The 576,716-nt window shown below is 40.8% G+C and overlaps 4 protein-coding genes across 5 annotated transcripts; 1 reads left to right on the forward strand and 3 right to left on the reverse strand.

Annotated features, from left to right (window-relative positions):
• Positions 1–548: 548 nt before the first annotated feature.
• On the reverse strand, positions 549–347,662 carry KIF26B (kinesin family member 26B). Of its 2 annotated transcripts, none has more exons than XM_063443207.1 (15): positions 347,003–347,662; positions 341,308–341,709; positions 242,783–243,187; positions 198,661–198,827; positions 142,950–143,133; positions 75,600–75,806; positions 64,280–64,373; positions 62,150–62,412; positions 60,555–60,738; positions 53,809–53,968; positions 28,541–28,703; positions 24,211–27,595; positions 5,834–6,036; positions 4,136–4,286; positions 549–2,682 (listed from the first exon to the last, which is right to left on the reverse strand). In XM_063443207.1, exons 1-15 carry the CDS (start codon positions 347,063–347,065, stop codon positions 2,534–2,536), a joined length of 6,180 nt encoding a protein of 2,059 aa, XP_063299277.1. In that variant the 5' UTR covers positions 347,066–347,662; the 3' UTR covers positions 549–2,533. The 2 variants fall into 2 exon arrangements, with proteins under 2 accessions (XP_063299277.1, XP_063299276.1); XM_063443206.1 differs by having other exon boundaries at positions 242,651–243,187.
• Positions 347,663–382,468: 34,806 nt separating this feature from the next.
• EFCAB2 (EF-hand calcium binding domain 2) lies at positions 382,469–430,197 on the reverse strand. The gene is made up of 7 exons (XM_063443208.1): positions 430,167–430,197; positions 428,048–428,132; positions 412,178–412,250; positions 392,124–392,203; positions 389,442–389,484; positions 389,297–389,363; positions 382,469–382,882 (listed from the first exon to the last, which is right to left on the reverse strand). The coding sequence occupies exons 1-7, from the start codon at positions 430,189–430,191 to the stop codon at positions 382,767–382,769; spliced, it is 489 nt and encodes a 162-aa protein (XP_063299278.1). The 5' UTR covers positions 430,192–430,197; the 3' UTR covers positions 382,469–382,766.
• A 42,195-nt stretch (positions 430,198–472,392) lies between these two features.
• On the forward strand, positions 472,393–484,647 carry HNRNPU (heterogeneous nuclear ribonucleoprotein U). Its single transcript, XM_063443209.1, has 15 exons — positions 472,393–472,535; positions 472,891–473,611; positions 474,956–475,055; positions 475,149–475,222; positions 476,957–477,096; positions 477,194–477,293; positions 477,675–477,787; positions 478,812–479,075; positions 479,907–480,026; positions 480,128–480,250; positions 480,354–480,522; positions 481,550–481,822; positions 482,272–482,459; positions 483,173–483,247; positions 483,562–484,647. Exons 2-15 carry the CDS (start codon positions 473,053–473,055, stop codon positions 483,613–483,615), a joined length of 2,352 nt encoding a protein of 783 aa, XP_063299279.1. The 5' UTR covers positions 472,393–472,535; positions 472,891–473,052; the 3' UTR covers positions 483,616–484,647.
• Positions 484,648–508,365: 23,718 nt separating this feature from the next.
• Positions 508,366–518,504, reverse strand: LOC134587094 (cytochrome c oxidase assembly protein COX20, mitochondrial). Its single transcript, XM_063443215.1, has 4 exons — positions 518,407–518,504; positions 516,289–516,403; positions 512,326–512,389; positions 508,366–508,566 (listed from the first exon to the last, which is right to left on the reverse strand). Exons 1-4 carry the CDS (start codon positions 518,440–518,442, stop codon positions 508,431–508,433), a joined length of 351 nt encoding a protein of 116 aa, XP_063299285.1. The 5' UTR covers positions 518,443–518,504; the 3' UTR covers positions 508,366–508,430.
• Between the last annotated feature and the right edge of the window lie 58,212 nt (positions 518,505–576,716).

The following is a 576,716-nucleotide window of genomic DNA, read 5'->3' on the forward strand; positions in this document are numbered from 1 at the left end:
TGCTTTATATTGTTAATCCAAAAAAGGCAAACCCTCCCCCCATCTGATCCCTGCATTAGCAATACCAGTTGCATCATATTTTAAAGCAATTTATTGGCAGAGTGCGTCAGTTGAGTAGCTCAGTCAATGAATAGGTTTTAAACATGGATTAAATTTAAACTGTTTACGCCACTTCATCAGCTTTTTGTGGTTATGATGTTTAGATGAAAGTTATAAACATTGGGAGAGTACGTGTTTAATCTGGGTACATGTTATCCTCCCATCCCATAGCACCTAGGTGTAGGGTAAAACTTTGTGGTATACTAACCCATCACCTTCTACACATACAGAGAGTGAAGACTAGTCAATCTAATGTTTCTTCATAGAAAGGGTCATTGCTGATCATTGTCAGTTACTAAAGGATTCTGGAAACCCCTGCTTATATCACTAAATTGCACCTCCCATTTATGGAGTTAAGGCTCAAATGGGACCAAACGTTGGTCCTGTCTAATAATACAGGGGGGTCTTGGGAACTCTATGTACTTTTAATTATATTTTAAATGTTTGGTTATGTGAGAGGCAGCGCAGGATGTCAATGGCTACTACATGTTTTCATTCAAAGTTAATGTGCTGTGAGGCAATGAAGATAGACTGGCAAATGGGATCAAGGAAAAAAAAACTTTATTGCATGCCACCTTTACTGTGCATTAGTGAGTTTACAATTCGCTAACACAGCCACATACGGGTGTACTGAGTGAAAAATAAAATAAAATTAGCAGAAAACATATTACCAAAGGGACATTATGAGTTTTAACAGCACAAGCAGAGAGATGTATCATCAAAGCAGTGAATTATAATTCAGTATAATTATCTACTATACTATTTTGGCTTACATTTTTCCAATTCAGTATTGTTCTCGTTGCAATTTACTGTTTAGTTAATAAGTAAATAACTATCTTGCTGCAGATATGGACATCTTCATGCAATGAATCATTGGAGTAAAACGAATCAAGCTTTGTCAGTCTGCTCCAATCTGATATCCCTATAGTCTGTAACTGCTTTACTGATAATGCCCAAAGAAGGGAAGATTGGTACGAAATGGAAAGAAGGAAAGTGAAAATGTATTTTTAATTCTAAGTTGTTGAATAAGCTCTTTATAATAACGTACAAGCCTATACAACTTCCCAATCATTCATTCTTGTTGTAGGTGGCGTATGGAAAAAGTCCCTTAGCCTAACACAACTACGTATGGTCAGAAGCTGGTTACTGCAAAGGAGGTTTCGTCAAAAATATATCTTCAGCTACCACCAACGGTTTCTTCTCCTTAGCTCTGTAAAAGACTGAAATCCTCTGTAATCTGAAAAATAACCTAAAGGATTAGTGAGAACACTTTGATATTGGTGACATTTTATAGGACATAATAGAGGAGACTATTTACCACCTTTTAAGCCAAAGTAGTAGCAGTGTGAAGATTTACATTCGTCTTTCAAGGAGGTTTTAGTTCTCAAATACATTGTACATTTACATATTGCACAAGACTGATTACCTTTTAAGTAAGCGATTTTATGTACCATTCCCAAATGCACATGTAATCCGTTAAGTGCTAAAATGTCCTATATGTAGTAGATTTGAAATGGTCCGAGTTTACGATTCAAACTCTGGGAGCTTGATAAATTCTGAAAAATGAGGCCTGCAACCTTGCATTTGTTTTTTTTTTTTCTTATTATTTTAATACTGTGTGAATCTCTGCCCATTGTACATTTAATACTGTGTACCTAAACATGCATGCACAAGCAGTATGGAATCAGTAGCCATCACAAAAAAAGCTTTAAACAGATACTAGCCATGTGACAAATCCTTTGTGGCCACACATTGGTAACAAGGACAGTTAACGCATAGTCGTGTGCTGTACTGATCAGGAAACATTGCATCAAACACAAGTACTTAAAACAGCAAGTCAGAAATAGAGTTGTACACCATAGCAAACAAGCTGCAAATACATTAAAAAATGTGTGGGTATTTTTTTTTTTCAGATTTTCTTTTTAACATATCTAGCACCATCTGTACACAATAAAATATGAACATAAATGTTTGGATAGTAAAGGTTTGAAAGGCACTTAATCAGTCTCACTGTGGATTCTTCCTCATCCTTTTTTTTTTTACATGACTTTTGAAGCTATCAGGCCAATCTTCTTCATCCTCCACAATTTAGGGAATGGCGCAAACAGAGCTCTCTTCTGCCTTCAGTCTTTATTTACAAAAAAAAACCTTTAAAGTTTCTCAAAGTGCTCACTTAAATCTCAATGGAATCTGACAGTTTGCTTGAATGCATTTGTTGAGGTTACAATTGTGTTGATCCTCAATAAAACATCTTCTTGTCCCTTCATGTCACATTCTGTGTCACATTACAACATCACTTTGTCCATCCTTTATCTTGGCTCCATTGTCTTTGGGTGTTGTTGGAAGGGCGAAAATATTTTTTTAGGGCAAAAGTTTGCTGCGAGACTATTATCATCACCATATGTGAACCCCACCCACACCACAACCCCTTCATTTATCGACGCCTTGAGGTGATATCAAAACAGGTAATCATCATGAGGTGTGCTTTACAGAAGTTGACACGGTTCTCCAAACGTTCTGTTACACACTCCAGAGCTTCCAAATATTCCATGGAGTCCACTTCATAGGCTTGCTCCAAATCAACTAAACACATGAAAAATAAATACAATTTATAAGTCATTGAGAAATAATTGTATAAGGATATTGTTCAAAAACACATTTGCATATTAAAAAAGATATATAATTACTGTATTTTCCTAATATATTTATTTTTTTCCAAAGATAGTCTTCTGTTCTCTTCACAAGAACATAATTTAGTGGAGTGATGATTTGTAGGATAAAAACAGGTCCAGCAGTGATGTCACAGTGTGACCTTGTGAACCAACAGGTCCTGTTAGATGTGCTTTAAAGATGGGGATAGGAGCACTATCACATAGCACAATTTAAATTATATATACCATGTTATTGTTAACACCCAAGTACAGTTGCAAATATTTACAGCGGCAAACAAATGTTTGCTTTACCAACCCTCTCACCAGGGAGACCAGATAATGCTCCATTGCGGTGATTCTGTGATGGCAGGTGCTCAAAGCATAGCATCATGCTTACTGTGATTGGTGCTGGGCTTTGTCAGCCATCCAGCACCAATCACAGTGTAATCCGCATACCTGATTATTAGTATTATAGTGATATCCCTGTAATGCTGAAATCAACCAGTAGATGGCAGGAACATAGTGCTCTCTACTGCTTTAACTAGGAAACCCATCTGCTGATATCAGTACTGATATTGGCAGAGGGGTTCCTTAGTGTAAGAGTTAGAGGTAAGGTTGTAGTAGAATTAGGGTTAGTGTTAGTTTTAGGGTTAGAGTTAGGGTTTGTTTAGGGCTTGTGTTAGGGTAAGGTACGGGTTAACGCTGGGTTAGGGTTAATGATGTTTTAGGGTTAGGGATAGTGTTTGGTTAAGGTTAGGGCAGGTATACTGTTAGAGTTAGTGTAGGGTAGGGTTGGTATAGCATTAGGGAGGATTAGTTAATGTTAACTACCAAAACTAATTTAGATCCTAGACAAATGAGGCATTTAACATTTAGGAATGAGATGTGAATCTATTATCAGTTTTTTTTTATTTAGATGCACTGGATGTGTAAAAAGTATATTAGCAGTTATAAGCAGAAATCCCACAATATTTCCCCCATTTTTTACACTTCATTCATACTTAATGTATACCTAACACAACATTAAGTATCAATAAAGTGTAAAAAATGGGGGAAATATTGTGGGGATTTTGCTTATAATACTTTTTACACATCCAATGGCTTTCTTTAAATAATATATAATATTTAAACAAATCAAATTCAGTTCTTTACTAAACAATATATAATTTGTATGGGGGCACTTAAAGAGAAACTCTTAAATAGCTGTTGAACAAACACATAGTACAAATTCTAGATTTGGTTTGGACAATTGCATCTGTCCTTAAGGGGTTAAACTCGGCTTTCAATATTTTCCCAAGAAAGATAGATAATGATATAAAATGGCTTTGCATACTTCATGGATACATTACATGCACGCCGAAGAAATGTGTTCAAAAGGTTCTTACATTCACTGAGCCACTTATTCGGATCCAACATCAAATACTGCTTAGTGATCTCCAGTTCCTTCATAAGCCACTCATATTTGGCCTTGACCTCTGCTATCCTCTGCTGTCGATGCTCTAAGATTTTCAGTTTGGAACTGAAACGTGCCACTGTCTGATGAGACAATCAAACAATCTTATTAGTCAAATAAATGTTAATAACTAAAACCAACATTGCTAACAACCAAGTCAATTATCAGAATAAGCAAAAAGAACCATGCATGTTCAATAAGACATTTGGTAAATGAGAGTTTTAAGGAGGCATTGAATGACTCTGTTGCCCTGACCTAGGGTTTATAATCTTCCTGGGGTAGGTAATACATAATAATGACAAATAACATGATTGCTACTTCTAATTCAGATTAGCTATTAATCTCTCACTGTTACAATTAACCTTTATGGCATCCCATTCTGAGCTCAACAGTGCAATCATATTACACAATGAAAATTAGGTTAATGAATGTTATAGGATTCTCTGTCAGGGAAAAGTTTACCTGTAGCTCAATATTTGCCTTAAACAGACGGCTTTGTACTTATTCCATTGTGAAGGTAGGTCTCTTAGACAGAAACAAGCATCGTGTGACTGACAGACAAATTCCCTTTCTCAACATCTCCTAGAAATAGGTGGGGGCCACATATTATTAGTATTTATGAAGTCCCATACCTTGAGCACAAGAGAGTGATGAAGCTCAGCAGGATTTGTTATAGTGAGACTCCAAATACAGATAGGCTTGATGGAATAATATGTTCACCGATTGCTGATTCATTTATCAAACCCTCCTAATATCAACTACCTCGGAAATTACATAGCATATTTACAAGGAATTAACCAATATTTTGAGGGGACTTAGATACTCAGGATTTCATTATTGTTAACTACCTGGCTGCTTTGGGAACAGGCTGTTAGGGCTGGCAGTTATAGGAACACTATCAGCAAACACAGGATCTGATGTTTGGCTGACACAGGCCGGCTACGGATTATGGTCTGTTAGGCGTGTGAGTTGCCACTTACCACTGAATATCAATTAGGATGGAGACATAAAAATCTGACTGATTTATTTTCAATTTATTAAAAACTTGCCTTGTAACAAAACCACTATGACATTTTGTTTTTATTCCAGACAGATAACCACATTGCACACTGTTACAAAAAGCTGCATTCAGTTGCCAGGATTTTCTGGTAACTAAATTCATTGGATATTGATATGTGATTAACAGTGATAAATATCTGCATATTCAAATCCAGCCTTCAAGCAAAATTGGTACAACAATGGTTGCTGGTAAATAAATATAGAAGGAGTAAAAATTGGAAACATGCGCTCCTCAAAGTGCTTCATTTTACCAGAAAGAAAACAGTTTGGTAGAAGACATATTGGCTCTCCTGAGCAAGCAACTGCTAATGAGATAATGGTGCTGAAACAGAGTGATCTGTATTCAAAGTAGCTACTGCTGGTGAGGCTCGGTCTACTCTTTTTTAGACTACATAAAGGGAGTTCACATTGCTTTAGCTCACTTTTTACTATTTCTGCATACTTTAAAAAGGCTGTACTGTGGATAATACAGGCTGCCAGACTATAAACTCTAATCAATGTGTGTATTTTACAGAGAGTTATAGGGATACATCAAACATTTATTAAAGCAATAATAGGCATTGAACAATACCTTGCAGTCTTCACCCCGTCGTCTTTGCAGCCTCTCTACATCATCTATTTCATAAACTTTAATCTCAAATGGTTCACCCAGACTGCGCTGCCCATTACGCATAGGACCGTCTACCCAACGTACTCCAGGGCTGTTGGCTGGTTTTCTAACAGGAGATGTTGCGTCGAGAGATAATGCTGGAATAAGCCTTCGCCTCTGTGATCCTATTACAAAAAGACATCTAATCATCCTGGGTTCATTTCAGTACAGTAACCATTCCATTCCTCCATCAAGGCCCAGGTTAAGATGTAATGCACTGGGTTAGAGCAGCACAAACAGTGCTGGTACTTAATAGCAACCCCGCAAAATAAAACAGAGCAACTTTACATTCAGAAACAATACAAAGAAAATAAAAATGAATTACTATTTTTCTTTTTTAGTAGGTATTTAACAATTTACTAACGCCTTAACTACTAGGTTTTTCCTATGCTTGAATAACATTTTAAGCCTGGTTTTATTAATAATAATTATTAAATTATTAACTGACGTTCCGTATATATACCTTGAAGGGTTTGTAGAAGAATCATAATACGCTCAATGTACTTACTTGTGCTAATAAATTCGAATCCCTTCTAAACCAAGTTGGGGCTTGCAGTTAAGAGGTTAATTTAGTTTTATTAACATTAAAGTCAAATAATGGGGTTAGGGAATCACCGTGTTATTGAATGGAACCATCGTGCTCTTTGTAATTTCCTAGATAGAGTTCCCATGTTCCATGCAATGTTTTTCTGTTATAAATGCTGTATGTTTTATTGCTGTTGAACTCTATGGCATACACGTATACAATCCACATTATCATCAGTTTGATTGCTATTAAGCTCTGTGATACAGAATTTACACAAATATCATATCACTGTGGAGCTCTGTGATACACTTATACAAAACACATTTGATGGACTTTATTTCTGTGAAACACCAAGATGCACTAATACCAAATTTCTTTATCCCTGAGGAAATAAGGAAGATATACAATGGAGATAGGATATCAGATGGCCTCTCAGTGCAAAAATGATGCATTTGAGAGGTGCACCAAATTAATTCCCTGTTCTATGGAGGACTGTCAGAAAAAAAACAACTAATAATATTTGAAAGGGTTAACACTAAGACCTTGGGGCATTTCCCAGCAAATGTATATAAATGTTAATAAAAGTAAGGAGCCTGAAGCAACAGGAAAAATAAATATCAGAATGAAATAGAAAGGACACTCTTTTAGTGGCTTCAATAAGTGAGGAGGCACCATTAGTATGTTTTTATTACACCTTGACTGACACGATCAGCATGACTCAAGCAGAAACATTGAAACCACTGCAGGATAGTGAATTCCTTTGGCTCTACTCTTGGTTTTATGGTTGTACCAACAAAACAAAAAAACAATGGGTAAGAGTAAGGGATGAGTAGTCAGGAGGCAATCAATGCTCAGCTTATTTTCCATAGAGCAGGAGTCAATATAGAAATAAGTATTCACTCTCAGTTGAATAGCCCAAAGGCTAACAGTTGGGCAGACTAACTTCTGCAGTAACCAGTTTCATTAACATAATTTTCTTCCACCAACCTTATAGCTAATTATGCTACTGGCAGGCATGCTAATTAACTCAACTTCTCTCCTGACACGTCTCCTGTGCTCCTCAACTTACATAGTAAGTTGCAAACATGATAACAAATACAAAATGAACACTCAATTAATAAGAAGTTCAGTACCTTACTGTGATTAACCCCTTAAGGACACATGACATGTGTGGCATGTCATGATTCCCTTTTATTCCAGAAGTTTGGTCTTTAAGGGGTTAAAGGGACATTCCAGGCACCCAGACCACTTCTGCCCATTGGAGTGGTCTGGGTGCCGACTGCCATCACCCTTAATTCTGCAAGTGTAATTATTGCAGTTTTTATAAACTGCAATAATCACCTTGCAGGGTTAGGTCCTCCTCTAGTGGCTGTTAATCAGACAGCCACTAGAGGGACTTCCAGCTTCTTAGAACACGAAAAGTGTTTTAAACTACACTGGACGTCCTCACACTATGCATGAGGACCTCCAGTGTCGCCGGAATCCCCATAGGGTTTGTTTTCCTGGCACTGGAGAGTCCCTTTAATACAGTGAAGATTGAAACTTTAAGTGAGGAAATGTATTCTACTGCAGGAGAGGTTTCACGGAGAGGTGTGAGGTTAATTTAAATGTATAATTTTCTAGGTTAGAGAAAAGTAGACATCTATTAAATAGTCCTAAAAGGTTACTTCAGTACAAAATCCAGCACCCCGTATACAATTGCTATGCTGTAGATTTTGATATTTATTTGGCCAAACCAAATTTCCAAACTCTGAGACGAATTGTACCTGAATCACAGGCCGACCGAACCACACAATGATGAACATATTCAGGTGGGGTTGTGATTCTGAATAATGACTGTCTTCTCTTGAGACTTGGCTGTCAGATCATTCTGATTGGTTGCAAACAGAGTGCTCGTAATGATATTGCAAAGACCAGATCATAGCTCAGTTTGTGGTGAGCCCTCCACAGATAAAGATAGATTCGTTTTTATTGTGGTGCATTTTCATTATTTTTGGTGGTTTTTTTTTTCTTTTGCAATCAAGGCTTTTTAAATTTTAAATAGTTGCATCAAGAATTCTGGATTTCAATTTGGCCTTTTTTTGTGGGCTCAAGATAAGAAGAATTATAAGATAGAAGGCTTTTTAATGTTACTCCCGTTTTTTAAGCACATCCATTGGCCAATTTTCATGCCTCTTTTGCTCTTCTAAATCGGTTCTTAAATCGGAATCTCAGTTCTGAAATTAAACCAACATTTGGCCAAAGATCAGGTGTCTCGAAAAATGTCCTGCCTATATAGTTAGAAACACAGTGGGATGCACTAGGATCCATGTCTGTCTGTTTATTTATCTAGCTATCCATATCCATCTATCTACTTGTCTGTCTGCCAGTCTTTCTACTTATATCTGTCCGTGTTTTTTAATCCATGTCTGTCTGTCTTCTAATTTTTCATATGTCTGCTGTATACCAGTTGAAATATTTTAAAGCACAGGATAGGCGTTCATTGCCAACATCAGATGATGCCACACTTCAAATACAGGCACAAAATATCCCAACCGTTTTTCTTTCAATTAATGTGTCGTCGCAGTGTTTAAAGATACACCAGCTTGTGTCTTTATGAAAAGGTTTTGTGTGCTTGCAAAAATTATTATAGCACGTGACAGGAGGCAAATATTTTGTATTAAACTCTTTTTACTGAACTCCAGCAGCACAGATCAATCATAAAACTAACAACCAGAAAAGAAACCAAGTCAGAAAAGAAACATTAATGCACAAGTCAGAGTATTTACTCTTATTGTTATTACATTATATTTAGTGGGCTGTGACAAACTTCCCCACTCCATGTGAGTTTGCCACAAGCTCCTGGAGGAGCCTGCTTGCCAGCCTCCTGCCCACAGACTATTGGCCCTGCCGGGAAACCTATAAAAGACTACCGAACTTGACCGACCGTTAGCACTGATTTCATGGAACTGTTTTGGGCATAAGGCCATGTGCACGGTCGGTCAAAATTATGACTTCCATGAAATTCCTGAACCCCTGAACCGATCTGGGTGATTTTTGGATATGTTGGTCACCCAGATCAGGGGATGTAACTTTTAAGGAGTTTTATGCATTTTGAGTTACTTTTGGGGTCAGTGGCGTACACACAACCCATGGGACCCCGGTGCAAAACTGATCCATGGGCCCACCCCCACTAACTCCCTCCCGACAGACACACACAGACAGACAAACATATACATACAGACACATACATACAAACAGACAAGGACACATACATACAGAAACACACATACATACAGACAGACACACACACACGACAAACATACATAAAAAGACACATACATACATACATACATACATACAGACAAGACACACATACATATATACAAACAGACAGAGACACATACATACAAACAGACAGGCACACAAACATACAGACAGACAGACACACTTACACACAGACACATACAGACAGACAGAAACATACACACACACACACACAAGACACTTACATACATAAAAACAGACAGGCACACATACATATAGACAGATAGACACAGACACATACATACAGACACACACATACATAAAAAGACACATACATACATACATACATACATATAAACAGACAGGCACACATACATACAGACAGACAGACACAGACAGACAGACACAGACACACAAGACATACATACAAAGACACACATACAGACAGACACACATACATACATACAAACAAACAAACATACACAATATTTAAGTCACCCTCCTGTTTCCCTACCTTTTAGGTGCAGGAGGCTGACTTACCCTGGGGTCCAGTGGTAGCTCAGGTTGATGGGCTCTCTCTCAGTGATAGCTGGGAGGAGTGACCGGGGCTGTCACTTCCTCCCAGCAGTGATGTCATCACAGGGGGCCCGGTTGCGCTGTTAAAGTGCTGCAGCGCTGACCGGGCCCCCTGATAATCCATACCCATCGGGTGGCCCTGACAGCATGGGCCATCCGATGGGCACCTTAACATGTGGCCCTGGCCCTATTGTCCCCCCTCCCGAACCCCCAACCGTGCCGCGCCAGTAGGGGATATAAAACTGAAGGGGGGATCTAGCGTCCCCCCCCGAACCCCACCCATGAGCCGTGGGTGGGGGCGCTAAATGAAAATGGGGGGACCTATTGTCCTTCCCCTGGCCCCCACTCATGAGCTGCGGCTGGGGTCCCTAAATGAAAATGGGTGGGGATACTATTGTCCTTCCCCTTGGCCCCCACCCATGAGCAGCAGGTGGGGGCCTTAAATAACTATGGGGGACCTATTGTCCTCCCCCCGGCCCCCACCCATGGGCGACGGGTGAGGGCTAAATGTAAATCCCTCTAGGTGACTAGGGGTCCCCAAGCCCCTAGTCACCCCCTCCCATCCAATAAAATCATAAAGACCTGCTTACCCCCCCACACCCTAAAAACAGTGAGGGGGAACAAGAAAACGAAATACCTGTAAATAAAAAATAACTTTAGATGTCTTCTTTTTTCTAAAATCTTCTTTTTTCAGCCCCCAAAAAGGCCAAATAAAAATCTATAATACCCTTTGCAATTGTTAAAATAAAAAAACCTAAGCGCCCAAAAAAAACAAGAAAAAAAAAACAAAAAACCTGACACCCTAAAAAATAATCAATCTTCACCCAGAGAGGGCACACAGCTGATTAGTAGACAGGCTCCTACTTGCAATATAGCGAGTAGGGGCAGAATTTAATAATACTAAGTAATCTTAGTCTTTCAGCCTTTTGGTAGATAGCTCCCTAATACTGTGGGAATTAGGGAGCTATCTACTAAGCGGCTGCAAAATGCAGCCGCGGCACGAATTGGATCGGAATTTCATTCATTCAAATTAAATTCCAATCCGAAAAAAGTCCCGAATTGCATCCTAACATGAATGAACAAACTGTTCTCATTCTGTTAAGACGGAATTTGGTAGTTTCACCGGCGTCCTGTCTAAATGACAGGACGTTCGGGAATACTGACAGGAAGCATCGCAAGATCACGGAGGAAAGGTAAGAATTGTGGGAAAATTTCTGTGACCACAGTGATCAGAGATGGTCAGGCGTAGGAAACCACCATAAGACAAAATAGTCCCTACTGTGTCTTATGTTTTATTTATTTTTTAATTTGACAATTGTTATTTTCTGCAGGTAGATAGGGGTACAGAAGAGAAGGGATGTTGCAGGGGGGGTGGGGGGGGAAGAAGCCGGCAGTTGGCCTCACATACATTTACATATTGGACATATTGAACATGGTGAACATATTGAACATGGTAGACAGACATAGTAAACATGAAGCCTTGCACATCATACAGTACAGTTCTTCTATACATTATACTTCCCCGATTGAACCTCTTGTTTCACGTTTAGGTGCGGGGCCCATATGAGGGAGGTCCTTGCCTGTAACCGTCAATGCTGTATGGGTCATGCTTGGACCAAGGGTTGCTGAGGCCTGTGTAATTGCTATGTCTGTTGTGGGCTACTTGCGGGCGGTGGTGAGGATTAGGCGAGTATACACGGGGAGGTGGGATGGGGGTTGGGGAGGCTGCAGGGGGGGGGGGATGGGGAGAGGGTGGGGGGGATGTGTCTTATGTTTTAAAGAAAACTAGAGCACACAGGAAGAAATTAAGAACAGATCCTGACAGAGGGAGAGAAGAGGAATTGATTGGGGAATGGCAAGTTTGGCTTGACAGTGCCGCAGTAAGCTAATTTTGTGAGCAGCCGTGTGCTACATGCTAGGGGCCACGGCCATCTTGTGGTGTATAGGCTTAATGGGAATGCATTGTCTAACACTGTCTAACTAACCGGTTGCATTAACTGTAACAGACACTCAGTCTGAGATAACACAGATAGTGTGCAAGGTATACTTGTGATTTGGTAACCAAGTCTTTTAGTTGCTGGGAACTCTGTGTCTCTGCGCTGCACTTCTCCATTCCAGCGGCAACTTTCCTTTTGGTGCTCCCTGTTTCTCCGCTCGTGGGGTAGGCAGATTCCATTCCTGGAGTCTTCTTTGTCCTTCTACTGGGGCCTGGATTAATTTTATACCGCTGTCCTTGATCACCAACACCTTTGTGGGGTATCTGATGCTTTGGCTCCGCAGTACTTCCAGTATTTGTGGGAAGGTCCTACTCTGGCTGAACGTAGCTGCTGATAAGTCAGTGGAGTAATCTTCTAGTGGCTGGGTTTTATTGCAGCTTGCTTTCAGGACGTGTTCTTTTATATGATAATAGTACGCTCTGAGGAGTATGTCTCGTGGTATAGAATCTGGCAAGTATTTGGGTCGCGGGACACGATAGATCCTATCCACCAGCAGCATGTCCGCAGGAATTTCTGGAGCATATGCGTGGGGCCTCAGATTGTTTCTGCGTGCTCGGTATTCATTGTCCACGAGTTTTGATTGCATTATAGTGAGTTTTTGCTCTATATCCTCCACATGGCTAGCTAGATCATTGTGCGCCGTGGCGAATTTGTCAAGCTTGTTTTACACATGGAAAGTTCTGGATCCAAGCTCTTGTATGTCCTGCCTCAGGGTGCTGAGCGAGGATTGCAAGCTTGCAATTAGTTTGGTGGATATTGTATCCAGGGCCTGTGTCAGGTTGCCTCGTGTCACCAAATCAGTAACCATGGGGTCTTCTATGTCCGGCATGGAGGTGTCCGCATCTGAGCCGTCGTGGCCTTCTTGGATTTCGGCCTGTAAGGTCAGCGTTGCAGGTATATTTTTCTGGCCCAAAAAATTGCGCTTCTCTTATTTCACGGTGCTCTTTCTGCTCTTGTGGTGAGACATCATTGTTTTGTTGATATTGTAGTGTTCCTGGAGGTTGGGATTGCAATGGACTGCGAGCTCAGGTGCCAGAGCAAGAAATTAAGCAGCCATCTTGCTGAGCCACGGCCCCCAAGTTCAGATAGCTTAATGCAAATTATTTGCCTCCTGTCATTACTAAAAATAAGGTTATAGGTACACTACGCTAGCATAATCTACAATTGTACTCCTAATAAAAAGTCTTGTTTCTTTGTGCAAATTGCTTTACCATTTCAAGAGATTGATAGTTGTCGTAGGCAATAAAAATGAATTAAAACAAACATTCAATTCTTGCAGTAAAATGTCAAACATGTAGAATATATGCTCTCGCACCCATAGCGACCTCAGATTTTTTTTAAAAGGGCTTTTATGGATATGGATTAATTTTGATCCAATAGCCATATCTATAACTGCCCTGCATTAGCTTTCCATTCATTTTATTAATTCAATTACAACGGATGTTAATGGAAAAGGTTTACGTATTGCTGTGACTGATGCATTAAAAGGATGACCTTTATGTCAGTATAGAAATGTAGATTCATAATAATATTAAGCTATTGTGTTTTATGTCATAGCTAAGATGAAATCAGGGATATATTATTTATTTATAAATAAAGTGTTTTATTGAGTATAATATATCACAATTTCTATTATCAGTACAATTTGATGTATTCACTATACAGTAATAATAATAAAATCAAATTTGAGCAATAGATAGAATATGAATAATGAGCGTTATTAACTGCTTCTTAGCAGTTGGCTTTCAGTAGCGGCAGCCGGAAACACCCATTCGCTAATTTGGCAGTCGGTAAGCAGGTACGTGTTGTAATTAGCGATAGGTATTTTAGTGGTTAGTGGCTGGCAGGTAAAAAAGGTAAAAGCAAAATTGCAAGCAAGACCCTAGAAACTGCTAATATCCAAGAGATTTTGATCCCCTACTGGGGCTTCATAAGGCGGCTTTTGCTGCCTTATAATAGCACCAGCCCTGCATGTAAACATAGCAATCTTAATATTTAATATAGCCAAGTGCATAATCTGTCTGAGTTAGAGGATTATTTTTATCTTAGTTATTTTAACACAAACTTTCTCAACATTGGTTCATGATCACACCACAATTCCCTGCTTAGCATATATGCAGCTTTGTTACAGATGCAGTGATGATTTAGGATAGATTTACAGAGTAGGAGGACAAGGGTGCGTAAGGCAGGTATGCTGTGTAGTTCAGTACAGTAGTGAGTGCCCCTTACTGTACTTTAGAAAACATCTACAATTTTTCATTAAAGCTACTACTACTATGAACCAGACTGGCAGGTGGATGACCGCTATAGGAAGCAGCCTCACTTGAACCCTGAAAATGAATACTCCACCCACTTCTTTCCCTGGTCCCTCACACCTAATTATTACATGGAATAGCCGGGTTACCTTATTGTGGTCCCAGCTAAAAAAAAAAGGCAGGTAACAACCAGAACTACCTCATACTCGCCTTCTATGCCACACTGTCACCTACTCATTCACATGTCACTTGCCACTGTCAGCCATGTAAGCAGTTAAAAGGTCCCACACTCCCACCTAGTCACATTCTCCTGCCCACTAGAACTGGGTCCACCAAATAATCAGGCCTACTGACAAGCTGTTTGGATGACCCTCAGCCTAGTTCAGGACCATGCAGGGAGTGCTGCTTAAGCACTCTCAGCATGGTTCTAGTGCTGTGCTGCCCAGGAACAGTCCACTGGTGTCCCCAGAGGTGTAACTAAAACAGGATGGTGGGACAGGATACATGCATCCATACACACATCCTGCTTAATGCATACATCCATAAACACACACTGCCTAATACCTACATCCATGCACACATACTGCATGATACATGCATCCATACACAAATATTACCTAATACATACATCCATACACACATACTGCCTAATACATAAATCCATAAACACACTGGCTAATACATACATCCATACACAAATACTGCCTAATACCTTCATTCTGCGGAGTCTGTTGGCGCTATATAAATGGCAAGAATAAAAATAATGCATTTGGTGAATGTTATGTATAATACAGGTGGGGTTTAATTTATGTTATGTTGAACTTGTCTGACAGGTTCACTTTATATAACTGTATTAATATATATTATAAATATAATTTAATATATAATGATCTATTTACATGTTTACACACACTCACTGACACACACATACTCACTGATATACATAATGTAACACACACATACTCTCACTGACAGACACACACACACTCACTGACACACACAAATACACACACAATCACATTGACAGATGCACACACACACTGACAGACGTCATATTCCGGCTCCTGGCATTACAGAAGGCACGCAAGGGAGGAGTGAGGAGCTGCAAGATCAGCCTCCCTCACCGCCCATCCTGTCGCTGATGCTTGACTGCCCCCCCTCTGCCCCCCCTCCAGCAGTTATCGGCAGTGCAGGCACCTGCCATCCAGGTAAGCAGGTACCAGCTCTGCCATGCTGAATAAGCACTGATGCAGAGACCCACCAAGGTTGCCAAATGACCACCTTCTGGGCCCCCTATGACAGGACTCCTCTTGGCGCCAAAACCTTCGGGTGCCTGGCCCTGAGGAAGCAGCTCCCAAGGCGAATGCCTAATTCTCCTAATGGTTGCTCCGGCCCTGACACAAACACACTCACTCACTGACACACACACACTGACAGACACACACTTGCTGACATATGTAACAGGTTACATATGCAGTCACGTGCATTGCAGACAGGATTACATGACACATAAGAAGGGAGAGTAACATGGCTGTGGTGAGGAAAAGTTATTCATTTTTTATCAACTAAAGATCTCCAGGCAGGGCCGGACTGGGAAAAAAATTAGGCCCGGGCATTTTTCAATCAGAGCGGCCCCCTAAGAAGGGGGCGGGGCCAGAGAGGGTTTGTTTTGTCATCACTAATGACAAGCACGCCCCCTCTCAAAGTAAGCATGTTAGTTCAATGCGCAGAGCCCCGCTGAAGAGCTCTGGCATTAGAAAAAGGCCCCAAATTTAATAACATGCTTGCGCTGTGTTTGCTTTTAAATTGTCTCTGGTGTCTCCACAAGTGGGATACCAGAGGACAAAAGGGCCAGGAAAGTGTATGATACATGTGTTTGGAGCCTGCTTGTGGGATTGCGTGTGGGTAGAGTGTGGTGTGGTATTGTGTAAATAGGTCAATTTCATTTGTGTTTGTGGTGTAATATGTGTGGCTAGGGGCTGTAGAGAGTGTGTGTATAGGGGGCATAGTGTTATAGGGGATGTAGCGAGTGTGTGCATACGGGCTGTAGTGTGTGTGTATAGGTGACGTAGTGTGTGTAGGGATTGTAGAGAGGGTGTGTTTAGAGAATGTTGTATGTGTTTGCTGACAAGGAATGTAGTGTGTGTGTAGGAGATCTACTGTGTAAAGAACCCAGAGTGTGTATAGGAGATTGTGTGTGTGTGCGTGTGTGTAGAGGATTAAGAGTGCATATAGGGTGGGGGGGCGGGGCCTGACTCTCAAGCAGGCCAGACGTGTTTGCTTGGAGCTCCTGCAAGAAAAGCGTGAAATACTAAAATAACGGGAATAAAAACCTGCAAAAAAGCTCCAAACCAAGCACAGACCACTAGCAATCAAGAGGAGACATTAAGCAGCCCAAATATCTCCGCAGGAACCAGCATAGACGCAAATCTGACGAGTTACCTACCGGGGCAGCAGGCCTCCGGCCTAGGAGAGGCGGCCGATCTCCAGCCGGGTGCCGAACACCCTGAATAGACCTTCTGGGCGCCCTGTCACCCCCCCTTTGGACCGGTGGGGGATATCCCGGTCCCCGCTGGGATCACTACTGCAGCACCAGTGGTCCCTCAACACTATACCGGGGCTCGGCTACCCGAGACGCGGCTCACACGGATGCACCAAGCTACTGTGGAGCAGCCTAAGATGGCCGCCCAGCAAGGGCCCAAGAAGCGGAGCACGCAAGCCCAGCCACCCACGGACCCCTTGGGGGACTTCGATAGACTCTGTGCGGGCCTATGGACCATCCTGCATAACCGCGGGACAGCCTTCCACCGAGCGGGGAAAATAGTAGCCACGTGGATTCGCCCTGCAAGCAGACGCCGCCATTATAGATACCCGCCACAGTCGCCCAGAAAAATCACCGGGCTGCACACGCACCAGCCTTCCCACAAGCAGGCGAGGAAGCCCTGTAGCCCAGACTCCGGTGCTTGCCCCCACACTCCTGAGAGCGGGACCGCTAGCCAAACCGCACACGAAATAGCCTCACCTGGAGTGGGAGCTGGCGCCCGATACGCTGCACCTCAGCCTCTACACGCTCCAGCCACAATCCAGGGAACCGCGCAGCAGAGCACTGGTGCCCCTCTCCGGATGGCGCTCACCAGCTCCAGAACCCCCACTCGGGGAGATAGGATCGACCGGAGCGGTCTCGACCACACACAAGGCACCGGAGGGGCCCGACAGCACGAACTACCGCACTACAAGACGTCATCAGTGCAAGCATCACCTAAAGGAATCGGCTAATCCCTCGGCAGACGGGCAGCACACCCCTCCCTGCAGCCACACCGGACGCGGTGCAGGTTGAGACATGCTGCAGCATACCACAAGGCCATTGAACTCTAAGCAACATCAGATGGATGTCGGGCTAACTGTCCCCAATGTGATGACCCTATGGCCACCAATTATAGGCAAGAGACTCAGTGTATAACCATACAGAAACGAACGCTACCCTGCTTTTACTCACTGGTGATGCTTAGAGTGTTTCTGTATATTATTTCGTTTTTACTTGATATGTTAGTCTTAATGTCTAGCCAAGCCGGTTACCAGTACCTAAACAATATAATCTCTTGAATTGTGTGTCCTTGTGTGAAACGGTTCTGCCTGTTTTGCCTCTCTTTAGTTAGCAAGTTCACGGTGAGCACATTACGACAATGACAACTTAAAATCTGCCTTCATTTTTTGAATAACACCCAGCGGCTACTAAGCTACAGAAATAGATATAATTTAACATGTTCATAGATGCACTTATTTTAACCACTGTTATCGCTAGTCTTCTCGATATGTTTAACTTGTGCTTACTACCATCTCATTATCTGACATACTGTGTTTCTGCTTGTTTATTACTCTTGAAAGAAAAAAAAAAAAAATGTGCACCTTTTCTTAATTGCCACAGAAATATGTCTTTTGAAATGCCTGTAACTATTATCGTGGCAAATTAAACATGTCTGTCAAAAAAAAAAAAAAAAAGAGTGCATATAGGGTAAGGGATCTAGCGTGTATCTGGAGCGTAATGTGTGTAGTGGTGCAGTGTGAGGGGTGCTGTAGTGTGTGTGTGTGTGTGTGTGTGTGTATATATATATATGTATATATATATATATATATATATTTGGACGTATTGTATGTGTGAGGGGCGCAGTGTGTGTGTATGTAAGAGGGGTGCTGTGTGTGAGGGTGTTTTTATGTGCCGTCACATTCTAGGTTTCTAATTTTCTTTGTCTGTTAACTCACTGAGGGTTATTTTATATATTGGGAGTGTGCTGTATATGTGTGAGCGAGGGTGCCGTGTGTGTGTCTGAGGGTGCTGTGTGTGTGTCTGAGTGCTGTGTGTGTTTGGGTGCTGTGTGTGTCTGGGTGTTGTGTGTGTCTGGGTGCTGTGTGTGTCTGGGTGCTGTGTGTGTCTGAGGGTGATTTGTGTGTCCGAGGGTGCTATGTGTGTCTGGGTGCTTTGTGTGTCCACGGCAACGCTCAGACCTCGCGAGAGGACCTGGCGGAGCTGCTGGCTAGAGCTTCGCCAGTCCTCTCTCCTGCCTCCCTCCCTCACACCCTCTCCAGCTGGCGGCTGCCTGGAAGTGTCTCTGGGCCGATAAGGGAGATCTTTGATCTCCCCACCGGCCCATGGAGGCACTATGCAGGGCCAGCGCTCGGATAGCGCTGGCCCTGCACAGGGCTGGCAGGGGAGATCCTGTGATCTCCCCTGCCGGCCTCGGCCCCACGGCTATCGCGGCCCACCGGGCATTTGCCCGGTATGCCCGATGGCCAGTCCGGGCCTGTCTCCAGGTATTGGTATCTGTGGAGCCATGGTTAATCATCATTACAATATGTAATTAGAAGTTTGTGCAAATATTTCCTGATATTTGAGGACAACATTTCTTAGCAAGCATTTTTTTCTTTATCTATCAATTCTCATATCTTGGTGAGAAAGGACTGGTACATGTAAAATGAATGGATACAAACATATGGAAAGGGGAGCATGTACTCTAAACACATAAACAGGGAGCTCCCAAATCATCCTGCACCTATAACTATAGAGATGTTTATTCATTCATCCAGGAAATCAAGTGAAATCTTTAACCCCTTAAAGTGACATTATAGTCACCTGAACAACTTTAGCTTAATGAAGCAGTTTTGGTGTATAGAACATGCCCCTGCAGCCTCACTGCTCAATCCTCTGCCATTTAGGAGATAAATCCCTTTGTTTATGAACCCTAGTCACACCTCCCTGCATGTGACTTGCACAGCCTTCCATAAACACTTCCTGTACAGAGAGCCCTATTTAGGCTTTCGTTATTGCAAGTTCTGTTTAATTAAGATTTTCTTATCCCCTGCTATGTTACTAGCTTGCTAGACCCTGCAAGAGCTCCTGTATGTGATTACAGTTCAATTTAGAGATTGAGATACAATTATTTAAGGTAAATTACATCTGTTTGAAAGTGAAACCAGTTTTTTTTTTTCATGCAGGCTGTGTCAATCATAGCCAGGGGAGGTGTGGCTAGGGCTGCATAAACAGAAACAAAGTGATTTAACTCCTAAATGGCAGTGAATTGAGCAGTGAGACTGCAGGGGAATAATCTATACACTAAAACTGATTTATTTAGCTAAAGTAATTTAGGTGACTATAGTGTTCCTTTAAGGACACATGACGTGTGACATGGCATGATTCCCTTTTATTCCAGAAGTTTGGTCCTTAAGGGGTTAAAAAGAGCAGATTTGGAGATATTTTTTTTCTTTCTTATTTGTGGTATTTTAGCATAAACGTTCCATTTCCCTACTTAGAGCCCTGTCATCTACTAAATACTGAAACAATAAAAACATTATGTCACAATTACACCAACAAAAAGGTTTTCTCTGTGATATTGTATCTCTAAATTGGTGCAATCAATGGGAAATCAGAGCTAAAATAAAGCATGTACTTGTACTTGCACACAGCTAGAACTGTGCCCTGTGCATGGACTGTTCTAAATAATAAGCTCAGTGAGACAACATAATTTGTGAAGGATTTTGGGAGATAGATTACGATACAATGCTGAAGGGTTAGCAAGCAATCAACAGAGGCACTTCTAAAACTAGGCAGCACTGCTCATTTTTCATTCTATCGGGCCTTCACTGAGGGGCCTCTGCTGATTTATGCTCATGATTTCTGACAGGAAGCATTTCTCTGCACAGTAGTCATAAATAAGAAGGACAGGGTTGCACGACCTGAAATGAGCACATCTTCACTTGTATAATTGTAGCTTTCCATGAATTGTGGCTCTCAGGACAGAAGGCTCTGAGGCTCTTAACACCAATAAGGAGAGTGTGATCCTTTCTCAAACTGCTTGGCCTTTTTATGATTACTTAGAATGAATAAAGTCTCATTTGTAATAGGGTGGGCTGAGGGAGCTTGTGTCTGATAACAGGGCATCAATCTCCCAGTTGAACTATTTTCAGCCTAGGAGACCTGTGTGAAAATTCACCAAGCTGAAGATGAGGATGTGTACCAAAGAGTAGAAGGACCCTTCTGTTATTAAGAATAGAATAACCAACCAAACTGACATACAAACTGTGTGTTCAACATAGGTGCAGATCCAAGCCACATGAAGATGATGTATAGAGGGCAAACAGATTCTGAGTCTTAGTCATAAACAGCTGCATATTCACAATTTGCTATACAGGAGCTAATAGACATGCAGATCTCTTCATTGTTAATAGGCTACTGAAAAGAATTTGTAATCCAAATATGAAGGTTATCCAAAACAGCTGTATAATATTTTCTATCGTTTCCTTTTCTAACATGGAAATACCGGCACTCCATGTTTTGTCTTTGTTTTTTGTCATTGTGTCTTGCGATCATGTGTGTTATCATCAACCTTATTACAACAGGATAGTCAATCTACAATTTATAGAATATCTCAAAGAAACATAGATAATTATACAGTGTTTTTAAGTCACACATAATTCACATTATTCAAGAGAGTTGAATGAACTGTGATGTGTATTGCTTTACCATGGATGTAACAGGCCTCGGCAATACAACTATGGCATTATTTTTAACCATCAGTTATAGAAATCTGTGCTTTTATAAATCAGGTTTGCTTCCGCCTTCTCATAACTCCCCTAAGCTAACCAAAGTGGTAGACGTGCTGTAGGTGAGTATGCCTGCCTCCTTCCACGTACAGGCCAGCATCTTTAGACTATTCAAAATCTCCACAGACGTCAGATCAGCCATGCGCACGTGCACGAGTCGGTGTACAGATGCAAAGGCTTCTCAATAAATGGTTTATTCCCCATGAAGAGAATGTTAGTCTATGCCGGGGAAAAAAGAGAGGGCTTGCAAAGGTTGCAGGTAATCAGATCTGCATCTTTTGCAAGCTAATTTAAGTTATACCCCAGTGAATATGTGCATAAAAAATGCACCTAAACACTGGAGTGGTCCTTTTTCCAGGAACTAAAATACCATCTACTGCTACCTTCCTAACAATTTTCATCCATTCTGATACATTGTGTAGTGGCAGAAACACTGGAATGCTGACTTCTTAAACAAGGGCTGAATTGCTCTTAATATTTTCTGATAATAATTGTGACAATTTGAGATCCAGAAGACAAATCAGTTACTATTAAAGTTGACAATAGCAGGGTGACTATTGTTGAGTTTTCTACTTATTGATAATTCTCAAATCACAATGAAAATTAATTCAACTTCTATTATATCAACAGAGTAAAAATGTGAGCTGGGCCCTCTCTACACAGTGTATTAGTTGGTACAGCTATGTAAAATCTAATTTGTAATGGCTGTTAAAAATATACTATAGGCATTAGAACAACTTTAGCTTAATGAAGCAGTTTTGGTGTATAGATCATGTCCCTGTAGTCTCACTTCTAAATTATTTGCCATTTAGGAGTTAAATCAATTTTGTTTCTACAGCTCTGTAAATTTAACTTTAGTCACACAGCAGGAGACAAGAAAGTCTAAACTAAACAGACTGTGCAATAAAGGAGGTTTAAACATTAGATCTCTATTTACAGGAAGTGTTTAGGAAAGCTGTATAAGTCACATGCAGGGAGGTGTGACTAGGGCTGTATATACAAAGTGATTTGACTTGTAAATGACAGATAATTGAACAATGATACTTCAGGAGCATAATCTATAAACCAAAACGGATTAATTAGGCTGAAGTTGTTTTGGTGCCTATAGTGTCCCTTTAAATTCTGTATTAGGCAGTGGTACTGCATAAACAGGACAGAAGAAGCATCAGCTACTGTTTCATGAATAAAACAGGCATTTATATAACATGTAAAACTATAAAATAAAAATCATAATGAAGACACATATGTAGTTTTGTTATCAATGCACATGGTCCCTTTATAAATAGCATTAACCACTCAATTTAAAAGTCACCTTTGCAGAAAAGCAAGTTAATCACATTTTGTTCAATTCTAATTCAGGATTTTACACCTTACATAATCTTATCACCTGCCATGCACCATCTGTCTCTTGGTTTGTTACACAATAACCCTTTTCTGCCTGCAAACATCTTTTGTTTAACACAATAGTTGGGTTTTACTATATCACTTGAAGTAAAAAAAAGACATACATGTTCTTTCTATATCATCAATCCTAGCATACAGAGATCTGTAATAGACAGTTAACACCGGCTTGGTTGTAAATCTTCCAATAGCATAATGTTTGTGCATACAGTAACTTACAGCATACATGATCAATTTTATTGCCTAATTATATACCAGGCTATTTTCTTGTGCTTACTTCTCTCATATTGATTATTAATACAGTCTGTATTATGACTGTATGCTTTCAATCTGCTTTTCCAATCAATGCTGCCATGCAAATCACATAATGCTTTGCCAGCTGTGGATCTAATATTTACAAATCCGTGCAGGGTTCTATTTGCATGCAGTATCCGACACAAATGCACAGATACACTGAGTCACACAAACACTGACAAACGCACACATACATACACTGGCACACATGAACAGATACATACAATTACACAAACACTGACAAACATGCACAAATACAAACATTGACATGAATTTACAGATACGTATACTGACACACAGACACGCATGCACATATACACATGCTGACACACATAAACACTGACACACATTATCACATGCATACACTGACACACACAAACATTGACACACGTGCACACATACATACACGGACACATGTACAGATACATATGCTGACACATACAAACACTGACACATACTCACAGAAACATACACTGACACACGCAAACACTGACACACATGCACAGATACATACACTGATACACACAAACTAACACATATGTACAGATCCATACACTGACACAAACACAGACACGCATGAATACACACACACACACAATGACACATGTACAGATGCATGTACTGGCATACACAGACACTGACACACATTGAAACACTTAAAATAGTGGCTATGGTTTCTTAAATGATTTTTTTCCTTGAGTTTTTGTAAGCTCAGATATTAATTTATATCTATTTTGGCGTAATAGATGTGCCGCTACAAAAGTGGTTCAGGATTTTTGTCATCTTAAAAATACGTAACAAAGTTACTTTTAGTTCTAATTTGAAATAAAGTTCAAATATATAAAGTTCAGGTAATTTCTATCAAGTCTTTGCATATGCACATATAGGAATATATAAAATATATTGTACCTGTATTGGATCTTTTCTTTGATGTTTTAAGGCTTCTGCACCTTCCACTCACAGAACTGCTATTTTCGCTCATTGAGTCTTGTGCAGAAGAGCCACTTCCAGTGGCTTCACTATCTCTCATCATGCTCTCATAGCCACTGCTTCCACCACTGTGGTAAAAAAGAGCTGTTTTGCCCATAGCTGGGGGCAGCTCTCCACTAAGCACACTGCTATTGTCACTTCCATGGCCACTACTGCAGCGGTGAGGCTTTCTTGGAGGGGTAATCTTGCTATATGGTGAAGGCAAAGTGTGCACAACGGGTTTTTCTTCACCATGAACAGTGCCACGCTCATCTGAGTCTGAATTTCCACGTAATTGAGCTCCCCTGTTACTTGCATTTCCCTGGAGCAATTCTGAAATCCTACCATTCACAGCTCTTAGGGGCAACTTAGAAGCAAGTCCAGAACCTCTGCTTCTGCTGAGAGATTGTGTTGACCAAGACATATTTTTCCCATTTGGAGGCAAGCTTGAACTTCTGCCTACAGACTGTGGAAGAGACTTTGTGGAGAAGCTTAATGTTTTAGTTGTAGAGGCTGAGAGACTACGAGCTTTAGGGCTGGCAAGAAGAAGCTTACTTACTGCAGATATCTTTGAAGGGCTAGATTTAGGTGAAGCACCAGCTGACAATGAGGCATTAGTTAGAGATGGGATACAACTCCGATTCACACTTCTCCCAGATCTTGGCAGAGTACTGTCTTTACCAAGGATCATTCTTGCACTAACTGAAGAGAGGCTTTCTGCTCTCTCTAAAGACAAGCACTCATAATGACTTCCAGTAGACCTTCCCAGTGAATTGGTTCTGCTAGCTAACTGCTCAAGTTTGGCACTGAATAATTTACTACTGCTGTTGCTTCTAGCATCCATGTTGAATCCTGCTAACTTTCCACTAAGTTCATCTGGAAGACTAGGTAAGGAAGATAGAGAGTGTTTTGATGGGCTGCTAGCACTGTGTTGAGGACTTGCTCTATTTCTGTGATCTAGGCTTGATTTTCGCACAGGTGGCAATGGTGGAGTACCTTTAGGCCGTGCAAGTACACAATGTTTGGGAGAGGCAACTCTTCTTTCTAAGGTAGATTTGGATGAATACTGAGCAGCAGCGGAACCCGCAATAATGTTATCTGTATCATAAGTAATTATATCTTGTTCCTCTTGCTTGCAAGACTTTTCTAATCCCCTCTGAAGACTGCCTCGTCGGGAATAATCACTAAAATGTGTTTGACTCTGTGAGTTAAAAGCCATTTCGCAACCATCCACGATTCTTTTTAGGTTATCAGACAATGGTGAGATACTTCCTTCTCCACTGCTACTACTAGATCGATCTGTTATACCTTGCTGTGTGTACCCATCGTGCTCATGTAGATTAGTTGGGACTTCATGCACTTGTCCATCATTAGAATTGGTACTGTCCCTTTTAACATCATCTTCACGTTTTAGCCAAGGATCCTCATAAATAGTTTCAGTTTTACAATCATTATCTTCTTTGTTTACTACAGCCTGGTGAATCTTATCAGACAAACTTACATCTGTCAGGCATTCATTGGTCTCCTGAGTTTTAAATGGACTAAGTGCAATGCAGGGGAAAACAGTAATATTTGTTTTCATTGGCAAGTAGTTTTCACAGCCATTTAGATTTGAGGTATTTGATATAGTGACTGTGGTTTTTCCAACTGCTGAAATTTTACAGCCCTTAATGGGAGACACTTTACTTTGGCTTTCGTCTGTTTCTGATTGCATTACTACTTTGTCTATTGCAGATTTCTGCCTGTTTGTACACATAACACTAATGTTTTGCAGTGCAGTTGTAAACTCTGAAATAGGAGGTTCAGCCATTGCTTCACCGTGGCCGTAACATGCCTGGGCAATAAAACTGTGGCATGATTGTTCACCATCACTTCCTGTGCTCATTTCACTTAACCAGGAACTAATAGAAGAACGTCTACTGCTGCCTTCCTGGCATTTTTCCTCCATTCCAGTCTTTGGAAGAGGCAAAAACTGTGTAATGTTGACTTCTGAAACAGGTGCTGAAGTTGAATAGCTCTCAAGATCTTCACTAATGCTACTAATAATACTGACAGGTCGAGATCCAGAAGCCAAAGCCTGCACAGAGCAGTCACTATTAAAGCTGATGATGCTCGTAGGGCGGCCATTATCAAGCACTCCACTTATTGTCAACTCTTCAACCAAAGTAAACACCAGCTCATCTTCTCCATTGAGCTCCAGAGGTTGCTGTACAGTAACCATAGTGGTACTAAGAACCTCCTTTTTGGACTCTACTGAACTAGTTGACTGGTCATCTACAAATACAGCTTCTGCAGAAAAGCTACTTGAATTTGATAAGGATCTCTTCATGATCTGAGGACTCATTCCTACTGGAGGTGTTCGGATTTCTGGTTGTGGCAAAGATTCAGCAGTAAATGAACAAGATTCCTTATTTCCAGTTGGTGGAGTTGCTGAACAAGGTAGCACTCCTTTCTGGGTATAGACCTTACATCTCTGAGAAGGGGAGTTTGGTGGCTTATACTCAGACGTTTTAGAAAGACTGGCTATGCCTAGTCTTGGTGACCCCATGGCTCTTGGTTTTCCTTCTACAAATCCAGAACTGTTAAGGCTTTCCCGACTTCCCTGTAAGCTACTACTTTGTGATAATTGTGAAGTTCCATTTTGAGCTCCACAGCTACCAGTAACACTTCGAGGAGAGGATGGGGTAGAATTGTTGACAACATGTCCAGAAGGTACTGGGGATTGATTTCTTTGTATTTTTAATGCTGTTGCCGATATACTATCCCTAATGTCCTTATCTGAATGTTGCTGAGTGTTGTTTTCAGAAGCACTTTCTTCTTTATTGGTTTCTGGTGTGTTTTTAGATTCTGCTACTTGACTAAAGGATTTATTTGTTTGATCACTGTATTGAACAGGAAGTTCTTCAAAGGGGAACCCATTTGTTTCCTCACTGCCATCAATACAGTCCAATCTCTCCTGCAGCTCTGCAAAAGTATTACACTTCAGGCAATCTCTTTCTGGTTTGCTGGGAACTGCCTCTACAGCTTCCTCCAATTTTGGTTCATTCTTTGCCTTTTGTAAAACTGGGACTATGGGTACAAAATCAGGTGGACCCTCATTGTCAGTGAGCTCTTTGTCTGATAGGGCGGTTCCATTGGGTCCCACATAAATAACTGTGTCACAAGACTGTTCACTGCTTGATGAGTAATCTGGGTCACTGGACAGGTTAAGAAGAGGAAAGTCAGGGTCAACAACATTTCTTGAATGAAATGGTCTCAGCTGAGTTGGTCTTCGCATCCGTCCTTCTTCACAAGAACTGTCTCCACCAGATGAACTTGATGTGTACTGAAAATAAATGTAAATATAAGTCAGATTTTATATAAATGTAAATATAAGTAAAGGCACATTATATAATGAAATATATTCTCTGTACCACTTTTTGATCAAACTCATGTGTCAAACTATTTATCATAACCAAATACAAAGCATTTTTAATAAATGTATAAAATTAAATAATAATGTTATGATATATGAACGAAAAAGACAATATCACTGCTGAGAATCAAGCCTTTGACTTTGATATACTGCAGCTGAAGCTAACTCGCCGGCCTATGCGTCAAGAAAGGGCAAAGTTTTAAAAGTAAAACAATCACCACAGCAACAATACACTGTTTCCTATGAGTGATGCTTGTCAGTGCACATTTAGAACTTTGCTCTACAGGTATCTTTTACGGATAGTCGTAAAGTTTGCATACTGGGTGAAATGTTGACAAAAAGGCACAAATTAATCAGGATAGTTAGGGAACATCCAACATATTTTTTTCATTCTATATATACACTACATAAGTTAATTTATTCTCTGTTTTAGTAAGATAGAGGAACAATATTTCATATGCTATGAAAACATATCAAGGAAGCTAGCATTTTAAGATTTAACCTACCAATAGGATACTGATTCATACTCATATACATTGTGTCACAGAATTGTGTTGGGTCTAATCATATTTGGTACTTAGTTGTGTTTCATTTTAAAGCACCAACATATGCTGCAGAGCTGTACAATTTGTTTGATCACATTGCTGCATTCCTGACTTTGAACGCTGCCCGGTAACATGTAATACGTTCAGCTCACATAAAACAAAGCCTTTCTTCGCATGTGTACCATTTAATCCTATTGATGTGGAGACTCAATCTGTCGAATTATACCAAATGCCTCACAATATCATCTACCAATAAAAATACCAGCTGCCATTCGTTTGACAATAGTTATTTGTTTCTTCTAACTCTTACCTTGGTTTTCTTTTTCTTCATTCTGAGTACTCGGGAGGCAATCTGGATAGTGGACAGGGTCTCAGCATAGTTACCCGCGGCAGCCGAAATGTGAGCTATCATTGTAGTGCGGCAGTTCATATTCCCCAGTGACTCTCGGAGCAACATTGTAAGCTTGCTTTCTCTGCAGAAACAAAATGAATTAAGGCTGCATTAGTGAACCATGTTTCACTCGTACTGTCATGATGTGACTTCAGAGGCCTGAAGTTCTCTCTTCCCCCCATTCTAATGGCATGCTAATCAGTATCAAGCTGCAGATTCCCATGATGTTATGTCTAGCAATACTAGGGTATGTAATGGCCAGTAACATATACTTTACAGAATTTAATCAGTGATACAACCATCTGATGTGATCTAGTACCTGCCCTGCTGTAAAATGGCTCGGCTCAGTAAATGTCCAGTTAGAAAAGATCTTCAAAGCTTATGATTTCAGTTGTCAGCTTCCTAGCATGACAGCACACATACAAACATGTTCCAGAATACTGAGAAACACAAGTAAAAGATTTGTGATTTGCTTTATATTTTATTGCTGCAAGCAGCCCTGCGGTTTTCTTTTTAATTCTGCATAATGAGACAGAAGAAAAAATAGCCAAAGCATTTAAAAACAAAGCTGGTTTAAGACTGAGTTTTTGTTTGTTGTCCAAATCTTTTTACAATAAAGTTGGGATTTAAATTAAAGGGACACTATAGTCACCAGAACAGCTACAACTTATTGTATTTGTTCTGGTTAGTACAATCATTCCCAGGGCTGAAAAAACTGAAAACTATCACTCAAACATGAAATAAAGCACTCATAGGGCTTCCAAAAAAGAGGATTTGTTGTAAGCAGACGTGCATTTGCATATAATCAGTGTTTCAGTCCAATGTTTAAATCCAACTACCTTGACATATTAAAGAACGTTTCATAATTGGACTGAATTTATGAAATATTGCACAGCAGTAAAAATGACGTTATCTTGCTTATTTTGATGTAACAAGAGTGTGCTCTTCACTTTGGCAGACAACTGGATTATCTCAGTCAACGCCAATATAATTCCCATAGGAAAACATTGGGACGCTATTGCGCATGTTTGGCAAAACACTGTGCTTCACCGCACCAATCCGCATCTCCTCATAGAGATGCATTGCATCAATGCATCTCTATGGGGAGCATTTAGCGCCTCCATGCAAAGCATGGAGATGCTCTGCATAGGTGCTGCACACTGTGCAGCACTGGACTAGGAAGCAGCTCTAGTGGCCGTCTGAGTGACTGTCACTAGAGATGTTCCTAGGCAGCAATGTAAACACTGCCTTCTCTCTGAAAAGGTAGCATTTACAGTGCTTAGCATACAGGGACAGACTATAGACACCAGAACCACTACATTAAACTATAGAAGTTCTGGTGACTATAGTGTCACTTTAATATGTATTCTTTCTCTCACCGTTCGACTCTAAATTACAGGGAGAGCAGAAGACACAAGTGAAGATGCATGTGTCTTTCTCCCCCAATTTCCTTTCATGTGTCTCTTAGCCCAAGCCCCTTTGTCTCTTACTTCCCTTCCCCAGCCCTTCTGTTAGTCTCTTTCCCAGGCTGCAGCACTTCTGTGTGTCTCTTTCCCCACAGCTCCTCTGTGGGTCTCCTTCTCCCCTTCACCAGCCGCTGTGTGTGTCTCCTGTTCCCCTTTTCCAGCCCCTCTGTCTCTTTCTACCCAGATCCCTCCGTGCCTTTTTTTCTCCCCAGCCTCTCCGTGTGTCATTTACTCCCCTGCCCCAGTATGTGTCTCATTCCACTTTCTCCAGCCTTACATGTGTATCATTACCCCCGCCACCCCTCCATGCTTATAAATCCATCCCCCCAGACATCCATGTGTCTCAATTCATCCCCCAGACCACCATGAGTCTCATTAGCCCCCTTAGCCCCTCCATGTGTCTTGTTAGCCCCTCCATATATCTTATTAGACATTCATTTCATGTCCAAAATCCAAAACCTGTAATAATCTAAATTTAGATATTCAAACAACGACAAAAAGGGCGTACCTTATATATTTCTTACCTATTTACCTCTAAGATCTACAAGGGAGCTTTTGTGACACTTTACCAGAATAACTTTCACAGATTCAGGTTAAATAATAAAAACCAGAAAATATGGGCATATTAGATAAACTATCATATGCATGAAAAGTAAATTACTGCACTGAATTATTTATGCAGCCAAATTGTCTGACTTTAATTAAAGAGCCATACCCTTTTAAAACCATCTGCTTTTAAGTCTTTTTATACTGGCCCCAAGGCCAGAGATCAGTTGCTTTTAGTATAATCTTTGTATAAATGCACATGAACATGTCCTTTAATGTTTGCATGTAAAACACTAAATGGTTTGTTTTGTTTTAACCTTCAGATCTACCCTTTTATTTATGAGGCACGTATGTGATGCATTGTGAAATGTCATGGCAACATGTGTGCCACATATGTGCATTATATAACTATTCTTACACTTCTGCAGTTGGAGTTCTACTGAGAAGTAAAAATAAATAAATACAATTGGAAAACCTTTTTTTGTATTCCTCTTTGAGTTGTTCATTTCTTATATTTTCCTGGAAAAGAAAATTCGTGTGTTGGGTAAACAAAGCCATGTGCACGCCAATGGCCACTACTTATCAGATGTGTGTCAGCTAAGTGCAGTTTGTAGGCATGATTGTATTACAGTAACTAGAAATAGATTCTTATTCTGGTTGCAAGAATATTATAGATAAAGATGGAAAGAACTTTCCAGCCCCCCAGCATATAGGACATCCAGCCATGCTCTCTGCATGGTCCTACGCACATCTAATGATACGCTTGCACTTTGCTTGGGGACAGATACCGGACACCATAGGAACAAAAATACAGTGGTGGGATTGGACCCCCAAAATAGGGACTATCCCACCAAAAGCAGGATATGTGTGAGAGATGTTTTGGGGGAAGTGGCTCTTGTAGTTGTACTTGGGTGTGGCTGTGGGGAGATGCAGGGGGTATGTGGCTGTGTGGAGATGTAGGGGCATAGCACTGGGAGGATGTGGAAGGATGTGGGGAGATGTAGGAGGGACATAGCTGGGGAGAGATTTAGTGGTATGTGGCAGGGGATGTAGCTGAGGGGCAAAGTAGAGGGGATGTAGTTGTGGGGAGATTTAGGGGTGTGAAACTGTGGGGAAATTTAGTGGTGTGTGGCTTTGGTGAGATATAGGGGGGGTGTAGTTGTGGGGAGATTTAGGGTGTGTAGCTGTGGGGAGATTTAGTGGTGTGTGGCTTTGGTGAGATACAGGGGACGTAGCGGACGTAGCGGACGGGCGAAGTAGAGGGGATGTCGCTGTGGGGAGATTTAGGGGTGTGTAGCTGTGGGGAGATTTAGTGGTGTGTGGCTTTGGTGAGATGCAGGGGACGTAGCGGACGGGCGAAGTAGAGGGGATGTAGCTGTGGGGAGATATAGGGGGATGTAGTTGTGGGGAGATTTTGGGGTGTGTAACTGAGGGGAGATTTAGTGGTGTGTGGCTTTGGTGAGATACAGGGGACATAGCGTACAGGCGAAGTAGAGGGGATGTAGCTGTGGGGAGATATAGGGGGATGTTGCTGTGGGGAGATTTAGGGGTGTGTAGCTGTGGGGAGATTTAGTGGTGTGCGGCTTTGGTGAGATACAGGGGACGTAGCGGACGGGCGAAGTAGAGGGGATGTAGCTGTGGGCAGATATAGGGGATGTAGCTGTGGGGAGATTTAACGGTGTGTGGCTGTGGGAAAATGTACTAGGTGGAAGGATGGGGCTGAGCAGAGATTAACTATTATTTAGGAGTGATTTGTTGTGAAACACAACAAAATGGAAATTTCTTCAGATGTAGTTAAAGTAAGAACTTGGCTATTTTAGCACTTATTGTATGGTGTACTTTCCAGCTGACCACAGTTCACTCTTTAATTAATGCATTCTACAAATGTATTTTGTTAAGTTGCTGGGGTTACAATAAGGACCCAAAAATGAAACCATTTTTTAAGTCACAGCCATGGAGGTGTGGCTAAGGCTGCATGGACAGAAACTAAAGTGATTTAACTCCTAACTAGCATAGAATTGAGCAGTGAGACTTTAGAGGAATGATCTATACACTAAAACCGCTTCATTAAACTAAAGTTGTATTAGTGACTACAGAGTCCCTTTAAATATCACCAAAAAAATTCCACAGTGCTTTACATTTGAGCAAAGGGTTTAATAACAATAACATGTCTGATAAACACAAAATCACCAGGCTCTAGAATAAATATATAATTAAAACGAGCATGATCTAAGGCAATTTTAGGGTTAGAATCCCAACAGAGACTATTCCCTGTTGTGTTGTTTGATCCACTCTTTGATGTCTCTATGCATTCTTGAATCACGCCTACTGTACACATAACATGCAAAATGGGTGTTAATAAATTCCTGCACATAGTTTATGAATTAACGACAGCCAAATGTCTAAACATTTTAATTAAGTCAGTGTGTATTTTAGCTATTGTGTCTCACAAAGCTTTGTGCTACAGTTACAGACAACACTCTGTAATACAAGTTAGTAATGAATATGCATCAGTCATTAAATCCCCCTGGGAAAGTTCTATTAAGCAGCTATTAATACAATTTATCAACATCTCTTCAGCCATGTAGACACTAAATGCTTAACTGAACTTTTCTATATTAACTGCAGTTTTATTTCCTTATAAAATAGATATCTCCAAACCCATTTTTATATAAGTGTCAATTAGACAGGATCCATAATGGTTTCTCGTACATGTTGGCTCTAATTATTCGTAACATCTTCACAAAATAATGACTTCATAGAAAGAATAGGTTTTCATTTTAATATGTGTAATATATTAAGCCAACCCTACCATTTTGGTGGAGACAGTTCTTTGGAGGACCTGTGAGCATGAGTTCAATAATCGAATAGTTCTAATGCATCCATCCTGGTAAAATATTTTATAAATAAATATATCTCTAGCTGCCAGAGAGAGTATTAAACACTGGCTGTATGGCACACAATGATTGCAAAGTTTTTTCGGGGATCTTAGCATCTACAAAAAGCAGACTGTGACATCCATGATGAAATGCTTATCAATTTTTATAAATCTGCCAGCTGCCATGGCTTTTATTGTGGACACTATTTAGACATAAAAGGGATGTAGTAGTGTAAAGAATATGGTGCACAGAGTTTTTTTTTTTATCACTTCATTTGGAAGAGTTATGGAACAAAACCAATGCCACTCCACTTGGCCAGCAATGATAGCCTAACAGCAGTTTGGACTGGTAAGCTCAGCATTCAAAGCCACGTTCTGCCATCTTGGTTCTAAGGAACTGATGTTAATCTGTGCAGCATAACAACTTTAATTAGATGTTGTGTTTATGGTACAATGTGTTTCTTTAACACTATCATAACTAATAATGTGCAGCTTAGTAGGATTGACTATTGTATATTTATAGTTTAATCATTTTCAAGTTTAGACAGGGTAAGTGCCAGGATTTTGGGTAAACAGGCGAAGATGATTTTGGCGCCACCCACCCCGCAAAAAAAGCACCCTCATCTGTGTGCCTCTTAACCTGCCTTTTGTTTCTTATCCCCCTTTGTAAATGTCTTGCCACCTTTAGTGGATCTTATCCCCTATTTTTCCCCATTGTGTGTCTTACATCTCCCTTGTGTATCTCTTACAACCCCCTGTTGTGTGTCTTACTCCCACAAGAGTCTTTGTATGTCTCCTTCTCTCCCAGCCCCTTTGCTTCTTTTACTCTTTCCAGTTCCTTTGAGTATTTCTCTTTAACCCTAGCCCGTCTTTCTCCCCCCAGTCCCTCTGTGTCTCTTTTTCCTCTTCACCAGCCCATCTGTGTGTCTTTCTCCCCACTCAGGCCCCCCTTTTATCCTCTCTTCCCTCCATGTCCCTTAATGTTCCTCTCCCCTCCCCTCCATGTCCATTAGTGGTCCTCTTCCCTCCCTCCCCTGTCCCTTAGTGTTCCTCTACCCCCTACCTGTCTCTCTAGTGCCCCCTGTTCCCCTTAATGTTCCTCCCACTCCCACCCTTAGTGTTCCCCTCTTTTTTAGTGGCCCCCCTACCCAAGTGTTCCTTTTTCCTTCCCTCCCCTGTGCCCCCTCCCTTAATGCTCTCTCTTCCCCCCCCTAGTGTTCCCCTCCCCTCCCTCTCTTTATGTGGTCACCGCCCCTCACCTAACCCTTAGTGTTCCTTCCCCCACCCCCGTCCCTTAGTGCCCCTCTTTCTCTCCCTCTTGGTCCAATCCCCTGCCTCACCCCCTTTAGTGGTTCTCTCCCCTCCCCGATATTTCTACTACCTTTCTTGTAGTGTGGCCGAGCGGTACAGGAGCTTCAGTTTCCTGTACACGGCCTGACTGACGGGAAGTGCTCTCTCAATGAGCACTTCCTGTCAGTCCGGCCGGGTACAGGAAACAGATTCTCCTGTACCGCAGTCCGCTACGCCCGACCACACTACACTGAAAGAGGGGCAGGAGGGAGAGCTATGCTCCCACCTCCTGACGGTAACTCTAATCTAGCACCCCCTAGGCTGGTGCACCCTAAGGCGGCTGCTTGTGCCATCTTATGGACGCGCCGGCCCTGGGTTTAAGCTACAAATGCTGCCAGAAATAGCTCCTAGGTTAGGAAGCCCATGAGAATAAAGGAAAGGTTATCTTACATGAGACCTTTCTAATTGTTTTATATATATAGCTTCACTATACACAGTGTGTGTATGTTACTTAAAAAGTTGCAGACACAAACGACTGCACGTACTGCTACACACAGCAAATGGACAGCTACGCCGGCTCAGAGAGCTTTCGAGCAATCTGAGCCAACAAGGGGAGTTAGAGAGGGAGATGCAGATGCAGTGCATGCTGACGACAGATGTATTTTTTGCACAGACTTGACATTTGGCCATCTGGAACAGAGTTCTGGTCTGCCAAAATTGTATGCTGGGCTCTAACTAGCTCTTGGCACAAAAGTACAGATATCTTATTATGTGCAGAGTTTCAAGAAGATTCCTACTACAGTTACCACTTCAAATCACCAAAGTGGTCATGGTGGCTGCAGCAATCATTTAACATTACAAATGCATCCCCTTTATCTTTTTTTTTTTTTTTTTAGATAGTAACTAAACGTATGATCATTTTCCCAGGGAAGCTGATATTAGCTTACTATCAGGGAGTTTATATGGTCCTTTACTTCTACCTCTTGTTTGTATTTACAACCCTAATATACATCATCTTTGTCTTAAAGGACCACTCTAGTGCCAGGAAAACATACTCGTTTTCCTGGCACTAGAGTACCCTGAGGGTGCCCCCACCCTCAGGGACCCCCTCCCGCAGGGCTCTGGAGAGAGGAAGGGGTTAAACTTACCTCTTTTTCCAGCGCCGGGCGGGGAGCTTTCCTCCTCCTCTCCATCTTGATCGCGACGTCATCGGCTGAATGCGCATGCGCGGCAGGAGCCGCGCTCGCATTCAGCCGGTCGCATAGGAAAGCATTTACAATGCTTTCCTATGGACGCTTGCGTGCTCTCACTGTGATTTTCACAGTGAGAAGCACGCAAGCGCCTCTAGCGGCTGTCAATGAGACAGCCACTAGAGGATTTGGAGGCTGGATTAACCCTCATTATAAACATAGCAGTTTCTCTGAAACTGCTATGTTTATAAAAAAAAGGGTTAATCCTAGAGGTACCTGGCACCCAGACCACTTCATTAAGCTGAAGTCGTCTGGGTGCCTAGAGTGGTCCTTTAAGTGCCAACATTTTACAGCTTGCTTTGGAATAGTAAATCTTCTCTCCCATAGAGACACTTGATATTACTGTATATACAGGGGCAAAACACAATAACCATTACAGACCGCTGCAGTAGGTATGGTGCTAGGAGGCTTGTTCGAGGGTCCTTTATCAGCTTATCACCTGGCCCCTCACTCTATTAATGCAGACATTTCATTTTTGCATTAGCAATGTCATTTTTGTCCAAATGTCGATTACATTAATTGGCAATTAGGAGTCAACTGACAAACTGGGAGGACTTCGGTTTATGTAATAATGTTGTGTCAGAGACACAGGGGAGAGAGCCGCCTGATAACACTAAACGAGCTGCAGTGGTTATTGTGGTTACAGTGCTTGTGTAAACAATGTCATTTTATAAGATAAGTTTTACATTTTTCTAGACATTTCTCTTTTGATAATCAGACAGGGCACTAAAACAGGAACAAGACGATATTTACTAGTAGAAATATTCCCTCCTACAGAGTGTGAGCAGTTAGTTTAACTCAACCGGGGGATTCCTATATTATACACAAATTGACATTTTTATGGCATAGTTCCTGTTTAGGAGACAGAATGATTTATAATGTACTTTATGTTGCCTGGTATGTTAAAAGATAAAATATAACATAAAAACTTAGCATAAATATGGTTTATAGCAAAATATAAGAGAATATCAAACCTATCAGAAGGTATTAACGTTTTATGTGAGCTAAAAATAAATTGTGAAAATATTAATGGACAGGTCAGTAACCCTTTTCAGTACTGATGATTTACACATTTTTTTTCTAGCCCTTCTGACACAAACAGGGTTAACTTTACACATACAGCTATGCATTATTCATAATCACATGTGAAATAAATGAATATGTCTATGTCACCTGACTAAGAACATTTTGTTAATTACATTACTATGGTTAATGGTAATGGCCTTAAAATTATATCATGACAATAATGGGAAATTTGGCATGTATGCTGTTGTAAGAAAAGAACATGATTTTCTAATGGATACAAGAATTTGCATGTAACAAAGGGAAAACAATATACAGGATGTGTATAGAACATTATAGATTGTAAGCTCGGTTGAGCAGGTCCTTTTCACTTCTCCTTTCTATGATAGTACATAGCGGTGGAATATGTTGGTGCTTTATAAAATGCTAATAATAATAATAATAATATTTACATTAATCTAATATTCTATCTATCTATCTATCTATCTATCTATCTATCTATCTATTGACTTATTGCTATTTCTGGCTCCTCTGCTACCAACTTGCCTGATGTCCAACAAAGCCACCTCTCCTCTTTTGTGCTTCTCAACCTAGCTATTCACCTGTTGCTCTTTTCATCCTCTCTGTGCTTTTAAAGCTCTGTTTTGTTACCTCATATAACCATTGCTCTTTTGAAATCCCAAATGGCGCTTTATTATTCACAAAATATATTCGCTCAATTTATATTTGTTTGTCCCTTTTATAAAATGAACAAATCATGTACTGCAAAATATATACATAATCTGAATTATTATGATATTATGTATATATTTTGCAGTACTCTGATGGAAGCATTTCACAGCCATTTTGTTCACAGATCAAATGAAAATGATAAAAAGTCATCAATATAGGGAAAAACAGGAGTAGTAAAAAACCTATCTATAAGAAAAAAAAAAAATCCTCTTTGATTTCGAAATGGCAATCAGATATCTAAGTGGATAAAATATTGGCCCGGTGAGTATAAAAACAATCCTGTCGTACTAAAGCAGGCTCTTTCCTAACTTCTGTGAAGGACAGGAAAAAATACTGTTAATAAGGGGTGGCCAGTAATTTTTATATTGCTTTTACAATTCTGTTTCCTGTCCTTTATGCTGTAAGAGGAGGGGCTACCAATACCTCAATGCTTCGATGGTTTAATCAGGAAAGCATAGTTATGGATAATTTATGGAATCAATTTTCTGTTTTTAGAAAAGTTTATTAAAAAAAACAAAAACTGACAATTGTTGGATGCAAAAGAATTCACTCCCCTGAGTCAATACTTTTTAGAACCACATTTGGCTCAGATACAGCTGGGCATCTTTCAGGGTTGTCCAGTCTTTGCCTATCTTAATTCTGCAATGTTTGAACATTCTTCTTGGCAAAATTTGCTCAGGCTCCGTCACTGATTGGTTGAAACTGTATACTGGAAATGTTTTGATAGTATGTTGATATTTATAATGTTATTTGCTCAGATATACTCTCAATCACTGGAACCTCCCAGAAGCAGATGTATTTATTTTGGGATCATGGGACACTTTAATTGCACACAGGTGGAATCCATTCTACTAATTATGTAACATCTGAAGGCAATTGGTTGCACTAGAACTTATGTAGGGTTTCTTAGTAACGAGAGTGAATATTTATGCGACCAACATTTTTTATTATTTAAATAATTTTATGTCACTATAAAAACATCTAGAGCAATATATTTGGATGATAATATTAAAGGTGGGCTAGGGCTCATGGGCCCCGGGGGCCATTCTCCGGGTGACCAGCAGGAGGGGAGTGCACAGAACAGCACTCCTCTCCTTCCGGTCACAGCATGTAGCATGGTCGAGCCTCGGGGATAAGAGAGGCACACAGTTGGCTGTGGGGGATGAAAAGAGGCACACAGAAGGCCGAGGGGGGGAGAGGCGCACAAGTGTTTGTAGGAAAGACGCACACAGAGGGCTGGGGGTAAGAGGCATACAGAGAACTAGGGAGCGAGGGAAAGGCTGAGGTGGAAGGATAGGCACACAGAGGGCTGGGGGAGAAAAAATGCATACTGAGGGTTGATGGGGCTGCAGAAAGGCACACAGAGGGCTGAGGGGTGAGGAGAGGTACACAGATGCAGAGGAAACAGCAAAAGAGACACACAGATGGCTAGGGGAGGACAAATAGAGCTACAGAGGAGCTGGGGGAGAAGAGAGTCACACAAAGGTGCTTGGGAGAAGAGACACACAGAGGGGCTGGGGAAGGAGGAAAAGAGACGCAAAGAGGTGATGGGGAAGGACAAATAAACACAGGGCAGTGGGGGACAAAGAGACACACAGAGAACGGGGGGCAAAGATACACACATAGGGGCTGGGGGAAAGAGAGACACAGGGGGGCTGGGGATAAAAAGAGACAGAATGCTTGGGGGAAAAAGAGACACACAGAGGGGCTGGGGCAGATGAGATACACAAAAACGGTCTGGGGAGACAATACACAAAAAGGGTCTGGGGAGAAAGAGACACAAAAAGGGAGGGCTTGGGTATAAGAGACACACCAAGGAGTTGGGGTAGAAAGAGACACACAAAGTTGGGTGGCAATTTCTTTTTTTTTGTTTTTTTTTTGATGGGAGGGATGAAAGTAGCTGGTCTCGTCCTAGGGTAAAAATAGTCTTGCGGGGCGCAGTCTGACCGCCAAGCAGCACAGACGTGTGGGGAAAGAGCTCCTGCCGGGCGGACAGAAATAAAGCCGTTACCGGCAGCCACACAGCTCAAAAACCCATCAGGGTGCGCCACCCGAGACGGGGGTGCACCACAGAATCGGAGGAACCCTTTCCGGAGCCTGTCGGAGCCTGAGGCCCGACAAACGACTTGCGGCCTGCGGGAGTAGACTCCGGGGAGAGGCGGCCGCTCTCCTCGACGACGGAACCCACAGAATCAATAAAGATCTCCTACCCCCCCTCTGGACTGGTGGGGGTCATCCCGGTCCCTGCCAGATAAGCGGACAAAGTTTGAGGCAGAGAAACGCGGCTGAACAGTCGGCTGAGACACGAGTGTGTCAGAGCATGCCTTAAATGGCTGCCCAGCAAGGGCCAAAGAGGGAGCACGCAGACAGCTACCCACACTCGCAACACCTGGAAGCCCTGGACCGACTTTGCTCGAGTTTATACGCGACACTATGTGACAGGGGAGTGTTTTACCTTCAAGCGGCTAAGATGGTGTCCTCCTGGATCCGTCTTGAGACCCGCCAACGCCACTACGGAGTTCCACTGCGGGCCTTCGGGGTGGACAAGCGGCCCAAAAAGCACCGGCAACAATGGCAGCGGGCAAAGGTCCGGAGCAAACTGGGTGCATGCAACCACTCACATACAAATAAGAGCGGGACAGCCAGGCAGCCACAAAGCCCCAGCAAAGCACCTGGATACAGCACCTTAGACCAACAAGCCTATACTCTGCAATCAAGGTATACAGCAACCTACCAAGCCACAGCACTGCTTACTGCCGAAAACAATCAAGCCAGAGAGGGACCCATGCCCTCCCCAGTCGCAGAGACTGTCTATCCCAAGTGGCCCATGTGCGGGGTCGGCTGATCCAGGACTGGAACTGGCATTACCATAAGGGGCATTGGGGACACTCCAGTCCCAAGAAAAAACTTATATTGTTATAATTTGTTATAATTTGTTTATTTAGATGTGCTACCACCTTATACCTAGCGTCCTAATGCCTGAGGTCACATCTATACACTAGGCGACAGCCGACACCAGCGAGAGGCCTACCACCTTTAATACTCACTACACTTGCTCACAGCTCGGCAATAGCTTGCAACCCAACATTATAATCATATATGCATATCTACCCTGATAACACATTATTCACTGCATAGATAAGCTTGATCAAAACGATAAACATGTACTTCTCTGCCTACCTAATATATTTAACAAGAAATTCTCATGTCTGCTATATCCTACGATTAAATCATCAGCCTTGTTTTCCATGCAGACTTGTATGTCCCAGCATTCATTATACTGCAATAGTGTACAGCTAAGCAACCTTAACTCATCCACATGCTACACTACATGGCAGTAAATATTCATCAATGTTAAGCCTGTTATATTGTTTGTATTAAAAAAAAATGTACACGCACTCATGCCACTGCTCAAACTATATGAGTATATATGTACGCGGTTGTGGCGTTTGAAATGTCATGTACCTACCTGCACAACAAAAATAAAGAATTAAAAAAAGAAAGTCTTGCACCTGCCCTACATGCTATATATGATTACCTTTAATATTCTATCAAAAGACAGTAACAGTTACCTAAAGCATGTTAGTGTTGATATTTTATTTTGTGCAATCAATGAAGGAAAACATTATTTGTACTATATCAATAAATTCTAAAGAATGCTAGGTATACCTTACAAGGCATATGAAAGATCAAAATGATCATATGGGAAAAGACTAAGCTGAAATATCACATGTAGACTGCCTTTATGGACAGGAACAGAAAGAGGTGCTCATGCTAGGTTTCCCACAAGTAATCTAGAACATGTTTTGGATATTCTTAAATGGCCACTAGCCTACAAGGCAGGTATTTAAAGGGACACACTAAGTTCCAAAACAAATTTAGCATAATATAGTGGTTTCGGTGTTGTGCAGTGAGACTGTAAGGGCATGATATGTACACCAAAACTGCTTCATTAAGATACATTTGTTTTGCTCCTTAGAGCTTCCCTCTAAGCTGTTGTCAGGTCTCATTGAAGGGTTATTCCAACTAAAAACAGAGTATCCCTCTTTGCAGAACAGTGGTTAAGCTCTGTATGTGCAGCGCTTCATAACAAAACTCAAATCAGTGAAGTGGTCATGGTGCTTGAAGTAACCCTGTAAATCTCTCCTCAACATTGTTGTGGTTTACATGTTAATGCCTAGTAACATATTCAATAATTAAACCCAAACTTGCAAATCAGGCATTCACTAAACCATGGTAATATTAATACCATATTTTGTAGCTGCTGTACAATCATAAATGGAATATTTTATGTTATGCTATATACAAAAAAATGAATAAATCTACAGAAGAAATTGTGTCCATCTGTATGGGTTGTGCATCCCATAACTAAAATAAAACTAGTTCCACTATAGTGTGTGAATTAGTGTCAAATGAATGGAATAGTCTAATTAAGCCTCTAATGAAAAAGCTAAATTGTTCAGCATTTGCATAGCATCACTCTCATTACTGTAGTAACAACAATATAAAAATGCTGCTAAACTAAAAATATCAATCAATTCAGTTTCTACAATGTGCCGAGTGCACAAGTATTGCCATAGAAACATTCCTCGCTCTTTTTCTATCACTGAAGGCTAGGTAGTACGCAATAGGTGATGCTAAATACAACTATGCTTGTTTTAGGTATTGTTTATTGCTGATACAGTTTCAGAAAATTGAAGATAAGTTACTTTTATTTTCTGTGACCCAATCTACAAATGTGTATGACTAATGCTTTGTAGTTATAGTGTCAAGTCTCTAATTGTAAAGAAAACTCCATGAAAAGACAGCAGTAAATAGACAAAATACGTGAATTAAATCTTAAAGGAACACTATAGTCACCTAAATGACTTTAGCTAAATAAAGCAGTTTTAGTGTATAGATCATTCCCCTGCAATTTCACTGCTCAATTCACTGTCATTTAGGAGTTAAATCACTTTGTTTCTGTTTATGCAGCCCTAGCCACACCTCCCCTGGCTATGATTGACAGAGCCTGCATGAAAAAAAACGTGTTTCACTTTCAAACAGATGTAATTTACCTTAAATAATTGTATCTCAATCTCTAAATTGAACTTTAATCACATACAGGAGGCTCTTGCAGGGTCTAGCAAGCTATTAATGTAGCAGGGGATAAGAAAATCTTAATTAAACAGAACTTGCAATAAAGAAAGCCTTCATAGGGCTCTCTTTACAGGAAGTGTTTATGGAAGGCTGTGCAAATCACATGCAGGGAGGTGTGACTAGGGTTCATAAACAAAGGGATTTAACTCCTAAAGTGCAGAGGATTGAGCAGTGAGGCTGCAGGGGCATGTTCTATACACCAAAACTGCTTCATTAAGCTAAAGTTGTTCAGGTGACTATAGTGTCCCTTTAAAGGTTACATTTTTTTTTTTTATGTTTATTTTTTCTTTTCCTTTTCTTTCCACATATTCCATATCCATTCCTTATCATCTATTATCTTTTATGGACTTGGGCTTTTCTCCACTGAGGAGAACCTGGAGAACGTATACGATCCTACCTTATCTGCTCGTTAGGCTACTACACAATCGCAAATATTTTTCTACATAAAGGAGTAAGTCTTAAGGCAAAACGCTCCCTAAACAAGTTTTGTTTGAGTTAACCATACGTTCATCATATCTTGAGAGTCCCTCATGATACCCCTTTCCGTTTTTAATTGGTATTTGATTTGCTCCTTGACCACAAGCCAGATTGGGGTGATAGATACTTTCCAGTATCTGGCAATCATAATTTTTGCATCTAATAGTATATGCGTTACTAAAGGGGTAAGGATACCAAAAGTTTGTTTAACGTTAAGCTGTAATAAAGCTAGGTCGGGACCAAAGAAAAAGGAATATTAGTTCATTTTAAAATCTTACTCCCGATCATGTTCCAAAACAATTTGTTGGGAAAGCAATCCCACCATATGTGAAAGTAGATCCCCACACCTCCAACATCTATTTTCTTTGTCTGGGGAATATTTAGAAATTTTACTTGGAACCAAATACCATTGATTTAAAAGTTTGTAATGACACTCTAATAAATTAAGGAAATGAATATTTTTTATAGACCACATTCCCTGAACTTTCCCAATCTTCATAGGCAATTTGAGTGTTTAAATTTTTATCCCATTTCTTTAAGATAGGTTTAATATAGTCGTCATATATTCCATATATTCCTATTAGCTTTGTTAATGTTGTTTTTTTCAGTAGTTTTTCCAGTATATTCACTTTATCTGTTTTGGATGCTAAGTGGTTATGTAAATCCCCTTTATTCCTAGATAGTTAAATATTTTTTTTACTATCCAGGTTATATTTATTATTTAGTGTAGAGAAGTATTTTAGCTTGTTGTTATTCATTAAATTGTTTATTTTTAAGAGGCCAGCTTTGATCCAGTTTTTTATATTTAAGTCTTCTATATTATCAGATATACAGCTAGTATTAGACTAATGACAGTTGCAAGAGAGGAATCAGTTGGGAGCTATTAACAGTTTAATTGATACGCTTTTATGAAGAAGTGGGTTTTTTAATGATTTGTTGAAGGAGTGGAGACTGGGTGAGCATCTAACGGAGGAGGGATGTGAGTTCCACAGTAACGGTGCAGCCCTCGAGAAGTATTGAAGGCGAGCATCAGAGGTGGGAGTACGGACAGAAGATAGATGTAAGTATTGGTAGCCCTAGTCCTCCCTTTTTGACGTTTAGCGTTTGGCACTAATGCGAGGGTGCTTTCCTAACCAGGAAAACTTGTTTATAAGGGACTGCACCAAGACAATCCAACTGTCTGGACATGCTAGAGGTATTGTATGTACAGAGTCCAAGAAACGATCGTACAAAGTCTGGGGTTCGAGGCTCTGTACATCGCCGAAATCAGTTCCACCGCGTTGCTTTGTTTGGTCCAGTGAACTCCAACTTTGTGCCCAAACCAAGCAACAGCCAATCTGGAAAAGGAGCACGAACCAAATCGCTCCAATCAGCGTTCAGGGAGGAGAGGGGTTTCGCCACCCAATCAGGAGAAAGGGTGCAAAACCGTTTGAATGGGCCCCGCAGCGACCAATCAGCATTCACTTGTGCTGACCCATCAGACAAGCCGACTCACAGCTACAGGGTCTCTGCTGGGGCTTGCGCCTTTCTCCGGTGGTGGCCTTCACTTAGGCAGCCCCAGGGAGAGCGCTCCATAGGCAGCTACAAGCCTGGCCTTGCAGTTCTCAGCAGGGGAAAGCAGTGATTATAGCTCTGTTACGAGCAGGTAGGGCGATCCCCAACACGGGGACCTGAACCGTACGGGTAGGCCCGTTCGGAATATGAATGCTTCCCCTGGTTGGCGTTTGACTATCTGAACCGGCGGCCACCCAGGGGAGCATTAGTTAATGATTTCCCTTGTGGTTTCAAAACGTTCTAATGAATGTTCTAAATAGGAAATCAGGGTGGTGCCCGTTTGGGAGACGAACGGGTTCCCTTCGTATGAGCTCTCCTGAACGGGGAACAGGCAAAATACACGAAATACATAACAGATACATGGGGAAACACAGAATACAAGGGGAAAACACATGAATAAGCAGTGGGCATGGTACTCCGTGACGGCGGTCCATCACACGTAAAGGTAAAAAATGGACAACAGCCACAATATTGCATTATAGACTACATACTCTAGAATGCACAGAGAAAAATACTTACAAATCCATTCACAATTACTCCAGACACAAAAAAGCCGTTTTAATAAAACTCTACTTTTCAGTTATAGTAACTCTTACTGGCATAACAGAGATAAACCAGAAACCTACCTGCAAACCTGTGAAGAGGCCAAGTTTTCCCTGTAACCTACTCAGGATTTTGTCACTCCACCTGCATTGGAAGGGATGTCAGAGAGGACTGACTGAGGGGAGAACTTGGGCTAGACAGAAAGGGGGCTGGGGTAGAACGTGGGTGGCATTGAGGGATCCCGCCACTTGTTGTCTGTTGGCAACATATGCATGCTGACAAAATATGCCAAATATGCCAAATATGCAAAGAAATTACATTAGCCAGCCCAGAACTCTTATTCCAGGCTGGCTAATGATGCTGCCAGAGGTGCAGTTACACCTCCAGCAGCAAAAGACTATAGCTCTGTACTGAACTGCTACACATCAAGATTCTAAGAACAAAGTCAACATCAAATCAGTGAAGTAGTTATGGTGCTTGAAGTAACCCTAATATTTTCTTTTCTATCTCAAACTATGGATTTATTAACAAGATGCAGTCTAGAAAGTTGAACCTTGCAGGTAAGTTCTTTGAAAAATAACCAATTCCATAAAATTTGGGAACACAATAAAACATTGAAAAGCCAATATGCTTTTCGTAATGTCCTTAATCATATTCATGGTTTTAAATTATTCCGCTTATCTGTTAAATGTTTGAGAATACTGGGGTTGGCTTACTCCAGTTATCTGAGACCATCAATGCCATGCACAATGGCGGATATTGACATTAATCATAAAAGTGTTCTAATATTATGGTGGATGAAATACAAAAAGGAAAAAATAATTTCCAAAATCATTATGCATTTGTTCAAGTTTTCCATTTACAAACATAGTAAACATACCTGCTAAAGCTACGTTTATGCAATATGTGCAATAAGAGAAAGCTATGAACATGGACATTCTGTTACTACATGACCTTTGCTGTGTCTGCAACATGATAAATTAGATATTTTTCATTCTTGCCATTTGAAAAGCAGTAGGGCATATGGTCAAAAGATCACAGCAGCTCAACATCACAATTCAAAAAACAGGTCTCTGTTCAATACACTCAGAAATAGATTTCTGGTTAATATTCTTGCTTTGCGAACCGCTAGCACAAAGAACAATGCAATCTTCAATATATATATATATGTTATTTGGATTCAATAGGGATCAAAGAGGGAGAAAGAATTTCATTATTATGTGACATGAAGAAAAAAATCAAAATCAACCTATTATTAACATATTGGTATTGCCTGCTATCTCTGCTAGAGTAAAGGGTCAAACCAGGGCTTTGATTAATTTTGACATAAAAAAAAATATATATATATGTATATATTTAGGGAAAATTTGCTTTTTATAAATGCATGGAAGGTTGATTTTGCTGCTTCCGAACACTAATTAAAATGTTCAGTAGAAAGTAAAATCACTATTTCTTAAAACACATTAGTGTGATTTACAAGCTCAAGCATTGCCTAGCAACCAGTCCTCTTTTTGATCATGGTGGTTTGCTTGTGCGTTTATTTTACTAAAGCCTATGCAACAGCCCAACATCTTGCATATACATTGTATTGCATTTAAAAGCCATATTTATATATGTGTCATTACTAAATATAAATATAAATGTAATCCATGGTATTTCAAAACATACTTATGACCCTAAACACGTATCCACGCACGTACAAAAACTAAGCTGTCTTTTAAGGCTATGTAAAATCACCTCTGACAAGCATGCGTATGGGCATTATACTGTGTTAAGTCTACCATTTAGTCAATGTCAACCCCAATATTGGTGTCTCTTAACCCTGTTTCTTTATTTCACTTAAAAATACAGAAAGAGGTTTGCTTAATTTAAACCAATATAGCTTTATTTATTATATATGTTTGGTTGCATAATATTAATTGTAGTGCATGTTTATGTGACTGTTATTCTGGACAAAAGTAAAATTGTCATCTCCATTATTATTTACATTTTAAATTGAATGAGTCAGTTAGGAATGAATTATTTATAATAGAACTCAGTCCATGCTGGACCTTAAAAGGTTAAGATTTTCCATTACTGCCAAATACTGAAAGGTAATGCACTCAAGACTCTAGACATGATTCAGTATGTCACCCTCTTAGTGACCCTAGAAATAATTGTTCTGCCCCTGTATGTAAAAAATAATTTTTTAGTATATCATCCTGGTTTATGCTTATGAAACTGAGGGCATTTAAAAGTTATGAAGAAGGAATATAGCCAATGGAAACAGACTATCCTAGTAAGATTACAATGATGCATGGGCAGTGTGGATGTTACCGTGTTTCCCCGAAAATACGCCCTACCCCGAAAATAAGCCCTAGCTGAATTTTCGGGGTGGGCTGCAATATAAGCCCTACCCCGAAAATAAGACCTAGGCAGGGCCGGCGCCTGCCGGCCCTTTAAATGCCTCAGCCGCCTCAGCGCTCTATAGAGAGCGTTCAGACGGCTGCCGCACTGCCTCACCTCTCCTTCCCTGTAGCGTGGCCGAGCTCCTCTCCGGTCCGCGACCCGCCCGGACTGACAGGAAGTGTGCACTTCCAGGTCAGTCCGGCCGGGTCACAGACTGGAGAGGAGCTCGGCCACGCTACAGGGGAGGTGAGGAGAAGATTGGAGGGGGGGGGGAGTATTACAGGGAGGGAGGGAGGGGGGATGATATTACAGGGAGGGGGGAGAGTATTACAGGGAGGGAGGGAGGGGGGATAATATTACAGGGAGGGAGGGAGAATATTACAGGGAGGGAGGGGGGAGAGTATTACAGGGAGGGAGGGAGGGGAGAATATTACAGGGAGGGGGAGGTGAGGGTCTCTGGGGGGGTTACACAGCACAGACACCGGCTGACAGACTGGCTCTAAGCCCTACCCTGAAAATAAGCCCTAGTGTGTTTTTTGTGATTAAAATTAATATAAGACCCGGTCTTATTTTCGGAGAAACACGGTAGATGGAACTAATGCTTTTGAAGATTATGGCTGTGCAAGGGCAGTATATGGCAAAAGGGTAAGGTTCTTAAAAAAATCTTATTGTTTGTCTATTATCTTACTTTAGCCTCGATTTAATATTTTCGGATACAATTCTAAAATGATTTTAATATTTTTTTTAAAATAGTTCAATATTTTAATATTTTGATATTTTTTGAAAATATTTTTTGATATTTTTTATAGTTTGATACAATTATTTTAAGTTTCTCCCGATATATATCCCAGATACACACGTATTTAACTTTTGAGGTGAGTTTCTGTTTAGCGGCAGCCACTAAATAGTAGCGACAGAATTGGACCAGTCTCTAAATAGCAGGTAGCAGCTTGGATAAAGAGTAATGGGAGCTGTTAGTTGCTACCTGTAACTCAGCGGCTGCACACCATCAGTAGCGACAGTGGCTTCAGAGAGTTCTAGTTTGTCTGTAAAAATTAGCTATAACATTGTAAATGAGCCCTAGCATATTTTTTCTGCAAAAACTGTCACCAGTGTGAAGTTATCTTTAAGCATAATAAAGGTTTTACCCCTTTAAGACCAATGATACATCAGAAATGTGATGACAATAGCAAAGAATTTGCCTAATGCTGGCCTTGTGGTTTTATTACATAGGACTAGTTTTAATCAGAAAGCTTTTTACACATATTAATGAATTCACACTCTCCTGAAGCCTCTCTGCAAGATACTGATGAAGAAAAATTAGAACTTATCATATTCTCAGTGTGCAAATATTTTTTTATTTTTTTTTCTGATGTCGTGCAGGCTCCACTCACAGACCTGTCATGGTTGACAAATGAAGCTGTTTGCTTTTATTTTCTGCCTAATAAGATAAAAAGACCGTGCAAATGAACAAAAAGGGCAACTTGCGTTTTTTTTCTTCCATTTTCTATGGCAGTATATATATAGTCAGCCAAGAAACAGTACATATATTATGCACGTGTGCAGAGGGAAGCTAATATACTCATGCAAAAGAAAAGTACACTTAATTGAGAAATATACAGGAAATACGGTATGTCAAGTTTTATTACTACATTATGTGAAGATTTTTCATTTTAATCTCTTTTCAAACTCCCTTAATGCAGTGACTTGTAGTTAGGCTGTTGCTGACAGAATCTTTCCAGACAAACATCCTTGTCTGTGGTGCATTGATAATTACATTTTACTATAACTTCCTGAGCTCAAGGAACAATATGAAGAGTATATAACATTAACCTGTGACACAGGAGATAGATCTGATGGCTTGAAAATTGGTGTTGCCATAGTAGATGAGACATGCTCTTAAAGGGACACTATAGTCACCAGAACAACTACAGCTTATTGAATTTGTTCTGGTGAGTAGAATCATTACCTTCAGGCTTTTTGCTGTAAACACTGTCTTTTCAGAGAAAATGCAGTGTTTACATTACAGCCTAGGGATAACTTCACTGGCCACTCCTCAGATGGCTGTTAGAGATCCTTCATGGGTCATGGCTGCCTAAAATGCATCCAAACATTCAGTATCTCCTCCCTGTGTATGCAGACACTGAACTTTCCTCATAAAGATTCATTGATTTAATTCATCTCTATGAGGAGATGCTGATTGTCCAGGGCTGTGTTTGAATTTTATGGCAAGACAGGATGCTTCATATTTGCTTTAACCTTCTTTACTGAACCTCCCAGCAGCAAATAAATAGTTAAACATAAAGAGAAAAAAATCTGATGATGTCAGAGGAAGTTCACAGGCAGAGGCAGCAGCTTCCGACTTGAATACAGGTAAGATTTTACTATCTTTAGGGAGGCAAAGGGGGCTAGATAGTGGTTTTAACACTATATGGTCAGGAATACATGGCTGTGTTCCTGACCTTATAGTGCTCCTTTAAATGTGTCAGCATTCCTTTTACTTATGTGAAGCTATTACAGCAATACTAGATCAGCTTAAAGGACCACTCTAGGCACCCAGACCACTTCAGCTTAATGAAGTGGTCTGGGTGCCAGGCCCAGCTAGCTTTTACCCTTTTTTTTTATAAACATAGCAGTTTCAGAGAAACTGAGGGTTAAGCCAGCCTCCAGAGCCTCTAGTGGCTGTCTCATTGACAGCCGCTAGAGGCGCTTGCGTGCTTCTCACTGTGAAAATCAGTGAGAGCACGCAAGCGTCCATAGGAAAGCATTATGAATGCTTTCCTATGCGACCGGCTGAATGCGAGCGCGGCTCCTGCCGCGCATGCGCATTCAGCCGATGACGTCGCGAGAAAGAAGAGGAGGAGGAGGAAAGCTCCCCGCCCGGCGCTGGAGAAAGAGGTAAGTTTAACCTCTTCCTCCCCCCAGAGCCCGGCGGGAGGGAGGCCCTGAGGGTGGGGGCACCCTCAGGGCACTCTAGTGCCAGGAAAACGAGTATGTTTTCCTGGCACTAGAGTGGTCCTTTAATTGTGCTAATTAATGTGAATAGTGTAACAGCATTTTAATGACTAAAACTATAATGCATAGCTTTATTGATTAGTTAGCTGTTAGTTGATTGGTTTATTTATATCAGGGACTCATCCTTTTTCTAAACACAAGGAAAATTATTTATCCATTCATAATTTACTTCTCTTTTTTTGTCAATCTTTCTTTTATTAAGGCATATTTAAGGGGTACAGAGTAAAGAGCGGGAAGTGCATAAGTATTTCACAAGGTAGGGTCAAAACAGAGCAATCAGTGTTCACATACATTTCCAGAACCTTAATGCCTCATTTTATGTTTTTATGTGTCGATGAACAGTAAATGTTGTGTTTCTATAGGCTAAACACTAAACATATTCGATCAAGCTGAACGTTACAGTGAGAAATAAGCTGTTGTATGCGTTTGTCTTTAGGTTAAACATTAAACATATGCTACCAAACAACGTTACAGTAAGTATTAGACTGTTGCTTGCTTTTGTTGCAGGAGTACAATATTATTCATGTTATTCACGGTATAGGCTCATTTTTCTTTACCTTTGTAATGAATATATCATAGTGTAACGTTATGAGTCTATATGCTAAATATTAAACGTATTCAATCAAGCTTATCGTTACAGTGAGAGGTAGACTGTCGCATGCATTTGTCTATCGGTTAAAGACTAAGCATATTCAATCAAGCTTAACGTGACAGTGGAAAATACTGTTGCTTGCTTTTATCTATAGGTGAAACTTTGAACAGATTCAATCAAGCTTAACGTGACGGTGAAAAATAGACTGTTGCATGCTTTTGTTGCAGGTATACAATATTAACCATGTTATTCCCATCATAGGCTATTACATTTAGTCACCCTCTTTACTTTACATATGCTAAGACAATACCCCATGAAGGGATACGTACATCCTGCAGGCTCGAGTTTGCAAGAGAGAAATTAAGTAGCTAAATACAGTGGGAAATACATAATGCATGAGGATATGCTGTACTTCGTTTAGGTGTCCTTATGTATTGCAGAGCAAAATAAAGTAGAATAAAATGACAACACAGCATACGAGTAAGTCCTGCAAAAGCTGACATGATTCTTCCCCTGGGCATGTGGCCAGACTGGCTAGCAAAACAGGGTGGCGGGGTCTTCCCGATGTCGTGGTGACACTGCAGCTGTGGGCCGCCCATCTTCGGCCCGAGGCCTTAGTAGGTGCTCGTGCCTGGTCGCCATTGATCCCATCAACAGGATCGTGGGCCCAGGGTTCCGCCGGATCCCGGTGTTTTCCCTGGGGGTATGGCTGGCTATGGAGGAGTTCCTCCTGTTGAGCACCCAGCTCGGATGAAGGGCGAGCGGTCTCGTCTGCAGCGCTATCCACTTGGGCGATGCGTGTTGTGGTACTGGCGTTGTGTGCTTGATGTATCCCCTTCCTTGGGAGCTGCTCGATGGCATGTCTCAGTTGGCGTTTGTTGCCCAGGGTGGTGAGCCAGATGGTGTCTGTGGTCTGCTTCGGTCTCTGCGGTGCGGGTCTTACACACGTGGCCTCCGCCATTTTAGCTTCGGGCCTCGGCCTGCCTGGTGGCTTGTCATTGCCTCCGGGTTTCACTGTGGAGCATGGACCGGGATCACCCCCCCGGTCCAGAGGGGGGGGGATCAGGACCGGGTCCGCAGAAGTGCCAGACGCTTGTTGGGCTCTGTTGGGCAGGATAGTGGAGCGGCGGCCGTCCACTCCACTCACCGCCAGGTGGGATCCCGCATGGTGCCGCGGGGGTCCCTCCTCCGGGGGACTAAAACTCCGGGAGCAAGCCTCTCCCCGACACCGGTAGCCCTGATGCATCAATGGTCGCGGTTTTCGGTCAGTTAGTATCACTAAAATCGTCCTTTATAAGCTGTATGAACCATGTTGTGCAGGAGCTGATCCGTCCTGCGACCGCTCAGCTCGGCGGCCCGGCCCCGCCCCCAATTTACTTCTCTTTTAATTTAAAAATAGCTCATCGTGTCATAACAAACATTCTCTTAGCTTAAAACTCACATAGGATATTCTGATAGATTATCAAACGCAGCTTCTCCATATCTTTCTTCTCTGGTATCTCTTTTTTGTTTTCATATTCTTTATTATGTTTTTGGTCATATTTATACAACATATACCACAACACTTACAAAACAAACATATATTAACAGGGGTAGAACTAAATTATTTTTCTTTTTACTACCGAGAATGGGGAGATCAGAGGCGAAGCCTTGAGATATAATCTTTACCACGGCGAATGGTTTTAGGGTTTAATACCAAAAATGATCAGATTATGAATTTTGTTTTATTCTTTTTTAGCCTTGATCCCATATATCATATTTTATTCTTGAGTCTAAAAGGTTAATACTAACCTCTTTTTCCATTTGAATTTGGTTTAATAGTTGGGTATATGCTTTCTGCCATATAGAACTGCTAGTGGATTTCCAATTTTGTGGATTTCCAGTTATCAATTTTATTGCTAATAGCATATGGATAAGCAACATTTTATCTTTTCTCTGATATCTTCTCTGATATCTTAATGACCTCTTTCCTATGCTGAAAATAATTATCTTACATGTTTGATCTCAGTGTCTTACAGCACACAGGCTCTGGCAAACTGCTCTATTTAGACCATTAATAACTATAATTTTCACTCCATAGTTTTGCTTATGCAATTCATTTACTTGAACCAATTACACCTCTTTTTTTGTATGTATTTATGCTATTATAATGTGTGCTTTTTAATAACATATGACCACCTAACACACATACTCATTGCTAGTAGCAGCTTATTTATTTGTTAATAAACAAGTTATATCTTAAGCAGAGGAGTACAATTATACACTACATGTCAATGTCATTCAAGGTCGCTTACTTGTATGGAATGTGTTTGCTGCCGTTGACCAGTGCAAGGATGACATTACCAAGAGCTGACAGTGAAAGGCAAAACCCAGTGCTTCCATCTCGGTTCTTGCTCAATACTTTTACACAGCTTCCCAAATCAATAAGATGCAATCGACTGCGGCCTCCCGACACTGCCACGAAGAGTAACAAATGAAAAAGAGAGAGAAATGGGCAAACGGATTATCCTTCAGAAGTTGATAAGTGGCAGCAAATTCTGCTGATCTATATTGATGAAGTATGTTTTTCCTATTAACCTTTTTAAAGCAAAAGCACTTAAAATGCAAAACACATACAATAATTTCACAGGAATGTCATGTGCCACATATTTATTATGCTAGCATAAAGCCTCAAGTGTTTAAAAAGATCTGTGGCTAATCACAATTTCCAAGGGACACCAATAAAAATTGTTTTGTCATTTAATAGTTCAGTGTAAATGTTTGTGTCACACTGACAATTTGTTTACAATATAAAGAGTGTATTTTTTTTTTTTTTTTACTTCAATGAATTTTTATTTTATTTTTAATAATTAAAGGGTTACTCCAACCACCATGATCCCTTCAGTTATTTGAAGTTGTCATGGTGGTAATAGAGGAAGTTAAATGGAAACAAAAGGAGAACGGTAACTTTGAGGTGACATTACTTCATTAAGATACAGAGGAAGAGCAAGACATATTTTCCATATAAACATATACAGATGTGGTATCCATACCAGTGCTAATGTATACTTAGTAGTATATAGAATTAGGTATGTATAATGATACAATATTATTTCAGTGTTGGGAGCATAAGGAAAATGTGGATGTGTTTTTTCTAAAAGACTACAAGCAGATAATGTTTATGGATTATATTCTATGGATTTAAGGCCAATTATGTGCTTAGCAGCTCTGTACAAGTTAAGTTTTCACACTGTTAATTGCAACTGATTTAGGGCTTCAAGAACATATTATGTTCGCTTGATTATTTGATTAAATGTATAGATTTCACATGGTAGATAATTCCTTCGGGATGCAGATCCTTCCATCCCTTTTTTCCATCTTGAGCAGGACAATAATCAACACCAAAATTCTGAGCTCTTAGAAAAGATGTACAGAAGAATAGGAAAGGGGAACATCAATAATGGCCAAACCAGTCATGGAGGAGGAATTAATCCAATGTTTTTCTGGGGCAGTGAACCCCGGTCACAAAAAAAGAAGAAACAACTTTTAGAGGGTAAGCCCCGTCCACCATCTTGGATAGCCACAGCATCCACACTCACAACAAATATGTATATATGTATCTTACCATACCAACTTCAAGTACAGTGCTCCTTGTAAAATGTTGTCTTTAGTAAATCAATCTAAAGTTTCCAAAGATGGCATAATAGCAGAAGAGGGCAAAGAAGGGTTAGAAACTACATGTATTTTGTGCTTAAACAGCACATTTTCAACATCTCCCTGCGGGTGGACATCAAAGACAAATAATTGGACTTATCCACTACATTTTTTTTTTTTAGAAAAGAGGAACCCTCAAGAAGCAGGTATGCTAATCAAACAATTACCGTATGTTATTTAATTGTTTCAGCCTTTAAAGGGTTAATACAATAACAGTAGCCTCTTGCTTTGACACTTCACAGTAGTTGAATTAGCAGAGGCCATGTTTATGCAACAGTGAAACCTGGGGAGGAAAGATTACAATTCAATGTGAAATATAAAAAATTTGCCTAATTAGAGAAGGAGAGATAAATAAGGTCTTGAAAGCCCAGAGTCTGACCATTCAATTAAAAACTGACAAATTGCTGGGTTTAACAACAGCTTTAATAACCACTTGCTTTGGCTACAGGAGATTTATTTTATTATTCTATAGTTCATATAATATTAATATGTTAAAATTGAATCTGCACTTCAATGTCAGGCAATCCACACACAAAGTCGAGCGATTTCTAAAAGCCAAATGGACACTTAGATCTGCTGGGTATTTCAGAGCTTCCAAACCTGGTCTGGCGTCTGTGCTTTTTTTTATTTATTTCATTTTATTGTTACAGATATTTGAATTATTGCCTAATTTTAAGTGTTCCTATGCAGCTGTATGCTTTGTTTTAGAGGCGTTTTAGATGAAGAGGTTTTTAAACCCAATTTTATTAAAATGGTATGGATATCTAGATTATCTTAACAAACAAGCCCCCAAACACAAAAGGTAAAATAAACTTCTATGGTGATGCTAGTGTAGAATAAGCTGCAAGAAAATAATATAATAAGAAATGTATGCCTTTTGAAAAAAAGTCAATTGGGATTTTCACATAGTGAACTCTAAGGGATATATTATTATTATTTTATAATTTATATAGCGTCAGCAAAATTCCATGACGCTGTACAATGGGTGGACTAAAAGACACATAATTGTAACCAGACAAATGGACGCACAGGAACAGAGGGGTTGAGGGCCATGCTCAATGAGCTTACATGCTAGAGGGAGTGGGGTATAGTGACACAACGCGTATAAGTAGGGGTAATGACATAGATTGCTAGAAAAGTATTAACTGGGAACTTAGTAGGTTATTTTTGACAGTTGTTGGAGAGGAGTCATTGTGGGAGTGGAGGGGTGGGGGGAGAATCCGCTAACAGTTTAAATGATATGCTTTCCTGAAGAAGTGTGTTTTCAAAGATTTTCTGAAGGAGTGGAGACTAGGTGAAAGTCTAATAGAGAGGAGAAGGGAGTTCTACAAAAAAGGTGCAGCCCTGGAGAGGTCTTGGAGGCGAGCATCAGATGTGGGAGTACGAAACAGGATAGACGTAAGTTTTTGGCAGAGCGCAGGGGCCTCGACGGGACATACTTGTGTATTAGGGAGGATAGGTAGGTTGGAGCAGCATTATGTAGGGACTTGTAAGCAAGCACCAGAATCTTAAGTTGAGCCCCATATCTAACTGGAAGCCAATGTAGGCACTGACAGAGGGGGAGGCGTGGGAGGTGCGGGCGGACAGGAAAATGAGCTTTACCGCCTCTTTTATAATAAATTGCAGGATAAATTGGGAACACAAAAGACCACTGAGAAGGGGATTGCAATAGTCAAGACGAGAAAGAACGACGGCATGGACCAGCACCTTAGCCGCGTCTAGTGTTAAATAGGGGAGGATGCGAGCTATGTTGTTGGGGTGGAAGCGGCAGGATTTGGCGATCGACTGGACATGAGGGGTGAAGGAGAGGGCGGAGTCAAAGAGAACACCTAGTCAGCGACGCTGTGAGGTAGAGGTGATGGTGGCGCCGTTGACTTGGAGGGAGACAGATATGGGAGTAGCAACACTTGAGGGAGGAAAGACCAGAAGTTCTGTTTTGGACAGGTTGAGTTTTAGTGAGCAGCTATCCAATTGGAAATCGCGGAGAGGCAGTCAGAGACATGAGTCAAGATGAGCGGATAGAGATCAGGAGAGAACAGGTAGATTTGCGTGTCATCTGCATAGAAATGATAATGGAAGCCAAAGGAGCTGATTAGTTTACCAAGGGAGGCAGTTGAGATGGTGAACAGAAGGGGACCAAAGACTAAACCTTGGGGGACACCAACAGAGAGGGGTTGGGGAGAAGAGGCAGAGTCAGAAAAATAAATCCTGAAAGAGCGCTGGGAGAGGTAGGAGGAGCACCAGGAGAGAGGAGTATCTCGTAAACCGAGATTATGGAGAATGAGAAGAAGCTGTTGATGATCAACAGTGTCAAAAGCAGCAGAAAGATCAAGGAGAATTAGGATAGAGTAATGGCCGTGAGATTTAGCAGCAATTAAATCGTTGGATACTTTGGTCACAGCTGTTTCAACAGAGTGACGAGCACGGAATCCAGACTGAAGCAGGTCAAGCAGAGAGTTGGATTCAAGGAGGTCTGTCAATCTTGCATACACAACTCTCTCAAGGATCTTGGAGGCAAACGGCAGTAGCGATATAGGGCAGTAGTTGGATGGGGGGTTGAGGTTGGGCTTTTTCAGAATTGACATTATGGTTGCTTGTTTTAAGGGTGAAGGAAATGTGCTGGAGAAAAGGCAGAGATTGAAAACTTTAGTGAGAGGAAGAGCAAGAGAGGGAGACAGAGTGCGGATGAGATATGAGGGAATAGGATCGAAGGAACAGGTGGTGGGGCGGGAGGACCGGAACAACATGGTTGTTTACTAAATTGCAAACCGGGACAATACAAATTGTGATAATTCTCAAAATTATTTTCATTTTGGAAAAATGCAACGAGATCCCAAATGCAGGCTGAGTTGACCGAGATGTTGAACTAAGCTTCTCTGGATTCTGGGAACCAGGGAACTCAGGAAACAAACAAATGGCAAAATGACAGTCATTGAAAGAGCTCATCTCAGTGGAGTTCAGTGCTAATCTAGATTATCTAGGGAGCTTGCTCAGGTTTAGCTTAATACTGGCTTCTAAGCAGACTGAAGCCACTAGAGACCTGATTCATGCATATACTGGGAATAGGTGAAGGTGCCATTTTGTAAAATTCAACTATAACAAATATTGGTTCCAAACGGTAAAATGCCTATATGAGTTCTGTGCCATAAAAATATTAAAATACACCTACAAATGTAGCTTTTGGGGCAGGCATGCATAGGATGCCTACAGCTCAAAACAGTTCAGCCTATGATACCATAGCAGTGTTTTATATCAAGTAGTCACAGATTAGAACAACATGATTTAATGGAGTGGTCTATGTGTTATTAAGCTAGATTCAGGGCCGGATTTTCCTATAGGCTAACTAGGCTTCAGCCTAGGGCCTCAAGATCAAGAGGGGCCTACATTCAAATTGTTAGCAAAATTAAAATTACACTATTCTAAAAACAGTGAACACTAAAACACTGAACTGAAAATAAGGAGAAATTCTACGCATATGATATGACCAGTGGCGTACTAAGGGGGGGCGGTCCGCCCCGGGTGCCACTTACTAGGGGGGTGCCCGGGGCAGACTGCAATGCCCCTTCTGCCATAATCGCCGAGACCGGCGGTCTGCAGCTCCGCAATGTGCAGAGCTGCAGACCATGGATCTCGCGTGCACTGCCCAATCAGAGCGTTGACACGGGTTACCACGGCAACGCTCTGATTGGGTCTCGCAAGATCCATGGTCTGCAGCGGAAATGAGGGCCACCGGACCACCAGGCAGCCCCCACTGGACCACCAGGGATTTAAGGTAATTTGTTTAGTCACCCCCCCTCTCCTAATCACCCCCCTCTCACAATCACCCCCTCTCCTCATCACCCCCCTCCATCTTACAATCACCCCCCCTCTCACAATCACCCCCTCTCATGATCACCCCCTCCCTCTCACAATCACCCCCCCCTCCTCATCACCCCCCTCCCTCTTACAATTACCCCCTCTCACAATCACCCCCCTCCTCATCACCCCCTCCCTCTCACAACCACCCCCCTCTCCTCATCACCCCCCTCTCCTCATCACCCCCTCCCTCTTACAATCACCCCCCTGTCCTTATCACCCCCCTCTACTCATCACCCCCTCCCGCTCACAATCACCCCCCTCTCACAATCACCCCCCCTCTCCTTATCACCCCTCCCTCTCACAATCACCCCCTCTCTCCTCATCACCCCCCTCCCTCTCACAATCACCCCCCTCTCCTCATCACCCCCTCCCTCTTACAATCACCCCCCTCTCACAATCACCCCCTCTCCTGATCACCCCCCTCCCTCTCACAATCACCCCCTCTCCTCATCACCCCCTCCCTCTTACAATTACCCCCTCTCACAATCACCCCCCTCTCCTCATCACCCCCTCCCTCTCACAATCACCCCCTCTCCTCATCACCCCCTTCCTCTTACAATCACCCCCCCCTCTCCTCATCACCCCCTCTCCTCATCACCCCCTCCCTTTCACAATCACCCCCCTCTCCTTATCACCCCTTCCCTCTCACAATCACCCCCCTCTCCTCATCACCCCCCTCCATCTCACAATCACCCCCTTCCTCTCACAATCACCCCCCTTCCTCTCACAATCACCACCCCTCTCCTCATCTCGACTTTTTTTTCATGTATTATCCGTGCCACATTTTTTATAAAGGTTAGTACCAATGACAACATGTTTCATTTAATATATTGTTATATATCACAGTAATTATGTATTTTATTGTCTCTCATGTAATTTACGAACTTAAAAATGGGAGGTGAAAGGGCCTCATAGGTGGAATAGCCTAGGGCCTCTTTTCATCTAAATCCGGCCCTGGCTAGATTACTATATGGGCCAATGTGGAATCCTGGAAGTGCATATCTATAAGGAAGAGTTTCCAGATATGTGTACATATATATGTATATTAAGCTTTATTATGATACCTAGTGTTCGGTTAGCGGACATCATACAATTAAGCATACATAAAACATCATAATCTTCTACAAACACAACTCTATTGTGCTTGAAGGTAAAAAAAAAAAAATCTTCAATAATAATCTTTGATAACACATGGATATTAAAGATGTTGCCCGGGCAATTAAAGTAGAACCCACGGCTGATCTCATCATTGTATGGCAAGAGTTAATACATGTGCAAAAGGCTGGCTTGGGTACAAATTAAAATGAGTCAACCATGGCCAATTCTAACTGAATCCCAGCCCATGAATATATTTCTAACGTACAGATAGATAGCAGCTTCAGAGAAAGGACATAAATGCAAAAACAGACCAATATTTATTAACGGACTCCAGATTCAACAACAGGTGGACATGAATACATTGAAAACATGTCCAGTAATCAGTACTCACTGCCTCCTTTCCCACTCTTTTCCATCCGATACTGGTAAATGTGCAAAGTAAACAGCATGTGTGAGTTTCTATGGTCATCTTCATCACAATCTCGCTGGCTGCTCTTTCGAGAGGCAATTGCTGCATCCAGGAAAAAGGCAGCTTTCTCCGCAGTGGGTGCCCGCAGCTCACTCTGGTTCTGGAGCTACAGAAAAAACAGATTGCTATTTCAGACACACTTTAAATGGAGATTCACAAAACTGTCAAATCATGTGTCTCATGATTATCTAGTAGGCATGCATGATATATGAGAAATGTGAGCAAAAGAGATGCATTAAATCACTATACAAGAGCTGAATTCAAGGAAACATAGCAATGATATTCATTGTAAAAACTAGAATAGGAAGCGACTTTGCACTACAAGGTTTGCTGGAAGAAAATCACCAGAAATCCTTAGAATTTATTATAATGATACTTATACTATCTTTCTATGCTGTTATGGTAAAGGCACAATGTTGTAAATTTGACTACTAAGTACCTTTTACAAGTCTAGTTATTAAACTGGGAGTGGACAGTCTGTCTAGATCAGCTATTTTGTCCTGGAACTTGAAATTCCCTAGTCAATACCTAACAAGAAAGAGTTTTATCTGTAAGTGTCCCCTTCTGGTCATGTCAACTATTTTTGCAAGTGCTGCATAGCATCGTGTAGTAACTCTTGTGAATCATGACTGTTTCATGGTTTTACAAAAATACTTATGTTTCTTAACTACTTCAATATTTAGAATCTATTTTCACATCAACAACATTAATTGTTTTTAACTTTTGCATATTTGTTTATTACAATAGTGCATTCAGATAAAAAAAAATGCAATTTGTCCAAACTTTGCGTGTTTGGCGACTCAAACACTGCAACTCTAAAATATGTATTACGAAACAAACTAAATGGGCGACGGAGGAGTTTGTTTCATGATTCAGAATTCAGAAAAGGGGGGAGGGAATGGAGAAGCCAATTTTGTGTGGCGCAAATAAGCAGCTTAGTTTGACATGATGGACCAGAAGTTGTGCCAGGGATCTTGTATCTCCTGCTCAATCAAGAAGTAGAAAAAATAAATTGATGGTCAAGGGAGAGCCACTAAATGTTGATTGTATTCGAGAAGTGATCAAAAGAGGTAAAAAATTAGGTGGAAAAAAAATCTATAGATCCAAGCAGGATTCTTCCACACACTTTGACTTTAGCTATTGATAGGCATTTTTTGGTCAATTTTGTTTAGTCCAAAAAACGCTTGCATGGATGAAATTTTTCAAACAGAAATGCCACATATACAAAACTTGGTTTGTCCAAACAAAAATGTTCTGGATGAATAGATTCATACAAACTGAATTTTGCTGTTATGTGCACAAGTCTAATGGTTATAGCTATGGTATTTAGGGTCTCCATGGACCTTGAAGAGATGTTTAGTTAGTCATCTTAACGTTTATATAACAGAATTCATGTGCCAAGCTCTGTGCTGAATATTGAAGGTTTTAGACGTACGGAGCTCTTTTATGGTTATAATAAAATAAAGAGAGAGAAATTCCTGGTTGCCATTTGATTTCTCATGTCCTGCCTTGGTTACCTGCATTCCGCAAATTGGGTCCTCGCAAAGATAAACCCCAGGTGACTGACCATCCTGAAGACTGCCAGTTGCCACTTCAGACAGCAAGTCTCTTAGGTTCTCTTCCTTCCCCCAAACTTCAACAGCTGACACTCTGACTGAGAAGCGGGCTCCAGTTTTTTCCTTTCGTTCATTTATCAGTTTGAAGAGCCATGAAATAGCACATGGGATAATGCCAAGATTTTGCATGGAGTCATCTTTACCTATCATAGTGTAGGACTTTCCTACAAGACATCATCATGAAGAAAGTTTAATGTATTTCCATTTGAAATGGCTAAAACACTGTTACACTTAACACTTATTAACAAATATTTGCTATTTTATAAACAGTATCCATTGTTGGTATTCATATTACTTCTGTTAAATTAAAAAGCTGCCTTGTTAAATACAGTCAACTAACACGATTCTGCCGAAAGTGAAATGTAAACCATCTAGTGATTGTCAAGAAGACAGCCACTAGAGCTGTGTATAGCCCTGCATTGGAAACATCTCCAATATATCAATGGTTTACATTGCTAGACCAAAACAACAGAGCAACTATAGTGGTCCTTTAAATTGCAAAGCAAGCTGAGAATTGGCCACCAGGAATAGTATAGAAAAAGCCTCATTCTATTAATCCTTAGTTGTCGGCAAATTAATAAGAAATTCAACAGAGCAAAACACAATAGACAAAAATGTTCTCAAGAATGCTTAATGCATTTTTACATGCAGACAAATTTATTCAAAATTAATGACATTTATATGCTTAATTGTTCATTGGGAAAAAAAAAAGTTACTTTTGACTCACATGTGTTTGTTCACTAAAATGGGAATTAACAAGGAAATTGTAAATTTCTTAGAAAAATACTTTAAAAAATACGGCCATATTTTATCTATGTTCATAAAGTAGCCCCTGTTTCACTGATTCATATAATATTTCCAACACTAATGCATATTTGTCATGTTTTGAATTATACTATAAACATAATTTTTAGTTTTTTTTCATTTTATGTGCTGTGTAACTTTTATTTGATGTGTCATAAAAATAAAAACATTAAAGGATCACTATAGGGTCAGAAACATGTATGCCTGACCCTATAGTTTTAAAACAACCATCTAGCCCCCCTGTGCCCCTCATGCATCCATAAATATAGCAAAATCTTACTGTATTCAAGCCTGAAGCTGTAACTCTGCATGCTGTTTGACTCAGACAAGCAGTCTGCTGACACCATCAGAAGTGGTGGCCTAATCCAATCACAGTGCTTCCCCATAGGATTGGCTGAGACTGACAAGGAGGCAGATCAGGGGCAGAACCAGCATGATTCAAACACAGCCCTGGCAAATCAGCATCTCCTCATAGAGATGAATTGAATCAATGAATCTTTATGAGCAAAGTTCAGTGTCTGCATGCAGAGGGTGGAGATACTGAATGTTTGGATGCATTTTAGGCAGCCATGACCCAGGAAGGATCTCTAACAGCCATCTAAGGAGTGGCCAGTGAAGTTATCACTAGGCTGTAATGTAAACACTGCATTTTCTCTGAAAAGACAGTGCTCACAGCAAAAAGCCTGAAGGTAATGATTCTACTCACCCGAACAAATTCAATAAACTGTAGTTGTTCTGGTGACTATAGTGTCCCTTTAATTCATTAAATCTTCTGATTAGAGATTATAAATCTAACCTCTAGGTATAATAAAAATGATGCTCTGTTAAAAAGACATTACACATTATTTTGTTTTGTTTTTTAAAATTTCAAATCACATTGGAAGTTCAAGCACCACATTAAACGTCAAAATATTTCTGTACATTTCTTAAAATGAAAGTAAAACATTAGCCATCTTTTTTTTTCCTAATGGAAACGTGAAAGCACTTCGATCCACTTATATTGTAGCGAGCATTTTAGCCATAGCACAGGCATTGTCTCCCCAGTGATACATCATAACACTTGGTAAGACATTTGGACTAAAATGCCTAGAGAGCAAATGTTTTCTAAAACACAAACATCAGAAATACTATTTGTGGTGGATGTTGTTGAACCTCTTGTTTATTGATTTCATATTTATTTTGGTTTTCAATTTCTACGAAGATAATATTCAGAAAATCAGTACTCACCAAGCTTGGAATGCCCAAAGCAGAACACACAGCCATCTGCTCCATTAACCACAGACTGGATGACTTCAGCAACGGTACCGGCACATACCTCTGCCTATTCCAACGGTAGGCAATAGAGAAAAAAATGTAAAAGAGAGACGAAATAATAAATTATGGTCTCTTTAATAACAAACAGTTCTTCATTTTTTTTAGTATATCTTTTTTAGCATTGTATCTTTTGGAAGATATTTTCATTTATATATCAGGAATAGAAATATAAATAGGGATATTTTAAATATAGAGGTTTGAGTGGGGCTATGGCCGGAGGTCTGTTCTGAGAATTATTAGATGACTTAATAATAACAATTTATGCAATCAAAATGACATAGAGAACAAGAACCAGGGCATGAGTCTTGTAGGAACACGCGGGAACGGCATTCCTGCACTTTTTTCACAGCAGGAACGCCGTTCCCGTTAGCAGTCCTGCAGGACCTGCCCTTTGCCTGCTATAAAGTATGGGAGAGGATTGACAATTAATCCCACGATCCAGTGCTGGGATAAGCTCAGTCCCCACAGTCCACGTAATACATGTCACCCTGTCATGGGAGAGGTCTGTCAGCAGCCAGCTCCAATAACCACTGAATCGGCATTTACAAATAAGAAATTATTTCTTTTTCTGACTTTTTTTTCTTTTACCCATTACCTGTATGTAATGAAAATCAATAAACACAATGTTAGGTCAATCTTTCATCAGACACTCCTTCAATATATCCCACTAAGACACAGATGGTGCCTGTCCTTTTAAACGACAATGTCCCCAACATCTCCTATGGCAGTTCCGCCATGTCTGCAGCCAGTCCGGCCGCCATGACAGTGTCTGGGATGTGGTATCCCCCAAGATCTATAGCTACCTGGCTGGTGCTGACATGTTCCAGGTCTGCGAGGTAGGCGGAACCCGCAGTCGTAATGACACATAGTGGCCCACATTGCTGCAGTGGGAGGGGCTGAGAGGGTGTGTCTGGGAATGCTGAGCCATCCCGCCAGCCACCCTGACTATTGGAAGGTCGGGCCAAACACAGCCCTGGGGTATCCATTACTGTACTGAAAGTTGGGGTAAGTAAACGTTTCACCTTAAAGCTCAGATGTTGCTCTAGTGAGAATTCGCTAGTTTAATAAAGTGTAAAATGGACTCATTGAGTATACTAATGGCACCACAACAACATCACAGCTTACGTTTACTGTGGCTTTGTAATTGCTTGTGAATGAGTATTAGATTAACCAGTGTTTCTTGCAAGGTAACTTCCAGCTGTTGGTTTTCTCTGTCAGTATAATCCTTAACTAAACCCTCTGGACACCAAAACCACTTTGTCCCCCTGCGTCTTGCATTCACGTTTTAAACCAATTTCAAACCTATAACAGTCACGTTCGGCCTAACAGGCGCTGGTCTGGCCTCCTGTCCTGTAATTCTCGCTGATTCGTCGGCTGACGCTCTATGTCTCAACCTATCATATATTTCTCAACCTATCATACATTTGTGATGCACTACTCGCTATGAAGGGCAGCCAGTGCTGGGCTGAGAGTGTCAGCAGATGCCGTATAATTTTGTTTTGGGGTGGGAGGGTGAATCTTGGGTGAGTTCTCACACTTTTTTTCCCCAGGACTTGACCCCTGACATGTTCACAAGCTGATTGCTAAACACATTTAATGTAGTTTAAAGACACATTACTTTGAATGTCATTACTGTGGAGTTATGTTATACACTAAGACACACCAACAATATGAAGCTTCTAAAGAAAGAGACATTGGTATAGAGAAGAGGGACAGAGGGATTTTGGCCCAAAATAGGGACTGTCCTACCTAAAGAGGTACACTTGGGAGGTATGTCATTATTTGAGTTAGACAACATTTTAGATGCTGACATATTTTATCAAAGAGAACCATCTCCACACTGATTCTAATGTGTCTAATCTAGAGTGTGGCTCCTGGTATCTTGCTTTGACACACTATTTCAACATTGCAAATGTAAAATATTCATATATGTCTCTGATGCCAGTAGACACTCATTATTAAAACTGAATGCAGGGTTTAGGTACATTGCACAATCACACATTACAACAGCGGTGTTCAGATTATCTCTCTCAATTCCCTTCTCTTTTCTCCCAATGCAAAGCATAGCTGGCACACATATAATTTAAAGAGTCCTCGCCCAGTGCCCATCTAGAGAGTCTCACATAGAAAGAACGAAAAAAAGCAACTGAAAAACAGTCCCTATTTTGTAACACAAATTTTTTTTTGATCCAGATCTAAAAGCAGCAATGTTTCAGCCCCAATATCTTGACTTGACAAAGGCCCATTTAAGGGTGTCCTAGTGTCACTCTTTTCTCCCCAAGCTCTATAAAGTTCCATCACTCTGCTCTGCCCCACGGTTATCACCAAAATCTTCATTAAGGAATCTCAATATTCTAAAATGCATTGAACATTTTTAAAATAAATCTGAACTTTATTTCAATGCGCATTATAACAATGGTCAAATTAAACACATTACTTTCTTTAATAAAGATATGAAAATTATCTCAAATTTTTTAGTAAATATCATTTAGAAAAAGACAGATCGGCACATATGCACAAAGAATATAAGGGGAAAAAAATAAAAAATTTTAAAAAGTACTACCGCTTTACACTGACTGTTACCTCTCTTTTTTCAATCTTGCTGTTTCAATGGAAATCATACAATAAATAAAGATTTTATTTACCCAAATTAGAATTTTGAAAAAAGTTGACATCTTTACAATACATGAAGCTTAAGAAACACTGAAAGATGATTAGGAATATGTTTAGGGCCATTTTCATGCTGCTGTTGCATCGAGAGACTCTGGGCGGCACTAAAATCAATAGACGACACCTTGGTTTGATCTTCCATATTGATTTTTACTGAAACCGAGCATTTCTCTTTGCAGGAACACAGAGAGAGCAGTACACACTGAATAGCTTCAGTCTCCCTTGCTGTGGTCCATGTACCATTTCAATTGATCAGCTGTTTGATTGGAAGGTGATAAACATACCATTTATCTTAAAAAGTGTGTTTTGAAAATAGCTATTGATTCTACAAAATAATTTTTTTTTTTAGGCATTTATATCACTTTAAATGTTTGTGCACATGCCAAGTTTAAACTTTAAAATAAAAAGTGACATATCCACCTTTACTTTACATCTTTAATCCCTTCCCCCATATATTGTACTCAACATCTACTCTGGCATATATTTAAACATAATGAGGGTTCTTAACTCATCTGTACACACCATCTGTCTTTATCTTTGATTATGGATAGAGATGGTCCTGGCTTATATGTCAGTTTCTGTTTATTACAGGTGCAGACAGGCCAAAAGACAACACAGACAGGGTTCCTATTGTGTGGATAGGTTGTTCTACCTATTGTGTTTAGTGTGCATTTATGTTCAGTGAAAAATGGCAGGATATATTAAAGTAGAACAAATTAACCAACGCATGAGCTAAGAAAAATGATGTTGCAACAATAAAGTATATTGTAATTTCATGTCATCAATAAAAACATGTTACATTGTATTTTTTAGATGTATTAAACAAATTCATATTTTGCAGGATTTAAACACATGCTGGGGCACTTTTGATATTTTTTCCCTCCCTCCTGACTTTTTTTGAGGGGAAATAATATAATCTGTGATGCCATTTAATGACACTTTGGTCAATGCACAGGTCATATGTATACTTTCTTTCAGTTTCCAAAACGTTTCTACATTTTCATACAAATATATTTAACCTTTTATATATAAATATCCACTGCTTAACAGTTACCATAGAAGACAATTACACGAGAATCTGCTGCTATGTGAACCAATAAAGGGGGAATCTCTGTATACCTAAGTATGTGGAGTACCTCATTACATTCATATCACTAGCCAATGGTAGGCTCAGTAAATTGTGAGTGTACATCCACATAAGTCTTTTTTTTATTCTGGTGTTTTGAACATACTACACTATATTGATTCTTTTTGTTTTTGTTCTATACCATCCAGAGTTAGCCCCTTGGATCAAGACACCAAGTATACCCACAGGCAGGGATTGTACCGCTGAAGCGCATACATTTGGAGCTGGTTATCAGCTCCAGAAAACTGTAAGTGCATTACATTTTATTTAATTCAACTGAACTTCAACATACTGCACTATATTCTGCACTTTATCCTCATTTCTTTTACATATTCACCTATCTGTATTTGTTTTGGAGGGCATTCCTAAGGTGCTGCTTCCACCCCCCTTTATTCTATAATTATTTATAAAAGTGCTAATTTCTATTGAGGACATATTTTTCACACATAATGCACTTTATCAAGCTCAAGTGCTTTTTGTGTGAAGAATGTTCCAATAACGTGGCTCTGTCCCCTTTTGGGGTATTTGCCTATGCTGCCAATGGTGGCATAGCTGCTTACTTGATACCATTTCCTTGTGTGTACAGCCGCATTCGATATTCAGCAGCAGGCACTTCATCCACCAAAGAGTCCACATCAGGACTGTATTTTCGCAAGTGTGAGAGTATAAGACTGATGTTTATGGAGGATTCTGCAAGAGACTCCATAGATATTGTTTTGTCTATGAGCCGATTTTGTACTATGATATACTTTGACTACATTCAGTGAAATCCCAATGCTGTCTTTATTAGTATTTCATAAAGATTTTATCTTCATGATATGCCCCATTATGATTTTTTTTTAAGGGGGGAAGGGAGTCGATGATCGAGCCGTTTTAAACAAAGTTTCTTAAAAATTAGTTTTTAAAGTCAGAATCTATCTGACCACAAATCTTTCAAAGCTGTATTAACAGTATTCCAAAACTTTCATTCACGCTTTAAATTGATTTAATAATCTATAAACAACATGTCCAGAAATATCATTTCTTGTAACATGTTTTCTATTAGTTCATAAAACAATAAATATTTTCAAGGCTATAAATTATTCAACGGAACAAAACACAATTGATCAATTTCAAAGACTGGAGCATCATGTAATTTTGAAAAATCAATAAGTTCATAAACTCACAAAAATAATAATATAATAACACAGTAAACACTACATGAAATTACATTTTTGATGATTTCGTTTGGAACAGAAGACCTACAGGACAGACCTTAATAACAGATTATTGCAGTTTTAATCAGTTCCACATGCTTTTTTTACTTGCTGTTTTGTCTAATAATTTTCCTCTTAAAAAGTTTACTCTGCCCTACTTTCTAGCATATGGCAGTGAGATAGCTAAAGAGTTAGTGCTCCATCTGCAGTATCTCTACTGTTTGTACAAACTGCAGGTCCACCAGCCAGAATGGTCATATCAGCCTTTCAGCTTTCTGATATTGATAAAATGTATAACATCAAATGGGATAAAAATTATATAAATATGCTACCAAATATGTGAAATCCAACAAAGATCAGATGTATTCTTTATGGTTAAATTAATGGATATATTACTATTTGCATTGTTATAAAACTGTATACTTTTCCAAGAATACAAGGTATAAAATCATGTTGCCATTATTTGTATCCAGTGGCATGAACTGGCCATAACAACTCCTTACAACATGATGCACCAGGCATTGTAGGTGTTAACCATTCAATCTTTAATGTAGTGAGAATGAGTAAATCGTCAATGGTCCCTTACCAAGAATGCACTAATCATCCCTTCACCTTTAATCAAAGATTGATTACTTGTAGGAATTATTGATAAAACCAACAAATAAACATACAGTGGGTGGCAAACACAACAGCACATTGCTGAGAAACACAAAAAAGCAACTAGCCATAAAATCTGCTGGAAAGTCCCCCATATTGAAAAAAAAAACATCAATAAATGTCCAAGAATGCCCAAAGTATTTTATATATTGTGAAGCTCATGGGAATCATTGCAATTGTCAAGTCTGGACATAAACAAAATGTGGCATACTTCCCAAAATTCCAAATGGACAAAGAGGGACACTTTAATTTTAGTGGTGGAGGTTTGGCCAGGGGTGAGGCTATTCTGACATACTTTATGAAACTAAAATGAAAATTAAAACAACAACAAAACCTATATATATATATATATTGTAATTTAAAGATACATTACTATGAGTATTATTACTGTGGAGCTTTGGCATAAATTCAGACACACCAAGAACACTGAACTACTACAAAATAGGAACTACTAAATAGGAACATTAGCAAAGAGAAGAGGGACAGAGGGATTCGGTCACAAAATAGGGACTGTCCCTGCCAAATAGGAGCACTTGGGAAGAACAATTTGGTATCTGACCACAGGCAGCTATACCTAATATGTAACATTTATAATATTCAGAGTTCACTGCTCATATTCACATACAGGAAATAAATGGTTCTATTTCCTAATTCTGCAGAACTGGTATAAAGCTTAACAGTGATGTTTGCTGCCTTGACTGTGGCTTTTTTATTTAGTGTGACACTACAATACAGTGATAAGACACAGAGGATTTCCCATGCACAAAAGGACGAGAAATTTTAATCTGTCCCTGGTTGTGGCTCTGGTCCTTTTTAGCAGAAAGGTCATCACAAATAGGAAATACTACTTTAAATCATTGTGGGGCATAATAAAGGAGCAGCATTAAAGATTGATAAGAGGCACATACTCTATTAACCTTGTAATGGCTCAAAAAATTGCTTCAGGCATCTGTTGACATATGGTACAGCGTTGTAATCCAGTTTTATGGACACAATGGGATAATTGAACATTGGGACAAAGAGTCAAATTTGGGAATGGTCTTGGAAATCTAGGACAGTTTAAATGCGATGTTTCATATCATAATGTTAAAACTTCATTTATGCAGCTTTGAATGTATGTCTGTAATTGTGCACTTGATATCTATGAAGAGAAGGATTCAATAAAATCTTATGGTAATATGCGATTGGCTATAAGTTGTGTCATTAATTCAAGATTGGCTAATGTCTAGTCTAGGTACTAGAAGCTGAAGACAATGATAATGAAGATAGTTAGAATGTAGATGTACTATAGGAATAATATATTTAATTATTTCATCACGTCACAGGCCATAAATAATACTGATAATTATAAGCAGTGGGGAGAGGCTCTGGTGGTTCATAGATGGTCCCACAAACACAAAACATTTTTTCCCATTACATATCTTACAATGATAATTGTAAGGTAATATACAGAAACATATGTTGGATATTTTAACAAAAACGTTCCCCGGTTTCTAATTTAAAAAAAAAATATATATATATATATTTTATTTAATAACCATAGTACAGGTGACGAACTGGTATGAAATAAGCATCACCTTTCATCCCTCCAACCGGATAAAGGAGAAACTCTCCCCTCCCCTCCACTTGAGAGGATAAGAAGGAGATTATTTTATTTTGCTGATTTTGTGAATTCTCTGAAATAATATAATTTTTCTTTAACCTAGAGGTGTGAGCGGCTATTGTTCCCATGTTATGGCGTGTTTTTTTTCTCTGTTTGTTTTTTTTAACCTGTGTCAGTGCTGTCCGTGCAGCAGAGAATGTTACAGGCCTTTGAAGCACTACACAGTCCACACGATATTACCAAAGAAAATGACCACCTAAGCAATAAAGAGACGGAAACAGCTTGAACGTACGCTTCAGTGCCCCTTTCCACATACACTGAGGGAGAGAGAAATATCTGCAAAGTCTGCTCTTTCTCCTGCATTGTATGTTCATGATAAAATCAACACAAGAAGCACATAAATGATACACTGGAAGCAGAATGCTGAGATTGCCTCATTACAATTCATGAATTCCTGCACAGATATAATCAACTCCTTTGCTAACCTGGCAATAGCTTCAGCAGAGACCATCATACAACAGCAAATGGTATATTACCAGCATAAATTTATGAGGTATATAAAATTTAGGAAAGGCCTTTTAATGTTTAAAAGCATAAAATACACTTGGATTGCAAATTAATGAGCTGTGATTTAATACGTTGCAGACAGGGAGAGTTTTTACTTCACAGTGAGAAAATACCAGCACTGAATTAGTAATGACCTGGTAGTCAAACAGTTGGCACACTGTACTTCACGCAGACATGGCATGCAGTCCGTAATATGATTAAGCTATGGCAAATTGCTCTAAGTGTACAGTTACATAGAAATGGTTCGTAAGTTCCCTACTAAACTGGTTTACATTTTGCAGTAAAGAACATTTCGCTTGAAGACACAAATCGTCTGCATGGTATACAAGAGACGTATGAAAAATATATGAGTGTTTATAGACATATATATCTAGTTAAGGAAGAGAAAGGCTAGAAGAGGGATAATTATGATGTTGGAGGCAGGGTATGAATGTGCTTTGAGGGAGAAGAAAATAGCACGAAAGAAGCAAAAATGCACACACTAAGCACCAAAACAACTTTAGCTTAATGAAGCTGTTTTGATGTATAAATCATGCCCCCTGCAGTGTCAGTGCTCAATTCTCTGCCATTTAGGAGTTAAATCACTTTTACTTATGTTTATGCAGCCCTCACCACTCATCCCTTGACTGTAACTCACACACTCTATCTGAAAAAAAAGTTTGAATTAGATCTTACAGTAGAGTGTGTTTACTTTAAACGCTCTCATCTCCTGCTCTGATATTGAACTTTAAAGGGACACTAATATCACCCAGGCCACTTTATCTCAATAAAGCTTTCTTGGTGCCATGCCTCTGTAGTTTTGTCCCCGAAATGTAAAACACTGCCGTTCTGCAGAACGGCAATGTTAACATTGCAGGGAATAAATGTAGTGACAACAATTTGAGGCCCTACCGTCAAATTAGCAGTGTAAAACTCTGCTATTTCAATCAGATGTTTACTATGAGAAGATCTGACTGTCACAACACCGCATTTTTAGGCCATGCACACTAGCCTGCCAATGCTTTCAAGTAGGAAATCACTGGAATGGCTGAGATCAACACTTTCAATGATCTCCAAGGAGGTGGGCGGCAGTGCGGAGACACAAAATGTAAATGCAACTACTTCATAACTCCTTAAAAGAGGTCTTGGGGACTTTTAACAGCACACGATAGCATTAGGAATGCACATTTGAATTCCAAACACTATAGCTTTACTTTATAAATACGCAGGTGGCTACTGTAGACTCTAGCATGTTATTAACAGAGCAGCAGATATAAATTCTAAATAACATAATACTGTGTAATAAAGGGAGCTTAAAAAGTGAATCTTTTCAGGATGTGTGTAGGGAGGTTGTGTGAACCTCAGTTGGGGGAGGTGTGACTAGGCTGCACAAACAATATGATTTAACTTCTAAATGGCAGAGAATTGACCAGTGAGTCTGCAGGTGCATGACATATACACCATAACTGCTTCATTAAGCTAAAGTTGTTTGAGTGTCCCTTTAGCAAAGTGAGAAAAATGCTAGAAGAAAGAGATGGAAGTTGAAAGAAAAGATAAGCTACATGCAAACATGGGGGATATGATTCCAACTGAATAAATCATAAAGTGAGTTTAGTTTATGGAGATGAGATTATTATTTGTATTATTGTTATTGTTTTTACTATACTATTTGTATTCACTTTGATAAGCCCACACATTTTAACAGTTTACGAAAACAATTTCATAAAGAGCCTTATAATGTCAACATCTCCACTCCATGCAAAACCCTTTATAAAGATTGGAAAAACATATTCTCCTGGCCATCCTACATTCTGGACTGGATTCTCTCAGCAGAGTAAGGATTTTTCTATTTACTGAACAGCAGAATTCACATAAACTTCAATGGAGGAATTGCTATTCAATAAGCGAAGAGAATCCAGCACTTTATGTTGAAAGAAGAATATTTTAACTGGAAAACTGATGTGTGTCTCTTTAAAATTAGACATGTACAAAAATGTGTTTCAGGAGGTACAGAGAAATCAAATTCCTTTTAATCTAAGCAAACATGAATCAATCTGTCTATGGAGCAAGCATGTCAAACTCGCGGCCCATGGGCCACATGCGGGCCACAAGGGACATCTTTGCGGCCTGGCGAGCCGCGAGTACCTGCCTTGTGTTCCAAGCAGAGTAGGAACCCGCCTCCCCCACATTGCAGGTGCCTACTCTGCTAAAACTACCCAGCCAGGGTGGAAGGCCAGCGAGGGAGCTCAGTATTCCTGCTTCTCACTGCTCCCTCGCGCGCAGCGCAGTCTGTGGTAAAGCCGGACGTCATATTCCAGCACCCGGCATCACTAAACCACGCAAGGGAGCAGTGAGGAGCAGATAGAAGGACCCCTGGGAGATGCCCCACATTGGCTCCAAAAGGTACGGAGCAATAAAGAAAAGTATGTGTGTGCAAGAATGTGTAAGTGTGTGTGTGTGTGTGTGTCTGTCAGTGTGTGTGTCTGTCAGTGTGTGTCTGTCAGTGAGTGTCTGTCTGTGAGTGTCTGTCTGTGAGTGTGTCTGTCAGTGAGTGTCTGTCAGTGAGTGTGTGTATGTCTGTTTGTGTCTGTCTGTCTGTGTCTGTCAGTGTGTGTCTGTCAGTGTGTGTGTGTGTCTGTCAGTGTCTGTGTGTGTCTGTCAGCGAGCGTGTGTGTCTGTCACTGAGTGTGTGTCTGTGTGCCTATCAGTGTCTGTCTGTTTGCTTCTGTCTGTGTTTGTGTCTGTGAGTGTGTGTGTCGCAATGCCACTTCACATTCCGATGTGACATCAGCGTGCTCCACTATCACAGGGTTTCAAGAAGTAGCGGGAGGATCAGATTTGGCACAGGGTGCAGACGGCGCCATTTGGGGTATACCAGAGGCCAGACTCCAGAGTCGCATACTGGCAGCGGCCATGTGAGTGGAGTCTGCTTGTTGGCTAGAGGGGCGTGCTGGGATTTAGTAGAGGGGGAGGACTGGGGTTTAGTATATGGGGGGACTGGGATTTAGTGTATGGGGGAGGACTGGTATTTAGTATGTGGGGGGGGCTGGGATTTAGTAGAGGGGGGACTGGGATTTAGTATAGGGGGTGCTGTGGTTTAGTAGAGGGGTATACTGTTTTTTTTTTTTTAATACTTTAATTTTCAAAAAATAAATAAATTGTTTCTATGAAAATGTAAGTTTTGGGGGTTTTTTACGGCACACATAAACTTAAACCTTGTTGTGCCCCGTGCTAGACTTTGAGTTTGACATGCTTGTATTCTATGAACAAGATACACAGATAAAGCCCAGATGGTTCATTTTGTTCTGGTGTATGTTAGAAAGGTATTTAATGTGTTTGTACCACCCGAAACACATTTGTACAAAAATCTATTTAATATCACTACTGTCTTAATGGCCTGAATTTAAAAACTTACAAAACATAAATTTCACTTACCTGTGAGGCATCCTGAGGAAAGACAGCATCAAAGGCAAACATCTTGGGAGGTATTTGGCTTCCTCTCTTTTGAAATGTGTTTTGGCCTCCACAAGACAATGGATCATACAAAGTAATCTGTTTTTTACGTGGGTCTGCTTTCAAAAAAGAACTGGAATCAGTGGACTCTCCTACAAGTGTAGAACAAATTCGGACCATGACCTTCACCTGAAACATACAATATAAAGTGGAATTCTGTTACTCGTAGATTTAGTTTAAAAGTAGATAAGCAAAATTGCAACACAAGGAGAAGTTTTAAAGCATAACATGTTAAAATAGTTTTACACAAACACAAACAGTTTGCCTAGTTACTCGAGGAGGGCACCAGGGCACTCCTGGCACCATCACCACTACAGCGGGCTGTAGTTGTTATGTTGCTTGGAGTGTTCGTTTAACAGGTAGCATGTGTGTGGACTAGCCATTGGGCAAACTGAGCAAATGCATGGTGGGCCACGATGGCCATGGGCTGACGCCAACATGGGAGATCAAACGATCTCCCCTATCAGCCCATACAGGGTCGGCCCAACCCAATGCCCAGCTGTGTGCTTTAATGGGCCCGATGTGGGATCAAAGATCTCCTTCTTGATTCAGTGCACCTTTCAGCAGGAGAAGGGTGAATCTAGTCTGCACCTGCAGCAGATTACTACGGCAATGATGTGAAGCATCGTGCTTGCGAAAAAAGCATACTTTGCCTTCACCCAGTAGAGTTGCAAGCTACGTCACGAAATACTACAGGACCACAAGGGTTTTGAATGTCCCCTACCCAAGTCAAAGTAGAATGCAAGGGAAAAATATACTTTTATGTTTGTATGTTTTTACAAAAAAGTGGACTGAAAACATTGACACTATGTAATCAACTTTTGAAGCTTGAATAAATGGCACATTTTTGGCAACAGTATCGAGTCCTGTGAGTGCACTTCCAACAAGGTATTTTATATATATATATATATATATATATATATATATATATATATATATATATATATATATATTATTTCCTCCTCTGAATACTCACAATACAGGCCCTATCAAACCCAACACATTTACACACACTGCACCCTTCACATACTTGATACCCAAACACATGTACAATACTCTTTCCATGCTATTTGGTACTCTGGTATCCCACTTATAGAGAAACCAGAGACAAGTCAGAAGCAAATGCAAGTAAAACATGTAATTAAATTTACTTGCGCTGCGTAGAACAAACCCAAAGTCTTTTTCAGATGAGAGACCTCTTTAGCAGGGTTCAACGCATGGGCTTCCCTGCACGAGCATTGAGTTAGCTCACTTTGGGTTGGCCTGCTTGTCATTGATGATGACACAACAACCCCCTCTTTAATGACACCCCTTCCCACTGAGGCTGTTTGGATAAAATTTGTTTCCAAGTCCGGCTGTGGTGGTGCGTTGAGATGACTGTGCATGTTGTTTAACTGTAGGGTGGCTGTAAGTGTTGTAGCTTTCTGTCATGTGAATGTTGTACCTGTGTATGACTGGCTGCATGTGTGTATGTTGGGGACAGTGTGTGTGCGTGAGGTGACTGTTTTGGTGTAGTCAAGTTGTAAGTAAAGTGTTGAGTGTTGCTGTGTGTAGGTAACAGTGAGTGATGTGTTTGCTCTACATATATATCTCAGTGGTATGTGGTTGTGTTTGTAGCTGTAGTTGTGTGTTGCATGTGTGTGTATATATATATATATATATATATATATACATACATATATATATATATATATATATATATATATATATATATATATATATATATATATATATATATATGAAACCAGGGAGCTGTACTCACCTGAATGTGCATAAATGGGGTGCTGCTGGGGGCCAATTAATACAATACACAAGATTAGGTTTTTGTTTTTTTTAAACACCTAATCTAGGCAAAAATAATTGGGGTTTAGTTACATTATATGATCATACATTGCATGAGCCTGCCACAATGTCAATGTACCCCATCTTTGGCAGGTCCTACTCTAACAGCCTAATGTCTGCACTTATGAGATTAACCCACTTACTTGGGGAAAAAAAAATATATATACACACATACACACACATGTATGGACAGTGTATTGGGACTTACCTCTTAATTATTGAATTATTGAGGTGTTTCAATCAGACCCATTGTCACAGATGTACCTCCTACCCATGCAGCCTACATTTACAAACATTTGTGAAAAGAAAATGGGTCATTATGAAAAGCTCTGTGAATTCAAGCGTGGTACTGTGATAGAATGCCACTTTTGCAATAAAGTCAGGTAATGAAATTTTATTCCTGCTAGATATATTTCACAGTCAACTGTAAGTGGTATTATTGCAGAGCATTTAGAAACTGCAGCAACTCAGACACAAAGTGGAAGACCACAGGTGAGGTGTATGGTGTGCAACAGTCACCAATGCTCTGTTGATTCCTTAGCTGAAGAGTTCCAGACTTCCACTGTCATTAATATCAGCACAATAACTTTGTGGCGGGAACTTCACAGAATAGATTTGAATGACTGAGCAGCTATATGCAAGTCTCACATCACCACATACAATGCCATGCATTGGATTGAGTGGTGTAATGTATACCATCACTGGGCTCTGGAGCAGTGGAAACATGTTCTGTGGAGTGAAGAATCACGCTTCTATGTTTGGCAGTCAGATGGGCGTGTCTGGGTTTGGCAAATGTCAGGTGAATGTTACCTGACTGACTGCATTGTACCAACAAAGTTTGGTGCAAGAGGGATAATGGTATGGAGATGTTTTTCAGGGGTTGGGCACGGCCCATTACTTCCAGTGAGTGGAAATCTTAATGCTTCAGCATACCTAGACATTTTAGACAATGCCACACTTCCAACTGTGGGATCACTTTGGGGAAAGATTATTGTGCCCCCGTGCACTAATCAAGGTCAATAAAGACATGGTTCGATGAGTTTGGTTTGGTAGAACTTCACTGCCCAGCACAGAGCACTGACCTCAACTGCATCAAACAACTTTGGGATGGACTGGAATGGAGATTGTGAGACAGGCCTTCTCGTCCAACATCAGTGCCTGACCTCACAAATGCTGTACTGGAATGGGTAAAAATTCCAGAAGAGTGCAAGCTGTTACAGCTGATAGGGAGGACTGACTACATATTAATATATATGTATTCAGAATACAATGTCATAAAAGTTCCTATTGGTGTAATGGTGTAATATATATTTATACACACATACACAGTAGTCAACTGGACAAGGATTCATATTAAGAGCATTACATTATTACAAACTAGCTATAACTATAAAATGCTTTGAAATCTCCTGTGCTATGAAAAATAATAGAGGATAAGTTATTATAATCAAATGTTACATTAGGCTGTCAAGAGAAAGTTACTTATGAGTCTAATGTCGTGCCGTTTGTTTCATGTTGTTCAGTTAGCCTATTATTACAATGATAAACGCTAATATTGCCAAAAAATGTTACACATAAAATCTACTACATGTTATATCGACTACTGAGGTAAATGCAGTAGGATAAAACAAGTGTGTACCTGCATTATTAACCTCCATGGTTAGTGTTGTGCTTAAACCACACAATGAGACCTGGAAGAATAACTCCCATGGAGAATTGTTCCTTTTATAAACAATAGTTCTCTAACTTAAGCTCGGGTGTTCCAGCTATGCTTTTGAGCTAAGCAACTAAATATTCCTGTCATGTGACACATTTTAAAATTCCTTTCATTATCCCAAAATTATACTCCAGCCAGAGGCTCACACAGAAGGGGGATTTAGTATGCTTAGTGTAAACAAATACGAAATGCAACAAAACTCAAAAAAATGTCAATCTAAGCAATTAGGAAAATGCCGCAAGCTAATACACTATATCATGGTAGAAATAGTTAAAGATGCCTCATCATTGTACTATCAGAATTATACATGACAATTGCAACAATGTAAAATATATATATATATATATATATATATATATAATGTATTAACTTTAGCTTAATGAAGCAGTGTTGGTGTACAGATCGTGCCCTCGCAGTCTCACTGCTCAATTTTCTGCCATTTACAAGATAAATCGCTTATGTTTCTGTTTATGCAGTGCTAGCCACACCTCCCCTAGCTGTGACTGACACAGACTGCATGAAGAAATTATTTAATTTTCAATTAAATCTTGCACCACAGTGTGTTTACTTCTTATTTCCTGCTCTGTTAATTGAACTTTATTTCCTTCATTACGTTAGGATGTTTCATGCCATCCTAACAATAGTGGGCTTTAACACTGTTAAGAAGGCATGGAATGTCTTTTAGTTTTGGCGTGAGTATGGTTAAATCGCTGCTCATACTGAAAAGACACAGGATCAATTTATACCTTGGGTTCCCCTATGTCAGCTGGGACCATGTGTAGTGGCTCCAGATTGACAAATGAGCTGTATATAGCTCCAATTGAGTGCTGAATATTACCATTTTAATCACCATGGACAGAAATAGTCCACAGGGTTTGAAAATACTCTGACAGGGTCTGCCTGCATACAGTGGTGTCTCTAGGATTCATATTTAGGAGGGGCACATGGTTGGCCAGGGACAAAAGTAGGGGGGCAGTTATAAAACGTATATGTATGTGTGTGTGTTTGTGTGTGTATATACACACACATATACATATATACATACAACACACATACATACATACACATATTTATATATATTTATATAATCCCTCTGCAAACTGCAGTCTCAGCCAGGTAGGTAATGTGTCACACCTTAGATGTAGCTGCACTGTCCGTTCAGCTCGCATCTACCCCATGGATTGAAAAACCCATGTATTTTCTGTCCCCCCCCCCCCTTCCATCCATGTCTTTGTCCTCCTCCCTTCCATGTATTTTCTTCCCCTGGTCTTCCATGTTGTGGATGTAGTGTGTATTGTATGCAGTGCTAGTATTGAATACATTGTGTTTGTGTGTAGTGTATGCAGTATCTGTGTTTGTGTAGTGAAGGCAGTGTGTGTGGTGTATCTAGTGTTTGTGTGGTGGATGCAGTGTGTCTAGGGGATGCAGTGTATGTGTAGTGTATGTAGTGTATGTGTATGTAGTAGTGTCTGTGTAGTGCATGTAGTGTTGGATAAGTGCTGGGGGGTGAGCAGCTTAAGTTACATTGGGCTTATTCCCCCCTCCATGCCTCTTACCTGTGCGTTGGAAGGGGGGACAGTGTGTTGAAAGGTGACAGTATAACGGGGCAGTGTGTAGGAAGGTGACAGTTTGGGTGGCAATGTGTAGGAAGGTGACAGTGTGGGGGGCAGTGTGTTGGAAGGTGACAGTGTGTGGGCAGGGTGTAGAAAGGTGACAATGTGGGGGGGGCAGTGTGTGGGGATGACTGTGTGTGGGGCAGAGTGTGGGGATGACAGTGTGGATGGGCAGACTGACAGACAACATGCCCACACTGATACACATACACTGACATACACTCATTGATAGATAGTCATTGTCTCAAACACTGTTTAACTAACACGCACATTCACTGACAGACATACACTGACATGAACACACTCTCAGAGACACATGCACTCACTGACATACACACACACACACACACACTCACTAACAGACAAACTCATTGACAGACACATACCTACTGGCAGATACATACTAAAGTTACACACATATTCACTGACAAACACACAGACGTCACTGACAGACACACACACACACACACTCACTGATAGACTTACACAATCACTGACAGACATACAAACACACACATGCACATTCACTGACAAACACTCAATGACAATCACAGACTCTCACTGATTTGACAGACACTCATAGACCGACACACACGTTCACTGACAGACATACACACACACTCACACATTCACTGACAGACATACACACACAAATTAACTGACAGACACATGCACATTACTCATATTATTATTACATTAAATTGTCCACCCAGTCTCCCTACCTTTGGGAGAGTTGGAGTGGAGCAGCTGTAAGGTGAGTGGTTGTGAGCACATCAGAGGCAGCTAGGGAGCTGTAATACTTCTACTTTCCTCTCTCGTGGGCCGTCTACTCATTTACTGATATAGAAAGCCGGAATATGACATCATATTCTGGCTCCCGGCATCAGTAAACGGCGCGCGACGGAGCAGAGCAGAAGGATTACAGCTCCCTCGCTGCCTCTGATGAGCTTATGCTGCCCGCCTCAGGGGGTATATAAAGTGCTTCCTCCTTGAGAGGAGGAAGCACTGCCATCGGGGACGTCCATGCAGGTGTTTTGGGGGGTCACAAGGGGTGGGCACAGCATAATGTAGGGGGGGGGGGGCATGGCCACCACTGGCCACCCCCTAGCGACTGTAAAAAACGTATTCTGTAGCTGCAGCATGAGATCACACAATAGAGAGTACTCACAAAGGTTTGGGTTAGGTGTAGGGATAGTGTTTGGTTTGTGCTAGGATTCAATAAAGATTAGTGCTGTTTTAGGGTTAGGGCTAGTGTAGGGTTAACGTTAGGTGTAAGGTTAGGGAACATGTTTAGAGTTACTGCAAGCATAGGACTAGGAGTAGGACTGGGGTTAGCGCTAACTACTAAACATTAATTTAGTTCCTAGACATAGAGCCATTTAACTAACAGGACTAATGCGCAAATCTATTTATGTTCTTTTTTTCTTTTAGCTGCACTGGATATGCTATTATACATTTTTTACATTTTATTCATACCTAATATTTTGCTAGGTATATTTACATATATGGCATGATTTCCATTATATAATTAATGTTGATCACTGGTCATAATTTGCAATTCATAGTTCATTACGGTATTTCTTTTTCAAATCTTCAAAATGATCTGTACTTGGATAAAACAGATCCTCTTTGGCATTCACTGAGAGATGTATATAAACACTACAATGAAAGTAGCAGACTCTTGTTTCAATAGATATGCTAAAAAGACATTCTAATAAATGCATTATTTTAATTAATTGGATAGGAAAAATGGACAATAGTCAGTTGTGCGCAATCACAGTCCTGCTACTGAACGAGGCCTGAGGATTATACAAGTGCTGACTAGTAACCCCAGAGGCGTGTAAGAGAAAAGATAATCATTTGCTCCAAGTGATGATATATTCTTGGAAGCAGATAAATGAATTTATCACACAGCAATCATACAGTGCAAGTATGATGAAAAGCAAAGAAATTGGTTTACGGAGGCTAAGTCATTACAGGGAAAGCTGTGGAGAGAAACAAACAGGTTATTACAGGATTGGACGAAAATAAAGGAGTACAATCTGTGAGAGAATGCTTACCCTGAGATAGAATCTTGTATTACTGCTTGATACGGCTTAGATGACACCTTTCTAAATCCCTGCAATTCAAGTGTAGAGAAGGTCTTGGCACTTGTTATGGTTTTGTGTATGTGTTAAACCAGTAACACAGTAAGCACAGTCATCAAGTGTGTGTAGTTTAAGGGACACTGCATAGTCAATTTATTACACATTCTAATACATTACACATATAATGTATAAAATAAATTGAGAAAGGATTAGAAAAATCCTAAATACTTACAATTTGCTAAGTTTTCTTAGAGTTTCAACGTGTCTTTTAAGTTAAAAAAAAAGTGTATTTTAAATAAAATAAACGGTGGTCTCTTGTGGCTTTCTTTGGAATGACTGATAACTGATGTGCACATGTTTGATATAACACACGTCAACAAAAAAAGTTGTTGTGTTTTAGTTTTTTTAAGAATTACACAAATGAGTCTTGCTACAATGAATATGAATGATCACATTCCTAAATGCAACCCATAAATATGCTACAAAGTTTTTTTTTAAAAATGTTATGTATATTGAAAAATAAACACATAAAAATATAATATATTATTATTATTATAGATCGTGTGTATGGGCAGTGGATCTTTAGTTTTATAAACAATGCACAATGTAGAGATTTATCTATTCATAAAAAGAAAAATATTTAATATTTTTGCAGTGCAGTCAAAATACAATCAGTTTTGTTTGTCATGCCTCAACAGCAGACTGTCAATAAGGCCAAATACAAAGCTTGTATCATTGGTAACATGTCGATAAAACGTGCACATTTTTTTTAGTATAACGGAAACAAGCTAAATGGACACGTCTAGATATAGTGTGGAAAACAGATTAGCTAGTTACATAGCATTCTAGACATGTAGACAGCTGACAGAGTAACGTAAAGTAGTAAAGCTAAGGTGTATGCTAAGACTTTACTCTAGAAAATGACACTGTGACTGACAAATCTGTGACTGCTCCTCCACAAACACAAAATGCTATAAAAGTGAACTAAGATAAAAAGTAAAGAGAAAATTAAGTATACAGCTGAGTGCAGTATGGTAGATGTCTGCCATTAGATCTGATACAGAATAGGTGTTAGATAGCAGGGATGTAGCATGTATGCTTGAGTAAATCCTGGATCAGCCTATTCCTGAACTTGGGGTATGCAGAGGTGCTTGATGGCTTCAATTAAACAAAGGTGAGGCCAGATGTCCCAATAGCCCACGGCCTGTACAGTGGCCTGCATCACTGATCCACAGACTTGACGACTTGCACAGTCCAAGTCCTTCCCATCAAAGGGATAGCAGAGAATTAGTGAGGTCTGTTGTTGCTTTGTGCTCCGCTGGTGTGTTCGATGCTAGAGACGTATTCTCTTGGTGGCCTTTGGCCGAGGTGGGCTAATGAGACGTGTGTCCGTTGCTTATTGTGTCTTAGTGCCCCAGGGAAGCCTACTGCCGCCTTGTTTCTCATGCCTCTGGTCTCCCATTCGGGTGTCTAGCCGGGATGATGCCATTCTTTCTGCTATTGTAGCCCAGAAGGTGTTAAAGATAGCCTGCAGCTTCCCCATAAATCTCTCCACAAAATCATCTTGGTGTTCGGTGTATTCGGTGTCAGGGTATGTCTGTGATGAGCAAACGCTTCCGCCATCTTGCCTGTGGAGACGCATTCCGTGGTACTGCCCCAAATCCTGTTGGGGTCTGACTGGTGATCAGACAGGGCAGTGGGTGCTGGGTTAATCCCCACCGGCCCAAAGGAAGGGGAACGCGACACTGTAGGTTTCTGCATGTTAGTGCTGCAGACAGAACCAGGTCATTCCAGGAGGTGTGGGCAGCAGGTGAGACCCTATTTGTGTCGATTGTAAGTGCCAGGGGCCGCAAAAGGATGCTTAAAGTGAGAGTTTTGTGGGGAGCTCCAACAAAATGCAAACAGTCGCTATGAGGTTCAGGCCTCGACCCCCTCATAACAGATTTTTATTTGGAATAAGTTGTTTATTCACAAGACCGTGGGGTCCTCCATAGACAGAGCCAATTCCCAGCAGCAGTCACTGATGAGAGCTGGGGGATTGACACTTCTTGACAGTGGTAGCTCTGCCCAGTGGCAAGAAGTGGAAAGTGTAGGAAAAATAATAAGAAAAAGTAGTCCGTACTTTGTTTTGACACAGTCAATATGACTTTTTCAGTGATGTAAGCTTAGCTCATTGGCTTAGAGCTATCAGCTGACACTCTCAGCCAATGAGCTAGCCCTGTATTGCAATGTTGATTCACAATGTCCTTAGCAGCATAAACCAAAACTGAGCAGATAGAGATAGATTTATCAGTGTTTTGTTTTGTGAATAGTGAGGCAGAGTTTTACATTGTTCCTGATTTTAATGTTTTCCATTGTTATACCTCTACTTTTCCAACATTGCACCGCTTTTTTTTTTTAGCAAATGAAACGTAAATAAATCTAGCCCTTAAAAACATATAACCACTCCTACACACATAAGCCACATCTGCTTTCATAATTTTTAGTAGTGCACAGTGGGAAAATAGAAAAAAAATATTTAGGACACCACAATTTTAGCCAAATGTCAGTTCAGTTTGGCAGAAGTTTGGGAACCGAGATTCTAATTTAGGAACCAAATAATAAAAACAAAAAAAGCGTAAAAACGGTCCAATCTGTGTGCTGCAAAATATATACATAATATAATATTAGAGGAGACTTTTTCCACCATTTGGTCCACAGATCAAGTGAGAAAAAGTAACCATTACAGTGAAAAGCAGGAGAAGCAGTAAAATAAAACTATATTTAAATAATATACATTTTTTTTTATTGTTTCTCGTCTTTTTCCCTTTATTGCTCACTGTAAATAAAATCATAATTTAGCTACTATCCCATAGCCATCAATCATCTTTTTTTCCCAACAATCATTCATTTTTTTGGTACCACTGGCAGAATTCAGTATCACAACCACGGGCGTCTTTAACGCAGGGCAAATGGGGCAGCTGCCCCGGGCTCAGTTGCTCCTGGGGGACCCAGAGCAGCTGCCCCGTGGGCCCCACGATTTGCACACCAGCCCGCACACTAAGGAGGCCCCCCGCGTGGCCACCCGGTGGGCATGTGTCAGCAGGGGCCCGGTTGGGCGCTGTGGCGCTTAAACAGGGCACCCGGGCCCTTTCCTGTTCGTCAGCCGGCTGAGAGGAAGTCAGTGCCATGCGTCACTTCCTCCCACCGGAGATAAGAGCCGCGCGGAAGGAGGAAGGCAAAGAGGAGGGGAGTTCCAAAGGATTACTCCCAACTGCCTCAGCCTACCACTGGACCCCAGGGAAACCACCCTCCAGAAAAAGGTAAGAAGCTGGAGGGTGGCTAAATGTATGTCAGTATGTCTGTGTGTGTGTGTGTGTATTTCAGTATGTCTGTGTGTATGTCAGTATGTCTGTGTGTGTGTCAGTATGTCTGTGTGTGTATGTCAGTATGTCTGTGTGTATATCAGTATGTGTGTGTGTGTGTCAGTATGTCCGTCTGTGTGTCAGTATGTCCGTCAGTGTGTGTCAGTATGTCTGTCGGTGTGTGTGTCAATTTGTCTGTGTGTATGTCAGTATGCCTTTTAGTGTGTCAGTATGTCTATGTGTGTGTCAGTATGTATGTGTGTGTGTGTCAGTATGTCTGGCAGTATGTCTGTGTGTGTGTGTGTGTGTGTGTGTGTCAATGCGTCTGTCAGTGTATGTGTCTGTATGTTTCAGTATTTCTGTCAGTGTATGTGTCTGTGTGTGTGTTAGTATATCTGTCAGTGTGTCTGTGTGTGTGTATGTATGCCTGTCTGTGTGTATGTCAGTATGCCTGTGTGTGTGTCAGTGTGTCTGTGTATGTCAGTATGCCTGTTTGTGTCTGCATGTCAGTGTTTGTCAATATCTCTGTCTGTGTATGTGTCTGTGTGTGTGTGTGTGTCAGTATATCTGTCAGTGTATGTGTGTGTGTGTGTGCATGTGTGTCTGTGTGTGTGTGTCAGTATGTCTGAATGTGTGTCAATATGTCTGCCAGTATATATGTGTGTGTCAGTATGTATCTGCAAATGTTTTAATATGTCTGTCTGTGTGTGTATGTGTCAGTATGTCTGTCAGTGTGATTGGGGGTTGGGCGTAATTTGGGTGGTGGGGGGAGGTGCAAGACCCAGGGGGCCCAAGAAAATGCTTCGCTATAAACCACTGTTTGGCATTGTGCTGTTGGATTGGTCCATGATTTGGGTAAATTTTGACTCAAAGTTTGGAAATTCGACCAATCAGCCAATCGGCCCAAATTTGGCTGAATTGCAGTTTGGCCTGAAGCAAATTTCCAAGTGTAGTTCTTAGAGGCACATAGCCAAGGTTGCCCACACAGTCCATAGATGCACATAGTCAGGTCAGTTATCACTGTCCTTAGTGGCATAAAATATGTCAGCACACACAGTTTTTAGAAGCCCACACTATTTCATTATGGTTGCATCTACCTGGTTATTTTCTTACGCTTGTTATACAGCCTCAAACCTGTTGAAATGTGGAGGTCTGTGTTGACAGTTTGTTAGTTGAAATGATTGCATATTTTTAACATTGTGATACTTGGTTGCAGTACAAAGTATGGCATGTATTCACTAACATGTGACTAAACCAGTGCCAGGAATTTACAGCCTCAGAGCATCCCTCTCAAACGCATTTTAAGAGAACATTGAAGAGATCAAACACAATCTACGGCTTTAACAAAGATATAGTGTTTTATGAAACATGACAGCAGAAACTCAACATTGTTCTAATTAGCCATGTCAAGAACAGCCAATTCCCCCTTAAAGGCAGAGACCGTCTTAGAAATATGTCATAAATCTCTTTCATAAACTCTTAACATATTTATAGCAATTCTCATGTCCACGAAGTACATTTACACAGGAGAAAACTAAATTTCTTGTCTCAAATATCTTAAAGGAGCAGAAAAAAAAATGTATATACCATTTTCTAGATTTTTTACTTCCTAGATAATGTATGTTTTTTCACACAATCATTGATGGTTTTTCTTTTTTCTTTCCTTTCTTGTTTTTCCTTTATTTGGCTCTGTTGCATGGGGATATGGGTGATATGACACACATAAGCACACAATGCATATACTCTGAATTTTTTAGCTATGTTCAAAATCAGCTACAGTTCTCCTGGGTAAAGGAAAGCTGAGCTGCATAATATATGTGATTTTCTGATGGTTTATGCTATTCTTCCAAAATAATCACAGCAAGGCGAACTTTAAAAATTGGGCACAGAGTTGCAAATGGAGACCAAAATAGTCACACACTAAACAGTGACATGTAAGGAATTGGAAACTGAATTGCAAAATTAATTCCAAAAATAACTGGATTAGATAAGTAAATAAAACCTTAACTTTAGCTATAGTCACAGTGTTGCTATTTTAACCTGAATTGTGCTATTGTTTTAATTCTCAAAAAAATATTTTTAATGCATACACTCTCCAGATTAATCTGTTGTGCATGTAAACATATTCTTGTTTCTTGACAAGAAAAAAAAGTTTTGTTTTTTTTTGTTTTTGTTTTTTTTGTTTTTTTTTTTAAACCTCATCAATTTAGACAAAGTAACCTAACCAGGTAGTAGAGTGAATACAGAACATGCTTTTTCCCTCTTGAAATGTGTAATGGTCTCTAAAATGGGATAATTGGTCTAACATTCCTTTTCTCCGTCCATTTCAATGTCAGGTCATATTCATTACCATTACATAGCACAGCTTGCTACTTATCAAAGCATGCATCCTCACTATAAACATTTTACGTATAGAACAACAGCAAAGTGACGGAGTCAGACACAGTGGATAATGAATTTATAAAGATTTATGTAAAGGGTCGCTCCAAGCAGAATTACCAGTACAGCCCGATGGAGTGGTTTTGATGTGAGGAGAACCCTGGCTCAGTTCCCTGGTAAAAGGGCAACCTGTTTTACAATTGTTTGCCCTCTTAGCTGGGTCCGCTCGGCTCCAAGACTCCCTGCTACTTTGGTAATGTACTGTACAACAGGCTTCTGCAGAGCTGCGGAAGCCAGATGCTGATGCAGTTGTCTTTTATTGACTGAGATCATCAGCTGACCTCTCTCAGCCAACAAATGACCTGCTGTGCATGGAAATATGAACATAATTGACATTAGCCAGCCCAGAACTCTAGTGGCTGGTAACACTGCAATGATGCTGCTGGTGGGGGAATTACACTTATGGTAGCAAAGAGGTAAAACCTTGGCATGTGAAGTGTTTCATAGCAAACCGCTGTGCATACAGACTACAGCCAACATGACCATTTCAAATCATTGAAGTGGTCTCCTGGTGCCTGGAGTAACACTTCTGTGGAACATGAGAAATAAGCTTTCATGCTATACATTTAATAACTAATCATTTACATCTATAGAACATTGCTGGGTTTATTCAATGAACTGCTGCATTAAAATCTGAATGGCAAAGTTTAGAAATAACTAACCAATTGGAAATTTCTCCAAATGAGCTATAGTTAAAGCTTGGCTAATTTAGTCTAAATTTTGCTTTTTGGATTTTATTTCCATAAAATTTAGAATTAAGTAAATAGCCTGTTTATACTTAATCTTTCTGTCATTAAGTAAAGACATATACAGTCGTAGGTAAAAGAAAGCACACCATTTTTTAATATCACGACATGCTGAGGTTGCTTCTTCATCTGAAGTTGTATTTACTGATTGTTAAGATCTGCTAAGGAACAGTTGATTGGTATTATATCCTGATATGTAAAACCATAGAATTCAAAGAGGATTTACTTTATTATTCCCTTGACTGTATGTGATCAAAGCAAATCTGTCACTTTCTGGGGTCTTTGTCCTTTACAAAGACACCAGAAGGTATATCTCTAGTTAGGTTCCAGTAGCTGCAGGGTGCAATGGAAGGTAGGTTTACTTACCTGAAGCTGTCCCTCTCAATGGCTACTGCCATCTCCTTCTTGAAGATCATCTTTGGCTTCTGGCTCATCATTTGCCAGTGATGTAGACCCACGTATGAGCAAGTGTACAACACCAAGATCTATGGAGAATCCTTCTAACCATGGGAGCGTTCATAGATCATGTCTTGCAATGAGTGAGACCATACCTGAATTCCACAGTTCTCACATATGATGGCTCCTAGGATTGGGCATATGCTGATGGTGAAGCTCTGACTTTTATCAGACTCCGTCTTTACCATATTACAAAGTAACCCCTACTTTGTCTTCTGGTACATTTGGATTGTGTTGGAATTTGAATGAAATTGCAATGTAGTTAACATCAGCAGTGACAGAGCCGCTTTAAGCTCTTCTATCTACAACAACCTCTGCAACTCCCGGAAAAATATACATTTTGATTCTGCAAACAGAATTTAATGTAGAGAAAAATATGAATATACTTTTTTCTAAAATAAAACTCATTTCCCCAAATCATTATTGTCTGGGGTAAATTCAAATGTAATGCCAAAATAGCTGGACAACGTCTCTATGTCAGGTATGCTACCAATTCAGCTACTTTGGCCTTAAACTTGAAATTCACTTTGAATCCATTTTGAATTCTCACTTTAGTGAATAACCTTGTAAGTACCAATTTTATGTATGTGGTCCTATTCAATACCATTACACGGCACAGCATGTTCATTATCCATGCATTAATCCTCAGTATGAACATTTTACTTATAGAACAGCTTTGCAGAGATGGAGTCAGGAAATGTGGATAATGGCTTTACAAAGACTTTTTCTTACAGTACCCATTGTAGTCACCTAAAATCAAAGCTTGTATGTGCTACAGTTGCTAGCTAAACATATTTAAATTGTTAAACCAACAGAATACAGCACATGTGTGATTGAGACTTTATTTACAACAATTCCTGCATTCCAAATGACTATAGATCATAATCACAGAGTTACAATCCTTTTTAGCCCTTTGTGTCCATTATTATTTTCCCTTGTATGAGATTTAATAAGCTACACATACAGATTTATGTATCTATTCTCTCCTTGGGAACAGGAAATCGGGTTTTCTGCTTGACTTCCAGTTGCCATTATACGTTTGGACCAGGCAGGGCAAAGTATTTGACTAATCCTCTGTAATTAATTGGCTTTGAGCTGATTCTACTCATGATTAGCAAGGCCACTCACAAAGCCTCGTGGAGATTAAGGCCAATTCAATTCAAAATAGAAAAATAAATAAAATGCTTCTGTGATCACTCTCAAAGTTAGCACATTGTTATTTACAGAGAGCCTTTATAGCTTCATAAACATCACTACTGTATAGAATATGGAAACCTAAAGGCTAGCTGAGCATCATGGGAAATGTGAATCGCAAACATTTGCAAAGCCAAGGTTACGCATCAGTGTCCTAATACATTTAAGTCTTTTGAGTGCCACAATGCCATTTTCAGAGCTGAATTACAATGCAAGTCAAATTACTCATCAGCGTGAAATAGCATTTTGTAAATTTCTTTTAATCTTCCAAATGTCATAAATTACAGTCATGCTTTGATTCATTGGCTTTAGGGATAATCACTGTAGAAGAGTTGCTGTTATGTAATTTCCTGTAGTAGCAATATGCCCGAAGCTCACCATGTAATCTTAGTTTGTTTCATTAAATTGCAAAAACTTTTAATATCAGAAAACACAGTGTTGTTATGACCATATTTTTAATTTTTTTGCCCATTAGTTTGCTTCTCCTTAACATGTTCTGCTCTGACATTCTATTTATATGTAAATAATTTTTTACTAAGTGTGAGAAAAAAATATATGTAACACTTAATGTCATAGTCATTAACTATGGGAATGTAGTATACATGTACATATATCTTTGTTACACACTCATCCTATTAACTCCACATGGAGTATAATTAAGTAAGCTGCTTTGCTCTCCAGTTAATTCCATCAACATATTAAAGGGACACTGTAACTGTTTCATCTCCCTGAAGTGGGTACAGAGTCTGGAGTTCCCTGGCATGGTCCTTCCATTTGGCATTACACTGTTTTTAATGTTTTAATGCTAAATGAGAGTCCTCTGTGATGCCTCGGCTAATGAGGAAGTATAAACCAGAGCAGGAGTGGACAGCTGAGATTGAGTGAAAGTGTCAAATGACCACTTTTAGACTATTATTATTATTTTATTATTTATATAGCACCATCAGATTCCGTAGCGCTGTACAATTGGTGGACTAACAGACATGTAGTTGTAACCAGACAACTGGACGTACAGGAACAGAAAGGTGGAGGGTCCTGCTCAATGAGCTTACATTCTAGACGGAGTGGGGTATAGTGACACATAGGGTAAAAGTAGGGGCACAAAGTAGGTTGTTAGAAAAGTATTCACTGAGGGCTTAGTAGGTAATTTTTGATAGTTGCAGGAGAGGGGTAATTGGGGGTGGGGGATAAAAAACTCCTAACAGTTTTGATTGGTATGCTTTATTGAAGAAGTGAGTTTTCAATGATTTTTGAATGAGTTGAGACTGGGTGGAAGTCTTACGGAGAAGGGAAGGGAGTTCCACAGAAGTGGTGCAGCCGTATCACAGTGCCCACTGCTGGTATGAATTGTATGGCTTGAACGAAGTGTGTAATCCCTGCCTTAGCCACACTTCCAGTAGGGACGGGCTGTTGGTGGCCTGGGACACTTATTAAGAGTTAAAATGCTTCAAAATAAGTCAGTACTGAATGGAGGGACAGCACCAGGGGACTATAAACACTATAACCCACTCAATGAGATTAAATGGTTATAGTGCCTACAGTGTCCCTATCAGATTTATAATTCAATGAGCTATTAATAAAATAAAGTCTAATTTTCATATAAATACATTTTTTTGTTATATCCTCAGTGTTTCTAATGTTGCTAGGTTCCATACTTGTGGACTGACACAGATAAATATGGGGTCAAACAACTGGATAAGTCACAGTGAGATAAATATGCATTTACTACTTTTGATAATTGTCCAACTTAGCTTTGCTATTAATAGTAATCAGTTTTATACATGGAGACAGAACATCACTATAGTAGAGTATACCAAGGGCAGCTTGGACTTGAATATATATATATACATATGATAAATTCTAAATATTTTATAAACGTGTTTGTTCTGAGTGATATGCTTCATCACTTTTAGAAAATCCAGAGAAACCTGCAGGTCTAAGTGATAAGCCTTGGTCAAGTACTTGTACAAATGGAGAAATGTGGAAACCTGCTGTGAAGACTAAATGAAATCTCTAAAGCTGGAAGCAATCGAAGTTTTGTGGAGACAAGTGATTTACAGAAGACAGTACAAATAGATAGATTTGATTATCTGTCTTCAGGTTTTTGATCACCTGCTGTCATTAATTTGAGTCGCTTACCTCACAAGGCTATCTATAAAGACCTTCACTATCCTTGGCATCTTAAAAAGGGTAGAAAGACGTGGAAATTCAAGCCACAAGATGAATGAGCAGTCACTGCACATGCAGAAGGAAGGAGATTGAAATATGACAAGAACATCGAAAAATAGGTTCTGTGGGAATGAAGGCATCTTTTAAAACTGAAGTGGTGAATTCATTTTTTATCAAGATGCCGACAACAGAGAGAAAAAATATGGAACCCCAATGGTGGCTTAAATAATGTGAAAAGTAATAAACATAAATGGGATTTTAAATACCTGTTTCTAGATTGATAATATTCATGATTGATATGAGCCATATTGCACATTTTTCTTAGTGTTCACACCTCAAAGGCTTCCCTATAATGGTTTTGTTCCCTGGCCTGGGAGAAGTTCTGCCCCTTTTCTCTTAGAAGATGCATTATATAGGGCCTCTTGAAGGGCAACCCGCTGCAGGACTGCCTTAGATAACCATGGGTACAGACTGTATTGATCCTTCAGGTAGCATCTAGGAACTAGAGGAATGGATAACTCTGCTCTGTACTCATGAATCTGAGAGAGAATGGTTCCCTATAAAGGTAATTCACAGTTTGTTTCCTCTGACTTGTTTATGTATGTATGTATGTATGTATAAATGATTGAAACTATTATCCTGTTATGTATAGTTGTGTTTTATTGGTACTTGTACAGTTCTGGGTTTTAGTCTCCTTCCTTATCTTACAGACATCACAGATATCTTTAGCAATGTATGACTTCTGGGGACTTTAGGTTGCTAATAATGCTTATATCTCAGCTGCTCAGGTGTCCCCTATGGCTTCCCCAAACCACAAAAGAAATAGGTTGCAATCCAGAAGTTATAGCTATGCCATTTTATTTCTTATAAAATAGTTTTTTTTGCATCATATACATTAAAAAAATTATTAAAAAGTGCTTCATTACATGCATATCTTCACTTCCCTCGGGTCTCCAAAGAGATCCTTGTTTTTTTCCACAGATACAATACCTCTGACATGGCAGCAGAAGGAAAGAAGCTGTGCCTGGGCTGCATTACATTAAATCCTGTGGATGTGGTTGCAGTTATCAGAGAAGCCTGGTAAACGTTTCCATTAAACCTTTCTGGAAGATTTTTGGGGAAAAAAAGACCTGATAGAATTCATGGATTCTCTCCTACAACAGGAAGTAATTTCTCTAGTTCCAAGAGAACTGGATTTTTATTCAAGAATATTTCCCATTCTCATAAGAGAAGTACAATTTGAGATCTTGGACTTGTCAGTCAAGGATCAAACATCTATTTGCATGCAAGATTATTCAGGATGAAATCCTTAACCATCATGAAAATGGTCTGTCTGGGTTTAATAGCTGATTTAAATCTCAAGGATGACTATTTCCACACCCCAGTCACCAAGAAGGATCAGAAATACCTGAGGTTCTGCCACAATGCCAGACATCTGCTATTCAGAACCCTTCCATTTGGGTTGAGTTTAGTGGCAAGAGTTTATTTTTACAAACTACTAGTTTCCCTCATTGCGGAGATCAAGCAACAAGGGAAACACATCTTCCACTATCTGAACAACATCCTGGTGTTGACAAAATGCTACTTCACTCTGATATCTCATTGGAAGGCTACCAGATCAATCCTCAAACAACATGGATGGGTACTGAACCTTAAAAGAGTTAGCTTCTTCCAATTCAACTAATTGTGTATTTGGGGTTTCTCTTGAACACAAATGAAAGATTTGTTTGTCTATAAAACAACAGAGGACTTTGTTTTGTAAAAACTAATCTTAAAAGTACTTAATCTTCACATAATTATTGCATGACCCTTCATAAGTCTCTTTAGTCTCTGCAATAGGCCTCGCCAAATGGACACATTGGCACCTAAAAATCTCACAGCAATCCTTCCTGTGTCAATACAAACACAAAAATATGAACCAGACAATTGTTTTTACTCCCAGCGTCAAGAATGCCCTAAGATGGTGGCTGTCAAAAGCAAATTTGTTTAATGGCTTTCCTCTAGAACAGATAAAGTGGAATGTGGTTACAAGATAGATCATCAAACATCATTATAGGTTCTTTATTACCTGATGTCTCAAGTTCAACACCACTGCATCAAAGATAAAGTGGACAATACTTCAGTGGTGCTGTATGTAAACCACCAGGGAGGCACTCGCAGTCCAAAATGATGAAAATCATGGATCCTTTCAATTGAGGGCACAGACAACCCTTCTGGATCTATCGGAAGTTTACAATTACCACACAAGGTTCAGCACTCTTTAAAACAGAATGCCACCTAGCCAAATGGGCTTTTCAGCTGATCATGTGCAGATGGAGAGTTACAGAGATCGACATGATGGCCAGATTTAAGAACAGCCAAGTCTATCAGTTTCTATCCAGAGTCCCTTATCCTCAGGAGCAGAGATGGGATGCCCTGTCCTGCTATTGTAGCTTACGGAAGGGGTATTTCTTTCCTTTCAATTCCCCTGATTTTCAACTTTCTCAGGAAAGTAGAGAGTGATTGGTTTTGTGGTAATTTCACACTGGGTGAGGAAGGCTGCAGTCCCCTTTATTGCTTCACCTATTGTAGGGAACCTCCCTACATCTTCCAGTGCAACTCAATATCCCCTGTTCCATCCAGTGTCACAAAGGTTTCATCTGACAGCCTAGAGACTGAAAAGAAGCAGCTGAAAGAGAAAGGTTTCTCAGATGCAGTCATCTCCACCCTATTGCGAGTGAGGAAAAATAATAACTCAGTGGCTTTTTGTCACATGTGGGACATCATCGCAGACTGGACTGCAAAGAAAGACATTTCTCCTGTTGCAGATCTAGTTAATTTTCTTCAAGATGGATTTCTGCACTATCTGCCTTGTGACGGTTTAGGCTGGCACATCATTCAGACGTAGCAAGATTTATGATTTATGATGGTTGCAATGCATATCCAGATTCCTATAAAATGTATCGTTCATCCATGGGACCTGTTCCTGATTCTGTCTGTTCTACAGTTTCCATCCCTTTGAAACACTAGAGGAGATTCCAGTTTTGCTTTTTACCCTTACAGTCTTTCTGGTTGCTTTGAACTCCAGTAGATGGGTCTCAGAATTGGGGACACTCTCAGAATTCAGGCCAGAGGTTGTATCTTCATTCCACATAAACCAAGACATCTTTTTACCAGTGTTTTTTTCTGATAAGGAATGCATGCTCCATAACCTGGACATGGCTAAGTACCTGCATTCAGAGGAAATCTTCATGGTTATTTATTCTTCCAGCATGCCACAACAGAGGTGAAGGAGCTTCAGTGAAATCTATCTCCATTTATCATCTCTTCCGTCACCAGGGCATATGAAGCAAAGCAAGTTTTAGATGCCAGGGGTTTGAGAGCACACTCTACAAAGACATTGTCCATGTCCTGGGCAGCTGTTGCACATATCTCCTCTGACCAGATTTGCAAGGCTGCTACTTGGACTTCTCAGAGCACTTCATCAGGCACTAACAGGTGGCTGTTAGGTCATCCAAAGAAGCAGAAGTTTGCACAGATGTTTTCTCTGCATCTTGAATTGTTATGGAATTGGTACCACAGATGTTCCGCAGCCTTTTTTATGTGTCGTGTTTTTTGTTATCTGCTGAGGTTATTTGCTTGGACATTGCCTTAGATTAGTGCTGCCATGGGTATGGCTGAGAAAAAAGGAAAATCAATTTATATTTACTGATGAGGTTTAAATTTCCCGATGATGGGCCATGGTAGCACTGTGTTCCCTCTTTGGTAATTTGACAAACTGAGGGGTTCAGGTAAGCAGGTTATCTTATAGGATAAGAAATAGTTCCTGTCCAATGAAAGTGGAGGGAGGAGCTGATCCTAGAGTACTTCTGCCATGGCGCATCACAGGAAAAGGAATATATTGGTTAGTATTTTCCTCTTTCTAATCTCATAAATAAATAGCCCAAATATATGAAAACTCACAAAAACTGCATTCAAATCCTTAAGGCTCAGGAAATACCTTTTTAACCGCTGTTTAAAAGCCTTCCATACATGTGTCAGTTACCGATTGACTAATCTCAATCAACACTGTCAGAATCTTGCAAAATAAATGTCCTGTAAATATTATTTTACAGGAGCTGATAAAACTGGAGAGTGCTATAACCTTAGAGAGAAATCTATCACTTACCCGGACTATCAGTCTATTGAATATCTAATAGTCATACAACCAGCCTTTCACTTTCAGCCAACTTTCTTATGAAAGAACTGGCTATAATACTGTACCTATTTTGTTTGATGTAAATATTGATGGATGGGTGAGCATAAATTCTGGTTTGAAAGCCACAATTTAAATCAGTCCTCAGTGAACACTGTGCATTACTGAGCCAAATCAAATCCAGATGTCTGCTTACTGATTTTGCATGAAAGCATGTTTGATACTAACCGTATAATCTGAAATAAAAGTACAAACTACAAAAGTAGGTATATCAATAAAAAAAAAACTGAACAGCTTTGCACTTGACCCTAGATGGTGGTCAATAAATTGTTCAAGAGAATGTGTATACAATAAACATCGATACTATTTAAAAAAAAAAATGTTGTTGGAACCAGTTATATAGCTTTAAACAATATTATACAAAATTATTTCAGCTAAGTCTATGCATACTTTGTTCTCATAGGCATATTTTCTCCAGTCTATTTTACTTTTTCACACAACATATAGTGATTACACACATAGAGCACATCTACTGCCCGAGCAACACAAATTTTTTTTTGTTTTTTATTTTGTTTTTTATGTGGAAGTTTTAATTATGGTTAAAAATAAAAAATACAGATATTTCTTAATTATAACATTCATGTTTAGTAAGGCTTAATTTTTATTTAGCAAATGTATGGTCACAGCTCAGTTAATCCCACTGAACCGTACATCTACAAGATATTTTTTTTTAAGTATCCTCCATCCTCTCTACTAACCTGCAATGTTTTGAAGGATGGTAAAGAGAGATAATTACATCTTAAGAGCTGTCCTTGTCTACTCTTCTTTTGCAGAGCAACGACAAGTTTTTCCTGTGGAACTATTTTCGGTGACTCTGGTTATAATAGTCAAAATATATTTTGTGATATCTATTCAATAAATTGAATGTCTTCTAGTGTTCTTGAGCTCCTGGCACCATCCAGCTTCCCATAGCAATTTCAGACACACATCAACTTGACATAGCCTATCACTGTAGGATGATGTAAATGAAGAAATACCTTTTTTAAAAAGCATATATTTATTCCTTATAGCCAGTATAGGTGAAGTCAAAATGGGCTCTGCTCAATTTCTTACCAATATTAACTCCCATATCATGGTAAATGTTCTACTATTTAAAATGTATTTTACTTTTTTCCAACAAGCTGCAGAAGTATCTTTCCATAATATCATCTCTTCTGTATACAATTTCATATATTCACCATATCTGGCCATAAATAAATCTCTTTGACTCCTGGTAATCATTTTGCCCTTAATCGAACATATTTTTTACATCAATTGTTTTCACTTATCTTGGTCTGTCATGCTATTTTTAAAATGCATTCCTTTGACCGAGAAATCTACGGTAAAGCAAATGATTTGGTGATCAGTTGTCCAAATACCACGGCATAATAGCAAGACATATAAATGAAAGAGTTCAGCAAACAACAGATTTAAGAGGTGTATCACAAAATGAGATGTGTCATAACAGCAGTAACCCCAAAATAAAGTCACAGTGCCAAATCATAAACTTCCAAAAAAATACATCATAATAACACTTTACAACATAATCTCCATAATATAAAAAGATTTACAAGTTATACATGCATGAAAGTAGTGAGAGGAAGGGGTAGTGGACCAATGTGAACATACTGGTAAATACATCCAGTAGACAGATGATGACATAACTGCATATTTGTTATTGCAATAGGTTTATAAGAAACAGAACACAAATGTATTTTAACCATCTGTATATACACATCACTGACAAACTGTTTAAGTTATCATGTCCATTTGTAAGGGATAACTGAGTTTGCATAAAATAGTGAAAAAAGTTAATAATAGTCCATATTTGGCCTATTGATTCACAACGACGACAGTAGAAAATCATATAAGAAGAACACACTAAATTTTCTTTTGGTTTTTGAATTGGTTGTAATTCTTTCTAGCAACCTTTCACAAACGGCGCCTGATCAATAATGTAGACTTCACCACTGGAGAATAAAAATGCCTGTCTTGCGTGTTGTGTCTTTGGAAAATGTCAAAGCCATTTATCAAGGGCCCAGATGGATATCCTGCAGCTATCTTTTGCTGAAATAATAAAACTTCATTCAGTCCTGCCCAGAGACCAGCCAACTCCAACTGAGAAAATATCTCCCCATTGTTCATTTACCCTACAGCACCACCTAGTACACTTACTGTATCTCTGAGAGTAATGCAGGTATTTATATGCCGAGTTTCCTGCTGCTTTTAACAAGTTCAACCATCTTCCACTTTTCCAGTCTTTACAGCTGTAGTTAATAAACAAAGTATTTGTCGAGTAGCTGGTGATATTTTGTGCCTCTAAAGTGCTTTATATTGTAATATGATCATTACTCAGAGCATTTAATTGAATCAGAAGGTATTATAGATCAGGCATCGCAATATCAGCTGTTTAATACACAGATTCTTTTTTTTGAGTTTTCCTCCATTTATGTTTTTTTACGTTTTCCTCCATTTACTCCTTAAAATGTACTCCTTAGTTTACTGCCCCCAAGAAATTATTTTAAGCTGTAAAACCTTTGCACCTCAAGGGTGGGTGATGCAAACAAAGTCCCTCATTCTAGTTCACACTGGTTTCTATTCTATTGTGCGTTCTGCAAAATTCTTTTCAGAATTGTCTTCAGTTGTGTCTTAATTCTAAACCAATTATATTTGTATTATCAACATGTCAAATTATGGTATCAAACCTTTGTTCTACAACACAGTGTACCCATCATGTGTGTAGGTCCCGTCATGTGTGTAGGGTCCTGCTGTAGCAGAAATAAACAGATCATCTTGTATGAAAATTTTAGGTCTTTTTTTCTCCACCTGGAAATTTCCACTTTTTAACATATATCCTCAAAACCGACTAATGTGGAAGATGCACACAATTAATTTCATAAGCTGAACGTTACTATTGGTATGATTTGCTTTCAGAATAATATATATATATATATATATATATATATACGTGTTAAAGTTCTGACTGGTCGCACACATGGTCCTATGCCCAAAACAGTTCCAGGGCGTTTGGTGCTTTTGCCAGTCAACTTTCAGGAGCTCCTGCGGCCGCAATTTGGGCTGCTCTGGTAGCATTTGTTCCCCTTATTCTCAGACACCTTCCCTCCAAAAAGCGCTTTCCTGGCGTATTTCAAAGTGGTTCAAAACTGCGAACCAAGTTGCCTGGGAACTGCACGGTCACCTCATGCAGAAAACAGTTCCATAACATTCGCGTCTAAGTCCCAGTGTGGTTACCGGGAACCTACGAAAGTCCTAATGCCGAAATGAGTTCCATAGCGGTCACGGCTAAGTACCGCTGGGACTATTCGTGGGTTTGGTCCACGCGAATGTCCGCCAGAGAGACAGCTTTTGGTTCCATTCGCTTGAAGGGAAAGTGCCAAACCAGGGGCACCCAGGGCAAGCTATTAATGGCGGTTGGAGAGATTCAACTCCCGAACAGGGTCTTTGTATATGGCCCATAGTCGGTGGGCAGAAAGCCAGCTTCTACACTCCTCCATATTTTTGTGGTAAACGCCCAGGGCAAGGAGCGTTTGTCACGCAGGCAAAACACATTTCTTGTATTTCTTATGAGATATATATTCAACTGTAGATTATAACAGAATGGCACAATCATAAAACAAAACATGGCAACAAAGAAAAAATTAAATTACTCCTGTTTAAAAGTCTGCATTGCCTTAGTTCTTAATACTGTTAATTGCCCCCTTTAGCATTAATTACAGCATGCAGTCTTTTGTAATAGTTGCCTAATTCTTGCAGGTGGTATTGCTGCCCATTTGTCTTGGCAAAATGCCTCCAGGTCATGCAAAGTCTTTGGTCATCTTGCATGAACCGCACGTTTGAGATCTTCCCAAAGTGGCTTGAATTGGTGCAATTCCGTCACTGGCCCATCCACCTTTAGCCCCCTCTTACTGGCATCACACTTCCCCGACAGAGTTGGGAGGTATGCCAAAGAAAGTTTTCGTGTGATACAAGTATGGGGCTTAATTAATGTGACAGCCAAAATATTTCTTATGTTGCAATAAAACTGGACGGAATATATGTGCAACTGGAATCCTTAAATGAGAATAAAAAAACAAAACTTCTGATATTTGCTGATTTCCCTGGATCCCCAATTAGTATGATAACACATGCAAACATTTGATAGATCAGTGGATACATAAGTGACAATCTGTCCTACATGGTCACGAAGGGTAGACTCTGCTACTTGAACTAGATGGAATAAAGGGTGCAATTTGAAAAGGAATATGAGAAATCAAATGATAATAGACAACACATGGCAGGTCGATTCAGTATAATGTGTGGAAATACACTTCACCCGAGCAGATAACAAGGAACTGCAAATAAAATTGTGAAACCGACAGGAAATCCAAAGAGGATAGATGTGACCCTATTTTGTCACTACAAGAGCTCCTTATGCCCTTTATCATTTACATACCAGAGAACTCGGGGTTTCAGTGGATACATCAATACTCTCTCTGGAGCTTCTGTCAGGCACTAAACAGTTTCAGTAGCCTGTCTGATAATCAACAAATACACTCTCTTTCTCCTCACAGATCACAGCATCAATGTGCTTGATGCAATCAGACAGAATGCTCAGGTGGCTTTTGTTTACAATAAAGAACACACTCAAATAATTATCTTATAGCAATTACAAATTGATTACAGAGTTAATGCAACATCCTGAGGACGACTTAATTCATCAGGGTTTCCCCCCCCAACTATTAGACGACAAGCTTAAATAAGAGAGTGTTATAATTGTGATATAATAAATGATAATTACACTGTAATTAATTATATTATTTTAAGAATATACTGTAATTCATTATATTATTTTAAAAAGAAAACAGAACATGCACCAATTAAAAAAAAAATAATCTTTCCTTCATCCGCCATTTTCTGTAGTATTATACATATATGCTAGGGTATATGATACATGTGTTACATTTGCTATATCATTAATAGAGATTGAATATCTACTTGTCACGTACCTACTCCCAGTTCCACTTTCGCACTTTCCCCCCTTCCTTTTTGAGGAGCTTCTTTCCTCTTTCTTTTTCTATGTCACAGTCTTTCTTCCTGTATTTTCCAGGTTTCCTATCTGTTGTGAACTGCTCTTCTTTCATTATCCTTCCTGTACTTGCACTCTGTTGTGTTTCTTCTATAGTGTACCATATATATTGCCTTAAAGTAGATTTTTAACACTTGCGATTTCAATAAATAATTAGCCAGGACCCTCAAAGCCAACACTGTAGGCTTGACATACTACACATGATGGTAAAACAATGCCTGGGGGAGGGGTTCATATTGATATAGTCTCTATTTCAACTGTTTAAACAAACTAAAACTTATCCATTTTTAAACAAACTGCTTAATTAGATACAATTGCAATGGCTATATTACAGTAATTTACTAAAAAAAACATTTCTTCACAGATTGCTCCTCTCTGTGCAATAAAAAGCTGGTAAATTCACAAGGCAATTATCCATGTGCTTTTGATAATTAGGAATTTTCAGGGATACCAGTAAAATGCTATCCTTCTCTCAAAGTTGGACAAAATTAATTCACCAGAAACCATTAACAAACATTGCCTGGATGCCTCAATGTACCAAGAACTTATATTTCAATAAAGAAACCTCTCCATCCATTTACATTGCTTAGAGCAGCCTTGTCATTTCTTTTTTTTTTCTTTTGGTTTTCCTTTCCTAATGCCTCCTGTATTGCAATGATTTTACTGCCTCCCTTGCCTCTTGCCTTTATTTATATGATCTTTTCTTCTTTGTGTAAAGTCTCGATACCTGGGTGCAGCCATTTTGTTCTCCTTTGTCCATGATGCCTGCTGTTTACTCTTCTGAGGCACTGATATTACTGATGGCGTGTGGGTAAATCTGATTGGTTACTTAAATGAAACCTTGATTTAAGCTCCGCTCATTGTCAACTCGACTGCTATGCAGGGCCAGACTGGCCCACCCGGATACCGGGAAATTTCCCGGTGGGCCGTCGGCACCTGGGGCCGGGCAGACACCTGGGTCTGCTGGCGGCTGCTGGGGGAGGTCTGCTGGCGGCCGCTGGGGGACTTGTACTGGCGGCCGCTGGGGGAGCTGCGCTGGCTCTGCTCCCCCAGCGTGCAGCTGAATGAGACCGGTGCTGGAATATGACGTCATATTCCGGCACCGGTCTCATTCAGCAGCACGCGAGGGCGGGAGAGCAGAGCCAGCGCAGCACCCCCAGCAGCCGCCAGCAGACCTCCCCCAGCGGCCGCCAGCAGACCTCCCCCAGCGGCCCCCAGCAGACCTCCCCAGTGGCCCCCAGCAGACCTCCCCCAGTGGCCGCCAGCACAGGTGCCCCTGCCCCAGCAGCCTCCTGCACTGCACGACCCCATGGCAGGTAGGAGTAATGTGTGTCAGTGTGCGTTTGTCTGTGTGTCATGGTGTGTGTGTCTGTGTCATGGGGTGTGTGTCTGTCTGTGTCATGTGTGTGTGTCATGGTATATGTGTGTCTGTCTGTGTCATGGTGTCTATCTGTATGGTGTGTGTGTGTGTCTGTCTGTATGGTGTGTGTTTCTGTCTGTCATGGTGTGTGTGTCTGTCTGTCTGTCATGGTGTGTGTGTGTATGTCTGTGTCATGGTGTGTCTGTCCGTCATGGTGTGTGTGTCTCTGTCATGGGGTGTGTGTCTGTCTGTGTCATGGTGTGTGTGTCATGGTATATGTGTGTCTGTCTGTGTCATGGTGTCCGTCTGTATGGTGTGTGTGTGTGTGTGTGTGTGTCTGTCTGTATGGTGTGTGTGTGTATGTCTGTCTATCATGGTGTGTGTGTGTATGTCTGTGTCATGGTGTGTCTGTCCGTCATGGTGTGTGTGTCTCTGTCATGGGGTGTGTGTCTGTCTGTGTCATGGTGTGTGTGTCATGGTATATGTGTGTTTCTGTGTCTGTCATGGTGTATATGTGTGTTTAAAAATAGTGTTTTTGCTCACCTTTTTTTTTCCCCACGCAGCGAGCTGGTCTCCTCTCGACTGGCCCTGCCTCTATGGCTGAGATCATCAAGCTTGATGATCTCAGCCAATCCAATTCTTTGCCATTGGATTGGCTGCAAAACGTTACACCAATCAGCCTCTCCTCATAGAGATGCATTGAATCTATGTATCTCTATGGGGAACGTTCAGCACCTACAGAGTGTGGAGGCCCTGAATGTACGTGCACTGACACAGGAAGCACCTCTAGTGACCGTCTGAGTGACTGTCACTAGCGGTGTCACTTTGAAGCAATGTAAACACTGCCTTTTCTCTGAAAAGTCAGTGTTTACGTTGAAAAGCCTGTAGGGACATGCATATATATATATTACTCAATCATCTGTCATGGCAAGACATAGCCTTACATGTTACACGCGACAATATATGGCGCAGTGACTTATGGGGCTGGCATACATTTTTTATCCAGGGCTGCTTTGTATCCCCAGTCCGGCCCTGCTGCTATGCTTAAGGAAAAATAGTCCTTACATTTCTTTATGTACAGGGCTCGAGTCCTGCAGGAACGCGTGGGAACGGCGTTCCTGCACTTTTTTTTACAGCGGGAACGCTGTTCCCATTGCTCCTGCAGGAACCCCCGTGTTCCCCCTGTTATGGAGTCCAGTGAGGCTAAAGCCCGGCGGCGGCTGTGGTGGCTGATACACGCAGCGAGGCACCTGCTGGTCTGTCTCCTCTGCTCCCTCGCGCACTGTCTACGGAAGCCGGAATATGACGTCATATTCCGGCTCCCGGCATTAATAGACAGCCCGCGAGGGAGCAGAGGAGACAGACCAGCAGGTGCCTCGCCACGTGTATCAGCCACCACAGCCGCCGCCGGGCTTTAGCCCCACTGGACCCCAGGGACAAGTCCACGCCAGCTCTCCAGGTAGGGAGGCTGGGTGGACATTTAAGCATTTTGTAAAAATGTATGTTTGTGAGTGTGAGTCTGGGAGTGTATGTGCGTGTGTGTGTCTGGGAGTGTATGTGTGTGTGTGTGTCTGGGAGTGTTTGTGTGTGTGTGTCTGGGAGTGTGAGTTTATGTGTGTGTGTCTGTTAGTGTGTTTGTTTGTCTGTGAGTGTGTGTGTGTCTGGAAGTGTGTGTGTTTGTGTGTGTGTGTGTGTGTCTGGAAGTGTGTTTGTGTGTATGTGTGTGTGTGTCTGTGAGTGTGTTTGTGTGTGTGTAGGTGTCTTTGTCTGTGGGTGTATGTATCTTTGTTTGTGAGTGTGTGTCTGGGAGTGTGTGTGTGTGTGGCTGTTAGTGTGTTTGTCTGTGAGTGTGTGTGTGTCTAGAAGTGTGTGTGTGTGTGTGTGTTTATCTGTGAGTGTCTGGAAGTGTGAGTGTGTGTATGTGTCTTTGTGAGTGTATGTATCTTTCTCTGGGAGTGTGTGTGTCTGTGAGTGTGAGCTTATGTGTGTGTGTGGCTGCTAGTGTGTTTGTCTGTGAGTGTGTGTGTCTGGAAGTGTGTGTGTCTGGAAGTGTTTGTCTGTGAGTGTCTGGAAGTGTGTGTGTGTGTCTGTGAGTGTGTGTATGTGTCTTTGTCTGTGAGTGTACGTATATTTGTCTGTGAGTGTGTGTTTGTCTGTGAGTGTTTTTCTGTGAGTGTGTTTGTCTGTGTGTCTGTGAGTGTGTGTATTTGTCTGTGAGTGTATTTGTGTGTGAGCCTGTCAGAGTGTGTGCGCATGAATGTCATCAGTATGTGTGTGTGCGTGCGCGCGTGCGTGCGTCTATCCATACAAGTGTATCTTTGGGGGGGGGTGGATCTCGGGTGAGTTCCCACACTTTTCCCCCCAGGACTTGACCCCTGTTTATGTATAATATGGAAACTAGAGCAGTCAGGAAAAAATGAGAAGATTCAGACGCAGATAAGATGTAGTTTATTTTTTGAGACAGAGCTGCTTCAATACACAGGTCTTATTTGCTACCCTAGTTCCATACAAACAGAGAGTCCTAAATAACCTTCCTCTTCCCTTATACTCTTTCATTCCCCCGTTTGTTATATTCTTTTGTTATTTTTCCATTTACCTTTCTTTCCTCTCCTAATATTCCTCTCTTGCATTTTTTTTTTCTTCAAATTAACTTTGGTTACTTGCTCCTATAGCTATTATATGATTCATTGTCTTGTTTCATACATGACTGCATTCATTTGTTCAGTTTTGAATATCTTTTCTATTTCTCTTATATAAATAAATAAATAAAATTAAATTTCCAAATAAATTTATAAAGGATAATGCATCCCTTACACTTCAAATCCTTTGCAACTGTACCTTACACTTATGGAAAAAGAAAAAAATGAAAAGTTACACATAGAATTGGCAGAAAGCCATCCTTTATCTTGAACTTTTGGATGTTGTTGTATCCTAAGATACTTAATAGAGTAGCTCCAGTATGTCCTAAGATTATAAAAAGCTCTTAGAGCCATATGACAACTTTCAGTCATAACAATGATATTAACTGGCATAAACAATTCTCATTGATTTATAATATTAGTATTGGACAATATAGCATTATAGTTCCAGACTAAAAGTCCAAAGGTTCAGATATGCTTTTTGTCACATGAATTTCATATAGAATACTTATTCACCAAGGAATTGTGGAGAAAGGACAAGGGAATAAACATTTTAGAGAAAAATAGCCAAAGTGGAAAATAGCCGGGTAATATATATTTTTTTTACAATTTTAGATAGCTGAAAAGAGACATGCGTCCATCAAGTTCAGCCTTTTTCAACTGGTCTAAAGTATTTAATTCCCTTGGCAATTCTTTACATGTTGACAGAACGTTCTATTTATTTGTTTCTCAAAAGACAACTTAAGTTGACATTCACATGGCATCACAGAGCCCTGTGGGTGGGGCGAAATGCATTACGGACCCGGAAGCAGGAAGTGAATTGGAGACAGTCGGCATCAGCAGCCAGGACAGCAGCCAGAGGATTTTTTTTTACATTGCATGAGTATATGGAACTTTCTTTGCGGTTTCCTGAGGTTGGTGAGAAGACTAACTAGTCCTACCTCAACAACAAGATTTGCTGTTTTTAAATTGCTATTAATAAAGTATACCTACCTGAGATCCGGATTGCAAGCTTCTTTTCTACAGATCCCACGCACTCTAGGGGCTGATCCTCCCTGAGTGCCAGAGCAACGAGTGGTGCTTTTACCACTCCAATCTTGTGAGTGTAATACCTTAAGGGCACCTCTGTTTGCTTTATTTTATATATCTATAAGTGAATTACTATGCTGCACTAGGAGCTCTCTTTATGTTTTTGTCTCCTTCATAGGTGTCAGAGTGATTTCCATGTTTGCATGTATACCTACAGATTGTGCTTTGTTTTACCACAACCACTGTTTGTGTTTCAATTACTTATAATATTTCCACTCTGTATACACCTCATTTCATGTACACAGGGGTACTTTCACTCTCTATAAGAGGTTCATAGTGAATACGATTTTTGTTGTTGCGCACCATCATTACTGTAAGTTATTTTATGTTCAAATCGTTTTACCAGGATTTGTTTTTGTTGGTTGCTGCATGTACTAAGATCCTTCTCCCATTTGCACCATCCTATTTCTAATCGTTTTTTCTTTCGGATGTCTTAGTACATCTGGAGATGTTAAAGGTGACGCCATCTGGAGTAAAAGAACGTGTTGTAATATCCAGTGCCCGAACATCTGAGACACGCTTACCGGAAATTAAACAGAATAACATAACCAGTTAGCCATGAGTTGTTTGAGTGAAAGGTCTGTTCTGAGGCCAAATATCAAACAATCTGAGAACGATGTCAACATCCCACACCGAGGAATATTTAGGGTGAGGTGGGTGTGCAAATCTGATGCCACGAAGTCGACACACTAAGGGGTGTTGGCCGGCTGGGGATCCATTCCAACCTCGGTTGCTTGCCGATATAGCCGATCTATAGAGATTCACTGTACGGTATGCCAATCCGCATTAGGAAAGTTCAGTAAGCCCTCACTAGAAATAGTGGACAGCCACCAATGGATGCTACAAAATCGGACATTAGCCACTAGGGAGCTTCACAAAGTTTTGCCTACATAAACTACCCTGTTTGTATACTCAGCAATACAATCAAGCATTTTATACATTCACTCTGCATAGCATGAATGATTTTAATTTGATCCCAATGACCGCAAGCTCCATATTGAGCAGAATAAGGCTCTGCGGGTTACACTGCTCTCCACCTCCTAACCTATATAACTCCCACTGGATGAGCAACACACTGCCACTTTTCTTGTCTTAATATATCAATATGTCAATCTCAGAGCAATACCAGTGTACACATCATACTGATACAGATGTTTCTACCTTTCTAGTACCTATGTGCAACCCCACGCTGCTCAGTACCAGAACTACCCCAGCTTGTTGGCTACTGCTAAGCGATAACTGCCCACTAATAAGTCTAACTATATTATCTTTTTTGCATGGTTAATCTTTGTTATTATTATTATCACTACTTAATTAGTCTTTAGATGAATAAGTACGCATGTATTACCACAAAAAAACGAGTGCAACGATTCTTGACCTCATCTGTTTACCTGCTGTCATTATGCATCCTGTCAAATGTCAATATATAAGCCTGTACTTCTCAAAACGTGACTCACAGGTGTAGATAAGGGATCCAGTTGTCGTTCCATGCACCAACCATTCCATGAGTTCCAGGCATGGGGATATGATTTCCTTGTTCCTGGAGCCCAAGCTCCTGCCAAGAGTTCCATAGTTGCTCGTGAAGCTTCTGTGAGGAGACTGAATCCCCATAGAGGAGCCAAGTCAATGTCCTTTGAGTATAAGTGGATGACAGTTCCCGTCGAGTTCTAGCAAAAGGTCTGACGATGCCGGGAGTAGCCTCACATAATCTATTGACATTTCATATTGAATCATAAGAGTCCTCATAGGACTCGCTCAGTGCCTCCTCTTTTTCAGACTCTGAGTTGGAAGATTCACTGAGGGCTTTAGCCCACTTCCAGGTCCTCACTGATTTTGCCCGGGGGGGCTCTTTGTTGTGGTGTAACCTCCAGTGAGAGGACGTACTGTGTCTGTCTCAAAAGTTTTGGAGGACTCCTCGTCTATATGACTTCTTAGCGGATTTACGCCCATCAGGGGCTACCAGATTACTCTCCGGGGGGGTTTGGAGCCATTAGGGTAGTATTGCCAAGTATTGCAGCAATAATATCGTCCGTGTAAGTGCTGTTTGTGCGTGAAAAATGCAGAAAACGTCACTTTTACTGGCAATATCATCGTTGTAATACATTTTACTGTTTTGAAACACTAATATTTGTGTTCAGCAAAGTCTCCCGAGTAAAACAGTACCCCCCATGTACAGGTTTTATGGTGTCTTGGAAAGTTATAGGGTTAAATATAGTGCTAGCAAATTAAATTCCCTATACTTTCGGCATGGGTTGTCAGGCAGGTCCCGCTAATTGTAATTAATTAGGATACCTAATTATGTAAAATTATTACATAAATATATGTGTAGAATTAATATATGTATATTTATACATATGTGTATATATACGTAAATATATATATTATTTTTTTTAAATATTTTTATTTATATATAGGTATATATACGTATATATTTATGTATATAGATATATATATTATGATATATATTATTTTGTTCTACGTGTATTTTGATATAAATATATATATATTATTATCACAATACAGTTAGAACAAAATAACACACATCTATATTTTTTTTATTATTTATTTTTAAATATTTTTTTAATTTTATTTTTTTACGTATTTACATATATATATTTTTTTATATTATATATAAATATATATATAACAATAATTATATATATATTTAATCAGTATCAGTCTACGTGTAATTTGATATTAAAATATATATATATATATATTTATTAATATTTAAATACACGTCGTGTATGTGTAAATGTGTGTGTGTGTGTATGTGTATATATATATATACTTAGATCATATATATATAATACATATGATCTAAGTATATTTTATTTGTAACTGTAATGTTTTTAATTTATTTTTTGAACTAATATTTTTTTTTTTTTTACAGGACAGGGGGCAGAGACAGTGTCAGCCAGTGATTTCACATCACTGGCTGACACACAGGATCAGTGATCACAGTGACTGCCTGTCACTGTGATCACCTCCTGCAGATTGGGTAATTGACCACAGGGGGGAGTGCCTGGGTGGTACAAGCACTCCCCCCTTCCAATCTGCAGGGGGATCACTGTGCCAGTTACATGTGTCAGCCAATAGGCTGACACATGTAACACTGATCGCAGTGACAGGCTGTCACTGCGATCAGAGTGCTTTGAGATCGCAGTGACAGCCTGTCACTGCGATCTCAGACTTAGCAGATCGCGGTCACTGACCCCAGGGGGACTGCCTGGGGGGCCAGGTAAGTCCCCCGACCGCGATCTGCACAACGGGAAAGCCGCCGCCCGCATTTGTCAGCCGATTTGAAATCGGCTGACACATGCTGAATACTGGTCGCAGTGACAGCCTGTCACTGCGATCAGAGACTGCAGATCGCGGTCACCGGCCACAGGGGGGGTTGCCCGGGGGGCCAGGCATCCCCCCCGACCGCGATCTGCAGCGGGAGAATACCGCCGGCCACGTGGGCGGCAATAAAAGCGAGGACGTACTATTACGCCCGCCGGCGTTTAGAGCCGGTTTCTGCGTGGCGTAATAGTACGTCCTCCGGACTTAAAGGGTTAATTTGTCAATTTGTTAGATGATTATGTGTTTTGGTAACTATTTGGTAACTAAGATATTTGCACTAACCTAAAATAATTAAGTACCGTAAATAGTTCAACTTACCTTTTCTCCCTTGCTGCTCCGGTCTAAACAAAGCCACCAATCCTCTGCATTGGATCATAATTACTGATGATTTCAGCTAAACCAATGTTTCCCCATAGAAGATTGCATGACTGCACCAAGAAGGGCCTCTACTGGCTGTCTGAGTGACTGCCACAAGAGATGTCCCCAGATAGCAATGTAAACACTGTCTTTTCTCTGAAAAATCTGTGTTTGCATGGTTGAGGCTGAAGGGACATTCTATTTGAACCAGAACCACTACATTAAAGCTTACTGAAGTGCTTTATATGTCTGGACAGTTTCATGACAGTTTGTAAATTCCAATGGCAGGCCTACAGCTTGTGCAGGCTGTTTCTTCATATATCCCAAAAGTAAACATGTAGAAAAGTGAATGCATGTTTTCCTTTGGGGTACATCTACAAAAGTGTTTTCAAAGAATACAGTGGATGGATCCTATAAGCTTTAGTGGTTCTGGTGCTTAGAGTGTCCATTTTTGTTATTACATTTTGCATCACAATAAAAAAAAATATATATTTTGTAACCTGAAGAACCATGTTCAATAAATTACATGATAAAAAATGTCAATATAATTCCAGTTTGTAACACTACTAAATGTGGAAACAATAAAGGGAGGGAGTGCAAGGTACTACAAGAATCATATCAAGAGTTTAACAACCCTTGTGGTAATCTTCATGTGTGTATATACATCCTGCAATGTAAGACATTAGACGAAGAGGAGTCCAAAAACTGACAGAAACCAGAGCAGGAGTTAACAGCATATGCAACAATTTAAAAAATAAAGTAGGTTATTGTCAAAACTGAGTGTGTTTAATAAGGCTCTATCAATGCTCTTTACAAAAATGTGGCCTCCCTTGCAACTTACTTATACAGAAACAGAGATATATGATAAACTGTAGATAGCTCTGAATGAGTTATCTTGCTTCCAATGCACAGACACACATTAGGCATGACTTTATGTGTATAACTGAATGACAAATTGCACAGAAAGAAAAACAAAGTCTGTGTGGGCTGTATGAGGTACAGGAGACCACTGAAGAAATATTGTACTACATTACATGATAAAGTTTAGTGAACATGTGGGAGATGGGAGATACTCAGGCCTGTGATTTTCTTAGGCTGAGACTGGTTGCTAAGGGCAACAGACCTTGACTCCACTGCTATTTAGACCTGAACACAAATCCAATTTAGCACTGATTTACTGTTCAACGAAACCCATAATTATCATGGAAATAAAAACACATTAATGACATTTCTGGTCAAGTGTGAACCCTTTTACAAGTCCTCATGATAGATGATATAAAAATTATCTTGTTTTTAGCTTAGACTTGAAGTGAGTTATTAAAATGTAGTTTAAGAGCACACTGTCAAATAATATTTCCTCATGGCTGCTTTATGAAAAAAAATATGTTCTTTAATAATTACAGGTAACGCTTAAGCCTTTTATGAACTCTTCATGAAGAAGTTGCAGTGGAACTTTGTCAATATTGTATTGTTTTACAGGTCGGGTTAGTGGACTAGGTTTGATAAAACTCATATCCTGTTAACAGCTTCCTCTGCTGTCATAAAATGGTGACTTGACTGCCTTAAGCAATAAAAAAAAAAAAAGGTAAAAAATAAATAAAAATCTGGAATGCGTCAGCAAAATTTATGACAGTGATATAATCGGTTTTATCTCTCCAGGCAAGCACTGGCAGGGGCTCCTGGCAAAACAGACCACTCCTCCTGTAATTATACATCCACTTAACTAATCCCTGATGTCTTATCTTCTCACCTGTAGGTGACTGAATGCAGGTCATTAACCCTTTGGTGCTTAAAGAGTTAAGAACTAGAGATTAAAGTAATTGTGTTTTAAGGCCCTGTCAACTCAGAATAAGAATTGTATGGAATCATGTGTCCTTAGCTGTACGAAGACCTCATGACAAATAGGGCCAAGTCAGCAAAAAGTAACATTTTGAATGTATTTATATTTAACAGGTCTTATATAGAGCTCTAACCCAGGACGCTTTACAATTTATGCCTAAATAACATTAACATTGGTAAATTATACAAACAAAAATAGTCAGACACACTGAAACAAAAGCAGAAGATAACCCTGCCCACAAGCTTACAATCTAGAGGGTAATTGCACATTGAGACAAAAGGTTGTAGGGGGAAAATACAATTGGTTACAATTATGTGTCTGTTAGTCCACCCATTGTACAGCGCTACAGAATTTGCTGGCGCTATATAAATAATAAAATAATAAAAATACCATTGTGAAATAACAGATAAGTATTTGTGATTGTGCTAACCTAAGGAGTACTGCAATCAGTGGTTAGTATGATAAAAATTGAATCTAGAAGTAATGCTTTACAACCACTACGCTTTGAATGAAACAAACACAACAGAATCACAAGGGAGTGCATAAGTGTGGTGGTTAGGTAAGAAAGATAAGTGAGAAGAAGTATGGAGGAGCAGGGTTATGAAGCATTTTAAGCTCAAGAGTAAGATATTTGAAGAAAGACATCTAGCTTATCAGATAGTTGATCTTCTAAAGAAGGGCCCAGCAAGAGCAGAATATGGCATGTTGAAGCATATGCAGGCAGCAGCATTTTGGCTTTGTTGAAGCAGAGCAATGGCGTGTTGAGCCTTTGGTGGGTGTTAGGAGATATGCTAGCGGACAACCTGATTCTTTTATTTCGTATATCGTTGTAACGGTCACTTACTCTAATCTCAACATTCCAGTTTGCATGTTATTTATAATATCACTCAGGCTGTTCTCCATTGTCAGTAGTTTCATCCTTGGAAAAATTATTAATGCTTGGTGCATGTCTTCTTTTATACGATCCTGTTATGTGTCAATTGCACACGTGACACTATTTTCTGAATTTATATATGCTATCAATTGTTGAGATATAAAATAATAAAAATAAAAAAAATAAAAATAATATTTGAGCCTTTTCATAGGTGATAAGAGTCCTGAATTTGAGGTACCATCCCTGCAAAAATGAGCCCAAAAGACCTGTCCCCTATTTGAAATATGCTATGCAGATTTCAAGATGCAGGAAGGGACAGGGCATCAAGTTAAATTAAACCCTTCTAATTCTAAATTCTTCTTATCTTTATACACTCACTATCCGAAATTCCTACCCCCCTATAATACTAAAGAACTATTTAACATAACCTCCCTCTCACCTTTAACTTATCCTAAGAACCCATAACCATCCCATAATCCCAAGCGTATCTGAACCTACCACCTAACCCAAATCTCACCCTCCTACCATTTTTTTTAAACTGTGTTTTTATGAAATACATAAACATTTCTGTATCATTTACAACAAAATGTTTTCAAGCCAATGTTTTGAATGAATATTGTACATGTTTAACTGGAGAAAAATATGTTTAATTATTTCTTTTGCCCTTTGCACATTGAAATGGTCTAGCCTTTGTGGGAACCCACCTTCTGGAAAACGAAATAAATAAGAGCTTATAAAGACCTCGTTTTAAACACATTTCAAACAGGTCTTGCAAATTTGCAAATATCACTGTAATTTTGGCATGAAAATGTTTTTTCTTTTTACGTTTTACCACAAAATAATGAGCAGGAGTTCAAAGTGCTCTACTTTATTTCATGCTTCATTTGAAGTGTGTAAAGATACACTAATGTTAATGTTAAACAGATGAACAGAGGAAACTTCAAAGGCAAAATTTTGGAGTAAAATGTTTGGTAAAGCGGAGGTCGAGCAAATAGCTATTTCTATATAATAATGTACTGCTTGTGGCTTCAGAATCTAGATGTTATAGTCCAAACACTGCAAACAGTGAAAAAGATTGTGAAGTTAATAGTATCCAGTTAACCTTTCCCCACTACTTTAATGATGAAGTATGCGATTAATAGCTAACGAACAAGAAGAGCCATTGTTCATGTTTAGCTAGAACATTGCTGTGTCACAAAGCTCTGAAAAGCTGAGAGCTCTCAAAGAAGCCTTTAGGTCTGTGGCTTTGTAAGCAATTTGCCACACTTGTCATCCTTTGTGGATAAAAGCTATTCCCTGAGGAAATTGTTCTAGCAAAATTATCCTCTGTCCAAGCCAGCAAGCTCATCTTGTCTCAATCAAGGAGTCATAAAGAGGAAAAGCCAAACCAGGCATGTCTTTCTGCTGGACGATTAGCCTTTTTGACTTCAGACACTGGCCTGCTTTGCTAGTCTGCCAATGAATCTACTTTCTCATTAAGAAAGGATTTCTGTGTTGGTATCAAGGACGTTTCAAGGATGAATGTCATTCTGAAGTCACATGCAAGCGAAGGTAATGGAATCAATGCAAATGCTCTAAAAATGTCTTCCCAATTTGCAGATGAAACAATAATATATACAGACCAGGAAAATGGTTGAGTTACAAGAACATGAAAATAAAGGTCAAAGACTCACCGCAAACCTGATTTTCTATTCTCTTTTAATAGACAACATCATTAATCTTGCTCTGAATGTTAATGCATTTCACAAACTTTTCACTTCACGATCATCCCACTGAGCATATTTGCTCTGTTATTGCCTTAATGTTTACAATGTATTTTTAGATGTTAAATATGATTAATTTCAAGGAAAATTGCATATATTAAAGGGTTACTGTCAATTAATAGGAATAATTACTAATCGAAATTTGTATTTGTGAGGTCTAAAATAGAATGTAATTTAGAAATCCACCCTGTTCCATTTACCACTATTCTTTAACTGAATGGCTCCATTTTTGATTCCAATCATTATTATTATTTTTTTTTTTTAGAAATGTTGCCTTTTTCTATCATTGAACATAGTTAGAACAATGTTTCTGTTTTCCTCAATATTTGCATTTTGTGCCCTGGCTGTGCCTGGACTGTGAAATAGAAGATGACATAAAAAGGTTAACACAAGTTAGAGGTGATTTTCAATGTATTATTCAATGGTGTAATTTATAAAGTGACATCTCCCCTTTTAAATATGTTATCGTGTTAATAAATCAATAAGACACTACGCACAAGATAATGTGCAACTGTGTAGTATGACCAACTGTCCACTGCACTCCTGCTTGCAATCAAATCACTATACAATAATTACTCTACTCTCTCTGGGTTAAAAAGGCAGGGTTTGCACAGACAAAATAATTGTATCTGTTTTAGATCCCCCAATAGAAAAAAAGTGCAATCAAATTAATGTATGGTTTTATTGGCAGTATATCTACTAAAAAGTGATTTTATTTGGGCAGTAGAGTGTCCCATTTAGGTAAAGCCATGCATGATCTAGATGTATAAAACATTTTCCTTAAATTGCTACTCTAGGCACACTGACCAATAAGTGTTTTGAAATTGTTATGGTGCAAAGACTCTGTCGGCGCAACGTTTTAGTATGAAACACACTATGGGAGTTAAGATACACATACTTGCTTAAGGAGGTTTCAGATCCAAACAAGGGATGCAAGGAGACACACACAAAGGTGTCAGGAGTAGGCTTGTGTATGGTGGAAAATGCAGTTGGACCCATTAAGGATTCAACCATGTGGTATTTTGGTTCAAGCTAATTTTGACCATCATGTTTTCGGGACAAGTTATTCAGCCGAAACTAAATGGTGCAAAGAAATCAGGTGCAATTTCAAATTTAATTACATAAATAGCACACAGCGAGCACAAGTACAGTAACTTTCTGTTAGTGGGAACTAGAGATGTAGATTACTTTAAAATCACTTAAATGACGTATTGTGTTATAGCTTGATTACATCAAAACTCATGTAATGAGAAATCCATTTACTATGGTATTTTCCCTTAGTTCTGTTCTAGTGAGGTAATTTATATGAATTACTCCTGGCAGGAATAAGGTTGTTTCTTTCTAATTACCGGTAGGTACAAGAGAAATACAATCTTAGGCTGTCACCGCTGTATCAGTACAACACATCATATACATATAAGTTTTTAAACTTTAAAGTCTATGCAGTATATTTTCACAGGCTTGGCAAACAGCAAATGCATCAAGCAAATATAGTACCTGGTATTATATATCTGGCTGTAATGTTTAAAGAGGAAATTTGGTTAAAAAAAATACATCAGATACAACTCAGATCAACAAATGTAGACACAATTAATCACATTTACTGTTCTTCATAATTAACAAGCCACACTTTCAAAATCTTTGAATTAACCTCAATTTCAGCTTTTTTGAAACTAATTTGAAATGCCTCAAACAAGGCATATCTCTGGCATTTCACTTAATTGGTGGGTCATATACAGTTGTGCTCAAAGGTTTGCATACTCTTGCAGAAATTGTGGCATTGATTTTGACAATATGACTGATAATGCCAAAAAAAATATTTTATTAAAGGATAGTGATCATATTATCATATAGTTGTTTGGCACCGTTTAGAACAGTGATGGCGAACCTATGGCACGCGTGCCACAGGTGGCACGCCGAGCCCTCTCTGTGGGCACGCGGCCACAGGTCCGCCATCACTGCAGAATAGGCGCCTGCCTGCCCGAAACGGCAGGCGCCTATTCTGCTTCCGGGTCGGGAGGCAGGGGGAGGGATCTGTGTAGCAGCTCCCCTGTCCTCCCGCGCGATGCTGTGTGGAGCGTTGCCGAGCGTTACCATGGCAACGCTCCACACAGCATCGCGCGGGAGGACAGGGGGAGCTGCTACACAGATCCCTCCCCCTGCAGTACTTACCACCACCGGACCACCAGGGATGGCTGTGTCCCCCCCCCCCCCCACCCCACACTTCATTGAAGGTAAGAAGGAGGGGGGTGGGATACTAACACACCACCCCTACCCCCCCAGAAGTACCCTTACCCCCCCCCAGCAGCACCCCACCCCCCCAGCACCAGCCTTACCCACCACAGCACCACCCCTAGCCACCACAGCACCACCCCACCCCCCCAGCACCACCCCTACCCCCCACAGCACCACCCCTACCCACCACAGCACCACCCCACCCCCCCAGCACCAGCCTTACCCACCACAGCACCACCCCTAGCCACCACAGCACCACCCCACCCCCCCAGCACCACCCCTACCCCCCACAGCACCACCCCTACCCACCACAGCACCACCCCTACCCACCACAGCACCACCCCACCCCCCCAGCACCACCCCTACCCCCCCACAGCACCACCCCTACCCCCCCACAGCACCACCCCTACCCACCACAGCACCACCCCACCCCCCCAGCAGCACCCCTACCCCCCCAGCAGCACCCCTACCCCCCCAGCAGCACCCCTACCCCCCCAGCAGCACCCCTACCCCCCCAGAAAAACCCCTACCCCCCCAGCAGTACCCATACCCCCCCACACACAGTACCCCTACCCCCCACACACAGTACCCCTACCCCCCCCCACACAGTACCCCTACCCCCCCCCACACAGCACCCCTACCCCCCCCCACACAGCACCCCTACCCCCCCACAGCACCCCTACCCCCCACACACAGTATCCCTACCCCCACACAGTACCCCTTACCCCCCACAGCACAGCACCCCTCTCACACACATACAGCACCCCCCCCCACACACACACAGCACCCCCCCCACACACACACACAGCACCCCCCCCACACACACACAGCACCCCCCCCCCACACACACAGCACCCCCCCCCACACACACAGCACCCCCACACACACACAGCACCCCCCCCACACACAGCACCCCCCCCCACACACACACAGCACCCCACACATACAACACCCACCCCCCACACACACGCACACCCCCACACACACACGCACACCCCCACACACACACGCACACCCCCACACACACACGCACACCCCCACACACACACGCACACCCCCACACACACGCACACACCCCCACACACGCACACCCCCCCACACACGCACACCCCTCCACACACGCACCCCCCCCACCCACACACACGCAATTGCCGTGTTGGCACTTTAAGGAAAAAAAAGTTGGCATGTATTGCTGTTTGGGCACTCGGGCTCAAAAAGGTTCGCCATCACTGGTTTAGAATCATAATGATAACAGGAATCACCCAAAATGGCCCTGATCAAAAGTTTGCATACCCTTGAATGTTTGGCCTTGATACACGCAAGGTGACACACACAGGTTAAAATGCCAATTAAATGTTTATTTCCCACACCTGTGGATTTTTTAATCGCAATTAGTGTCTGTGTATAAATAGTCAATGAGTTTGTTAGCTCTTACGTGGATGCACTGAGCAGGCTAGATACTGAGCCATGGGGAGCAGAAAAGAATTGTCAAACCACCTGCATAACAAGGAACTTTATAAAGATGGAAAAGGATATAAAAAGATACCCAAAGCCTTGAAAATGCGAGTCAGTACTGTTCAATCACTTATTAAGAAGTGGAAAATGCTGGGACCTCTTGATACCAAGTCAAGGTAAGGTAGACCAAAAAAGATTTCAGCCACAACTGGCAGAAGAAATGTTCGGGATACAAACAAAACCCCACAGGTAACCTCAGGAGAAATATATGCTGCTCTGGAAAAAGATGGTGTGGTTGTTTCAAGGAGCACAATACGACGATACTTGAACAAAAATTAGCTGCATGGTCGAGAATGCAACAAAAAAGCACGGTTACAATATGCCCCACAACAACTTGACATGCCTCACAGCTTCTGGCACACTATAATTTGAAGTGACAAGACCAAAATAGAGCTTTATAGTCACAACCATAAGCGCTATGTTTAGAGAAGTTACAATAAGGCCTATAGTTAAAAGAATACCATCCCCACTGTGAAGCATGGTGGTGGCTCACTGATGATTTGGGGGGAGGAAGTGAGATCTAAAAGCACCTGTAATCTTGTGCAAATTGATGGAAAGATGAATGCAGCATTCAATACTGGCAGCCAATTTGCATTGTTCTGCACAAAGGCTGCGCATGTGACGCTCTTGGACTTTCCAGCATGACAATGAACCTAAGCAAAAGGCCAAGTTGACCTTTCAGTGGTTACAGCAAAACAAAAGGTGAAGGTTATGGAGTGTTCATCATAGGCTCCTGACCTTAATATAATTAAGTCACTCTGGGGAGATCTCAAACGTGCAGTTCAGACAAGATAACCAAAGATTTTGCATGACCTGGAGGCATTTTGACAAGACGAATGAGCAGCTATACCAACTGCAAGAACTGGGGGCCTCATAGACAACTATTCCAAAAGACTGCACACTGTCATTGATGCTAAAGGGGGCAATACACCGTATTAAGAACTAAGGGTGTGCAGACTTTTGAACAGGGGCCATTTTATTTTTTTCTTTGTTGCCATGTTTTGTTTATGATTGTGCCATTCTGTTTTAACCTACAGTTGAATATGAAAACCAGAATAAAGAAATGTGTTTGGCCTGTTCACTCATATTTTCTTTAAAAATGGTACATATATTACCAATTCTCCAAGGGTTTGCAAACTTTTGAACACAACTGTATGCTAGAGGGATGGAATAGGTACACCTATACAAGCCTATCCACTCAATAACTTTACTCCCATACCACTGTATTGTTCTTATTAGCAGCTTATATAGTTACAACATATTCTGCAGCACAGGGTTATTTCACAACATGTAATCGACATACAAAAGGTGGAGAAGGCCATGCTCAAACAAGCTTATAAATTGTACTAGGCATGAGAGAATCAGATATACTCCAGCTATAGATATTTAAATTGAACCAGCATGCCAGGTTCAACTAAATTATAACAGCTCTCAAAGCAAAAAAATCCTTAATTTATCATTAAGATAAATTATATATTTGATTGCTCTGGGTCTGTTATATGCTCATTGCTTACTTACCTGCTACCTCTCACTCTAGTGCAGTCACCCATCAGTGCTGCAGTAACTAATTTTATAGTGCAAACATATATATATATATATATATATATATATATATATATATATATATATATATATATATAGATTTGTTTTGTTTTTTAAAAGGAGAGTTTTAAAAAAAAAAATTACTTACATTTATCTATTTTAAAAGCTTTTTTCCTATTTTCTATTCGACTTTTTTCTATGTGTGTCTGTGAGGTGCTGTGTGTGTGTGTGTTTGTGTGTGAAAGGTGTAGTGTGTGTGAGAGGTGCAGTGTGTGTGAGAATACAGTGTGTGTGTGAAGGGTGCTGTTTGTGTGTAAGGGATGAAGTATGTGTGTGAAGGGTGTGGTGTGTGGGTGAGGAGTGCAGTGTGTGAAGGGTGTAGTGTGTGTGTGAGAGAGAGGTACAGTGTTTGTGAAGTGTGTAGTTTGTGCGTTAAGGATACTGTGTGTGAGGGGTGCAGTGTATGTGTGAAGGGTGCTGTGTGTGTGAGAGGTGCAGTGTGTGTGAGAGGTGCAGTGTGTGTGAGAGGTGGAGTGTGTGTATTAGGGGGCAGTGTGTATGAGGGGCAGCGTGCAGCAGTGAGTGTGTGAGGAGTACAGTGTTAGTGAGGGGTGCAGTGTGTGTGAGGGGGCAGTGTGTGTGAGAGGGGCAGCCTGTGTGTGTGAGGGGGCAGTCTGTGTGTGTGTGAGAGGTGTGTTGTGTGTGAAGGGTGAATTGTGTGTGAGGGGGCAGTCTGTGTGTGTGTGTGTGTGTGTGTGTGTGTGTGTGTGTGTGTGTGGTGTAGTGTGTGTTTGTGTTTGAAGGGTGCATAGGGTCTATGTAGGTGGTGTAGGTGGGTGAGATGTGAAAATCTATCTTAACCCCTTAAGGACCAAACTTCTGGAATAAAAGGGAATTATGACATGTCACATGTCATGTGTCCTTAAGGGGTTAATGTCTCCCCCTCCCTTCTTCTTACCTTTTACCAAGGAGGTGGGACATAATCCTGCAAGCACTGGTGGTCCAGTGGTGCACTTTACCCTGCAGCTCCTCCAGCTGCAGGCTGATTCTCCTGTCCTCCAGCAAGCACAGCACTGTATCAGAGCGTTGCCAGGGTATCGAGCGGCAACACTCTGACCAGTCTGCTCGCTGGATAAACACAGAGCCTCCCAGGCCCTTCCCTCCCTCTGCTGGAACTAAGTGCCAGCGGGCCGGAGAGAGAGATTTTAGCCTCTGCTGGCCCACCGGGCATTTTTTGCAGAACCACCCTACTAGTGGGCGGTAGGGACCAGGTTGACTACCCCTGCTCTAGTGCGACTATTCTTGGAGTTCTGCGAGCGTTATACTTTGTAACACCAACCCTCTGCTCCTGACTCATCTGCACAGCGATTACATCTGCTTGAAGACACCTCCCCAAGAAGGAAATTCACCCTAATGATTCTTACATGCTAGCTTCGTTGCCAGCACATCGGGCTCAGACAAGAGTGACATAAGTCACTTCATATATTCCTATATTCCCTCAACAAGCATTAGAAATGTTTGCTAAGTAAATATAATTTATTGAGAATAGGACAACCGACTGAAGGTGGGTTCTCCTGCACTTCCCTGATGTTCAGTGCTCACTATAGACCCATATGATGCCAGCTGAGAACTGATTGACAGGTGGAGGAGCAGCCATACTTTTAAACAACTTTCAAAATTAAAATATATACATTTAATAAAATTTTGTGTACTGTGTGGGCATTGATTGTTGTTATTAACCTAGCACTATTTGTCTGTTCAGAGCAAATATAGCATTTACAATATGATCTACTCTTATTTCCTACTTTCAAAAGGTCATAAGAATGTGTTTTAAATTGAGTTTAATCAATTTATAATTTGAGTGTACACACAAATTCTGGTATAACAATTAATAAATCCCAGTACACATCACATATCTATGTGTTGGTCAAATCTGCCTATCACATGTATAGATTAAGATGTTAATTTCAGTTATTACTCTTTCTAACAAAACTCTGTCTGAACCCTCTCCCCCCCCCCCCCCCCCCCCACCACCATGCACACTTTTTTATTAATAATCTCATCCTATAACAGCTGTCACTTTATTTCATCCCTGCAGCGAGTGTCCTCAATTGGCAAAATAACACATACTGACATTATATACTGAGGTGATACATGAAAGTAATATCTGAGTCAATGAAAAGTGAAAAAGGTTTCATTTGTAGACATTTTTTTTATTTAAGAAATAAATGGCTGTGATGTATTAGGATGGAACAACTTACCCTGAAAAATTACCCTTGTTAATGGGCTGCTTGTTCAGACTATCATCCCAATAATCATAAATATGGCTGTGATATGGCTGTGAAACAATATTAATGGCTTGCCTATCTCAGTACAGTGTGAGGATCTGCTGATTTTTCTGAGCTAATCTTCCCAGTCTGTCCCTAGGAGACAATAGATGCTGACTGTGCCTTCAGCAAGAACTCATTCGATTAATCACTGGTCCATGCTTATTACCCTTGGTGTTGGTTTGGGGCAGGTCCATCCATCTTCTGGACTGTAAGAACACGTGACATTCAGTTCTAGTTTAACAATTACCTTTACCTTTTCTAACACTAAAAATGAGAACAGTAGCTTGTTACAACCATGGACCTGAAATCAGTTTAACCTCTTGACTTTGTGAGTCAATATGTAAAAAGGAATAGAAAAAAGTGTTGTTAAAAGATTTTATTAAATTAATATTGTACTAAAACAAATGTCTCTACTGGGTCTCCATTATGTCCTTCAAAATGTATTCAGAATAACCGAATGGCAGCATTTCCATTTGTTCCTACTTAATCAATTTTTTAATGGGTTCTAACAGTTTAAAATGAGCTGTTCTCACTACAGGATTTTTTTCCATGCTAGTTTATTTTCTTTCATGTATCCCTTTAAGGAACACTGTACTCACTATAACAACATCATCTGAAGTTGTGATTGTGCCTACAGTAGTTCCACTATCCTTAGTTTCCCCAAGTGACCTTATTTTATTAATTAGAAGGCTTGGTAGTACTGTTTCAAGCCACACCTCAAAGCCCTATGGGTGGAAGAGCTGGGATTGTTACTGTGATGTCATGCGCACATGTGCAGTGCTGTCATGGTCAGTCATAGTGACATTGCATTAAATCATACTCTATGGCAGGATCATAGCACAGTTCTCAAGACTCTCCTGGATTGGACGTCAACCTGAAGACACAGCTCCAGAATGATATCACGTGAGCAAGAGGCCATGGCAGCCCAGAGGGAGACTCAAAGCTGGAAAGGAAGTGAGTAGCTCATCTTTTTTCCTTTCCTTTCTCAATGTTTTAAAGTGTATGGGGTGGGGGCTGAAACTACATATATATCACTATATATTCCTAATGCTACAGGGTTCCTTTAAAGGGTGGTGTGCAGGCTAGGCATACCATGTTTCAAACATATGCTATTTTTTAAATTCTTTATTTTTGAACTGAAAAGAAATCTGCATCTAATAGAAACATTAAATGTATAATACTGTTGAAATCAGATATCCTTTATTGCCATTGTAATGCAATAAATCTGCACAATCAGTCTTTTAAGTAAGGAGTTTAGGAAAAAGAAAAGTGAGGGAAGGGGAAAAAAAAGGGAAGAGAGTAGAAAGGGGCTTTCCACGTATGCTATTGTTTTTAAAGCAAAAGTTATTTAATACTGATGAGGCTTCAGTGGTCAGAAAGATAGAAATAGAGACATTGATTGGTATAAATAAATTATTTCCAGCAATGAAACAGAAGCAGAAATCTGTGAAATTCTAAAAAATGGATAGTTGCTCATGATATTAACAGAGACTTGGAACTGTGGTTCTAGGGCTGCAAATTTAGATTAATCAATTAATCAAACAAGCTGTAGTTCTTTGCAATCACTGATCTATGGAATATTTGTTCAATTAATCTAAAAATGCAGCTCTACGTGGTACTTCAGTGATCTAATTCATGGCAGAAAATGAAATGTCTTGCTTTCTTTTCAGAATTGAAGAGCACTTTATATTATTTTAGGGTAAGCGTAACATGCAATTAGTTATGTGACTGAAGGTTATTATACTTATCCATGAACAAAGTACCACATGTACGGACAAATGGTGAGATAAAAACCATGTTTTCATATAACAAAAGATTATATTAGATATATATATATACCGTATATACTCGAGTATAAGACGAGTTTTTCTGCAAATTTTTTGTGCTGAAAAACCCCAACTCGTCTTATACTCGAGTTAATGTCTGTATTATGGCAACTTACATTGCCATAATACAGACCAGGACCGCCGGGCTCATTACAAGCCTGGCGGTCCTGTTGGGGGCTGGCAGAGAGCTGTTACTTACCTTTCCTGCAGCTCCTGTCAGCTCCCTTCTCTCTCCTCCGGTCATCTCCCTCTGCAAGTCTCGCGAGAGCCGCGGGGTCAGAGCTCCGCGCGGCACTCACACCGCAAGACTTGCAGAGGGAGCTGACCGGACCGGAGGAGAGAGAAGGGAGCTGACAGGAGCTGCAGGAAAGGTAAGTAACAGCTCTCTGCCAGCCCCCTCCACTGAACTGCCAATGCCACTGGACCACCAGGGAATGAGAGTCCCCCTCCCTGGCCAGCTAACAAGCAGGGAGGGGGGACGAAAAAAATACAAATAAAAATTTTAATAATATATAAAAAAAATATTCAAATAATAATAATAATAATATAAAAACAATTTTAAAATAATAATAATAATAATATAAAACAAAAAAATATTAAAACAATAATAATAATATTAAAAAAATAATATAAATGCCCACCCCCCACCAAGGCTCTGCATAACATACACACACTGCACTCATACACACACACACACACTGCATTCATAGACACACACACTGCATTCATACACACACACTGCACTCATACACACACACACACACTGCATTCATACACACACACACACACACACTGCATTCATTATATACACACTGCATTATATACACACACTGTAAATAAATATTCAATTAATATAATTTTTTGGGGATCTAATTTTATTTAGAAATTTACCAGTAGCTGCTGCATTTCCCACCCTAGTCTTATACTCGAGTCAATATGTTTTCACAGTTTTTTGGGGTAAAATTAGGGGTCTCGACTTATATTCGGGTCGACTTATACTCGAGTATATATGGTATATATATATATATGTTATGGTACTTTTTCAGTAAACCAAAATGTTTAAGTGTCTATCTGTTCCTGTCCAAATTAAAGAGAATTGAATTGCGTATATACGCTGAAGTAATTCAGTCTGACACACGGAGTTCAGGTTAAAATAACTTCGAGGAAATTTATTGGCAAGTGCAGAATCAGCGGGCGCGCAGGCCCTTTTAAGAGACATTTTCGTCATCATTGATTATCAAGATATCAGTGAATAAACATCATTAATTGGATTAATTGTTAAGTGTCTGGGTTAGTGTCCACCTATCAATATAATTAATTGGATCAAAAGCTAAGTGGTTAGTTCCGTGTCCACCCACCAAGAGGTGGTACTTTTCCGGACACGGGTGGGGGACAAGGGGTCTTGAGCGTCATTTTACTCGGTCGGTGATGTCAAATCTCGTGGTTAGGTGCAAGGTCTCTTATGAATAGAACATTTCATTACTACTGTGTTCTCATGGCCTTTAAATTATATTATGTTGCGAGTTAGGGGAAATTCAACAGTTCCTGGGTTAGTCATATCCTTATGGAGAATACTGTCCTTGTCTATTGTATTAAATGTGCTGAGAAATACTGTCATGTAATGTAGTTTTCATATGAAGAAGTCAGGTTATGAGGACAAAATGGAGGATTTGTCACAGTATCAGGTTAATACAGAGTTAGAGCAGCAATTCAATATAAATACAATAAGATTTTTAATAATTCTACATCATATATATATATATATATATATATATATATATATATATATATATATCTGAAAAGTAAATAGAGATGGCCAATGGAATTCCTTGGCGCAATGATGCTTTAGCTTGGCATCCCAAAATGACTAACCTTAGCATTCAATATATTTGGGGACTTAAAATTCCCATGATGATCATTGAGCTCTGTAACTACTTCGTAAATATTTTCAAAACATTTCCCAATTCACAGACATCCAATATTAATTCAAAAACACAATCGAAGCATTCTAAATTGTAAAAAGGATATATTCAGAATACGAATATTTAACATGCATTCTCTTTACATAGAAAAACATGTCATTATGTGTCTTCATAATAAAAACATATTATTTGTCTTTATAAATTGATGACATATTCCTCCTTTTATGGACACTTTAATACTTTTTTTATTAAACGAGGGAAATGGGATTTTAATTAGCTGTAACACACAACCTACCTGCCAAACTGATTTTGATTAATGTTTTTCTATATTAGACTGTCACATGCTGGCAGGGTATGAATAGTAGATATTGTGCATGGTCGTGTGCTGCATGTCATTAAAATCACCTGCGGGCGCTGCTTAAGTCAGAAGCAACACCATCATAATTTTTTTACTGGTACTGCAAAAAAAGCTTCCTGGAATGGTGTCAAATATTTAGTTGCTTTAAACAAACACATGTTAAAGATCACCCCCTCTCAGAAAATAATATTTTCCAGTTCTGTATACATGCTATTATTTGTGTTCAAATATTTCCCTTTATCTCACTCCATTATATTAAACAGCTATTACAATAAGATGCTTGGTTATTAATCTCAATAGCTGTGAACCCACTGGATTTTCCCTAGAGAAACTAACTATGACATTAGATTATTGAAACGAGGGGCACACCAACCTGTACCCACTTGGAACACTTTGGGCTGCCCTTGTTGCATTTACCACCAATGTTCTGAAGTATGTCAATCTTCCATAAAGATCATTTGTCTAACTAAAGGCTAAATGCTTACAGCAAGAGCCTCTCATTCTCATATAAGTGGCCAACAGAGGAGATCCTAACTTGGTTTCTTTTCTTAATTTCATCTGAAAATTAAGGCCTCTTACCGCAATAGAAATAAGCCAAAGTGACCTAGTTAAAGACTTCATACCCAACACCATTAGAGAATGATTGATGTGCTCCTTCGGTGTAACTCTACCTATGTATTACAAGATAAATGTTTTACTGTGTTCTATGGTACTGTCTAAATAATCTTTACATATTTTTGAAGGCACTTTATTTTCTCATATAATATGCTAATTTAATGAAACTTGCAATTCGAAGATATGCAAAAAAAAAAATCTCAATACTGTTAACGCACTATCCCAAGAGAGGAAATGCCTTGTTACCGAGATATTTGTCTCCATATGTTATCAAATCCTCTTTGGCTGGCATCTTTGTATTGACTGTTCTTCATCACCACAGGCAATGGAACATTGGCAGCCAAATATGGAATTTGTGTTTGCAGAGCAATAGCTCCAATACCCAAGTGACACGTCACTGGATATCTCAGTAAGGACGCTGTTTTTTTTTTAGTATTTTATACATTTTATTAAGCAAGTTCACTTGTATAGTTTTTTTTTATCACTTTAGTTTAACGTTACATCAAGGAATGGCTGTCCAATCAGTGATTGGCAAGCTGGATGATACAGAAGTAACAAAGCCAGCTAGAAAATTCTGTAGGGTTTTAATATGCACGTATTTTAACATTGTCTGTCCCAACTTTAATTCGAAGCTACATAATGACTGTGTACATGACAAGTTGGGCATATAGAGTTCTCTGTTACTTTCCTGAACATATTCTTTGACATTGCTATATTTTTAAATGTGTTTGTTTGAAATTGACAGTTCTAGTTAAAATTAATCATTGTTACTCAAGTTATTTTCTTTTATTTTTGCCACAGATTTTGGTCTAAAAAATTTTAAAGCAAAAAAATGGAGTTTACTTCCTAAATGGGCTCCAGGCTGGGGCACTAGACACACAAAGACTTGGATTTTTACGGCACCATTACTCTCCATTTCCAAATATATATTGGTGACACTGTACTGAATGATGGACCAGTAGGGCAACCGACTTTGACAACTATTTTTGATACCCAAAGTGGTACCTCTTCTTTGACCCTCTTCATTTTACCTCCCCTATCCATGCACTTAAGAGTTAATACAGTGGGTCTATACTGAAAAAAAGGTTTGGGGACAAGACTAAAGGGCCAATTTTGATGCTTTCCAGCTCAACAGATAACACTCCTGGCTCTATGCTCCTATGGAAGGTACTCTTTGTATACTGTGAACTTAAGGTCCACATAGGGCTTATACACTGGTCATTAATGCGTGAGGAGCTTGGACGTTGAACAAGTCCCAGTTTTTTAATGATGCCTCAGTTGTATTTCTGTCTACTCAAATATGCTGTAGCATTGCAGTCTTAATCCTACAATTCTATGTGAAACTGGTTTTCCATTGTTAAAACACCACTATGATTTTCAAAATAAAGAAGAAGATTTTTTTTTATTTTAAATTGAGTTTATAAACATCCCAGACAACACCATTAAACTTGCATTGGTTACATCACTGTAAAGCTTAGGTTTTCTCTCTGTTACAAGTCAGGGTTATAATGAGAAGAGTCCTCATTATCATGTGCTACTGTCTGGCGCTGAATTATAGTGACTTCAGAGTCAGCTTGAAAAAGTAAGACCAATTTAGCAGAGGTGAACAAATATCAAATATAATCAAGATTAAAAACGTCTCTATTTTAGTCTAAATTTAAAGTTAGTTATTACCAAAACTCACTGTTTGACTAATTTTAAAAACCGCAGAGAAATTGAGAATTTTTGAACAACAGATATTAACAGAATTTGTAGAAAAAAACACATAGTTAAACTGATGACACTAAATCTTAATCACAATTGAAAGATCATAAATAAGACGATGAATATATGGATTCTTTACTTGAGGCTTAATAGCTATTGTCTAAAAATATAATTATTACAAAGGCTATGTGTATGCATACACAAATAAATAGAACATATAATTGAATAAAATAAAAACACTGGATATTGATTGATGCAAGCCATAAAGTTGACCAGTAGGTGTCATTATTGCTTGGTTAAATAGAGTAATGATGTCCAATTCCACTTGAAACTGTCATTAGATAAACTATTGCACTAAAAAACAACAAAAAAGAAAAAATTTGCAAGTGACACCAATATTACAACCACTTTGTAATTACAGTTTTTGATCGGTCCCTTATTCACACACCTTGTAGGCAGTCAAGTGTGGGATCATGTTAATAAACAGACGACCGAAGAACGCCTCCACTGCCTCCTCATTTTATGGCCATTGGATGGGGATGGTTTCTTAAAACCAGTTGTGGAATGTGGCCCCGAATTGCAAATTAAATTAGATGGAGATTGGTGGGAATTATACTCTCGAGTGGTACTTTTCATTATTTTAATGATGACAGCTGAAATATCTGCCAGTCAGGACTGAACCTTCTACCAATCTCAGATAGCACCAGGTCATATATGTCTCTATCCTGACAGTCCTCCCCTTAACTCCTAAACTACACAAACACACTACACATTAATGCCTACATTTCCCTAACCCACTACACTGAACATTAACCCCTACATTACTGTAAATCATTACACTATCACTAAAAATGAACCCTACACTACACAATGCTCTCTCACTACACTTACACTAAACATTATGATGTATCATTAAACATTAGTCCATACCGAACCCTAAGAATATCTTACACTAACTACACAATGGTGAATCGTGTATAATAGGAAAATATTGCCATCTTAGTATTCTTCTAGGTATCCTCTCTATTTATAATGTCTTTAAACATTCTAACAAGAACAGATAGTTGGAAGTGAAAACGTGCATGGTTTTGTGATCGTCTCCATATAACATTTTAAACCGAATAAAGCTTTCTACCATCTTCCGTTTCATGTTCTTTCTGTTACCAGCATTCATTCTCATTTGACAGTGATTGCATTATTTCAGTAAATTAATTTGTTTATGGATCAAAGAGTAATATTCATGAAAGTTGGTGCTGAATGCTGGCCATTATATTTAAAGGACACGGTTGAATGGGTTGTTCTGGTAGAACGCTTATGAGTAAAAATAAATAAGATTGAACTTTTGATGGAAAACAAGTCTTTACAACCGGAAAAAAATGCTTACTTCAAACCCCAATTATGACTTTCCCGTTACAGCTGCAACATATCCTAATCCGTTTTAAATTGACATTGCAAAAGGTCATGGTTTTCTTCATCTATTGCTTAACAGTCTACTAGTCATTGATTTATTGTAGATATTAACTTCAAAGTATACCTAAACAATGCCGAAGATGCTATGAATGTAAATGAAATGATTGCCTCGTATGTGCAATATAGCATGATAATCATCTGTGAGAAGAGAACTCTGCCCTAAGATTGCATGTTATCTCAGACTGACCATTGACTAACTGGCTTTCTGATAATAAGATGAACTTTAATGAATTATTGAGATCTCTGGTAACTTGTCAATCCTGTTTAAATGATTTGGGGATGTACACTGAGAATATCATACAGCATCCGCCACTGTCATGAGGTTACACAATGCATTAGATCAAGCTCTCACATCTTCAGTAATCTGTGTTGGTTAACACTGATTTTGGTCTGGATTCCATAACTCCCCGATGACACAATTAAACATGTTTTTCCCATTGTCAACGCTATATTAATCATACCCATAAATGGTAGCTTTAGTGTTAGTGTGCAACAGCAAAAAAGAAGTGAGGCTCAACGCTTATGGTGATGGAGATCACCAGGATGAAGAATTGGCATATGAAAAACTGGGGGATTAGTATTTAGTACCAATGGAATTTGGCATTAAATAAACAAAATATAGAAACGATGTTCTACAGCCATCCGTCTGGTACATGAAATTGTGGTTGGCATCATCACATGAATGGATGTGAAATTGGGGAGACCGTCACACAATTTGCTCCTGATTTAATAGACTTCCCCAGTTACACACAGTAGGATGCGATTGGGAGGCGTTTCATTCCACTCACAATTAAACCATAATCAAGTACATGGGGCATTTTTGTAAAGGAAAGATTAAAAGGCAAAGAATAATTAGTGATGATAATACAACACACAATAAAAACACATTTTTAGATCAGTTTTATGCCCCTGGCTAACGTCAACAATCAACAACTGCCTTAACAGGTCATGCTGGGGCATGCAAAAATGGACTCCATGATTCATATTTCAGCGATTTATGTTCTTTATTAATCATGCAAAAACTCATTGAATTAAGGATGATAGCAATGACTGCAACAGCCAGAGACTATTCCATTACTCCCTATTGGTAGATGTTAGTAACACAAGAGATATGCCTTAATAATAATAATAATAATAATGACACTATATAAGTATATACTGACCATGTGATAGGTCTACAGCTAGTAGTTAATCTACATTTCACCGATACTATGTACGAGTCAACACCACCTGAAAATAGTCCTGGATATTTTATACTTTAATTGATGGATATACGAGACCAAAATGTGTAATTAAGAAGGGCATAAGAAGATTTGGAGGAAATGGAAACATAATATACTTATAGATTTTATTTTATTACATGCCTAGTTTAATGTTTTATAACATGCATCTGTGAATTATTTAATATTCTTTTATTGAAAGAAAAAGCTTGTTTCATTTTAACCTTCTGAATGATTAATGGAGTGATAGTCCTAGAAAAAGTCATTGTCATATTATTTCTTCAAAACAAATGAACGAACCTTTTGTTCTGTGACAACTCATTTTCTTTAACCTATTTTCTTGTGTTCTCTTCACAATACAGATCAAATAAATGCAAAGCATATATCAAGGGGCAATTAAACCACACATCATAACTTAGTAAACTTTGCTTTGATACTGACATTTTTGTGCACGGCTATTTCTGTATTCTGGCTCATCTGGATTGTAAACATGCCATATAAATTGTTACACTAAAATGCTTACAATGTTGGAATTAAATCTAGCTTCTTCTTCATCTGATTTTTTTTTACAATCCTAAATCTGCCCAATGAGACTGGTATATGAATACTAACAGAAGTGTTAAAGAGACACTCAAAGCAGGATAACCACTATGGCTTAGTGTAGTGGCTATGGTGCAAGAAGTCATGCAGTTTGACAGTAGCAGGGAACTTCCAGCAATCAAAGGTTGGACACTTGCCAGATGCTCAAATATTCTTCATTATTGGCCCAAAGCTGTTCAAACTTGAATGGCACTGATTGGCTGAGAATGCATGGCTAACTGGCTCTTTCACAGCCTATCATTACCATCCAAATGTTGGGCATCTTTGTAAGGAGGTGTATGTTTTATGTGGAAGTGAAATTCCCATGTAATCAAAGCAGTAGGAAAGAGGTCAGATTTTGGTCCTGGGAGAGAAGAATAAAGAAATAGGGCGGGCACACACATTATATCCACACAACATGCTTGCAGTCCACATCTGACCGGTCTTTTCAAATGCAAAATAAATCAAGGCCTGGGCACATGTAAAGGACAGAAACAAGCAACGTTTTAGCTTGATATAGACTCTCACAGAGCCAAAACTTTGCTTGTTTCTGTCTAAGAAACCTTGGCCTTATACATGTGCCCAATCCTTAATTTATTTTGGTTCTGGGAGAGGCTCGATTTTTGCCACAAGACTTGGAAATGAGTAACAGAAAACAGGGTACAAAATGCATTAGGCATCTTCTTTCTGTACTCCCCTCTTTTTACCCTGATTTTATGTAAGAAATCCTTTTTTTACACTGTTTGAAGACTGAAGAAAGGTATCGTTATTACCTTCTGGTGAGAGATCCTGCATTGTCCAAACTTTATTGATACACATGCCCCTAGCATTAAATGTGTATTGAGAGATGAGTAAAGGACAAAATCAGACATTTAACAGTACTTATAGTAGTTTTAATTAAAGAATTTGACAAATTTAAAATAATATAAAGGGAATACAAAGGAAATGCTCCTTCTATAGAAGGGATAGTAGGATTATAGTAACATTCAATCTAAAATCCACTGTTTTGGATTGCAGCATGTACATTGCATACTGTAAGTTCTTAATTACTCCAGTTTGTTTTAAAGGGACACTCCAGGCACCCAGACAACTTCTGCCCATTGGAGTGGTCTGGGTGCCAACTCCCACTACCCTTAATCCTGCAAGGTAATTATTGTAATTTTTATAAACTGCAATAATTACCTTGCAGGGTTAAGTCCTCCTCTATTGGCTGTCTATCAGACAGCCACTAGAGCGACTTCAGTGTTCTTAGAAAACGAAAAGTGTTTTAAACAACGCTGGACGTCTTCACGCTATGCATGAGGACCTCCAGCATCGCCAACATCCCCATAGGAAAGCATTAAATAATGCTTTCCAATGGGGAGGTCTAATGCGCGTGCGCGCCCATTTCCACGCATGCGCATTAGGTCTCCCCCGCCGGCTGAGTCAGCGTGGGAGGAGCCTGACTCCGCACCGAGTAACATCGGTGCTGGATTCAGTTAAGTCACTGAAGGGATATGGACATGTTTTCCTGGAACTAGAGAGTGCCTTTAATACAGCATTTGTAAATTTTCATTACTAGAATCATCTATTATTTGTTAAATGACAGTCGTGGGCTATTGTGGATTTTTGTTTCCATTTCCATTTTGTAAGTGTATGGACATCTACTACTTAAAATTTAACTGTTTATTATGCAACATATTATTTATTTAAGCTTTTTCAAAGGTTTTTTTTTGTTTGTTTTTTGTTTTTTTACTGTACTTGCTTATTGAAGTTGAAGTTGTTTACAATGTTTAAAAAGTCACTGCATGAATGTGAACTTTCATTATTAAAACTTAGCACAGAAGAAAAACAATATTACAGCCTGTTGGAAATATTGTTTAAACTGATTTACATAAAGAAAGATTCAGGTGGCAAATACTCCTTAATAATATAATAGCCAATAATATAATTATTTAGGCATAACACATCAACCAATTTATTTATTATTTGAAAAAGGTTCTGAACACTGAAAGCAGTATCTCTGTGAATTTCTGTCCCTAAAGGCTGAAAGCTGGACTCATTTTCTTGAAGGCCAAGATATATGACTAACACATATTTGGTCTGAATGATATTTTCCTGTGCTGGAGCCACAGAGATACTTGACATATGTAGTCTGTCAGTTGCTAAATGACTGAGGATTGTCTGCCTTTAGGGCATTTTTTTTTTTTAACTGAAACTGATTTTGTTCATTTTAAAAATAGACTTGTCTTCAAAAAATAGAAACACGGTGCTAGTAACAGAGTGCAGTATGATCCAATGCATAGTTTATGAAATGAGATGTTAAAAACTGGAGCAAGAATTTATATAATGCCTTAGTGCAGTGGTCCCCGACCTGTGGCACGCATACCCCCAGGGGGTACGAATGAGTTCGCTCAGGGGTATAAGAAAAAAAATCAGTAATGGCAGAAAATATGACAGCGTTTACACAGGCTGAGGGAGCCCTTCAGGTGGCCCATGCACTTAAGGCCTCCTAATGGATATATGTCATCATGGGGCCTGGTTGTGTGCTGCTGCACTTTAATGAGGCTGTGCATCTGCATATGTGTCAGCATTTGTATCTGTGTGTCTTTGGATCTGCATGTGGCAGTGTTTGTATCAGTATGCCTATGTATCTGCATGCTTGTCATTGCGTGCATCTGTATATATTTACCTAGGGCAGAAGAAAAGCAGGGGGCAATGGAGGAGCAGTGAAGCCAGGAGCAGAGGAGAAGAAGGGAGAGTCTGGGTCAAAGGAAGAGCAGGGAGAGCCTAAGGCAGAAGGGGAGCAGGGAGAGCATGAGGCAGAGGAGGATCAGGGAGAGCCTCATGTCCTTGATGCTCCCCTTCTGCCTTGGGCTCTCCCTGCTCTTCCTTTGACCCAAACTCTCCTTTCTTCTCCTCTGCTCCTGGCTTCCCTGGCAGAAGACGGAGCAGGGGGAGCGTGGGGCAGAAGGGGAGTTGGGAGATCATGGGTCACAGGGGAGGCTAGGGAAGAGGTGGAGAGGGGAGAGCCTGGGGCAGAGAAGAAGCAGGGAGAGTAGGGTGAGCCTCTGGCAGAGGAGGAGCAGGAAAGCCTAGGGCAGAGGGGGAGCAGAGAAGTATGATGCCGTGTAAGAGCAGGGGAGTATGGGGCAGAGGAGAAGCAGGGCAGCCTGGGACCAGGTGGAGCCAGCTGCAGCGAGACCTGCGTGGCGTTGCAGAAAAGGTGAGTAAAAACACATTTCCCATGCAATGCAAGGGGGGCTGTGGACCAAAATAAAAAAACACTATAGTGTCAGAAATACATGTTTGTATTCCAGACACTATAGTTTTCCTTTAAGGTCAAATGAGCTAAACCTGGAAACATTTTCTAAGTCAGCTATGCTTTCTGCTCAGCTACTCTGGCCTTAAATATAAAATTCACATTGAATTCTCACATTAATGAATAACCATGGAAGTGTACAGCACCCACCTCACATATAGCATCCATTCAGATTGCATCAAGCTCAGGCACAACACACAATACTGTACACTGTGTATCATTTGAATAACACAAACAATATAAAAATACTGTAAACACCTTAGAAGGAATTTATACAGCAATATGAACCCCAAAATCTTCAGCCCAGACATCGGGAACCATAGGATGGAACTCACATGAACACCCATGAAAGATCAGCACACCATGAAAAACACAGGCATCCCCATGGAGAATTTGACAAATTTCGGCCTTTTGGCCTAAATTAGTTAAGTTTGTGTAATTCACCACAATTCTTTGTTTAGCGGAAAAAAAACCTCATAGGGATGAATACCTTCACTGTCATTATATCATTCCATCACTGCACTGTCAAGTGCTACGGAATCCTTTCAAAGGTTATGCTATGCATGGAAGGGTGACAAAGCCTACATTACGGGGGTGGATAATTGGCTGAAACCTCTTACTGAGAATAAGCAACACCTGAGCCACAGTATTTATAAGGTTCGTGGGAAATCAATTGAGTGCAAGAAAACCATTTTCAACGGACTGATGATCTTCCACCATAAAATTGGAATGAGGTGATAATTAAAAAACGGGCTATTGTAATAAAAATCGGGGAGTTGGATTAATCAATATTTTGCATCAGGCCATTTGTCAGTAAGGAGAATAGCTCTAAATACAATGCATTTAGCCCTTCAGGTAGCCTTGAATTCTTAATGGATTCTGACAGAGAAATATTTTACATGCAGGAGAGAAGTAGAAATATCCACATACTAAAAAATATGCAGCATTGTAACACTGACAACATTTAAATGGACGTCCTAAAATGTAAAATAAAATAGTATTTGTTATGTCTTTTCCAAATGCAGTTTGTACAGAGCTAGCTCTCTCTATTTTGTTGGCTTCGACCCACTTGATAACCTTAGATTATTTAATTATAATCCATCTCTGGCAGGCATCACAAGAGTCCTGCTTTTAGCTGGACAGTCCCGATCTTAGCAATTTGAGACAACTCAAGTTTAAAAAACACATAATAACATTGGAGGTCATGTTAAATGTTTTCCCATTTCTTCCTCCATGTGGCGCATGTGAGGGGTTAATGTTCTAAGCAAGTGGGCATACAATCAATTCATCACCCCTCGGATTGATATAAGGTAAATTCAGGGCAGGTTTAGTTAATTACCCAGAATCCCGCAATAGCTCAATGTGAAGGTGATACCCTCACAGGGTTATTCACCAACATAAGAATGGTCAGAAAGGCAAAGTGAATTTCTAATTGAAGGACAAATAAGTCATGCTGGAAGCATAGATACCTTGTCTGGATATTTTGGCCTGAAATTTGAAATAAACTTTGACATTCTCACTTTTGTAAATAACCATTTTAATGAATCACTGTTTTGCCAAAGGCAGGTTGGCTGAATGTAATAATAGTTGTAGCTTGACAGCAGTTGACTGCTTAATTATACCTCCTTCACAAATCAGACTACATAAAAAGGATTTCTCACCTTTAAGTTGGTGACAGTTCTGTTTTCCCTTAACCTAGTAGATGCTAATGAAGAGCTAAATCTGGTGAGAGAGCCATTGTGCTCTGGAATAAACACAGAAGTACGGTACAAGTACCAACAACTTCCCATAATGCACTGCAGAGTCCATCAAGATCTCAATCATGAATATGCTGTCCATGGACATGTGCTAATGTGTTGATGGGACTCTTATTTCTACATTAGATCTTAATCCAATGAAAATTGGTGGTAGCTCATTATTAACCCTGTGTGTCATAGAAATGTTCATACCACATATCTGTACTCTCCCTGCCTATATTAGTCAATAATCCATTATTATTTTTTTTTTAACTCAGAATGGGTTATATATACAGTTGAAAGAAAAAGTATGTGAACCCTTTGGAATGATATGGATTTCTGCACAAATTGGTCATAAAATGTGATCTGATCATCATCTAAGTCACAACAATAGACAATCACAGTCTGCTTAAACTAATAACACACAAAGAATGAAATGTTGCCATGTTTTTTATTGAATACACCATGTAAACATTCACAGTGCAGGTGGAAAAAGTATGTGAACCCCTAGACTAATGACATCTCCAAGAGCTAATTGGAGTGAGATGTCAGCCAACTGGAGTCCAATCAATGAGATGAGATTGGAGGTGTTGGTTACAGCTGCCCTGCCCTTTAAAAAACACACACCAGTTCTGGGTTTGCTTTTCACAAGAAGCATTGCCTGATGTGAATGATGCCTCGCACAAAAGAGCTCTCAGAAGACCTATGATTAAGAATTGTTGACTTGCATAAAGCTGGAAAGGGTTATAAAAGTATCTCCAAAAGCCTTGCTGCTCATCAGTCCACGGTAAGACAAATTGTCTATAAATGGAGAAAGTTCAGCACTGCTGCTACTCTCCCTAGGAGTGGCCGTCCTGTAAAAATGACTGCAAGAGCACAGCGCAGACTGCTCAATGAGGTGAAGAAGAATCCTAGAGTGTCAGCTAAAGACTTACAAAAGACACTGGCAAATGCTAACATCCCTGTTAGCGAATCCACAATACGTAAAACACTAAACAAGAATGGATTTCATGGGAGGATACCACAAAGGAAGCCACTGCTGTCCAAACAAAACATTGCTGCACGTTTACAGTTTGCACAAGAGCACCTGGATGTTCCACAGCAGTACTGGCAAAATATTCTGTGGACAGATGAAACCAAAGTTGAGTTGTTTGGAAGAAACACACAACACTATGTGTGGCGAAAAAGAGGCACAGCACACCAACATCAAAACCTCATCCCAACTGTGAAGTATGGTGGTGGGGGCATCATGGTTTGGGGCTGCTCTGCTGCGTCAGGGCCTGGACGGACTGCTATTATCGAAGGAAAAATGAATTCCCAAGTTTATCAAGGCAGAAGAACTTAAGGCCATCTGTCTACCAGCTGAAGCTCAACAGAAGATGGGTGTTGCAACAGGACAATGACCCAAAGCATAGAAGTAAATCAACAACAGAATGGCTTAAACAGAAGAAAATACGCCTTCTGGAGTGGCCCAGTCAGAGTCCTGACCTCAACCCGATTGAGATGCTGTGACATGACCTCAAGAAAGTGATTCACACCAGACATCCCAAGAATATTGCTGAACTGAAACAGTTCCGTAAAGAGGAACGGTCAAGAATTACTACTGACCGTTGTGCACGTCTGATCTGCAACTACAGGAAACGTTTGGTTGAGTTATTGCTGCCAAAGGAGGTTCAACCAGTTATTAAATCCAAGGGTTCACATACTTTTTCCACCTGCACTGTGAATGTTTACATGGTGTGTTCAATAAAAACATGGCAACATTTCATTCTTTGTGTATTATTAGTTTAAGCAGACTGTAATTGTCTATTATTGTGACTTAGATGATGATCAGATCACATTTTATGACCAATTTGTGCAGAAATCCATATGATTCCAAAGGGTTCACATACTTTTTCTTGCAACTGTATATAGCTTACATCTCATTTCTCCAACCATATCAAGCAGAAATGCCTTTTGATAAAATCAAACTCCCCTGTTTTTACGTAAAATTGTATTTCCCCTAAAAATGCTCTACAATGAATGGCAGTGAAAAAAGTAATGCATTATTTATAATTCCTTGTTCGTTTTTATTGGGGAGAGCATGAGAAGAGAGCATTGCTAATTTCTTAATTGTCTATGCCAGCCGAGATGACACATACCAGTGAGCCAGTGATGTCATCTAATAAATACACAGAACCGCAGCTGACATCTTAACTGCAAGTTGCCAAGAATCTGCAGCATAAACACCATTCACAATGGTCCTTAAAAGCATATCATAAGATTTAGTCTGATCCTGCCCACAGAGCGCTAATCCCTTTACAGCTAGCGAGAGCAGCAGAGTACTGTAAGAGACACACGTTAAGTGCAGTGATTGCCTTATCTTTGCTGGCAGGTATTTGGCTGTACGTCTGGAACTAAATTATCTGACAAATGAGATATTACATTTGGATTTTGTCATCCACGCATTCAGAAAAATAATATTTTACACATTTTTCTACAAAGGGAAAAAATATAAATACATGATGCTTTGTTGCTCTATGGTTGGAGATAAACTTACCCAAAAGCATAAAGGTGCAGTTCACTAAAACCTGACGTCACACACTTGACATAATGTCTGTTCTGAGTCTGTGCGTCTGTCTATCTAAGGATTTATATAGTATACAAGCAGAGCAAGCTCTGCTTCTATGCTTCCGAAGGTCCATACGAGTAAGGTCTACACCCCAACCATTTGTAAAGTAGGAATGATAAAATAACATGTCTGCAAAGACTGTCACTGCCTCATTTATACAAAGACATGCAAATGCACACTCCAAGCACCATAACCACTACAGTCTGCTTCAGTGGTTATGATGACAGGAGTGCCCTGGTGCTCTCCCCCAGTGTGTAGTAATGAAACCATCTAAGAAGGGTCTGAGAATTGACTTGAAGTTCTGCTTGATGCCTGCCACCATCTCCTCTGCCCTTGGACGCTCTTGTCACTGTGCTAGGTCTGGTGGTGCAGGGAGGCGGTTATTGGCTGAAAGCGCTCAGCAGATCTTGGCAATCCATTTGAGGTGTTTTAACCTCTTACTATCTTGGAATGCTGTGTAAATCACAGCAAAGTAATGTTTTACTAACGTGTCATTAACCCCTAAACACTGAATCCAGCACTGGAGTTGCTCTTTAGTTTAAGATTTTACTAATGTAATAGGGTTTGCCATCTCTCTGGTATTTTACCCGTATTTGAAGCTGCCTGGCCAGTGCGTGTATTGCAAAAATAGGCAATAAAATGCCGGTGTTTTTCTCCGATTGAGGTTAGACTGCAATGCCGGTGTTGGCCAGCAGGCGTTGCTGTGTGCGTAGAGAGGCAGGGATAGGAAGTTACACTGTTTCCTTGTCTATCTCTACTGACTGAATCCGCAGGGGGAACAGCTCTGCACAGATAGTTCAGCCAGCAGCACCCAGCCTGCAGCACAGTGGAGTTGAGGTAAGTGGGGAATGGGGTATAGAAGTGGAAGGAAAGGCTGCAAGGAAACTCACTGGGAGACAAGGAGGGGGTTAACAGATGGAGAAAGACATAAATTACAGGGTTTAATAGATGGAGAGCGACACTGACCATGGAGGTTAAAAGGTGGAGAGTATCACAGAACATGGGGGTTAATAGGTGGAGAGAGACACAGACTGTGGGGGTAACAAGGGGAGAGAGACAGATCATGGGAGTAACAGGTGGAGAGAGGCACAGAACATGGGGGTTAACAGATGTAGAGCGACACAGACCATGGGGGTTAATAGGTGGGAAAAGACACAAATTGATTGGTTCACAAGTGGAGAGAGACACAGATCGTGGGGCTAACAGGTGGAGAGAAACACAGACCATGTGGGTTAAAAGATGGGAAAAAACACAGATTGTGGGGTTAAGAAGTGGAGAGAGACACAGATCGTGGGAGTAACAGGTGGAGAGAAATTCATATTGTGGGGTTAACAGATGGAGAGAGACACAAACCATGTGGGTTATAGGTAGAGAGAGACACAGATCATGGGGGTTACAGATAGAGAGAGACACAAACCATGGGGGTTAAAGGTGGAGAGAGACACAGATTGTGGAGGGTAACAGATGGAGAGAGACACAAACTATGGGGGTTAAAGGTGGAGAGAGACACAGATTGTAGGGGGTAACAGATGGAGAGAGACAAAAACCATGGGGGGTAAAGGTGGAGAGAGACACAGATTGTAGGGGGTAACAGATGGAGAGAGACACAAACCATGGGGGTTAAAGGTGGAGAGAGACATAGATTGTGGGGGCAACAGGTGGAGAGAGACACAGATTGTGGAGGGTAACAGATGGAGAGAGACACAAACTATGGGGGTTAAAGGTGGAGAGAGACACAGATTGTAGGGGGTAACAGATGGAGAGAGACACAAACCATGGGGGGTAAAGGTGGAGAGAGACACAGATTGTAGGGGGTAACAGATGGAGAGAGACACAAACCATGGGGGTTAAAGGTGGAGAGAGACATAGATTGTGGGGGCAACAGGTGGAGAGAGTGAATATAATTGTGTGGATCCAGATTTCAGTAATGGAGGACCATTACTCCACAGAACAGGAAAGTTTTAAACACACACTTTTTGTTTCTCTTTCATAAAAATGTAGCATTGAAATTATGCAGTTAAAAGTAATTCTCATGCAAAATGCAGTGGAGTTGACCATAATGGTTTCCAGCAGAGTTGACCTTAATGCATATTGCTGTTGGATTCATGTAATGTTCATATTAAATAGTCTCTTACCTTCCCTAAACCTGGAGTGTCTTTTACTTTGTTGACTGCTCTCAATAGGCATGGGGGTGCAGGTGGTGGGCATGTCTGAATAATCCCACAGAAGCTGGTAGAGAAGAGCGGAGGCTCAGACACTAGAGAGGGGGTGGTTCTTTGCTTCTTCTTTTTGGATGACAGGTTTAATTTCTGAGCGGCCCTGTACAAACATAGGGGAGAGATTCAACAATAAACATCACACTCAATTATACATGATGAAGAACAACATGTAAGTTAGTAGTTTAGCTGTCTGGAGTGTTTTATGGCTATATAGTATCCTTTTAAAAGTCCAATCTACAAAAGTGCTGACATCCCCCAAAATACTTTAGTTTGTTGAAATAGGTTGTGTGAAGAGTATGTTCTCTTTTTTAATTTTATAAAAAGTACAGATTTCAATTGAAACTGACACTTTTATAAATTTTTCTTGTTAAACCCCCTGGCTTTCAAGCAGACAGCGGGTCCTGTTACTACCTAGTTTATCTAGCTCAGTGGAAATAAACTCAAGAAGCAGCAATTGCCCAGAGCACCTGACTTTTCATTGAACTGCATTGGGAAGTCTGTGATTGGACAGCCACAGAAAGTCTGAGCTGGGAAAAAAAGGGACGGCTTTCAAAGGCTTCAGATATGAGAGAGCTCAGCTTCTAGAATCTGTTTTAGGTATACCCGTAATGAAAAAAGACTTAAATAAATGCATGCATGTTTTCATTGTCTACTAAACAGTTATTTGTCTTGGCAGTGGAGTGTCCCTTTAAGTGCTCATAATAATTGTTTATATGTGTTTGTCTTTGTGTGACAATGTGTCACTAGTTTAAAACTAAAACATTTAAAAATACAATTCAGAAACACTTGAGGGACCTTTAAAAAGAAAATTAGTGAAGACTACAATAACATGATGATACATATAAACTGCTTTCCTGAGAATGATCCTTTCACCCCTTTATAAAGAACATTATACTATGGCCATAGCACATCTTGCAAATTTATATAATATTTAAGTAAACCACTGACACCACTGTAGATGGTATATGTGTGCATTGCTGCTTCCAGCTCCGGCACACTGCAAGGCAAGACATTAATTACAGAGTTCTGCAGAGCAAAAATCTGTAATTGTGCAGCGGTGATCAGTCCCTTGCATGCTTTACATACACTATGTTTTTATGGTGTGGGCCCTTTAGAGTGTATCATAAATTGTGAATTACAATAGGAGTGAGTTGGATTGAGGTCTCTGGACACCTAGACACAATAATATATAATTGTAGCAGGAAATAAACTGAAAACGTTATATGCTTAGATATGTCTAGAGAGCTTTCACATTTGATATGTTCTACCAAAGTAGAAACTGAGCAAGCTCTTTATTTTTTTTTACCCATAAATCATATTCATATTTAGAATTTTTGACAGCATTAACCTTTCGCAAACATCCAACTCAACTTGCACATTTCACAGAAGGTGTTTTGCTGCTCGGATCCGTGTGATATTCCTACAAATAAAAGCGAACAGAAAAGCAGAGCTTTTGTCCTGACAAAGGGAGGGAAAAATGCTTTTTATATGTTCTTCTACAGCAAACCATTAGTTTACTGCATCCCTTTGTCCAGTGTCTATCTTACTAACAAAATTGCTTGGAAACATTCAGTCCTGCAAGTAATACAGATGTGGGAGAAACATCTACCGATACGCCTGCTGATTTGCTAAGCCATTGCATTTGAGTTTTCTGGCATCCCTTGCAGTTTTGTTTGGTAATGCACATGTTCATAATGATATTTTTGAAATGCTGGTGTAATCCACCATGTCAGTTTGGGATTTAACAACAACAAAAATACACAGAACATTTTAAAAATCAGCAGTCAGTGGTGATGGGCTTACAGGCTGTTTTCAATTACAATAATAAAAAGACACTGACCGCCAGGGTCCTCCTAAGGCAAGCCCTACTGAGCTTACCTCGGCTCTATACTCACTTCTAATGATAGTCTATAAATTGTTTGGGAATAAAAAGGATACATCTTAAGTTTTTATATAATTCTGATTATTTTTGAAATGCCTTTTTTTCTTGGGGCCCCGACTTTTATTATTTCTTCCCACCTCTCTGAACATGATATGGAGGAAGAAGATAGGGCAATTGCCAGGCTATAGTGAGATCTATTTTTTAGCATACCACAATTAACAGGAAAGTCAATTTAATCTAAATGTTTATGGTTCTTTTTTTTTTTGTTTTATCAAAAACAAAATGTAAATACATTTTGCACTCCAACAAGAATAAATTATTAGCATAAATCTTCTTCACTGCTGAAAAAAATAATACAAAATCAAGGAAAAATTAAAAATACAGGCAGTCTTATGTAAAAGAACATTGCATGTGTTACAAAAAAGGGGGACATGCAGGTCAATCTAGATGACCTGGACTTGTTTTGTGTCTTATCTAGAAGCTTTCTCAACAGGTATTTTTTTATTTTTGAACATGTTTTGCTTTCATTTTGACACCACATAAGAGAGCAACGCATAGTGCTGTTCTACTGTGTTACTGAAAAGGATGACTTTCTTGGTTTCACGGGAACCATAATATTTATCCCAGACGTACTGACTATTCCCCCCCCAACTCTCATGAGAGTATAATCCCAATATATTTAAAAATAAATCCTATTTAAAGCACACACATGAAAAATGCACAAATGAAAAACAATAATGCAACATTTTCAAAAAGTATGATAATTGATCATTTTTCTCTTTTTTTAATTACGCTAATTGGAACTGAAATAAAGTAACTGATATTTAATATTTGTGACTATATTCTTATATATGAGAAGGTCATCATCTCTATGTGTCTCTCCAGAGGGACTAGATTTGTTTTTTCATATTCACATTTTCCTACAAACATATCACATCTATTTGCTGATGAACCGTCGTGCATAAAAGTGTTGCCCTGCAGAATGTAGAATTTATATGCATCAGGAGATGTTAGTTCATTAATCAATGATGAAGCCCAAAGCAACTGTATTGATTAGTTGATATATTTCCATTTTACAGCATTTGCTAGCTTTATAATGCTTTCATGGAACGCCCAATACAATGAAGAGGAGATATATGTTCAAAGCATACATGGCGAGTCCCACCTCAAGCAGGAAAAGACATCCAAAAAGGCTTGTGTCCTAAACTAATTGAAGTGAACTGACATTATTCAACAGTATATAAAAACACTACTGAACTAATTGCATTTATAAGTGATATAAATATATTATTTCCCCAGATTCATACATTGCTAGTTGATATACAGAACAATTTTACATAGTTTAATTGGTTGAAAAAAACGATGTAATTACCTTCCAGTTTAAATGTTTCTATTGTTCTTTTTATAACTAAAAAAATTTTAGATTTAAGTATGTTTGTTTTTTGCTTTTTTTTTTACTCCCATTTGATTTTCAATTTAGACGGTGAATAGGAATGATTGCCAACCTAAGTTCGTACGCATGAGGAAATCATTAACGTATGCTTTGAGAAGAATTAGAATTGCTTTCAGTAGTATGAATGTTTTTTTTTCAGACTGCACAAAGTAGCCGGAGCCTTGATTTACAAAGTTATGTTTCAAAAGTTATTTTAAAGTTATTAAAATTAATGAGATTTTTTTTTTTTTTTTTTTACATTTTACTTTGACCAGTTGTTTTTACCAATTTCTAGCAATTTTCTACAGGTCTGTATTTTATTTAACGAGAACCAATTAGAATCCTGTCTACATAATAACAACAGAACAGCAAGCCCCAATAATAATCTCCAAACATGTTTTCTGAAAAACTGAATTGAGAATTAATTGAAAAAAATCTTACAAATTGTGAAATATATCAGAGGAGAATGCTACATATGTTCATAAGTATATTTAATCATATTTGAGTCAAGCATTTACCAGTTATCAGCCAGGTTGCTTAGTGACAAACTCAGCAACAGCTCAGCGTTGTTCACACAGGCCAAAAACACAAAACATAAACAGGTCTACCATATACTATGTGGAATAAAATTACCATAAACTTCTACAGTAATTTCCAAGCAGGCAGTGGGAACTGCGACGAGTCTTTTGTGACTTTTGACACATTGAAAAATATCTTGCTGTAGTTTCTATTCGCCCTTCTGGTGAACAGGCTATGTGTTAAAGTGCTGCTATGCATATTTTATGAAATTATGGAATTAAATTTGTAACTCTGCACTGATGGGACCAGATCATTAGACATACTGAATGCACAATGAGAGAAAATAATGACATAAGCACCAGGCTGTGTGTCTTCTAAACATTTTAGTTCCAGTAACCAGAAAGCAGTTGATTAACATTAGCAACACAATGAACAGTTCCAATCTATTTTAATTGTCTATACAGTGCTTATATCATGCTGGAACTAAAAATGAAATGTGTACTGATCTTTAATCATGAATGAAAAGGTAAATAAGTAAAATATTGTTTTAAACGCAATTTCTAACATCCAAATTGCCAAGCAAAAACATATGTACAAAAGGAACAAATAAAATCGAAATGTAGTTAAATTATGATGGATTTGGGTCTAAGCTAAAGTGAGTTTACAAATAGGATTATTATATTGGGCATGTTTTCTTTGACACTTTTACAAGCTATTGGCCAAGGCCTGAAACATTTAAAAAAAAAAAAAATAATCATGGAGATTCCTTTAGATTTCCTTGTTGATTAATGAACACATTCCTTCCTGCAACATTAGCATACTACAGGGCATGGTGAATCTGGCAACCCAATCTTTAGATGAATAGCGTGTGAATCTTAATTTTCTAATTCATATGGGGTCTTTTGACTAGAACAGACCACAAGCTGTCCACTGGATAACAGTTGATCTGTTTATTTTCATCATTAACCATAATGTGAATTGTTCAGAACTTGAGACCCTTCCCTAACTGAGTTAGGAAATATACTATATTTGAATTGGTTCATACTGTCAGGTCTTTAAATATCTTCAAATGGATCTTGACTGCTAGGCTAATTGCCAGTACCGTGCACTAATTCGCACATGGATCTGGAAATGTTACTGCATTGTACATAGAACATCTATTCCTTAAATTTCCATAGGTATCAAAATGAGTTTAATCTCAATAGTAAAATTAAGCCGGACTTTACTTGGATTTCATGATAATATACAACTGTTACCAACCCTTCTTGAAGAGCTCAAATGTTAAATGCTATAATGAGATTTGTGATGACTAACAAACTCCACTAAAATATTATGTTCCATAAGATTTGACTGCAGTCAATTACATTACTAGCTGTATATCAATACTCAGCACCACCATGTTTCCTGGCTGTCAATACCACCATACCATCTATTTTCCATTACAAAGCAGTCTTAGTTTTCTCTGACCACTTCTGAGCCTTGGCAGCTGAAACATTTGTTCAGATGATATTTGCAAAACATATTGAACCTCGTTTTAAGCGAGTTAATTTAAATAAGATTTAAATGTACTTAACAGCAGCAAGCTTAATTCATGATCAAACATCATTTTGTTTTTACTTAATAATACACAGTGGGCCAAAATTCAGAGTTGGGTTTTTTATTAATAAATCAATTTCAATGATATTCCCTACTATGATTGTCTAACGTATGGAAGATGACATCTTTTAAATGAGCTCCATTTGCCGATATCCTGTTGAACCCAAATTTATTATATTGAAGTGCGATAGTAAGTTCTTTGTGCCAAAATAATGGACCTGCCATTTCGGAAATAAAATTCCACTATTTTTTACTCAATGTTCTTTTGTGAAATTACCCATGATGTATTTGCCAAGCCTCAGTTATAATATGTACCTGCAACAAACAAAATTTAACTACTAACATATAAGTTATTTAACTGTCCAATTCTACTCTGAATTTTGACCCACCCTCTATTAATAATAATATCAAAGTATTTAATAAAAAAGGATACAAGAACCTTTCACTTAACATCAAGAATTAGAAAATGATTTTAATATTCTATTAAAATTTCCCTATCGTTATTCAAGATCTTCAAACCTTCAAATATTGTTAAAACCAGGAAACAGTGTTAGTGCTTTTTATCAGCATTTACATAAAGCAGCATGTCAGGGTATCTATATTAGGAGGGATAATGTTCCAGGTTACTGAGGGATGAAGTTGCTATGGAACCTGTCACTAGTATTTACTTTTAGTTATGTCCCTCGTTTACTTTCAAGGATCCCATCAAACAGGCCGTTTTATCCAGCAAGATGCATTATGTGGTGTACTCACACAGACCATGACAGCAACCTGAGAATACCAGGCAGTTTGTAAAGGGCAGGCCTACTGATGCTGTTCTACTATTAATCATAGTATGCATTCCGTTCCTTTTCCTATGATCAAGGGCAGCACCGCTACATATACATGACAGCAGGGGTCATTAAAATTATTCTATATTTTGAAATATTAAAACCGCCAGTAAGCTATGTAAACTAATAAATGCAGTGAAGATTAATGATTGTTTTCTTCACATGATTTACTTATTATTTATTTATAGTCTCAACATATAACAATATTACAATAATTGTTATAATCCCCTTATATCATTTTAAAGATTTCCTGAATATATTTTTCTTCAAAAAATAAATGTAGATACAAATTATCGGTCTCTCCGCTCTGCCCGTGACCACCTCCTGTCCGTTGTCCGCACTCGTACGGCCAACTCGCGCTTGCAGGACTTCTCGCTGTCTCTTGCCCTCTCCTAAAGGGCAGTCCACCTTATTTGATTGCAAATTCCTGTCCTAATGTGTTTTACACCCCACCTCCTATAGAATGTAAGCTCGACCGAGCAGGGTCCTCTTCAACCTATTGTTCCTGTAAGTTTATTTGTAATTGTCCTATTTATAGTTAAATCCCCTCTCATAATATTGTAAAGCGCTACGGAATCTGTTGGCGCTATATAAATTGCAATAATAAATAAATAAAAATAAATTAAAAGGATGCATCTTCTTTGAGCATTTTCAATTATTAAATCTTTTAGAATCTTTCCACTTTTTTAGTTTTTTAGTTTAGAAACTCTCTGGTAACTTTGTGGGATATATATTGGACAAGGACTGCAAAAATCAGTATCCTGTGCCTTCTTGTGCCTTGATACTGGTTCTGCAAACTCACAGATGCTTTCTGAAGCTGTCATTACTTTTTACTGGCCAGCCACAACTCACTAATGTGCCTGTCGCTACTGGTAGCGCGCAACATTCCACCAGTAACAGAAGGGAGTTACCATGTGCCACTAGCTAAAAGGAACACTATAGGCATCCAGACCACTTCAGCTATTTAAAGTGGTCTGGAAGCAGTGTCACTGTTTCACACCTGCAATTGAAATCTGGACCAAGACCACAGTGAACATTCAAAAGAAGAATATATAGAAGATTAAAAAAAAAAAAACACAAACGGTATAAAATGACAAAAAAGCATGGGAATCCTTAATTAGCATTCAAACCCAGAGATCACCTTGAACAATTTATCATTTGAATATTCGTACCACATTCTCTTCAACCCCAGTCATCATTTTTGTTTCCTTTCCTCCTCACATAATCAAGCCTGGGAAATTTCAAACGAGCTGACCTTGAGAACCTTAAAAATATCTCTTAAATAATTCATCAAAATGTACGACTTGCATCTTGTGTTTATAAACTGGTCTGGTCTTATGTGTATATATATCTAATTTTAATATATTCCCTTTAAGCTTTAAATATTAAGTACAAAAAACACTAGTGTAAACAAAACAGACTGTTTTTTTTTTATTCTTACTACAGAGACAATCCAGACTTGATGTAGTACAATTTAAAGGGACACTCCGTTGGCAGCATACAAAATAAATAAAAATCACTGTTTGATAGATATACTCCAAATGAAAACTTGCATGTGTTTAATTATGCATTTTGTAATTGTGTGTATATCTAAATACAGCTTGAAAAACCTGCAGTTCTCTTGTTTGCTGCCTTTGCAAGTCCTCCCTTTCTATCCCCGCCCAGACTTTCTTTGCCTGTCCAATCACAGACTTCCCAAAATAGCTCAATGAGAAGTCGTTGCAAGGCAGGTGATCTAGGCAATTCATGCCTCTTGAGTTTAGCTCCACTGAGCTAACCTGAAAGCCAGGGGGGTGTAATCAGGTTAATTTATAAAAGTGCCAATTTCTGATGAAATCCACACTTTTTGTAAAATGAAAACAAAAAGAGGACACACTTTTTACACATTAAGCTTTTTAGCAAGCTAATGTGCTTAAGGGGTCTGGAGTGTCCCTTTAAGTAGTATGTAGATCTGCAACATGTATAGCATATTATTATAAACATTAAAAATATTTTTTATAGATTATAAAGATTTTAGATGAACGTATCGACCTTTACACCATTCAACTTACACTATGGTACAAATGTACAAAACATCAGCATTAGGTGAAGAATACCTAACACAGTTTATTTTAAATTATTTGGGTATTTTTCATGTGTTGGGCAAAATGTTGCAAACCTATTGTAAACACCGAAGAGTTAACTCTAGTTAGGTAATATATTCCAAACTGTGATCACAATGTAATTTATTTCAGTCTGAACGACCAATGAACTCAGCACCCATATGTATCTTCTATAAATTAAGATATTTGCATCCAGACACTGTTTCACTAATTTATCACATGCAGAAATTTAAAGCACTGTCACAGAATAAAATCATCCCACATATATGATAAAAAAAAGTTAAAATACTTTGAAGGCTATGTTTACTTTCTCTGTCACTTGCATTACTGTTAAGAGTATGAAGTTATAGCTTGATGTATCACGCCAGTTCCAGTATAAAGTGTACGCAATAACACTATTATAAATCCTCTTAACCTCAGATAGTCTGAGAAGCAGGGTATGCAAAGCGATTCAAGATCAAAGGTTATCATGGGAACAACACAATTGCTTTACTTACATACTGACCAATCCATGCTTACTGAATGCTTGACATTAAGCAGGTTTTAGGACTTTCCTTCAGAGTTCTGAACATACAGTTTGAAATAATACTCCTTAAAGACAGCAAATGAAGCATCCCAGGATCACAGTTTAAAATGCAAATATATAAAAATCCTTTTCGAGCCAAGACTTCCCACAGATATAACTTTAAAAATCTGCATTTTATGTTAGGATTCCACATTAGCATCATTATAATTCTAAGGCATGAACGATCCTCTCCAAGTATATTGTAAGAAGGGTGGGTGCATGCAGAGTGTAGGGTTGCATTGATGTGAGCAGGCAGAGCTGATGAAGGAAGCAGAAAAAAGTGCTCTGTTTAAGAGAGAGCATTACTGAGACAGGCTAAGAGAGACAGGATACGCAACATCGTAGGGGGTCTATCTGCTGAAAAGTGAATTTCCAATGTGAGTAGCTTGGCATGTTGATGGGTACTCAAAAGACTCCTGCTTGCATATAGTCATAAAAGGGAACTGACAACCTTAGCAATTGTGAAATCCTCACTATATTACCCTTATACACTCTGAATGAACCACACATTTAGTAACTTGCTGGTTATTAAAACAGCACTGTCACCCCCACTACTCCAAAATAAGTATTTTATAACAATAACTTCTTTACGAAATATTAACGTTGAATTTGTTGGAATTTCACATAAAGGAACACTATAACGGTAGGAATACAAGAATACAAAAGTGTATTCCTAATATTCCTAAAGCTATTGTGTACCTCTGGTTACCAATCCCTTGCATCCACCCCCACCTCCACTACTGCAAGGGATAAAAACCCTTAACTCAATTAACTGATTCCAAGGCCAACATGACCCTGGGTGGGCTGGGTCAATGCTTCACCTCCTCCAACATAACTCAATGGGTGGGCCTAATGCGCATTCACAGCAAGCGCTGTGAGTGCATTAGGCCCTTCCTAAAGGATGTCTAGCATGAGGCGACCAAAAGTCGCTTGACCACCAGGAAGTGCCTCTAGTGGCTGTCTACATGAGTCATTAGAGAAAGTCTTAGTCCTGCAACGTAATTATTGCAGTTTCTCTAAAACCGCAATAATTTACATTGCAGGACTAAGTGGGACTGGGAAACTGCACCCAGCCCACGTCAATGAGATAAATTATTCTGGGTACCTATAGTGTCCCTTTAAGTCCTAATACAGGCAAAATACATACTAAGACAAAGCATGGTCTACATGGTCTTGGTATTTTTCCTACACTTGACAATAAGGCAGAGCTACCTTCTGTCAAGCCCCAGACATGAAAAACATGGCGGCAGCAGCAAGGGACAAGTTCCGGTAATTACAAATCACCTTTCCCTGCACGCCTAGCCACCGGACATCCAGCGGCAATGTCACCACCAGGGTCTTTGCAAAATACACAAAGACACCTGACAGAGCAGCTTTAAATTTACCTGAATGGAAACTGTAACCTACTAGATTTATTTGAGGATTTCATTTAATCATGACCTTGATTTATTATTTTTGGATAAGCTCAAATGATCACAATCTGTCAACACATTTCACCATAAATGTCTATGGAAATTATGGAAGATAAATCATTTAAAAATGTTATCCATAAATATTAAATAATTTTAAAAGCATATTCAAAAATATTAAATCGAGGCCCATATACGACAACTTTGTAACTAGCATATGAAAGTAAAATATGGAAACGTTAAGTATAAATGATTTACTGTGGGTATCAAATTAGTTTTATATGAAGGTCTTTAAAATAGTTAACCTTAGCATCACGAGTTTCTTCAACAACTGTTGATGATTTCCCAATATTGAAAATCTAAAATGTCATGAATGCAATGCAGAAATAGTGCAGGGAGTGTTACTAGTGCCTAATCTGAATGTGTTGGTGGTAACATTTGACTGCCTATCCTCTTTCTGGTATCTGTGTTGCTGGAGAGGAGGTGTTATGGTCTTGTCCTGCCTCACTTCCTCTCTTTCTCACTCCCTTGCAATGTAGACATTTTGCCTTCGAGGTTTTTATGTGTATGCCCTGCCCAACTTCTACATGCTGCTTCTGTGCTCATACAACTCTACCAAATTTCAACAGCGGGCACTCATCAGTAGCATATTGAACGATAAACAGTCTCCAACCTCGCCACAACTGGCACCATGTTGGCAGTAAACTATTATTTGCCTGATTCATCAACCTGAATTCATGCAGTGTGTTCCACTATGAAAGTCAAGTGAAAATATGGAAAGAGCTTATTTACCTGAAAACCTAAAAGTAAAACCCAGAGACTCAGGATTAAGACCTGACTGATAAGACTGGTGTGAGCAGAATCCGGCAGGTTCTACTATCATTAAATCATGCATGTGGTCAAAAAAAGGACACTTTATCAATACCCAAAAGGTCTGATGCACACTTATGAAAAACAAATACATTATAATTACACTGTTGTTTATTTATACAATTTACATATTACATAACCCCTGTTAATATGGAATATTTTCATAATTTATACAAATATTTATTGTACAATTATTTGTATTATTATTATTATTGCCATTTATATAGTGCCAACAGATTCCGAAGCGCTTTACAATATTATGAGGGGGTGGGGGGAATAGTATAAATAGGACAATTACAATAAAACTTACAGGAACCATAGGTTGAAGAGGACCCTGCTCAATAGATATTACTTGTAGGCATCTAGTCAAGGAGTAGCCCTCAAATTTTATATAGTATTTTACTGCAAAAGCAGTTGTAGAAGGGGGGGCGTGGCCTAGCAGCGGAGCGGAATGGCTGCCTAATCTCTGAGCTCCTCCGTACTCGCCCTGCAAATCGCTAGAAAGCTGCCCCAAACGCAATTATGGGGAAACACACTAAGGCTGGGGGTACCCCCAAACCAGCGGCCACCCGCCCACCTGCAATCCAGGCATCGGTCAGGCAATACATGACCACACAGCCGGACCTATCATCCCAGGCCTCCGCTGAGGCCTTCCTGTACTCGGAGGCCTCATCCATGAGTCCGAACTCCCAGGTCGGCGAAGCAAGTGGAGAAACCACAGATCACCCACCGGCAGACTGGATGGCCCTGCTGAGAGCACTGCCCACCAGAGCTGACCTCACCCAAGCCACATCAGCCCTCCATGCCTCGATCCGGGCCGACCTCCAACTGATGAGAGCGGACATGCAAGGTATGGCAGACCGCATGGCGCGGCTGGAGGAGGAACAAGACAACCTCACTGTGGCCCACACAACCACAGAGTCCACACTTCACGGCCACACTGCCCACATGCAAGCCATGGCGCGCCATGTCGAAGATCTCGACAACAGGGGCCGCAGAAACAACCTGTGGATCCGAGGCCTACCTGAAGGCGAAGAATCCTCAACCCGGCTCACTGACACACTTACCATCTTATTTAACGACCTTCTAGGCCGTCCTATGGACACGCCGATCGACTTCGTCCGCGCACACAGGGCACTGAGACCCAGAGGCCCTGAAGGAGCGCCGCCAAGAGATGTAATATGCTGCTTAACTATCTTCTCCCTAAAAGAAGACATACTACAGGCGGCTCGCAATGCGGGATCCATCACCCATGAGGATCACCCTATCCAGATATTTCCTGATCTTTGCCCGGCCACATTGGGCTACCGCAGGGCTCTGAAACCCCTCACTCACGCCCTGATGGCTCAGAAGGTGAGATACCGATGGACTTTCCCGACCGGCCTAATTGCTCACACTCCCAACGGTCCCATGCCGGTACGCAATCCACAGGACCTGCAAGACCTCACTGTCGAGCTCCAGCTACCACCCTTAAACATGACTTGGCCGGACCCGCTAGACTTCTACGTTGGCCCACCAAGGCCGGCACGAGACGACCCGCTGCCACAAAGACGAACCAGATCCAGAATGGAGACGGCACGACCAGCCGGCAACCCCCGTTGAGTCCCGCGGCTCCTGAGAGACTCTGAGACCCACCGATTGAGGTATCTGTCTACGAACTATGACCCGCTGGGGAGCTTCCCATAAGGTACCTCACTAACCACACTGAACTGCCGGACTCCCTTTCTTGTTTCACTTTTGGGTGGGGGGCATAAACGGGGGATTTGACGACCCTGCGGCATACGCTATGCTCCGACTACCACCCCGATAGGGACCATTCTCTTGACCAGCTGAGCTGCCGTAAAGGGATTGACTCTGTCACATCACCAAACACAAGCCACAGAGACGTGGAGACTCGGTGCCACCGACACATTTTGTGAATACTGGTAGCGGAGATATAGGGTCTCTGTCGGAGGGCCCAACATCTCCCTTTATCGAAGTGGACGGGTATATAACATGAGGAAGGGTAGGCAGGAGGGGGACACAGCCACCACACGCACACTTGCCGCTAGAGCTCATGGCCACACCACGACACGCCACCTAATTAGACACGCCATGAAGCTCACACACACACACACGACTCATAAGGCTTGAAGCCTGGTCCACACAACACACATATTTTTTTCAGATACCCCACTCACAAGATCTCAGATAACCTAGGGGTTAGAGTACTCTTTGGGCCGGGCGGGTAGGGGGAAACCAGAGGGGCCTTCCACGTGGGAGTTTTTCTTTTTTCGTTGTCACCGCCATAGGTGACCCCGCGGGGAAACACCCCGTTCTTTTCCCTTTCTTTTTTTTTTCTTCTTTCCTCTCCCCTCTCTGAACCGGGACCCTGGTGAGGGACCGGGTATATCCGAGAGGCATTTGGTAACCAGCAGGACACGTTCCCACCTGGCCGGGGTGTCAGGAAGAAAGGCAAGGGGACTCGACCGAACCGCTAGTACGGACGGGACGACTCCACCTCGGCCTACACCCGAGCCATTACTTTGTATATATTTTTGTTTATTGTTCACATAGTGTTTATTTTATTCTGTCTCTGTACCTACTCCTAGGCACTCAAAGTCCGGCTGCGGTGTCCGCGAGGGGACTCGGGAAGGGGCCTCATCAAGGACCATCCGTCCAGGTAACACCCTCTCCCTACACCTCTGACTAGCACCTCCCCTGCACCCACCCAACACCTGGGTAGTAACACAGCCCGTAGGCCCACCACTTATCTGCCCACACTACCCCTGACAGAGAGGTCAACCGGAGTTCCCGTCATGCAGACCCCGAAACCGCTAGCCAGGGCAGACATCAACATAATCTCTATTAACGCCAAGGGCCTTAACCAACCTGAGAAACGATCACAGGCGCTCCGCCACTTTCACAGCCAAAGAGCCCACATAGTATTTGTACAAGAGACCCATTTCAAGGAAGGTCTGACACCTAGAATGACTGACAAAAGGTTCGCCCAATGCTATCTCAGCAACAACCCAATAGGGAAATCCAAAGGCACGGCCATCCTCCTTCATAAATCCCTTCATTTCACACCCACAGCAACCCTGAAAGATGACTGGGGAAGGTTTATATGCGTTAAGGGAACGATAGCCGACCGTACGTACACGCTAGCCAACCTGTATGCTCCTAACACTGCTCAACACCGTTTTATGACTAAATCCCTGAAAGCCATCATGGCTTTTACGGAGGGTTGTCTGATCATGGGGGGAGACCTTAATGTGGCCCTACAACCAAGCCTCGACACATCTGCGGGCACCTCGACGATACCCAGACATGTGTTGACCACTATCAACAAAACCCTTAGAGACCAACGCCTGACCGACTGTTGGAGGGCGACACACCCTGACGACAGAGACTTCACCTTCTATTCTACTCCAAATAAGACGTACTCCAGACTGGACTACTTTTTCCTACAACACTACTACCTGACAGATGTTAAGTCTGTGACGATTGGAACCGCGACATGGTCAGACCACGCACCACTCACCATGACGCTGACATCTCCCCTCTACAAACCGACGTGCAGCAACTGGCGACTGAACGAAGCCCTACTTAATGACCTAACAGTGACCACGGAATCCCGAACCAAACTTACTCAATACTTCACTGACAATGTTACTCCAGATGTGACACCCCTCTGCGTGTGGGAGGCCCATAAATGTGTTATACGAGGCTACTTCATAGCTAAAAGCGCAGCCATGAAAAAAGCAAAGGCTGCTAGATTGGCGACCATAATCGCGGAGATACAGGTGGTAGAGGCCAGGCACAAACTTACACGGCTCCAGAGCGATGGTGCCAAGCTACTGACACTACGCAGGGAACTGGCGTCCATCATGAACGCCAACTACCAAAGGGCGCACCTACGTACCAAAGCCTTCTTTCATACACACGCCAACAAATGCGGGACCTTGTTGGCCCGTATGATCGCCAAAAAAAGAGCAGAATCCTACATACCTAAAATTCGCGACAAAGACGGACGACTGAAACAACTCCCGGGAGACATGGCAGAGGCTGTACGGGAATACTACGTGGAGCTCTATGCCATACACCCCGACAGGGAGCCACCGCGCCAGGGCGACGTCCTACCAGAGACTAGACAATACCTACACTCACGCATACAAAACCGACTTCCCCGGGAAGCCACGACTGCCCTTGACGAACCGATCACACCTCATGAGCTAGCCTGGGCCATAAAAGAGTCGAAATTGGGCAAATGCCCGGGCCCTGACGGTCTTCCCACTAGATACTATAAAAAGTTTGCTGACGTATTATCCCCACACCTCCTGACCGCCCTTAACACCCTACGTGACGGAGCCAGCCTACCCACACAGACTCTAGCGGCCAACATCTCCCTGATCCCAAAGGAAGGTAAAAACCCGGAACTCTGTGCAAGCTACAGACCTATCTCCCTACTAAATTGTGACCTTAAACTCTTCACAAAAATACTAGCCCGCAGACTACAAACCTACCTCCCTGATCTCATACATAGGGACCAGGCAGGGTTCACGCCCCAGAGAGAAGCGAGAGACAACACCATCAGGACACTCGATCTCATTCACAGGGCACAAGACGGTCAGGAAGGCCTCCTCTTGCTCTCCACAGACGCGGAGAAGGCCTTCGACCGCATAGATTGGGGCTACATGCTGGCAGTATTAGAAGCGATAGGTCTGGGCCCGCATATGATGAGCTGGATACGAGCACTGTACTCTAAACCCACAGCTAGGGTATGCGTGAACGGGTTGTTCACGGACCCGTTCCCCATCCGGAACGGCACAAGACAGGGATGCCCCTTGTCCCCATTGCTGTTTGTACTGGCACTGGAACCCTTTCTTAACTCTGTCCGGGACAACCAAGCCATAAAAGGGATACAGATAGGACGGACGAGACACGTAGTGGCTGCCTTTGCAGATGATCTGCTGTTTTATGTCACTCAGCCTGAAACATCAATGCCAGCAATCATGGCAGAGTTCCAGCTCTACGGCCAATTATCGAACTTCAAAGTTAACCTCGCCAAATCCTCGGTTCTGAATGTCTCGATCCCACCCAATAGAGCAGAAGCCCTGAAACACACACTCCCATTCCAATGGTCTGACACCACTATAAGATACTTAGGCACCTCCATACCAAGAGACCTGTCACAAATATACACTGCTAATTTTCAACCCCTCCTGACCACAATACGCAGAGACTTGGAGGAATGGACTAAAGTCCGTCTTTCCTGGTTTGGACGCATTGGAGTATTAAAAATGAACATTCTACCCAGGCTGCTCTACTTGTTCCAGACACTACCAATTCACATCCCTGAGACATACTTTTCAACGCTGCGCTCCATGGCACTACGATTCACATGGCACAACCTACAGGCACGAGTCAAACACGACACTCTCACACTACCAAAACGGAAGGGTGGCCTGGCCCTCCCAGACTTCCAGGTCTATTACAAAGCAACCCATCTCCAGAGGGTGATGGAATGGTCCAAATCGGAGGTCCACAAGCTGTGGAAAGAAATAGAGTCAGACCAAATATCCAGACCGATAGGGCTCTTACCGTGGCTAGACCACCACCAGGGCAGACAGCTGGCTAACCCACACCCGCTAATTAGAGCGACCTTAATGGTTTGGCATAAAGTGGGGACACCCTCCTCCCTCACCACACCCATTTCCCCACTCTTACCCCTGACTCATAACGACGCCTTCCCACCTGGACTAGACGCAGGCCCGTTTCAACAAATGTTAGGAAACTCGCTACCTAGACTCTGCCACGCTACCACCAATGGCACGATACGGACTCTTGAGTCCCTGTTGCCCGTGGAGAGACCGACGTTAATGATGCAGTTCAGATACAAACAACTATCTGCCTACCTACTAATAATCACCAAAGACGTCCACACACACAGGCCGCTCACAGACTTTGAAAGGCTCTGCTATGACCCAAGCCCACTGGCCAGGGGACTGTCCATACTCTATAGCCTCCTCATGGACGCAAAGAGACTTCCCCCACCGAGCTTCATGAGTAAATGGGAAACTGACCTGGGTACTACACTCTCGCCAACCCAATGGGAAAAGATCTGTACCCTGTCCCTTCACTGTTCAACGTCCAGTAACATACAAGAAACGGCCTATAAGGTACTATCTCGCTGGTACCGCACGCCACTGGTCACCCATTCCTACGACCCAACCGCCACCAACAACTGTTGGAGATGTGAGAAAGCCCTAGGCACTCTCCTCCATATCTGGTGGACATGCCCCTTGATACAACCCTACTGGGCAGCGATCCACACGATCATCACCAAATTTTCTGATACTCCCCCCCACTTAGACCCAGCAGCCTTCCTCCTACACCACACCTCCACCCGTAGCTCATCCTACAAAAAATCCCTAACGATCAGGATATTAAACACAGCCAAGAGCCTAATTCCCTTATACTGGAAACAAAAGACCCCACCACCTGTGTCGGCCTGGTTTAAACGCATGGAAGAGCTCAGGGCACTAGAGGAACTCACCTCACACGCAGAGGGGCGAGAACAGTCGTATATGACGACCTGGACACACTGGATACTGGCTACGACGAAACCCGACTTCCAGACACTTATCACAGACTGAGTAGACAGCAGTGGGAACATGAACCGAGACGATGGGTAGGGGTGACGTAGAATGACCGAAAAGACAGCGCATGTCATACGTAGAGCTACCACAGACAGAGATTAACACGATAATTTTAGCCCTGACGGGGACGAAGGGCCACATAAACCCATGGGGCAGGGAGGACGCTTTCCCAAACGCTGAGGAATCCCCCCCCCAATCTCTTCTCATCCCCCCCCCCCCCCTGGCCCGGGCGAACTTGCGGACCACGCAGCCGGACCAAGATACAGCGGACCACAGGTATGCCACTAAAGGCTTAAATGCACATGTGTTTGACCTGGAAACCTGCGCGTTTCCCTGCATTATTGTACCGATACTTATGATTCGCTAATACTGTGCCTCATAACTTGTATATGCCATTTATTGGAAACCTGCGTGTTTCACCGAACCACTCTTGAGACATTTACTTTTCTTGTTGTTTGCAAATTTACTCTTGAAAACCTTAATAAAATTTAATTCACAAAAAAAAAAAGCAGTTGTAGAAATACTCCAAAAATTACTTCACTTATGTACAAAGCCCACTGTCATTATGGCTGAACATTGTTAGTCTTGTTACATAATTAGCCTGTGTTTTTTTTTTTGTTTTTGTTTTTAGAAATATTCAGTGTTATTGGTTGTATAGAAATTACATAATTCCAGACTCAAAGAAAACTACATCCTTAAAAATAATAGAGACTTTCAACAACAAAATATTACAAATTTGCAATAGTAGTTTCAGGATGGCTGGTATATATAAGTAAGCCTATATTTCTAAGGCTGACAGAAATACTATTGCTACCACTATTTCATGTATCTAGATTAATGGACTTTTCATTTTTGGAATCTATGTCTCTGCCCAGAATAGAGAACGTGGTTATATTCTTTAAAGAATGTTATTGCTCTATGCAATGCAGCCAGAATAGAGAACGTAGTTATGCTCTATGCAATGCAGCCAGGGATTACAGAATTTCCCTTATTGCTAAAAAAAAGTGACTGCTAGTGTTAGAACACTAAATACAGAGAGCAGAATACGTTGGTGCTTTAGAAATATTAGTAAGAGGCTCCAATAATATGTATATGTATCATCTTCTCTAACAAAAATAAATTCATTCTAAGATATGGATATCAAGTTATCTTAAAACATAAAAAAAGTATAATTCCCCCAGCTGATACCCTCTCGCTGGCTAGAAGGATAGGGATCTCTTTGGAGACGGTTCTCGCTTCATGCTCACCTGGCATTACCCCAGTTTCTCTTTTTTTTTCTCAACTTCCTCCCCCTTGGCTCTCCCTATTCCCACCTTAACCTTCTACTCTGGTACTCCCATTCTTTTCTCATTTTCGGACCTGTCCTTATCTAACTACCGTACTTCACGAATGGGATAACTGTTTTGGATGTATGTTTTGTTTCTATCTATTCTTTATACACATGGATATATGATTATTTTTCTTTCATTTAACACTGTTGTTTAATACATATCTATATGTAGATGTCACCACAGAGCAAACCGGACCAGGAGTTCCGTAATGAGATGAACACTGCTGGTGATATTAAAGTTTAAGGGAGCAAAGGACCATTTGTTCACATCTGCTTTACCTGTGACCTGTGACATCATATCCAGCACATTTATAAGTTAAGCTGCTCCTCATGGCAAGCAAATTCTCTCCCAGCATGGCAGCAGATATGTCCCCCTAAATGAGGAAATCCCCCTAAAATGTCCATATGGCACGCTGCTGTTCCAGTGTTTTACATCTGTATATTTATATAACACCAGAGGCAAACCTGAACCATTGCATAATGTAATGGGAAACACCGTACAGCTGTGATGTAAACATAATCACATACAAAACCAAATCGCTGTTAGGTCATACTTCAATAAATAAAAACCTTATATTGTAATAATGGGACGTTAATCCTTAAAAGTCTGTGCTTTCTCTGATTCATTAATAATTTCTTTATTTATTGCTTCACAAATGTCTTGTTTATACCTTTGTTGTTATACATTTTTTGTTTTTATAAATGCATGTAACTGTTCTGCAGGGTTGTGAAAGGTTTATGATTCTGGACTTAAGTATGGGCTCTAAGATTTCACTACTGATTTCTCAACATTTCACCCCAGAGATGACTGTGAACCACTTGTGCCTTCTAGCTTTAAGACAAGGAGCTTGAATGTATTAGAATGGTCCAGTCAGACCCAAGACCATAATCTCAGTGAAAATCTGTAGAAAGACTTGAACATAGTTTTTCACTAACTGTCCCTATCTAACCTGACTTGCGCAGTCACAATCGGCAAGATCTAGATGTAGACACTTACCCCAGAACACCCACCGATGGAAATGCAGGAAAATTTGATTCTAATTTATTCTATTGATTCAGATGGAAGAATAATTATTCAAACAAAAATATATTTATTTTTCTTGTTCAGTTAGCTTATGATTATGGTAACATATGTTGTGTAAAAATATGGTACAAATCCTAAAAAAAAATAATTCCAGGTTGTAACACTTACATAATAAGGACATATCTAAGCAGTAGAAAGCTAAGGCAGGGGGCTCTGGGTGTCATGTATCTAAAGGGTTGAAACATTCAGTTGAGTCATCTGGTTATTTATCTGTGCTGATTTTTGAGACCCCTGTTTATGTCTGTATGTCAGGAGGTAAGTCCTGGTTATCTCGCTAATTCTGTACATTATACACTAGTTTTATGGATCACATGCTGTGTCTGTTTATCGTGTGGTCTCTGTTGAGCAGTGATGAACATATTTGGTAGCATCGAATGACTTGTTTACAAATAATCATATAATTTAAGTATCTATAAATCTCCAGCCTTGTGGGACTGTTTTTGCACAATACAGATGTTTATGTTAACTCTGTCTGCCTTGGAATTGATGTTGTATGAATATGTCCCTGAATAAGAAAGGTATCAGTAGTATTTAAAAAAAATAGTTTTTTCACTTGTGCATTTTTTTTAAAGAGTCTGTATCAACATTTCTTCTTTATAAATAATCGATGTTACTCAGATGGCAGTTTGTCAAATTGCACTAGCTTGTTCAGAGTTGCTTGTAGTGAGAAACAGTGTGTCTGAAAATCCATACTAACTAAAATAAAGATTTTACATTCTGGAGACTTATCTATATATCTACATTCATATTGTTTTTAAAATTACAGTATATTATTATGTTATGTTCCCTCCTTGCTCATCATATCTAGAGCAGATTAGCTCGTCAGTTTACAGTAAGTCAACAGTAGTGAGTATACTCCCAGTGTTTGGGGTTAGTGTCTAGCTATTTCTGTGAAATGCGTTGGACTAGCACTTTTTATTATGAGCATGGTTGAAGACAAACCTGGAGCTGGTTAGATTTCTGCAGGCTAGTGGTTGGTTGTGTTGCGCTCCCGGTGTACTACAGGCGTAGGGTGTGAGGTAAACTCCTGTGTGTTACATGAAAGTGTTAAGCTGTGCAGGGGCTTACGCATGTGCGTGATCTCAGGATGGTTTCATGTGTGTATCAGGTGCCAGGCTATGTGTACCTTCTGGGTACTATGTGTGTTGTGTTATGCGTGCTTGTGTGGACGTCGGCCTGTTGGGTGCCTTCTCACAGTCTGGCACTCTCAGTGTGGCCCCTGACCTAAGGGGGTGGCGGGGGGGGGGTATGTAATACGCCTCTCTTTGCTGTGTTGCCTGCGGTTTGGAGGCCGGTGTACAGCTCCCATTGTGTTTGGGTGGTGTAGTGCCTGTCTCCGGTATTGTGGTGAGATATCTGCATGTACGTGCATGGAGATAAGAGTAATTGGTAGTAATAGTAATAAGAGCAAATGGTAAGGAAAGGAAAAGAACAAAAAATAATGGTTAAGCATGGAGATCTATCTTTCTAGATTCTGAATCGGTTTGGGTGAACGTTCAGGCTGGTCGTCAGTCCGTGTTGGTTTCTAGGCCTTGGCACAGGCTGGAGGCTCAGAGGTCAGGCCGATACAGTCCCAGGTTTAAGTCCGGTATGCGGGCGCTGTGGGTGGTCCGTCGCTTGTTCAGTTGAGGTGCCGGCCGTAGGGTCCCAGGTTACGGTGTCGTCCGTAGTGGACGGTCGATTCAGTTGTAGTCCCACTGCAGATAGGAAGGCAGGGGCTCCTGCCGGGGAGGTAAGGCTGTGAGTGGTCCCAGCGTGATGGACAAGTAAAGAGCCGGTGGTACCCCATCTGTATGGTTTGTTTGCGTCACGTAGGGCAGCGGTTACTGGGCCGAAGGATTTGCGTCTAAGCAACGTGGCTCTGGTGAGGTCTTGGAAAAATAATAGCTGAGCTCCTTCAAATGCCAGTGGCGTTTTGCCTTTCAGGGCTACCATTATTTGTATCTTGTCATGTATGGTGACGCGCCGCAGGATGACATCCCTTGGGGTGTCTGATGGGGTGCGGGCCGTGCCTGTCACACGGTATATCCCATCCAGTATAATCTTTTTAGCTGCTGGCTGCGACAGGATCGTAGTTAGGAGACGTCGTATGTAGTGCGGCAGTTCTTCAGTGGTGATGGTGTTGGGTATGCCGCGGATCTTTATATGTGTGCGGCGTTGCCTGTCTTCAAGGGACATTATTTGGGTTGCTAGTACGTGTTGTTCCACGTGCAGTTGTTGGACTGAGTTTTGCAGGATGGTTATGGTGTTTTGGACTCCCTCTATGTCACTTTCTGTATTTGTGACCCGGTCTGTAACTTGTTGTATATCCCTTTTAATCAGGGCTACATCTGCAGCCAGCAGTTTCTGGATGTCTGCTAGGAGGGCTTTTAGGTCCCCTTTAGTGGTGGGGGCTGAGTCCTCTGGCGAGGCTGGGGGTTTTGTGGGTTCCCCCTGAGGGTTTAATCTGTGTGGGGTCCCCTCTCCCTCTGTCACCTGGGCTGGGGTCATATTTGGCGGGGGATCCGCATGTACTGGCGTGGTCTGCGCCGGCCGCAGCAGCATTTGCCCAATGTCCCTGCTTTGGGGGTGATCACTGGTCATGGGTTTGGGGGTGCGTCTGCCCATGTTTGGTGCTGCCTGTAGGGGGTAGTCTGAGTACACACTGCCTGCTCTCTGTCCGCCGAGGAGTGACTCGAGGCCGAGGAGTGGCGAGGTGTGGTAGGCCGCAGTTTTGCGCCGCTGCCTAGGTTGCTTGGCGGCGTGAAAAAAAGGCATCGGACTGTTCGTCTCGATGTTGTGGTGCCGGTCCTGTGCTCTGTTTGAGTGGATGGCCCCAACGGGGGGAGATATCTGCCGGATTGCGATCGGCACTCGAGGAGCTAGGGAAGATGGCGTCTTTTCAGGTTGGTCGTCAGGCTCCGCCCCCAGTTTTACTTTTAATACAGTCCAGACCCAAATTTAAAAATATAGGTAAAGAAGATTTCAAAAAATTACTTTTTAAAACAGTTTCATATATTTAGTGTTGTGTAGTCTGTTACATCTATATACATAAATAATTATTAGAACTATAATAATGCTAAAAATGGTAATTATCTTTATTGAGTTTTATCAAGATAAATAAGGTTAGGTTTAATTTTACTAACTCGTGTATTTACACATAATGCGTTTTATTTAGGGTTTTTTTTGAGCCCTTACTGTCCTGTGGAGACATTACATATTGAATATAGCTTTTATAGTACCTCACAGAGAAGAATTTTCCTTAGCTACAACAGTTTCAAATGTTTAAAGTCATGTCAAACATACTGAAACATTTCCACATTTATGCCGAGCTAAGTGAAAGAATGGTTACATGGCTTGGGGGGTTTCTCAAAATAATGAAGAGGAAAGAGAGTTCAAATGGCAAGCACATGCAAATATAATATAGAAAGGTATAGGAATACAGCAAGAGAGAGCTAGGTGAACTTACATTTCATTACTCCTGAGTGAAATGCTTTTCGGTTAATAGTTTCCCTTATTTACATGATGTTACATGTATTTATTGTAACAATTTTATATAAGGTATTGTATTGAAAAAATATAAATACTTATAAACTGACCAGACATTGTAAGCTTGTGTGCAGGGCTCTCAGATCTTCTTTGTCAGTTTTGCTTCTCACGCCCAAAATAAGTTTACATTTAATACTCCAAGTGCAACAGATTATTTTGGCACAATAAACATATATAAAAATTTAAAATATTTATAAAGTATTGTTATAATGCAATATACCTCATAAGTTGTAATATTATCTCATAAGAAGGACAGAACACTTTCATTTGTTTTTCAGATTTTGTGATTTGGTAACTCAGACATGACAAAGAGTCCTCAGAATACATTTATACAACTAGCAATATAGGATTGGAAACTTAATTGCAAGTTGCAAACTCTAGACCTTTGGCACTCCAGATGTTGTGGACTGCGTTTTCCATAATGATCTTACAACCATAGTGCTGGCAAAGCATCCAGGGAGAGCTAGTCAACAACATCTGAAGTGCCGAAGGTTGCCTACCCCTGTTCTCGACCAAAACATAGAAGACCCAACTCACCCTCCTTTTTTTTTTGTCTTCTTCTCTCCTTCTCCCTGCCACTCTCCTCCCTCTCTGTGCTATGAAACATGTTTATGAATTGTACAGCGCTATGGAATTTGAAATAGTAAAATAATAATAATAATAAAAAACTCACATTGACTGTGTTGGACTGCAACTGAAATTTCATGAAGGCAAAAGCTATACTAAGACAAAGCAGGCGCTATTTTCCCTTTGCTTGACAAAACCTGATAAACGGCGGAGCTAATACCATCAGGTTTTGTCATATCTCCCAGCCGTCACTAGTGACTCTCATGGCTGTAAGCAAAAAAAATTAAAAATAAAAATAAAGCCTCATTCATGGTAGATCCCACAGCCTTGCGGGATCCTCCATAGACCTCAGTGCTGTACAGATTAGTCACCATTTTTTTTTTTTTTTTTTCACTAAACACCAAATTGTAGGGAAAATATATCCAACTTGCTAAATTTAGACAAGAATAGCTGATTTCTAAAAAATGTCCAACTTAGCCATAGTCACAGCTTGCCTATTTTAACCTGAATTTTGTAATTCTGTTTTCAATTTATGACAATTCAATGTTAAATGAATAAACCCTCTAGCATATGTATTTCATTAGCAATTTAATATTTATTGTCACAAGAAAGGTCCTTTTTAATAGTTTGAACATTATTATTTGACTTTGTTTCTAACTTTGATGCGAGGAGTAAGGAAAGTCATTAATCAAAAGAATGTCAAAGATTATATTTTAGCACATAAATCTACAATTATATTAATATTTGCTAATTAGATTTTCTTCATCTCCAATAACAGCCTGCAGATGTTTATTGCAACACATGCCAAGGGTTGAGTGGTCCACATTCACTACTGCAAGGTTTAAAAAAGAATTGTAGAAGGATATTGTGTTTATGTAGTTAATGAGCTTTTGATATTTAGTTTATGATCCAAAATAAAACTGATATGGCCAAACAGGCCAAGTATTTTTCTAGGAAAGTGTCTCCTGATATACTCATGATAAATGAGAGCTCTGATTAAATTTGTACCACTATACATTACAGTGTACTACTTACAAAGCTTACATTCTAACCTAGAAATGTATGATGGAGCAGATCTGAAAGTCAGCAAGAATATTCAGACAAAGCAACAAATGAACTAATATTTACTAAAGCAGCGCTTCCCAAACCTTTATGGTCCGAAAAACCCACTTTTTAAAACGGTAATTTTTCGAGACCCATTTGCTTTTAATGCATATTTTAAAAATGCATAAATTTGGCACATCATGGCAGCTTTAGAGGCATTCAATTGGCATACAATTGGCACACCACGACAATCAGCTTTAGGGGCATAAAATTGGCACAACATGGCAATCATTTTTAGATGCATAAAATTGCCACATAATGGCAGCTTTAGATGCATAAAATTGGCACAACATAACAATCTGCTTTAGATGCATAGGGGACAGTGTGGGGGAAAGTGAGGGTGACAGTGTGGGGGAGAAGAGAGGGTGACAGTGGAGGGAGGAGGTGAGGGTGACAGTGTGGGAGTAAGGTGAGGGTGACAAGATGGGAGAAGAGTGAGGGTGACAAGATGGGAGAAGAGTGAGGGTGACAGTGTGGGAAGGAGGTGAGGGTGACACTGGGGGGAGAAGGGGGAGGGTGACAGTGTGGGAGAGAGGATAGAGTGACAGTGTGGGAGGAAGGTGAGGGTGACAGTGTGGGGGGAGGCAAGGGTGACAGTGCAGGGAGAAGGGTGAGGGTGATAGTGTGAGGGAGAGGTGAGGGTGACAGTGTGGGGGGGAGTAAGGGTGACAGTGTGGGGGAGAGAGTGATAGTGGAGGGAGGAGGTGAGGGTGACAGTGTGGGAGGGAGGTGAGGGTGACAAAGGGGGGAGAAGAGTGAGGGTGACAGTGTGGGAGGGAGGTGAGGGTGACAGTGTGGGGGGAGATGAGGTTGACAGTGGGGGGAGAAGGGTGAAGGTGGCAGAGTGGAGGGGAGGTGAGGGTGATAGTGTGGCGGGGTAAGGGTGACAGTGGGGGGAGAATGGTGAGGGTGACAGTGTGGGAGGGATGTGAGGGTGACAGTGAGGGGAGAAGGGTGAGGGTGACAGTGTGGGAGGAAGGGTGAGGGTGACAGTGTGGGAGGGAGGTGAGATTGACAGTGTGAAAGGGAGGTGAGGGTGACAGTGTGGGGGGAGGTGAGGATGATAGTGGGGGGAGAAGGGTAAGGCTGACAGTGTGAGGCAGGTGAGGGTGACAGTGTGGCAGGAGGAGAGGGTGACAGTGTGGCGGGAGGAGAGGGTGACAGTGTGGGGGAAGTGAGGGTGACAGTGTGGGGGAGAGGAGAGAGTGACAGTGGGGTGAGAAGGGTGAGGGTGACAGTATGGGAGGGAGGTGAGGGTGACAGAGGGGAGGGAAGGGTGAGGATGACAGTATGTGGGAGGTGATAGGGATATCCATCAAAATACTTTTTCAACAGAGAAACACTAAAACACAACAACAAAGGGTAATAAAAAACAAGAATGCAGCTTACATATGCTAACAAACATATTGAAACAAATATCACTTGTATTTATGTAATGATGTTATCTCATTTCTTTTTATGTATGTTATACATGTTTATAAAAACAAAAACAGACAGTTACCATATAACCACTGGGCTTCTGCGAAAGCCAAAGAACAAATCAATGCCGCAATGTAATTGTCAATGTAAAAATAAAGAATAAAAAAAATAAAAAAAAACTTTTTCGAGAAGTCCCTGGTGATCCAGTGGTTTCTTCTCCTTCCTCCCTTGTGGTCCAGTGGCTCTTGCTGTCCTGTCTGCAGCTCCACCTCCGCCGACTGAAGACCATGCAGACATGATCTCGCGGGCACTGGCTCATATAGTCTCAGAGCATTGCTGCGGTAGCCCACGGCAACGCTCTGTAATTGGCTGAGGTCGCTGACATTTACTGCGTGGTCTGCAGCACTGCCAATGGTGGAGGCAGAGCTGCAGACCGTAGGGTGTGCAGGAATTTCTCCCTGTTACAGAGGGGCCCCACACCCAGCGGCACTCCTGGCAAGTAGCTGGGCCCCCTCTTGGTGTCAGACCCTTGGTCATGAAATGAGGGCCTGACGGTCTTCCGGGTCCATAGCGTGGGTCAGCGCGACCCACCAAAAATCCGCACTAAAGGGTAAATTGTAGGGAATTCAATGTGAATTCAAGCCAAATACAGAGACAAATACAACATATAACTGCCTTTTGAAATTTTTTTAAAAATTTTTTTAGTTCAGCTATTGTGACCTAAAATTACAATTCCTGACAATTCAATTCAATTCAATTCAAACTTCAGTGAATAAATCTGAATATTTAACAATGTCAATCACTCTATTCTACTCATCCTACTCCAACCTCACTTATTCTGCATAAACATACAGCCACTGCACTGGAGGATACCTGCCTTATTGGCTGTGTTTGTCTATCTTTCCCAGTAAGTCTAAATCTTTAATGTGTCTTCTTACATAAAATAAAAAAAATTGTAGTTGTTTAAAATATGAACTGATTATTTCTTCAGTGTGTGGTTGCTGTTTCTGAGTGTTATCTAAACCATTCTGTTACTACAGCCTAGACACTAGGAGACTCCCACTGGAGCCCAGAGCTTCTGCTCTGGCAATGACCATGGGCCAGCTGGCCGAAGCCCAGCACTATCACCACTGAGAGAGGGGGGCCTAGCACCCACAAAGACCACTGGATACCCGCTTAGACCTGCATGGATCAGAGTGAGTGTGTCTTCATGGGTCAAGGTGAGTGTGTCTTCATGGGTCAGTGTGAATATATCGGCATGGGTCAGTGTGAATGTACCTGCATGGGTCATTATGTGTTTCTGCATGGGTCAGTGTGTGTGTCTGCATGGGTCAGTGTGAATGTATCTGCATGGGTCATTATGTGTTTCTGTATGGGTCAGTGTGTGTGTCTGCATGGGTCAGTGGGTGATTGTCTACCTGTTTCAGTGAGTAATTGTCTGGATGGATCAGTGTGTGTGACTGCATGATTCAGTGAACATATCTGCATTTGTGTATACAGAATACAATGTATACACAAAAAATACTATGCAGATTATATAAATGAAGAGAGACATCAGGGTAGAGCAGTAAAAGATGGAGGAGAAAATATTTGAAGAGATGGAATGAAAGAGTATGCATTGAAGAAAAAGGTAAAAAAATATATGTTAGTAATGTAACATCGGCTAGTAATGAAATGTTTGATTTTAGTCTACATTTAGTCTACATTAATGGTGTAATAAATGTCCTGCAATAATCTTGTTAGCCCATACTTGGTTGTTGTGTTAGAATGTGTTCTCTGTAGATCCCCTCAGGACAACTTTTCTTTGAGAGACAAAGTACATGCTGAGCTAGGTGCTAAAAGTCATATTCATTCCTGTCTCTTCGTCTCATATTCAGGCCAGTGATTTCCAATGAGGCTTTATAAACACTGAAGCAGATGGCTATTATATTGTAAACCAGTTCAGTTAATGTTTGGTGAGAGCAGTAGGAAGAGAAAAGGGCATGGTTTACAACAGAGACATTGCAGAATTTAGCTTTACGTGAAAGAAAATGCAGCAACAGTTTTTGTGATGCCTGCATGAAAAAGTGTCAAAATGCCCCCAAGGTATAAGCAGCTATAAGCAATATAACCACTATAGTGTAGTGGCTATGTTTTCTAGAGTCTCTAGGTACAGTCCACTGGTTGAGAAGCAGTTGGACAACAAAATAGGGTCCATCATAGCACCAGGAGACAACCACTCTTCAACCACATTAATGATGCTGAATTATCACTTTTGCATTATTAGTATCAATTTCATCCAACATTGAGGATGGGAGAGCAGGCTGAATGAAACTGACACTAATAATGTAGAAGTGTTAATGCCACATATCTACATGGTTGAGGAGGAGGTACTCTCCACATGCTATGACAATCAAAGGTCAAATTTGTTTTAAGCAGTTTGACATAAAACATGAAGGATGGTATCCAGAGACTCTAGAAAAGATATCTACTACACAAAACATGTTACGTAGCATGTGATTTTAATTGATATATGTTCCCTGCACTCAAAATCAAACCCCAACACTGATTGCTAGGTAGATATAAAAGTTGATGACTATTAGCATGTAATTCAACAATACTTTTAGCCTGCATATATTCTTAAAGGACCACTCTAGGCACCCAGACCACTTCAGCTTAATGAAGTGGTCTGGGTGCCAGGTACCTCTAGGATTAACCCTTTTTTTTTATAAACATAGCAGTTTCAGAGAAACTGCTATGTTTATAATGAGGGTTAATCCAGCCTCCAAATCCTCTAGTGGCTGTCTCATTGACAGCCGCTAGAGGCGCTTGCGTGCTTCTCACTGTGAAAATCACAGTGAGAGCACGCAAGCGTCCATAGGAAAGCATTGTAAATGCTTTCCTATGCGACCGGCTGAATGCGAGCGCGGCTCCTGCCGCGCATGCGCATTCAGCCGATGACGTCGCGATCAAGATGGAGAGGAGGAGGAAAGCTCCCCGCCCGGCGCTGGAAAAAGAGGTAAGTTTAACCCCTTCCTCTCTCCAGAGCCCGGCGGGAGGGGGTCCCTGAGGGTGGGGGCACCCTCAGGGTACTCTAATGCCAGGAAAACGAGTATGTTTTCCTGGCACTAGAGTGGTCCTTTAAGCCCATGTCTTAAATAACTCCCAGACTGGCCTTTTCAGTCACAATAAATTCAAAATGTCATTCTTGTCTACTAGAATTAAGTGTTCACTAGAATTAAACTCCATACACGCTATCTGACTGCTGAGCAATGAATAATGCATATCTACCAGAACATATCATTCTAAAACACATGAATTAAAAGACAAAAAAGTGTTCCTACTTGTAGTTATCTTTCTGTCTGTCAAAATTGTTTTTGGATCCCTGGAGATTAAAAAGAGATAGCTGAATGAATGTATTATTGATCTTTTTTGAGATGAGATGTTTATCTCTATCGTTTAACTATTTGCTGTGTAAACACATGGCTGTGGCTGCAGAGGTCATACTTTGTAACATCTTTATGATCTGGGCCAGACATCTCATAAGCTTATGGCAATTCAGAACTACAGGGTGTTATCAGTTGCTACATCTAAAAGTTAAAACAGGAAAATTCTTTGAAGTGCACCTGCCATTAAAAATGATATGATGGCACATTAAAGAAGGGCTAAAGTAAATGAAACAGTGGTTTGAGATTAGTTCTTATGCAGAATTGAAATGTAGTCAAAGAAGAGGAAACCTAAAGAAACTGCATTTGCACCAACCATCAGAGGCATATTCACTAATACTGAATTGTAGTGAGGTGTGTGATATTTCTGCCTGTTTGACTGTGTTAAAGGAAAACTCCAGTGCCAGGAAAACAATGCGTTTTCCTGGCACTGGAGGTACCCTCTCCCTCCCACCCCCCAATTCCCGGTTACTGAAGGGGTGAAAACCCCTTCCATCACTTACCTGAGGCAGCGATGTTTTTATTTCTTATGTCATTACATTTATAAAATATCCCCACCTTCTTGGCATTATTTTACCCGCTGTATCCTGGCACCAGTGGTCATATCTGGATGAGTGGTGGAGTGGAGACAGTAAGAAAGGGATTTCTTAAAGAACCTGAATAGTCGGAGCCTACTATGTGGCTCTGCAAAGTGTGAGTGAAACAACTATATTTATTCCTGACAATTCATGGTTAACCAGTATTATGCTATGTACTTACTTTCTACTTAGGTGGAATCCAAATGATGACCATGCTTTAATAAGTATATTATTTTAAGTTATTATTATACTTCTACTGCGCCCCCTATCTCTATTTGTATTTGCTATAAAGAGACTGGATCAAACCTGCAGGCGAAGAAATATAAAGACATTTCAAAATGTATTAACTATGTCAGCTGGTTTAACAGCATGAGATTGTTTGAATATTGTATTCATTTCCTCTTGTTCCTTGTATTACTCAATAAGGATTAGATTAGCTTAAAGAAATTTAATTTACCTGAGTTTATATAAACTGTGCACTATGCCTGCTTTTACTAAAACCATCAGATACCAAGTACTTGGCTTTAGCAATCTAATTATTTCTATTCATGCTACATGTGTGACTTTGGAAAATGCTATACTAAGTACCCACTGTGTTCACTAAAAACGATTCCTTTTAAAATCTCATTATTTAAAAATCATAACTGTGCAATTTCAGAATTCTGCCGTTAGTGGAAGGCTGTGTGTGAAATATCTTGGTAATAAATTACACCAGTAAATAAATAACCTCAAATTGGCGGAAGACCCAAGTTATTCTCAAAAAATGCTGAGTCCAAGTGTTACCCGATATGCAATGTTGGAAATCAATAATAGATGTAATTTCTCTACAGCTGAGGATGAATTGGTTCTTATTTTCAAATAAGGTTTTAGAAAGTGTGAAATCAGTGGTCCGCGAATAAGAACTCTGTTTGTTTAGTTTTATCTACTACACATTGATGAAATCTGCTGTACGCAAACAGAAAGAAAAATGAGGATAGGTGTTTTATTTGAATAATGTTTTTGTACAGCACTTATTTGAATTTTCTGCTTTATAATTCATTATAAATTTCTTTATCTTGCCCAGTCATGTGAACGTGCTATTGGAGTGTGTATTTTTTCCAGTGCCAGAAAAGATTGTGGAACTGTATTGCTTAGTAAATATTGTCCTAGAACGCACTGTCCGTAGGCCTGATTTGTTTTTCTAATCCATTCACGTCTAGAACTCGAAACGAAAAAATTCCCTGTCAGCAAGTCTGCACAATGTTCTAATCCCCATTTGTATGTGAAGAAGGATTGGGAGATAAGGTTTGAGCTGATAAAAAGTGTCACTATAATGATAAAATAAAGGACAACGAAAGACGATAGCGAAGGCGTCTAAATTGTTAGGAGCTGACTCAGTGGAAGTCTGCTTGGGAAGTTAATATGAACTCATGAAACAACCGTGCCAGCTGACCCGAGCAGCAAATGGCCAGTTTATTAAAGTTAAAATGCCATTTCTTTACTTATGACATCATCACGTCCGTAGCTTGTTATCACAGCTTCAGTATGTTAATCTAGTAAAGACTGAATTGCAAGTAAAGATAAATGTGCTGTACAAGTAGTGATATCATATGTCAGTGCAGTGGACAAATAAAATGTAATCTAACTCATTAGTTGGTTTCATTGCATTCTATTATTATAGGGAGCATTGCTAATTTGTAATTATAAGGAGTTTATAGCCCTTATTATACGGCATTATACAAATAATAGATTAGAAGAATGAATTCAAATAAAAATAGAAAAAAAAAAAACATTACTTCTGACTCTATGTTTACAGAAAATCTAAATGTGTCCAGGTACCATGAAGTAGTTTAGATTTTTTTCCACCAATATTTTGTGCTACACACACCTTTATTTTGTTCTACAAACCATATATGGCAGTGGTTCCCAAACTTTTTAGGTTCAAGACGCACTTAATATTTTTATATTTTTCCAAGGCGCCCCAAGTCCAAACATTTGTTCAGTTGTTATATGTACAGCGCAGAGGCATATATTGGGCCCCTGTTCGACAGAAATGCTTGCCGTTCAAGCGCAGAACCAGAACCTAATCTTGGGAGGGGCACTGGTAGATTATTTAAAGAAACAATCCAGGCACAATAACCCATACAGCACTTTGTTGTGGTTATGGTGCCAGTAGTGCCGTAATGCCCTCCCAGAGTAAGTAGTAAAACTTTTTAAGGACAGTTTGACAACTTACCTGGGATCTGCGTGGATAGGGGCTGTAGAAGGGAATAGAGGCTGTAGTGTGTGAAGTGTGCAATGTTTGTGTGTGTGAGTGGTGGAGTGTGTGTGTGAGGGGTGCAGTGTGCGTGTGTGAGGGGTGCAGTGTGCGTGTGTGAGGGGTGCAGTGTGCGTGTGTGTGAGGGGTGCAGTGTCTGTGTATGTGGGGCAACTTGTGCGTGAGGGGTACAGTGTGTGTGTGATGGCAGGTTGTATGAGGGGTACAGTGTGTGTGGGGCCGGGTTGTGTGAAGGATACAATGTGTGTGGAGCAGTGTGTGAGGGGTACAATGTGTGTGAGTGGTACAGATTGTGTGTATGGAGGGGCAGTGTGTGTGTGTATGGGGGTCAGTATGTGTGTGAATAGGTGGAAGTGTGTGTGTGTGTGTGTGTATCGGGGCAGTGTGTGTATGGAGGGTAATTATGTGTATGGGGGGGCAGCCTGTGTGTATGGGGGCAGTGAGTGTGTATAGGGGGTAGTGTGTGTGTGTATAGGGGGCAGTGTGTGTGTATGTATGTGGGTAATTGTGTGTGTGGGGGGGAGCCATGTGTGTATGGAGGGAGTTATTATGTGGTGTGGGGTCTGTGGGGGTTGGAGGGCAAATTCATATATAATTTATTTATTTTTTAACTTAAAAACAATAATTTCAATATCCCCCCTCCCTGCTTACTGTTGCCTGTTAGGGGGGACAATCCCTGGTGGTCCAGTGGGGAAGCCCTGGTGGTCCCACTGGTGAGAGTGAACTCTAGCAGCCTCAGGAGCTTCTAGAGTTCACTCTCGCGAGATTCGGAGGGTTGTCGTGGTAACCTTGGCAATGCTCCGAGCTTGCGAGAGGAGAACCTGGCGGAGCTGCAGGTTACAGCTCTCCGGGTCCTCTCTCCCTCCCTCTTCCCTGCCAGCTGCCAGCAGTACACTGCAAGCGGGCCGGACAGGGAGATCTCTGATCTCCCTTCCGGTCCTGCAAAGCCGGCAGGGGAGAGGGAGGCACAGTTCCCGGTGCTGTGATCATATATATCTTGCGGCTCCCCTGTGTGCGCGCGGCACACAGTTTGGGAACCGCTGATATATGGGATTTGTAATTTTGCACTCACTAGTATTAGAGCTCATATTTATAATTACAAATTATAGTAATAGCAATAAAAGTATATGCAAAATGAGCAATGGGTATTTTTTGCAAAATCATTTAATGGCTTATTATTATCCTGGGAAACTCATATGAACCATTTTGTAGATTTGTCACACATATGCAAATAAAAATGGCACAGTACAGTCATGGAAGAAACAGCTTCACAGATAAACCTAAGAAACTGAACTGTACTTACTAACCACTGCTTGCAACTATAAATAGATATTTCATATTGCATGCCATATAAAGAAAACAATTTAATAAAATAGATATTTCATATTGTATCCAACTCACTGCTTATCCACTTCAATGACTACACTGTAAATTTACTGATATCCCAGATCAGATCTCTTTATCATTTTGGCATCAGTGTGATTTTTTTTTTGGCAACATCTTGCATTATTTGTTAATTGTGTTTGTTTATAGTAAATACTTTGTTTGCTGTTACAGATATTATCATACTGCTGTATTGATGAGGACTGTAAATTAGTAATGCACATTATTATGACAGATATCCTTGGGAAATTACAATATTCCAGGTATTCGTAGAATACAATGTTGTGGAAGTACTGAACATACAATTTTGTGGAAGAACATGGATTACTGTTATAAAAAGTGAAGTATATCAATTGCACCGTTAAAAGTGAATGGATTTCTGGTCACATAAATCTCTGATATAGCAGACGTTATTTAAAAATACTTTTTCATAATACTACTGTATGATATTTTCTGATTCTCAAATATGTTCTTTTGTGCAATTAAAAATACTTTAAAGGGGGGGCGGGGCCTGACTGTGATGGCGGCTGGACGCCTTTTCAGAGAGCTCCGGGCAAAATATTGATTTCACACCACTTGCTCGTGTTCCCGGCGCTCTTTCTGGGCCAGCTGTGAAGCTTGAATGTCCAGCGAAAATTGACCGGCTTTGTGCGGTCCTTGGCAGCCGTCCAGATTAAGCCCTCGGCGGGCTGGGGTGAGGCCTAGCGAGCAGTGTGGAGGGGAGAGGCGGCCGCTCTCCCTCCCAGGCTCCGGCGGACTCTCGTCCAGCTATTGATGGTGCCTTGCTACCCCCCCGTTTGGACCGGTGCGGGAGATCCCGGTCCCCACCTTGGAGGCTCACTCACATCACCAGGGCTGTGCGATCCTGCCTCAAAAAGCGAGGATACCCCACGTGGCATATCCAACATGGCGGATGCTGCAGGCCCCAAGCCTTGATGTCCAAAACGCTGTCCTTCCTGGACAAACTTATTGCCGACTTTTGGGGGACGCTGTCCCTCCAACCGCCTGCACCTGCCCTACAACCCTCGCAGGATCACCCACCTAACCCTGCTCCCCGGCAGCCTCAAACTCAGGAGAGCGCGAAAATGGCAGAGTAGACCGAGTCGGCAGAGCACGAGAGGCGGGAGGTGCAGGCTTGCATCAGGAAGGGGTGCCTATAGAGCCAGCAGCTGGAGTGTCAAGAGGGATGCAACAGGGAGAGGAAAGCAGAGGATACCGAAAAAGCTACCAAACCATATGAATGCTGCATCAAGCATGTCTGGGTCAGTACGTCTGCCAACTCACTCTATTACCTGGTACTGCACCCTGCCCATGATGGGCATAGACTGAATGCCAGGAGGGTCGGCTTGCTCATCCTCCCACCACGCGCAGCCAGGAGCCACCCTCCCTTCTTAACCTACTTGTGTACTATGGTTGACATTTTTGTTGCACGTGTGACTTTTCTGCTGACCTTGCATCATCTGTCCCAAAAACCCTAATGCTAGCACTTGCCTCTAAAGCCACCCAGGGTGGCGTACTTCGCTTATATATTAACCTTGTCATATAATCTACTTAACTCACTTATCACCTGTGCATCTATACAGAGTTACTTTAGTCTTATAACAAACACAAGGTTTCTGACATTTAATGTTCTACTTGTCTTTACAACTCCTGAATATACTCTTGTTTAACTGTACGTGTGTGTAGATATATATATATATATATATATATATATATATATATATATGTGTGTGTAGCTACAAACACACAATGCCATCTAGGACTAGACTGGATTACTCTGATTGTTAACAAGCCTACGTGTATCTTTCTATACTCTATAAAAAAAAAAAAAAATAAGTGCAGCATACCATGATTATTCAAAGCGATATGTTGATAATCCATTTTATGTAATGTACAATTGCTCAAACGTGTATTTAAATCTGCACTCAAAAATAAAGAATTAAAAAAAAAATACTTTAAAGGAACATTATAGGAAAGCATTGAATTGGCTGAGAGTGTCAAGGAGGCAGATCAGTGGCAGAGCCAGCACCTTTCAAACACAGCCCTGGCCAATCAGCATCTTCTCATAGAGATGCTTTGAATCAAAACAAAAAGGTGGGTCTATCTAGAGCACTTAATTTTTGGTTGGGATATACATGTGACTCCCTAAACAACACCAACTCTAACCCCCACTGATGGCACCCATGATTACATACTCTCTAGATCTCTGGGATAGGGTAAATAACTTTTTCTCATTCCTCTCTCCAATGGCACACATTTTGCTATTCCCGCCCAGACTCACACCTAAACATTTTGCTCACTTTAAACATTGTGATATCTTAAGACTGGGCAATCTCTATCTGGAAGATCATCCTAGAATACATCCTAGAATACAACAACATTCCTGACGCATCGTCACTGACCACTTTTGATTTCTTTAGATATTTGTAACTATGTAGCTTTGCTTCCAAACCTATCATTCAACAAGCAGGCATGGCCACTCTTACCACATTTCAACAAGACTGCATAGGCTCTCCAAACAGCCGCAAACAAATTTCTAGCATATACACAATGATAGCTACACACCTAAATATCACTAGTATACATACATGCATGGGAGGCAAAGCAGGCACCCCCAACAGACCCTACAGACTGGTCTGACATATGAGAAGCGACAACCTCCATATCCATCTTTGTGACAGTGACACATAAAGAACAAGCATTTAAAATTTTATTTAAGTGATATCATACGCCCCAACGCCTGGCCATCATGCTCCAATCCCTTTCTAATCTGTGCTGGAAACAATGTGGAGCAGTGGACTCATTTTGCCATGGATGGACCTGCCCTAAATTGCAGCTCTTATGGATGAGCATCTCCACAGTACTGACTAGAATACTCAACAGACCATGTCCATTAGACCCGTGGGCATTCTTACTGTCAAAACCCATACACTCCTTTACAAGGGCTGAAAATAAACTCATAGCACGTATAACATTGGCCACTCACAGAGCAATTGGACAACTGTGGTACACACCTCACATTCTAACATTAACTGTGATAGCAAAAAAATACAAGACTGCATCGATATGGACAGCCTCACCTCACAAATTCACGACACACCCAAACAGTTTCATAAAATTTGGGACCCTTGGTTGGATGATGACTCAACTATACCATAGTAAAGCACCATTCTTACTAGGAACCATACATCCTTACCCTCCCAAGTAACATCCTCTGTGAGCACATTGCACAGTCGATTGTATTTTGCTCTCCCCCCTTATTCTAAATATCCTATCCTCCTCCCCCCCTATCCCTGAGGGGAGGTGGGACAGCAGTTCTAGATTTCTACTATACCTTTGAATCTAATATGACGCCCCTCAGTATTCTATACCTTCTTTCTCTCACTCTCCCTTCTCCCCTCATTTCTCAGTTTCTGTACTCATCTCCACTACGCCTATCTTCCTTAACAGGCTTTAGAGAACAGTACCTTACACACAATGAACCACTAGCCGTTTGCCTTAAAAAGGTCAGATATATTGATGCTATACAAATTATAGTATGTTCCGCTCTGCACATACTCTAGTAACCTAAATTTAGAAAATATTTACAAACACTGGCACCCAATAGAACACTTTGTCTCACCCCACTCAGGCCTTCTCTGGCACCATACCACAACCTTCGCTTACCCATGCAGTGTCTACCTAGTCACTATGGAGGGCATGAGTGGGGGAAAGATGGTACTCAAGCAATAATATAAAAGTTGGACATTGCAATCGCAGATGGATGAATGCTTAACATATATACTGATAAGCAACTCATTTCTTAGAGTTATCTGCTAGAACAACATTCAAACATTGTCTCTCTGGTTCATGTATATTGTTTATCACGTCATATGTACCTCTGAAACTTTTGTTGCAACACTCTTGAAAAATGAAAACATAGAAAAAGAATATATAAACAAAAAATACTCCGGTAAAGGTAGTAAAGCTGGCACTAAACTGGCACCGAAGCTTATTGAAGTGTGGTGGTACCTAAAGCTAGCACTGTATTCAACAAAGCACCTAGCCCCTACACCATCAAGCACTTTTAGAATGTAAGCTCATTGAGCAGGGACCTCCACCTTTCTGTTCCTGTACGTCCAGTTGTCTGGTTACAATTATATGTCTGTTAGTGCACCCATTGTACAGTGCTACGGAATCTGATGGTGCTATATAAATATTAAAATAATAATAATAATAATTGTACAAAATCAGCATAACATTTATTTGAAGCAAAGGACACATAGCTATAAAAAAACTGCATAAAGGTTAAATTTTCAGATAAACATGAAAAGTATGTAAATTTACACAGATTTTTATTTGTTCAGCCTTTATAAAAAAGGTTTGGTAGATGAAAGGATTTAGACATTTCAGGGACTGAAATGTTATAAAAGCAAACATCCATTATTTTTTCCTTCAATGGTCAGAGGAAGCCCTAGTGACAAGGGAGAAACGCGTCATTCATGATGATTGAGGAGCCGGACAATTATGGTAAATTTAGAGGTATTGATCCTGTATTTATTTACTAGGACATTGATTAGAATCATAAAAAGGTAAATGTAGAATATGTGATTGTCCTAAATAAACAGACACTCTAAGGTACCAAAATCACTTATTTTTAATTAAGTGATTTTTCTGGCATAGATTCTGTCCCAGCATCTATGCAAATTGAAGCAATGCTGTTTCTAAGAAACTGCACTGTTTACATTTTACAATGTCCGCACTTCTTGTGGGTGTCATTCGCCAGACTCCCCACCTCCCCCCAGAAAGTCATCAACACTGGACAAGACCATCGCATGTGGAGGTATGTACCCCACTGGCCACACGATCTCCAGCAGAAGTCCAAGGAAATATTCCCCATTCGATAATGAATCTTAAAAACTCAGAATGACACCTAAGCGGGTGTGTTCAAAATATCCTTCAAATCCTTACTCAGGTCATTATTCCACTGCCCTATACATCACAGGGTACCCCACATAGTGAAATTTGAGCAAATATGAGTATACATAAGAGAGAATTTACGAATAGTGTATAGAGCTTATACATCCATAACGACAAAAAAAAATGGTGTTCTCATTTTTATCTATTTTTTTAAATAATGAAAATTTCTTATTTTTTTGTCAGTTAATAGATGTTTTGATTGAGATAAAAATTTGTGGGTGGTTCAAACAATTGCACTGCAGTTATATTAATGCGCATTTAATTTTATCTCTGTGATATAGTAACAGTAAACCTAATTCCATTCAGCGCCAGTCATTCAGGGCAAAGAATTGTTCAGAGCCTGTAGCAGAAACCAAGCTGGATATCTCATTCAAGAGCCAAGAAAGGAAGGCAATAGTATTGGATCTTAATGAGAAGTAATAGTTAATGAGGATGCAGTCTTCCAGAATAATTATTTGAATCAGTAACTCCTATGTTTAGTTAATTACTTTTTTTAATTCACCAGAAAAGAGTAGCTATGACTTGTTTTAATTTATTTTATTTTATTAATATCATTTCACAATGTATAGATTTTTATAAATTGCTCACAGAATGCACACGAACACATGAAACAACAATAAATGACCAGTTTAAAGTTAGAATTCCATTTCTTAATTTATGACATCATTAGGACCGCATTTGCATCACAGCTATAGTATGGTAATCGAGTAAAAGCTGAATTGTAACAACAGATAAAAGCGCTATACAGGTAGCGATATAATAGGCCAGTGCTGGGATATGGAGATAGAATTGTGTTTTGTTGTTCAAGGACCATTGCTATATTGAAAATAAAAAAAATAAAAACAGCAGGCGAGGTGGCTGCAGTTCAGCATCCGTTTAAACCCCTTAAGGACCAAACTTCTGGAATAAAAGGGAATCATGACATGTCACACAAGGCATTATGGAAATAATAATTAAAATAATTTTAAAATTAAATAAATAGCTTACCTCTGAATCTTCCTGGTTTAGCTTGTTCCACTAATCATGGCCCTCCTATTGTTCTCAAATAGGAACTCTGATAATATTCTATACATCATACATGGGATTTGTAGTTCAGCAGAGTCACTAATGTTCACATTTACAATTTATGCTGGGTGTTTTTTGCAAAAATATTTGATGGCTCATTCTTATCCAGAGGATCTTAGTACAACCATTTATAGTGATATGTCTACAAATACTCTATTTATTGATTACTCACTGCTTACACTTATGATATTTCATACTGTATCCAACAAATTATATATATATAAAATGCTATGTATCTCTTTGTGTTTCCTGACAATACCCTTCATTATGGTTGTTCCTTTTTTTAAATTAGTATATTCCAATTCTGGTGGCTGTTACAGGTAAATTTCAAATGTAAGGCAAAATAGCCAAATTTAGAACAGAACTTACTTTGAGATTTCTTTTTCTAATTTGGCTATTTTTGGCTTAGTTTTTAAATTTATTTTGAATTGCTGGCAATTTTAACTTTAGTAAATAACTATTGTATTGAAAAGAATTGTAAATAGATTATGTACATTATTGTAATAGATAATATGTTATACTCAAAATATGGTCTTTATGAATATAATTAGGAAATCATGACAATATAACTGGCATTCATAAAATAGAGCAAAGTGGAATTTATACTGCCTGAAGTACTGTTGAAGACAACATAGATCCCTACTTTAACAAGTGAAGTAGGCACTAATTCTACCTTAGAGTTGAATGGATTTCTGGTCACACAATATCTCTACTATAGCAGATGGTATTTAAGATGGCATATAATGTTGATAACAACAGATCAAAGTTAGTGCTGCCTATTACACCATACTGAGTAGATGAGATTATCTGATGTCATACCCAGTTGTGTAGGTTTGATGGAGCTGCTCCTATGTAAGGAAACAGAATTGAGAAGATGCTAAAGTTTATTCAATGCTGGAGGATCTGAAACGAAATACCAATATCAATCTAACAATTTATCAGCTTAATCAGCGGAAAATTGGAAAAAAAGATAATGTATTCCTATGCTTTACTGTATATATGTGGAAAGCACGAGGGCCATATTTACATTACTGAAAGTAGAAATCTGTGACCTTCTGCTTGCTAAACATGGCTTTAGTGCTACTGGTTGGCTCAACAGGAGAGCATGTGGTCAATGCCAATACAACAGTCACAATTATATACACCTTCTCCTGTAGCACCCTAAACAATTACAAGTAACACAAATAATACTAATAATAATAATACATAGCATCAGGGTGTGCTTATGTGAAAAATATTAAATCCCCATTGAACAGCACCTATAGATAGCAAACTACAGCCCACTATGATTGGAGTAGAGAAGCAAGTCCACATGATCAACAGGTCATGACCTATGGTTCCAAATAAAGGGACATTATAGTCACCATAACAAGAACTACTTGATGTAGTTAGTCAGTCTCTGCAGGCTTTTTGAAGTAAAAACTGTCTTTTCAGCCAATTCTCAGATGACTACTAGAGGTACTTCCTGGGGCAGTGCAGCACTGACTTTTATCATAGAGATGCATTGGTTCATTTTCTATGGAAAAGCATTGTGATTAGCTGAGATCATCACTTCTGGTGATGTCAGCCAAAGAGGCATATCATGAGCAAAGCCAGCAACAGCAGACTGGAATAAAGGTAAGCTTATACTATATTTAGGTGGCCAAAGGGGCTATATAGTGTTTTTAACACAATAGGGTCAGGAATGCATGTTTGTGTTCCTGACCCTATAGTGTAATTTTAATATAGACAACAAAATCCAAAGCTAGCGTATAGGTTTACTGAGATACTCACTGCATTCTCAGTTAACAGGATTACATAGTATAATAACATTAAAGGACCACTCTAGTGCCAGGAAAGCATACTCGTTTTCCTGGCACTAGAGTGCCCTGAGGGTGCCCCCACCCTCAGGGACCCCCTCCCGCCCGGCTCTGGAAAGGGGAAAGGGGTAAAAACTTACCTTTTTCCAGCGCTGGGCGGAGAGATCTCCTCCTGCTCTCCTCCTCCGATCCTCCTCTTCTCCTCCCCGTCGGCTGAATGCGCACGCGCGGCAAGAGCTGCGCGCGTATTCAGCCGGTCACATAGGAAAGCATTCACAATGCTTTCCTATGGACGCTGGCGTGCTCTCACTGTGAAAATCACAGTGAGAAGCACGCAAGCGCCTCTAGCGGCTGTCAATGAGACAGCCACTAGAGGACATAGGGGGAAGGCTTAACCCATTCATAAACATAGCAGTTTCTCTGAAACTGCTATGTTTCTGAAAAAATGGGTTAACCCTAGAAGGACCTGGCACCCAGACCACTTCATTAAGCTGAAGTGGTCTGGGTGCCTAGAGTGGTCCTTTAAGAATGAATGTATTTTTTTCAGAGTGATTACAATTTATATCTCAGATAAAAATACACCAGTTAAAAATAAAGCTGGATATTCGTTACCAAAGCAACTAGAGCATCTTCCGTGCTTTGCAAAGCTAGTTTTGATTCTTCTTACAATAAAATGAGAATATTAACTGGAATACAATGTTCATGGGAAATAAACTCAAGGATCCTCTATTAAATAATTCACCTGGGCAGATTTGATTGGACTAATAACTTCACAATCTCAGGATGGAAAGGAAAGCGGAAAGCATGAAAATCATTAGTGGGAACAGCATTGTCTTCCCCTAAGGGGATCCTGCTCCCACTCACTGCAAAGGTGTGGGGGTCTAAAGACAGAAAAAGCTGCACATAATGAACAAGAAGAACCAGACTTGTCTGTATATGAGTCAATAAACCCTCCAAGGGATTCTGACAAATGTTTTTCCTGCTTTACATGAAACATTAGCAGGCAGCAAAATGGATGACATCTATAGTCAGCTATAGGCAGAAAGAATAATAATGAATAAAACACTTGATGCCTCATTCCAGTGAATAAGTTGTTCATTATAATTTGTAATGCCATTTCCAATCTCAGAGAGAATTTACAGCAGTATCTTGAAAATATAAGCCAATACAAATCTGTTAGACCTTATGATTGTCAGTGGTACACATAAAGAATAAAACATTTGTGCAAAAATACATACAAAGAAATTCTAAATATACGAGGTCTGTCCGTAAAAAATCCAGCCATCGTTAATATAACAAGAACGGTTTGCCGCAAAAAAAAGTGTAGCACAAACACTTCAAAGATGGTCGAGAAACTGTTGAAAGATTTGGCACCCTGCGACTTTTTTCAGAAACCAAAAACACCCTTGAAAAGGAAGAGATTTCAGACCGATTATGAGATTCAGGTAAATATGATGGGGCAGCCGATAGCGATTCCAACAAAGGATTTTGAAGAGTGTTTTGAACAGTGGACGAGACACTGGGAGAACTGTGTGAGGTCCCAAGGTGCCTACTTTGAAGGGGACCGAGGTGTCATTGCCCTATGTACATGTATGTTTCTTGTATTTTGCACCTATATTCTTCTCTTTTTTCATCTTTCACAGGATACCTTCCAGACAGACCTCGTATTTGTGTAATGCAAGAGTAGTATTCCCAACATCTTTGAGTCAGCACTACCTGATTACATGCATGGATAGTAATCTTTAGTCTAGATACAGTCAGAAGCCCACAGACAAATTGCATAAGATTCTAAAAGTGTGGCAATAATCATAGAAATAAAAAAAAATAGCTAACGCACTCCATTATTGTTTACTCCATTGGATACATGTACCACTTTGACTGATAATGGGGGGAGATAGATAACAAACCAGGAAGATGCTCAGTAGATTAGAGTTGACATAGTGAAGCCGAAGGTATTAAAGGTAGTTCTCCCTTGAGAGTAGGCAGCAAGTTGTTCACCATAACATGTGACAATCAGAACAATATGTGAGATTACAAATATGCCTAGCAGTAATGGTGCCAATGCTTTAAGAGTTCCCTGCTAAAGTTATCCTGTTAGTTAAGTAAATGTATATAGTAAAATTATGTGGTTAAGAAGTATTCATGGTAATAGTAAGATTTGCAGATTGAACTTCACTTATCCCATTTAGAGCAGCAGGATAAGAGTACCATTCTACACGATTAAAGCATAGCAGTCTGCATCCCATCACATCACACTTCTCAGATAACCAAGTTTGGACAGACTAGCTGCATTCATTTGAGAGGGTCAGAAATGAAATGTATTACACATGCTGATAAAGCAGGATATTTGTCAAAGTGGCCATAAGAGGGGTTTGGCTTTGACAATGTGAAACAGTATGAAAAAAGGCTTGTCCATACGTACATAAACAAAGATAAGATAAAAACATTGAAGGACACTTCCTTGGTGCAAACAGGTTACTTTAACCCCCCTGTGGGTATGCCTAGCAACTAGTCGACAAATTTGTATACAGGCTCTAGACATATCTAAATAGTGCTTGTCAGCAGTCCATGATCTGCAAAGAGAGCCCCAATCTTCAGTCCCTTTTTTAGACACCAAAAGTACATATATGAGCATATTTAAAAATTCCTAGGTCCATGTCCCTAAATCATGTCCACAAATAATCCCCTCCTGCCAAAATTTCATATTAACCCCCATTGGCATCTATCCAGCACAGTCAACTCAGGTCTATACATTGTACACAGTTCTGCTGAAATGCTTGTTCAAATATATACTCTTGAAGTTACCTGTGCCACTTACACATGATCACATTATCACATTATCCCCCAAGTTATCCAAATCCCACTGTGGATTAATCAATAAATCAACTAGTTCATTGACAGTGAATTATAGTAAACTGACAACTAATCTGCAAATTGTAGCCAAATATAGTTACGTACATTTTTCCAACTGAGCAAATGTTCCTTGGCTATACTGGTATATTGAACTATCATTTACAATCTCCTTTTCAATTTTTCAATTAAACCTCCTTCCTTACCTTTGGTTTGCATCACAAAACATTACTCATTACATAATGGCCACTTTCACCTCCTCACCATTCATGATAAATGCTGTAACCTCATCTGTACTCATCACTTACTTTTATTAGTAAAGGAGCCAAAACAGCTGTTTGAGATACTGTCCAAATACTTATGGCCTGCACTGACCTCCAGGTCATTGAAAAATATTAAACATTTTTAGACTGCATATTTGGCAAAATGCTCTCTTTTACAAAGCAAAAACACTTTTATCTGTTGTCCATTTTACAATTTAATACAAGCTGGGTTCTGCACGTAAAAAAGGACCAGTGGAATGATTATTAGAATCACAATATGCACAGGATGTGAATTACTAATGCAGATGTGTGTCATTTGTAAAACAATATGCAGCCAGTTCATTTTAATGGAGATGGGGTATGGACCACAGCTGCGATGTGTACACAAATATTCTTGAGCAGCACATGACTGCATAAAGATTTGGAACGAAGAGCCATGGCTCTGATTGAATGGGTCTGCTTCCATTTAAAAAGTTATCCGTGGCAGCTTATAATATATGTAATGTGATTGATGTAATTTTCCCATTAACCTCTTTCTCAAAGAGGTTAGATTTCAATACATAATAATATGGAATGAAAAGAGGTTTAAAGAAGAAAGAAAGCTAAGGAAGTTTAGAGTTGAGGAGTTAAATTGTTTTTACCCACCCAGACCTTGCATCAAAGTAGCATTGTACAATTCAACCAGCACAAGGAGTTCTTGCAATCTGAGCGTTAATACTCAATGAGCTACAAAGCCAAATATAATGCTGTATATTAGATTCAGATTGTAAACGCCTAACTAAAGCCAATGTATCGAGCGTGGTTTAAAATGCAAGAACGGGCTGCTATGAGGCTGTCATAACAGAGAGTACTTTATTTGTGAGCTATTTCTTAAATCTGGCCTGCGCTAAATCATGCACGATCTAAGTTATGGGATTGATTGGTGAGGGTATGAGCTCACCGACCATATTTCCTGAGCAGTAAAGAGAGAAAGAAGGGGTTGACATTAACAAGCCTGCAAACAAAATGAGATTTATGCTTACCGATACATCAATTTCTTTTAGAATCTTGACAGCACATGAAGTAGCCTTTGGATACTAGGATTTCAAAGCCCAAGCACAAAAGCGAACTAAGACTAAAAGAGTGACCAAATCCTAGATTTAAAGGGGAAACAACATCCAAGAACTCTTTCTTGTCCAAAGAGGCATCTGCGGATTCAACAATGTTTTAAAATGGTACTACTTGACAAATGTGTTGCAAAGGTGAACTAGTGGCAGCCTTATAGAGCTTTTGAATGAAAAACGAAATTCTTAAAGACTAGCAAAAGCTTGAATAAAGTGTAGTGTTATTTGTCAGAGTGCTGACACAGATCTCATAGAACAAACGTGCAATGTGATCACTATGATCTGGCAATGGTTACCTTACATGGATTTGGGCCCAGAAAGTGCATGAACAAGCTATCTTTGTAAATATATCCTAGCCTACGCTTACACAATTTCTAACTCATATCAGGTCATCAAAAGAAGAAAGGAACTGCAGTGTCTCGACTGATGAACACCAAGATGACCACCCTCAGAAGATAACAGCTTACTAAAAAAGGGAAGTGCAAGTTAAGTCTGAAAACTATTTGATATGTAACTGTCCAGGCCCACTAGCTGAATGCTACAAATGTAAAAAAAAGAAATGCAAGGAAGAGTAACCAATCATAGAACTGGTTGAATATAAGCCAATGGCTGGACAAGATTATGACATTCAGCAGATAAGTTAAATGTTTCTGGTAAAGTACCAACAAATCTGATGTACAACATCCTGGAGAGTCTCAAAGTTTACATTCATTATGGAGATGTAGTGTATGCATCCGCACCGCAAACCCACCTTAATAAACTTAATACGTTATATAATTCATTTTGCTGCTTTGTACTAGAATGTAATTACTTTACCCACTACTGTGACATGTTAAAAGAGATAAACTGTCTGTCGCTGGAATCCCAACGCACTCTTCATCTTTCCAGCCTTGTGCATAAGAGCATTTCTGGGAAGTTCCCACCCTATCTGAGTAGAATCAGGCAGGGTGATCCAGTACTAGTGTCAGGGTTCTCACCTGTGAGACAGACTGCCAGACGTGGTCGCTCCTGGAATTCCCAACAGGGGACTTGAACCGGGGAACTTATCAATCCTAGTCCTGCTTTCTGCCTCTGAGCCACAGCAGCTTTACACAGAGACTACTGATTCCGGTCTTGTTCATCCTGGCATGGCTGCTACACCGAGGGCTGCACCTTGACTTGTCTGTGTCTCACCTGACTCTGATCGATCATCAGCAGGGTATTTAAACCCAGCCTCGCCCTGTGCTCAGGGTCAAGTCTTTGATCTAGTGTTCCTGTGTCGTACCTGTGTTCCAGTTTATCTGCTTCGTATATTTGACCTCGGCTTCTGACTACGTTTATTCTGACCTCTGGCTTCCTTTGACCTCGGCTATCTCTCGACTATCCTGCTGGTTCAGTCCTTGCCTGTCCTGCGTATTTGGTACTGCATCCTGCACAGCCCCCGTGCACAGACCCACAGGCCAGGTGAATTCTTACCTGACCACCTCGGCCTGTGGCTATCTGCAAGGGTGAGCAACATATCTGCGCTACAGACTCCCAACTCAGGTAAGACCCTGACAAAAGACTTGACCAATATGGAGTCCGCAGAAATGTGCTCACCCTCACTCCAGCAAGTGTCCAGCCTGGCCCAGACTGTTTCGGAGTTGCAGCAAGAAATTTTTTCTCTTAAAGGCGCAGTACATCCAGCTCCGGAACCCTTTGTCATCATGCCCGACAGATTTGATGGTAACTACACGTCCTTTCAGTCATTCAGGATGGATTGCGAGGTATTGTTTTCTTTAAAGCCTCGAACTTACGCCACGGATTTCATCAGGGTCAGAGCGGCTATCAACCTGTTGTCTGGACGCATCAAAGTTTGGTCTTACCAAATGTTGCAGAGGAAGAGTCCTGTCCTTGTCAGCTGGGAATCCTTTATTATTGCTATGGACTCACAGTGCAGGACCACTAAGCCCAAGCCAGCTCCACCTACTAAAAAATCGCGGAGTCTACGTAACCAAGGAACCGAGTACTATCACCACACCCCAGTGATGCCCTCTTATGATCCAGTTCCCAGGAAAACTCCAGAGGTATCCTGTGTTCCACTTGACCCTGAGGAACCTATGCAAATTGGACTTGTCCACTGCAAAGTCACACCTAGGGAGAGGGACCGAAGGAGAAGCCATGGTCTGTGTTTCTACTGTGGAGAAAAAGGGCACTTCATCACGCTTTGTCCTGTTCGCCCTCCTAGACCTCCAGCTCTCCGACTGGGTAATAATATCCTTCGTCCAGTGTACACCGCATATCAGCCTAAAGAGCTACAAGGGAGCCGTTATTCCTGCCCAGGCTTGGCTTCCATGGAGAATACTACACCTCCTGCTCCAGAGTCGTCTGTATCTACTACCAAAGTTACTTCCTGCCCACTTGAAAAGGATTTACCTATGGATTGTGTCATTGCTTCTAATGGCACTACGGTCTGTAAAAAAGACCTAGAAGTGTTCGAAAAAGCACTGCTAGCTACGAGCACTGTTCCTGCCGAAGTTGTGGAAGTTCTTGCCACCTGTACCCGGAACCTAAAAGACCTGGACAGATCGTCAGCCGTACCAGAAGCTGGTACTGGGGAATCCCGAGCTAATACGGGATTCCATACTGAGGACTTTCACTATGGGGACTCAATGGGTTCTGATAGTGACTCTGGAGATGCGGATTATTTCGAAGGAGAACCTACTTACGCCCAGAGGTCGTTTTTAAAGGGGGGGGTACTGTCAGGGTTCTCACCTGTGAGACAGACTGCCAGACGTGGTCGCTCCTGGAATTCCCAACAGGGGACTTGAACCGGGGAACTTATCAATCCTAGTCCTGCTTTCTGCCTCTGAGCCACAGCAGCTTTACACAGAGACTACTGATTCCGGTCTTGTTCATCCTGGCATGGCTGCTACACCGGGGGCTGCACCTTGACTTGTCTGTGTCTCACCTGACTCTGATCGATCATCAGCAGGGTATTTAAACCCAGCCTCGCCCTGTGCTCAGGGTCAAGTCTTTGATCTAGTGTTCCTGTGTCGTACCTGTGTTCCAGTTTATCTGCTTCGTATATTTGACCTCGGCTTCTGACTATGTTTATTCTGACCTCTGGCTTCCTTTGACCTCGGCTATCTCTCGACTATCCTGCTGGTTCAGTCCTTGCCTGTCCTGCGTATTTGGTACTGCATCCTGCACAGCCCCCGTGCACAGACCCACAGGCCAGGTGAATTCTTACCTGACCACCTCGGCCTGTGGCTATCTGCAAGGGTGAGCAACATATCTGCGCTACAGACTCCCAACTCAGGTAAGACCCTGACAACTAGCACGATATTTGGCATAACGCAATACAAAAATAAAGCGGCTCGACCCTTATTTTCCTACAGAGCACCACAATTATAGAATAACCTCAGGGACACAGTCAAATCTTCATTCAATCTAAAATCTTTTAAGAGATCTATGGCAATATACCTCAATACAGAATGCACCTGTCATGGTTGAATATATTTATTACCTGTTATGTACTAAATTTATATATGTGTGTGTGTGTGTGTGTGTGTGTGTGTGTGTGTGTGTGTGTGTGTATATATATATATATATATATATATATAGTTTGTATATTGTATTTTTTTAATATTGTATCCTATTGTAAGAATGCAATGTTTTGTGGACCCAGGACATACTTCAAAACGAGAGAAATCTCAATGTATCCATCCTGGCTAAATATTTTATAAATAAATAAATAAATTTATACTTCCAGATGAAACAATCTGAAAAAAAAGTATACCTAAAGATGACTCTTTCTTTATCAAGATCAGCTACCCTGTCACCACCAAAACACATCCATTCGAAGACCGATGGAGACCTGCATTCATTGAAGGACTCATCAACTATAACCGAAGACTTCTGACTTTTGACATTTGTAAATGAAGCATTTGTAAAATAAAACAGTGTAAAAACATTTAAAATACACATGCCATGTGTGACACAATATTATAATAAATGGTGGAGGAGACAATTCTATATATATCGATATATACAGAATGTTATCAAGGGCTTAGGCTTTGTGAATATATATATATAATCCCACACCTCGCCTGTCAATGAATTTTTAACATATAATTGATGGCATTAGCCAATTTTTAAAAACTATCCAACTTAGGTTTCACCCAAGTACTATATACTCTAATTTTGTTTTCAGTCTACTAAATTTGGTATTTAGTGAAAAGACTGACAGAATAAACTGATTGACAAAAACTGCTTGTTCACAAAATCTGCCCATTACTGTACTTTAAACCCTTTAATTTTTTTTAGTTTCATGTTGAGGATGGCAGACCGTGTCTACTCCTTGTATATTTAATTTACCTTATTGTATTAACTTCAACCACTTGCTTTTTTCATTGTATTTAACGGGTTACTTCGGACCACACTTTCATTTTTCTTTTCTATGCACTAATTTTCTTACCCTCAATGTGAAGAATAAGAGATATCAAACTCATTGCGGTTTCCCAGCTGTCAGGACTAATTTTAAAATTGCTCAAAACTTCATCATAGAGCAATTTCTGAGTAGGTCAGATCCATCTTGTGGCAATGTATGGGGTATCTGTCACTATTATGTACTGGTACAGTGGGTTTCCAATTCAGAGTTTGCTCAGATAAGTTTGAATATAGATTTTGAAAGTTTAGTGGACAGTAAATTACATGACGACCATTTTCATAATTTACCTCCTAATTTCTCGTGGATGTCAAAAAAGTGCAAGACACAACTTTTAACAGCTTGCCTCATTGCACAATTAATCTGGTAAGTTCCTTTATATTACAAGGCTGCTGAAATATGACAAAGGATACCTACATGTACTCAAGGAGATATAAGAGTATGTTCTTTTAAACAATTACAAGACTGCAAATCTTAAATGGCAGAAATATGCGACATGCTATATTCTTGTCAGTTAAAAATATTATATCCTCCTGTGTCTGGAGCTGCTTAATTCTCTGGCATTAGTTTAGACAATGAAGGAATATTTTATCCTTCCATGACTTTTGTGTACTATCTATAAGAGCCTTGTGTCTGTGTTAAACCCTGTCCTCTGATGGCTTAATAAATTTGATCTTCTCCTAAAATAAAATTAAAGGATTACATGCCATGCTTTAAATCATTTTAGGGCTTGGGCAAAAAAAGTGAAATAGATGATTAAAGATGAATTTCCCATTTCTTTTCTCATATACAGTACTTTGGAATAATCATCTACCACCTGACTGTAATACAATATTTAAATTTAGAAAACTGTGGTTTACTAAATAATTTTTAGATGATTCAAGGGGATTTGGACTTGGCAAGTAAGTTCACCTGTGAGTACCTCTTAATGTGGTAGGTGTTTTTGAAATAATTCATATGATAAAAGGGCTACGCCAACAAAAAACTGTGTTCTATTAAAACATTGTTTTTGGGTTCAGCAGCCCTTCCTGGAATAGTCTCTACAACACTTGAAAAAAATTATAAAGAAAAACATAACATTGAACCCACACCAAGGTCATGTTCTCTCTGCAGGCCAATCCTCCTATCTTAGCTATGCTGCTATTGGTCGGCTGTTGTCAGGAGGCAAGGCATGCTGATGACAAAATGTCCCACAGGTATAGAATAAACATTAGAAGGATGAAACTGCATAACAGGCAGTCCAAATATAATGTGTATATATATATATATATACATATATATACATATATACAACAAGTCCAGATTCTGGCACTCAGCCCCAAATGTAGATGTAGATTTATGCAGATGATTTAATACACTTTTGGAAAATCCAAGCGAGTGCTCCTGTCTTAACTGTTATATACATATATATATATATATATATATATATATATATATATATAACAGCACAGTCTAATTTTAGAAGCAAGCTGATGATGTGAGGTGATACCTTTTCTTAAACATGCAAATGTACATATCAGTCAGACCCCACGCGGGGAACGCCAAAAGAAAACAGCATCACCCTCCAAGATAAATAAACTTGCATTACCCTTATTTCTTCATTTTAAAATTACACAAGCTGGAGATCAAGAGGGGGCCAACAATCTTGGAACTGGGACCACTGTCTTACATGTTTCATGCATGTAGCACTTCATCTGAGACTCTTTATTAAAATTCTTTATTTGTAAATTTCTTTTTTCAAATACAAGGAATTACCATTTTAGGGTGCTACAGTACAAATCAGTGTATAACAGGATAGAATAGAGAAACATAGGCCTTCTGTGCACAGCACGCCTGGTTAGTAGTGCCTTTACGAGTACATGCGTAGAGTTTGTGTACATGTAGCAGTTTCTAGTAGACATCAGGTGCATATGTTCAAGCGAGCTACTTTATGTTGTTTGACCATGCAAGTGTATGGTGACTTTTGCTTTTGTGGGGGTGCCTTTGTGTTCTGTTGTGTCGGACAATTTTTCAGTCTGCTTTTTCATGGGATTATGGGTTCAAGAATGTCCTTGTATGAGTAATGGTCATTAGTCTTCCTTGGGACCTGTTGTGTGTCCTACTAGTATGATCTTTTTTTATGAGTTTTTATGAGTATCCTAGTCTTGTTTTGAGGGAACTCTCGTGCAGTCTTGTAGTTTATATCTCCAGGGTGTGAGTTGAGTGAGAACTATCAGGTGCTTAAACTGTGTTTATTGGGGTCGTCACAAGTCTGCATCTTCGTTAGACTCTTTATATGTATATAATATGTATATATTTAGCAGTATACTGATAGGAGCATTTTCTCGCCATTTGGTTGACCTATCATGTAAGAGACAGTAACCAACAGGGCACGGGTGTAGGAATCAGGGGTGATGGGGGGGACGCATCCCCCCCAGGAAATCATGCGGGGGGACAGGCATTGGAGCAATCCCCCCAGTTTAGGAGCGGAGGATTAGGAAGGGGCGCTTGAAACGCTGGCTCCCCTCATGCTGCAGCCGCCTAAGCGCTCTATAGAGAGCCTCAGGCGGCTGCAGCTCTGCCCGGGCCGGCAGAACCCTTAGGGTGCCCTGGCCCAGGGGTGCAAGATATGAGGGATCGGCAGGAGGGAAGCGCACAGCGCTCCCTCCTGCCAGTCCCTCAGTGTAGCATGGCTGAGCGGTACAGCGGTACAGGAGCATCCATTTCCTGTACCCAGCTAGACGGACCGGAAGTGCTTAATGTGAGCACTTCCTGTCAGTCCAGCCGGGGAGAGGAAACAGAAGCTCCTGTACCGCGGACCAGACCAAAGCTCGGCCACGCTACACAGGGTAGGAGAGGGGGGGGGTAAGGAGAATGGGGGGAGGGAAGAGACCACAAAGGGAGGGAGGGGGTGGGGAAGATACCACAAAGGGAGATAGGGGGGGGTGTAGGAGAGACAACTAAGGGAAAGAGGGGGGTGTAGGAGACACCACTAATGAGGGAGGGGGTGAGGGAGAGACAACAAAGGGAGGGATGGAGGTAGGGGAGATATCACAAAGGGAAGTGGGGGGCGTGTAGGAGAGACCACTACTGGAGGGAGGGAGGGAGAGATGGAGGGGGGGTGGAGGAGAGACCACTATGGGAAGATGGGAGGGGGTGGAGGAGAGACCATTATGGGATGTAGGGGGTGGAGGAGAAACCTCTAGTGGAGGAGGAGAGGTGAAAAGAGACCACTAAGGTTGGGGGTGAGGAGTGACCACTAAGGAAGGGAGGGGGGCAGAAACCACTATAGGAGGGGTGGGGTGAGAGGAGAAACCATTAAGGGAGGGAGGAGAGTGGGGGTGAGAAGAGACCACTATGGGGGGGGGGAGAGACCACTATGGGAGGGGGGCAGAGGAGAGACCACTAAGGGGGTGTGGGAGAGACAACAACGAGGGAGAGGAGAGACCATGGGGGGGAGAGACCATTAGGGGAGTGGGGGAGAGGAGTGGCCACTAATGGAAAGGGGGGAGGAGGTGAGAGACCACTAATGGAAAGGGGGGAGGAGATACCACTGGGGGGGGGGGGGCAGTGGAGAGCAGAGACCACTAAGGGGGAGAGGAGAGACCACTAATGGAAAGGGGGGTGAAGAGAAGAAACCAAGTAACCAGTAAGGGAGGTGGGGGAGGAGAGTAGAGACCACTAAGGGGTGGGGAGGAGAGACCACTAAGGGACAGAGGAGGAGAGGAGAGACCACTAAGGGGCAGGGGATAGCGCTAAAGGACAGGGGTAGGAGAGAGCACTTTTGCATATTTTTGTTGTGAGAAATTTCACACACACACACTTACAATTTAACATTATGAACAACTCCCAGTTTAGTGAATAAGAATATACCCGGTGAGTAAAAATGCTACCCCCCTCAGATTTGTGGGGGTTCCTACACCCAGAGGGAAAAGGAGAAGAAGCAGTAAAATGTATATACTCTATATATAAATATAGATTTTCTTTACTCCAACTCATTTTTTCTCTCTTTCTAAGGTCACTTCTAATTTTTTTTTTTACAAAAATTACATTTATTAGCTGTCCCCTAGCCATCAATCATCTTATTTCCTAACAATTATCCATTTTTTAGGCTCCATGGGCCTAACTCCAAATCACAAATCAAACAAGCATGCTCATCCATTTTGCAATTTGTTTCGTTCATGATTCGGCTGCATTTTAGCTCAGAGTTCAGGAGTTCAATTGGCCCAAAATTGGAAAAATTCAAACTCTAAGTCTTAAAAAGGAAGATGGATTTCTATATTTAGTTTTATTTTTCACACCTCACAAGTACATTTCTGTTAAATACAGGGATAAGTAAACATAATTGTAAAAATCCTTGGACATAACAGTCCCTTTAATAAACATTAATACCCATTTTATTAATTTTGAGTAAAACATTTGACTGGCTATTGGTAGTTTAGAAAAGTACTAAATGTCTATGACAAGGCATTCCATTTGATATACGGTGAGCTCTTTGAGAAAGAACATCTCTTGAATTCAAAGAATCCCAGCAGAGACAATAAAGGGCACTCACACAGCTTGCGATCTCTGACGCTACACAGAGGTGAACACTTGGTAGGGTTCCTTTAAAAGTGTTTAAACGTATTTGTTCTCTGATTGGTTAGCTCTTCTGGTATATTCCTAAATAAAAACACTTACCTAGCAAAAAATGAAGCTGCCACTGATGTTCCTGTAGATGTCTCGCTTGTAACATAGGTACTATGAGATGCTGGGAAGCTGTATATAGATGGTTTATCAGCGTTATAGCGATTTAATGCTGCCTCTGTCAGCCCCTCACGGCCATTCTCAGTCATCAGCTGGGATATCTAGAGAAAAAGAAAAGGCAACGTAATGAAGAATTTTCCTTATTTCTGTTAACTCCTGCCTTTTCCTCCATGATTCCGTATTCCTACACAATGTAATTAAGTCTAATTAGTGATTTGATAATTGTGCTGATCAGTCCTGTTGTGTTATAATGATATCATGTTTCTTTTATCTACTAATTATAGTTTTCTATTGTGCACTGCTGTTTTTATAATATTGTTTGGACAAATATAATACAGATTTTTGACACGCAAACAAAAAACAGTAGTTAGCAGGCAGCTGAGGCAAGTCATCAGAGGCAGTGAATCACTTAATGAAACGTATTCAAGTTATCATGTATCAAGCAGGGCCATCCTGTCCACCAAAACTGCTTGCTTCTCTGTTGGAGAAAACTATATTAAAACGAAATTCCTTGGTGATCTCATAATAAACAAGACAAAAACTAAACAGCAAAGGGCATCAAAGCTGGCTTTGTGCATTTGATTAACACATAAATAATAAATAAGGGAAATGGAAGGGAGGCTCACGGAGACGCTATACTCAATATACGTATATTGCGATGGTAGAAAAGAAATGCATTTGTTATCCTTTTTAAACATGACACCAACAGGATTATTTACTATAGAGAGAATTCAAAGTAATTCAAAGCCAAAACAGCTGACCTGGAAAAAAAATTTAATTCAACTATGCTTCAAATTAGTTACTTTGGCCTAATATTTGAAATGTACTTGTAAATTTTAATTTTGGTGAATAACCGTGTAACTGTGTACAAAATAATAAAATTATAATGGTTTTAATTTAATTTAATTGGATGGATTTGGGCAGAACTCAATTTTCATTTTTTTTGCAAAAGCTCTGTTTTTCACTATCCAATCAAAGTAAATTAGTAAGAGCATTTTCCAGTTTGAATACCTTGGCCTTAAATTTGAAATTCACTTAACATTCAACGGGAACACAACCGGCATTCTAATACTGATAATAACAGTAATAATAATAACCCCTTAACGACCGCTGACGGTTCAGGACCGTCAGCGGTAAAACGTGCGTTTGGACCGCTGACGGTCCTGAACCGTCATAACGGTTTTGGGCTACTTACCTGATCGCCGTCGGTCCCACGGCGGCGATCAGTGCTCCACCCGGTCCAGGGGGGTTGCCTGTCTGCCCAGGCAGTCCCCCTTCGGCAGATCAGGACCCCACGGCCATGTGATCACTCGATCACATGACCGCAATAGGTGTCCATGTGTCTGCCTGCAGGGGGACTGTCTGTGCTGACAGGCAGTCTCCCTGCAAGTGAAAAATCCAAAATAAAGTGTAAAAAAAAAATCTGTGTAAAAAAAAAAAAAATATGTGTATATATATGCTATATATACATGTATTATATCTATATATACCTATATATAATATATGTATATATATCATATATATAATGTCACACTAAGTGTATTTTTATATTTATATATACGTATATAATTATAAAAATACACTTATATTTAAATTACACACGAATATATACAATATATATAATAACTATATATATGGTATATATATATTATTATAAAATACAAATAATATGTTAATAAAAATAAATAACAAAAAATAAAAATAATTTTTAATAATTAAAAAAAAATTATATATATATATTCAGTTTTATTCTAACAGTATTTTGATATTGATATATATATATTTATATCAAAATATACTTAGAATGTAATGATATATATATCTATGTATAAATAAATAAATAAAAATAATACGAAATATACATATGTCCACATACATAATTACATAAATAATTTCATAAATATACACGTAGACGTCAAATATATAAATATGTATATATATTAAAATTCTACGTGCATATTTATGTAATATTTTTACCTAATTAAGTAATTTTAATGATTGCAATTTGAGGGACCTGCCTGCCAACCCAGGCCAAAAGTCCAGATAATTTAATTTGCTAGCACTGTGTTTAACCCTGTAACTTTCTATGACACCCTAAATCCTGTACATGGGGGTACTGTTTTACTCGGGAGACTTCGCTGAACACAAATATTAGTGTTTCAAAACAGTAAAACATATCACAGCGATGATATTGTCAGTGAAAGTGAAGTTTTTTGCATTTTTCACACACAAACAGCTCTTTCACTGAGGATATTATTGCTGTGATATATTTTACTGTTCTGATACACTAATATTTGTGTTCAGCGAAGTCTCCTGAGTATAACAGTACCCCACATGTAGAGGTTTTATAGTGTTTGTGAAAGTTACAGGGTCAAATATAAGGCTTGATTTTACTTTTTTTTTTTTATTGAAATTTGTCAGATTGGTTAGGTTGCCTTTGAGAGCGTATGGTAGCCAAGGAATGAGAATTAGCCCCATGATGGCATACCATTTGCGAAAGAAGACAACCCAAGGTATTGCAAATGGGGTATGTTCAGCTTTTTTTAGTAGCCACTTAGTCACAAACACCGGCCAAAGTTAGCGTTTTTTGCATTTTTAACACACAAACAAATATAAATGCTAACTTTGGCCAGTGTTTGTGACTAGGTGGCTACTAAAAAAAACTGGACATACCCCATTTTGAATACCCTGGGTTGTCTACTTTAAAAAATATGTACATGTTAGGTGTGTTTCGGGGATTTATGACAGATAACGGTGTAACAATGTCACTATTGATACATTTAAAATATATATATATTGAAACAGCAATTTCCTACTTGTATTTATAGGCCTATAACTTGCAAAAAAAAGCAATAAAGCATGTAAACACTGGGTGTTTTTAAACTCGGGACAAAATTTTGAATCTATTTAGCAGTTTTTTTCATTAGCTTTTGTAGATAAGTAAAAGATTTTTCAAGTAAAAGTCCAAAAACATGTTTTTTTTTTTTTTTTTCACCATATTTTATTATTTTTTTTAAATACAATATATGACATAATATATATACTGGTATGTAAAGAAAGCCCTTCTTGTCGTGAAAAAAACAGTATATAACTTGTATGGGAACCGTAAATGAGAGAGCGGAAAATTACAGCTAAACACAAACACCACAAAAGTGTTAAAACTGCTCTGGTCCTTAACGTACAAACATCGCAAAAACAGGCCGGTCCTGAAGGGGATAATGGTGGTAAATACACAATGCTAACACTATACAAATTTCTTTAAAAAAAAATTACACAGAATACAGAAATAATTTTATTATGCAAAAAGGTACTGTGGCGGAACAGACCTCGCCACGTGTTCTTGGAGGGGGCTGCTTGCCCGCCTCCTACCTTCTGACTATGGCCCTGGGATATATGGCATTCGAAAACACTATTTGTGCCCTGTGACAAAACTGTAGATTGTGCACAAATATGACTATTGTCTATATTTGTTATGATTCCCTTTGTTTGATGCACTGTTCCCCATGTGTTTCATCTGTTGGTTAGGCTGGATAGACTACCAGACAAACTGTGGAGTTACTTACTGGGTGGCCACCATTTTATGTATCAGAGGCACATTGTGAGAACAATGGATGGCGGCCATTGTAACTCACAGAAACTGTTTTGACTTTTCTACACGGTGCCATCTCGACGGTATTTGGTGCACAAAGACATCTTCAGTAGTTTTAAACTACAGAACAGGGGACACATTTAACAGTAATTATTTTTCATATAGCCTGTATATGTTCTGCGGAATCTGCAGTAAACCGTATCTTCCAAACTACTGAACGGATCTGGGTGAATTTTGGATATGTGGTTCACCCAGATTTTTTTTATGGGGGTTATTTCATGTTTTGGGGTCCCTGTGATATGTTTTATAATACTGTATTTTCCTGCCTGTGATAATTAAGTTAGTCTATTGTGTTGAGATAATTGTATCACAGGCAGAGGGGAGGATTTCTGATGTAATGAATGGGAGTGTTAGCTGTGTTGTAATGTGTTTATTGGCTGTTCTTCAAAACCCTGAGGGCAGTACTATGTTTGTAGAATGTGAATAAAAGAGGCTGTATGTGCCAGTACAGTTAGTTCTTCTTAACCCTTCAAAACGTAGCCTTGTCTCGTTATTGGAGGGAACTGCTATAATCAATTGAGCTTTAATCACTTCCTGATACACTCTCCTGGAGGAGAGGTCTTCCCCACACGGTCCTGGAGGACAGAAGCCGATCCAGGGTGGACAGAGATGGGGCAAGGGCAGTGCTCTTCTGAGAAATTTTAGGAGACTTACTAATAACAATTTATGCAATAAAAATGTTATTTGGAACAAGAGCAAAGTATCTTATTTGCACAACCTGATTTCTAAATGCAATTATTGTAGTTTAATGATTACTGTGATTATTATTGTTGTGGAACTCTGTTAATGGAGCTTCTAGACAATAGGGACATTAGGATAGAAAATAGGGACACAATAGGTACTGTCCCTTTTAAATAGGGACAGTTGGGAGTTGGTTGGAAGCAACCATATGCAGGGGCATCGGGTCAAAGAACTTCCTTTCACCATAGCATTTGCAAACACCATAGCATGTTATAGTACTTAGGGTGGCCCTTTAAAATAGACATCAATTCACGTGTGGTTAGATTAAACAGTGAATAATCTATCCACCAATTTAAATACATTCTCTTATATACTGCTGTGCAACATTCATTGGATTATTTGATTTTATTTTATAAGGCATAAGGTTTTAAGATTCGGCTTATGATATTTGAATGTTACACAATAGTAAATGGTATGGTTCCTAATGTATTGTTTATATAAACACCATTAAATTCAACACTTTCAAGTTATAGGAGAGGCTTTGTTTGCATGGTACATAAATCCTATGCAGGGATTATTAAGACCATCTAGAATACTCACGCAGTGTAAAGACAAGATGATTAGTTCTTGCATACAGCACTACAATGCAATACGTAATTAAGACAGGAAACTACTAGCTACAAACTGCCAGACATCCAGAAAGGAAAAAGATGAGTTATTTTCTTTAATATCTGAGAATTAGCATTACAAATTCCTGAAGTATGAAGTACCAGCAATTTCTACCATGTTATAGAATGGTTTTCAAATTGTTTCTAAGTGCTATGCTGTTACACTTCTTTCATATACTTCAAAAGTACCAGAGAAAGAATTGGTTCCCTTTTAGATATATTACATAGTAAATTGGTATGTCTCTTAAAAAGTTTCCTTAGAGTCGCTGTGTATTTCGTATAAGGGGGCATCGGGAAGGTTAGCCAGCAATTCAGAGTCTGAGGTTTGAAACACAATGAATCTCTTGGTAGTTACTGAATTAACAGGCAAGTAATGGAATCAGTAATCCAAAACAAGGGATACAGTCAAACATAGGTAAACATTGTGGCACAAACTTAGCAGGAAAATAGATCAAAAGGAACATATTGCAACTGCCCTGAACATAGGGAAGGTTTTAGGAATGTTACAGAATCCAATTGCCGGTCCTTAACCTTAAGGACCAAACTTCTGGAATAAAAGGGAATCATGACATGTCACACATGTCATGTGTCCTTAAGGGGTTAAAGGTGGCAGGGCTTAAAGCTATAGACAAAATCAAGAATGGTCAAAGGACAGGCTGAGGTCAAGGAACACAGAAAGACAACAGGATGGTGAGACTAGTCAAAGTCAAGATTATAGAATTTAGGAAAAGCTGGAGATAGATTGCCTCATATCACTAGTGACACTGGGGGAGTAGAGTGTCCTGATGCTGGGAATAGATAGTTACCCTGACGGAGGGCAGTTTTATTTATTTATATAGCATGCATCTGGCTGTTGCTGGAGTATTATATAAGACTTGATAATGAATGATTACTCTAAAGATATGGAACATTCACACTAGGAGACCAATTAATAAATGTTTGGGTGGTTTACTAGGCAAACACATTGCCAATGAGTATCTCAGTGCTTGAGTTTAAATCTTCATCTTGCCACATTGAGCAGGATGTCCACGTTCCTTGATTTTTTGTGTAATTTTGAACTTACAGCCTTATTAATAAATGTTTTTAAAAGGACAATTCCCCTGAGTCTCACTAAGCAGTAATAAGATGGTGTCCAGAGGCTTCTCGCCATCAAATCAAGTAAGGCCTCAACATGTTTTAGACTTCTTTGATTTTTTATTTGTTTAAGATCTTGTTCCGGACAAAATGAAAATCAGGGCATGTTATTTGACTCGATAACTTCTCAGAAAACTTGCCTACATGGGGATGAATTTTGGTCAACAAAATCCAAATATGGGGTCTTTTCTACACCTGTGCATTTATTTTCATATTATCATCTGAAATCCATCATTTTGAAATGCCATATGGACATATCATTAAACAAATTACACAGACAATGAACAAATGACACTGAAAAAGGCACAACACTTTAGCTTAATTCGGAGTTCCACTTAAATTAAAAAAAAAAAATTAAGAAAATGAATGATAAGAAAAAAAAATATTTGATGGTTGGGGACAGTCACTAAATGTTGATTTTAGTCAGAGATCAAATGAGAAATGACTAATACACGGAAAAAAGAAGGATAAATACAAATTTAATTTTATATATTTATTAAATGTATAAGATATAAATATATAAATATCGATTTTTTTTGCATGCCCTGATTTGTGAACCAAATAGCTTTTATTTCTTGGGGGGGGGGGGGTCATCTTAAACTGGTGCCCCCCTAATCCTACTGGCTTGGACCCACCTAGGCGTAATGCAATGGTTCTTAAACTTTTTTTGTCAGGTATATAAATTATCTTCATGGCAACAGTATGATGATACATTTTACTATAAAAAAATGTTGGGACCAAAAGGCTACTTTACCCTTCTAACACAGCCCAAGACCCACGTGCCAGACACCAACTGGCAGGGCCGGACTGGCCCACCGGGATACCGGGTAATTTCCAGGTGGGCCGTGGCAGCTGAGGCTGGGCTGACAGCCCTTATCAGTGCTCAGGCTCCTGTAATCCCGGCCGGCCATGTGTGAGCTCTGTGGCCGCACAGGACCCCATGGGAGCAGGGGGAGCCAGGCGGCCGGCACAGTTCACACATGGCCGGCCAGGATAATTAAAAAAAAAATGTAAAAAAATTTGCGGCGGGGGCGGAGCCTAGTGTGCGGCGGGGCGGAGCTAAGCGTGCGGCGGGGTGGGGCTTCCTGTGCAGTGGGGGCCCTGGTAACTGCAGCATGGGAAGCAGGAAGGAGTCCCTGCTTCCCCAACACCCAGCCTCCAGGAGCTCCAAGCAGGAGGTAAGAAGCAGGTCAGTGTGTCTGTGTGTGACTGCCTGTGTGTAGGACTGTCTGCCTGTGTGTATGACTGTGTGTGACTGCCTGTATGTGTGACTGTCTGCCTGTGTGTGTCTGTCTGTGTGTGACTGTCTGTGTGTGTGACTGTGTGTGTGACTGTCTGCCTGTGTGTGTGACTGTCTGCCTGTGTGTGTGTGTGACTGTCTGCCTGTGTGTGTGTGTGACTGTGTGTGACTGCCTGTGTGTGTGACTGTCTTCCTGTGTGTGTGACTGCCTGTGTGTGTGTGTGTGTGTGTGACTGTCTGCATGTGAGTGTGTGACTGCCTGTGTGTGACTGCCTGTGTGTGTGTGTGAGACTGTCTGCCTGTGTGTGTGTGTGTCTGTCTGCCTGTGTGTGTGTGTGTGTGTGTGACTGTCTGCCTGTGTGTGTGTATGTGACTATCTGCCTGTGTGTGTGTGTGTGTGTGTGTGTGTGTGACTGTCTGCCTGTGTGTGACTGTGTGTGTGACTGTGTGTGTGTGACTGCCTGTGTGTGTGACTGTGTGTGACTGCCTGTGTGTGTGACTGTGTGTGACTGCCTGCCTGTGTGTGTGACTGACTGCCTGTGTGTGTGTGACTGTGTGTGACTGCCTGTGTGTGTGACTGTCTGCCTGTGTGTGTGACTGTGTGTGACTGCATGTGTGTGTGTGTGACTGTCTGCCTGCGTGTGTGTGACTGTCTGCCTGTGTGTGTGTGAGTGTGTGGCCATCTACCTGTGTATGTGGCTGTCTGCCTGTGTGTGTGTGTGTGTGTGTGTGTCTGTGTGTGTGGCTGTCTGCCTGTCTCTGTATGTGTGGATGTTTGCCTCAGTGTCAGTGACTGTCTGCCTCTGTGTGTGTGTGGATGACTTTGTGTGTGTGCATCTGCTAGTGAGTGAGCTTCTGTGTGTGTGTATTTGTGTGTGCGCGCGCATCTGCTAGTTAGGGAGCCTCTGTGTGTGTGCGCCTGCTAGTGAGTTTGTGTGTGTGTGTGCCTACTAGTGAGTGAGCTTGTATGTGTGTACAGTGAGCTTGTCTGTAGTAAGCATGTGTGTGATCGTGAGCTTGTCTGTAGTGACCATTTGTGTGTCAGTGAGCTTGTCTGTAGTGAGCATGTGTGTCAGTGAGCTTGTCTGTACTGAATCTGTGTGTTAGTGAGCTCTTCTGTAGGGAGCATGTGTGTGCCAATGGGCTTGTCTGTAGGGAGAGTGTGCGCGCATCAGTGAGCTTGTCTGTAGTGAGCATGTGTGTGTGACAGTGAGCTTGTCTGTAGTAAGCTTTTGTGTGTATTAGAGTTTGTCTGTACTAAATGTGTGTGTTTGCCAGTAACCTTGTCTGTGTGTGTCATTGAGATTGTCTGTCAATGAGCCCATTTGTGTGCATCAGTAAGATTGTCTGTGTCTGTGTCTGTGTGTGAGTATGCTTTACTGTATAATTTAATTACCCTGAAATAACTAATATTTTGAATTAGAAGAAGAAATGTATCAATTATATATATATATATATATATATATATATATATATTGTGACAAAAGTACTCCTTTCCCTTGGTACCTTGTCCTGGGATTGGGGTGTTACACACAGTCTTTTCAGGCTTTAGAGACACTTCACACGCTGGATGAGGTAAATTAACTTGCTCTTTTATTGAGGTTCCAAAATAAATGCACAGTAAGGTATAAAGGTAACAAAAATATATAAAACAAAAGCCTTGCTCTTCTGAGCAATAACTAAACAAAATAATCAGCTAACTGGGTTGGATGGCTTGTTCATTTCCCAACATAAACATAAGCATAAACAACCTTACTGTTTCAGGGTTTTCAGCTCTCTGTTTCCACTCACAGAAACCAAACACAATCTCCCTCCTTCCTTGGCAGGGGAGTACTTAATAGCACCAGTAATTGGCAATCCTTTTCAGGTGAGTTAAATTAGGATTCAAACTCTGGAACTGGACTTCTCACCTGTAGGTTCCAAGCAACTTCCAAAATGTGGAGTGGAGCACTGGCCCACCCTACTCTCCAAGTACTCCACCCCAGGGCCCAAATATACACATATTTAAAGTGCAACATTCATTATAACATTACACATTTCCCTGGGGCTAATTACACAAAGTAGGAACCTTGCAAAATCTGAGGAGGTATATAGATTCCCTCCAGCACAATTCCTTGCTTTCGGTCACAATATATATATATATATATATATATATATATATATATATATATATATATATATATATATATATATATATATATATATATATATATCAACTGTACCTTGCACTCAGGCTTCAACTTCCAAGACCTGGTGCACTACCAGGGCTCCAAACATCCAAATGGCTGTAATAGAAGGCTGCACTCACGGATTCCATAAAATATAACTTTTAATCAGTCTTGTATCCTGATGAAAGTCCTCAAGTAGGACTGAAACGTTGATTCTTTTACCAAGACTGATTAAAAGTTATATTTTATGGAATCCGTGAGTGCAGCCTTCTATTACAGCTATATATATATATATATATATATATATATATATATATATATATATATATATAGCTGTTGTACCTTGCACTCAGGCTTGAAAGTTGTGTGACCGGGTGCATCACCAGGGCTCCAGTATCCAGGCAATTGAAATAGTTGGCTGCACTCTCAGATTTCCTTAAAACGTAACTTTTATTGAAATATTTAAGAGAAGATCAATGTTTCAGTCCCTCTTGTGGACTTTCATCATGATCCTGATGAAAGTCTACAAGAGGGACTGAAACGAGTGCAGCCAACTATTTCAATTGCATATATATATATATATATATATATATATATATATATACCCAACAAAGCACAATGACTTATGGGGCTGGCATAGATTTTTTCCAGGGCTGCTTCGTATCCCCAGTCCGGCCCTGCCAACTGGACCCCAGGCTGCAGCCAACACGATGGGGCAGAAGACCAAAAAGTCCAAACCCGACAAACCACGGCAGCACGTGAGCATATGCAACCTCTGGAGACAGGCTCAGGGTGACATGGGCCCAAACATGGCTGCCTTCACCGACAACTGCTCCGATGTTTCGGATGATTTTCTACCCGGAATAGAGGTGGAGCCCCCACCCGACCCAAAGGCTCCCCTCCCGACTCCTCCACAACCGGAATCACCCCAAATCACCACAGCGGTCATGAAGGAACTGCTGGCTAGGGTCCAGCTCGCCATACATGGCCCAAATACGCAAAGACCTGCAAGGCCTAACAGGCCACATGAGCGCCCTGGAACAAGACTCCAACAAGAATGCCCAGCACACAAAGCACCTACAACAAGCAGTACACGAACGGCAGCTGCAGAATCTTAAATACGACCAAATATTTGCAGCATTAGAAGACCAGAGGCGAAGCATGAATATTAAGATCCGGGGGATCGCGGAGGAGATACCGGAGGCAGAAATACCGCACTTTGTACGGCGACTACTAACAGGCCTAATAACCCCCAAGTACGCAAAGCAGGTGACCCCGAAGGGGATGTTCCATCTCCCGAGGCCTGCCAAGGCTCCAAACACGCTACCTAGGGATCTCCTGGTGCACCTTCCAGTACCAAAGACAAAACAGCGGTGATGAACGCAACGCGCAATCAATCTCCCTACCTATTCGAGAACATGTCGCTATCTTTCTACACAGACCTGTCCATACTGGCCTGGCGTTGCTCTCTTCAGCCTAATAGGACTCTGACAGCAAGAGAGGCCAACTCCACATCACTATGGTCCTCCTGACCCAAGGACTAACCCCAATCGGTCAGGTATGAGAACACTAAGTTCACCGCTGTTCACAGAGTATTGGTTCTGATATGCTGATTGATTTTTAATCGGGGTGAACTTTAATATGCTTTAATAAGTCTATCTCAATACCCATACTAACTCCCTCTAATCCAAGGGCAGTATCTGCCTCGCATTCTCACTACACCTGCAGTACCACAGCCACACAGCCACTTGCACCAACAGCAACTCACAGACCGGGCCACAGCAAGCCCAACTTCCCCCCCCCACAGGGCGAAAGGATAATTTGCTCTCATATTGCCTAGCTCAATTTAGTAATTCCTTTTTTATTTTGCTCCTAGTAGAAAGTTTGATTCTTCCCTTTCCTTGCATCAGGCACAACCCGTATAGAACTCATTAAGGAAAATCAGCTACTGTGCATACTTGGGGCATGAATAGCACACACTTAGGTATTAAGCTTACATATAACCCAATACAAGCTCTCCTCACTAATCGCCTCCACATACAGACCATCTCAAATTACCTACCTTCTTGACAAAAATGTAAACGTAAAAATATACAGTTTATATGAAAGCCATGCAAATGACCTCTGTTGATTGTTTTTATCATGCTTGATATAGCTATAGTGGCGTATCAAGCTTGTTTGCTACCACTTACATGCTAGAAATGAAGAATTTAAATATAATTAAACTAGCACCTATGGGCGCAATACCATTCCGACTTCATAGCACCATTTTACCATACAGCGCCAAGCGGTATTGCATACTCGGCCAGCTGAGCTAAACACCACGCCTCTGTTACACTTGTTTCATCCTCTGTAGCTACAGCATGTATAGTTCTGTTTTCTTTTATGATTTTGATGGCAACAGCATCATCTTGTTTAACATTTATATATATGTAATAATATGTAAAAATACCGTGCATTGAAAATAACTCCAGACAAGTTGACAGCATGTTATTCCACTATCTAGGCCAGAACCTTTACCTTTAACCCCTTAAGGACACATGACATGTGTGGCATGTCATGATTCCATTTTATTCCAGAAGCTTGGTCCTTAAGGGGTTAAAGTGATTCTGGTAGTCATTTTGATCAGCATGCATTGTCTATCTTACATATGTCACTATTTAAAATTTAAAATTAAACGTGTATTTTTATTTCTTGCCCACAACTTTAAAGCTCTGTATACTCAATTGCATGTCATTTGCTTTTGGGGCGTGACATGCTTGTTTGTCTATATTATGCACTCCAAAAATAAAGAATTAAAAAAAAATTTTTTTTTTAAATTAGCTCCGTTGTCCACTCATCAATCGTAATAAAATATATGTGAAAAGGAATTCTGCAAAATAACTTCTTTAGAATCTTCTGAGTGTTAAAAAGATGTTCACTGCAGGAAAGGTTTCAACAGTAAATAATTGACAAAAGGTGAATCCCTGGGGCCTGATTAATATCATGTGTATGTTCCAACCATTGGGAACCCACTGAAATAGCATGGGGACCAGTAATTTAATTAAGAATCGCTGGTTTATAGTGTCAACCAGCAATTTACCATTCACATTGTTTCCAAATGTAATTTGCAAATTACAATATTTATAGAGAATCAATCCTCCCAATGTAGAACTTATGGGGGAATCTATACAGTATAGGCCTGATTTGCATTCATTTATAAAGGAAGTTCAGAAGATGACCTAGGGAGAGCTGAGTAAATAAGATTGCAGCATTCGTTAAAAAAACAAAACAAACAAAAAAAAAAACATGCAAACAAAAATCATATAGTTGCTAACAACCAACACTTTCTGACCAAAAAAAAACTGTACTCAGAGAATATTTTTTAAAAGAAAAGCATCTACAAAAAATATATCTTAAAGGGACACTCCAAACATTTGAAGCACTTCTCCTTCCAGTTGTCAGACATTAAGGATGGGGCTCTTTGAGTGGATGTGAGGCTGCTGTAAGACCCCTCATGGAGAAACACAGTATTCCATGCTTCTCTAAGAGAAGCGTTTCCATGACAGCACAGTGATTGCCACACATGTGCCCTGCCTCCTAATGCAAGTATCGGCTTGGTTGGGAGATTATTGCTAGGGCAGCACAACTGCCTTCTGGAGACCATCTGACAGCTTGATTATAGGTAAGTAACCTCTTTTTTGCTTACAGGGGGCCGGGTAATCTAAATACACTCCACAACATTTTTAAAATGAATGTATTTATAAATCTGGATTGTTCCTTTAATATATCTTTAAATACATGCCTCCATCTTACAAGATCATTCAGTCAATGAAGTGATGTCAATGGCATGAGTGTTTGTTCCAGTTACTGAGTGCAGGGTTTGGAATTAATGATTTCCACCAGATGCTTCCTATCAAATTACTTCAATTGACTGCTAGCCTACTAGTGATCTAAAGTTAATTATCTCCAGAACTCAGAATCACTCGCATGCATGGTTTCGTACAGTAAGACTCATTGCAAAATATTTTAAAGTTAAATACATGAACACTGGCCAGCTGGATAGTATCTTAAAGTTTTATTTGCAATCATTACTATGTGATTACAGCTACATTAAAATAGTAAGGAGCTAAACTTTCTGACTTTCTTCAGTGATTTAGCTTTATGTCTTGAACCATTAAAGTTCACTTCCTTAGCCTTTTCCTTGAGGTGGCAAATTGGTTGTTTTTTTTGTTTTTTAAAAAGATGTAGAAGTATAGGATTCTGCTTTGACAATGCTCGCACATCTCTCAGAAGACAGCTCATAACACAATACTGTGAATGTGTAATATGGAAGGGTTCAACCAGCCACTTGGATGCATTCTTAATCCACCCGAAAAATAACGATTGGGAAATCATTTTAAATTCTGTATATAGCCAAATAGAAATCAATTTTTTAGATCTTCATATTTTTATTCAGGACGCCAATATCAAAACGAAGAATTTTTTTAAAGCTGTTGGTGCCAATGGCTATATATCGAAAAAAAGAGCTGCCATCATAGACCTTGGCTTGGCAATGATCCCAGAGGACAATGTTTAAGAATCAGACGCAATTGCACAGAAGACCGGGATTTTTTTACAACAAGCCAAAAGAATTAGGGGACAATTCCAGGAAAAAGGATATGAGGAAGACTCTCCAGGTGCCACGGGTTTCTTTTAAATTAGTGCTATTATTTAATTTTTTTATAAAGATGCTCTATAGATTTTTATATACAAGTTGGAGGAATAAACCAGGATTTAGAGCTGTCCCATTTGTATTAAATTGCACTTTTATTATCACTATAGAGCTATGACACTCTTCCCAAAATGGTATTTTTATTACCACCTTTTTTTTTAAAACATTGGTTGTTTTCCAATATTTTAGTATTCTAGCACTATTTATGTATTGCATTAACATTATACTATCATGTCGTTATAACATCCAGTATTATTAAGTTGTCATAACATTCTGTATTATTCAATGCCGTACTGCAGTTAAGATGAATAAGTGCTCGACTGGATTCAATAAGCACTCCAATAGACATGGAATTGTATTTGACACGAATGAGATGGACATAGACCCACGCATGCGTATTGTAGTGGTGGAACGCAGCAATACAAGACATGCATTCCAATGACGCAATAGGCACGACCAGGATGTCCGCATGAAGTCGAACGCATGATGCATTCCAAACAGAAAGGATTAGACCCGGAAGAGAGTTGCCGGCATGATTTAAAAGTACGCAAGAGAGACTCTGGACATCATGCCGACTGAGGAAACCCCCACCATAGGGCAAAACGCTTTTCTGACCACCAGAGGACTTTTCAGGCATAAGCTTTTTATTGTTTTTTATATTTTGCTTTTACCTATACCTAATAGAGGATGTTCATTGAAAAGAACTTTCAACTACTGTTCCTACTTAGGATATCCACCAACCCCAATAGGGGACAGATCAAGAGGGGACGGGGACATCCTATAAGAGTCCCACTGCACTTCCCATGACAGCCATATGTGTTTATTTGGCTCCATGTTTGTGAGGAAGATTTATACTCGTTATATATTATATTGTACTTTATAGCACTATTTTGCACTTTTCTTGGTCGTCTACAGAGATAAGCTACAGATGCTCCACCTATTGTATGTATAATTCATAACATAATACTATCATGTTATTTTATGATTTCAGATTTATCTATTAATGTATATCACACATAAACAATGCAAGTCAAGTCCTTGGCTCCATGCAGCAAAGAAGAAGCAACATTTATCACAACTACACTGTCCATCACTAACAGCTTGGTCGTCATGAGCCAACATAACCCTTTGGTACCTACTCCCTGAAGATAAAGCAGCCCAGATGGACTTTGTGCCTTTATTTATAGCATCAAATACAAAAACATGAATGATAAATTGAAACGGGTTTACAAGACTCTCCACTGCCTAAATGGGTAAAAACAAGGTAGCATTCACTGAATAGTAGATAGAATACATGTGTACTTTTTTCAAACATGTGTACAAAAGTTGCAGTACTTTTGAACTGCAGCCTTTGCCAGTCCTCCATGTTCTCCCCAGAAGAGCATCACAGTCTCTTTAGAAGAAAATATAATATCAGAGGCTTCTCTGAAGCTCTCCCTTTGTGCACATGCAGACTCCTTTTTGGCGTTCATGTCTGCCATGCACACGCATGCACTTCACAATGTTCTGATCTGCGGTCTGAAAAGGAGATATTCAGGGATGAGGCAGGCACGCGCCTACCACTTCCGTTAGCTCACAGGAGCTAACGAAAGAAGGAAGAAACCTCACTGGCTGTTTTATTGACAGCCCAGGGGTTATTTTTTTGATTTATTATAAAAGAGCCAACCTCTCATAGAAATAATGTACCAGTGTACCATTTTTGCCTGTATGAAACCAAAGGGATATGTGTGTTTTCTTGGTTTGGGTGGGCTTCTACACACTATAAATTAACTTTTTTTCACAGTTCAGATTAAGTAACAAATGATAGGTGTTATTAAACAAAAATAAACTTAACAATTGTGAGTTCATTTAAAATAATAAAGAATTTCAGGGTTGCGTTTAAGAACACAAAACCAAATTCTTAATCTTTACCAATTTTTGTAGAATTTAGAACCATCACAGAATATAGAGCTGTATAAGTGTTGTGCCCTGTTGCTGCATAAATGCAGAACTAACTGAGCATTGTCTTACTTTTCTTTATCCAATATCAAAAGCAGAGATCTTACAGGTCACTGACCTTTTTGCCGGCATTGCCTTGTGTTGTAGAAAGAGGAGCTACTGGACTGTATCATCATGTGGGCCACGTTAAAGGCCACTAATGACCCAGAAAACAATCTGCCTTCAAGGCAAAGTGAAACATAAATCTTTTCAGTAAATACGTCAGATTCAAAATAACTTCTGCCTGGTTTAAAAGACAACTTGTTCACACGTTAGTATCTGGTAGATGAAAGAATATTTACCTAAATTCACACGGCTAAAAGCTTTTTCACCTGGACAGAACATATGATATTTAAAATCTGATGTTATAGTTCAACAGAGCATTTTCTTTTGCAGATCCTTTGTACAGCCCGAGCTGGTGATTGATGGAAACCACAGCAAGAAGTGAAAATTATAGAAGTTCATTTAATTTATGCTAAAAAAAAGAGAGCAACGTAACCGTAAATATCTTAAATGATGACATAGAAAATATATTTTTTTACTTATGTTATGTATTCTACTGTTTCACAATTTATTAATAATGTTGGAGTGTTGGGGAGCTACCTGCGTCCCATTTGTCCCACCATTACCCGTAAATAAAGAGTTAACTAACCACTAATCCAATGTTGAGACTTCCTCTCTTCACAGCTCTGCCAGGAGGAACCATGTCAGTTTATTTAAAGTGTTTATTTCTCTTAAAATCTGCACCTTGATCAACTGACAAGTAGTAGACACTTTGTTAACCCATTTAGAGGTTTAGAGTGTTCCATTAGACCACATACAGATACAAATACAAAAGCAGAGGTAACCAAAATACATTGATACCAATATGGATAATGACTCCTTTTAAATATACATACATAATTGCATGTTGTTTGGTTTTGCCTTACTTCCTTTACAAAAACATTGGATCTGTGAATTATTGGGTCTCTTTTAAAACCTATACACTTGAATTTGGCATTATGTCCCTTTGGAAAAAAAAGTATACACTAATAAATCAGAGAACAGTCTCTGGGAAAGGAGTAGAGAGCGTGTTAACCCATTTAAGGGTTTTGAGTAAACCATATAGTGCCTCGCGAACCTTGGATCGGTAAATTATTAGGTCTTTTTTAAAACATATGCCATTGTATTTGGAATTACGTCCCTTTGGAAAACAAGTATATAATAATAAATCAGAAATCAGTCTAAGGAAATAATAACACCACCACTGGACCTAGAGCACAGTATTATTATTATTATTATTATGAGCCAAGTTCATAGCAGATTTCTCTTTGCCTATCCTATGCATTTTCCATGCTGTTTATGTCTACACGAAGAATCATCTATCTCTTCACTCGACAGCCACTGACACTTGGCATATCCTGTCTCTAGTCTGGTCCCCCCAGGGTTGGGATTAGTGGTGAAATGTGAAAAGATACAGCTTTTCATTCCTCAGCTGCAGTTTATTGCACAAGCAGTAGCAGGGCTAAGGTTATGAGTACTCTTATTTCATGAGTCATAATTAACACTTTAATTGCATAAACAGATCACTTAACGTGAGCAATAGAGTGTCAAAATGTTAATGTTCATATAACGATAAGGTTCCAATAGGAACTATTCCAACTAGAATAGTAATGATTTATCTGATCCACACTACTACTGCAAGTGGCATGTGATTTAGTTCAGGGGGTGAAAGTATTAAAAATTACTATTTGTCTACAGTAGACTGAAAATAATGATAAGAAAATCCCTCTTAACTTTACCCACATCTCCAGTATCCAAAGCTGCCACCACCAAGGCAATTTTAAATTGGGTGCCTTAGTTTACCCCACCAAATTAGTTTTTAAAAACCCGTAAAACACAATTTAGCAAAATATCCATGAACTCAAAAATATTATTAAATTTGACTCTTTCAGTAATGTTATTCTTATGCCAGACAAAGGCAGAACAGATGAAAATGCTGGTTTATTAGTTACTCACTTTGCTTGTCCGGTAATTATTTCTTCTGTTCCCGGGGTGCTCCAGCAGGGAAGATGGCCACTTACTTCCAATTTAGATTTTGACTCCCAGTAAGTATACACGTGATTTTCAAGTCATAGATTTTATAACCTTTGAGCCCATACTGAGTTTCTAAGGCAGAGACGGTAGGGTTTCTAGGTCGATGATACTTCCACTCACACCATTTGTTCAATTTAAGCATACATTTATACAAAAGATAGTGTCCCTATCTTTTACTATACATCTGGCAAAGAATTGCTTTTTACATCTGTAGAATACTCACAACTTATCCTTTCCAAAGACACCTTAGAAGACCTTTACAATAGCTAACTTCCCCAATTCTCCCAAAAGCCATGTTTGGACTTCTTGTAGGGAATAGTCTTAGCATTCCAAACATGTGTAGCTGAAGGCACGAGTATTCACCTCTGGATTATTATTAGGCATTTTTGGTTATTAGCAAAGAATTTGTCTTCTGGCTCCTAATTTTTGATTAGCATATGAAAAGGGTCCAACGTCTGCTGAGTTACACATCTATATGTAAGTTTTCACACCTGGCCAATGTAACACAGTTAGATATTTGGCTTCTAAGAAAGGAAATCTAATTTGCATATTTTCTTGTGAACTGACAACTGGACCATTCCTCTAACAGGGTAACCAAATTAAGCCTACCAGTGCTGTAATTAGCCATACCACCTCACTAAATATACCCATTGAGTAATGATATTTTTTCTAATACAACAATGGCTCATGCTTGCTAGACATGACAATTCACACTTTAATTGGGGAAACGGGTAACTAAGCTTGAGCAATAGTCTTGCAACATGTTAATGTTCACATAGAGATAAAGTTCCGAATGGAATTCGAGTATTTATATTATTATTGTTATTATTATTATTTTCTGAAAACTGATCAACTGAGTATGGAACCCCAAAGTTGCCAGGCAAGATTTTGTTTAGTTGTTTCCACAATTTAATAAATTGTTCCCTTGATATTGGCATGTTGTTTGCATAAATTAATAGAGCAGGGATAGGCAACCTTCGGCACTACAGATGTTGTGGACTACATCCCCCATAATGCGCTTACACCCACAATGCTGTCAAAGCATCATGGGAGGTGTAGTCCAAAACATCTGGAGTGCCAAAGGTTGCCTATGCCTGTAATAGAGCACGTGCACAATATAATTATATTGTGGAATCATTTTCTAAATCAATCTACTAATATTGTGGGAAAGTTCTACTAAATCTTGTGGAGAATGTGTTTATATTGTGGAAATGGTTTAAGAAATTATGAGCACAATATAGTAAATGATCCCCACAAAATTCTGGGGCTTTTCTACTATGACCATCAAAAGGCTCATTACTTGCAAACTATAAAAACAAATCAGCCAACATTTACATAGGAGCGGCTGAACATGAATAGACGCTGATTGGTTAGTTTGATACAATGGAACCCTTAATAAGTCAGTCATGTAATTTGTATTGCTTTTCACCAGACTCCATAATTCCAATAGCATAATAGGAAACAACTGATAAATTTGAAGCCAAACTACCTTTATAAAACTGTTCAATTGAATGTATTTATCCATTTTGGCTATTTGACTCATATTTTGCAATTAGAGTGTAAATTCTGAACGTGATATATCATCCCAAGGAAAGGGTGGTGCTCTTTTTACAAGCCTAGACCTATTGGCGTACTCTATTAGTGTACCTTTGCCATGAAATCCCACTGACCTGCCAGATGTGTATGTAAATAATCTTTTCTAACAGCTGTGTGACTGCTAGCACTGAACTGTGTATGACGTGCGTGACCTCATCCTACTTGTGAGATGGTGGATTGAAGGAAAATAAGAAAACAAGAGCACGGTTATTAATTGTGACTGTGGTATGGAATGTAAACTATGGCAAATGCATAAAAACAATCTCTATGCAGACATATAATAGTCATGTAGACGCATACAAAATGGGTGATAACGAGGAAATAGATATATTTCCCGTAAACACTTACCTATGCTCAATTTTTTGTCCTTTCTGTCCAATCATATATGAGTTAATAAAGTTTTAATCTTCATGGGACTTATTTGTGTTCTGCCCACACAATCTCTTCAATGGAGAGCGGATACTACAATTTAGACTACTTTATACCACTGCCAACCATAAACAAACAACTCTCTCCTTCCCATGTATATTTAACTTTCCCCTCTTTCTTCTTCTTAAAATAAAGGAATCTAAGTTTTATTGCAGTGTTTAGTGACTAATGAACAAAAAATGTAATGTTAAAATAAAATAGGATTTTATGGATAAATAGATATCTGCCAAAGAGTGAAATGTTGAAAATTGGAACTCCATTCAAATTTCACATTTTAGAGCAAAATAGCTGAATTAGGAACATATGTGACTCAACACATTTTTTCAATCTATTTTATTCTAAAATTTCAAATTAATTTTGAATTCACTCTGAATTCCTGATAATTCACACTTTATTGAATAACACTGATGAAAGCATGAATTACTGGAGTGCATTTAATATAAAAAAAAAATAGATAATTATATTCAAATGTTTTACACAAAGTGTCTCATCTTCGTTTTCCAAACCATATTGTTAAGGTCACAAACGTGCTGTGCTTCTTAATAAGCAACAGAGGGTTTGATCAACCCATATTTAGGTTTAGAATTTTTCTGTTTGGAAGTAAAGCTTGCTGATGGTGTCTTTAATATCCCCAGGATATGAAGTTTGCATTCACATTATAAAAATGTCCTTACAGCAATTGGTTTCTTTTTAAGCTGAAGTTACTCTTCTTTTCATAGAACACTCCCTGAAGACTGCTGAAAGGATTCTGGTTTCTGGCCCAACTCCTGTATGTTCTAACAGATAAATGGTGTTTTCAAGTGCAACATAAATATTAATATGCAGTAGAGAAAATGTAATAAAGAAAATTGCCTGACTACACTTCTGAATAATTATGCAGCTCTCGCTTCATTTTATCAAATTCATTCAAGTTTGCTTTGTTAATGGTATTCTTCTCCAAAAATATAGCATTCTGAAGAAATGCTGAACAGCCACAATAATCTTAATTTGACTTCATTGGTATTTTAATGAAGCCAACAGAATTGTGGGTAATTGTTCCTATTGTTTTCTAATTAAAAATGCCAAACTAAGCACAGGCTATTTTATAGTCACTAATTCCAAAAGCAAGTAATGCAAAATTCAGATTGCCAATTTAGTTAGCTTTCATATAGCGTTTACATAGTCTGCACTGCTTTACAATCACAGAAAGGGGAGAAGGCCCCCGCTCAAACAAGCTTACAATCTATAAAGATTTGAGGTAGGTTCATGTATAGTAAGGTGTCTTGCCCAGGGACACTTACTGGTAAGGTGATATAAGTGGGTCTCAAATCTGGGTTTCCCAGTTCTAAGGAAGTGACGTTACCATTACTCTAACCACATCCATTTGTAACTCTTTAGTGTATGGGTTATCCATTCATTTTTCAAAAATTAGTATTCAAATCATAGATTGCAATTGTTTTGTAATACGATCCTCAACTTATTTTCCATCTGACTATAGTCATCTTTTGCCTTATGTGCTGATCATGGCCTCTTTTGATAATGATATGAAAGTAATATGCCAGTGTTTTACAAATAATACGAAAATAATAATAATACTAACCCAGAATCAATCGGTGCAGCGCTCAGACAGAAAATGTCATATTAATAGCAAAAAATACATAGCTGCAAAGGACTTAGGGATGGTTTAATATTTACATTATTTTAAAATTAAGCTACTTAGTCGATCAGCATAGATTTGGTTAGGTAAAAACTGTTAGTAAGCAGGATTAAAATAAAGTGACATTATAGTCACCAGAATAAATACAGCTTTTTGTATTTGCTCTGGTGAGTATAATCATTACCTTCAGGCTTTTTGCAGCAAACACTGTCTTTTCAGAGAAAATGCAGTGTTTACATTACAGCCTAGTGATAACTTCACTGGCCACTCCTCAGATGGCTGCTAGAGGTGTTTCCTGAAGCAGTACTGCAGAGTTTGCAGTACTGCCATTCAATGTCTCCACCCTCTGCATGAAGACACTGAACTTTCGTCATAGGGATGCATTGATTCAATACATTTCTATGAGGCGATGCTGATTGGCCAGGGCTGTGTTTGGCTTGTGTTGGCTCTGCTCCTGATCTGCCTCATTGACAAGCTCAGCCAATCCTATGCTTTACTATGAGAAAGCATTGTGATTGGCTTTGATAAACACTTCTGATGATGTCAGCCAATCAGGCAGATCAGGGGCAGAGCTAGCAGCAGCAGCAGACTGACATACAAGTAAGATTTTACTATATTTAGGGAGGCAAGGGTGGCACAGGTGGGCTAGATGGTGTTTTTAACACTACAGGGTCAGGAATATATGTTTGTGTTCCTGACTCTATAGTGCTTCTTTAAATTGAGCATTTTAATAAACATTTAGAAATATAAGCAGAAACATATAAAAGTCTTCCTTTACTACAAGCAGATAAACAGAAGAGGGATGGGGAAAGTAATACACGTTACTTGGTAAAATAATGAAAGATTGTTCAGATTTTTTATAGAGGCGATAGACAATCCTTTTTATTTTGCCAAACTTTTTGAGTGTGGTTTTACAAAAGCAGGGCTCTCCTCAATAACCATAGGCTGTCCTCTCTCCAGCTAACTTAGTAATTCGGAATTTACACATCCACATTACCAGTATCAAGTTCACCCAACCTGGACGACAATGATAGGCTGGGAGGAGTGGGCCATCTCAACATAACCACTACACTGTGATGTAGTTTATTATGCTGCTTAGAGTGTCACTTTAAGTATGATGTTTCAAAATGTGCACCCTAGATAGAAATATAATGCTATCTATCTACAATAAAGAGTCTAAACATATATTAATATGCATCTATGCATCCTGCTATGTGTATGCAGACACTGAAGAGTTTAGAGTTGGACAGAGGCAGCTTTCCAATAGCTTGTCCTTCCAAATTAACTGCATTCTGTATGTAACCAGAAGATCTGCTTCTCTTACTTAAAATCATTGTTCACAATTCCTGTCATCTTTCAATTTTATAAATAATTGGCACAGGAAACAAGGAATTTGCTGTAAAAACAAAATATGATTATCTTAAGTTTTCAAAACAATGTCCAAGAATGTTGGCTGGATTGCAAGAAAGTCAAACATTAAAGAAGTAGGGTTTATTTTAGACTGTATATAGTCTGTTTCCTTTAGGCTTCTGCAAATTCATAAAAGTGTTTTGGATCTGTGGACCATGGGATGTCAGTTCAGTACAAGCCCACACATGCTATCTAGAGTAGAGTTGCAATGTGGACGGGACCCCCACTCTTTATCACTATTGTTATTATTGTCAGAACAGGATTAACCATAAGGGTCCTTAGGGCCCAGGGTCAGATAGGCACCAGGCACTGTTGGGTCTTGATCTGTCTCTGATTATTGTACTTTATATATTTATTTAGAGAAAAAATTACTTACCTACGTCTGTACCCATCCCTGTCCGTTTATTTTACTTTCCCTTCTTCAACTTCATCTTTCTCTCCTCGTTATCACCTTTTCCTTCTTTTGTCTTCTTTTTCTTCATCATTGTTTTTTATTCAGGACAACCATTATCTAACTAAATAAATCTCTCTCAGCTGCATTATCATGATCTTATAACAGAAGACCAACCATATATTGACCTATGTTTATATTGTTTCGGATATGTCTGAGATCTGTTACCTGTGTGCTATCCATTCACTAAACAAACTTGGAATTAAAAAAATAAGATGAAGATTAAGTTGTCATCCTTTGACCCCTGGATTTAGTAAATTAGATTTTTTATTTTTTATTAAAGGGAAAGGTTATGGAATATACCACCAAAGCCCACATATATTTAGTAGCAGGCAACTTATGTTTTTATTATTCATTAAGACACGTTTGCCAGAGGGACTGCTATGCACATGGCAAGCTTAAAATATGAGTGGCTGAATATCAATCTGACATTCTAATAACTGGAAGTGTTCGCGCACTGTTTACTGCCAGCGGCATTGGGCATCATTCCCTAACACGCAAACTAGAGGCAACTAATACAATTATATAGTAAGTTACACAGGACCTTAGAGTACTGATAGAATATAAGGATAGAAGAAGGTAGAATAATCAAGTACACAAAGCCAACATCAGGGAATCCAGAGGTAAAAGTAGTCAAATAACAGAGACAAGTCAGACCAGAAAAACACACACAAAATTATAACACACTCTCGGGATACTAAGACCACGAAAAGGTAAGGAAGTGATGTCAGAGATGGATTTAGATCAAATGTGCAGTGATTGGTTGATGAACAATAGGGATAATTAGCACTTAGAAATTCAATATGTTTAGCCCACTAACGTTTTCGGCGGCACTGTGTCTTTAACCCCTTAGGGACACATGACGGAAATATTCCGTCATGATTCTCTTTTATTCCAGAAGTTGTGTCCTTAAGGGGTTAAACTAGGTAGGAACCAGGCGTTCCTGGTCAAAGTCACTTAACATCAGTGCGCAAGATCCCTAGCAACATTGGCCGGAATATGTGGGAATATGGCAGAAAAAGATTCGGCTTCAGCTGAATCAAGAATGACGGGCCTCAGAAGTGTAAGGTCAGCCAAAGGAAGAGGAGTGGCGCCGCAAGGCCCGAGATAAAGTATGACATGTTGGTGGGCTCCTATACCTTTGCTATGGGATGGTGAAGGGGAAGAAAGTGCAATCAGCAGTAATTTATATTAGGCCTTACCAAACTACTCAGACAGTATAGGAATATATGGAGACCAATGCTGGATCGTCTTAGATTAATAGGGGTTTCTGGTGACCCTCTCTTATTTATCTTTGTCTCTGTATACCATTGAGACAATGCTCTTGAACCATTCCTAAATAGGTAGGCAAACTAGTCTTTTTACCATTGATCGGTTTGTAGGGGATTGGGAGGAAACAAGAACATCTCCCTTGTGGTTTAGTTTTCTATTTAATTAGTTATTAATATTGAATTATTTGCCTACTGGCAGCTGAAAGCTGAATTCAGACTAATGCAATGAATGTTTTTCAAGAGCTGATATACTTACAGTTTTAATATTTTTATCTGCCACCTTGGGCCTTGTGAGTCAAATGTAAATAAACAGCATAATAATGGACCTGACGATTTTCCTACTATAAACCTCTTTTTATTTGTTGTTTGGTAATTTATCAGTATATATAGAAGGTCTTGGTGAGGTAGTGTCCCTAGTGGCCATCAGTCTTGACAGTTACTAGATTCGTGTTTACGGTCTACTGTATAGATTGTCTTTCATTGAAATACAGGGGCAGAGTCTATACACCAAAACCACTTCATAAAGAGTGTCAATTTAAGTAGTTTGCAAACTGGTTTTTTTTCTTTCACAGCAAAACATACTATGAACTGATGTCACTTCATTTTAATCAGAAATAACTAGAATTCCTAAATCATATTGCTATACCTGAATATATTTGCCGACACAGCATTTGAAAATGCTCCCATCAGACATGGAAAATAAGTGAGACATTATCCAATCAGTTACCTGTGATTTGATATGTTGTTTACATAAGTGTCCTCACAGACAGGTAATGAGGTCATAGTGTCTGACTATAAAATGAGTGCTTTCATAAACTTAAGAATCATTATCATTCTGTTTTCAATCACTTCATCTGCAGTAAATTGATGCTGAATTATAATTCTTTTCCCTTTAGAAGTAAGTGGTTTTGATAATATAAGAACACAATGTTTGTAATAGGTGGCCACATTACTAATACAATAATACTACAGATGGGAATTCATTTCCATAAGCCCTCCGTGAATTCATGAACCTCTCATACCGCTTTGTTACCCAGTAATGCATCACTCTGTATTAATGTATATAGACAGCTGTTGCTAAATTCCAGAATCCATCCTTACTATACCAAAAGGTCAGCTTTCAATTTCTGCAAAATAAGTTTTTTGTCTTATCCTGCATTTTTATTTAGAAAAAACAAACAGCGAAATAATTAGCAAATCACAAGTCACACATTGGGCTCTAAATGAAACACCAAGGACCATGCCCACTACAGCTCCCAGGAATGCTCTGTCACTTTTCCAGAGGAAGTAGACATGCTCTGGATGGTGCCAGGGCAATTATAAACCCCAACCATAGCAGGCTGCAACTGTTATGGTACTAAGAGTGTTCCTTTAAATGAACAGTCACGTAAAATGATATGGACTTTTCAGAGAAGTGCTAGAATCCCTGGATTCATCCTTTCTGCTTCAAAGCATTATGTGGCAATCATTTGCAGCAGAAGTACTCAAAGAATCAATTAGGGCTGAGAATGCAAGGGATCAAAGTTGTTTTGGTGACTCTACTTGAGGAAGTCATCTTAAACCAACCTAAAATTATGATTGAAATCCAAAACTTGATTTGTCTTATGAAAACTCAGCAAAATCTACAGTGTTGTGGGTATACCTATACCCAACACAATCTCACAGTAAGTATAAAATTACATTTTACTGATTAAAGATATTTTTACCTCTTCTTGCACTTTAGCATGGATTGAGTATAGCACAAATCTGGCTAAAAATGACATATATACTCAAAAAATATAAAAATGATAGGACATAGAAGAACGCATCACTGAATTCATGCAACCAAGCATAAGGAAAGGAAATAACATTGATTAATGAGGCAGTAAAAGGCACCACCCCACTTTACATCAAAATTAATTAAATGGCATTGACCGTGGGTGAAGGCTATGAGATTAATATACTCTTTAAATGCAAACAGGATTCAGGGTGGAAATGTATTTTCTGCAGATAAAAATATTTGTAGGCAAAGCATGAAGCTAGTTTAAATGTTAAGCATTTAATAATTGTAGAATGTCAGAGCTGAATTATATAACTAGATATGTTAGGAAGCTTGAAACACGTATTTTATATGTGTTGCATGGTACCATTTTCCAAGATGGCATTCAAAGGGGTATAAATCAAGAGATTTAGAAATTTGTTTACTTTAAAGTCAATTCTACCAAATTGAGTTTGTCAAGTTTAGCCATGTCAGAAATATAGCAGCATGATTAATGTTTTATCTTTTTTGTTGCTAATTCACTGTTCAATTCACAATTTACTCTTAACTGGTAGGGATTTGTTTTTTAAACTCTTTATTCTTCAATATTTTTACCTCCCCAAATGAGAACAAAAGTCGGTATGACAAGGTATCATCACATCATGGTAAAATGTATAGATAAACAAATATACATACATTTTACCAAACAGGAGACGTAACATTTGAAAAATTACCATTGAAACATGTATGAAGGGAATGGACGATATGGCCAGGTGATAAGTCAGATGGAGAATTTCCAACAATGACTTGACAATGGACTGCAACTGAAGTAACATGAGATACTACGGTATGTTAAAGTTGAGGAATTGCTAAACCTATGTGTATGAAATTGACAGAGAATGGGGTACAGGAAAGATTTCTTGCAATATGTATTGTTTTCTCAGGCAGGCCACTTAAATTAAAGGGACACTATAGTCACCTGAACAACTTTAGCTTAATGAAGCAGTTTTGGTGTATAGAACATGCCCCTGCAGCCTCACTGCTCAATCCTCTGCCATTTAGGAGTTAAATCCCTTTGTTTATGAACCCTAGTCACACCTCCCTGCATGTGACTTGCACAGCCTTCCATAAACACTTCCTGTACAGAGAGCTCTATTTAGGCTTTCTTTATTGCAAGTTCTGTTTAATTAAGATTTTCTTATCCCCCTGCTATGTTAATAGCTTGCTAGACCCTGCAAGAGCCTCCTGTATGTGATTAAAGTTCAATTTAGAGATTGAGATACAATTATTTAAGGTAAATTACATCTGTTTGAAAGTGAAACCATTTTTTTTTTTCATGCAGGCTCTGTCAATCATAGCCAGGGGAGGTTTGGCTAGGGCTGCATAAACAGAAACAAAGTGATTTAACTCCTAAATGGCAGTGAATTGAGGGGAATGATCTATACACTAAAACTGCTTTATTTAGCTAAAGTAATTTAGGTGACTATAGTGTTCCTTTAAACAGTCCTGAAGAAATTGACTTCCTTGTTTTACATATCCTATATTAACACATTTTGGCATTCTCAGTTTCAATGCGATTGCATTGCAGTTCCAAATATATTAAGATCTAAAATACCACTGGAATTCCATGTTCCATTAATGTGTAGCAGTATTGTAAAATGTATACTATCACAATATCGAATAACCAAACTCCAGTGAAATGTATTATTGTGAATTTTCTTTGAATGACGTTACCCGGATCCTTATAGACTAATATGGTGCTCACTGGGACACTAAAACATATAAAGTAATGTATTGAGTATATTTCCTTTAGTCGCTAGAAAAATAATACTACATCAATATAGACAACATGCAGATAAAGCTAAAGTCATGTTAAATCTACCATGCTGAGTGTCTTTTGGTTTTAAAATCCCACATGGTGATACCTCTCATGTAATGCAAAGCATGAACTCCATTAAAACTTATGGATTGATTTATAGTCTACTCCATTTTAAAGGGGCTGTTTCCCAGCCTAGTTTGTGGTCATTTAAATACGATCTTGACAAAACAAATAGAGAAAAAAAACAAAAAACACAATTAGAGCTGCTGCATCATAAGCTATAAATAGGTTTAAATAGCCTTCTTTTATTTTCCACTATTACTTTATTTTCAATTCATTAAAATAAATATATATTATTTAAGACGCATCCATGACTGCTCATACCCATGACAAAATATGATAGTAACTACATCTTTATTCTGGCAGTGTTTCGATCTTTCTAAAACTTTTATCAATACAAGCGAGTTCTGGTAAAAGTTTTATAAAAACTGCAACATTGGCAGAAAAAAAACTATAGTTACTGCTTCTAACAAGTCCCTGGAGGGCAGTTCCTGACACTGAATTGTGTGTGCCCGCACGCGTGCTGTGGATGCAAAGTGCAGAGGTGAGAACATTTCAGTTCCAAAATTTCCCATTATAGTGACAATGAATGTTCAATTTAGAAAGACTGTCTCAAACTGAGCAAGAAAGACAAGTCAAAATCCAGGAAGCAAAGCACTCGTCCAGCAAAATTCTTTAACTGGCAGACATTAAAACAACATGGTTTATAGCTGTATTCACTTGGCTCATACATGAACTTAGCCAGGCTTTATTTATATGTAAACGTAAATGTTAGATTACATCATACATTAGCCTCTCTTGGCACATGATGGATTACTATACAAGGTAAGGGCTAGTCTCTCGCATTGTCTCCATTTACTGTATTACCCATGTGACTGCCTCTTGCTTTCATGTAGCAGCCCATTCGAACATTTAATATTGTACACACGATCTTTAATATAGCAGTGTGCAACATACTGAAATCCATATATTGTGCAACATGTGAAAGATATGATGTGTATATATTATTTTAGCGTATAATGTCGTTTTCTGTATGAGGTGCCATGCCATTCCTGCTCAGCCTATTTCAATAACATCAGCACCCAGGCATGATATACATGTAACAGTGACTGACAAGATGCTAGATGGATTCCGACATAAACCAATCAGTCACAGTCAATGTACGGGATGCACCTTGAAGCAAACTTCCAAATACATACACGCACTGGTGGGAAAAACTGTATTTAGGGATACGGATGGAGAGTGGAAACAGAAAGAGTGGAGAGACATAAAGATGGGATAAAGATAGGGTACTTTTTATTCCCCTTCCCACACTGGTGTAGACAATATGTAAAAAAAACGGGAGCACCTAAAACAGCTATATAGCAGTCCAACCCTTAAATGTAAACCTTTCCAAAGTATGATCTCAACCATTCTCCACTAATTTTCCAGCTCACTACACGCATATTGTTTCTCATTTCTCCCATTTTGTAAATTCTTAAAGGTGTGCCTCAAGGGCTATAATCAAGTCAACTCATTGTAGTGCTTATGGTGCTATACATATAACCCACTACTGTCAGCCATTTTGAATCACAATTCACAATTCAAAACTTCTCCAAAAAAGTTTCATAATGCATAGCAAGGGAGGATTCCCAAGACTTATGGCACCGGGATCTCTTAAGTGACCGCTAGTGGTTATGCAGCTTAGAGTGACCGTCTTATCCCTAGAGGACTGATGACATTTAAAGGAACACTATAGCAATAGGAATACAAATGTGTCTCTCAAATCGCAGGGGCCATGTGTTCCGATCTGCCTCTTTGGCTGAGATCACAGAGATCGATGATCTCAGCCAATTCAATGCTTCCCCTACAGGAAGGTACTGGAAGGCTAGTGTGCATGTGCAGTAAAATATAGCGACCATCTAATTGCAATAGTGGAATTTTACTCTATTTCAACGGTAGGGCCTCTAGTGGCAATCAGAATGACAGCCACTAGAGGCAGGTTAACCCTGAATGAAAGCATTGCCATTCCTGCGGAACAGCAGAATATAAATAGTGTTAAATTCAAACTGTCATAATAATAATGACTTTGCCTTGCCTTGGCCCTGAGCTAGTTAATAAGGACCAAGTTATGCTAAGTAGCGCTGTTCTTGTAACACAGATGTCAATTTCTAGTGGACAGAAAACAGGTCAATCTGTTAGTTCTGATTGCAGCAGTCTATTTACCTGTATCAGTAGGTTTATCTTTACTATAGTTTAAAGCGGAACTGTCATGCCGAACTTACCTCTTTAATCAAATCATCTTCTCTCCCTCTCTCGTGATCTGTACTTCTTTTCTTCCAGTCTGCTCATGTGTGGGGGCCTGGGGCGGGTGCAATAGGTCCCCCATCATTATCAATTAGGGTCCCCACCCGCGGGGCATGGCCCGCACTATGTCCCCTCTGCTAGTTAATAGATAGGTGGGGGGGGCTAGTTAATAAATGGGGGGGGAGGTCACACAAGCCTGTGGCTGCTCACTGTTTAGGTGACATGCCCCTCTCACAGCATAGCGAGTAGGGGCATTCGAGAGATTTTAATCTCCCTTATGCTATTATGGGTGTCATATTGACCCCCATAGAGTGAGGGAGGACATATGAGGGTTTAAGGAAGTGGCAGGGAGCATAGCTCCCTGATGCTTCTTTTTTTACATATTACAAGGAGAGAGTTGCGAGCCGGCAGCTCCCTCCTTGTAATAAACGAACACCGACATTCGGTCTTTGTTTGTTTGAAATTTATATTTATTCGTTCGTCTTTCTGACGAATGAATGAATAGTTGAAATTCACGTCCGAATGCCAAACTAGTGCTATCTAGTGTGGGCAGATGACGTGTCCCAAAGGGACTTCATCTACCCACACAAAGATGGCGGCGCCCAGGACCTAGGTCCGGGCAGAAAATAAATATTGAATATAGGTAATATGAGGGGGCTTAGGGGCATTTGTATTAGAGTCGGGAGGGGGGTTAAAAAAAACGGATGCGGCCATGACAGTGCCGCTTGAAGTATTTGAAATTCCTAAACACTTACTATCTCAAAAATCAATGCAGCCAGTCATGTCCTTTGATTTGCATTGGTCTTTGGACTTGAAGGGGTTAAACTTGTGCAGCCAGACAACTTGGATGTGCCAGACATTGACACTGCAGAAAATGTACTGTTGGCAAAGATACAAACACACAAATGATATCTCAGTCCAGAATCAATACAGGCCGTTTATCACCCTCAGATAGGTATTACACAGTAATCCTTTCTAGTTCATTGTAAACAACAGCCATCAGATAAAAAGTTGTTTATCCCTTCTCACGCAAGGTTACACTTACAAGGCATTGTTTTTCTGCAAAGACCATATTATACTCGACAACACTATGTGGCTACTGTATTTTAATATGGATTATTTCAATAGCCTCACTTCACCCTTTGAGTGATGAGCTGTGCCCTGTAAAGCAAAGGTATACAACTCTTCCTGAGTTTAATAATTTGTTTCAGTTTATATCTAATTTCTAAATGAATAAGAAATGTGTGCAGAATATTAAACCAGTAACACCGGTCCTCATTGTCTAGTCAAAATGTCTAGCATATGCAGAGCTAAACTATTACACTTAAAAAAGCACACTCCAGGCTGCAAGTGATCCTTGTTTTTAATGTTTTACGTACATTTAAATACAAGGTATGCAAAGTAATTAAATAAAATGTAAATAAATTGAAAATAAACACAAAGAGATTACTTTGTGAGTGCGGGAGAGATGGGGAGGGAGATAAACATGGGAACAGGTTAAAGAGACACAAGTGCGGTGGGAGATTTGGGAATTAAGACATGTAAGGGCAAGATCAGGGAGAGAGGCACAATTGAAGCGAGATAGGGGAGGGAGATACAAGTAGGGGAGATATACAGAATGTCAAACCACTTGAAAGAATGGGACAAAAAACAGAGCCCCACTGCCTTCTTTAACTCTAAACACAACAATGAGTTGGATTATCTATAGAGCGTACAGTGTCCTTTTACATTTCAAATTTCTGGGGGAGGTTATCATCTGAAGATTCCACCCTCGATGCCACAGAGAAAGATAGAATTAGAATTAGCAGAAAACCATGAGATGCTTAATCCCAAAGGATACACAATGTCTCCTCTACATTGAGCTTGGTTTTACGCAAGTTTGCAAATAATGTAATTTACTCTATTCATGTGCCTAATATATGCATTTGTTTCTTATATAAAGAGGATCATTTTTATCTACACATTTTTGAATGGTAGTTCCACTATAATCCGATGCTGCGTTAACCCAGTTAGTAAACAGTTATCATGATTCAAATATGTATTGGGTTTGTTTTAATTTTCACACTGAAAATAAAGAAGAAAATAAATGAATGGTGGTAACTTAAATTTCCAGCACTGTTATGTCTATTTAACCAAAGTCAGTCCCTTTCTGAAGTCTTTATTACTGCAGCATACATACAGTCATGGGAAAAGAAAGTACACCCTCTTTGAATTCTATGGTTTTATATATCAAGACATAATAACAATCAGCTGTTCCTTAGCAGGTCTTAAAATAAGTTAAATACAATCTCAGATGAACAACACATGATATATTACACTGTGTCGTGATTTATTTAACAAAAATAAATCCAAAATGGAGAAGCCATGTGTGAGAAATTAAGAACACCCTTACTAAGAATTAAGAGGCTTAGTGGTAGAGACATATGCTGCTAATCAAATGCACTTGATTAATTGATCACCAGCCAGTGTGACCCTCTTTATATAAGCCAAAGTTTTAGCAGTTTGCTAGTCTGAAGCATTCATAAAGCCAAGGAGGAAAGGCATCAGCAGTGATCTTAGAGAAGAAAAAAGAGTTACATCTCAGACTCTCAGAATGTTAAATGTTAAAGTGCATGACAGTACAATTAGAAAAAGACTGAACGGGGGGCGGAGCCTAGCTTCCAGGCTGAGCAGACGTGCAGGACCCAAGCTCCTGACCAAAACTGCTGTTTTTGGGGGAAAACCCCCAGAAATCCGGCACGTTCACTTTCTGGAGGAGAATAAGCGAGGAGGGGATACCCGGGGGAACCCTTTGACACCCGAAGCATGCCCGACACTAGCTGGGAACCCTAAAAACCTGCTGAGGCCTACCAGGGATCGAAGCGTGGAGAGGCGGCCGCTCTCCTCACTAGAGACCAGGCTCACAGACACCTCAAACCTCCTCCTACCTCCTACCCCCCCCCCCCCTTTGGACCGGTGGGGGATATCCCGGTCCCTACTGGGGTAGCAAGCCTGCTCCTGGGAGACAAACAGAAGAATCTTGAAAGCCACACGGCTCATCCAAGATGGCCGCCGCAACGACATCTCAGCACAACCAAACAAGCCTATCAGGCCAGAATTGGAGAGAAAGCTTCGATGCCAGATTTGGGGCAATATGCCAGGCCTTCTGGGATCGTCTCGCTAAACGGCAACTCACACTATCCCCTCAAGTGCTGCAGACAGCCTGTGAAGCAGAATCGAATACCTGTGCCTCTTCTGGGACGAGGACCCAATTGGAGTTCCCTCCACGCCGCAGTCCAAATGCCCATGAAGAAGGCCGCAATCCAGGAGACCCGCGGGCCCACAACCCTCCCGCTCGGAACGGGCGGGCCCAGGGACTAAAGGCACTGGCTCCCCCTAAGGTCCGGAGCCGAAACCGCAGGGATCCGCTGCATTACGGGCTACCGACAACCCGCCTGACACACGCACAGCATCATCCGACAGGACCTAAGCCGGGGAGAAGAAACAACATACCCAACATGGAGATGGACTCTCTGTCACAGCCTGCACAAGGGGAATTCGGAAAACCCCTGACGGGCATCGGCTGAATAGGTCACTAAAGACTGAGCAACCCCTTCTGCTAGGGACACTTTGCAGGGGCCCATAGCATGGGGTGAAGACTTCAGGAAGAAGTTTCATCAAACCTACCACAGATCTGTACTTATGTCCCATTTATCTTCTTATATCCTGGGGTTCTCTCACCCACTGGCACATCGTGATTTGCTGCACACCGATCACACAGGAGCATCTCTACTTCATTTCTGCTCACCATTTATTTTATTACCGGTACAACAATGTATCATATTAGTGTGCTTTTGCTAGTGGGGTGGTATTCAACTACAACAGTCTGGTTATTAGCTGTGCCTGATAACCCCTGGCAGTATTTCATTCACAAGCTTGGTTCTAACCGTAAGTTTCATTTGCCAAGCCCAGTTCAGTTACCCTGCGTATCTTGTTATAATTGCAGCCACCAGGCTATTTGTTTTATTGTCTAGTCTAGCATGTTTTTTTATTTTTTTCTTTACATAAAATTGTGCAAGTCCTATATATGCCAAGCCAATATGTCACTGTTTATGAAACTAAATTGCTTGTCTCTGCTGTCGTGGCAGCATAAGCATGTCTGTACTTAATTGCACTACAAAAATAAAGAATTAAAAAAAAAAAAGAAAAGACTGAACAAGTATGGTTTGTTTGAAAAGGTTGCCAGGAGAAAGCCTCTTCTCTCTAAAAAGATGTCAGCACGGCTTAGGTTTGCAAAGTTGCAACTGAACAAACCACAAAACTTCTGGAAAAATGTCGTTTGAGGCCAAAGTTGAGATGTTTGGCCATAATTAACAGCGCCACATTTGGTAAAAACCAAACACCTCATACCACCTATTTTGCAGGTCATCTGTCCGACAGCTCAAACATGGCCGAAATTTGCTCATAGAACAGGACAATGATCCCAAGCACGCCAGCAATTCTACAACAGAATGGCTGGGGAAAAAAAGAATCAAGTTGTTGCAATGGCCCCATCAAAGTCCAGGCCTCAACCTGATTAAAATTCTGTGGTGGGACCTTTACTGAAGAAACGCTATGAAGAGAAGTGGGACAAACTTCCTCCACAACGTTGTGAGATACTAATAAGGTCATGCAGATGATAACTTCAATTTATTGCTGCTAAAGCTATTGAAATATAAGGTGTTCTTACTTTTTCACACATGGCTTCTTCATTTTACCTATATTTTTGTTAAATAAATCATCATGACATCTGAGGTTGTATTTACCTAATTTTAAGACCTGCAAAAAAAGATTATTGTTATTATGTCCTGATATGTAAAACCATAGAATTCAAAGACACTTCCTTTTTCCCATGATCGTAGACTGCCACAGATAATATATTTTGTAACCCCTGAAGTGTAGCACAGTAGTCTATCGTGCACACTAAATTAAGAGATGTAAAGAGACAGCAAAGGGTGGATCCAACAGCAAGAACCGAGACATGTGTGTGCACCAAGCAGCACATAATAGAACATTGTACAAAAACAATTCTACATAGCAAACCAATTTCTAAATGGGTCTCCCAGCTATCCCAATTTTGGTGGGACAGTATCTACTATAGGGTCCTGTCCCACCGCCAGGAGCTATACATGGGCAGCACAGCACAAGCGCATCATTAGACATGTTCACGCTGTCCAACCAAAACTAAGACTATACAGAGAACACTTTAGCAGCACTTTCTGTATGGACTTCTACATTGGCGGCTGGCCAATTGGACTGTCTATCAGCCTGACTAATGTGATGCCAGGCTGGCACATCCCCACAATGGGCAAGCCCGCCCCTATTCCTGACAGTAATGCATATTGTGTCACTGGAAATGGTCTTTAGAGCCCACCCACACCTTGATCCTATACCTCCCAATGTTGGGAGATATACATAACACTGGCTGCTTTGGCATATGCATTCCCAAACATAGATTTAGATGTTAAACTGTAACTAATATTCTATTTATTTTATGCGCTTTGTTTGATACCTTTTGGAAGTATTGCATGACAAAGCATACTGTACAATTACTTGAATATTTTAAAAACAACACTAATGAATATATAATAACAATTAATACTTAACTGGAAAACTTGTAAATGTACCAGATTTCCCTTTTTTGTATACATCTTTGGTCATTTAATTTGATAAACCTGCTTTCTAAATATATTTACAAATTATATTCCATAATACCAATAATGTTTTTCTGGGTGTGTGATTGCATTATTAGTGGAATTGTTAAACAGACCTAATATTTTAAGAATAGTCTTACCATACTCTCTTTATTATGCAGAAAATGGTTTATCTAAAGATTTTTTTCTATTAAAAATTAAAAAGCAATTTCAAGGTAGAACAGAACTGTCTTTACAGGCAATTCACATTAGTTATAAAGCTAAATTATCTTGCACTTGATAATTGCACAGCTGCTAGCATTTGCAACGGCCAGCAGCTAACATTACTAAACTATACTGCAACCAACATAGCGAGGAGGACCTGCAGCTACATCTGTTATATTGATCATGGATAGCTAGCACTGATAATGGTGATGTCCCTGTCCATGGTACTGAAATCACAGACAGAAAATCCAGGCCTCACTTCCACTAACCTACCACTTACCTACCTGTACATTCCTATACACACATATGGAGAGATACAGACGGAGAGGCGGCAAAAATATATATAACGGCACAATAAATATTAATGTTAGTAATAGTTCTGGAGACATCCTAATCATTTACAACAGAAGGTTGAGTGGCTTTTGAATGTCTCCAGAGCCCTCTACGGCAGTATTTTTCCCTGATAAGCACTGTTAGGTATTAAGGTGAATTAGGGTAAGGGCTACGGATAAAGTTAGGGATAATGCTAGGGTTTGGGCTAAAGCTGAGGCTTCTTTAAACAGCACTGGACCTACATTTCTCTGTTTTCCCAAGACTGGAAATAGTTATACTCTTCTGGCACCAAATGCTATTTGCAACTGCTGTCCTAAATTCTGCCTATATTCCTAAAACTGTTGAGAGAGAAGCTGAGTACATAGAATAGACCTGTCATTGTCTCTTAATCTCCTCTCCCGGCATATCTGCAATGGAGAAGGAGCTAAATGAATGATTACAGCGGCAATCATTTCTGTGTGTTCTAGTCCTACACTGACATTAGAGGCCCATACATAGCACAACGCCCGTCACAACATGCATTAAAGTTTTTATTACACTATGTGATGTCACTCAGCATGGGATTTGAAAACATGAGATTATTCCTGAGCAGCACCTGCTATCATTTTAATGTCCAGGACTATTACTCCCACTAATCTCATGATTTCCTGCAGCATTGTGATGTTTGTTCCAGTGCAGCCCTTACAGTAAAGTCATCCCCGTAACATATACACCATGTATTATGACTCGTTACTGTTCTGACTGGCATCTATTTAAGATGTCACTGCTATTTCATTTTGTGAATGAGGTGAATTGGTGAATTCAAATAGCAGCAGAAGCACCTTGAAATTTTTTTTTCACAAGTCACGGGCAGACCAAAATATGCATTGCCATGTTGTGCCCAAAATGAGGCCTCCCCCAAAAGAACCATAATTTATTCCCATTCGATATGGTGAATAGCTGCTCAAATGATTTCTCCATAGTGTAAAAGAGGATTCTATATACATAACACAATAAAACAATGACAAACAGTCTGTGGAAAATTAGAAATTAAATTACAGAATTACACCAGAATATTCAAGGATATAATCAGTGCATTGATCCAAGCAGAAATCTGACTGCCATTGTGAATATGGATTTTTTACCCCATTTTGTGGTAAAATTGTAAATCTCTTAAAATTGGTTTTTGGTTTTTTTATCTGGGTTTTTTAATTGGGTTTTTATCTTCTTTTGGAGCTTAAATTATATTTTTAGCCTCTGTAACTATGTAGCTATGTAGCAAACAACACAGAGTATTATGTGTAACGATGGACATTAGAGGAAATGCCTTGACCTCTTAAGTGGTAAATAAATAAAGCGTAATGTTTGGGCTGAAGACAATAAACTTCTGTTGTTCACACTCTGTTAAGGTTCTTTTCAAAAGTTAAAATATGGAATAAATAAGCAAAGAACAGATGTTTTTTTTTATTTTCTTAGTCATAAACTGTACAAGTTTTCTATCTGAAAAGCTTAAGCAGATGTACTCATGGGGCAGGCAAAGCAATTTCCTCAGGATTAAAGTTATTTGGGATACACAGAACACATTTCCGACGGGAGAGTGAGAATGTTATAAAGTGGCAAAAATATGTAACATTTAATCATGTCAGCCACAGGTGTTAGAACAGGGTATTTCGGATCACATTCCCTTGGAGGCAGAGATTAAGTAACTAAACACTTTATAAAACATTCTAAAATGCATTTAGAACACAGACACGCATAAACAGAGAGATGGACAGACAGACAGAGAAATACATAGATACATAGACCAACAGACAGGTAGGAGGACACGTTCCCGAAGGTCTCACTGCTCTAAGGGCTCTACCATGTAAGCACGAAAAAGCATTCATCGGCATTAAAAAGATGATGGTAGTCTTTCCAAGAGGAACCAGTGCATATGCAATGGGGTATGCTCTAAAGTGGGTTTGTATTGTTGTGGGTAAGAAGGATCAGTATGAAGGATTTAGAGTTTTTCGAGTAGAACAAAGTTTTACAGGAAGAGTTAAATAATCCAGACCTGTATGACAGCTCCAGAACATTTAAAGTTAAATTCTTACATGTTCACTTGTTGTTATTTACATTTAACATAATGCCTTAGATGTAAAGCAAATTTTTAAAAACATTGAGTTCTGTTTTGGCTCCACGGGCTAGAGTGTCCCTTTAACCTTAGTCCTGGGGTAAGGGAGGACAGAACAATCTACATGTGCCAGGAGTGATTAAAGACAGTGGGTAGGAGGTTGTTTATCTAGGACAAGTTATAGATTCTTCACGTTCCCATTGGACCAGTAGCTACCGCACTGTCTGCTACCCTGATTATTATGCCCTTGGCAGAGAAAGCAGAGACAAACATTTGCAAAGTGTGCATTGTACACTATTAGGTAAGGATTCAATAACATCCTAGGCCATGTTACGCTACATTAGTACATGACAGGAGATATCATTAACAGTTTGTACACATCTCCATATGCATGACACTTTATAAAACGACAAAGGGATTTACTAAACAATCACCTTCATTCAAAATATAATTTCCTAAACTAAAAAAAGCACAGTCAGTCTCGGAATAATGCTGGGAATTTGTCCCAATTATTTTGGACTTAATTATGTACATCAAATTTTAAATTCACTGTTTTTGTTCATAAATTGTTTAATCAAATAGAAGTAAAATATTTTAAGCCTTAAAACTCTCTTGCGAGCCAGTTTGTAACATTACCACTAACAAATGAACTGTCATGCAGTCACCTGATTGGGGAGATTCAAAGGATTAGCCCCCCCTTTTGGACTTTTAACTTAGCAACTTAATAAACTTAATAAGGTTTATTCCCCAATTTGTCTTTGTCCCAAGGGAAAAATACCAAAGTATTTTCGTTGCATGAATCACAATAAAATATTGCATTTGATCAAATCAAGCTAAGTTAATTTGACAATAAACTGGAAACAAAGTATTAAAAGTAATTTTATTTCGACCCCTCAATATTCCTTTTGGAGCTTGTATAAAGCAGACTAACAGATTTGAGGAGCAATTAGCTAATTTACTGTGATACAAAAATCTGACTGATTTCTTGCCGAGCATTGGGTCAGCTGATGTCTTATGACTCAAGAGTGACTATATATCTAATTATCAATTGCTCTATCTAAGCAAGCAAATGACACAGAATAAAGGATTTATATATAAAAGTAGATTTTTGCATTGCAGTTACCGTAATTAGATTTTTCTAATTCATGGATTTTCTTCATTTCCAAGTCATAGAAGAAGCAAACTGTAAATGTGTTATAGTGTATACTGTAGTCGAGTATATACAGTGAATTGTTTATGCTAAATTTTTGACTTTCTGATGGCTGAAGAATCTGAGACTGTACATCAAAATATATTGCAGTCACTATGTGCTCTCTGCAGAATTTGCCTGTCCTTGGGATAGGACAGGCAAATTCTGGGGTTTTGCTGCAAGTGTGGCTGACATGAATAATGAGTATTTTTGTAATATTTTTAATTAATTATTATTTTTTTAAATACTAAAGTTATATTGTAGACACCATGACTAGTGGTTATAGTGCCTATAGTCTGTATGCATCACTGCTAAATGTTCTATTTACTATTTAGCAGAGATTCATGGTCCCCAGCAGCCAGCAGACCAGTCTCTAATGGCAGTATGGAGGACCATATTGCATTACACCAATTCATACCTAAAGAATTCACACATAAAGAGCGCTCGCCCCTGTTTGGTGCTCAGCTATTTTGTTGTTTTGTTTGTTAAAGGCTGTGCTGCAAGCTGCCGGGGACTGAGTATGTCTACTTAATGTGGCGCAACTAGTAGTGATGTGGGACCCAATTTCTTTGGACACCAGGCACCATAACCACTTTAAACCATGTAAGTGGTTATGGTGTCTACAGTGTTCCTTTAACTATATGACACAATGGGTTTTAGACTCACTGCTGCCGTGTGCCAGAAGTTATCTATGCATCTCTCTTTAGTCCCTTGAAGCTGACTATACTCTGAGCTGATCATTTTTAGAGTCTGCTCCATGGACTGTAAGGGCACGGTGGGTACGTAGTACCGTCAGAGGATTAAATAAACTTTAACTCTTTGCTGCAAATTGAAATACTAAGGAGCTACTGAAGAATGTAAAAACATATTTGAAAAGAATGCAGAGATTTTGATTGACAATACATGGTTTGTGTACAGGTTTTATGATAGCAACTGTCAGGGGGAGATTGAAAATTGTGATTAATTTGAAAAACGGATAGATCTTAAGCTTGTAATTACAGGTACATTTCCTGTGGGCTTGGCTAGATAAAAAGCACATTAAACTGATTTATAGGATGGAAATTGGAGTGTCAGTGCTCCTTTAATCCATCCAATGTTAAAGTGGACATTATATAAAGGAAGAATTTCAAAAGTTTGGAAATTGCTCAACCATTTCTGACAAAGGCTGTAGTGACTGGCACACACATACTCATCCACTGGGGAAAGGCCACACCAGGAGCCAGACAGTCTAGCCAGGCTCATTGGTGATTAAACTCCAGCTTGTCACTATGATTTCACGAGAGCTGTTCATTCTGCACCTTTCAGATGTTGAGAGCAAGCTTTAAGTAGCAGTATTTTGCCAGAATTTAAATATAGTATTAATTTACTCTACTATGATTTATTTATGTTTTGATCACACATCCCTTAGTCATAGAGGCATCCTTAATTAATACAATAAGCAGTTTATTATTTAAAGAAAAAAACACCTCCTTAACTGGAAAAGAAACATTTATTTAACCACTTAATTGTAAGAGGAAATCAATTTTCTCGTAAAATATGGACATTTTGTGTTCATAAAGTGAGTACGGTTTGAACAGATGCCTTATCTACCTTATAACAAAAGATTGGTGAAAATGTATAGGCAAGACACTGGTATTACATCACTAATATCTACCAATGTAAATGACAAAATATTCATGATATGGCATTGGTATTTACACCAATATTATTTTTTGAGTAATATTTCTCTGTTTTAATTGTTTCTTAAAATGATGCTATGATTTGGGGATGCACACATCAATAATATATTGGTTGTTGTACATTATTCATATTAAAAATGAATATAGACATAATAATGTAATATGCATCCAATAATGTATATACTTTTTAATTATTATTTTTAGATTAGTGACTGTATCTTTCAGTTTCATGAACTCATAAGCCTTGCATGATTCAGCCTTGGTACTCTGACACTATGGAGATCAATCTTCATCTTGTGATCATCAAACATATGATACAGCTTTATGGAACCAATAAAGCCAACTATATAAACAGCTTTATTTATATAAAAATCTGCACCAGCATCAGATCAACTTCATGTAAAATGTGGAGAACATTGCTGGATTGTGCATTAATATACTGACAAAATGTCATCAAACATTTCTGTTTCGTAATTAAGGCCTTGATTTAATATGTTTGGATAAACCCTTCAGCTGATTTCATATTTTTGGATAATGTTTTAAAATAATTTTTCAATATTTTAAAATATTAAACAATATATAATATATATAAAAAAAATTAAATATGTTTTGAAATGTGAAAAAAATCAGTAGATACATAATGCTGAAAATATTTTTTTTCAAGCGAGGAAAAACTATTGTTGAAGAAATCTATTTCATCATTTTGCATGTTCTACTTGTGAATTGTACTCAGAGAAATAACAGTAGAGTGGGGTTAGCTCATTGTTATTTCTGTAATTAAAGGTACAACTGCTGCAAGACAAGTACTATTAATGACTAAATTAATTGCATACTGGACTTCAGTACATTCGGTATCAAACAAATTTAGTTTTTTCAGAATTTGGGGCAATTTATCTGAAATCCCAAACTCTGGAATGATATATGGATGAATTACGATACAAACAAAATTATCATTGGACGAAACCATTTCATTTGTTTTGCAATTCGGAGTTCTGTGACGCCACAAAAACAAATCTATATGTGCCTATTAAATATTTAATAAATAGATAGTACATCGATACATCTACATATATGTTGCAAAAATGTTATACATTTTGCAATACATTGATTGGCCAATTTTGGTGCCATTCTGGTTCGTCTATATTGTATTTGGTGACAAGATGACATATATGAAATTTGTCTGAACTGAACAAAACCCAAGTTGCCCAAAACTATTTTTTATTTTTTTTCAGAAAAACCAAATTCTTCCACCATGCATAAGTCTGTTGTAAACCACTGGCTGTTGTTGGTGTGTTTTGTTACATGGTCTAAGGAAATTAGAACCAAAATATTGAATATAAATATAAAATATATAATTTGATTTCTGATAAAAAAAAAAATATTTTGTTATTTGTAGCTGACTTTGTAAGATTTTTTTTTTTTTACATATGTACATATACATATATGTATACCATCTTAAAATGTCTACTGCAGTCATCTCATCTTTGATCATGAGGTGCTGCCATTTTTAATTGTCTTCGGTTGAAAGAGTGCTTCCCTGAGTGAAGATAGCTTGATTCACATTGCAATGAACTTAGCAGTTGTAGCCGACTGTACACACTGATCCAGCATCTGATGAGCAACTACTGTATACATGACAGGCAACAACTGCTAATGTTATCAAGCCAGGCAAAGCAGAGTGACTTTTGGTCAGATATGTGATCATGGCCAAAAATCAATAAATGTATTTACTTACACCATTAACAAAACATTTATTTGATAGGGGAAGCTTACTTGATAAGGGTAGAGGGTCACACCATTGGTTCTTGATAAAGACCATGTACCATCAAGGTACTGATGAGCTTGTATAGCCACAGAGTTCAAAACGTTGCCATTGCTAGGGCTTGTGGCCATTTGAATGCTGACCTTGGCTTGGTGTGAAGGGGATCCATTTTTCTTATCTTGACCATTGGCTATGCCCAAGCTGTTAGGTTTTCCTGCATGCTTATTTGCAACAAAGCCAGGATAGCTAGATGTGGTGTATGGATTTGGCATGTACACCCAATCTCTTGGTTGAAGGTTTCCCATGTGCCTCTGTCCTACCAAAGCTGGCATGTTAGAATGCCCTGGTGGAGATCCCGGAGAAGCTGCTTCATAGTGCTCAACATTGGCTGACTGTTCCAGGGACGTAACCATCTGAATGGCTTCCTGCTTGAGCTGGTTTAAATGTGTAGCACATATGTCACATCGGTTGTCTCTGTCATTCCAAGACTTTCGGATGGTGTTGGGTACTTGCAACTTGTCGTGTATCACAGTCGTCAGGGATGGATCCTGAAAACAGAGAAAGCAAATGAATTAGATTTTTAAAACATACTTTTGTATTGGTAAACTAGATATATATATATACTTTTAGAATACCTCCAAAGACAAACAAATTATCTAAGTCATCTATGCTTTCAGTGCAGCTACTCTAGCTTTACATTTTAAATTCCCTTTAGTAAATAACCCTGAGAGTCTTCCTGTGCCTTGGGTACTTGTGTCTACAGTTTGCATCAGATGTGTGTCTCTCTTCTTTTTTTCTTTGTCTTTGTGTCTCTTAAGACGAAACATTTCCCATTCTTCCCTTTAAAAGAGATACAGCAGGGGAGCAAGCAGAGTATGATGCCTACAAGCTTCTAATTACATCTGTCATATGCCAGGTTGTTAAAAAAATATCTGTTGCAATGTCATCATTAAAACACTTACATACAATAGCATTACATTTTCATTTACCAAAATGGCATCGTATTTGTTCATCTAGGCACTCAGCATAATGCATTTTTCTTCTTTATTTATATATTTATATACACTAATATTTCATTGTTCTTCTTTTACATAACATAGAGGGATATTATTTTCTATGCCATAATTTTCTAGGACGACTTTTTCATTTCTCAGTAGCTCATAGAGTGTATTTTAATCAAGTTTAAATGGAATACCCACACAGCAAGCAGTCCTATATTACGGAATCAGTAGAATTAAATTCAACAGATCCACATCGAGCCAGCACTACTTAAGTCAGTTGTGACCTGAAGAGACCAATTTTCTATTAAATTGTTATTCTCATTACACACATTTCTCCAAAAACATAGACCCTCTGACAATACATAATTTATGAACTTGATTCAATTGATGAGATTTATGTCTATATACTTTACCAGTGTTATGAATGGGGCTACTTCTATTTGACTTAGAAAGTCAACATTCAGCAAAGGTTATGTTTGCTTAATAAATGAAAATTTCAACATTCTATTCTTTTAAAGTTTTTATTAGTGGTATGTCATCTTTCTTTTTCTTTTTTTCTGACATTACTATGCAATCAGTTAAGCTTTTCTGTGAATGTCAGGAGAGATTGCATGGCACACATGTAAACGTAATAATGCTCTTCAACTCGTACTACTGCCAGGTTGGCCCCAAAACTAGCAGGTCATTGGCTTGGCATCACCCCGTGGAAGACCATTAATTTGCCAGCTGAAACTAGAGCCCTATATGGAAGCTGATAACTAGGAATCAGGATGTTGGCTTGTGATACAGACAAAAGCAACCTGCATCTGTCTAGCAAACAAAGAATCACTGTGTCAACCATTGCTAATCCCAAGCAAAGCAAACTCTGGTCTGGCTTACACACTAATCAGGGTTTCATAACTACATCTGGTAGCAAACTTAAAAAACAGCAGTGTTGCCTACTTGACCATATGTAAAATCATGGCTCTGGACAGTATATGTAGCATTTTATTCATATACACTATGCTCGCTAGAGCCTTACAAGATTGATGACTGTGTTTTCACAAATAGATGGGTTGAGAAATGCTAAGTGTTGATTGAAGCATGCAAGAACTCAAGGAAAGGTGAATATAGCCCAGGTGTTCCTTTCTATTCTATTCTATGGGGAATATTGACTAAACCATGGAATTCATGTAATAAAAAATAGAAGTGAACTGTGAAATGGACACAGTGAATAAGCTAAACGTCCCTGTTTTACCATTTCCAGCATACAGGATATTTGGATGGCGAAGCTTAATATATAGGAATAAACATGTAGAACATTTGGCTTTTATTAACTTTTTTTATCATTGTCCATGTGCCAAACATTGGTAGTGCATCATTTCTCATATCCTTCTTAGGTTCGTATTGCGCCCCTTCATGATATGTAACAATACTTTGAGTTGTTAGTGATTTGAAGCTTTTTAGACAACCTTCTGTATATTGGCAGCAAAGAAACGAATGTGCATCAATTATTGAAACATTTTTTTTAAAAGGAAATCTGAAAACAACATAATAGCTATGTTTCCAGGATCACCCTGTGGCCCTGCCAGGGTAAATATTCAAACTATTTGCTAACAGTTTGACAACTTACCTAAGTCTGCCATGCACCAGTCACAGCATGCAGCAGAACCAGACGCTTCTGCATAGAGCTTCTGTGAGCTCCCCGGAGGTAAGTGCTGCATTGGCTGACAGTGCCTGCTGAGCTCTCTAAGCCAATGAGCTAAGCCAACACCAGACTAGATCAGAGAAGATCTTATCTCTACTGGAAGAGCTGACCGGTGCCTGACGATAAGTTGTCAAACCATTAGCAAATGGTTTGACTACTTACCCTGGTGCACTCCTGGCAACATAACTACTAGGCACACTGGAAATTGTTATCTCTTTGAAATGCACCTTGGTCCAAGAAAGGTTGAGAACCACTAACCCAGATTAAACATCCTTTATAATTGTATTTATTTATTATTTATTTTGGTATGCCTGAAATTTGAGTGTGTACATTGCCATGATGCACGATAATGTATATTTACATATATCACTACATATATCATTATTATTATAATATCAATTTAAAAGATATTATTTGTAAATCACATACCAAGAACAGCTTTGCATTATCTTCATTAGACTTGATTGCTCCCTCTAATTCCTTCCACTACCTGTTAACTTTGGTTTACAGTTAAATTAATTTTAGGTATATTTTTAAAGGGACACTATAATCACCAGAACAACTACAGCTTATTGAATTTGTTCTGGTGAGTGGAATCCTTACCTTTAGGCTTTTTGCTGTAAACACTGTCTTTTCAGAGAAAATGCAGTGTTTACATTACAGCCTAGTGATAACTTCACTGGCCACTCCTCAGATGGCTGTTAGAGATCCTTCCTGGGTCAGGGCTGCCTAAAATGCATCCGAATATTCAGTATCTCCTTCCTCTGCATGCAGACACTGAACTTTTCTTAATAAAGATTCATTGATTCAATTCATCTCTATGAGGAGATGCTGATTTGCCAGGGTTGTGTTTGAATTGTGCTGGCTCTGCCCCTGATCTGCCTCCTTGTCAGTCTCAGCCAATCCTATGGGGAAGCACTGTGATTGGATCAGACTACCACTTCTGATGATGTCAGCAGACTGCTTGTTTTTCTGAGGCAAACAGCATGCAGAGTTACAGCTTCAGGCTTGAATACGGTAAGATTTTGCTATATTTATGGAGGCATGAGGGGCCCATGGGGGCTAGATGGTGGTGTTAACACTATAGGGTCAGGAATACATGTTCGTGTTCCTGACACTATAGTGATCCTTTAACTATTTGGGATCATTATCTAAACTAATATTATCTAAACTAATATTTGGCACAGGAATTTCACATTTTAAGCCAAAACATTGAAAATGGAAATATTTTGTTTCCATATTCTTTAATTTGGACTACAACAGAAACAGCAAATATAGAAATTGGTATAGTATGATGCTTTGGGTATAAAACTAGTAAAATACAGAGAACTAATTAATTAAAGAATGGACATTAGCTATGTATGCATATCACACAACTATACAAATAAAGATCAATGCTGTTAGGGTAATACAGAATTCTAAGCACTATGAATTTCAGTGGTGGCAAGCAGTGGTTATGGAAATGGCTTTATATAAAAGTATCTTCATACAAATGATTCCAGTAATATACACGTATCTAATGCATTACCCTGGCATGCATTTGTATTTCTTTTAGACACAATTATCACACATCTACCCTGTGCAATTTCCTTTGAATGTAATCTGTCAGCAATTAGTTAGCAGACAGTGAAAGATGATCTACAGCAACTCCAGCAGACTGCATGACAGAGGACATCTCTCATTGAGCTGCGTGGAACCAACTCTTACTGTGGTATGGTCAAGGCAGACCTTTCTAAAAGAAGGTAAACATCTCAGAATTTATCTTAGTAAAAATAGCATTGGTCCATTTCGAATTAGGAAGATTTAAAGGAAGTGCAACATTTTCTAACATTTATATTAATAGGGAGGAAGTACATTGCAACTTCTTAAATAAATTTCTAACTTCTTTGTTTATTGTAATGCTAGATGTCATGCTAGCACTATTTATTTTTATTTGTACTGTTCGGCACAGAGGTGATATGGCTAACATATTTTTTGTGATTACACGAGGTTGGATTGGATGACAGATATTTGGCATTATTAACTGTTCTTGTTAAATTTTGCTATAATTCCTTGTCCCTTCCAGCCTTACGGTCAAAAAATCTTCTAACCAAACCTTCCTGACTATTAAATTATCGTAAGATTGCAATGCCTAGCTTGCAAAAAAAAAAAATCAATGCATCTATTCAATGCCAAGGCAAGGACAAGGAACTTCCATTCCTCCCTCACTCCCCCCTTGCTTTTCAAATCTCTGCCATGTGGAACAGGGAGACACTTAATGAATACAGGACTCAAACAGCAGGATATAAGTGTCTGTCCATTGCTAATCAGTAAGTTTAGTCTAACCTGACCTCCCTACTGGGATGTCAGTCAGTGAATAGGTTAAGTGTTGACAGTCTTCAACCTCTTGACTTGTGTGGTCTACGAAGGTTTAAGATTACATATTTCTATAAATATTATTCAAGAGACTCCAACAACTACAGCAGGAAAGAGGAAAATGTAAGGATAGTCTGTACTAGCATATTCAGCAACCTTAGCATTGTCCCCATATCAAGGAGACTAGGCTACTAAAGTTACAGGTGAGTTGAAAGAACTAGGGAATAGGAAGGCTGAATGTCCTTTTAATACATGGTAGCTCTTATCTGATAAGTGACTGTAGACTTATAGACTACTAGGCCAGTGCATAAAACAGAACATGATCACTGGGTCTCGGCGATGTTTGTATAGCAGACAATCAATTATTCAACTATAGTGTGTATTTACTGGCAGACATTGCTACAGTTCATTTAGGAAACATATAACTAGAGTGGAAGCAAGTTCAAGGTAAGGGGAGTAATTTCCTTTTGCACATTTCACTTCCTACTCAAAAATGTCACGAAGTGGCTATGTGCAATACAAAATATTTCGCTTTTTTTCTTCAGTTGTTTGTTAACAAATGTGGTTTAATCACTCAGCATCAGATTGTAGTGAAGTGAAAACTGAATTGCAAAATATTGGACAACAAAATTAACAAACAAAAAAAGTTATGATTACATAATTATCCCCTTCAGGACGGAGTCAATAGTGCACGTTCTGATCAAAACAAAACGTAAACAAAAACTGGAATTTGCGCTATATGTCTGTTCACCCGTAGTTCCCCTCTTTCATATTATATGCACCCACACTTATTATATATCATTTTGTTCAGGGGAAACAGGGCTTTAATTTCTCATGAACTATTCATATATGGAACATAATTTATTATGAATAAAATAAAAAGAACTGTGAGAAATTAAGATTTTTTTTTTAAATTGTTGCTCCGCCTGACATTTTAGCTGTAAATGTCATAATACTGTTCACTTTTACTGCAATAAAATGCACAGGTTTGTATTCAGCAAAGTCTCACGAGTACAGCAGTACCCCCCCATTAACCGATTTTACGGTGTTTCGGAACGTTTTAGGGTAAAATATAGCACATTCCATTTTTCCGGGTTTTTTTCACATTTACATTTTCCAGATTAGTAATGCTACCTTTGAGCTTGTGTGGTAGCCCAGGAATGAGAATTACCCCCATGATGGCATACCATGGGGACGGCATAGAACGCCATAACGGCGTTAAGGGGTTAAATAGCCAAGTAAAATATTTTTTTCCAAATATTTTTGCTTACATTTTAGAATCCATTTTCAACTTATTAAAATTCAGTGTTCAGTAAATAAACATTTATATGTAATATTCCCATGCCCCCAAACAGTTACCTCAATGATAGGTCAGGTTTTCGAATTCTGAACTGCACAGTGACATAGTTATTCATTAAAGTGTGCATTGTTGGGAATTCAAAGTGGATTCAACTTTTTAGGCCAAAATATCTGATTTGGGAAAATAGATATCGGCTATTTGAAACTACAAGTTGAAATGCACTTTGAATTGTAGACACTTCTCACTGTCACAGGTATGAAAGTCGAATGCCCTGGTCGAGGTAGAAAAAATAATCATTGATTACCAGGGGCTATTGTTCTCATGTTAATTTCTGGATTATCTAATACAGCTTGCAAGTTAGATAGAATGTAAATCAGATTTCAGCCTATCTGGATGTAACTGAATGGCTAAATACAGAACCAAGTTATAAAAATACACATCAGATTGCTCATATGGTATGATAATTAGAGCGAATAGGCAGCTGTATATCTGCAAATTCTTTACAACCAAATTTCTTTAATTGGGGTAGACTGAATTTGTTAATTGCATTAGACAGTTACTAATTTGAATAGAAGCTATCATTACAAAATCAGTCATTAGTAGCCTTTTTCTAACTATCCCCATGGCACAGAGGTCCTCTGTAACCCAATAACAAAGACCAGAGACACACACAATATTGATGAGAGGAGACACACAAGTGGGTGCGGGATGCAGGACAGACAAACACGGCGTGAGGGGTATAGGGCAAGAATAGGCAACCTTCGGCACTCCAGATGTTTTGGACTACACCTTCCAAGATGCTTTGCCAGCATTATGGGTGTAAGAGCATTATGGGGGATGTAGTCCACAACATCTTGAGTGCCGAAGGTTGCCTATCCCTGGTATAGGGAAACACATGACCTGTGTGCCAGAACCATAGATACATCTCAAGAGAGAATCATCAACATTCTGGAATAGTGAAGGGGGGTCTGCAACTTACATCAATTTCCACTATTTTTCAATTGAAAAAAAAATAACTCCAAATATTACAAGTGTACTTTTTTGTGTCATAACAGAAGAAGGAAACATTTCAACCCATACAGGTCTTCATCAATATTGAGAAAGAGTCATGTTTGCTTATTGTTTCCAATAACAGGAAAATGGATGAATTAAGGACTGCAGAACATCCCCAGGATTGAACAACGGACAGATTAGTACATTTTTACTTCTAACAATAATTTATAAAAAGATCATCTACCATATATATCATGTCACATAAGATAAAGTAAAGTGTGTATTATGGAGACATTCATTAACCACTTCTGATTTCAACTGTATTATTCTCCTATAATTCATGCCTTTCCTTTGTGTATCCTCTTTCTGTTTTGCCTAGCTCCTTCCTTCCCAATCAGAGGTACACATGGTCTAAATTGTGTTCAGTATTGAAAAACATACTTTTTGCATACACCACAAAACACCAATGATACTTCTAGTAGAACATCATCTACCAACCTACCTAGCATACGATAGCACTGCAAATATTTAGAGTTATTTACCAAGGAATTGTGGAGAATTGTGGAGAACAAAGATTTGCACATTCGTTGTAAAAAGGGCACTTTAAGCACCAAAACTGTTCAGCTTAATGAAGAGGTTTTGATGCAAAGTCACTGTCCCTAATATAATAACACTGTGTAATGTAGGATATAATAATACAGTATAATGTATAATATAATAACACAGTATAATGTATAATATAATAATACAGTATAATGTATAATATAATAACACAGTATAATGTATAAAATGATAACACTATATAATGAACCTACAGATTATAAAACATCTTCTCTACAGACTACTTTCATTGGTATCTCCATGACACATTTTATACCCATTAGTCTCCAACAGACAATCACCACTCACCTGACACAATTGTGAGAAACATCTTAATACACTGTTACGCAGATGTCACACTAGTGTGCCCCATACAGTTTCCAGACAATTATCTAGATTATCACTGCTGTTTGAAGTGTTAGGGGAGAGATTCTACTCTGCCCACCAACATAGCATTCAGACTAGCAGCAGCCATATGCCCAGACAGATTAATAGAAAGTGGTTTCTCCAATTTAAGCATGTGTCTTGAAATGATTTCATATATAGAAGACAAGTCTAATAAAATATAACATTGCCAGTTAATCAATAAAATCAATAAACCAACCATATGTGAGCGAAAATTGGGCAAATAAATAAAGCCCGGACTCTGTATTTTCAGAGAATTCTTCACCTATTTTGCTCACTACTAACTTCCTGTGTGAATGTAAAAACAAATTAGCACAATGTTTATTTAAAATTTGGAACTCGTTAAAAAAACTGTTAAAACTGTTAACTGTAAAAACAGTAATTGTGCGTTTATATAAACAAGAAAAATACTAGTTTCATTTATTCATTAATCCTTTGTAGGAATATTGATAAAGAAAAGGTTTTAGAGAATATACAGCATCTGCCATCTTCAGCTTAATCTCTAAGTTCAACAAAAATATTTTTTTTTGACATTACAGTAGGGGTGACAGAATTAGATATATAAAGATGTTCAAACACCCTACCTAGGAGTTTTATAATGCATCTAGTAGCATTTGTGAGAATGGCGGTGCCTAAAACGCCAACAAAAGGTAAAAATAATGTTTTTTCTTTCAGGTATGTCCACACACAGTAAGTACAGTTACACAAAGTATTGTTACTATATTATTATTATTATATTATTTATAGAGCGCCATCAAATTCCGCAGCGCTTTACAATGGGTGGACGAACAGACATGTAGTTGTAACCAGACAAGTTGGACACACAGGAACAGAGGGGTTGAGGGCCCTGCTAAATGAGCGTACATGCTAGAGGGAGTGGGGTAAAATGACACAAAAGGTAAGGATAGTATTAGACTAGTGACAGTTGCAGAAGAGGAATCAGTTGGGAGCTAGTAAGAGTTTAATTGATACGCTTTTATGAAGAAGTGGGTTTTTAATGATTTTTTGAAGTGGAGACTGGGTGAGCATCTAACGGAGGAGGGAAGCGAGTTCCACAGGAACGGTGCAGCCCTCAAGAAGTCTTGAAGGCGAGCATCAGAGGTGGGCGTACGGACAGAAGATAGACGTAAGTCTTCAGCAGATCGTAAGGGCCTAGACGGGACATACTTGTGTATAAGGGAGGATAGATAGGTGGGAGCAGCATTCTGTAGACATTTGAAAGCAAGAACCAGAATTTTAAATTGAGCTCTATATTTTATAGGAAGCCAATGTAGGGTCTGACAGAAGGGTGAGGCATGGGAGGTGCGGGCGGACAGGAAGATGAGCGTCGCCGCCGCATTCATTATGGACTGTAACGGCGCAAGTTGGGAGCACGTAAGACCACTGAGAAGCTGATTACAGTAGTCAAGGCGAGAAAGTACAGTGGAATGTACCAACACCTTAGTCACATCTGGCGTTAAGTAGGGGCGGATGCGCGCAATGTTTTTGAGATGGAAATGACAGGATTTGGCGATAGAGTGAACATGAGGCTTGAAGGAGAGGTCGGAGTCAAAGAGAACACCTAGGCAACGAGCCTGCGTGGTGGAGCTGATGGTAGCACCATTGACTTGGAGGGAGACAGACACAGGAATAACAACACTTGAGGGAGGAAAGACCAGAATTTCAGTTTTGGTCAAGTTTAGTTTAAGGAAGTGGGCAGCCATCCAGTTAGAAACAGCAGAGAGGCAGTCAGAGACACTAGTCAAGATGGACGGGGAGAGATCAGGAGTGGACCGGTAGATTTGCGTGTCATCTGCATAGAAATGATATTGGAAGCCAAAAGAGCTAATGAGTTTACCAAGGGAGGCAGTATAGATGGAGAACAGTAGGGGACCAAGGACTGAACCTTGAGGGACACCAACAGAGAGGAGTTGGGGAGAAGAAGCAGAGCCAGAGAAAGAAACACTGAAAGAGCGCTGGGAGAGGTATATATAAAAGTTTAGTATATAATTAATATATTATGAAAATGTTTACAAATAAGTTGTAGTATATTTGTATTTGATATACATTATCTCTTCAAATCCCTAGATAGTAAGATCATTAGAACAGGGTCCTCATCAAACGATTGTTCCTGTCAAAATTCAGGGTAATTTGTTTAATTTGTTGTTACATTTTCCACTTTATATTATTTTAAGGAGCTGCAGAATACGCTAGTGCTATATAAGTGCAAAAAATTATAATAATAAAAATGTTAATTTAAGATGGGGGCGGAGCCTGACTGCCGAGCAGGGTAGACGTGCTGTACATCAGCTCCTGCAAGAAAAGGCGATATTGGGGATAAATACCCCAAACACCAACTCACCCACAAGTCAGAGGACACAAGACGAGCTGGGAAAACCCGGGGGCATCAAAGTAAACCCACAAGCGAGACTCTCAATGCCCGGGATCCCACGCAAAGCACACGGGGCCTACATGCGGCCGAGCCAGGGAGAGACGGCCGCTCTCCTGGATGGTAACACCGCACACACGACCTTCAGTGCACTCACTTTCCTCCCCCACCCCCCTTTGGGCCGGCGGGGGTCATCCCGGCCCGCACTCGATATCCAAAAGAACCAGCAGAGACAGCAGCACAAACCTGATCCAGATACACAAGACCGCAACCCCCTACAAAGCACACCTAAAATGGCGGCTGGCAGCGGGACATGCACAATGACCACGCGGCCGACACAGCTGCAATGGAGTGAGTCCATGCAGAGTATAGAGGCGAAATCGAGCCGCTTCTGGGATGCTCTCATAAAGCGGCAACAAGCAGACCTACACAAGCTACCTATACTACAGACGATAGGCGAGCGGAGCCGCAGGAGGCGGGGGGCGAGAGAGATGCCCTCGGGCACAACGCCACTCCGAATACTTACCCACATACTATGTAGTCCTCCTGGACACCTTGTCAACCTCAATGTGGCAGGATGCCGAGACCCAGCGACAAGCACACACCGTTTCCATAAAGGGGGCATCGGCTGAAAGAGACAATGCTAGGGGCCTCATGACCTCGCAACAGCAGGCCACCGTCACCAAACTTGCCCCACCAACAGCGACACTAAAGAACTTCTTGAGCATCAGGACACCCAGGTGGACATTAAGCTTCTGTACTATATCTATGCCTTAAGCATTGGCCTGTATTGTTTACAGCTGAGGCGTTTAAGCACTGTACTTTTCTTCAGCCGGTTACACTCACTGTAGGTATAGGCCAGGTGCAGATCACTGTCGCCCCGTGCACCACACTCAGCATTGAGATCAGCCTTGCCTTAGCAACTTGACACTTACCCAGCTTGCGACTTTACACAACACCACTAGGCTACCAACTCACTGTCTCTAAATGCCAGCATGATAATCTGAATGTTAATTGCTATTACGCCTGGTATCGCTGGAAACACCAAACATAACAAATCGCATGAAAGATGTATAGGCTCCATGTCATATCTATGTTATAGCAACCGAGTTACTTACCAACGCTAGCCTATTATACTTAATGTCGATAGAATCTCAATCTATAAACTGCCTAAATAGCATGATTTAAGCTTGTTCCTAAATATAAAACTAGTGCATTGTACTACCATACCCCAATGCTCTCCATGTTATGTACTCTTTGTTTTGAAATATGCATGTGGATTGCCTTTGGGGTACCATGTGCCTGTATGTTACCCTCATATGCCCTGCAAAAATAAAGAATTAAAAAAAAAAAAAAATTATTTAAAAAAATCAGGTAAAATGTCCTGCCATGTTTTCAGTCCAGTTTTAGCAAGCAAGACAAATATCAAATGACTTTAGTGTTTCATAAGAGTCAATTCAATGAGAAGGCTCCGGCTATTGTCTTATCAGCAGGTGGTGTATGGGGATAGATGCCTAAACCATCACTTTACACTCGGCGTATCTGAGTGTGTCTGAATTAAGCCATACGGCAGACCTTGAGTGTAGCAAATTTTGGTTAGTCCTTCCATATCAAATGCTGCAATAATGCAGTCTAAATCCAGGAAGAGAAGATAACAAAATAACATATTCTCCCCTGTGGTCTTTCTTGCAGCCTTGCTTTAAAATATAGAGAAAACAGACAGAGGAATGTGCGTGTTTCCAAACATTAAATGGATACCAGTATTGTAAGAGTGGTGCTGGTATATCGAATTACAGGAGGCTATAAGCAGTTTGATGAGGGTCTTTAAAATCCAACTGATAAAGTATTTTATAAAACAAATGCTAAGGCAGGGAGATCTATACGTGAGAAAGCTATATTACATATGATAATAACTATAAAATACATACAAGTAAACTGGTAAAACAGTCTTTTAATTCACATGTAATCCATCTGGAAAACAAATGGATGGATGTATATTTACTAAATAGTTTAATTATATTAGAAATACTCAAAAATAGTTGCACTATTTAAAAAAAAAATTGTCATGGCAACAAACACAAGTCTACTAAAAATAAGAATACTAATCTTGCCATTTTTGTATTTAAAAACAAAACCTAGTTTTTATTTATTTTTTAGTTTATAGTTGTCCAAAGCAAAAAGGAATGCTCTTGAAAAAGAGTAACATACAAACAATTCTAAAAATGAAGGGAACAGCATGAGTAGGGCTAATGAGACCCACAGTGGCTTGTGAGTGTCTTGTCTTTCTCAGACAGATGTCTTTTGTTGGAATGCTGGTGGTAGAATTGACAGGAGTGTGCAAGTGACATAGAATAATAGTTTCTTGACCTTTGAATTCTTGAAGGACAGTCAGCCCACTATAGATTTGAGACAGCCACTGGAAAACAGTTTGTTCCTGTTGTAGAAACTAGTTCACATGATTATTTTCACTTAGTAGCGGCATCCAACTGCTCCCTACAACTTTCCCTAAGATGTAGACATAATGTATCTGACTCTGTCTATTCAAATTTGGACCACATTTCTTTTTCAGTCTAACCACAAGGAAATAGTTTAAAATTTGCAAAGTGTTATAACAACATTGTTTTCCTCAAACTAGAAAATTCATAGTGTTTTTTTTTTTTTTTAAAAAAACAAGGTTTACAGCCACCAAACAGTCGAACCAGAAGGATAGATGATTTTGGAGATTTTATCCAGTTTAGCTATTTTAGCCTTAAATTTGAAATTCAATTTAAATTCCCTTTGATTTCCAGCAACTCTTGCTTAAGTGAATAACCCTGAGTAAGTTGTGGTGAGCTGATTTTAAGGCAACATTATTGAATTTGATACATTAATACTATACTGTTACACAGTGATCTTTTGTTTGTTCACTGAAAAAAAATGTAAACAAAGCAAAGCTCCTAGTACAGGGGTTCCCAATTAATTCTTCACGTGGAACCCTTTGACATAGTGTATCAACGCTGTGGAACCCCTGGGGGGGGGTGGGGGGGGGGGAGGGTATTGCCCGTTTTTTTGTATGTGCTAGTATGTGTATCTGTGTGTCAATGTGTATCTGTGTGTGTGTGTATGTATCTGACACACAGATACACACACCACACACAAACACTGGCACATAGTGACACACAGATACATACACTGACCCACATATACACACACCTTGACACACAGTGTGTATCTGCATGTGTGTATGTGTATGTATGTATCTGTGTGTCAAGGTGTGTGTATCTGTGTGTCTAAGTGGGTGTATCTGTGTTTGTATGTGTCTGTGTATCGAGGTGTGTGTATCTGTGTTTGTATGAGCCAGTGTGTATTAAGCTGACACACAGATACACACACACTGGCAAATAGTGGCACACAGATACACACTCTGACACAGATACACACACCTTGACACACAGTATGAAACCGGACTTTACATAGGACACGAGGCCATGCGTTTAGAGGAAGGCTGAACTTGATGGACGCAAGTCTCTTTTCAGCTATGTAACTATGTAACTATGTGTGTGTGTGTGTAGGTATCTGTGTGTCAAGGTGGGTATATCTATGTGTCAAAGTGTGCGTATCTGTGTTTGTATGTGCCGGTGTGTGTCAAGGTGTGCATATCTATTTTTGTATGTGCCAGTGTGTGTATCTCTGTGTCAGTGTGTATCTGTTTGTGTGTGTATGTATCTGACACACATATACACACACACTGGCACATAGTGGCACACAGATACAAACTGACATACAGACACACACACACCTTGACACATAGATACACACACTCAGATCCACACTGACACACAGACATACACATCTTGAATCACAAATACACACACACACAGATACACACAGTGACATATACACACACATTAACACAAACACACAGTGTCATATACACACACTGACACACTCAGATACACACAAACACACACACACACATAGGCACATACAAACACACTGATATACACTGGCACATATACACACACATACTGACATACACACACAGACTCAGATACACACAGTGACACGTACACAAACCTTGACACACAGATACACACACTGACACACTCAGACAGCATACTCTTTGACAGATACACATACACTCTCACTGACAAACACACACATACTCTTTTACAGACACACGTACAAACACATATACACTCTCACTGACAAGCACACATACATTCTCACTGACAAACACACATATACTCTTTGACAGACACGCAAACACATACAAACTCCCTAACAGACACACAGACAATTTATTATTTTTTCAAAATTTTAGTCCACACAGTCCCGCTACTGTTGGGAGTGCTGGCATGGAGTTTCTATGTTCCTGTGATCCAGTGGGGCTGCTGGGCTGAGCGTGCTGTCTCTGGGGTCCAGTGGGGCTGCTGAGTGGCTGGTATGCGGTCCCTGGGGTCCAGTGGGGCTGCTGAGCAGCTGGCGTGCAGTCCCTGGGGTCCAGTAGGGCTCCTGAGAGGCTGGTGTGCAGTCCCTGGGGCCCAGTAGAGCTGGTGAGCGGCTGGTGTGCGGGTGGCGATGGAGCAGTGGTCTCTCTGCTCTGCTCACTCGCGCGCCTCTTAGTGATGCCGGAGCCGGAGTGACGTCATATTCCGTCTCCGGTGTCACTGCTGTGCCCACGAGGAAGCTGAGCAGGGAGATCACTGTCCACTGCCACCCACGGCCATTTTGTTTTTAGAAATTTTGGCAGAACCCCAGTCGTGTTCTCATGGAACCCTGTCCAAATTGGGAAACGCTGTCCTAGTGGTCAAGACTAATAAGTCACTAATACTAAACTTGAGTGATATATAATATTTAAGGCAACATCCTATGGAAATTGAGAATGCGTTCTAGTATAATCTTGATGTTTATATTAGCATAGTGTTTCTAACCGGAGAATAGATGACTTTACTTTGCTGTGTCAGATACAAGGAATACACATACCCCCACCAGTATTCTTTGACAGATGACCAGAAATAGCTTTAGGTGGGGAACATTTTTAACAGACCACACAGGGAATTAATATGTTGGTTATGCAGTTACAAATATTACTAGATATAAGGTTTGTTTTGCTTTTTTTCTCTACAAGTATGAACAAGTATTGTGAACTGACATAGACTAGAACATTCAGTTTCAAAAAAGTGCAACTCATCCCGATTTTGGCAGATTACTTGGTCATCCAAAATCCATAACTCCGAAGAACCATGAAGGCAACAAAAACAAACCAATTACCGAATTTGCATGGTGATTTGGTGTTCCATCCGAGGACGCAAATATAGGACTAGAACTGTATAAATATTATGTATATATTTTGTAGTACGATATGCAATTTTTTTGCCTTTTTGTTTGAATAGGTTTCCTCAAATTGTTTGCATGGGCAATATTCAGATAAACCAAATAGCTACATGAACGAAACTCGGATGACTGACTTAAAAAATATTTGATTTGGTCGAACCAGATTTTTCTGCTGTGCAACAACTACTTACATGACACTATAATACAATATAAGAATCTTTCTTTCTGTAGTATTGGAAAGTAGTGAAAACGTATAGGGTCACATCGAATTTGAGAATTTTTGAGAAAATTTGCAATTCCCTTCTCAATTCTATGCATTACCCATTTTTTAAAATAATGACTTACATTTTTAAAAACAATGCTAAATATTAATATTTTTTTTATTTTTTTTTAGAAAGTGGATTTATACCATGGGTATTTTGCATATGATGAAAAATAAGTCAATCAACTCATACATTACCACAGCTACCATCCCATCATTATTACTAACTGAAATATAAAAGACTGCTTTAAAAATATCTTAATATTAAATTATTGTTGTTACTCTTTGTGTTTGTAATAGTAATCACTTAAATGACAAATATGTTTCTTTTATTCCACATTATAAAGCTGTGGATGTTGTCAGCAGCTCAGCCTTTATATCCAGTAGAGTTTGAAATGTTGGCTAATGCTCTCAAGGGCTGTGTTTGGCTAAACAATGATGTTAAATAAATTATCCTGATGATATATGTTTAAAGTTCACTCAATTATTTTCAATGAATGCTGTTGTAAAACTATCCATCATGTGTAAATCAAAAATACATTTCATGAACAGTGTTCTGATGCTGGCAGTGGGCCCACGGGGTCTAATTTTAGAACTCTGTTTGGTGGGAGTCTATTTCAGCCAAATTTGGGATTCAATTTTCAAACAATGCTTTGTTTGTTCATTCTTTGCAAGTCTGAATTTTACTTAATTGTATAGCATTCTGACATCCAAAACATGCTTAACGATGTCAGACAGACATTGGGATGATAAATTTGCTGTGTGATCAAAATAAACAGAAAGATATAACGGGTTACAATGGAAACACAGTTAGAGGCAATAGTAATGTAGACATTCCCATTGCCATTCTTTGGACTTGACTTTGGTCAACACAGTTGACCTATTCTAATATGTTACTGTACACCACGTATTCTAAAAGATAAACACATGTCCTGGAACTCAAGTCCATGATGATGTTTACCCAGCGTGTTATGGCCTACTGTAGGTTCCCAAAAGCTTGAGGTAAACATGTTGACTCCCCCTGATCTACTGATAGCTTTCGGCTTTAGGTCAGGGATATCCAACATAAGGTTTTCAAGCAAGATTTACCCATCATACCCTCTTCACAGCCCTCTGTACTAAGAAAATAACAAACGTTTGGATAAAACTAACTAACTGTTGGCTGTTCCTACATCACAATTTGATCATCTATGACAAAAAAAGATATATATAAAATAAAAAAATATAAAAAACAGAAAAATATTAATCCCATATAGCTATGTAGACAGTATTTCTGTTGCCATTACAATTTTTGATAGTTTCTCTTTTATCAGCCAATAGTTCTGCAACACTAGTATATCATTGAAACATTTTACTTTAATGTTTTTTTTTTGCCACTTACAACTCACTGTGCTAAATTTAGGCTTATTTTATCTTCAGCCAACATTAAGAGGCAACTACAGTATAAAGTAGGATTTACTTTAATTCCTTTTTTGTCAGTGTATTCTTACATCGTCCTGCAGATTCTTAATCATTATGAGGAAATAATTACTGTATATACTCGAGTATAAGTCGAGTTTTTCTGCACATTTTTTGTGCTGAAAAACCCCAACGCGACTTATACTCGAGTCAATGTCTGTATTATGGCAACTTACATTGCCATAATACAGACAAGGGGCTGTTGGGGGCTAGCAGAGAGCGTTTACTTACCTTTCCTGCAGCTCCTGTTAGCTCCCTTCTCCTCCGGTCCGGTCAGCTCCCTTCTCCTCCAGTGTAAGTCTCGCAAGAGCCGCGGGGTCAGAGCGTTGCCACAGGTTACCGTGGCAACGCTCCACGCGGCCGCGAGACTTACACTGGGAGCTGACAGGGGAGCTGACCGGACCGGAAGAGAAGGGAGCTGACAGGAGCTGCAGGAAAAGTAAGTTAACGCTCTCTGCCAGTCCCCTCCTACACAGCCCATCCACTGTACCACCAGGGAGTGAGAGCCCCCCTCCCTGGCCAGCTAACAAGCAGGGAGGGGGGACGAATAAAAATAAATCAAAATGTAAATAATACAATAAAATATTAATAATATTTAAAAATAATAATAATTTAAAAAATATATTACTAATATAACAATTTTTTTTTAAATAATAATAATTAAAAAATAATAATAAAAATGCCCACCCCCACGAAGGCTCTGCATCACATACACAAACACACACTGCATCACACACACACACTGCACTCATACACACAAACTGCATTCATACACACTGCATTCACACACACTGCATTCATACACACACTGCACTCATACACACACTGCATTCAAACACACACACACTGCACTCATACACGCACTGCACTCACACACACACACACTGCACTCATACACACACTGCATTCATACACACACTGCATTCATACACACACACACTGCACTCATACACACACTGCACTCATACACACACACACTGCACTCATACACACACTGCATTCATACACACACTGCATTCATACACACACACATTGCACTCATACACACACTGCATTCATACACACACACACTGCACTCATACACACACACTGCACTCATACAAACACACTGCACTCATACACACACTGCATTCATACACACACACACACACACTGCACTCATACACACACACTGCATTCATTATATACACACACTGTAAATAAATATTAAATTAATATAATTTTTTTAGGATCTAATTTTATTTAGAAATTTACCAGTAGCTGCTGCATTTCCCACCCTAGTCTTATACTCGAGTCAATACGTTTTCCCAGTTTTGGGGGGTAAAATTAGGGGGTCTCGACTTATATTCGGGTATATACGGTATATGTGGTATCTGCCAATATTACAACATGAACATAGCTGATACTTACTACTCCCAGCTCTGAAACAGATATTAATTCCAGTTAAAAAAATTAAAATAAAATTATTAAATAAATTATTGTGTTATTGAATAGACACTTTGTTGTTTCTTACTGCTTTCGCCCTACAGTTAATCAGTTTACAAATGTTTGTTGTTATCTCATGCATTATGAAGAGATTGAGATTTTACACACTACAGCTATAATGGAAATATCAGTGGATCCTCTGTTATAATTCAACATTAAAAAATGATGCTGGCTGCTTTCTCAGCAGCAAACCATTCACTCACAAGGTACACAGTAGAGAGGATTCGCATAGTGTTACAATGCATGTTATGGCAAGCTAAGTGCTGTCACACAAATAGGATAGCTGGAACTTTGACATACGTGCCCCCATAGACAATCTGCTGCAACATGGTACCTGTAACCAATCACCCAGAGTTAAGAGATAATGAGCCCCTAGAACATTAGAATGTAGGGCAACATTTTGTAGTTTCTAATTGTATCTCTCATTGGGTTTAATTCAGCACGACTACTAACCTTGACACACAAGATGTCCATGAACTACGTTTCCTAAAATTCGCAGTCATCACTGCCTATATTTCCTGTTTTGGCCAGGCAGGCAAACAGGAAGTTCTCCTGTGAAATCTCCAACCTTATACGATGCAGTAAAAAAAAAAATCAGTCATTTCAAAAGGTTATCCAACAGTTATAAACTTGGCTTTTCAGAAATATTTATCCTACAGACTAAATTTATTTATTTTTAAAACTAAGAATCTACAATAAAATACATTCATTTCATGGCTTGATGATTCAAATGTCACCAGATAAAACTTTAGTCAAGTAGAGAATTAAAATGATCTGGGTTTAAACTGTTTTTTTTTTTTTTTTTATATATAATTGAATATAATTGTTACTATTAAAATATAGTATAAAGCTCAGAAATCAAGCATGATGTTTATTTATAAGTATGAACAAAGCAACTACATTGAATCAGTATTACTAAAGACAACATATTTTAATGGTGGTGTGTGCCTTACTCCCACACAAAGGACTAGAGTGAGGTTGGTGTAATAGTACCACAATCCCCCACAGGGACATGGTGTGTCACAGCACCATGTCTTGGTTGTACATTTCTAGTCCGATATGTTGGAATATGTTTTGCATATATTTACATATGATAGCAATGCAAACAGAATGGTATATTGTTGACTCTCTATATTCATTTAATGTCCCTTCTTTGCATAGTTATACTTCATTGTGGTATGTTGTTTCCAGTGTAATCCCCCTTACGATTATGTTTTATGTATTATATGGAGAGAGTCACCAGCAGTTTAGGATAATGTTGATAAAGTCTAGTCCTGAGTGGAAATAAAGTGGTGTGTGGAAGTTTTATTAGGAATGTCTCGCCTGGTTCTTTCAGGGATTCCTGTAGCAGAGTTTTAGGACCGACATGATAACGTAAGATGTGGCTGTGCGGTGGACAGAGAATTGCGGCAAGTGAACTGCGTTCCATCTGGGTGCCCTCTGGATACTGGATGACCTCACGACTGAGGTTCACGTGGAGACAGAGTCAATAGAGCTATTCTGAACCAGAAGTAAAGTAAAGTAAGGAGACTGAGAGTGGTGGAGAGAGGGAGACTGAGAGTGGAGGAGAGAGGGAGACCGTGGGAGACTGTAGGACCGGAGCAAATTCGCGGCTGCAGTTGTGGCTCAGACATAAACAGGCAGGCGCCGGTATTTATGATTAGTCCGCAAGGAAATGGGAGACTAAACAAATATTAGTGAGTCTTCCTCTGAGACCGGGTCCCATATTAAAAACCCAGCTGAGAGTGATACCGGAGAGACATTAATCCCCACTCAGTCGGTAAAAGATAAACCTGGGGCACTGATATCTGTCTGGAGCAGAGGAAAGGAACGCTCCAAGCAAAATAACTCACAGATAAGAGAACTTTCCTTTATATTTTCCTTCCTCCAGTCATTTGCCTTTTTCATTTCAAGCTGTTTTTTTAATCAGAGTTTTAGGACTTGCTTTCTGGCTGTATTATGCCCAGGTATAGGGAGTGACCTCTAAGCAAAAAGCAAGTCCTCTGAGCCAGGTGTGCCTATGTAAAGTTAGTGCTTGGAGGAAGTGCCAGCAGAGAGATCAATGAGATCAATACCTGCCTAGGAGACATGGTCATTTCTGGGGCCCATGGAGTTGACAGGTCTGGATCCCAATCTGAGGACCAGTGTACCCCGATCCCAATACACTAAATATCAGTACGATACAAAAATGCAGCATTATAATAAAATTTTAATACCATTCCAGCTTTAACCTTTATTTTTAACAATTTATTTGATTTTACTGTGTAAAAACACACATCATGGCACCTCACCACATATTCCAAACAAGACAACATGTCCAAAGTGACATTGTTAACCAAAAATGAACAGAATAGAACCTATCGAATATTGTAGTGTAGAGATTAACAAAAACGTAAACCAAATATCTAAAAAGTATGGAATATTTCTAAAAGAATTTGGACAAACTCATCACAATAAGGGATCCTACTTGTAAAAAAAACACAGGGCTAAAGACACAAAGGGATTGCAAGAGGATGCCATGGCAAATTGTTCAATATTGCTGTTTCATTGCAAGTTTATTAGAAAATCCTATAACATTGGCACACCTGCAGCCATTTATGTTGAAATTTGGTAAGGCTGTTTCAATTAGGAAAGACTTTCTACGAAGATCTGAATGAAGCTCTAAGAGGCGCACCAAATTTGTGGGTACTGGGGCACAAACTGTGTTGGCATTAAGATAGACAAATAAGATCCCTGGAGATTGTGTTTTGTAAGTCGTTGATTGATGCTAACACTGTATCACTGACAGATGGAGGCGTAGATCAAAGGGACATTTCTATAGGATCTGTGAAATCCTGATCACTTTACACTGAAAATGATGCAGTGACTTGAACAGATCCAATAAAAAGATTTAGTTAAGCTTTGTTTCACAATTCACACAAATGATATAGAGGCAGGAAAGCAGAATGAAAAGGCTTGGCAACATGTTTTGGCTGGGGTGAAGTGTGAAACAGCATTATCTGGCAATGTGGTGTTAGCTGATATCTGAATGGTGAGGGAAGCATGAATGCAGGATAGAGGCATACACAAGTCTGCACGGCAAGACATCTCCATTTCAGCCCAGTCACCTGCCTTTTTGTTTGGTACATCAAAAGTAAATATCTGAAATAGCAGGCAGTGGCTTCATTGCTAGGGAGCATAGAACGATCTGTATGTAGTTTAACCCCCTAAGGACCAAACTTCTGGAATAAAAGGGAATCATGACATGTCACACATGTCATGTGTCCTTAAGGGGTTAATCAGGTTTTGAGTTCATCATAAAAAGACAATATATAATTTATGGCCATCACACCAGTATAAAGCACAGCATCACATAGCTCACAGAAACTCCCCACAATCTACATAGACCTTATTTCCTCTGTTGACCACCAGGATTGATGGCTCTATCAAGAAGTATCATATTTTGTGTTGCTGTCTCAGAATCATCATTTTGGCAATACCATTTTGGAGCTGCCGAAGAAGACAGTTGGGACACCATAGTCAGAGGTTAGGGCAGTGGGATGGGTATAAATGATTAGGGTAGTGTGAGGCAGTGCTATATTCACTTGAACCCAACTGAGGATAAAGGAAATTGTTGTGTCCTAAGTCAAATATAATGTAAAAAATGTCTTAGTATTTACATAGTTCCTGATATAGAGAGTGATTATATTATGTACAATAGGAACTCACCACATTTTCTGCAACAAAAAAAAAATCTACCTGCAAATCTCCAATTACTGCAGCACTACAACTGGCAGAACCCTTCTAGACCAGGAAGGGACTTCACCAATCAGGATCTTCTCAGTCTGGTCTATGGAAAGTTTTCTTATCCCCTAAAATTCTGTTAATGCAAGCACAATTCTTCGGTTTATCTCCAGAGTCAGAAAGGCAAAGAGAGAGATATGTGTTCAAGTTATGCATTCAAGTGTATCTTGAACAGATCTTTGACAGTAAAGGAGGAAGTAAAGGATTGCCTTTGATGTCACTTATTTAGGAGGCAGTATGCTACATACTGTTGCTACATTTACAAGCCAGTAAGGCATGGAGACAGAGAGCGCAATACTACATTAAGCATTGCAATAGTCAAAAGCTGTTATGTTGCTTTGAGTAACCCAGTAAATGTTCAAAAAAATATACCCTATTGTGGTATTGGAGCCTCCAACAATTTACTACATCACCCTTTGCAAGGCACAGGGTATTCTAAAAACAAGGTAGGTGAAGGGGTGCAGTCGATGGCCCCTTAAAGGGAAGTAACATTTGGTTAATTTTCAAGGAGCACATGGTTAGGAGAAGTAGGTGGCATATATAGGTATAATGTGATACTCTAATAAAGTCCAAAAGCTACTTAAAATATACCATAATCACTGAGAAACTGCCAACCCACTATTTAATTAATAATATAATATTTTTTAATAATATTTTTACATACAAGCTCATTTGTCTGAAATTTATATTTTTTCACAGTTCAGTAACCCTTTAAGTAGTAACGACATTAAAGGGACACTATAGTCACCAGAACAACTACAGCTTATTGAATTTGTTCTGGTGAGTAGAATCATTACCTTCAGGCTTTTTGCTGTAAACACTGTCTTTTCAGAGAAAATGCAGTGTTTACATTACAGCCTAGTGATAACGTCACTGGCCACTCCTCAGATGGCTGTTAGAGATCCTTCCTGGGTCATGGCTGCCTAAAATGCATCCAAACATTCAGTGTCTCCTCCCTCTGCATGCAGACACTGAACTTTCCTCATAGAGATTCATTGATTCAATTCATCTCTATGAGGAGATGCTGATTGGCCAGGGCTGTGTTTGAATTATGCTGGCTCTGCCCCTGATCTGCCTCTTTGTCAGTCTCAGCCAATCCTATGGGTAAGACTGCTTGTTTTTCTGAGTCAAACAGCATGCAGAGCTACAGCTTCAGGCTTGAATACAGTAAGATTTTGCTATATTTATGGAGGCATGAGGGGCCCAGTGGGGCTAGATGGTGGTTTTAACACTACATGGTCAGGAATACATGTTTGTGTTCCTGACCCTATAGTGATCTTTTAATTATTCCCGCAGTGTAATTTACTAAACTAGGAATTGTCAGAAATTAACCATGGAATTTTAGACATGAATAGATGAGGTGCATACATGGCAGAGTTCGAGGATCTTTTAATTTAATAAATTTTAGCCTTAACTGTGCCAATCCCGAGTCCATTCCTGACAATTATTAGTTCATTGAATAGACCTGTCTATCAAGGAGGCTCTCCACTGGAAAAATGTATACAAACAATATTACTGTCATCTTCAAAATACAAACCAGTGATGCAAGAAATATACACAGAATTCTTTTGAACAACTCCTCAAATTGAAATTAAATGCTACAGCAGACCATGCACTCTGCTTCTGACAAAGAAAAAAAGAAAAGATATTGTAGAGGGGATTCCTAAAGAAGCTGCCATAACAAGATAAACCCATTTATCGGGAAGAGCAGTTTCTGGTTCTGTAGATTGTAGTGTAGAAATACTCACCCATTGAAACACATGGCAAACCGAGCTAGTTTTTATAATTTAACAGTTTAGCTATATTTTAGATTTGTTAATGTATGCAAAGATTTAGAATAATTATGAATGCTTGAAGTTATTTGTGGCAAGTTAAGATTTACACACAAACCCAGAATAACATCACATGTTGAGCTTATTTGAATTGTATTCAAAATGTGATATATTGAGGAGGTAAAGCAGTAATGTCTGTGCCTCACCATTAGGTATCATGGTAGTTGTGCTTCCAGGACAGCTAGAAAGTCAGTTGTTGACCAACCCAGGAGTAATGTAGACACCAGACAAAAAAAACATTGTCCATTCATGTGTGCTTGTAACCTAGTATTGTAGTACTATCACCCAACACATTCCACAGGGCTGTAAAAGGAGGACTTTTTTTTATATATAAACTAATATCAGTACAAAAAAATGGCCCATTGACCAAATCCCTAAGCAACCAAAATGGTCGAGCCCTTTCAGGTGCTTCAGGATTTTAGTTTCTCTATTTGCCTGCTGGCACAACTAGTAGGTAGCAGGTAAATAGCCAGCAAACCACAAATGCAATTAAAAACATTTTTTAAAAGCCCATGAGCGTCAATATGACCTCCATATTTAGTGGACATACCAACCACACCGCAGAAAGGGGCATGTCTACTAAACAATGAATAGTCCCCCATTTTATTATTTAATGAATAACCACTCACCCATGGTTGATGGCTTGGGGGGGAAACCCAGATGCCCACCTATTTTTTTTTATTTTATAAAGCCCCACCAGCTGGCCACTGGTATTGGTGGAAGCAGCAGGGTGGAAAGTGATCTGTCCAGCCCCCCACATTATTTAATTTGAAGACCTCCACCCATTGTCCACATGTGGGGGCACTGTACACAACCTTGTCAGCCCCACCCCAGTGTTTTATGTTGTTGTTTTTTAATGTTTAAATGTTCACTAAGTTTTCTTCAGATACAGGCCCATCCCTATCTGATGGAGCCTTTGTTAGCAACTCGGCAGAAATAGCTGTCATGTTGCTAACTGTAACTACATTGAGCAGCTACTGGGTAGAGTGGTAGAAATGCTTTTACAATATACTCTTGCAATATATTCTTTCACCAATTTCCCAACTCTTCTCTCATCGACTAGGTCACTGCTACTTACATCAGCTATAAATGTGTTATACATAGATGGGGAAATGGGGAAATGCTAAATAGAAATCTTTCCTGTTTTAACCAGCATCCTTATAAGAATGCATTGTGCAGGAAAGCAATGGTTTTAACACAGTAATGAACATGTTCCACAGTTGTGCCCTTAGCGTAGACCATAATACATGACTTATAAAATGGCATCATATTCTATAGCTCTGCACACAGTATAGTATAGGCGTTTTTGTGTCATTATGTTCATTATTTATTTAAAATGTTGAAACAAACGGCCTTTCTATGGCCTTCTTAGTTATATTATTAAACAATATATGTAATAGATCTCTTCTCTGTGTAGTTTAATATTAAACTTGATTAATGACTCAGTGTGCATTTCGGGGATATGAAGGTAGAGACAGTAATAATTAAAGGCATAATTCAGCAATAATAACATAGTACAATACCCTTTTATTCTGTATCCTAGGGGAGTAAGAAATAGTACACAGCACATCTCCCCTTTGCTTAATGGCTAATTATCCATGAGACTTTTAAAAGTTTAATAACTCTGGTAGCTAACTTTAACCTTAATTAGTCTAGATCAAAAGCACCGAGTGCCGTAGTGGAACATAGTTACAGATGCTCAAGGACTCGTCAGCATTTCAAAACATGTTTTTATTTTGGAATAGTAGTTACGGTTTTCCTGAGTTGATTATATTCATTATTATATTAAAGCTTGTGATAGAATTTCAGGGAAGACTGGATGAAGAGACACCACAGGAAGGAAACACATTAAGACACATGTAAAAGAACATTTGTGATGTAAAATGAAAAAGATGGAGCAATCACCATGAAACTAAGTAAATATTCCATTTGATTGCTCCACTTCTAGAACTTTGAAACCGAATTGTTATTCCTCTTATTCAAAAGGAACTGGAAATATTTAAGCAAAATATAACATTACTTTAGCACAAGGACACTTTTATTCCAATTATACTCAGATCCATGCTAACTGAGCACCCCACTTGTCTTCTTTTTCCCCCTTTTTCACTTTCTATTGCTCCTTTCTCTCTCAGACCTCAGGCATTGAACCCCTATTTGTTCTTCTTCAAAGAGCATTTCACCTATAATACTTACCTACCGGGCCACATGGGTCGGCAACACAAGACAATGTAAGTTGCCATGGTTTAAATCTGAGTAATTCAGCCATATACCTCAGTCTCCCCACCTTCGGAGCTGGGCAGATTTTAGAGGGGCCGCGTGCTTGGAGGCCTTGGTAACAAACCATGTATATCCCACATCACAAAACACTGATTAGTACAAAAGGTGTAGATTACGATAACAAAACCGCACCTGACCTTAGCACTAGTGTAAGACTTAGCATTGCTTGCTAGATATGAATCCCAATGCAAACGCTTCGCTAAGCTACCACAAGTACAAGGTTAGGATAACTCACCACTAGTACTATGATGGTGTACCAAGCAAAAGTAACAACTGTGATACATGGAAAAACTGTCACTTTAAAGACTTAATCTGAGATGCATGGGGAAGAGGCACTGTTAATGTAATGAAGTCTGATGTACCTATATTACTATTTCCTACCTATATATTCTTTATGTGTTTTGTAAATATTTCAATAAAAACAAGATTGTCAAAAAAAATGCTAACTGAGGGAGGATGATTGAATGTGAATATAGATTGACTAATAGCTGCATACTGACCCAGCCATCATTTGTGCCAAACTATTTGCACTGTTTGGTGCTCTTCAGCAGACACTAACACAGTTATTCACCAAGGTCAGAATTCAAATCGAATTTAAAGTTTATTTCAAATTCAAGGCCAAAGTAATTGAAATTGGAATTATAGCTGTCTTACATTATACACTAAATATTGTTTACATTAAACATTGTTACACATTAAAGTGAGTATTCAGAGGTAATATAAAATTTAAGGTCAAAATAGCAAATTGCGAACTTGAAAAATTATTTAAATCTGCTATGCTTTCATTTGGCTCCAATTTCCTTAAAGGACCACTATAGGCAACCAGACCACTTCAGCTCAATGAAGTGGTCTGGGTGCCAGGTCCATATCGGGTTAACCCTGCAGCTGTAAACATAGCAGTTTTAGAGAAACTGCTATGTTTATTTTAGTGTTAATCCAGCCTCTAGTGGCTGTCTCATTGACAGCCGCTATAGGCGCTTCCGCGCTTCTCACTGTGATTTTCACAGTGAGAAGACGCCAGCGTCCATAGGAAAGCATTGGGAATGCTTTCCTATGAGACTGTCTGAATGCGCGCGCGGTTCTTGCCACGCATGCGCATTCAGCCGATGACGGCAGAAGAAGGAGGAGATTCCTCAGCGCCGAGGGAGCCCGGCGCTGGAAAAAAATTTAGGGATTAAAACCTTCCTCACCCTAGAGCTCGGCGGGAGGGGAGCCCAGAAGGTGAGGGAGACCCAAGGACCCTATGTTTTCCTGGCACTATAGTGGTCCTTTAAATGTGAAATTCACTTTGAATTCTCGCTTTATTAAATAACCCTGTAGATCTTGTTTCATAACTAAAAACCTCCAGTTTTATATTACAATGATAATTTTTCGCTAGACTGATCTACCACTCTAGATATCTACAGGAAGTTATGTACCTAGTTCTACACACAACATATTTTAGACATATTTAATATAACAGCAACTCTTTGATGCAATGTTCAAATTAAATATTTAGCTATGCAGTCATTATTCTGATCCAAAATTATTATTTTTTCAATAGAAAAGGCATTACAAGAAAGTGCAATGCTGCATTATTTTGCATCTGCACTACTGGAATATATATATATATATAGTCACAAAACGTATTAAAATAGAAAAAGAAGTGTGAGACAAACAGTGTTGATTGTCAGAGAAATATTATATGCCCCTAAAGACATTTCTAAATCAGTTGTGCAGTGTGCAGTGGTGCAGAATCTCAGGCATGCCTAGCTGTGCTGGTGTATAATTGCGAGGGATGCGAAGACTCCCAGCAGAAACCAGTAGTGATAGATGATAAATGACTTGTTCAGAAGCTACAAATTTGTCTTCTTGACAGCTAAGACTGCATAGAGGTCACTACCAGCTCCACGAGTTCTAGAACTTAGCAGTACAAGATGTAAAAACCCCCACAGTATCTTCAGATTAAATAAGTTACTATATTAGTCTGTTTAAATTTGCTTTTCTGTTTCTTTGATTTTTTGATTTTTTTTAATTGCTTCAGAATATCACATTGATTATAAATAAATGGCATGTGGTTTTAGCTGTGAATGTATTGAGCTGGAATTCCTACGGTTTGCTTAAAATCTTAAACCTGTTTCCATTTTAGGACCTAAATAACATGGCCGTCCCTGTGGTGACTATTGATAGGCTTTTTTGAGATGTAATAATGGAACAAAGAGCACAGCAAGATTTGTTCAAAAGACTGACCCAAGAACATTATGGGTTTTTTTTTTGTTTATTTTTTTTTAACTTGCAATGTATTATGGTAAAGAGAAACTGCAACGATTATATTGCGGGGTTAAGTCCACCTCTAATGGCAGTCTTCCAGACAACCACTAGAGGTGCTTCCTGCATCCTCACAGAGTTTTACGCCAAGAAACAATGTTGGACGTCTTCACAGTTTGCATGAAGACATCTAACATCTTCCAATTTCACACAGGAAAGCAGTGATGTAATATTTTTCTAAGGGGAAGCTATGCTCGCCACACATGCTCATTAGGTCCTCCATTGCTATGACATTGTGGGAAGAGGAGATCTAGAGGGAGCCTCCTCACTGGTAAGTGTTAAAAGTGTTTTTAACCCTTTACAGAGCAGTGGGGGAACCTAGTAAGTTAGGGGTGGGGCACACTATAGCATTCAATAACAAAAGATTGTTAAGATCCCTTTAGTGACGAACCTTCCAGATTTTGTTCTATCTTTATAGGTTTTTTTTAATGTACTGGTTTTTACAGGGAAATGACAAAACTGGCACAACAAAGAAAGCAGTAAAAACTCCTCCTTTGCTGTGTCTAAATGACTACTATTATAAGTTATGATCAGTACTGAGAATAGGTGCAGAGTACACTATGTTCAACAACCTTTGCATTCATGCTGATTAGACTGCTCTTTGATAACACCTTTTATTCATGATTGTTGCAGGGGTTGACTGGCATCGCACACTGGTTGGCATATAATCTAAATATGTGTATGTGAATATGTGTAAATATTCACTTTAGAAACATACGTCCCATATGGGACTATATGTGAGGGGCAAAAAGGGGCCCTTTCTATAGGGATGGACCGCCCATAGAACTGACAGGTTCTCTTCAGGGTCCTAGTGTATTGAACATAGCGCTAGTGCATCTGATGATGTGCTCGTGCACTGTTTTTTGAGATAGACATTAGGGAACTAATAATCATGACTGTCCCTCCAAAATCGGGATGGTTGGGAGGCCTGTATATATATTCCTCTTTTATTTATTGCTATAATAAATGATGTATTGATTGCATAAGGTGTTGTTATAGCTTAAAGTGACATGTCATATATGAAGGATATACAGGATCTTTGGGATGTAACAGATTTGGATGTGACAATAGAGGAGATGCACTTACATCAAGGAGACAGTAGTGCATGGCAATTTTATTAGATGAATAGAAACTGGGAACTAGTATACCACTTGTGCTAACGATCTTACTTGTGCTAACGATCTGAGTACAGTTTAAGTGCAACACAGATAACATTTATCATTTGTAAAAAGAAGATGTGATATAATACGCAAAAATATAAAGAAGTACAATAATGGTATTAAACTACCAATCAGCAAATAATACAATATTTTTTTTTTAAACTGCCCATTTTAAAGTAAGTCTCCGAACACTAGACACAGTTTGTATTTTAAAAGATCATATACTAATCTAAACAAAAAATAGAAATGTGCAAATTCCAGCTACGAGGCCTCCTTGTCTACCAACACTGTAAACATATTAAGTTGGTTCAGATCAAAGGGACAACTCTATTGAAGTACACTACCATCTGGGGTGCAGTACAGTAAAAAGTTTCTGTAGATCACCCACTAAAAATGACCAGATGACTTTCCGCACTGTATTTCAGCTTTGGGGTACTAAGTATGATAGTAAGTATTGTAGTCACTCTCCATGCTCTTACAAAATAAACAGTATCTGATCTGAAAGTGGTGTACTGGAGTAGTTCGGACTCAGCATGTGCATTTTAGGCAATGAATGAGGTTTGACGTAGTGCTTGAGACATTTGTATTAAATAGCAGCTTGAAATAATTTCATAAACAACTAAACAGCATAACACAGAGTAGTAAAGAAGAAACCACAATGAAACGTAATGAAACGTAATGCTTTTCAGGCCCGAGCCTGACACATAACCTAAATTGATTTATAGTGAAGTGTCAGGTTTAGGTGTAAACTCCATAAATTCATGATGCCTTCATCCTGTTTACCTCAACTGAATTTCTCTCATTTGTTGTTGGAGTGAACGGCTTCGAAGGCGTATCTGGTAAATCTGTGAACATCATCATGTTCCTTAAACCCACTAGAGCAGTGGTAATGTCACTGCGTTAGACATGGGGAATCCAGGTTTGACTCCTGTTCATACCACTTCAGCAGTAAGTGTCCCCGGGGAACACACCTTAAGAAGATATATATCTGTCTACCTCAAATCTTCATATATTTTAATAAGACTTTAGCAGAGCCTTCCACACCTCTAAATGTCCCTTTTTATTCATTGTTAATATGTTTGCGCTAATAATAATAATTTTTCCATAATTTTCAACCTTAACAACATTGCAATTTGCACAAGGGGTGGGAGCCATTTTGCATCACTAGTAACACCAAAACTGCTCTTTGGCTAGCCGCTATTATTATGTACATAGGTAGGCTGGGAATACACAGAATGAATTTAAGGTTTTTTTACACATCTATACACACTCCCAGCTATTAAGCTGCAGCTAATCTAATCTATTTAAAGGTGGAGCAAGTTTCAAAGACATACAATTATTTCTCATGCATTAGTGATTATTTCACACAGCTATTTTACACAAAAGGTTAAAATCCATTATGCACTTGTTATTCCCGATAAGGATACACACTCAATCTCCCTGTCAACAGTTTGGCTGAATTCACATAGACTATCTTAAGGCAGTGAGACACAAATAAGGCTAAATTGGAGCAAGTTATTTTTAACATATTTATATTTGGTCTGGCTATCCATCAACCATACAAAAGTGAGGCTAAGAAAATATAAGCATATAAACAGATCATATGCCTTTATCCATTCCTGTATAAGAGTAAATAAAGTTGTGAAGTCTAGTCACTAAATAGGAAATTGCAGATAATGCAATTAGACTGTGACAATACAATTTAAAAATAAGAATAAACACAAAAAAGAAATCACAAGGACAAAATGATCTGACCTGTGCAAGCAGGAGCAGCAAAGAAAGAGGAGGGGCTTAGACTGACAGGGCCTTTTGTGAAATGTATAGTTGTTTTTTGAATGGTTGTTCTGTTTATGATCTGTGCTGCTAGAGTTTTTAGTAGAGTTATGCAAAATATTTGCCTCCTGTCATTACTAAAATTAAGATTATAGGTACACTACGTTAGCATAATCTTCAATTGCAATGCACTTTTGTTGTCAATTAAGTGTTACCTAATAGACAAATATAGCTGTATTATTACAGATGAGGTGATTAACGTGTATGATGTAAAATGATAGGATGTTTGGTGTTAAGGCTAAATTCTTTATGTATGCTGAAAATGTTGCTGATACCAGACATGATCATTTTACCCTTATTTTGTAAATGGGTTGTCAACTGATCTTCATTTTCTGTTTAGTAAATGCACTGTGAATGTTACAATTTTCCTTGGAGCTTCTAGAGCTTCGAGTATTAAGTCCATAAGTCTCTCTTCCTCTGTATTAGTTTTCTGTTAAAAGAAAATGGACCAATGGACTGCAAATGTACAGCTGCAATCCCTCCTATGTGGCTTCCTCCATGTCCTGGGAAAAGTGATATGATGTAACTTCCTCCCAGACTGGGGCATTATACTATCCACCCGCAATGCAGTCTGGTTAGGGGAGCCATTTATATTTTCCCAACCAGACCAATTAGCATTGCAGGGCCCCATGCATGCCCTAAAGCTCAATAAAGCCTGTTAAAATAATATTAGTGGTATTCTCTGGTGGCAGCCCTAATAGGGTAAATTCTAAGCAGTATTCTATTTAAGGTTGTAAGTATATCACATTTACAGGGATAAGGAAAAGCCTTAAAGAAAATGTAATTTCTTACTAGAATCACAAAATTTGTGTATGTGTATTAACATATTTTATTTTTTCAAAAGTACCAACTTTCCCTCCAGTGCTGTACGATACTTTTCCTTTAACAAAAAGTGCACGGAAGGCAACAACATATGCAAATAGTCAAACTGGAACAAAAAAATTATAGGAGATCTTTGCTTCTGAGAATAAATACCATATGGTAGAGATCTTTAGATAGGCAACTCATTAATTATATCTAGGCTTCAAACCTATCTCAACAGACCACCCAAACAGCAACATTGCCCTGTTGTCCCCATCTTCCACTATCCTCCACAGTCCAAAACACATTAGGGCTAACATTGGACATTAACTTTGCACCAACTGATACTCATTCAGCAATGAAGAAATAGCCTAACCTACTCATTTCAACCTCTAATATCAAAGTTAAAATTCTTACATTTCTTTAAAAAAAAATGAATGAGCAGGCCAAATTCATTAGTCTGAGCATATTTCCTACAGGAAGGACGGCACTATCACAATGACTTCAAACCAACACATTCAAAGCCATTTAACATCACGCACATCAAGTCCATCCATTAAATAGTAAACTGCAGGTAACTGAAACAGAATTGTACAGCTGAATGAAGAACTGCTACGGAATTCATTCTTTGTTTTATCAATATCTTTCAGTTGAATATTAATTAATAAATTGATTGCTTTTTAAATACTTGAAGCATAAACTAAATGCCCTACATTATTTTATCATAGATAAACCACTCTAGCTGCTTTTTAAAAAGAACTCCCATGATCTAGAGCCAGTTTCAAGGTTTCTAGGAATTTGTCTACACAGTCTGTTTTCCTGTGTAGATCATTTCCTCAAAACAATCAGTACTATTCATGAGCTCAAACATGTTGGCCGTTCCTGAGACCCAAATGTTAAGCACTGCACCACGAACAAATCCTGACTGTCAATTCGTTCCATTGTCTTCTTCTCTCCTTTTCATCTGAGACAGCCACATCAGTTGAACTTTACATTCATGACCCAAGCTGGTTTACTCCTGAACTTGACCACTATGTTAAACATTCCACTTCACTGGAGCTTTGAAGATGAACACACAGAAGCATACACAACTATCAAATGTATTTCCAGCATACTAACGATATAATGTGGTCTACCTCAAAGTTGATCAGAAACGTTTCCCAATAAACTAACATGAACATGTATTAAATATTTAATGATCTCCCGGAGGAGATATGGGAAAGAAAAAAGAAGTGAGGACATTGGATTGAATTGATCTAACTTTAAGAAACTTTCATTAGTGAGTCAAACAAATGTGATTTCAGGTCATTGAGGTTGGGTTTTCCAGTCACCTGAGCCAATGTTTTACATTAAGATCTCTGTTTCTCAACTAGTGCCCTACTGTGGATATTCAGCAGGAATTTCCTCTTGAGCCTCGGTGGTTGCTAAAGAGTCTTTGTGCATTTCCAAATAAGGGTCCTATTAAAAAAAAAAAAAAAGCAATGAAGCAGGGGCCGTGTTCCTCCCCAATCAAGATTGCTCATATTCAACCCAGCATCTGCAACAAATTAATTTTCTGGCCTGGAGTACAATTTAAGTTCAGCCACTGTTCATTTTCATTTAATGAACAAGTTACCCATTCAGGAATCAAATTGATGAAGATGTCTGGCCTTTGGCAAGCAGTATAAAAACCATCAAGAAAGGTACAACATTAATACTCTTCATCTGCCATAAACGCACGGCTGTTCTTCGACATTGAAGAAAATAGGGTGTTGCATTTCCTGGGGAAATATTTTTTTTCTTTTTATTACTAAACATTTCATCTAAAGTAGTAAAAAAAATGCTGGTTAAAGGCTTTTGAACTGAGCATTGTGTACTGCATTCTAAAGAGATATATGTCTCAGGTCAATTAATTATATAGGAGTTTTAATGGAGGAATAGATTGGTAATTAAGAGAAAATAGACCATAAGATAGTTAGCCTGCAACCTGGACCATCTGCACAGAAGCCTATTACTATCAGCTATATTAAATATTCCAGATGCATACTATGTTGTGTACCTAACATCAAAGTGGAATATGTGAATAAAAGTACGTGGAAAATTAAGGAAATACAATATTTAACCAACGGATAACCATCTAGCTGTTAGCTGCTAACATCCAAAATTGGAATACCAGGCTATGTAACTGCATACACCAGGGGTGACCAAAGGTACATTCCCAGCTGTTGTAGAACTACAACTATCATGAAGCATTAGCAGCCTTAAGGCTACCAGAGCATCATGGGAGTTGTAATTCTACATTAACTGAATATACATTTTGGTCACCCCTGGTACACAAGGAACACTGTAGGCACCATAATCACTTTAATGAAGTGAAGCCTGCAGTACATGGGCCAGATACAAAATCACGGCTAAATGGCTTACAGGAGGAGAAGCAGCAGTGATAAGCTGAGAGCGCCAATCACTCCCCCATTACCTAATCTTAATTGATATAAAAGCATAGCTCTGACCTCTGCCATATTGTAATTGGGGGCTGGGCTGCAGGCTACCATGTACCAAGCATGCATTCTAAATAGTGAGAAAACTGTTTAGCAATTATGCAGGACCCGAAAACCCTTGCGTACACGTAGGTAGGTCTAGTGCATTCAGTGTTCCTTTAATATACATTCAATAGCTAGGTGTACACTCACAGGTTTACTCACAGATAAGACTGCATATAGCCGCGAGCCATTCCTTTACATCAGGAACCTGATTTAGCATTTAAAGGAAAAGTTATGTCAATCTGTTTTTTCAGGAAAATATTGTATAAGCTGTATAGTGAAATAAGTCATGCCTTAGTCACACACATATTTAAATTTTAACTGTGATGATGTGATAAAGGCATCACAATATTTTAGTCAAAGTAGCACAGATGAAAAAATACCTAATTTAACAAATTTTCCTGTTCAGCAAGTTGGAAAAATTCTCAATTGTATCACAGATTTCTTACTCCTTGTATCTGATTTAGAAAAAAAAAGATGAGAGAAGCTCTCCCTTTTCTCTACCTGCAAGAAAGGGTCGTCTCTAGACAATGGGTCAAGGTGCTCTGCATGGTTGTATCATTAATAGTTCTTTGACTGACACTCGGATACTGAGTGGGGGAGCCTTTCATTAATTAACCTTTTAATCGCTGACTAAGGCAGCCTTGTACAGCACCAAGAACACTAATGTGGATGTGAATCTTATATCCATGTTGGAATACTTTGGAATGCATATTGAAGGCAACTAAATAATTAATATTATTCACACCAAAGAGAACATTTATTGTATTATGCATTTAAAAAGAGGAGAGAAAAAACATTTTAGCATTTGTGTGTAACAGAGCATTGTGAGAAATAATCAAATTTGGCAGTGACTATCAAAGGCTTATTCAGAAGGGGAACACATATGAGTTCCCTTTTCATTGCAGGTCAGTCTGCCCCTGAAGTGGTTAATATGTTACAACTATACACAGAGGAGCCAGTTTGCCCGGCCTGTGTCCCCCCGACCTTGGCCTTCACTTGGTCCTGCAGCACAATATCTTATTAATTCACACCTTCTTTGAAGAGGGAAGGAAGAATGGAAATGGAAAGGGAGATGGTTGCCCCTTTTTGTATGTTGCAATTAAAGGGAGGAAACTGTTCTTTTGGATATGTGTCTGACCTTGGCTCCCTCCAGTCAGCAATGAAAGACTCATTATGTGACGTACCATCTTCTCTTCAGAGGAACAAGCGACAATAACATGTCAGTCACCTTTACCAATGGTCTGCAGATCTCAGCTACACCATTGTCTCGAGGAGGTTAAAGAGTCATTTCTTTGAAGGGTGTCTTTTCTTTTTCTAGCCAAAAGTCATTAACCATGCAATAAAAGCAAAACAAAATGCACTGGCCTTTATTTCTTAACTCCCTCACTTCCGATTTATAAAAAGCCTAATTCATTTTAATGACGGGATGTGTAGGTAGCTCATAGAAAAAGGTCAGTATAACTTACTGCTCATCGTTGTATTAAACACGAATAGACTTTTTATTTACAAAATTCTTATTTGCAATGTCTTTTTTAAATCTAATATATTGCAAAATGATTGTGCAAGGGTATACAGTATCAGAGATTAGTTTTCTTGCCTTGCATTAAAAAAATATTACGGAGCGATTGTGGGTTATTTTGTAATATTAATACAGAATAGAAATGCAGTTGCCTGGCTACAATCCGGTATCTGTATTGGAAATGGAACCTTTAGCTGCCTGCATATATGGCCTAATGTTTGTAGAGAACACTATCTCCCTTCGAATGCTGTTCAGCCTTCCACAAATTGATTCATGGAGACTCCTGCGCATATGACCAGAGCTCTGATTTAGAAATTCATTACCCAGCTGGGTGTAAACCACCTGGGAATATATTTTTTGATATCAATGAGACTGATGAAGAAGCAAGAAAGACCATCATCACCCTGAGAGATTCATGAAAACTGAACGCAATGTATATCTTTATAGTTGTGCTAAAACATAAGTGTAACCAAAGGGAATATGCTGGTGATGAACAAAGAGACAATAGCATCAGTTGTATACACTGAGCCACTCTAAGAACATAGAGCTGTTTTTAATCTAAAGGCTAGTGTACGTATCTGTACCATCTAGCGGGTCCTTTACAGCAGGTACTTGAGACTGAGAGAAAAAAAAGGTTGGAGAAGGAACAGTGGGAAAAGATAGTCGGATAAATGACAGATGAAAATGCTGAAAGGAACACTCTCAATAAAATCTTATAATTATAAAATTCCAATTTTTTGAAATTCATGTATATTTAAATTTTTTTAGGAAATGTAGGGATGTCAGAAAGGGGAAGTAGGAATTGTAGGCAAGTGATTCCTTCAAAAATGCGTATATGCATGAATTAAAAATGAATTCATGAGATGGTATGTGTTATAATATAAAGACTATATTATATTACAATTTTGAAGAGTTCTGAGTGGTGGGTTTAACACTATATGGCCTTATGGTGGAACTGAATCCCCATATTTGTATCCTGAAATAGATGATTTTAAGCAGCCTTGTTACATTTTCAATGTATTTTTCACTGTAATCTGTGTTTTGTACATTTTAGATTAAGAGGGGGGACAGATAACTATATTCAATATATCATATCAAGCTTATCTCCCCAGCACACAATCCCGCATTAAGCCACATAAACAATAGTCTCAGATGACCCTGCCGGGAGTCAAACCTGCTATCCCGAGGTTGAGCTGGTCCACAAAATTACAGAATTATCTCACCAGTTCAGTATTAGCCTGTTGTCAACATTTCGTTTTCCAGGTTTGCCTTAAGTCTTTTATAGCAGCTTGCTACTATCACCATTTCCTATATTCTCACATGCTATAATCCCCACTACATAGGTATGCGAACCCTAGGGAAAGCTGTACATTATATAAAGCAAGCAGAATTCCTCCATGGATTTCAGCAGTAGTTGTGGTGGTTAAAATGGTCATCTTTTAGGTGGGGACCTTTATCAGTTAGATTGTGTACATCACATTTCACCAAGGATTTTATATTAGTTAGACACATCAAACAAATAAAGAACAGGGTAGTTCCAGTCTTGTAAGAGCAAACTGATAAGGGAGATAGCGGCTAGCAGCTGTACCGTGTATGAAATGTGGGATATGTAGGCCTAGACTGACTTCACACATGCTCTTGTACTTCAGTGAGATATGCTTCTGTTCTAAATCTTTGCAGAAGTCTTGTCCGTCACCCTGTCTCAGAATTAGCTCATTGAAACTTGAACCTGTTGTCATCTTCTTATCACTCTAGAATAGTACAGGAACTCTACTTCGGGATCTGCTTAAACCTACTTTGTCGCCTGGCTGTTTGCATGTGGCCTCCTCCAATTTTAGAGTACGAGCAACAGACTCACTGAAAGCCAGGATTAGCATGCATGGTTTTCTAATGACACCTTTTAAACAGCTTTTTCAAAGAGCACATACATATATATTGTATCAAAAGTAAAATGTCATTTTGATGTGCATTTTCACTGTTAACCTTTTCTTTGATCACATTAAACAATTCTGCATGTGTTCCTGAGTTGGAGAATGTTTGCAAATCACCGTCTGAACCTTGATTTTACTATTCACATTGAATTCACAAAAATTATCACAAAAATTATCAAATAACCCTGAGTGAAGTGAGCATTTCAAAGACATCATATAGGACAGGCCCTGTGTATTAATAATGAATGTTGCAAACACTGAACGCATAATGCAACATATAGGACAAGCCCTGTATGTAAATAATTCCTGTTGCAAAAACTGTACACAGAATACAAGTGTTACGATCCCAGGCTTAATTCTCAAAGTAACTCTGTTAAGTCACAATACTGTGACAGGGGAACAGGAATCAATATCTCTTAGATTATCTGCATTCAGCATGCTACGTTTCGGTTATATCTATATATTTTACTGAGTGGGTACAGCAGTCTAGTGTTAGAAAATGCTATTTTTCAAGTTATTCCCAAAACTCTGAATTATCACATTTCGACTCAAAGGAAAATTGTAGTAAAAATAGCTGATATAGAAAAGCTATTCACCAAGTTAGCCACAGTTACAACTTGGATATTTTTGCCTCAATTTAGCCTCAATTTAGCCATTCGGATTTTATTCTATAAAATTCAGAGCGCATTGAATAACCCTGACAGGTTAGTACTGCTGATTGTATAAGTCACAGAAGAAGAGGTATACCCTGTGACTGATTTAATGCAAGTACAGGGCTAATCAGCACACACAATCTAACCAGCTCTGTATTGCAGTGATTGTCAATTCAGGTACCTTGCTTTAGTGGTTCTGAAGAAATGACTACAGCTATTTTACTATGCAGAGGGTGATCTATGTCAGATGGGGTCAGCTCCCCTGGGAGATATCCTAAATGTTCTCTCTGTAATGAATATTGTAAAAGACAAGGTATATATCAGTGAGGCTGGGAAGCGAAGTCCCAATGTAATGTCAGCAAACTGTTACCATGAGCAACAGTGAAGATTTCTTCAGACCTGGCGGTAGGCACCATGAATAATGTATTTATAGGCACAATAATTTGAGTTTTATTGGCATTTTTATGGCACAGGTCCAGCAAAGGGTAATCTATATAGTTGTCTGTCTTTTGTCTTTGCCATTTTAAAAAGACATAATTAACGCACCGTTGGGATGTTGCCCATTGAAACCCATATAGCACAAAAGCAAGAATTATTAGTTGTATTTAAATAGAGGATATGTTTATTCGCCTCCCCATCGCCTACTCGTTTTGTACACCAAATCAGCAATTGAGGAATAGTGATAAGGGAACTGCAATTTTTAGGTCAAAACAGCCACAATGAATACAATTTGCCAGCTCGTCGAGCTTTACAGCACAGCTATTTTGATTAATTGAAAAAAAGGCTTTACTAATCCCCTGTTGGTTCTCCCCAATTCCTGCTATAGTGAAAAATAAGCACATTAGATTCAAAACTACAATTTTCAACTAAATGTGAACCATTTCTAGGTTCTAGGCATGATTTGTGTTTTTGTTACATCCCAGGTCCGTGCTGATCTGTTCTTTATTATTTAATATTTAAAGGTGGGCAGAGAACATTAATGACTTAATAGCACAGAGCATAAGTATTCAAGGAATGGATCTTCAGCTATTAGAGAACTACAATTACCAGCAAAAATGCATCAAGCTACAGAACTACTGATGTGTTTGCAATCAATATTTACACATCTTTTAAATAATTCAATTTATTTTTCACTTTAGACAATAGCTCGCTACCTGCCTTTGTGGTGTCTGTTTAAAAAGAAAGATGTCTACTCTCTGTAATCTGATTGTGCTGATTTGAATGAACACTCCAAAAACCTAAAGCATTTAGCTTGCTGAAATGCTTTATATTCAATAAATGTTTATTGGTTTCCTTTTTTTTTTTTTTTTTTTTTTTTTTTAAGAGTCATACAAGGCATGAAAAAAGACAGCAATAACAGATACGGATTTGAGAAAAAGGAAAATAATAAACATATTCTTGTATACTGATGAGGTACACACAAAATAAATACGTCATCATGCACAGGCGTATATAGAGTAAGTGCCATATGTTGTTATGCCTCATATAGCAGGCATCATCCGATTTAAATATACACTGCTGATAAACCAGAGCCACTGCCTCGACAGCCATTTAAATCGTACTGAGGGAACCAATTGGGAGTGCAGAGGACACACTCAATAGAGAGTTAAAGTAAAAGATGTAGAAAATTGGGGGGGTTCAACTCCCTTCTCTCGCCCCATCTTCCTCTTACAAACAAGGATTAGTAACAGTAGTTTAAAGGTGTGTTGTTCTGAAATGCTTTATGTGTTAAGAGTGTCTTCTTTTTTTGATTTTCCAAAACAAAAGATTTCTATAGCAATTGGCACTTTTATAAATTAATCTTGTTACACCTTCTGGCTGTCAATTAGATAACAGGTCCTATTACTTTCAGGTTGTTTAGCTCAGTTTCCCAGAGCACCAGCCTTGCAAAGACTTCTCATTGAGCTGCACTGGAAAGTCTGTGATTGGACAGCAACAGAAAGGCTGTGCTGGGGGAAAAGAGGAGGGCTTGAAAAGACAACATACAAGAGTTCTGCAGAATTAGCAAGCTGTTTTTAGATACACCCTCGTAAATGCATGCATGTTTTCATTGGAGGTATATTTACTAAATTGTTTTCAAAAATTCCATCAGAATGTTCCTTTAACATCAAAATGCACTGCATACAACAACAAAAAAGCTAGGACAGAACTCCCTTTTTATTGATTAATAATGTAACTATTTATTTTCTTTTAATACACAATAATATATCAAGACAAGTAGGTTGTCTATTTATTGATTAACACATGTTTATGAATGCATGCAACTGTGAGTGACGTGTACTATGTATTAATTATTATTTTGTGAAGTAATTGCAATCATGTATTGACAAAATAATATTTTGGTAATATTATTTTAATATGATAATTATTATTTATAAAGCGCCAACAGATTGCACAGTTAGAGGTATGGGAAGAGAAGGTGATGAGAACCCTACCCATTTGAGCTTACATTCTAATATGACAATAACCAATAAAGGTTGTGACCTATCTTTCACTATGCCTGCTATTGATAGATAGATTTTGCATAATATTGTTGATTATACAGTACAATCGTACCTACTATGGCACTAACAGCAATGGGGGTACCTCTAAGCTGCATCTACCAATTTAGTCCACCAATGGACCACCTCAAGGGTAGCCAATCAATGCCATGCCAGCTAACTGTCAGAGATGTAGCCCACAGCTCCCAGTAGGAAGGTAGAATGTGTTTAATTGGTGTCTTCCTAAGCTGTGGGTTCAAAAGCTTCTTTATTTTATTTTTTTATTTTTATTTTTTTATTAATCAATGTTTATTGAATTACAAATGCTCAAATCAGTAGAAGGAAGGATAGATCTCATCTAAAATATTTAACCTTTAACCTAAATTAATACAAAGGCTTACCTTAAAATCATCGACATGCCACCTATTTGGAATGCAGTATTAACGGAGGTACAGGTGAATCATACAAAGAAACATGGCACAAACCATGTCTACTCTTGTTCAGTGGGTGGTCGGCAGATCTTACACATTGTTGGTTTCCTGTTACAGTAAATAGCTCAGCCTTTGAAGGCACCAACAATAGAGTTACAGATAAACATGAAGTATAATTAAACCAGTGTTAACTCATAAAGACTTAGCTGACACAAAGCTAAACCAAGCCCTCTCAATTATATCCCATCAGATCCCACGAACAGCTGGACAAGAAAATGCATGATATCACAAAATACAATATGAAATAGAAATACATAAGCAAAAAAATAAACATAAAACAAATATATCTAAAGTTAAGATCTATTGTGACTCTAGAGCAGGGGTCCTCAAACCCCAGACCCCCAGATGTTGCTGAACTTCAACTCCCATGATTCTCTGGCTATCTATGTAATTCAAAGAATCATGGGAGTTGTAGTTCAGCAACATCTGGAGGGCGACCGTTTGAGTACCCCTTCTCTAGAGGAAGCAATTGTAGCTTCTAGGACCTATTTTTTAAGCAGTTATCCTGCAATCAGCCCCACAGACAGGTGAAAATCACATCAAACAGTGACACTCTGGTTTCATTAAATGTTAATTAGAGAAACCCATTGATTGTTTCCTTCAGGAACTAAGATTTACATCCCCGCAGTAAACCAATACACTTAACAATAATGTTGTGTTGTCAGGGACCATGTGAATTTTAAGTACTAATTCATCACACCATTATGTACATGGATTGTTGGGTAGACTTCATTACAAAACACATAGTTTATAACCATTGATATTAAACGTACGAACGACTTGCTACAGTAAAATTAATTCGTACTGCAGCATCGATTAGAAAGTACTCAATAGCAATACCTTGTATTAATACACATTGACTTACAAATTACTGAAGTTATGCTATAACTAACAACCAGTGAAAATGATTATGTTGACTGTAGCAAAACATTCCAAACAGTTGTCTTTATAGTAGAACACTAAAGCTCACCCACTATTTACGTTACTAGAATGGAGCACACCGATAAGGAAAGAAGTAGTTGAGTGGTTCTCAAGTCATTATATTTGGATCCCACTGGTTTGAACATTCACATCAACCCACAGTCAGCTGCTATAAACTGCTACATAAAGCAGCTTTTCCTTACTCAGTGCAATGGAAACCCATTTGAAGACTTTAACTTTAGTATACATTATATAACAAATCCATAATGGGTCACTCAGCTGAATTTGCATTTGAAAAAATGGGTCACCGAACTAAAGTCATGTATAGCATTGGGGTCATGAGCATTGCTATGCAAGGGTTGAAATGGGCCTACAAAGCCTGGGTCTGATTTTGGAAACTGTAAATTTGAGAGAGAAAATAACTCCTCGAATGACATAAATTGTGACATTGTACCATATTATTATAGAGCACAGTGTCTGGGTTTTTCTGTGTGTGCAGGATTTTCATTCAGTCGGCCCAGGTTTAATGTACAAGAATTAGATTAATGCTCTAGGGCCCTGGGTTAATACAGCATGGGTAATATTGCACATATGTTGATAAAACAGCCTTGGTAAGGTTAATACAGCAGTTGAAGAGTATACACGCACACACAAACACATACACACACACATATACATTAATACTATCTTTGAGATATGTAGTACCGGAGATTGAGTGTCAATGTGTTGACTGGCTACATTAAATCTGTTTTCAGGTGGAAATGTAATAGTTTTATATACTGAGACATTAGGGCTTAGTGTTTTATTCTGGACCCATCAATCCCTCAGACAATAACAGGGGCCTGGCTACATACATTCCTCAGGCTCCAAGGTGATTTTAGAGAGATCATGCAAAGTGCCTGGGAAAAAAAATATAATGGAGGCTGACAAATTAGTAAAGAGAATCAGTGATTCCAGTGTGCCATATTACTCTGCAGAATCATTACCTTTACTAATTATATCACGGTTTGTACAATACCCTAATAAAATTAAATTAAACATGAAGTGATAAAAATAATAGTAAAAACAAATAATTAAAGTCAGAGTAAGTTATTCAGGGAACCAATCTGAGCACTCGGGAGCCTTTTATAGGTTCTCTGTAATGTTAATGGCTGGATTCTATGAGCACTCAAGGTACTATATACAGAAGTAGGTTTTATATTGGGGACAAGAGAGTGTTTTTGTAATTATCTCGGTATTGTGTGTAGCATCAATAACTATAAAAAACCACCAGAGGTAGTAAAACACAGTAAAGCCTCTGTTCATGTTTTGTGCAAGTATAATATTATTTTACAATTCTGGGCAATCTTATGTGAATTCTAAAATTTAGATATTATATGAAAATCTTGCAAGAGCAGCAAAAGAATTGATGGAACCACAGATTATTATTTATAAAGCACATAAGCATCCCATAATGAGTCATGAAATCTTTATTTATATATGGAATATACACAAGTGGTGTGTGAGGCAGATAAAAAAGCTGATAAGTATCCCTGGACCAATCAGTACATCTATACCTGATGAACATGTATGAGGGTGCAAGAGGTGTAGAACACCATTGTTATTGATCCTTCCTGTTTTGCTGCTTCACTGATCCACTGCTTTACCGACAGAGCTTGCTGGAGTCTGATATTAACAAATAAATGTATTTTCTCTGCACCCTGATACATTGTGTGCCAATAACCTCAGCTGTTGTCATAGCATATATTCAAATACTTTATTTTAAATATCAGTACCTATGATGGATTAGTGAGAAACCATTCTGCTACAAAAACGAAGTCTCCTACAGGACAGTGCAGTATATCGGGAGGAAGCAGAATATGGAGAATTGAGCCAAACAGAGCAACATTCTCTCATTCCCTCACTACACCACTAGGGGCCCAGAATCTATCCACCACGGAAGGGACATGCAGAGGAAAAGTTATTTTGCTATAGGGGTTGGCGGGCAAACCCCTGTTGTACAACTCCCACAATGCTATGTCAGCTGGGTATCTACCATGTCCCCATCCCTGCAGGGTTTATTTTTGTGAGCAGTGTTGTGTGTGTGCGTTTGAATGCAAAGCATGTTTTTTGTATGTAGTATGTGTGTGTGCATGTAGGAGTGTATTTGTACATAATGCTGCTATTGGAATAGAGGGCTGTGTTTGTATGTAATATTTGCATTTGAATGCAGGGGTGTGTTTGTTTGTAGTGTTTTTAAATGAAGGTTTTCCTTTTTTTGGAGTATTGGTGTTTGAATGAAGGGGTGTTTGGTATAATTTTGGTGTTTGAATGCAGGTGTGTGTTTGTATATAATGTTTGCATTTGATTGCAGGGTTGTGTTTGCATGAATTGAGATACTGACACACAAAGACTGACACACACTGACACATAAATACATACATCCTGTTAACAAATCTTTTATGTGCAGTAGTATGGCCTCCCTGGGATTCTTCTGGTGGCTGAGGAGGATGGGAGGATGAGTCTGGAGCAGACTCTCTCCGATCTCCTGCCTGTCTCCTTTCTGCCTGCTCTATGGAGGATTCCACGAGTTTGCGGGAGCCTCCATAGATTGATGCCTGACTCCCTCAGCTGTCATTTGTGATGGATGCTAGGATTGGACAAAAGATGACAGCGGAGCCCTTCCTTTTTTTACAACTTTTGTCTAATGCAGGTTTTACCATAAGTTTTATGGCATCTTTGAATTGCGTTGGAATTTCTCTAAAGTTCCACAACAGTCAGTGCATTGGTATTTCATAAAGATTGTATCTTTATGAACTATTGAAAATCGGCATAGCTGCTTTAAATTACGGCCAAAGTGTGGTATGGGCCTGTCTGTTGCTGATTCTAGCTCCTTAATGCAAATCACGTATTGCTATCCTTCCCTTAGTATCTCATTCTCTTCTCCAATAGTTGCTCATTTTTACAACATAGATCAGACCTCACCCTGTTTATCAACAATATACATTCTCAGACAGATTGATATCCTTAACCAATCTTTCTCAACTTCATGCATACCAGTATAAAAGTGAGATCCACACATACGTCATGCAGTGTCTGTTGTGCACCCCTGAAAGATATGTTTGAGACACGATTTCCATAATGATGTGTCCTAAGTTCAATTAAATCAAGTTATGATTTTTACCTTGTGAAGTTTTTCAGAAATGAGGAATTATATAATTAAAGTGTATTACCACCAATATAAAATGATACACCCTGGTTTTACGAAATTGCATACATTGATCATTTATACTTTTCAAGCTGAGTTAGTAAACGCTAAGATGACATGAAATACCGGTAACTCACAACGGGCTTCATCTTTACTTTGTGAGGAGTCTAAAGTCTTTGTTAAGTTTCAGCAACATCAGTAACACTAGTTAACTATGTACGTGAAGAAAAATTTTACTAACAAGATTGCAAATTAAAGAATTGCATCTATGGTTAAAGAAAACCACAATATAATCTGAAATTGAGTTAGAGCTTGTAGCAAATAAAATGTCCTCCAGCTGAGAAACATCACTGACTTAATTGATAAATAAATCAATATTTATTAAGGAATATGTTATACAGTGATAATATTAAGCCTTTATACTAAAATAACTGCGCACTCTACAAAGTATAAAACCTACAGATATTTTACACAGATATTTCTGTTATTACACAACCCTTCTTATAGTGCATTTAAATAAGACAATAGGAGCAGCTTTCTTCATTGTCAAGAGGCCAACTCCAAACCGCTCAATGGAAAATTGGGTTAAGTTAAATAAAGAACTGAGAAATATGAGAACATCCTTGGAGATGATACACAAGTATTTTAAAACTCCCAGCAGGTTCCATTCTATCTTGGCGCTTAAATTATCTTGTTTATCTGCAATGCGGTTTTTGTGGTATTAAAATCAGCCTTTGCCTTTACAAAATGCCACCCGGGTAGAATTTTCAGTAAAATGATATACTTTGTATTTTTATCCTTTTCCTTAGTATCAAAGAATCTTGAAAAGCATACAGTATGGATATCTCCCAGGTTTTTTTATTAGATAACACACGCTGATTACATACTATATAATTGCAGTTCAGTTGAAGCACCGGTTCTTGACCCTAAGCACAAATAAAAGGGAACGGATATCGAGGCAAAGGCTATTTTAAAATAAATGGCAGAAAAATATGCATATTTGTTCTGCTGTCCCGCTGTAATGTAATGTGCAAGTGGTTAATGGTTAACTAATTGGAAAATGAACAGCTTTTTAATATATACATACTAAATGCAAAAGTGTTATAAAACACTAATACCCCCTTGCCCCAACTGCAATTAGTTCATTTAAAGCTTTAGATGTTCAGGATTTTTTCTGCCTGTCTTTCTAAACAAACAGCAGGATTATGTATTACCGTAACTGGATCTGAAAAAAAGAATTGTTGCTCTACACAAAGATGGCATAGGCTATAAGACGATCTGAAACTGAGCTGCAGCACAGTGGGCAAGACCGTACAGCGGTTTTATAGGACAGGTTCCACTCCGAACAGGTCTCGCCATGGTCGACCAAAGAAGTTAAATTAGTCTGCATGGCTGTTGTCCTAGAAGGAAGCCTCTTCTAAAGATGATGCACAAGAAAGCCCACAAACAGATTACTGGAACAATGTCCTGTGGTCCGATGAGACCAAGATAAACTTATTTGGTTCAGATGGTGTCAAGCGTGTGTGGCGGCAACCAGGTGAGGAGTACAAAGATAAGTGTGTCTTGCCTACAGTCAAGCATGGTGGTGGGAGTGTCATGGTCTGGGCCTGCAAGAGTGCTGCTGGCACTGGGGAGCTACAGTTCATTGAGAGAACCATTAATAATGCCAACATATACTGTGACATACTGAAGCAGAGCATGATTCCCTCCCTTTGGAGACTGGACCTCAGGTCAGTATTCCAACATGATAACGACCCCAAACACACCTCCAAGACGACCACTGCCCTGCTAATGAAGCTGAAGGTAAAGATGATGGACTTGCCAAGTCTCCAGACCTAAACCCTACTGAGCATCTGTGGGGCATTCTCAAATGGAAGGTGGGGGGAGCGCAAGGTCTCTAACATCCACCAGCTTTGTGATATCGTCATGGAGGAGTGGAAGAGGACTCCAGTGGCAACCTGTAAAGCTCTGGTGAACTCCATGCCCATGAGGGTTAAGGTAGTGCTGGAAAATAATGGTGGGCACACAAAATATTGACACTTTGGGCCCAATTTGGACAATTCCACTTAGGGGTGTACTCGCGTTTGTTGCCAATGGTTTAGACATTAATAAGTGTGTTGAGTTATTTTGAGGGGACAGCAAATTTACACTGTTATACATGCGGTACACTTACTACTTTACATTGTAGCAGAGTGTCATTTCTTCAGTGTTGTCACATGAAAAGATATAATAACATATTTACAAAAATGTGAGGGGTGTACAGAGAGTGATGTTTATGAATGTTTCATTTTTAATTATATGTTCTTATTACTTATTTAGTTGTGCTCATTAGAAGCATAAGCAAAATGAGACTAGTTTTTAGTTTTTTTCTTAAGAATTATTCATCTTTTTCTTATGTTTTTAAAATCTTCTATCAATGCACCTAAAGAAAAGCACCTTACTTAACCACGCCTATGTAAAAACAACATTAAATAAACTATAAAACCATAATGACTCTTCTGTTATTGGTAAAACCATCTCTATTAAACACATAGATTATTAAACGCTGAAACATTTACCATTAATAATTCAAAGCTAGTCTTTATTCTTGAATACATGCAAATTGCATTAACATGCTTTTATTTATAATAAAAGCATATAGCTTATATATATAGCTTATTATATTCATTTCTTCTGTAAAATCCTATACAACAAAAACATTAGTCAACAGTATAAAAAATGTGTAAGCAACATGGTTGAAAGTTAATAAGACAGATCAAAGGCATTCACCATTATATGCATCCACATTTTGCTTTAATGGCGCTAGGAGGAAGCGTCCTGTGGTGTCTAAGCACATTGTTGGTTTTCTCTATTGCAATGAGAATGTTTTATGTTATCTTTTTTGTAGTTCAGTACTCTGAACTAGAAATTATAAATCAACATTTGTACGCTGTTCTGAATGCAATGGCCAGGAATGAACATTGATTGTGGTTGTCCATTTTTATTTTGTATGTGTCCTAATCATTTGTTTGCAGATTTCAAGGCAATATGCAATAATAATGTTTTTACACAGTCCTGCTAACCATGAACGCATGAACATATAAAAAAAAAAAAAAGGGGGAGGAAAAAGAGGCAATACATGTAGAAAGGAGGACCAAAAATATAATATATCTCTGGAATAGATTTACTACATAGAATGTGACGGCAGATAAGAACCATTTGGCCCATCTAGTCTGCCCAGTTTTCTAAATACTTTCATTAGTCCCTGGCCTTATCTTATAGTTAGGATAGCCTTATGCCTATCCCACGCATGCTTAAACTCCTTTACTGTGTTAACCTCTACCACTTCAGCTGGAAGGCTATTCCATGCATCCACTACCCTCTCAGTAAAGTAATACTTCCTGGTATTATTTTTAAACCTTTGTCCCTCTAATTTAAGACTATGTCCTCTTGTTGTGGTAGTTTTTCTTCTTTTAAATATAGTCTCCTCCTTTACTGTGTTGATTCCCTTTATGTATTTAAATGTTTCTATCATATCCCCCCTGTCTCGTCTTTCCTCCAAGCTATACATGTTAAGATCCTTCAACCTTTCCTGGTAAGTTTTATCCTGCAATCCATGAACCAGTTTAGTAGCCCTTCTTTGAACTCTCTCTAAGGTATCAATATCCTTCTGAAGATACGGTCTCCAGTACTGCGTACAATATTCCAAGTGAGGTCTCACCAGTGTTCTGTACAATGGCATGAGCACTTCCCTCTTTCTACTGCTAATACCTCTCCCTATACAACCAAGCATTCTGCTAGCATTTCCTGCTGCTCTATTACATTGTCTGCCTACCTTTAAGTCATCAGAAATAATCACCCCTAAATCCCTTTCCTCAGATGTTGAGGTTAGGCCTCAACATCTGATAGATAGATAGATCCATTGACCGATTTATATATTTTTTTTAATTTTTAATTTAGCTTTTTATTGTTCTCTAATGAATTCTATGCTTATGCTATGTAATTGTATAATTCCTTTGAGCACTTTGTTAACTACACACAGCTATCCACTTCCGTTGTTGGCAAATAACCTTTCTAGGCTGCAAAAAGAAAATATCTAAGCATTAAGATCATAAGAAAAATAAATAATGGATTGAATTATTGTAGAAAGTAGACATTCCTGGGTTCTGACCCCTTAGCAATGGAAACATCTGTGAATAATTAGTGTGCATTTGTTTTTCTTTTAACCTAAGTGGAATGAACAGTTTGTTGCTGTGACTGTCTTACAAAACCATGTTTGCCCCTAATAAAAAAAGAAAGGTGAGAAAACAAAACTCGTGGGGCGCTCGACCATAACCACTGGATCGATACATGAAAAAGTAAGAAGAGAAATGAGAGCGCTCAATCACTGGGAAAAAAGGTTTCGAATATGCCATCAGACAGCATAAGCTGACTTCAATCATACAATCAATAGGAAGGCTTGGAGCGTAAAAGGGAACTGACATCCCTTGCCTTGCAAATAAAAGGAAATTGGGTTAACCCAGCCTTTAACCACTTCACTGTCAAGCAATAATTTGAAGAACAGCAGATACTAATAGCATCAGAAAGGTTAAATGAATCACTAAAAAATAACAGTAAAGCATCTTAATCCAGTTTTTCTGCGGTGAATATTTGATAAAATTGTATATTAAATAGTTACAGGAAAAATAAAATGGTGAAAAAGAGCACTTATTATTAGTGCAGTTATTTAGTTAGTATAAAGTTACCTATTAATGCCAAACTCCCAACTGATTCACACTCATCACTCTTCACCTTAAATATATGAAATATAAATGAAATATCTGAATAGTTAAAAATGTGGGTGACTTTATCACTGAAATGTTTGTGCTGTGTAATTTACTATGGACATTTGCTGTATTGGAGCTGTGCTATAAATGGATGAATATCGCTAAACTGTCATTTGTAGAAAAAGGTTCACTCACAAAAAGTAAAGATATCCCCTGGACTGCAAGGAAGGGGAGGCATGACTGCTGCCCTGCAGTAAGGGGGTGGGAATAATAAAGATACATTGTTGCCTATATGGTGGGATATAAGAAGGAGAGCAGAGGGGTGGGACTCACCAGTGCAGAAGGAGCAGTCTGGAACAGTTTCCCGCCCGCCCTCCCCAATTTTCCCATGCTATGTGATGGGTTTTTTTTGGCTTGTGGTGTTGTTTGTTTCTGTTCTTGTTTTGTCACAGCTATGGCGGAGTTCCTGGCCAGCGCACGTAATGCAAGGAAAGGATTTGGGGAGTCGCAGCCTGCTAGGGCTGATGGCCGAAGGCAGGCTGAACGAACTCTGGATAAAGACTTGGAGTATCTGTCTGTTGGGTAGTCACCCCAACAGCTGACAGGTGGAAATGCTGGCTGTGTTAAAGTTTAATAAAGCTGTGGCCGTTGCCCTTACCCAACAATCAGGTGTCATGTCGTTATTGGGGGTAACGGTTTTGGTATTTGGGTCAGCAGTCATGCTTAATTTCTAGAATCATACTTTTTCAATAATCTACTAAATGTAGCTCTTTCTTTCAAATCTATATTTATTGAACATGAACAGATATTTAGAAAAAAGGACAAATATAAAGTGAAGTGGGGGATCTGCCTACTAAAAGTAGGCAGAACCTACTCCACCCAAACACACCACCAAGAGTTAAAATATCATTAAAGTGGTATAAACCTTTATTGATATCTAGAGCCGAATAAATAAATACAAAAGAGTGCAAATCCCCCCAAAAATTTGTAATGTGTAAAACCAAAAAATTATTAAATATACAATCGTGATACACCTTTAAAAGACTGGGGGAATATGTCCATAGACTCTAAAGATGTGTGTATAGGAGATACAGATGTATGTACAGATATTTCACAAGATAGGAAACAAAGCTAGTAAAGAAAAAAAAGACATGGGAGTCGACATAATACAAATATATCATGTGATTAGTCAGGATTTGTAAACATTCATGCAGTTTTGAGTAGAAAGGTACTGTAATTTCACAAACTAGAATACACAGTATAATAAACGTAGGTGTGAGATGACATAATACATGCATGCCATATGATTGGTCAGTATATGTTTGAATTGGTTACATTCATCCAGCTCTGAAAACAATGGTGAACAGTAGTATGCGTTATCAATGTCACCATAGTCTAGAACAGTCGTTATACACATCCAGCCCAGACTGAGACATAAATTTAGCCCAGTCAGTTCAACACAGAGCAGCCCACTAGGTGTGTTATGTCATCAATAATGACAAGCACACAGGGGCGGACTGACAGTGTCCTGGGCCCCTGGCAAATTTAGGACCTGGGCACCCTGCAGACATATATATATATATATATACACATACATACAAGTCCAATTTCTGTCACACAACATAACATCTAATAAATAAATGTAGAAATACCCGGGTACTTCTAAGCGCAACAATCTATAAAGTAAAACAAACAGCACTTCATAGGATTTTTTTCAAAGTGTATAACTGGAATCAACATTTCGACCCTCCTGGGTCTTTATCAAGATTAATGAAATACAGTGATATGCACCAATATATAAGAAAATATAAATTAGTGCAGGGTTGGACAAATCCCAGGTGCCAGGTCACCACAGCGACTAGAAATTACGTTCTGGCGCCTGGGATTTGCCAGCTCTGTGGGGAATATTGGAGCCGGCCGCGCTGAGGAGCATGGAGGCGGCCGGCTGAGGCAGCATGGAGCAAACCAACCAGAGGAGGATGGAGGCGGCTTGCTGAGGCAGCATGAAGCCGGCCGCCCACGGGGCCATTGGAGGCAGCATGCGAGGGAGCAGTACTCTGCCTGCAGCTCCTCTACGCTCCCTCGTGCTGTTTAATGATGCCGGGAGCCGGAGTATGACATCACTCCGGCCCTGGCATCACTACAGAGCGAGAGGGAGCAGAGAGGAGCTGCATTAAGACACCAGCCCCCCTCAGGGAAAGATCCACTCAGCTCTTAAAGGTAGGGAAGCTGAGTGGGTTTCAATAAAACAAAAATGTAAATGTGTGTGTGAGCCTGTCAGAGTGAGTGTGTGTGTTAGCCTGTCAGAGTGAGTGTGTGTGTGTGTGTGTGCGTGAGTGTGTGTGAGCCTGTCAGAATGTGTGTGTGAGTGTATGTTAGCCGGTCAGAGTGTGTGTGAGCCTGTCAGAATGTGTGTGTGAGTGTATGTGAGCCTGTCAGAGTGTGTGTGTGTGAGCCTGTCAGAGTGAGTGTATGTGTGAGCCTATCAGAGTATGAGTGTGTGTGTTTGAGCCTGTCAGTGTGTGTGTGTGTGTGTGTGAGCCTGTCAAAGTGAGTGTGTGTGTGAGCCTGTCAGAGTGTGCGCGTGTGTGTGTGAGCCTGTCAGAGTGGGTGTGTGCAGTGGTGTAACCTGGTTTTGTGCTGCTCTAGGCAGGACAAAACTCGCGCCCCTCTCCCCCGCACCACCCCACCCTTCTCCCCTGCCCCGCCTTCTAAATACAAACACACTAACTAACTGACACATACAGTCACTTACAGACACGCATACACTCTAACTAACAGACACACACATAGTAACACACTCCCTAACAGACACACTCCCTGACATACACACACTCACTAACAGACACACACACGCAACAGACACACACACACACACACACACACTAACAACACTAACACACACATTCACTCACTAACACACACACACTCACTAACAGACACACACACACTCTCACTAACACACACACTCACTAACACACACACACACTCACTAACAGACACTCACTAACAGACACACACACACACACTCACTCACTAACACACACACACACACACACACACTAACAGACACTCACTAACACACACACACACACACACTAACAGACACTCACTAACACACACACACTAACACACACTCACTCACACCCACACTCACTAACAGACACACACACACACACACTCACTAACAGACACACACACACTAACACACACACACACACACACTCACTCACTAACACACACACACTAACACACACACACACACACATCATATTCCGGCTCCCGGCATCACTCTGCGGGCGACGCGCGAGGGAGATGAGCAGAGAGCTCGGGGGAGGTGCTCCCTCGCCAGCGCCGCCCGCACAGATTTTTACCTAGCCGCCCGCCTGCCTGGACTGTTAACCACAAGGCTAACAAGACATTTGCCCTGGGCATTTGGGGACGGCTTTTTTTGCCGCCCCCTGGAAAATGACGCCCAAGGCAAATGCCTTGTTTGCCTCGCGGCTAATACGTCCCTGGGTGTGTGTGAGCCTGTCAGAGTGAGTGTATGAGCCTGTCAGAGTGTGTGTGTGAGTGTGTGTGAGCCTGTCAGAATGTGTGTGTGTGTGTGTGTGTATGTGAGCCTGTCAGAGTGTGTGTGTGTGAGAGTCTGTCAGAGTGTGTGTGTGTGAGCCTGTCAGGGTGTGTGTGTGTGTGAGCCCGTCAGAGTGTGTGTGTGTGTGCCTGTCAGAGTGTGTGTGTGTGTGTGTGTGTGTCAGCCAGAGTGTGTGTGAGACTGTTAGAGTGAGTGTGTATGCGGGCCTGTCAGAGTGTGTGTGGGAGCCTGTCAGAGTGTGTGCGAGCCTGTCAGTTTGTGTGTGCGAGCCTGTCAGAGTTATGTGTGAGACCGTGTCAGAGTTTGTGTGTGTGAGCCTGTTGTCAGAGTTTGTGTGTGCAAGCCTGTTGTCAGAGTGAGTGTGCGAGCCTGTCAGTGTGTGTGCGTCTGTCAGTGTGTGTGTGTGTGTGTGCGTGCGTTTAGGCACCTGCCCCCTCCGATTGCATAAGGAAGGTGTTTTTACTCACCTTTTTCCCCACGTCAGGCCAGTTTCGCCGCGGCCGGTCCCACCTCCATGGTTGAGCTGATCAATCTTGATATGATATCAGCAAAGCCAATGCTTTCCCTTAGGATTTTGTGCATGAGCAGCAAATGTCCCAATCAGCATCTCCTCATAGAGATACATTGAATAAATGAATCTCTATGAGGAATATTTAGTGCCTCCATAGAGAGCTTGGAGACACTGAACGTGGTGCAGCAGTGACCCAGGACTCTCTAGTGGCAGTCTGAGTGACTGTCACTAGAGGTGTTACTAAACAGCAATGTACACACTGTCTTTTTACTGAAAAGGCACTGATAGATCTGCATGGACAGGCTATAGACACCAGGACAACTACATCAAACTGTAGTGGTTCTGGGGATTATAGTGTCCCTTTAAGAATTGCATTTTTTTAGTTGAAAATGACTGGCCCCTAACTTTTTTAGCTGGCTCCTAGATTCCAAGCAAATTTGTCAAGCCCTGAATTAGTCACTTACCAAAAGTGAATGATTGTGTTCCCCCATCCTTCTGAACTCAGAAGCAGCCATGTAATGTGCGCGAGCATGTACTGACGTGCGTACGTGTTATGATGTAAATCACAAGCCGTAACATGGTGACAGACATTTCAAAATCCTAATGAATGGTGAATGTGAGTTAGTGAATTAATGAATTAAGATCAGCACAATAGAGAATCACATAGTGTATGAGAACTCGAGAGCACCTGCTGGTAAATCAAATATAAGGATATGTCTTTGTGTGCCGTATCAGGATATGAGGATTCAGAGTATATTTAAAGGGACACTATAGGCACCCAGACCACGTCCGCTCATTGAAGTGGTCCCAGGTCCCTTAACCCTGCAAAGAAGGGGGGCACTATAGGAAGCTATAGTGCCAGGAAAACAACTTTGTTTTCCTGGCACTATAGTTCCCCTTTAAGTAGATAAAAATATACCACAGTCAAAACTAGGAGGGGGGGGGGGGGGCTGTAGTGGGTGCAGGAGCTGCATGGGGAACAGGGGCTGTAGTGTGTGCAGGGGTAATAGGAGCTATAGTGGGTGAAGGGAGTATAGGGACTGTAGTGGGTATAGCAGCTACAGGGGTTGTAGTGGGGCTGCAGGAGGTATTGGTGCTGTGGTGGGTGTAGGGGTATAGGGGTTGTAGTGGGTGTAGTGGCGGCAGGGGTTAGAGGGGCTGTAGGGTTAGAGATGCTGTAGGGGTGGGGGCTGTAGTGGATATAGGGGCTGTGGTGGGTGTAGGGGCTGTAGTGGGTGTAGGGGCTGTGGTGGGTGTAGGGGGATATAGGGGCTGTAGTGGGTGTAGGGGGATATAGGGGCTGTAGTGGATGTATGTGCTGTGGTGGGTGTAGAGGGATATAGGGGGCTGTAGTGGGTAGAGCGTAGAGGGGTTGCAGTGGATAGCTGTAGTGAGTAAAAGGTATAGGGACTGCTGGGGGTAGAGTGGCTGTAGTGGGTAGGGGCATATAGGGGATATAGTGGAAATAGGGGCTGTTGTGGGTAGGGGGATATAAAGGCTGTAGTGGGTAAAAGGTAGAGGGACTGCTGAGGATAGAAGGGGCCGTGGTGCGAAGGGGGATATAGGGACTGTAGTGGGTAGAAGCTAGAGGTAGAGGGTTGCTGGGGGTAGAGGTACTGCTGGGGGTAGAGGGGCTGAGCCTTACCTTTGGCCAGAGTGGGGAATTCTTCTCCCAGCCGGTAGCAGCATGCTGTCTCTCCCTGAAGTGCTGCCTGTAACACTGATCAGGCAGCTTCACATGGCTCCCTTAACTTTTGACACATAATGTCACTTCCTATAGAACGAGCCTCACGGAGCTGCCTGATCTGTGTTATGTGTGTTTATCTTTCAGGCACACTGAGAGGCAGCTTAGTGGGTCTTTGGGAGGGCCCCATTAGCTGTCTCTCAGTGTGCCATGATGAGGCTGTGTGGCAGAACAGGGCCGAAAAAAAAAAAGAATGTATCTTGAAACAGGGGCTCGCAGAATGCCGTTCAGCCCCTGACTGACTGCAGACTGGCTGGGGAGATTGTTGAACTCCCCAACCAGCTTTTACTTTCCTGCACCGGGCGGGCCCCCAATACCCTCGGGCCTTCGGTCTATGAACGGTCCATGAGTGCTCAGTCCGCTCCTGCAAGCACACCGCCCAAAATAAGTATGCTAGTGTGATGCTCCTTCAGAGCATCCAGTGTTCATGGATGAAGAAAATGTCCTGTTTATTTCTGCACAACGCAAGCATGTGTGTTTGCTAGTGAATTGTCTCTGGTATCCCCAAGTGTGTAGTGTGTTTGTGTGTAAGTGCAGGGGGTGTAGTATAGTGTGTATATAGGTGGCTTAGAGTGTGTGTAGTGTGATTAAGTGCAGGGGGTGTAGTGGTGTTTATATAGAGGGTTTAGAGTTTGTGTAGTGTGTCTAAGTATATACATGGGGTGTAGTATGTGTAAAAGTGCTTAAGAAAGAGGTGCTTAAATAATTAATTTAAAAAATATATATTTTTATATTTAAACACACACATTTACATCCCCCTCCCTCATATTACCTTACAGGGAAAGAGAGGAAGAACTCTGATCCCTCATGGTCCAGTGGGATGGTTATTTATTCTGTACCCCCACAGAGTACAGATCATGTCTCTTACTGGTTGAGTTTATGTCCCACCAGCATCTGTAAGTGACTCCTTCCCCCACCATCTCCCCCTTCCTTGATACACTCATCTCCCCTCAGTGTGCTTACTAACCACCTCATTTAAATAGGAAGACAATGAGCAATATACTTTATAAAACTTGATAACAATATTCTCTATGCCTACCCACTAGCTGCCACCTCCATAACCCCTCCTCGCTGGGACATATACGCATCCCACGGGAACCATTGTTCAGTGTGTTTAAGCACGCTTTCCCTCAAGGAGGCTATCATATGTTCTGCAGTCTTAATCTCTTTGACCTGATCAAATCAGTTTTGTATGGTAGGTATTTCCTGTTTTTTTCCAGAGAACAGGTACCAGTGACTTTGCCACATTCAGGGAATAAGTAAGGTGTGTCACGTAGCATGACATTTTGAAATGCAAACAGTGGAGGAGGTTCAAATATGTCTTCTAGTGGATCCATCACCATTTGCCAGAAAGGTAGTATACTTGGACAGTCATACCATATATTGTATTGATCCTATCCCCCACCACATCTCCAACAGTTCAAGAGAAAATTATATTGAATAGTTCCTGGGTGCGATACCACTGTTAAAAAGTTTGTAATTTATTTCTTGCTATTGTGTGATAGTGTAGAGTGTATATAGGTGGCTTAGAGTGTGTGTAGTGTGAGTAAGTGCAGGGGGTGTAGTGTGTATGTAGGGGGTTTAGAGTGTGTGTAGTGTGTGTAAGTATGTGCATGAGGTGTAGTGTGTATATACAGGTGATACTCGAAAAATTAGAATATCGTGCAAAAGTTCATTTATTTCAGTAATGCAACATAAAAGGGGAAACTAATATATGAGATAGATGCATTACATGCAAAGCAAGATAGTTCAAGCCGTGATTTGTCATAAGTGCGATGAATATGGCTTATAGCTCATGAAAACCCCAAATACACAATCTCAGTAAATTAGAATATTACATGCAATCAATAAAACAAGGAGAGTACATAGAACAATATTGGACCTCTGAAAAGTATAAGCAAGCATATGGACTCAGTACTTGGTTTGGGCCCCTTTTGCAGCAATTACTGCCTCAATGCGGCGTGGCATGGAAGCTATCAGCCTGTGGCACTGCTGAGGTGTTATGGAAGACCAGGATGCTTCAATAGCATCCTTCAGCTCTTCTGCATTGTTCGGTCTCATGTCTCTCATCTTTCTCTTAGCAATGCCCCATAGATTCTCTGTGGGGTACAGGTCAGGCGAGTTTGCTGGCCAATCAAGCACAGTAATCCCATGGTCATTGAACCAGGCTTTGGTGCTTTTGGAAAATGAAGTCAGCATCCCCATAAAGCTCGTCTGCGGAAGGAAGCATGAAGTGCTCCAAAATCTCCTGGTAGACGGCTGCGTTGACCCTGGACTTAATGAAGCACAGTGGACCAACACCAGCAGATGACATGGCTCCCCAAATCAACACAGACTGTGGAAACTTCACATGGGACTTCAAGCATCTTGCAGTGTGTGCCTCTCCATTCTTCCTCCAGACTCTGGGTCCTTGGTTTCCAAATGAGATGCAAACGCTGCTCTCATCAGAAAAGAGGACTTTGGACCACTGAGCAACAGACCAGGTCTGTTTTTCTTTAGCCCAGGTAAGACGCTTGTGATGTTGTTTGTTGTTCAGGAGCGGCTTGACAAGAGGAATACGACATCTGAAGCCATTTTCCAGGATCTGTCTGTGTGTGGTGGCTCTTGATGCACTGACTCCAGCCTCAGTCCACTCCTTGTGAAAGTCCCCAACACTTTTGAATGGCCTTTTCCTGACAATCCTCTCCAGGCTGCGGTCATCCCTGCTGCTTGTGCACCTTTTTATTCCACACTTTTCCCTTCCACATAACTTTCTATTAATGTGCTTTGATACAGCACTTTGGGAACATCCAACTTCCTTCACAATTACCTTTTGAGGCTTTCCCTCCTTATGGAGGGTGTCAATGATGGTTTTCTGCACAACTGTCAGGTCAGCAGTCTTCCACATGATTGTTATTCCTACTGAACCAGACTGAGAGACCATTTAAAGGCTCAGAAACCCTTTGCAGGTGTTATGGCTTACTTAGCTGATTAGAGTGGGACACTGTGAGCCTAGAATATTGCACCTTTTCACAATATTCTAATTTACTGAAATTGTGGATTTGGGGTTTTCATGAGCTGTAAGCCATAATCATTGCACTTATGACAAATTACGGCTTGAACTAACTTGCTTTGCATTTAATGCGTCCATCTCATATATTAGTTTGCCCTTTTACGTTGCATTACTGAAATAAATGAACTTTTGCACGATATTCTGGTCAAGCAGGTTGGAGAAACCCTTTAACCTAGCAATCACAGAGATGACACCCTCCCACTGGTTATATTTAAAATAAATATAAAGCCTTATTACACTAATTAAATATAATATTTAATTTATATATTAGCTTCCAAGTAATTCCAAGAGTGAAACAGCATTTTATCATGTATTATACATTGTAAATTTAGAAAGCAAAATTAAAACTATTACCGAAATCATGGTGCTATGAGATAAAACATCTGTTAAACTTAAAGCTTGGCAGACACATTTCTCATTGGATCTTTATGTTATATATAATTAACAATCACTACTTTGTTTGTCGGTTCAGACACATTTCTCATTGGATCTTTATGCTATGTATAATTAGCAATCACTACTTTGTTTGTCTGTTCATGTTATATTGTACAGGGGCACTCTAAATGTCAATAGACCATTAACTGACACAATTATTGCTATACATCACTACATGGTGCCAAGAAGTAGGACTATCACACGGTTAAGGTACTTTATACTTAATTACCTCCATGATAATAATTAGCATATTTGTATACGAGATTTAGTAAAAAACTGAAACTTTTCAAGATTTCCATTTCAGCAATTTTTCAATGTTTAATTCTACTGATTTGCTACTGATTTGTTAACTGGGTATTAGAAAAAAATATCTTCAAGTTTTGTCTTCTGCTAATTGTAAACCATTACTCCTAGCAGCAATTCTAAAATTGGATCAAGCATCACAGGCTATTGGGAATTTTGTGCATTTGATCAGTTTTTAAAACTGGCCCCACTGCTGAATTTCACCAGCCTATAATGGCAAAAAAGAGTAACTTTTACAGCAGTTGATGATGCACACAATGAAATCAAGCCCTAAACTGGTAATTATGTATAATTGAGAAACAAATTAAAATTTTGTTACCAAATCAGCTAAGGCTTCAAGTTAATATTATTGCATAAGCGTTTCAAATTATTTTAGATTTTTGGATAAACGTTTAAAAGATTTTTAGGTTTTTTTCAAAATATTAAAATATCTAACAATTTTTAAAATTGCTTTTTTAATTTTTTATAATATTAATTTATTTTAATATTATTTTAAAACTTTATCCAAAAAAATATAATTTGAAAAGCTTATCCAACAACACTAAATCAAGGCTTAAATTGGAAAAAAAAAATCCTCAAATTAGGTATTTCTTTGCTTGGCTATTTTAACTTAAAAGTTGTAATTCCTCTACAAATTCCTATCCTAATCTTGGTTTAGTAATTAAAAAGAATACTGTGAGCACTAGTAGTTTCACATTTTCAATTATATTCACCCTAAAAGATCATTGCAGTTAAATAGCACGGTAAGTGCATGCACACATTTCATATTTGTGATCCCACCTCTCTCATTGTTCTAGGTCATTCCATCATTATGTCGGTAAACACATATAGAAATTCGATTTTCTCTTATTATAAAAATCAACAAAAACTATGCAATTTTACAAATGTTAGATTTTTGTTTTCCATTTTAAAAAAAAAATGTTTTTTTGCATAGGGTTAGAATGTGCAGCGAATGTAAAAAAAATGATCAAAACTACCTTCTGGCAAACAATGCCACACCATGCTTGCGATGTGTGCGTCTTTAGAAGTATGATGTGGTTGTTATTTACTCCTGCAGAGGTAGAATAATGAATGGCCCTTTACATGACATTTTCTCGAAACACAGTGTGTTAGTATTCACGTGAGCCAGCTCACAGTGCTGACCAGTACAAAAATAGGTCCACAGCATTGTGTTCACATTAAAAGCTCATTACACAGAGGAATGGCAAGAAATGATTCAGCCCCAAGCTTTATTACAGAATCGGTGTTCCATATTTCGACACGAACATAAGAATGGATTTATTTTATATGTGAAAATTTCCTTCAGTATGACAGAATAATAATATATAATTCTGCAGGATTACCTCATTTATTGCCTTGAGTGCTCAGTCTATGAATATATGTATATATAGGATATATTAGAGTAAATAATGCTTTATGGGAAAATAATGCCAGGTAGTGTTCTGGAGCTATAAACTACGCAACCAAAAGCAGAGTGGATTATGACTTCTCTGGAACACCAGAGCTGTGTTATTTGCCTCTAATAAAAGGTAATCTGTTTTGTATAATTTATTAGAGATGATTCAACCATAATCTCTATGGTGTCCACAAAGCCTTTGATTGGATGCATCAATTATATTCACAGATACTGCTACAAACTGACAGACAGAAACAAACACAGCTACAGTGAAAGGGACACTGTAGTCACCAAAACAACTTTAGCTTAATGAAGTAGTTTTGGTGTACAGATAATGCCACTGCAGTCTCACTGCTCAATTCTCTGCCATTTAGGAATTAGACAAGCTGTAATTGATTGATGATCCTATTTCATTGCATTTTGATGGCCTATGTGTGGCTGCATGAACAAACTGTAGTAATGTTGTAAAGGACGAGCCAAAATAGATCATTTGTTATATTCATACCTATGAAACTCTCCGCATCCTCCAAGACGATTTATAGCTCCAGTGGAAACACAATCCAAAACCTTGGCTATAAAAAGGTGAAGAAGATGTCTTTTTAGTAGAAAGAAATTTGCTTATAATAAGTTTATAACTGCACATCCGAGGAGAGATGTGACTTCCAAACCAGATGGTTTGTTACTCACTATATAGTGAAGCAGAATTTAAAACGTATTATGTTTTCAACAATATACTTCGTTTTTCTTCAGATATGTTTTATGGACATAAACCCAGATAATGAAATAAACAGTTTGATTTTATACATTAGTGGAATTGTGATTTTTTAATAGTAAAATTATGCATTACCATGGATTTCTAAAATAGCCACAAATCTCTAACTCAGAAATATATGTAGCATGATTCTAATGATATTATATGATCATGTGTGAATTTAATTTAAAGAATAGATCTAATAAAGAATTCTGTTTTGTAAATTCGCTTTAAACGCCCTATTATTAATGATTGTCTTTTTGGAGCACTGCATGTATTTTTGTGATACTTAGGGATCTATTTACAAATGAAACAACACACGGATAACTTATAAATAACAAAATATACATTTTTCTTTTTTTTTAACAAGTCTCCTAAGTGTCACTCTTGAGGACTCATCCTTGTGTATCTTGTGTTCTCTTTAATGTGCTCTTTTACAGAAATAGCTATCAGCAGGTTATGAAGCCACCTAAAATGAATTGTTATTGGCACACCTACCACCAACTATATACCAACTCAATCCAACTCAGGGAAGAAACACTAGATTGTGAATGCTGGAGTTACAATGAACATTTTCAGGAACAATTTTGAAGCAATACAGGTTTACCTGAGCAAACAGTTATGTATAGCTATTAACCAAGTTACCTTTAACAACATTTCTCACGTTGGCCATTTGGCAAATTTTGGTGAAAATCTCAAACCAGTATGCAGTTCAGTCTTTGGTGAATCAAGAAATGAAATAAATTATTCAAGTCTTTTGTAAACCATCATATAAACAGGGCCAGGTACTTGGGGAAAAAGTGCAATAAGGAGGTTTAGGCTAGCCATTCAGAAAAAAGGGATCACTCCCAAATCCCAACAATATTACAAACAGAAAAGGTATAGTTTAGAACATATACACGTGTGGACGACACAATCACAAGTGTGTTTGTATAATTACCATTCAGACGGCAGAATAAGGTATGGAATAAAAACATAAGAGAAAATACATAGTGAAGTATTTAACGGTATAACAAAAAGAAGGATAAAAAACTAACAGAGATACACTCACATATAAAGTGGCACAAAGAGAAATATATCTATCTGTGCAAATGAGCTTTCAGCCACAAAAGGGGCTATGTCCCCATAGGGTAGTTTTCAGCCACTGGTATCATTTGTAGGCTGTAGACTATATTTCTTGGGGATGCTCAAAAACTGCTCAACGCTTTCGTCTTGCGACATTTTCAAGAGCTTGCCTTGCAAGTCTGAACAAGTCTGTCTGCAAGGCGAGCTCTTGAAAAAGTCACAAGACGAACACGTCGAGCAGTTTTTGAGCATCCCCAAGAAATATAGTCTACAGCCTACAAATAATACCTGCAAGTCTGAACAGAATATCATCCAGCTTCCAGTTATCTCCGTATTTTAGGACTGGTGAGAAAAACAGACCAAAATCCAGAGGTACCAGTGGCTGAAAACTACCCTATGGGGACTTAGACCTTTTTGTGGCTGAAAGCTCATTTGCACAGACAGATATATTTCTATTTGTGCCACTTTATTTGTGAGTGTATCTCCGTTAGTTTTTTATCCTTCTTTTTGTTATACCGTTAAATACTTCACTATGTATTTTCTCTTATGTTTTCATTCCATACCTTATTCTGCCGTCTGAATGGTAATTATACAAACACACTTGTGATTGTGTCGCCCTCACGTGTATATGTTCTAAACTATACCTTTTCTGTTTGTTACATTGTAAACCATCTCCTATTATTTCATCCAACAATATGGTTGATAAAATACTTACATTTATTTCTTTTTTTATTAATAATCAATTACGTTCTGTTCACAGCTTTCTTACCGGCATGATAGTGCTTATTGAGCTAAAATAAGAGATGACAGCTAAACCTTGACATTCTGTCTTATATAGATTCTGCTTTTGGATACCATGGGAAAAAAAAAGAGGTCCATTATAGTTGGAGTGCCACAGATTGCCAATCTCAATCACTCTCCCAAGATGTGTTACAAAATACAAATCCTCTATAGAAATAACCATTCTTCATTTGTAATGTCACATTTCATACAGCCCACTTTTAATAGCTTTTCAAATGTAAGTCTGGTATTTGCAGCCTGTAAGGCACCACCGTAATTTACAAGGGAACAAGTGGGCTACATTGCTTTCTATAGATGTGTGAATTTAACTTTGGGAAACCCAATACCAAGCCATAAAATAATAAAGCAGCAAGAGACATTGTAAAGCCACTCAGAGAAAATGCCCAATGCCTGTAAGTATTTTATATCTACTGTGATTTTATAAGAGATTGCAGTGTTGAGTTTTTTTGGGGTGGGGTGAGGGGTAGAGGGAGGGGGGGTAATATAACTATCCAAATTAGATAAATATGAAACCAAATAGTTTTTATATGTAAAGATAAATCAGACCTATGGGTTAAGCATTATTATTAGATTGATATACAAGGACTCAACATATGTGTAACATAACACAGAGCTGTGATCATATATCATGAAGAATGTTATTGAATAACGGAATCCTTGTAAATTAATAGTGAAGCCACAATTATTTTCAATAGTTCAGGGTCTAGACATACGATTAAGGCGTGCTTGCAACTAAATAAAGACTTTTCTTTCTTAATAAGTGTTAAACAAGACAGTAAGGCAGTCAGCCATGTAAGGGGAATTAGTTGTGTTGGCTGAAATTTAGTTTAAGGAATGCCAGTCGGGTACCCAATAAACACCACTGCAAAAGTGAATTATTTCACATCGCAATGGCTTGCAAGACTTTAATGACAGGCATAATGTGTATTCCAGCTTACTGCGGTGTATGACCAAATAGTGCAAATAGTGCATAGGAAAAGTGATATATAAGTGATATATGTTTTAATGCATACAGCATACATGAAGTCACCATACTGGACTCTCTGCACCTCACCATGTGTGCTGTCATGGGTGCTGTGGTCTGGAACCCGAAAGTCTGCACAGTCATAATATATAGAAACCAACCAAGTAACACCACTGAACCTGACTCAGTTAGTCCTGCTCCTGTAGTTGAGTCCTTCCAACAAAGAGATGCTGAACTCTGTCTGGAAAACTATGGTAAACATGGAAAGGTGGCAAAAAAACAAATTTTTAATTCCATCTGTCCAACTTAGTACAGGAAAAAAGACTGGGCTAAGCAAGGAATAGGGACTTTTTTATACAAGCAGCATATTAATGAATTGATTATTTCCTGTCCTTTGCCGGCTGAAAGCGTAGCTAACTCAAAAGTAATGTTGCCATGGTAAGCAAGGAGTTACCTTTTATTTCACCAAAAATACTGAAGTTGGCAATGTTTTATCCTCAATAGGTCTTTGTCAAGCCTAGCTTCTGCCAAGGCAGAACCCATCTCTTCATCATTGTTCCAGAAAATAACCTCTGACCCTTTAAGGGGTGAAGGTGGAGGGCAGTGGAATAGCCCAAAATGGTTCATTGCTTACATCTGGTGACTGGGCTGGCATAGCAGACATTATTTGGCTGTATCATTAGACTGACCAGATGTAGAAAATAGAGCAAAACACAACCTTTCAGACTATATAATAACCATTTACATTGCTCTTTACACAGGACTACACACCTTTGTGTTTTGGCATTAGATTCATGCAGTGCGCAAATGGCAGCAACGCCACAGATTTAGATTTTTTTTCTTAAAACCATTAACCCCCTCAGGACGGAAATCATAGTACACGTTCTGAACAAAACAAAATGTAAACAAAAACTGGAATTTGAAAAAATGAAGTTCCTCCTGACATTTTAGCTGTAAATGTCATAGTACTGTTTTACTGCAATAAAATGCACATATTTGTATTCAGTAAAGTCTCACTAGTACTACAGTACCCTCTCCCCCCCCCCCCCCCCCCCCATTAACAGATTATGGCGTTTTAGAAAGTTATAGGGTCAAATATAGCACAGTCCATTTTTCATTTTTTTCACATTACATTTGGCCAGATTAGTAATGTTACCTTTGAGACCATGTGGTAGCCCAGGAATGAGAATTACCCCCATGATGGCATACCATTTACAAAAGTACACAACCCAAGGTAATGTAAGTGGGATATGTCCAGTATTTTTTAGTAGCCACTAAAGCGTTCATATTTGTTTTTGTGTGAAAAAAGCAAAAAAAAAAAATTTAGCCAGTGTTTGTGACTAAGTGGCTACTAAAAATGACTAGACATAGCCCATTTGCAATACCTTGGGTTGTCTTTTTTTGCAAATGGTATGCCATCATGGGGGTAATTTTCATTCCTAGGCTACCATACCATACCAATGGTTAAAGACCATTGTTTTCCTAAGAAATTTTTACAAAAATAAATAAAATACTTATGTAGTTGTACAACATTCTACAGAATGCCCTCTTGCACATCATATACATTAGTTTATGTTGTCGGAATTCGAAGTGAAACTCGTGGTCTGTATAGCATGTCAATTCTGGTTTGGGTCACTTTCCGTCTACTATCCAGCATTCAGGAAATTCGACCATTCGGTGTGGGCCTAATTAAACTTTCGCTAAGTCAGAATTCTACTTCTGTTCTGTGGAATTTTATTCTTCGTTTGGCTGAAATTCAACTGCGTTCGGCTGTTTCCTCCTTAAGATATCCAGAAAGACACAGTTCGAATATATTTCACCAAAATTCGGTTCAAACCTAACTTTATATCGTAAGTAGGAGGATAACGAGCAGTTAGACTCCCTTGGTTATACATTTGATTACTCTTTTCTATTAGATTATGTTTTTCTGATATATGTTCTTCTCAGATTATGTTCTTCTGGTATAATTGTTTAAATTTTTCAGAAGATGTTTGCTGTGATAGGAGGCATATAAAGGGGGGATTATTAATATGTTACATGGGGACAACTACTGTCAATTCTCAATATGCTAATAATTATCACTCAAGTCTGTAAGCAGGCCTGTTTGCTTGAAAATCTACTGATGTTGCTATGGTTTAGGAATGTTATAAGTAATTCTTACAAATGTATATCAGGGGGAAATAAGGTGTGGGACTCTATACTACATACAAACGTATTATGATTCAACAAACTACGCTCCTTACATTTCCATATGTTTTATTATGTTTTCTAGGTTCTCACTATTCTGTAATTAGGAACTAATTTCTTATAATATATTCTGATATTAACCAGATAGGTTACTGGCAAATGTTTCATGCTCTTCTATACCAGTTTAGGTACTAAATATATATTCACAGGTATACTTTCGTATACATTCTAGGTTCTCACTGCTTTAGTGGACAGCTAGTTCAGTTCCAAGCCTGGCATATTAAGGTATGTGAGCATTCCTTACTATAATATATATTTTCCTATGACATACGCACTTACTTGGGTTATCGACATTTTTCATTAATTCTATTAAGCCTGGGTCTCAATTTTGCTTTCCAGTTTACTCACACAAAGTTTCTATAATTCTAAACAGGTACTTTACTACTCCTATTCGCACTAATCATTACAATTCCTTAAATCATTTAGTCAAGATTAAATATTACTATTTTTACCTACAACATACTATTTACTTAGGTTATCTACATATTTAATTTATTGTATTAGGCTTGGGGTTCAATTATTTGATCAGTTACTCACGCAAGATTATATCATTCAAAACAGGTACGTTTCCACTCCTACTTGTTCAAACCATTCCAACTCCCTTACGCCATATTTAAGTCAAGGTTAAGTACATTACAGGCTAGAGGAGAGGAGTAGAAGACCAATAGTGTAGTCTTCCTAGGCCTTGTATCCTATAGATTAGAGGTCTCACACTTGGAGATATTTTGCCCCTCGGCCCAACTCATAGCTAGCGCCTCGCTAGGTTGCATAGGTAGGACCTTCCATGCTATCTTATGCTGATACATGTCACCGAGAGGCCGATACCCCATTAGATTGTGAAGTTTTTCTATGGGTTCCTCAGGGCCAGAGAATTTACTAATAACAACTCAATTTAAACAGATCTATGTCTTAAAGCCACCCATATAATAAAACATTTAGACCATTATGCACTATCCATGCCCCATACGAAAACCAGCTAGATGTGTGTAATTACGTCTAATTTCAGTTTGCCCTACACATAATAATTGGTGCCCTGTTAAGATGTTAGACCCCTATTTATCCTCAAAACAATCATCACCTGCCCGAGCATTTTGGCTCTTTACAATGCCATCCTTACTACTGCTAAAGTCCTGCCATATGTAAGAATTTTAGCTATGAGATTAGGCCAGAGTCAGGCACGTTATTCAGGACACTTATTCAGGATAGGAGTAGCATCTACCGTTTCCAGTAAAAATGTTCTGGTCCAAATAATTAAGAAATTAGAGCCCTGGAAATCTATAACATATTGCCTTTATATTCCCCAATCTGAAATATATATATATATATATATATATATATATATATATATATACCGTATATACTCGAGTATAAGCCGAGTTTTTCAGCACATTATTTGTGCTGAAAAACCCCAACTCGGCTTATACTCGAGTCAAGGTCTGTATTATGGCAATTTGCATTGCCATAATACAGACTGGGGGAGAGGGGTGCTGGCAGAGCTGTACTTACCTTTCCTGCAGCTCCTGTCAGCTCTCTCCTCCTCTGCGCCGTCCGTTCAGCACCTCGGTCAGCTCCCAGTGTAAGTCTCGCGAGAGCCGCGGCTCTCGCGAGACTTACAGTGTGAGCTGACAGAGGGAGCTGCACAGACCGCGCGGAGGAGGAGGGAGCTGACAGGAGCTGCAGGAAAGGTAAGTACAGCTCTGCCAGCACCCCTCTCCCCCCCACTGAACTACCAATGACACTGGACCACCAGGGAAGGAGCCCCCCTCCCTGCTATGTATCAAGCAGGGAGGGGGGACGGAAAAAAAATAGAATAAAAAAAAAATTATTAATAATTAAATAATAAAGCAAAAAAAATAATAATAATATAAAAAAAAATAATAATAATAATTAATAATATATTAAATGCCCACCCCCACCAACACATACACACACTGCATCACACTTCATTCATATACACACACTGCACTCACACACACTGCACTCATACACACTGCACTCATACACACTGCACTCATTATATACACACACTGGAAATAAATATTCAATTAATATATACGCACACACACTGCACTCATACACACACACACTGCACTCATACACGCACTGCACTCATACACGCACTGCACTTATACACACACTGCACTTATACACACACTGCACTCATACACACTGCACTCATACACACTGCACTCATTATATACACACACTGGAAATAAATATTCAATTAATATATACACACACACACACACACACTGCACTCATACACGCACTGCACTCATACACGCACTGCACTCATACACGCACTGCACTCATACGCACACTCTGCATTCATTATATACACACACTGTAAATAAATATTCAATTAATATAATTTTTTTAGGATCTAATTTTATTTAGAAATTTACCAGTAGCTGCTGCATTTCCCACCCTAGTCTTATACTCGAGTCAATAAGTTTTCCCAGTTTTTTGGGGTAAAATTAGGGGCCTCGGCTTATATTCGGGTCGGCTTATACTCGAGTATATACGGTATATATATATACACACAATACATATCTATTAAATGATATTAACAATGATCAATCATACCAAAGCAATTATCTGCCCTATATTCAGCTATGTCACTCCAGGTCTGATCTCTTAAGGATACTCAAAGCACATGAAGGATAAGGCAAAATATTATTGTTTGACCCATCACTGATGACCTTCCAGTTGAAATGAATTCACAATATCACAGGTCAAAGTAACAGTGGATATCCGATGCATCTGCCTTGTCTTGCTACTACAGATGAGGAAGGTGTGGCTACAACATTGTATGTGTTCTTAGGCACATAAAACAGCTGAAAAAGCTTTATTACAGAACCAGTGCTTTTCTGGGAGTTCAAGGATACTCTGCTTTAAAAAAAAATAAAAAAATCTTTCATTAAAACACTCAATAGGACATCCGCTGTAAGCAAACACCTTGATATCTGATAAAGTTAGACAATCATGACCTTCCTGAACAGTAGCCTGTGATGTGCATTTTAGGCCTATTTGAGACACAAATGGTATATGTACATACAGATTTAAAACTGTTTTTATTTGATGTGCATTATACAAAGAAAGGAATAGCTTACACTAAAAATATTATGTTTTCTATCAATCAAAGCTACATAAAACCAGCTAACTTACATATTAGACATGTGTATTCGGATTTAGACAAATCAAAGTTCTTCACCCTTATGTGGAATTACCCTACTAATGATATCAAGGGTACAAAATTAGGTAAGTTATCTACTAAACAGCATCCTGATGTGGTATTGTACGTAGGACAATCCAACGTAAGGGTACTAAATTAGGGAGCTATGTCCGCTATAGGTCATAGCTAGGTTAAGTTAGAATGAATTAGTTACATTTTGGAATTTGATTTTTAATCCACTACAGTTTAGTGTTTAGTGAATAAATCCCCCATAAATCAGAGATGTGTAAGATTAAATTATATTGCCGGTAGACTAAGTACCGGTATATAGAGAATGCTTTTGTGTGCTTCCTGTCATCAAAGCAGTTTTATTCTCTTATTCACTGCTACCTGGGCGCATGTGCTTTTCTCTTTTAACTTTAATGTGGTCCAGTGACTGACAGCATCCATCTTAAACCTACTTATGTGTTAACAGACAATGTCCAGACGTGCTCTTAGCTTCTTATTAAAAAAAAATATATATCTAAAAAAAAGACTCTGCAATTCAGCATGGCAAAAGCTGGGTCAATTTTTATATACGCAGGGGTCTTTTGTATGTCCCTGCCTCCAGGCTCACATGCTAAATCCCTCTAGGATTTCCTTAACCTGATCCATATGGTTAACGTTGAAGTAACCACTCTATAGACCTTTTTTTTAGTTAATGCAGGATGTAAAGTTGTTTCAGACTTTAATGACGCCTGTAGTTGATAAACGTCAAATATCCATGTTAAGCAGGGGGAGAAAAACACGAGTCAGCAACAATAATTAAGGTTAAGCCATTCAACACTTGGAGATTAGATTGTGTTGTTTATGTATTTATTTTTGTATTCATAGCTAAATTAAAGTGTTTTGTTGAGGTAATTACATACCTCCAATTAGCCCCAGGGTTTAATTAATTACATATTTTTAATAAAGCACAGGAAAGACAGAATATCAGAGTGAGGTACAGCACAATACCAAAAAAGTAAAGCAATCTCATCCACTGCAGCTATTGTGTCCAAGCTGGCTGTAGCTGAATCAGCAGACACAATCACAGTAATCACAAATGGTAATACACAAAGCACAGTTTAGTAGAGCGGTCCACTAGTGTAGCCTAAATTTATTTGCAGAGCATTAAAAATAACAAACATTTCCTTCATCAAACTGCTGCTTCCACAGCTAGTTTCCGCAGAACAAGCAGGGTTTGTCCCAGAACGGCAGGTGGTCGACAACACCAATCTGTCTGTTGACTTAATAGAATGGGCAAATATCAGTTCTCATAAAGGCATCCTTTTGGCTTTAGACGAGGAGAAAGCCTTTGACCGTTTAAACATGGAAGCTAACCTCTCAAGATTAGGTTTCTCCAACTCCTTTGTCAAAAGCATTATGGTCCTTTACTCCAACCCCATGGCAAAGGTTTTAACACTGGCTTTTTGTCTTCTGCGTTTCCAATTTCCAACAGCACGTGCCAAGGGTGTCCTCTTTCACCCATAATCTTTATTGTCTGCCTAGAACCTCTAGTTCCCCACATCAAAACCAATAAGGCAATCCGAGGACTGTCGTCCCCGGCTGGGGAGAAAACTAAAGATGTTTGCGGATGACATTTTGATATTTTTACAAGACCCACTAAACTCCCTACCACCACTCCTGCCCCTACTTTAATTGTATGGTCAGATCTCATATTACAAAAACATCAGAAACCCAGGCACTCCCCATAAACCTACCCCGTCAGATCAAACAACTTTTACAAAGCAAATATAGCTTTGACTGGCATGTTAAATCGCTGATATATTTGGGTATGAAACTTACAAACAACCTCCAACACCTAGTTCAGGAAGATCACATACCCCTACTTAATAAGATGTGTACTCAGTTGGAGGGATGGGGAACTTGGGGGTGTCATGGCTGGGAAGAATTAATGCCATCAAGATTATGGTTATCCCCCACATCTTATACCTTTTTAGGACTGTCCCACTATCTTTGCCTAAGAACATCACAAGACATATGCAGAAACCTGTTTGAAAAAAGAAACCCCATAAGGGTGGCGCAACACCTGTCATGGCTTCTGCTTAGCGCAGGTCGTCTGGGAATCCCCTGTATACAAAATTATTACAGAGCCTTGGTATTAGCACAAGGCAGCGACCTTCAACTAAAACGAACAGATCCATTATGGCCCCATGGAAAATGCATGCATTTCCCCTGCATTTCACCTGCTAGTAAACCAACTCTGGACTAACACTGGCTCTATCCCCCACACAGGGCTGTCCAGTACAAAGTTATTGATGAAGGCATGGAAACAATGGAGTGCTAAGCTCTTTGACCCAGTTACGCTATTGAAATGTGCCCCAATCCAGGCTCTTCGGGCACTATCGCCTGACCTCTGAGAGCGTGAAGGGCATTGAAAGAATTTCCGACCTGTATGATTCACGGGGAATTAAACAATTCCTGGAACTGCAAACTGAACTATTGGAACTATTTACATAGATTTGCATTAAAAGTATCCTCCTTTCCAAGCAAACACTTACCCTGTCCCAGCCAGTCCCACTTAGGATGCACAGTATATATGCAAAATGTGCAACTAAACTAAAATCCTTGTCCATATGCTATTCGGCTATTAGCAACCATGGGGAGGAACAAAAATTGCCCTATGTGTTAAGCTGGGAAAAGGAACTGCGTAAAACGTTCCCATTCTCAAACTGGTTATCGGCCATAAAATACACTAAAACAGCTTCCAAAAGCTTATCCTTGTGGTCAGCACACGCCAAACTGGTGATGAGATGGTACTTGGTACCTCTTTGAATCTCACAAATATATAAAGGTACCAGCTCAACCTGTTGGAGATGTAAAAAAGACATAGGTTCTCTCAGTAATGTGTTCTGGGAGTGCTCAATTCTAAAGCAGTTTTGGAATTCAAAAGCAGACCAAATATATAAAGCTTCTGGGATAACTCTGTCCAGACTGCATGAATATTATCTGCTCCACATTATCCCAGACCTTGAATCCATGCCAAATAGAACAATGAAATTAAATCTCCTTGTAGCAGCAAACATTTGCATTGCCCATCACTGGAAAAGTGCTCTCTCCCCACCTATGAAAGAAATGATTCAAAGAGTAGATTCCATATGTTTATATGAAGAAAAATAACCATGTACATACAAGGTAAACTGCTCTCCCATCAACAACAGTGGAAAGCTTGGGATGAGGGTCGGGATCAATTTCTTCATAACCCAACATAGTCGCCAAGAGTCTTAGCATCAGACTTACCGCGCTTTACCTTTTAACAGAGGGATATTTTACTGTTTAGGGTGCTAATTGAGCGACTGTGTGTATTTAACTCTCCCTGAATATATATCAATGCCACAACTGGACATGCCAAGCCGACAGTGTCAGATCACTGATTGATAACTACAAGATTGCGACAGTCCAAGTGTAGACACATCAGCTAGCAGTTTTACAAATATGAAATAACTTTGGACAGGGTCTCTCACTAAGTAGCTACTAAAAAAGACTGGACGTGCCTCATTTTGAATACCCTGTGTTGTCATGATGCCATGATAGGGGTCATTTTTATTCCCGGGCTGCCATACTGACTCATAGGCAACATAGGCAAATAAATCTGCCAAATTTCAATGTCTAAAAACGGAAATATTTTTACCACTATCATTTTCCAAAACACCATGAAACCTGTACATGGGGGGCATCATTGTACTAGTGGGACATCATGGCATACAAATGTGTGTGTTTTTTGCTGTAAAAGCTAACAGTATTAAGAAATTCCCAGTTAAATTGCCATGCACAAATTGGAAAAAAACAAAATGTCCTTATTTCTTACAATTTTTTAGATTTTGTTCAGATTTAATTATGTGTCATATATAAATATTTTATGTGAGATAAAACAAAATGATATATAATAAGTGTGAGTGCACTTAATATCAAAGAAGTAAATTATGGTAGAACAGACATATAGAGCTCAAATTCTAGGTTTTGTTTTAGTTCAGAACTTGGCCAACTTGCCTCTGTCGTTAAGAAGTTAATACGCCAGTACTCTGTCTTTAAACTAGAATAAATGTGTTCAGAAATCAATATGTGTAAATAAGATACATTGATCTCGTTCTAGATTAAATTGTATTTGCGTAAATTGCTATTAGTAAGTCACCTAACATTTCTTGGAACAGCAACACCCCTAGTCACACCCCCACTCACACATCTAAAATAAGTGTCCCTCATTGTCCATTGGCGATGTTAAGAGTGAACTTTTTTTTTTACTGTTTCACTATGAGATTTCTTTGTGTAAACGTAGTGAAGGCTTGTTGTAACATTACATTCTTAAAAACCGTCCTCAAATTACTCCATAGAGACAGGCTTAGAGATACTGCTTTAGCAAACACAAGTCAATCAAGTGTCAATCAGAATATCATTTTGTTTGGCATAGAAATATTAAAAAGTGCTTAACCTACAGACACGGCATTGACTTCAGTCTGTAAAAGAGCACACTACCTCCTCTATGACCTGTAGACACTAAATTTAGCAAGAATAAAAAAACGGAGGTTCTCCAATGTCATTAAGTTCTATTTTCATTATAGCCTGATTGCTACACTTTCACTCTCCCACTCTGTCTAACAGCTTACTCTCTCTTGTTATTCTAAGAGTTGATTTTGGCACAGAGTATTGCAGAATGGTAGACAGCCAAAGGTAAGTGTTAAAATCACTGTAATTAACAGGTCTACATATGGCTTTCAGCCAGCAATTTGCTATTCCAACATCATAGATGTATTTTGCCAGTAAAGGTTATCCAGAGTGACACTTACTGAGTGCCAGGATATTGAAAAAAAATAAATTGAAGAAGTAAAATGAGAGCCCTTTGTGTTAGTGCTGATACTTAATATCATGCTCTATGATGTGGCTTAAAATACAAGATTTAATTTCAACAAAATATTGTGAATAAAATATGAAATGGCAATCAAGGCCAATGCTTGATGCTGATCTTATTAACTAATTATATGGGTTTAATCACAAAATTACATACAGGAACATACCCCAGACATGCGCAAGGAACATACACAAAATGTGGATTATACTGCTAATGTTCTACAGACAAAATGATGTCAACATTTATAATTCTATGACACCACGATATCCCATGAGCACCCTCATAGTATTATATTTTTAATGGCATCCTGCCCAAAAGTATATCTGTCTAAGATCATAATTATGGAAAGTCACACGGAGCCGTGGAGACATATGTAATGCATTGTGACGCAACAAAAACATAAAATGAAAAAACTTCACAGACAATGTTATTCAGTTAATACAACAGGTATATGACTCATGTATATAAATTACTGCATGTAAAATAACTAATCATTGCAGATCTTTTGCATAGATATAAAAACAACACATAACCTAATAATAATTGGAGATAGAAATGTGTCAACGCTGTGACAATCAGCAATTGACTGAACATGTCTTCACATTATCATATACATTCTCTGCCTTAAATCATGTCTTTACAGATGCATGATAAACATGGCACCACAGGAAGATGACCTTGTATGTCGGTGATTTAATCATGGTGTTCAAACCCATCTAAAAAATACATTTATTTTGTCAGAACTCCAGTTCCTGGGAGTCACATCACATTTATGATTAGCTGTGACTTTGCTGTCTATCTCCTAATGAGAACTCATGTCTACAATGAACTAATTGAAAAAAAATGTTGACCATACCATATCACAATTACTAGAACAACAATGCTTTCTCTTCCTCTAGATTATGTCTATGAAATTAAAGCACCTTTGTGATCAATATACATGAAATGTCAACATGTTTGATGAAAATGTATAATACTAGAGTACACTGTTATACTAGAAAAATACAATACTAGAAAGTACGCACATGGGTGTCCACCACGTTAAATATTATTTCATGATAATGTATTCATGATAAACAATATCTGAGTGTGAGATAATGTATCTCGTGTTTCCTGTATTTAGAATTTGTTGTTAACATGATTTCATTTGTGATAAAGAAATACATTAAGCAATTGAGCATGTAAGGATGTATTAAGTAAATGTAAGGAAAAATATCGGCCAACATGCAGCATTTACATTACTACCAGGAATATTAAAACAGGTCATTACAACCAGAAATAAAGTAACCAAACCATCCACACCAAGAAGTTCAGATGTAATAAACAAATATATACGGTGACACTGAAAGATAAGCCCAGGATAGTCAGTAGTGTGACCTGGTCTACAAGCTTTTATTATCGTGATAAGAGATTGTCGAGAAATTCAACCACAAAGGTTAGATTAGTAGAAGAAAATTCTATAGGTCTCAAGATGAAGAAAGGAGAAAGAAATGTCGAGAAGTAAAAAAAAGTAACTCATTTATACAAACTAAATAAAAATTAAATCCTGAAAAATGCAATACTGCAAATTTCACCAAATGTAAAAAATAACTATTTTAATAGTTATTATTTATGACATTTTTAATGTTATATTATGACCATAAAATGTGACCAAAATCCCATTTTTATGTGAGACTGGTTATCTTATCAATAGTTTATTTCATGCGGGTGAAAACGAATCCCAATGTGTTTGGTATATTCATATTTTGATGTGTTTGTTATCTTTACACTAGAGTGTTAGTAATTAAATTGATTAGAGTGGCATTATTAAAAACGTTTTAAGTTCTTCCAAATATAATTCATTGCCTTAAACTGTAGAACTATGATCCCACGATTCTCTGAATGAAATCGATATCCAGATATTTGGAGAACCCTGCTAAAGGACCGTAACTACTAACTGATGCCTGATGCCCATCCACTCTACTGCTACCGAGTTAATGTGTGCATTTTTCTTCCACATTTTCATTCTGTGTCAGATTTGGATGGAAATGATAAGCTATGAGCGCTGGCGACAGCTTAGCCAAATGCTTGAATCCTTTCACTGTCATCCAAATATGTGTGGATAATGAGCAAGTAGAGTTCGGCAATAAAGGTATTAGGTTTTGAGAGAGCTCCTTTTTTGAACAAATCACTCAGAAATGGTTTGTAGCCTTGTGCGTGACAGTAAAGTGTGGTTTGGCCAAATCATGTTTTCCAAAATTGCAGTGCAGATCATCTAAATATCGTCCATGGAAAAGTATGCAGGGAAACATTTGGGCAAAGTAAAAAAGGACCAATCAGTGCATTGCGAAATATATATAGCACTGTGTATATAACATAAACATTATTTATATATTTTGCAATAATTGACCCACCATTTGGTTCACAGATCAAGTGAGGAAAAATAAGACAATAGAGGGAAAAAAAAGGAAAAGCAGTAAAAATCTCCATCTATATATTATATATATTATACATAATTTAGCTTGTTTTACTGTTCCTCCTTTTCTCCCTCCATTGGTAACTTCTCACATGATATGTGAATACAATCAACATTTAATTACTGTCCACAAGACATCCATCATTTGTTTTCCCATCAATCATATCTCTTTTTATTTCTTTTTTACTGCAGATGAAGCCACAAATACCATATCAAATGAAAATGTTCATCAATCGCGCTAGTCATTTGCTCAGTTAAACATCTCTTTGGAGAAAATACATTTGTCCGAATAGTCGTAGTGCCCAAATTTAGCAGAATCTGAATGGACAAGTCTAATGGTTTAGCAAACAAAAATGGACAGACTTCCTTGCACCATACACCTACATTTTATTTCATGATTGATTATTGATGGTATGATGCTCATGGCCATGCCCTCTCCCTTTCTATAACAATGATTTCTTTATTAAATGGCAAACAGCAGAAGGCATAAATACTCATGTTTATTCAATTCATATTCTCAGTTCTTCCTTTACATTTTGAGAGGAGCACTGAAACCTGTTCCTATGAGGACTTCGGTTAAGAGTCCCATTGTGCATCTGTTCTCTACCATGAACACGATTTAGAGTATGGGAGCAAAGGAACACAGAAGAAAGGAGTTAAACAGTGAGCTGTTCAAATCCAAGTAGCACATTTAAGGGCACAATTACTGAGCTGATAAAGTGAAGTTTTTTTAGCCCAACACCACCACAACTCCCTTGGTAAATAACTAGGATATATATCAAACCTCACATATTTTATCAGTGCTTTAACCTACAAACATTTTTGCTAGCCAACTTTCCTGGGTGTCTACATTATTTTATTTTACTTACCATCTCAACAAAGAACATTCTTTTACATCAGGAAACACATTATTTCTACTTCTTATATGCAACTCCTGTTCTGAACATTCTACTCTGCAACTTGTCAATGTGACTTTGAAACTATAGTGCTTTGTTTTTTTCGTCCTTCTGACTCACGTGTTATATGAATCCACACCAAGCAATACTGTCAAGACATCACAAATGACTTGTATTTTTTTATCTGCTCCTATAAGTTGCTATAAGCATGATTGCTTGACTGAAAATGAATTTGCTGGATGTAAAAGTGGATTCTGGGAAAATCTCAGCCCCTGCATTCTGCTCTGGCTGGTTTTACATAGACATCATTTATCACTGTCACGCCTTGAAATAGCTACGCAAGCTACTCTCAGTACTACTAGGATGGTTTACCACATAATCAACTGACTTTTAGCCAACTGTATGATATTGTGTTAATGTGTTTCTACAAATATATGAACGGCACTCACATTTGAAAGCCAACATTGTTTAAAAATAGCAAGATTTACATCACCTTTTATTTCGTAGAATATTCATTGAATTTACATTGTATTTTTTATTGAATGGAGTACATTGGTATTATTATATAAATAAGAACAATAGTGTTCTGTACCTAGCTTTACCATGCCTGCTGAGAGCTAGGGACGGCTTTACAATCGCAGGATCCCCAAGGCCAGTTTCCTCAATGTTTCCCCCTCTTTCCAATCATATAAAAGATATATATATATATATATATATATATATATATATATAAAACTGTCCAGACTCTGGCACTCAACCTCCAATGTTGACAATGCGACTTTACCCGGGTGCTTCCCAGCACTTGGATTTTCAAAAAAATGTATTTCAATAAATCACCTCCACATCAACGTTTCGACCCTTCAGGGTCTTTATCAAGATGATATTTATCAATCTTGATAAAGACCCTGAAGGGTCGAAACGTTGATGTGGAGGTGATTTATTGAAATACATTTTTTTGAAAATCCAAGTGAGTGCTCCTGTCTCCTTTCTCGTCTATATATATATATATATATATATATATATAATGATATATATATATAGCATTTGCAAGTCATTGATTAACTGCACCTGAGAATTATGTGAAAAGCGTATGAATGCATCACAGAGCTCTACTACTCACAGTTATGTGCAGGGTAACCCAGCAGCATTCTAAATCAGTCTTTGAGCACTAGGACTGCAAGGGAGTGTTTAAAGTGGTCTACACTTACTGGAGGTGCAGACCATGTGCTCCTTATATGAACTGCTGTCCCTGACTCACTTGTCGCCCTGAGACCATGACTTAAGCGGTCTGATGGAAAATTAGGCCATGCCAAGAATTAATTTTGTGTTCTGAGCTTCATTCTCCTCAAACCAAACCTATTTTAAAAATACTACTTTTTTTTATACATACTTTTAAAATACTATTTTTTTTTTTGGGGGGGGATACATATTCCACTGGCGCTAGCAAAATATTTATGGGATATAACAAAAAAAAAAGATTACCCAGAAGTTACTAACCTAAAGTTGCCAAACAGAGGCTAGGATAATGGAAAAGTCAACTCAGGCAATAAGAAGCTCATGGATTGGGACACATCATTTCACCATTACAGGGGAGGTAATAATATACTTGGAATTCCGGCAAGCATTCTAAATGCTTTATTACCTTCAAATAAGAAAAAATATGTCCTGTATTAAATTAATAAAACATGTGCTTTTATATTTAAAAATGAGTTTTCTTAGATAAGCACATATATTGGCCATGCACTATTATAAGACCACATTGGATGATTTCATTAATACCATTCTGTTTTCTGTTATGCTATGCAGGACTGCATGCAATTCTCTTTAAAAAGGCTAACTAATGATCTATAAAGTAGCACTACTTCCTTTGTCTGCTACTTATAGCACTTACTATGCTCGCTTTCTCTCTGGACAGAAAATATGATTTACAGATTAATTTATATGTAGTCATTATAGGTACTTCTGAGATAGAAAGAAAGAGGGAAAGAGAGAGGGAGAAAGAAAGAGGGAAAGAGAGAGGGAGAAAGAAAGAGGGAAAGAGAGAGGGAAAGAGAAAGAGGGAGAGAGAGAGAGATAGTGAAAGAGAGAGGGGGAAAGAGAGAGGAAAAGAGAGAGAGAGAGTGAAAGAGAGAGGGGGAGAGAGAGAGGGAAAGAGAAAGAGGGAAAGAGAGAGAGAGAGAGAGAGAGAGAGAGAGGGAAAGAGAAAGAGGGAAAGAGAGAGAGAGGGGGGGGGGGAAGAGAGAGAGAGGGGGGACGAGAGAGAGAGAGAGAAAGAAAGATCTCAAATCCCTTTTGCAGTTGTGTCTTTAGTCCTGGAAACCAAGGTATAAGAACAGGTTTGAAGAACACCAAGTGTAGGATTTACTAAACATGCACAGCTCTGCAGGGATTCTTTTTTTTTTAATTAGCCACAAACGGCTCACACAGGAAGAACGTATATGGCCCATATTAAGTAAGTACTTTTGTTAGTTCATTTACTGGCCTTCCTGCAGAAAGCTACCCCATTATAGCATTCCAGCTGACAGTCATTCAGCTACCCTCAGCTTGCCCAGACAGGGAGCTGTCCCTTTCCTGCTGAATGCCTTTTTAATTGCATGTCCCTCTTTATTAGTTGCCCTGACCTATCATAAAAGCTTTCTATGCTTTAACAGAATGTCTGAAACCGGAGGCACAGAATGACTAATAGTAGTCCCTACTGCAAAACCTCACTGTGGTGTCCTGGGATTACCATACAGTAACATAAAGGGCTGGGGTCCCGGCTGTTAAATGCAACAATAGAAAGGTGTTTGTCTGTGCTGTTTGGTTCATTTGATTAGTTTGGCAAATATTATACCAGGAGCTACCAGGCAAATAAAGAGGTTAGCATACCTAGATGCTAATGAAGATAGACTAAAAGGGTTACTCACTAAAGTGTGAAATTGTCAGAAATACAAAGTAATTTTCTCATGACAATAAAAGTCAAAATGATATTATTTATGACGAGGAGAAATTTTCCAGATTGTACATTTTTGGCTTCAACTTAACATCCATATAGAATTCTTAACAATTCACGCACCAGTAAAAATGCATCAAGTTCCCTTTGAGCTGGCATCGAGATGGCACTAGCATACTAGTACTGTTGTGTTTACATTGTTAGATTATTCTGATTTAAATTTGGAAACACCAGATGATAAATTGCAGGTCTTTGTTATAATTATAAAGTGCCAGGTCCATCTGGCCCAAATGAATGAATCAGACACAATCTATTAGAGAGATTAGAGAAATGTGTCCCATTCTGGAAAGTGTTGCAAAGATCTAAATCTGGGCCAATCGTCAGGGAAATTAATAGAATCAGCAGGAACAATACATCTTTCTATTAATTCTACATAAAATAGCAATAATCCAACTGCTTCTGCAGCCTCTCCAAAACTCAATGCACAGCCTTTACATAAGCCAAATCAGTGTTTATAATGAGCAGAGTAGATGATCCAACTAGTTATGAATACAGGCAAAATAAATGCCACAAATTATATCATCAGTAATCCCCAATTATTTAAATGTGCATAGAGATTTGGGATAGAACAAAAGTAACCCTTTTTCATTTTTTAATTTTTTTTTATAATCAATCAATTAATGGCAATGAAATATATTTCTAGATTTAACTAGTATTTATAATATGTACATTTGTAGCTCAGTATGTTCTGTTTGAAGCTTTGAATGGCAAACAATGAATTACCCACCTTGTCCCAAGGATTATGCATTATTGGTTCACTTTGGCCACAAGTTATAAACACAGAGTCCAAAACATACTTAATGCACTGTGCACACACATTATTAGTGTTCATTGCCAGCAGGAAGTATCATCGCCCGCATTAAACCATAGAAGCATTCATAAGAATATATAGATCCATCCTTCCATTTATTGTAACCTGATAACAAGTGACAGTGGGATTATGGCTTGTCCAGATGTCTTTAGGGCTCACACTAGGAATTTTCCAGGAGGCATAGTTAGCTGTGTGTGATTATCATGCCACTTAGAGAGTTCAAAGACATTCATGTCATCACTTGATTGACAGCTCTCTTCTATTTAACCTGCAAAACATCTGGATAAACCATGCAGCTGCAGAAGCAGCGGCCCAGTACTCACACCACAAGTGTGAAGGCAAACTTCCCTTTAAGTCCTGCTCAAGTGTTTTCTTCCAACCCCAAGCACTTTGTTGTTGGTAAGTGCAAGGTTAAACAAGCAAACATTCCAGAATGTTAGAATTTACGCAGGGTGCTATTTCAGAGCAACAATTCTTCTCATGCTGGGAGACTTGGTCAACAAATTTTTCTTGGTTATCGTTTGTGTACCTAGGAGACCAATCATTACCGCTAACGCACAAAACAAAGAAAGGCAGAGCATCATGTATCGAACCAAAACAAGAATCCGTGCTGCGTCAGTTACTCAATTTGAATCTTTTTAATGTGACAAAACAACCACTATCTATAAATCAAATGCTGACTAGTAATCAGATTTGTTAGTCCATATCACAAGAATGTCAGTAATAGATAATGAATAGAAATAAGAGCTGCTACAATGATGGGGATGTACAGGAGCCAGGGATGCCATACAAAGGAGAAGCGGTAAGGAAAACAAATGCGTGATATTTTTTTTTCATTGTTAATTTTTTATTTCTTACACACACAGAAAAAACAACACAAGCCATAAACAACACAAAACACAATAACATAAAACTAAATAAAATAAAAAAAATACATAAACAAAATAAATTCAATTTTACTTTTCTTTGCTATTACCTTGATTTAATTTATAATCCTTATATTCAACTTATACCAGTATGCAAAGTAAAAATAATTGACATTGACAATTAGTTCTTACTCACAAGCGGAATGCGTGATATTAATATAGATACATATCCAAGAATGAGTCAGATGGAGGAAGTAAGAATCAAAGAAAAAAAAATAACTGGTGTCCTTTAAGCTTAGTGGGAATTTTTCAATTTATAAATAATATTTGGATTTTTTTTTTTTTTTATCCAATTGGTATATTTTTTTCTTTTTTGCCAGCCAATGTATGTGTAACAAGCAAATATAATCAGATGATTATAAATTTAGAAAAAATGAAGGAGCATTTATTAACTAAACAGTGTATTATTATTATGTTATTATTATGTTATTATTTATATAGCACCAACAAATTCCGCAGCGCTTTACAGTGCGTGGACGAACAGACATGTAGTTGTAACCAGACAAGTTGGACACAGGAACAGAGGGGTTGAGGGCCCTGCTCAATGAGCTTACATGCTAGAGGGAGTGGGGTAAAATGACACAAAAAGGTAAGGATAGTATTAGACTAATGACAGTTGCAAGAGAGGAATCAGTCAGGAGCTATTAACAGTTTAAGCGATACGAATTTATGAAGAAGTGGGTTTTTAATGATTTTTTTTTTGTGAATATAATTTTTATTTATTCGTTGTGCAAGTGTCAAGGAACAATGGCACTCGCAGGTCTCCACGATGTGCTATGGCAAATAGTATCAGGTCGGGCTCGCAGGCCCACAGCGTGGACGCACTCGCAGGTCCCCATTCTCTGGTGTTATGTACTTCATATAATACAAGTTTTTATACATGTTATAAACGGGATGAACCACATGCATAGTAACCGTCTTTAGTCCAGGTTAGATAGCATTTTACAAAGTGTCAGTGTTTGTGAAGTGAGCACTGTTATCTGTGCCATTTGTATATTCAAGAACCTCTTATTCAAGTTCCGTCTGTGTGTCTGTGTTTTTAATGATTTTTTGAAGGAGTGGAGACTGGGTGAGCATCTAACAGAGGAGGGAAGTGAGTTCCACAGGAACAAAGCAGCCCTGGAGAAGTCTTGAAGGCAGGCATCAGATGTGGGAGTACAGACAGAAGATAGATGTAAGTCTTCAATAGAGCGTAAGGGCCTAGACAGGACATACTTATGTATTAGGGAGGATAGATAGGTGGGAGCAGCATTATGTAGAGATTTTAAAGCAAGGACCAGAATCATAGTGAGTTATACAGAAAATAATTAATATGTAGGTTAAAATTGCTGGCTTGAATAATTTCTCTAAATCCAGCCTGTGACGAACTGAACCTCGTCACAGGTTCTTGGAGGGGCCTACTGGCCAGCCTCTTGCCTCAGGACTATGGGCCCTGCAATATACCTTGCCCAATGCACTTGAAAAAGCTCTGTTCATGTGAGGTACTTTTGTACTCCAGACAGAGAGACCGACCGCCCTGATTCCCTGGAACTGTTTTGGGCATTGGACCAGATGCACGGTCGGTCAAAAATAAGACTTCCATGAAATTCCTGAACCCCTGAACTGATCTGGGTGATTTTTTGATATGTTGGTCACCCAGATCAGTGCTATCAGGGGATGTAACTTTGTCCCTTGTGGGGATTGTGTGTGTTTTAAGGTGCTTTTGGGGTGTTTGTAAAAATGTATGTTTTTTTCTGTGCTTGGAGATAATTGGATTAGATTAGTACAGTTCCTGATCCATTTATCTCCCAGGCAGAGGGGAGGGATTGTGTGTTTGTAAATGGGAGTGTCATGAATTTAACCATTGTTGTTATTGGTCTGTGACTTGTTGCTGCAGTTCCCCACAAGGTCCAGGTGGGAGTGTCCTTTGCATGAGGACTTGCATATAAGGCCAGTTGTGTCTGCCATTAAACAGATTTGTTTTACCCTTTGTGAAGTCTTGGTTCATGTTTGGGGGATTGGAGAACTACATTCACTCTGGGGATTGCTATAATCACTATACTCCCCTGAGTATAATCACTAGCTCTTATAAGAGCTGTTCCTACTACGCTCTCTGGACTAGGAAAGATCTACCCACTGGAAGCTGGATCCTGTTCTTGGGTCCAGGGTGGGTGGAGGACGGCGAGACCCCAACCAAGCTGCGGCAGTTCGTGCAGTTTACGGCGGTTATGGTGTTCCAGTACAGTGCTTATGGTGCTCGCAAGAACTAGGAAGCAGCAATTGATGGAGGTACCCGGTCGGGGTGCCAGGCGGTCCGTCACACAACCTATTTCCAAAGTGGTACTTCTAGTCTAAAATTTGTAAATGTGGTTTTGATTTACTCTGAATACACTTCAAAACAAAAAACACTGGTGTACTGTAGTGTTCACTAGTGTCTGTGTGTAATTGTATATATGTGCATCTGTGTATCTGTAAGGGTGTGTGTGTGTAAATATCTATAGATCTAGTTGTACCTAGTGTAACATTAGCCAGTAGGTACAAAATGTTTTTCTTACTCTGCTTAATCTCACCAAGCAACAATCCTTCCACTACTGAAATAGTCGTGGCGTTTTTTGCACCCATTGTGTGTCCTTTGTGAATGGTCCCCCATTTCTATGGAAACCCACTCTATTTACCAGGACTACATCTGACCTATCTCGATAAATAGTGGAACAAATGGATCTCTGGGGCATTTAGTTAGTAATATACTCAAGCATGACTTCTAGCTGTCTACCTGTGATCACAATATATGTAACGATGGTATGCACAGATAATATATATTAGTAACAGGAAAGATGTTGTGGAAAATGCTGAGATCCAGTTTATCCAAATTATTAAAGTCTATATTTCACTTTGAACAACAATAGTGATATTCGTATGATTAGAAAACAAAATGAAATACATTTAATAACAAATAAAATATATTTAAATAAAATAAAATATTTTTTTTATTTTTGCTGCTACAGCGACAATGGCATATGTGCCTATTTCTGCCCTCCCTTTGTGACTTTTCGCTAAAGACTATAATTAATTTGGCTCAGGTTCTATACAGTGAAAAGAAACAATGTTTCGAACACTTTACTTGATATAAAAACGCTGTATTCAACAATGTAGATGTCTCAGCACTTTCCAAGCAAAGTAAATGGATGGTTTTGTATTTCCACAGAATCGCTGCAAGTATTTTATGGCATTTGTATTATATTAAAATCAAGAAAAAGAAAAAAATGAACAAAAGAAATACAGTTCAACAAAACAATTGAACTCTTGACAAATGGCGAAAAGTCATATTTTATTTTTCTCAATCCCATTGATAGGGATCTGTCATTTTATGGTATTAAACTGGCAATGAGATGCAAAACATACCCATACTTTATAAAAGGTAGAGTGGTCAATTTTTGCACTGATCTTTTGATGATATGGGATGCGGATATCTGAGATTTACTATTTCACATAACTCCAAAGCAAATGAAAGTCTCACATTTAATTATAACTCAGCCAGGATGATCTATGTACAGTCTGTTCCAAGACTTGGGTTGTGGTGCATGACCATTAATGTGATAAAAAAAAAAGTCACTTTACACAAAATGTTATTGAAGTCTTATAGGCAAACAAATACCTATTTAAAACAATCTTTGTCTTTATTTTTAGCTATATACCGGTTCGCACATGCAAGTGTATACACATATTTTGGCTAATTTCAATCAAGAAATATGGCTTTCAATACACACATAGGAATTTCCATTCTTATTGGTAAAAAAGTAACCATGAAGAAGTCAAAACACCAAAAGCCAAACAAGGTTTACTCAATTCAAGCACATAACCTATGTGATCAACGGAGCAAGTTGTCCTTAGTGTCTCTATATACATTTCTTGACAAATTTCTCATGAGTTTATTGAAAACTATGTACATCATGCTCATTGATAAGGTTTTAGTGCTAAAAAGGACAGTACAGAATCCAAAACAGCTTTAGTTTAATGAATCAGTTTTGATGTATAGATTATGCCCCTGCAGCCTCACTGTTCAATTATCTGCTATTCGGGAGTTAAATCAATTTGTTTTTACAGCCCTGGGAACACCCCCTGCATGTGATTTACACCATCTCCCTAAGCACTTCCTGTAAAGTGAGATCTAATGTTTAAAATTCCTTTATTGCACAGTCTGTTTAATGTGGAATTTCTTATCTCCTGCACTGTTTATATTTTGCTAGACCTTGCAGAAGCCTCCTGCGTGTAATTATAGTTCAATTTACAAAGCAGGAGATAAATGCGTCTAAAGTAAATGAACATCTGATTGAAAATGTAATAATTTTTTTTCATGCTGCTGTGTGACTTACAATCAGGGGAGGTGTGGCTAGGGCTGCATTAACAGAAGCAAACGTGATTTAACTCATAAATGGCAGCGAATTGAGCAGTGAAACTTAAGAGGCATGATCTATTTCCAATACTGTTACATTAAGCTAAAGTTGTTTTGGTGACTATAGTGTCCCTTTAAATATACAATAAATTAATTTTTTTGCAAAATGCTATAGTGGTTATGCTGCTTGGAGTGTGTGTTTAAAATAAATTAGGATTATTCACATTGATTCAACACCTCGTTGTAATGAGTTGAATTCACTTTGGCAAAACCTCATCTATCAGTAACTCTCCACAACTCGCTTTTTAGTGGATAAACCCCAATATTGGTTTCTAACAATTTCTTTATTTTTTTTTTACATGGTAGCATTTACATTTTTAACCCCTTAAGAACAAGGGTATAGACAAATCCAATGATGTCATGATGGTCATGTGAAAGTGGTGTGTGATGAAGGGGTTAGAGATCTTCATAAATCTTAATTCACATCATTTGCAATGGTGCTTTTTTCCAGGACTCGCATTACGTAAAGCTCAGCTCAGGAGGAGTAACTGAATATATTAATGTAGGGGAACACATTAAATCATCTTTGAGGTTGATAGTTAACTGTATAACTAGGAATAAGTATTAGTCATTTTCCAACTTCACGCATTGCTGAGCACAGCACTGAAGATGAGTTATGCAGAATATTTGATATGTTGACCTGTGACGTAATTCTAACAGGTTCTATTGGTCAAGATTCGAGAAAGCTAATCCTTCCAAATGCTGACAAATTACTGCCCTGGGCCATTTAAAATCACGTTTCTAATACAATAATCCTATGTGCATTACAATGAATCAGGGCGAGATGATTAGGTGCAGGAAATGTTTGCATAGTGAATCAAGGCTCAATGCAAACTGGCTATCCTCACACACATATTAATGTTTAAACACATATAAATCCTATCAGCTGCCCTGTTTATTTGATCTCATTATTTGTTCTGTACTCGGTCTAAAAATAATAAACATAATTTTAAAGTCCAATAATAATGCATAACTGCAAATGCAGATGCCAGTTGTAACATCTCATACTATAATGGGTTACGCTATTAAAATTATTTTTTTCCCAACACATTAAGAATTATTTTAACTTAAAAACACAAACAGTATGCTGGCTTCCACTGCATTGGATTGGTGGGTCACAGTGATTGTTCTGCATGCAATATGTGTTCAATGCTTTTTTTTTTTTTAAAACATTTGATTGGACAAAAATGATCAGTCTTCAATCAAAGAGGATCAATGAAGTGTTCATATCAGCTCTGGAATAAAGGTAAGTTTAAGGGCTTTTATTTTTTTATTTTTTTTAAACCCAGGAAGGAACATATTTAATAAAATTCCTTTTTTCTAATTAGAATGTTCCATTAAGCACTAAAATTTTAATTGTACCTTAGATTGTGATTTTTTTTTTTTGTTCCTGTTATTTCTAACACATTTTTAAGTACTATATGTATAGTTTGTTTTAGAAATCTAATAACAAAACAAGTAATGGCACATTAAAAATCCATCTGCATATAGCAAACAGCTTGCTGCAAACAATACAGGCATAGACAACCTTCGGCGCTCCAGATGTTTTGGACTACACCTCCCATGATGCTTTGTCATCATTATGGGTGTAAAAGAATAAAGGGGGATGTAGTCCACAACATCTGGAGTGCCGAAGGTTGCCTACCCCTGCAATAGACTATATTCTATGATAAGAAATGAGATTGTAACTGAAAATGTTTTGTAACTGGAAAACATTTTGCAATAGATTTCAATAGGAATTAGCTATTCCGTTACCAGGGTTACATTTACCTCAAAATATATAGAATCTTGTCACCTAAGTCATAATTTTATTGCAGTTATTCTAATATTATTAAATTTGGCCTTCTTTGCCACTTATTTCTATTGGTTCAAGACTGAGTTAAAACATGTTTTATCGCTAACAAAAAAAATGCACAGATAATTATTATAACACATAAACTAATGTAATGTAACTGTTAAAGTGGACCTGATATCATAACTGTAATTTTACAACAACCTTTGAAGTAACTTCTGAAGTGCACACAAATACATTTCCTAATATTAAATCTATCTATTATTATAATGGAATAATCTGGGTGAATTTGGGCCAATCTGAACATTATCCAAGTTCAACCGGACCTAATAGTACTCTTGATACTGGCTGGCATTTAATGAGTTCTCTTTAACAGGCAGCGTAGGCTTCGACTTAATATTTTTGGATACGTTTTTCAAATTATTTCATATTTTGAATAAACTTTTAAAATAATTTTTTCAAAATATTAAAAATATATTGTATATAAAAAAAGTATTAAAAAATTGCATAGTTGAGAAGGTTAAAGGCAGCATTAGCAGAGAGAGTGGAAGTGACACTGAGCGAAACCTCACACATCAAAAAAGCCATAAAATAAACAATAAAACAAAGCCCATGATGCGTCCCATGTTTATTTGAAGATGTGTGATCTCACCTGGATTCTCTACACTGGGCCTTCAGTTGGACAGCCTTTCTGAATTCGTTATTTTCCCAAATATAGAATTTATACAGAATGAGCTAAAACAAAAATATGTGCAGGTAGCTACTGTGCTTACTGTCTGTTCTGGTTTTTACTGTCTATGCAGAACTATATAAAATAATGTACTTAATTCAAACCTAGGAGCACATGGGATTTCAGATATGCTGGAGGAGTCCATATCTGAAGATTGTATGTATGTATGGTCCCTGAAGAATCATTCTAACAAATGACAGAAATTAGTTCAGATAAATTGATACAATTGATAGAAATACTGGATGTTATATACTACCCTCTGCAATCAATAATGTATTTTACTACATTCTGTATACATTGATTCATTTGTTCCATCATATTATTGATTTTTCCCCCCCTCCTTCTACTGTGATGCTCTATCTGACATTTATATGGCTGCTGTAAAACGCAACGTAAGACATTATTGCTCCATTCTTCAAAGGATATATTTTGAAACCATTCCAAAAACAAGCTAACTTATTAGAATATTAAACAATACATTTTAAAACCTTCTAAATGCTAGATAGACACACAGCGCCACAATAAAAAGGTGTAACCGCATCCCAGATATGCAGCATAGGATTTCAGTAATATGTTTCATCACTATGTTTAGATTAAAATAGGTTTTATTAATTGAGCACAAAATGACAGTGAATCGAAAACTCAAACTGCAAAATTTAAAACTAAATAGCTGATCTAGAAAAATTATCCAACTTAGTCACAGTTTAGCTATTTTATCTTAAATTTTACAATTTGGCTAACAATTCACTACAGTTTAGATTTTAGTGAATAAACGCCAAATTGTTAATAGACAGAAAGGAGTTAATAGGTTTACCAACTGAACTTAGACCCAGAAGTCAATCTCAAATGTAAGTATTGTTGAATATCTGTATACTGCTTAATCTGCAAAACCTTTGAAGTTGAACAGTAAATATTACAGTTTGATAAAACTAGACCTGTATAAGGAAACATTTGCATTGCAAACTGACAACAATTTCCCTACCCAGTTGGTGTATGTTGCTATGTGCCTGCCAAGTGCCTCTAGAAACAGGACAAAGAACGCTGATTAAGAAGCGGAGAATGTCACAGAGATAGAGAACCTGTAGGACAATGTGAACCATGCCCAACTACTGTTCAACTTTTAATGATTTAAGCAATACATGTATTGGATTTATATGATGGTGGTTGAACCATAGTGCTGGAATAATGTAACTCAATAATAACAAGTTCTTTGTTATTTATATCCATATTTATCTGTGTTAGTATACGTCTGGTGTGTATGTGTGTGTCGGCTGGGTCTTGGTGATGTCAAACACGATAAGACATGATAAGCCATAATGCAATCTAGGGCTTGCCTAGTAATGTGTGTAGGCAAGACAACTATATAGTAAGCTCCAGTCTCCTGTGTTCCTTCATTGTTCTCAGTAGTAAGTACCTTTTCCGGTATATAAGAACTGTATGATCTATTTTTCACTGGGAAGTTAACTAGCAATTATAAACAGGGGGCTGTATCCAACACAGTAGCCATGCATAGGAAGACATAAACAGTTGCAAACAGTCCCCCTACACAAAGTGTGGTTAAAACACAATTGTAGGGCAGGTGTTTTCTTTGATCAATTCTCTCCTCACTGTATTGTTAAGTACAAATCCCTAAGTATCTCACACTCTTAAAATTCATTGGAAATCCTTATTTCGTACCTTTTTCCTACTCTTTTTTTTCTAGTTCCCCCCTACCCTCTCAGTTATACTCAATCACACAAGATATGACAATTGTGCCAAACAACATTTCTTTCTTTATTTAACAGTTATTACATAGCACTTTTATTCAGAGCATTATAAAATGTATGGAAAACGGCTATTTACATATTCATACTCTATTATTACTCTTACTCTGTTGTTCGGGAAATTCAGTATCTTGTGTGTAATATTATTGTAATGATTAGTCAATTCGTACATAGTACTTAATTTCGAATGTGTATTATTGATACTGCTCTGTGTTGCCCTGAATATTTTTCACTAAGCTTTAACATTTAACTATACACTATAGTCACCTGAACAACTTCAGCTTAATGAGGTTGTTCAGGTGAGAACTATAGCTCCCTTCAGCCTCTCTCATGTAAACACTGTATTTTCTAAAAAAAAATACAGTGTTTACATTGAGAGCTAGGAACACCTCCAGTTGCAGTCACTCAGAGTGAACCAGTGGGACTTCTGAGTTGATGGAGGCATAATATGCCTCCATCCACTCAGATCTGCTGTGCACGAGCATCCTGTGATTCAGTATTTCCTCCCACTGCATGCAGACACTGAACTTTCCTCATAGAGATTCATTGATTCAATTCATCTCTATGAGGAGATGCTGATTGCCCAGGGCTGTGTTTGAATCATGCTGGCTCTGCCCCTGATCTGCCTCCTTGTCAGTCTCAGCCAATCCTATGGGGAAGCACTGTGATTGGATCAGGCTATCACATGTCAGCATACTGCTTGTTTTTCCTGAGTCTAACAGCATGCAGATTTACAGCTTCTGGCTTGAAAACAGTAAAGTTTTTACTATATTTATGGAGGCATGAGGGGCCCAGGGGGGCTAGATGGTCGTGTTAACACTATAGGGTCAGGAATACATGTAGTTGCACTGGTGACTATAGTGTCCCTTTAAATTTAACATGATTCTGAAAATTGTAAATTAAAAAAAAAAATAGATGAAATTGTGGAGCCCCTCTATAAACTTTGTTCAGTAGGCAGCACCCAACACTGATAATCAGGCCTGCTCCAATTCAAATACCTTTTTGGAAAATAAAAACTCACTATCATGGAGATCTAGTACTAATGGAACCCAAATTATGTGCTAGAACCAGCTGAGAACTTTCCAAGTGCTTCTACAAATCAGGCTGACTTGGTTTGGAGATCCATGAAGTCAAAGTGCCTAAAGTGCCTAAAGTGCCCTTTTTGGGCAAACATGCCCAAAAAGGGAGCGGGTCTGCCCAAAGAACTGCAAGGCCAGCCTGGTATGAATGCATTTCAGGCTACTTGCCAATCGTGCAGGCTGGTCAACTAAGGGCATGCTATGCAGATAGAACCTTGAGCTTGGCATAAATATGTCTAATGATGCACTCGCTCCACGCTTTCTAAGGACTGTTGCCCTACCACACACTTTTCCATTACTCTCATTACCTTCTTACTAGCAGGCAGAAGCTCCTGGTATATAGTCTGGGACAGAGGCAAGGTGTATGTAGTGAGTGTAGAAGAAAGGGAACATGCCACAGTGTTAGAGAGACTGATGCATCAAGAGTATTTGCATAGTGTGCAAAGTTAGCTTTACCTTAACTAATTTCGTTGTTAGCCAGTCCACACACGTTTTGTTCTTCTACATCCCTCTTAAGTTTCATTACTTATGCAAGAGCATGGGAGGAGTAGTTGAATCAATGAGCCTATTCCATGGGCCTGGAGCTGCAGCTCCATCAGCCCCTATGTTTATCTGGCCCTGTATGGTCTATGTATACTGTACTCTCCCTCCCTGAAGCGCACAGCGTTGTGAATTATGTTGGCACTTTATAAATACCAGTAATAATAATGTAGTGTTAGTGTAGTGTTGGTTTTAATGTGTAATCTATGGTTTAATAATAGTGTGTTGATATAATGTAAGGGTTAATGTTTAGTGTAGTGTGCTAGGGAAATTTAGGTGTTCAATTGCCTTAAGATGTTTAGTGCTGCTGAAATTATTGGCACTATAGAATTTATTTGAAATTAATTTTCAATAGCAGTACAGCATTGATGGACCAAGTGTCAGCACTTTTGTTCTCATAACGTGTGGACATTCACCAAGAAAAGTTGTAGTGTTTGGAGTCTATACATTATATTGCTAATTGACCAATTAAATAATATTTTATACTGAATTTAACATTACAATGTTGTTACGGCTTCCTAGAAATGCCAGTGGCTACAAATTTCCTTTTCTTTCTTTAAATTGTAAAATAATTTTATTGTATAACAATTTCTAAAAGTCACAGGGCTGGATTTATGTGAAATACAGAAAGAATTTGTAATGCTAGATTGTGTCCTAATATGGCAGTGTAAATGGAAATGGAACAAATGATAAAATCATGATACTGTGCCCTCTGTTATCACATGCGCTGGTTTGTTTCCCTTTGCCATAACTGCTTTTAAGGTACATTCCTCAAACCTAGTGAGCCAAAGCAGAGAAAAGGATCCATATAAGTCCTTAATGCTTACATGCTATCACAGGAGGGATTACAAAATACAGACTTAACTTATTGATGAAGACTGAGGTGACATGTTGTTGAAAGATGAAGACACAAGAAGTGTTTCTATTAACACAATAGGATATGTTTGGTAAAAGAAAAATCAGACCGGAGATGTCAGTGCAGCTCATCTTTACCTTTATGTGAAAACGTATCCTTTTCAGAACAGGGAAATGTGCAAACTAAACGGAATTGTTCAGTAAAATGTATGTAAAAAGGATGAGCAGTGCTTAGCATTCTATCTATGCATTCCACAGCTTAAAAATAATCAAAGAAAAAACAAAGAAAAAAGAGGGTTTGCCTTGTTGTGGCAGGTGAGCTTACACTTTAAAGGTCATTGGAGTGATACTGAAAAACCTCCAGTTATTTAAATGTGGCTAAGAATTTGGGATGGAAACATAGAAACATAGAATGTGACGGCAGATAAGAACCATTCGGCCCATCTAGTCTGCCCAATTTTCCAAATACTTTGATTAGTCCCTGGCCTTATCTTATAGCTAGGATAGCCTTATGCCTATCCCACGCATGCTTAAACTCCTTTACTGTGTTAACCTCTACCACTTCAGCTGGCAGGCTATTCCATGCATCCACTACGCTATCAGTAAAGTAATACGTCCTGATATTATTTTTAAACCTTTGTCCCTCTAATTTAAGACTATGTCCTCTTGTTGTGGTAGTTTTTCTTCTTTGATAGTGCGTCAATAACATTTTTACTATTTTTTTCCAATATATGCATTGGGGTTGACGTATATTATTGTCATTGCTGCCAGCACGGAGTAGTGGGAATTTGAGCGCACACCATAAAAGTTTGGAACAATAATATACTAACAACATTTAGTTTAGGACAATAAAAAGCAAATAAATAATAATAATAATCATCATCATCATCGTCATAAAAATAGTAGTCAAATTCCTTCTAGTTTTTCAACAATATGTTGCAACCCTATGGTTCATTTATTCTCTATAACCTAAGAAAGTACTTTAGCACGGCCATCTTGTCCCACAGACAATGATTACAATAGTGTAATCATGGCATTCTTTCATCATGCTTCAAAAGGTGTTTTGTCTTTTTAATTCCCCTTTATTAAGCGAATTTGCATATAAATAATATGCTATGTTCTAACTTACCCTTACATGTGAAGAAAAGGCAATTAATACAATGAAGACATAAGTTAAAAAGTAGATTCATCTAGTGAAATATGGCATCAATAAATACATGTTCAGAGGGCACAAAGGGTTCATTCATGTACTACACAGTTTTCAAAATGTGATGACCAAAAAAAGAATGACACCAGTGCAATTATACGGTCGTCCCTGATTCTGCACAGGTATTGCACTCACTGAAATCTGCGCCTCCGGTGCACACCTGCAGTTCTGTAGGATTCAGGAATGCAGACAGACACACCTGGTTTAATGGAAGAAACTTTGTGTACAAAAATGGTGAGTCTTATTTATTCCTACTTCTGATCAGCTCATCAAGGAGAAATGAAGTTCTACTAACCCTACCTTGCATTGCCAGATATGCCTGGAGCTAAAGCTAGTTATTTTCTAGGTAAAATAGTGCCGCTCCCAACACTGTAAGAAGAACTACTGTAAAGTAACAGACACGCAATGGGACATCTCCCAATCTGTATTAATGACATAAGAATACGAAAATACTACAGCTGCATTTACAGGTGTATAGCCTGCTGCTATGATTTTAGAAATACTACATAACACTACCCTATACATTACAGGGTTACTCCAAGCACCATAACCACTTTAGTGGTTTTAAGTGGTCATGGTTCCTGAAGTCTGTATGTATATAATAGAATTCTTCTTTTTTTTTTGTGATTGTCAATACCTTTGACCTCTGACCTCCTTGGTATATTATTTCTACTCATTACAGTGGGTCACACACTGGGTTGCCATACCTGCCGAAGAGGGGAGGGTGTCACCCAAATGGGAGACATATCTGTAGTTGAATGTTTGAGCCAATTCTGAGAGGCTAAGATTCATGAGAATTTTAACTAGTCTTTTTATTTGCTTAAAAAAAACTAAAAAAAAAACAAAACAAAACAATCTACACTTATTTCGCTTCTTGCGAGTAAATAAATAGAAGGAGCTTTAAGAAGAGATGTGGCCTCCTTTATTGGTTAGAAGTAGAACCTAACTAAAACCAGGTGTACTTTTTGGCTCTTTTAAATGTGAGCTTGGAAAATGAGTGTGCATATAAAATACACTGAGTTGTATCCAGTCTATAATAATGCGTTTCCTTCTTTCTATTTCTATGTTGATTTGAATCTGTATTATATGGACCCTATTGAGTTAACCACATATTATTCTTTGTTCTTCACCTTTTATTTAAAATAACGTTGTCATTTGTGTGTCTTTAAGAACTAACCCCTCGACTTATTAGAAGTTAGCATTAAAAAGAGTTAGAGCCTGGTAAAAGTTACATGAAAATAACATTGACTAGTGTCCATATCTAATCAGTTGTGATATCACCAAGATATTAAGCACAAATAAATATCACAGTGTCTATTCAGTTACACATATTTATGAGGCATACATCTGAAACAAACATATACAAAAATATAGGAAGCCTCAACCTCAAAGACTAAAGAACATAGTAAAAGTAGAATTATAATACTTCTACAAAGCACTGTAACATCAACTATTAACATATACAAAAATGTGTTGTTTTTGATCCCTCATTATAATGTCCTCAAAAATATACACAGTGTATTATTTTGTGCTATCATAATCATTGACAATGTTAATGCTAATAACACACTTTCACTTTTCTTGCTCTCACCTTGCTGGAGTGTGGCCCTGGTAGCAGAAGTTTCAGAGCCTGTCTCTTCAACTCCACCAACCGTGCATTGCAGTTTTCGCACCATACACCCCTGTCAGATCCAGGAGATGATCCTCCTCCACTTCCAGAGCCAGGAGAACCTGTGCCAAATCCTGGAGATCCTCCAAGAGATCCTGGAGAGCTGTTGCCAATTCCAGGAGATGCAGGCCCAGGAGAACCAGAGAAAGAACCAGGTGAGGAGGTGCCAGAACCAGGTGAGGGTGTTCCTGATGAACCTGGTATGGACCCTGCACCTTCAGGTGCCGGTCTGCTACCGGCCCGAGACTCCTCATAAGCTTTTCTATACCAGCTTTCTGGAGAAAAGGGTGCTGATGATTTTGTGGGGGAGCAGACCTCATTGATCTGGAATAAATAAAAATGAAAAAATGAAGAATGACAGTAACATAAAACATCTCCATTTATTCTTGGAAGTAAATGTAATTTCTATTTATTTCTATTAATTGTAAAGCAAATTACAGTTAATACTATTTGATTAACATTTTTATTTTAAATACATCAAATCTACAACGAGGGTAGACTCACACGGGGAAATGAGTGGATAGTAAGTACCCAGATCACTGTGCAGAGGAGGAAATTACCAAAATTGATTTATGATTGGGTCAAGTTTAATTAAAGAATTATAATTAGGAATGCACTCAAAATCTCTTATAAAACATGATGCAATGCAGTTACACCTAGGGTAATACCAATGAAAACCGGTACTCATACATGAGCAAGATCCAGTTTCCCACCTGGATAAAACAACCATAACCATGTAAATATTTACATAGGATCAAAAGAAAAATAGTAAAAAATAGTATCACACTATAACCACTCCAATGAGGTGAAGCAGTTACAGTGCCTATAATCAGATACGTAGGGCACAGAGGGGTGTCAGCCGGCCGTGCAAATTGGAATAGAACTGCGAGGGAGCATTAAAGAGTTTGCGTCACCCTCGCAGTACTTGGTGATGCAGCTCACAATATATAGTTATTCAGTGATAGATGGAGGCTGCAATGGCCTCTATTTATCTCTGTTTTACATTAACCAACTGTCTCCCTTTCCCAGCTACCAGGCTTCTCAAATTGTGGAGGAGTGAATAGACAGTGTGTTCCTCCTTCCGCCAGACTCGGTGACAATGAATGAGTCATGCAGGCAGAGTATGGCTTTGATTCATTTTTACCCTCACCGCAATCAGGGTACTGGGCAGTACAACATCGCTTCTCTCCTAAAGGTGCTACTCTAGAATGGCCTTTATATTTACATATTTGTGCTTTCAGTGTGTGTCTGTGAGTGTGTGTATGGGTCAGTGAATGTGTGTTAGTTTGTGTGCCTGATTGTGTGTATGGGTAAGTGAATGCGTGTAGGGGTCAGTTAATCTTTGTCAGTCTGTGTGTCTGTAAGTGTGTTTGAGTCACCGAATGTGTGTCAGTTTGTGTGCACTACTGTGTGTATGGGTCAGTGCATCTGTGTCAGTTTGTGTGTCTGTGTGTGTGTAAGGATAACCGAATGTATGTCAGTTTGTGTGTCATACTGTGTGTTTGGGTCAGTGAATCTCTGTCAGTTTGTGTGTCGGTGAGTGTGTGTATGGGTCAGTGAATCTGTGTCAGTTTTTGTGTCTCTATGGGTCAGTAAATGTGTATTAGTTTGTGTGTCTTATTCTGTGTATGGGTCAGTGAATGTGTGTTTGTGTGTCTTATTCTTTGTATGTGTCAGTGAATGTGTGTCAGTTTGTGTGTCTGTGACTGGGTATGGGTCAGTGGATGTGTGTGTGTTTGTTTGTTCGTCTTATAGTGTGGTGTGTAAGGGTCAGTGAATGTGTGTTAGTTTGTGTGTTTGTGAGTATGTGTATAGGTCAGTGAATCTGTGTCAGTTGTTTCTTTGTGTGTGTGTATGTGTCAGTGAATGTGTGTCAGTTTGTTTCTTTGTGTGTGTGTATGGGTCAGTGTATGTGTGTCAGTTGTGTGTAAGTTTTCCCACTAGAAACATGATCACGAGTAAATCCCTAGCACAAATATCTGTCCTCTGCTTTACTGTCATCAAAATGAATCAAACTGGGGATCTAACAGGAAAGTCAAATAGATTTGTGCCCCGAATAATTTTTCTTATGTGTTATTTATCATGTCCCTTAGGAAGTGTAATCTATATATGATGAAACAAGCTTAGGGCTTTTTTTTCCTTGCACCTTATTCATCAGCCGTGTGCTACCTCTAAGACTAATATTGACAGCCACATTGGTGATGCACAATTCATTAGTTCCATATCTACAAGCTTATAATGTGGACTCAGAGCAGACCTTATTGAAGAGAAACATCTTTACTTCCTAATATTTGAGCCATATTGTTTTTCTAAAGGCTGGTTGTTGTTTCTCATTTTATTGGATTCTCTTCCTATTCATTGCAAAGCAGAGCTTCTCGAAGAATCAAGGAAGGAAAGAATGAGACACAAAAGGTAGTGATCTCAATTTTTCTGATTTTTCAAATAAGGGTTTGCTATGAGGGTTTACTGATATTCCAACAGGGATGTTGATAAAGCATGAACAGAAAGGTGTCTTTATTTTGGAAAATTACTCTGGAATTAATATACTTATGAATTCCACATTCCAAGTCCCACTCACAAACAGACGACTATACAAGCTTTATGGCACCATTACATGACACTTGCAATGTCTATATCGGTCTCTCCTCTGCTGCTTGGATCTACAATCCACATCAGACAATTAACACACAATGTCATATGCACTAGCTGACAGTAACACTTTATTAACACTAGCGGTAATGGCTCTGAAACACAGAGAAATTCGGATAGTATTTTGGGTGATACATTTAGTACTAATAACTGTAAACTTGCATGTATCTGCACAAGGTAATTATGATATCAAATTAATTATCACTAATTGAGCCTGGCAAGCCGTAGACCATTTCCGCCTGAACAAAAGCCTTGCTGTAAGATGCCTTATTAAAAATCTATTGCATTTATTTAGTGCATATATGTTTATAGACTTTGATAGATTGAAGACCCATCCCTGACATATTGTGATTGCACTATATTATATATTTTTTTTAACAGAAATAACATACTATTTATAGAACAGCAGCACCATATGGTGACCAGGTTATACACTAGAGAGAAGTAAGTATGTAGGCGTGTGCGTGTATGTGTGTGCGTGAGCGTCATATAATGACCAGGTTACAATATACACTACAGGGAGAGGTGTATGTGTGCATCATATAGTAACCAGGTTACAATATATACTACAGGGAGAGGTGTATGTGTGCATCATATAGTGACCAGGTTATGGTATGCACTACAGAAAGGTGACTGTATGTGTGTGTGTTTATTTTTACAATATGTATAATATAATTTAAGCTACACAATAGGTAGGTTCCTTTAGCATTAATTAAGTTATATTTTATTTGTTATCCTGTGAAATGTCAGCTGAGCTTTACCTTAGAGCAGATATATTGTTTTGCTATTGAAAATGTTAATATTTCCTGCACCATATAATGGAATCCAACCCCCTACATTGAATTTGTGAATATGTGGTAACGATACTTGTATGTGAACATCACATGGGAACATATTGGCAAGCTGGTGGTTTCTGGCTGCTGTATAGGGAAGTGGCACGGATTCATAGGAAGATCTAAACATTATTTGTAAAATGTTAGAATTGACACCATTGCCTTATATTGGTATCTGAATGATTTTCCTATCTTGAAATGAAAACTGTAACACGTCATTGATTTTCTTTTTCGTTTGAAGGTAACGCAAGACGTAGCTTAACAAAGACATTCTACCTATGTATTTCAGGAGTACAACAACCTATGTATTTGAGGAGTACAAAGAGTTATGGGCCCTTAAGACATCACCAAATTAAAAACAGATTATGTGTAAGTGTTACAACATACGTCTTTAGAAAAATAATACAAAAAATAACAAAACCCGTGTTTGTAAAGGCAGTCATGAAGGAAATGTGTGTAGAGCAATTATGGCTAAGATTAGAACCACAGATGTTAGTGAAGTACATTTCCACAATTAACCTTTATGTTGATTTTGGCATCATGGGAAATGTAGTTGATAAGTATCTGAGGTACCAAGGTTTGCCCTCTCTGGTTCAGTGAGAAATTCCTGGAGGCACACATCATCTAAGTTCAAGTTCTTAGCAAATTTTATTGGCTTACATATAATTTACATTTTAAAAAAAACTAACCTTTAGTACATAACATGATTTTATATGACAATCATTTAAAACATAAATGTATTGCTTTAAATTCCGGAATGTCAAAACACAAATACACATACATATACCATAACTTCTCTCTGATTTATTTTATATCAAAAATAATAATCCTGTTTTGACTAGTAAACTTAATCATCACACTTGTCAGTGTATATTTAGTTACTCTATCTGTAGCCCAGAAAATATGGAGACTGTCTATCTATGTATTCCCTATAGGGCTGAGACCCATGTCTGATATTGCTGTCTGTTTCACACTGTGTTTCTGTAGATCTTATTCATTTGTATCTAGCATGGACTTGGCTAGGGAGAGATTGTGATTGTCTCATGTCATACATCATATGTAAGATGTGAGGAAATGTCAGCTTTAGCTATGCATGATATCTGCATAGCAGAAAACCAGCAATGTGTCCCTCACAATCAGCTTGGTAGAGGACCTGAGAAACTGTATGGATGTTCTCCTGAATTTGGAGACAGTAAAATAGCCCCTAGTTTCAAACCTGTGTAGTACAAATCATACACAAACCTTTATCTATCTATCTATCTATCTATCTCATAGATATATAGCATATGTATAGAATTCATTAGAGAACAATACAAATTTATATAAATAAATAAAATATATAAATCGATCAATGAATCTACCTATCGCATAGATAAAAATATAGATAGATGATAAAGAGAGAGAGAGAGCTAATATAGCTTTCTCTCCATATGTATCTGTGTCTCTCACATTCTGTAAAACCATATACTATTTATAAAAAATAATAAAAAATAATAAAAAATATAAAACATAATAAAAATACTATTTATGTAGCTGTGTATGTCTTTCTCCCTACCTCTATATACCTCTATATACAGAACAATCTACAACATCAAGGAAGACATTGGGCTTTCTATAAATACATGTATAATGCATGTTTGTATGTATGTCTGACTGTCTCACCGTCTGTCTGTTGGATGTGTATACAAATTGCCTACATGCATATATTAATCACTTCACATTTTACATGCCAAACCTGCTGACTTGCAAGTCAACTGACATTGCACAGACACCCCCCTGTATTAGCCACCACACTGTGTATTGTGACTGTGATATCTATCACACAGCTGTACTAAACCGCTGGGGTAAAGAGAGAATACACCACAATACACAAGAAGTGTTTATACAGGGGTAAACAGAAGTTCTAAGTAGAATTCAGATATTCTGTTGTTGTTTTTAATATAAACGTGAAATACTGAGCTGGCATTTAAAAGCCTGTTTTCTTCCAGTGATTTGACAATAAGATACCTATGTATGGTTAGGTGACTGCATGCAGTGGTGAAATGCTGGCTTAGGGGGTATGTGCTATTGAAAATCATTTCCTTCAGTCACTCTCTAATGCACCTCTATGAAGTTACATGTCAGTGATTCCTTACCCCATATTTCCTGGTCCTAGTTGTGACAGCAACCCTCTCTTTATTCCCCGCCACTGAGCTCATGGTGAGATGCTGGAGGAGACAACTTGCAGAAGGTATAGTTCACATCCAGTGTTTGACCCGGCTCCGGAGACAGCACTGATACAGCACAGATACAATGTGTCACAGGATTCTATTCACAGATCAATCCAGTCATCCTCTGTCACCAGTACCTGGGGACCTCTGATCACATCATCTCGGCGTCCTTGTCCACCTGTCTGTCAATCTGGCAAACGCGTGTCAGTCACAATTCCCAATTCATATCCATGGTTCACCTTACACCCAGGACTATATCCCCAGCGCTTGGTTCAGTTAAAGAATCAATATATCCAAGCAGATCTGAAAAAACGGGGGGGTGCAGGCATTCACTCGCATGCCCATTGTAGAGTCATTGTTTGTGGCTTGGAGTGTATAGAGGTAGAGCAATCCAATGTGTGTCTCTCTCCCCCAGACACTCTCTACCTCTGCTCCTGCATGTATGAGAATCACTGGATCCAGAGTCTGGGAGGAGCCAGCAAAATTCTTCCTTCTCTCAGCCTGTGCCTGGCAGGTCTCAAAGAGGAGGCTGTTAAAAATAAAAAGAACAAATCCACCTAGCTCTCCTAAAGAAACCCAGCTTCTTCTGCTCAGCCCCTGTTGGCTTGGAATGAATTGCAGGGAAGACTGTGTCCTCCTCAGCCCTCCCCCTCCCTGCTGCCCAGCGTTAGTAGTGAGGAGGGATGAGATTTGCTTTTGCATGTGGTTATTACAGCACACATCTTGACTGACACTTACTGGAAGCATTTTTTTTTCCATGTTATAAAATCCAGCCTGTAGCCTATAGTTTTCACAAGTAGTTTTTTTTTTATTTTTTTTTTCTGGTAAACCCAGCAGCGATTGTTTTTCCCAATTCACAAAATCCGATCCCTTTTTTTCTCATCTAGCTGAAGCTCGTTATTTTGCTCTGTGGAGCATCCCATACTCGTTAGTTGGTCATAAAAGAGAAATATTAATGTATATTGGAATCCCGTGCCCTTTGATGCATGCTTTTATTGAAAGGCTGGGTTCAGCTCTCCCTGTACATTACATGGGCTGCACAAAAATATCCCTATAACGCCCACGGTTACAGCTAAATCTGTCACAGACTCAGAGGCAGAAAATAATCCATTTGTTTCCAAATTAAATGTTTATTAACCTAACTTCATGCATTATTTTAAATTAATTTTAACATTTCTGCGTTTGTTTGGTTTTTTTTACATTTCCAGCAGTAAATGGGTTAAAACCTTGGACTTAAAAATGTAAAACAGATGCTGAAAGCACATACATCAAACATGCTGCCAGGGTAGCCTTACATTGGACATATTTAGAGAACTCCAGTGGGGCACAATTAGATGGAAAATGCATGATATTAATCAAAGGAAAGACATCTCAGGGTTTACTTTGATAAACATGAGCACTTATGTGGTGTAGGCTCATCAGCCAGCAATAAATAGAGCTAAATGTGTTCTATAAATATTAGTTTTAATAATAAAGTACATGCGTATTCCATGGCACTGTACAATGCGCACTTTTAACAGACAGGTAAATGGTGACAAATAATGGAACTATAACGTGTTTTTACTCTAAACAGTGGATTGTGGGAAATTGAAAACCAAATTGTAAAATGAAGGAATAACTGTGTATTTGGAAACATTCTCCAATTGAAGGGCAGTAACAGATTGGCTAGTTTGGCCTACATTTTGCAATGCTGTTTTCATTGTTTAGTGAATGAACAAAAGCACTGCTCAGATTAATTTACAGGATATGCCAAATCCTTGGGGTTTATTTTTTTTTTAAATTATCCAGAGTATAGGGAAATAAACCTGAATTTCTAAATTTAAATAAAACAGCATATCTGGAAAAAATCTCCAACTCAGATGTAGTGTTGTGTTGTTTTGCAGTTTTGCAATTTGGATTAAATTTGATATTGGAGTTAGGTTAATAAGCCTGCCTGTGTTTCTGTATTCTGGCCAACTAATGCCAGAGAATAGAATATGTTAAATGGAATTTTAGAACCTACTTATGCAAACCCTTTAAGACACGAGTGTCATACTTCAGTCTACCAGCTCAAGAAGTGGATAATGGGTGTTGTAGTCTAACAATATCTAGCAGCTATGGCTTAACAACCTTTTTTGACACTTTGACTAATATCTACTGTGTCCATGGGGTGACATGGTAATTTTGAACCCTGAGGTCAATGACTATATATAGGGAGCAAGTTCATGAGCAGCCCTTCATCCTGCACACATCTGGCTTTCTTCAGTGAATAGGTTCATTCACTGAACTCACACAGGATTATTTACTAAAGTGAGAATTTAAGGTGAATTCAAAGTGAATTTTAAATTGAATGTCAAAATAGCTGAACTGGAAAATCTTTTTTAAGTCAGCTGTGCTTTAAGTACAGACACTCCGGCCTTACATTTAAAAATCTCTTTGAATTCACTTGGAATTCTCACTATATAGAATAACCCTGATATTGTCAGTTAGTAACCACAATCCTTAAAGGTACACTATAGTCACCCAGACCACTTCAGCTCATTAAAGGGTTCTGGGTGCAGTGTCACTGTCCCACATATTCCTGCAATGTAACTCGGAAACTGCAATGACTAACTTGCAGCACTATGACTGTTTCTAGTGGCTGTCAATCAGACACTTTCTGCGTGACGACATCCAGTGTCAGTGAAATCCCCATTGATTTTGAGGCAATAAGGGACGGCACTCACAACGCTCTCAGCGAATGAGTGAGCATTAGCCCCCCCGTTAGATGACGTCGGAGGAGGCGCTGGTATCAGGTAAGTGACTTAAGTGTTTTTAACCCTTTACATGCCGGGGGAAGAGGGCACTATAGTGTTAGGAAAACAGATTTGTATTCCTAACACTACAGTATCCCTTTAAGAGACAAGAGGATATAAGAAACAAAAGACAAGTATAAGAGAAAGTAAGTAGTCCACTGAATTATTTCGAGATCACTTCATTACATTTTCTAATTTCATGATGTTTTTATTTGTTATTTTTACACTCAAACCATCTTCATTATCAACCGTACATTGCCATACCGTGATCAATCAGTGGGATTAATCACTTTGATAGATAATCCTGTAATAATTTAATTGCCATTTTTAGCACCGATGACTAGAGAGAGATAACAACAATGATCACTGCTAAATATTTATTAAGGATCAAACTTGGGACCCATAATAGAACATCTGCCTTCAGGATCATGGTACCAGTGTTAATCTTAGTACACACATGATACTGGTTCTGCCCAGGGTACCATACAAAAGAAAGTCATCAAGCTACAGGACAAAAAACCCCGTAAATTTACATATTAGATAGAATGAACATTGAAATAATCTCGTTTAACAATATTTATTGAATACAGTAGAAATATATAAACATTTTATTATCTTGTGTTTTAGGTTTTATACTGGGGAGTGAACTTAAGGCAAGCCCTGTACTTGTCTCCCATCAATTTGTTTCAACGTTAAATTGACCTCATAAAGAAACGTTTATTGGTATGTTGTATAGATATATGAAAGTCATGCACAGTAGGTAGCAAAACCCAGTACTGTTTGTGAATATTAATTAAGCTCTAAGCATGTAATGTACCATTATTCATGTCTAGATTGATTAAGAGATGAAATACTGACATTATGTCAGTTCCCACTATGCCCTAACTGAGAACCCACTGTAAGGCTTGTTCTACCTTGCTGACAACCAATGTGGGCTTCTCCATTATAGCTATTATTAAAAAGATATTCTATAGATAGTTATTCTGCGCACTGTTTATAGAAGGTTCTGCTTGTGACTAGGAATAAGTGTCATGTGGCGTGAAATATGTCAGAATACAATGTATCTTTAGGGCATAGGCGTGCGCAGCCTATTGCATTAGGGTGTGCACCCTAAAGCACAAACACACGCCGCATGTATATGTATATATATATATATATATATATATACATATATACACACACACACATATATACATACACTGCTGTGTGTGTGTGTGTGTGTGTGTGTGCTGTTAGTGTGCTGTGTAAGGGTGGTGTGTGTAAGGGTGCTGCTGTGTGTGTGTATGTGTGAGGGTGCTGGTAGTGTAGTGTGTGTGTGTGTGTGAGGGTGCTGTTTGTGTGTGAGGGTGTTTGTGTGTGTGTGTTAGGGTCCTGTTAGTGTGCTGTGTGAGGGTGCTGTGTGTGTGAGGGTGCTGTTTGTGTGATGTGTGTGTGATAGTGCTGTTTGAGTGATGTGTGTGGGTGTCGTGTATTTCTGAGGGTGCTGTTTGTGCGTGTGTGTGTGTGTTTGCGAGGGTGTTGTTAGTGTGCTGTGTTTGAGGGTGTTGTGTGTTTGTAAAGGTGCTGTGTGTGTTTGTGAGGGTGCGGTTAGTGTACTGTGTGTGTGAGGGTGCTGTATGTGTACTGTATGTGTGTGGGTGCTGTTTGGGTGCTGTTTGTGTGAGAGTGCTGTATGTCTGTAGGTGCTTTTTGTGTGTGGGTGCTGTATGTGTGTGTCCTGTATGTTTGGACAGATTGTGGAGGTGGGGGCAGGTTAGTAAATATCCCCCCTCCCTTCTTACCTTATGTAGGGAGGGGGGATCCTTGCTGCCATGTGCCATCCCTGGTGGTCCAGTGGAGAGTGAACTCTAGCCTGCGGGGCTAGAGTTAACTCTCGTGAGATCTGAGCGTTGCCGCTGCAACGCTCAGATCTCGCGAGAGGAACCTGGCGGAGCTGCTGTCTAGAGCTCCCCGGGTCCTCTCCTGCCTCCCTTCATGCTGCTGTGGGCAGGCCCATGGAGGCTTAGAGCAGAGCCGACACTCAGCGCCGGTTCTGCGTGAGCCGACAGGGGAGAATAAAGTCCTGGGGAATAAAGTGTGGGAACCAAGATTCCCACCCCCCAAAAAAAATAATATACACTCCAGTGTGTGTATGTATATGTGTGTGTGTGTATATATATAAATATATATATATACACTCACAGACACACACACACACTCATACATTCATAGACACACACATTCACAGACACACTCATACATTCACAGACACACATATTCACATACACTGACACACATACACATTCACAGACACACATTCACAGATACACATACACACATTCACAGACACACACACATTCACACACACACACACACACACACACATTCACAGACATTCACACACACATTCACAGACACACACACATTCACACACACACACAGACACACACACACACACACACAAACACAGTCACAGACACACACACACAGTCACAGACACACACACACAGTCACAGACACACACACACAGTCACAGACACACACACACACACACACACAATCACAGACACACACACACATTCACACACACACAAATTATTATTTTTTTAATAAAAAAAATGTCCACCCAGCCTCCCTACCTGGAGTGCTGGCGTGGACTTGTCCCTGGGGTCCAGTGGGTCGGGCGGCTCTCTCAATATCAGCCGCGGCGAGGTAGCTGTGAGCTCTCTGCTCCCTCTCGCCGCGCGGGCTGTCTGCTGTAGCTGGGAGCCGGAATATGACGTCATATTCCGGCTCCCAGCATCAGCAAGCAGCGCGCTGAGTGCCTGCAGGAACGGCGTTCCTGCACAAAAAAAGTGCAGGAACTCCGTTCCTGCAGGACTCAATCCATAGGCGTGCCACGGCGATTAGGGTGTGCCCAGGCACACCCGGCACACCCCGTGCGCACGCCTATGCTTTAGGGGCCAATTCAGTGTGTTTGACTTTTTGTCAAGAACTGGTTTCTTTTTTTCTTCTTCTTTTTATTTATGTATTTATTAACCGATTGTGTGATGTTAAAGGACTACTATAGTGCCAGGAAAACAAACTCGTTTTCCTGGCACTATAGTGCCCTGATGGTGCCCCCACCCTCATGGCCCCCCTCCCGCCGGGCTGAAGGGAGAGGAAGGGGGTTAAACACTCACCTTTTCCAGCGCCGGGCTTCCTCGGCGCTGGGGACTCTCCTCCTCCTTCCGACTTCATCGGCTGAATGCACATGCGCAGCAAGAGCCGTGCGCACATTCTCAATGCTTTCCTATGAACGCTGGCGTCTTGTCACTGTGAAAATCACAGTGAGAAGCGCGGAAGCGCCTCTAGCGGCTGTCAATGAGACAGCCACTAGAGGCTAGATTAACCCATATGTAAACATAGCAGTTTCTCTAAAACAGCTATGATTACAGCAGGCAGGGTTAACCCTAGATGGAGCTAGCACCTAGACCACTTCATTGAGCTGAAGTGGTCTGGGTGCCTATAGTGGTCCTTTGAGGTTTTTATTTTTAGTGCTGGGCGCAGGCACTTTCTTATGTTCATTATAGTTACACAGATGACACCCAACTCTGAAAGAGGTTATAAGTAACCATCAGAACAAATCAGAACAAAAATAAGCAAACTTGCACACACTATGTAGATAAAGGAGTATGATGCTGAACCCTAATCACCTTTATAATGACTGTGTTCTTTCATAATCATGTATAATCCAATTATCTTAAATACACTCTTCATACTTTAAAGGTATATATGACAGTATTCTCTTATTGCACACAGCTTGAATCCTCACCATGTATTAGTTTGATATAATATTATTAGTGTTTCTTATTCTAGTTCAATGTAAAAGACTCCAGCTGCTGTATCTCACATCACAGGTTCGATTCCCAGCAAGATCAACTCAGCAGCTTTATCCTTCCAGAGTCAATAAACCAAGTACCATTAAGTTGTGTGCTAATAATAACAACAGGCTCCAAAATATATACTTTGAAACTGGCAAAAGTCATATAGACCTTTCTTAGCTAAATGTTTTGATATTATCGCTATTATTAGGACAAGTCTTTTGACAATTAAAGGTGTTCATGTTGGTGAACAAACTTAAAGGGACACTATAGGCATCAAAACAACGTCAGCTGAATGAAGCAGTTTTGGTGTATATATCATGTCCATGCATTCTCACTGCTTAATTATCTGTCATTTAGTAGTTTCATCACTTTTGTTTCTGTCTATGCAGCCACACATATCATGGCTGTGACTGACATACTGGCTGCATGAAAACAAAATGGTTTCATTTTCAATCAGATATTAGCTTGCTTTAGAAGTTCTTATCTCCTGCTTTGTAAATTAAACTTTAATCACACACAGGAGGCTCCTGCAAGGTCTAGAAGGCTACTAACAGAGCAGGAGATAAACCGATCTAAATTAAACAGAATGCACAATAAAGGAAGTTTAAACATTAGATGACTCCTTACAGGAAGTGTTTAGGAAGGCTGTGTAATTTACATGCAGGGAGTCGTGACGAGGGCTGCATAAACAAAGTGATTTAACTCCTAAACAGCAGAGAATTGGGTAGTGACACTGCAAGAGCATGAGCTATACACCAAAACTGATGTTCATAGTTTTCAATAAACAACCAAAGTTGTTTTGATGACTATAGTGTCCCTTTAGGTTTCCATTTTCTAGTATATCTTCTGGCTTTCATTAAAAGGAACATGGAAATACACTGATTTAATATTCAGTAAAAAGTAACACCTTAACATCTTGATGTATGTGTTGATATTTGTAATGCCATGTTAATCTACGTGCATGTAAATCCATGTAATTTGCTATGATTGTCATTCCTCTGAAAGTATAGCTCACTTGGTTAATGCCCCTACTTTAGAGTGTGTTCAGACCTCAGAGTTGTAGGCTATATTACTTGCAGGGTTAACTAAAGCATTCACCTTTTTGAGTTCAATAAAATGTATCATTAAACTTGACATCCATAATCAACTGCCAATTTGGTTAAATCTGAACGCATGTCTTAATCGGATATGTGTGCTCTTGCGGAGAGACAAGCAGATCATCAACTTACCTCTTTTCCTGCTTCAGGTTCCAGAGTTAATTGTGCTTTCATACTATGGAGGTATAAATACATTTAGGGATCTTCATACTCAATATCACCCCTCTTTTTTAATCCACTAACCTTTGTCCCAAAGCTGATTTTCTCACAATGTAAACAAGATAGTTCTTCATTGCGTAGTGACCTTACAGATCCACTATTTGATCCACACTGAGGTCTGGATTTCACTACAAAGACAAACAGCAGTTTGTCTATGGGAAACATGCTATTCATTCACAAGAGATATACTTATCATATCCAGCCCTAAGTGTGTGCCACTGATGTTAAAGTAGTCTGTACAAATAAAATCTTTTCAATGGGCTATATTACTATTTATATAGCACCCAGATACATTCCACAGCGCTTTATAAGTATAGAAAAGGACTATTTATAGGTGAAAAATGCCCTGCTCAAACAAGCTTACAATATATAAGGATTTGAGGCAGGCAGATATGCATAAGGCATATTAGAAACGGGGAAATCCAGGTTTAAAGCAGCTCTAACCAGCCAATACACATCAATAAAGATTGCCAAGGCAGTTATAATGCTCATCAGACAATATCATCTCAAAGTATAAGTTAAAAATAACAGTGTCCTCTATAAACACATCTATGTATATGTTCAATGCTAATCAGTTTGATACTTTCAATAGATTATTGTAATATTTGTAGATACTATCAGGGGCGTACCTAGAGCATTTGGCACCCGGGGCGGACCCTGAGTGTGGCACCCCCCCCCCCCCCACCCCGATCACATAAATTTCATACACTCCCTACACATAAAAACCCTGCACCCCGATCACATAAATTTCATTCACTCCCTACACATAAAAATCCTGCACACCCCCTTAATAAAAAACAAAAATGTGCACAACCCCTCTTAATAACAAAAAACCTGCACACACCCCGTATAAAAACCCTGCACAACCCCTTAACAAAAAACAAAAATCTGCACTGCACATCCTCCCTTAATAAATAGAATACTGCAACCCCCTTAATCAAAAAACCCCTGCACCCCCATTATTTAAACCTCCCCCTTTAATTCTTTAATCCACAGCCCCCTTTAATTAATCCTCACTCCCCCCTTAATTAATACACCCCCCTTAATTAATACACCCCCCTCAATTAATCCACACACCCCTTAATTAATCCTCACTCCCCCTTAATTAATACACCCCCCTTAATTAATACACCCCCTTAATTAATACACCCCTTTAATTAATGCTCACCCCCCTTAATTAATACACCCCATTAATTAATCCTCACTCCCCCTTAATTAATACACCCCCCTTAATTAATCCACACCTCCCCTTAAATAATACACCCCCCTTAATTAATCCACACCCCCCTTAATAAATATACCCCCCTTATTAATCCTCACTCCCCCTTAATTAATACACCCCCTTCATTAATCCACACCCCCTTAATTAATCCCGCCCCCCCCTTAGTACGCCACTGGATACTATATATAGCTAACATGATTTAAGTTGTATTAAGCACATGTAGAATGTTTACATAAAGCGTGGTCTATGTGTTTTGATACCTAGAAACTTGCTTTAAAGGGACACTATAGGCACCCAGACCACTTCAATTCATTGATGTGGTCTGGGTGCAGTGTCCCTGTTGCCTCAAACCGGTAATAGTAATTATTGCAGTTTCTGAGAACACCTTGGTGAATCGGTCAACCTCAAACAATGTCTATACCTCTTGTTATACCTGTTTGTAAAGGGATGATCTAGAATACTAGATTGTTTACCAGTCCAGGATTATAAACAGAAAGATTGTTTACTGTGGTTTGCATTCTTAGTTTTGATTAATTAGTGGTAAACTCTCTTTGCATAGAGATCCTGATTTTCTGTTGGATTCTATTACAAGAGATACACTTAACATTGCAGGATAGAACATATATGGAGAAATTGCTGTTCAATTACCAGAGATATCATTTTTCACGTATAATAGTTTTGAAGGTTGCCAGTTTACATACTTATTTAACACTTGTATATTTGTATATATGCGTGTACAAGTAGGTGCATTGCGCTAGACGGAGCTAAAGACGATATTAATTATTCTGGATCATAATGTAAGAATGGTGAAACTGTGACTTTACAATACATAGAAATTATTATTCATCCTCATTTGTCTTTTTAAATAAGTGTACAATAGCATTAAGGAATCATTTACTTTTTTTCTCTCAATGAAGTTGTATGGGTGCTATTTCCCCAATTTTTACTCTGGATGTATAAATAATGTTTTCATTACATCCTCTGACAGCCACTAGAGGCGCTTCTGACGAAATAGCCAAGAAAAATGTGGCTATTTCAATCAGATGGTGTCACATGGATCATCTGATGGATACAGTGCAGAGTTTTGCCAAGCATGTGCCCTAGCCTCCAAATGCTTTCTCGATGATCCTAGCCATGGAGGCTGAATGGTAGCATGGGGACTGGCTCTGCAAGGGAGAAAAGGTAGGTAGAAGACCTTTTTTGCGCTCTGCAGGTGGGCGCCGCGAGTTGGCAACCAGGGCACTATAGCGCTAGAAGTGCAAAATTTGTATTCCTATGACTATAGTGTTTCTTTAAGAATATTATGCTTTTATTGTATAGTGCAAATTAAATATTGAAACTTACATTCAAATATTGTAACTTAAATTACAAACATTACAGAGAATTTTTTTAACAAGTTAATTGGTGAGATTTTGAATGTTCGCTTTTAAATTCCTTGATGTACTTTGTGTTTTTATGGGTGTAACATGCTATAGTTAAGTTATAATGCAATAAATAAGAGAAGAAGAAAAAAAACTAATGTGTTTTGGTCTTTGAAGAATGGATGCATTCATTCAATGAAATTCAAAGGGTTAAGTAGTGACACACAGGAAAGCACTCCATTCAACTCTCAGCATGGTTTTAATCAGAGAAATACACCATTTTTCTGAGCATCAGATTTACTCCTCTGGGAGGGACACCATGTGTTCTTTCTGCGGCAACGGGTTGCATTCCTAAACAGAAAGTGCCTTTATTTTATGTTTGTGGTAAATTAGCGCCCCCTAGTGATAAACATAGAATATTTTGCAGGCAGAGGATATTCTGCTAGCAATAATCAGCTTCCAGGCCAAACAAAAGATTAGTAAGGTTATTTGAGCAAAACATCAGGGCCCAATTTACATTTCAGATGTCTCTACCTCCCACAAAATGAAAATGCAGATAAAGTGAGTTTAGTGAATTTAGTAACTGGACATTGCAGGCTTCAACATGTCTAAAATATATATTTGTATCTGATAATGATAGACAGACAGAAATGAAAAGCTTTAAATAGTATGCAGTGGCAAAATTAGATAAATACAAATGCTTAAACAAGACACTGATGGCATTACTAGCAGAGCAGCTCACTAAAAACGGCAACAGGATGTAAAAAGAAAAATATATTGCTATAAGTCATAATGCTTTACAGACTAATTAAAGGGAAACTGTAGACACTCTCATTGAATTTGTTATAGTGTGTGGAGTCATCTGGCACTCTCCCACCATTTAACATTAATCCATTTTTAAAAACTTGGATACTAAATAAGGGTTCGACCACCCACAGCCTGGCCAATACTGGAGGTACGCCTAAAGTAGAGATTACCCATTTTCTTCTAGTTATGCCAATTCATACCAGCAATGGGAGCTGTGATAGGCAAAAAATATGGTCAGCTGACACTCAGCCAATCACAGCCACCCACTGCTGCTCAGGCTAATGCACCCTTATTAGTCCAAGCAGCACAGTTGTGATCAACTGCTGGGGACTCTTGTTTAGCATTACGTTATTTAAGGATGGTACCAGGTGACTCCAGACACTATAACCACTTCAATATGAGGAAGCAGTTACGGTGCTTTCAGAGTCCCTTTAAATTCTTTGATAAGTGGTTAGTAGATGGGATAACTAATAACCAAGAAAAAGGGAGAAGGAAAAAGAGGTGTGCTCCTCACTGTGGAGCTGCACAAAAGGGATCCACCATCTCATGCCTTAAAGCTCTCTTCCCAGGGCTGCCATGCCTTACAAAATGTTGTCATAGTATTTTTAATACTTGAGTGATTAGTTAATCCATTTAAGTAGAACTAGTTTATCTTATTATTAGTTGGACTACAGCGGCAGGGCTGATTGAGAGGAGTAAGACTGTTTGGACTTTAAGTAGAACCAAATTATTAGTATGAGAACCTTCGTAAGAAAGTGAGTCACCTAAGGGCAGGACCACTGCATGTGGAGATATGTACCCTTTTCTCCACATCCTCACTCAACATAAATCAGTGTGGTGGACGTACCCCTTTGGAATAATTTGACTGATAATAATTTACAATCTGATTACAGTTTTTTTTTTTTTTGAAGTGACACAAATAGAAATAGAAACCTTGGTGGCAGCCTCTTAAAGGGACACTGTAGGCACCCAGACCACTTCTGCCCATTGGAGTGGTTTGGGTGCCTTGCCCCCTTCCCCTTACCCCTATTAGTAAAAACACTGCGGTATTCACTGTATTCTCATGCAGCAGTCTTTCTTGTACAAAGACGACTAAGTCAGTGTGTATTAAGGTCCGAAGCAGGGGATATAGCCACATTGACAGGATAAAGATTTTCATGTCTGAGTTAATTACAGATATAGGTCTACAATTTCCTGCTATGGTCCAATCCTTCCCCCAGCTTTGTGATTAGCACGAAGTTAACATGCTAGGTCAGGATCAAGTGTGTTTCCCTTCATGGTATCATTGTACAAAAGCTGAAGGTGTCAGGCTAACTCCTCTCAAAAACTTTATAATTTCCTCCCTTAAAACCGTCAGCACGAAGTTAACATGCTAGGTCAGGATCAAGTGTGTTTCCCTTCATGGTATCATTGTACAAAAGCAGAAGGTGTCAGGCAAACTCCTCTCAAAAACTTTATAATTTCCTCCCTTAAAACCGTCAGGATTTTTTGATCTTCTGAGAAAGGTGATGGTCGGGATAAACTTGCCTTCTTCTTTTATTGATGCGGATTTCAAGCTGTACTGCAAACTATCAGCGGAAGTATATATTATATAAATATGTGTCAGGCTTTGTTTCTGATACATTCTTCTTGTCTAATGGTACCAGACAGGGAAGTCCATTGTCACCACCATTGTTCATTTTAGCTATGGAACCGCTGGCAGAGACCATATGCGGGCTGATTGAAATTGAGGGAAATAAGGTGATGATATTCATAATGTGGGCCTATTTGCTGATGATGTGTCAGGATACCCTAATATGCCCAACATGCAGAACTTAAGTAAAAATAAAGAAAACCCTAAAGCGTATTACCGGGCCTTAGAATGGTTGTATTTAACGTATAAAAAGAAAAGTACAAGACAGGCTGAGGTCAAGAATACAGATATTACGTTAACGGTATGTAAGTCAAAGGTCAAGGAATATAGAAGTCAGAATAGTCAGTAAGAAAGCCAAGGTCAAAATACACAAGAAACAATACCAGAAACGTGATCTCGGATAACTAGAATGGAAACCACGACAGGGCACAAAATAATAAAGAAAAAAGGTTTAAATAGCCTAAGGTGCTCCTTGATTTTCTGCAAGGGAGCATGTGACAGTAAACGTGTGTGTGTGACATCACACACACACGTTCACTTAGTTAGGCACTCAAAGGGTTAAGCAAGAACCTTAAAAGGTTCTTACTTGCAGCGGCTGGCGTCTCTAATGATTACAGACCCGGACGCTGTGTGAGGGGAGGAGTGCCACTGGACAGCAGGCAGCGCAGGAGGAGGTGAGTGATTGGCGGCATTCCCATTACCACGTGGGAATGCCGCCACAACGAGATGCGGTCGCCGTGTACCAGTCTGCTCCCGGGCAGGAGAGGACCCGGAGGGTGCCTTGAGACAGGGTAAGTATTCGGCGGCATTCCCCTTGTGATGGAATGCTGCCGCAATAAGACAGAGGCATGACAGTACCCCTTCCCTGAAAACCACCCACCGGGCAGGAAGGGGCCGGCTTACTGGGAAACCAGACATGAAAAGAACACAGCATCCTAGCACATACCTTCACCCCCACACACACATACATACATACATACACAGCAAATCTCATATATAAATAAATAAATATATATATATATATATATATATAATAACTACAGGTCCTTGATAAGCACACAATGCAACCCCTATACACATACACTCAGAATGCAGCCGCTAGATACACACGCACACACTTTACAGGCCCTTTCAGCACACACACACATATTTTCTCACACACTCACACATTGCTATTTTTACTTTAATTTAAATCCACGCAGCCTTCGGGAGAGCTGAGTGGATCTTTTCCTGACGTCCAATGTGTCTCCTTTCAGTCTTCCTGCAGTTTCCCTCTGCTCATCTGCGCACTCCTTGTAGTGATGCCGGGGCCAGAGTGAAGTCATGTCACTAAACAGCGCGCAAGGAAGCAGAGAGGAACTGCAGGAAGGTTACTGCTCCCTCACGCGCCGCCTCCATGCTCCCCGCGGCAGCTGGCTTTAATGTTTCCTGCGCGGCTTAGCAAAGGGCTGACAAATGCCAGGTGCCAGGGAGAAATGTCTAGTCGCCATGGCGACCTAGCGCCTGGAATTTGTCGTGCCCTGTGTATATACACACGTTTTATAACAGCCCCCCTACTTTTGTCCCCTATGTGCCCCCTATAAGTATAAATCCTGGAGACGCCACTGTGAAATCCCCAGTTCAGAACAAAACTTCCTCCAAAATCGTGATATAAACTGTGTTCCTCAATCAGATACGATTTCCTGTGACAACCCATGTAGTTTATATATTAATTTAATGAAGATCTGGGCCAACACAGCGGAGGTAAGCAGTTTACGGAGAGGACTTAAATGGACCATTTTCGATAAAAGATCTACTACAGTTAAAATGGTGGAAGATCTACAATGAAGTCCATGTTAAGGTGGGACCAAAGTATTTCTGGGACAGGAAGTGACTGTAAAATACCACAAGGTCTGTTTGATTAAATAAATGTTTTTCCAATTTACAATACAGGCCATTGCGTAACAGCATCGTGAGTTCCTGACAGCCATGAACATAGTGAGTAGTAATGTCTGGGGAATAAACGAGTATGTCATCCAAATAGACTAGAACACACAAGTAGATATACACCCTTAAGACATCGTTGATAAGGTCTTGGAAAATCGCAGAAGCATTACACAACCCAAATGGCATTACGAGATATTCATAATGCCCACTACTTGTGTTAAATGCTGTCTTCCATTTGTGACCATCCTTAATGCTGACCAGATTGTACGCACTCCTAAGGTCAAGTATGCTAAACACAGTGGCCCCTTTAAGTCTATCAAATAATTCCGATAGCTTCATCACTCCCAGTTGCATGGGTTCAGACTCGATATCAACTACAGGAGCAGATGGAGTCATACGAGGAGCCGGAGAAACAGAGGAACGGACAGTTCATATTTTGGTTTTTACTCTCTCCCTAAGGCGACTATATAGACAATATAGTCTTCCAATAAATGCTGTGGAGCCTAGGAAGTAGGAAGTGTCTCAGATTGCAGGTGTGCAATGCGAGCCAGCAATGTCTGAAAATCCATGCGTTGATCTGTTTCCTCAAGCTTCGCCTCGCAAGACATCACTTTTCTACCTAAGTCTGCAGGGTCCATGGCCCTGCCGTAATGTCAGGATACACTAATATGCCCAACACACATAACTTAAGTAAAAATAAAGAAAATCCTAAGGTGTATTACCGTGCCTTATTTAATTTAACGTATAAAAAGAAAAGTACAAGACAGACTGAGGTCAAGAATACAGATATTACGTAAACGGTATGTAAGCCAAAGGTCAAGGAATATAGGAGTCAGAAAAGTCAAGAGCCAAGCCAAAGTTCAAGGGATACAGAGATCAGAATAGTCAGTAAGAAAGCCAAGGTCAAAATACACAAGAAACAATACCAGAAACACGCTGTTAATAACCAAAATGGAAACCACGACAGGGCACAGAGAAATAAAGAAAAAAGGGTTAAATATCCTAAGGTGCTCCTTGATTGTCCGCAAGGGAGCATGTGACAGTGAACGTGTGTGTGTGACGTCACATACACACGTTCACTTAGGCACTCTAAGGGTTAAGTAAGAACCTTAAAAGGTTCTTACTTGCAGCGTCCGGCGTCTCTAATTATTACAGACTCGGCTGCTGTGTGAGGGGAGGAGTGCCTGTCAGTGGACAGCAGGATGAGGTGAGTGATCGGCAGCATTCCCATTACCATGTCTGAATGCGCCCGCCAGGACACATACTGCTCTCTGTAAGGAACGGGCCCAGCGGGCAGCGTGACATGATGTGATTTTATCTCTTAGAGACCCAGAATCATCTTAAGGCCCATTGATGGACATATTACATGAATTTGGAAAAATATCACATTATAAGATATTATTATTAAAAATGAATTCTAATAAGACTCATTTTAATTTCATATTCAAAGGCTACCCCACGGCGAAAATGCAGCAGGCTACCCCACGGCAGCCGAGAGAGAACTCACAATCCTATAGCAGAAGCCCACCACTCCAGTGGCGCCAAAGGCCCCATAATGGCCTCAAGACAGAAAGCATTCATCGCTTCCCCCACAGGCAGTGCACTCGAGAGCACAGCTACTATCCAGCACTGGGATATCAGACCTGCCAAAAAACTGGAGGAAACACTGATCGTGGCTTGGCCCTTAGGCCCCCCTTAAGGCTCAGAAGCCTGGTGTCTATCTGTGATGCAGGACTGCATTCTACCTACAGAAGGTATTGGCTGAGCTGAGCTGTGCTATGGTCCTCCACACTACCTTCTACTCTTTACTTTTTGTGGAAGAGAGCCATTGCACACTATCAAAACATCCTTCTTTAGCATTTTTAAAGTTTACTACTTACCTTAGTCTGTAATCAATTTGGGGTCTCCTAGGGGGCTCTTCATGTTTAGTATATGTCTGAAAATCTTTTATAAGCTTACTGTCATGCGGACTGGGACCCGACAGGCGCATCCCGTTGCGGCATCATTCCTACGTGGCAATGGGAATGCCGCTGATTACTCACCTCCTCCTGCAACACTCTTATAGTGTCTAACCACTGGGAACATGTGTGTGACATCACATACACATGTTCCACTGTCACATTCTCCTCTGCAGCCAATCAAGGAGCACCTTAGGCTATTTAAACCTTTTTTTTGTCTATTTCTCTGTGCCTTGTCATGGTTTCCATTCTGGTAATCCGAGAGCACATTTCTGATTCTTGTGCATTTTGACCTTGGCTTTCTTACTGACTATTCTGCTGGGTATATTAGTGTATCCTGACATTACGGCAAGGCCATGGACCCTGCAGACTTAGGTAGACAAGTGATGTCTTTCGATGTGAAGCTTGAGGAACATAATCACTGCATGGATAAGTTTGCCCAGGCTTTTTTTTAGACTTTGCTGGCTGTCATGCCTTTGCCCCTGTCATGCCTCACAACAGGCTCCTCCTCTTGGTTATTCTATCTTGCGGTATTCATAACATTTCTTGTAAAGCTCTGGTCGATTCAGGAGCCCCTGAGAACTTCGTAGATAAGATGTTTGTTAGCGACTTTCTTATCCTTCTGAAGGAGAGATCCACACCTTTGGCCATTGAGGCCATTGATCGTACACCTCTCCAGACACCTATTATAACCCATGAGACCATTCCATTATCCTTGTCTATAGGGATTTTACATAGAGAGGAGATAGCTCTCCAAGTCATTTCTACTCCTTCTTGTCCTATCATTCTTGGGTTTCCCTGGTTGGTGTGGCATAATCTAATCTTGGATTGGGTTAAAGGTGAAATTTGTACTTGGGGAGCAAGCTGAAAAGATCAATGTCTTCTCTCTATGAAACCTATAGGTCGTATTAACGTGCCAATGACCGATCGTTTGTCCACAGTTGTTCCCCCACAATCAGGGACGTTTTAGCCGCGAGGCAAACAAGGCATTTGCCTTGTACGGCATTTTCCAGGGGCCCCCAAATACCCAGGGCAAATGTCTTGTTAGCCTTGCGGCTAACTGACATGCCAGGCGGGCTGTTGGGCGGGCGGCACTGGTGGGCGGGCGGCTGTCGAGGGAGCACTTCCCCTGAGCTGTCTCGTGTGCCGCAGAGTGAGGCTGGGAGCCGGAATATGACGTCATATTCCGGCTCCCGGCATCACTCTGCAACGCGCGAGGGAGCTGAGCAGAGTTCTCAGGGGAAGTGCTCCCTCGCCAGCCGCCCGCCAGTGCCACCTGCCCAGCAGCCACTGGACCCCAGGGAGAAAGAGAACCCCCCCCCCCCCAGCATTCCCAAAGGTAAGGAGGCTGGGGGGGGGTTAAATAAAAAAAAAATGTGTTAATGTGAGTGAGTGTGTGTGTATGTCTGTTAGTGTGTGTGTGTGTGTGTGTGTGTCTGTTAGTGTGTGTCTGTGTGTGTCTGTTACTGAGTGAGTCTGTTAGTGAGTGTGTCTGTTAGTGAGTGAGTGTGTGTCTGTTAGTGAGTGTGAGTGTGTGTCTGTTAGTGTGTGTGTGTCTGTTAGTGTGTGTGAGTGTGTGTCTGTTAGTGTGTGTCTGTTAGTGAGAGTGTGTTTCTGTTAGCTAGTGTATGCGTATCTGTCAGTGAATGTGTGTGTATTTAGAAGGCAGGGCGGAGGGAAGGGTTGGGTGGGGGTGGCGCAGGGGGGCGAGGGGGCGCCTGAGTTTTGTCCTGCCTAGGGCAGCACAATACCAGGATACACCACTGCCCACAATATACCAAAGTTAAGGAAGTCTTTAATAAAACCAATGCTGAGACATTACCCTCACAGAAGCCTTAGGACTGTGCCATAGACCTCCTGCCAGGTACTATGCCACCTAGATGTCGTGTGTATTCTTTGTCCCCCAGTGATAGTGAAATCATGGAAGAATATATTCAGGATGCTCTTGCCAAGGGTTTCATATAGAGATCTTCCTCTCCTGCAGGCGCAGGGTTTTTTCTTTGTCTCCAAGAAAGAGGGAGATCTACAACCTTGCATTGATTATAGAGGTCTTAACAAGATTGCTAATAGAAATGTCTGTGTAATGCTTCTGTAGTTTTCCAAGACCTTATCAACGATGTCTTCCTCAAAGTCCGCCAGTTTGTTTTCCACGTGGGAAGTCCGGGACCCCAGGCCTTGCAAATCCTTCCTCAGATCCCCTATGGATATCTGTATTCATAGTAAGATCTGTTCAGACATGCCGTCTAGAGCATACTCTGCAGCAGGCTTTGAGTCGGTGGGGATTCCGGGAGCGGAGAGGTGTGCAAGCTTTCCAGCTCCTAATCGGCTGGGGGGGGGGGGGGGGCGGAGTTTTAATTTGTCCCGCTTGCAGCACAAAGAATTGTGCTTTTTCTAATCTTTCCGTGATCCTCTTGGATTTAGTCTGTGACATGATATGCCCGGTAGTAATTAAATTAGTATTTTGGGTCCCAATTGCTCAGATTTTGGCCTTTTCCATGCGGAGCACACACAGCATGCGTCTGCTCGCAGCAAGCTCCAGGACATGCCCCAGGACTCAATGTTTTAAAGGTGAAAATCCATCTTGATTCCTGCCTTAGCAATTTGGGGTTGATGTCACCCACTGTGGTGGAGGTGTTAAGCTTTTCAATGGCTTGAAATGTAAAATTCGATGCCTCGCCATTATGGAAATTATGTATATGTCTTGCAATCGGTGTATCACTCCCTGCATTTAAAGTGTAAATGTGTTGTAAGATCCTACAGCGAAGTTGTTGAGTAGTTGTGCTGATATATTGGACCCAACATTTACAATTGGCCAGATAAACAACATTAGAAGATGAGCAATTAATGAAAGTACGTATTTTAAAAATCTGTTTAGTGATGAAAGACTTAACTTTGTAGAAGTGATGTGTTGACAGGCTTTACAGTGACCACAGCAGAAAATTCCCTTTGTGGGTGTAAGCCATGTGCGCTGTTGTGATGGTTGTGACAGATGGCTATGAACTAAAATGTCACTAAGATTTGGGGCCCTCTTGGCAGTCATGGATGGTTTCTTGGTTATTATTCTGTTTGTTGTGTCATCACTTTGTAGGATAAGCTAGAAATGGTTTATTATGTCCCTTACCAGTTCCCAACCCGTATCAAATCTAGTGATGCATCTTATAAGTTTATCTTCCTCTGTTTCTGGTATTGGATTGCGATGTTCTTCCTCTCAATTTTTAATTCGGTTGAAGGTCCTTTTGAGAAGTCTTTTGGGATAGCCCTTCTCCAGGAAAAAAGTTTTTAAAGTATTGGCCTCTCTCAAAAAATCCTCATCCTTGGTGTACTTACGGCGAGCCCAGGGGTGGACTGACCAGTCGGGCACTTCGGACATGGTCCGAGGGCCCGGCCGGGAGGGGGGCCCGCCATCAGGGGGCCCGGCCGCCCCTTTAAATGCTACAGCCGCCTGAGCGCTCTCTTAAGAGCGCTCAGGCGGCTGCAGCTTCTCACCTCCCCTCCCCATAGCGTGGCCGAGCTGCTCTGCGTCCGCGGTGCCGGCCGGAGTGATAGGAAGGTGCACACACACTGAGTGTGCACCTTCCTGTCAGTCCGGCCGGGTACAGGAAACAGAAACTCCTGAACAGTCCGGCCTGTTTCCTGTACCCGGCCGGACTAACAGGAAGGTGCACACTCAGTGTGTGTGCACCTTCCTATCAATCCGGCCGGCACCGCGGACGCAGAGCAGCTCGGCCACGCTACGGGGAGGGGGTAAAAAGAGAGAGAGAGGGAGGGGGGGAGTTAAAAGAGAGAGGGGGGGTTAAAAGAGAGAGGGGGGGCTAAAAGAGAGAGGGGGTTAAAAGAGAGAGGGGGGTTGTTAAAAGAGATGGGTTAAAAGAGAGAGGGAGGGGGGTTTAAAAGAGGGAGGGGGGTTAAAAGAGAGAGGGAGGGGGGTTAAAAGAGGGAGGGGGTTAAAAGAGAGAGGGGGGTTAAAAGAGAGAGGGGGGTTGTTAAAAGAGAGAGGGAGGGGAGGTTAAAAGAGAGAGGGGAGGTTAAAAGAGAGAGGGGGGTTAAAAGAGAGAGGGGGGGTAAAAAGAGAGGGGGGGTAAAAAGAGAGAGGGGAGTAGGGGGGTAAAAAGAGAGAGGGAGGGGGGTAAGAAGAGAGAGGGAGGGGGTAAGAAGAGGGAGGGGGTAAGAAGAGGGAGGGGGGTAAGAAGAGGGAGGGGGGTAAGAAGAGAGAGAGGGGGTAAGAAGGGAGGGGGGAGTAAGAAGGGGGTAAGAAGAGGGGGAGGGGGGAGTAAAAGAGGAAGGGGGGAGTAAGAAGAGGGGGAGGGGAGAGTATGAAGAGGGGGGAGGGGGTAAGAAGAGGGGAGAGTAAGAAGAGAGGGGGGAGTAAAGGGGGTAAGAAGAGGGGAGGGGGGAGTAAAAAGAGGAAGGGGGAGTAAGAAGAGGGGGGAGGGGGGTAAGAAGAGCGGGGAGGGGGTAAGAAGAGGGGGGAGGGGGTAAGAAGAGGGGGGTGTAAGAAGAGGGAGGAGTAAGAAGAGGGAGGAGTAAGAAGAGGTGGGAGTAAGAAGAGGGGGAGGGGGAGTAAGAAGATGGGGAGAGTAAGAAGGGGGAGTAAGGAGAGGGGGAGGGGGGAGTAAGAAGTGGGGGAGAGTAAGAAGGGGGTAAGAAGAGAGTGGGAGTAAGAAGGGGGTAAGAAGAGGGGGAGGGGGGGTAAGAAGAGGGGGAGGGGGGAGTAAGAGGAGGGCAATTGCCCCCTCCCCTGTCCGCAGGCACCGTGCGGGCAGCCGGCAGGGGAGGGAGGAAGAGAGGACCCGGGAGCTCAGCCTGCAGCTCCTCTGGGTCCTTCTTGCGCGAGCACAGATCGTTGCCGCGGTAAACTCTAGCCCTGGAGCTACGGTCTAGAGTTCACTCTCAACACTGTGACCACCAGGTATTCCTGGTGGTCGCAGTGGTGAGAGTGAACTTTAGCCCCATAAACACACTGCCCCCACACACCATACACATTCACACACTGCCCCCCATACACACACACTGCCCCCACACACACCATACACATTTACACACATTGCCTCACACACACATACACTGCCCACCCATACACACACAGCCCCCCATACTAACATTGCCACACACATACACAGCCCCCTCGTACACACATTGCCCCACACACCCTACACATTCACACACTACACCCCCTCACACACACTGAACCTTTCACACACACTGCACCCCTTACACATTGCACCACTGCTCCTATACCCTACTACAGCCTCATATCCCAGCAGACCCCAGGTAAGTTGTCAAACTGTTCTTAAACGGTTTGACTACTTACTCTGGGAGGGGGGCCTAGCCCTCCTGGCACCATAACGACTACACAGAGTAGTAGTGGTTATTGTGCATGGATTATTTCTTTAAATAATCTACGAGTGCCCCAGTAGCCAGCAAGCCAGCCAACCCACAGGCCAGCCAGCCCACAGGCTGGCCAGTAGACAGCCAGCCAGCCTACAGGCCACCAGTTAGGCTTAAAGCCAGCAAACCCACAGCCTGCCAACCGCAGCCAGCAAGCCACAGCCTGCCAGCCAGCAAGCTACAGCCAGCAAGCCACAGCCTGCCAGCCGCAGCCAGCAAGCCCACAGCCTGCCAGCCGCAGCCAGCAAGCCCACAGCCTGCCAGCAGTAGCCAGCAAGCCCACAGCCTGCCAGCAAGCCCACAGCCTGCCAGCCGCAGCCAGTAAGTCCACAGCCTTCCAGCAAGCCCACAGCCTGCCAGCCGCAGCCAGCAAGCCCACAGCCTACCGGCAGTAGCCAGCAAGCCCACAGCCTGCCAGCAAGCCCACAGCCTGCCAGCCGCAGCCAGTAAGCCCACAGCCTTCCAGCAAGCCCACAGACTGCCAGCCAGCAACAGTAATTAAGGTAAGAAGAGCCAACTTGGCCTAGGTATCAGCTATGTTGTGTTGCTATATTGTGAATAGGAACCAGAGTGTTGGAGAGACCCCCCTCCAGGCCCCATTAGACTCCATTGTAGTCTCTAATGGGACCTGGAGGAAATTCTTTCTAACACACTCTCTAAAGGACACTGAGATAGCCTCTGCTAGAATGCTCCCACCCTCCATGGCCCATTAGCCCTCAATTGTAGTCTCTACTGGGGCCTGGAGGCGACTGTTTCCAGCAGGGACACTGAGATGGCCTCTGTTAGAAAGACCCCCTTCCAAGCCTGTTAGACTCCATTGTAGTCTCTAATAGGGCCTGGAGGGGATTCTTTCTAACACACTCTCTAAAGGACACTGAGATAGCCTCTGCTAGAAAGACCCCCCTCCATGGCCCATTAGCCCTCAATTGTAGTCTCTACTGGGGCCTTGAAGGGATTATTGCACTTTTGTTCCTTGTGTCTAAAGATTGTGTAGGGTGTGGCTGGAGGCGGTGCATGGAGGCGGGACATGGGTGGCGCTTGCTGCGGAGTATGGGTGGGGCCTGTAAGGGGGCCCTTGATTTATTTTGCCCGGGGGCCCTGAGGGTTCTCAGTCCGCCCCTGGGCGAGCCATTAAATAATGGCCATAAGGAATACCCCTCTTAATAGGTTCAGGATGGTGGCTTTGCCAATTCAGGAAACTGTTGCTGTTGGTTTTATATATAATTTTGTTGTCACTTTGCCATCAGGATTGATTGAAACTGTAAGATCTAAAAATTTGAGAGATTTGTCCACAAAGACTGATGTTAGTTTGAGCCAAATGTCATTGTGGTTCAGAGAGCCTACTCATGTTTGAAACTGAGATTCCTGGCCTTCCCACAGACAGATCACATTGTCAATATAACGATACCAACTTTTGATATTACTTTGAAATGTTGGTTGATTGTAAATTAATTGTTTTTCCCACCATGCCAGAAACAAGTTGGCATAGATTGGGGCACAGCATGTGCCCATAGCTGTGCTCTTTATCTGGAGGTAGATCCTCCTATTGAAGGTGAAGAAATTATGTTTCAGAATGAAAGTCAATAATTCAATGGTAAAAGCGCAAGGTAAAGGACTGTATAGTTTTGATTCAAGCATTGAATCTGTGCAGGCCTTTAAACCAATTTCATGAGGGATATAGGAGTATAGAGAAAACCACATCTAGACTTGCTAGATGTGAATTAGATGTACGTGTTAGTTGGGTGAGTTTTTCAATTGCTGAGCTAGTGTCTTGGATGAATGATGGTGTTTGTACCACAAGAGGATGTAAAATTCACATATAATAAATATAAATAATAAATAATTCACATATATAAATAAAGACACTAGCTCAGCAATTGGACAACTCACCCAATTAGACTTGCTAGATGTAAATCAGATGTACATGTTAGCTGGGTGAGTTTTTCAATTGCTGAGCTAGTGTATTTATTTATATATGTGAATTATTTACATAATCTTCGAATGTTGTTTATCTGGCCAATTATAAATGTGGGATCCTGTGTATCGGCAAAACTACTCAACAACTTCGCCGTAGGATCTTGCAACACATTTACACCATAAATGCAGGGAGTGATACACCGATTGTGAGACATATACATAATTTCCATATTGGTGACGCATAGAATTAAAAATTTCAAGCCATTGAAAAGCTTACCACATCCATAAAAGGGGGTAACATCAACCCCAAATTGCTAAGGCAGGAATCAAGAGGGATATTCACCTTTAAAATATTGGGTCCTAATGGAGTGAATGAAGAATTTAATTATACACCTTTCATCACCTTGTTACCACTTCTTGGATCTTACACTACTAAGTGAATTACTCAATTTTTCTCTCATTTCTCCCTTTTTTATCAATATTTATTTTTCCTGGACTTAATACCTGAAATTGTTTGACTTCACTCCCCCATCCGGGAACCTATACTTACCTTTCAGTTTTTTTTCTGCTACTATTGGATTTGCCATTCATTGGACGACGTTCCAACCACCATTAAGGTAACATGATATAGTGATAAACTGACTGGTATTGGTGAATCTAGATCACTGACACCGATGGATTCATAAATTATGGGTTATGCACAGACTAATAGTATTAGCAATCTAACAGTGACAACGGAATTTGTACTCATTTGCATCTATTATTATTTTTTATTTTCTGTGCATTACTGATTCCTCTTTGCATCATAAATCACGGTGTTTCTTTCTCCTGCAAGAATAATAGTTCATATGTAATACTTCATATCTGTAGTAATCCACCCCTCCAACTTCATTTTGATCTGTCAAATTTTCAACCGCTTAGTGGATCTACCTTACAAGCAGTTAATTAACCAATAGTGATAACTCTTTACTGATACTTCCCACAACCGGACAATTAACCAGCAACAGTTGCATTTATAAATCAACTCACCTTCAGATCTTTCCAAGCTCTCCTGATGATCCCGGCAACCGCTGCCGGATGAAACGTGTGTTGAGTGCAGACTTTAGGTGTTACTGGTTGGGGGATTTTTCCTGGACTCAATATCTCAAATTGTTTGACTTTACTCCCCCATCCAGGAACCTATACTTACCTTTTAGTTTCTCCGTTATCATTAATTTTATATGGGCTACTGACATGGAGGGAACATGTGCCGGCTGTAAAATACATAAGGACTAGGATGTGCATGGGCAAAAAATTTGGTTCGGTTCGGCACTTCCGAAATTTGGGACATCGGCAATTCGGGACTTCGGCCATTCATAAGCATCCCTCTCTTGCCACCACAACCACTTACACATCTGTAGGGCTCCCTAACCCCTAACCCCTAACCCCTAACCTAACCCCTACCCATTACCCTAATCCTACCCCTAACCACCACAACCACTTACTCATACAGGGGTAGGGATAGGGGTAGGGTTAGGTTCCCGGGCTGCCACCACAACCACTTACACATCTATAGGGCTCCCAGTGCCAGGAATTAGCTTATTGGTCTAGATTTCTGTCATCATTCACGTAATTTTCCCTTCCTCTCTTGTTTTGCCACTTTTCAGAAATCCAAAGCACTTTGGCACTTCCGAAATTCAGAACTTCGGAAATTCGGTTTGGTTCGGCATTTCAGAAAATCGGCACTTCGGAAATTCGGCCAACGTAACGAATTGCACATGTCTAATAGGTACTGGAAAGCTTTTCTTTATTTTCAGAAAAGTGCAGGGAACAGCCTACATATGCACCTTCCCTGTCATCCTTCAAACGAATACTATGTTACAAAGGCTAATCTGATTAAATACAGTGGGAGATTGATACTTTATATTTCACTGTTTTAAACTTTTGGTTATTTCTTTAGATATAATTATCCCTGGCACATGGGATTAGTTTATTAACCCTATATATGTGCGGATGTTTATAATGTAATTGAATGGAACCCACCGTTTTCCTTCCCCTCCCCCTATCTATCACTATGTCAAAGTGAACCTTTAACCCCTTAAGGACACATGACATGTCTGACATGTCATGATTCCCTTTTATTCCAGAAGTTTGGTCCTTAAGGGGTTAAGCTGATAGTTTTTTGAACTTATACTTATTTACTGGAAATATAGGATATGTTTTTTATTGGGAGGGTTCTTTATATATATATCCTTGTTTTGGATCATTTTAATTGTTACAATAAAAGTTATATTTTATAGTGTAATATTGGGGTGTTTCACCATATCTAAATTGTTTGATCAAAACTAGACTTTTTTATTGTCTGGGAAAAGGATTTGGGTCTGCAATGGGACCTAGAGGAATGGCTTGCATTCACATCATCTCTAAAAGGGGGTCACACAATGGAGAATCCCGACAAAATTATATACTATTGGCACCTAGCCCCTTCAATAGTACATAAAATGAAGACAGGGAGGGGTTGTGGAGGCATTGATATGCTTTCACATATATTGTACCACTGTGCAAAATTGCAGCCGTTTTTGCAGGGAATACATCCACTGATTAAAAAGATAGATCTGTCAATTGTAACATTCTCTCCAGAGGTGGGTTTATTCAAAAATCTCCTGAAGACATCCAGTAAATTAGATAAAATCATGGTAGGCCCCATTCTTATTACAGCCACATTGCTCATACCTTGTTATTGAAAGTCTATGACTTTACCATAAATTAATGAAGTACTGATTTTAATGCTCGGAAACAAAAGTTATGAATTGGCGTTGCGGCAACCGTCACCTCAAAAGGTCAATTTGCAGATTCATTGGGATGTTTGGGAAAGTGATACAGTATTTCACAAAAGTGAGTACACCCCTCACATTTTTGTAAATATTTTATCATATCTTTTCATGTGACAACACTGAAGAAATGACACTCTGCTACAATGTAATATAGTAAATGTACAGCCTGTATAACAGTGTAAATTTGCTGTCCCCTCAAAATAAGAACACACAGCCATGTCTAAACCATTGGCAACAAAAGTGAGTACACCCCTAAGTGGAAATGTCCAAATTGGGCCCAAAGTGTCAATATTTTGTATGGCCACCATTATTTTCAAGCACTGCATTAACCCTCATGGGCATGGAGTTCACTAGAGCTTCACAGGTTGCCACTGGAGTCTTCTTCCACTCCTCCATGACAACATCACGGAGCTGGTGGATGTTAGAGACCTTGTGGTCCCCCATCTTCCATTTGAGGATGCCTCACAGATGCTCAATAGGGTGGAGACATGCTTGGCCAGTCCATCACCTTTACCTTCAGCTTCTTTAGCAAAGCAGTGGTCGTCTTGGAGGTGTGTTTGGGGTTGTTATCATGTTGAAATACTGCCATGTGGCCTAGTCTCCGAAAGGAGGGGATCATGCTCTGCTTCAGTATGTCACAGCACATGTTGGCATTCATGGTTCCCTCAATGAACTGTAGCTCCCCAGTGCCGGTAGCACTCATGCAGGTCCAGACCATGACACTCCCACCACCATGCTTGACTGTAGGCAATACACACTTGTTTTTGTACTCCTCACCTGGTTGTCGCCACACACGCTTGACACCATTTTAATCAAATAAGTTTATCTTGGTCTCAACGGACCACAGGACATGGTTCCAGTAATCCATGTCCTTAGTCTGCTTGTCGTCAGCAAACTGTTTGCCGGCTTTCTTGTGCATCATCTTTAGAAGCGTCTTCCTTCTGAGACGACAGCCATGCAGACTAATTTGATGCAGTGTGCAGCGTATGGTCTAAGCACTGACAGGCTGACCCCCCACCCCTACAACATCTGCAGCAATGCTGGCAGCACTCATACATCTATTTCCCAAAGACAACCTCTGGATATGACGCTAAACACATGCACTCAACTTCTTTGGTCGACCAAGGCGAGGCCTGTTCTGAGTGAAAGAAAACAGCAGCTATAAGAAAACACATACCCTAGGCTAATCTCTCACTAATTTATGTTTTCATCTTTCAAGTAAATCCATAACCCCTAACAGCAGTGTCCAGTCAAGCAGGAAGTCAATGGGCACGGTAAAAGGGTGTGCCACTGACACAAATCACGTAACCTGCTAAAAGGGGCGAACATGCCCAAAAAGAGGACATGTCTGCCCAAAGAATTAGAAGGCCAGCCTGGCATGAATGCATGTCAGGCTGCCTTCCAATCATGTAGCTGGCCAACTAAGGGCATACTATGCAGACAGCACCCTGAGCTTGGCATAAATGCATCTAATGATGCGCTCGCTCAACGCTTTCTAAGGACTGTCCCCTAGCACTCACTGGTCCATTTGTCTCCTTACCTTCTTACTAGCAGGCAGAAGCTCCTGGTAAATAGTCTGGGACAGAGAAAAGCTGTATGTAGTGAGTGTAGAAGAAAGGGAACATGCCACAGTGTTAGAGAGACCAAAGTCAGCATTACCTTAAAGGATCACTATAGGGTCAGGAACACAAACATGAATTCATGACCCTATAGTGTTAACACCACCATCTAGCCCCCCTGGGCCCCTCATGCCTCCATAAATATAGCAATATCTTACTGTATTTAAGCCTGAAGCTGTAACTCTGCATGCTGTTAGACTCAGAAAAACAAGCAGTCTGCTGACATCATTAGAAGTGGTGGCCTGATCCAATCACAGTGCTTCCCCATAGGATTGGCTGAGACTGACAAAGAAGCAGATCAGGGGCAGAGCCAGCATGATTCAAACACAGCCCTGGCCAATCAGCATCTCCTCATAGAGATGATAATGAATCTCTAAGAGGAAAGGTCAGTGTCTGCATGCAGAGGGAGGAGACACTGAATGTTTGGATGCATTTTAGGCAGCCATGACCCAGGAAGGATCTCTAACAGCCATCTAAGGAGTGGCCAGTGAAGTTATCACTAGGCTGTAATGTAAACACTGCATTTTCTCTGAAAAGACAGTGTTTACAGCAAAAAGCCTGACGGTAATGATTCTACTCACCAGAACAAATTCAATAAGCTGTAGTTGTTCTGGTGACTATAGTGTCCCTTTAACTATATTCATTGTCAGCCAGTCCACACAAGTTTTGTTCCCATACATCCCTCTTAAGTTTCCATACTTAAGTAAGAGTATGTGAAAAGTAGTTAGGGTTGCCACCTTTCATGGAAAAACATACCGGCCTTGCTAATTTGCATAATTAAATATGAATATTACTCCAGGTCTCTGTGTTCCTGTGTCTCAGTGCCCCATGTCTCCCAGTGTCCCCTAGTGTCGTGTCCCCATTGATCCTATGTATCACAGTGTCTCAATGCCCCATGTCTCCCTGTGTCCCCAGGTATCCCAGGGTCCCCATGTCACTAGGACACACGGAGACACCAGTGACACTGGGAGACTAGGGGACCCTGGCTGGCACACATGGGGACACTGGGAAAATAGGGGACACTTGAAGACATGGGGACACAGACACCAGGGACACAGACACTAGAGACACTGGCTGGGGGACATGGAGACATGGGGGCGCTGGGGGACATTGAGACATGGGGGCACTCGGGGACATGGGGACACAGACACCGGGGCCACAGGCACTAAGGACACTAACTTGGAGACATGGGGACATTGAGACACTTGAGGCACTGGGAGACATGGAGGCACTAGGAGACATGGGGACAGTGAGACACTGGCAGACTGGGGGCACTGGGAGACTAGGGGGCACTGAGACACCAGGGACACTGGCTGGGAGACATGGGGACACTGAGAGACACTGTGTCCCCATGTGTCTGTGTCATAATGTCTCCCAATGTCCCTTAGTGTCTCAGTGTATGTCTCCTTGCAGCCTTTCCCCCCATCCCTTACTTCCCTGAGCTGTAGGCTGTCTCTGCAGGCTGGAAACTGCTGTCTGGACTCTCTGTAGCTGCACCCCTGCAGATCAGTGAGTATAGATAGGCAGGGAGGGATATGCTGGAACTTCCTATCCCTGCCTGTCTCCACACACAGTGACCCTTACTTACCACTGCTGGTATTGCATAGTAATCTCTTGTTTATACTGAGAAAAATACCAGCATTTGTATTGCCAGTATCACTGTAATATTGGCACCAGCCAGGCAGCCTCAAATACTGGCTGTGCCAATAAATAAAAGCCAGGTGGAATCCCTAAGAGTAGTGTGTGAGTAGTGTTTGTTTGTTTGTTTGTTTTTTAAATCAATGGGCCTATTCCATGGGCCTGGGCCTGGAGCTGCAGCTCCATCAGCCCCTATGTTAATCCAGCCCTGCTGTCAGCAGCGTGACAATGTATTACGTTGACGTCACCCACAGCAATATAATTCTGTGTGAGAAGGGATAGACCAATATCTCCAAAGAGAACCAAAGTGGATCAGAATGATTAGGTGCATATGTTCACCAGGTGGAAGATGCTGGCGTTCTAAGTACTTTATAATAAACTATAGCAACCCTCGGCAACAGTGTTAGTAACTAGTAGAGTGCTTCTTTTACACAGCAATATTTCAACCCCATTATGATTATTAAGCATCTTTGAGTCGTAAGCCCTATCGAATACAAGGCTACATAATTTGTTGTATGAGGATCTGGGAAGATATGTCTTCTGGATGAAAGCAATACCAACTTTCTGGCGTATCAGTTCTCTCAGAAGCATACTTCTCTTATTAGGGGTGCTTACATTAAGTGATTTTCATGGTCATTCATTTTTAATCTTCTACAGGATCTGTTTCCAACCTGTGGTATGCATACCCCCAGGGGTACAAGACAGTTCCTCCAGGGATGTGCGAAAAAAAAACAGTAATAGCGGTTCTATCGCCATACAGCCGCACAGGTTGGAAGCTGCAGGTTGAGGGGTTCATCGGGTGGTCCAGATACTTAGGACATAGAAACATAGACTGTGACGGGAGATAAGAACCATTCAGCCCATCTAGTCTGCCAAATTTTCTAAATACTTTCATTAGTCCCTGGCCTTATCTTATAGCTAGGATAGCCTTATGCCTATCCCACGCATGCTTAAACTTCTTTACTGTTTTAACCTCTACCACTTCAGCTGGAAGGCTATTCCATGCATACACTACCCTCTAGGTAAAGTAATACTTCCTGACCCTGACGCACATGTGTCTTCAGGAGCCTGGTTTTGCGTAGGGGGGGCTTAACAGCATAATCAAGGCCCCTTCTTATCTGCAGAGTGTTGGGAGGAAGTGAGAACCTGTCAGTTCATCCCAGCTGACACAGACCCAGCCATGCGATGAGGGGGGGACGGGAGAGAAGCAAGTCCCTAACTCCCAACAACCTAGAGCAGAGAAAACGGGGAGATGGGACAGAGAAAAATGTATAAGTCTAAAATAACAGCAACTGTATTATTTACAAATATTTCGCTAATATGAGGGGTATAATTAATGGAAATGGGCTGTCAAGGGGCACACAAGTGAAAAAAGGTTGGGAACCACTGTTCTACAGTATTCAGCGGTTTATAGAGTCATTACAAGATTTGGAATCTTTGTAAAAACATTGGGAACCCCCAAGCAACTCTAATACCTTCAGGATGTCCAACCCTACAGAAGGAGATAATGGGAAATGAGAGGGAAGAAATGACTGAAAAAGGAAAGACAGAAAAGATAAAACAGACAGTCCAGGCTTGCAAACGACCACAGTATTCAGTTGATAGTGTCCTCCCTCATGGAGAGGAATGCCCTGCAGAGGGAAGGATCGAACCACAGAGCCTCTGCCCAGCAGTAAGATCAGGACCGGTGCTAGGATTTTTAGTTACACAGGCGAAGATGCATTTTGGTGCCCCCACCACCCTCGTTTAAAATAAGGTTCATACAAACACAGAAATAATCATACAGAGACATACAGACACAGACAGAGACATACATGCATACAGAGACATGCAGGCATATAAAGACATACATACAGAGGCATACCGTCATACAGACACATACATACATACATAGACATACAGAAACATACATACAGAGACATCCAGGCATACAGACACATACACGCATACAGAGACATACCGTCATACAGACACATACATATATACAGGTATACAGAGACATACAGGCATATAGACACATACGTACAAAGACATACAGGCATAGACACATAGATTTGTACATACAGAGACATACAGGCATACAGAAACATACAGACAAAGACATACAGGCATACAGAGACCTACATACATACATACAGAGACATACATACATACATACATACATACATACATACAGAGACATACACAATTACATACTTACATCAGTTCAATCTTGTCCCCTGGATGCATGCTGTCTGGCTCCTTGGAGTCCTGTCCTGCAGCCCAGCCCCATCACTGGGCGCCAGCCGCGCTGTGTGGTACACAGGGAGCAGGGATATGATGTCATTCATATCCTCGCCCCCTCCACACAGCCTGCGGCAGACACCAGGGTAGGTGTAGTGGCGTACACATGACCCATGGGGCCCCAGTGCGCAAATTGATCCGTGCCCCCCCCCCCCCCCCTCTCACGCTTACTCTGCGCGGGCCTGGGCCGCAACACCGCGGTATGTACGCCAGTGCATGCAGATGCACACACAATTAAAGGACCACTACAGACACCCAGATCACATCAGCTCAATGAAGTGGTCTGTGTGTCAGGTCCCTCTAGTTTTAACCCTGCAGCTGAAAACATAGCAGTTTCAGAGAAACTGCTATGTTTCACCGAGGGTTAATCCAGCCTCTAGTGGATGTCTCACTGACAGCCGCTAGAGGAGCTTCCGCTATTCTAAAACACTGAACGTCCATAGGAAAGCATTGAGTAATGCTTTCCTATGGGCGGTTTGAATGCGTGCGCGGCAAGAGCATTCGGAGCTGAGAGGCGGAGGGATCCCCAGCGCGAAGGGAGTCCGGCGCTAGAGAAAGGTAAGTGCTGAAGACACACACACACTCTCACGAACAGATGCATACACACCAGCTAACAGACACACACATTTACTGACAGACACACTCAGCGACAGACATACATACACACTCACTTACAAAACATACACTCTCACTGACAAACACACACTCACTAACAGACATCAAACAGACTCACTAATACACACACAAACACACTCAGTAAGAGACACACACTAACACATTCACTGACACTCACTAGCAGACACACTCACAGACACACACTGACACTCACTAGCAGACACACACTGACACTCACTAGCAGACACACACTGACACTCACTAGCAGACACACTCACCGACACTAGCAGACACACTCACCGACACTAGCAGACACACTCACTGACACTAGCAGACACACTCACTGACACTCACTAGCACTCACTAGCAGACACTCACTGACACTCACTAGCACTCACTAGCAGACACACTCACTGACACTAGCAGACACACACACTGACACTCACTAGCAGACACACTCACTGACACTCACTAGCATTCACTAGCAGACACACTCACTGACACTAGCAGACACACTCACTAGCAGACACTAACACTCACAGACACACACTGACACTCACTAGCAGACACTAACACTCACACTAACACTTTTCTTTTCTGTCATGTTGTTTCTTTGCTATTTAATGCAAAATAAATCCATGTTCAGTATATACATAAATCCAACTCACAGTACCTAAATAAATTACATTTTATATACATTAAAAAAAAAAACACTCACACTAACACGTTTTTTTTTTTTAATTTAATCCCCCAGCCTCCTTACCTTGTTGGAGTGCTGAAGGGATTCCCTGGGGTCCAGTGGTGCTGCTGGGCTCCTGGGCGGGCGGGTAGGCAGGCTGGCAGGCGGGCACACGCGCGAGGGAGCACTCTCCCATGTGTGCTTCCTCTTCAGCTCCCTCGCGCACCGCGTAGGGATGCCGGCGCCGGAAGATGACGTCATCTTCCGGCTCCGGTATCAGTATGCGGCGCGCGAGGGAGCTGAAGAGGAAGCACACATGGGAGAGTGCTCCCTCGCGCGCCCGCAGAACCGGGCGCTCGGCCACGCTACAACAGGTCGTCGGTTGGAGGGGAGCGCAGTGCGCTTCCCTCCTTCCGCTCAGCCTGATTTTGCGCCCCCAGGGCCGGTGCGCCCTAAGGCGGCCGCTTGGGCCGCCTTACGGTAGCGCCGGCCCTGAGTAAGATATGAACTAAAGGAATCCATTAGTATAACATTTAATTAGTAAGAAGAAGCAGAATTTGTTTTAATGCGGTGCAAAAGGGTCAATACCTGCCTAGGAGAAGGAGACACAGGCAGAAGGTTCAATACCTGTCTGGGCAGTGGTGTATCCTGGTTTTGTGCTGCCCTAGGCAGGACAAAATTCAGACGCCCCCTTCCCCCCGCGCCATCCCCACCCAACCCTTCTCCCCGCCCTGCCTTCTAAATACACACATACACACATTCACTGACAGATACGCATACACTAGCTAACAGAAACACACACACACTAACAGACACACACACTCACAGGCAAACACACTCACACTAACAGACAAACACACACACACACACACACACTAACAGACACACACTCAATAACTGAAAAATTCCCAATAGGGAAGACTAAGCATGTCCGAGAGGTAAATATGCAGAAAATGCAGCATTTTTTTTTTTTATCAACATGCCCCAAATTTGGACATAATTAGTTGCTCAGCCACTCTTCAGCATCTACAGTCATCATGAAAATGTAAGGAAATACACTGCAAAGCTAATCATGACAGACAAAACATTTATTTCAATCACACATTAATCATGACAGACAAAACATGTTTATATCTATAAAACACACCTGAAAGGCACACGAGACAGTCAAAAAAAACAGTAAGGGAGACAAAGTGGGAATAAAAATGAGCAAAATAGTTTAGGAAAAAAGGAGGGTCAGGTAAGCCATTGGATAAGGTCACATTGGAGCAGGGAGAAAGAGTATGTGATTTTGGGGTTGGTGAATAGAGAAAGTGAGTGTGATTGTGGGGTGTAACTGTACGCTTGGGGATGGTGGGGGGGGTTATATGCATTTTGTAAAACAATTGACTTTATGGACATGAATCCCACATACATTAATTACAGTCACCTGGTTAAAAACAGGCATTTGTATTATCGAGGGCATGACAGGCTACCAGTGCAGTCAGCATATATTCCTATATATAACATTACCAAAGCCCTCCTTTCATCCTCTGCCTACGCTGAATTAAAAGGTAATGTATTTTACAGTAATTCTGCATGATGATAGCTCTAGCTGTAAAAAATAGATCCAGACTGACAGTGGAATGTAGTTAAAGATGAGTAGATTTTCTATTTATACTTCGTACAAATGTTTGATGGATGCTGCTACAACATTTATTTAATTTCACACAGAGTAGTTACTGCTGGTTAACACAGAGTGAGAGGCAGAGATGCTTTCTCATAACCTAATGATCCTCGTGAAGACAGACCAAAAATAAACATCAGAGGAGTACCATTATATCAAATGTATCTGCTATATTTAATATTATTAGCACCATCCATATTGTCTCAGCTGAAGTCTTCGGTTGTCGCATTCATGAATCTTCTATTACCATTGTTGAAATGTAATCCTTGTAAAGAACTATACTCTTATCTGGGTCCACGGCAGCGGAGATCATCTCTTCCATTTCCTCTTGAGTGAAAGGTTCACCTGGGGGAGATAAATAGGTTTATTTCCAGGACTATGCAGTGTAGGGGTAGGCAACCTTTTAGTAGTACTGTGCAGAAACAAGAACTGGAAGTCCATGGTGTGCCAGTCCTATTGTTTTTATTGTTTTTGTGCCAGTCCTATTGTTTGCAGTTGCCTTGTAGCTTTTGTATTTGTGACCATGTAGGCTGTTACATTGTATATTTTCAGGAGTAGTTTGTGGTATTGTGTATGATACCTATGGATGTGGGCTTCACATGGGGGCTGCTCATGGAATTGTGTTTGTGGATGATAAGTCACATAGTGTGTTTGGTGGTATGTATGCTTGGGGTATTGCATGTCAGAGGCGGCTTGTTGGGTTGTGTGCGTGTATATGGATTGACAGTGGTTTGTGTTTATGGGGACTGTGTGTGTGTGTTTGTGTGTGCACGGTTTGTATTATTTGAATGATGAGAGGCTTATTCTACAGTTCTGTGTATGTCTACCAGTGTTTGGTGCTTTCCTATGGCTTTCCAATGGCTTTCCAATGGGTCTTTCCAATGGGTCCAGTAGGGACCAGGCTGGCCAAGTACAGGTCGAGGGCAGGAGGTGCAATAGCTGCTGTGGGCTGCTCTACATCAGTGTGGATTCACATTCACAAGTGCTGGGAGATAGTGATCTGAGAGTGCGTAAATTGAGGATTGTCCCTCACCACCTTTTTGCACCACTGGAACTCCTGATAGGCTTGTTTTGCTATAGCAGCTTTGAGTGCCATGCAAAGGCACCTCAAGTGCCATAGGTTGCTGAACCCTGATCTAGTGAATTCTGAGTATACATATTTGAGCCAAACTCTCAATAATAATGTTAATAATGTCAATGACATTTAAAAAAAAAAAGAATCACTATTTGTCAGCACTAGACAAAATAATGATAAAGAAATCCCTCTTAACATTTCCTAAATTTTAGTCTAGTATCACTCTAGTATCAAAAGCATCACCAAAGCAACTTAGAAATTAGGTTAGCCCAACAAATTATATTTAAAAAAACAGCAAAAAACTATTTTGCTAAATATTTATGAAATAAAAATTACTATTAAAATAGGTTTCTTCCGGTAATGTGATTATTTACCAAACAAAGACAGAGCTAAGGAACATTTGTTATAACTAAAATAAAAAAGGGCATACATATAAGAATAGATTGTAAACAAGTTAAATACACCAACAAACAGATGAAAATAAAAAGGTCAGTCACTATTCTAGCCCAGGAATTGATCTTCCCAGGGAGTTCCGGCACGGGAAATTGCTAATTACTCGAAAGTACATTTTGCATGTCATCGAATTTACAATTGCTGCAATCCTCTCAAGTTTCCAAAACCAGCGGTGCATGGTGGAGGGTAACAGTAACTTAGAGATCCCAGTTTGATGGTACCTTCTCTTTCACATTTTAACAAATTCAAAAAACAAATATATATATCCTATCTCTTGTTGTATACCTGTTACAGAAAAAAAAATTCATATGGGGAATTGTTAACATTTGTCCATTCTCTTGATGTGTTTATGTATTTGTTTGCGAATTGATGAAAAAAAATATGGACAAAATTTAAAAAAAAAAAAAAAAAGCTATTCCATACCAGACAATCTCACAAGACTTTTCTGTGATTTATAACAACTAACTTCCCAGTACCCTCAGCCACACCCTTCCCAAAAGGCGTACGGTAACGTACATTGGTCATGTGTTTTGTTTTAGGGAATAACCTCAGCATTCTGAATTATTATGAATTATTATTATTCACCTCTGGATTTTTGATTTTTTTTTTGGATATAACTATTAGCAGAAATATTGTCTCAATACTTCTAACTGTTGATAAGCATATCAAAAGACCAGAGGCCCATGCTTTCAGCAGAGCGCCAGTAGGCCCGGAACTGGTAGGCATAGGGAAAAGTACACGTGAATATCCCAGGGTTCAAATTTTACACCTGGCCAGAGGAATGTTGGTTTACATTCCTCTAGCTAAGGCAACCAAATTAAAAACTTCCCAGTGCTGTAATCAGCCATACTACTTTAATGGGTAACCATTTCCAGTATCCACTACACACATCCATTGATTTACAATATTTTTTCCAATAAAACAACAAATCATGCCCGCTGCACGTGACAATAGCATTCTTATGTTCCTTATATAGCTGCAAGATAGGGTTAAAGGGGAGCTGTTTATAGCGACACAGTATAAAGGGGAACTGTTAGTTATGGTTTAGAAGGGGAGGAGGAGGTCAGTGGCACAGGTTTAATTTTGGACTGCTCCCATTTGGTCTAGTGAAAACTGGCAAAACAAAATAAGAAGTGATATTGTCCTCACAGTCAATAAGACATGGTCAAACTAGGAAGAGAGACATGTGATATTTTGAGCACAGATCTCTTTCTCATACAACTATATCACATTGATTCACTAATTTTGAAGCGAGAACCTGGACACACGAATTACAATTTATCCAAGGGGCAGACTGTATGAAGAAACAAGGTACAGCAATGTTTCGCCTCAGTTATTGAATGATAAGCTATTAATCTCTAAAACTAACAGGGAACAGATTGCTAAGGCGATAGATATGTATTGGTTGGATAATGATAATAATGAAGTGTCTGCTGCTACAAAATGGTGTGCATTTAAAAGTGTCATTAGGGGTCATTTAATTAGCCTAGAAGCCCAAGCTAAGAAAAACAGGCAGGAATCTCTGTCAAGTCTATATATCGAGTTGAGCGAATGTTATAAAAAAAAAATATTGCTGCACCCGTAAGAACTATGTCGAATCAAATTAGGACTATAGAAAATAAAATAAATGAAATTTTGATATCTAAAATAAACAGAAATTTACAGATTATGAAAATAAATTACTATTACAGGGGCAACAAGGCAGATAAGATCCTTACTAATAAAGTTAAAAATGAACAAAAAAACGAATTAATTACAAAAATAAAACAGGGAAATGAAACTATACTAGATCCTAAGAAAATTGGAGCAGTATTTAGAGATTATTATAAATTATATAACTTACTGGCTATACCATCTCAAGAGGATATAAATAATTATTTTTGGAATATTCATCTCCCTAGACTAAATGATCTTCAATTAGATCAACTGAATACAGAGATCTCATTACAAGAAGATATCGATTCTATTGATACTATGAAAAAAAATAAAGCGCCGGGCCCAGATGGATTTACAGATTCCTTTTTTTAAATGTATAAGGACAGGCTGGCCCAGTGTTTGGTAGAATGTTATAATCTAGCGCTTAATACAGGTAAACTACCTAAAGAAATGTTGGTAGCTAATATTATTCCTATTCTAAAAAACAATAAAAATCCAGAAGAAATAACTAACTACCGGCCAATTGCTCTATTAAATAATGACTATAAAATGTATGCCTCAATTATTGCTAAAATAATTAAGAATATAATCTCCTCTCTGATTGCAGAAGACCAGGTAGGTTTCATACCAGGAAGGATGTCCTCCAATCATATTATGAAGATACTAAATATATTTACAAAGATTCATGAGAATAAAACCCCTTTTCTAACGATGGCCTTAGACGGAGAAAAGGCATTTGATGGGATTGGTTGGAATTTTATGCAGTCAACTTTAAAAGCTTTTGGGTTTTCAGGTCAGATCCTTTCGGCAATTATGGCTTGCTACTCCTCACCATCAAGTAGGATTGTGGGGGGGGGTTAAGTCTGAGTGGTTTACGGTATCGAATGGCACTCATCAGGGTTGCCCTCTCTCCCCACTACTTTACATTTTAACAGCTGAACCCTTAGCATATGAAATACTATGCAAGAAATTGAAAGATATAGTTATCTGTCAAATTACAAACTTAATGTCCAAAAAACAACGGTACTACCCTTCTATATGAAAGAGGAAGATCTTCAATATTTAAATGAACATTTCGCCTTTAAATGGGGAAAAAAAAGGGGTTTGTGTATCTTGGGATCAATATAGTGAAAGATCCGGAGAATATAATGAATGCTAATGTAATCCCTCTGATTAGATAGTGTACTCACTCTCTAAAACAGTGGAATTCTATGCAGTTATCATGATGGGGCAGGGTCAATTTTTTTAAGGCATATGTTTTCCCTAAGTTTATTTATTTTTTGAGGATGATTCCGCTACAGATGCATCCCCAGCGGCTCAAACTCATAAATAAGATATTTAGGGATTATATTTGGCTCGATAAGAAGCCCAGAATAGGGCAGGATCTCCTATATTTGAAGCATAAAGAAGGAGGGATTGGATTCCCAAATATTTTTTTATATCATCAAGCGTTCAGCTGATGCATACCCTTCCTTTAATTAAACAGGACAGATTTCCACAAAATTGGTTTAAAATAGAAGGGGAAGATATTACAGACCCATATAAAAACGTTGGACTAATGTGGCCTCCAAGAAATAATAGTGGAATCAAAAATATAAGATGCCTAACTGACAACCTGATAACTAGACCTCTCCTAAAGTTTTGGACTTATTTAAAAAAACAATTAGAATTGAGAAATAAAATATTACCCGCTTTGTCTTTTAAAAACCTGGAGATATGGATAGAAAATCTAGATACCTTCGAATGGACTGGGCATGGAATTAAAAAATTAGCAGATATACTAGTAGATAGGAAGATCATCCCCTTTGCCGACATACGAAGAGTTTATGGTATTTCATACTCACAAGCTTTTAATTTTATTAGGATCAAAAGTTTTCTGCAAAGTTCCCTAGGCAGTATAACAAAGTCATTATTAATATCTAAATTAAATGATTTAATAGACTCAGAGAAAGATACTAAAATATTAACCAGATGTGTTGAGATTATGAAAAGTATAAAAGGACCTGTTCACCCCATAGCTAAAATTAAATGGGAAAGAGATTTATTAATAAAAATCGATATAAAGGATTGGAATAGGGCTCTTCAATCAGTCTACTCTACGATACATCAGGGAAGCTCACTTCAAACTTCTCAATAGATGGTATATGACACCTAACAAGATTCAGAAATTTTCGAAGGCAGAGATATCTAGATGCTGGAGATGTGGGAATGAGGGGGCGAATGAACTACATATATGGTGGGATTGTGCACCAATTAGGGAAGCTTGGGTTCAATTTTTGGGGCATATAAATAGATTTTTGGATACAATTTGCTTTTACATTTACATTTTCCGCAATTAACTAAAGATAAGAAAGGCTTGCTGTTTCAGGCTTTGATGGCCTTTAAGATGTCCATTGCAAAAAATTGGAAGAAGACAACAATTGATTCGTGGCAGCAAATTAAGGCAACTATTATAACTCAATGTAAAATGGAAAGGGGAATAGCCTCCAATTTAAGTATTAATATTCGCCAATACGAGATCTGGGATAACTGGCTAAAGGTCCTTGAGAACCCAACTTTGGAAAGTGTATTGTGATATCAACTAGGAATCTCTAGAAGAGTGGGAATCTAATCTAATATGAATTAAGAGTGGCATAATATATAATATGAATGATAAAGATAGGTATGTCAACTTTATTGTATGTTTTTTTGTTTATATGTATTTGTTTATGCAAGTAGTGATGGAAGTGGGGGACTTTTGGCTCTCGACACTTTCACCCCTACCGCTGATTGTATGTCTGACGTTTAATCTTTGGAGAGCCGTAATGTTGTTTTAATATTGCTGCTGAAATATATGATGTGAAACCTAATTGATATACTTCTTTGTGATCAAATGTGGAAACAATATGTTGTTTTTGTATTTATCTTATATGTATAATATACTATAAAAAACAATAAACAAACTATTAAAAAAAAAAATGGTGAGCACTGCGTCAACTAACTAACAATGTAAGGGTGACTGTCAAAATGGGGTGGAAAAGATAGGTGATAAGTGATTTCTTTAAAAAATTTAAAAATATTAAAATAAAAAAATACTTAATGGAGTATTATAACATTCATATCTTATATAAAGACTTAATAAAAACATTTATATCCATGTTCTTTAAAAGCCGAATTTAAAGCCAGCTTCCTTTTCCTTCACCCCAGTAAAAACTATTGCAGTGTTCACGAAGCTAAAGAATGCAGAAGAGGTACTCAGGTGCTCACGTGTGCTTGGGTACCTAATAGAAAAATGCTGTACATGCACACACATGCTCAGCACTTTCTTGTGTGCACCATGTGTACAGCACAGTAAGGGTTAACTTATTTACATACTATTTGCCAATCAGAGCATCTAAATGAAAATAAAATATACTATAAAATACTTTAAAATAATTTTAGCACAGCCTACAGTTAACTTTTAGTTTGTGCTAAAATGGAGGAAGTGACAGTTCCTTTTTAAGAGATGAGATGCTTAAAAATAGTATAGCATCTTCCCAATGGTGGCATAAACAACTATAATATATGCAAAAGTCAAAACAAGAAGTTTGTATTACCTTCTTCAGACATATACTTGACAAGCTCATCTCTAGTTAAGTATCCTTTTTTGCTTTCATCTAAAACCTGAAAACGGAAGAAATAGCAATTTGGTCATAGTGTCAAAGTACATTGGTATATTTAACCACTCAATTGAAAACAAACCTCAAATGCTCGAAGAAGAACATCCTCAGTAACTGGTCGATATCTGTAATAAAACAGAAATAAAAGCAACCTGTAAATCAGAGGTGACTGGATGAAAGTACAAATGGTGCTTAATGAAAATAGTAAGGTACACTATTTTTTACAAAAAATATGTTTTATATTAAAGGACAACTGTTTCCTGGCACAACATTTTCTGATCTACCTCAATAAAACTGCATTCGGGTCTCAAGTGGCCCGAAACCGGGACCGGGGCCTCCACAGAGGATCGGGACCCCGTGACTGCAACCCTACTCAAGAGCATGTTCGCTGAGCAGCGTTCCAACATCTCAGCAGATTTGGCCCGGATCAAAGAAGCCGTGGAAAGCGCACCAAAAAGGGCACCAAAAAGAACCAAAAAGGGTTCAGCTGGAAGGCTATTCCATTCCACTACCCTCTCAGTAAAGTAATACTTCCTGAAATTGTTTTTAAACTATTGCCCCTCTAATTTAAGACTATGTCCTCTTGTTGTGGTAGTTCTCCTTCTTTTAAATATAGTCTCCTCCTTTACTGTGTTGATTCCCTTTATGTATTTAAATGTTTCTATCATATCCTCCCTGTCTCATCTTTCCTCCAAGCTATACATGTTAAGATCCTTTAACCTTTCCTGGTAAGTTTTATCCTGCAATCCATGAACCAGTTTAGTAGCCCTTCTCAAACTAGCCCAATTAATGGACACTAGGGTTGTGCATCTGGGAAGAGAGGAGAAGTGATGTTGAAGTATCAATATCCTTCTGAAGATACGGTCTCCAGTACTGCGTACATACTCCAAGTGAGGTCTCACCAGTGTTCTGTACAATGGCATGAGCACTTCCCTCTTTCTACTGCCAATACCTCTCCCTATACAACCAAGCATTCTGCTAGTATTTCCTGCTGCTCTATTACATTGTCTGCCTACCTTTAAGTCATAAGAAATAATCACCCCTAAATCCCTTTCCTCAGATGTTGAGGTTAGTAGGGTATCAAATATCCTATACTCTGCCCTTGAGTTTTTATGTCCAAGGTGCATTATCTTGCACTTATCCACATTAAATGTCAGTTACCACAACTCCATTTTTCTAGTTTACCTAAATCATTTGCCATTTGGCTTATCCCTCCTGGAACATCAACCCTGTTGCAAATTTTAGCATCATCAGAAAAAAGACATACCTTACCATCAAGACCTTCTGCAATATCACTAATAAAAATATTAAAGAGAATGGGTCCAAGTACAGATCCCACTGGTAACTAAACCTTGCTTTGAATATAGAGGCCTCCACCACATACATATGGGGCACGCCAAGAGCCCTTCTATTTACATCCCAGGGGATCTACCGCAAGGCTGGAACATACCAGGAGCTGGAGAGGCATCTGCAAGATATGGGCTTCCGTGCGGCTCCCAGCGCAATCGGTACCAATGTGACCTGACTTTAAACCACGGTCCTCAGCAAACGTGCCACCTCATAAGGCTATCACCTGAACAACAGGCCTGACGTTTTGAGAGGTCAAATGATTTCTGGAGATATACGCCTCCTGACACACCGAGACTCACCTGAACATCACAATTCTTTCAGCATTAACTGATTGTTTTCCCAATGTTTTATAAGTTCCTTTATTGTGTTTCTCTTCACCTCCACTGTAGCTTAATTTACTGGATACACGTCTATACCTTAAACATATGCATGACAGCGCTACACTACACATAGTGCTCACACATAGACGCCTATCAGGTTTACCGCAAATAAGCCTGGGGGCCCTGCAGCACAATAAGTCACCTGCTCTATGAAACTAACCAACACTACAAACAGGCATTCCCAGATGCTGCGGACACCCTCAGAAAAGCAGAATATACCCCTGCCCATCCCCCTCCTTACTCAATTTAGTACCATCTAGCCACTAAGAATACATTCTGTTTGTTTAAAAAAAAAAAAAAAACAACAACAACAAAAAACTGCATTCTGATGCCTTCAGACTTGTTGTTGTGGCTAGGCAATGTATTTTCTGTTGTGTTTTGTACGGGACAACTGAGAAACTATATTACAGATAGGTATATTTTACTCTTTTTTTCCCCGTTTGTTTTTATAATTTGTTTGAGTTTGGTTTGGGTTTTTTGCGCCTTGTGAACCGCTGAAACTCTTGCTTACTTTGTTTTTCATACTTTGATATCTGGAGATGCAGCCTAAACTACTTTAAAAGACCTATCCCCAAGAGGCCTCCATGAGTGAATGAATATTGGGATGTCAGAGATTACTTATCCTGAACTACCTGTCCTGAGAATACACATGGATCCTCATCTAAACAGTGATTTGCTAAGGTTCATTGTATCACTGTACCTAGATTAGTCCCCACCCAAGCACCAGAGCAGATCTGGGGATTCTCACAGAAAAGCATTGGTTTCAATGCTTTTCGATCAGAAATATTGTAAGTGTCCCAATGTTTCTCTTTGAGAAGTATTGGATTGGCTGGGAGATCATCTCAAAGGGAAGGAAGAGAGCTGTGGTGAGGGATCCTCCTGCAAATGTATTAGAGATCTTGAGTTTGGGGGGCACTAGTAATCTAAAGTGGCAACAAAACAGTTAAGTGCTAAAAATAAACTGATTTATTTATAATGCCGGAGTCTTTCTTTAAACATGATTTGTAAACTATCAGCAAACTATAATCTCATACCTTCTTTCTAGTAATACTTTTGTCATCATTGGTAGGAACTTTTCAAATCGGATATAGCCAGTAGGTTCTTCTTCCTCTACCTGAAATTTAACAGTATAACAGTAATACAGCAGAATAAATATATTGCATATATACAGTACAACAATATATAAGTAAGCCTGACTTAACTTCACATTTAATATAACCTAGTGAAAAATCAATCTACAAGTGTATCATAAGAAGAGAAGTTGGAAGATTGTTTGTAGGGTGAGGATCCAGGACGGAAAAAGGGGATAACCCTGATAAGTGTATAATATTTTTATATAAGTTTATAGGGCCCTGAAACATTAAAGTGTGTATATAAATATTTAAATAAACAGGTCTGGAAATATTTGTTATTTCGGCTGTTTACCAAAATAAATTCAAGTTAGAGTTAAATAATAAATATAGGCTTAAAATGCGGTGCACATCCAAATTGGCGTAAAAGTTTAGGAATTACAGCTCTTTAATATGTAACTCCCTCTTTTTCAACGGAACAAAAGTAACTGGACAATTGACTCAAAAGCTGTTTCATGGACAGGCATGGGCTATTCCCTCTGAATTTCTTCATCAAGTAAGCAGGGAAATGGTCTGGAATTGAAGCTTTTGTTGTGAACCCACAACTTGTGGTCAAATGACCACAAAAATCCATCAGAGATAGCAGGAACATTAGAAGTGGCCAAATCAACAGTTTGGTACATTCTGAAAATAAAAATAAAAAATAAGAACGCACTGCTGAGCTCTGCAACACAAAAAGACCTGAATGTTCACGGAAAACAACAGGGGTGGATGATCGTAGGTGTCATCCCCCAACTTACAGTAAATAGCGAATCCCACAAACAGAAATTTTAAACAGTCTCATTACTGAGCCTTAGAGTGGCCGGACTTAACATAACTTAAAGGGACACTATAGTCACCAGAACAACTACAGCTTATTGAATTTGTTCTGGTGAGTAGAATCATTACCTTCAGGCTTTTTGCTGTTAACACTGTCTTTTCAGAGAAAATGCAGTGTTTACATTACAGCCTAGTGATAACGTCACTGGCCACTCCTCAGATGGCTGTTAGAGATCCTTCCTGGGTCATGGCTGACTAAAATGCATCCAAACATTCAGTATCTCCTCCCTCTGCATGCAGACACTGAACTTTCCTCATAGAGATTCATTGATTCAATTCATCTCTATGAGGAGATGCTAATTGGCCAGGGCTGTGTTTGAATCATGCTGCCTCTGCCCCTGATCTGCCTCTTTGTCAGTCTCAGCCAATCCTATAGGGAAGCATTGTGATTGCTTCTGATTATGTCAGCAGATTGTTTGTTTTTCTGAGTCCAACAGCATGCAGAGTTACAGCTTCTGGCTTGAATACAGTAAGATTTTTACTATATTTATGGAGGCATGAGGGGCCTAGGGGGCTAGAACTGTAGTGTTAACACTGTAGGGTCAGGAATACATGTTTGTGTTCCTGACCCTATAGTGATCCTTTAACTTAAGATAAAGACAAAGTCAGTAATAACCAAGGTCAGGATAATAGTCATACGGATAAATGAAACAATAAGTCGGATCAGGATTCCAGAGATACTCAAAGTCAGAAACAAGCCAGTTAGTATACCAGGAATACACAAAGTCAAATACAAGCCAAGGCCAATATCAAAATATAAAGAGTCTTACTATAAGCGCTAAACTTTTATCAAGGCAGAAACCACAATAGGGCACTGAATAAAGGCCCATAATGACATGGTCATTTTAAAGGCGGATGTGACGTCACGTTATTCAAATATAAAAGGATGCACCAATACATCGGGCAGCATCTGAAGGAGAAAGCAGGGGCTGTGTTCTACTTGACCAACACAAACCAGGGAGAGAAGTGGTTCGCACCAAATGGTAAGTATAGAGATATGCTCTTTCAAATCAAGCGACTGTGTGGAGCGCTCAGTCTGCCGACTTAAGGAGGGGAGCAGTGCAGGTGCGTGAAGCGTTCGGCTCACGCATTCCAACAATGGGAGAAGCATGGGGCGCGAATACCATGTACGTTTTTTACAGTAAGGTCCTTTCCATGGTAAAGAAAAACCCCTTCACAACATCCAGCAAAGTGAAGAACACTCTCCAGGAGGTAGGCATATCATTATCCAAGTCTACAATAAAGAGAAGACTTCATGAGAGCAAATACAGAGGGTCCACCACATGGTGAAAACCATTCATAAGGCTCAAGAATAGAAAGACTAGATTAGACTTTGCAAAAAAACATCTAATGCCAGCCTAGTTCCGGAACAGCATTCTCTGTACATATGAAACAAAGATCAACCTGTACCAAAATAATGGGAAGAAAGTATGGAGAAGGCTTGGAATGGCTCATGATGTGGTGCACATGATATCGTCTGTATAGCATGATGGAGGCAGTGTGATGGCATAGGTATGCATGGCTTCCAATGGCACTGGGTCACTATTGCTTACTAATGATATGACTCAAGACAGAAGCAGTCGGATGAATTCTGAAGTGTATAGGGATATATTGTCTGCTCAGATTCAGCCAAATTCAGCGAAGTTGGACGGTGCTTCACTTTACAGATGAACATTGACCCAAAACATACTGCTAAAGCAACCCAGGAGTTTTTTTTTTTTTTTTAATTCTTTATTTTTCACGTGCAAAAAATGACAAACAAGCTTGAGACGCCACGATAGCTGAATCAAGCACATTATAAACAATCAGCGTAGGACAGATACATGGCTATGTATAGACAGCACATTTTATATTTAAGTATGAATAACAACGTAGGTATTCACTAGCTTTGGTCGTGAAGTAAAAGTTAGATTAGCGTGAGACTAGCATGTAAACTATTCTTGCAACCGTTTCGCTTCAGATTTGGTGTCTCTGCAGGACCTGACATCCCCTATGCGTGATGTGTGTGGTCAAACTGTGGCTTGCATGTGTGGAGTGCATGCATGGTGCCGTTATCCTGTGGCTAGTGGCACAAAGGGAGATTAAGTATCCCCGTTTACCCTGGGGGGGGGTGGGGGAGAGTGAAAGTCAAGCTCTCTTGGTGGCCCTGCGTATATCGGGTAATTGTGTAGCGGTGGGTATAGCTGCTGCGGCAGGACAGCTGGTGGCACCCTGTCTTCAAGCTTTGAAAATTATATGTGTCTTGTGCTAATATAAAGGTGTCTGAAATAAAATATTAAAACAGTTGTAGCCAAAATACAAGAAACAAAAAAAAAAAAAAAAAAACAGAGAACTTGTGCACTTTAAACTGCCGTGCGTTTAGAGTTCCTCATGTATAGCCCGCGGGGCCAGTCTTTGGGCCTGGGGACCCGTGAAGAACTAGAAGTGGCCTAACTAGCCATCAAAGTCCCTTCAAGTTGCGGCAGCTGTGCTCTTTCGTGCTTCACGCTGTCGGGGGACAAATGGTGGTGTCGTCGCTGGGTCTCCTATCCCGGGCGTAGCGGGTTTGGCGAGTTGTCCCGCCGGTGGTATGGAGTCGTGTCGTAGGCCCAATGTGGGAAGTAGGTCTCTCGCGCCCTGCATATCTTGGATGGTGTACCGGGAATCTCCGCGAGAGAGTTGTAATGCGCGGGAGCCCCTCCACTTGTATGTGATATTTTGCACACGGAGAAGCGCCGTGAAGGGCTGAAGGGAACGTCTCCAGGCCATTGTGGACCGTGAAAGGTCTGAGTAGAATGATAGCGACATATTCTCGAACAGGTATGGAGAACGGTTTCGTGTTGCGTTCAGCACTGTAGCTCTATCCCTGCTGTTCAGCAGACGTACCAGTAGGTCCCTGGGTTGTGTGGCAGGGGCTGTAGTAGGCCTTGGGAGTCGGAACATCCCTTCTGGGGTTATCTGCCTAGCTTGTTTAGAGGTAAGTAGGGTCGTGAGTAGCCGTCTTGTGAAATGAGGCAATTCCACCTCCGGCATCTCTTCTGCGACCCCACGAATCTTAATGTTTTGGCTGCGCCTCTGGTCTTCCAGAACCGCGAGTTGGTGTTCAAACCTACGGTTCTGGTGTTGTAGATCAGCAACCAACTGCTGCAGTTGCTTGGTGTGCGTGCTGGTGTGCAGGGATCCCTGTTCCAGGGCACTGATGCGGCCTGTCAGGCCCTGTAGGTCTGCGCGTATTTTCGCCATATCTGCCTGAATGGCGTGTTGGACTCCGGCCAGCAGGTCCTTCATTACCGCTATGGTGACCGGAGGTGAGTTGGGTCGCGGGGAGGTGGAGAGAAGGGCCTTTGGTGCGGGTAGGAGCTCTACCTCTGTTCCGGTCCTGAAATCATCGGACATGTCTGAGCTGTCGTCCTGGAGGGCGGCCATATTTGGGCCCACCGCAGTCCGGGCCTGTCTCCATAGGTCTCCGATGCTAGGGTTTTGCCGTGGCTTGTCCGGTGTGGGCTTTTTAGTTTTCCGCCCCATCTTATCTGCTGCAGCCAGCACTGGTGTTTTGCGTTTTTTTTGCCGAATCTGGGCACTGTAAGTAGGGTGGAAATGGCAGTTTTGTCCGGAGCTCAGACAGCATGCGGCCATTCAGCTCCGTGGCTGAGCTCCGCCCCCCAGGAGTTTTTTTTTTTAAGGCAAAAAAGTAGAATATTCTGCAATGGCTGAGTCAATCACCTGATCTCAGCCTGATCAAGCGTGCATTTCACTTACTGAAGACAAAACTTAAAGATGAAAAACCCACAAACAAACAACAAATGAACACAGCTGCAGTAAAGGCTTGGCAAAGCATCACAAAGGAGGAAACCCGGCATTTGGTGATGTGGTAAATTTTATTTATGATTGTGTTAATTTGTCTAATTATATTTGAATGCCCGAAATAAGGGAACTGTGTATGAAAATGGTTGCAATTCCTTTTGTTTAACCTCTGGAATTAAATCTGAAATTCTGCACTTCAATTGCATCTTGGTTGCTTCATTTCAAATTCCATTGTGGTGGCGTACAAAGCCAAAATTATGAAATATATGTCAGTGTCCAAATATTTCTGGACCTAAAAAAAAATACATATGGAAAATATACTTTGAAGTTGGTGTTTAGTGAGTGTTCTGAATTCTGTATGTTGTATTTATTTGTTCCAGCATCACCCTTACAATGTATGCATGTTTCATATATATTATATATTATATATGTGGGAGCCCAAACCAACTCCTTCAGTTTTTGCAACCCCCCTTGTCACAGGTGCTTCCTTCCCGCACCCTATTTAACCTTGCACTGCAGGTAGACCCAGGAGGATGGATTTACCATGTAATTGGCATTGTGGCAGGCTTATGCAATGTATTATCATAACTAAATCTTGATTGTTTTTGCCTAAATCAGGTGTTTTTAAAAACATTTACATGTTCACACACACACACACACCATGTCAAACATCTGGAGTACCAAAGGCTGCATACCCCTGGCATAGGGACAGGAGTAAAACAAGATTAGGCTGGGAGTCACAAATCATTACTGTCACATCAGATTCTGGAAAATTGGGAAATCTGTAATTGTATTTGTTAAACGAACACTCCCAATCCATAACCATTTTTCACTTTTTAAGGCCTTACCCTGCGATGTTAAACTGTTTTACAGAAAAAACTAGTTACGGCGCACTCAGACTTGTAATAATTTATAACTAAAAAGGCTACTATAAAACGCCTATCTAAGAGAATAAATATGGGATTTAGTTCCACCATATGGCCATATGATGTTAAGCCCACCACTGCTTCAAAGTACCCCAATGTCAGTGGGTCCTACGCTAATTACAAAATGTGGGAGACAAATTAAATAGTACTAGTGATAAACACAAGCTTTAGAGGTGGCCACAGGTGTGTGTGTATAAATAGGAGGAGTTTTATAGTCATGTCACTTTTATTATTTTCTTCATGCAGCACAGATACTATCTGCAATTCTGAGTATACTCATTCAAGCACCAACACTTTTATTGTTTAGTTGTTACACTGTTTTTAATTACTTTTATCACTCTTTATTGTAATTTGTATCATGTATTAATATTGGTCACTACGGCAGCACCATTCACGTAGAATGCATTTTTCTGGAGTTTCTCCAATCCTTTTTTCTTTGCAAAGCACCTGGATGAACAAAACTGCAAATATGAGCCCCATAGTTATTAGGGGAGGTAAAGTTTTGAATTAAATTGTAGTTCTATCATAACATTGTTAAAGAGTATCAACAGATTTTGCCACCAGAATGTCCTTGGACAGATCCAAATACATGTTGCAAATTTAGATTGGGTGCATTAGGACTTTAGTGTATACGCTCCTGTAAACTTACATTTGCTCCAAAAGACAATAATGGCATATGAAAATCTATGGTACATGTGACATTTAGTTTGTTCTATGCTCACACCACTAGATGGAGCTACAGCACCACTAAAGATTCTATGACTGGTAAACTAATGTATTTTTTTCTGTCAGCTAATCCTGGCAAGCTGAGTGAATATTTTAAAGCATGCAAAATTATAAGGTTTATTGAATTCAAGCCAAATTTGAAAAATGTAGGCCAAAATAGTTGTGGTCTGATAATTAATACAGATCAGTTAAATTATGTAAATTTAGTTTTCAGCTTACCAAAATTAATTAATAGCAATTCCATAATGTTGGTGCATTCATAAGAACGCAGTGACATTATACTGATGTTCACAATAACATTTAAAATGTCACTACAAAACGTGATGAAAGTAATGTTAAAATTGGGTGGGATGAGACTTCAGTTTTCGCCACCATCTTAACTGACCGCACCTCGAGATCTCCGAGCCACAATATTCATATATAGCCATCTGGCCCCCAAACTGCCACCGCCAGATCCAAAAAAAACCTCACTGAGGAGTCGACAAGCCAACCCTCACGCTCATACCTTTTTTGAAAGGCATTCTGTAACACATGCCTAGGGCCCCAAATCGTAAGTCCAGGCCTACATGCAAGGCATTGACTGGGCATGCAACTCCTAACATATCAGGCCTTCACCACTGATGCAAAAAATGCCACTGCAGGCACCTGCTTCTACACTCACCACCTGAGCAACCTCTGTAACTGTCCCTGACATGGTAGTGCAAACACCGCCAGCCAAACCCTGTACATACTTTTGTTCAATTAGTTATTTTATCACTCTCCACCTTGAGCACATTATTAGTCTGGCTGTATCCAGTCTTCCACCACCAAGAAACGCATCCCTTGAAAGCCACACTGGGAGTAACTTTCCAATCCAACGCCCATTCCCATCACTACCAACAACCCTCAGAATATGAGCCACAAGTGAATAACAGTGGGAGAATTTTTAACAGCCATTAGCCCAAAGATTTTGGCGCATCCTGATATTTTCCTAACAAAATCCTATACCCTAGTGCTGACAGCTAAACTTCAAAAGCTATGAAGGATAACATTTTATTTTGGATGTATGGTAACCCCTCGCAGAATTTTTACAGGACTTTACAGAACTGATTTTTAAAACACCTAACTCTCCGCAAACCTCCATTCCAAGCCAAATATCACCACCGATCACCTAGTCAAGTGAATTTAGTCAAACTCTGAATGAGAAAACATTACTTAACCACTTGAACAGTACAGAATTTCCTTGCAGAATTTTTATGGGTATCCATACCAACAGTGATTATTCCCCTCCTAACTATTCAAAAATACCGGATGTCACAACTGTCACCAATGCTGGCAAAAGTGGTGATGTTACACCTGTTTACAATTTTGAACCACATTGCCTACTGTTCCCTTGCTGAGCTCCTGACCACACTGAGACTGAATCCTACCAGTTTCAACAATCCACAATAACAACTCTACAAGACAAATTAGATAATCTGAAAAATCAAATTATGAGAACTTTTACAGTTCATTCAAACCTGGATGCAAGAGTCGCCTGACCTATCTGGCTCCTCAGACCCCATACAACACATTGAAAGAGCTCACAGGGTGGGCACAGAACAAAACAAGGATCTCACCAAACCAAGTCCTGTCATAGTAACATTTCTCAACTACAACATCACAAAGATCTTAACAGCATTAAAAAAGGCCCTAAACAACCTGTATACCAAAATCAATTATTCTTAAGCACAGAAAAGAAAAGCATTGGCCCCCATCTGCATTCAAATTTACAAAAAAGGCATCTGATTAGCCCTAACATACCAAGCCACTTTACACCTGCAAAATGTGAGAAGGTTCCTCTATACCACCTCAGTCACTGAAGCTGACCTCTTCCTCAACCATGTCCCATTTCCCCACCACAGGCTTCACCACACCAGGAAGAATGAAGTCGAGGCTTATCATGGAACTGTTCTTTCATACCTGTACAAAGTTCTTGCAGCAAGGCTACCGTTTTTTGCTGGCTACGTGATCTCTCTCACTCAATCTTCCCCAGGACTACCAGCTCGCTCGGAGTCTGTTCCTAAAATATCAAAAACCTCCTGGAGGCAAGCCGAAATAGGGAATTGGATAAAATTAACTCCCTGAATGCATACATAATATCTTCAGAATCTTACTTTCATGGAATGTGCGGGATGCCAACCCTCTAATGAATCGAAAGAAAATTCTCACCGACTTGGCGGCTCACCAACCACACATCACCTTGCTGAAAGAAATTCACTGAGCAAAGAACTACCGCATTTCTTAAGGCCCGATGGATACGCACCTGGATCTCCAAATCCTTCCTTCCAAACTCACCTCATATTTAGTTGGTGAAAGTTTAAAGACAACAACTTTATTCTGATGACCCACAGTTACTTAGCAACCTCAAAGGCAGTTCTTCAGGGACAAATAATCTCATATGTAACCTCCACAAAAAAAATGGCACTGAGATTTCTTATTTATTACCACTTGAAAACACACTCAATGCATTTCAATTAGAATACACTTAAACAACAGCAAAACAGACAGTAGAAGACTTTGTTGCTTAATAACTGTAAACACGTTACCAGAGGCAACACTTCATTTGCTGCGATGGAAGGCCCGCAAGATTGTTGGTGAGCATGGCCAATCCAATCACTAGATTTAAATCAATTACCTCTATTATATTATCACAAGGGATAAAAATGGCATTCCACACCCAGATTAATGCCCTGTTCCACTTCAAGGTCCTATACACTTCAACATCCGATAATCATCTGAAAGGTAAGGTTTTTAAAAAAATGTTTCTCATATACTACTACATCATATAGACAAAGAATATCATTAACTCCTGAATAACCCTATGACTGATCAGGAAGCACAAAACGCCTTCTTTCGTAATGGAAAAGCCCCTGGTCTTGACGGCCTCACAGCAGAACATTTTAAAATCTTGAAGCTTTGTATTGGCACTGTTTAAACTCCACTATTCAATCATATATACCTAGACGGCCACTCAGTGGACTCCCTTAATCTAGCTCAGACGGTCCTAATACCCAAACCGGACAGTAATCACACTCACAAGAACTCCTACAGGCCTATTTTATGTCTGAATCTTGATATGAAAATTCTATCAGGTATATTGGCCTTCTGTCTCCAGAGCTTCCTTCCTCACATATTGACTCAACACCTGGTAGCGTTCCTCGTGCAACACTTGGTGGTGGGAGTGGACGGGCTCTGGTAGAGGTATCTTGATCTTTGAGTGGGGAATCCACTTTCGATTGTCCCTCTCTGATTAGCATTTGACACTGTGGCTTGGTCGAACTTAATGAAAGTTCTCAGGCTTTGCTACTTTGGAATCACCTTTGTGGCATTCATAAAAAAAAACTAAAGAACAGGCCACAGATTTGTATAACAACAAATAACCTGAATTCCCCATAGTTTACATTAGGAAGGGGGGTTAGGCACTATCCTCTCTCCTGTTTAATATAGCATTGGATTTACTCCTTAGAGTTATAGAAGACATTCCTGGATATCAAGGTATCCCATTGGGTGACTGTGTTGAGGGTCTCAGCTTACATTGATGACTTGCTCTTGTTCACAGGCAATCTACACCACTCCCTACCCTTATACTCCTCTTATTAACTGCCTATCAAAATACAACGGATTTTGCACTAAATTGGTCTAAATCAAAAGCCATTTACCTAGGCAGAGGTTCTCCATCCTCTCTTCAATCCTCCATTCCATTAACCTGAACCCCACCTACACTAAAATACCTCATTGTTAACATCCATAAATATCTCTCCACATTATACCAAACTAACATACCAGCTATATTACAATCATTATATAACAAGCTGAGTAGATGGCAATCTCTTCCACTCTCACTTATGGGCAAGATGGGCTTCCCAAAACTCCTATACTTTTTTCCAAGAGCTATCCCTCTTGATATCCAGGAAGGATTGGGGAAGCCTTCAACAACAAAGTTAGACAGTTCATATGGATAATCCACCCAGCTAGAATAAGGTTATCCAAAGTCAAATACTCAGGAGGCTTGAACTTGAGACATGTGGCATATATATAGTTCCTAGAGTTTATTGTTTTGTTCTTGATGGGATGGAAAGCTCCTCTCCTAATGATAGTGGGTGGATCTTTTGTGTAGCCAATCCTCCCAAAACTATTGCACCATTGCATCCCCCTCCACACACACACACACACACACAATTGTGTGCCAAAGGACTCCATCCCAAATAGGCACATTTGGGAGATATGGAAAAGATGCAAGTAATTGGTACTGCATATTTAGGCATTCTGGAATAATGTATACATATAAAGTATGACCATTAAAATAGCAAATATTAACATTGCTGTCACTTAATCACTTAAGGACAGAGGCAACTGTCCAAGTTCTGAACCAAAACAAAACCTAGAATTTGCGCTACAAGTTTGTTCAACAGTAAGTTAAGGGTTTTTCTAGTGCTCCCATACATATTACATATCGCCTTCTAAAGGACAGAAATAAGCTTCTTTCAATATCATATATATATATATATATACCTAACGCAACATTATCTATAAAATGGAAAAATGGGAGGGGGGACATTTTTTTTCACATTTTTGCTACTAATGTTTACACATCCAGTGGAACTAAATAAAAAGATATTAAAATAGATACACGTTATCAGTCCTGATTCTTTAATGCTTTATAGGTCTAGGATCTAAATTATTTGTGGATAGTTAAAGCTAACCCCATATCAATCCTACCCCTGACACAATGTTTACACTAACTTTAGCCGTGTACCTGCCCTAACATTCACCAATTTCACTATCACTTACCCTTAAACAGCATTAACCCTAACCCAGTATTAACCCTAACTTACTGTCATGCCTGACCTGACCCTAACATACAAACCTAGGTTAAAGATAAAGTATGGATGTGTATATGTCCTTAAAGGACCACTATAGGCACCCAGACCACTTCAGCTTAAAAGGAACACTATAGTCACCTAAATTACTTTAGCTAAATAAAGCAGTTTTAATGTATAGATCATTCCCCTGCAATTTCACTGCTCAATTCACTGTCATTTAGGAGTTAAATCACTTTGTTTCTGTTTATGCAGCCCTAGTCACACCTCTCTTGTCTATGATTGACAGAGCCTGCATGAAACCTGGTTTCACTTTCAAACAGATGTAATTTTCCTTAAATAATTGTATCTCAATCTCTAAATTGAACTTTAAATCACATACAGGAGGCTCTTGCAGGGTCTAGCAAGCTATTAACATAGCAGGGGATAAGAAAATCTTAATTAAACAGAACTTGCAATAAAGAAAGCCTAAATAGGGCTCTCTTTACAGGAAGTGTTTATGGAAGGCTGTGCAAGTCACATGCAGGGAGGTGTGACTAGGGTTCATAAACAAAGGGATTTATCTCCTAAATGGCAGAGGATTGAGCAGTGAGGCTGCAGGGGCATGTTCTATACACCAAAACTGCTTCATTAAGCTAAAGTTGTTCAGGTGACTATAGTGTCCATTTAATGAAGTGGTCTGGGTGCCAGGTCCCTCTAGTTTTAACCCTGCAGCTGAAAACATGTCAGTTTCAGAGAAACTGCTACGTTTCACTGAGAGTTAATCCAGCCTCTAATGTCTGTCTCACTGTCAGCCGCTAGAGGCGCTTCCGCTGGACATCCATAAGAAAGTATTGAGTAATGCTGTCCTATGGGCGGTTTGAATGCGCGCGCATTCGGATCTGACGTTGGCAGGGCGAGGAGAGGTCACCAGCGCCGAGGGAGCCCGGCGCTCGAGAAAGTTAAGTGGCTGAAGGGGTTTTAACCCCTTTAGCCCAGCGGGAGGGGGGCCCTGAGGGTGGGGGGGAGCTAACGAGTTTGTTTTCCTGGCACTATAGTGGTCTTAAAATAGCTAGCACTTAAAATATAGGGCAGAATGTCTGCGAAAAGAGACAGAATAAACGTAAAAAGGTCAAGGTCAGGGATAACAGAGGTACACGGAAATGAGAAACAAGCCAAGGTGAGCATAACAAAGAGCAAGAATAGTCAGGCAAACTAAAGTCAAAAACCCAGGTAAGTATAGACAAAAACACACTCTCAGGTAAACAGAAACCAAGACATGACAAGGAAACAAGGACAACCAGCAACTATATATACTCTTTATGGGGTTATGATTGGTTACAGAAGGTCATGATGTCACAAGTGTGTACACATCATCACAAAGAGCCACAAAGACTGACATTATAAAACAAGATCAGTTAGAGGGTTCCATGTCATATATGATGTCATAATGAGGCACCAGAAAGCTAAGGATGAGTGGGTGTGCTTTAGAACATAGCAGAAACATCACTTCCGTGATCGCATGGCGCTACAAGGGACAGGTATTGTAACAGTCACTTTCTGGTGTCTTCGCATATCTTGAGAAGACACCCAGATGGTGATATCGCGGTTTAGTGTGTGGTGATCTGTGGGTGCAGATATGCTGAGTTATCCTTGGAGGTAGTAGAATGAAAGACAGGGTGGCGCTTATTGTGATAAAATTCTGGTGCAGCTAACAATTACCCAAGTGCAATGTCACTATTTTCACTTAAAACGTGATAAAATTTGAAAACGGATAAGGTGATTTGCGCACGCAGAAAACTTTTGGTTTACTTTACACACAATATTTCTCTGGTAACCAATACAATGGAGTTTTTTTCCTATATTGAATAAATTAAAACACATAGAAAGTGTAATCTGTATACAGAAAGTATACGTACAGTTGCAAGAAAAAGTATGTGAACCCTTTGGAATGATATGGATTTCTGCACAAATTGGTCATAAAATGTGATCTGATCATCATCTAAGTCACAACAATAGACAATCACAGTCTGCTTAAACTAATAACACACAAAGAATGAAATGTTGCCATGTTTTTATTGAACACACCATGTAGACATTCACAGTGCAGGTGTAAAAAGTATGTGAACCCTTGGATTTAATAACTGGTTGAACCTCCTTTGGCAGCAATAACTTCAACCAAACATTTCCTGTAGTTGCAGATCAGACGTGCACAAGGGTCAGGAGTAATTCTTGACCATTCCTCTTTACAGAACTGTTTCAGTTCAGCAATATTCTTGGGATGTCTGGTGTGAATCGCTTTCTTGAGGTCATGCCACAGCATCTCAATCGGGTTGACGTCAGGACTCTGACTGGGCCACTTCAGAAGGCGTATTTTCTTCTGTTTAAGCCATTCTGTTGTTGATTTACTTCTATGCTTTAGATCATTGTCCTGTTGCAACACCCATCTTCTATTGAGCTTCAGCTGGTAGACAGATGGCCTTAAGTTCTCCTGCAAAATGTCTTGATAAACTTGGGAATTCATTTTTCCTTTGATGATAGCAATCCGTCCAGGCCCTGATGCAGCAAAGCAGCCCCAAACCATGATGTCCCCACCACCATACTGCACAGTTGGGATGAGGTTTTGATGTTGGTGTGCTGTGCCTATTTTTCGCCACACAGTGTTGTGTGTTTCTTCCAAACAACTCAACTTTGGTTTCATCTGTCCACAGAATATTTTGCCAGTACTGCTGTGGAACATCCAGGTGCTCTTGTGCAAACTGTAAACGTGCAGCAATGTTTTGTTTGGACAGCAGTGGCTTCCTCTGTGGTATCTTCCCATGAAATCCATTCTGGTTTAGTGTTTTACGTATTGTAGATTCGCTAACAGGGATGTTAGCATTTGCCAGTGACTTTTGTAAGTCTTTAGCTGACACTCTAGGATTCTTCTTCATGTCATTGAGCAGTCTGCGCTGTGCTCTTGCAGTCATCTTTACCGGACGGCCACTCCTAGGGAGAGTAGCAGCAGTGCTGAACTTTCTCCATTTATAGACAATTTGTCTTACCGTGGACTGATGAACAGCAAGGCTTTTGGAGATACTTTTATAACCCTTTCCAGCTTTATGCAAGTCAACAATTCTTAATCGTAGGTCTTCTGAGAGCTCTTTTGTGCGAGTCATCATTCACATCAGGCAATGCTTCTTGTGAAAAGCAAACCCAGAACTGGTGTGTGTTTTTTATAGGGCAGGGCAGCTGTAACCAACACCTCCAATCTTATCTCAATGATTGGACTCCAGTTGGCTGACATCTCACTCCAATTAGCTCTTGGAGATGTCATTAGTCTAGGGGTTCACATACTTTTTCCACCTGCACTGTGAATGTTTACATGGTGTGTTCAATAAAAACATGGCAACATTTCATTCTTTGTGTGTTATTAGTTTAAGCAGACTGTGATTGTCTATTGTTGTGACTTAGATGATGATCAGATCACATTTTATGACCAATTTGTGCAGAAATCCATATCATTCCAAAGGGTTCACATACTTTTTCTTGCAACTGTATGTGAAGATTTTGAGAAAACTCACAATTTTGAGAGCCCATTGAAAGTTGGCTCAGTACTTATGGCGCTTTTCATCTCATCAAGGAGATATTAAATGGAATTTCCAATAGTCACACTCCTCAGGAACTCGGCACTGCTGCAGCACAGGAACTCCAGAGTCCAAGGTAAGTGTTGAAAGATGAGTATTTATTAACAAGTAGTTTTAAAAACAAATAAAATTCTGTCCAAGATTGGATATGCTGCCATATTGGGGATGGCAGTGTATATCCGGTCCGGACCATATTTTGTAGTTGGCTGGTGTATGTACATGTGTAATTGATTATCTAATTGTTTGATTTTTTTTAACATATATAAAGTTCTGTATGGTCGGTTTATAACATACCTGCACCTGAGGAAAACTATTACTGGTTGAAACGCGTTGTGCTACAATTTTATTTGTTTTAAAAACTACTTGTTAATAAATATTCATCTTTTAACACTTACCTCGGACTCTGGAGTTCCTATGCTGCAGCAGTGCCGAGTTCCTGAGGAGTGTGATTATTGGAATTCCATTTAATATCTCCTTGATGAGATGAAACGCACCATAAGTACCGAGCCAACTTTTAATGGGCTCTGAAAATTATAAGTTTGCTGAAAATCTTTACATACATATACTTTCTGTATACAGATTACACTATGTGTGCGCAAATCACCTTATCTGATTTCCAATGCAAAGTTAACCTACCTGATGCTGCCCTCCATGGCACCTCCATCTTATTTCTTCAGTTCTGGGTGCATCATCCGCTAGGAGCACACATCATGTTTTACGTTTTACTCTTGTGTATGCATGGAAGTACAATGCTACAGTGAAACAAAGGGATATTATCTTGCCATAACTGAGGTAATGCCTTGTTCCCACAGCCATTGCTAGCAATGCATGGGGAAAGTGAAAAAACTTTGCAGCAGTAGTTCCACCCAGGGCCATCTTTAATACTGATTGGACCCTGGACAAGCATTTGCTTGGGCCCCCTGCACTACCCCTTTTCCCTGGCATGCAATCACGCCCTCCACCAAAACATAGTGGCAGAACTAAACTAGAAACAGCCCTCGTACAAGGCTTCTTTCGGGCTCACTATTGCAAGAGTGGCTTTGGCAGCTGGGGCTCTACCATTGTCCTATGCTTGCAGGGTTGTATTTAGTAATGAGCAGTGTTTGTGTGTTTGAATGTAAGCATAGTTTGTATGGCGTACACACACACAGACACACACACTAACACACAGACAGACATACTGAAACACACATACTGATGCACAGACAGGCACACTGACACCCACACAGACAGACACACTGGTACACACACGCAGAATTTACAATTTGATAGCCACCATCCAGTTTCTTACCTTTTGCTGGCGGGTGGCTTCCCTAGGGTCCAGTGTGCTGGCTGAGGTAGCTGGGAGTTAAGCTCTCTCTCTCCCGGCCTGAACCCCTCTTCACTGTCTCCTCTGGAACACCAGGTCCTCCTCCCTTTGACACGCCTCCTGTTCTGTGTGAGAAAGTGACCAGCCCTCACTTTCTTCCATGCTGCCTGGTCACGCCTGACTTGGCCCCTGCTGACACAATCCCACCGGGTGGCCCTAAGTGCATGGGCCACCCGATGGGCCCCCTTAGTGAGTGGGTTCACTGCCCGCAACAATTTATGTTAGGATCAGTGATCCCAAAAGAAATTGTTGCGGTCAGAAGGCAAATAGAACATCTGCCTTGGGCCCCCAGCTGTAACAGGGCCCAGGGCAGCTGCCCCGTTTGCACCCCGTTAAAGAGGGCCCTGGTTCCACCTTTTGTCAAGGTAGGATTTTAACATAAGAAAAAAGTAGTTCCTATATCTTTTGAATGCATTGGAAGTTTAATGAAATTCCAACACACAGGGTTAATTCACTAAAGTGAGAATTCAAAGTGAATTCAAAGTGAAAGGGAAACTCCAGGTACCAATAAACGAGTTGTAGAATGCTGCACCATAAGCCTGCCATTTAAGCCACACACCCTCACTCCAGAAAAATACTTCTTTATCAAAATAGTATGCACACAGCCCAGCTACTGACAGTACTTAATGATTTAAACAACAAAACAACCTGCACTAGAAGGAGAGGACACCCATGGAAGCATATAGTAAAGATATCAATATCTGTGTTTGCAGTTTCTTTGACTGTCTACAGCAGGGGTAGGCAACCTTTTAGCAGCACTGTGCCGATATAGGATTGTGATGTCCCGTAGCGTGCCGATCCTCAGGCTCGTCGCTACCACGCAAGCTAACCAAGCAATTGCTTTGGGTCCCGAGCTGGCCTGGGCCCCCAAGCAGGGCCGGTGCTTCCTATAAGGCTGCAGCCACCTGAGCGCTCTATAGAGAGCCTCAGGCGGCTGCAGCACTGCCTCTCTCGTCACCTTCCCTTCCCTGTAGCGTGGCCGAGCTCCTCTTCCTCCTGTCAGTCCGTCCGGGTACCACGCGGTACAGGAGATTCAGTTTCCTGTTCCCGGCCGGACTGACAGGAAGTGCACCCTGAGCTCGGCCACGCTACAGGGTAGGGGAGGTGAGAAGAACGGGGGGGGGGGGGGAGGAGTAAAAAGAACATAGGCGGGGGAGTAAGAAGGACACGGGGGAGGGGAGTAAAAAGGACACGGGGAGGGGAGTAAGAAGGACACAGGGGGAGGGGAATAAGAAGGACACAGGGAGAGTGGGAGGGGAGTAAGTAAGAAGTAGTAAGAAGAACATGGGGGAGTAGTAAGAAGAACATAGGGAGGAGGGAGGAGTAAGAAGAACATGGGGGGAGTAGTAAGAAGAACATAGGGAGGGGGGAGGAGTAAGAAGAACACGGGGGTGAGGAGATTAGGAGACCACAGGGAGGGGGGAGGTGAGGAGAAGGGGAGATTAGGAGAACACAGGGAGGGGGATGGTGAGGAGAAGGGGTGATTAGGAGACCACAGGGAGGGGGGAGGTGAGGAGAAGGGGAGATTAGGAGAACACAGGGAGGGGGATGGTGAGGAGAAGGGGAGATTAGGAGAACACAGGGAGGGGGTGAAGAGAAGGGGAGATGAGGAGAACACAGGGGGGGCGAGGAGAATGGGAGATGAGGAGAACACAGGGGGGGGGTGAGGAGAAGGGGAGATTAGGAGACCACAGGGAGGGGGAGGTGAGGAGAAGGGGAGATTAGGAGAACACAGGGGGGGCGAGGAGAATGGGAGATGAGGAGAACACAGGGGGGGGTGAGGAGAAGGGGAGATTAGGAGACCACAGGGAGGGGGGAGGTGAGGAGAAGGGGAGATTAGGAGAACACAGGGAGGGGGGATGGGGAGATGAGGAGAACACAGGGAGGGGGCTGAGGAGAAGGGGAGATGAGGAGAACACAGGGGGGGCGAGGAGAATGGGAGATGAGGAGAACACAGGGGGGGGGTGAGGAGAAGGGGAGATGAGGAGAACACAGGGGGGTGAGGAGAAGGGGAGATGAGGAGAACACAGGGAGGGGGTTGAGGAGAAGGGGAGATGAGGAGAACACAGGGAGGGGGTGAGGAGAATGGGAGATGAGGAGAACACAGGGAGGGGGGGTGAGGAGAAGGGGAGATGAGGAGAACACGGGGGGGGGGTGAGGAGAAGGGGAGATGAGGAGAACACAGGGAGGGGGGGTGAGGAGAAGTGAAGATGAGGAGAACACAGGGAATTTTCAATTGTTGAAAATGTTCAAGTTTTATGCACATTATATGCAACAGCAATATTTGCACTGTAAACCTTTTTTATTTATATAAAGTGTGGGTGAACTTAAACTGTATGGCTATGCTGTGGTTCCTGTAGGCTTTGCGTGCGGGGGGGGGGGGGGGGAGACCATGTCCATTTTGCTTGGGGCCCCCAAATTCCTTCAAACGGCCCTGCCGATCCTATTTTTTTAAATTGAGGTGTGTGTGCTGCCGTATTCTGCTTGTGTCATTTATACTGTAATTGCTTTGTATCGTTGTATTTGTGCGTATATGAGCTATTATATTGTATATGTTCATTAGTAGTTTATGGTATCGTGTATGATACATATGAATGTGGGCTTTGTATGAGTGCTGCTTGTGGAATTGTGTGTAGATGGATATGTCACATTGTGTGTTAGGTAGTGTATGGGGTCTGTTTGGGGTTTTGCATGTGAGAGGCTGCATGTGGGATTGTGTGCATGTATGTAGATTGTTAGTGGTGTTGCGTTTGTGGGGATTGTGTGTATGTTTGTGTGTGAGCTGTTCGTATTATTTGTATGAGGGGAGGCTTATTCTGCAGGTCTGTGTATATCTAGCAGTGTGGGTGGCTTCCCTTGGTTCCAGTGGGGACCAGCCTGGGCAGGTACAGGTCAAGGACAGGAGCTGCAACATCAGCTGTGGGCTGCTCTACTACAGTGTGGATTCCTATTCACAAGTGCTGGGAGGAACTGATCTGAGATCACTACCTTCGTGCTGCAATGCATAAATTGAGGATTGTCCTTCACTACCTCTTTGTATTAGCAGATATCTGAAGTTTCACTGAGACTCCTGATAGGCCAGACCCTGTTTGGCTCTAGCAGCCTTGAGTGCCGTGGAAAGACACCTCGAGTGCCGTGCATGGCACTAGTGCCGTAGGTTGCCTACCCCTGGTCTACAGCTAGGTTGTCAATTAAAAAGAGCTCACTTAGTGCTGTTGGGGCTGAGACTTTATGCATACCATTGGTAAGGAAGTCTTTTTGGCATGAGGGGGAGTGGATAAGGAGGCAGAATTATGGTGCAGGAACGCTTACTGGTGCCTGGAGTGTCCCTTAAACCCCTTAAGGACCAAACTTCTGGAATAAAAGGGAATCATGACATGTCACACATGTCATGTGTCCTTAAGGGGTTAAGGTCAAAACAGCCCAACTGGAAAACGCTCAAGTCAATTATGCTTCTAGTTCAGCGACTATGGCCTTAAATTGTTGGTTATGGTTAAACAGTGAAATCACATTTAACCCCTTAAGGACCAAACTTCTGGAATAAAAGGGAATCATGACATGTCACACATGTCATGTGTCCTTAAGGGGTTAAAAACCTGGTTTTAGGATAATATTTCTAAATGTGCCAGTGTTGCCTGCAGAAATAAAGGTTTGTATAGTGTGGACTATGATCGCTTTGATAACTGCTTTGATACCAGACGACAGTCAGAAAACGTTATGGATTAGTACCTATGTTGTATGTTAATGTACGCCTTTATTAGCACCTCATACTAAACTAAACTAAATGACCTTTGATTTTTAGAACTAAAACCAGACAAAATTACATCATCGCAAGTGAATAGGTTTGAAAACAATGGTACTTTACACCTTAGACATCCTAGAATCTTACCTCGGCCAGCATATCATGGAGTTCCCCTTCAGTTGGACAACATCCTAAAGATCTTATGATTGTCCCAACCTCTCTACAAAGAACAACAAATTCTGTTAGTAGATATGGGAATGTTCACACAGAATGCAGCCCTTTGATTTGAATAATGTCATTTTGTGAATTGGTATAGCTGTATGATAAATCATATGGTACTCGGATGCTAAATCGTCATAAGTCTGTAAATGAGATTTTAAAAAGATATCACATTAATATTATTTCATTTTATGTTTTAAGTCCCAGGGAAATAAATATGTGAATGTCATTGGTCTCAAAAAGATATCATTTCAAAGTTAGAACCTATTGTGATGCAGTGGGCGACCTCGCATTCATTGCATTGTTTGTATTATGCTGAAAACTGTGAGGCCATCATTGAGATAAACATGCCCCTGCCACCATTGTAATAAGAACAAAAGCGTAACAATAAACGACTAAAGAAGGCTAGTGCCACATTAAAGCAAATAATATATGACATGTGTGATCACGAAGTTGAAAAGAGCATCTCTCCCAAGGACATAAGGTCTTTAGGTCATCTTGGAAGCGAGAGGAAAAATGCCTCCTGGACCAGCTGGGACATCATGAAGTGCAGTTTTTATTCAGCTCAAGCAGATTTTAAAAGGTTGTTTCAACTACCATGACCACTTATACTATTAGAAGTGGTAATAGTGCATGCAATTTGTACCTAAATCGTTTTAGTTGAAAAGCTGCTTATACAGAGCAATATATCATTTTGTGCAGGGGTGTAATTATATCCCGAAACACATGATGTAGAGAGACTGGAACTCTGTTATATACTGTTCTATACTATCCTCTGTACCGCCCTCCCTCCTTCCTTTTCTCATTGACTGGGGAGAAGGTGTCTTTATGGGTGAGGTGAACTTTCACTCACGGTGTTATGGCATTCAGTGCGCCATCAATGCTTTTCTATGAGAAGCATTTGACTGGAGCATGGACAGGAAGAGGATCACGCTGCGTGACAACGGGGAGAACTTGGCCCGGCACTGAATTCAAGGTAAGGTTTAACCCTCTTTTTTTTTGCTGTTTTTGATTTTTTTTTTTTTTAATTACAGTACAGTGCAAAAATGGTTGGAGTAGCAATTTGACTGAAGACTGACTTTAAGTGGAATGCAAGCTTATGAAATGATTGGATTAATGTAAAGACAGTGTGCTGTAGTAATATGGCTCTGGAGTGACCTGGAGCCCTCCCCCAAGTTAGTAGTAAACCATTTGCTAAACATGTTCCTTCTTAGCTTAGAAAAGAGAGCTTCTGGCTGCAGAACGGCAGAGAGTGGCAGCCGGTGCACCCTTGGTAAGAATTCAAACCATTAGCAAAGTGTATGCTGTAGTGACTGAGCTTCTTGGAGTGTTACTTTAAACGTGTAGTACAGCCAAAGTGCTTTAAATATAACAATTTGTTACAAGTTGTTTTTTTTCCCCCTTTTTAGACTTTAAAACTCTGTGACCTAGTCATTATAGTTATTGCTTCAAACTTTGTTTAAAATTTGCGTATATTCATTTTACAGACACTGTTGCTGTACTTGTAGAATATCGTGGAGACATTGATCTCAACTTGTGGGATACCAAAAGGGTTATTCTCTAAATCTAATATCCCTCATTGAACTCCTGCAAAATCACAGTTTAAAGTTCAAAACTTCACACGTGAAAAGTTATCCAAATCAGCTTCTTTTGCAGTTTTACTTCATATCTTTGCTCATTTACTATGATATCATAGAAACATAGAAACATAGAAACATAGAATGTGACGGCAGATAAGAACCATTCGGCCCATCTAGTCTGCCCAGTTTTCTAAATACTTTCATTAGTCCCTGGCCTTATCTTATAGTTAGGATAGCCTTATGCCTATCCCACGCATGCTTAAACTCCTTCACTGTGTTAACCTCTACCACTTCAGCTGGAAGGCTATTCCATGCATCCACTACCCTCTCAGTAAAGTAATACTTCCTGATATTATTTTTAAACCTTTGTCCCTCTAATTTAAGACTATGTCCTCTTGTTGTGGTAGTTTTTCTTCTTTTAAATATAGTCTCCTCCTTTACTGTGTTGATTCCCTTTATGTATTTAAATGTTTCTATCATATCCCCCCTGTCTCATCTTTCCTCCAAGCTATACATGTTAAGATCCTTTAACCTTTCCTGGTAAGTTTTATCCTGCAATCCATGAACCAGTTTAGTAGCCCTTCTTTGAACTCTCTCTAAGGTATCAATATCCTTCTGAAGATAGGGTCTCCAGTATTGTGTACAGTACTCCAAGTGAGGTCTCACCAGTGTTCTGTACAATGGCATGAGCACTTCCCTCTTTCTACTGCTAATACCTCTCCCTATACAACCAAGCATTCTGCTAGCATTTCCTGCTGCTCTATTACATTGTCTGCCTACCTTTAAGTCATCAGAAATAATCACCCCTAAATCCCTTTCCTCAGATGTTGAGGTTAGGACTCTATCAAATATTTTGTACTCTACCCTTGGGTTTTTACGTCCAAGATGCATTATCTTGCACTTATCCACATTAAATGTCAGTTGCCACAACTCTGACCATTTTTCTAGTTTACCTAAATCATTTTCCATTTGGCTTATCCCTCCTGGAACATCAACCCTGTTACATATCTTAGTATCATCCGCAAAAAGACACACCTTACCATCAAGACCTTCTGCAATATCACTAATAAAAATATTAAAGAGAATGGGTCCAAGTACAGATCCCTGAGGTACCCCACTGGTGACAAGCCCAAGCTTCGAATATACTCCATTGACTACAACCCTCTGTTGCCTGTCACTCAGCCACTGCCTTACCCATTCAACAATATTGGAATCCAAACTCAAAGATTGTAGTTTATTGATAAGCCTTCTATGTGCAACAGTGTCAAAAGCCTTACTGAAATCTAGGTAAGCAATGTCTACTGCACCACCCTGATCTATAATTTTAGTTACCCAATCAAAAAAATCAATAAGATTAGTTTGGCATGATCTCCCTGAAGTAAACCCATGTTGTCTCTGGTCTTGAAATCCATGTGTTTTTAGATGTTCAACAATCCTATCCTTTAACATGGTTTCCATCACTTTCCCCACTACTGAAGTAAGGCTTACTGGCCTATAGTTGCCCGACTCCTCCCTATTACCTTTCTTGTGAATGGGCACAACATCCGCTAACTTCCAATCTTCTGGGACTACTCCTGTTATCAATGATTGGTTAAATAAATCTGTTAATGGTTTTGCTAGTACACCACTAAGCTCTTTTAATAGCTTTGGGTGTATTCCATCAGGTCCCATTGACTTATTTGTCTTTACTTTTGACAGTTGAAATAGAACCTCTTCCTCTGTAAACTCACGTGTAATAAATGACTCATTTATCCTTTTTCTTAACTGAGGTCCCTTTCCTTCATTTTCATCTGTAAATACCGAACAAAAATATTCATTGAGGCAGTCAGCTAGACCTTTATCCTCATCTACATACCTTCCTTCTTTTGTTTTTAATCTAACTAATCCTTGTTTTACTTTTCTTTTCTCATTTATGTATCTAAAAAAAGTTTTGTCCCCCTTTTTTACTGACTGTGCTATTTTCTCTTCTGTGTGGGATTTGGAAGCTCTTATAACTTGCTTAGCCTCTTTCTGCCTAATCTTATAGGTCATTCTGTCTTCCTCACTCTGGTTTTTTTTATAATTACTAAATGCTAACTTTTTGTTTTTTACTATTTTGGCCACATCTGCGGAGTACCACAGTGGTTTCTTGAATTTTTTGCTTTTACTGACAAGCCTAATGCAATTTTCTGTTGCCTTCAGTAGTGCAACTTTTAAATAATCCCATTTCTTTTGGACTCCATATAAATTGCTCCAGTCTGATAATGACTCCTTTACACATATTCTAATTTTAGAAAAGTCTGTTTTTCTAAAGTCTAAAACTTTTGTTTTTGTGTGGTGTGACTCAGTCACTGTTCTTATATTAAACCACACTGACTGATGATCACTGGATCCTAAACTTTCACCTACAGTAATATCTGATACCAAATCTCCATTTGTTAACACTAAATCTAGTATGGCCTCTTTACGAGTTGGCTCCTCAACGACTTGTTTTAGAGACAATCCCAGTAGGGAGTTTAGAATATGTGTGCTCCTGGCACAAGTAGCTATTTTTGTTTTCCAATTCACATCAGGAAGATTAAAGTCACCCATGATGATAACTTCCCCCTTCATTGTCATTTTAGCTATTTCTTCAACTAGTAGATTATCTAACTCTTCAATTTGTCCTGGGGGCCTATAAATCACACCTACACGAGTTACTGTGTGATTACCAAATTCTAACGTAACCCAAACGGACTCTATGTTCGCCTCACTAACCTTTATTAGGCTAGATTTTATGCTATCCTTTACATACAGGGCCACCCCTCCCCCTTTCTTGCCTTCCCTGTCTTTTCTATATAAAGAGTACCCTGGTATTGCTATGTCCCAGTCATTTTTCTCATTATACCATGTCTCAGTAACAGCGACTAAATCTACACTATCAGTTGCCATTATTGCCACAAGTTCATGGATCTTATTCCCTAAACTGCGAGCATTTGTAGACATGACTCTAAGCTTATCATTTTTTAACACACTTGCTACAGGCACCTTCTGTCCTTGTTTTGGGGGACAATTGGATTGATGTTTTATCACCCTTTTGCCCCCCCCTCCTAGTTTAAAAACATCCTAGCAAAACCTCTGAACTGCTCACTGAGAACATTTGTTCCCTTTTGAGAAAGATGCAAACCATCTTTTTGTACAGTTTAATTCCATTCCAAACAGAGCTACCATGAGCAATAAAGCCAAATCCTTGCTCCCGACACCATTCACCAAGCCACAAGTTAAAGTCCCTAATACGCATCCGCCTGTCGTTCTGAGTGTTATGCACAGGCAGAACTTCAGAGAATGACAGTGTGGAAGCAACCTGCCGTATATCATTGGCAAAAACACTAAAAACTTCCTTAACCTCTGAAACCTCATTGCAAGCCAAGTCATTTGTCCCTAAATGGACAAGTACATCCAATTCCCCTTCCTGCTTTGCTTGCTTAACAATATTACAGATACGTCTCCTGTCTCTGTGAGCAGTAGCTCCGGGAAGACACCTCACAAGACCACCATTGTCCATCTCCACACCTCTTATGATGGAATCCCCCAACAACAACTGCTTTCTATTAGGCCTCACCATAGTCTTCAAGCCTCTCTGCACAACACCACTAGCCTCAGTGCCTCTCTGCACAACACCACTAGCCTCAGTGCCTCTCTGCACAACACCACTAGCCTCAGTGCCTCTCTGCACAACACCACTAGCCTCAGTGCCTCTCTGCACAACACCACTAGCCTCAGTGCCTCTCTGCACAACACCACTAGCCTCAGTGCCTCTCTGCACAACACCACTAGCCTCAGTGCCTCTCTGCACAACACCACTAGCCTCAGTGCCTCTCTGCACAACACCACTAGCCTCAGTGCCTCTCTGCACAACACCACTAGCCTCAGTGCCTCTCTGCACAACACCACTAGCCTCAGTGCCTCTCTGCACAACACCACTAGCCTCAGTTCCTCTCTGCACAACACCACTAGCCTCAGTGCCTCTCTGCACAACACCACTAGCCTCAGTGCCTCTCTGCACAACACCACTAGCCTCAGTGCCTCTCTGCACAACACCACTAGCCTCAGTGCCTCTCTGCACAACACCACTAGCCTCAGTGCCTCTCTGCACAACACCACTAGCCTCAGTGCCTCTCTGCACAACACCACTAGCCTCAGTGCCTCTCTGCACAACACCACTAGCCTCAGTGCCTCTCTGCACAACACCACTAGCCTCAGTGCCTCTCTGCACAACACCACTAGCCTCAGTGCCTCTCTGCACAACACCACTAGCCTCAGTTCCTCTCTGCACAACACCACTAGCCTCAGTGCCTCTCTGCACAACACCACTAGCATCAGTGCCTCTCTGCACAACACCACTAGCCTCAGTGCCTCTCTGCACAACACCACTAGCCTCAGTGCCTCTCTGCACAACACCACTAGCCTCAGTGCCTCTCTGCACAACACCACTAGCCTCAGTGCCTCTCTGCACAACACCACTAGCCTCAGTGCCTCTCTGCACAACACCACTACACTCTGAAAGTGCAGAAAATGAATTATGTAGAACAACAGACTGTGCAATATGCCAATAATTGATATTTAGACTATTCAGTGATGTCGATCAAAGAACTTTGCTCCTTAATGTAATGCATATTTGTTAATTATACCCAAAACTGTGAGGCAGTTTTATTTATAGTTCTAAGTGTGATGATATGTGATTCTGTCCACATTGTGCGTGGGGACTGTAGATTTCTGTAGAAATCCATATAGGCTAACCATGCATATCAAAATGCTAAACTCCGTCACTCGAGCAGATGTTAACAAGTGCTTATTTAACTAACATTATTATTTTCATGTTAAGGGACCGGCTAGGAAAGCATACTGTTGTTTTTATGGGTTTCTGTTTTTTACTATATGGCCCAGGATTCAGGGGGTGCATTGCCCATGTGATGGGTGGGCACTGAGGACCTGTAATGTGTCTGCCGGATTCAGTAGTTTCCATTCTGAGTGCCCTATATTTAGTCATTTAGACCACTTTTCAGAACACAATATTTTTTAAACTGAACCCCCAAAGATTCTGTGAACTGTGGGCCCTGACTGTGCTATGACTTAAAGGGATACTCAACATCCATTGAGTCAACATTGGGTTATATCTAAAAAAAACTGTTTGCAGATCTCTTGTCTGAAGCCTTTGTAAGCACTCCCTTCTAATCCAGCCCAGTCTAATTACAGACTGCCCAATGCAGTTTAATAAAAGGTTATTTCAAGGCCGGTGCTCTGAGCTAAGCTACCAAAATGTAAGAGAACCGTTTGTCTGAATGACAAACCAGGGGGATGTGGGAAAGATAATTTATAAAAGTGACAAATGAAAATAATGTAAAATGAAAATAAGAGAACACATTCTTCACACATAAAGCACTTCAGCAAGCTAAAATGTTTTAGGTGTTTAGAGTGTTACTTGAAGTAGAGTGTGATGTCAGAGTGATGTCATATATATAATTTATTACAAGATGACATATATTTACAGAGTTATTTACTAAAGTGAGAATTCAAACTACATTTAAAATTTAAGGCCAGAGTAGCTGAACTGAAAGCATAATGAACTTGAAAAAAATTGCCATTTTGGCTATTTTGTCCTTACGGAATTAACTTTGAATTCACCTTGAATGCTCACTTTAATGGATAACCTTGTTATTTGTTTTATGATCTATTATAGAATTACTTACCTACAGCCACTCACTCCAGCACCACCATTCTTCGAAGCTGTAACACCAACCCTCCACTACCACCCCTCTCTGCTATGATTGGCCCTGCCTGTGAGACTTTCCCAATCAAGGAAATCCTCAGTGCTGATGCCAACATGCTGGCGTCAGTGATCCCCATAATCCGCCAGCAAGCGTGAAGACTGCCTTCTGTGAGAATAATATAGGGACAGGGAGCAAGAGAACCATCTAGGGGAAGATTTTTGTGCTCCCCCTGTAACTCTCTCACAGGCATTATATCCTGTGTGCCAGTCTATTGTCATGAATTTGATTGATGGGTGGCTAGGAGTCCAAAGCATTTAGGGGTCTTAAATAAAAATCTATACATTTGCTAGCATTTCTGCTAGAACAATGTATAGATTAAATGTAATGCTCTTTAATTTAAGACTAACAGACTAAAGTGAGATTCCAAAGTACATTTCAAATTTAAAGGGACACTATAGTTACCAGAACAACTACAGCTTAATATATTAATTCTGGTGAGTATAGTTAGTCCTTCCAAGCCTTTTGCAGTAAACACTGTCCTTTCAGAGAAAAGGCAGTGTTTACATTACAGCCTAGGGATACCTTCACTGCTTCCTGGGGCAGTGCTGCACAGTGTTCAGCACTGACATTCAATGTCTCCACCCTCTGCATGGAGACACTGAATTATCCTCATAGAGGTACTTTGATTCAATGCATCCCTATGAGGAGATGCTGATTGGCGAAGGCAGCATTTGGCTCTGCCCCAGGCAACCTCAGCCAATCCAATGATTTCCTATGGGAAAGCATTGTGATTGGCTGAGATCTTCACTTCTGATGATTTAAGTCAAGGAGGATGCCAAGGAGTGGCCAAATGCCACTTTCTTTTGGTTAAAGGTCGTATAAACGATATTATGTTTCCTTTTTCAAATTTATATGACCCAAACACACATCAAGTCCTGAGAACATTTAGTAAATTGGAGGCATTTGCGGTGGGTGTCTTAGTGGTAGTGGGTGACTGGAATCTTTTTTGAACCAGACTTCTGACAGCACATATATGAGGAGGGACTCTCTGAGGCATCAAACATTTTAATCGCAAAGTTGCCTCCAGTGCCGATCTCAGCTCCCAACAGGCAGCATTGAGCTTCTGAAATGTCATTTTCAGGAATCGCATAGTGCCGCCAGGCAGTGGTTAGCATATTAACTGAGAGCTGTCAGTTGACACTTTGAGCCAATCAAAAAAGTTGGCTTGGAAAGAAATGTACCTTTTCCAAATCAGTTTTGTGAATGGGGAGTTACAGATTGGCTGGGAGCATCAGTTAACTGCTTTCAGCCAATCAGCAGTGGCCCTTCCCAGCGGCACTCCGTGGTTTCGGAAGCTGTATGTCACCTAGGGAGGAGCTGAGATCGGCGCTGGAGGCAACTTTGGGGATAAACCGCTCAAAAACTGTTTAAAACCTTGCTGGTACCATAAGAACCTAATTTAGATGTTATGGTCCCTAAGCTTTCCCTTTACGTTTTATTTTACTTGTACTATGAACAATATATCTGTATGATTATCTTGTTTCATCTGTATGCGGATACCTGTCCAAACTTTTTACTCCTCTGTGGCTATGTTCCTTTAAGATACCCAGGTTTTCTTTTAATTGAGGCAATAACTTCTTATAAGAACACTCCCAGGGAAGTCACCTTGAGATTGAATTGGTCTTGAGACAGTTTGAGATACGGACAAAATGCGGAAACCGGAATTTATTGCAATGCATTCTACTATTTTTTGCCACTCATCTGAGGTTTTATCATTGTTTACTTACTCGTTCAAGAGCTGTACAATGTGGAATTAATCAATTATCTTATTGGGGTCCAATGTTCTTCTGCAGTAGCTAGAGAACAATCCAGACAGGATGTGGTGAGCATTGCTCCATATCTCCTTTTTGATCTAACACGTGCACTTTCACAGATATGTTTGCTGCAGATTTGGAGCATATCACCCACACATTTGCATACTGCAGGTTTAAAGCACACTATACTTTTCTGTATCACTTAAATCCGCATGGTGGTAAGTACCCATAATTAGGGAACAGTCCAGCCTCTTACTAGCCTGCGGAAGGGAACCATCATCATTGTCGCTTAAATGTACTGAGGATATCCAGGTCTTTTATGTCAATTGATATTTTCTTACAAGTAGATACTATAACTCCATTATTGCTGGGAGCTCGCAACATTGTTTGTAATATCTGTTACACCTGCATCTTGTTTTGAAGTATCCTTTGTAACACATTATTCAAAGGGCTACTTCTGTAGGTATAAGTGTTAAAGCGGCACTGTCATGCCGAATCCCGTTTTTTTTTTAACCCCCCTCCCGCCTCCACTACATCCAATTGACCCCCTAGTCACCCCCAAATGCCCCTAAGCCCCCCAGATTACCTATTTTTAAATCTGTATCTTCTGCCCCGATCTTTATTCAGGGCGCCGCCATCTTTGTGTGGGTAGGTGAAGTCCCTGTGGGACACGTCATCTACCCACACTAGACAGACTGTGAGATTCCCGCACATGCCCAGTGAAACATCTGGACATGCGAACGGGAATTTCATCTATTCATTCATTCATCAGACAGACGAATGAATGAATAGAAAAAATCAGACGAACAAACTAACACTGAGTATCACTGAGTATCAGTGTTCGTTTGTTCGATCAGTTTATTACAAGGAGGGAGCTACCGACGTGCAGCTCCCTCCTTGTAATATGTAAAGACAGAAGCGGTGGGGAGCTGTGCTCCCCACCACTTCATAAGCCCCCCAGGTCCCCCCCCCTCACTCTATGGGGGTCAATATGACCCCCATAATAGCACAAGGGAGATTAAAATCTCCCCAATGCCCCTACTCGCTATACCGCGAGTAGGGGCATGTCCACTAAACAGTGAGCAGCCTGTGGCTGCTCACTGTAAAAACATAAATGGTAATAAGGGGGGGGGGGGACCTACTGTCCTCCCCCCTGGCCCCCACCCCTGCGCGGTGGGTGGGGGCACTAATAAAATAATAAGGGGGGGGACCTACTGTCCTCCCCCCCGGCCCCCACCACTGCGCGGTGGGTGGGGGCCCTAATAAAACAATAAGGGGGGGGACCTACTGTCCTCCCCCCGGCCCCCACTCCTGCGTGGTGGGTGGGGGCCCTAATAAAACAATAAGGGGGGGGACCTACTGTCCTCCCCCCCCGGCCCCCACCCCTGCGCGGTGGGTGGGGGCCCTAATAAAACAATAAGGGGGGGGGACCTACTGTCCTCCCCCCCGGCCCCCACCCCTGCGCGGTGGGTGGGGGCCCTAATAAAATAATAAGGGGGGGGACCTACTGTCCTCCCCCCTGGCCCCCACCCCTGAGCGCTGGGTGGGGGCCCTAAATAAAGATAGGGGGGGACCTACTGTCCTCCCCCCTGGCCCCCACCCCTGCGCGGTGGGTGGGGGCCCTAAATAAAGATAGGGGGGGGACCTACTGTCCTCCCCCCTGGCCCCCACCCCTGCGCGGTGGGTGGGGGCCCTAATAAAATAATAAGGGGGGGGGACCTACTGTCCACCCCCCTGGCCCCCACCCTTGAGCGGTGGGTGGGGGCCCTAAATGACCCCCCCATCAAGGTGACTAGGGGTCCCAAGCCCCTAGTCACCCCCCCCCCCCACCCCAAAACATTCTAACCCCTACCTACCCCCCTCACCCTAAAAATAGTGAGGGGGGAATAAAATAACTAACCTGTAAAAAAAATAATTAAACTTACCATTTGACGTCTTCTTTTTTCTAAATTCTTCTTTCTTCAGCCCCCAAAAAGGCCAAATAAAAATCCATCATACCCGTCGCACTTTAAAAAAAAAAAAAAAAAAAAAAACGAGCGCAAAAAAAAAAATTAATCCATGTTCACCCATGGAGGGCACGCCGCGTACTGAGCTCCGCAGGGCGGGTCAAGGCTTATATAGCCTTGCCCCGCCCTGCAATTAGGCTTAGAACACACTGATTGGTTGGTTTAAGCCAATCAGAGTGCTCTGTGTCATTTTACAAGCGTGGGAAAATTCCAAAGAACTTTCCCACGCTTGTAAAATGACACAGAGCACTGTGATAGGATGGTTTTCAAGCCATCCAATCACAGTGCTCTGTGTAATTTTACAAGCTTGGGAAAGTTCTTTGGAATTTTCCCACGCTTGTAAAATGACACAGAGCACTGTGATTGGATGGCTTGAAATCCATCCTATCACAGTGCTCTGTGTCATTTTACAAGCGTGGGAAAGTTCTTTGGAATTTTCCCACGCTTGTAAAATGACACAGAGCACTGTGATTGGATGGCTTGAAATCCATCCTATCACAGTGCTCTGTGTCATTTTACAAGCGTGGGAAAGTTCTTTGGAATTTTCCCACGCTTGTAAAATGACACAGAGCACTGTGATTGGATGGCTTGAAAACCATCCAATCACAGTGATCTGTCATTTTACACAGCGTGGGAAAGTTCTTTTGAATTTTCCCACGTTGTGTAAAATGACACAGAGCACTCTGATTGGCTTAAACCAACCAATCAGTGTGTTCTAAGCCTAATTGCAGGGCGGGGCAAGGCTATATAAGCCTTGATCCGCCCTGCGGAGCTCAGTACGCGGCGTGCCCTCCATGGGTGAACATGGATTAATTTTTTTTTTGCGCTCGGTTTTTTTTTGTTTTTTTTAAAGTGCGACGGGTATGATGGATTTTTATTTGGCTTTTTTGGGGGCTGAAGAAAGAAGAATTTAGAAAAAAGAAGACGTCAAATGGTAAGTTTAATTTTTTTTTTTTTACAGGTTAGTTATTTTATTCCCCCCTCACTATTTTTAGGGTGAGGGGGGTAGGTAGGGGATAGAATGTTTTGGGTGGGGGGGGTGACTAGGGGCTTGGGACCCCTAGTCACCTTGATGGGGGGGGGGGGTTCATTTAGGGCCCCCACCCACCGCTCAGGGGTGGGGGCCAGGGGGGGAGGACAGTAGGTCCCCCCCCTTATTATTTTATTAGGGCCCCCACCCACAGCGCAGGGGTGGGGGCCAGGGGGGGAGGACAGTAGGTCCCCCCCCCCCTTATTATTTTATTAGGGCCCCCACCCACAGCGCAGGGGTGGGGGCCAGGGGGGGAGGACAGTAGGTCCCCCCCCCCTTATTATTTTATTAGGGCCCCCACCCACAGCGCAGGGGTGGGGGCCAGGGGGGGAGGACAGTAGGTCCCCCCCCTTATTATTTTATTAGGGCCCCCACCCACAGCGCAGGGGTGGGGGCCAGGGGGGGAGGACAGTAGGTCCCCCCCCTTATTATTTTATTAGGGCCCCAACCCACAGCGCAGGGGTGGGGGCCAGGGGGGGAGGACAGTAGGTCCCCCCCCCCCCCTTATTATTTTATTAGGGCCCCCACCCACCGCGCAGGGGTGGGGGCCAGGGGGGAGGACAGTAGGTCCCCCCCATCTTTAACCCCCGCGCGGGGGGGGGGGGTTATTAGGTGTTTTTTTGTTTGTTTTTTACAGTGAGCAGCCACAGGCTGCTCACTGCTTACTAGACATGCCCCTACTCGCGGTATAGCGAGTAGGGGCATATTATTTACTAATACTAAGTAATCTTTACTTAGTATTAGTACATTTGGCTTCAAGACCAATTCAGGTCTTTCAGCCTTTTAGTAGATAGCTCCCTGATACCGTGGGAATTAGGGAGTTATCTACTAAGCGGCTGCAAGATGCAGCCACAGCAATGAATAGGATCGGAGTTTCATTCATTAGAATGAAATTCCGATCCGAACAAAGTACCGAATTGCATCCTAACACCAATGGAGAAACTCTTCTCATTCTGTAAGGATGCAATTCGGCAGTTTTGCCAGCGTTCTGTCTAAGTGACAGGACTTTCGGCAATACTGACAGGAAGCATTGTGGGAACTGGGAGGAAAGCTAGGGATCATGGGAAAATTGCTCTGACCAGCGGAAATGAAGCACACTTTGCTCCTCCGCTGGTCAGAGCTGGTCAAGCGGAGGAATCCTCCATAAGACAGAGTCCCTACTTTGTCTTATGATTTTAAAGAAAACTAAAGAAGAATGGAAGAAAAGAATAACAGATCCTGAGAGAGGGGGAGAAGAGGAAGAGATTGAGGAAAGGTAAGTTCGGCATGACAGTGCCGCTTTAATGCTTTGCTAAACGTTTTATGCAGCATTTTTGTTTTTCAATATAGCTTTAGTAGCCACTTATGGTTTTATTGCTATTGCTACTAAATATGTGTATTTTTATTCATCCTGAGGCTGTTGTTCTTGGGATGATTCTAATTTTCAGGGGAACCAAATATCTAATACATACTTATATTCTTATTTTTATCTTTAAGCATCCTCTTAAGGTTAGTTACTTTTTCTCTGTACACACATATGGCTGTTAAATACTATACATCATATCATGAGATCTTGAATTTCTTGGAGAAGGGCATAGGAAAGTACCGGATTATTGTCATTTTTAAGTTTAAAGGGGAACTGTCACTTCTGGGTGCTTTTTCATTGCTTTGCATAACAAATATTAATGTGTTAGGTGTACATATATACACATACTGATCAGCCACAAAATTAAAACTACCTGCCTAATACCTTATAGGTCCCTCCATCCTGCCAAAACAACTCTGATGCATCGAGGCATGGACTTCACAAGACCTCTGAACATGTCCTGTGGTATTTGGCATGAAGACATTAGCAGCAGATCCTTTAAGTCCTGCAAGTTGCATGGAATTGTTGTTCCAGCACATCCAACTGATGTCATTAATCAGACTGAGATATGGGGAAATTGGAGGCCAAGGCAACACCTTCAACTCTTTGTCATGTTCCTCAAACCATTCCTAAACAATGTTTGCAGTCTGGCAGGGTACATTATCCTGCTGAAAGAGGCCACTGCCATCTGGGAACACCATTGCCATGAAGGGGTGTATATGGTCTGGAATAATCTTTAGGGAGGTGTCCAAGTAACATACACATGAATGCCAGGTTCCATGAACCCAATGTTTCCCAGCAGAGCATAACACTGCCTGCGTTGGTCTGCCTTCTTCCCATAGTACATCCCTGCTGCACACATACACCTGGCCATCCACCTGATCTAAAAGTAACCGTGATTCATCAGACCAGGCAACCTTCTTCCATTGCTCCATGGCCCAGTTCTGCACTCACCACTCACGTCCCAAATGAAGGCTCTTTCGGTGGGGACAGGGGTCATCAAGGTCACATGGTCATCATCTGACCAATCTGCAGCTACACAGTCCCATACAAAGAAAACTGTGATGCATTGTGTTTTCTGACTCCTTTCTATCATGACCAACATTAAGTTTTTCAGCAATTTAAGCTACAGTAGCTCTTCTGTGTGATTGTACCAGACAGGCTAGCCTTTACTACCCACATCCATCAGTGAACCTTGGGCGCCCATGACCCTGACGCTTGTTCACCGGTTGTCCTTCCTTGCAATAATTTTGGTAGGTACTAACCCCTGCATACCGGGAACACCCCACAAGACTTGCCGTTTTGGAGATGCTCTGACTCAGTGGTCTAGCCATCACTATTTTGCTCTTGTCAAAGTCACTCAGATTTTTTCACTTGCTCATTTTTCCTGCTTCCCCCACATGAAATTTAATAACTGACTGTTCACTTCCTGCCTAGTATATCCCACCCCTTTGAATGCTTTAGTAAATAACCCTATTAAAGTGAATTATTATCCAAATATAAACATGGTTAAGTCCCTACCTGCACTTGTGTGCCAAATTGTAATAGCTCACCTGGCAGGAAATAAACATTATAATTAATAATAGTAATGATATAAGCAATGTTATTCAGTTCACCGGTCAGTGGTTTTAATGTTGTGGCTGATTATTGTATATAATATATTTGGAATAACAATCTTTTGGGAGATCCTCCACTTCTCCAGTCTAAGGTCTTGGGAGAGGGAGGATCTTCTGAAAGTATGTCAAACCAATGTTCTTAGTCCAATAAAAAAAGATATTACAAGACTTCCTGCACGTGATACTGTTGGTCATGCTCCATGTACTTTTAAAATCAATTTACCATTTTGATATACCCCCTCTCCTATCAATGTAAAGCTCCGGGTTACAGATGACATTTTCATTTATTTCTTTATTTTTAAAATGGAAGCCGTGCCAGCAAGGGTTACAACAAATAATATAATGTTGTTTTTTTAACACTGGTTTTTGGTTGGAGTAGCCCTCTAAAGATAATCCTTTCTCTACCACAGTGTAGTAGACTGGATAATAAACATTTAATTTACTTTAACCAACAGCAACATTCTAAGTAGCTGTATGATTGACTGACTTTTTCACACAATACAGCCCGAAACAAGGATATCTCTTTCCACATTTTTTTCATAACCTCAAGCACTGCTAGGTGGCAAAACGTTAGGTCAGGGCTATGGTTGCTATGCTCCATAATTGATAACATAAACTTGTTTTTTCACATCTCAACAAGGTCACCATTTACTGAATTTGTAAAACAAACACACTTACCGGACATCCACAGTTTGGTTATTTTCATGGTCAAAAACATTAAAAGCTTCTGTGATTTTCCTTTGTAAATCTGTAACAAGTGCCTCTGTAAAAAAAAATATTTTTCATTTAAAAGATTTGTAAAATATGTCAGTTAAAATTTAGGCAGAAATTTTGATACCTTATGACTGCTGTTTTTTTTTGTTAAGAGGCCACAACTCGCCCGACTTTATTCATTGTAACGGTCATGCATGTATGTGAACAAAATTGCTTAATAAAAAATAAAAAATAAAAAAATTAGGCAGAAAATAAGCCAGGGTTTGGGAAGTAAGTAATCCGGGCAAGTCAGGAATCAAATTAGACATGGTGCCAATACTGAATATACCGAATGTAAACCATAAATATGTTTACAGTCAGTATATTCAGTATTGGCACCATGTCTAATTTGATTCCTGACTTGCCCGGACTATTTACTTCCCAAACCCTGGCTTATTTTGATACGCTTATTTTGATACGCAATAGATAAGTAGTGAATTTGCTACTGCTACTGTTCATGAATGTGCAGCTGCGTAGGGTAAGCAACCTATGGCATGCAAGAAGACTGGCATACACAGTATGCAAGACTGTCAGACTCAAACAAGCTATGGAAAGGAGGATCCTCCCCACTGCTAGCCTTAGGGGGGACTTCTGATATCTGGGGGGGTTATGGGTAGCCCTCAATTCACTCAGACCTTCAACTGGCAGGACAAATACTGGATGGGCTCCTGGTCATCTTGCAGGAGATACCTCTGCAGTGCTGGAATCACAACTAAAGTGCACTGGTTATTTTGCGAGTGCCTGGACGAACCTGCTGATATTTTACCCAGGTCTTCTGGATACTGGGGGCCTGCTGCGGAGCATTGAGCACTTTATGCGACTGACTCTAAATTTACTCAAGCAATCCCACTTCCACATAATGTGATTGATTGCAGTCTTAACAACGTGCGCTCACTATCACTGTAACCGCCATTTTACTTAGCTTAAATGTGTTTGTTTGATTTTGAAATGTTCTCTTTTACTTTCACCTTATTATGTTTGGAGTATATGCTTAACATTGTGTTTAGGTCCAGCAGTTCCCACTCGTTCACCTCAGCATGATACTAACTTCAGATCCTTGTCTGATCTCATCATGTCTATATCACCTCATGACCTTATCTTGCCCAGAACTTGGACATAACTGCTCATCTTGTTCCTATACCATTTAAATATTGTGCTAGGTATTTCATATATCATGTGACTAGCTACTTATGTTATTTTGACACTTGTTATTCCTGTCATGACATCGCAAACTCGTATGTTATTCTAAGCCCTGCAAAAATAAAAATAAAATAATAATTTAGATGGAAATAATAAAAAAAAAAAATGGTTACATTTTATTTATTTCTTTTTATATGAACACACATGTCCATTGTGTTTACATTTTCAGTAGTAATTTGTCAATTGATAAAAAATAAAAATGAATAATATCAATAATAATTTCTGGGTGTCAATCCCCAGTTGCGCATGCCTATGGAAATCATAGTTACATACTGCAATACCTGGTATTTGCTATTTTTAATCCTGCCAGGCATGAGGGAGTTATATTTAGTGCTCTATTCTATTGAACACCATCATCAGTTTCCATGGTTACCACTCCTGGGCTCTAAATTTGGTTCACACCATTTCACTGTACTGGAGTATAGGGAATCCTGAAATAATTGATATGAAATCACCCCTAGACTAACAGTTATGATGCCCACGTTTTACCTTTTCTAGAAAATGTATTTTAAAAAAAAACTATAAATTAAGATCAACAGACGTCTCTCTAGTGCAGGCTTCTAAGGTCCTCTAATTGAAAAATACCCCCATGTCAACATGTGCCACCCTGAACAACGATTCCAAAATACATTCACATTGTCAAGATATTTGTCATTTGATATTTTTATTTCACTATGGGCTGTTTGTTTTTACACTGCATTCGAATGACTGCCATTTAGCAGTGATCAGTCGATGGACATTATTGGCCAAAGTGAGCATTTCTCATATTCTCATCTTACTCTCTTTCCATCACTGGTTTTTAATTTTAATGTATTTTCCACGACCCGATCTAACTTTCACTTACCTGCAGCTTCCTTCTCCCCCGACATGGTTGTTGTAACTGGTTACTATGGTAACGAGGCAGTCTTTGTAGGTATCGTGCGCCATCTTTGAAAAAGGCAAACATCCTTTCCCTCTCGGTGTTCTTGACGAGGGTAGGGAAATTTGATAGAACAGCCTTTCTAGCATTTCTAACAACCGAGTGGGTTTTTTTTTTTTTTTTTTTTCGTTCCAAAAAAATAGTACTAAAGTAACTAAACATATTGATTTTTTTTTTTTATTTTTTTTTTAGCAGACTGCAATATTTTTGCCGAATGTTCTATAACAGAAAGTCGGCTGATATTTGAAAAGTAACATTGAATGCAGCGTCAAAACTAAACGGAAGTTTGGAACGCAACCATGCGAGTTTGACATCTATTGTCAGAATGATCTGATATTGGGTCTGACCACCTCAACACAGATCAAATGCAGTGACCAAGAGGTGGCACTAGAGCAATTAGTGTGGGAATCAGTTGTGAAATGACCATATTTAGGGAATTCAATTACTGTATTTCTCACATTGTATTATAGACATGGTTCTCCACTGAAGAGGCAATCATTGAAATCATATGGCTATACATAAAATGCTACAAAGAGATTATTTTTAATAAATTGAGAATATGTATTGAAAGTTAAATGATCACAGCGAGTCTTTTCTATTAGTCAAACTATAAATAGCTTATCTGTTTTTATAAACTTCAGAACACTTATTCTTTATAATACAAATTACAAATGTGAAACACTGTTTTTGATCTACTGATAAACACCATTTAGAAAGATTATTATCATGTTTATTTCCTGCCAGGTGAGCTATTACAATTTGGCACACAAGTGCAGGTAGGGATTTAACCATGTTTATATTTGGATAATTATTCACTTTAATAGGGTTATTCACTAAAGTATTCAAAGTGAATTTAAAAGTTTAGGTCAAAGCATACCAGGCTCAGAGATTTTTTCCAGTCTGGCTATATTAGACTTAAAGGGATACTATAGTCACCAAAACAACTTTAGCTTAACCCCTTAAGGACCAAACTTCTGGAATAAAAGGGAATCATGACGTGTCACACACGTCATGTGTCCTTAAGGGGTTAATTAAGCAATTTTGGTATAAAGATCATGCATTTGAAGTCTCACTGCTCAATTCTCTGCCATCTGGGGGTTAAATCACTTTTATTTCTGTTTATGCAGCCCTAACTACACCTGCCCTGGGTGCGACTTACACAGCCTGCATGAAAAACAAAGTGGTTTACTTTCCAATCAGAAGTTAACTCAATTTAACAAACATGAATTCCTGACCCTAAAGGGCTAAACCCGCCATTTAGGTGGCTTTTCCCCTGTTAGCCCACCCAGAAGGAATTAAAACACATTATTTCCAGACCCTGCCCTGATCCGCCTCCTTGATGACATCAAGGGAAAGCATTGGATTGGCTAAAATTGGCAAGGAACTGGGATGGGGGCAGGGCCAAACTCTGTTTTGGCAAATCAGCACCCCCTCATAGAGATTTATTGAATCAATGCTTCTCTATGAGGAAGATTCAGGCACTCAGTAAATATAACAAAAAAATGTAAAAATGTAACCCCTACCTTCCCTCCCTCTCCCTCCCCATGTACTTACCAATTGCCCGCAGGGGAACGGCGGCAATCGGTAAGTACATGGGGAGGGAGAGGGAGGGAAGGTAGGGGTTACATTTTTAAATTTAGGGGGGGGGACTGTCTGGGCTCAGACCCCCAAATGTCTCCCATTTAATTATGGAGCTTTTAATAGATGCAGTACACATACCTTAACTACATATTTGTCACGGTAGTGTACCCCAACACGCAAGATTTAGTCCAACGAGAGACAAGATAAAAAAGATACATCTTATCGGGCCTTAGAATGGCCGGACTCGACGTAGACAGGGAAAAGACAGAGTCAAGAATAAGCTGAGGTCAAGGGAACAGAGAGACAGCGAAAACAAGAACTAGCCAGGGACTGGTACACAGGAGTCAGGAAACCGGCGAACAAGACAAAGCAGGGATAAAGAGAAAAACGGAGTCAGGTACAAAGCCAAGGTCAAGCACGCAAAAAACACTACTAGACGAAGCAAGTACTAAAGGGAACTGAATCAGAAACCACGATAGGGCAGGGAGCTAAGGGAAAGGTGAGTATAAATACCTTAGTGTTTAATTTCATTGGCCCCTGTCATATCCATGCCCCCAAAACGTGAGTGTATGGGGAATGTGGAATGACATGGACCAATGGGAGACCGTTTTGCATTTTGGCTCCCACTGTCCCTTTAAAAGTGCACCCGATACGCGTGGCGCGCTCCCAGTGCCAGGCGAGTCACGTGGCTGCATCTTGCGGTCAGTGCATGCCTTCCGGATCTCCCCGTCGGGCGAGCCGCGCCTGGCTCATGCAGATGCAGGATCGCGCATGGTGGGCAAAGAGGACCTCGCCTACAGTACCCCCCCCTCGAAGACACGCCCACCGGGCAGGGAGGACCAGGCCTGGCAGGGAAACGAGAATGGAAGGAGCGCAGAAAGCGAGGAGCGTGAACAGCGTCAGCGGAAATCCAACTGCGTTCCTCTGGCCTATATCCCTTCCAATGCACCAGGTACTCGAGGCGACCCCGGAGAAAACGAGAGTCAAGCACGGCAGCCACCTCAAATTCCTCATGACCCTCCACAGAAACAGGAGGAGGAGGAGGAACATACCGGGTATAACGGTTACACAGTGTCAGGGTACCTGAGGTCTCTACCTCCGAGAGAGGTAGAGACTTAGTCGTTCATCCACCCGGAACGACCGTTCACTCAATTGGTTCAGGACCAATCAGGACTCGTCGGAGGTGTGTCTACTTATCTGAACAGGGCATTTAACAGTGCTTCTTTCATTAGCTCATTGCCCTGTCGTGGTTCTAGCTTGTTCTAGTCACTCAGTGCTCATGTTTTCTAGTTATCCCTTTTGGTTTTGACCCGGCTTGTTTGCTCTATTCTGCTTATCTCTGTTACCCTTGATTCGGCTTGTCTATCGCTTACCTGTCTTCTGTTACCCTCGACCTCGGCTTGTCTTTGACTATTCTCTACTGTACTACTTACGTCATAGGCGTGCGCAGCCTATTGCATTAGGGTGTGCACCCTAAAGCACAAACACACGGCGCATGTGTATATATGTAATATATTTATATATATATATATATATATATATATACATACATACATACACACATATACACACACACACATACACTGCTGTGTATGTGTGTGCTGCTTGTGTGCTGTGTGAGGGTGGTGTGAGGGTGCTGGTAGTGTGCTATGTGGGTGAGGGTGTCTGTGTGTGTGTTTGTTAGGGTCCTGTTACTGTGCTGTGTGAGGGTGCTGTGTGTGTGAGGGTGCTGTCTGTGTGAGGGTGCTGTTTGTGTGATGTGTGCGTGTGATGGTGCCGTTTGTGTGATGTGTGTGGGTGTCGTGTATTTGTGAGGGTGCTGTTTGTGTGTGTTTGTGAGGGTGCTGTTAGTGTGCTGTGTGTGAGGGTGTTGTGTGTTTGTGAGGGTGCGGTTAGTGTACTGTGTGTGTGAACGTGCGGGCTGTATGTTTGGAGGGATTGTGGAGGTGGGGGCAGATTAGTAAATATCCCCCCTCCCTACCTTATATAGGGAGGGGGGATCCTTGCTGCCATGTGCCATCCCTGGTGGTCCAGTGGAGAGTGAACTCTAGCCTGCGGGGCTAGAGTTAACTCTCGCGAGATCTGAGTGTTGCCGTGGCAATGCTCAGATCTCTTGCGAGGAACCTGGCGGAGCTGCTGTCTAGAGCTCCCCGGGTCCTCTACTGCCTCCCTCCATGTTGCTGTGGGCTGGTGAGGTAGATCTTTGATCTCCCCGCCAGCCCATGGAGGCTTAGAGCAGAGCCGGCACTCAGATAGCGCCGACTCTGCGTGAGCCGACAGGGGAGATCCGGAGATCTCCGGTGAAGTCCTGGGGAATAAAGTGTGGGAACTCTTTTCCCACCTCCCAAAAAAAATAATATACACGTGTGTGTGTATATATATATATATATATATATATATATGTGTGTGTGTGTGCACACACAGACTGACACATACACAGACACACATATATACGCATGCACACACACACATTCACAGACACCCACACACCTACAGACACACACCCATACACACACACACTCACAGACACACACACACATTCAGACACACACATTCAGACACACACACTCTCAGACACACACCTACATTCACAGACACACTTACAGACACACATACATACATTCACAGACACACTCACTCACAGACACACACACACAGACACACACACATACATACAAAGACACACTCACTCACACACACAGACACATACACACATTCACTCACAGACACATACACACGGACACACACATTCACAGACACACTCACTCACAGACATATACACACAGACACACACACACATACATACATTCACAGAAACAATCACTCACAGACACATACACACAGACACACACACACACACATACATACATTCACAGACACAATCACTCACAGACACAGACACACACACACACATACACACATACATTCACAGACACACTCACTCACAGATACACACACACATACATTCACAGACACAATCACTCACAGACACATACATACAAATTAGTATTTTTTAATTAAAAAATGTCCACCCAGCCTCCCTACCTGGAGTGCTGGTGGACTTGTCCCTGGGGTCCAGTGGGTCGGTCAAGCGCCGGTCTCCACTCAGCCGCGGTGAGGGAGCTGTGTGCTCTCTGCTTCCTCTCGCCGCGTGGGCTGTCTGCTGTAGCTGGGAGCCGGAATATGACGTCATATTCCGGCTCCCAGCATCAGCAAACAGCGCGCGGCGAGAGGAAGCAGAGAGCACACAGCTCCCTCACCGCGGCTGAGTGGAGACCGGCGCTTGACCGGGGGGTGGGGGTCCTTCACCACCTGCCCCCCCTCCCCCCATGACAGGGGGAACATAGGGTGAGGAAGGGGGAGCTGAGTGCCTGCAGGAACAGCGTTCCTGCTCAAATAAAAGTGCAGGAACGCTGTTCCTGCAGGACTCAATACATAGGCGTGCCACGGGGATTAGGGTGTGCCCAGGCACACCCGGCACACCCCGTGCGCACGCCTATGACTTACGTTAGTCCGGCCATTCTAAGGTCCGGTATACGTATCTGGCTACTGTTTGTACTCTGCGTGTTGGATCCCTGTCCCGATCCTGACATTACGACAGGGCCAATGGATCCTGCAAGTACAAACAGTCAGCTTGGTTCTCCTGATCCTAGGTTTGAAGCCATGGATCACAGAATGGATCAGATGGCGCTAGCGCTACAGGCGTTATTATCTCGTGCCAATAATCCACCAGAGGAGTTACGTACTACTCCTATCTCTCCTGTAGGTTCAGGCCTAGAGGTAGCCACTGTAGGTGCTTCTTCTCGCATTACCCCACCAGTACGTTATGGTGGTGCTCCTGAGAAGTGTCGTGGTTTTTTAAACCAAATTAGTATCCACTTTGAATTGCAACCTCGCTCCTATCCTACGGATAGGGCAAAGGTGGGATTTATTATCACCTTACTCATTGAGAAGGCTCTGAGATGGGCCAATCCACTATGGGAGAACGATAACCCGTTAGTATATAACTATAACGCATTTGTAGCTGCTTTTAGAAGAACTTTTGACCCTCCAGGTAGAAAGGTTAATGCAGCCAGATTACTGTTACGCCTGAGACAGGAGAACCGAACACTTGTGGATTATGCACTAGAGTTCAGGTCTCTGGCGTCAGAGGTCAAGTGGAATGAGCAGGCGTATATGGACGTATTTTTGAATGGGCTATCAGATGTAATCCTTGACGAGGTTGCTACTAGAGAACTTCCTGAGAATTTAGAGGATTTAATTTCGTTCATTTCTCGTATAGATGAACGTTTAAGAGAGAGACACTTGAGAGAGGAACCGGAGACCTTCCTTTAGGTTAGCTCCCGCATTTCTAAGTCCTGACTCCACGGTCTCATTGCTCCCTGAACCTATGCAGGTAGGCTATACCCGCCTCTCTGAGGAGGAGAGACAGTACAGGAGAAAGGAGGGGTTATGTATGTACTGTGGAGCCAGAGGTCATTTACTCTCGAACTGTCCTAACCGCCCGGGAAACGCTCGCACCTAAGTTTCTCTAGAGGACAGGCCTTGGGTGTTTCTATTTTGTCCTCTACTCCTAATTATAAAGATCACAGGCTTCTGCTACCAGTTTCCTTAACCTGGGAGAAAGAAGTGGTAAAGGCTATGGCCTTGATAGATTCCGGAGCTGCTGAGAATTTTATCGACCAAGCCTTTGCTACTAGACACAATATCCCATCCCAGTTAAGGGAGACACCCTTGGCCGTTGAGGCCATAGATGGTAGACTATTACTGGACCCCGTTATCTTTCGTGAGACCATACCCATTAACTTAAATGTTGGTATCCTACACGTGGAGAATTTATCTCTCATGCTCATTTCGTCCCCTTCTGTTCCCATAGTTCTGGGGTATCCATGGTTGAAGAGACATAACCCTATTATCGATTGGGAATTAGGGGAGATACTCTCGTGTGGTCTGAGCTGCCAGGAGAAGTGTTTACGCAGGGTTTCTCCATTGGCCAATATTAATACACCAGGTAGTTCTACTCAGTCCACAGAGAGACAGATACCGCCCCTGTACCAAGACTTAAAGGCAGTATTCGACAAGAAGAATGCCGATTCATTACCTCCACACAGGTCATTTGATTGTAAAATTAAGCTTCTACCTGGTACTATGCCCCCGAGGGGTAATGTATATCCTTTATCTGTTCAGGAGAACTATGTTCTAGAGGAATATATCCGTGAGAATTTAGAGAAAGGATTCATTAGGAGGTCTTCTTCTCCTGCCGGGGCTGGGTTTTTTTTCGTTAAAAAGAAGGATGGCACGCTGAGGCCTTGTATTGATTACCGAGGTTTGAATAAAATAACTATCAGAAATGCCTATCCTATCCCATTGATTACCGAGTTGTTTGATCGTCTTAAGGGCTCCAAAATCTTCACCAAATTAGATCTCAGAGGGGCATATAATTTGGTGAGAATCCAGCATGGACACGAGTGGATGACGGCGTTCAATACTCGGTATGGCCATTATGAATACACAGTTATGCCATTTGGACTTTGCAATGCTCCTGCAGTATTTCAGGATTTGATTAATGAGGTACTTAGGGAGTTTCAACATGATTGTGTTATTGTCTACCTGGACGACATACTGATACACTCTAGGGAGATTGAGACTCACCATAGACAAGTCAGAAAGGTACTACACAAACTTCTGCAACATGGTCTATACTGTAAATTGGAGAAATGCAGCTTTGACCAGTCGCAGATAGACTTTCTTGGTTACGTGATTTCAGGGGAAGGCTTTAAAATGGACCCTGACAGACTCCAGTCTATTTTAGATTGGCCGTTGCCTAAAGGACTCAAGGCTATTCAGAGGTTTATTGGTTTTTCCAACTATTATAGGCGCTTCATTAAGGGATACTCTTCTATCATCTCGCCTATTACCAATATGACCAAACAAGGGGCTGATACTAAGACTTGGTCTACGGAGGCTCTTGTTGCGTTCAAGACTCTCAAAGAACTTTTTGCCTCTGCTCCCATTCTAGTCCACCCTGATACGACTCTGCCGTTCTTACTCGAGGTCGATGCCTCTGAGACGGGAGTTGGTGCTGTTCTGTCTCAAAGGTTAGGGGTGGACAAACCGTTACACCCTTGTGGGTTCTTCTCTAAGAAATTATCTGGGCCTGAAAGCAGATATGACATCGGTGATAGGGAACTGTTAGCGGTCATTAAGGCTTTAAAGGAGTGGAGACATTTACTAGAAGGGACATTACACCCTGTTACTATTTTAACGGATCATAAGAACTTGTCTTATATTGGGGAGGGTAAGCGCCTGTCCGCCAGGCAAGCTCGTTGGTCCTTGTTCCTTACTCACTTTAATTATGTACTTACTTATAGACCTGGTTCTAAGAACTCTAAAGCCGATGCTTTGTCTCGTCAATATGAACCGTTCACTATAACTGAGCCAGTCCTTTCCTCGATAGTTCCCAAGGGTAACATCATCGCTAACACGAATCTCAGGATTCACTCTCCGTTGCTTACTGAGATCATGAAATTACAGCATCTTGCGCCCAAACAGACTCCTGGGGATCGACACTTCGTTCCCGCCACTCTCCAACTAGAAGTGTTACGCTGTTTCCATAACAGCAAGGTGGCTGGGCATCCTGGCATTCGCAAGACGTATGCTTTGATCTCTAAAGATTTCTGGTGGCCTGAGTTACGTAAAGATATTAAAGAATTCATCGGGGCGTGTGAAGTTTGTACCAAGACTAAGCTACCTCATTCGCTCCCATGCGGATTTCTGCACCCTTTAGAGGTTCCTGAAAAGCCATGGTCCTGTTTGGCTATGGACTTCATTGTTGATTTGCCTATCTCTAAAAAGCAGACTGTTATCCTCACTGTGGTGGACAGATTTACTAAGATGGCTCACTTCATTCCCTTACCTAAACTCCCATCTTCGCCCGAATTAGCAGAGATATTCGCTAGGGAGATCTTCCGTTTACATGGGATACCTTCCCAAATTGTATCTGACAGAGGTTCCCAATTTGTTTCCCGTTTTTGGAAATCCTTCTGCTCTCAACTAGGCATCAAATTGAATTTTTCTTCTGCCTACCATCCTCAGTCCAATGGAGCTGCTGAACGCACCAACCAAAAGGTTGAACAATATCTACGTTGTTTCGTTTCTGAACACCAGGACGATTGGGTCGGTTTGATTCCTTGGGCGGAGTTTGCACACAACAATCTCGTTTGTGATTCTACGCATTCTAGCCCCTTCTTCATGAATTATGGCTTTCATCCTTCCATTCTTCCTTCGGAGTCTTCTTCCCAAGGGGTACCGTCGGTTGATGTCCATGTTGCCAATTTGAGGAAGTTGTGGGACCAGACTCGACAAATTCTTCTGCACAATTCTATGCTGGTGAAAAAACACGCTGACAAACGTAGAAGGGCAGCACCGGTGTTTGTTCCAGGCGATAGAGTATGGCTAAGTACTAGAAACATTCGGTTAAAAGTGCCTTCCATGAAGTTCGCTCCTCGGTATATTGGACCTTACAGGGTGTTGGCTCAAATTAACCCAGTTGCGTATCGTCTAGCTTTGCCTACTACCTTACGCATTCCTAACTCGTTCCATGTTTCGTTGCTGAAACCACTAGTTTGTAACAGATTCTCCTCCACGATCGCCCCTCCTCGCTCTGTTCAGGTGGAGGGTCAGGAGGAGTATGAGGTCAATTCCATCGTCGATTCTCGAATCTCCCGGGGGAAAGTACAATATCTGGTCGATTGGAGAGGATATGGTCCTGAGGAGAGAAGTTGGGTACCTCAGGAGGATGTTCATGCTCCCCGTCTCCGCAGGGCATTTCACTCTCGCTTCCCTTCTCGTCCTGGTTACTTCCGCCCGGTGGGCGTATCTGAGAGGGGGGGTACTGTCAGGGTACCTGAGGTCTCTACCTCCGAGAGAGGTAGAGACTTAGTCGTTCATCCACCCGGAACGACCTGTCACTCAATTGGTTCAGGACCAATCAGGACTCGTCGGAGGTGTGTCTACTTATCTGAACAGGGCATTTAACAGTGCTTCTTTCATTAGCTCATTGCCCTGTCGTGGTTCTAGCTTGTTCTAGTCACTCAGTGCTCGTGTTTTCTAGTTATCCCTTTTGGTTTTGACCCGGCATGTTTGCTCTTTTCTGCTTATCTCTGTTACCCTTGATTCGGCTTGTCTATCGCTTACCTGTCTTCTGTTACCCTCGACCTCGGCTTGTCTTTGACTATTCTCTACTGTACTACTTACGTTAGTCCGGCCATTCTAAGGTCCGGTATACGTATCTGGCTACTGTTTGTACTCTGCGTGTTGGATCCCTGTCCCGATCCTGACACACAGGAGCGGCTTCAACAAGGAGGTGCGAAAGACGTTAGGAATACGCAGGTTACTGGGAAGATCCAAGGCATAAGAAACAGGATTAACTTTATGCAAGATACGAAAAGGACCAATAAAACGGGGAGCCAGCTTCATAGAAGGCACACGAAGGCGGATGTTGCGAGTAGAAAGCCAAACCCTATCCCCCACAACATAGGATGGAGCTGCTCTGCAATGTTTGTCAGCCTGAACATTTTTTTGTTTAATTTCGTTTTTATTGAGTTTTAAGTTCCAAGTGGAATCATCAAAACAAGGGGTACAGAAGAAGGAAGGACATAAATAAGTTGTACATAGTGGGGTTGCACAGATTTATACATTGTTATTAAAATGATTAAACAACAGCGTCAGCATATCCCCAGTGTACCGTTGTCATGTTTCAGCGTTACAAAGGTTGTCGGAAGGGGGGGGGGAAGGGACTTGAGTCTGAGGGTATATGCAGGGGCAAGGGGTTAGGACGTGGGGAAACCTGTTGCTACTAGGCTAGGAAATGTGTGGAGATCATTAACCAATGCAGTGTGTCCTATCATACTATTTAGCGCTGTATAATTAGTTCTCTAGTCGCTGGTAGTCGTGAGTGGCGGTGCCGTGGGGGGGTTCCTCCAGTAATGAAGCCATGGTTCCCAGGTTTCTGAGTACTTGTCCCTCTTACCCTGGGTTGCCCAATGTACGTTTTCCAATTCCCTGGTCTTTTCTACTTGTTGAACCCACTGTTCCCTTGTGGGGATCCTAATTTAGCGCCAATGTCTAGGTATGAGGGCATTGGCCTCTCCAAGGAGGATGTTCAATAGGCGTTGTTTGTGAGTGTCTAATTGGGACCGTGGCCACCCTTGGAGTATTTGCGAGGGGGATAATTGTGTTCTCAGGGGCATTAGTTTCTTAATGTCGGTAAGGATTTGAGTCCAGAACGGAGCTATCTCCTTGCACCCCAACCATATATGTTCCATGTTCCCTTGTGCCTCTTCACATCTCCAGCATCTGTCGCTGACTGTGGGCCAGTAGGTGTGCAGTAGTGCTGGGGTTCTATACCACCTGGTTATCCTTTTATAGAATGTCTCTTTACGGGCTATACTAAGTGGGGCTTTCATCCCTGATCCCATAATGTGCGTCCACGTCGGCAGATGACGTGTATATGGAGCTCTTTCATCCATTTACTCTGATATGGATGTGTGGGAGGATTACTAGTTTCTGATTGGAGGAGGCAATATATGGCTGAGAGGGGTCTCTTGGTTTTGTTTCCCTGTGTGCATAGGAGTTCAAATGGCGTTTTGGGTCTGTGCGTCCAGTTCGGGAGAACCGAGCGGGTTAGGAAATGGGTCAATTGGGCCTGAGCCATAGCTTCCAACATTGTCTGTCGACAGGCCGGTTTGAGACAGGGCTTTAATGAGGGCAGGTTGTCTGCTGTCAGAATCGTTGCTAAATCTGGGCATGGGTTTCCAGTGAGTCGGGATAGGGTATTGCTGCCGTGGCCATCCTGGAAGTCTGGATTATTCGCCAATGGGAAGAGCGGGGATATTCCTGGGGACAATCCCCAGTTCTCTCTATGTTTCCTTCAGGTTTGCAGTGTGTTTTGGATAAGTGGATGGTGTGTCGGGGAGAGTTTTGTGAGCTGGCATGTTTGCCAGGGTAGGGTGTGGAGGGGTACTGATGCAAAGCTCTGTTCAAGCTTGTACCATGCTTTAGGTGAATCTACACACGTCCATTCCCTGACTCTCGTGAGCAGAATTGCTACGTAGTATTTGTACAGGTGGGGCAGCCCCAACCCACTCAGCTTGGGTGTGGATGTTAATGTGGAGTACGCTAATCTCGCAGGTTTGTGTCCCCACGTGTATTTTGTTAGGGATGTCTTCATGCGTCTAAAGAAGGCAGCCGGGAGGGGTATGGGAAGCGCCTGGAACAGGTACAGGACTCTCGGTAAAATCATCATTTTAATTATATTAACTTGTCCCATTAAGGAGAAGTGGGGCAGGTTCCATTTTTTAAGGTCCTGGTCTATAGCCTCTATAAGGGTTGGGAAGTTCTGCGCGGATAGATCTTTGATCGATGGTGTTAGGCGGACTCCTAGGTATGTTAGCCCTTTTTGTGACCAGGAGAAGTCGTGGGAGTCACGGATCTGGGCCTGCAATGGATCTCACATTTATCAGTGTTAATCTTAAAGTTTGACAGAGCTCCGAACGTGTTTATCTCTGTTTGTACATGGGTGAGTGATTGGAGAGGGTCTGTGATGGAGAACAGCACATCATCTGCAAAAGCAGAGACCTTGACCTCGCCCTCTGGATAGCGGTATCCCCTGATTTTGGTGTTATTGCGGACCGCCGCTAGGAACGGCTCTATCGCCAGAACAAATAGGAGGGGGGACAGTGGACATCCCTGATGAGTACCATTACTTATTTGGATCGGTGCTGATAACTGTCCATTTACCCTGACCGAGGCCGAAGGGCCCCGATACAGAGTTTGTATCCAGTTCCTCATTCTTGGTCCAAGACCCAAGTGTTCCAAAACTGTGAATAAGTACGCCCAGTCTACCCTGTCAAAGGCTTTTTCAGCATCTATACCTAGTAGTATTGTTGGGGTGTTAGTGGAGTTTGCTCCGTGTATTATATTCAATATTCGTGAAGTGTTGTCCCTGGCCTCGCGGCCAGGCACAAAACCTGCTTGATCTGGGTGGATCAAGGTCGGCAATAGAGGTTTAAGACGGTTGGCAATTAGTTTGGTGATCAGTTTAAGGTCGAGGTTGATGAGAGAGATGGGTCTGTAACTCTCACATGCCGCAGGATTCATCCCTGGTTTGGGAATAATGGAAATGGATGCATTTAACATTGGGGGAGGTAGGGGGGTGTCCTGTTGTAGCCCATTTAACATTTTAAGTAAGTGTGGACCTAAGTCAACTGCCAGTGTTTGATCGGGTTGTCAGGCCATCTGGGCCGGGGCTTTTACCCTTGGGCATATTATGAATGGCTGAGGAGAGCTCCGCCAGGGAGAACGGGGCATCCAGGGCCTGCTCCGACTCGGATGGGATTTTGTAAAGAAGGTTGGCCCTCAAATATTTGTGTAGGTCGTGAGTTGTACCTGTAGGTGGTGGGAGGTTGTAGAGATTGTGATAGAATCCTCGGAAGGCTTTCGCTATTTCAGTAGTGGTGTTGCATTGAGTCCCCTGGCTGTCTTTAACATGGGCTATAAAGGATTTCTGGTGTTTGGATTTTAGCGCCCTTGCCGCTACCTCATCCAATATAGTTTCAGATAGACCTTCCATGAACGCAGTAGTCAGCCAATTGTTGGTTCAATCTACCTGTGAAGCCAGGGTACGGAACTGAATAGCATAATCAGCAACAGACTTAGAGCCTTGCTTAATTCTCATTAACGCCCTGGCGGCATTCTTTGACCTTTAAGTTGTGTCAAAGGTTCTACGAAAAGCCGTAAAGAAGCTATTGAAATCATGTACCATAGGTCCATTAGCCTCCGAAATAGCATTTGCCCACTCAAGTGCTTTATCTGTAAGTCGGTGCATAAGGAAACCCACCTTAGACCTATCAGTGGGAAATGAACGTGGATACATTTCAAAGTGGAATTCCACTTGATTAAGGAATCCCCTGCATGTCTTAGCATCCCCTCCATACCTAGGTGGAGGGGTTAGATGTGCAGAAGCATTAGGCATAGTAGATTTCTCTGGTACAGGGGGTGCAGGAGGAGCTGGTACAGGTACCGGAGCCGTTCTGGATAAAAGTGTCTGGATGGCCTGAGCCATTTGATCCATACGGTGATCCTGTTCTGCAAATCTAGCCTCATGAGTCGCCATCTGCTGTCCTAAACCTGCGGGGTTCACGGCCCTATCGTAATGTCACGGTAGTGTACCCCAACACGCAAGATTTAGTCCAACGAGAGACAAGATAAAAAAGATATGTCTTACCGGGCCTTAGAATGGCCGACTCGACGTAGACAGGGAAAGGACAGAGTCAAGAACGAGCTGAGGTCAAGAGAGAGACAGCGAAAACAAGAACTAGCCAAGGACTGGTACACAGGAGTCAGGAAACTGGCGAACAAGACAAAGCAGGGATAAAGAGAAAAACGGAGTCAGGTACAAAGCCAAAGTCAAGCACGAAAAAAACAATACTAGACGAAGCAAGCACTAAAGGGAACTGAATCAGAAACCACGATAGGGCAGGGAGCTAAGGGAAAGGTGAGTATAAATACCTTAGTGTTTAATTTGATTGGCCCCTGTCATATCCACGCCCCCAAAACGTGAGTGTATGGGGAATGTGGAATGACATGGGCCAATGGGAGACCGTTTTGCATTTCGGCTTCCACTGTCCCTTTAAAAGCGCGCCCGATACACAAAAAAAAACGGTGGGTAGTGAGAGCACTCTATATAAAACTTTACCCTTTTATAATAGCATATAACTTTCTTGTTGACTTAAAAACAAAAGTAAAAAGTACATAGGGTAATAACGTAGCGATACAATAAATACAATGCTACTATTAGGAAAACTCACAACGTTAATCCACTCAGACTCCAAGCTTATTCCCTTCTGAGGTCCTTCCTCCTTAATACTTCAATTACTCCAGGATGCAAGGGGTAATGAATAAAGGAATTTATTGACACACTTAGCGTAGTTGGACAGAAAAGTGTAAAAACATACAAGTATTAAAAGTCCTCTGGACATAAATAACTCTACGCGTTTCGGCCCATGGCCTTTCTCAAGAGTTCTGTTTTCTTCTTCTTTGTTATTCGTTTATATGCCGTCTTTTGGCGCTCTTTTCTCTAGTTACTTCCTGGTTCCGGTTGCCGGTTGCCGGTTTCTATTTCCGGTCGCATCCTTCCGTGTCCCATAATTATGACGTCACGACGTTCTCTTCATACTGACGTCGTGACGCACGTGTTAGGGGCGGGACCTACTATCGTCCGGATTTTGCCCAGTTTATAGATGGAGTTTACAGCGTCCAAAAAGGGCATCAACTTTACATATAAATAAAATTCATAGTATAGCCTTCTATAATCCCATACTTTAATGTAATACATTAAACTTCTCAAAACACTCAATTTGAGAATACATATTAATACAATGAGGAGAATGGAAAATAAATAATACATACTAGGGAGAGAGAGTACACTTCTATATGCTGAGGAAGAAATGGAAACATTCATTAAAGGGACACTATAGTCACTTGAACAACTTTAGCTTAATGAAGCAGTTTTGGTGTATAGAACATGCCCCTGCAGCCTCACTGCTCAATCCTCTGCCATTTAGGAGTTAACTCCCTTTGTTTATGAACCCTAGTCACACCTCCCTGCATGTGACTTGCACAGCCTTCCATAAACACTTCCTGTAAAGAGAGCCCTATTTAGGCTTTCTTTATTGCAAGTTCTGTTTAATTAAGATTTTCTTATCCCCTGCTATGTTAATAGCTTGCTAGACCCTGCAAGAGCCACCTGTATGTTAATAAAGTTCAATTTAGAGAATGAAATACAATTATTTAAGGTAAATTACATCTGTTTGAAAGTGAAACCAGTTTTTTTTTCATGCAGGCTCTGTCAATCATAGGGGGAGGTGTGGCTAGGGCTGCATAAACAGAAACAACGTGATTTAACTCCTAAATGGCAGTGAATTGAACAGTGAAATTGCAGGGGAATGATCTATACACTAAAACTGCAGACTGCTGAATCCATACACACACACTCAGACTGCTGAGTCCATACACACACAGAGACTGCTGAGTCCATACACACATGGTGCAAAGTGTGTTTAGTGAATGTAGTGTGTGTGTGTAGTGCCGAGCGTGTTTAGTAAATGTAGTGTGTAGGGAGTGAAACGTGTGTATAGTGAATGTAGTTTGTGTGTGTAGTGCAAAGTGTGTTTAGTGAATGTAGTGTTTGTAGTGAGTGCAGAGAGTGTATAGTGAATGTAGTGTGAGTATGTGTAGTGCAGAGTGTGTTTAGTGAATGTAGTGTGTGTGTGTGTACAGCAAAGTGTGTTTAGTGAATGTAGTGTGTGTGTGTAGTGCAGAGTGTGTTTAGTGAATGTAGTGTTTGTAGTGAGTGCAGAGTGTGTTTAGTGAATATAGTGTGAGTATGTGTAGTGCAGAGAGTGTTTAGTGAATGTAGTGTGTGTAGTGCAGAGTGTGTTTAATGAATGTATTGTGTGTGTAGTGCAACATGTGTATAGTGAATATAGTGTGTGTGTGTGTGTAGAGCAAAGTGTGTTTAGTGAATGTAGTGTGTGTGTGTAGTGCAAAGTGTGTTTAGTGAATGTAGTGTGTGTGTAGTGTAAAGTGTGTGTAGTGCAGAGTGTGTTTAGTGAATGTAGTGTTTGTAGTGAGTGCAGAGAGTGTATAGTGAATGTAGTGTGAGTATGTGTAGTGCAGGAGGTCAGATACCCTGTTAGTCTATTTGGTAAAGGGGATAAATGTGGCGGAACCAACCTCGCCACTGAGAACTGGAGAAGCCTGGTTGCTAGCCTCCTGCCCAGTGATTATGGTCCCTGGGAGATATTGCCCTTTAAGGGACTGAATTGGGGCTTATGGACTGCTACCATAATGTACTGACCCTTTAAGAACTACTTTTGGGCAGGTGGATTGTATTATACTGTCCCTAGCTCTAAATACTTTGGGGACAGATTGGTACTTTTGTATATGGCACTTTGGACACATTCGAAGCTGTCAAAGCTGTCGAAGCTGTCGAAGCTGTCGAAGCTGTCGAAGCGGTCGAAGCTGTCGAAGTTACCGAAGTTGTCGAAGTCGTCGAAGTGGCCGGTATCGGACAAAGGACCACGTGGCGGCGGCCATTTTAACTTCGAACACTGCCGACCCTTAACATCAACTCCACTTCGACACTTCGACTAAAGTCGAAGTACAGGCACACTTCGAATGGGACTTAGCCGTTTTTATGCCAGGAATTGACCGACCGCACAGCCCAAATCTATGGAACTGTTTTGGGCAAGAAAATGTGCTTGCGGTCGGTCATAAAAGGACTTCCGTGTAACTTTTGATCCACTGGAGGGATTTGCCTGAATTTTGGAAGTGTTTATGTTTAAAGTATGCTGAGTCTGAATATGTGATTTGTATGTAAATGTGATGTATGGTTTTGAAGTTACAGATATTGTGTAAAAGTTATGTTTTAAACTGTATAATAAGTGGAGTATCTCTCAGGCTAAGGGGAGGGGATGTGTGGGTTGTACCATATCTCGGATTGGTTATTTTATGCCTCCCCCTGAGTGTGGCCTGTATGTGTGAGATGCAAATAAAAGCCAGGCTGGATGAGCCAGTCCAGAGTTCCTGTTTTACCCTCAAAGTGATGTGTCGTCTCATTATTGGGGGAAGGATTTATTGCATGCTGTTCCAGTTTGACTGCTAGGAGTGCAAACCTATTCGTATGGTTCCTATTCAACTGTCTACAGCATTCAGAGGCTTGAGAGGATTCATATGCTTCTCTGATTCGGTGATTGTGGTGTCGGCTAGAGTGCTTGGAGGCCTCAGGAAGCGCTAGGAGCATCCATTAACGGAGGTACTCAGTCGGGGTGCCAGGCGATCCGTTATAGTGTGTTTAGTGAATGTAGTGTGTGTGTGTAGTGCAGAGTGTGTATAGTGAATGTAGCGTGTGTGTGTACAGCAAAGTGTGTTTAGTGAATGTAGTGTGTGTGTGTGTGTAGTGCAGAGTGTGTTTAGTGAATTTAGTGTTTGTAGTGAGTGCAGAGTGTGTTTAGTGAATATAGTGTGAGTATGTGTAGTGCAGAGAGTGTTTAGTGAATGTAGTGTGTGTAGTGCAGAGTGTGTTTAGTGAATGTAGTGTGTGTGTGTAGTGCAACATGTGTATAGTGAATATAGTGTGTGTGTGTAGAGCAAAGTGTGTTTAGTGAATGTAGTGTGTGTGTGTAGTGCAAAGTGTGTTTAGTGAATGTAGTGTGTGTGTAGTGCAAAGTGTGTGTGTAGTGCAGAGTGTGTTTAGTGAATGTAGTGTTTGTAGTGAGTGCAGAGAGTGTATAGTGAATGTAGTGTGAGTATGTGTAGTGCAGAGTGTGTTTAGTGAATGTAGTGTGGGTGTGTGTAGTGCAAAATGTGTATAGTGAATGTAGTGTGTGTGTGTACAGCAAAGTGTGTTTAGTGAATGTAGTGTGTGTGTGTGTAGTGCAGAGTGTGTTTAGTGAATGTAGTGTTTGTAGTGAGTGCAGAGTGTGTTTAGTGAATATAGTGTGAGTATGTGTAGTGCAGAGAGTGTTTAGTGAATGTAGTGTGTGTAGTGCAGAGTGTGTTTAGTGAATGTAGTGTGTGTGTAGTGCAACATGTGTATAGTGAATATAGTGTGTGTGTGTGTAGAGCAAAGTGTGTTTAGTGAATGTAGTGTGTGTGTAGTGCAAAGTGTGTTTAGTGAATGTTGTGTGTGTGTAGTGCAAAGTGTGTGTGTAGTGCAGAGTGTGTTTAGTGAATGTAGTGTTTGTAGTGAGTGCAGAGAGTGTATAGTGAATGTAGTGTGAGTATGTGTAGTGCAGAGTGTGTTTAGTGAATGTAGTGTGGGTGTGTGTAGTGCAAAATGTGTATAGTGAATGTAGTGTGTGTGTGTAAAGCAAAATGTGTATAGTGAATGTAGTGTGTGTGTGTAGAGCAAAGTGTGTTTAGTGAATGTAGTGTGTGTGTGTGTAGTGCAGAGTGTGTTTAGTAAATATAGTGTTTGTAGTGAGTGCAGAGTGTGTTTAGTGAATGTAGTGTCTGTGTGTAGTGCAGAGTGTGTTTAGTGAATGTAGTGTGTGTGTGTAGTGCAGAGTGTGTTTAGTGAATGTAGTGTATGTGTAGTGCAGAGTGTGCTTGTAAGGATTCAGTGTGTGTGTAAAATAGGGGGGAGGGGAGTATTTAAAAAAATATATATATTTGTGTATATTTCAATTTTATTCCCCCCTCCCTGGTTCTTACCGTGCTAGAGAGGGGGGAGATCGCATTCCCTGTTGGTCCAGTGGCATGGTGGAGGGAGCCAGCCGCGGTACGTTGAAGAGGGGGCCCAGCAGCACACACTGTCTTCCTTTCCAGCTCCTCTCTGACTAACTCTCGCGAGACAGGCCTGCGTGCTGTGTAACCCATAGTAACCCGTGGCATTGCTCTGGCGGTCGCAGGGCGCAGGAAAGTTAGACAGAGAGCAGCTGGAAAGGAGTACAGAGTGTGCTGCTGGGCCCCCTCTTCATTGTACAGGTAGCAGGGTGCCCTCTGTGCCCATATATATAACGAAAATCGCTAGCTATATATATATATATATATATATATATATATATGTGCACATAATGAATGTGGGGCTCGGGCCCCCCAGGACTGCCGGGCCCATGACAACCGTTATGGTTGTCATGCCCTGATGGCGGCCCTGCTGCTGAGTCCATACACACACACATAGACTGCTGAGTCCATACACACACACACACACACACACACACAGAGACTGCTGAGTCCATACACACACACATAGACTGCTGAATCCACACACACACACACACAGACAGACACACACACACAGAGTGCTAAGTCCACACACACACAGACACACAGACTGCTGAGTCCACACACACACACACACACACACAGACTGCTGAGTCCTTACACATACACAGACACACAGGCTGCTGAGTCCATACACACACAGACACACAGACTGCTGAGTCCACACACACACAGACTGCTGAGTCCACACACACACAGACTGCTGAGTTCACACACACACAGACACACAGACTGCTGAGTCCACACACACACACACACACAGACTGCTGAGTCCTTACACACACACAGACACACAGACTGCTGAGTCCACACACACACACACACAGACTGCTGAGTCCTTACACACACACAGACACACAGGCTGCTGAGTCCATACACACACAGACACACAGACTGCTGAGTCCACACACACACACAGACTGCTGAGTCCACACACACACAGACACACACACAGACTGCTGAGTTCACACACACACACAGACACACAGACTGCTGAGTCCACACACACACACACTGCTGAGTCCACACACACAGACAGACAGACACACACTTCTGAGTCCATACACACACACCTGAGCACATCAAGCCTACCTGTCAGCTATCTTATGGCTTTTGCAGCAGCAGCAAGGGCTGCTGCTTAACGGCGGGGGCGGGGTTATGTGCGGGAGGCGGGGCTTCGTTTGGGGGCGGGGCCTGTGCCGAGAGCCTGGCATCTGGGGGGGGGCCCAAGGGGGGGCACAGCATGATGTAGGGGGGGCATGGCCCCCTCAGGCCCCCCCTCCTAGCGACGCCACTGGTTAGAAATAAGCTCGGAGCCGAATGTCCCCGCCCAATTTTTCTGGACAAAGTTGCCCTCACACCCGAGTTTGACCCTATTCTTGTCATTTTTCTTATCAGATCCGGTAAGGACCCTCGTAAAGGCATTGAGCAAGGCCTTAAGGCGGTACAGGATTATTTGCTCAATATTGCTGGGCCGCTAATACAAATATTTTTTTTTAGGAGGGCATGCTCTGGCAGACAATTCATGTGACCCGCGTTTGATATGCGAATGGGCGCAGAGGGCCCTTTGCCTATTAGGCAATGCAAAGATGGCTATATACACAGAACGTCGAAAAGCCGTTCTTTATAAGTTTGATGCTAAATTAGCTGAATTAGGCTCGAGAGTGAGCTGGGCCCAGAGGCTAACTGAGTTCTCTTTGGTGACAAATTTATCAGAGATCTAAATAATCCTGTGTTAATTTTTAATTCCCATCAATCATCAATCCGCAGTGTTCCTTTCCAAATGTTTATATGGGAGAGTCAGACGCCTTAGAGGCCGAGCCACCAGCAGACAAGCCTTTTCTGGCTACAGGCCTCGCCCCGCTGAGCATTGGAATACAATCCAATACAGACCTTATTACAGACAGCTTTTACCTGGCAGAGGTCCCATCAGAGGGTGCGGATCTGCTTCCCTACGCCGACGCATTGCTTCAGGTAATCAACCTAGCTTATTTACATGTTCCTATAGCAAGCCGTCCAATCAATGTTTTCCCTCAGTGGTCCCAACTGACTCAGGATCCTTGGATCATTCAGACAATCACAGGTTTTTTCATAGATTTTGTATCCGATGCCTTTCATGAAACACCCCCCTCCCCCCCCCCCCCCCCCCGCGCCACTGAGGATGTCAAAAACAGAGGATGCGACTCTGCAATCCAAACGCTGCAAACTTAGAGACAAGGGTGCTATCAAGCCTTCAACCATGCACCCTACATTTCTCAGCAATATTTTCCTAGTCAGGAAAAAATCTGGAGAGTTTCATCCGGTTATCAATTTAAAGGAACTACATTTTTCAATCAATTATTGACATTTCAAAATGGAAGAGATACATCTGCTACGCGACCTTCTCTGCAAGGGAGATTGGTTCTCCCGCTTTGATCTCAAAGACGCTTATCTCAGAGTTCCAATTGCACCTCCCCATCGGTGTTACCTTCAATTTCTTTGGCACCACGACCTCTGGCAATTCACCTGTCTCCCGTTTGGACTCTCCTCCGCCCCACGGTGTTTCACAAAACTGATTAAACCAGTTTTGGCTCTTCTCCGCTCTCAGGGCATCAGATTCATAGTGTATCTTGATGACATTCTGATCATAGCTCGAGACTTCCTCACCTTACAACAACACACGAATATGACGACCTCACTCCTTCAAAACCTCGGATTTGTGATAAACTACGAGAAATCTTCCCTCCTTCCTTCACAAACTGTCCAATTTCTGGGTTTTCAGATAGACTCCATACAGGCTAACCTCCAACTCTCGCTTTTCAAAATAAAGACTATCATGAAGGACATTTGGAAAAAGATTGTTTCCCCCTCACATCCGTCTTCGCGATTTGGCAAGAGTCATCGGTCTCCTGTCAGCCTCCATTCAGGCCATTTTCCCTGGCCTATTACGTTACAGAGCAATGCAACACCTCAAAAATCTTGTTACTTGCAAAAATCCCTCTCCTACGATCAACTGATATCTCTGACAGACGAGGTCCGCCTGAAACTAGATTGGTGGCTCCACAATATGAAAGCATGGAATGGGAAGGCGATTCCCTACCAGACTTCATTCTGGAATCAGATGCCAGTCTCTCTGGTTGGGGTGCGACTTGCTCAGATCTCTCTACTGGAGGACTTTGGACACCCTTAGAGCAAACCTTGCACATAAACTGCCTCGAACTAATTGCAGGCTTCTTTGCAGTCCACAGCTTTGCGAAGGACGCATACAATTGTTCTCTGACTCTCAGAGAACGTTATGTCAATCGATTGGAAGGTTCATGTTCCAAGCTCCTTTCAGACCTGACGAAGGAACTCTTTTTTTGCCTGGCCAGGAACATCTCCCTACAGGCAGAATACTTTCTGGGTCCCGACAACCTGGTGGCGGACTGGTTCTCTCATCACTGGAGAGATGCCAGCGATTGGCAATTGGGCCCACACATATTCCATCTTCTTCAGCAAGCTTGTGGCCTCCTCCATCTAGACTTCTTCGCATCCCGCCTGAATCGGCAGACCGGAGCCTTCTGTCAAGCAGTCGATGCCTTCCTTCAACCGTGGCCGAGCCTAGGGGCATATGCCTTCCCTCCATTTTCCCTATTTCCCCGAACTCTTCAAAAACTCAGGGGTCTTGGGGTCACAATCCTGTTAATTACCCCTCTATGGAGGACACAGCCCTGGTATCCCAACCTACTGGAACTATCAGTGGACTTTCCTCTTCTGTTTCCTTAGACTTGCAATCTCCTCTGAGGTCCCTCAGTAGAGTTTCTCCCTCTCATCCTTCAAGATCACCTTAAACTCGTGGCCTGGACCTTTTCAGGAGATCATGGAATATCTCAGGACTTTTGAGCACTGCTAGAGGATTACTATGGGACTCCTGGGCTCCCAGAACTCGACGTTTCTACCTCTCCGCTTGGCAGATTTAGACTAGCTGGTGTGTGGAAAGCGATATTGATCCCTTCTCATCCTCTATCGTTGACGTCATGAATTTCTTATCCTCACTCTTTGACCAAGGCAAGTCCTATCGAAGATCAAACTCTGTTGCTCTGCTATCTGTGGGCAAACACTCCTCAGTCTGCAGACTATTGCTTGATATCCGACTCGCCAGGCCTCCTGCACCTCGATATTCCCAATTTTGGGATGTGTCATTGGTTTTTTCATTTTTAGAAACTCGAAACTCACTCTACGGCATCTTTCTGCTAAACTTGCCCTACTCCTCTGCTTGGTTTCCTTCCGGAGAGTTTCTAATGTCAAAGCCTTTGATGTCCATGCTCTAATTTTCATGCCCAAGGGTGTTCGTTTTAGCATCTCCCGTGGGACTAAGACCCTCTTATTCTTTCTTGTTCTTTCCGTATTTTCCAGATAGACCATCCCTATGTGTGGCACGTTGTTTACGCCACTATGTAACGCTAACTACCCCGCTTCAGCCTCCTTCGGGACCTCTCTTGATCGCCCATGTTCGTCCACATTGACCGGTGTCGAGTCCTACAATCGCTCATTGGATTCAATGGCTCCTTGGTCTTGCTGGTGTTGATATTTCCTTTGGTGCACATTCCGTTTGCGGTGCGGCGGTTTCTTCTGTCTTTCTCGCAGGAGGTGCCTTTTCAGATAGTTTGGTCTCTGTAGATTGGTCTAGAGTATCTAAATTTCATACCTTCTATTTTTGTCCTGGTTCTCATGCACTTTTTCCTCTGATTTCTAGACATTAAAACTGCAAATATGAAGCCTCCTGTCTTGCCATAAAAGTAGGGATTATTCTAGTGTTTAATGATCGAATAATCAAAATTGTATTAAAGACAGGAGGCAAATATTTTCCCATCCTTCTTTTCCCTCCCTAGCTACTTGGAGGGTGGTGTAACGGATCACCTGGCACCCCGACTTGGTACCTCCGTTAATGGATGCTCCTAGCGTTTCCTGAGGACTCCAAGCACTCTGGCAGACACCATAATCACCGAATCCAAGAAACCTTTAAATTCTCCCAAGCGTATGAATGCTGTAGACCATTGAATAGGAACCATACGAATAGGCTTGTACCCCTAGCAGTCAACTGGAACAGCATACAATAAAACCTTCCCCCAATAATGAGACGACACATCACTTTGAGGTTAAAAACAGGAACTCTGGACTGGCTCATCCAGCCTGGCTTTTATTACACTAATCCACATACAGGCCACACCCAGGGGGAGGCATAAAATAACCAATCACATACATGGTTCAGCCCACACATCCCCTCCCCTCAGATAACATTAAACTCAATTATCCGGTACACTTTTTCAGCCAAGTTCTGGATGTACCCCAAAACCCGGGGGTACACCTTTAAATCCAGCATCGCTGGATAGCCCTTATTCAGGGGGACAACATATTCAAAATTCAAGTAATTCGGATGAATGGTTCGTGAGATATGGGGTTCCAAAGATTTGACCGACCGCATGGGTAAAGTATCCGAAAACAGTTCCATGCATTTTGGCCCTGCGGTCGGTCACAAACAAGGGAATGAAAACAGGCGAATTGCCTGTGTTATAGAGCCTGGAGAGGGTTTGAATGAATTCCCTTGTTTATGGGGCTCTTTCTACCGAACGGCGGGTCATTCGGTAGTTTCCATACGAATTTCTGGAAGTATGGAGGTCTCAGCGGTGTTTGCCTAGTCAAGTGTCCGATTTTAGTTCCAGACACTCGACGGCAAAACACCGCTGTTCGGTAGTTTAAGATGGCCGCCGCCACGTGTTTGTTTCCCGAATGGCGGCCACCCAGAGGACAAAGACCACACTGCACTGATTGCCAATTACCTGTTTGCAACATTGTTGCAAACGGTAATTGGAGGCACACTCATTCCTGGGTGGTCTGGTTGTTCGGTAGTTTCACTCAATATACTGAATGGAGTGATTCTACCGAACAATCAGAATGCTGCATACAAATCACCCAGGATAAACTTAACACATCTATAAATACATATATAATATTACAGGCAGTACACTTGAATATGCTTCACAATCTTAAAGAGACAGTAGTCCCAAAAGTCCCAATATGTCCATAGATGCTGTTAAAAGGGCCAGTAGCAGCAATATACAGTACAATATGCCCCAAATAACCCAGGGGCCATAGTCAGTAGGTAGGAGGCTAGCAAACAGGCTTCTCCAGGGCCCAGTGGCGAGGTTGGTTTCGCCACAGGTGGTAACTCTGTTTTGTTTTTCAGGTGGACCTTAAAGGACCACTCTAGTGCCAGGAAAGCATACTCGTTTTCCTGGCACTAGAGTGCCCTGAGGGTGCCCCCACCCTCAGGGACCCCCTCCCGCCCGGCTCTGGAAAGGGGAAAGGGGTTAAATCTTACCTTTTTCCAGCGCTGGGCGGAGAGATCTCCTCCTGCTCTCCTCCTCCGATCCTCCTCTTCTCCTCCCCGTCGGCTGAATGCGCACGCGCGGCAAGAGCTGCGCACGCATTCAGCCGGTCGCATAGGAAAGCATTCATAATGCTTTCCTATGGACGCTTGCGTGCTCTCACTGTGATTTTCACAGTGAGAATCACGCAAGCGCCTCTAGCGGCTGTCAATGAGACAGCCACTAGAGGACATAGGGGGAAGGCTTAACCCATTCATAAACATAGCAGTTTCTCTGAAACTGCTAAGTTTATGAAAAAAGGGGTTAACCCTAGAAGGACCTGGCACCCAGACCACCTCATTAAGCTGAAGTGGTCTGGGTGCCTAGAGTGGTCCTTTAACCCCTTAAGGACACATGACATGTCTGACACGTCATAATTCCATTTTATTCCAGAAGTTTGGTCCTTAAGGGGTTAATTTATCTTCTCAGATTTTTCTTCTAGGGCTAGGTTTATCTCCTGTAATTCTGGAAACATCCAGCAAATTGTGTCTGATATTTAGTGCTTATATACTGTTTTTGAATTTTGCTTGTCTTACGTGATTGCCACTGTTATTAGACACCATACTTTCACAATATTTATTTTTCCTTTCAGTGTGAAGATTCTTCATAATCCCTCTGGAGGTCCTTCTGCTCCAACTGATCTTGTTTTTTTCCTGGTTTACATGGTTGAGGACATTATTTATGTTTACAAGGTTGACTTTGTTTGGTGCATAGAAAGAGGAAGTAGGAGGAGAATCCTAGAAAGAGGAAGTGGGAGGAGAATCAGCATCTATTATTATATGATATCTACTCTGTGATTGGTTGATTTTATTTTTTACATTGTTAACCATTTCTTTGCTGCTGGGAGGTTTGAGTAAAGAAAGTTAAGCAAATATTCACCTCCTGTCTTTAATACAATTTAGATTATTTGGTCATTAAACACTAGAATAATCCCTAATTGTGTTTTTTTTTTTTTTTTACTAATTATAACGTGGAGGATCTACCTGATATTCCAGGCAGTCCTCCTACAGGCAGAATTGAAAACTGCGGTTCTGAGTCATGTGATTGTGGTGTCATCGTGATCATATGATGTGAATGGGCAGGATTTGCCGGAGGGGCATTGCCTGGGTTATCACCCTGATTGCGATAGTAAAAGAAGGCAAGTATTCTTGCGTTAGGTGTCTGGAGTGTCCATTTAAGACTGCCTCTAGTTTCTGTCTACCAGACTGCCACTAGAGTCAACAATAATTAGATAGTAATGGCTCTGATTCAGAGGTCAGATAAAGTGGCCAATGAATCAGTGCCAGAGAGCCTTCAAATTACTCTCCCAGAATAGGGAATAACCCTCAGATAATGGTAAGAGAAAAGGAGAGAGAAAGGGCTAGAGGAAGCCCATGTGGAGAGTAATAAGGGAAAGGGGGTCCCTACCTTTTAATAATCCTAAAGGAAAACACAAGTAAATAAAATAGATAGGCAGGGGGGTAGTACTAGACCAATCCTAGGGGAATTACACAAAAGCAGCTGCTCACTAGAAAAGGAAACAAACTGATCACTGTCCTAATTTAAAGGAATCCCCCCATACGGATAAAAAGTCTCTCAGTAACATAGTACAGAGTAGTAAAGAGGACTTGAAAGGGTAGGGCTTGAAGAAAAGCAGTCTTGTGGAGAGACCCTACTAAACCCCAAATAGCTAAGCCCAAAACAGAGACTCCTGTGGTGGGTAGACTGTCCCTAAGTACCTCAGCACAGTGGATAATCCACTCGTGCCTACCAAAGTCCAAGTCCCTGCCTGTCTAAATAACTTAAGTTAATCAAAAAGAAATTAAATCATAAGTGCTACCTATAAAGTGCAAAATAAATAAATAAGTGAATGAAGAGGCTAGCTCGACGCGCGTTTCGGCGTTTCAGCACGCCGTCGTCAGGAGCAATGAGCTTGTAATGGTCCTTGTAGCCGTTTAAAAACCTTTACATATCACGTTAGTTGATGCCGGCTGTGTGCGGTCACGTGTGAACGTGAGTCATCCGTCACTCACTGGGTACCGCCTCCCCGCTGGTCGCGTCATATGACGTGGACCGGGAGGTGGTACCAGGGGTGGGGAGTGTGTGAGTAGCGTGTCTCTAACCACGCCCCTTGTCAGTCGCGTCACTAATATGCGGTAACTGACGTGGGCGGAGAGGCATGTCCACACACAGTTGCGGAATAGTATCCGCCCCCATGAGAGAGGACGAAAACGAGCACAGTCCCTGGAAATAGCAGAAAAAGACCTATGATTAATGTATAATGCCCCAGTATCATAAGGGGACATAGTCATCAGTGTTAATAGGTCTGCTTGTGGTACCAATTAGTATGATGGATGCATGATCCTGCATCCCATATATGACAAGGAAGCAGGGCTTGGTCCATAATGATGGCAAAAAAGAAAAAGAAACCCATGGTTACTGTATACTGCCCCGGTGTCATTAAGGGACAAAATCATCAGTATTAATAGGTGTACTTATGGTGCCAGTTGGTCTGAAGGATGCACGCTCAGGCAACCCATATATGACTAAGGAAACAGGACCTAGTCCTTAGTAATAGCAAAAAGAAACCTATAATTAATGTATATTGCCCAGTGTCATTAGGGGACATATTCATCAATATTAATAGGTGTACTTGTGGTACCAATTAGTCCGAGGGATATAAGGTCATGCGGCCCATATGTAAAAAGAAAAAAGGAACTGGTTCGCAATAATGGCAGAGAGAAGCCTAAAGTTATCTGACCTCTGAATCAGAGCCATTACTATCTCATTATTGTTGTTATATTTTGAGACAGGGAGAGTGTACCGTCAGACTAAAAGGAGAATAAGAATTGACTCTGATCACTTTAGCACTTCAGAATATGAATCCACTGATAATGAGGGTGAACCTCTGGTGACAAACCCAACACAAACCGAACCTAAAAGCATATTAAGGAAAGGTGTAGATTTTTTAGGGCTACGCCAGGCAGACGAACTTCAACGTCCCAGAACAAGACAAGCACTGAGAGGCAGGGGTCAGAGAAGATCACGACGTTAAATAGTCAAGATCTAAGGATAATTAATTTATCCTCAATTGTGTTGTCCACAACACAACTTAAAACACTCTCTAAAGGTTTATCCTTCGTACCCACGCCTCCTTTTAACAAATTCCTTTGGACTAAGGACTTGCACTTGTTCGCCCGCAAGCTAGCCCTACACAAATATCACATGCATAAGAGAGCACAAAAAGCATCTAGTTTGGGGTTAACAATTAGAGATATGGACTGCCTGGAGACCCTTGTGGAACTCCTTGACTGTAATAATCCCCGTATCACTAACATCCCAACTACAAATCTTGCACCAAAGAGCCGCTTTACACCACACCTGAAAGACTACAAGAATATTGTGTTTTTTCTGGAAATGGTCTGTAAGGAAATCGAAAAAGTAGAACCAGGGACTATAAACATAGTATCCAATGGCAATCTCACCAGAACATAAAAATTAGCACTACGAGAATTGAAAGCGAATGATCAATTAGTGATCAAACCTTCAGACAAAGGCGGCAATGTAGTCCTTATGGATCATCTTAATTACATCCAGATGGTACAGAATTTACTAAGTGATAAAGAAACTTATCGAGTACTCAAACATGATCCTACCATGCAATTCTTCACTGAAATAAAAGCTATGTTGAGTCAGGCTCTATCTGATAACCTGATCACTAAAAATGAATTTGATTTTATGCTGGTAAGACAGCCTATACTTTCCACCTTCTATAGCCTACCCAAAGTTCATAAGTCCCTTGACCAACCATCAGGCAGACCGATTGTATCAGGATGTGGAAACCTGACCCAGAACTTGAGTATTTTTCTGGATAAGATCCTGTCACCTATTGTCTCTAAGTTACCATCGTATATAAGAGATACGAAACAAATGCTCAATTTCCTGAAGGACATCCCCACACCAGATCAGGCATCATTGTGCAGTCTAGATGTGGAGTCCCTTTACAGTTCTATACCCCACACACAGGGAATTAATAACATCAAAACTATACTGGAACAAGAATTACAGTTCCCAGCTGCATACACTGAACTTGTCTCTAACGTCCTTAGAACTGTCCTTACCAAAAACATTTTTCTCTTTAATGGCACTCTATACCAGCAAATCAGGGGGAATGCGATGGGGACATCGTGTGCCCCATCCTACGCAAACCTGTATCTGGGTACCTGGGAAAACTACATTAGATCAGCCCCCCATTTGAGCCACTATATGGGGATGATTTTTTGTTGGAAACGGTACATTGATGATGTACTGATCATCTGGACCGGCAATGAAAAAGACTTTGAGTCTTTTGTAAACCTTCTCAATATAAATGATCTGAATCTAAGATTCACTAGCGAGATGGGTGGCAAAAGACTCAACTTTTTGGACATAACAATAACCATCCAGCCGGGAGGAGGTGTCTCAACAACCCTCTTCAAGAAACAAACTGCTACGAATAGCCTTTTGAATTGGCAGAGTCACCACCCTCACCCTCTAAAAGCTGGCATACCAATAGGACAGTATTTAAGATTAAGACGCAACTGCTCTTCACTAGAGGACTTTAAAATTAAAGTATGGGAACTCAGACGCGCCTTCAAGGATAAGGGCTACCCTAACAGGGTCTTACGGAGAGCCTACACCAGAGCAATCAGTACTGAACGTGAATGTCTCCTCACCGATGACACAACAAAGAAACAAGATGAGAAATTAATTCGGTGTATCGCCACTTTTGATGCAGGTTGGGACTTCATGATGGGAACCCTTAAACGCTACTGGCCGATCCTGACATCGGACCCAGATGTTAAACAAGTAGTCACTACATTCCCCTCCGTGACAGCACGGAGAGGAAAGAACCTGCGGGACACTTTGGTACACAGTCATCTAGCCCCCCTAAAAAGAGGAGGCAAAGATTATTTACCAAAGGGAACATATAAGTGTGGACACTGTAGTGCATGCGAGTTCATAGACCAAAAAACGAAGGAATTCACTGACAGTGAGAATAGGGAATTTTTCCCGATACGCTCCTTCTTTAATTGTAGGACAGAGGGCGTAATATACCTACTCACCTGTTCATGCGGCCAAAAATATGTTGGCAAAACCTTCAGACCTTTTAAACTACGAATAAGAGAACATGTCAACTCGGTCAGAAGACCCTTAGAGACTCCGATCTCGCGCCATCTCAAAATTCACCATCAAAATTCCGCGGACAAACTGAAATTCATAGGGATTGAATATATCCCACAAACCATACGGAGGGGAGATTGGGATAAAAAATTGAGACAACGTGAATCATATTGGATTTACAAACTCAAAACCTTATCTCCTGCAGGCCTGAATGAGGGCTTCTCCTTTTCAGCCTTTCTTTAAAAAGTGCTTTAATTTTTCTGTACTCACTCAGGATGTTAATAAATCATAGGGACATCCTCACTAGTCCTGTAATTTGAATACATTACACTGTAAATACACTCCTTTTTGCATTTATATTTATATGTATATATTTATCTTATGTTTTGTAATGTCCTCTCGCAAGTCTACACCTTTAAATTAGGTACCATGCGACTAACATGACATTATCAGAGTTCCATATAGGGGCTGCATGTTCTTGTATCCTTCAGACTAACTGGCACCATGAGTATACCTATCACTACTGATGCCCATGTCTCTTAATGACACTGGGGCATTATACATTAACTTTAGGTTTCTCTCTGCCATTATTGCGAACCAGTTCCTTTTTTCTTTTTACGTATGGGCCGCATGACCTTATATCCCTCGGACTAATTGGTACCACAAGTACACCTATTAATATTGATGAATATGTCCCCTAATGACACTGGGGCAATATACATTAATTATAGGTTTCTTTTTGCTATTACTAAGGACTAGGTCCTGTTTCCTTAGTCATATATGGGTTGCCTGAGCGTGCATCCTTCAGACCAACTGGCACCATAAGTACACCTATTAATACTGATGATTTTGTCCCTTAATGACACCGGGGCAGTATACAGTAACCATGGGTTTCTTTTTCTTTTTTGCCATCATTATGGACCAAGCCCTGCTTCCTTATAATATATGGGATGCAGGATCATGCATCCATCATACTAATTGGTACCACAAGCAGACCTATTAACACTGATGACTATGTCCCCTTATGATACTGGGGCATTATACATTAATCATAGGTCTTTTTCTGCTATTTCCAGGGACTGTGCTCGTTTTCGTCCTCTCTCATGGGGGCGGATACTATTCCGCAACTGTGTGTGGACATGCCTCTCCGCCCACGTCAGTTACCGCATATTAGTGACGCGACTGACAAGGGGCGTGGTTAGAGACACGCTACTCACACACTCCCCACCCCTGGTACCATCTCCCGGTCCACGTCATATGACGCGACCAGCGGGGAGGCGGTACCCAGTGAGTGACGGATGACTCACGTTCACACGTGACCGCACACAGCCGGCATCAACTAACGTGATATGTAAAGGTATTTAAACGGCTACAAGGACCATTACAAGCTCATTGCTCCTGACGACGGCGTGCTGAAACGCCGAAACGCGCGTCGAGCTAGCCTCTTCATTCACTTATTTATTTATTTTGCACTTTATAGGTAGCACTTATGATTTAATTTCTTTTTGATTAACTTAAGTTATTTAGACAGGCAGGGACTTGGACTTTGGTAGGCACGAGTGGATTATCCACTGTGCTGAGGTACTTAGGGACAGTCTACCCACCACAGGAGTCTCTGTTTTGGGCTTAGCTATTTGGGGTTTAGTAGGGTCTCTCCACAAGACTGCTTTTCTTCAAGCCCTACCCTTTCAAGTCCTCTTTACTACTCTGTACTATGTTACTGAGAGACTTTTTATCCGTATGGGGGGATTCCTTTAAATTAGGACAGTGATCAGTTTGTTTCCTTTTCTAGTGAGCAGCTGCTTTTGTGTAATTCCCCTAGGATTGGTCTAGTACTACCCACTGCCTATCTATTTTATTTACTTGTGTTTTCCTTTAGGATTATTAAAAGGTAGGGACCCCCTTTCCCTTATTACTCGCCAAATGGGCTTCCTCTAGCCCTTTCTCTCTCCTTTTCTCTTGCCACTAGAGTCACTTCCTACTGTTTCATGGAGTTAAGCTTGTTGCTTCTTCCCTGAAATAGTCTAAGACACTGTCCACTGTATTGGCAAGTCTTTTATAAATTTAAGTTGTGTGACATCATGCTTTCCAATAAAGTGACCATAGCATCTAGATGACCACATATATTATCAGTTTGAAGTTGTTGAGATAACATGGACCAATCAGAAAGTGTGTTAACCTTTTTCCCTTTATTGGCCACTTCTTACTTGACCTAATAAAATCAAATGTAGTGGCTATCCCCTAACCATCAATAATTTGCACAGGAGCTAGAGCCCATATCTTTAGGCACATCTATATTGTTGTCTATCATAGAAAACAAAGCTCATATGCACCTCTATCCCCTACCAAAAAAAGTCAGTTTCTTCTCCATTCTGTACATAATTATTTTCTCTTACAGCAAATATCTGAGCACTGACTCACTGGAATCAACTGGACCATTCAAGATGGTTCTCAGACCCTTTAATTTACGGCTTACACTTTGAAAAATCTTTGCATCTTTCTTTCCATTGCATTTTTCTTTCCATTGCATCTTTCTTTCCATTGCTGTTCACTATTATACTTTAAATACTGTTTAAACTTTAAATGCTGTTCAATAGTAATATCCTATACATGTCACTGCATTTGGTTAAAATTTGTGAAAATGTAATAAAATACTTTTTAAGTGGAAATAAAAAGAAAAAAATTATTAGAACACTAGTTTTAAGGGTATTACTACTTTAGACCTGCATTGTGTGCGGAAATGGGTAAAATGGTGCAAATGTTTATTGGGCAATGCCAATGTCAATGCGCTATTGCGCATTGATGCAAAATTATCTGACTTGGGCACAAAGTAGCTGGGCTAACAAGCAGAGGGCGTGGTTTAGTGACAAAGGGATCAATAAACATGTAAACTGGTCTATCCAAATGTCTTATTTGGTTCTTTGTTGGGAAGTGTAAATCCATGGATGACCTAATCACTGGCTGTTGTCACTGCCCTGTGGACCATTATAGGCAAATTTCTCACTTTATTAGCTTACTCGTCATGCCTCATTTGCAGCGTAGAGAATCCACGCCTTTAGAGAACCTCTGTTCTGGAGGGGAGCCCTCTTTCTAGAGGAATTTTCCTGCTTAATAAGCAGCTGTTGTTGTTAAACCTCCACCGTGATTCATGGGATGATGGGAGAGAGTTGGGCACATCCTTCATGGAGGAAGATTGACAGAAAATCCTGATTTTAACATATCTGAGCTCTATTTTCTGCCAATTCCAATAAATGAATTACAGTATTTTTATCTGTTGGTAAAGAACCCCAGTAATGCTGCACATATTTTTTCCAAACCCCTCTAACTTATGCTGGAGGTGCATTTCAGACTCTGGCACCGTGTTCCATACATGGTGGTCCTCTCCCATCATTTCATTGTTTTGGAAAGTGGTCTGCAGGCACATAGAGAACATAACCGAGTCCAACACACTACTCTTCCCATATGCACATACATGAAGTCCCTCATTAAATATATCTTGATGGTGGCAAGAAGCCTGATCTCACTCCTCTGTTTTCACAAATTTGCTCCTAGCATCCAACAATGTTTAAAGAGGGTTAAAGAAATCCACACACTTTAGAAGCCATGATTGCTTTTCAAATACTTTTTATTAAAGAATAAAAAGGGAAAATCAGAAAACATTTATCCATCCCCCACCAAATAAATACACATATAAATTGGAGATAAATAGAAATATGCTGATAGAATGTTATAAGACATAGTTTGACTACTGACAAATATGTGTCCATTTTGTCTCCCTCGAATCAATATGTCCAATGTTGTAGAATTGTTAAATAGAAATTTGCAAATAAAACATGTGGACTTATTCACACCTCTCAAAAATCTTTTTTTTTTTTTTAAATCCTCACCGTTCAGGGGTGTTTTTGGAAGGGCTTTTTTACAACATAGAATTGAAAAAGGACAAAGTATTCGTTGATTTGGAAAAACTCAATTTTATCCTGGTATGTCTTCCAGTTTCTAAACTTTCTTCTCTTTCTCTACTACAGGGAGAATCTCTCTTTTTTCCCCACAATTGGAGAAAGATTTCTTCATACACCTGGATACTACAGACTGTTCAAGGTTACATCATTGAGGTGTAAGTTTTCTCTTCATTCAATCCAGACGTGTCTTGTACAACATTGTCTCAGAAATAAACAACCTCTTTACCAAAAGGATTATCCAATGTGCACCTCACAACAACAGTTTCTTCAGTAGCAAGTTATTAAAAGAAGATTTAAGATTTTTATCCGGTGATCAATCTTCGTCATCTCTGAGTGTTTATAGTGTACCACCATTTGAAGTTGAAAGGCATCCATCTTCTGCTAGACCTTTTACAATCAGGCAATTGTTTAACATATCTAGACCCTTAAAGACACTGGCCTCTTTATTCTGGTTAATCTCAACAGTCGTTGATTTCTTTGTTTTCTATGGAAGGGGATTTCTTACATTTACTTGTATGTTTTCTTTAGGGTTTATTTTGAACAGAGACAACTCTGCTCTTTTTCTGTCTCAAATGGTTCCCTTCCTTGGTTTGGTGATCAATGTGTTTGTGTGCGTTTTAATGTTTCCTATGACAAAGATTTCCTTGATTGGAAAGAAAACTGTCAAGTTCTCATTTGCTATTCCATCCCTCTATGTTTGTTGGCTCAGATCGTCAGTCTGTTTTCTTCTTCCATTTAGGTGACATTTTTGAGCCCATTACATTACAGAATAATTGAACACTTTAAGGCCAAATATTTGCGAATAATTTCATCCTAAAACCAGATGGAGGTGAGGTGAAGTGAGGTGAAGACAGGACTCCATTGGTGATTGCTTCACATGCTAGCCTGGAATGGTAGAGCTATATTTGCTCTGACTCTGGATTTTGCCCTCCAATCCTATGCAAGCCTATGGGGCTGAATCACTTCCTACATGGACGGTTTTATCAGAGGACCATGGTCGGAATCTGAAGCCTCTTCCATTTGATTCATTTCCCACTTTTTTAATCTTTTGCAGATTTCATTCTAGCAAAACGTCGGACAGATTGTTGTATCCTCCTTCATATGGCAATGTGTTAGTGGTTCAGTACATCACCTGCATAGGCAGCGCTTGATCTAAAATGTTATTAGAGACTACAAACAACATTTACCAATTTTGTTTACAGCGCATTACCCTCACAGCAGAATACCTACTGGTGAAAACAAATATCTTGGCAGATCTATTTTGCAGGCATTGAAGAGCGACTGAATGATTTGCCACTTAATTTTCAGGCCCTTCCTTTCGAGACCTTTTAGCTTCATGGAACAATTGCCAAATACCAGTGTTCTAAAATTGGCTACCAGATTTGGTTTGAGTGGCAGTGGATGCATTTTTAATAAAAAAATATTCCAGATCAAAAAGCTAACACTTTTTTGCTTTTTGCTGTGACTGCGAAAGTACTTCATTGAATCTACTTCCAAAGAATATCGCTAGTACTGATCACTCAATATTGACAGAGCCAACTCTGGTCTGTAAAATTAAAGTGAAGAATTAAAAGTGAATTTCAAATTTAAAGCCAAAGTAGTTGAGCTAGAGGCATAACTAACTTAGAAAATGTTTATAGTTTAGCTATTTCGTGATAGTGTGTTTGTGTTATTGTGATTCACCAGATCATGATGCCTCAGGCACGCTCCTGCACATTTAGGAAGAAGTGCTTTACACATGTATGTTGCATATGTAGACTGCTGCAAGCGTTAACCCATTTGCATGTGAAAGAAGAGAAACTATTGATTTTTAAAATAATTTTTTGCATTGCATAAAAAAAGCACCAAAAACACACTAGCAGCAGAAACCTTTACTAGGAAAATAAGCCCCTCAATCTATCATACAGTTTATGTAATCCAATTTATATTTTAATAAATATGTTTTTTGTTTTTTTAAGATACCGCCCTGTATACAATTCCTTGCACTGTCCTCCCCAATCACACTTCTATTTTCATATGTGTGAGATATGGTAAAGCTAAAGCACCCTAGGGAATGTGGTATTAGATTAAGGACAGCATCTCTACCCAAAGAACTTTTGCATATCAATTTACTTACAAAACATATTTAAATATTCATTTGGAGTCAATGTACATAAACCTTCCTCTATTCAAAAGTTTTTTGTAAAAGTACATAAGTGGTCGTAAATATTTACATTTAAATAGCCTGACAACTATGCTTTTGCAACCTTATCTCTTACTTGGTACGTCTCATTCTATGTAGAAAACATTTTTAAATTATGTATATTTACATTATTACAAAGACACTACTTTTCTTTCAAATAAGGTATTTTAATTTCGAGGTGTACTATGTGTTGAATGAGAATTAATTTTATGTATATAGATTAGCAACTACAAAATGTTATAATATAACATATGAAGATTACAGGGAGGGGGGGTGAAGATTGGAGGGAGGGGGGAGAAGATTACAGGGAGGGAGGGGGGAGAGAAGATTACAGGGAGGGAGGGGGGTGAGAAGATTGGAGGGAGGGGGGAGAAGATTACAGGGAGGGGGAAGAGAAGATTACAGGGAGGGAGGGGGGGAGAAGATTACAGGGAGGGAGGGGGGGAGACAAGATTGGAGGGAGGGGGGAGAAGATTACAGGGAGGGAGGGGGAGGCAAGATTGGAGGGAGGGGGGAGAAGATTACAGGGATGGAGGGGGAGACAAGCTTGGAGGGAGGGGGGAGAAGATTACAGGGAGGGAGGGGGAGAGAAGATTACAGGGAGGGAGGGGGGAGAAGAAGAGAAGATTACAGGATGGGGGGAGTGGAGAAGATTACAGGCGGTGGGAGAAGAAGAGATTACCAGGAGGGGGGGAGAAGGTAAGATTACAGGGAGGGAAGGGGGGAGAAGAAGAGAAAATTACAGGGGGGGGGAGGGGAGAAAATAACAGGGAGGGGGGAGAAGAAGAGAAGATTACAGGGGGGGAGAAGGAGAGATTACAGGGATGGGGGGAGAAGAAGAGGAGAACACAGGGAGGGGGGAAGAAGAGGAGAACACGGGGGGAGATGAGAACACAGGGAGGGGGGTTGAGGAGAACGTGGGGGAGGGAGAGACCACTAAAGGAGGGAGGGGTTGGTGGAGAGACCACTAGGGGAGGGGGTGAGGAGAGACCGCTAAGGGGGGGGGGGAGAGACCACTAATGGAAAGGGGGGGGGGGCAGAGGAGAGCAGAGACCACTAATGGAAAGGTGGGGCAGAGGAGAGCAGAGACCACTAAGGGGGAGACGAGAGACCACTAATGGAAAGTCGGGGAGAAAAGGAGACCATTAAGGGAGGTGGGTGGGAGAGGAGAGACCACTAAGGGGCAGGGGAGATCTCTAATGGATGGAAGGGAGAGCTCTATAGGACAGGGGACAGGACAGGGAGCTCTTTCACACTACGCACACACACACACAATGCATCCCTATACACACAGAAACACAACATGCTTCCCTTACACACAGAGAAACACACAATGCAACCCTTACAGACACACACAATGCAACCCTTACACATAAAGACAATGCATCCTTTGCACATATACACAGAAACACACAATGCATCCCTTACACACAAATGCAAACACACACTGCTTCTCTTACACACACACAGAAACACAATGCATCTCTTACACACACTCAACGCATCCCTTACATACACAGAAACACACTTTGCATCCCTTATGCATACAAACACAGATTCACACAATACATCCCTTACACACAACAAGAAAACCACAATACATCCCTTGTACACAAACACACACTGCTTTCTATCCCTTACACAAAAACACACTGCTTCCACTACAAACAAACACACTGCATCACCTACACAAACTGGTATCCCTATACACTACATTCCATAAGCACACACATTAGATCCTCTACAGTAACACATAACACATCCCCTACACACTCCACTCCCTGTGAGCGAACTCATTGGTGGAACATGTAGGTGGACTTATGGGTGGGCCTTATGGGCATACTCACCGTCAAGCCCTGGGGCCCAGACCTTGAGCTGTGTAAGGGGCCCCCAAAAATGGAGCTGCTTCCCGTTCTTCCAGAACATTGAATTTTGTGACCAGTTACAAACAGCCTCCAGAGATCCTGTTCTACACCAGACCAGTGGAGCCAGACTGCAGCCAGAGCCCATCACCATCCTCATCTGATTGTAAGTAGGCAATCTAGTATAATATTAGTGACACTAATCTCTAATTTACCTCACATTAAAGGGACACTGTAGTCCCCAGAACCATTGCAGCTTAATAAAGTGGTTCTGGTGTCTATAGTTTGTTCCTGCAGGCTTTTAAAGGTAAACACACACTGTGTGCAGCACTGGCATTAGTTCATATGGCAGATCATATGGGTGGGGCATTGCGATGTCACTGGAGGGTGGCGGCAAATCTTTCTTTTGCCTAGGGCGGCAAAAATCCTTGCACCGGCCTTGACCGCATGCATGGTCCAATGCGCAAAACAGTTTCAGAGAATCAGGGTTTGCGGTTGGTCTAGTTTGGTAGTTTGAAAACCGAACAAACTACCGAACATAGTCAATGTTCTTACCCTGGAGCTTGTTCCCCTTGATCGTGGGAATGTTTCCACCGAACAGCGCCTTTCTAAGTGTTGTAGAACCGAACGCAGACGATGCTGCAAGTCCAGCTGTGTTTCTGTATTAGTTTTCAGTTCCATGTGATTCATGCCCAAACACTCACCATTCATGCGAACAAGATGGCCACCACCTTGTAGTAGTCCATAGGAATTGCGGCCACCCAGACGAACACTTAGAACACTGCGGTGGAAATTGCTACAAAGTAGCAATTAGGCTTAACAAGCTCCAGGGTGGTCTCTGGTTCGTGTAGCTGTTCGGTTCCCGAACCAAATATAAAATCGCACGAACCAAGTCTGTTCACATAGTTTTTTTAAAAGGCCTTTTGGTAAGAGGCTGGCCAGCAGGCCCCTCCAAGAACACGTGATGAGGCTCAGTTTGTCACAGTTTGTATCTGCATAACCCCTTGGCATACATGAATGTCCTTATGGGAAGCCATGCAATCCAATTGTAAATGTTTGTTGGTCAGCCAGCTTGATGCCGCATGTTTCTACTGTTGCATCGGGGAGTTCTACATTGCTTACCAAAACTATGGAATACTGCTAAATATGTTACCATTCTGTGGTGGACAGCTTGTACTTGTCAGAGGATCTAGATTATTTGTGGATTGTGAGTATAAAACCATGATGGTCAAAAATAAAAGCTTATATTAACAACACCTCATGTAAGATATGAAGAAGAATGGTGTTTTGTGAATTTAGTTTGTACTCACTATAATGGTGAGTACAAGCCCCGCCCTTGATTGACATTCATAAGGGGTTTCTATGAACTTTTGGGAAAGAGAACTAGTGTCTTGTACTATGGTGGAGACTTGGAGCTGCTGAATGTAGTGGTATAGATCCAATGTCTACTTCTAACAGACAAGTTTCAAGGCACTTTGACTTTGAACAAATCAAACTTGACTAACCCTGTGATTTCAGATGATGGTGTCATTTTCTTTATGGTTTTGGAACACTACAAAGCAGAGTAGGATTAAGATACCATGGGGCCTTAGGAAGGTTACCAGATTGCCCCCTCTCTCTTTATTCTTCACATAGGGATAGTCAGGGCCGGACTGGGACAAAAATGCTGCCCGGGCAATTAAAGGCAGAGCAGCCCACTTTTGGGGCAGGGACAGAAAGGGGGCGTGTAATGTCACCACCATTGTCACGCACACCCCTCCCCCCCACCAAATGAGTATGTTAATGTGAGGCTCCTCCAGAGCATCCAGTGCTCTTGGATGAAGTAAATGATATTGTTTTTTGGGGGGGGGAGTTAGTGCAACGAAAGCATGGGCTGCGTTTGCTGGCGATTTGTCTCTCTCAATAGTGGGATACCAGAGAACAAAACAGGAACAGGGCTGTTAAAGTGTGCTGTGCATGTGTGGGGATGTTCCCTGTGGTGTTGTATATGTTTGGAGGTTGCATGTGTGCAGAGCAGACTATTTGTGGCGTATTGTGTGTGCAAAGGGGTCTGTTTGTGGCGTACTGCATGTGGCTATGGGCTGTAGTGTGTGTGTTTTTTGGGTTGTAAAGTATATTTCTGTGTGTGTTTATATAGGGCCTGTGGAGTGTGTGGGGCTAGAGGATGTAGTGTGTGGGGACCTTTCGGTAGTTTATAAACGAATGACTGTCAGGAATAGGGCGCTTTTGGTAATAACGTTCGGGAGAAGGCTCCATATCCAGGGGTGATGATGGCTCTTTTCGGGAAAAGGTATGGGGAACATGGGACAGGCTCCACCACAGGCATAGCACGCCCCAATGATGGGAAGGGGTTAATAAGTAGCAAGCATGCAGTGAAATACAGGAGTTCTTCATAGACATAGGTGAGCAATATGAAACTATAAACTAGTCAGCATAGAAAACAGAATTGCCGCCCAGTAAAATAATGCTCTCGTCTAATAAGCATATACACTGGCACCTGGCTTCTCATGTTCAAGTTGAGGGGAAGCAGAGCGGTGCCTGATTGAACCATTGTAAGTATCAATGTGCTAAAACAGTTTTACAGATTATGCGGAGACACTGCCAGGACACTCCTGTAGCAGTAGGTAGTACTTATGGTGCTTGGAGTGTTCTTTTAATTGAGTCTGTCACCAGATCAAAAATATTGAATGTTTTATAAAGTTGGAATTTCTATCAAATAATTCACATTGGTGAAATCAAAAGATATTTTAAGAGAAAGTAAGGACTATGATGCGTTGACAAAAGTTGATGTCAGGGATTCAGTCAAGTTTTGATAATTGTCACAGCTGACACTAGCAATGGCTATGGCAATCATGCTTCTTCTTGTGGACGGTGAGATAATGCTAGGTTATTCACTAAAGTAAGATTTTTTTGGAATTCAATGTGAATTTCAAATATATATTCCACACAGTCAGAGGTTATTCACTAAACTGTTAGAAACAATGGATTAGTAAATTGTATGCCAAAGGTGACATCTTTGCTTGGTTAGCAGTGGTCCATGGGTGTAGTAGGTAGGTATGCAAGCGAAATTCTCCAAGTCAGCTATGTTTGCAGCTTGGCTACTTTGGCCATATATTTGAAATTCAGTTTGAATACCTGACAATTCTCGCTATTATTGTATGGAGTATTTGCGTTCTCACCGTATGCTCTGTGGACATCAGTTTTATATTTTTGCGCATGCGCAAGAGTACAGCACGGACATGGCTCAACACTATACCGCTGACCACTGCCAACCAAGCATAGATATCCGCTTCAGTTTTATTGGCACCAAATTTGTGAATCCTGGTCGTTTCCACTTGTAGTAAATACCCATTGACTGTGTGTGGGATATATAATATAAATGGCATTCACTTACAGCTGAACTATAGTACAGTACACACATCTCTCCATAGAGCACATACTATAAGCTAGCCGGTATCCCAGCTTTGGCACTGTCACACTACACACACTGGGGTTGCCCTCATCCAGATGGACATGCTCAAGGTTAAAGAGAGCATTTACCCAGAACCCCCGCGGCCCTGCCAATAGGAGCTGCTGTGGTGTAAATAGAAACATATAAAGCGGCTGGTCGGCCTCTGATGAAAGAGTCACGGTATAACGCGTATCACAGGCCACACCCACCGCGCGCGGCTATTACAGTGTATACGGTGCGGTCACGGCAGGCGTATCCCGTGCTATAATACGGTGCGAGCAGTGAGTGCGCTCTCGGCTGAGTCCGTCACAGTGAGTGGGGGTTATTGCTCTGAGGGCGCATTGTCTGCCTTCTCCGCGGCACTTAGCTCGCAGACAGCTCGGTAAGTGTACCTATACCGCCCGCAGCCCGGGCCTCATCGTGTAACACGGGCCGTGCCGGCTGCCGTATCCCCGGGGGGAGCGGGAAGGGCCAGGCGCGTGGCCCGGGCTGTGGGTATAAACAATGCATTGAGCGGAGTGCCCGGCCGGCCGCCGTGGGGGATGGGAGTGTAACCCTTTGTTTGCCGGAGAGCTGGCCGGCTGGCGAGGAGAGGGTTAGGAGGGGGAGGGGCTATGTTTGTATTAGCACGCTATTGGCGGCCCCTCCCTTTTCCTCATGTTGGTGGGCGGGGCGAGTAGAACCATAGCGAAGTGGACGTTATAACCCGCTCATTCTCTTTTCTTTCCTTCCGTCAGTGGGCCGAGAGCTCCGTCCTTGTTTGTTCCGCCATTTTGGAGGAACCGCAACGCAGCAAGGAGAAAGGCGATCCCTATTACCCGCCAGCTGACTGTTCACCCGCTCCCTTCTCTCATTAGCCATCTGTGCTGCCCGGTCCAGGCCGTCCCGGAGAAGCAGCCATGAGTTCCCCAGTGAACGTGAAGAAGCTGAAGGTGTCCGAGCTCAAGGAGGAGCTGAAGAAGCGCAGATTGAGCGACAAGGGGCTGAAGGCCGAGCTCATGGAGCGGCTGCAGACCGCCCTGGATGAGGAGCCCGAGGCCGGCGGCCCGGTGGTGGTCGGAGAGACCGAAACCAACGAAGGGGCCGACCCGGAGCAAGGCGGCGGCGAGGAAGAAGAGGAGGAGGAAGAGGAGAGCATGGAGGTCGGCGGGGAGAACGGGGGAGGAGGCGGCGGCGGCGAGGCCACAGAAGCCGCCGAGGAGGACGAGGACGAGGCGGAGGCGGCGGTAGCCGCGGAGGATGAGAATGGAGACGATCAGGGCTTCCAGGAGGGCGAGGAGGAGGACGAGGAAGACGAGGAGGATGAGGGGATCCCTGTGGGGCTGGAGGAGGAGGAGGACGAGGAGGAAGGCGGCGATGAGAATGGCCAGGAGAAGCAGGAGGGGGAGGCCGTACCCAGCGGGCCCAGGCCCCTCATGGCCATCAAGTGCGAGGAGGCCGGCGGCTCCGGGAGAGGCGGTAAGTGCAGGGGGTGTAATGGGTTCCGGCAGCCCCGGGTCTGGGAGGAAGGCTGTGTGCATGGCGGGCCTGGCTGGCTGCTCACCGGGTACCGGCTGGGCACACTATAACCCGGGGGTAGGCAACCTTCGGCACTGCGGCTGCCGTTGACTACAACTCCCTTGATGCTTTGCTAACGTTGTGGCTATAGGAGCATTATGGGAGATGTAGTCTACAACAGCTGGCGTGTCGAATTCAGCCTCCCCTTGCCATAGTCTAATAGCCGCGCTCCGGCTCCATGCTAGGCTGGTTGGAGCGCCCCTGGCGGTGGCAGCCGAGCACTGCCCGCTTTGCTTATTGTTTCACTCTGGAGAGCAGCGACATGCTGAGTGTGCCTCCATCTTGTGTCTTCTCACTGCAGCGAGGGCTTTGTAGGCAGCCCATATCTCCTATAGCACAGCTGGGCTGCTCTAACATGGCTCTGGGAAACCTTACGCCCTGGCCATGCACTAACTAATTCAACTGGCTTTCTGCATTTTCATACATTGAGAGGATTGTGCAGATTCAATTGTTGATGTAAATTGAGTGCCGAGTAGATTAGATATAAAGCAGTAATTGCTTCGCCGATTACATTTTTAGTAATTGCATTTGAAAGTCATATAATCAGTAACTTGTCATGCATGGGAACCACATTTGCAGCCATCTGGTTTGGTCAGTACCATTTAAATTGCTTAAATGAACGATTAATATACTTTGAATGTGTACTTTCCTCTATATCCTTGTATTCGATTCACATCTCTGGGACTTTGTTTTCCCTGTAGATCTTTAAATTAGTGTTTAAATATGGAGCAAATGTTCCATGGTGCTGCATTTTCCTGCAAATGGTAGATCTTAAAATGCCTGACACTTTCTCATATACGTTTTAACAAATGTGTAAGTGTAATCTAATTTTAAACCATCTTTACTGTTTTGGTTCTGTGTAGCTATGAAGACTGTTTTAGTAATCATGACTGACTTGAGGGAAGAAAATTGAGTTGCATATTCAGAGTTAGATTCCAGGGCTATAACTGGCTTTGAGAGGTTTGCCAGGGTGGATGAATTGCTGTAATTGCAGTGTGTAAAATGTCATTGCTTTTGGCACTTTATCCATGTATTCCCCTTATCTTTAAATCTTGCCAATTTAGTTTTTTTATTTTCTCCCACAAGAGGTGAACATGTAGAAAGACTTTGCAATATCAAAAACCATATTCATAGTTAATAAGTTTCAGAACTGCTTTAAATATCTTTATTTTCATCCTTTAAAAAACAGCAGGTTCCGTGTGACTTTTGAAATTTTTATTAACAATTTTTTTTTAATTAATTTAGAAGGCAAGGACCAGAAAGACAAGAAAAGAGGTGTGAAAAGGCCACGTGAAGATCATGGTCGTGGCTATTTTGAGTACATTGAAGAAAATAAATATAGCAGGTGTGTTATTAATTAAAAAAAATATTTATTTTTCTCTCAATCTTTGCATTGAATCTGATATTATAAACTTCATGTTCCTTCCTTTTTTCATAGGGCCAAATCACCCCAACCACCAGTTGATGAAGAGGATGAAAAGTTTGATGATAGCTCGGTGCTTCTTGACACTTGTAAGTAACACTTTTCAAGTTGCACACTTTATCAATTTGAAATACCCTAGGGCAGTGGTTTTCAACTTGGTCCTACAGTACATCCTTAATTGTTTGGGGGTACATGAGGACTGGGTTGGGACTAGGGCATTTAACATGAATAGAAGGTCTATGTCCCAAAACGTTTGTTTTGTATGTCCTTCATTAAAACCTAGCACTGGGGTACATCTTACTTTCTTGACTTGAGCCTGTTCTATTTTGCATTATCCTATATGAAGCACTGCACATGCTGACTCCTGTCACCACAAGCACTTCATATCACCAAAGTGGTCCTATAGTCACCTGAACAACTTTAGCTTAATGAAGCAGTTTTGGTGTATAGAACATGCCCCTGCAGCCTCACTGCTCAATCCTCTGCCATTTAGGCGTTAAATCCCTTTGTTTATGAACCCTAGTCACACCTCCCTGCATGTGACTTGTACAGCCTTCCATAAACACTTCCTGTAAAGAGAGCTCTATTTAGGCTTTCTTTATTGCAAGTTCTGTTTAATTAAGATTTTCTTATCCCCTGCTATGTTAATAGCTTGCTAGACCCTGCAAGAGCCTCCTGTATGTGATTTAAAGTTCAATTTAGAGATTGAGATACAATTATTTAAGGTAAATTACATCTGTTTGAAAGTGAAACCAGTTTTTTTTTCATGCAGGCTCTGTCAATCATAGCCAGGGGAGGTGTGGCTAGGGCTGCACAAACAGAAACAAAGTGATATAACTCCTAAATGACAGTGAATTGAGCAGTGAAATTGCAGGGTAAAGATCAATACACTAAAACTGCTTTATTTAGCTAAAGTAATTTAGGTGACTATAGTGTTCCTTTAAACAAAAATAGACTAAATATAAAAAAAGTACTTTGAAAAGTATGTAATTAGCGTTTATAACCTTGGTCACCATTGTTGGGTATGCCTGTCAGCTACAAGGTTTTTAGCTTTCCTCTTACCTGTATCTTGCCCACCAACTAGTCTGCCTACGTGCATGTTCACAACTAAAGGATGCCAAGAGTCTGGAAAGCAATAATGGATGCTCTGCTTACGGAAAATAAGTGTAATGTATGGCATGCCTAAAATATTTTAATATAATTTAAAGAAGCAGAAGATTTTTTCCAATATCTCTGTAGTATGCAGTACCAAATGGGTGCATGGCATCTTGTGAGACAATTTGCAGGTAGGAAATGAGAAAAGCAGGTAGGAAATGAGAAAAGCAGGACGGTTTCATTGCCTCCCCTAATCCTTGGACAACCACCTGCTATGAATGTGTACTCACAGCAAAGGGATGCATGTATCGACTTGCACAGTGCGAACATCTTTAGCTAACCAGACTATCTATATCTCAAACTGATTTGAACTACTTGGTACTCAGTTCATGGTTGTGGTCTAGTAGACTGAGCTGTTATGCCTGTACAAATGTGAATTTAAACATTTGGATTGTTTTGCTCTTAATACTCTTAGAGGCATCTTTAACAAACTATGGCATTCTATAGGTGTTATACCATAATTTCGCTCTCTCCCCCATGTAAGTAGTCCGTTTGCTTATGGTGTAACTTCTTACCTGGGGTCCACTCTTTGCCTTTCCCTCAGCAATGGAGAATGAGAAGCACCTGCTAGATCTCATTAGATCCTTACCTTGTAAAGGTTTTTGTGAGCAGAAATATTAATAATTTTTTTTTCTTTCTTGCTTTCTCTCCCCGTCTTCCACATGTAGATAACTGTGATCTTCACTTTAAAATTTCTCGTGACCGGTTAAGTGCTTCCTCTCTGACAATGGAAAGTTTTGCTTTTCTTTGGGCTGGAGGAAGAGCTACATATGGTGTTTCGAAAGGCAAAGTTTGTTTTGAGATGAAGGTACGGTTTTCATTTTAAAATTGCATTTTGTTTCAAAGTCTTCTTGTAGGGTTTTCCCCTTTTCATATTTACTCTTTCCATTTCTACTCCTGTCCAGGTTACAGAGAAGATTCCAGTAAAACATTTGTACACTAAAGACATTGATACCCATGAAGTACGTGTTGGATGGTCTTTCAGCTCTTCTGGATTCATGTTGGGTATGTAACGCATTAGAAATTTCATGTATTTGTAGATCTTCATAAGATTCATAAGTTAAGAAGAAAAATGCTTTGTATGCAGATTGATTATTCCTGGCTTAAATTGCATACTTTGTTTGCAGTGTATATTCTTGCATGAGTGATTTAACAGCAGTTGCTGCATGAGCTTATATCTACAGTTCGTAGCTCTGGTACAGAGTTAAAATGGATTAATTTCCCATTAGTTGTGTAACTGATAAGGCAGCAATTTGGTGTGCCAAGTATTTTGCAATTGGTCCTGCAAGCAAAAAAAGCATAATAGCCATTGACTCTTTTTGACAACCATAATTTGGGGGGGCATGTTTTTTATATTTCATTTATTACACTGTATTTCTCTTGTAGGTGAAGAAGAAAAATCCTATGGATACTCAATGAAACCTGCAAAATTCATAAATGGTGTCTCTGAAGAATATGGAGAGAAGTATGATGAGAATGATGTTATCACTTGCTTTGCTGTAAGTTTAATAAAGTTAATTTTGTTTGCTCCCTTCCCTTAACTCAAGGATGGAGGCAATTCTCCACATTCTGAAACAAAACCATAAATGAAATTATAAATATTTTTGCTTATAAATTTTAAATATCCAGTGCCATTAATGAAAAAGAACTGAAAATACTGATCAGTCCTGATTGTTAAATGTCTAATATGTATGTTTCGGATTTATTACTGTTATGTGTAAAGCGCCAACATATTCCGCAGAGCTGTACAATTAGGGGAGCACTTCCAATATACACAGAGGGCCATGCATGTAAGCTGAGATCTAGCAACTAAAACTTTTATACAAAGTACTTGGCTGGATAGCTTGTGCGCTCCCAATCTATGGGATATAATGGGGAATTTGAAAGTGATGGCTGAAAAGTTCAGAGTTGCAGCTTTTGGTAAAATATATATAAAGGGTATGAGATTCTCAAACAGCTGGAGGGAGCATGCTATAGGGTGGGTGGATAGAAGATCTGCAGCATTTGCAAGATTGAAGATGTACCTTAATGCCGATTAGTTGGCACGTAATGACTCATTCCAGCATCGTTAAGGGGTTAAAGATCCCTTTTGTGTGGGAAGAAAAATGCCAGATGTGTTCACAAATGGGTAAACCTATTTGCCAAACAATTTACATACTTGATATAAACTTGTTGACCAACTTATGTTATAGTAACCTGAGGGACCCACCCCAAGTGTTTTAACAAAGGGCAATCTAATACACCCCCATCCCGCTATAAAGGGTTAGACTATTTTTGATTTTAGAATTGATCAGTCTGTATGCGCAGCATTTCTGCTTGAAATATTGCACAGAAATGTTGGCACTTTTGTACTGAGGGGTAGCTGTACACCATCTGGACTACCTTATATCAGTTTGGTGCAAAAAAAGTCAGTATTTTCCACTCCTGGGATCACTGCGTGCACATGTACTTCTCAATGAACTGAAAGAAAGCTATAGATCCTGGGGTCCTCCTGTAAATAAAATGTTCTTTCCTCTTTTGCAGAATTTTGAGGGTGATGATGTTGAGCTTTCCTATGCAAAAAATGGACAAGATCTAGGTGTTGCATTCAAGGTTGGCAAAGATGTTCTTACCGATGAGAGTCTTTTCCCACATGTTCTATGCCACAACTGTGCTGTAGAGTTCAACTTTGGTCAACTGGCAGAACCTTTCTACCCCATTCCTGAAGAATATACCTTCATTCAAAATGTCCCACTAGATGATCGTGTGAGGGGCTCAGTTGGACCCGAGCAGAAGAAGGACTGCGAAGTAAGTGTACTTTGTGGTAGTGTAATCCATTAAATTTATCTTTTTACTACCTGCAATTTAAGATATTCTAACAGGAATGTGCAATATTAAAGCTGACTTCGATGTAAAAACCCAAGGGCAGAGTACAGAATATTTGATGGTCCTAACCTCAACATCTGAGTATTTAGGGGTGATAATTTCTGATTACTTAAAGGTAGGCAGACAATGTAATAGAGCAGCAGGGAATGCTAGCAGAATTCTTGGTTGTATAGGGAGAGTTATTAGCAGTAGAAAGAGGGAAGTGCTCATGCCATTGTACAGAACACTGGTGAGACCTCACTTGGAGTATTGTACGCAGTACTGGAGACCCAATCTCTTAAAAGATATTGATACTTTAGAGAGTTCAGAGAAGGGCAACTAAACTGGTTCATGGGTTGCAGGATAAAACTTACAAGGAAAGGTTATGTATAGCTTGGAGCATAGATGAGACAGGGGGGATATGATAGAAACCTTTAAATATAGGAATCAACACCATAAAGGAGACTATATTTAAAAGAAGGAAAACCAACCAAAACAAGAGGACATAGTCTTACAATAGAGGGGCTAAGGTTTAAAAACATCAGGAAGTATTAATTTTACTGATAGGGTAGTGGATGCATGTAATATCCTTCCAGCTGAAGTGGTAGAGATGAACACAGTAAAGGAGTTTAAGCATGCATGGGATAGGCATAAGGCTATCCTAACTATAAGATAAGGCCAGGGACTAATAAACATATTTAGAAAATTGGGCAGACTAGATGGGCCGAATGGTTCTTACCTGCCTTCACATTCTATGTTTCTTTGTATCTGCAGGTTATTATGATGATTGGTTTACCGGGAGCCGGAAAGACTTCATGGGTTACTAAGCACATTGAAGAGAATCCTGGGAAATACAATGTCCTCGGAACAAACACAATTATGGATAAAATGATGGTGAGTTTTTTTTTTTTATATATTATATTATATAACCCATTTGTTTGCAAAACCTTTTTCTTAACTTGCAATGCAACTGCCCATGTCTGTTTTTGATGCAGGTGGGAAATAAGAAGCAGACTGATGCTGGCAAAATGACAACGTTTCTGCAAAGGGCCCCACAATGCCTTAGCAAGTTTATTGAGATTGCTGCACGTAAAAAGAGAAACTTCATTCTGGATCAAGTAAGAACTGGAAATAAATCTGACAGCCAATTGACTTTGATATAGATTGCTTGTGCTGGTGTTTTTATATATTCCTAAATTTTTAATTGTTTACTTTCTTTAGACAAATGTTTCTGTCGCAGCCCAGAGGAGGAAAATGTGCCTATTTGCGGGATTTCAGCGTAAAGCTGTTGTAGTTTGTCCTTCTGATGAGATCTATAAAGAGAGGACACAGAAAAAGGCAGAAGTGGAGGGAAAGGACCTCCCTGAACATGCAGTCCTCAAGATGAAAGGCAAGTGCTTTGACAAATGGTAACTGTTTAGGGATTAAGTATTGGGTTCTTTGCCTATTAGACTTCACTGCACATACGGACCAATACATCTCTAATCCCTTTGTACAAGGTGGCCCATAAGTCCCTACCAATCCAGCACACCGATGCACTGGATACATAAGATATATGGATTGGTAGGGACTTAAAACAAATGTAACTGTCAATTTTTTTTAATGTTTTATATCCCCATTTTATCTGAGAGTTTAGAGGATACTTTTAGCCTGTCTATTCAGTGTTCATATGTATTTCTTTTTGTATATCCTCCGGAAACTCGGGCCATAAACTCGTGTCCTCTATACTTGATATTTCCTTCACATGCAGCTCATTTTATTTTTCTGACCTACTCTTCTGTATCCCTGCTGTATTGCAAAGAGGACATCCTGGGTTTTCCATGTATAGGCTGGGAACTTTTCCTTCATCAAAAATGGATGGCATATTGAAAGACCATTTTTTCATTAGGTTCCCAGGAGGATATGTTTCATAGAGCGTGTTTGTTTTTCCTGTGTTCCATAAAGACCATATTTTATTTCTATGTAATCTCAACTTTTTAAATCACCTTCTCATGGGCCTCAATGTAAGCACCTTCTGCTTGCTTGAAGCGTTACAATTGTGTTTTTGGTTTCTAATTTGTATCCTAAGGGTTATCCTCTACTTTAAAGTGTGTTTTTGTTTTTTTTTACCCATTAGCTTCTCTTTAGTATACTTTACTATTTATATAGTGCTTTAATGGTGGACAGGTATTTAAATATGATGCCATAACATGTTCTAGGGGTGTCTTCCAGTCGTGCTTGCAAACGACCTCTAAAATATCCATTCAACACTCCTGCATGCATTCATGTTTTTGATTCTACAGTTATTGCAAAGACTGAGTTCCTATCCCATGATATAGTGGCTTTATATATAAATTTAGTCATTATACAATGTATACACTTCACTTATTACCTTCGGCAGTTAATTAACTTTTGTTTTCCCACACTTTCCCTTGTAGGTAACTTCACCCTGCCAGAAGCCAGTGAGTGCTTTGATGAGATTATATATGTAGAGCTACCTAAGGAAGAAGCTGATAAACTTCTAGAGCAGTACAAAGAGGAAAGCAAGAAGTCTCTTCCCCCAGAGAAGAAACAAAACACTGGTGTGAAGAAGATTAACAAAAATAAAAACCAGAAGACTCGAGGTGGCCCACCCCATGGGCATGGCCACGGACATAGAGGGCGTGGAAGTGGAGGATACAATATGCGTGGAGGGAATTTCAGAGGTGGAGGTATGTCTTTGAATAGTGTATGGGTAGTCATTTTATGTGGACTTTGAAGCAGTTTTTTGCTTCATACAAAATTATTCCGGTCTGTGCGAAGGCAAATTTAAAAAAAAAAAAAAATCTAAATGTCTTGTAATTGCTGCAGCTATCACCTATTCCCCCCCACACACAACTGTGCCTAAAACATTAATACTGCAAAAACAAAATGTGGTTGAGGTGATGGGGCTGTATATGATCCTTTTTTTTATTTTCATATCAATGGTGCACAAGTCAGTCTTTTCTTGCTTGTCTCCCTGCATAGCAGGAAAGAACGGATAAAATCAAACTAAAATGTTGCTTTCTAACAAATCTAACCTTTGATTTACTTGACTAGCTCAGGAAGTCAAGAATCATTTTTTTTTTCCCGATTATGTAAATTAGTATTTTGAAAAATGACGATTCCTCTATTTGTTTAGCTCCAGTAAATCGTGGCGGATACAACAGAAGAGGCAACATGCCACAGAGAGGTGGTGGAGGTGGCGGTGCTATTGGCTACCCATATCCCCGCGCTCCAGTTTATCCTAACAGAGGAGGTTATGGTAGCCGTGGTAATTTCAGCCGCGGTGGTGGAGGTGGGATGCCAAGCCGTGGAAACTATAATCAGGTAACGTGTTTTTGAATAAAAAAAAAAACTTAACGCTATCTCAAGACTTGGTGAGTTTTTGCAACTTAACAAGCAACGGTGAACAAGAATTTTTAAAAAGTCAGTTTTTCTTGTTCTCCCCCTTTGTTTGTATTCCTTTCACGATAGTGTTTCAAAGTATTGAGGTCATCAGGGGCCCTTGGATCGCAGTAAAGTTGGGGTTTTTGTTTTGGTTTAGTTTCTCCCACACTATGCCAATCTTGCTGGTTCTGCTTCTGTAGCCAAGGTCACTAAACCATAGCCAATAAAATGTATTACCATAGGAAAACATTGGGAGACTATTGTGCATGCGTTGAACAACTCCATGCCACTCATAGAGATGCATTAAATCATACTAGGCAGCAATGTAAACGCTGCATTAGTTTCTCTCCTTGAAAGGCCCTTATATTTAAAGGCCCGAAGAGACATGCTTTAGACAACCACTGCATTAAGCTGTAGTGGTTCTGGTGTCTATAATATCCCCCTAATGCATCAAGGCTTCTAAAGTTGTCGGGTTTTTGTTTTTTGGAGACTGCTTAATTGTCACAGCTTTTTTTGAGATCACTTTTATGGGTGCACAATTTGTAGTAGTAAATTCTGGTCTATACTCTTTATATGGATAGAACGTGGTTTCATTCATTTCAAACGTGTACATAAATTTTGTATGGGTGCTTATTGCTTTAATTATTCCATAGAACTTCAGAGGAAGAGGAAACAACCGTGGCTACAAAAACCACTCTCAGGGCTACAACCAGTGGCAACAGCAGGGTGTAAGTATTTAATTCTGTAACTGGACAACACTGCTTATTGGGTTTTTCACTTGATATACTAAACATCCAACACCTTGACACACTTGCCTCTAGCTTTGGCTTTTTTTTCCCCCCCTCTGAATAATCCATTGTCATTTACATTTTGATCAACTTTTAATACTAGATTTCTTGGTATCTAGTCTAAATCAGGCTCCTAGTTACACTTGTGAGATGAGCCTGTATCTTATGTTGCACATAATCTAAACAATTCTTATTGGCGAATAAGCTTAAAAGCTTGTTAACGTGTTAATATTTACCCCTTTTTCTAATTGCAGCAATACTGGGGTCAAAAGCCATGGAGCCAGCAGTACCACCAAGGATATTATTGAATACCCAAATAAAAATGAACTGATACATATTTCTCTTCAAAACCTTCACAAGAAGTCGACTGTTTTTTCTTTAGGCTAACATTTTAAAAAACATTCCACAAGAGGAAGTGCCTGCGGGTTCTTTTTGGGTTTCATTTATTTTATTTTTTTTTCTTCCTTTTAGTTAAGCTTAAGGGTTTGCATTCATTTTTTTTTTTTTTCCACTTCATACATTTTTAATTGCAGTTTTAAAGTGATTCTAAAGAACCTCAGCATTGTGCACGATAAGAGAATGTGTCAGTATTTAAGGGTTCTACATTTTTATCTGTAATGTGATATATTTTTTTTTATTATTTTTACTATAACAGAAGTAAAGATGTTGCTTTGTACCTGGTGTCTGTTTATTAAGGAATATGCTCCCGAAGTTGAGGCATTTCTAGATGGGATTTGTGAAATTGTTTAAATCTTGGCATCCAGATTATGTAACTACTTAGTGGCTCTTGGTGACTTTTTATTTTAATTTTTTTTTTTTTTTTTTTTTTAATGGAACTGTAATTATGCACCATCTTTTCTATAGATAGTAGTGGGAAATGTCCTGGGTGCAGAATAAGTGGGAGTAAATTCAAAGCAAAATAGTGAGGGTGAAGTAGCTCTTAAATGTATTGCTTTATCTGTGGAAACCGCAGAGACTTTAACTTGTGAAGGATCAACACCATTTTCTCCATTTGTTATGCATTTTGACTCTGCAAGTATAGGCTTGACTGCCTGTTTCTTATTAAATTAAAACTTGTTGTAAATCTAGTTGTCCTATGGGATCTATATGAAGTTAGCAGTGTGTCTTTTTGTATCTCCACTTCCTCCTACCCTTTTTAATTTACCTAGTGTGCTTGTAGTTGCACCATCTCTGTAAACTAATGAAATTGTGAGTTACATTTAGTATCTTGGAATCATCATGTCAGTTCTTTAATTTGTTTAATGCCAGCTTGCCTCTAAAGAGGCAAGCAGATAACATACGTAGTCCTTTATTTGCAATAAATAAAAGTGAATTGCATACTCTTGTTTGGGATTGTCACATAAAAAGCAAATCCCCAACCCCCTACATCTGCCATGACTGCATTTTGCTTATACTTGACTACAATAAAGAAATCACAGGTATGTGCTGATGTCCAAAAAAGCTCTCTCCACTATAAACTAGTGGATTGGGATTCTGTCCACTTTCAGCCGCTTGGCCTTGGTCCGTATGCACATCTCTAAAGGCCTTGACATGGCAGTCCTCCAGATAAGCACCAACTGCTTTATTATGATTCTGCTGCCCTGTGACCTGTGCAAAGCAGTTCAGCGGTGTCAGAACCCTGCGATGTGAAGCATGGCATAAAGTTACACGGAGGGGATTTCACCCATGTCCCAGCTGAACGATACAAAATGCTTTGGAGCAACTGACGTTCTGTGGCATATTGCCCTTAAGGTAAAGTTTGACAAGCTGAAAACACTGCCTCCTGTCTCTTAACTATGGATGGGGGAGTGTCTTTAAACTGACTTTGTACTTAAAGTACATGCTTCACTACTCTTTAACTAACTTATGGTAAGTTGCATATCACTATTGATTCCTCTTTTAAAGAGGGATGACACCCCGTCTAATAGCCTGAAATAAAGAAATCATTGAACTTCCATTGGTTCCTTTTTTTATTTTTAACTTTAACATTTCTTGAAATATTGTGCATATTAATAAACGAACGATATTCCCCATAATGAATGATTGTGGAAAATCCTTTCGTGCTCTGTACTTAATGGGATAGATAAAAGGAAAACCAGTAGTGTCTGCTTTACAAAAATGAAGTGGTACGATTTTTGGCTTCTATACGGTGTGCTTAAGAGTCAGGTTTTATTTCTAGGTGAATGGTTGTTTTTTTTTTTTTGTGTGTATTATAAGAAAGATTGGGGGGGAGGGGCATAGACTGGGAGGTGGGAATAAACAAACTAACTTTAATTGCTATAGCATAACTGGTTTTCTAAATGCTGGCTTATATTGGTAAACTACACGTAAAAATGCATTTTGCATTGTTGGCCTAGGCTTTAATTTACCAGGGGGGAAAATGGGCTTTCTTAGCATGAACATTTTTATAAATCGTTCTATTACTTTAATCTCTAAACTATGCAGCAGAATTATGAATGGCCTTAACCTTATTACCTCTTATCTGACTCTTGTTTTCCAGATTGGGTATGCTTTTGTCTAGGTTTGTCTTAATTGGCATTAATTACTTTTTGGTGGTCTTCTTGTGAACTTAGTTTTACACTTTTCCTCTGTTAAAGGGGTGATTTTGTGACTTGGTTTAGATGGTTTTTGAGTAGGCACCACTTAAAATCTGTTCTGGGATACTGTTGGGACAATGTGCATCCAAGCTTTGTTACTTTCTCATTCACTTTAAATATGGTAGAGGATGAACCAGCTGACCACAACAATTCTTCTCTTCCTCCTTCTCCCCCCCCCCCCCCCCTTATTATACATGCCAACTACCACATGGCGTGTTTAAGGTAGCTGGTAAAATTGGCTGGCTAGCTACAATGCCATGGGGCATTTTGGCGTTGGTCCAAAACGATTCAGCATATTTATGACGAAGCCAAACCAGCATTTTTATATATATATAATGTGTATATATATATTTTTTTTTTGCATATAAGTGAATTTGTGTTTTTTTGTTTTTCAGACTTCCTATTGTATGACTGACTTATTTGTTAAATGTAAGTAATGTTTTATTCTTTCTAGATTCTCCTTTATCAAAGACCAGAGTAACTTTGGCAGACATGAACTTAAGGTTTGTTCATTCATGGCACTATTGTAGTTCTGTTTTGATGGGGAACAGTCAACGACCAACTGGTGGTCTGTGTGGAACAGAACCCAAAATGGCTTTCAGAGTTGACCTCCTGTAGTCCCCATCACCAACATGTAAAATGCTAATTGGTCTACCTTGCCTGACTCTTGCAGGGTTATGAACAAACTTAAGAATGGAAAGTGAATTTGAATTTTAAGATCAAAATGGACTAACTGGAAACATTCTCTTAAGTCAACAATGTCTTTTTACTTTCGGTTTCTCTTGCCTTATATTTAAAAATTCACTTAGAATTCTCATTTTAGAATGTTTAACTTTTTTTTTTATCTAGCAGACAAGCTTTAGCTTGTAAATGTTGCTTTTTGATTAAATAACCCAACAAACTCTTCGCATTAAGCTTTTGCCCTGCTTGACACACTACATGTTTGTCTAGTTAGAAACAAATCCTGACCACTGTACAAATGTCTTTGACAGCTTGTAGAACTGTAATTTCTCTGGAAACACAATTCAATAAACTTGGGAAAATTATAAAGTAATTAGTATAACAGCAATTTAATAAGTAGAGGCGCAGAAAACAAAGGGAAATGGAACCGTTCTTTCTTTATTATATGCTATTCTCTATGCTGTCATACACACAAGGCAGATCTTGGTTGTAAGATAGGTGTGGATCTATATACCGGTACTTTTTTTTTTTTTTTTAAATCGCAAATACATATTGGAATACTCAAACCTAATGTGACAGTTCACCTCTTTAGCAGGCTTTCTTAAGGGGTACTTTGTATAGAGCAGCAACATACAAAATTAACATTTACAATTTCCCTATGTAGCAACTGGTATGAGCAAGTTAAAGTGCTGTTATAGGGGCTATTATTTAGAATCACTATCAGTCAATTTATTTATGTGAAAATGTTTTCCAAAGTGAGTTGCACTTATGATCCACCATTTTGTATTAAACTTAAGGGTTTGCTGAATTATCCCCTTAACTGTTTTATAATCGATTAAATAATTATGAAATCTAGTTTGGTAAAATAAAAATACCAGGATATACTTAAACTGACAACCAATTGTGCCTTTTCTGTTTACTTTGATATAATCAGAGTACTGTACAGCTAAAGCTATGTAAGTAGATACTATGTTAATTAAAATTTGTTTAATAGTATAAACCATTATAGTGAGTACAGCTGGTTAAATTTTCACCAACTTTTGTTTTTCAGTATTCTGACTCAATGTCTAAAACAATTCATTGGTAAGTAAGCAATTGATGTAGGTAAGTATAACTAAAATTCTTGACGTTGACTAAAGATAAACTTGGACATGTTCTCCTGCATTAATGACTAGAAAATGCAGCCCCTGCATAGTAAGGGTGTTGGTGAATTACTGTAAATCTGATGTTTGGCTTCTATTTGTCAAATGTTGAGTGAGGTTCAAGGATTCATTACGAAGAGCACATTTATATAAAATTTCACTACTCTCCTGCTTATGTAAACCTTTAGAGGTTTGCATATTAATAGTCACTGCACTAAGGAACTGTGGGGTTTAAAAAGCCACAAACTGGGGGTAGGGAGAAATTGTTTTGATAGGCACGCACTACCAATCACTAATATATCTGCAGTTTTTATACTTGTGCTAGTTACTGCATTTAAATAACCCTGCTTTCAGTTCATTTTTTGGGGGGAGGGGGGGATTTACAATTTAGCTTTGGGTTTTTCGAATGAAGTCCTGTCTAATCTTCTGAGAGATGCCTATTGTGGAAACAGTTATGTGCTACATCCTTTAATATTGTGGTAGAGGTGTATATATTTTACTTGGTGTAGGGGCTTACAGAGCAGTGTATTGTTGCTGTTACAAACTTGAAGGGACACTAGTCACCAGAACTACAGCTTATTTCATTTTTTTTCTAGTGAGTAGAAAATTACCTTCAGGCTTTTTGCTGTAAGCTGTCTTTTCAGAGAGAATGCAGTGTTTACATTACAGCCTAGTGATCACTTCACTGGCCACTCCTTAGATGGCTGTTAGAGATCCTTCCTGGGTCATGGCTGCCTAAAATGCATGCAGACACTGAACTTTCCTCGGATTCATTGATTAAATTCATCCGAGGAGATGCTGATTGGCCAAGGCTGTGTTTTAATTGTGCTGGCTCTGCCCCTGATCTGCCTCTTTGTTAGTCTCAGCCAGTCCTATGGAGAAGAATTGTGATTGGTTTAGGCTAACACTTCTGATGTCAGCAGACAGCTTGTTTTTGTGAGTAAAACAGCATGCAGATCTGCAGCTACAGGCTTTGAATGCATCTCTGAGGAGATTCTGATTTGGCAAAGCATTGGCTGAGATCTCTGCATTTACATCAAGCGAAGTAAATTTTTTTTGGCATGATAAAGATCATGGTTTGTGACTGAAACGTCTGATCTGCTACATTAAATGGCTGTCAAACTTTAAGTGCCTGGACCCCTTTCTTTTGTTTAGACATTGATTTAAGATGTATACCTGCCCAGAGCAGCACACCTACGTTTTATACTGATTCAAGGAAATATCCTAATGAAAGTGCAGTACCCTCCATTTGGAATTTTGTATTTGAGAAAAGTGGAGCAAGTCATCAATGTATAAAGCTAAAGAGTGGATTACTTTTTATCTATAAGAAAATGGGACACTGGCACAAATGTGAAAGCAAATGAAAAAAAAAAAATATATATATATATATATATATGGGATTTGACTGTAGGTCTGAGGTCACTGCACTCTGCAGGGAAGACCTTAGATACTGTCCATTTGTAAACCTTGTCGTACCCGAGGTGCATGGGTTATGGTGTCTTGTTTGTGGTCTTTTTTTTGTGTGGTTGTGTGGTTTTTTTATTTATTTTTTTTATTTCCCTAAACATCCCATATCAAAGAATCAATTTGTGGTGACGGTTGTCCTTTTAATATCTAGATTCTAAACGTACAATCAGTAGCTCACACTACTACTGTAGTAGATGCAATGCAAATTGAATAAAAGAACAAAGAACCACACCACAATAACATTTCAAACCTAAAAATGTTTTGGCTAGAAAGCCACTAACCAATCTTTTGTAGGCATAGGCAGTGTAAGTTCACAGAAATTCTCCAATGTCTTAACCTGCAGCCCAATAAATTTTAATACATTCAGAAAGTAAATATAGATTGGCACTAGTGCCAACAACCTAGATGCAAAGCAGGATATTTACAGAAGGACAAGTAGGTGTATCTAATCTTGTATTACTGTATTTAACTATCAACCTCTGAGCACAGCTTCTACACAGCAGACTGGTACAAATAAGCTGTAATTTAAGACTGTCAGATTAATTTCAAAATGCCTAAACATCTGTAATTCATTTCCCAATTCACGGTTACAATGTCTTAAGTAATTAGAATAAATGCCATATACCTTGTGCCAAGTCGCCTTGTTCTAGCTGTTTGTACATAGGTGTACACTTGAATTATTCATCTGTATGATACTTTCTTGTCCTCTGTCCAATGGCCTCCCCTCGGGCTCCCCATGATGTATAGTCATTAGTGGCAATTTTTTTGTTATTGGACATGAATCATAGACTTACAAGAACTTTGCCAATATCCACCTAAATATGACTGAACAGATTTTTTTTTGATTTTTTTTTAAATGGAAATTCCATCAAATTACACAATTCGATTAAGAAAAAAAACAATACTTATACTAGCTAAAAATCCAAACTACTGATGCATTTTCTGAAGCTGAATAATAAAGCCAAATGGCTGGTTCAAAGAAATGGACAACTGCAGGCCTGTGTTTTAATTAGCAGATGGAGAACTGGTAAACGGACCGCATTACCAGCTTAAACTAGAGACCTCCTTCTATACAACCAATATACCCTTGTCCTCTCCCGTTAGTAACAGAGGAATGTCCACTGATTAAGCATACATAGATGGTTTACTGGATCTTCAGAGGCTAAAACCAGACTGGGCCTCACAAAATAGTGGGCTGCTGACCATTAAATTATTAATTAGACTGTTAAAGTAGTCTTGCCAAACGTCTGACCATCATTGAAATTGGTAGGAATAGATCTGCCTCTCATCTGTTGGGCAGTTGTTTTGTTTCCTATCAGCTACACTATGAACAGAGGAGCTAACATAGTCCGTGGAATATATTCTTAAGAGTAACAGCCGGCTGAGGAAAGACAAAAATGGATGTCTGAGTTTTATAAACCTTTAGCAGGTACTGCACGTTCACCTGGTGTTATCCATGCCCTAGCTACCAAATAACACTACACGCATTGCAAAATGCTAGCACTTATTAGTAACCGGTTATACATGTATACTAGAAGTCTGGGAATACAAGTGGGCCATCATTAATATAGCATAATGAAAAGAGAATCTTTTACTGTATAAAGTATTTTGACTAGTTAATGAAATTGGTGTTTGCTGGTTGTTACAAATGTGTTACGGACACTTTAAATTTTTTAGCTTGCATTGTAAATCATGCTTGAAGTATGGGGCATGGCACCAAACTCCCAATAAGTACAGTGTAATCATGTGCTTTTAGCTGTAGGCACTGCTCTTCTATATAAGACTAACTGAACAGTCCAATTTATAAACTTTTTGCTGAGTACCATGGAACTGAGTGAGCAAAGGCCTAGAAGTGGATTCCATGCAGATTTATTTTTCAACTATTACAGTATCTGTATTCTTGTTTTATACTTGGAAACCTAATAAAATCTGCATTAATCTTTCCTGACTTCTGTGTTTTTTGTTTTTTTTCCCCCAATACAGTTTTTAAGAGGAAAAATTATATATCTTTCACTATACAAAGCAAAATTGCAATGTTAACTAGCCAAGCTGTAACTGGAGATTGGTTGAATATCTTTCCAAATCTTTGTAAGCCTATATTTTGCATTTAAAGGACCACTATAGGCACCCAGACCACTTCAGCTCAATGAAGTGGTCTGGGTGCCAGGTCCCTCTAGTTTTAACCCTGCAGCTGAAAACAGTTTCAGAGAAACTGTTTCACTGAGTGTTAATCCAGGCTCTCACTGACAGCCACTAGAGGCTGCTTCTTCACTGAAAATCAGTGAGAAGATGCTGACGTCCATAGAGTAATGCTTTCCTATGGGCGTTTTTTAATGCGCGCGCCCCTCTGGTGCTCAGTTGAGTGAAATCCTAGCCACCACCTCTCCTGGCCATGATTACCACAGCCTCCCTACATACTTCATGAAAATCCTTAAGCCAAATGTTTTTTTCTTATTGTAATGAGTGTGCATGTGCACAGGGCAACATGGACAAACAAGTGATTTAACTCCTAAATGGCAGAGAATTGAGCTGTTAGATTGCAGAGACCTGATCTATACACTAAAACTGCTTCAGTAAACTAAAGTTTTGGTGACTACAGTATCCCCTTTAACCCATTACGGTGTGCTATGCAGTCCTAGCATTAATGGGCTTAAACGCCATATGGTGGGTATTTTTATTAAAATCCTTTAACCGCTTAATGGCAGATGTCTAAACTGCGATAAGTAATTTTATTAAAATGTTGTTTTTTTTTGTGGGTGGGAGTGTGAATAAATTGCTCCCTTAGCATTTAAAGTTTTTAGCATTAAATTAGTCCCCATTAGAACAGCACGTCTCTACTATGCAGAGGGGTATGCCATTCTAGCAGGCAGTGATGGTGTCACTGTCTCGCAGAGTGTCACTGCCTCTGACATTGAGCCTGTGAACAAGTTCCCAAGTGATGGTGCACCACCACCTACACTAACATTATAAGCCCAAGGACAGACGGACTGGGTGCCCCAAACCTGACTGCCCTAGAAATACCCCCATTCACTGCAACCCCTGGCATTACTGTTATGGTGGATGCGTGTGAGACAATAAAACACTTAGCTATTTGTCAGGCATATTTCAGCTAATCGTTAACCAAACCAATTTATTTGCCAATCAATATCTTACTGCAAATTCAGGGTCACTGATCTAGTAGAAATGCGCAAATTAAAAAAAAATAAAAATAATCACTATGTCAGGGAAAACAAACTCAATGCTTTCCTATGGACGTTCTGGATGTGAATTTCGCATCCTGAATCACAGATGCGGCTGTTAGGAAGACAGCCATTAGAGGTTGGCTTAACCCTGCTATGCAAACAAAAGTTTATCTGAAGGATTAAAACCTGAGGGAACTGGCACCCAGACCACTTCATTGAACTGAAGTGATCTGGGTGACTATTGTGTCCCTTTAAGGGCCCTAACTCTAGTCATGGTTATCGTAAAAAAAATCCATGTTTGGTGGAAGAGTCTGAAAGGACTCCAGTTATTACTGCGCCTCCAGTCCATCCCTACCAACCCTCTGCATAACAAACTGTTTCAAAGTCTACTATACAGAGCTGAACTATTCACGCTGTATGGGACTTTGGCAGTTTGCTTGATTTTTCTAGATTTCTGACCTGCTTCTCCTGACTACGCTTGGTAGCTGATTGTACTGACTTCTGGATTCCCCTGACCTACACCTAACAATTCAAAATACATTTGTAGTACTTGTTAAAATGTGACTTTACAAAGAAACTAATAACAGGGTAATACTCTGATTAGCACTGAAAGGGTTAATTAAAAATATATATATTTCACACAGTACCGCTGTGTAATATCAAACATATGTTGCTCTCGCGTTCAGATCAAAGTGTATATGGGGGTACTATATTCATGTCAATAAAAATCTGCAAAAATAGTACATGGGGGCAGCGTTTTATATTTCAGAGCTAGTTAAATCAAAATACTGAGTTTTTTTATTGCACTAATATCAGGAATATAAAATTTCCTGTGAAAAAAAAGCATAATTGCTACATGGGCACTGCATTAAAGTGGGTAGAACAAGCATCTCAAAATATGCCGTTTGGAATATCCTGGATTGCCTGCTTTTAAAAATGCTATGCCATCGGTGTAAATTTTTTAATTTTTCTTCTTGGCTGCTATACTCAGAAATGACATACGCTGAGAAAATCACTTTATCAAGCTGAAAAGGACATTGAATATATTTGGCCCTGTGAGTTACCAAAACAGAGTGAAATATTGGGGGTACTGTTTATATTTGTGAAACTTTGTGTAATCAAAATACGGAGGCTCTATTGCACAAACTCATATCAGGAATATGAAAAGTCCTGTGAAAATTGAGTTTGTGTGAGAGAAAGCACCAAAAAAAACTAACCGCTTTATGGACCTGGCATTTCTGATAAAGTGGTTAGACTAAACACCTCAAAACACTCCATTTCGAATAGTCTGGGTTGCCTACTTTGGAAAATGGCTGCCATACTCTCTCAAAAACAGGCCCAGAAAATCATTTTGCCAAACTTCCAACATTGAAATGGACATTAATACATTTATCCCTGTGACTCCCTTCCCCCGAAAAACGGTACATGGTGGTACTATGGCACTATGTCATTAAGGGCACACCCAGAATTGCAGTAGCTGAATGTAAATGCTCAGTTATGGTATTGAAAATAATTGTTTAAGCGCCATTTGCAGTGCTGACTTTGAGTGCTTCATATATGTAAGCAGTCAGTCTGGTCCACAAATTGTCTGACAAAGGGAAATCCTCAGATGTCAAATTACACCTGGGACTTTGTGGTACCAGAAACCATTTAACCCCGGTGCTGCTTTTGCTGCATGATCTATTTTGTCAGTGGCTGTTAAACCCCTGCATTGTATGGCTTAGATTTTCAGGCATTCTTTAAGGAAGTGTGTGTAAAATATAAAATTCAGCGCACTCGTATACTAAACTCATTTAGTAAACTGCAATTTCAAAGCTCACAAAATGTCTTTGATTTTTTTTTAAATAGGACATTAGTTATAATACATTGCATAAGCTTGCCACAAAACACATGTACCACATTCTTGGCAGGTCCTATCCTAACAACTGTATACCTGTTTTTATGGGATTAACCCAATTAATTGGGAAATCTTGGGGCTCTTTGCAGTGCAAGGTCAAATGGGGCCCTGAAATTCGGCACATGTGATGGGGTATAACGTGGGAAAAAAACAGAAATTATAGTACTCTAGGGACTCCTTTTTGGAAAAATGTAAGCAAAACCTAGCTTTTATTTAGCTTAAAAACAAAATGGCAACATTTCAAAAAACTTTTATGAGGAAAAAGTGTAGACCGTGTGTGTGTATACACACACTTTTTTTTTTATAAAAGAAAACAAAGTACTCATCACCTTCATGAATTTAGTGAACGCTGTGATTCGATGCGACCAACTTGAGGCTGCAGGCATGTTCACACAACGGATTGCATACACACGAAATGAACATACATACGTGAAAGAATTAAAAACAATTGGCATTGTATTAGTCAAAGAAGTAATGAAAAACAGAGAATGACAAAGTATTTAACCCCTTAAGTACACAACCAATTTTTTTATTTTTTGCTGTTTGTGTTCAACCGCAATTTGCATCTCTCTCATTTGTTGCATCGACACATATATAATGTTAGAGGACAAAAAGGGCCCTAATTCGATATCACATATACATACGGTATCGCACAAAAATGAGTACATCCCTCACATTTTTTGTAAATATATTATATCTTTTCGTGTGAATGAAGAAATGACACTCTGCTCTCCCCAGCCAGCCCATGAAAGCTGCAGACATTGAATTGTGTCGGCTGCCAGGGCGCCCCTGTTGCCATGGTGCCCTGTGCGACCGCACAGCTCGCACACCCCTAAGGCCGTCCCTGGTTACAGTACATGTTTGCATTCATGGTTTCCTCAATGAACTTTAGCTCCCCAGTGCCAGCAGCACTCATGCAGGCCCAGACCATGACACTCCCACCACCATGCTTGACTGTAGGCAAGTTACCCTTGTCTTTGTACTCCTCACCTGGTTGCTGCCACACATTTTGACACCATCTGAACCAAATAAGTTTATCTTGGTCATATTGGACCACAGGACATTGGTCCAGTAATCAATGTCCCTTTGTCTTCAGCAAACTGCGGGCTTTCTTGTGCATCATATTTAGAAGAGGCTTCCTTCTGGGATGACAGCCATGTAGACCAATTTGATGCAGTTTGCGGCATATGGTCTGAGCACTGACAGGCTGACCCTCCCACCCCTTCAACCTCTGCAGCAATGTTGGCAGCACTCATATGTCTATTTCTCAAAAACAACCTCTGGATATGACGCCTGTTCTGAGTGGAACCTGTCCTGTGAAAGCACTGTATGGTCTTGCCCACCGTGCTGCAGCTCATTACATTATATACCCTGCAACTATCTCTAGGTAGGTGGTACGTGTCAAAGTAACATCCACATGAATGCCAGGACCCAAGATTTTCCAAGAGAGCATTGCATACAGCTTCCAATTGCTTCTGCTTTCATCCTGCTGCCATCTCTTCCCCAGGTAAACGACCCAGTCATCCACCTGATCTTAAAGAAAACATGAGTCATCAGAACAGACAACTTTTTTCCCTCAGTGCTTCCATAGTCCAGTTATAATTCTTATGTCACCACTGAAGATGCTTTCAGCAGTGGACAGGGGTCATCATGGGCATCTGAGTGGTCTGCAGCTACACTGCTGTATATGCAGCAAATGTGTTCTGAAACCTTTCTATCCGTTCTGATTTTTTTTTTAGCAATTTGTGCTACAATTTGAGGCAGCAGCAGACTTGAATACAAGTAAGATTTAACTATATTTAGGGAGGCAATGTGGGGGCAGTTGGTGGTTTTACCACTATAGGGTCAGGAATACACATTTGTGTTCCTGACCCTAAAATGTTCCTTAAACCCTTCGTGATGAATGACGGACCTGGTCCGTCATGGCAGGGAAACCGTTAATGCCGAATGACGGACCAGGTCCGTCATGCGGTAAAGTTAACCCCAGATTGCCGCAATCTCTGTATTAGAGGCAGACCGGGAGCACCCGATCGCGCTGCCCCTGCAACAGTGATTGCTCTGACAGGCTGTCAGAGCAAGCACATGTGCTGCAGGGACTCACGATTTGCTTCCCTGCTCTTCCACGGTCTGTGTGAAGTGCAGGGAGACAGATCAGCAGTGATCTTCTCCCTGTTAAAAAAATAAATAAATAATAACGTTATAGTAAAATCCCACCCCCCTTCCCCTGCTTTAATAAAATGAACTGCTTACCTGCCAATTGATCACTGGCTGCAGTGATCAATTGGCAGGGTATACATTTTACTGTGATCTAATTTATTATTATTTTTTTAACCCCTGAGGGTCAACTTTTATTTTTTGTAACCCTCAGGGGTTAAATTTATTTTATTAATTTAAATATATTAAAATTATAAATTTAGCTAGTTGGGGTGGGTGGGAGTTAGTGGGGAATTTGGTGTTAGGCTAGCTAGGGGCTAATGTAAAACTGTTTTAATAAAGTCTTAAAAGTTAAAAAAAATGTTTTTAAAAAGTTAAAAAAATCCCACCCCAATGTACCCAGTCCTAATAAAAATTAACCCCTTCCCTGCCATTTAATCACTATATACAGTGATCGAAATACAGATCACAGTATTATAGTGTGATCCGATTTTTTTTTTTTTTAACCCACAGGGGTTAAATTTATTTAATTAATGTATTTAAATATATTAAAATGATATAATTTGCTAGCTGGGGTGGGTGGGAGTTTTAAAAAGTAAAAAAAGTTTAAAAAAGTAAATGAAATACATTTAAAAATGCTCATTACCACTACACCTGGAACAAACTAGAGAAAAAAATGATCCCAACCTAAGGTTCAAAATATGCCTTTTGACGTAAACCAGGGTGTATTCTTTATTAAATAGTATGTGTTTGTGGAGAAGTTTCAATAACCAACCAGCTAAACTACTCTAAAATGGAACATGGAAACAGCGTAAAACTTCTAAGAAAAAAACCCGAATGACTGCGTCTCAAATGTGCCCCTTCAACATCCACATATACCTAGCAAAGGTACATATGTGGGTATTGTTGTACTCAGACGACATAGCTTTATACAGTCATAGCACACATAAGGTATTGCTGTACTCAGACGACATAGTATTATACAGTCATAGCACACATAAGGTTTGCAAAATATACTGTGCAAACTCACCTTGCGTGTCAAAAGGCAGAAAAAAATGCTTAATACCACTACACTTGGTACAAACTAGCATAAAAATTATCCCACGCTAAGGTTCGAAATATGCCTTTTGAAATACCCTGGGATGTCTTCTTTAAGAAATGGTACGCCTTTATGGTGTAGTTGTAATATGTAGCCTGCTCAAGTGCTCCAAAGTGGGACACGGATGCATCAAAACCTTCCATGAAAATTCACACTTAAAACCCTGAACTTGTCACGTCTCTTTTACAGCACTGTAACTTCACAAAATAATGTCTAGGTCATACATTTGTCATATTTTTACTCAGAAGATGTAACTGAGCATAATTTGGATAGTTTTATGACAGTGGTACATATTAAGTGCAAGAAATACTCAGCCAAAATGCAACATATATGTAAAAATGACATTTCCCCACCACAAACATTGACATGAATTGGTGAAAAAATGGTGACAAGTTAAGGCACAACAATATACACCATATAAGATACCCTGGGGCTTCTGCTTTATCAAATGAAAGCCCTTTGTGGGGTTATTTGAACAGTCACACTGCTATAATACCCTAAAATGATACGTCAAATCCATCTACGAAAATTCTAACTATAGAAACTGAAATAGCCTTGTCTCTTATATGGCATTGCAGCTTTACAGAAAAGTGCCAAAGGCATACAATTGGGGTTATGTTATACTCAGCAGATGTAGCTGAACACAATATGGGGTTCTGTGCAGGAATAGCACACACCAGCTTTACAACATACACATTACAAAAACCTTGATCTACTCGCTGCAAAATCTCGTGGTCACTACTCTATCCTAATTCTCCTTGACCTGTCTGCGGCTTTTGACACTGTTGATCATCATCAACAGCTTCTTCTCATCCTCCGCAATATCGGTCTACAAGATATTGCTCTCTCCTGGTGCTCCTCCTACCTCTCCCAGCGCTCTTTCAGTGTTTCTTTCTGTGGATCTGCTTCTTCTCCCCAACTCCTCTCTGTTGGTGTCCCCCAAGGTTCAGTCCTTGGTCCCCTACTGTTCTCCATCTATACTGCCTCCCTTGGTAAACTCGTTAGCTCCTTTGGCTTCCAATATCATTTCTATGCAGATGACACGCAAATCTACCTGTCCTCTCCTGATCTCTCCCCGTCCCTCTTGACTAGTGTCTCTGACTGCCTCTCTGCTGTTTCTAACTGGATGGCTGCCCACTTCCTTAAACTAAACTTGACCAAAACTGAAATTCTGGTCTTTTCTCCCTCAAGTGTTGTTACTCCTGTGTCTGTCTCCCTCCAAGTCAACGGTGCTACCAGCAGCTCCACCACGCAGGCTCGCTGCCTAGGTGTTCTCTTTGACTCCGATCTCTCCTTCAAGCCTCATGTTCAATCTATCGCCAAATCCTGTCATTTCCATCTCAAAAACATTGCACGCATCCGTCCCTACTTAACGCCAGATGCGACTAAGGTGTTGGTCCATTCCACTGTCCTTCCTCACCTTGACTACTGTAATCCGCTTCTCAGTGGTCTTACGTGCTCCCAACTTGCGCCGTTACAGTCCATAATGAATGTGGCGGCGAGGCTTATCTTCCTGTCCGCCCGCACCTCCCATGCCTGACCCTTCTGTCAGTCCCTACATTGACTTCCTATAAAATATATAGCTCAATTTAAAATTCTGGTTCTTGCTTTCAAATCTCTACATAATGCTGCTCCCACCTATCTATCCTCCCTTATACACAAGTATGTCCCGTCTAGGCCCTTACGATCTGCTGAAGACTTACGTCTATCTTCTGTCCGTACTCCCACCTCTGATGCTCGCCTTCAAGATTTCTCGAGGGCTGCACCGTTCCTGTGGAACTCGCTTCCCTCCTCCGTTAGATGCTCACCCAGTCTCCATTCCTTCAAAAAATCGTTAAAAACCCACTTCTTCATAAAAGCATATCAATTAAACTGTTAATAGCTCCCAACTGGTTCCTCTTCTGGAACTGTCACTAGTCTAATACTATCCTTACCTTTTGTGTCATTTTACCCCACTCCCTCTAGCATGTAAGCTCGTTGAGCAGGGCCCTCAACCCCTCTGTTCCTGTGTGTCCAACTTGTCTGGTTACAACTACATGTCTGTTCGTCCACCCATTGTAAAGCGCTGCGGAATTTGATGGCGCTCTATAAATATCATAATAATAATAATAATAATAATGTGTATATGCCAAAATAAAGAAAAAACACAATTTTACTCCAATATTTAGAAGAGATTTGCGATGAAATGTCTACGTAAAAAGTGTCAAACTAGCCTTAGTTAAATAGCCTGTGATGTCTACTTTATATAAATATACACTTTTGTGTGGCAATTGGTTTTTCTGTGTTGGCTACTAAACCTACAAGACAAACATACCAACTTCTAAAATTGTTGCAAATGTAAATTTTATTTTAGTCCTTGTATTTTGTGACCTGCAACTTTCAAAATAAGCTGAAATCCTATACATATGATGTATAAATAGTGATGTCACAAACATAAAATTTTCCGTTCGCTAATGGCGAACGCGAATTTCCGCAAATGTTCGCGAACGGGCGAACCCGGCGAACCGCCATAGACTTCAATAGGCAGGCGAATTTTAAAACCCACAGGGACTCTTTCTGGCCACGATAGTGATGGAAAAGTTGTTTCAAGGGGACTAACACCTGGACTGTGGCATGCCGGAGGGGGATCCATGGCAAAACTCCCATGGAAAATTACATAGTTGATGCAGAGTCTGGTTTTAATCCATAAAGGGCATAAATCACCTAACATTCCTAAATTGTTTGGAATAACGTGCTTTAAAACATCAGGTATGGGGGCGGGGCCGGTCCGCCGAGCTGGACGGTCGCAAGCACGAGCAGCTCCTGAACTACACTACTAAATAATACGACTAAACCATGTTTTTCCATCTAAAAACAGACCGACAGCAATTGTGCCCTGAACAGAAGGACCACTGGATCCATGGAGAGGCTGGCTCACCGAGCTGCAGTCCCCTGGAGGAGAAATTCTCACTACCTCAGCTAAGGCCTTCTCCGGCGGTGAGTGGGGCGGACGGCCGCTGCCCCACTATCCCACTACACAGTACCCGGCCAGAGGTGCACACTGGAGCAGACTCGGCCCTGTTCCCCCCCCTGTGGGCCGGCGGGGGTGATCCCGGCCCTCACCCTGTGGCCCTGATCGAGACACTACATCTGAGGCTGGGGGGCCTAACCGCTGCATCCAAGATGGCGGGCGCTATGTGCGCGGAGGACAAGGGGACGACCGGCCCTCTCATGGGGCTCATGGAGGACACCGCGGCTGCCACCTCACGACCTTGCCATACGGAGGGGCAAGAAAATCCTCTCTTACCCCCGCAGCCCCTATCACCAACGAGGTCAACAGCAACACAGAGGAGGCGGACATACACCGCGCATCTCACATCCCCACCTAGAAGCACGGAGCCTGCTGCCCAGCAGAACAACCAGACAAGGAGACCGTCCAACCACACTTATCCCTCATAGCCTGCAAGTGATCGATTCGAAATATGGAAAACCCATGCGGACGACACCAACCTCCTTACTATGGCGGGCGTCAGCTCACAGAGGGAAAAAAGGGCATCGCCACCACAGCTGCAATCCGTGAGCACCCAGAGGGAAATCCACAGCATGGCCAGGACACTCACTCCCTGCTACCCATGCAAAGCAGGTATCGGTTAGCGATGGGACTACCCCAGCACATAAGAACCCACCATGGTGATGGCCCTCCTCACTGAGACTGTTTGGGCGACCAGGGTGATAACCTAAACGTAGTGATTTAGCTCTATTAAAGCAACGTTTTCAGACCTAGCATAACTGTCACATTATAATCTAACTGTATTAACATGTACATAGCGTTGTAAACCTGCATTACTTATATCGTTACCAGAATAGCTAAGTTACAGGTCATGCAGCACCACAGGCTAAACGTACCATTAAAGTTAATTTATTGTTAATTATTTTTTTTGCAACTTGCGCTCTCAATACCATGCTATAAACTTAAGCGTAGATAACGTTGTCATATAGTTATCCAGTCTAGCATGATTATTGCCAACTGTTGAAGTCTCATAACCTCTTTTTTTTTTCATGAACAAAAATGGTACTGTTTAAACTGCCAGACTTTGCAATGCAAAAAGGAAGGAAAAAACAAAGAGAAAAACAAAAAAATGTGACCTGTTCCAGCAGTATATGCCTGTATGTTATGCCTTCTATCCCTGCTTTCCAGGTGATCGCTCCATTATATGTTAACTCATGTAGGACTATAAGCAAATATAACACGCCTGCGGTTATCTTTTTATTGCGCTTCATAAATATTGTGTTTGAATTTAGCTTGAAACACATATGTGCTTGCTATTTTAGCATAATATTCACTACATGTCAAAATTGTTACGAGATTGTTACAACCTACAAAAAAAAAAAAAAGTGCAGTTTTTTGAGTACCACATTGTCGATACTGGTGCTTAATCCATGTGTGCTGTTGTGGCACTTGATATATGCTTGTAACTCCTCATGCACAAAAAAATAAATAATAATAAAAAAAAAAAAACATCAGGTATGATATTGTATCGATCAGGTAGTGTAAGGGATACGCCCGCTTCACAGTGACAGACCAAACTCCCCGTTTAATGCACCGCAAACAGTCCATTTGCACAAGGTTGGATATCAAGCTAGCCATGTCCCGTTCCTTGTCCTCACTGATGTCATTGAAGGTCTCTTCCTCCACCCAGCCACGTACAACACCAAGGGTCCCCGAAAGGTGACAACAAGCCCCCTGTATTTTTTTTTAAAATGTACACTACTGTTACACCAGATATGAGTTGCACTGGTGTGACACTGTGCCCGGGCAGGCCCTGAAACGCACACGTGTGAAGGAAACTGACTGCTATTATATTACAGTCAAAAATATATATATATTTTTTTAAAAATGCAAGCTATTGTGACACCAGATATGAGTGGTGGCACTGGGACCACCTTAAAAATATTGGATATCGCTAAAAATCATGATCACTATATACTTTCTCTATAAACCTCTAAAACTAACCAAACTACTCATCCATCCGCTATACCACTTTATCCCACCTAGAACTAGTGCCCGGTTAAAATACTTGACTCTTACTTACCCACACTCAGTCATGCCACACACATTTCACCACTACTCTCACTGAATCCCTCTGACTACTGCTAAATTCATCTTCTACATCAGAACACTACTCCTAAGATTGGGTTGTATCCATGTCTCGGGTCTTTCATTTAGAATAGGGGCAGCGTGGGTCTCCTTCAACACTGACACTCCAGTGCATATTATTAAAAGATTGGGCAGATGGAAATCCTCAGTCTACAACCGATATATTCCTCATCCCGAGAAAGAAATGAGGAAAGCTTTTAAAAGTTTGGCTTTGTAAATTTGATGCAATAAGTGTGTTTTTCTTGAATACCTTTTCACCCTCTTTGCATGAACCCGATTTACATATATTACTAATATGTTTCTGAACATATATATTATATTATTCACTCACTCACTCACTCACTCTCTGGGCCGGCCTAAGACATCATGCTGCCTAGGTTCAACCAGGGCCGGTGCTTGGATTTTTAGGTAGATAGGCGAAGATGCATTTTTCTTCACCTATGTGCCTCTTAACCAGCCCCTCTCCCCTCCCCGACCATTAGTGGTCCCTTCCCTGTCCCTTAGTGTTCTTCTCCCCTCCCCCCTCTTTTCCTTCCTGGTGTGCCTCCTTCCTCTATTGTTGCATTGCCGAGCGGAGCCGATCCCCTAAAGGAGCTTCAGTTTTCTGTACCCGGCTGGACTGACAGGGAGTGCTCTCTCTGTGAGCACCTCCTGTCAGTCTGGCCAGGTACAGGAAACAGAAGCTCCTGTACCGCGCTCCGCTCTGCTCCACTCTGTACACACTGACAGTCACACACTCAATGACAAACACACAGACGTCACTGACAGACACAGACTCATTGATCTGACACACACTCATTCATTGACACTGACAGACCCACACTGATTTACACTCATTGACAGACACACTGATAGTCACACACTGACTCAATGACAAACATACTCTCACTGATTTGACAGACACACACTCATCATACACTGACAGACACACTCATACACTCACATGCACAATCACTCATACAATCACTCACAGACACACACAGACGCACTCACTCACACACACACACACAGTCACTCACAGACAGACGCTGTCACTCACAGACACACACACTGTAACTCACAGACAGACACTCACATACGTTGTCACTCACAGACACACACGCTGTCACTCACAGACACACACACTAACTCACAGACAGACACTCACATACGTTGTCACTCACAGACACACACGCTGTCACTCACAGACACACACGCTCTCACTCACAAACGCTGTCACGCTGTCACTCACAGACACACACACTGTCACTCACAGACACACACATTGTCACTCACAGACACAGACACATGACAAACATTCACTAATTATTTTAATAAATACAAATTTTCCACCCTGCCTCCCTACCTGGAGAGCTGGTGTGGATGATGGATCATTCCCTGTGGTCCAGTGGGGCTGCTGGGCGGCGTGCGGCAGTGCTGTGATCAGGCGCGGCGAGGGAGCTTTAATCTCACCGCCCTGCTCGATCGCGGGCTGTCTGCTGATGCCGCGGGAGCCGGAATATGACGTCATATTCCGGCTCCCGCGGCATCAGCAGACAGCGCGCGAGGGAGCAGAGCGGTGAGATTAGAGCTCCCTCGCAGCGCCTTATCACATCACAGCACTGCCGCTCCGGGGTCCAGATGGTGGTATAATAAACACAGGTTACTGGCTATGGAGGATAATGTATAATAAACACAAACACACAAAAAAAAATACAAAAAAAATAAATAAAAATGAATGCAGCTTCTGAATGAATCTAAATTGTATGCGGTCTAGGAGGTGGGAGGGTCTGCTGCTGATTGGCTGGAATGTGTCTGCTGACTGTGAAGTACAGGGTCAAAGTTTACTCAATCATGACGAATAGGGGGCGGACCGAACATCGCATATGTTCGCCGTCCGTGGAGAACACGAACACGCTATGGTCGCCAGGAACTATTCGCCAGCGAACCGTTCGGGACATCACTACGTATAAATCAAGACACATAAATTAATTTATTTTATATTACTTTTTCTAAGCTGGACATATTATGCACACGCTATTATTGCCAAAACTGTGAAAAAAATATATTCTCCCCCCCCCCCCAATTTTTTGGCATTCTTATATAATTAATAAGAATGTATATATGTATATGTAACATCACATTAAAGCCCTGTTTGCCCTCTAAAAAACGATGTATAATATGTGTTGGTGCAATAAATGACAGAGATGCAAATTGCGTTTGAACACAAACAGCAAAAAAATGCAAAAATGTCTTTTGTCCTTAAGCGTAAGACAAGATTCTGAAGCTGTGTCCTTAAGGAATAAAGCTCTTTTGGTACAGTAAATGGTGTTCTTCAAATTTCTTCAAATAGGCGTTATTAATTATATGTTGGAGGAGAGTGAGGGGTTCTAATCAAGGAGAGCTAAACGAAATGTTGCTACAGTTCTATGCCCCAGCGAGGACAGCCAGTGACCGGGAGGAAATTCTGTTTGTCCAAAATATAGCATAAAGACCTTATAAAGGGAGGCCCATATATCTAAGACTGAAGAGAATAATGAGTGGTAGAAAAGCATATTTGTATTTCTAATGTTGTTTCACTTTAAAAATTGTTTGTAGTCGGGGAAAATAAGCCGGGTTATAGTAGTGGTGGTATAACACAGTTGTGGTGTGCCGAAACAGATGTTCGGGTAGGCCTTTAAAAGAGGGCTCACTAAGTGAATGCTTAATAAAGGGAGCAGTGGATGGGCTGGACCAGGAGGTCTCGGCTCAGTGGAAGGGGTTGCCTGTGAATGTAGAGGTATTACTGTGATTGAAATAAGCTCTAATTGTGTTAGTAGTGAAATTTGGCATATACGGAATGAGGAACGAATACGGACTGAAATCCAAATGCCACCCTAGTTAGTGAAAAGCCAAATGTAGCCTGGAATGTCAGTAATAGCATGGCCCAAAACTAACAAACTTACGGTTCTGTTGAAAAAACCCGCAAACAGCAACAGAAAAAGTTGCGGCTAGGCCCCATGAGCTTCGAGGGACGCTGCTGTTTTTTTACTTGAGTGAGCGAAAATGAATACAGCTTGTCTTGGAGTTTAGGTAGTTGCCGTTGATTACCTTTGAACCGGAGGTAGATGGTTTTCTGCTGAACCAGGAGTTCTCGGCCCAGTGGAAGGGGTGGCCTGTAAATGTATAGGCCAGGTAACCCCTCCTCCCACAACAACAGGCTCAGCCTTTCCATATATCAAAAATGGAGCGTCATATTTATTAAAAGTGGAACTGTCACTTCCCACTTCATACAGCTCTATATTTAAAAGGGACACTCCAGTCACCCAGACCACTTCTGCTCATTGGAGTGGTCTGGGTGCCAACTTCCACTACCCTTAACCCTGCAACTGTAATTATTGCAGTTCTCACAAACTGCAATAATTACTTTGCAGGGTTAAGCCCTCCCCTAGTGGCTGTCTACTAGACAGCCACTAGAGGGCACTTCCTGGTCCATAGCACAGGTTCTGTGTGAGGACCTTCAGCGTCGCTAAAATCCCCATAGGAAAGCATTGCCGCGCATGCACATTAGGTCTCCACAGCTGGCGGGCGGGCTCAGTCTCCCCCGCCGGCTGACGTAATGAAAGGGAGGAGCGGTGGCGGAGGAAGAAGCAGAGATGAGGGACATCGTCGCTGCCTTTGGGGATGGGAGGTGGGAGGGAGAGGGGACCTGCAGTGCCAGGAAAACAATTTATCTGGCATTGGAGTGTCACTTTAACAAATATGTATTTGTGTGGTGTAAAAACTAAAATTTAGAAATCCACACTTCGTTGTCCTGCAACCTAGTACTTCTATAGTTCCCTGGCCATCATTGTTACGAGTTTTGTCTTTTGCAGTTGGTATTGAGCATAGATAAAACATATAGACAAGAGGTGAAATAAAGAAATGTTTTTATTTCTGCTCTTAATTTGCAATGTTTGCCTTGCCTGTGCCTTGTGAAAGTTGGAATTTCCTAAATATATAATAGAAATTTAAAAGAAAAAACAAAAACAAATTATCGTGGGGAAAAAGTGGTGTGTTCTAGGTGATTTTCAGTGGTTTTTTTTTTTTTTTTTTTCCAATGGTGTATATTCCAAAGAAGTGACAGTCCCTTTTAATGACTGCATGTAGGTATAGAGCAGCACATACAATATAAGCAGTACAATCAATACAAGCAGACAGAATTTATAAGAAGAGGTTGTTTATTTTGCTGTAAATTGCAGCTGAACTGTATACCCAGGTATACATACTAACTGGAAAATCAAGCAATGATTACCCATAAACAAGACTTGCATAGTGCACGTTATTACATAGCAGCTATAGTTTATAAAGTTGTTTGTTATACAGTCTATGGCAGTTTACAAACGGCCACATTTTCATCACACCAAGGCTAAAATAAGTTACAAGGACTTAAAGAGACACTATAGTCACCCAAACCACTTCAGCTCAATGAAGTGGTCTGAGTGCCAGGTCCCCCAGGTTTTAACCCTTCAGATGTAGTTTACATAGCAGGGTTAATCCAACCTCTAGTGGCTGTCTTCCGGATAGCCGCTAGAGGGGCTTCCCCGACGCTGATTGTGAAATTCACATCCAGCGTGCAGAACGTCCATAGGAAAGCATTGAGAAATGCTTTCCTATGGACTGTTTGAATGCGCATGCGTATTCTACTCCACTCGGGAGCTGACGTCACCAGCGCCGAGGGAGCCGGGTGCTGGATTAAGGTAAGTAGCTGAAGGGGTTTTAACCCCTTCAGCGCCAAGGGAGGGGGACCCTGAGGGTGGGGGGAGGATCCTAAGGATGCTATAGTGTCAGGAAAACGAGTTTGTTTTCCTGACACTATAGTGATCCTTTAAAAAAATAAATAGCTTAAATGCAGTGGGATTTGGAGAATGGCAAGTATGCAATTTGAGTTTAGAAATACTTTTTATTGTAAAGTGCATTTAATTTTATATATATAGACATTTAGCATAGTCTGTGATTTAATTCTTCAATTCAAAATTATTGATCAATGAATACAGAAACTGCCAAAATATATTTTAAATTTATCAGGTAAATTTCCACTTCAGTCGCTTGTATTGTAAAAAAAAAAAAAAAATCTGCATAGCTTATTTGGCTATAAAGATGCTGGCTGTGTTCAAGTTTTAATAGCCAGTGACTAATGTATGTATGTATACACATACACACACATATATATTTTTTACAAAACAAAGGTAGAGGTCGTGTGTGTGTGTGTGTGTGTGTATGTGTAATATATATATATATATATATACACACACACACACACACATATATACATACATACATACACACACTGGACCTCTACCTTTGTTTTGTAAAAAAAAGTCCTAAGAGTGCACAAGGATTTTACTGATAAACACACACTCTCTCATAAAGCAGTTGGGAGTTTGCTCTCACCACAACCTATTCTGTACTTTGCTATATGATGACAGAAAGACCAAATCCTACACTAGAACCATCACCATACTGACAAGACCCAAAAGATCAAAAATGTAAGTGATTTTGGACCATAACTCATGCCTGACTTTACAAAAAAACAAAAAAAAAAGGTGCTCCATTATGAAGGGTTCTGACTGCATGAAGGAAATATAAAAAAAGGAAACATTATCTTTAATTCCAAGACAGCACAAACCACAAATACGGACATGTGATTTTGTTCAGAAAGGACTGTATGATGTGGATTGCCTTTGAATTATGCAGAAAAAACATTTTCCAGGTTCATGTCTGTAAATTAGAAGTCCATGGTTAATAATATGATCTCATTCCAACATAATTAGGAGTTCTTTCCTCTGTTCTCTTGTACTGTTGGATCAAAACTGCTTCCTTCGTACAGTACCTTGTTTTTCATTGCAGTTTTCAGTATATTTTGTTGTATTCTTAGTTTTGCAGAATTGTATCTACAGTATATCCTAAAGGGAATAAAATTAATGTCAGATATCAAAATGTAATTTTGAGGCATTCCATCTTAGGCTTCAATTAAATATTGTTGCATAAACCTGTAATATTATATTATAAAAAAAATAAATGTTTTAATATATTACATTAAATTATAGTAAGTAGGTTTTTAAACTTGTTCTTACACTCCTATTTTACAGCGTGCACAGATTTATTTTTCTTTCCTATATTTGCACCACCTATATATCCTAGAGTGGGGATCATACCACTTCATTCTATACTTTAGGAGCCAAAATAGAGGCTCCCTTATATGTTCTATGTTAAATTTTGTATATATTGTGAATGAATATTGTTTTTGTATTTTATTGTATCCTAATGTATCAATGCAATGTTTTGTGGACCCAGGACATACTTGAAAACGAGAGAAATCTCAATGTATCTTTCCTGGTAAAATATTTTATAAATAAATAAATAAAATAATATGTGAGTGTACGTCCTAACATCTACTTATCTTTGGTAAAATACTACACTATATTATTTTATTCTGTTTCACTCCTTTGAGAATACCCACTACTATAAGTATTGCCTGCTGTACCACTTTTACACTATATCCTGAGACGGGGATCATTCCATCCAGGCGCTTTAGTTGGAGCTGGACTAAATCTCTATAATAAAGTGTGAGTACCTATTTTACTTATCATTCCTTACTAAAACTTATCAACTTACTACACTATCAGTTCCTACCTTTTCTTCTTATCGTTACATATATCTCGTAGGGACAACCTAGGCGCTACACCAACCCCTTTGCTTTTATTGACTTTGATTTTACTGGACTACAGAGACACCGGATCAGGGTGTTATGCTATCTTGAACTATATACGGTAAGTTATTTACAAGCACTGAGTATCCTTTTTATGTATTAGTAATGCTATTGCTGAATGTCTCATGCCTGGATTGTGGCATGCACCAGCTTCCACTAACCAGAAATTATTTTGGCATTGGCATCCAATTTCTGTTGCACCATTCCAGATTGGATGTCACTGGCAGCAATTGTGGTGGTGGTCTATTGTTGAACTCCCTCACTAGTGAATAATCTGTCCTAAGCTAGTGCAACTGCAAAACTTGTTTTTTAAAGGAACTTTAAACTGGCAATTTTGCTTCAAAAGTGACATACTTTCAGTAAACCAATCTGCGAAAATTCCAAGACTGAAATCTGAAATGGGCAGCTCACCTATCTGAAAGTATAACTTCACAAGCATCCTACAAATCCTTGCATGTGTAATATTTCTGTACTTGGGAGCTGTACTTTGCAGATTATAAATCTGGTTTCTTTACTGTAGTTGGACATATTAGACTGTTGAGACACATAAAAAACTGCACAAGTGTGAAATACAGGAAAAATACATACATTTGCACGTCTACAATGTCCAACTAAAAATGAGGTTTATTGTTATCGGGTGCTGTAGCTAAACCCATTTGTTCCGCAAAAGTGCACATTAGAATTACAATATTAACTGTTAAAATGCCATGTTTGCCTGTATTAAAAGCAAATACACCTAAAAATTATCACTGTTCTAGTGGTAAGGCAAAGTTTTCCCTGCAGGCAGATCCCCCACTGATGACGTTATTCCTCCTAGTATGTCAGGCATAGCAGAACATGAGCAGCACAAGGCACTGGCTGAGAGCATCAACTGATCGCTCTCGTACAGTGAATAACCCTCTATGCACATAACTGACAGCCAGTACAGAACTCTTGTTCCGGGCTGCCTAACTATGCCTCAATGATGCTACCAGAATTATACTTCCAGCAGCAGAGGGGTTCAACTCTATATTTGTTCAGCATTTCATATCTAAACACTACACATATACTTCAGACACTATGACCATTCAAAATCACTTAAGCACCCATGGTGCTTTTAAGTAAAAATCAGCAAGGCTGGGTGATACAATGGTTAAAGCAGCATTGTCACCCAGCCTCCCACCCCAGAAAAATGAATCTTTATGAAATACTAATTTTGACTATGAAATAGTTGACACTGAAATAGGGACCACTTTGTCTCTATATTTCTCCTCTACAGGAAATTGGCTGTGTCTTGTGGGATCCTCCAAAAATATCAATGCTGTACTCTTGCGCGTGCATTGACATCAGCTCCTGGCTCTGAAGAGCACCCACCGGATAAAGATGGCCACGCCCACGAGGGCCAGATTCAGGTAAGTAAAGGTCACCAATACCTGCCCCATGGCCACGGAACACCCAGTGGCGATGTAAAAAAAATTAAAAACAAGTTAAACAATTGTAGCATACGATTGCAACATTAAATAAAAATGGAGTCTGCACCTAAACTAGGCTTAAAGGATCACTATAGTGTCAGGAAAACAAAGCGGTTTTCCTGACACTATAGTGCCCTGAGGGTGCCCCCACCCTCAGGGTCCCCCTCCCGTGGTGCTGAAGTAGTTAAAACCCCTTCAGCAGCTTACCTTATTCCAGCGCCGGGCTCCCTCGGCGCTCGTGACCTCTCCTCCCTCGCCGACGTCAGAGCCGAATGTGCATGTACAGCAAGTGCCGCACACGCGTTCAAAGTGTCCATAGGAAAGCATTTCGCAATGCTTTCCTATGGACACTCTGCGTGATGGAGGTGAAATATGGCTCCAGCGTCGCAGATGCGCTTCTAGTGGCTGTCCGAAAGACAGCCACTAGAGGCTGGATTAACCCCAAATGTAAACATAGCAGTTTCTCTGAAACTGCTATGTTTGCATCTGAAGGGTTAAAACCTGAGGGACCTGGCACCCAGACCACTTCATTGAGCTGAAGTGGTCTGGGTGACTATAGTGTCCCTTTAAAATTTGAAGTCATATGTCACTAGCCAGGTCTAAAAAATTGAAGTCTTCTGCCACTAGCCAGCCCTTCAACATTACCACTACCAGGGTGAATGTGCCTATGCATTTTTCTAAATTGTCATTTACTAATGTCTAGTGGACATTTTGAGCCCTCCCGTAGCAAATACAATCTTGAAGATGTGAAAGAGGGGATAGTTGCTGACACCAATAGAGTAACCAATTACATCACTGTGGAGTAGACAAAACTCACATTAGAAATCTCAGCAGTGAAGTGAAGGGACAGTCTCTCTGATGACCCCTGAATTTGGCACACTGGGCACTTTGGAAATCACAAAAACTGGGCTCACCCTTATTTCAAGAAAGTATGCTCCATTTTTTGCGATTATATTTTTGTTAAGTCTGGGACCTATTTAGAATATAAGTCAATTACAACAAGCCAGAAAAGGATCCACAGTTTTAGGTTCTTCAATAAACTTGGCCAGTAAAAAAAAGGGTCTGAATAAAAAAAAATAATAATAATAATAATTTAAAAAAAAAAAAAAGGTTTATTTGATATCTTCCCATCTGCTATCTATGGACCTCTAAATACACTAAAAACATATTTTGTATATTTAGTTTTACATGAACCAAGATGACTTTGTTTAGCAATATCCTTATCATAAACCAAATTTCAGTATTTTCACATGTGTAGTAACAGTTTGTGGATATTCACATTGTATAACCTATTGGTGCGTTATTTGCATATGGAAGCTGCATTGGAGAAGTACAAGCATGTTGATATTATTAAGCTTTTGTAATAAAATTAGTTATGGCTTAAACATTGTGACATCTGCAGTTTTTGTGTTTGAATAAAATATGTTCTTCCTTTTTCATGTTATTCATGCCACTAATTTTCTATTTTTTTTTTTTTTAAATACACCACTGCCACCACTTACCAAGAGCTAAGTGTAGTGAGAATAAATCCTCCAACAGCTAGGTCACAAGAACGTCTAACTCTACCTGTAACGAAAAGAAGCCACTTACTCAAAAATACATTTTCTAAAAACTGCTTGTATCATTAAAAAATAAAATAAATTCAAAGCCCTATGTCAACAAAGCTCTTTGGCATGCCCATGGCAAGGTAAACACTCATCTATATTGTTGAAGGGACGCTAAGCATCGTGACCACTACAAAGTTCTGTAGTGTTTATGGTGCCAGGAGTCTATAATCAATAATTGTGTCATGAGTGCAAGGGATTGGGGGGTGCATGTGTTATATCCCGTTTGAGATCCACGTTATTATACCAATTGATGATAGATCTCAGCCAGTGAATACTGTCTAAACAGAATATGAGCAGAATGCTGATGCAAAAGTTTGTTATGTAAGGACAAGATTGGCTGACAGATTTTAGACATCTCTTTGTTGAAGAGAATGTCATACAGAGTTATTCACCAACATGTGAGTTGCCTTAAATTTCAATTTTAATTTTTAGACCAAAATAGCGGAATTTTAGAAAAATGCTCCTACTCAACTGTTTTTGGTTTGACTATTTCGGCCCCAAATTTTTTATTCTCTTTGATTTGCTACAAATCCCACCTTACTCAATAATCATGTAAGAAGGTGCAACAAATGACTGTTGAAAACTAGACATAAAAGAATTGCCATTATACATGAAAAACATCTCCCCTGGAGTTCCATTTTATAGGAAAATTTTCATTTTATTTCTCGCTAATAAGTAATAAGTAACGTGCCTTGTTTTACTGCACACATATCAACATATCTTTTTATTTTTATTTTATTTGACACCAAGTGCTATTGATCTTTTGTCAGAGGCAGCTTGTACCCAATTAAGGAGGACTCTGCATTGTGAAGTCTTGATGTGCATTTAAAATACAATGAAGTCTGTAATCCCCATGTGCAAATTGCGCAGTGTAAGTTGGCTCCAACCTCACACAGCGCAATACATCACATCGCCAGGTGCTTTGCGCTAACCAAGATTACAATGATTTAACACCAATAAGCTTCGATTTAGACCTACAAATATATTGTCTTATGTCTCCTTGAAGAAAGTACAAGACAGATGTAGATGAAACGGACGTGCCCTCAAATGATCTGCACTGCATCCACAAATTCAAGCATGTGGGTGCAAGCATTGAAGGATGTCTTGCAGTTACCTGTGAAGTTCAAGGACCATGACTAACATTTACATTTTGTTTTCTTAAAGTGTATTTGTGCACATCTATGTATATAAGGAGGAAGACAGAGGAACTTTCTCCTAATTTGTTCTGTTATAAATCTGGCAGCCTGTCAGGTGGTATGCTGCAGCTTTTGAAGAACTCTCTGCAGTGTGTTTGGGATGGGCAGATTTCTAAACTCTATACAGAACAGGTGATGCCCAAATATTGATTGACAGAAATTTTAGTAGTATATCCTGTAATAATAAGGTGCTGATTGAAAACATCACTGAGGATCCTACAAGGCACTGGGAATCCATGGCACATTTGTCAGGGCTGAAATGCCACTTGTAAGTGTCTAGTGGGTAAGAAGAAGTTTTAAACCCTGGAACCCTTATACAGATTAACTTTTAACTAATAAACTTGATTGCAAAGATAGCATATAAGGAAACTTAAAGCAGCACTGTTACGCCCCACCCCTGAAATTCCAACCCAGCCAAAAGATATACTGAGACAAAGTAGGGACACTTCTTGACACAGGGTGGAGCTACTGGGCAGCGCACATCTACCTCCGGGCGCTTAGCAAAAGAGGACCTAGAAGATTTCACTAAAAGTAAGTTCATGGCTATTTAAACAGTACACACATTCTTTACAAATATATACATACAGTGAGGTAAAAAAACGTATTTGATCCCCTGCTGATTTTGAATGTTTGCCCACTGACTAAGTAATAATCAGTCTATATTTTTAATGGTAGGTATATTTTAACAGAAAATTCTGTGAGAGACAGAATTACAAAACAAAAATCCAGAAAAACTTTTGTCAAAAAAGTTATAAATTGATTTGCATGTCATTGAGTTAAATAAGTATTTGACCCCTTCGACTTAGTACTTGGTGACAAAACCCTCGTTGGCAATCACAGAGGTCAAAGGTTTCTGGTAGTTGGCCACCAGGTTTGCGCACATCTCAGGAGGGATTCTGTCCCACTCCTCTTTGCAGATACTCTCCAAGTCATTAAGGTTTCGAGGCTGACGTTTGGCAACTCAAACCTTCAGCTCCCTCCACAGATTTTCTATGGGATTAAGGTCTGGAGACTGGCTAGGCCACTCCAGGACGTTATCTAAAATCAAGATATAGTATAAAAAGAAGGGTGGTATAGCACAAAATAATATATAGAGGATACAACCTGAAAAGAACAGGATGGGATATGGTAGTATCTCCAGGACCTTTATGTGCTTCTTCTTGAGCCACTCCTTTGTTGCCTTGGCTGTGTGATTTGGGTCATTGTCATGCTGGAATACCCACCCACTTTCTATGCCCTGGCTGAGGGAAGGAGGTTCCCACCAAAGATTTGATGGTACATGGCCCCGTCCATCGTCCCTTTTATGTGGTGCAGTTGTCCTGTCCCCTTAGCAGAAAAACACCCCCAAAGCATAATGTTTCCACCTCCATGTTTGACGGTGGGGATGTTGTTCTTGGGGGTCATGGGCAGCATTCCTCTTCCTCCAATCACGGTGAGTTAAGGCCAAAGAGCTTGATTTTGGTCTCATCTGACCACAACACTTTCACCCAGTTCTCCTCTGAATCATTCAGATGTTCATTGGCAAACTTCAGACGGGCCTGTACATGTGCTTTCTTGAGCAGGGGGATCTTGCGGGCGCTGCAGGATTTCAGGGCTTCACGGCATAATGTTTGACCAATTGTTTTCTTGGTGACTATGGTCCCAGCTGCCTTGATATCAATAACAAGATCCTCCAGTGTAGTTCTGGTACTGGTTCCTCACCGTTCTTATGATCATTGAAACTCCACGAGGTGAGATCTTGCATGGAGTACCAGACCGACAGTTATTTTGTGTTTCTTCCATTTGCAAATAATCGCACCAACTGTTGTCACCTTCTTACTAAGTTGCTTGGCGATGGTCTTGTAGCCCATTCCAGCCTTGTGTAGGTCTACAATCTTGTCCCTGGCATCCTTGGACAGCTCTTTGGTCTTGGCTAGAGAGAGTTTGGAATCTGATAGATTGAGTGCTTCTCGGGACAGGTGTCTTTTATACAGGTAACAAGCACTTTAAGAGAGTGCTCCTAATCTCAGCTCATTACCTGTATAAAAGACATCTGGGAGCAAGAAATCTTGCTGATTGATAGAGAATCAAATACTTATTTAACTCATTGACATGCAAATCAATTTATAACTTTGACATGCACTTTTCTTGATTTTTTTGTTTTGTTATTCTGCCGCTCACTGTTAAAATACACCTACCATTAAAATTATAGACTGATCATTTCTTTGTCAGTGGGCAAACGTTCAAAATCAGCAGGGGATCAAATACTTTTCCCCCTCACTGTGTAAAGAAACATATGTTAAACAGTTTCACAAATCATGTTTAATTCATGATAGAATAATGCCCTATTGGAATTATTCTATCAGTTCCCCTGATAAAAATGTTCAAAGAGCATTTTTAAAATAAAGTTTACTTACTTTAATACAAAAAACGCCCAGGCGCACCCCCGTCTGATGTTGCATCAAAAACATCTAATATTGAACTTTTAATTGGACCAATTTATTCCTGGCTCAAGGTGCATGCGAGGGCTCTGAGCCGGTGAAGGAAGGGGATTTGTAAAAAAAAAAAATTGGCGATGGGATTGGGAGAACGGAGGTATCACTGCATATTTTAATGCAGTGATACTTAAAATGTATTTTAGTACTGGAAGGGGGAAAATGTGTTTCACAAATATGTCACTTACTTGTTGCCAGAAAGTGTCCAACTCCGATTACCAAAGAGCCAACAGATCCAAAAAGTATGGATTCTCGGACACATGGTGTGTTTCGAACATCAAGAATTCCCAATAATTTAAAGGACTAGGAAGAAAAGATTAGGACTTGTTATTAAATGGAGGAAGAATAGCCGGGCTATTCACTAAACTCTGATTTGTAGCAAATCAATCCTTTGCAAAAATGGAAACTAAAATAGCGAAGCTGTGATTATAGTTAAATTGAAAGATAATTTCAGATCAGCTATTTTGCTTACATTTAGCCATTTGGATTTTAATGTACAATACAATACAGTTTATTGTTTAGTAGTCTCTAAAAGACCCCTACCAACTGCAAGCCTTATGCTTAATCTTCATAATGGATAAATATCTTAATGTTTTTGAGTTTATATAGGAAAATAAAGCCTCTGCTCTCTAAAAAGGGTTGTCTAAGCACCAGGTACAATACAATGTAATAGTTATGATTCCATTAGGCAGCAGGTGCCTCTCCTTGTTTCTGGATCAAAACATTTCCAGTTTAACCAAAGCTCAAAAGCACCTGGGACCCAGCCTCCAGGTGCTGATATTGCAAAAGTGGAATCTCTATTTCGGCATTAGCAGCATTGATTTCAGCCATATTTGGATGGCAATGCCGACAAACTCTTACAATCAATGCATCAGCTAAGTGCAATTTTTATTCGGCATGGGAATTTCAAAGATATGCTAGTATGCTTGATCCAGACTTAAAGGGATTCTATAGTGTCAGGAAAACAAAGCCGTTTTCCTGGCACTATAGAATTCCTCAGTGCCCCCTCCCTTACTTGAAGCCAGCACCAATGTCCCTCGGGACTGGGTCAGGCTCCGCCCATGATCCTCCCATGCAATGGCCGCACTCACGTTAGGATTTTCCCAAAGGAAAGCATTAATCAATGCTTTCCAATTGGGAAAAATGACGCTGAAGCTCCTGATGCAGAGCGCGAGGACGTCCAGCGTCTGATAGGTCCGTTTCGATTCAGGAAGCCTTCTAGTGGCTGTCTGGTAAACAGCCACTGTTGGCAGACTTCTCTGGAACTGCAATGTTTTGCATTGCAGCACTAAGTGCAAAAGGGACACAGCACCCAGACCACTTCAATGAGCTGAAGTGGTCTGGGTGCCTACAGTGTCACTTTAACATTATTTCATGGATGAATGAATTCTCCCAGTGCTGCTAAGAATTCATGGGAGCTCCAAAGACTTCTCATAGAGAAAGAAACGTTTGATTGGACCATTTGCACTCTGAGTTGGGAAAGGAGGGGGTAAAAAATTGGATAGAGATCCAATGCACCATCTCCTTTGAGTGAGTGTGGTGGTGCAGGGCTTATCTCTGGCTCTGAGTGGACCGGAGAAGGGCGGTAGTTGTTATGGTGCCAGGATTTCCCTGGTGCCATCCCTGTGCAATTTGTTAAAACATATCAGAAAGGTTTAACAATTTGCATGGGTGCCATAGCGTATGCAGCGGTCTCCTGCAGAAGAAGCCAGATGCCTTCATATGGCTAAAGCATGACCGATCCATGGGGCTCTCATCCAATGAGTGCAATCCTGCACGGACCTACCTTGCTAAGAGGAGCTAATCAGATTCTCCTTCAATGAGAATTAAGATGTCACAGCTGGCAGCCAGTGTTGATATTACAGTGGTAGAGCAGCACTATAGAGGGCTGTATTGGTTATGGTTCTTGGGCTGTCCCTGTAACACACAGGTGACATATACTGTATGCAATGATTTATTTATGGTGCAGTTTGATTGAACATATGATGGAGAATATCACTCTGGGCATTATTCACTAAAGTGAGCAGCCTTTCCAGCTGTGGTACTGACACTCTGTCTGGGTACCATTCACCACTCTGCCTGTCTGTCTGGGTACCATTCACCACTCTGCCTGTCTGTCTGGGTACCATTCACCACTCTGCCTGCCTGTCTGGGTACCATTCACCACTGACACAGAGCACACTCACATAACACACACACTGTATACACAGTAACAGATTAGATTATTAGGATGTAGAACTAGACAGTACACAATCTAAATCATGTGAAGTGAGTCATTGTACTTCCACCGACCCCTAATGGATTACCTTCTCCTTCGCTAACTCACTTCCCTCATCCGCCATTTTGGTTGCAGAAACCTATTTCAACCTTCACTAGAGCAGCCCATAGACATAGCTATGGACCCGCCCACCGCAAGCGAACGAGAACCTGAATGGAGGCTAGAGCGTCTCCAGGCTGATCGAGCGACGCTCTCTGAGGAGGCTCTCGGTGGTTGGCGGAAGTGACGTCAATCGTCGCCATGTTAAGGGTTTGTTGTAGGCTGGAGGCAGCGGGCGGATGCTCTGTTAAAATGGGGCCTTCAGCCAGGGGACTGCCGAGCGCGTGTAGAGGAGAGACGGTTTATAATCACATAAAAAATCCAGGGCTGCTTTATTTTGCCATTGCTGTAGGCGGAATAGGCATGCAGTGTTACTATAGTAACAATCTAAACATGTCCCATGTCTTACAATCAGTGTGATACATGGATGGAGCAGTAACCATATTCACACCCCAACACTGCTATAAGGCTGCTACCTCCTTAGTGACAGACTGAGAGCTGCACGCTGGAACCATCTTGGCACGATTATTATGTATCTGTTCCCCTATAATACAATGTTTTATTTAGTGCTCTCATGAATAATATCGTTTAGTTTGAAAGGGATTATACATATAAATATATCATTATTTTGGCCCCTTTACTTAACCCCTTAAGGACCAAACCTCTGGAATAAAAGGGAATTGTGACATGTCACACATGTCATGTGTCCTTAAGGGGTTAAATCTGTTTACTAGTTAATATGAATAAAATGGCCCAAACATGAGGTCATTTATCTACAGATTCTCATAAAGAGACACTAAGCACCAGAACCACTGCATCTTCATTGTAGTTGTTTTGGTGCATAGATAATACGTTTTTACTCTTGTAATTTAAAATTCGACTACAATGGTTATAGGTTTCTATTGGCAGCCAGACAGGCACAAGAGCTGCTTCCTTTTCAGAACTTGATTTTTAAAGGTCTTCACATTAGGCCTTGTCACACTCAGCATGAATATGCAGAATGCATCTAAATGAAAATGCCTGCATATAATGAATATACAGAACAACTACATTAAGCTCTGGTGACTATGGTGTCCCTTTAAGTTCATGTGTTCGAAGACAGAAGAAGATAGTCAGAAAAAGAAGGATAGAACACATTGGTTTTGGTATGTCTAACAATAGAAAACCTAACACCATCAGGAGTATGTTGTCTATTTAGGTCTAAAGCTTTAACGTCAGAAACTCTTTTAAAAGAAATGAGGCATATTAAAGTGGTAAACTTAAATTTTTTTAGGTATTTGTCACCCCAAGATTCTAATAACAGGAGTACCAGAGTAACAACCCAGGTAGAATGATATTTAGGGAATTGAAGGCACCCAGACCGCTTCAGCTAATTGAAGTGGTCTGGGTGCAATGTCCCTTTTGCTTACATTGTTTACATTGCAGCTCTAGGTATGCCCTCAGTGGCTGTCTACCAGAAAACTACTAGAGGGCTTCCTGAACTGAAACAGACCTTTGGTCTGGTATCTGACGCTGGACGTCCTCACGCTCTGCATGAGGATCTCCAGCATCAGATTTTTTTCCTCATAGTAAAGCATTGATTCGGTGCTTTCCTGTGGGGAGGTCTAAAGCGTGAGCGGCATTTGTCGCACATGCGCATTAAACCCCGCTTGTCGGGGGACAGAGGAAGAGGCATAGCCGCGACCCAGCATCAAGGGACATCAGCGCTGGGATAAGGTAAGTACTGGGGAGAGAGGGGTGCGAGAAAGGGGGGAGGCAGGAGGAGTGATAGTGCCAGAAATACAGCTTTGTATTCCTGGCATTACAGTATCCCTTTAAATCGAATACCCTTCATAAGACTGTAGACTAAGGGATGTTTACCCCCAGAGGAAAAAATCAGTAGGATCGTGATTTGCTGAAATAGCTGATCGATCGACCAAAATGGTGGGATAAGCTTTGCCTGAGTCAAATGAAAAGGACAAAAAAATAAGTATGTTTGCTAAATCTGAATGTATGGGATCCACAGCCCGTTCCATGCACCAATTAGGCCAAATTTTCCAGGCTGATCTGTAATTTGCAAGGGTACCTGGTGCCCATGCCTCTGAGAGAATGCCTCTAGTTGAATTTGAAAATTCATATGCTCGAAGATGAGAACAGCTATTAGAGGTAATTGGCCTGATATTACCACCTGGATCGCGAAGATAATCCCAATGCATCTATATGAGTGGTGGGTAATCTATCAGCATGTTGAGATGTTACAAAGGTTTGGAGTACAGCAGCCAGATCAGCAATGTTTTCAGGTGGTTGAGCCCCCGAGCCTTGAGTGGCCATATGGTCTTAAGCAGAGATGAGAGACTGGAACAGAAAGATGGTAATCGTAGTAAGGCAAGCCGAGGTCAGTGGGAAGAAGAAGCAGCAAAGATAAATGGTCCAAATTCAGCAACAGGTAGGAGAAACCGGAACAAGCTTGATTATGGAGTACAGGAACCACAATAATCCGGCAAAGGTACAGAGGCAGGAAGTGGCTTATATAGGTCAAGAACCAGACACCGCTGAAGAGAGTTGGCACGCATACAGGGCCGGTGCTACCGTTAGGTGAACTAGGCATTCGCCTATGGTGCTGGCCTGCTGGGGGCGCCCACCGGCGAGCAGTGGCTCTTGAGCTGCCCCCAGCGCCGGGCCAATCCTCAAGGTGCCCGAAGGTGGGGGCGCCGAGAGGAGCCCTGTCACGGGGGAGGGGTAGAGAAGGAGGGGTGGCAGCAGGTGGTCATCTCACCATCTCAGGGCACCCATGAAGCTGTGCTTGCTTGAGGTGCCTGCTCTGCCAAAAAAATGCCGGGGGGCAGAGAAGCCAGGCAGCGAGGGAGGCTGTTCTTGCAGCCTCTCACTATTCCCTTGCACCACCTCTGTGATGCCGGGACCCGGAATATGATGTCATTCAGGCCCCGGCATACTAAACAGAGGGTGAGAGGAGTGACTGTCAGTGAGCGTCTGTGTGTGTGTCTGTCAGTAAGTGTATGTATGTTAGTGTGTTTCAGTGAGTGAGTGTATGTCTATCAGTAAGTGTCTGTCAGTGAGTTTCTGTGTGTGTGTATGTATGTCAGTGAGTGTGTGTCTGCCAGTGTGTTTCAGTGAGTAAGTGACCTGAGGGGGCAGCAAAATGGCTCTTTGCCTAGGGCGGCAGAAATCCTTGTACTGGCCCTGCGCTGACCTCATTGCTTGTAGAGTCAAGGTTATCAGATCTCCGGTAAATTTGAAATATCAGGCTGTTGAACTGGTAAGGAAAAGGTTTAGCAGCATGGAAACCATGGTTCAAAACCCAGCAGAGTCAGTTCCTCACATAACCCCCACCTCTACAGGCGCAGCCTCTGGATGCACTATTTTCTGGTTTAGCAGGGTACTGTGCGTAGAAAAACTGAAGAAGAACAGGAGCATGAATATTGTCCACTTGCTCCCACGATCTATCCTCATCACCCTAGCCTTTCCAATGAACCAAGTATTGAAGCTTGTTGCAGAAGATCCTGGAGTCAAGAATTGTTTCCACCTCGTATTCATCTTCACCATCTACAAGGACTGGTGGTGGGGCAGGCAGGGATCGACCATGTAAAGGTTTAAGCAATGCAAAGTGAAACACCGGATGTACTTTCATGGAATCTGGAAGTTTCAGACGGAAGGTGACAGCATTGATCTGAGTGATGATCTCAAAAGGTCCCATGAACTTTTGACCCAATTTATGAGAAGGAATCCTAAGCATGAGATTCTTTGTTGAAAGCCAAACCTTGTCACCAATATGATAAACGGGGGCCTCCTTTCTATACCTACCAGCAGCTCTTTTGTAACATCCCTGAGCCTCTAAAAGAGTCTCCTTCAACAGTTACTGGGAATCTCATAAGGCGGTTGGCCGATCAGTGACTGCAGGAATGGAAGTAGTAAATGAGAGACTCACTAGAAAGGTTGGATGTTAACCATAATTGGCAAAAGAAATGGGCTCAGAGAAGTGGGTTTGTGAAGAAGGATTTGTGAATTGTTATAGAAAACAAACTAGCCAATAATATGCTCTGTCAATCAGCAGTTGCTAAGACCAGTTAGATATTGTCATGTGTAAACGGGTGCTATAAATCTTGGGATGAGAATATAATTTTGCCCATTTATAAATCACTGGTAAGACCCCACTTGAATATACTGTGCCATTTTGAGCACCTGTTCTAAAGAAGGATATTATGGCACTAGAAAGACTGCAATTGGATCAATACTTGCCAAAACATAATATACAGGGACATAATTTGAAATGTGTAGGGTAATAGCTTCTTGATTCAAGGAGATATGACTGCCATTCTGTGGTCAAGGTGGAATGTTTTCCTAGATTGTTGCAAAATTGCCTTCTTTTGGACTAACAGCAAAAACAAATGTGAGAGAGGCTGAACATGATACACGTCTCTTTTCAGCTATGTAACTATGTAAAATTGCAGCCGTTGTTGCACATGTGCCATAGTTCCTCAGTGCTCCAGCTGATGCTCATTGCTAATGGATTTTGTCTACATATGGATGAAATGTACGTGCTGTGGAAGGAGAACTTCTGCTTTAGATATATCAATAAGGTAAATGGTTGACACAGGTAAGTGTCAACCCATTCAAAACTGTTTAGACTTTTTACTATGTGATGGTTCCATGGGGCTTCTGGTGCTGTACCCACTACAGCAAGCTATAGTAGTTGAGGTACCTATACTACCTCTTTAAAGGAAAACTGATCTTTTTCTGACACATGGTGGCAGTATGTATGGGTTGTGCTTCCTAATTGGGGCAAGCATCTGCAAGATAGGAATTAAGAAAAGTCTCCCCCTTTACCCTATAAAGGACTTCCCCTGGCAAACCCACCTCAGTTCTTCCTTGTCCCAGCATGGGACGGATCAGGCATCTGTTTGAGGTGAGACACACAGGTTAATGCCTGGGGATGTGGCCTGATAGCTGTCCGGGTGGCAGGCTGAGCGGCCAGGCTCCTTCCGCAGAGGTACGGAGCTTCAACACCAGGTTCTTTGTATGCTGAGTAAGTACCGGCTTTTGGAAGAAAGTGTGGCCCGAGGTCACAGTGAGTACATGGCAGTCCTTGCGCCTGCGAACCGCGGTGGAACGCACGCCCAGGTGGTGGTGTATTTCACCAACTTTCCTGTTGCGCATGCACGAACCGGAACTTCCTGGAAATGGCCGAATGCGGATCGCTGTGCAGTTCCCTCTGGCAACAGGATGCATGTCAGAAGGGTTCCCCGTGTCAACAGCACTCCACACAGCTCAGAGGTTTTCAAGGTAAGATTATCTAATCTTTACTTTGAAAATCTGTTCTGATTGGAATAGAAGAATTTGAAGTTTTGCTTCATGGTCTGTATATCCAGCTTGGAATGCCTCTTCCATAAACATGCTTTTCTTGTGGTATCTGTGCTACTACCCTTCCTGATAGTACTGGGGTATATAATTGTAACTAAGGTGCAGCTATTTCTTTGGTAAAATTTAAACAAAGACTATGATATCATTCCTAGCCTGGTGTCAAGATTATCAAGCCCTATCTTGGGATTCTTATGGAGAATCAAATAGTTTATCAGCTGCTGTGCCTGAGACGGTCCAAAGAGGCAGGTAGAAGAGAAGGCCTATGGCTACATCTAATGTGGCTTCTGGCATATGTTTGTCTACCTCTTATTAAGACATATCTGGTTTATCATATTGTGTGGAGTTGGTTCCCACCTGATGTACTAAGAAGGTTCATTGGGAATGAATCGGTCATGGGGCAAGATAATCTGCTGAATTTTTATTCGGGTTCTCTGCAGGGACGTATTAGCCGCGAGGCAAACAAGGCATTTGCCTTGGGCGGCATTTTCCAGGGGGCGGCAAAAAAAGCCGCCCCCAAATGCCCAGGGCAAATGTCTTGTTAGCCTTGCGGCTAACAGTCCAGGCAGGCGGGTGGGCGGCGCTGGCTAGGGAGCACTTCCCCCTGAGCTCTCTGCTCAGCTCCCTCGCGCGCCGCCCGCAGAGTGATGCTGGGAGCCGGTATATGATGTCATATTCCGGCTCCCGGCATCACTCTGCGGGCGGAGCGCGAGGGAGCCGAGCAGAGAGCTCAGGGTGAAGTGCTCCAGCGCCGCCCGCCCGACAGCCCAGCAGCCACTGAATTAAAAAAAAAAAAAAACGTGTGAGTGTGTCTGTTAGTGTCTGTGTCTCTGTGTCTGTTAGTGAGTGTGTCTGTGTCTCTGTCTGTGTCTGTTAGTGAGTGTGTGTGTGTGTGTGTGTATTTAGAAGGCGGGGAAGGGTGGGGTGGTGCGCGGGGGGCGCGAGTTTTGTCCTGCCCAGGGCAGCAAAAAAACAGGATACACCACTGGTTCTCTGTTCCTCAGACCCCATGTCTTTCTTATATGCAGAATCTGGGAAAACTCTGTGTAACGAGCCTTTATTGCCCGGCACTTAATATGTTTACCATCAAATGGGGTAAAAGTTCAATCCCCAAGATAAATTTGGAAACCAGAAAGTTCTGCATTTCTCTTCCCTAATTCCATAGGTGAAATAGCTGCTTTAAATACCCTGTGGTCAAGAAGGCCGAGTCCTCTTACAGACGATCTTCCAGGCTGCTGGTTTTCGGTATATGGCTTTGCTGGCAGGTGCAGCAGTGTTCAGAAATTATAACTTTGTTTACTATTGTTAATGGAAGTTATGGAAGTCTCCAGACAGCAGCTTTTAAGTTTACTGCTGTATTTGAGATTGCCACATACTTTTTTGATGGACATGACTAATACATTTTGAAATTGAAAGCCAAAATTGGGGGGTTGATCTTCTTTTATTCTTGTGGCTTAGACTTGGACTTCGGATTGGCATCCCTTTCGGTCCTCTGTTTACTCCCATTAGTAAAATGGGTATCTTATGACCTATGTCAAAAACGAAAAAAGCTCTGCCTCAAGACTAGTAGTTTTTTTTTACCTGGTGGTAGAACTAGGTCCGACATGGGTAGACTGTTCTGATGCCAAAAAGGTTGGAGGCAGAATGCTGCATTTCTATACTAAGTGTAAATAGCTCAGTTTGCTAATGCATGGTTCAAACCTTGGGGCTGACCGGTTCAATTCCCCAGCATGGTTGACTCAGCTCTTCATCCCTTTGAGGTACATGAATTGAGTACCATTAAATGGAGTCACTTATCATTCCCAGGATGCATTTGGGAAACATTTGTCAACTAATTTCAGAGCTCGTAAGACAGTTCTTCACTCCCCTCGCCGATTCAGATCTTGGTTAATGGAGAGACTTATCAGGATGCAGTCAGACCACAACACTTTTTCTCTCACGTCGACAGACAGGGTGGTGCCAGTGGCAAAGTCTGTTTCAACTATGTACCAAACTGTGTACTGGGCTCAGGATCTCCTGGCAGGTCCTTGCTCCATTCAACTTATGGGGTATCGACCATGTCATCACCTACAACCCCAGCACGTTGGAGTGGGATCAAGAGAATGTCTATAGATCCTATGATGCTCCCATTCTAAAGGGAGATTTGGAGGGCATGGATAGACCTTATGGACATTTAGATTCCCAGGTTTGCCCCCCTATACAGGACATTTCTCCGTGCTTGCGTTTTTCTTCTATGGACTGATCCCAATACTTCTTCAAATTATATGAACAGACGAAACGGTGATTCTGTTAATCTTTCTGTACTGGCCAAGCACTAGCTGTTTTTCACCCTTGATGGAGATGATTTCCAGATTTTGGGATCTCCCTATCTCAAAAACACTTTTTTAGAAGACCGGCAGGGCAACAGCATGGTGGATCTTCTGAGTCTTCATAAGGCAGAATCCATTTGTTGCGTCTAATCTACTAGTCGTTCAGCCTTTAACTTTTACATAAGGAGTTGGGTAGATTTTCTACATTACTGTAAGGAACATCATTGTCTTCTAGTTCCTTTGTCCGTTGGGTCAGATTTACACTTCCTTCATGAGATTTCCACAAGTTGGGCGTTTTCACGTTAAGACCAAATTCTATTTCCTAAGTGCTTTCTGGTTAAGGATTGGTCTTTGTATATGCTAGTTGGAAGTTTCTATAATGCAATAGGCTTCTTAGGCCACCCAGGAAATTATGTTTTCCTCCTGGGATCTTTCTTCAGTCTTTCAGGTCCCCTTGGACTTTGGAGGTGGATTATTTTTCAGATTCTAAAGCTGCAACAGCATTCTTAGTGGCCATTACCTCTGCCAAGAGAGTAAGCGAGTTTTGGGCTTTATCTTCTTCAGTAGAATTTAGTATATTCCGTCAAGGTAAAGTAGTGTTTCATCATACACATTCAGTTCTTCCAGAGTTATCCTTTAGAGCCGTTTATCAGCTCCTCTTTCTAACATCCTTCTACAACTATGCCACCTCTCTGCTTGAACTAAGATGGCATATACTAGAGGTTAAAAAGGGCATTACAGGGTTACCTATCAAGATCAGCCGAATACTGTAAACCTAATCATCTGTTTGTCATCTTCTAATGAAAGTTTAATGAGAATGAAGCCTTTCTTAATTCTATTTCTCGTTGTTTGGTCTATCAAAATGGCTTGCGCGTCAGTAGTTTTGCTATGCCAGTTTCTCTCACAACACATTCCAAAAAAGAAATGGCCACATCATGGGCAGAGAAAGCTCTTACTTCACTCAAAGAAATCGACAAGGCTTCTTCTTGGTCATCCTTTTAGCACCTTTGTCAAGCATTTCAGTCTAGAGGTACTCCCTTCCTCTCAAATTGCATTCGGGCATAATGTTCTACAAGCTGTTGAGGCATAAGGTCCCCCCCTCCCATGGGAGGAAGGGGTTAAAATCTTACCTTTCTCCAGCGCCGGGCTCCCTCGGCGCTCGGGACTCTCCTCCTCCTCCTTCCGACGTCATCGGCTGAATGCGCATGTGCGGCATGTGCCGTGCGCGCATTCAGTCAGTCCATAGGAAAGCATTTCTCAATGCTTTCCTATGGACGCTGGCATCTTCTCACTGTGAAAATCACAGTGAGAAGCGCAGATGCAGCTGTCAATGAGACCGTCACTAGAGGCTGGATTAACCCATATGTAAACATAGCAGTTTCTCTGAAACTGCTATGTTTACAGCAGGCAGGGATAACCCTAGATGGACCTGGCACCCAGACCACTTCATTAAGCTGAAGTGGTCTGGGGGCCTATAGTGGTCCTTTAACCCCTTAAGTCCGGCGGACGTATATTTACGTCCTTTTAAAAGCGGCTCTAAACGCCGCAGGACGTAAATATACGCCCGCCGTTTTTTTTTAACTTACCCGGTCGCCGGTGGTCCCACGCCGGCGATCGCGGTTGGGGGGACTCCCAGGGAGCAGATCTGCCTCCTCCGGTCCCTCCCGGTCATGTGAGAGTGAGGTCCTTGCGAGGACCTCACAATCACATGGCCGGTATAGCTGGCTCAGGCATTGCCAGCAGGGGGACCAACTGTAATGACAGTTGGTCCCCCTGCTGGCTGAAAATAAAATAAAATAAAGTTAAAAGTGTAAAAAAATAAATATATATATATATATATATACTTATATATATATGATCTAAGTATATATATACACATATACACACATACACATACACCGTCTAGGTGTATTTTAATATTAATATATATATAATTATATATATATATTAATATCAAATTACACGTAGACTGATACTGATTAAATATATATATAATTATTGTTATATATATTTATAAATAATATATAAAAAAAATATGTAAATACGTAAAAAAATTAAATAAAAAAATAATTAAAAATAAAATATTAAAAAATATATAGATGTGTTTTATTTCGTTCTAACTGTATTGTGATATTAATATATATATATTTATATCAAAATACACGTAGAACGAAATAATATATATATCTATATACATAAATATATACGTATATATCACTATATATATATACCTATATATAAATAAAAATATATATATATATATACGTATATATACACATATGTATATATATACATATATTAATTCTACACATATATTTATGTAATAATTTTACATAATTAGGTATCCTAATTAATTACAATTAGCGGGACCTGCCTGACAACCCATGCCGAAAGTATAAGGAATTTAATTTGCTAGCACTATATTTAACCCTATAACTTTCCAAGACACCATAAAACCTGTACATGGGGGGTACTGTTTTACTCGGGAGACTTCGCTGAACACAAATATTAGTGTTTCAAAACAGTAAAATGTATTACAACGATGATATCGCCAGTAAAAGTGATGTTTTTTGCATTTTTCACGCACAAACAGCACTTACACGGACGATATTATGCTGCAATACTTTTTACTGTTTTGAAACACAAATATTTGTGTTCAGCGAAGTCTCCCGAGTACAACAGTACCCCTCATGTACAGGTTTTATGGTATTTTCAAAAATTACAGCGTCAAATATAAGGCTTGTGTTTAATTTTTTTCACATTAAAATTCGCCAGATTGCTTACGTTGCCTTTATGACCCTATGGTAGCCCAAGAATGAAGATTACCCCTATGATGACATACTATTTGCAATAGTAGACAACCCAAGGTATTGCAAATGGGGTATGTCCAGTCTTTTTTAGTAGCCACTTAGTCACAAACACTGGCCAAAATTGGCGTTTTTTGCATTTTTCACACACAAACAAATACTAACGCTAACTTTGGCCAGTGTTTGTGACCAAATGGCTACTAAAAAAGACTGGACATACCCCATTTGCAATACCTTGGGTCGTCTACTATTGCAAATGGTATGCCATTATGGGTGTAAATTTATTTCCTGGGCTACTATACAGTCTCAAAGGCAACGTAACCAATCTGACAAATTTCAATTTCAAATGTAACACGCTATATTTGACACTGTAACTTCCCAAAACACCATAAAACCTGTACATAGCGGCTACTGTTTTACACGTGAGACTTTGCTGAATACAAATATGTGTATTTTATTGCAGTTAAAGCAAACAGTATTATGACATTGACAGTTAAAATGTCATGTAGAACTAAAAAAATAAAAAAAAATCTTATTTTCTCCCATGTTTTTCATATTAAATTATGTTTCATAGCTAAATATTTGATATTAAATGAAAGCCCTGTTTCCCCTGAATAAAATGATATATAATAAGGGGGGGTGCATTTAATATGAAAGAGGTGAATTACGGTTTGACAGACATATAGCGCAAATGCCAGGTTTTGTTTACATTTTGTTTCGTTCACAACTTGTACATTTGGCTGCGGTGTTAAGGGGTTAAGAAAAAAAGAATTTACGGTGAGTAAAGATTTCTTTTTTTTTTTTTTTTTTTTTATTCTTACGAAAAATTAAAGCTTGCTTGTAATATAGCCTCATGTATTCATTTAAGATGCATACATAACTAATAACTTCCTTTAGTGCATTTCCTTGCTTACCCTTGTTCCATGGTTGCTGCTACATTCAGTCCTCTTTGGTCAAAATAACTACTTATCTACTATGACAATGCATAATCTGAAGGTTTGAAGTGCATTTTTTTTTTTTAAAGCGGCACTGTCATGCCGAACTTACCTTTCCTCAATCTCTTCCTCTTCTCCCCCTCTCTCAGGATCTGTTCTTCTTTTCTTCCTGTCTTCTTTAGTTTTCTTTAAAACCATAAGACAAAGTAGGGACTCTTTCTTATGGGATTCCTCCGCTTGACCAGCTCTGACCAGCGGAGGAGCAAAGTGTGCTTCATTTCCGCTGGTCAGAGCAATTTTCCCATGATCCCTAGCTTTCCTCCCTGTTCCCACAATGCTTCCTGTCAGTATTGCCGAACGTCCTGTCACTTAGACAGAACGCCGGCAAAACTGCCGAATTGCATCCTAACAGAATGAGCACTGTTTCTCCATTGGTGTTAAGATGCAATTCGGTACTTTGTTCGGATCGGAATTTCATTCAAATGAATGAAACTCCGATCCTATTCATTGCTGTGGCTGCATCTTGCAGCCGCTTAGTAGATAACTCCCTAATTCCCACGGTATTAGGGAGCTATCTACTAAAAGGCTGAAAGACCTGAATTGGTCTTTCAGCCAAATGTACTAATACTAAGTAAAGATTACTTAGTATTAGTAAATAATATGCCCCTACTCGCTATACCGCGAGTAGGGGCATGTCTAGCAAGCAGTGAGCAGCCTGTGGCTGCTCACTGTAAAAAACAAAAAACAAAAAAAAAACGAATAAACACCCCCCTCCCCTGCGCGGGGGTTAAAGATTGGGGGGGGGGGGGAACCTACTGTCTTCCCTCCTGGCCCCCACCCCTGCGCGGTGGGTGGGGCCCCTAATAAAACAATAAGGGGGGGGACCTACTGTCCTCCCCCCCGGCCCCCACCCCTGAGCGGTGGGTGGGGGCCCTAATAAAACAATAAGGGGGGGGACCTATATTCCTCCCCCCTGGCCCCCACCCATGCGCGGTGGGTGGGGGCCCTAATAAAACAATAAGGGGGGGGACCTATTGTCCTCCCCCCCGGCCCCCACCCCTGCGCGGTGGGTGGGGGCCCTAATAAAAACAATAAGGGGGGGGACCTACTGTCCTCCCCCTGGCCCCCACCCCTGAGCGGTAGGTGGGGGCCCTAATAAAACAATAAGGGGGGGACCTACTGTCCTCCCCCCTGGCCCCCACCCCTGAGCGGTGGGTGGGGGCCCTAATAAAACAATAAGGGGGGGGACCTATTGTCCTCCACCCTGGCCCCCACCCATGCGCGGTGGGTGGGGGCCCTAATAAAACAATAAGGGGGGGGACCTACTGTCCTCCCCCCCGGCCCCCACCCCTGTGCGGTGGGTGGGGGCCCTAAATGAACCCCCCCCCCCCCATCAAGGTGACTAGGGGTCCCAAGCCACTAGTCACCCCCCACCCAAAACATTCTATCCCCTACCTACCCCCCTCACCCTAAAAATAGTGAGGGGGGAATAAAATAACTAACCTGTAAAAAAAAATTAAACTTGCCATTTGACGTCTTCTTTTTTCTAAATTCTTCTTACTTCAGCCCCCAAAAGGCCAAATAAAAATCCATAAACCCGTCGCACTTTAAAAAAAAAACAAAAAAAAAAAACAGCGCAAACAAAAATTAATCCATCTTCACCCATGGAGGGCACGCCGCGTACTGAGCTCCGCAGGGCGGGTCAAGGCTTATAAAGCCTTGCCCCGCCCTGCAATTAGGCTTAGAACACAATGATTGGTTGGTTTAAGCCAATCAGAGTGCTCTGTGTCATTTTACACAGCGTGGGAAAATTCAAAAGAACTTTCCCACGCTGTGTAAAATGACAGATCACTGTGATTGGATGGTTTTCAAACCATCCAATCACAGTGCTCTGTGTCATTTTACAAGCGTGGGAAAATTCCAAAGAACTTTCCCACGCTTGTAAAATGACACAGAGCACTGTGATTGGATGGCTTGAAATCCATCCAATCACACTGCTCTGTGTCATTTTACAAGCGTGGGAAAGTTCTTTGGAATTTTCCCACGCTTGTAAAATGACACAGAGCACTGTGATTGGACGGTTTTCAAGCCATCCAATCACAGTGATCTGTCATTTTACACAGCGTGGGAAAGTTCTTTTGAATTTTCCCACGCTGTGTAAAATGACACAGAGCACTCTGATTGGCTTAAACCAACCAATCATTGTGTTCTAAGCCTAATTGCAGGGCGGGGCAAGGCTTTATAAGCCTTGACCCGCCCTGCGGAGCTCAGTACGCGGCGTGCCCTCCATGGGTGAAGATGGATTAATTTTTGTTTGCGCTCGGTTTTTTTTTGTTTTTTTTTAAAGTGCGACGGGTTTATGGATTTTTATTTGGCCTTTTGGGGGGCTGAAGTAAGAAGAATTTAGAAAAAAGAAGACGTCAAATGGCAAGTTTAATTTTTTTTTTTTTACAGGTTAGTTATTTTATTCCCCCCTCACTATTTTTAGGGTGAGGGGGGTAGGTAGGGGATAGAATGTTTTGGGTGGGGGGTGACTAGGGGCTTGGGACCCCTAGTCACCTTGATGGGGGGGGTCATTTAGGGCCCCCACCCACCGCGCAAGGGTGGGGGCCAGGGGGGGAGGACAGTAGGTCCCCTCCCCTTATTGTTTTATTAGGGCCCCCACCCACCGCGCAGGGGTGGGGGCCAGGGGGGGAGGACAGTAGGTCCCCTCCCTTATTGTTTTATTAGGGCCCCCACCCACCGCGCAGGGGTGGGGACCAGGGGGGGAGGACAGTAGGTCCCCCCCCCCTTATTGTTTTATTAGGGCCCCCACCCACCGCGCAGGGGTGGGGGCCGGGGGGGAGGACAATAGGTCCCCCCCCCTTATTGTTTTATTAGGGCCCCCACCCACCGCGCAGGGGTGGGGGCCAGGGGGGGAGGACAATAGGTCCCCCCCCCCTTATTGTTTTATTAGGGCCCCCACCCACCGCTCAGGGGTGGGGGCCGGGGGGGGAGGACAGAAGGTCCCCCCCCCTTATTGTTTTGTTAGGGCCCCCACCCACCGCTCAGGGGTGGGGGCCGGGGGGGAGGACAGAAGGTCCCCCCCCTTATTGTTTTATTAGGGCCCCCACCCACCGCGCAGGGGTGGGGGCCGGGGGGGGGGGGGACAGTAGGTCCCCCCCTTATTACCATTTTTTTTTTTTTTTTACAGTGAGCAGCCACAGGCTGCTCACTGTTTAGTGGACATGCCCCTACTCGCGGTATAGCGAGTAGGGGTATTGGGGAGATTTTAATCTCCCTTGTGCTATTATGGGGATCATATTGACCCCCATAGAGTGAGGGGGGGACATGGGGGGCTTAGGAAGTGGCGAGGAGCACTGCTCCCTGCCGCTTCTATAGTTACATATTGCAAGGAGGGAGCTGCACGCCGGTAGCTCCCTCCTTGTAATAAACTGAACGAACAAACTAACACTGATACACAGTGTTAGTTTGTTCATCTGATTTTTTCTATTCAGTCATTCGTCTGTCTGATGAATGAATGAATGAATGAATAGGTGAAATTCCCGTTCGCATGTCCAGGTGTTTCACTGGGCATGTGCGGAAATCTCACAGTCTGTGTAGTGTGGGTAGATGACGTGTCCCACAGGGACTTCACCTACCCACACAAAGATGGCGGCGCCCTGAATATAGATCGGGGCAGAAGATAAAGAATTAAAAAGAGGTAATGTGGGGGGCTTAGGGGCATTTGGGGGTGACTAGGGGGTCGATTGGATGTAGTGGAGGCGGGAGGGGGGTTAAAAAAAAAACGGAATTCGGCATGACAGTGCCGCTTTAAATTTGAATTTGTATTGTAGCAAATCAGAGTACCGTATATACTCGAGTATAAGCCTACCCGAATATAAGCCAAGGCCCCTAATTTTACAAAAAACTGGGAAAACTTATTGACTTGAGTATAAGACTAGGGTGGGAAATGCAGCAGCTACTGGTAAATTTCTAAATAAAATTAGATCCTAAATTTTTTTTTATATTAATTGAATATTTATTTACAGTGTGTGTGTGTGTGTATATTATTATTATTATTATTATTATTATTATTGCCATTTATATAGCGCCAACAGATTCCGTAGCGCTTTACAATATTTTCAGAGGGGGGGATGTAACAATAAATAAGACAATTATAAGAAAACTTACAGGAATAATAGGTTGAAGAGGACCCTGCTCAAATGAGCTTACAGTCTATAGGAGGTGGGGTATTAGAAACATTAGGATAGGAAATATCAAGTAGGAGTGAAGCAGAGCTGGAGGAGAGAGCAAAGCACTATCCCATAGGAGAGCAAGAGACAGGTATGTAAGGGAGAGATTACTCTGGGAGGCTCTGTATATAATGAGTGCAGTGTATGAGTGCAGTCTGTGTGATGCAGTGTGTGTATGAATGCAGTGTGTGTTTGTGTATGTGTTGCAGAGCCTTGGTGGGGGGTGGGCATTTTTATTAATATTATTTTAATATAATTTTTTTTGTTATATTATTTTTTTATTTTATTATTTTTAATATTATTATTTTATTATTATTTTTTTTTTCGTCCCCCCTCCCTGCTTGATACATGGCAGGGAGGGGGGCTCTCACTCATTGGTGGTCCAGTGGCATTGGCAGTTCAGTGGAGGGGGCTGGCAGAGGGCGCTTACCTCTCCTGCAGCTCCTGTCAGCTCCCTTCTCCTCCGCGCCGGTCCGGTCAGCTCCCTCTGCAAGTCCCAGTGTAAGTCTCGCGAGAGCCGCGGGGTCATAGCGTGGCTCTCGCGGGACTTACACTGGAAGCTGACAGGGGAGCTGACCAGACCGGCGCGGAGGAGAAGGGAGCTGACAGGAGCTGCAGGAGAGGTAAGTAAGAGCTCCCTGCCAGCCCCCCTCCTACACAGCCCCATTGTCCCCAATGTAAATTGCCATAATACAGACATTGACTCGAGTATAAGTCGAGTTGGGGTTTTTCAGCACAAAAAATGTGCCGAAAAACTCGACTTATACTCGAGTATATACGGTATATACAATGATGGCTACATTTTCAGTGCAACATAAGTAAAACATATAAAAGTTGAAGCTTCTGTCTGTAACCAACATACAGTATAGTTCAGCGGTTCCCAAACTGTGTGCGACGTGCACACAGGGGTGCCGCGGAATGTTTCCTTGGTGCTATGATTATAGCACCGGGAAAATATTACTGCTGAACAGGGGCCCGGTCGGGCCTTTAAGACCGGACCCCTGTAATGTTGGCCGGCTGGGAGGAAATGACAGCCCGTCACTTCCTCCCAGCATCCTGCAGGGAGGCAGTGCGGAAAGAGGCAGCCACAACTTGAGGGGAGAGGAGCACGAAGAGCTCCAGACCTCTCACTCCTACCAGCAGCAGGACTCCAAGCCACCCTCCTGGCACATAAGGAAAGGAGGGTGGCTGGAGATATAAAAATTTTTTTTTTACTTGGGTTTGTTTGCGTTTGAGTGTGTCTGTCAGAGTATGTGTGTGAGTGAGTGTACACAAAACGACTATTTATCACAAATATTGACCAGCCTAAGGCAAACCTGTGCAACAATCATGCTGTCTAATCAGCATCTTGATATGCCACACCTGTGAGGTAGATGGATTATCTCGGCAAAGGAGAAGTGCTTACTATCATGCCAAACTAATCTTATTGATTTTTTTGATTGGGTAACTAAAACTAAAATTATAGATCAGGGTGGTGCAGTAGACATTGCTTACCTAGATTTCAGTAAGGCTTTTGACACTGTTGCACATAGAAGGCTTATCAATAAACTGCAATCTATGAGTTTGGATTCCAATATTGTTGAATGGGTAAGGCAGTGGCTGAGTGACAGGCAACAGAGGGTTGAAGTCAATGGAGTATATATGAAGCTTGGGCTTGTCACCAGTGGGGTACCTCAGGGATCTGTACTTGGACTCATTCTCTTTAATATTTTTATTAGTGATATTGCAGAAGGTCTTGATGGTAAGGTGTGTCTTTTTGTGGATGATACTAAGATATGTAACAGGGTTGATGTTCCAGGAGGGATAAGCCAAATGGCAAATGATTTAGGTAAACTAGAAAAATGGTCAGAGTTGTGGCAACTGACATTTAATGTGGATAAGTGCAAGATAATGCATCTTGGATGTAAAAAACCAAGGGCAGAGTACAGAATATTTGATAGAGTCCTAACCTCAACATCTGAGGAAAGGGATTTAGGGGTGATTATTTCTGATGACTTAAAGGTAGGCAGACAATGTAATAGAGCAGCAGGAAATGCTAGCAGAATGATTGGTTGTATAGGGAGAGGTATTGGCAGTAGAAAGAGGGAAGTGCTCATGCCATTGTACAGAACACTGGTGAGACCTCACTTGGCGTACTGGAGACCATATCTTCAGAAGGATATTGATACCTTAGAGAGAGTTCAAAGAAGGGCTACTAAACTGGTTCATGGATTGCAGGATAAAACTTACCAGGAAAGGTTAAAGGATCTTAACATGTATAGCTTGGAGGAAAGACGAGACAGGGTGGATATGATAGAAACATTTAAATACATAAAGGGAATCAACACAGTAAAGGAGGAGACTATTTTTAAAAGAAGAATAACTACCACAACAAGAGGACATATTCTTAAATTAGAGGGACAAAGGTTTAAAAATAATATCAGGAAGTATTACTTTACTGAGAGGGTAGTGGATGCATGGAATAGCCTTCCAGCTGAAGTGGTAGAGGTTAACACAGTAAAGGAGTTTAAGCATGCGTGGGATAGGCATAAGGCTATCCTAACTATAAGATAAGGCCATATTTAGATAAAGTATTTAGAAAACTGGGCAGACTAGATGGGCCGAATGGTTCTTATCTGCTGTCACATTCTATGTTTCTATAGTGCAGAAGGCAAGAAAATTGTCGAAAACTTCCACTGGACACCATTTATTACTAGTGGGGTAATAGGTGATAGTGACCGTCTGTCCTTTGGCGCTAGTTTTGGTGTGGTGTAGGGATAACAGATAGTGATCTTGTACCTTCAGCAGATTCGACCTAGCGATGAAGTTGGGTGAGTTATAATTAGTAGTGGTGAACCCGTTGGGCCGAAGAAAACCGTAAAAGGCTAAATAGATGGCTGTTTTAATTATACGATTAGTATGTGCTTCAAAAGGTGAGGTGTCTAGTAGATTTGACAGTGACTGAAACAATAGATCGTGGATGGGTAGTCTGGATGGTGAGGGAATAGGAGTGGAGTCTTTAATACCTTTAAGTATGGCTTTGACTTGGTAGGATGACAGAAAGCGTTGTCTGTTTGGCCAAGTGGCAAACTGGTCAGTGATATTAAAGTCCAGCAAGAATTTATTGAAAACGTGAAAAGCCCTGCCATACGCCTTCCTGGTGTTATCAGAAAGACCGAGTTGCGAGAGTTGTCTCCCATGATAGAGCAGTTCTTTTAGTCCCAAACCATCTCCTGCCACTGCGGTAACGGAGTTTGTATCAGGGTAGCCGTAGGTAGTGCTGCCCGGAACTCCTGAAACCGAAACCGTTATAAGTGGTCAGCCGCAATATTGAGAACCCCTGGCACATGTATGCAAGTTAAAAGAAAACTGTGTTTTGCAGCTAACCATGTGAGAGTCCTCATAAACCGCATGATGGCCAGGGAAGAGGAACGTCCTTTGTTTACAATATGGCACATTGCCATGTTGTCCGAGAAGCAACGCACCGTATTCCCAGACCAGCAAGCTCCCCACCTAACTGCTGCTGCTACAATCGGATAGAGCTCAAACAAGGCTGACGTGTTTTTGAACTTGGGGATCTCAGTAATTTCCCCCGGCCATTTACCCCACATCCACTCATTGCCACAAATAGCGGCAAAACCTGAAGTGGCAGCGGCGTCCGTCCAGACTGACACCGAATCCTCTGACCATACCGGGATGAAAATGCTTCTCCCATTCCAATTGAGCAAAAATTCCCTCCACATACGTAAGTCAGCTGTGGCATGTACATCTAACGTAATGCGGGAGGTGACAGTTTGCATCAGTGGAAAAAGGCTAAGCAATCGGGAAAGGAATGCTCGCCCCTGTGGAATAATTTTCATGGCGAAATTTAGCGAACCCAACAGGGATTGTAACTCTTTCCTATTACATGAGCCACCTACTAGGTAAAGGTCGATGGCCGCCAGGATACGTTCAATCTTCTCCCCGGGGAGGCTAGCCTGCATATGCACAGAATCCAGCACTACCCCCAAGAAGTTGATGACCGTATCTGGACCTTCAGTCTTTGTCGGTGAAATAGGTGCTCTTAATTGTGTAAACAGTCGCGTTATCGACAGGAGGCTACTAGGAGGTACCAGGTTACTTTCTATGGTCAGGAAATCGTCCAGGTAATGTATGACGGCGGGGCATTTACAGATGTTAAGCAGCATCCAGCACAACGTCTCAGCAAATATATTGAAAATCCTGAGGCTGCTTTTAGAACCAAACGTGAGACGTGTGAAAAAATAATATGAATCATGCCACTTAACACCATGTAAATGCCAAAGGGATGGATGGATAGGGAGTAACTTAAAAGCGTTTACAATATCCGTTTTACTCAGCCATGCCCCTACCCCGGCCGAGAGGATGGCAGTGACGGCATTATCTATGGTTGCATATTGGAGGGAAAATTCTTCTGATGGAATTAGCGAATTTAGACTTGGGGTAGGTGATGAATGGGGAGCTGACAGGTTGAGAATTAACCTTTGTTTATTGGAAGATTTATTTGTGACCAGTCCTATCGGGTTAGTTCTCCAAACCGCGAAAGGCGGGGAGTCGAAAGGACCTAATAAGAAGCCTTGGTCAATTTCCTTCTGTGGGAGTAGGTCAATAGTGTCGGGTGCTACTAGGGCTGTCTGTAAGTTTTTACATTCCAGGATTCCCGTAGGCATGTGAATAATACCCGTGTGAAACCCCAAAGTAAACCCTGCTACCAAAAAGTCAACGAGATGTTGTGATGGGTGACCACACAAAAGCTCTTTCAGTAGGGAGACATTAAGAGACGATAAGTACTGCTTAGGATATAGTTTATTGGGGCACATTACTTTGGAGTGAGCCCTGAAACATTGGGAGCAGACATGCAGAAGTCTGCAGGCACTGTATCCGCAAGTGCCAGTGTTAAAATTGTTACACACTTGCGATTTCCCCAAAAACACAATATCACGGCCTAGCTTATCTTTAAGCACCCTGCCTGTTCTCCCTGTGGGCACCACATTAGTAGGAGAAAAAACAGCATTCACCTCTGGAGAATTAGGGCACAGATAAGCAGTGTGGGAGTTGGACGAGCAAATGGCACAAGCTGGGGTTTTTAAGCACGCAAAGTGTCAGCAAAACAGTTCTGTATCAAGCACACCCCAATCAGCTTGATAATTGAACTGAGATAGGGCGGCCGACGCCTTTGCGGAAAAAGCACGGTGGTAGTCGTAAAAATACGTACCACCGGACTTGTGCCCTAAATCCACCAGCTTGTGGAGATAAAGGTCCAATTCCTCCCTCCTATCCGGATATACAGAGCATATCACATCTCTGTATATCCCGAAAGCCAGCACAAATTCGGGAATAGATAGTTTCCGTTTCAACCTAGGATCTCTGGACTTCAACACAACCGACACATCCCCATACGCATAGGTCTTATTTTCAAGGACATCCTGTGAGGCTATAAGAAGTGATACTAAATTGATATCCTTCCCCTCCAAGATGTCCTTTTTAGTGTTTGCAGGCACCATGTGTGCTGGGTTAATGATATGTGGGTCTTTCAGACCGGTTGGTATATTACCCGGTAGGGGTCCAGGCGCACCGTAGCGACCGTATTGTCTAAAGCAGCAGATGACCGTTGATGGCTATCTGCATCCATCTTGTCGAGCTTGTCCGTAATACGACCCAAAGAGGTCAGGACTGAGGACAAAACCATATGCAGATCAGAAGACTGTCTGCCACTGGACCCTTCCCCCGCCCCTGAGTTATCAGTCTGTGTATTCATGAGCCTGTATAATTCTGCTTTCCTAGCCGTAGCAGGGAAAGGAATATTCCTTTTTCTTAATTCGGCAGTGATCCTAGGAATAGTCCATGCCCTGAGTGATGCAGGGCTTGCGTTGTCGTCACCTCGGGATGGCGTGACCGATCTAGCCGGTGTACTTGGGATGGACAACTCTTCCCCGCCTTCAGGTGATATGCTACAACATAAAAATATGTTACCTGGGGTCCTACCCAACTGGCTGGTGTAACTTAATGCCAAGCGGCAAAAGTATTACTTAGTAACGTGACAGGTGAGGCCCTACTAGTAGCCAAGCGGCTTTGAGAGGCACTATCTATGATTTGGCTCGTGTGCGGTATGTGGCCATTGGCATTATGGCGGGGTGATGGCCTCTCAGTGACTTGTAATAGCATAAGACAGAATGGACGTGACAAGTGAGGCCCTCTCTATGCAACCAAGCGAGGCGGCTGGCTATGAATTGGCCCGAGGGAGTGCCGTACCTCCGAAATGAGGATGGATGTTGGCCTTGCGGGACCACTAACGTAAGGCGTAGAAGGCCAGAAAAACATACCTAGAGGCTCCTATTGTGTATGCCAGTATATCTGTACTAATACCCGAAAGGGTAGGTAGGGAGGGAGAAATAATAGAGAAAAACATGACGTACCCGATGAGCAAGTTGCAAGATAGTATAATAAGGTGATACAGGCGATCTGTAGTAACCTATAAAAGTAATTTGCGTTTGTAAGGGTAATAAATATGTCCCCCTTAATCCCCTGCTATTCTGATACCTACCAGTAATTACGTCAAAAGTAGGGGACTGGAACCAAATACTCAAAAGAGCAAGGATGCCTATACCTAGTAATACAGAAAAAACACACATAAGGACCCAAGTCTTGCGTGAATGCCCACCTGCCAACGTCAAGGCAGACCCCCCTAAGCTGTCTCATTAGAGATATCTTTGCCAGAAGCTCAAGGAAGCAGGCTGAAGGGTCAGTGTTAGGACCCGCTTAGGGGGGTCTGCCTTGACGTTGGCAGGTGGGCATTCCCTCCAATGGCCATTGGAGCAACTAAATGACCTCCATTTGTCTAAATATACGTAGGGATTAAGGAGAAAGCGCAAGTAACATTTTCTTTTCTTTGGTTTTTACTATATATTGGGGCTGATGTGTATTGTAGTTCTTGCTGCTGGCCCAGCAGTAATGGGACTAAGCGCAGGACTTCTTTTTGTGAATAAACATATGCCTAAAAATATGCTATGGTAATACCTAAATCAAAAATGCATTAAATGCCACATGTCATAACCTATACGACCATCAGGGGTCATGGAACCATAATTTAAGAGTAAACGGTAATAATAACCAGCCACCAGAGGCTGCCCTAGTGCCTGTAACAAGTTTTTTAACATCTAATTAAAAAGAGTTTCGGCAAACGAACGGTCATTAAGATGACCAGAATGTAACGAATTTTACGCACGAAATAAACATTAGAACATAGTCAAGTACCGTATCACAGCCGTAACCGAATGCCGGTATTCGTATGATTAAGTACCGAACTGCTACCGTGCGTGCAATCGTCGTATAGCGATGCCGAAAACCGGCTGCGCCGAAAATTGAGACGGCCGTGCAACTTACGATTTTGCCGTACGACCAAGCCTTGCGACCGCCTAGCTTAACGGTGGAAGCCAGCCAGCAGAACCCGGAGGGGACAGGACCCTGGAAGCCGACCACAGAGACACAGGTAAGCAGAATGGCCTCAGGAACGACCGGAAGTGATGATCTCTCTCCAACAACTCGCCAGACGTAACAGGTAATGAGGGAAGGGCTGGTGCTCCTTAAGAAGGGGAACCAAGCCCCTCCCACAACTTCAGGCCACACCTTCCATATATATATATATATATATATATATATATATATACACACACTTCCTATTTCCTATATACGTATAATATATTATAATTAAAGCATTTTATAATATATTATACATATATAATGCATATATATGATTTCATTATAAGTGTATTTTGAGATGTGTATAGAGTAGACTTATAATGAAATCATATGCATTATATATGTATAATATATATATATTTTTTTTTACTTTTTACCAGCCTGGCGGCTTCTAGACTCCTATCGCGGCAATGGCCCTGGCGAGCAGGGGTGACCGGAGCTGCTGCAGGTCTCCTGCAGTCTCCCCCCCCGACCGTGATTGCCGCAGATCGCCAGTCCAGGGCTCCTATTTGCCGCGGTCCGTGGTCCTTAACAGTTTTTTGGGGAGATATATATATTCATGCTACGTGTATTTTGATATAAATGTTATCAAAATACAGTTAGAATAAATTACATACCGTATATACTCGAGTATAAGCCGAGTTTTTCAGCACATTTTTTGTGCTGAAAAACCCCAACTCTGCTTATACTCGAGTCAGAGTCTGTATTATGGCAATTTGCATTGCCATAATACAGACAGGGGGAGAGGGGGGCTGGCAGAGCTGTACTTACCTTTCCTGCAGCTCCTGTCAGCTCTCTCCTCCTCCGCGCCGGCCGTTCAGCACCTCGGTCAGCTCCCAGTGTAAGTCTCGCGAGAGCCGCGGCTCTCGCGAGACTTACACTGGGAGCTGACAGAGGGAGCTGCACAGACCGCGCGGAGGAGGAGAGAGCTGACAGGAGCTGCAGGAAAGGTAAGTACAGCTCTGCCAGCCCCCCCTCTCCCCCCACTGAACTACCAATGACACTGGACCACCAGGGAAGGAGCCCCCCTCCCTGCTATGTATCAAGCAGGGAGGGGGGACGAAAAAAAATATAATAAAAAAAAATAAAATTTATAATAATTCCATTAAATAATAAATAATAATAATAAAAAATATATAATAATATTAAAAAATAAAATAATTAATAATATATCAAAATGCCCACCCCCACCAACACATACACAAACACACACTGCATCACACACACTCACACTTCATTCATATACACACACTGCACTCACACACACACACTGCACTCACACACACTCCACTCATACACACACACTGCACTCATACACACTCATACACACACACTGCACTCATACACACACTGCACTCATATACACACACTGCATTCATACACGCAATGCATTCATACACGCACTGCACTCATTATATACACACACTGTAAATACTGTAAATAAATATTCAATTAATATATTTTTTTTAGGATCTAATTTTATTTAGAAATTTACCAGTAGCTGCTGCATTTCCCACCCTAGTCTTATACTCGAGTCAATAAGTTTTCCCAGTTTTTTGGGGTAAAATTAGGGGCCTCGGCTTATATTCGGGTCGGCTTATACTCGAGTATATACGGTATATATAATTTAAAAAACAAAATGTTTATTTTTTATAATATATATATTTATTTATTTACTATCTATACATATATATACGTGTGTAATTTTACTCTAAGTGTATTTTTATAATATATATATATATATATATATATTTTTTTTTTTCTTTCTTCAAACTCTTTCAACCAGCAAGGGAAATGCCTGTCAGTTCAGGCAGTTCCCCTGCTGGCAGCACTGTGGACACCTATGGCGGCCATGTGACCTCTCTTTTAGAGCGGTTACATGGCACCTGGGGGTCCTAAATTGGAAAGGAGTACTGTCTGGGCTGAGCACAGAAAGTCCCCCCCCTAAGAAGAAAGATCGCAGGCATGGGATTGGCGGTGATCGGTAAGTACATGGGGAAGGAGAGGGAGCGAGGTAGGGGTTAAATTTGTTTACATTTTTTTTATTATTTATTTTTATATTTACTTACTCGACCCCTCGAGGCACTCCGTACAGGCAGAGCATCGGAAGCCTGCCTGATGGCTTCCGATGCTTTGCCTCACTGCCGGGATCCACGTGGGGCAACCCGGAAGTGATCACTGATCGCTGCAATACCATTAGAGCTGCTGGAAGTGATCATGATCGCTGCCAGCGCTCTAATTCCCCACGGACGTATCCGGGAAGGTCCGCGGTCCTTAAGGACTATTTTTTTGTCAGACTTACCTGATAAGTCCTTGGTCGGGAATGGGGTTAAACTTGGGGGGTGATGGCTTCCCCAATTGAGTAGATTATTTGTAGTTGTTGATTTTCTGTATAGTGTTGTTGATATTTCACCTTTTTGCTCAATTTTAAGAGATATCCAAGAAATTTAGTTGGTTGCCTCCAATTTCCCAGAGTTAATTTGAGATTTATTTCATTCTGATTCAATTTGTTCACAAACTCCCTGAACCGGTCTGTGGTGCCTGTCCAGATAATCAGAATATCGTCTATGAACCTTTTCCATATACTCACATTTTTGGTAAAGACATCCAATGTCTTTTCAGAAAAAACAGTTCTCTCCCACCACCTCAGGAGGAGGTTAGCATATGAGGGTGCTCAAGCTGTCCCCATAGCTGTCCATCTCACCTGGTGGTAGTATTTCCCCTGAAATAGGTAATAGTTATGGGTTAAAAGGAAATGGAGTAATTCCATGACAAATTTGTTGTGAGGTGATAGCATGGGATCACGTTCTTCAAGGAAAGCCTACACACGCAATTACCCCCCCCCCCCCCCCCAAGATAGAAATGCAGAACGATGAGAGGGCTTCCGGTGGCCCTGCTTTGCTGCTGAATTTTATCTACAGCCCTTGTACATCGGCAGCACCAGTCTCCGCCCCCTTGCGACAGGCTCTGTCCCTGGTTAGGCCCCGCCCCCACCCAGATCCTTACCTCAGCGGCTGCTGAAAGGAACTGTCTGCACAGCAGCACATCTCCCACCGGACCAACAGGGAACAGGATTCCCCCTTCCCTGACCCAAGGTAAGCCTCAGGAAGGGGGGAATACACAATTTTTTTTACTTCAGCCCCTATGCCCAAACTCACCCCATTACCATCCACTAGAGCCCCTAGCCTCCCCAACTAAAGCCTCTTACACCCCTTCTAATGCCCCTTACTCCTTACTACACCCCTAAATCCCCACTACAGCCCCTAACACCCCTTCTAATGCCCCTTACTCCTTACTACACTCCAACCTCCCACTACAGCCCCTAACACCCCTTCTAATGCCCCTTACTCCTTACTACACTCCAACCCCTCACTACAGCCCCTAACACCCCTTCTAATGCTCCTTACTCCTTACTACACCCCTAAGCCCCCACTACAGCCCCTAACACCCCTTCTAATCCCCCTTACTCCATACTACACTCCTAAACCCCCACTACAGCCCATAACCTCACTTACTAAAGCCCCTTACTCCTTACTATATCCCTAAACCCTGATTACAGCCCCTTACTCCTTACTCCTGCCCCTAACCCCCTTCTAAAGCCCCTTACTACAGGCCCTAACCTCCCCTACTAAAGTCCTTACCACAGACCATAACCTCCTCTACTTCCGCCCCTTACTACAATCCTAACACCCCCAGCTAAAGCCCTTTACTTCAGCCCCTAACCCTATTAAAGCTCCTTACATTTTACTGCTGCCCCCAATTGCAGCCCCTAACCCTCCAATTGCAGTCCCTATGCCCTACAGCCCTAAGCCCTCTACTACAGCCCTTTTAACCAAACATCAGCCCCGATTTCCCCACTGCAGCCCCTTATCTCCACTGCTGCCTTTACCCCCTATGGCAGCCCCTATCCCCATTACAGTCCTTGCTCTCCAAATGTAGCTTCCATCCCCCACTACAGTCCCTACCCTCCAAATGTAGCTCCTAGCCCCCCCTACAGTCCCTAATTCCCTAATATCGCTCCTACCCCCCTCCACTAAAGCCCATAACACCCATACTACAGTCCCTAACCCTTCTACCACAGTCCCTTACTCCTCTCTGCAGCCCCTATCTCGCACTACAGTCCCTATCCCCTAAATGCAGCCCATATCCCCCCACCCTACAGCCCCATTCATCCCAACTTCAGCCCATACCCCCACACTACAACTCCATTCATCCTAACTTCAGCCCATATCATCCCACTACAACCCCTATTCCCTTACTACAGTCGCTACCCCACAATACAGCCCCTCTCACCCAATTGCAGCCCATATCCCCGATTGCATCCATTCCCCCTACTACATTTCCTAACCCCCCATTTACAGTCCCTATCCCTCCCATTACAGTCCTTACCCCCGACTAGAGTCCCTATCCCCTCACTACAGCCCCTGTCCCCCAATAGTGCTCCTAGCCACTAACTCCTTTATTACAGCCGCTGTTTCCCCATTACAGCCCCTATCACCCCACTACCAGTGCCCTTCCCGAGATTAGGCTCTGGATCCACCCCTGCTTCTACATCAAGGCTACAGATGATTGCCTCTTGAGGTATTACTAGATTTTGTAACAGATTCAAAGTTTGTTTGGCGTCTCTCAAATGAGAGGGCAGTGTTGTGACGATATCTCTTAAGATGTGATCTACATATATACTGATGTTCTGTGTTAAATTACCACTGCCAGAGACAATCGGAATTCCTGATATTGGTGTTTGCTATTTGTGTATCTTAGGGAGTGAGTAGAACATAGCTATTTGTGGGTTCTTAATGAACATAAAATTGTATTTGTCTTTACTGATAAGTGTCTTATGGAGGGCATCGTCCAAAAGAGACTTGAGGTCTGATAGATATTTTTGGGTTGGGTCTGTCTTGAGAATTTTATATGTATCTCTCACCAGTCTGGTCATCATATCAATGTACTGTGACCTGTCCATCATTACTATATTGCCACCCTTTTATGATGGCTTTATAATAAGTGATTTGTTGTTACTCAAATTTCTTAAGGATTTTTGTTCCTCAAGTGAAATATTACTGTTTTGCTTTAATAAGTGATCACTCTTGGTCAGTTTCTCTAGTTCACTGCATGTCAATTCAATGAACAGATCAATGTACTTGAAATTGACTAGATGAGGGGTGAAGGTACTTTTACGTTTACGATTTGTGAATGGTGCTTTAAAGTTGTTACCTTTCTCGTTAGGAGGTCTACCAGTGTGCCTAACAAGTTTAGATCATTTCTATCTAACCCCATACGTTTTGCTCTTTTCTCTTCTCTCTGTGAGTGAAATTTATATAATGCCAGTTTTCTAGCGAAAAGGTGTATATCCTTTGTCCAGGTAAAAAGATCAAAGTTTGGGAAAGGGAAAAAGGATAAACCTTTAGGTAAGACTCTCCGTTCCGAGGGAAGGAGATTATGGGAAGATTGGCCACCTGTGTTTTTGTATTAGTTACTCGTCTCTGGGATATTGTGACCTCGACCAGCTTTTTGTCCGAGGTGTTAGTGCTTCGTCCATATTTGGTTTGCCTAAAAAAGAAACTCTTTTTTTTTTTTTTTTAAATTTGACAATTTTATTTTTTTTGTTTAAAGGTTGGGGATACAGAAGGCAAGTAGGGTGGGGTAACATCGCTTAAATTGTTGCAGTTTAGATACAATAGCTTGTCAAGGGTATACAGAAAATTAGTAACACCTTTATTCACAGTGGTATCATTAACTCTGGGAAATGGCTTGTGGGCGGTGTTCGACATTGTTGTAGTTTGACATAAGCTTATCATAACTTGGGTTGTGTGGGTCGAGCTAAGCCTGACTTGGCTCAGGGATCTATTACTGCATGTATTATTAGTGTTGTCTCGTAGGGAGGGAGGTGGGAAGGATCTGGAGGGGTAAGATTGTGTACAGGTGGGTTCTGTTGTGGTCAGGTGTGGTGTTGGTGTTAGCCAGTGAGTGCGTGATGTGTTGCCTCTGGTCATGAAGGTCCATCGTCCAACCTAAGGGTTGTCCTATGATGCGGGTTCAGTTCGGTTTGTTTTTGTCCCATTGTTCCCATGCTTCAGTCCAGTAGGAGTTTGTCTGCCGTGATTTCCTTGCCATAATTTCACAAGTTTTGGTGGACTCTATTGCCTCAATGCACTGGTTGATTGTTGGAGCGGTTGTCTGTTTCCATTGCTTGCTCATAACAGTGAGGGCCGCTATACAAATGTGGTATAGTAAATATTTAAGGTGTATGTGTGGAATTTGTGGGAGTAAGAGTAGAAAGAACGTTTCTGGCAGAAGGGTTATGTGCACTTTGGTACATTGTGTCGTTAGGTCTAATACTCGTGACCAGTATTGTTGCAGTAGGGGGCATTGCCACCATATGTGTAGTAAGGTGCCTTGATTCGCTTGGCATCTCCAGCATGTGTCCGATGTGTTGGGGTAGCTATGTTTGAGTCTCGTGGGGACCAGGTAACATCTGTAAAGTAGTTTGCGTGAGAGTTCTAGGTGGGTCGAACAGAGGGTTCGTTTTTTTATGAGCTTGAAATATGTCTTGCCATTGGTCTCCTGTCAGTGTGTGCCTAATATCTTGTTCCCATGCCGATTTGAAGGCGGATGGGCATGTTTGAGAATCAGTATGTTCCGAGGCGTAGATTATTGAGATGAGTTTCATCGCTGGTTTGGCCCTTGTGCATATCGTTATTAATTTAAGCCAATGTGGGTCAGGTGTCCTTACTGTTTGGTGTGTCATTTGGAGATTTATCCATGATTGCAGTTGGATGTAAGAGAAAGTCGCCGTGCTGGGTAGCTTGAATTCTGTGCAAAGATCTGGGAGTTGTTTGAGGCAGTCTCCTTGCATTATTTGCCATATTGTAGTTACACCATGCCTCTGCCAGATTTTGTGATTGAAATCTGGGATAAGCTGTCGGAGTGTCTCCAGTGGGAGCGCTGGCTGAAAGTAGTGCTGTTGCTCACCTCTTCTTTCAATAGTTGTCCCATATGGAGAGGGTTAGTTGGCAGCAGTTCTGATGCCTTTGGTCTGTGTTTTTTTGGTAGCCATGCCAGAATGGGGAGGGGGAGTCCCCGAGCGTGGCATCTCTCCAGCTTGGCCCATGCCATGGGGCCCTGACTGTGTGATGCAGCGATAAGCGGAGCAATATGGGCTGCTCTGTAGTACTCCATTACCTCGGGTAGGCCCATCCCTCCCTGGGCATGCGGTCTGTACATTGTGGTTTTGGCCACTCTTGTTTTTTTTGTAATTCCATACATATTCGTTTATAATACTTTGCAGTTCTAGCAAGAATCTTTTGGAGAGTTTAAGCGGGAGTGTGCGGAACAATTATTGGATTTTTGGTAGGATCACCATTTTCACCGAAGCTATCCGGCCAGTCCAGGATATATAATTCCCTCTCCAGCTTTGTTGAAGGGCTTTGATTTCGGTGAGTAGCTTGGTATTGTTTGCTTTGAGCAGTGTGTTTGTTCAAGGTGTGAAATTGATCCCTAAGAATTTAATGTGGTCCTGCCTCTAGTTGTAGTTAAAATTGGTCTTAAGGGTTGTCATGTCAGTAGGGAGACGGGACGAAGGTTTTGACATCTATTTGGGGGCTTTCCCGGTTTAGGGAGGGTGGCAACATGGGCCATGAGTATCTCTTTTGGCATTGTTCCTGATTGAACAGTGTGGTGATATACTTTTTGTAAGTAGGGGGCTAAAATTGGTGCAAACTGTTTATAATATGCTACGCTAATATGGTTACCCCTGGTAACCAACCAGAAGGTTTGTTGTTGGCTAGTCCAACACCATAACCTCCTATTGTTCTCATGTTTATAATATGCGTTGGTCATTCCGTCTGGGCCCGGTGACTTCCCAGGTGGTAAGGAGTTGATGGAGTCTATGATTTCTTGCATGGTGATCTGATGCTGTGTACTGTTTTTTAGTGCAGTTGAGAGTGTGGGGAGTTGCACCGTGTTAAGAAAGTCATTTTTTTACTCGTGTGGTGGGTTAATATAATGTAGGGTCTGTTCTAAGATTATAGAGAGAATGGTAGTAATCGGCCATATTGTCATTGATGTCTTGTGGGTTATGAATTTTTTCACCCGTTTTGGAGATCAGGTGTGGGATTTTGGAGTTGGTCTGTTGTTGTTTAAGTAAGGTGGCCAAGTGTTTCCCTGCTCTGTTGCCCTGAGTGTATGTTCTTCATTTCAGTTTGGTGAGGATGTGAGCTGTTTTCTCAAGTGTTAGTGTGTGGATCCAGCCAAACAGAAGACAGCACAGAGGAGAGATACGTCTACCGGACCTTAGAGTGGCCGGACTCGACGTAATAGGAGAAGTACAGAGTCAGGAACGATCCGAGGTCAAGGGCACAAAGGGACAGCGTAAACGAGAACTAGCCGGGGTCTGGTACACAGGAATCAGCAAGCCGGCAAACAGTACAGACAAGGATAAAGCGAAAACGAAGTCAGAATACAAATCCAAGGTCAAATACGGAGAAACACAACTGAACACAACAAGCACTAAAGGGAACTGTAGCAGAAACCACGATAGGGCAAGGAACTAAGGGAAAAGGGTAAGTATAAGTAGCCTTCAAACTAATGTGATTGGCTCCTGTCACTTCCACACCCCCAACAGGTAAGTGTATGGGGTGATTGGCATGACAGGAGCCAATGGGAGCCTTTTTGCAATTTAGGCTCCCACTGTCTCTTTAAGAGTGCGCCCGAGACTCGCGGCGCACTCTTAGCTGCAGGCGGGACACGTGACCGCATCTCGCGGTCACTGCCCGTCCTCCTGTTAGGAGAGTCGGATGAGCCGCGCGCGGCTCGTGCAGCCGCAGGACCGCGCGCGGCTTGAAGAGAGGACCGCGGCCGGCCCCCGGATAAGGTAAGTACCGCTACAGTACCCCCCCTTGAGGACACGCCCTCCGGGCGGGCAGGACCAGGCCTGGCAGGAAAACGCGAATGGAAAGAACGTACAAGGCGGGGAGCATGAACAGCATCCGCAGAAATCCAACTGCGCTCCTCAGGCCCATAACCCTTCCAATGTACCAAGTACTGAAGCCGACCCCTAAGGAAACGAGAGTCAATAACAGCAGACACTTCGAACTCCTCATGACCCTCCACAGAGACAGGAGGGGGAGGGGGAGTATGCCGGGTATAGCGGTTGCGAACGTAAGGCTTCAACAACGAGGTGTGAAATACATTAGGTATACGCAGATTCTTAGGCAGACCCAAGGCATAAGAAACGGGATTAACCTTATGTATAATGTGATAAGGACCAATGAAGCGGGGAGCCAATTTCATAGAAGGCACCCGGAGGCGAATATTCCGTGTGGAAAGCAAAACCCTGTCCCCCACAACATAGGAAGGAGCCGCTCTGCGATGCTTGTCTGCCTGAGCCTTCTGGCGGGCAGCAGAGTCCACCAAAGAACGCTGAACCTGCTCCCAAGTATTACGCAAACCAGCCAAATGCTCATCCAGAACTGGCATGCCCTGTGAGGAGAATGCAGCCGGAAGAACCACGGGATGCTGGCCATAGACAACGTAAAAAGGGCTTTTGCCGGAAGAATCATCTCAGTGGCGTTATTCCGAGCAAATTCAGCCCAAGGAAGCAGGTCAGACCAATTGTCCTGATGGTGAGACACAAAACAATGGAGGTACTGCTCCAGAGACTGGTTGGCATGTTCAGCAGCTCCATTAGACTGGGGATGGTAAGCGGAAGAAAATGAGAGAGAAATACCCATCTCCGAACAAAAGGCTTTCCAGAACCTGGAAATAAATTGGCTACCCCTATCGGATACAATAGATAAGGGAATACCATGTAATCGAAACACTTCTCTAGCGAAGATAAGAGCCAGTTCCTTGGAAGTGGGCAACTTGCGAAGAGACACAAAGTGAGCCATTTTTGAAAATCGATCTACTATCATTAGGATGACTGTGTTACCATTCGAAGGGGGTAATTCAACAATAAAATCCATTGATAGATTAGACCAAGGTCTCTCGGGAACGGGTAACGGATGCAACAGCCCACAAGGAACTCTACGAGAGGATTTCATACATGCACAAGTAGTACAAGCACTTATATAGTCAGTAACATCCTTACGTAAGGTATCCCACCAGAAATACCGAGAAACGGCTGACACTGTTTTGGAAATACCAGGATGTCCAGCAGTCTTAGTATCGTGATACAGTGACAGAATATCCCGTCTCTCGGGAACGTCAACGAACAATTTATCATTAGGCCTCTCGCTAGGTGCCATGCTTTGTTTCGCTTGTATGGCCTGCAAGAGGGACGAGGAAATAGACAATATAGTAGTTGCTATTATCCTGTCTGGGGGAATGACAGGAGTGACATCAATCTCCTGTTTGTCAATAGTCTCGAATTGTCTGGACAGAGCGTCCGCTTTAGTGTTCCGATCACCTGGCCTATAGGTGATTATATAATTAAAATGAGACAAGAATAGTGACCACCTAGCCTGCCTTGAAGACAATCTTTTAGCTTCGCTAAGGTAGGATAGGTTCTTATGATCCGTAAATATGAGGATAGGATCCTTAGTGCCCTCTAACAAATGTCTCCATTCTTTGAGTGCTAAAATGATAGCAAGGAGTTCGCGATTACCCACATCATAATTCCTTTCTGCTTTGGACATTTGTTTAGAAAAGAAGCCACAAGGATGCAATGGCTTGTCAGGAGACTCTCTTTGGGATAAGACAGCACCTACCCTTATATCGGAAGCATCAACCTCAAGTATATATGGCAATGAGGGGACAGGATGCTGTAAAATAGGTGCAGAGGCGAACGTAGTCTTAAGAAAGTCAAAAGCCTGAAGTGCCACGGTAGACCAGGCACGTGTATTGCCATCCTTTTTAGTCATACGAGTAATAGGTGCTACGATAGACGAAAAACCTTTGATAAAACGTCTATAATAATTAGAGAAACCCAGAAAACGCTGGATGGCTTTCAGACCTTGCGGCAGAGGCCATTCTATGACCGCAGCGAGCTTCTGGGGATCCATCTGAAAACCCTTAGCGGAAATCAAATACCCTAAAAACTGGACCTCGGATTGGTCGAATAGACATTTTTCTAGTTTGCAATAAAGACCATTAGCAAGAAGGGTCTTCAGAACTGTCGTAACATGTCTGTGATGAGTGTGTAAGTCTGTAGAATATATTAAAATGTCATCCAAGTACACAATAACAAATGAGTGAATAAAGTCCCTTAAGACATCATTAATAAATTCTTGGAATACTGCTGGGGCATTGCAAAGCCCAAATGGCATGACGGTATACTCATAATGACCTGACCTAGTGTTAAAGGCTGTCTTCCATTCATGGTCCTTTTTTATACGTATCAAATTGTATGCTCCTCTAAGATCTAGTTTGGTGAATACCGTAGCATGTTTGAGCCTGTCAAACAATTCTGTTATTAATGGTATAGGGTAAGCATTTTTGATGGTGATTTTATTAAGACCTCTATAATCAATGCAAGGTCTTAAATCACCTTCTTTCTTTGATACAAAGAAGAACCCCGCTCCAGCCGTAGAAGAGGATCTCCTAATAAATCCCTTGTCTAATGATTCTTTAATGTACTCCTCCATGACACGGTTTTCTTGAACCGATAGAGGGTACACCCTGCCCTTGGGAGTTATAGTGCCAGACAACAAGTCAATAGCACAATCGTAGGGTCTGTGAGGCGGTAATTTGTCAGCCTCTCTTTTATCAAAGACAGCCTTTAAAGATAAATACTGAGAGGGTATAGCCGTAGACAAAGGAGGAATGGTAGGAACATTAATAGAATTCACAGGCGTGACTTCAATAGTACATGACTCATGGCAGGCTTCACTCCATGATTTTATCTGCCCTGTCTCCCAGTCAAAAATGGGATTGTGGGCACGTAACCATGGATACCCTAACACCAACTGTGAAGAGGGAGAGGTGATGAATGGTTTCATAGTGTAGAACCCCTGTGTACATGTGTAGCGGTGCAGTCTCGTGAGTAACAACTGGAGATATCAATGGTCTACCATCTATGGCCTCAACGGCCAAGGGTATCTCCTTCTCCCTGATGGGAATATTGTTTTTCTTTACAAAACCAGAGTCTATAAAATTCTCAGCTGCCCCAGAGTCAACCAGGGCTTATATATTTTCAACTATACAACTCTCTCCCATATGTAAAGAAACAGGGAGAAGCAGTCGGTTAGGAGGCAATGTAGGAGACTTAGAAATCACACCCAAGGCCAGTCCCCTATAAGGTCTTGGGTGCGAGAGTTTTCCGGGAGCAAAGGACACTCCTTTACCATATGGTCTCTCCTACCACAATATAGGCAGAGTCCCTCCCTTCTCCTATGTAATTTTTCTTTATCAGAGAGTTTGGCAACCCCTAATTGCATGGGTTCCTCTTCAGATACTTTTACACTCTCCGGTGTATTAACTCTGGGGTGAATAGGTGTAACAAAACGTCTATTCCTGTTCTTGGTATAGAGCCTGTCCCGAATCCTATTATCTATATCGATGAGGTAGTCAATAAGGTCCTCTAAGGCAACAGGAAGCTCCTTAGCTGCTACCTCATCCAATATAGAGTCTGATAAGCCTTCCATGAAGGCAGTAGTTAACCCATTGTTGGTCCAATCGACCTGTGAGGCAAGGGTACGAAACTGTATAGCGTAATCAGCCACAGACCTAAAACCCTGTTTAACCCTCATTAATGCTCTCGCTGCATTCTTAGACCTTTTCATAGTATCAAAAGTTCTGCGAAAAGCTGTAAGGAAACTGTGAAAGTCATGCACCATAGGTCCATTAGCCTCCCAAATAGGGTTTGCCCATTCAAGTGCTTTGTCGGTAAGTTGGTGCATAAAGAACCCAACTTTAGACCTCTCTGTGGGAAATGAACGTGGATACATCTCAAAATGAAACTCTATTTGGTTAATGAACCCTCTGCATGTCTTAGAATCCCCTCCATACCTAGGAGGAGGCGTTAAATGGGCCGTAGTATTAGGCACAGTCGATACTTCAGGAAGCAGGGGTGTAGGAGGGTTAGGTGCGGTTGCTGGAATGGTTCTAGCTAAGAGCGTCTGGAGAGCCTGAGCTATCTGATCCATACGGTGATCCTGCTCTACAAATCTAGCCTCATGGGACGCCATCTGTTGAGCTAAATCTGCGGGGTCCATGGCCCTATCGTAATGTAACGAGTATATACCCCTACACGCAGGATCCAGCCAAACAGAAGACAGCACAGAGGAAAGATACGTCTACCGGACCTTAGAGTGGCCGGACTCGACGTAATAGGAGAAGTACAGAGTCAGGAACGATCCGAGGTCAAGGGCACAAAGAGACAGCGTAAACGAGAACTAGCCGGGGTCTGGTACACAGGAATCAGCAAGCCGGCAAACAGTACAGACAAGGATAAAGCGAAAACGAAGTCAGAATACAAAGCCAAGGTCAAATACGGAGAAACACAACTGAACACAACAAGCACTAAAGGGAACTGTAGCAGAAACCACGATAGGGCAAGGAACTAAGGGAAAAGGGTAAGTATAAGTAGCCTTCAAACTAATGTGATTGGCTCCTGTCACTTCCACACCCCCAACAGGTAAGTGTATGGGGTGATTGGCACGACAGGAGCCAATGGGAGCCTTTTTGCAATTTAGGCTCCCACTGTCTCTTTAAGAGCGCGCCCGAGACTCGCGGCGTGCTCTTAGCTGCAGGCGGGACACGTGACCGCATCTCGCGGTCACTGCCCGTCCTCCTGTTAGGAGAGGGTCGGATGAGCCGCGCGACCGCGCGCGGCTTGAAGAGAGGACCGCGGCCGGCCCCCGGATAAGGTAAGTACCGCTACAGTGTGTTGATTTGTTTGGTGATCTCTCTTATGTTTTCCGCATAAGTGTCAGATGGATTCAAAAGATGTGCTGTTGTGGTGTCTCTCAGCCTTCGGAGAAGATGTATTCTTTTCCTCGTTGACGTTTAAGGTATGATGCTCGGCTGATCAGCTGGCCTCTTAGGACTGTTTTATGGGCCTGCCAGATGGAGAAGATGCAGGTCTCTGAATTGTCATTATTTTGGAAGTATTCTTGCAGATTCTTAGACAGTTTCGCTGTGAACATTTTATCATGTAGGAGCGAATCGTTGAGGCGCCATGGTGGTTTGCCTCGGTGCTGGTAGTTGGAGTGTAAAGTCAGTGTTAACGGGGCATGGTCAGACCACACTATGTTGCCTATGGAGCAATCATCTATTTGTGGGAGTAATGTGCCTGAAGCAAGGATGTGGTCAATTCTTGAATAGGTTTTGTGTACTTGTGAGAAAAACGTATATTCCCTTTCAGAAGGGTGTCTTGTCCTCCAGACAACATATAGGCTATTTTCATGAATACGTTTTGTGAATGCTTTATTATTTGGTCCCAGTTTGAGATGTCTGGCCGATGTGCTTGGGGCGGTCGAGTCTATACGTGAGTCCATAGTGTGGTTATAGTCTCCGCATATGATCTTAGGGTCATTCGAGTCTTCTGGCAGTTTACTGAGGACTTTATGTAGGATGTTGCGCTGTTGGTCATTTGGGCTGTAGAGGCACACTAGAATGAATGGGTTATTGTTGATTATGCATTGTAGAATTATATATCTCCCTGGGTATCTTTTTTGACCCGGAGAGTTTCTACAGTTAGGGAGCTGTGTAGTAGTATGGAGACTCCTCTGGATTTGGAGGTGTGTGTTGCGTGGTATTGTGTGGGGTATTCCTTGTTGGCGAAGGTGGGGACTCAGTTGGTTACAAAGTGTGTTTCTTGTATGCAGACTATAGCTGCTTTGGTGCGTTTTATGTCATCTAATAGCATACGTCGTTTGTGTGCCGTGTTAAGGCCTTTAGTATTATGTGAGTAGATAATCATGGTTGTTGCAGTATGCTACGATGTATTTTTTATCTATGTAGGCTGGTTGGTCTATGTGTTAACTATGTCGGGTGGGGTAAGGCAGGGAGCGATTTTGGGGAGTTATGGGGATGGGGTCCGTCAGTGGTTAGGGTAGTATATACAAAGGACCGTATGGTCTGGTACGCTAGTCGTACCTTGGGGCTGAGAAACTGAAGCTTCCAAATGCGTGGCTAGTTGGGCTCCAATTTGAGTACTGGAGTAGAGCTGAAACCATAGATTTTAAGTAAGCAAACAGTAAAACATTCTAACATAACATTTAACATTATTTCTGGAGAGGCATGCAAGTAACATTACAGTAGTTGATGCTATTAATTTGCCCATGTCGTTTGCATCGCTACAATAGTGGCAGATGTGTTTCTTTCTATTGTTATTAATTGTTCTCATCATTGTCCCACTTGTTTGGGTTTGGGGCCTTCACATGTCCCCCAGGTCTTGTGCCCCGCCGTGTATCTGACTCCCGCGCCCCCTGGGTGGTTAAATGCACTGGGAGTGTGGTGCCGGGTTCAGGTAAGTGAGTTAGGCTGAGCCCAACATACGTATGCATTCTCAATGGCTCCGTATGCCGAGCCCTTAGGAGCTCTCTATAATGTCACGGGGTTTCGTCCCAGGGTATACATGTAAAGGCCTATGATAACGTTATGCAGTTAAATAACCATATAGGGAAGTAGAGCATCCTCAAGGGTAACACTTAGCTTGCATACATAAACATATAGCGTAGTAAGCGTTAAAATAGCTAAGCAAATACAGCTGTGTTATGATACTTGCGTCAGGCATGCCTTTCATTTCCAGGCTGTCATTTTAGTTCATGTCCGTATTGCGGCTTGGGTGATGGGAGTTTGGCCGTGCCTCTGTCTGAGGCTCTTTCAGGAGGCCCCATTTCTCAAGTGCTTCTATTCCTTCCTCCGGGGATGAGATGAGGGTTGTTTTCCCGTTTTTGGTGAGAATTAGCTTTGTGGGGAAGCCCCACCTGTAGCGGATCCCGTGGTTGCGGAGTTCTGTGGTGACTTGGTTGAAATCCCTTCTGCGTCGGAGTGTAGCCGTCGAAATGTCTGCCATGATGCGCACAGATGGGTAGTCTTCATGTGGGTCTGCTTTGCTGTGGTGGGACCGGAGGACCAGCTCTTTAATGTGGTAGTAGTGGGCCCTGAGCAGGACATAGCGTGGTATGGAGTCTGGTAGGTTCTTTGGCTTCGCAATTCTATGCACTTTGTCTACGAGGAGCATGTCTGCAGGGATGTCTGGGGCATATGTGCGCAGAAAGCTTCTCACATAGGCCTGCAGATTGTCGAGGAGGACCGTTTCTGGGACCCCACGGAGTCTTCGATTATTTCTGCGTGCTCTATCTTCGTGGTCCGCCATGCGCGCCTCTATGCTCTCCATCTTGTGTTGCAGTGCATGTAGATGCCCTGAGACGGTTGTTTGCGTGGTTGTTAAGTCATGGCAGCGTTGCTCCACTGCAGATGTTCTGGCTGAGAGGTCTCTCACCTCCTTTTTAATTTGGTCAGCGGTTGTTTGCCAGGTGAGTATCAATTTCACCACCATTGCCTCCATAGCCTGTTCAAAGTGACTCCGTGTTAGGAAGTCTGCAGGCTGGGATTCCTTCTGTGTTGCTGGCGAAGGGCTGGGTTCTAAGTCATCCGCACCATCTTGTCCGGCCGCCAGCGCAGCCTCCGCTGTGGAGGAAGGTTTATGTCAGAAGAAATTCCTTTTTTTCGGCTTTCGTGGTCGCTTTCTTCGTTTTAGATGCAGCCATGGTTTGCTCAAATGTTATGGGGTTTCAGCTCGATTTTAAATTGGGTTTGGTGGAGCCCTTGTGCCGGAGCAGATTTCGAGACGTCCATCTTGCTCGGCGGTTAGCCACAACCCCCCCCTGAAACTCTTTTTTAAAGGATGCTTCTAGGGACGGTATCGGACCGTCTATGTTGGTCACTATTAATGGAATCCGATTCAGACCCACTAGTGTCATATTCAGAGGTAGATGCGTATTCTGAATCAGACTTTCTGTTTTTATTTTTAGGGTTTTTATTTCTCCTTGTAGACATTACCCGTCTTGAAATCCTGTGTGTGTCTCATGAATTTATTGTGCTTACGGGTTTTGATGTTTTAATTGGAACTTGTCGAGTTGATTTTTGAGCTTGGTTTCCAAGCTTTGAAGGATGTGAAAAGTAAAGGTAGGAGTGTTCCTAGTTGTGATAGGAGCAATCGCGTCTCTGACCCCCAAATTAGTGGAGTGGCTTCAACAGATTCCAAATGGGACATCTAAGATCACTGCCCAGAAGAGGGTAGTTCTAGGAACAGCTAGGATACTATGCAGAACTCTCAGACTCCACGACATCTGGTAGAGGCAGAATGAGCAATACACAAAAATATATACACCACCAGGAGGGGTTATTAACTCAGCAAATGTTGTCCCTCCCACAGAGAAAACTGAAATGTATCAAGAATGAGATCAGATTATTACTCACACTAAAACACCTGACTCAAATTATTGGCTTACTGGTGACATTGGTCCAGGCAGTGTTTCCTCATACCCCTCACTATCGGGCCTGAAAGTGTCATGCTTACAAGCTGGTGTAATGAGAACAGGCAGCTTGGAATTCACACCCGTCTCTCGTTATATCATTCATCTCTTTTCCACTGGTACAGTGGACAGTAAATAGCGATATCAATCTCCAGTGAAGCCGTGCATGCAGAACTAAGAATATGGTAAGCTACATGGTTTTCAGAAACACTTGTTGGCTTATCAATCACTTAGAATATCATCCAAACCTGTCAAGTATATACCAATGAAGCTTAGCTACAACAACCCAAAATATATAACATTTCTGATGGCCTTAGTATATATATATATGTTGAACTGATAATATATATAATCAGGATTAATAATATCCCTGTCTTAGTCATGTATATCTCACTCAGACTGAAGGTATAACTAACATATAACTCAGTGATGGCGAACCTATGGCACGTGTGCCACAGGTGGCACGCCAGGCCCTCTCTGTGGGCACGTGGCCATAGGTTCGGCATCACTGCAGAGTAGGCACCTGCCTGCTCAAAACGCCAGGCGCCTACTCTGCTTCCGTGTCGGCAGGACCGGAATCAGGGGGGAGTCATCTAGGAAACAGCTCTCCTGTCCTCCCGCGAGCTGTGTGGAGTGTTGCCGCGCGTAACGCTCCACACAGCATCGCGTGGGAGGACAGGAGAGCTACAGGCTCCTGTCCTACATACTAACCACCACCGGACCACCAGGGATGGCTGTGTCCCCCATCCCCCCCTCCCCTTCACCAAAGGTAAGATGATAGGGGGGGAAATACTGATTCAGTATGCTTTTTTTTTTTTTTTTAAACAAAAACATTTTTAATGTATCTTAACCCCCCAAACAGAGCACCCTTACCCCCCCCAACAGAGCACCCTTACCCCCTCAACAGAGCACCTTTACCCCCCTCAACAGAGCACCTTTACCCCCCTCAACAGAGCACCCTTACCCCCTCAACAGAGCACCTTTACCCCCCTCAACAGAGCACCTTTACCCCCCTCAACAGAGCACCTTTACCCCCCTCAACAGAGCACCTTTACCCCCCTCAACAGAGCACCTTTACCCCCCCAACAGAGCACCTTTACCCCCCAACAGAGCACCCCTACCCAACCCACACAGCACCCCTACCCCCACACACAGCACCCCTACCCCCCCACCCCACACAGCACCGCTAGTATATATATGTTGAACTGATAATTTATATAATAGGGATTAATAATATCCCTGTCTTAGTCAAGTATATCTCACTCAGACTGAAGGTAGAACTAACATATAACTATTCTATTATTACCTCCCCAATGGGATCAGTTCAGCTCACTTCATATATAAGACTTTAATCGCCTATATATTTGATATTTAAAATACAGCGGAACCTCCAAACATTACCAGAATCCTTACGGTAAATAAAATCGGTTTGGGTTTTCCTCTCTGAGTTCCATGATAAAATATAACATCCAAAATAAAAGACACCAACTTCTGCAAGAATGAGGAAAACTAGCAGTCAACAACTCCAATAACTCCAATAAAAGGACCCAAGATACAGGAACTGCCTAGGGAACTTTAACAGTCTCAAAAGGGCTGACAACACTAGATCAAAAAACCATGTTATAGTTTTTCAAATGTTACATCATCATTGGAATCTCTCCACTGTACATGTAAGGACCAGCTATCAGGTCCTGGGCCTTGGACAGGTAACTATAGGATCCCAAATGCAGTATGGGTGAGAAGATAAGGGAAACATGTGCAACAAGTAACCCCTAACTAACAGAAAATACGGGATAAAAAGCAGTATTGCTGGACCTTAGAGTGGCTGGGCCTAGCAAGACATATATCAGAATTGTGTAAAATCAAAATCCCAAAAGCTAAGACAAGTCAAAGTCAACAATCCAAAAATCTACAAGTCAGACAAGCCAGGGTCAGAAATAGGGATGTGTATGGACAAAAAATTTGGTTCGGTTCGGACTTTCGAAATTCTGGAATTTGGGACTTCCAAATGTCCGAATAGCCGAAATTCGGCCAAATTTAAATCCGGACCAAAACTATTCGCGCATGTCTAGTCAGTATTAGAAAATTGGGTAATCCGCCAAGACAAAGTCTGTTTACTGGAAATCATATAGTCAGACAAGCCAAGGTCAGAACAAGCAGCAATCAGGAATGGTTAAGAACAAACTAGGTCAAGATCAGGAACACATGAGCGCATTAAATGCCAAACTCTGAACCAAACAGCAGAGAAAGGACCATGACCTGGCAAAAGGCCAAAGGAGAGCCCTCCCCTTACAAAGGCCTAGACCACGGGAAGGCAACCTTCGGCACTCCAGATCTTTTGGTCTACATCTCCCATAATGCTCTGCCCATCACGGGAGTAGTCCTGAAGACAGCCACTAGAGGCTGGATTAACCCCAAATGTAAACATAGCAGTTTCAGAGAAACTGCTATGTTTGCATCTGAAGGGTTAAAACCTGAGGGCTCTGGCACCCAGACCACTTAATTGAGCTGGTCTGGGTGACTATAGTGTCCCTTTAACAGCTACTGCTGACCCTCAGAACTTAACATAAGCCTCTTGCCAAGTGCAAAGAAGTTAACAAGTAATTCCCTATACATATGATGGAAGAACTGCGCGTTAGCTATCTGGCATGACATTCAAACCCTAAAGCACATATCAAAATATATTAATGTAAAAAAACAATCTTGAAATAGTGCGTTGTTACAAAACAGGTGTTGCACAAATGCTTATATAAAAAATATACTGTTATATCAAGAAAGTTTGTTCAAATTGCAGTTCTGCTCTAACATTAAGTAAGACTCTCGAAATTACAGAGATCAAAAGCTGTTAAAATGCAAAGATGGCCAACCTACCAACTTTACTTTGGATTATGCTTCCAGTGCACATGCAGTCCAGCCCCTTTATTCATCTATTGCAAATAATTTTTCCAAATTAGCAATATCAATTTATTTTTTGTGTATGTACATTTCTATTCTTTTTATTTTTTTTTTCCCAAGGAAAGTGGTACAGTGGCTTGATATAACCAGTAACAAGACATACAGGTCTCTATCAAAGAAACCTGCAGTGTTATAGCATGTATTGATATTGGTGCGGTCGCATGAAGAGGTTGTAACATAAGATGCACATGTCCGTAAAAGAAAGCGAGTAGAACACAAGGATTAAAAAAAAAAAAAATGTAACGCGTAACATAGTATCAAGTAATATAATTTAATTTAACTGAACGATAAATTAATGCCACACGTATTCACAAAAGGCTGCTACGTTGATCAGCAGCTGGATAGTGTAACAGTAGGCTGAACAAAGGTCCATGCTGTTACCCAAACTCAAAGTGACCAATATCCGTACATATGAAGCTATAACTTCTGTCAAATAATATGACCGTGTCCTGGTCAGATTGTCCCCCGAGAAAAAAGGAAGAAAAAAAAAAGATCACTGATGGCTGCAGCCCACTTACTAGTTCAGATTATACCCACCATGGGGTTCTCTCCTTTCCTTCAATCTTCAAATTGATAACCAAGCCCTAATGTGTAAGTGCTTGGAAGTCTGTGGATTCTGTGGTAAGTAACCAATGGCTCCAGATATTTAAATATATCTGCGACCTGCCACTGGATTGAAAGATCAGTTCCCTCAATGTAGAGAAGGTTTTCCATGTGTTGACACCATCTGCCAATCTGGCACCAATAATTGAGTCTAACCAAGGCAATATTGTCATTGGTCTTCCTATCTGTGTTGCCTCAACTTCCTTCCAGAGTTTCACTACTCCCCGATTAGACCATTCCACTACTCTCTGCAAGTGCGTTGCTAGTAGTACATTTTGAAGTCCGGCAGTACCAGACCCGCCCCCTGACTTCGGCAGCATGAGGACATTGTGGCGTGTCCGTGGCTTGTTGTAGTGAGTTAAAAAAGGAGTAAGGAATGATTATCGGAAGGGTATGAAATAAATATAGTATCCTTGGTAAAAAGTTAATTTTGACTATGCCTGCCCTGCCGAACCAGGAGAGGTGTGGTCACGACCACTCCTCCAAATCACTTCTATTTCGGTATTTCAGGAATGTCTCAATCCACTGGAAGGAGTACTGTTGTTTGCAGTGTCTAGCCTGTGATTTTGGTAGTAAAATGTTTAACAACATGGATTTTGTATAATGTATTTTGAAATTTGACACAGAGCCATGTGTGTCAAATTCCTTCATGATATATGTCAAGGAGTGAGTCTGTCAGAAAAAGTCAGATTTCATCTGCAAAATCAGCAGTGGAATATTCCGTCTATTCCACTCTTAAGACTTTGATATTTGGGTTGTCCTGATAGCATTAAGAAACAGTTCGAGGGCAAGGACAAAGAGCAAGGGTAACAGTGGGCATCCTTGCTGGTGCCATTGAGAAAAAGGAATGGTTCCGTAAGAGCCCCATTAATGCAGAATCACGCTGTCAGGGTGGGGTATAAGGTCTGTATCCATCTAAAAAAAACAAGGGCCGATACCCAGTGACCTGAGCACTACAAATAAAAAAAATTCACTCCACCCTGTCGAAGGCCTTTCCATGTCCATAGACAGCAGGAAAAGGATCTCCAATGTTTCCTTAACCTGATGGAATATGGATAAATCCCTAATGGTGTTATCACGTGCTTCTCTTTCGGGGATGAATCTCACCTGGTCTGCGAGGACCACGTCAGGTAGATATTGTTGTAATTGTAGGAAAAAAATTGTAGTGAATAATTAGAGATTGCAAATGAAGGCGGAGATTAGGCGGTAGTTTGCACATTGCTCTGTGTCCTTGCCTACTTTGGGGATCAGGGATATATCAATGGCTAGAGACTTACAGAGTGGCCCTCTCTAATGGAGTTGTAAGCAGTCAGGGAGCATGGGAGCAATATCAATTTCATGCATATTTTAAAGTTACTTATTGGTTGAGTAGGTCAAACTGTTGAAGAACATTTTGTACAGAACACATGGCATTTTACAATTGCAGAGAAGTAAAGTGCCTTATCTTTTATCATATGCAACTTGCAATTCCACATTTTCTTTACAGTTCTAATCAAAATTATTCAACTCCCATTGAAAATCAGGTTTGTTGTCAAAATTTACTGACTTTCAGCTGTTTGCAATGAACAAATCAAACAAAAGCAATTGAAATAGCTCAACACAAAGAATGATTCATGTGGTTTCCCCAAATTCAACTGAAAAGCAACTTATAAAGACTTAAAAAATAGGAGAGGAACAGTGCTACAGTACTGATCACAGGGGAGAATAGAGCTGCACACCTGAGGGGAAGGGTAACCCTCAAACCCTTCAAAGAATGGAGAGAACAAGATACAACAAATACAGGGTGCGCTAAGTAGGACAATGAGAGATAACAAAAAAAAACAGCAATAATATAAAGAGTCTCTTAAAGTACAGCGAAGACTTGGAGTGTATATTCAGGGCCGGCCTTAGGCCTTTAGGCGCCCTGTGCGAAAAATATTCACAGCGCCCCTCCATGGTCACATGCCCTCGTCCATCTTGTAAAAAGTGCTAAGCCTCCATTACATAGGTGTTACGTATTAATGTGATTTCTGAGCATATCATGCATATACACGTATATTAATACATTTGTAAATGTTATAGGCGTAATAACACATAATAATAATAATACACCCATATTAATATACATGTATATTTAAATATTACTCTCAGAAATTATGTTAAATTCTACTTATTATGGTACACACAATTTCTGGTATTTTTAACCCCTTAAGGACACATGACATGTGTGACATGTCATGATTTCCTTTTATTCCAGAAGTTTGGTCCTTAAGGGGTTAAAGAGCAGAAATATATATATATATATATATATATATATATATATATACACACACACACACACACACACACACACACAAGAAGAATTCCTCCCTCAAGTATAGATTTGCATTAGGAGTAAAAACTAATTTCTAACAAGAGTGTCCTGTCTCCCTGAAGTTGCCATGCCATTATGTTGTGTGTGGAATAGGGATGCAGTGTGTGTAGGGAAAATAGTGTGGTGTGGGATAGGGATGTAGTGTGTGTGTGTGTGAGTAGATTATGTAGTGTGTGTGAGTAGATTATGTAGTGTGTGTGTGTTTGTGTGTTAGAGTGTGTGTAGTTAACACAGTAAGGGTGGGACAGTGATGATTTGTGGGTAGGAGGGGGTGACATAAGGCTTTAAATTAGGAGGTGGGAGAGCAATTTTAGGTTTTGTTTTCTTAAATTAATTGTTGATTCACCCTTTCTGCCCCCTCCCTCTTGCATACCTTTGGGCAGGGATGGGAGAATACCAATTACCTGGTGGTCCAGCGGTCTCTGCGAGCTCTTGAAGTTCTGCACCTTGCAGAACAGGAGCCCTCCTCTCGCGAGCTCCGCATTGATAGTATGAGAGCGTTGCCGCGGCAACACTCCGAATGCCGAGCTCGCGAGAGGAGGGCAGAATCAAAGCGCTCACTGCTCGCTCCCATCATCCAAACAACGGGTGAGAGAGGTCCTCAATAACCTCACCAGCCAATACTAAAGCAGAGCGCACTCTGTAAGGGCCGGCCAGGGCGCAATCTTTCACCCACCAGGGCACCCTGAGGTAGGGCAGGACCTGGTTGTGCGAGCTGTGTCGGTTGCCCGGCGCCCCTGTTGGCATGGCGCCCTGTGCGGCCGCACAGCTCGCACACCCCTAAGGCCGGCCCTGTGTATATTCTTCAGTCCTAGCTTTGAATCCTCAGTGGTAAATATGAAATACAAAAGCAAAAATAGAGACCAATAGTGCAAAACCGTTTTAGGAAAGCTGGATCACGAACAACATAGAAGTAGAGTGCCAAATCACAATTTAAAGAGCTATGCCCAGCTCTAGGTAAAACAGCATACAAGTGGTATTTAATACTCCCCACAGTTATATCCTACATGTGGGGAGTATTAAATACCACTGTATGCTGTTTTACCTAGAGCTGGGCATAGCTCTTTAAATTGTGAGTTGGCACTTCTCTACTTCTATGTTATTCGTGATCCAGCTTTCCTAAAACGGTTTTGCACTATTGGTCTCTATTTTTGCTTTTTGTATTTAATTTCACCACTGAGGATTCAAAGCAAGGACTGAAGAATATACATTCCAGATCTTTGCTGTACTTTAAGAGATTCTTTATATTATTGCTGATTTTTGTTTATTATCTCTCATTGTCCTACTTAGCGCACCCTGTATTTGTTGTAACTTATAAAGACTTATCCAGTCTCAAAATTATTCAACCTCTTCATAGCAAGCATCTTTAGTACTTAGAGCACCCTTTTTCTGTTATGATCTGCTGCAAATGAGATGCAAAGCCAGATACCAGCTTCTGGCAGTGTTCCTGATGCGTCTTAGCCCATTGCTCATGAGCAATGGCTTCCAATTCAGTAATATTCTTGGGTTTGTGTGCTGCAACTGCCTTCTTCAAATCCGACCATATATATTCAAATACAAAGATAAAGCACCGCGCTTACAGCAGCAGTAGCTTAGTATCCAACAGTTTAAAATACATAGTAAAAACAAAGAGAACGTTAACTGCGCTCTTGCCTAAATCCCTATGTACATTTAAACAAAATGGAGGCCCTTTAGTTTTATTCCAATGGCCATTTGAATATAAGCTCACTTGCCCCATCAAGGCAAGCCCCAAAAGGTGAGTCCTACTCTAGCCATTAGATTTGCTGATATCAGCCAAGAATCTCCAATGAGACAGGAAGGGGTATTTTATAAACCCTTTCACATTTAACCCATTATAGGGTTAAAAAATAAATATATAGGGGGGCGTGGCCGACCGAGCAGCAGAGAAGACGTGTTTACACAGAGCTCTGTCCCAGAAATCAGAAAAGACGATATAAACAAGGATTCCAAATCCCAAAACACGCTAAGCGACAACCGCCCTCATACAGAAGGCTCCATGGGGCAAAAGCACAAAAAATCTTACCGTCCAGAGGCTCCAAAAATGCAGGATATCAGATTATCCTTTGAGAGGCCTACACCACAGGCCCGAGCCAAAATGGCGCCCGACCCTCCTAGCGAAGATGAGGCCTTGGAGACTTACCAAGAGGAAGAGGAAACCCTGGCCTCACAGTCGGAAGGGACCCCCTCTAATGAGTCAGAGTCAGATGAGGATTCCTCTCCAGCGACGAAAAGAGATATTAAAAATCTCCTGCTGGATATGCGACGTGTGTGGAAGGCTGACCTCCTAGACACACGCACGGAAATAGGGACCCTCAAACAACGAGTCACAGAGATCGAGACAAGAGAATCTGCCAGAGACCAGAGTGTGCAAGACGCCCACAATAAGCTTCAAGCATTAACTGAACAAGTAAGCAAACTTACCAAATCGCAGCTAGTGATGGAGTCCAGACACAGACGGAAGAACATCCGCCTCCGAGGAATTCCGGAACACATTGATGGGGACGCAGTACTACCCTTCCTCAGATGCTTCATAACCTCACTGGGTATAGGGGGACACTCAAATCCAGAGACACTAACGTCAGCGTTCCGGGTCCGCAAATCAGCGGCTGCCCCAGCTGACGCCCCAAGAGACGTAATAGCCACGACAAAAGACATCACAATCCGGTCAGGGATCATGGCCAAATCGAGGGAGATGGGCACCATACGCTTCGAAGGATGTGATATTGCCATATACGGAGACCTCCCATTTGCCGTCCTTGCAGTCAAGAGACAGCTAACGCCAGTGGCCCAGCAGCTAAAAGAGGCGCGAATCAGATACCGGTGGGGGATAGATGGCTCCCTCCTGGTAACACTGTCAGGGTACCTGTTGTCTCTACCTCAGAGGAGGTGAGATACTTAGACGTTCATCCTCTCAGAGGGGTTGACTCACTCGTTCCTCGCAGTTCTCTCGGCCATTTACACGCCGGCCGCGAGGGACCCGCTTCCTTTTATGACGCGGCGCTCAGTAGCCGACGTCATGACGACAATCCGTTCCGACCTGTCAATCAAGTCCCGACCACGAATCAGGACTCGTCGGGGGCGTGATTACCTATCTAGAACCAGGGTATAAAGTAGGGCTTTATGCATTTGTTCATTGCCCTTTCGTGGTTCTAGCTTGTCTAGTCACTCAGTGCTCTTGTTATCTATTTGTCTCTTTGGCTTTGACCCGGCTTGTTTGTTCTATCCTGCTTACCTCTATTACCCTTTGACTCGGCTTGTCTCTCGCTTATCTGCTCTCTCGTTCCCTCGACCTCGGCTTGTCTCTAGACCATTCTTTGCTTACTCCTTACGTTAGTCCGGCCATTCTAAGGTCCGGTATACGTACATACCTCCTGTTTGTACTTTGCGTGTTGGATCCCTGTCCCGATCCTGACAAACACACGGCAACGATGTACTCACCCTCTCCTCTCCGGAGAATAAAGAGACTTTCCTCCAGAAGTTGACTCCGAGCAAGAATATCCCAGCGACAATACAAAAGCCGGGAACAGACACACAGGGTCCCACCAGAGTTCGCCCTTTAAACCCACTGACTAGACTCCTAGTCAAACCATGCCACCTGTAGAGAGACCACACACATAGCGGCCCTTAGTAATTCCCAGTAGCCAAACGACGAGACACACAACAGCGGCCCAGCATTGTCCTTCAACGAACCCTCTGGTGCCTAGTTAACGGTGGATAGCACCCATCAGCGGCATCCGACGCAGAATTCTGCTAGAGAGCATGACACATAATAGCTACACGACATTCCCAATTATGCATACAGGTGGGGACAGGGAAACAGTGGCTTAACCCTCTTATGGGCCTACGACAGTCACGTTAACCAATGGATATTAGTGGGGCCACATAAACAACGACTGAAGGATGCCCCTATCTCCACACATAAGGCTCAATACGACCAAACTACAAGGGCACCTTTGGACTGCCAATATCCCACATATCGCCCACTCACAGTTTATTGTTCCAGATTTAATATGTGAACTTTATCACTTCTTGTATTATGTGAACGTTATAATTTTTTTATATTTTGTTCCAGATGTATTTTGCATTTTCCATTGTGAAAACTCCAATAAAATATAAATTAAAAAAAAATAAAAAAAAAAAAAATATATATATATATATATATATATACATTTATATATATATTCTATGGGGATATATATTCTATGGGGTTTCAAGTAAGGTGACTTTTATGGCAACTTTAGAATTTTCCAGGACTTCTGCAAGCAAGGCTCAGTGGAATTTGGGGTATGCTTAGTATCATTGTCTTGTTTTAAGGTTTAATGACGCCCAAGCTTCAGCTACCTCACAGATGGCATGATGTTTTCTCCTAGGATTTCCTGAAACTTCAATGAATCCATCTTGCCTTCCACGCGCTGCAGATTTCCAGTGCCAGAGGATACACAGCAGCTCCAGAGCATCACCAAGCCACCAGCATGTTTAACTGTAGGCAGAGTATTCTTTTCAGCGTATGCTTCATTCTTCTTCCTCTAGACATCCCACTGATCCATTGGGCAGAAAAGTTCCAGTTTTGTTACATTGCTCCACAGAACAAAATCCCAAAACATCTGTGGCTTATTTATATGATTTTGAGCATATTTGAGACGAATTTTCTTGTGCTTTTGGGTCAGTGGTGGTTTACTTCTTGGAGTTCTGGCATGGAAACCTTCTGCGCTTAGTACATGCTTTACTGCGCTCACTGAAACCTCAGTGCATGTTGCCACCAAGTCTTATACAGTCACTTGAGGGTTTTTCACAACGTGCCTTCTTAGAAATGTGGCTGCAGTCATTGATGGCTTCCTTTTTCTGCCCCGTCCAGGTAGTGTAACCACTGTTTATTCAACTTTGAACTTGCGAGCTATGCTTCCAATGGTGTCTCTAGGGACATTCAGTGCTTTTGCTATATTTTTGTATCCTGTTCCTTGCTTGTGAAGGGTGATGATCTATTCTCTTAAGTTTGTGGAGCATATTTCTAACATGCAGTCAAATGTGACACTCAACAAACCCCTAGCCAGTTCAGGTATTTCAAGTTTTCCAGCTCAAGCACACCTGGTTGCATGAGGTGTGCTTGAGACAACACATGTTTTGCATATGTGTGCTGTTGTGAGGGTATCTATTTAGAGGGTTGAATAATTTTGAGACTGAATTTGTTCTTTGCAAACAGCTGAAAGTCTGTAATTTTTTACAATAAACCTGATTTTGAATGGGGGTTAAATACTTTTGATTACAACTCTATATAATCTTGTGCTTCACAAGATGTATACATCATTTTGACAACTTAACAAGCCTCTAGTATTGCCTGATCCATTGCCATAGAGCCACATCATTAAATAAGCTAAGAGTGATTAACCCCTTAAGGACACATGACATGTGTGACATGTCATGATTCCCTTTTATTCCAGATGTTTGGTCCTTAAGGGGTTAAAATATATTCCTTTATATGCTGAACATGTGCAATCCAGTATAAATGGAATATAATTGTTCAGATTTTGGTATTTGACTATTAAACTATATTCTATCTACAATACAGTGGTAAGAGAAAGGAGTCTCTATCCTGCAGAACAGAATATGATGGTAGACCATTATTTGTATCTTAATGAGTTTACTATTAAATGTATTTACTTTTCTTCTTAATATTGATATCTTGCAGTACTATGGTAGTACCCTATTTCTGTTTTGAACACTCTCACTTTAACAACAATTTTAAATGTGGGGATGAATATTTAAAAGCTGAGTAATGGTAGTTAATTAGCAGGCGAAATGGAGTGGCAAACCTGATGAGTTTTGTTTTCTTATTTTTATGACTTGATTTTTGTCCAAGGTAAATATCCAGATGAACTGCTTGTAGTATGTTCAGGAAAGCAAAACAATATTCCACATTACTGCAAAGGACCTACAGGTGGATTAGGATGTTGTCTGATGACATACATATTGAGTTTTGTGACTACCATTACCCAATATGCACATTCCTTGATCTATTATGTTTCTGGCGTGTGAGATAGTGGCCCTGGAAATATCACAAATCCTGTTACAAAAACAATATTCCATAGTCCAAGAAATGATCATGATACCAGAAAACAGAGTAGTCAAAATACAAGCCAGATCTTCCAAGCCGAGAGGACACATGGAGTAGGAGCTCAGAGTCCCATCTGACCAAAGAAGCGTCATACAGTGAATATTTTCATATAAAGCTGACCTGGACGGGCAGGGAACATCCACTGGACACTGTTCTGCCATGGCACCGTCCAAACAATTGAAGCTAACTGACCTAATTCGGCATTCTAAAAATGCATTCTCCCTTAGTGGTCGTTACCCTCTCCCCCCCCCCCTTAGTGGTCCTTCCCCTCTTCCCCCCTCAGTGGTCCTTTCTTTCTTCCCCAGCTAGGGGCAGAGGCAAGTGGCGGTTAAACAACTCCCTATTAGAAAACCCTGACTACCACAAAACACTGGGACAGGCCGTTAAATGTTTTTTTCAAAATAATGATTTACCAGTATCCCCTATAGGATTACAATGGGTCACCCTCAAAGCAGTCAGGTCTACTAATCCAATCAGGCTCAAGAACCAAACGCAAGGTTTGCGGGAAAATAACACCGCTCCTTCAAGCACTCACTGACTTAGACACCAAAAATAAACTACGACAGTCAAAAAAAACTGACAAAGAAACTAGCCCAGGTCAACAATCAGTTACACTCACTGTTGCTACACGACACGGAAAGGTGAATGAGATCACTAAAGCATTTATACTACTCCTTTGGGAATAGAGCAGGTAAACTGCTAGCAAATAAACTACGCACCAAATCGCTTCAAACTAAAATCCCACACATAACTTCCGCCACAGGGAATAAGCTATTTAATCCTCAGGATATTGTTGAGGAATTGGCAAAGTACTATGCCAGCCTCTAAAATTTAAGTTAGGATCTAACAAATCACCAACCTTCTGAGATGGAGATTCTTACCTTCTTAGACTGAATCACCTTGCCTTTCATCTCCCAAACACAATGCCTAGCATTAAATGCCCCCTTTACGGAAGAGCAAATACGGATAAAACTATAAAGATAACTTACACCACATCTAACCAAGACCTTTAACCACTTTAAAGCCTCAGGAAAAATTCCAAGAGAAATGCTAGAAACCCATGTGGTCACTTTACCCAAGCCCAATAAACCCCCCACTCTAAGCACCAATCTTAGGCCAATATCCCTGCTCAATGCAGATTTAAAACTGTATGCGAAGCCATTAGCTACGCAAATTAAACCACTTTTGACCGACCTCGTTTCAGAGGAACAAGCATGGTTTGTCCCGGGTAGGCAAGTAGACGACAACACCAGACATCATTAATCTGATTGACTGGGCAAAATCAAGGGCCCAAGCAGGGCTCATTCTAGCACTTGACCCTGAAAAAGCATTTGATTGACTACGCTGGAAGTACATGGAAATGACCCTGGCCAAAATGTTTTTTTCAGGAACCTTAGTCCTAAGTATTTTAGCCCTCTACTTGAACCCCACCGCGAAAGAGTTCAGTTCAGGTTTTATGTCTGCTGCTTTTCCCATATCCAATGGTACACATCAGGGCTGCTCACTATCTCCGCTGATCTTCATCCTCTGCCTAGAACCCCTAATTCGATACATCAAGCAAATCCCCACAATCAGAGGGCTTACCACCCCGGTAGGGGAACAGAAGTTGACACTATTTGCCGACGACATCCTACTGTTTCTAACTGACCAAGAAAACTCCATTGCAACCTTGAACACCCTCCTACAGCTATGTGGACAGGTATCCTATTACAAAAACAATGTCCTAAAAACCCAAGCACTATATATTGGTATACCCTTACATCTCCGAACAGAACTGTAAAACACACATAAATTCGAGTGGTGCACCACATCCATCTCTTATCTGGGGATAAAGCTTACAAAAACAACCCATCTCCTGCCAAAAGAGAATCACCTCCCCATGATACATAAACTTACCCAAATGATAGACAGGTGAAGCAGGATGGAGGTGTCGTGGTTGGGGTTTATAAACTCCATTAAAATGATGATCCTCTCTCACATACTATAACTATTCAGATACTACCCATCCTGTTAACAAAAAAAAGTAGTGAAACAACTACAAACAATAAATGCTCACATCTGGAAAAGGAAACCACCACAAATTGCGCACCACCTATAATGGCTACCCAGCAACAAGGGAGGTCTGGGCATCCCAGATATGCGCAGTTATTATATAGCAACTATTTTATCCCAGGGGTTGCGTCTCTTATCAAGACATATGTCCTATATGGCTACCACTGGAAAAGGCCTGCATAGGGTCACAGCAAATCGCACACCTCCTACAGTCTAGCACAACACCTACAGTCACACCAACAAGCAAGGCACTTCCCAACACTATGTTTATGCTGACATTGTGGAAAAAATGGGCAAATAAACCTATTGCACCTAATTAATTATTAGTATTAGCGCATTGTCGTCATTGTCTCGGGACCTCCCAATACACACGGAAGGATAGAGGCATAGACAGAGTAAATGACATATGCGATAGTCTTGGCAAAGTTGGCATCAAACCATTTCCTACCTTAGCGACAGAATTCCAACTAGAGCCCAAGGAACTGTTTACGTATCTAAGGACTACAAATATAATTCAGTCTAAACACATAACACGCATAGAGCAAACTTCACTTCCTGAAGCCCATGGAACAACGAAGTAAGGGGAGTGGGCCTTGACAGAGCCAGGAGTGATCAGTCAGTTAGGGGTTGGTTTAAGCTAATGGAGCTTGGGGGTGGGGTTAAGGGGGTTAAAATAGCGACCATCTTATAGAGTGGCCATTCCAATCAGAGCTTCACTTACCTGTTAATTGTGACAGGTCTGGGAAGTTCTTCTTTTTCTTTTTCTGCAGGTCCATGGCGTCCCTGGAAGAGATCTTGGCTGGAGTGAGGGCAGCGGTAAAAGACCGAGGGCTGGCCTGGCTGCATGAGCAACTGGGTGCTGCAGTTCCCCCTCCGGCACCAGCGGAGCGCAGGACGTCGCAAAGAGCACGGCCGCCCCAGCGTTTGAGCCCGGGCATCGGAGGAGCCCGTCGGCGCCCAGTCAGGAGGCAGGAGGGTCAGAGGTTACTGGAGGACGACCGGCGCCGTCTGTTCGACGGCCGCAAAGCGCGGGCCTGTGGCAAAAAGCGCCCCACATAAGATGGCGTCTGGCGGCAAGATAACGCGGGAGGAGGGCTCCAGCACGGCAGGAATGGCGGCCGGGATGGCGGAAGAGCGCATGGATGGCAGCAATTCGCTGAGGCGTCCCGGTGGGTCTGTACTTATCACTGTAGGGCAAGTGATAACTCCGCACAGGCGGCCCCCCAGCCACTCAGGGGTGGCCCGGTCAGCAGGATCAGTTCTGAGATGACCTGGGAGGTGGCCAGGACTGGAACGGCAGGTCTACCCTCAGGTTGCCAGGGGGGGCAGGGTGCCCCAGAGCCAGACGCGGCGGCCAGTGGTAGGCCAGGTACAGCGGACAAGGGAGAGTCACGGGGTGCAGCACAGGATAGGGATGACAGGAGCTGCTGCAGCGGGAGGATGGGCCCCTCAGGCTGCTCTCACGGGGGGCACCGCAGCAGGGACACGGATAGGAGGGATTACAGAAGGGAGCGGCACAGCGTTAGCGCCAGGCCCAGCAGCGGAAGGTGGTCAGCGGGTCGGCAGTGGAGCAGGGACAGGAGCCCATCACACAGCAGTTCCAAGTCCAGCTGCAGGGTGAGGAGAAGGAGGTCCAGTTCCACGGACAGTCGGGGGAGGAGGCGGCGCAGCGCATCTGGTTACTCGGGCTGCAGTGCGCAGGGACGGCGGAGGGTCGCCAAGAGCAGGGAAGTTAGGCCGGTGAGGAGGTGCGAAGCTTGGAACAGCGAAAAGGAGCGTAGGGAGGAAGGACGGGTAGGGTCCCAGCGGTACAGTCTACCCAGGTTGTCTTCTCCTTACAGGTCGCGGAGCACTACCCCTATGGTCCTGAGGAGGGATCAGGCGGATAGGAATTGGCGTCATCCGGACACTCTGGGGCCTGAAAAGGTGGACGGAAGGTCGGCATCCCCGGGGCCTGGCACGGCCGGGGTCTCCAGCGGTGAGTCTATGTCTGCGCAACACTCTGGACAGTTATTGGGCTATTTAAAAACACTCTTAGAGGCATGGTCGCGGGGGGGTGAGTCAGCATTACAGTTTGGGAAAGTATGGTCTCAGGACACGGTGGTTAAAGCGATGGGGGCGGTGTGCCAAAGGGTGAGTGGTGGCGAGACAGGCGAGGCGGCGGTGGCGTCCGGTGCGGCCGATGGGGGGGGGTCGAGCCAGCGGTCGGGTGTGGTGACGTTACGGACGCAGCGCGTCAAAACGTACACGGGTCCTTTGCGGGTCCCCTGGGTTGTCATCTGAAGTTAGACGTAAAGGAAAAAATTTGGAAGGGGGAGTTCATGGAAATCTTTTCCCTGCTTCCTTTGGAGGAATTCTTAGACTTGAAGGAAGAGGATAAAAAGAACGCCAAGAAGGAGGAAGAAGAAAAAAGGCGGAGGTATCGTAAGATCCCGAAGACTTTCGGGAATTGGCTGAGGGCATTCTGCATCCTGGCTAGCGTGATCGGGGAAAAAAGACCGGGGAACTGTTCGCAGCTTTTCTGCTACTTAGATGGGATAGGTGAGGCATATCGGACGTATGGGGGCTTGGCATGGTGGTGCTCAGTGGTGCTGTTCGAGTTGCCGGGGTCAGGGATGTGCCCGGTGGCGGTTGTTTTTTCTTACACGCCGACGGCACGGCGTTGTCACGGTTTCAGTTCATTCAGATTTTTCGTTTAGGTTTAGTGAGGCTGGGCCTGCAGCCCATGCAGTTTGGGTCGCACTCGTTCCGGATTGGGGCGGCTACGGAGGCGGCACGTTTGGGCCTCGGGGACGAGCGGATTAAGAGAATTGGGAGGTGGGAATCCGTGCGGTTCGATCGTACGTGAGGCCCGACGGGATGGTGGAACTTGGAGGGGACAAAAGGCCGGGACAGGTGGGCATTGGCACTGCTGTATAACTAATTTTGTCTCTTTTCAGGTTGGAAGGTTTGGTTGATGGGCCACTCGTACGTTTATTGGGCACAGAAGAGGGCTGCAGTTCGGAAGCAAGGAACACAGCTGGGCTTTCCTCTGGAGCAGGCGGCCTTATCCTGGTTTGGTTTTCGAGGTTTTAGTTGGCAGAGCTTAAGTAATGTATTGTTTAGGAAGGTGGCAAGTGGTCTAGTCCCAGATGTAGTTGTGGTACATGGTGGGGGGAACGACTTAGGGCTGATTCCCCAACGCGAATTGTTGCGAAGAATAAAGAGGGACTTGGATCGGCTGCGGGAGCTGGTCCCTGGCGTGGTAGTGGTGTGGTCGGAGATGGTGCCTCGTTTTACATGGCGGCACGCCAGGGATCCAGCTGCGGTGGCACGATGCAGGGGTAAGGTCAATAGGACAATGGTAGTTTTTGTTAGCCGGATGGGGGGAGTAGTGGTGAGGAACCGGGAACTGGAGGGCATGTTGCCAGGTTACTTTAGGAGGGACGGAGTACATCTGTCGGATGTAGGGTGTGACTTGCTGAACTTGGGGTTTCAGGAGGGCATAGCCAGAGCCCTGTTTCAGTGTGGTGGGGGTCGCACATGGTCTTAAGGGGGTCAAGACAAGTGCTGTGGCGGAACAGGGCTTGGTTAAGTTGGAAGTTATCGGGGAATTAGAACTGTACAGGCCAGGGTTTAGACTGGAGTAGGCCAGCAGGTGTCATGTGTTGGTAGGTTCTA

This window comes from Pelobates fuscus, chromosome 2, assembly GCF_036172605.1.
Source record: "Pelobates fuscus isolate aPelFus1 chromosome 2, aPelFus1.pri, whole genome shotgun sequence".
NCBI lineage: Eukaryota > Metazoa > Chordata > Amphibia > Anura > Pelobatidae > Pelobates > Pelobates fuscus.

What these genes read in the sequence shown, in the direction of transcription:
- KIF26B (XM_063443206.1), bottom strand. Translation starts at nt 347,065, where the DNA reads ATGAGCTCAGTGGCGGGGAATAAAGAGAGGGTTGCTGTCACAACTAGG. An exon ending in CTTTGGGCATTCCAAGCTTG is followed by an intron (nt 62,413 to 64,279) that starts GTGAGTACTGAT and finishes GATGTCTTGTAG; the next exon opens with GAAAGTCCTACACTATGATA. An exon ending in AAAGAGTGGGAAAGGAGGCA is followed by an intron (nt 53,969 to 60,554) that starts GTGAGTACTGAT and finishes TCTTCGTGGCAG; the next exon opens with TGTCGGGAGGCCGCAGTCGA.
- EFCAB2 (XM_063443208.1), bottom strand. Translation starts at nt 430,191, where the DNA reads ATGTCGGGGGAGAAGGAAGCTGCAG. An exon ending in GGGGGAGAAGGAAGCTGCAG is followed by an intron (nt 428,133 to 430,166) that starts GTAAGTGAAAGT and finishes TTTTTTTTACAG; the next exon opens with AGGCACTTGTTACAGATTTA. An exon ending in AAAGTATTACTAGAAAGAAG is followed by an intron (nt 389,485 to 392,123) that starts GTATGAGATTAT and finishes GTTTTATTACAG; the next exon opens with ATATCGACCAGTTACTGAGG.
- HNRNPU (XM_063443209.1), top strand. Translation starts at nt 473,053, where the DNA reads ATGAGTTCCCCAGTGAACGTGAAGAAGCTGAAGGTGTCCGAGCTCAAG. An exon ending in CTCTTCTGGATTCATGTTGG is followed by an intron (nt 477,294 to 477,674) that starts GTATGTAACGCA and finishes TTTCTCTTGTAG; the next exon opens with GTGAAGAAGAAAAATCCTAT. An exon ending in TGCAGTCCTCAAGATGAAAG is followed by an intron (nt 480,523 to 481,549) that starts GCAAGTGCTTTG and finishes TTTCCCTTGTAG; the next exon opens with GTAACTTCACCCTGCCAGAA.
- LOC134587094 (XM_063443215.1), bottom strand. Translation starts at nt 518,442, where the DNA reads ATGGCGGATGAGGGAAGTGAGTTAGCGAAGGAGAAG. An exon ending in GTGAGTTAGCGAAGGAGAAG is followed by an intron (nt 516,404 to 518,406) that starts GTAATCCATTAG and finishes TTTTCTTCCTAG; the next exon opens with TCCTTTAAATTATTGGGAAT. An exon ending in TGGACACTTTCTGGCAACAA is followed by an intron (nt 512,390 to 516,288) that starts GTAAGTGACATA and finishes TTTTCGTTACAG; the next exon opens with GTAGAGTTAGACGTTCTTGT.